Source organism: Manis pentadactyla, chromosome 8, assembly GCF_030020395.1.
Source record: "Manis pentadactyla isolate mManPen7 chromosome 8, mManPen7.hap1, whole genome shotgun sequence".
Taxonomy (NCBI): Eukaryota; Metazoa; Chordata; class Mammalia; order Pholidota; family Manidae; genus Manis; species Manis pentadactyla.
In genome coordinates, this window is record NC_080026.1 from 131,372,937 (window position 1) to 131,942,808 (window position 569,872).

The window sequence follows — 569,872 nt, forward strand, 5'->3', positions numbered from 1 at the left end:
TTGGTTTCACTGGAGATGGCTGGTAATTACAGATATGCTTTGGTTAGGTAACTATACTCCTATTATGTTAATGTGTGTGTGCAATTTAAGTAGTAGCTTAAAACCTATACATGCTGAAGTAACTCTACAAGAAGATATGTCAAAGAAATAATCAATCTTCCCATGTTTTCTTCCGCCTGCTACTTCTATAGCTTTTCTTCTTCCTTCCTAATTACAACCCTTGAATAGAATTCGTGCCTCATATCAAATTTACTGAGTATCATAATTCTTCCAAGTGGTAAAGATACCTCAAGACAAATGCTGGGCATAGAAGCCACAGGGCATAAATATGCAAAGATGTAAAAAGCTAACCTTTTCAAACAATAAGGCTTCTCTCTCACTTACCAACTTCACATTTCCCTGGATGGCCCCGGAAGATGACTGGTTAGCCAGAGACGGGTAAGATTCCTCAAGGGAGGAACAACCTAAGACAGGCACAGTCGCAGGGGGGCCATCAGGTGAGAAATTGGGGATCAACAGAGGTGAGGCTTAGAACCTCACCCCCCCTGTTCTGAGAGAAATCTTCTGCATACGTGGATGTTTTATTGCCCTTGTCTAGCTTGGATTAACACATAGTCTACAGGCACACACCTGATCATCTACATTTGCTCTCTTACAACACTAAACTATGTTTTCTACCTTTATCTTGTATCTACCTACCACTTCAGCATTTTATTAAAAATAATAATAATAAAGAGAGAAATGTAGTATCCACACATAAATCAAGTATAAAAACCAAATGAGTATTCATATTTGAACTGACTGTTTAGAGTTCATAATGCATGAGCAAAACTGAAAGTTTCTGTGATGACTGCCCTTGTACTGTTCACTATGTAACTTATTCATTATGTAAGAATTTGTTCTCCATGTAAGAACTTGTTTGTTATGCCTCAGAAGATTGGAGACTGACGAAAATTAGGCTTGGGGTGGATTAATGATTGTGCATTGAGCATTGAATCCCCTATACAGAATTTTATTGTCGTTAACAACCATTTGATCGATAAATATGAGAGATGCCCTCACAAAAAAAAAAAAAAAAGGACAGACTTCCAATGGTAAAATAAATAAGTAACCGGGATGTAATGTATAGCATAAGGAATATAGTCAAGATAATGTAACAGCTTGGTAGGGTGATAGCTGGAACCTCGAATTATGTATATAAATGTTCTACCACTGTGTTGTACACTTGAAACTAATGTAATGTAATACTGTGCGTCAACTACCCTTCAATAAAAAAATAATTATTAAAAAAAAAAAAATAATAATAATAATAATAAAGAGAGAAATGTGGTATCCACATATAAATCAAGTATAAAAACCAAATGAGTATTCATATTTGAACTGACTGTTTATAGTTCATAGTTCATGATCAAAACCAAAAGTTTCTGTGATGGCTGCCCTTGCACTGTTCACTATGTAACTTATTCATTATGTAAGAATTTGTACTCCATGTAAGAACTTGTTTGTTATGCCTCAGAAGATTGGAGACTGACGAAAATTAGGCTTGGGGTGGATTAATGATTGTGCATTGAGTATTGACCCCCCTATACAGAAATTTATTGTGGTTAACAACTATTTGATCGATAAATATGAGAGATGCCCTCACAAAAAAAAAAAAAAAAGGACAGACTTCCAATGGTAAAATAAATAAGTAACCGGGATGTAAGGTATAGCATAAGGAATATAGTCAAGATAATGTAACAGCCTGGTAGGGTGATAGCTGGAACCTCGAATTATGTATATAAATGTTCTACCACTGTGTTGTACACTTGAAACTAATGTAATGTAATACTGTGTGTCAACTACCCTTCAATAAAAAATAATTATTTAAAAAAAAAACAACAAAACACAACACCAAAAATCCAAATAATCCAGTGAAAAAAATGGGCAAAGGAATGGATAATACATTTTTCCAAAGAACACAGATGGCCAACAGACTCATGAAAAGATGCTCAGCATCACTAATGATCATGAAAATGCAAATTAAAAACCACAAGGAGTTATCACCTCACACAAGTGAGAACAGCTAGTATCAAAAAAGGACAAGAATAACAAGTGTTGGTGAGGATGTAGAGAACAAAGAATCTTCAGGCACTGTTGATGGGAATGTAAAGTGGTGCAACCATTATGGAAAACTGTATGAAGTTTCCTTGAAAAATAAAAAGTAGAAATACCAGACAACCCAGCAATGCCATTCCTGGTAACTTACCCCAGGAAAACAAAATCACTAATTTGAAAAGTATATGCACTCCTATGTTTATTGCAGCATTATTCACAACAGCCAAGATACGGAAGCAACCTAAGGGTCCATTGAAAGATGAATGGATAAAGAAGATGTGGTACATACATACAATGAAACATTATTCAGCCATGAAAAAAGAATAAAACCTTGCTATTCACATTAATATGAAAGGACCCACAAGGTAGTATGCTAATGGAAAGGTCAGACAAAGACAAATATTGCGTGATTTCATTTATATGTGGAACATGAAAATATGAAACAGACAGAAACAGACTCATAAATAGAGAACTAGTGGTTACTGAAGGGGAGAGTGTGGAAGGATGGGAGAAATAGGTGAAAGGGATAAAGAGGTACAAACTTCAATTATAAAATAAGTCACAGGGATGAAATGTACAGCATAGGGAATATAGTCAATAATATTGTAGTATCGGCATATGACGACAGACGGTAACTACACTTATTGGAGTAAGCATTTTGTAATGAATAAAACTGTCAAATCACTATGCTATACAACTGAAACCAATATAGTATACATGAACCAAACTTCAATATAAATAATGCCACACACTTTCTGAAACTTCAAGGACAAAAATTACTATTGTCCAGTGAAAGGAATATGGAAGATGAGGAATAAGAACAATGTTAGCAAGTGTTACAAAGAACTGATGGAAACTATTAATGCCAGACAATTACAACTTCTATTACCAGTAAAGAGGGGTTAAAGTCTTTCAAGACCCTACTCAAAAGATAATAGACACAGTAAAATATTAAGCAGCCATTATGATTATATTCATTTTCATGTTCATATTAAGATGTTCAAATATATTAAAGAGAAATTTATGAAACTGTATACATGGCATGACTCCATTTTTATTTAAAAATAAAATATCTACATATATATAGGTAGAAAAAGTATGAAAGGATATACCTCAAAACATGAATAGAAGCAGTAGTCAGTGATGGGTATCCAAATGATTTTCATTTTCGTTGGCATACTTTACTATATTGTTTAATGTTCTCTGGTGAGCACTGCCTACTTCAAAGAAGAAAAACAAGAAAGCTATTTCCATTTTGGAAAAAATATCAGTGGGAATTATAACTAATATTTAAATCCCTCGGAAACTAGGATTCATTTAATCATAAACCTACCAGGATCCTCTTTACTGTAAAAAGACAAAACACTTTTAAATGTAGCCCATAAATACACTGTGGGCTATTATGAATGATTTAAGCACACCTTATGAGATATTTATGAAAATTTCTCTATAATCTAAGCTTTTTAAGAGAATGAGACTCAAGCTTACTACTTAAACTTTATTTCAAATCCCTCTGGGTAAAAGAATGTCTTTTTCTTTATCTGGTGAAAATCCAGACCTAAAGTGAGATTTATTTTACTTTTATTTATTCTTGAGAAAGGAATCCATCATGCTTTGTTTTAGGTAACCAAATGATCTGGTATTCCAATAACTAAAAAGAAAGTATTATGATTCATACAGCAAATGTTTTAGCTGTTTCCTGCATATTCACTACAGGTAAAACATACTAAGGAATTTAAATGATGAAAACGCGACTTTCAAATATTGACCAGCAAGAGCCAATGCGATAGAAACAGCTTTATTTTTTTCCATTCAAGCTTTATCAAACGGACTGTTCAAAAAGCATATACAAGAGCAAAAAAATATCACATGCAATCAAACTTGTTTTGCCTTACAATCATTGGTTTTCTTTTGGAAAAGAATGCACATTTGAATAATTTCTACTATTCCCTAATTATTCCTGTTTCATTTCCTTTGTTTCTTTAAAGTTAGTAACAACAGAAACATTTTAGATAACAGGTCATTATATTCTTTCTCATCTTTATTCACCCTGAAATATAAGGCATATAAAATCAAACCATATACTGTTCAGAAATCCAAAAATGTTCATTTACTTAAGATTCCAATGTATTAAGAACACACACACAAGTGATATTTTGCAAAATGAATAAAAAATAGGACAAGTCATTTGAAAGCAAACATAAACGGTAATAATTTCTTACCTAAATAATTTTAATCAAATAATATATTTATCTGATAATACCCTCTATCTTTTAGAAAAAAGTGCTCAGTTTACATTAAAAAAAAAACAAGATAACAAAAATCTCACAGGACTGAAATAATTTAAATAAAGATGATAGCATGGGGACTATTACATTTTTTTCTCCCAAGACAGGGAGGTAGGTGTGAATTCACCTGAAATCAGAGGACTACAACACTAAGACTCCAAATGCACAGTTTCCAGGCTTGAAAAGATATAAACTGTCTCTGAAAGGTTCTCGTGTGTCATTCTTTAGATGAAAGCCCTAACACAAAATCAGACTTCTCAGACAGACTGCTTGTAACTGACAAAGCTGGGTCATTTTCCTGAACTGTCCTTTTCTAGCCCACAATCAATATTCACTCAGCTAGGGCTCAAGAAAAACAAAGAAATCCCTTTTGAGACACTCTGATCATTAGGCTCTACATGCTGACTATTCCTGAGTGAACAGTGCATGAATATAGCAACCAGGCAGAAGACTCTTCATGCCCAGATGTCTCTGGAGCGTCACTGAAGCCAACCCAGAATGCCACCCTCAGAGCCAGCCCCATGGTTCCCAGATAGGGGTGACTGATCGTCTTCTTCTGAAGGAGCCCTAAACTTAATTCTGCAGGAAGAAAACAGAGATGTGGTAAGATTTAAGATTAAAGTTTCTCTTCATCTGATATTCTTAAGGGTTGTGATCTTTCTGAATACCATTCTACATGCTAATCACGAAGATGAAAAAGGGGATAATGCAGCCAATACCAACACAGGCATTCAGTGCCAAGGGTATCAAATACGGACTCTACCTGACTGAGATTATGCACACTTCTGATTTTATTTTGAAATTGTTTTTGAAACTCAAGTATGTCCATAACTTAGGGATGAGGAAACAAAACAGTATGTAGAACATATAATTCTATTTATATCAAAATTATATAAGTATGTGTGTGCATATATATTTATATATAACAATTCTTTCTCTGGTATGGTAGGATTTCAAATTGTCTTTGCTTTCTTATTTATACTTTTAAGTTTTAATTGCTTATTATTTTTGTAATCATAAAATAATTACACCACCTCCGTTTAGAGAGACAAAGAAAAAAAATTTCTATAGATTCTGAGGGAGAGTTCAAATAAAAGTCTATCAAAATGTTCATGGGAGACTATTTTGAAAGACAAAATTACAGAAGAATGTAATTTCTCCGTGATTGGAGAAAATGGTTTTGCTCACTACTCTATCCTCAGGCAAGTGCCAGCACATGGCAGGTGTCACACACACACATACACACACAAATACACCCTCTGAATGAATAAATACACTGTTTATTTGGATGTTGAATTTCTAGACATTTTAAAATCATTCCTTGTATTCTAGCTAGTTGAAGTTATTTTCTAATGTTTTATCTATTTTCAGTGCATTTAGGAGAAAAGTTTAAAATCAGTAGTGGGATTCAAATTACTGTTTATACTTTGGTTTTTAAAAACATCAACCAATGGGAAAATGATAAAAGGGCAAAATGGGGACTGCAGAGGACTCAGTAGCCAAGTAGCTGGCAGCAGCAGATGGGGACCCGCTGAGAAAGCACATCCTCCTCTGTCCTGCACACTGTCCCCAACGCTCTCAACCGCAACTAGCAACAGCCATGTCGCTTCTCCTCCTCCCAGAACAGTGCCTGCCACCTTGACCGTGGGACATCTGCTGGATGGGTGAGGGACCAAACAAAAGCAAGAGAGAGGGGTAAAGAAGGAGCTAGCTTCCGCTTCAAATGACTGAATGTAGCATCTCCTGACTCCCAAACCGAAGGGCAGGAAATGGATCGTTTCACCTCTTGCCCTTGAAAAGAAGTTGAAATGATTCCTACTTCATTAGATATGATTTGTAGCATAGCTTTAAAAATAGTCAGATGTTACTAACTTTTAACCAATAACCAACTGTGGAATGAAAAATTGGTGTGCATTTACATTTGGTGGGGCTTAGGTCAAGGAAGGAACTAACATTTTTCTAAAAAATCTCCTTAGATTTTTAGAAATAGAGCAAATATATAACTAGGGTAATCATATATTTTATTGTACAAACTGGGATACTTTTGAGAGTAAAGTGGAGCATTTGTAGTAATTTTTCTAGGAAAAATAATCACACCAAGATGACAGCCATGGATAGGACTATCCCAGTTAAACAGACCTCCAATGTTACCACAACATCCTTTTTTAATGTTTGTATTTTCTTTTTTCGAATCTCCTATTAAACTACATAATATTCAGCACTAATTTAATATTGAACAGTGAGTAAAAGCACAGTTTTGTTCTCTTGAGAAGACATTTTCTAAGTGATGAAACAGGCTGCCCACCTGCTTCCCCACAGGGAAAGTTTTTTAGCATAAAGTAATGTTTTAAATGGATCAGAGGAAAACAGTCTGTTTTAATTTCTCGAACAGAAAAGCAAAACTTTGATGTAAATCACTTAAGATTCACTTACAAATTTAACTTCCCAAAATATTAACAAGAGAAGTTTACCATCTCATTCATAAAACAAGCTTCCAAATGATAAATCCCAATTATGAGGCTAGGTCATAAGATAGTTTTAAAATCTTTACAAATACATTGCCACAAAATATTTCAGAAAAGCCATACAATAGTAAAAATAAAGCAGTCTAATTTGTGGATGGCATGGAATTCCCAGGGTAATGAAGTACTGTGGCCCTTCTGATCAGCACAGCACAGGAGGGATGGGCAGCGAGGTGGATCGCGCCCTTTCAGTCTCTGAATAGCAGCATCCGCTCGGAACACGCCTGCCCCACCAGGCTCGCGTACTGCAGCACGGTGGCCTCCTCGCTGGGGTCCTTCTGCTGTGTCTTGTAAACACCGTAAGGCACGATGGCTTTCTTATGCAACACCTGCAACCGGTCAGGTTCCTTACTGCGACCTTCATCCACTGCAACAAAAAGTACTGATTAAAAAAGGTCACATAGCAAACGACTTTTCATCTCCTAATTCAAAAATCACTTTATTTGAAATACAAAAATTATGTATTAAGATGTCCTCTATGAGCAGTACATTCAAACGAAGGTGTGAAGCATTAAGACTAACATGAGCGTGTTCATCAGTAACTCTGAAGAGCCTTGCTGAAAGGTAGTGAATGTCCCCAGCTGAGAGCTCAAATACCCAAGAACTGCATGCAGTTAAAAGCCTGGCCTTCCCCACCTTTATTATCTTCTCATAATGACAAAGTTTACATCTCTAGCACCTTTCCTGAGTCTGACTTAAGTGGAGCTTGCCTCTCCCAAAGACAACATGCTGCCATTCACCTCTGCTGACTCGAGCTGCCCAGCGCAGGGCAGGGGGCCTTCATGCTCTGCGGGCAGCTGTCACACAGGACACGGCAGAGACGGCTAGTGGCTGCCACTCTCAGTTCTCCTTTTATGTGGTTTTCAGCATGGACACACTGGTCACCCAGAGGAACGTGTTTCCAGATTTCCCTGCAGTTGTCTGTGGCCTTGTGACAAAATTATGACCAAGAGGACACAAGTACAAGTGTTTATGGTGGTTTCCAGGAAGCCTGAAAGAAGGAGAGCTGCCGGATGCCCTTTGCCTCTTTCATTTTTCAACCTTCCTTCATTCTGTTGCCTGGAACTCAGGCGTCAGGGCAGGAGTGCTAACCTCTATCTCAGAGCTTGCGGTTAAAAGCTTTTCCTAAGTTCAGCAAAAACAAAAACAAGAAGGAAGCTGGGTACCTGAGGACTCTGTGGAACAAAACTGCCATCCAGCCCTGGCCTCCTCCTGTATAGAATTTTACAGAAAAAAAAAACCTATTTTGGTGAAGCCAACTTCCTTTAGGTTCCCATTATTGGCTATTGCTCCTAATTCTAACTAATACAGAGAATGATGATCAAACAGTGTCTCCTAAAACGGACAATGTCTTTCATCCCTGAAGCAGCAAGGCCACTTCTAAGAATCACCACTCAGCTGGGGTTCTCTACCTGACCACACAGTGAAATCATCTGAGGAGCTTTTTTTCTTTTAAAAATTTATTTTCAGCCAATGACTTAATTTACCTACTTAACTACATTTTCACAATTTTTAAAAATGTGTGCTTTTTTTTTTGGTATCATTAATCTACAATTACATGAAGAACATTATGCTTACTAGACTCCCCCATCACCAAGTCCCCCCCACATACCCCATTACAGTCACTGTCCATCAGGGTAGTAAGATGCTGTAGAATCACTACTTGTCTTCTCCGTGTTGCACAGCCCTCCCCATGCCCCCCCTACATTGTACATGCTAATCGTAAGGCCCCCTTTTTACTCCACTCCCCTTCTCCCTCCTTTCCCACCCCTCCTGCCCAGTCCCTTCCCCTTTGGTAACTGTTAGTCCATTCTTGGGTTCTGTAATTCTGCTGCTGTTTTGCTCCTTCAGTTTTCCTTTGTTCTTATACTCCACAGATGAGTGAAATCATTTGATACTTGTCTTTCTCCGCCTGGCTTATTTCACTGAGCATAATACCCTCTAGCTCCATCCATGTTGTTGCAAATGGTAGGATTTGTTTTCTTCTTATGGCTGAATAATATTCCATTGTGTATATATACCGCCTCTTCTTTATCCATTCATCTACTGATGGACATTTGGGTTACATCCATTGCCTGACTATTGTAAATAGTGCTGCGATAAACATAGGGGTGCATCTGTCTTTTTCAAATTGGGCTCCTGCATTCTTAGGGTAAATTCCTAGAAGTGGGATTCCTGGGTCAAATGGTATTTCTATTTTGAGCTTTTTGAGGAACCTCCATACTGCTTTCCACAATGGTTGAACTAATTTACATTCCCACCAGCAGTGTAGGAGGGTTCCCCTTTCTCCACAACCTCGCCAACATTTGTTGTTGTCTGTCTTTTGGATGGTGGCCATCCTTACTGGTGTGAGGTGATATCTCATTGTGGTTTTAATTTGCATCTGAGGAGCTTTTAAAAGACACCAAAGCCTGGGTGTCCTAGCCCGATAGATGCTGATTTAAAAACCGGTCTGAACAGAATCTGAGCATCAGTATTTTAAGCCTTTTAAAGTGGGCTGAGAACCATTGTTTAGAAAACACACACACCGGCGTCTGTATGTTTAACGATGTTGACAGCTATACTCCGTAATACTGAAAAACTGGAAGAAGCAAAATGTCAATCAATGGAGAACTGGTTAAATATGTTAAGGTGCATCCATGTAATTAAATGTTATATAGCTATTAAAAAATAAAGGAAGATGATTAAGTGAAAAAATTAGGTACAGAATAAACAGTTTTTATTAAAAGCCTCATATATATATATATGCGTAGAAAAAAATCTGGACAAATATAATCAACCTGTTAAGAGTACTTATCGCTATTCCCTTTGCCTACAACTATCCTTCCTTCCCCCCCGAGTGCCACACAGTGCGCCCTCGTGTTTCATCAGGTCATTATAAATGTCAGCTTCTCAGAGGCCCTTCCCTTTCCTATATATAGTAGTAACCCTGCCACTGTTTTTGTTTCCTCTTCCTTCATAGCACTTAATACCACCTGACATGCATTTATTCATTGCCCGTTTCCCTTTCCACTAGAAAAGTACTATGAGAATAAAAATAAAATGAAAACTCGTGACTGTTTTGCCCACTACTATTCCCAGTGACTAGTACAATGCCTGACACACAGTAGATGCACCAACGATATTTGCTGAAAGTACAAATCTATCTCTGGGGATAGCATTACAGGAGACTCTCACATTGTGGAATGCATGCATGTGCACATGTGCACGCACACACACACACACTCATCATTTTTTGGATTTTCTATAATTAGCATTAAGGGTTTTATAATTTAAAAATTGCTTTTCAGGTTGATTTAGCTTTTTACTTCTTTGCTAAATTTGGATCTTCTGAAAATGAAGAGTGGTAATGCTAGTTTCCTTCTCTACAAATCAAAAAGATTGTCACAGATTTCTCACAGTCTTTCAGATACAAACTTTCTCAAAGTCAAATCACAGAAGTCATAACTTCTCATAATAGATTCACAATTAACATTTTATTGATAGCTATTTCATACAAGGCTCTTTTTCTGAATAGTTAAGTTGGATTGCATTCCTTTTTATTTTGTAATGAAAGCAACAAACATTAAATGTTTATTCTTCCTCTACTGATGTTGTTTCCTCTATTGGATATTCACTAATTAATCAGGGTAAATCATCCAAGATCAATTTCAGAAGAGAGAAGTTAACACTCTTCTTCTAGGGTCTAAAAGAGAAAGAAAGTTCCCATTTTATGGATTCATCTGATAGGCTAGCTGACCTCAATCATATTACAGAGAGTGGGTGACGGCATTTCAGAACATACAGCATTATAGGCCTGTTTAGAAATCTGCAAGCTAACTGCATACTATTACCAGGAAGAGGTGACACCGTCAGACAAGACGACATTCGTGCATTCAGCATCCAGCCTGGGAAGATACAGAGGGATGAGGAGAAAGGGAACTCCAAGGATGCCAGCCAGAGGGTGCTCACAGCCACAGAACTGAAAGCCAGTGTAGTTTGGGACTTTCACTCAATCCAGGAATATTCAGGAAAGATGAAGGTGAAGAAGGAAACAGACAGAAAGGGATCTCCTCAACACTGCTCTTCCCCCCCAGTGCCTTCCTGCCCTCCAGCTCCCTGCCCCACCTTCTCGCACTCTGCTGTGCTGGAGGAGGTTTAACTTGGGGTAATTAGGTTGTTTCTCCCAAAATTTCTCCTCTCTTCCTTGGCTTTGCTCTTTGGAAGCAGATCCAGCTGCTCCTGAAGCTGTCAAAGTTCCAGCTTCTACTGGCCGCCCTGGCTCTGGGGCCCCCATTCTCTTCTGCCCCAGCACAGCCTAATCCCTGAGCCACCTCTCTTTGCCTGGCTCTTGGCAAAGCCACTGCCTGATCACCAATTCCCTGCATTAAATGTTCTCTGTTGTAAACAACCAGAAAGGGTTTTGGTATTCCTAGCTGGATGTACCTACTTCAAAATATGTGTTGTTTCTTACAAATACTTTATCTAACTATAGTAAAAAATCCACATACTTTAAAACATTAAAATATTTAACATTTTGCTAGGTTACCACATCCCTTACCACAGTAACTGGCAAGTATTAGAAAAGGCAAGTATTAGAACCAGAAACCTGGTTCATGTTGTTGTTTTGGGGCATTTAATATATGTAAAGTGCAACACAGACAACTATCTCCATCACCTGGCTGTACAAGATACCAACAGGAAAAAGACAGACTCAAGTATGTTTAGAGTCTAACACAAATAGAAAACTAGTAATGATCAGTGAGAACAGCAAATGAGAAGCAAGAACACTGGCACACAAAAATAAAAAATTTGGATTTTTAAAATTGGAATTTAAAAATATGTCTGTATTTAAGTATATACAATGATGTATAACAGTTTAAACCCTTATTTAAAAATATTATACGATATATTTTTAAATTTGAAAGAATGGAATACTCTAGCAAGTAAAAATGTTGAAAATTTGATATGCCATCATCTTATTTTACCTAGAACGAAATGGCACTCTCTGATTTTTATTCTTTTTTATCATGACACATAAAAATAAAAATAGATTAGGAAAAAGAACCACCATTATGTATACTTTATATTGACTATTTTATAGTGTATTCCTCCTAGGAATTTTGTATTGTTTATCAAAATACATACTTCATTTTTGTCAAGATAACAGGAAAAGCTTTATCAAATTTTTGGAAAACACTACAACATACAAGTTTCAACCACTGAATTCCAAACTGCTTGTGATGTCACCGAATCTGTTTAACATATACATCTAATTTTCATAGGACTTCTAACTAGTTTACAGCATTTTTAGAGACTTACAGCATAAAAATCAATCAAGTCCAATAGTTTTTTTAACTCCAAATACTTTTTGAGGGATTTGTTCTGGATCAAAGTAGCCAAATTCATAATATAAAGTAGACATCAACAAGAAAGTAACTTTTTAACATCATATGTAATTACAAAAAGTAAAATTTTTTTCTTATTCTCTTCAATGTTAATATATCCAAGTCATGTGGAGATGCACATACACCAGGTCTTAGTGTTCAAATACTTTTGAAATGTTATGGCCATCATAGTTTACATTCCAACTACTGTGGTAATGATTCTATCACCACTTCACCAGATTATGATGAGATTTAATTGAAACTTTTTATTAATTTATGGAAATATAAATTAGTTTCCTCAATTGCTCCCAATTCTTTAATTCTCCCATTGAAACACCTGACCATTAAAAAAAAGGCACTGAAACATCACACAAATAAAAAATAGCACTGAAGTGTCCTTCCCTACCTAGGAAAACCTAAATTGTAACTTAAACTTGGAATGTGAACTTGGAATTCTGCCTACCCAAAGATGCCAAACACCTACAAATGTCAGTCCTTAATAAAAAGGGAATACACGGGAACAAGACAGGGATGCCCACTCTCCCCACTGTTATTCAACATAGTACTGGAGGTCCTATCCATGGCAATTAGACAAAACAAAGAAATACAAGAAATCCAGATTGGTAAAGAAGAAGTCAAACTGTCACTATTTGCAGATGACATGATATTGTACATAAAAAACCCTAAAAACTCCACATGAAAACTACTAGAACTAATATCGGGATTCAGCAAAGTTGCAGGACACAAAATTAATACACAGAAATCTGATGCTTTCCTATACACTAACAATGAACTAGCAGAAAGAGAAATCAGGAAAACAATTACTTTCACAATTGCATCAAAAAGAATAAAATACCTAGGAATAAACTTAACCAAGGAAGTGAAAGACCTATACCCTGAAAACTACAAGACACTCTTAAGAGAAATTAAAGGGGACACTAACAAATGGAAACTCATCCCATGCTCTTGGCTAGGAAGAATTAATATTGTCAAAATGGCCATCCTGCCTAAAGCAATCTAGAGATTCAATGCAATCCCTATCAAAATACCAACAGCATTCTTCAATGAACTGGAACAAATAGTCCAAAAATTCGTATGGAAACACCAAAGACCCTGAATAGCCAAAGCAATCCTAAGAAGGAATATAAAGTGGGGGGAATCTCGCTCCCCAACTTCAAGCTCTACTACAAAGCCACAGTAATCAAGACAATTTGGTATGGGCACAAGAACAGAGCCACAGATCAGTGGGACAGAATAGAGACTCCAGACATTAACCCAAACATATATGGTCAATTAATAGACGATAAAGGAACCATGGACATACAATGGGGAAATGACAGTCTCTTCCATAGCTGGTGTTGGCAAAACTGGACAGCTACATGTAAGAGAATGAAACTGGATCACTGTCTAACCCCATACACAAAAGTAAATTTGAAATGGATCAAAGACCTGAATGTAAGCCATGAAACCATAAAATTCTTAGGTAAAAACATAGGCAAAAATCTCTTGGACATAAACATGAGCAACTTCTTCATGAATGTATCTCCCTGGGGCAAGGGAAACAAAAGGAATAATGAACACCTGGGACTATATCAAGCTGAAAAGCTTCTGTATAGCAAAGGACACCATCAGAAGAACAAAAAGACATCCTACACTATGGGAGAACATATTCATAAATGACAGATCATTCATAAATGACATCCAAAATACATAAAGAGCTCATACACCTCAACAAACAAAAAGCAAACAATCCAGGTAAGAAATGGGCAGAGGAGCTCAATAGACAGTTCTCTAAAGAAGAAATCCAGATGGCCAACAGGCACATGAAAAGATGCTCCACATCGCTAATCATCAGAGAAATGCAAATTAAAACCACAATGAGATACCACCTTACACCAGTAAGGATCGCCACCATCCAAAAGACAAACAACAACAAATGTTGGCGAGGTTGTGGAGAAAGGGGAACCCTCCTACACTGCTGGTGGGAATGTAAATTAGTTCAACCATTGTGGAAAGCAGTATGGAGGTTCCTCAAAAAGCTCAAAATAGAAATACCATTTGACCCAGGAATCCCACTTCTAGGAATTTACCCTAAGAATGCAGCAGCCCAATTTGAAAAAGACAGATGCACCCCTATGTTTATCGCAGCACTATTTACAATAGCCAAGATATGGAAGCAACCCAAGTGTCCATCAGTAGATGAATGGATAAAGAAGAGGCGGTATATATACACAATGGAATATTATTCAGCCATAAGAAGAAAACAAATCCTACCATTTGCAACAACATGGATGGAGCTAGAGAGTATTATGCTCAGTGAAATAAGCGAGGCAGAGAAAGACAAGTACCAAATGATTTCACTCATCTGTGGAGTATAAGAACAAAGAAAAACTGAAGGAACAAAATAGCAGCAGAATCACAGAACCCAAGAATGGACTAACAGTTACCAAAGGGAAAGGGACTGGGGAGGATGGGTGGGAAGGGACAGATAAGAATGAGGAAAAAGAAAGGGGGCATTACGATTAGCATGTATAATGTTGGGTGGGGGGGTCATGGGGAGGGCTGTACAACACAGAGAAGACAAGTAGTGATTCTACAGCATCTTACTACGCTGATGGGCAGTGACTGTGATGGGGTATGTGGGGGGGACTTGGTGATGGGGGAAGTCTAGTAAACATAATGTTCTTCATGTAATGGTAGATTAATGATACCAAGAAAAAAAAAAAGGGAATACAGATCAACAAGACATACAGGAAGAGAAACAAAGGAAAGATATATCATCCATTTTTAAGAAACTGATTAATTTCAAATGACTTGAACTAGCAACAGATTTTCTGGGACTTAGTCAACAATAAAATTATTGAACACTCAATAAAAAGCAAAATAATTTTTTTATTTTATACCTTTTTAAATCATAAAAGTAATAGCTTGTTGTAAAAATTCAAATATAGAGAGTGATGTCAGCCCCCTCATCACCACCCTTTCTCCTACAACTCTCCTCACCTCACCAAACTTCCACCCAAGTTACCAGTGTTTCACAATTTCCTAAGATGCTTTTAAATATTTAAATACAGTTTTGGAATGCATTCTAGCCAGGCCTTAAATTAGAGCCAGAAAATCAAACCAATCACCCTTTCGAAAAGTTTATTGTATCAACAACTTCAGAAACCACTTATTATCATTATAGACAAAATCCAATTCTGTGTTCTGGGCCTAACAGTCTGAAGCGCTAAGATCATTAGTTGCAACTCCAATAAAGACAGATTCTAATTCTTAGTATGCTTAAAACCAATTTTTATGTAAAACACAAAAACAAATGCTATGACTTATTAAAGTAAAAAAATGCATCCCAAATTCTCACAAAACTATTTTGTAACCATCTTGTATTGCCTGCCTGATAAATATCACCAGTGCTTGTACACAAAACCTACACAGCTAAATCCACACAGCACAACAGGCCTCCTCTTGAGGGGAACTTGAAGATCAGCCGTTTTGGGATTCTAGCCCATCTGCCATCTCCTCCAGGGAAACTGCCAGCTTACTGAGCGGTCCTGGATATGTGCGCAAACAAGAACTGCCTCCATCTTTCCTTTCTCTCATGTGTCTCAATTTTATTTCATAAAGTAAAAACCAAAGGCAATCCTGCAAACTCTTTTTGGGACAAGCATTTGATCACTGGTGATACAAATATGCTGTCAACTCTATGATGTTTTAATCTTCAAGGAAAACTCTGATGGGCAACAACTGCTTGATTTTTCCCCAACTTTTTTATTCACAAGAGATGAACTGTACATCACAGGTGCTTTCAAAGGAAAAGAACCTAGAGATCAAAGCTTTACTTCTCCTTCTTAGGGCGATTTAACTCACTTGCTATTCTTAAAGAGACTATAATTTTAGGCTGTCCAGAAAAGGATGAACAACAATGTATTTTTTAACTTATTTAACGCTACAGCATTATTACATAAAGAGGAAAACAAGTTACATAGCTTCCAATTCTTCATGAAGATAGTTGTATAAATGGCAGACTCAGAAATGTTAATGAAGCTAAATATTGTTGAGCAAAACTGTGATAAAATGGAAGAATTTGAAAATTTGAACAAATACACGACAGAACTCAACTCTGAAACCAAACTCAACTCTCCTGGAAAGTTCAAAGTCAAATACAATTTAGGATATTTTAAAGTGACAGGAGGCAAATGTTTTAATCACTTTGGCGGAGGAGATGGGGAAGGTGCAGAGAACTGTGAAAAAAAGCTTTCTGGTATGGGGTAGTAAAGGGCTAGGCAAGAGAATGCACACGAGTGATGACAAATTAACTGAGCTCAACCAGCTATTTCTTCATTTGGTGGGAGGTTCAAAAATTGCTTTGGGAAGCCATCAGGGAGCATTGCACATTTTCATATTCTATAAGGAATATTGTTATTGTCATCTCACCTAGAATATTTTTGGTAAAAATGAAAAATAAGAAAGAAATCTAAACTTATTTGCAAAATACCATTTAATGGTAGCTTTATTGAAATATAATTCTCATGTCATACACAAGTTACCCATTCAAAGTGTACAAATCAACGGACTTTAGTATATTCAGAGTTGTGTAACCATCTCAGCAGGCAATTTTAGAGCATTTCAGCATCCCACAAAGAAACCCTATGTCAATAAGCAGTCATTCCACATTTCCCACTTTCTCAGCCCCAGGAACACCAATCTATTTTCTGTTTCTATGGAATAGTACAATATGCAATTTTTTGCGACCAATTTCTTTCACTTAGCAAAATAACTTTTTTATTAAGGTATCATTGATATATAATCATTTGAAGGTTTCACATGAGCAAAATTGTGGTTACAACATTCACCCATATTATCAAGTCCCCCCTCCGACACACCTCCCACTGCAGTCACTGTCCATCAGCATAATAAGATGTTAGAGAGTCATTTACTTGTCTTCTCCATTCACTTAGCAAAATATTTTCAAGATTCATCCATGTTGTAGCATGTATTAGCATATCATTCCTTTTTATTGTCAAATAATATACTATTGTATGGATATACCTCTTTTATCCTTTCAGCGGTTAATGGATGTAGGGGTTATTTAGTTTTAAACTACTATGAATAATATTGTTATGAAAGTTCATAAAAGTTTTTATGTTTTCATTTCTCTTGTACATATACCTACGAGTCAGATTGCTGGGGTAAGAGGATATATCTATGTTGGACTGTTTTCCAAAGTGGCTGCAACATTTTACATTCCCACCAGCTGTGTACAAAAGTTCCAATTTTTTCACATCCTCATCAACACTTGTTATTGTCTGTCTTTTTGATTAGAGCCATCCTACCGGGTATAAAGCGGTATCTTACTGTGGTTTTGATTTGCATTTCCCTAATGACTAATGTTGAGTTTCTTTTCCTGTGCTCCTGGCCACTTAAATATCTTCTTTGAATAAATGTCTCTCAAGTCATTTGCCTATTTTTAAACTGGTCTTCTTACTGAGTTGTAAAAGTTGTTTATATATTTTGGATACTAGCTCCTTAACAGATGTATGATTTGAGAATACATTCTCCAATTTAATGGATTGTCTTATTTTGTTGATGGTGTCTTTGGAAGTATGGAAGTTTTTTATTTAGATGAAGTCTAGCTTATTTTTGTTGCTTATGTTTTTGGTGTTATAGTTAAAAAACCACTGCCTACGAAGACCATGAAAATTCACTATTTTTTTCCTAAGTGTTTTACGGTTTTACTTCTTACATTTAGGTCCATCCATTTGGAGTCAATTTTTGCATACAGTGTGAAACAGGGAACCAATTTCATTCTTTTGCATGAGGATATCCATTCACCCAGCACCACTTGTTGAAAGATTGTTTTCCTATTAAATTTTTTCGGTATCATCTTTGAAAATCAATTGACCATAAATATGAGTTTATGTTTGGACTCTCAATTCTAGTCCATTGTCTATATGCAGAACCAAATAGTTTTAACTTTATTCTTTTTCAAGATTGTTTTGGCTATTCTGGGTTCTTTTAATTTTCATGTGAATTTTAGGATCAACTGTCAATTTCTACAAAGCCAGCAGTTATTTAACAGGGGTTGCACTTCATCTGTAGATCAACTTGAGGAATACTGCCTTCTTAACAATATTAAGTCTTGAGCCGAGAATACAGGATGCTTCTTCCCTTTATTTAGGTCTTCTGCAATTTCTTTCAACTTCGTTCTGTATTTTACAGAATGTAAGTTTTATATTGCTGTTGAATTTATTCTTAGCAAGTCTAATCTTTTTGGTGCTATTATAAATGAAATTGTTTAATTTTGTTTTTAGATTGTTCACTACCAATATATAGAAATAAAACTGATTTTTGTGATTTTTTTAATCCAGCAACCTTGCTGAACTCATATATTAGTTCTGACAGTTTCTGCAAGTGAAGATAGTTTTACTTCTCCCTTTCTAATCTCGATGTCTTTTATTTTGTTTTCTTGCCTAACTGCCCTGATGAAAACATCATCTTTTTTAAGGAAAAAAAAAAACTATGTCATTTTGTTAAACTTATGATATAACGTTGACTAAAAGTAATTCATGGCTCTAAAAGAAATCATGTAACAAAACATAAAACATAAGGGTGCATTAAGGCACTGTTCCAGATAAAGGGAGATTGAAGAGACATTACAATAAATGCAAAACATGATGTGGGCTTGAACTCTGGATCAGAAAAAAATAGAAGCAAAAAAGGAAACGTGTGTGTGTGTGTGTGTGTGTGTGTGTGTGTGTGTGTGTGTGTGTGTTATAAATGACATTACTGGGAAAATCTGTGCTAATGGAACAGGGTATGTGGATTATATGGTAGTAATATATCAAGGCTACTTTCCTGGTGTTGACGGCTGGTATGTAAAAATGTATAGTTAAGAATGGCTAAATGGTGAATTTTATGTTATGTATATTTTACTACAAATTAATTTAAAAAGACCTACTGTATTTCAATATACCACCAATAAACAAAGAAACTGAAATTAAAAACACTACATCATTTTTATAATTGCTTAAAAAAATAAATACTTAGGCATCAATCTAAAAGAATATGTATAGGACTTGCATGCCCAAAACTACAAAAAGCTGATTAAAGAAATCAAAGGTGTAGATAAATGGCTGGACAATCCATATTCATGAATCAAAAGACTAATGGGGTAATGATGTCAATTCTTCCCACGTTGATATATAGATTTAACACAATTCCTATCAAAGTCCCTGCAAGCATTTTTACAGATATAGGCAAGATTATTCTAAAATTTATATGGAAAGGCAAAGGAATTAGAAGAGCTAAAACAATTCTGAAAAAGAATAAACTTGGAGAAGAATCATTCTATGCAATTTCAAGACTTGTTATATAGCTATATAGTAATCCAAACTGCATAGTACTGGCAGAGGGTAGACATACTGATGTGGGAAACAGAACGGCGAATCCAGAAACAGCCCCACACAAGTATGGCCAACTGATTTTTGACAAACATACAAAGTAACTAAATGGAGGAAGAGGCTTCTCAACAAATAGTATTGGAACAACTGGATAGCTAAAGCCAAAAAAATTAAACCTTGATCTAAAACTTCACAGATAAAAATTAACTCAAAATGGATCACAGATTGAAATGTTACATGTAAAGGTACCAAACTTTTAGAGGTTAACATAGGAATTTTTGAGCATATAAAGAATTTCATAAGTTAACAATATAAAAACAAACAACCCACTCAGAAAATGCAAAAATGCATGAGGTACATTTCACCAAAGGGGGATATATGGATGGCAAATAAGCACATGAAAAAATGTTCATTATCCCCAGCCATGAGGGAAAACACAAATTAAGACCATAGTGAAATATCACAATCAACCTGTCCGAACAGCTAAAATTTAAAAATAGTAACAAAATCGAATGCTTGGAAGAATGTGAAGAAACTGTACCTTTCATACCTTGTGGGTGATAATATAAAATGGTACAGCCACTATGGAAAAAATTCTTGACAACTTCTTAAAAAGTTAAATATAAACTTACCGTATAACTCAGCAATTGAACTCGTGGGCATTTATCCCAGAAAAACAAAAAATTAAGTTTACTCAAAAACCTATGTAACAAATGTTCATAGGAGGTTTTTTAGTAATAGTCCTAAACTGGAAACAACACAAATGTCTTTCAACAGGTAAATGGTTAAACAAACTGTGGTACACCTATCATCCATGCATGGAATACTTCCTCAGCAATGAGGAGGAATGGACTACTGGTAACATTAGGAAGGAAAGAGAAACACACAGCCCATGACGTAACAAAGAATGAGAGGGAGGGGGTAACACAGAGGAGAGGGAGCTCACCAAAGATATACAGTAAAATATCCAGGATATTTTTCTTAAAGTATCACTGATACACAATCTTACGAAGGTTTCATATTGACAACATTGTGGTTTCAACATTGACCCATATTATCAAGTCCTCCTGCTGCCATTGTAGTCACTGTCTACCAGTGTAGTAAGATGCTATGGAGTCATTACTTGTCTTCTCCGTGCTGTACTGCCTTCCCCGTGATCTACCTATATTGTTGTTAATAATTATAGTGCCCCTTAATCCCCTTCTCCCTCCCTCCCAACCCACCATCTGTATCCCCTTCCCTTTGGCAACTGCTAGTCTCTTCTTGGAGTCTGTCTCTGTGAATCTGCTGCTGTTTTGTTCCTTCAGTTTTGCTTTGTTATACTCCACCAGTAAGTGAAATCATTTGGTACTAGTCTTTCTCTGCCTGGCTTATTTCTCTGAGCATAATACCCTCTAGCTCCATCCATGTTGTTGCAAATGGTAGGATTTGCTTTTTTTCTATGGCTGAATAGTATTCCATTGTGTATATGTACCACCTCTCTTTATCCATTCATCTACCGATGGGCACTTAGGTTGCTTCCATATCTTGGCTATTGTAAATAGTGCTGTGATAAACATAGGGGTGCATCTGTCTTTTTCAAACTGGGCTCCTGCATTCTTAGGGTAAATTCCCAGGAGTGTAATTCCTGGGTCAAATGGTATTTCTATTTTTGGCTTTTGAGGAACCTCCACATTGCTTTCCACAATGGTTGAACTAATTTACATTCCCACCAGCAGTGTAGGAGGGTTCCCCTTTCTCCACATCCTCACCAGCATTTGTTGTTCCTTGTCAGTTGGATGTTGGCCATCCTAACTGGTATGAGGTGATGCCTGATTATGGTTTTAATTTCCATTTCCCTGATGATTAGTGACGTGGAGCATCTTTTCATGTGCCTGTTGGCACTCGAATTTCTTCTTTAAAGTATCTGTTCAGATCCTCTACCTGTTTTTTAATTGGGTTATTTGTGTTTTGGGTGTTGAGGCATGTGAGCTCTTTATTTGGGATGTTAACCCCTTATTGGGTAAGTTATTTACAAATATATTCTCCCATATTGTAGGATACTTTTTGTTTTGCTGATGGTGTCCTTTGCTGTACAGAAGCTTTTAAGTTTCATGTAGTCCCATTTGTTCATATTTGGTTTTGTTTCCCTTGCCTGAGATGTGTTCAGGAAAAAGTTGCTCATGTTTATATTCAAAAGATTTTTGCCTATGTTTTCTTCTAAAAGTTGTATGGTTTTGTGACTTACATTCAAGTCTTTGATCCATTTCAAGTTTGCTTTTGTGCATGGAGTTAGACAATAATCCAGTTTAATTCTCTTACATGTAGATGTCCAGTTTTGCCAACACCAGTTGTTGAAGAGGCTGTCTTGCCCTGTTGTATATCCATGGCCCCTTTATCATGTGTTAATCAACCATATATGTGTGGTTTTATACCTAGGTTCTGTACTCTGTTCCATTGATCCATGAGTCTATTATTGTGCCAGTACCAAATTTGTCTTCATTACTGTGGCTTTGTAGTAGAGCTTGAAGTTAGGGAGCGTAATTCCTCCACCTTTGTTCTTCCTTCTCAGGACTGATTTGGCTATTCGGGGTCTTCTGTAGTTCCATATGAATTTTACAACTATTTGTTCTAGTTTGTTGAAGAATGCCGTTGGTATTTTGAAAGGGACTGCAGTGAATCTGTAGATTGCTTTAGGCAGGCTGGCCATTTTGACAATATTAATTCTTCCTACCCATGAGCATGGGATGTGTTTCCATTTATTGATATCTTCTTTAATTTCTCTCATGAGTGTCTTGTAGTTTTCAGAGTATAGGTCTTTTACCTTCTTGGTTAGGTTTATTCCTAGGTATTTTATTCTTTTGATGCAATTGTAAATAGAATTGTTTTCCTGATTTCTCCTTCTGCTAGTTCATCATTAGTGTATAGGAATGCAAAAGATTTCTGTGTATTGATTTTATATCCTGCAACTTTGCTGAATTCAGTTATTAGTTCTAGTAGTTTTGGAGTGGATTCTCTAGGGTTTTTTTATGTACAATATCATGTCGTCTGCAAACAGGGACAGTTTCGCTTCTTCCTTACCCTCTGGATGCCCTTTCTTTCTTTATGTTGTGTGATCATCATGGCCAGGACCCCCAGTACTATGTTGAATAAAAGTAGTGACAGTGGGCATCTTTGTCTTGTTCCTGACCTTAGAGGAAAAGCTTTCAGTTTCAGTTTTTTGCTGCTAAGTATGATGTTAGCTGCGGGTCAGGGCATTTTTATTGGCTCATGTCTTTGCAGTTTAGTTATTTTAGCATAAATATCCCTCATAATTTCTGAGATTGAAGTCAATGGTAGTTATTTTAGGATTTTATTGGTTTTCATATGTAAAAGCAAAACTATAGCATCTTATATATAAACTTAAAATATTTTCAGGTTTTACTATGTATCATGTTCTTTACAACTACTTTTGAACCTTTAGACCAATTCTAAAGGTTTAAAATTTGAATAATGCTATGAACCACTTTGATCAATAAAGCTAAATTTTAATAAGTCTGATCTGACTTAATAATTCATTGTGCTTGATTTTTAATAATTCATTTTTCAACATGAGTTGGGGACTTAAAATTTACTTTCTTAACTGAAAAAAAAAATCTTATCAGGACTGTTCACTATCCACCACAATAAGAGAAATCTCAAAATGAGACTTTACACATCTACTGTTTTCAAGAATCCTGAATGACTAAATCTTCTTACACATAAAATTATGCAAGGCTTAAAGCAAATCTAGATATCTACAAGAATGGCATTTACCTAGTTTAAGCTTGCAAAAAAATTCAAATAAAGGAAAATTTAATGTGTGCAAATGAAACCAAGGCTGTCATAAAAAAAGCAACCCACAACAAAATATAAATTAGATCTCTCTAAAATATTCAAAGGCTGAGATAAGTGTGGGCAAAGTTACACACACCATCTGCCTCCACTGTAACTAGCGATCTTCTCAATGTCAAAATGAGACAATCTGCAGGGCTACGTTAGAGACTTGTCTCCTGTGAACAGAAGTACTGCTTACCTTATGGAAGAAAGGCAGAGGGAGCTCCTCTTCAAATCCAGACTCACTAGCCATAATCCAAGTTATTCGAAAGGTTTTTCATACTCAAGCCATAAAATATGTCCTGATTTTATTTTTAGGTTTTACTTTTAATCCCAAACATTGATGGGAGTGCAAAGACCAATGGAACCAAGTTAAAAGCTAAAGTAAAAGTTTCCAAGATCTTTTATGCAATCAAATGAGAGGACATGTAACTGTAAGTCCTTTTTAAAATTCAAAGATTTTACATTTCCGTTAATTTTTATCTGGTCTCACAATTTAGAGACTAAAATGGAATAAGCAGTAAGCTCAATACTTAAGAAAAATTAGCAACAAGGAAAATGCATGCAGCATTCATTTTACCTTTTGGTCAACTTCGTTTAGAAAAATGCAGTTTAAAATCTCAGCAATTTTGTCTCTGTAAACTACCTTACTGTCAACTTAGTTTTTTCCCATTTATTATAACCACTTAAAAATGGTGGTACCCCCTCCCCCAGGTTTTTTAAGGTATCCTTGACAACTAAAAATTAAAATTGAACATAGTTAAGGTATACAATATAGTTTGATATGCATATATATTGTGAAATGATTACCAAAATCAAGCAAGTTAACGCATCCATCAAAAATAGTGCACTTTAATGGAAAATTCCCATCATTTACAGGAATAACATTCCAGTTAACCCTTTAACATCTTATACAGAAGGCCTTCCCAACCTGACACTACACTTCTTGCGGGTGGGACCCAAGCCTTACGCTTCACTGTGCCCCCAGTGCCCAGACACCACATTCTGCAGACACTGGAGACACCACTGCATAGGGCACAGCACTGACCAGGCGTCTAGTAAATGTCTGTGGTTCATGTTGCTTGTCTTAATCTCACTCTTTGGAGACAAGCAACAAAAGACGTATCTTCAGAGCGACTACCCCTATCAACTTTCTTAATTAGTACCAAATGTTTATTACTCAATGTCTGAATTCTCAAATCACTCTTGGATTATTTTCCTTTGTTTCTGAATGTGTTATAAATGTTGAAAGTAATCAGATAACAAGAGCTTTAAATTGTTCTCTGTGTTGATTGATTTTTAGAACAAGAATGGTATCTGACATCTTCACAAAACTCCTGTTAATCAACCACATTAAAATATAAGGTAATGATGCTAATTCAAACAGTCCATCAAAAACGCGCTAGGCTAATTTGGGATGAAAGGCACTGTCTCATGCCTCATATCCTGGCCTAGGATATGTCTGCTTCTCAGAGAGACTGAGAATTCCAAAAACAAAGACACTGCACAGACAGTACCCATGCTCCAGATCTTTCATTAACAGGCAGAGCACAACAGATGATTTGTATGAAGAGAGGAATTTGAGCCCAAACCCGACAGTGAATCACAGCCAATGTCAACTGCTTCAGCAGAACTTACAGATACTTTTGAGATGGCCATGAGCTACAAATTGCTTTGTGGATGCTCAAAAGCCGTTATTGGTTCCCAGTTCAGTGTGCAGAACCACCTGAGTGTTTTGATTCTATTATCTTTGGATATTAAATGGGAACCTGCAATCCACTCCCACAAAGCAAACTCCCCTCTCCAAGATGATAAATAAAATACACTAAACCATTTAAGTTTTGCCATCTTTCTTCTTGATATATTACCTTATTGTACAGAGTAAGAAACATTCCCTTTACCCTCTTACAGCTTTGAGGTTTTTGTTGTTTTTGCTTTCACCTTGTTAGATCTTCCTATACCTTTTTTCTTCCTTCTATCCCTTTTTGTGCTATCAGTCCAGTGGAATGTTCCATGTGCTTCACAGTTTCTGCTGTACTTTCATTCGTTCATATTTGCTTATGATGGAATCCATTCGATACCTGCTGCCTCAAATCTCTTCAAATGACCTAATGCTCTTGATTTTCACTTTCATTTCATTGCAATGAAAGTGTCCAAGTTGAAGCAAAATGTTTTAAAAATGAAGATGTTCTACAGTAAGAACATTAAAATCCCTTGTCACTAAATATAGCTACCCAGCAACCAAGTCAGTCAAGACAAAATTTCCATCAATACACAGAACCTCTGGACAACAAAAGAGGAAGAATTCTGTGTTGTTCCAGGACACTCCCGGACTCTTTCTCTTCAGTTCTGACAGATTCTGACCCAGACACTGTGCTCTTGCCATCACATGGCTCAGCTACATTATTTATTCACAAGTCCCCAAAAGTTGAGACTTCCTAAAGTACATTTCAGTTTTTAAAGTTTAAAATAAATCTGGGAACCCTTTATATGTCTTGAACCAATTATAGAACCAGCTACAACAGAAAAGTACAGAATCAGAAGGCCTTTTATAGAGCAGAACTGCTCAGTCCTTTTAACCCAAACATGTTTCTGTAATATATTTTTAAAAATCTTAACTATTCCTTTAATGTGTTTTGAAAAAAGTGTCGTGACAAAGAGCAAAGCAGTGTTAGAAAGCACTATTTTTTCAGTCTCTGCAATGAGACTTCTTGAAAATCACAATTTGTTTTCAAAAGTACTTTCAAAATATGTAACTATGGAAGAAATGGCCATAATTAGTACTTTAAAGCCAAGACTATGCTCCCAAAGCAAACTCTAACATAAATGACAAATTCAAAAAGTGTAAGTAAACTAAATAGTTCTTCCTGTCTCTTAGCTTCTTGAATGTAGTTTGAGTGCTTCAAGGAAACATGATCAAAAATCCTAATTTTAAAGTGGCAATATAACATGGCTGATGAGCTGCGCTGCCAAACAGCCTTTGTTTTGTCAAAGAATTCACAACAATGGATTTAACAGGGCGTTTTTTAAGACACTTAACATATAGCTCAATTTATGATTACAGATTCATGTGACTTTTCTAGAAACATTATTTTAAAAGACAATGATTATGCAAACTTAATAAACTATAAACTAGTTCAAATATACTATTTATATTTAATCTATGCCACAGTATCTAATAGTCTACCTCTACAAGCCCTCTAACTTCCTTACCCTGAAAATTTTTTTGGTTTAATTTGGAGGTTAGAGGATTTACCTGGCATTAGTTTAAAATGCAGATCAAAGCTCTCATATGAGCAATGATTTTTGCTCTGGACTGGTAAGGCCTGTACAGGTGGCAGATGAGAAAAATGCTGCTGAGCAAGTTCAAACAGCACTAGCATAATTATAGAGCTCTATGAAGCACTTTCATTCTATTCTTTCATACGCAACCATCACACTTCACAACTACTCTTTGGAAGAGAGAAGAGAGAGATCATCTTTATGAAGGGGATTTAACTTAGATCTAAATATGAAATTAGAGTTCTTGACAACAAGGGCCAGACTACTAAAGTACACTTGTCTGCTGCTGTCTGGTTAGAGAAATTCTCTATGCAATGACATTAAGGAAGCTAGAAAGAAACTAAAAAAGAACAACACAAATTATGTTTATTTAAATTAACCCTAGAATACTCAAATAATGTTTATTTATTTTTTATTAAAAAACATATTATTTAAAAGTGTCTTTGACTGAAGAATAAAATCAGTGGGCAGCATATTTCAGTCCCAAGTTTGTCCAAGGAGATGTGCCTCCCAGGTCACATCTTCCTTAAAAAGCAGAGAGGTCTGGGGAATCCAGATGCGTGGTGGACAGAGTTACATTGCAAACAAAACAAGAGCCAAGAGTTATTTTAAAGACAAGGCATATGACTGTGTAGTTTACTAAAATATACATGATAAGCAATGATATTATTATGATACCACAAAATTTTGTTTAGTTTTAGACAGTTTTCAGTTAAATATCTAGTTAGGGACATAATCTTTGGAATACTTGATCCATAAAATTATACAATTAGACCCCAGGAAAATAAAAAATACTAAAATCTTGACCAAGATTGATAGCAGACCCCTTTACAGAACCTAAAAATCTTTGCTACACTCCTAAGTCCAAATCTACTGTAACAGAGGGAAGGAAAAGAACCAATTTGTCACCTTACCAATTTGCAAGTGACATTTCTTACCCAAAACCCATATAATGTATGTACACATCAAAATGAAAACCATGTGCAAAACTGGTGTCTTAGTTATTAGTATCACTAGAATTAAGAAAAGAGGCCAGTTAGTAACAGCCCAGAAAGATACAACTACTGTTAAATACAGACAGTTTAAACTTGTACTATTTTTCTCTTGCCAATAGCCCCGTTCTTGCCAATAGGCAAAACTTCCCTCAGGCTTTTGATGAGTGGGCCCATTATGTCAAACACCAGGATTTCATCTGGATTTCTTCATACAGACTCAAAATACGTGACCTGGAGCCCTCCACTGAAGCTGGCTAGGGAAGTAATGGTCATTCAAATATGGCCACTCAAGACACTAACTTGACTGGGTTGAGACATTCCTCAGTCTGACCTCAGCTCTGAGGGCCAGAGCTGGCTTTAGCGTCTATACACAGACAATACCCACTACTCAGCAGAAGACTCTAATTACTAGTTAGGAATTCATGCAGGTCCTTCCAGGGGCAGCAGTCCTGATACAGCCTCCCCATCCCAGCCACTTTCCATTTCTCATCAGCTGTTTGTCCCATGAACACTGATTTAGAGGGAAGAGCAACAGAGTGTGAAGATGGAATAAGATGATTCATGACAAGCAGTTAGCACAACGTTTGGACCAATAAATACTAACAGCAGCCACTCCTGCTACCACTGCGACATCTAACCAAACAAGCAACGCAGAGCTGGAGAGAGGCCAGGCCGGCCCCTCCTCGACTCTCAGTTCTCCCAGACTCATGCTTTTCAAATTGTGGGTGGTAGTGGTTTTGAAATCAGTGTGACTGAGACCGATGTCTTACAAAATAAAAAACTAGAACAAATTAACAAATACCAGAGTGTAGCACATGAGTAAAGATGAGTACTGTTAGGTACAGTTTTGTTTCAGCTGTGTGTGTTAGCATGTACATGTGGAAATGTGCACTGTGTCACAAAGTAACATGCATGTCTTACATTTGAAAGTTTGGAAAACACTATCTTACACTACTTGGCTTCCAATGAAACCACAGTTTCAATCTTCTGATCCTCCCAACAGTGAGGAAGACAGGCGGGGGAGAGGGTGCAGTACAGTGCGACTCAGCACAGTTATGTGAGATGTTACAGTTAGGTACGCATTAACTCGGGTGCTACAGAGTCATATATCTTACATTTGTGTATTGTATTTTGGCTCTTGAACAGTTTGATCCTCATAAAAAGTCTTAAAAGTTTAGAGGTCACAAAACATATTAGAATCTTACAGGATCTTAACCTCATGTAGTCTGCATTTCCCACTTCACAGACAATGAAATTGAGGCTGAGGATCTGTGACCTGCCTAATGTCACAAAGTTAGTGTGTAAAGAACTCGTCTTTAGCCTTCTAGTTTAAACACTGAATAATGTTACTTGGTATTCATGTTCCAGTTACCAGCTAACAGGTAGTAGCAATGGTTAAGTATTTAGTATAAATAAAGTTAACAGACTGATTTTGGAACTTGTGAATAAAGTCAGAAAATGCCATGAAAGACAGCTAAAATTCAACTGGGATATAGTATCAATCAAATCTCTGGGTGATCCTAAGAATATAACATCGCAGGATTCCATCAATTTCGAAGACCTTTAGAGTTAAATAGGAATCAATGACATATCTTAAGATATAACCTTTTGGGCTTAAAAGATACAAACTTTAGTGAGTAGACCAAATAATTAGGTAGGGCAACACTGGTATATGTGGTCACCTCTTTGGGATAATGTGTCATGGATAAAGTACTGTAAGTAGGCTTCAGTGCATCTCTCAACCTGGACTCTGAATTAAGAAGGAAAATGAGAATAAATACCATGGTATTTAATAATGGTGTCAAGGATTCTGATAATATTAGCTATTTTATGTACTTGTAATGTTCGAGAGAACTGTGTCCACTAGAATAACAGGTAACATATGACCTCATTTGACATCTTAACAATGTTAAGTCTTCAGTCTCTGACTGTGGCAAATCTCTCCATTGTTTAGGTCTCTGAGCAAAACTTGTCTAGTCTAGGTCTTGACAAATATATTTCTAAGTATCACATGTTCTTTTATGCTACTGCAAGTTAATTTTTACTCTCCAAAATCATTTCCCAATTGTTTGCTGCTCATATATAAAACTACAATTGTCATATATTAACCTTGTATCCCGTCACCTTGCTAAAATTCACTTAATACTTCCAGTAGTTGTTTAGTACACTTCTGAAAATTTTCTATGTAAACAATAATTTGTGTCTTCAACAGAAAAGTGTTGGTAAACAAGTTATTTAGACTTCTAATTTCAAAACTAAGTAAAAATTTAGATTCATTATGTCTAGATATTTATTAGATTTATAAGAGATAATTAAGGAGGGAGTTGAGTATACTACATTTATAAAAGAATTTAAGGAAATATTTAAGGAAATTTATATGGTATTTTTAAGCACAATCAAGTTTTATTCAAAAGCCTTTCTAAAAAAAGACTGCTAACATTTACAAGACATACATTCAAATATTTTTAATCTGAATTTAAATGTCTAAAAAAGAAATCAGATGTTTCTTTAATAGACTGCCAACTTAATGAATTGAATAATTATTTCTGAAATTAAAGTGAACCTTAGAATTGTCTTTCCTGCAAGAAAAATAATGCTCACAGCACCAAAAACTTCAATAGTTAATGCCTACACGCCCACAGACTTGAAAACCTAATACATATCTTTAAGATAAGATAAACCAGCATCTTTTAAAAATGCAAGTTACTGTCTTTTGGTGGGTTGTGAAATCAACTTAGTGATTCAAGATAGTCATTTTCTTTTTAAAATAAAATAGCAAAAACAATGGAGTGCATCACATCTAACAAGGAAAATACTATTTCATGAAACTTTGGTTTCAATTTTATATTTATACATAAATACACAATACTTGCACACATACATGTAAGTATTGTATAGGTACATGTGTGCAAGTACTGTGTACCAGTTGGAGATATAAGTTGTATTTCAACTATGAGCTGTAGTTAAAACTGTTTGAAAATTACTAAGATAGGTACCCTGAGGAGCACCATCTATATATAATGAGTTTTTCTAAAATCCAGTATGATATTCATTCTCTATCATATACTGATACACAGTGAGCACTTTCTGTTACTGGGGGGTTAGCAACATCAGAGCTACACGGTAAATGAACAGAAGCTTCATGAAGGACCTCACCACTCTTGTATCTAAATGGCACCAAGGAGTGAAACTCTCTGGCCGGTCCATCTTCTGCTACACAAAGTGGCTGTCATCTTGGCCGCTTTGGTATCTTCCTCAGTAACTCCCCACCTGAATTCTACTTTAGCTTCCCAAACCCAAGGCCACAGCTGGTCACCCGCTGACATAGTACACGCACACACTCTCTCTGAACACCACCTGCTATCTGCACTGAGAGGTAGTGGCTAGAGAGGTAAGTCTGCTGGAGGCCTTTTACAAATGGGAGAGGTTTGGGGCCAGGGGAGAGAGAGACTTGGGACTTCAAAACTAAAAATTTAGGTTTATTACATCTATAAATTTATTAGATTTATAAAAGCACTGTGTCAGATACCACCAGTTCAGCCACCCCACTGCCCTGGATCTCAGACACTTCTCATCCTTTTCCCCTTTCGGAGTCACTTGGCTCTATTTGTCCCACCTTCAGTTCCTTCCTAGCTAAATTCAGGTGCCTTACCATTATTTCAACCATTCCTTCGCCAAAGCCTTAAATTCTTGCCCTTACACATGAACAGCCTGACAAGTTCTCACGCTGGAAACAGTATAACCCTCTGCCTTCTCCAGGCTGCTGGAGAAACGTCACACCTACATTTCACCATCACCAGTTCTCACAGGGACTGGCGATCAGCTGTCTCCCACTCATTTCTTATCCTGCCTCATCTCCCTTCACCAGCACCTAGTTGCGGAGGGTAAGGTGAGAGGGCTCATCTTACCGCTCCACCTGTTTATCTTCACTTCCCTTGGCCTCTCCTCATCCTCTCCTTAGGGATCTTCCTGTTCAAGCTACTATCATCTGTGCTCTGGATTTTTCTCATGCTTCACCTCAGAGACCTGGATATACTGATTTTTGCATCTCTTGTCCTCATCTCTCTCTCCCCCAACCCATCAGCTTTTGAAAATGCCTAAACCTCTCCCATTTCTAAAAGGCCTCCCCCAGACTTACCTCTCGAGCTAATGTCTTCAAAGATCAAATTTGATTATGGTCACTTTCTTAGCTTCCCTCAACAACACTACTCCATTCTCACCAAAAGTAAAACAGGTAGGTCTTTGCCAGGACCCTCCAAGGAAGCTCCTCAAGTCCTCTCAGCAGAATCTGACTCTGCTACTGATCCTGCTTCTTGAAAATGCTTCTGTGGCTTTCGTGACCCACTCTTGGGGCTTCCTCCTACCTCTCTGGCCTCTAATGGGGCTTTTCTTCGTCTACGCACTCATGATACACTGGGTTCTCTGCGTTCACTCTAGGCAGTCACCTTCACTCTCGTGAGCTTCCATTCACATCCTACTGCCCCAGTTCTGAGCCTCCCTCCCAGATCTCCTCAGAGAGCCTCCGCACACCTCTACTGTATGTCTTCTAACACCTTTGATTCAACATGTCCCAAGTCGCCCACCATTCTTCCTCTCCACAAAATCCACTCCTCCTCCCATGTTCCTCATTTCAGAACTGAAGTCCACATGAACTCAGGCGGTGTCAGAAACAACCTATACAACTCCCTTGACACCTCTCTCGCCCCTCAGCCTCACTGCACAAAGATAACCGCCAGTTCTGTGGATCCCACCTCCCGAGTACCGTTAGCATCCTTTCACTCCCTTCTCCACACCCAACTGCTGCCACCTCATCCAGGCCACCAGCATCTTTTGCTTAATTGTACTGTATGCAAAAACCTCCTAACCAGGTTCCCTACCTCCAGTCTTAACTGAGCGCCACTCACTCTCCAGCTGTGGAGCAGAAATGATAAATCTGCTGAAGTCACCCCAGTGCTTAAAACCCTTCCATGGCCGGCCAGTGTTTTCAGGAGAAGTATCTAAATTCCTAATGATTTACAGTCTTTACTAACCAGCCGCATCTCCCCCCATCTAGCCCACCCCCACTCTAAACTCCAGCTGTGCTCTCGGCTCCCCAGGCCTTCTTCTGAATACACTCTTCCTTCTACCTCAAGCTCCTGCAGCCCCTCCCTTTTAAAATTCTAACTTAGGTCACTTCAAAGAAGTGTTTCCTGCCCTCCCAAACCCCAAATCTGTGTCCCCCACACAGGAGCCTCCTATGTGGACTAACTACATCTTCTATGTCTTCCAAAGTATTACTTATCACACTTTAGTGAAATTGCTTGGGAGTTGTCTATGCCCTCTGCTAAATTCCCTGAGGGCTAGGATGAGTAATTTACACCCCCATCACAAAACATAACACCTGGCTTACTAAATACTTGTTAAATGGGTGATTTTATGAATTCTTCAAATTAAAAAAAAATTTTTATGTGCAGCTGATACACAATATTATATTGGTTTCAGGTGTAAAACATTATGATTTGACAAATTATAGACATCACAAAATGTTCACCATGATAACTGCTCACATTATCAACTGTTACCACACCAAGATACTACTATATTATTGACTATATTCCCTATGCTGTATTTTTCATCCCCATGACATATTTTATAATTGCAAGTTTGTACCTCTTGATCCCCTTCACCTGTTTCACCTACTCCCCTCCCCTACAGCAATCACCAGTTTGTTCTCCATGTTTGAGTCTGCTTATATTTTGTTTGCTTCTTAAATTCCACATATAAGTGAAATCATATGGTATTTGTCTTTCTTTGTCTGCCTTATTTCACTTAGCATTGTACCCTCTAGGGCAATTCATGTTGTTGCAAATGGTAAGATTTCATTCATTTTTATAGCTGAATAAGTGAATTCTTCAAATTTATGTTTCTACTTGATTGGCTCCTCCAACTATTACCAATTAAACTAGCTTTATTTTTATCTTTTTTTTAAAGAGCCCAATACGTTTTCATGTTTGTGGTCCTTTCTCTATCTGCCCCAGTGCAACTGACATTAGGGACATGCCACCTGATTCTGTATTTTTCTATATTAGACACTTGTTGGGCATTGCCTCTTATCCCCCCGGCCTCACCTCAGACTCATGCCATGAAGACAGTGTACAGTTCTATGAAGGGCAGATTGGCAAGGTCTGCCTCTTGCTTTCTGCTTCTCGGATGCAGCAGCCTGCTGTGCCTCTAGGAGCCTGCCCTCCATTGGTAATGTGCAAACTGACAGTGCAGAGGCATTAACACCAAACGAGATAATCACTGGCCAGTGGGAAGTGGAAGCAGTGGACACATACTTCTTTCTTTGGTCCCTTGGGTGGCCAATTCTGAGATAAATACCAGAAGGTTTCTCAAAGGGACTGAACGCCAGTCCTTAACATCACACAATATCACATCCTTCTACTGCCTCCTCCTCTCTCCCTCGTTCACTCTCCCCAGTCCTCCACTCCTGAGCCCTGAGGCCATTTCCCAAGTGAATTACCAGACTGCAAGCCCACATTTCAGGATCTGCTTTTGGGAAGAACCCAGGCTAAGACAGTCTCTTTATCGCATTACAAGTGGAATTTTTACTCGTTTTCTTAGATAGGAGTTATCAGTAAAGCACGTAACTTTAATTCTTTCCCTGTTGTCAATATGTCCTTCCTATTTTCAGACAAATTCCATGTTTTTGTCAGTGAACACTCCACAAAAACATGAACAAGTCAAGTCTTTCTTAAATGATATCTATTTCAAATGAATAGCAGGTAGGAAAGTACATTTCTTACAAGAACAGGAATTCTACCCCAGTTTACATGTCTATATTAAAAACATCTTGCTAGAATCACATAAAAGAACATTCATAAAGACAAAAGACTTTCTCATACCTTCATGTTGTATCTTATTTTTCTGCACAGAGACTGAATGTTGACATCCACAAAAGATAATCTAAACAGTTTACAAATACCTTGCAGAAAATGCAGAGGCTCCACTGGGTGTGAATGATTTAAGGAAGCTTTGAACTGTTATATTTGTCTTTGGGTCACTTCTTTCAATAGCCATTAGACACTGCATTGAATATCAAATGATACAGGTTCCAAAATATGGCATCAAGTACCCTTTAAGAATTTCTCTCAATTAAGCTAATGATTCATATTCTGTTACTACAGAGCCACAAGTTAACCAAGAATATTTACTAATAATCCACAAGGTAGGAAAATACTCATTCAAGTGCAAATTATTTTAGGGCTGCTGGCAAGTGTGATGACATCCTGGGATACCATTTTTGCCCCTTCTTCATTTATTTATAGTAGTCTCTAATCATTCCATCAATTATCAGATAATTTTTTGGTTAGGCAAAGTTTTTATATTTACTTTCATTGCTGCCTTCCAAAATCAGACAAAGCTAAAAAAATTTTAAGACTTCTTTTAAACCAGAATGCATGGAGATTTGCAGTGCTTACAGAATTTCAATGCCTTTTGGGTAGTAAAAAGTTTTTACTTTCATTACAGTAAAATATCTTTGTAAGTAAGTAATAATATAATAGAGTGGTATTTTTAAGTAGACAGGAGTAAAATGAAAAATTAGGAGATGGTAACTTTCTACATTTTCCACATCAAAACACATTCACCAACTCTAAGAACCAAATTTCCAAAGATGTTTTCTTGTTTTGATGTGGTTGCCCTTATGCTTGTAGCAGGCTACAATTGGTTCTGTCTCTAGCCTGGCTACATCCAACGACCAGGAGCTTTACTGGCAACAAAGAATGTATGTTTATTAAGTATCCAACAGTCAACATCATTCATTTTGCAACTTTAAATGTATAGGTCAACCTCAAATCTATATCTGACAGTAGTTTTACTCTCAAGAATATTAAAAGAACAACAGATAAACTCTACATCTAAATTAAGAAGACACTGTCCATGTGATTTTAAGTTCTCAGGGCAGCACATTTTCAGGGGGCTAGGAAGTTTTGGTAAATTTGCTTTCCCATTAGGTATTGTTTCCCTATAAATTGCTTAGTAATTAAGATGACATTTTAGAGAAGGCTTAAAGATGGCAGCATGAGAAGTGAGAAAGAAACCTCTTCCCATAGCCACATATAATACGAAAATACAGCAAATACAACTAATCCTGAAAGAGCAACCAGAAAGAAGACTGCGACAGACTGCCTACATCTGAGGAAAAGAGAAGACCTAACAGAAAAGGTAAAGTAGCAAAGCTGCGATCTGGCTGGATCCAAGCCCTCCCCCAACCCCAGCTCACCAGTGGGAGGAAGAGAAAGGGAGTGGGAAGGGAGTGGGAAGGGAGTAGAAGGGGTAGAAACTTAAGGACTGCAGAACACCGAGCCCTGGAGATCTGCTCCGGGAGCAAGAACTTACATTACATGGTGCTCTGGAGATCAGTAGGGTTGGAAAGCACAGACAGGAGGAATACTCAGAGACTGAGATTCCAGCCACTTGTGGAGAACGGGTTCCCACAACCAGCTGCTCTGGGACAAAAGAAAGGCAGGCACTTTCAAAGACTTCCTAACAGCAAGAGGGCTGCAAAAGGGGAAATGATTACACAGAACTTGCTGTTCAGGAGAAAGGACACATGGACAAAATCATCCTGGCACACTCAGCACAGCAGACTGGGAACTTTCAGAAGCTTCAGGTGCTCCATCCCTCTGGCTGGAAATACGTGCTGAGGTGCCCCACCGCAATATGCAGCCTGTCGCTCCTTCCTCCCAGCTGGCATTGGTTTATAAACCTGCAGCCCCTGCCACTGCATCAGGGCAGCCAGAGGGTGGACCCACCTATGGGAGCTACAAGGGCATAATGCAGAGGCTCCTCTCTGCATGCTCAGTCCACTGGCTGTGGCAGGGGAGGCAGGCACTGCAGCCGGGAAGGAGGAACAAGTTCTTTCCTCCCGGGAGACACCGGCACTGCTTGCCTGCAACCCCTGCCATCGCTCCAGGTGCTGGGCAGCTCTAGAGAGCAGAGCTTCTGGACACTAGGGGGTCCCTAATAACCACACAAAGTTATTACTCCATAGAAATTATTACAAATATAAAATGGCCAAAGAACCTGGTACACAACAAAATCCCACAAACACCAGAAAGAGGGCTAAGTGAAACTGAAATCACCAATCTTCCTGATAAAGATTTCAAAATAAAAATTACCATCAAGGTCACAGAGCTACAGAAAAATATTCAAGACCTCAGGGAGGACTTCAAGAAAGATATAGAAACTTGGAAAAATACAATATCCTAAATGAAACATACAATGGGGGGATTTAAAAGCAGATTGGATGAAGTAGAGGAGATGGTAAATGAAATAGAAAGTAGAGAACAGGAATACAAAGAAGCTGAGGTACAGAGAGAAAAAGGATCTATAGGAATGAAAGAATATTAAGAGAACTATGTGACCAATCCAAATGGAACAATATTTGCATTACAGGGGTCCAGAAGAAGAAGAAGAGAGAAAAAGGGATAAAAAGTGTCTTTGAAGAAATAATTGCTGTCTTACTATGTTGATGGACAGTGACTGTGAACGGGGATGTGGGGGGGACTTGGTGAAGGGGGGAGCCTAGTAAACATAATGTCCTTCATGTAATTGTAGATTAATGATACCAAAATAAAATTAAAATTAAAAAAAAAAAAAAGAAATAATTGCTGAAAACTTCCCCAAGCTGGGGAAGGAAATAGTCTCTCAGACCATGGAAGCCCACAAAACTCCCAACACAAGGGAATGAAGGAAGACAGCACCAAGACACATAATAATTAAAATGGCAAAGCTCAAGGACAAGGACAGAGTATTAAAAGCAGCCTGAGAGAGAAAACGATCACATACAAAGGAAAACCCATCAGGCTATCATCAGACTTCTCAGCAGAAACCTTATGGGCCAGAGGGGAGTGGCATGATATATTTAATGCAATGAAACAGAAGGGCTTTGAACCAAGAATACTCTATCTGGCATGATTATCATTTAAATTTGAAGCAGGGATTAAACAATTTCCACATAAGCAAAAGCTGAGAGAGAGAATTAATCTCCCACACACCATCACTACAGTGTATTTTAGCAGGACTGTTATAGATGGAAGGCTAAGTAGCTGTCGCCAGAGAAAATAAAACCATGGTAAAGAAAGTAGACCAATCAATTACCAAGCACATGCAAAATTAAATCAACTACCCAGAAAGTCAATCAAGGGATACAAAAAGAGTACAGAATATGACACCTACCATATAAAGAATGGAGGAAGAAGAAAAAGAAGGGAGGGGAAAAACAAAGAACCTTTAGATTGTGTTTGAAATAGCATACTAAGTTAAGTTAGGCTGTTATATAGTAAAGAGGCTACCCTTGAACCTTTGGTAACCACAAATACAAAGCTGCAATGGCGGTAAGTACATATCTATCGATAATCACCCTAAATGTAAATGGTCTGAATGCACTAATCAAAAGACATAAGAGTTAGAATGGATAAAAAAACAGGACCAATCTATATGCTGCCTAAAAGAGACTCACTTCAAACCTCAAGTCATACATAGACTAAAAGTGAAGAGATGGAAAAAGATATTTCATGCAGCTAACAGGGAGAAAAAGCAGGGGTTGCAGTACTTGTATCAGACAAAATAGACTTCAAAACAAAGAAAGTAACAAGAGACAAAGAAGGACACTAAATAGTAATAAAGGGGTCAATCGAACAAGAGGATATAATCATTATAAATATCTATGCACCCAACATAGGAGCACCTACATATGTGAAACAAATACAAACAGAATTAAAGGGGGAACTAGAAGGCAGTGCATTCATTTTAGGAGACTTCAACACTCACTCCAAAGGACAGATAAATCAGACAGAAAATAAGTAAGGAGATGGAGGCACTGAACAACACACTAGAATAGGCAGACCTAACAGATATCTACAGAACACTCCACTGAAAAGCAGCAGGATATATATTCTTCTCAAGTGCACATGGAACATTTTCAAGCACAGATCATATACTAGGCCACAAAATGAGCCTCAGTAAATTCAAATGGACTGAAATTGTACCAACCAGTTTCTTAGACCACAGAGGTATGAAACTAGAAATAAATTATGCAAAGAAAACAAAAAAGCCCACAGACACATGGAGGCTTAACAACATGCTCCTAAGTAATCAATGGATCAATGACCAAATAAACACAGAGATCAAGCAATATATGGAGACAAATGAAAATAATAACTCAATGCTGCAAAATTTGTGGTATGCAGCGAAGACTGTGCTAAGAGGAAAGTATTGTAATACAGGCCTACCTCAGGAAAGAAGAACAATCCCATATGAACAGTCTAAACTCACAATTAATGAAAATAGAAAAAGAAGAACAAATAAGGCCCAAAGTCAGTAGAAGGAGGGATAATAAAGATCAGAGCAGAAATAAAAAAAATCGAGAACAAAACACTACAAATAATCGATGAAAGCATGAGCTGATTCTTCGAGAAAATTAACAAAATAGATAAACCCCTAGCCAGACTTATCAAGAAAAAAAGAAAGTCTACAAACATAATTGGAAATGAGAAAGGAAAAATCACTACAGACACCACAGAAATTAACCCCCCAGAGAATACTATGAAAAATTCTATGCTAACAAATTGGATAACCTAGAAGAAATGGAAAACTTTCTAGAAAAACACAACCTTCCAAGGCTGACCCAGGAAGCAGAAAATCTGAACAGACCAATTATCAGCAACGAAATTGAACTGGCAATCAAAAAACTCCTGAAGAACAAAACTTTTGAACTAGATGGCTTCACTGTTGAATTTTACCAAACATTTAGTGAAGACCTAATATCTATCCTCCTTGAAGTTTTCCAGAAAGTAGAAGAGGAGGGAATACTTCCAAACTCATTCTACGAGGTCAGCATCACTCTAATACCAATATCAGGCAAAGACACCACAAAAAAAGAAAATTACAGACCAATGCCCCTGATGAACATAGATGAAAAAATACTTAACAAAACATAGCAAACCGAATTAAAAAATACATCAAAAAGATCATCCATCATGATCAAGTAGGATTGATTCTAGAGATGCAAGGATGGTACAACATTAAAAAATCCATCAACATCATACACTGCATCATTTGGTCCAAGGACAAAAATCACATGATCATCTCCATAGATGCTGAAAAAGCATTTGACAAAATTCAACATCCACTCGTGATAAAAACTCTCAACAAAACGGGTATAGAGGGCAAGTACCTCAACATAATAAAGGCCATATATGGCAAACCCACAGCCAACATCATACTTAACAGCGAGAAGCTGAAAGCTTTCCTTTAAGATCAGGAACAAGACAAGGATGCCCACTCTCCCCACTTTTATTCAACATAGTACTGAAGGTCCCAGCCACGGCAATCAGACAGCACAAAGAAATAAAAGGCATCCAGATCAGTAAGGAAGAAGTGAAACTGTCACTGTTTGCAGATGACATGATATTGTACATAAAAAACCCTAGAGAATCCACTCCAAAAACTACTAGAACTAGTAACTGAATTCAGCAAAGTTGCAGGGTACAAAATCAATACACAGAAATTTGCTGCATTCCTATATGCCAACAATGAACTAGCAGAAAGAGAAATCAGGTAAACAACTCCTTTTACAATTGCATCAAAAAGAATAAAATACTTAGGAATAAAACTAACCAAGCAGGTGAAAGAACTAAACCCTGAAAACTACAAGACACTCATGAGAGAAATTAAAGAGACACCAATAAATGGAAATCCATCCCATGCTCATGGATAGGAAGAATTAATAGTGTCACAATGGCCATCCTACCTAAAGCAATCTATAGATTCAATGCAATCCCTTTCAAAATACCAACAGCATTCTTCAATGAACTAGAAAAAATAAGTTCTAAAATTCATATGAAACCACAAAAGACCCCGAATAGCCAAAGCAATCCCGAGAAGGAAGAATAAAGCTGGAGGGATTACGCTCCCCAACTTCAAGCTCTACTACAAAGTCACAGTAATCAGGAAAATTTGGTACTGGCACAAGAACAGACCCATAGATCAATGGAATAGAATAGAGCCCAGATATAAACCCAAGCATATATGATCAGCTAATACACAATAAACAGACCATGGATATACAATGGGGGAAATGACAGCATCTTCAACAACTGGTGTTGGCAAAACTGAACATCTACATGTAAGAGAACTAAACTGGAGTACTGTCCAATTCCAGACATAAAAGTAAACTCAAAATGAATCAAAGACCTGAAGGTAAGTCATGAAACCAAAAGACTCTTAGAAGAAAACATAGGCAAAAATCTTTTGAATATAAACATGAGCAACTTTTTTCTGAACACATGTCCTCAGGCAAGGAGGAGCAAAATGGACAAAAGCAAAAACAAACAAACGAATGGGACTACATGAAACAAAAAAGCTGTACAGCAAAGAACACCATCGGCAGAACAAAAAGGCATCCTACAGTATGGGAGAATATATTAGTAAATGATATATCCAATGTGGGCGTTAACATCCAAAATATATAAAGAACTCACATACTTCAACAACGAAAAAGCAAATAACCCAATTAAGAAATGGGTGGAGGATCTGAACAGAACCTTCAAAGAAGAAATTCAGATAGCCAACAGGCATATGAAAAGATGCTTCACATCGCTAATTATCAGGGAAATGCAAATTAAAACCACAATGAGATATTACATCACACCAGTTAGGATGGCCAACATCCAAAAGACAAGGAACAACAAATGCTGGTGAAGATGCGGAGAAAGGGGAACCCTCCTACACTGCTGGTGGGAATGTAAATTAGTTCAATCATTGTGGAAAGCAATATGGAGGTTCCTCAAAAAACTAAAAATAGAAATATCATTTGACCCAGGAATTCCAGTCCTAGGAATTTACCCAAAGAAAACAAGATCCCAGATTCAAAAAGACATATGCACCCCTGTGTTTATCGCAGCACTATTTGCAATAGCCAAGACATGGAAGCACCCCAAGTGACCATCAGTAGATGAATGGATAAAGAAGATGTGGTACATATACACAATGGAATATTATTCAGCCATAAGAAGAAAACAAATCCTACCATTTGCAACAACATGGATGGAGCCAGAGGGTATTATGCTCAGTGAAATAAGTCAGGTGGAGAAAGACAAGTACCAAATGATTTCACTCATTTGTGGAGTATAACAATAAAGCAAAACTGAAGGAACAGAACAACAGCCAACTCACAGACTCCAAAAAGAGACTAATAGTTACCAAAGAGAAGGCGGGGTACGAAGGGTGGGTTGGGAGGGAGGAAGCATTCTGAGGGGCATTATGATTGGCACACATGGTGTGGGAAGGGCTCACGGGGAAGACAGTGTAGCACAGATAAGACAAGTAGTGACTCTGTGGCATCTTATTACGCTGATGGACAGTGACTGCGGTGGGGTGGCAGGGGGGGTACTCAATATGGATGAAGGTAGTAACTGCAATGTTGCTCATGTGAAAGTTTCATATCAATGATACCTTAATAAAAAAAAAAAAAAAGATGATATTTTGGCTGAGGTACATCCTTTTGAGGGACCATAAACAGCACTCAGGAAATGACTCAGGAAGGCCTGGAGAAACAGGCAAGTGAATACAGGACAGAGCTCTTTCTGAATCTGATTATTTCACACACAGGGCATAAGGCATGTAGCCCAAACTAAGTGCTGTTATTTTTTTATCAAATCTAAATTCAATGTCTTTACTAATAATTTAGGACTTAGAAATTAAGACATTTCTTGCAAATATTTCAAAGTATGTGTAGAAACGAGGGAGTGAAATCTAGACTAAACGGTGAAAAATGTGTATTACTCCAATTGTAAGCAAAAACAGAAATAAACATTCTAATTAGCTCCTTTGAAATAAATACTAAAAAGAAGTACTTGAAAAAATTATAGGGCAATATCTGAATAAAATTATTTTAAATCTCTCTTAAAAACAAATACTAGTTGTTATTTTTCCAACAAATAATACCTGAGAGGGTGAATGATGAAACTCAGTTATGTTCTGAAGATAATTTGAAGTAACAGGAAAATAGGATAGTGCTTAGAAAATAGCATATGCTCAACGAAGTTTTAATTTTTGTAAATCTTTAACCAAAAAGATTTTACTATCAACAATAAATAGTACAATATTTGCCCAACACTTAAGAATCAAATCAAATCATAGCTTATGATGGCTCTAAAACCAACTCCAAAACATGTGGTTTACTCTTTCAATGACACTTATAAAATACTCATAATTAAACATCATAGTGGCATTTCTTTTCTGAATGACCAAATTAATAGTCAGATCATTTTCTCCTTACTAAAAGTAAGAAATGACACAAAGTATTAAGTGAAAACAACAACAAAAGCATGAAGCATGACTCCTGGTTTGTTCTTTAAGAAATATGCATAGATATATACACAGGAAAAAAAAGGATCAGGAGAGCATAAAATCAGTAATGACTATTGCTGTATGGCAAGGCCATTTTCATTTTCTTCTTAGTAGTGGTTTTATGCATTTGGAGAAATTTTCTACTACTGCTACCAGTAAATATTTTTAAAAAATAATTTAAACAAAGAAAGTAAGATGCTAACTGTGATGCCTCATTTTTGAAATCTATACATGTCAAACTATCAATACAAAAATCTAACACTTTTACTTGAAAATCATTTGAGAAACTTTGGAATCCTTTCTTTAGAGTAGGCAGAGGTCCTGAATTGAAAAACAAAAGACCTGTTTATGAACAAAAGGATTTTCTTAGAATTTTCCAAGTTACTGCAGTATGTTGGTTCCTCTGTCCACAGTGACATAAAACAGTAAATATAATAGGTTTTTACTGGTATTCAGACTGCCTAGTTGAGCAAATAACCAAAGAACCCAAACCTACAAACCATTAAGGGTTCTGGCGGCAGGGGTCAAGGGCAGGGAAGAAGAGGATATCCAGAGGCTTACACAATTCAGAACAGAGAGGAAACGTCCTTTTTCTTACAAGTGGCCACTGACACACCAGACTTTATTTTACAGAGACCCACGGTGGTCAGCTGTGCCTTCCTCAGCGCAATTAACTACTGAACAGCTGGAGGAGAAACAAGCTTTAGGGAGAAAAACACCATGCTGGTTAACAACATCGTCCATATTAAGTTCTGAATTTTCTTGAGTCAGAGTTTGGGTCATGTAAAAGTAAAACTGGCCTGGAAAGAGAGAACAGTTTCTCACAGATTACCATTTAAATCTCAAATGACTATGTTTCACAGCATGCTCAGGACATTCCAGCATGTAACTGCATTTTAATTTCCTAAAACCACAGGATGTAAGTCTGATTTCAAATAGTGTCTGGCTTGTGATATTCAATACTGATAAAACTGTATGGTGTTCTCTTGTAAGTTCCAAATATTCAGCATATTGGAAAGGGATCTTCATTATTCTCAAAGAAATTCACTCTTCTGATTTTTGCAAATGAATTCTAAACAATGACTATTAAGAGCTAAAGCTACAGGAAAGGAACATGCCATCTATTCCACACTCACCAGAGTCTGTGTAGTACATACTTGAAAAAACCAAGCAATACAAGACTTTAAATTGTCTCTGCCATGAAATGCTCATTAGTGCTTACTTTGAAAAATGAATTTAAATCTACTAACATGAATGAATCTTTAGTTGAATTATGTATTTCACTTGAATTAATTTACTGAATTACTCAGTCACCTTATCAACTTCATAAAACAGGGAGAGCCTGTGATTGCTTTACTCTTCAAATGGAGACAAAACCTTTAGATCCAGGAGGAAAAAGGAAAGGTGAAATTGTATCATACGTTTAGAAGGCAGAACCACTTCATGATCATAATATTATTCAATTAGAAGAAACTTATAGAGATAAGTTTTTATATGAACATGAAATAATACAATAAGATGTTCAACAGTTTTCATCATAAGGGACTGGCTCTGACCTGAACTTGAGAAAAGCTAACAGGAAAAAACTCTAAAACACTCTGCCTTTCACTTTCAGCCTGACTCCAAAACTAATTGACAAATTCATTATGTTTGTTTTTAAGCAACATTATCTGTTTCATCAGTGAGGTATAACTTAGCATGAAATGATGAAATTCTGATTAATAATGTAAGGTACAGGAACTATAAAGTCTATGGTTGTTCTATGAAATCTACATATCTAGAAAACCTGGGGCTAACCTCAGGGTGCCTAGCAGTTGAGTCCTTGGGTTCCTCTAGCCACCCTCCATCAGATGCTACTGTATCATCATGTATAAGAAGTGCCCACTCTTATTTCACAGCAGCTTTTCAAGGGGTAACAGAATACATGGATACATGAACCAATTTAAGTAAAATTAAACCTGTTTTGTGGAAAATTGCACGACTGCATTTTCTCTCTGTGCCCTCTTTGTTTTCCCTATTTGATTTTTCCATTTACTCCCTTCCCTCCCCTGGCCTTTTCCATTTTGCTTTCCTTCTTCTCTTCTCAAACTGAGACCACAAGGGCTAGAAGAAAAATGTTCATATTCTTAAGAAGTATGCATTGGGCATCTCTTCCACTGGGTTGGTGAGGACTCAGAGGTCAATGCTGCATACATGGGAGCATCCAGGAACCTCAGTATGGGGGAGACACTGCATGGCACTATGGGGTGATCCACCCCAGGCATGCAGAGCACAACTCACCCCTGGGGGACAGAGCTTCAGTGAAACATGGTGAAGGTGAGGAGGCCTAAGTGGAAGAAGACAGTGGTAAACCGTGAGGGGGATCCAGGCAGACCTGCACATTCTGTTAGAGGGATCAGGGCAAACACAGCCTACAGCAAAGTATATGGGATATAGCACACTGATCTGCCTAACCAGCAACAACACTAACAACAGGGGGCTATTGACAGCGTGTTGGTCTTACTGTAAACATTACAGCTCAGGAAGGTAGGTCATATTAACTTAATGCTGATGGCTAGGAATCTGAGGCCAGGAGATTATGAAACTGCCCGGGGGCACAGTTTACCAGCTGATGATGGAGCCAGGCTCTGAACGCAGAGGTCTGACACCAGGACTGTACTTTTAGTGTCTACACATACTACTAGTGCAGAGTACCCAAAGGGGAACACTCAGAGATAAAACAGGGCTATGCCTAAGAAGTAGAAGAAGGGACAGAAAAGAAGAAGTGTGAAGAGATAAGAAAGTCAAGAGAGTATTGTCACAAATCCCACCTTGGCTGGTTGGCCCCCAGAAAACCATTTCACAGCTTTATTCAGTCCTGTTAGTCAGTGTTTCTATCTTCCCTACATTGGCTAAACAATCAAATGAACAATTTCTCTGCACTGCGGTGACTGTAAATGAAAAGGACAATGGCACCAACCCTCAAAGAACGTAAAACTAATCCGATGGCAGTGGTCAGGCAGTAAGCAGCACAAGCACTAGGTTTCTGCACCATTTCCAGAACCGCAGGTGTCAGTGGTGTGTGTGCACTCATGTGTTACATCTCCCTCTATCTTACAAATACGCATATACTCACGCACATTCTCCAACACATAAAAAGCTACCTGAACCCTATTAAGAGCCCACAGACACAGACATGGAATCTAAAACAAAGCCAACAATTTTTGGCCAAGCTCTGCTCCAAACATACCTGCTTCTGGGTCCTGGTTGAAACGGCAGTACTTTGAGTTCTCAAGTGAAGGCAGGCACTGCTCAATGGGTACCCAAACATATGTCTCAGGACACAACAAATCAGAGGGTCTATACTGGCCCTAAAGAGAAGTGAGGAAAAAATGCACAGGCATTACTACCACAGCAACTTTCTGGTTACAAAGCTCCAGGAAAGGTTTTAATCACAAATCTAAACAAAGGCAACGAGAAACAGCCTTACTGTAAATACTAAGCAACTCTGTTAGTAATAGCTCTCCCATCTCAAGAATGCACACTTTATTCAAAGGCTCTAAAAGTAACACGTCACCAGTTTGGGATGCTCGTGTTCATTTGGAAGATTTGAGTTTCCTACTTTCTTTTGGAAGAGATACCTAACATGATTCTTGCTGAGCTGATTGCTAAGAATACCCATTTTCAAAACCAATTGTCTTTTAAATGCTAGTTAATAACACAGTGAAATTTATTTTCATATGTGAAAGCATTATAATTTGTATATGAAGTGAACGCATTTTCCAAAATGCAATTTTGCTGTCCTTAGTCACAATTTTTAAGTCTGTAGACTCAACTTTATTAGTCATTCCATTTTAATGTATTAAAAGTACTATTTTACCAACATACTCCTTGAGCAATCTAAATTGATAAATAGAACGTTCAAAAAACATTACAGAAATTTCAGAGGATCTATGACAATAATCCTCTCAAGTGTCTTCAAAAACTCTATTTCATAAAAAATGATTTCTATACTTAGAACCCAATTATGTACCCCAAACCTAAAGGAAAAACTGTACGTAGATGAAGAAAAGCAAATCATTCGTCTACAGGTAATTTCACAATTAACAGAGGATGGTACAAATTATGTGAAATTGTTTAGTAGAGAGTTCCAGAAATAAAAATTGTGAATGAAATTATTTAGTCGAGAGTTCCAGTTAATTAAATTCCAAATGTCTCTTCTATAAATTTTAAAATTCAAAATTCTTTATGGAGCTAAAATAGAGTTTTCAATTTTATTGACCATAACTCACAGTAAGAAACACATTTTACATCACAACACATATGCAAATGTAAAAGTAGAGACCAAGCTTTCACTATAGAGTGCTTACCCATGTTATGTAATTTTTTATTTCCTATTCTACTCTACTTCATTTTCTCAAATGATACTCTTGAACCTCCAAAATTGCTTTCAAAATCAGCAAATGGGTCATAACCTCAGAGTTTGAAAAATACTACATACAGCAAAACCCTTTATAAGGATATTGCTGCTTCACGGCCCAGCACTGGTACCCAGCTCTCTATCTAAAAGGCACTCTCTAACTAGCCAGCAATGTGTGAGAGTCACTCCATGAAGCCTCACTCAGATGTAAAATGAACACCACACCCTCCCAGCATCTGAAGCATTCAGAAGTCTGTAAACTAATGGCGGAGATACCACATCAACAAAATGTACACAAACTAGTTCCGCTTCAGAGATTGGGAGAGAGTCCAGGCAGTTTATGGAATTTTACTGGGGATCTAACAGACTGGATTAAGTCTAGGGCAGAATGAAATGGAATGAGAACAATCTAGATGAAGGGAACAGAATAAAGATGCAGAGTTGGGCCTACACAAGATAACTCTGAGGAGCAGAAAATAATAGCAGGAACTGCAGAAATGGAAAGGCAGGGTGGGGCCAGAATCTGGAGGGCCTCAAAAATCACGTTTTGGACTTTATTCTAGATGCAAAGGGAATGCCTCTAGCTAAGGAAGCAGGAGCAGTAAACGTCATCTATAACAGGCAGACCCAGGTGGCCCACATGCTCATCTAATATCAAAATTTGTAACACAGGATTACTTACAAATGAAATAGCGATTTAGTGTTACAAAGCTAGATAGTCTGATATTTATTTTATCAAAGGTGTCTCTCTTTCCATTAACTCACTGCCTGTTTGATTAGTGGAAGGGGGAAGCATGACATGCTGCTGTCCGTATTAAAAAATCTGAAAACTACACAGCAAGCTAAAGGAGTGGTTCTAAACCATTTTTTTTTCTTTTGGGTTATAGACAATTTTTAAAATCTGATGGGGGGGGAAGCTAAATATAAAAGCTAAAGATATAAAACTTCTGGGGGTGGGGGGAAGGAGTAAGTTTTCTTGACCTTGGAGTAAAAGATTTCTTAGTACACAGAAAGCATTAACAATAAAAGAAAAAAGTGATGAACTTAACTTCATGAAAATTACACATTGTCTTCAAAAAGAAAATAAATAGGCAAGCCAAAGACCGGGACAGAATATTAGTAAACATGTATCAGACAACAGATTTGTATCCGTAACATATAAAGAATTTAACAACTCAGTAAAAATAAACAATCCAATTTTTTTTAAACAAGGCAAAAGATTTAAATACTTTGCTAAAGATGTATGAATGCCTAATAAGCACATGAAAAGATGTTCAACAAAAGTTACCAAAACTGTAAATTAAAACTAATGACACACCACTGCATACCCACTAGAATGGCTGCAATAAAGAAAGCTGAAAAACAAGTTTGGCCAAAGGACTTAGTCTAGAGGTTGGGTAGCGCTGGTTTAAAATGATATAACTACTTGAGACAATACAAATATTCTTGTACATATACCATTTGTGAGTATGTCTAGGATAAATTCCTTGAATTAGAATTGTTGGGTAGAAGGGCTTTAAGTTTTAGAGCACAAAACTGTTTTCCACAGAAGCTATGCCACTTTACACTCCATAAGGAATGTTACATTTCCAAGTGCTGATTTCCCCATATCTTTACCGGCACAATACACCATCAAAACTTCTGATCTTTGCCAATCTGAGAAATGGCATTTCATTGTGGTTTTAATTTGCATTGTATATTTTTCCATATATTTAAGGAATTTCTATTTCCTTTTCCATTAAGTTGGTCAATCTTATTAGATTTCTGGTCTTATCTTATTAATTGAAAAACTCTATATGTTAAGTAAATTAACCCTTAGTTCATAAAATACATTGTATTTTCCTAGTTCAGCTGTTTTTTGACATGTTATTTTGCCATGTGGAAATCTGATAACTGATAAATTTGTCATTTAAAAACATGTCTGGGTTTCATAATATAATTTAAAGGGTCACTATCACTTGAAAACTATAAAAAATTTTCATTTATTTTCCTAGTAATGTTATGGTTTCATAATTTTACATTTACACTTATGCTCTATCTGGAATTTATTTTGGTGTAGGTATAAGAAAAGGAGATGACCTGATTTCTTTCAGCTGTTTACCAAGTGGCCTCAAGATCATTTTTTGAACAACCATCATTTCCTCCAGAGATTTAAAATGTCTTTTTGATAACTTGCTGAATTTCCACATATATTTAAATCTTTCTGAAAACTTTCTACTTATCATTACACTGAACCATCCATTCATATGCCAGTGCCACACTGTTTTAACTATCAAAGCTTTATATTATATTTTAATATCTAGTAGATCTAAGCCCCCCTCATCACTCTTCATTAGCATAATTTTCTGGCTCTTCGTAACTATTCTAAGATTCTGTATTTAGTATTGCCAACATTAATGATATGAACAAAGAAACAGTGGTTATGATGTATCTTGTCTACTGTGATAGCAGGACATAAGAGAATCCCAATAATATCTAGTAAAAGAAAATATATATATCATCATAAGTTAAAAAAACAAAAATAAAACCCAGCACATAAAAATGACACCATTTTCTAATTTAAGGTGAAAACAGAATGCTGACTGGATAAGATGCACAGATCAAATAATGGGGACTGAGGTGGGGGGTTTGGGGGGCATGGAGAGTGGAGGCCTGTGGGCAGTCAGGCTTAAAGGTATGCTGACAGTTGAAAATATTCAGTTAATTGAACAGTAAATGAATATTTACAATGTGACAGACACAAAACGATGGGAACAAAGAGGTGAACAAGTGCATGACTCCAGACAACTCACAATCTACCAGGAGTGGCAGGCCTAGACGAAGATGCAGGGCACACAGGAACGTATCAGGTATGACAGTGTACAGCTCTCCAAGTTTCCTTAAGTTTCACAATGTTCTTTTAAGGCAACAGTCGTTCAGAACAATGGGTCAGATATTTTATTTTTAACTCTTTAAATACTTAAAGAGTTTGTCTCATTGCAAAGATATAAGCATATACATTTTGAATTCTGTTCTTCCAGTAACAATTTTTTAGTTTAGGTTAAAACATTGTTTTCCTCATAAGTATAGGCTTATTTCAGTACTTCAAAATATTCTCTCAATTCATCAAAAAATAAAAAGAGCTTTACGAAATAAACCCCTTTGAAATGTTATGCTTTTCAAACTTGTCTGGTTTAGAGTTAAGTGACCAAAGTGTTTGCAGCTCAATTTAAAGTCGCCATCACACTAATGAGAAATGCAAGGGCTTGAAATGCACCCTGCCTTTCCAGCTAATGTAAGAAAATGAGAAATGTCTGTATTAGGAATGTAATTACTTAAGGATTTGGACATACTTTCCCATGGTCAGAAGAAAAATACATTTAATTAGCCTCTAAGTACATTCATTCATATTGGAACAATGAAGTAAAAAGCAGATTAATTCTTTCACAGGGTGCTGACTTTTTGTAAATAAGAAATCTGAGTTACCACAGATTTATAAAGTACTCAAAATTTTAAAATGTAATTGGTCTGATGGCTTACCTCACAATTTTTTAGGGCATTCTTTCGATGTGATCTACAAATTTAGAAGATGAGTTTGGGATTACCGCTACACCACCTCAAAAAAAACCCCCCCAACAAGAAGAGCACCACAATGAAACCTTCCTAAGCAAGAGCACCTTTCCAAGAGGAACAGCTACAGGCGAGGATAATGTACCTCAAACTGATGAGATGCCTGGAAAAGGTAAAAGCTATCTTCTAAAAAACCTAAAAATAGAGGAGGGAATGTGATTTGTTCATTATGAATTAAACATTTCTGGTGAACAATAACCATTCAATTCGAAGTCCTCAAAGGTAAGTAAGCTCAGCAAACTCCGTGAGCTAGAGCTCCACCAACTGTCATAAATCTGCAACTGTTTATAAGCTGTTTTAGGACGGAAAACAAAATAAAAACAAAAAAAGTGCCTATTTTGAGTTTCCATAGAAGAATGAATGCTTTTGCTCAGAGTATGACTGAGTTGTCAATGGTTTTATTTACTTTAAAAGAAACCACTCTGAGTATTTGTAAAAGCCAAACTATAGTACACTTTGCCCCACAAAAAAGGGAAAAATTTTAAATACATAATAAATATTTCAATCAACTTTACTAGGTTGTCACAAATTGAAATTCAAGGAAATGCCAAAGCTAAATTTAAAACAGTCAGGGGGAAAAAAACCTGGCTGAATACATTTCCTGCCCTATTACTTTTAAAAATAACTGCTTCTTCTGGAAGAAGAAATCACACAATTTTGGTTTTTGATCAATGAAATCACTTGCATGCTTTAGACCATAATTTGAAGAGCATTATCATACTGATATAATTTTCTCCCTATAAAAGAATCACAAAATAAATTGTATAGAGGATATCTTAGTTTAGCAAAATATAATAGAATCTGGCCTAAAAGTTACACTCATTTTGATCCCCCGAGGCTAAATGCATCCCACTATCATTTCTTACTGAATAAAAGTGAATGTAGGCATCTTAAGTAGATACAGAAGAAGTGAGCATCGAAATCCAGAAAACTCTGGTTTCACAGTCATTAACAATTTCAGCAAGGCTACTTTAAAATATATTTTTTTAATATCCTTTGCATCTAATGAAAACACAGCCCACGACACTAAGAGACTTTCTCTCAAGGTATAACTAGTTAGAAATCTGAATTTTCAAAGGCAAAAACTATATTAAGTAGCTGGAGGAGGGGCAAAATGGTTCTAGCAAGCCGTGGCAATCAACCTTTTTGGTAATTTTTTAGAAGATGTAATTCGCACAAATTCAAAATTCACTGTTTTAAAGTATACAATTCAGTTGTGTTCAGTGTATTCACAAGGTTGTGCAATCAACACCACCACCTAATTCTGTCACATTTTCACCATTTTAAAAAGAAACCTACACCATTAGTGGTCACTTCCCATTTCCTTTCCCACAGCCCCTGATACAACCACTAAACCTACTGGCAACCCATTTAAAATGGATTATTTTGTTTACACTGCCATACATGCAATCTGAGGCAGAGTACGAGCCAAAGCCACGACACAGCCTATGAGGCCCTCAGTGACGTTAGTCACATTTCCTTTCTGGCCATCACTCCTCCCTGAGCACACTGGCTTCTCACTGCTCCTGGAACACTGCGGCACTGCTCCCACCTCAGGGCTTCTGCTGTTCTCTCTTCTGGTTTTGCAGATATCCCAGGGCTAACTCCATCATCCATTTCAAGTTCTGCTCAAATGTTACCTTCTCAATGGAGCCCACCTATTCCCCCTCACTCGTATTCTTCCAGAGGACTTACCACCTTCTGACACTCTTGTTCACTTACTCCCTAATTACATCTATAGGAAACGCCTTGCTAGAACATAGGGTCAGGAGTTTCAGTCGGATTTGTTGTTCACTGATGTATCCCAAAAGGTGCTCAGTAAATCACTGCTGGATGAATGAACAATTAATCCAGTACACTCCACCCATCCCTTTTCTACTTAACACAGTAGACGTTACTGTAGAATGCTCTGTCTTGCACATCAACATCGCACACACAAATCAATATTTGCTAAGCTCATATTTGTGATGCAGCTCCATCATATTTTTGTTGTATTAAGAGGAGTTCCCCACCTTTGGGAATTTAGTGAATTATCATGGAATACTAAAAGCACAAGTATATTATCGTGACAGGATCTGTAAGAGTTACTGAAATTAAAATGGGGGTCTCTTACTCAAGAAGGTTAGAAACTACTGGTTTGTGTCAATTTAGTTTTTTTTCCTCAAAGCTGAAAATACTTCTTTCCTTTTTCCACTGGCATATACTTTTTTTTTTGAGAAATTTTTTTATTAAGGTATTATTGATATACACTATTATGAAGGTTTCACATGAAAAAACAATGTGGTTACATTCCCCCATATCATGTCCCCCCAATACCCCATTGCAGTCACTGCCCATCAGTGTAGTAACATGCCACATAGTCACTATTTGCCTTCTCTGCGTTACACTGTCTTCCCCATGATCCCCCCAACACCATGTGTGGCATACACTTTCCTTTAAAGAAAAGCAGAGCATTTCATATTGTTTCATTTTTTAAAAAGGAGGGGGAAACGCAACTTATAAAAAGGCTTCTTCATCTGTTCAGAGTTGAGCAGTGTCATTTCGAAAATGTCAACAGCTCAAATGAATTCTCCCTGTGTGTGTTAAGAACACAGTCCCCATAACAATTTTGTGTATCATCTCAGTTAAATCTCACAATAATGTAAAAATGTAATGAAAACAAGTATTATTTGTATTGTACTGACATGCAAAAAATCATGCAATGCAATGATGTGGACTCGACTCCTGATTCTTCTCTCTCTATACCTACATTAAAAAATATTCACGGTTCTTTAAAGTATTTACAAAATAACTTCGAAAATCTTAAAAATCACAACTTAATCCAATATGCACAGGAACTCTGTTCCACATCAAGGAAGAAAAGATGAAAGGAGCCTTGTGAGGCTGGGCAAAAGGAGGCAGTTGTGTTCCAACGAGTTCTGCAGCCAGCAGTAGATGGAAGGTGGTGGGCCGCAGTCATAAGAGCAACAAGGAGTATCAACAAGCTCTTGCTGGTACACAAAGGTCAACCAGCCAACCTGCTCCGGCTGTTCCTCCAAAGAGATCCCCTCTGCAGTACTGTCTTAAAGTCTGAGCAGCACCATGTTTGGGGAAAAGATTATCAACTTACCAAAAGTAAAAACAGATCTCAGACCTACATAGCTCTCTCCCTCCTGAGCTCCCAAACACATGTCTGCCAAAACTTCACCAATAGGAAATGAAATGAGAAACAATCGTTTTAGCTCTACAGATTAGTATAGGGTCCTGCATCTATGGTTTGTGGACACTTCAAAAATAAACATATCTTTATATTCAAAATGTTAATGTTAGGTTAATTAAAAAGAGTAACTCTATCTGAAAAAATGCCAATTTCCCTAAATTCAACTTTATTACCAGTAGGTATCTTTCTTCTTAATACAGAATGGTATATTTGGAGAAGTTTCAAACTCTTGAATGGATCCTACTGTAACCTGGTATTATCTAGAGAAATATTATGAAATCCATGGTTTTAAAATTACATTCTAGTTTCTTCTATCTTACTACATCTTCCTAAATTCCTACAGAAGTACCTCTTACAACTTAAAGTACAACTGATAAAAAAGAAAAGCTTATTATTTACATTATAGTGGGAAATTCCCTATAACCATCCTGAAGGAAGCAGTGAAATTACTAACCACCCCATTTAAAGCAAATTCTCAGTATTAAAAGGTCCATTCGTTGATTATAGTAAGTCCAGAAATACATGATTTTAATTTCTAAAGGGCTTTAACATCTTTTAAAAATCTTTTTTTTTTTTACCTTTTTAAGAAGACATGTGAACCCCTGTGCATTCAGGACTACATATATTTACAAATCTGACATGTACAAATTCTCCTTGAATATTACATTTTTCTTTGTATGAGTTTAAATGATATGCAAATGAGAAGTTATTTCTTTAATTAAAGTTAAGGGATTTAAGACTGTTGTTTTTCTCAGGAAAAAAAAAATCAAGAGAAAAGTAAAGAAATGCTTTCATATGATATTCACCCAAGTTAGCATTCTTGGCTTTTAACTGGAAACATCTGGAGATGGGCTTGGCAGATTGCAATAAAATTGAAGTTACCAATTCACACCCTGCCATTTTGAGGGTATTTTGTTTTTACAGTTTTCAAATTAAAACCAAACGGACTTTCCTTTGAACTCTGGTCCTGAGGCAAAGATCTTTATGAGATTTCACTCTCAAGAATACTTTATAAATATTTTGAAAAATATGAAGGATTTCGTGAGTATCTGAGAAGAGGATAAACCAGCAGACTTTTGTTTTGAAAGTTCAAGTTAAATTAAAATGTAAGAATGTAAGAACACTAAAAAGATAATATTATTTAAACACACACACACACACACAGAGTGAACATCAGTAGCACTGAATAAAAAAGAAAGACTAACTAGACACTGAAGTCTCTTATCAGGTAAAGTAGTATCAGTATCCCATTTTTCTACAATAAACCTATTGATTTTATTAAACCAATTGCTTAAAGGGAAGCTCTAATACTACATAAACAAAAATAGTTCAAAAAAGCCCATTAGAGTGGGCTGTAGCGCCAGAGAGAGCAAGTAAGAATACAGGCCTATTAAATCCAGTCCCTTCCCTGAAAGACAACACCAGTGGAATCCCATGCACCAAGTACCAGAGCAGACCCCTTGCTCCCTGATTTCATTACATAAACAGAGAGTGACTTTATCGGTCCCCAAGAGAGTGCTTGAGAAGTAACTCTAGCTGCTCTGTTTTCAGAAACTGTGTTTGGACTGTGCCACGCTCAGTTGGCGACGTGAGCTGAGACCACTGAGGACAAAGGGCCTAAACATCTGAATCCATTTGTGCTCCCCAATTCTGAAAGCCACCAGATGTACTCCATGTGCTGCTAGGCTAAGCTTTGAAAATTTAAAAATACATATTTTTTCCACTGACAAACACAAAGTGATGGAACTCTGTGTTTCTTTAATTGAAATCCAAAGGGTTCACAAAGCCTCCAGGACTAACTTTAAAGCTTCCTTAAGACTGGGCTATTTATTTTATTATTGGCAAATAATAGAGAATAAGGATTCTAATTCAATTTTAATCACAATCTTCACCTTTATTTTGGAAACCTGGGCTAATCTTTTTTCTTCTAGAAAATACAAAGAAAGCTTGTGAAGAAACGATTTCAGGGAGTCAACTTACAGCCCAAACTTAATTTCAAACTGAAAGGTCGTAAGTTGAAAGGATGAAGGAAAAAAAAAGAAAGATGAAGACAAAGAAAATAATGTAAGAGAAAATTTAAAAATAAAATCTAGAGCTTAATTTCTGTTAAAGATTACATCTTCATATGGATATCTGTGTATGTATACATGTATGTGTATATTAAATTTGGCCTTCACCTTATTGGTAAGATGAACCAGTTTAGGTGTTCGCTTTTTTAGTCTACTGCTTGGAAAACAGCACTTAGAATCACTGGTTTTGACACTACCCAGGGTGAAACCATCCTTACCTTGATGACATTCAAATTCTCCCCCTTGAAGCCATCATTCTTCTGACATCAGAACTGACTGCTTAAATTCTCTATTTAAAACCCCTTACTGGCTCTCCAATATCTGAAGTAAAGTAGGATGACTCCTTTTCAAAGCAAAAAATTTCATAGGCCTTTAGAAGATAGTGTTGCAATCTCATCACAGCTGATAAGAAATTACAAAAGATAAAAAGCCACTACAAATTCATTCATGCTTTTAAATGAGTTTAGATTTGACTAAAGGCAACAGAACTCTTTGTAAAATAATAGTATCACACTCAAACGTTTAATACTCTGTATGCACCATGTGCATATGGATTCATAGACCTTCTGCTCCCTGGTTTAGAGACGTCACACATAGGGTACGAGATCTGCTTTCAGCTTACATCTTTGCAGCATAATTCCCCCAGGACACTCACATAGAGGCACAGGCTTTCTTCTCCCCAGGGTCTAAATCCCTACTCCCTTTTGAACTGGAACCTAAATGCTGCTACCCTTTCTTTACCAAGCTTTCCTTGGACTCTGCTTCACCTCCACACCAACAGCTCCCCTCCCCAAGCAGGGCCATCCCCTGCACTCTCATTCCTGCAAGTCAACAGGCAATTATTAATTGCCTACCATCTGCCAGGCTCCATGCTCAGGTCCTGGGCCTGCCGTGGTGAACAATAACACGGCCAGTTTCAGTGCTCAGGGACCTGCTAGTCTAGAAGGGGACACAATTTTAAGGAACTAGTCATACAGAAATATATCATTACAAAACATGGCAAACAGTACAAAGAAAAAACACACTGGATAATACAACAGGGAGAGGGCATGTAAATTCTACCAGCACTCCACTGCTACACAGTTGACGGGGAAAAGGTTATCCTTAAACATGAAGCATTTAAGTCATTTGTGATGTATTTTCCATAAGGCAGAAAAAAAAGGTGGTGGGGGGGAAGAGGGGCAGTCAGGGTTGGCGTCTTTAAGGGGTATCTGAGTTTCTCCAGGATCTTTTCTAGAACTTAATACAATCAGCCGGAGCTGTCTGTTGGCATGCTGTGCTTCTCTTCCTTTCACACATCACCCTTCCCTCCTCCACAATCTCAACTTGGGGAGTACACTTTTCTTTGTATGGGCTGAGTTGTCAATAAATGCTTATTGAATATTTACTAAGTTCAACTAAATTGTCAGTTTAAAAATAGAAGTCAGATCATTTTAAAACCAGAAGGGCCTTAGACCTCCTTGTGTCTGGCTTCATTTTAATATTTAAAAGGGAGAGGGCAGAAAAGTTAAGCAACTTAGAGCCAATTACTAGTAAAGCCAAGATTAGAAACTCAATCTCAATATTCTTTTTCTGTTAAAATTCCCAAGCTAAAACCAGACATAAGTATGAACACCTACAGCGTGTCAGCGATGTCCTGTTTCTATTTATGAAGATTTGCCTAAATAAAATTTGTCATTTAGGATCTGGATACTTTAGAATTATTATTGGCTTTATTTTTCAACATTCTTTTTTAAGCTGGTATGCCTTGAGTCAAACAAATGCTAAAAACAGTTCACAAAAATACACAACTTTGATAAAGTCAGTAAGCTGTCTCCGACTGATCATATCTCTAACTGAAGCTATTTTTTTTCCAGTAAACATTTTTCAATGCCTGAAAACCTTAATCGTAAAAGTATGCTTAATTACACCCCTGAGGGAAATAGGAAGTTAGCTATAACTTCATATTTATCCCAGGAGTGTGATCTTTGGTAATCATTCCTTTTTTTTCTGCCTGATGGAAAATACATCACAAATGACTTAAATGCTTCATGTTTAAGGATAACCTTTTCCCCGTCAACTGTGTAGTAGTGGAGTGCTGGTAGAATTTACATCCTATCCCGTTGGATTTCATCAGTATTCTGTGGGTCTCTGCAAGGAAGGATTTGGCAGAAGGTTAATGTAACAGCTTTGTAAAGTGCCTACACTTCAGCAAACTCAAAAGTGACACTTCATAGATTATTTCCCCCCTTTCTAAATTATCAGTTATGTAATTATGGAGAACACAACCACTTTCAACTTAAACACAGTTATTCACAGGGTGAGCAAATCAAATCCATTCCCATAATTTTAAATAAATTATGGTAAAGAATTTATTATGTTACAAACACCAAGTCATCTTGGATGACAACCTGAGAAGCCTTCTCAAGAGAGCCAGCCTAAAATATCATTGATGGAAACTCAGGTAACCATGTACATTAGAAGAGAATTTAGCATTATAAAGATCCTCAGAATCATAGTGATCATTAATGTCTCTGTAAATGTTCAATTTTATCCACTTTATAGCCCATTACAAAATCACGTATGCACCAAAAAGACAAAAAACTTCAAGATGTAGGATTTTTAATATTTTGACACATGGCTTGAAAGTGTTATTTAGGACTTACTTTTAAAATATATGTATGTAAAAAAGTTTTCAATGGCTCTACCATTAAAATAAAGTTCTCCTATAATGTTATCTTTGACCTTACACAAAAAACACATTATCCTAAAATTTTAAGGAGCCAATCATCACCTTTCCATCTGATAACAGTTTGGAGAAATCAAAACAGCATAATTATCTTGTCAGTTTTCTACTTCAGAACACTCTGGAAATAGTATAAATAAAATTAAAGCTGAAATCCACAACTTCCAGATATGGAAAAGTATAATTTTGATAAGTTACTATCACGCAGAACCTGAAATGAAGGTATTTGTAAGGTTCTGAGCCTAAAAGTGTGGAGCACTGAGCATGTGTTGAAGCTGTCAACCACAGGCCAAGTATCGGCCTCTGGTGACATTATCATCTAAGTGATATGACTGGTATATAGCACAAACTCTAGCAATGATTCTTCTGTGTCACTATGACCTCATAGGCCTAAAGATTTGTAATGTGCTTTAATCCACTGCAGTTATCATTTATGATGGTTAAACTGTCCATATTTTGGCCAGTAGGAATCAATTTAAATTGGCTCCTGGAAGCTTCTGAAATAACTGTAGTAGTTTATGATAGCTTCCATGCTCGCTAACTTCATTTTATCTCCACACAGACTATTTATTAAGAGAGTTTTAACTATCCTCAAACTTCACTGTGTGTTTCTGAGCAATGGATTTGAAAATCTATCAATAAATAAATTAAACTTTCATCCGGTTATTTAACTTTAGTCTTGGGGAATGGAATAGTCTATGAGCATCTGTGTCTCCTTCCTGTAGTAACAGCATGAAGCACTTACAAGATGACCGCAAAGAACTGCACAACACAGAATCAACTGTAAGCTTTCCAAAGAACTTTTGGCAAAGTATCTAGACTGAAGGGCACATAAAACACATCTAAAAGCTAGAATAAATCAAATGCATTGGGAGGAAAAAGGAAATAACATTTTCAAATCAAATTTGAATGAAAGAAGTAAATAAATTACTGTGTACTTTCTTCTTTCTGTACCTTAAAGTGACTGTTTTCAGTGATATGTCTACATATATAATTAAATAGTTTTTGCATTAGTTAAAAATAACAATAAGCTTAATATTTATTGTGGTTGCTATGACATGGCCATTACATGAACTGCTTTACATGCACTACCTTGTTCTTCACAATCACATGAAAGGGGTGGGATTAGTATCCCCATTTTACAGGTAAAGACACTGAGGCTTAGAAAGTATACATTTATAATAAAGACATGAAACAGATATGAACTCAGCTCTTTTGTCTTTGGCAACTTAATCTTAACTCTGCTTTCTCTTGATGAAATGGTAATTAAAGTTTAAACTATTAAGGAAATGTAAGTCAAAACTTTCTATAGCACTTCATTCAGAGAATGCATACATATTTAAATTTTAAACATTTGCAAACAACTGGAATTATGTAATATGTTTTTAAAATCCTAATATTCAGAAGAAATTGTGAAGAAGGTTCTACCACTGAAGGACATTCACAGCCTTAAAATATCACCCCACAATAGTGACTGTTATGGGGTGTGTGGGGGGGGTACTTGGTGAAGGGGGGAGCCTAGTAAACATAATGTTCTTCATGTAATTGTAGATTAATGATAACAAAATAAAATAAATAAAAATAAAAATAAAAATAATTAAAAATATATCACCCCACAGATTGACTAATTGCAAAGGGGAAAAAAACAGCCTGAAAGTGGAGAAATACAGTAGATTCTACCTGAGCTAAGTGAGCAAACTTCCATCATCTATCATGACCTAGAAACTGATTTTGAGGGACTCCAGATATGATGTCCTGACACTAACACAGCATCCCCTGGGTAGTGTTCCAACCAGCAAAGGTTGACTTGAATTAAATTGTGAAGAAATAGTCACACAAATCCAATTTTTGAAATATTGAACTCTTTAAAAACAACTATGTTGTGCAAGTAAAAAAAAGCAAAGTTACAGTTCTAGATTAAATGACATGCCAAACACCCTTCAACTAAATAAAATACCAAGGACTGTTCTTTGGTAAGATACCACATTAAGGGGGAAAAAAAGATATTGGGCCAACTAGGACAACCGGAATATTGACTGCATGCTTTGATTTATTATTGTAAGAACATTAAAGTTTTGAGAGTGATACTGTTATCTTGAGTATCCTTGTTCTTAAAGAGATTCATGAAATCTATGCTGAAGTACTTAGGGTAAAATGCCATGATCTATGAAACTTACTTTCAAATGGTTTAGCAGAAATAACATGCACACATACATACATAAAATTATATGTGTATAAGTACAAAGAGATAAAACAAATGTGGCAAGATGGTGGTAACTGGTGACTCTAAGGGAAGGTATATGTGGGTGTTCACTGTACTATTCAACTTTTCTGTAGGTTTGAAATTTTCAAAATTTGGGGGAAAAATCAGATTCAATAAATACATACTTGTACCATGCATCTGTGTTACCACAGTATTCTTTTTTCCTAGAATATACCACATCCAATCTTGCAGAATAGTTTTGCAGATGTTTATCCTGTCCAAGAGCTCCTTGCAGACAGGGCCTATGTCTAACATGGGCACCAGTGTGACTTACTCACAGCAGGTTCTCAACGTGCCTCATTCACAGCAGGCCTCCAACATGCTGCAGAATTAAATTTTTTTCCCCAAGATACCACCATGTGGGTAACAGTAAATAACTTTCAACAATACTATAAAGCACTCACAACAGTTTTTTCATAACTGATAAACTATACTATTTAATCTTTTAAATTTAGAGTAATTTTTCAACTGTTAAGTATCTGGAAAATAAAGTAAGAAAAGAAAGGAAAAGTGAACTAATCAAACAGTCACCATTATGTTTAGTGACTCATTACTACCTCACATACTGTAAATTTAAATTTATTTAGGGAAGAATCTACTTAAAGATAATTTGTACCCCAAATTGGTCCTATGTACTCTAGGGATACCAGTACAATTTCATCATTGAACTTCATTCACATAGCAAATTGTCCTGGTAATTGGGTTTTGTGATTGTAGAAGACTGGCTATAATGGTGAAGATGATAATGATGTTAATGTAACAGGTATAGGCTGGGTTAGCAGGGGAGAAGGACAAAGGTGGGTTAGTGGCAAGCTGTAAAACAGAGGTCTGTAAACTATGGCCATGCGCCAAATCCTATCTGCTGCTCGTTTATGTATAGCCCACAACCTAAGGATGGTTTTCACATTCTTTTAATGTTTGAAAATAAAGGAAGAATACTACGTTGTGACATGTGAAAATTATATGACACTCAAATTTCAACATCCATAAATAAAGTTTTACTGGAGCACAGCCATGCCTATTTGGTTACATATTTCTATGGCTGCTTTTGCTACAGTGACAGACCATGTGGCCTGTAAACCTCAAATATTTACTATTTGGCCCTTTGCAGAATGACTGCCAGGGAGAGAAATTTCAATTTCCAGCAGAAAATGAGAACCCATGGGTATGTTATCTTGTGATATTCATGGGGTTCTATACTCTGTGCACTTTTTTATATATATAGTATCCCTCAATGAAAAGGTTTCTTAAAAAAAAAAACATACCATTATAAATTTAAGGATGTATGAAATAGGTAACATTACATAATGTTTCCAAAGTTAAACATGTAAAACAGTGATTTTTTTTTTTTAAGCCACTGTCAGAACTAGGGTCTGATATGGGACAGAGTCCAGATTATGGAAGGCCATATATGGAAAATACAGAGATCAATCTGAGCCAGTCATTTAGAGACAGTTCCAGAAAACAGCAGCCCAGGCAAGGAGACTGTAACAGTGGGATCAGACTCAAGAAACAGACATACCCAACACAGACTGGGATTTAACAGCAACATTTCAGGATCTAGAAGGGCTGGAAGTGTGAGATAAACTAATATGGCTTTGATTTAACACGTAAGTGGCAACCATGGAGTTAGAAGCACAAAACCTTTCTCAGCTACTCTCAAATCCTACTAACATGCCAAGATCGAAGGCTTGTAAACTACATGGCAGTATTTACTTATTAAGCCTATTCAATCACAATTTGCTTGAGTATCTTCAACTATAAATAATAAAGAATAATTTAAAGCAAAAGCCACCTTATCCAAAGTGCATAGGACTAGCGATGAATGAACTGAAAATGCTCATTACAATGTATAAGTGGGAAAATTCACATACACATACGTTCCTTAACCAGTTTGATGTAAAACATGTAACTATACCTTCATTAGCTATTCTTTGATTTAGGACCAAGTTTTTTCTTTGAGAATACATCACTGTGACTTTCAGTTACTGGTTCTTTAAAGTACAGTGAAAACTCGGACACTCAGGCCAGAGCAGAATTTTTCCAGATTTTTATGCATTTTCACCCCAAACTCTCTTAGATATCTTGTCCACAGCTAACTCAGCAGCAATTATTTATGACTCATTTTGAGTCTATCCAAAGCATTCAAATAACGTTTAATGCAAATAACTCTTTTAAAACATCATTCATCAGTTTATTTAATATCTAATTAAACTGTATGACAATAACAAGTAAAATTGGCATTAAAAAACTGATGAAAGCATCCACGCACGTCTACTGAAGTGGCAGATGGCCGCCACAAGCATTCAGAATGCCACGGGCATCACTGGTTAAGTTTTATGGAGAGAATGGAAGGTATCAACAGATAGACTCAACACATTAAGAACAGATTCAGGGCGCTGGGCAGGGAAGGGAGAAGTCAGCCAGAGCCTGGGGTTCCAGAAGCTGGGGAACACAGCTGAAAAGGTGCTTCAGCAGGAATATTAGGGGTTTAAAGGAAAAAGTGGACTAAAGTCAGGAAAGAGCTACTGTTCCACTGTAGATGGCCTAAGAGGAAGCAAAGCTAAAGAAAGAAAAAAACCAAAAAACAGCAAAAGACAATTATCTATCTGAATTTTGTTTGAAGTATCACTCATTTTTCCTGCCAGTCCTCTTAAGAGAAATAAATCTAAAAAGAGAGCTTCTATTTATTTTATTACAAAAGGGGGCTGACATCACAGAGTTATTTGATTTTCCTTATAATCCTCCTGAGAACTTGGAAAGTAAGTTTGGGAAGTACTGGAAGAACAAAAGTAACCTCTGAGCACTTCAACTTGAAATTAAAATAGTCACAACAGACCAGCACTACCGACTCCTAAAAAGGTAGTATACAATATATCAGTACCTAAACAAATCCAAAAAACTGGGAACAGGAAGATAAACTTACATTTTATCAGTTTATAAAAAGAACTAAGGTAGTCAAGTGAACTGTTGGTTGTAAGAGAATTTTGAAAAATTTTAAACAGAAAAATTAAAACAGTAAATCAAATATTTCCCCAAACAGGAAGTATCCTTTGTCATATTCCTGGGTATGTTTACCAGTCTAATTTTAAACAGCTTCTAGTATATGATGCTCCTCTATTCTCTTTGGAAGATTTCCCAAATGAATAGACACACAATATGGATGAAGCCCTTACATCCAGCACGAATGTGCAAAAGAACTAATTTTGTGATAATGTCTCAAAATGAGATATACAAAAAGATCTTTGCCACACATTATTTATAACAAAAAGTGGAAAGAACTGAAATGTACAAGAATAGCTTGATAAATTATGACCCATTATATTACAACGTTTACAGTCACTTAAAACCATGGGCATACCAAAGATTTAAGGAAAATAGGAAAATACTCCTGGAAACAAGGGGAAAAAAGTAGAAAAGAAGATTGTGTACATCATCTAATAACAACTGCAAGGAAAAATGAAATGCATCTATGCTCTCAAAAGCCTGAGAAGATACAGCAAAATGTCAATAGTGATCAGTCCTAGGTGAGAGAATTGTAGGCAGTTTTTATTCTTAATGCTCCCTTTATTTATTCCCCTTTCCACAAGAGAAATTATTTTTTAAATTAATAAGAAAGAAAAGGGTAGAATGGGGAAGGGCAAATAGAAGAAGGAAAGGATCATTTTGAGGACAGTAATTCTGCAATTGCACAAGTTATTCCACTCAGTCAGCCTTAACAACTCTCACAAACCCAGAAGTAATCCAGTTAAGGAGATTTTTAGAAGTCTTTTCAGATATACTTCTGTATTTTGCTTGTGAAAATTTAGCATGTCTGGTCTTCAACCAAGGCTACAATAGTAAATAAAATTCAAAAGTCCCTCCACCCATCGTAGCTAGTAATCCAGAATATCGTTCTTCCTTTCAATGGAAAACACACACACATGCACCCTCTCCATGGCTACCACTGATAGTGTCAAGAGGCTTCAGCTGTCCAAGCACACCACCAAAAATAACCAAGTTTTGCACATACATGTATTTAATGACAACTATATCATCATCCACTATAAGATACATACGTAGGATTTTAAAATGTGAAAATGGGAGGAAAAAATGCATGTCTTAGAATAGATGAAATATGGACCTACGTGTGTGGAGGCTGCTCTTTAAACCTGTCTGAAAGCGCTCACATGGAGTCTCCCTCCGAGGGAAGCACACGGCACGGGCTGTAGCCTCTCTCTACCTGAACGCAAATCCTCCAGCTCTAACCAGCTGTATGCCTTGGACAAGCTATTGAACCCTTCTGTGTCCCACACCTCATCTATAAAATGGTGAAAAAAAGAACGTGTTCTAGGATTATTGTGAGAATTACCTGAGCTAATAATTATGAAATGCTTATTTACAAAGTCCAGCTGGCACATAATAAGCAAAGTATTTTGGAGTAAAGAATCACACAATGTACTTTCAAACAGTTAAAAGATAAACTATGCATGTGTGCGTGTGTGTGTGTGAGTGCATAAACACACATTCACATAACTAGGTATACGCGGAACGGAGGAGAGGGAGAGAGAAGGAATAATAGATACAGCAAAATGGGGTGAACCTGCTACCAATAGGTGAATCTGAGTGAAGGCCATATAAGTATTCTTTGTATTTTTATTCTTGCTACTTTTCTGAAGTCTTGGAAAATATTTCCATATAAATATTTAAATGAAAGGAAAATCTACCACTGATTATTAATTGTTATCTCAGTGATATGGAATTGAGCCATCTGGTTTTGCTCTCTCACAAACCACAGGCCTTGGGCCTCAACTGGGAACAGCAAGGTTCCCAAAGCAGAGATGGAAGAACAAGACACTTTTGCCCTGTGCTCAGAAAACAAGCAAACCTGCTGCCAGACTTCATGTAAGATTCACCAATCCTACTAAACTGACCCCGATAAAGAATTTAACAAAACCTCTGGGAATGAGTTTATTAGATTTAATCAGAATTAAAGCAATAAAAATACTTAGCATCTCTTAGATTCTTCTTTCTAGGATTCTGTGTCCAAAAAAATATGAAATTTTAAAAAATCATTTTCCTCATGTTTTCCTTGTGAGCTAGGAGCAGTGCAACTACATGGCACTGTACTGAGATATGGGACCTTGAATATAGAGCCCTACTCCACATTCTTAATAAAATACGTAGCTACAGTCTAGGTGCCTTATATAACACCAGAGGAATAAAAGCACCCCAAAGGTATCCTTTGTAATCTTGCCTCAGTTCACCCAAAACTGATGGCAAGAAAATTTAAAAGTGAAATAAAATCAGTAAATGATAGCAAAGAAGGGGAAAATGGATCTAAAAGTAGGCCCTTATTTTCCTGTCTCCCTCTAAATACTTATGATTCCCGGCCCACCAAGGTGGCCGTGGAGCGCTTTAAAACTCTTCCCATCTTGAAATTCAAGGAAATGCAGCTGGTTAGTTTTAGTAAGTTAGACATTTCTGATTTGCACTGTTTTAACGTATTATTTTGTTCCCTAAAAAATCAATAATGAAAAGAACAAAACTTTATTGGGGAATTAGTGAAAAAGGAACACATTTTCTACAGTTTTGACTATCTGTGACAATCCTCTTAACCTTTCTCTTCAGTCCTTCACCATAACTTGGTTTGAAAAACAAGTTTAAAATTTTGCCTAGCAAACATGCAATATGCAGAACTCCTGGGAAAATTACTGTTCTAATTAAGTTAAACTTTGGTAGTTCCAAGTTATAAAAGCAACTACTACATATCCAAGGAAAACCTTTAAATTCATTACCACCAGCATAGGCTCAGTTTTCACAGATTTCATACAGAAGAGCTGAGAGGTCCCTCTCTGTCCCTATGGTATGAAGGTCACAAATCTCTTTCATGGCAATGAAGACAGGTTTATCTTCATTTTGTTTTTCAAAATTCTCGGGGAAGAAAATTTGCAATCTCAGTAATCTGTTTCAGTATTTTAGAGCTTCAGATACTGTAATATTCTCTACCATCCACTTGCATTAATTTTTAAGTATTTTTTTTTGTAATATTTATCTCATTAAATACCACATCAAGCCCAGATACAAACATGGTTCATCAACCACTCTTCTAAACCCTCCACGACAATCCTTAGGACATCCTGGAAATCAAGGATGAAATGTTTCACTGATGGGGAAGATTAAAAACAATCCATGATGTGGGATTTTATCAGGTCCTTTTCATGCAAAATATTTTACCAGTTCTTGGGGGGGGGGGGGCGGTGGCAGTGGTGGTGTGTGTGTGTGTAAAATATTTTACCAGTTCTTGGTGTGTGTGTGTGTGTGTGTGTGTGTGTGTGTGTGTGTGTCTGTGTGTGTGTGTGTGTGTCTGTGTGTGTGTGTGTACCAGTTAGTTCTTGGTGTGTGTGTGTGTGTTTTTTCCATTGAAAGGAAAAATGATATTCTGGATTCCCAGCTCCAAGGGGTGGAGGGGCTTTTGAATTTTATTTAATATTGTGGCCTTGCTTGAAGACCAGACATGCTAAGTGGTTGATTTACGTGGAAGTGCCCACATTAGGTACCGACCATAATACCGAACACCCAGGGAAACAGCACAGCTGCTGCCTTCTCTAACGCATCCATGCTGCTGGCGGACAAGTTTGTTTGGCTCTCTGGGTTGAAGAAACAAAGAAATTCACTCAGGTGATCCAGTAAGTGGCTGGTACTAATGACGGAGGGGAACACACTTTAGGGAAGGTACCGAACGGAATGCAGACAGAAATATCACCTCGGTCGAATCAGGCTCCAGAGAATTCCAGGCTATCCAGAAAGAGGAGGAAATCCAGGCTAGATGAAGTTGTCATGGATAACATCATAATTCAAAAACTGGCAAGCAGGTCTAACAGGAAGTGATCTATGTCCCCTCAGCAGGAGGCCCCAATCTGTATTTTCATCTGCTATTCGCTATCTCTGCCTTTCCTCCCCCTACCATCTCACCACTCTCTCATCTTCATATCTGTTGATTCAAACCTCTGAAAATCAGATGAAAGAAATCCATGGACTCTATCCTCAAGGTTAATGTGTATGCCTACAATTCAGATTTTATGGACCTGTGTTTATGAAGCCTAATCTAACCCTGAGCTTTTGTTGTTTCTTTGACCCTCCTATAGTCTCAAAATTTCCTGGGAAGAGAGGCTCTGATTTCATTGGTCACTCATTATTCAGGGGGCTGAGCTTTAATGGTGAGCCTTAAATGATACTAATCTACCCTAGACTGACCACCTGCGGTACAGCACCCATGCCTAGACCAATTAAGTTATTAAGTTGGCAGGGTCACATGGTACTAAGCATGGCAACCTCAAAGGCTTCATTTCCTTGGCAGAGTCTACATAAATAGCAATTTCTCTCAGAAATGGGTATGCCCATGACAGTCATCCAAGTGCACTGGGCTTCTCTGTATAGGATGAATGTAACAAACAGTAGGAGGAGGATGGCTGCAAATTATCACTGGGCCACAGATTAAATGATAAACTACATATCTTATATACTATGTATCTAAAAATATGACTAAATGATGGCTGTAGGGATGCCAAGAAAGGATGGTAAAAGTGGGGTAAGATAGACTATTGGAGTCTCAAATTTGAATTTTGAATTGTGTTTTACAAGGTACAACAGAAATGAACTGGCAGAGAGAATGAAAGGAAGCACACCCTGGTGGGCAAAGGAACGTCTAAAAGCAGACAGTGAGGAATTGGGAAGAAACGGGGCCCCAGACCAAGCAAAGGAATCTGTACGTAAAAGATGCATGACACTGCAGACTTTGTAGCAAAATGATTTCACACAGTGTACATCACCCTTGAACAATGCTATGGTTGAGGCTGGGAGCAGAATGAAGGGAGTGAGGATGCAACTGGGTAGGTCCTCCAGCAGCGGACGCCAGGTCTCTCAGCCCTGCCATTCTCAACTTACTGCTGTAAAGCCAAGATAACTAAGCTACTCAAGGGTACTTCTCTTCAGCTAATGCCATAAACTTAGACAATAAGGCTTTTGTAGCAATGCAAATCTTACAGTTGCTTTACTTTTATAGAATGAAGATACAAGAACCAAGAGAACATGTACAGTAGGTACAGGAAGGAAGGAAGATCTGAGCCATGATGAGTCAGGGGGTGGGAAATGGCTTCATTCTATCAACACCAAGGTAGAACACCAGGCAAGAAAACAGCTAAGCACATACTCACATGTGCTTCTCTAAACAACTTAGTTCCAACCACGCCAGGTTGAAGTACACGACCGTAGGAGACATTAAACACCTCTGTCCCAGCAAAGCTGAAAATGAGTATAACCACCCGACCTAATATGTACATGCAAGCACTGCTCTTTGTAGTAAAAAAAGATGAACTGACTTTAGCTCTGTGATAAGAGTGATTCAATTCACTTGACTATTATCAAGCTGTCAAGCTTCTTTTTATTTCTATAAAAGAACAGAGAATGATTTATAAATCCTAAACACAGACCCTACCATGCACATCAGAACTAAAAAAAGAAAGCATTGTGTTTTGGAAATTTTAACCTTATTCATTGTTTCTCCTTCTAAGAGACCTTAAGATTCGCTACATATTTCTCAATGTACAGAACCATTAAATTACCTTTAAGTTGACATGAAGGCCACACATGTCCTGGGGTAACCAATGAGTGTACAACTGCACAGCGCCATGAATTAGACACAGGAAACTTCTCTCTGGTGTGTCATACACGATAGTTTATTTCATGATTGTTTTGGTGAAACCAAAATTAATCTTTCTTGCAGTTCTGTTTTGACAGCAGTAAATTACCCACAGTAACTCGGCAAATGTAAAGCCCTACAAACTTCAATGGCAAGTAGGTAACCCTTTAAACAGAGTTTCTCAAACCTCGGCATGACTGACATTTTGGGCTAAAACATTCTTTGTTGTGAGGGCTGTCCTACGTACTGCAGAATATTCAGCAACATCCCCAGCCTCTATACCCACAAGATGCCAGTAGCACACCCACGTGACAATCAAAAAGGTCTCAAGACATGGGATGGGGGCTGGGATGGAGACAACACTGCCCAATAGAGAATTACTATTCTAAGGCAAGCAGGAATAGCAACTCAGAGGGGGAAGACCCCCTTTGTCCCACTAAAGCTAGTGTGTTAGATCATGAAACAAATTGATCTCAGTTTAAATTATAGAATTACATTATGCAATTATCAAAATTTATAATCATACTCCCCAGGAAAATTATTTATATATATTCACTTATTTCAAGGGTGAACTTTATTCAATTAGATATATTTTTCAATCAACTTATTTAAAAATAAGCCTTCAATTCAAATATAAGCCCATATATATTTCCACGTATTATACAGGACTATCATTTCAGAATTATGTTCTAAATTATTTGCAATGTTTTTTCAATTTGAAGAAAAATGGAAATGCAAGAATATCTTCACTGTTTATCTGACAATTCAAATGTAACTTTCTCATTACTCTAAAAGGAAACTTTATGTTAATTAACTTCTTTTATTCGTATTGCCAAATTATAAGATTTATCCTGATATGCCAAATAATGTCACTTTATTCAACATAGATATACACCAACAATTAAATTGTTCATTATTCTTGTATGTCCATCAGTCCATCCAAAGATTTATTGAACATTTACTATAAATCAGGGATTGCTGCTAAAATAATAAGTGAACTCAAACTCTACCCTGCAAGAAGCTCAGAGAGATGGATATATGGGAAAACAGGTATTTACAATAAAATGCAGTGAATGGTAGATATCAGCACGTAAGCTGCAATGGACATATGTACTTGTACCTAAGAGTCAGGCAAGGTTTCAGAATGGATGCAAACCTGAGATGAATCTTTCAAGGTATAAAGAAGTAAAGTGAAGATATCATTGTTTTAATATGTGGGGTAGAGAAAATCTCTTAAAAGCATAATATATAGAAGCCAAAAGCCATAGAGGAAACAGAGCTACATAAAAATTTTAAGCTTCTGTATAATGAAATAAAAATACATACCATAAACAATGACATAAGGTAAATGACAAAATGGGATATGACTGGCAAATGATGTTTGATATTATAATATATAGAATGGGATATGACTGGCAAATGATGTTTGATGTATAATATATAGAAGCCAAAAGCCATAGAGGAAACTGGGCTACATAAAAATTTTAAGCTTCTGTATAATTAAATAAAAATACATACCATAAACAATGACATAAGGTAAATGACAAAATGGGATATGACTGGCAAATGATGTTTGATATTTTAACTATTAATACATAAAGAGCTTTTTATTGTGTTTTAATCACTCTTAACTGAATTTCCACAAAACATCATTTTGTTGTAATTAAACAGGTTCTCCAATCTTCTTTTTTTTGTTATCTGAAAGAATGTACAAGAGCAACGAACTTATTTGCATTCCCTTCCGTACTTAAATCAAGCATTCCTAATAGAATAGATTGTTCAATATCATCCTTTAAGAAGAAATTAAAATTAAATAAGTAATTTGATCATTCAATAGAATCAATGATAATTCTGAAAAGGGGAAAGCTGGGACACAATACAAATATGACGACAAATAATTTAATTGAAATATTTATTAAACAGAAACACTAAAGATAAATTACATTACATTAAATTTAGGACTTCTGCTCATCAAAGGATACCATTAAGAGAATGAAAAGGCAAGCAATGAACGAAAGAAGGTATCTGTAAAACAGTTACGCATTAGCCAGAATGAATGAAGAACCTCTTATGTGTAACAGCAACAGACAATACAATAGGAAAATGGGCAAAAACCCTGAACATTACAAACGGACAACCAACATATAACAAGGCATCCAAATTTGTTAGTCAACAGCAAAATGCAAATTAAAACCATAGCACACCCCAGCTGCTACACACCTATCAGGATGGGAAGGAACTGGAACCCGCCTATGCGGCTGCTGGGAGTGTAAATTAATAAAATCACTTTAAAAAGTATGGGCAGTATGCACTAAACCTGCATACCTTATGATCTGACACTTTCACACCTATAGATCTGTACCCATTAGAAATGCACATGTATGTTCACCAAAATATATGTAAAAAAATGTTCCCAGCTGTACTTTTATTAGCCAAAACCTAGAAACATTCCATCCACATCAGAATGGACATACAAGCAATGGGAAAGAACCCTCTTGTTACGCAATCCCATGGGTAAGTCTCAAATACATTGTTAAGTGAAACAAGTCAGTCACAAAAAAACCCACAATTGATCCTTGACTAATGCAGAGTTTCGGGGTGCCAATACCCATGCAGTCGAAAATCTGCACAGAACTTTTCACTCCCCAAAAACTTAACTAGTAACAGCCTACAGTCAACTAGAAGCTTTACCAATAATGTAAACAATTAACACATATTTTGTATGTTATATGTATTACATACTGTAATACTGTATTCTTACAATAAAGTAAATCAGAAAAAAAAAAACATTGAGATTGTCAAAAATTCCAAGGAATATTCTAATATATTTATTGAAAAAATCTACATATAAGTGAACTCGAGCAGTTCAAAGCCATGTTGTTCAAGAGTCAAACTCTATATTGAGTAATTCCATTTATGTAAAGTATAAAAACAGGAAAGATTAGTCTATTGTGGTTATCTTTGGGGGGGTGGGATAACCAAGGGGACATGGAAGAGGCTTGTGGGGGGCTGAAATTTCTTGATCTTGATGTTGGTTACTCAGATGTGGTCACTGTGAAAATTTATCAAACTGTACACTTAAGAATAGTGTCCTTTTCCATTTATACATCACAAGTCACTAACAGCTTTTGAAAATACTAGTGTCCAAACTCTGCCCTGATCTACTGAAGATGAAATTTCCCTTCCTCCATGCCCTCTGCTGTCTCCTGCATCTGAAAGGTCTTCTGCCCATGCCTGCATATGCCAGCTGTAGCTTCTTTCCCAGATCAAGCTCCTGTACCTGTTCTTTGGGGAGGCCATTCTCTGTATCTCCCCTCTTCCACCCCCACCCACTGCACTTCTACGTGCTGTAGAAGTTTAATAGTATTAGTAATAAAACTACACATAGGTAGGACAGAGAATTCACAGAAAACAGAAACTGCACTACTGAGATGGGACTTTTCTCTTTTTCCTAATCCCAGTGTTCCAATCAGAAGGATGTGTGCAACCAGTTCCCTGCACACTGCTCACTCACTGCCTGCCTTCCCATCCACTTTCATCCTGGCAGATAGATGCCTGCCTTCCATATGCACACATGTCAATAAACTCCCTGAGAACCTTTTTTGTGTCAATTAATTTGCTAAGCACTGGGGATAGTGACAGATAAGACATGGTTTGCTCAAGGAACTGGCAAGTAGGGACCATATCTGATCATCTTTCTCTTGCCTTGGCATCTAGCATGATGTTTCATAGACAGCAGGCCCTCCGTGAACACTGACTGATTACATATACCTACAAATAGCTAGAACACAAGGAGAGCTACAGATAAAGTGCTTAGAAATGACAGAGTTCACAGAATGGGAAAGGTACCCTGCAGCCCCAGCACGTAGAAGTGCAGTGGGTGGGGGGAGAATGGCCTCCCCAAAGAACTGGTACAGGAGCTTGATCTGGAAAAGAAGCTACAGCTGGCACATGCAGGCATGGGCAGAAGACCTTTCAGATGCAGGAGACAGCAGAGGGCATGGAGGAAGGGAAGCTCAGGAGCACATAAAATAGCACCTGGCAGTCAGAGTATGGGGCCGTGTAAAGGAGGGAAGCAAATTTCGTCTTCAGTAGATCAGGGCAGAGCTTGGACACTAGTACTTTCAAAAGCTGCAAAGGTAGTGATGTTTTCAAAGGCTAAGTATCATGTACTATATACCAAGCTTTCTATTTCATTGTGAGAAGACAGATGAGAAGGATGGGAAAAATAAGGCACATGACTAAGTAAGTATATTCCCCAGTTAACATTTACCTTTAATTAATATGGAGGTATATTAATATTCTCCAAAATAAAAAGTTATATACACCTCTCGTAAACCTGGTAGCACTGCTATTTATATGAATTTCAGTTCTTCAACTCTCCTTCATGTTGCCAAAATTAAAACTTGAGTTAATGCAAACTCTGCACAAGTTAACCATACTGAGCTTCAATTTTCTCATCTGAAATGAGCAGCTTAGAACACCTGACCCTAAAGCCACTGCTTTTGACTTTGATGTGGCAAAATTCCACATGTGACAATTTTAGAAACAAGAATTTGTGATGAGCAAGTGAATTCTTTAACCTCCAGTTTCCTGTAGGAGGCATAAAAAAGCCCTTACTAAAAGTACTCTGTGGTCATTTTTTCTACTGACTATGTCTAATTCATTAGACATTTAACATCAAGAAAAATAGATGCTGAATCAAAACCTCCAGTGTTTTATTCTCTGCTGTGGGTAACCGATGAGATCATCTGTGCCTCTTTCAGACCAGCAGTAGCAGTCACTGCCACGTGCACCCAAATGCATCACTCTGGGCTGCCTAGACTGTAGTAAAGTAACATTTACTGATTTGTCTGGTCAGGAAACTGTGAACAGCTTGGGGATCAGTAGCATATGGTTTTGCAGATGCAGCTCTGTAAACTGCAGTTTTTTTGTAAACTGCAGTTTTTTGGGGAGGTGCTTCTACAACAGTAACGCCACTACTTTCTTTTAGGCAAACTCCTGCAGAAGAACTCCAGAGGTGCTATGTGACCATAATCAAGCTGAGGCACTGAGTTTAGAGTGATTAATCACAGACGAATTCGCCTTGTTTCTTTTCTGCCATTTCTGCACCCTTTCTGATGTTTCAGCTCGCTGATGTCTGGCCATGTCATGACACCGAAGCAGACTGCCTGAAATCACTCTTTACTTCAGCCTGCATACCAGTCTGGATAAAGAATTCAATCAAAGCACCTTCTTCAGATCACAGAACAGTCACACACCAGCACTCTGAGACAACATGGAAGAAATTTTTAAAACCATATCTAACACCATTTCTATATACTCCAATTTCCACTTTTTAAGGAAATCAATAGTTTTGAAGTGGATGGGAAGAGGTCAAAACAAAGAATATAAACTGAGTTTGCATGCAGATATTAAACATTTTGAAAGTATAGGGAATTCATTTTGTAAAAAGGTTTAGAAAACTAAATATATTTAAACCAGCAGCTCAATTTTTAAAAGTATATATAAAATGATACATATACATAAACTACATAGCATATATAAAAATATATAATACATTTATAAAATAAATAAATATGAACCAACAGCTCAGTTAAAAATTCTGGTTGTAGGCAGAATGGAGGGGAACAAAAAAAAAAGCCTGTTCAGGTGTTAACCCTCTGCAGAGCCAAATGCTCTAGGAAGCAACCCCTCCCATCACCAGTGATGGCTGCTTCAGTTAATTCCATTCAGTGACTGTCAGTGATTGGTTCAGACACAGACACAAGGCCAATTCTGACAAATGAAATGAGTGAAGTGGGCCAGGACACTTCTTGGTAAGATTTTCCTGGGTATTAAAAAAAGATACAGACCAGCTCACACACATCAGGATAGTGACAGGCAAACAAAGAAACCGGAAAAGAACAAGCAATGATCAGGAGAAATTACAACCTGTCTGAACTGCTGGTGGAATGCAAAGCAGAACAGCCACTGTGGAAAACAGTATGGCAATTCCTCAAAAAATTAAACATAAAATTACCACACAACCCAGCAATTCCCCTTTTGGCTATATACATAAACAAAATGAAAGCAGGGACTTAGTTGTACTTCATGTTCACAGCAGCAATACTTCCAACAGCCAAAAGAGGGAAGCACCACAAGTGTCCGTCGCCGGATGAATGCACAAATGAAATATGGCGCATAAATGCAATGGAATATTACTCAGCCTTTCTTAAAAAGGAATGAAATTCTGATACCTGCTACAACATGGATAAACCTTGAAGACATTATGCTAAGTGAAATAAGCCTGTCACAAAAAAGACCGATAGTTTGTCATTCTATTACTACTCAGAGTAGTCAATTCACAGGGCCACAAAGTAGTGTGGTGGTAGCCAGGGGTGGGGAGAGAAGAAAACGGGGAGCTGATGTTTAACAGATACCATGTTTCAGTTCTGCATGATGAGAAGCGCTCTGGAGATGGAGGGTGGTGATGGCGGCATAGTATGTGAATGTACTTAATTCCTCTGAACTATTTAACAATGGTTAAGGTGGTAAATTTTTGTGTGGATGTTTTACCACAATTAAAAATAATGTATTAAAAAAGACTCAGGAGAGGACGTTATTCTTTTCTGAGTTTAGCCACTGCTAATGGCCTATGACACCCTAATAGGCGGCAACCACCTTGGAACTGTGAGACCAGCAGACAAAGAGGACAAGCATCGCTGAGGAGCACAGCCAGAAAACCGTGCCACCCCCTCCCTGTCAGAAGGTAACTCCTGCAAAGAGAAACTCTTCTAAGCTAAAAACACAATTTCTATTCATTTCAGTTAGTTCCTGAGTCCTCAAATTAAGTACTGATTTATGCTGAAACAGTACCAAGTCCCATTAAAATGGCTACATTATTAATAGTAAATGTAAACAATGATAAATAACACAACATATCATGACTATTTCTTGTCATTAATTATTCTATTTTCCGCTTTTCATTAAATTCTTTGTGCCTTACATCTAAGACTATGACTACAAGAAAATATATCCAACTATGTAAATCAACTGTTACCATCCTCCCTACACATGACAGTAAAACCAAAAGAATTCAATAAAAATACATTTTAGGGAATACGAGGCATAAGAATATAACTGCTGTAAACTAGCAAACCATAGTACTCTGAAAGGAAAATTTACTTCAACACATACCACCTATGTAACTATGAAGACGACCACATGATGATTTTCATCTTGCAGTGCTCACCATTAGCAGGACAAGAAAAACCAAAATTCGTCGTCATGTTGAGAAATGCCCTGTAGGCTCAAGTATTTTATAAGATGAATTCTCCTAATCCAACGAGGCACATCTGTAAGTGCGGCTGCTTATGCAAGCTAAGTGGCTTCTCTCACACTGAGCCATCAGAAGCTTCTCGGGTCAATCAACGTTAGGACATGAGTCTGCACAGCTCAACACAGAACGAATTTCATCTGCACGGAAATCTACATCTATATCTAGTGACTTCCACTGTACACCCTGTGTTTCAGCCACACATTCCTGCGTAACAATCCACCCCACAACTCAGTGGCTTCAAACAATAGCAGTTTATGATGCCTCATGATTCTCTGAGCTGCTCAAAGAGGTGCTCCGGGAGGTGGTAGTTCTGCTGGTCTCGCTTAGGCATGCAGTAGCACTCAGCTAGGAACTTGGTGGGCCTGAAACATCCAAGATGTGATCAAACCCCCAGGTAGCTGTTCCCTCCAGCAGGGTGGCTGGACCTTTTTCAATGGCTGGACCCAAAGACAGAGGAAGTGAAAGCTGCTAGCCTTCTGAGGCCTGGGCCTGAAGCCCCAGAGAGTTGTTTCCATGGCATGCAACTAGTGCAAGTCACAGGCCTGTCCATTCAGCGTGAAGGAGACAGAATCTATACCTGGGATGGTTGAAGCAGCATGCACACACGCAGGCTCAGAGCAACTGATGATGGACACTCTTGGAAGTCACCTATCAAACCATCGTCCTCCCTTCGCATAGTCATTTCAGATGTCTTCATAACTCATTATTCATTAAAAGAGATCAGTCAAACCAGCTCTTTTGTGTATCTCAGACCTGCTGTTAAATACTTTAATTTTCTCTGTATCATACAATAAATGTATCAACTGGTGAAGTTTGTAATGCAACATGTCTAAATCTAAACAAGAAAACCCAGATGAAACATTACTCTAGTTCCAGGTACAGTTAAATGTCACTTGGTGCCACTCTGCACTGTAGTCTAATTATCCACAGGCCCCCCTGGTTGTAATCTCCATTAGGGCAGAGCCCACACCTGTTCTGCTTGCAACTATATCCACAGTGTCCATCATGTACCAGGTACCTAAGAGACTGCTCCTTCTTCATTATTAAAAAATTCCTATTTTAAAATGTATTCCTTTTTTTCTTCAATACAAGATAGAAAATACCTTTGTAGATTTTCCTACGTATGACTTATATTGTGGCAAAAATATGCCATTACTATACTTTAAACACTTAGTGATGCTCTAAGAAAGAAGATAGAGTTTTAAATATTACTGTAGTTATATGCTAAATTTACTCTCAAGCAATCTTGAAAAACAGAGATTTTATAATATATGCAATTCATTTTCTCTGAGTTATATTTTGTTGGTCTCTGGTTCTAGACCTTAAACATGCAATCAGAAATGGGCTTGGACCAACATCTACATTACAATTTTGAACAGCACATCATCTGACTGAAAATTCTCACTTTATAAGCAGTTATGCTATTCTTTAATAACTGAAGGTTCTCATTTGCTCAAAATGTAGTAAAATATCCTAGACTAAAATGAACATACCTTTACTCCTCAGTTATCTAAAATGACGTATCTTCAATCATTAAGGCAATGAAAATAATTTCCTTAAACTAACAATAAAAAAAATTATAATCAACATATCTTGAGAAACCAGAAGTGTTCAAATAACCATGCCAGGAAAATGCTGATGTTATAGAATTTACTGTTCAGACATTTTATCATTATTATCTCACAAATATCTACAAAATCATTAACTATACTACAAATTTTTGTAATTGTCTCTCCTGAGAAGATATAATGTGAATATAATTTTAAAAAATTAAATTTTGTTTTAATGGTTAAACTGATACTACTGCTTTCCACTCTGGTCTGTAACCTAGGTATCACCGGTGTTTGTAAATTTCCAACAGGTACTAATTTGGGGGATTTGGAAATGAGAAATTGGAATTCCCGAAATAATAAATTATTCTGAAAATAATTCAAATGTTCTTCATACTCTTTACTCATTAGTATGGGTGTCTTAAAAACTGTTTCAATTAAAGAGATATCAAGTTTAGTATATTTACAAACCTGAGCCTACAGAGACTATTAAACACCGGAAAATTTCCAATAGCCTGACATTTGGCTCTCTTAGCATCTTAGCAGCACTACACAGCATCACAAGCTGAAATTACCAATTTATGACCTTATTTTGCTTCAAGACTTGTTATTCTTGAAACCCCACTCATATACTTTGTACATAAACTGATTAATATTTATTACATTTACCTTTTCATTTATACTGTTGACAGAACACAACACAGAACACGACTACAGCTACAGCCAGCAACACTGATCTGATCAAGGCTGCCTCCCGCCACACGCCGCCCCTGCTTCCTACAAATGGCAACCGTCACCTTGTTTTCGGCTATATGTTGGTGGATTCCTTTAAACTGATGACATTTCTGCGTTTATTTTTGTGGCAGAATTATCATATTTCCCCCAATTTCCTGATTTATCAACTTGTTTTCCTCTGGATTCATGATTTTAAAAAACATAAATTTACCCCAAAATGCCAAGAAGAAATTCCTACATGGAAACACTAGCTTTCATGTTAATGTTGCTCTACTAAAAGAAAGATCAGTCTGTTTCTGAGGTGATTTCTAGCAATCAAACCTGCTACTAATACAAGGAAATGTAACAAAGTTACTGGCCCTCCTTTTATCATGACGCTGTTGCTTTAAGCTTTTCTACAGACACAGTGACTTAGGATTTTAAAAACAGCTATGAAATGGCTTTAATCTACCACGACCACAGGGTGTGCTGAATTGGCTCTTTGTCCTTAAGTAAGGGAAATCACAGTCTAAATTTTGGATGCAGCATGTGGAACAGGGACTGAATGAATGACACGGCATCCCACCACCCCAATCAGGCCTCCTCAAATTCAATGGCTCTGTTTGCAGGATATACAGGAGTATTATGTTTATGCTGGCATATAAAAAGATGCTCTTTTCTGACACAAATGGGCTTGAACTGATTATAATTAGTCACACTATCCTCAATGATGACATACAACTTGGAGTCCTAGCACAAACATACCAAATTCTCCTCACTTCAGTAGAGCAAAAGAACTATCTTATTCTGCCAACAAACATTTGAGCTCTGAGACCTTTTCTGCCTCAATGGATAAAGCCAAAATCAACAGACACCCTGTGGCACAACACAGGACTTATTACTGAGAGGTCCACCAACCCTAAAAGAGTTCAGTGTCACTTTCCTCCAAGCAAAAGACAAGTGTCCACAATTCTGCAAATTTTCATAAAGGTAGGCAGCATTGGTACACACTCGTATAAGCCTTGAATTAAAGTTAGAAATCTGGCTAACAGCACGAGCAGGCCATTTAGAAGTCTGATGCTATTTATCAGCATATAAATACAGAACCTTAGCAGGTCCCAACAAAAGCACAGGCGATGATTTAGTGAATGCTACCCAACTAGGCAGACACTACCCTATTAGTGTAAGTACACTCCACACTCATATTGAGATAAAAACACAGTGTAGCTCGTTCTACATCATTTCTATTGTACAGGTGCAAAAACTAAGACCAGCTATATTTGAGCGACCTCTCCAAACTGATAAGACACTCCCTTTGCTATCACAGTGCTTATCAGTACTCCGCGACATCCATTCACATTCTGTTAGAACTATCTGGGTGTCCTCCTAAGTTGTAACATACTTGTAGAATAGAAGCTGTCCTATTCACACTCAGTAAATATCTGTTAAACAAATGAATGTGTTTCTTTCTTCCCTATATACTGCTTGAGCCTCAGCAATAATATATAATGAGTATTTACAATAAATAATGAATACTTCTACTCAAGTCAACAAATGTTTATTATGAATTAAGTATCTATTGTGTAGCAGGCACATTGTTAGGTACTTGGCATCCACAAAGAAGATAAACATCATCAGGTTCTCATGAACATATATATATATATATACTCAACAGATGGATTTGAGTTTGGGGAAGAAATGTAGAGGTGAGGTGCGTGAGAGGTCAAATCAAGTCTTAGCGTCCAGTATGGATTACTGGAGAAGTGACTCCTAGGCTGAGAAATGATGGATGAGGAATTGTAAGTGTGGAGGATGGGCAGAGGGAGGGAGTAAAACAAGAACAGCATGGGTAAAGGCCCTCAGGTGGGAAAACCTAGCTGAAAGATGCCGGTTGTCAGCCTTCTGTGTTCCAGGACCCAGGTACCAAACTGTAGGTTTGAGCTTCTCCAGTATGGGTGATTCTAAAGTTAATAGACAGGAAACAGAAAACCTTAAAATGAGAAATCATCATCTTTCTGGTTCATCATGAGGCTCTCAGATGTGAGAAATTAATCAGGTGCAGCAGATCTCAAGCCTGACTTCACATTAGAATCTCAGTGTTTAAAAAATCTGATATCCATAGTTGATGCCCAACCAAATATTCAAATGCTTTGAAGGAAGGGCCCAAAAGACAATATTTTGTAGTTTCTCAGGTTATGTTAAAGTACAGTCCAAGTTAGTGACAGCAACAACTCAAAAGCTAAGCAGCCCTGAATTAGCTATCCCCTCTATCTCCTCCTGAAATGTCCCTTCATCTTCCCACTGGCTGCCTTCTTGTCAATCAGATCTTAGCCTACACATGACTCCTCAGAGAGGCCCACCTGACCCTAATCTAAAGTAGCCTGCCTGGTGAATATTCACCACATCACATTCTGACATCTGCCTTCTTTATTCATTATAGGTCCTTGAATAGCATGGAAATTCCATGAGACTAGGGATCATGGCTATACTGCTCACTGCTGTATTTTCAGTGAGAGTTCAGTAAGTATTACATGGATAAAGGAGGAAAGTAAGCCACAAGACAGGTAGGCATGGGGGTATCTGTCATGCAAATGGAATTTTAAAAATAATATCCTGAAGCTATAATTCTAAGAGATTACAGCTGGGTATGATTAAGCCAGACTGAACTACATGGAGGGCATTTTTAAAACCTGTAACTAAAAACTAGGTATGAGCCAGACTTCTGTTTCCAAGCAGCACTCAACCTAGGAGGAACCTGAAGAACATACAATATTTGGTCTGGACTGGGTCAACAAAGGTGTGCTGTAAATAAGCCTTCGTGCAGAGGAAAGGAGTGAGGAAACTAGGGTCAATATTTCCACTAATGACAAAAAAGGGAAGAAATGGGTTAAAATACAAAGCAATTAGATTTCAGCTTCGGTGTAAAGAAAAACTTGTCAAGGGAAATACTGTGACACTAGAATGGCCACTGAAGATGGGAATTAAGAGTGAAATTTCTCCAAGTCCCAATGATTGGCCTAAAATATGTGTTTAGAATAGGTTACGAACAAGTACATGAAAGAAGATTAATGTATTTGCGTGGCCAGAGTTCTGAGTGTCATAATTGTATTACTTGAGTAGAGTTTCCTACTTAGAACTAATCTAGCATCAGAAAAATGAACTGGAAGAAGAAAACACTAATAAAAACAGTAGTATACCAAATAAGTCTTTTGGGGAAAACAGAATTATGTTCATGCTTTTCCTTCTGCATAGGATATATGTTTAGACCTATCAAGTAAATTAATAATTTAGGCATAAAGGAAATTTTTGAAGACCAAACTCAGAAGTTATCTACAATGTACACTTAAATATATATGAGATTAAAAGAGAACTTCTAAGTGCCAGCAGGACACCTCGACCGGACTATCTAGGCTGTCAACAAATTTGAAGAGCAAGATTCATGTTTACATCTTTTTGCATCTTCACAGCTTATAGCAGTGCTCTGAGTAGAGCAGAAATATCTCATTACAGTTACTACAGGTTGTGGGATATGGGGATTCTGCTCCTTTAACTGTCTATACTTTCCAGAGCTTTTACAGTGGGCTACTAATACTTAGAAAACATCAGAGAGTTTCATGAAAGACAGTCATAAGTAAGACTTTCTTCTTAGAGAGAAATCCTAATCTTAAATCTCACAATAATACAATAAATTACAAAATAAGAGCAATAGAGGCTGTGGTTCTCACTAAAGAAAGCTTCATTTCTGAGGCAGCAAAGAGATTTCTTTAACCCATTCATCTGCCCTTCAAAGCTCCAAATTCTGTGCCCTGAGATAAGAATCATATCAAAGATTAATTTTTCTATAATGAAAAGCTTATAAATATTTGCAACTACTGTATCATTTAAAAATATCTCACTGCTTATATCAAGTTTTTCTGGACTGTGGCTGAGTCCCAAGGGAACAAAGCTAAAACTCAGTGGAGAAAGAAAGAATGGAGGGCAGCAGGAGGATGAGGATACACCCAGAGAGGGTCAGGTTCTTAGTGGGCAGCCTGTGCTACCCCAAGCAAGTAGGGTCTTGCTGAATGTTCCAGAATAGCCAAGATTTCTATATATTCTGTTAATTTCCTATTAAACAAATATTAAGTGCCTATGTGTCAGGCACTGTTCTAGGCCATGAGTAGACTATGTCTACGAAAAGTTTAAGACAACATTTAACAATAATTTATGATATACATTAGAAATGTAAAGGCAAGTTCAACTACTACAATGAGAAGCTAGGGAAGCAATTATTTTTGTAATGGATCAACAGCAGATGCATGTGTGAAAATCAACTTTACCTTATATTTCATCTTGGGGCATGAATGAATGTAGAAACCCATATAATAATAGCTGAGTTGAGAGGTTTTCTCATGAAGTTGCCTAGTAAAAGCAATTTCTCTGCCGAAAGAAGAAGAAGAAGGTAAAATTAAATATAGTTCCAATATTCAAAGTACTATATAATTGGATAACAAATATTTGTCAAATCTGAATATCTGGTATTAAGCTATCTACATGTTGAAAGAAAAATAATTTAAAAAATACTGTAAGATGATTTTTACTAAAGGGATACAAAAAAACCTCAATTATTTTAAGCAAATGCATGAGTTAGGATTTTTCATGTTATCAGGCATAGTAGTTAAACTAAAATTCAAATAGCTAAAAATAGTAACTAGCAAAAAATAAATCAAATAGCATAAATAATACTCTATTTAATATGGTTTCTTGTTCTTATTCATTATCTCCTGGAATTCTGAAAGACTGAGTTTATCAAGTTAAAAACAGTATAGCAAATTTTACAAAACTCAAAAGCCAAATTTCAGAAAGAATAACTATTATTATGACCGCTTACATGCAAACACTTTCAACTGTATATGACATTTAATTTTTTCTTAAGTCTAGATGCTTCCTCATTATTTATTTTCCCTAAAATTAGAGAGGGGAATAAATCATGTTATCTCACCACATTTCTCTATGCATATGTAGAGGTAAGGACGAACTGAGCAGAGAAGCTGTCAGCAATGCCTGTGCTTGACATGGTCTTAATTTTATCTGGATAAATCTATGCACAGAATTTCAGTCTACTTGCTCAAATGAATGACTGTGCTTGAGTTTTAAGCAAAACTTAGGTACATTTCTTAAGTATGAGAAAAGCTGTATGTTTTGTTTTTATGTTTGTTTCTTGAAGGTTTCCTCCTCTTTGTCTTAGTAGCAATGGATGCTTAAAATTCAAGGAGAAATTTATTTTTTAAGGCAACAATACTGTGCATTTTGCAACTTTAAATTTAAATTGCTGAATGTTACCCTAAATATTCACCTTTAAAGTATTTCTAAATCCACGAAGACTAAACTTTATTAGAATATAATGAAGTAATTCTACTATTCCTAGAAGTAATTTACTTTCAAGACTCAAACTGAGGAAAAATGCACTGATTTCACAAACCACCCAACTCTGATACAGACTGCCCAGCCACAATGGCATCCCTTCACCTGGTCCTGCTCAGGTCAGTTAACTGCACTGCCACACCACACCACTCCCAAGTTGTTTAGCCCCAAACCTATGAATCACCCATAATCATTCCTTTCCCCTTATCCCCTTGTCCAAGATCAGCAAGTCCAGTTGATTCTATCTCCTGAGTCTGACCACCTCAGACATTCTGGTCCCAGCTACCATTATGGCTCCCATGTATGACTGCAATAGTCTCCCAACTGGTTTTTCTGTTTCCATTCTGCCCCACCATAACCCCACAGCACAGTCTAAAGGAGATTTTTACAATATTAATCAGATCAGTTAACCTCCCCAACCCTTCACCCTCAAACTGGGTTGGAATCACAATACATAAAGTCCAACCTCCCTACCATAACCTAACAAGGCTCCCTCCACTGGCCCCTCCTCCCCAACGCCACAATGCCTCTCTGCCCCCTCGCATACAACTTACCCCATATCCTAGCCCACAAGACCTTCCTTCTCTTTATCTCAACCATCTCAGGGCACCTGGACTTGCTATCCTTTACCTGGACTTCTACTCTCAGATGTTTACATAGCTGACTCCTCTTCTCTTTCTTGCCCCTCAAATGCCACCTGTTCAGAGCTACCCCATACAAAAAAGCCCTCATGCCTACCACCATGATTTTATTTTTATCACAGAACAATGAAGTACCTAAAATTACATTGTCAGTTTTTTTACTGTCTGCTTGATCAAAACTGGGGACCCAGCCTGTCCTACTCGCTTCTACGAGCGGTGTCAGGACATAGACGGCTCCCAAATAAACATCCGTGAAACACATTAACGACATGTCTAAAATTCATCTTGCTAACAAAATGTAAATAAATGCCATGCTCATGATCCTTAATTCCAGTACTTTTTAAAATCTGCAGAATATATTACATAAAAATCTATACTGATTACAGGTTAAAACATTTAAAAAAAAGCTAAAGCTATCCTGATTGTACAATTCTTAAGAAACTGAAGAAATAGAGGAAAAACTACCTAACCAGGTTTACTGAAATACATTAAAATAAAAAATGGAGATGGTAACTTGTAACCTACTCTCCCCAATTTTACTTTAAAATATCAATCTCCCGGCTGCCTTTCCTCTTCTTTACTCAGCAACTCATATTCTCAAGAGCACTAACAGGAGGTGACAAGACTGCAGTTTGGGGGCCAATCTCCCCACTCCCAAGTGGCAACAGCTTCCAAGCTCCCAGGCTCCTCTGCTGCTTCCTCAAAGCTTTCCAGCTCCAGAATTTTCAAGTGCTACCAAACAATATATAAAACTCTTCCTCATTTTGCTGGGAATTGGTTATTTACTATGTCAAATGCAATAGAACTTCCATCCCTCTTAATTTATTGAGCTATAAAATGGTATCTCATACACAGGCTAGAATATATTATATAGGAATAAATACCATTTTTAATATTTATGTGAGAAGTCTAGAGACACATCCATGGCTACACACTGTAAAAAGTGATATACGAAAATATAACAAGATAGAAAATGGCAATAATTTCAAAGTACTGAGTGATTTTGGTACAAAGAAAAAGTGTCTTTTCTGAAATAAATACACACTCATAAAGTTAAAAAATATGAATGCATTAAATTATCAGTTCCAACTGTAGTGATATCACCAAGAGTTGTGAATATTTTAATTACTTTATACAAATACGCAATTAAATATATTTTTAAAATATTATTGCAGAGATCAGTTGTAAACACCATACAATTGTGAACTTAGTATGATTTGGCATTAAGAGATAGGTCAAGCTGAAAACACCAAGATGGAGAACTTTATATTGTGGGACACTGAAACACACAAAAAAATCAGTTATGGACCAGAGTTTTTTTAAAGATCATGGTTAAAAACAACTCATCTTTTTTATGACTCAGAAAAAAACACACATAGATTTAATAAATAATCTCAAAGTATATTTTACCAGGATGTGAAAATGTGACCATCAGATACAGAGACTGGGAAAAGAGACAAAAATGGCACAACAGCAAAGAGGGAGAAGAGAGACTCAAGGACCCAAACAACAGGAAAGCAACTCTCACTCTTCCTTCTCTTCTCCAGCACGTGTATATACAGACAAGAAGGAATGAAAATAGAAACAATAAGACCCCAGTCTTTTTACCATTAGGATAATGCTAAAAGCATCTGTACTGTGTTGCATATATTTGCAGCCCCAAGGACATAAAAGAGGAATCACCTCTGATGAGGATCATAGAGTCAGGGGACAGTCAGGGTCTGTTACATTCTATATACTTTATATAACTGTATGTCTTCCAACAGACTCACACTGTTTTAATTCATTTACACCAGACTCATTCAACCTTAATTATGAAAAACTATACACAATTGTGATGACAAGAAAAAATACATAGATAATATAACATTTAAGGAGCATTAAGTGCTTCTGAGAGAGGGGCTTAAATACATACATAAACTAAACAAATGTATCCCACAAATTCAATGACTACTCATATACTAGACTAGATGGATACTTTAAAAAGCTAGGGAATGACCACAAGACACTGGCCTCAGTTCTAAAAGTACTATTTCTAAATACCAATAAATAAGAGACTACTACAGTAACAAGTATGTACTATCCAATAGGAATTCTACTGTTATATGAAATATAATCAAATGAGGAATTACTTAAACTTCCATGTGACCCATTACAATGAAAAGCAATCTTACCGTAGTGCAGAGTAGACACCCAAAGACAGAAATGAATAATCAGGATCGTAGTACAAATACACAGATGACACACAGTATGGAAGGATGTCAATCACCCCTACAGCAATAATCTTTCCATCAAGCCAATACTGCTGGTGAAAGGAGCCATAGCCACAGTCTGGTCCATTAGGGGGATTTTCTGCCTATGAAAAAATAGACACATAAACACGAACACTTTGTCATCTTTTTCTTTACAGCAAAAAATCTTAATAATTAACCTACCCTACTTTTATTTTACTCAGGTCAGTATGTCCTAAAATTTCTTCCTTGTTGACCATCACCCTTCACAGTCACACCCTGCAGAACTTTTTACTTGTAGGAACATTGACCAAACAGAAGAATGAAGAAGAAAAACCAACTCAAAGATTGTTCAACTTGCTTTAAAATTTGACAGTGGGAAATATAAATTTCACAGGGTAAGTAAATATTAAACTATATTTTTCTGTTCTACACTAAAGTTGGAAAGAAATGGTACATGACAGAAAGACAGAGAACACAAACGGAGAGAGTTGGGTCATAAAGAACTGTCCCCATACCACCAGCCAGGACTCATCTGTGACTACCCCCAAACTGATAAAGGTAAGAACTCTTTTGTAAGTACAAAGGGCTATGACATTTCTCTGTATTAGCCAAAGGAAAATAAAGTTATTTCCTTATCCTTATCTTAATGTAACTATAATCCCACAGAAGAAATGAGATTCAGAGTATAACCATAATCCTGTAAATAGTTGAGTGATATTTCTCATTTTAAAATTCAACATGATTTCAAATATAACTGTTGTTAAATGAGAACTATAAAGTAGCATAAAAAATGCTTTGCTAGAGACTGAATGTATCTTAGAGATCAATAATTTAAGTGAATAAATACAATAAAACATGCATTTCATTTTCACACAGTTAAAATCACAGAGAATGTCTATGGACAAAAGCTAGAAAAGAATTAAGAAAAATGAAAAAAGCAAGTTTGCTAATAGTAAAACCAAAAAAAAGTCACAATATAAGAAATCTACAGATCATTATCATCATGAACATAGATGTAAAAATCTTCACCAAAATATGAGCAAATCAAATCTAACAACAAACAGACAGAATTATATACCATGACAAAGTAGAATTAATTCCACGTGTGCAAGGCTGGTTCAACATTAGAAAAGTAATTAAAAAAAGAAAAGTAACTAATGCAATCTATTATGAAAACAAGCAAAAGAGAAATTGTATCATACCAATTGATGTAGAAAACACATTTGACATACTCCAACACCCATTTATAACTCTCAACTCAAACTAGGAATAGAGGGTACTTCAACCTGATCTAGAACATACAGAAATCTACAGGTGACACCATACTTAACGGTTAAAAAACTGGATGCTTTCATCCCTAAGAACAGGAACAGGCAATAATATCCTCTCTTATCACTCCTATTTGACATCATACTAGAAATTCTAGCTAGTGTAATAAGACAACAAAAGTAAAGTATACATACAGATTAGGAAGGAAAAGGAAATAAGACCACCTTTATTCACAAGTAATATGATTTACTATGTAGAAAATACCAAAGAATTAACAAAAAATAAATAAAATTGAATAAACAATGTCAGGAAGGTCAGAGGATACAATATTAATATACAAAAGTCAACTGCTTTCCTATATACAAGCAATGACTGGACTGTGAAATTGAAAACACTGCCACTTACAAAAGCACCAAAAAAAGTATACACCTAAGTATAAATCTAACAAAACATGTATAGACTTTATATGCAGGAAACTATAAAACTGACAAAAGGAATCAAAGAAAATGTAAATAAATGGAAAAATATTACATGTTCATAGATTAGAAGACTCAATATTGTTAAGATGTGCACTCTTCCCAAGTTGGTCTACAGATTTAATGCAATCCCAATCAGAATCCCAGCAAACTATTTTTGCGGTTATCAACAAACTGATTGTAATGCTTATATGGAAAAGATGATGACCAGAACTGAACACAATACTGAAGAACAACCAAGCTGGAGGACTGACACTACCCAACATCAAGATTTACTATAAAGTTACAATAATCAAGGTAGTGACATTGGTGACCGAACAAAGCAGAACACTGGGACAGGAAAAGTGCCCAGAAACACACCCACAATAATTATACTCAACTGACCTTTGACAATCAAGCAAAAACAATTCAATAGAGAAAGGATAGTCTTTATATATATATATATTTTTTTTTAATTATAGTATCTATATACAATCTTATGAAGGTTTCACATGGCAACACTGTGGTTTCAACATTCAACAATATTATCAAGACCCCCCCACCCCATTGCAATCACTGTCCATCAGCATAGTAAGATGCTAAAGAGTCATTACTTGTCTTCTCCATGCTATACTGTTTTCCCTGTGACCTAAGTATATTGTAATTGTAAATTATAGGGCCCTTTAATCTTCTTCTCCCTCCCTCCCCACTCACCCTCCCCAACCCCTTCCTTTTGGTAACCACTAGTCCCTTCTTGGAGTCTGTGAGTCAGCTGTTGTTTTGTTTCTTCAGTTTTGCTTTGCTGTTATACTCCACAAACGAGTGAAATCATTTGGTATTTGTCTTTCTCTGCCTGGCTTATTTCACTGAGCGTAATACCCTCTAGCTCCATCCATGTTGTTGCAAATGGTAGGATTTGTTTTCTTCTTATGGCTGAATAATATTCCATTGTGTATATGTACCACCTCTTCTTTATCCATTCATCTGCTACTGATGAACACTTAGGTTGCTTCTGTATCTTGGCTATTGTAAATAGTTCGGCAATAAACATTGGGGCACATATGTCTTTTGAATCAGGAATTTTGTTTTCTTCGTGTAAATTCCTAAAAGTGGAATTCCTGGGTCAAATGGTATTTCTATTTTGAGGAACCTCCATATGGCTTTCCACAATGGTTGAACTAATTTACATTCCTGCCAACAGTGTAGGAGGGCTCCCCAAGAAAGGAGAGTCTTTATAACAAATGGTACTCTAAAACAATCTGACATCCAAATGCAAAAAAAACAAAATCTAGGCACAGATTTTATACTACTCAAAAGAAAAGATTAAAAAATGGACACAGACCTAAATGCAAAATGCAAAACTATAAAAGTTCTGGATGGCAGCAAAAGAGAAAATCTAGGCGACCTTGGGTTTGGCAATATGAGTTTATAGATACAACACCAAAAGCACAATCCATGAAATAAATAACATAAGCTGGATTTCATTAACATTAAAATCTTCTGCTCTGTAAAACACACTGTTAAGAGAGTAAAAAGTCAAGCCACAGACTGGAGAAAATCTTGCAAAATGTATCTGATAAAGGATGGGCATTCAAAAATATAAAGACTCTTAAAATTCAACAAGAAAAACAACACAATTAAAAAGAGGGCAAAATATCTTAGCAGACACCTCACCAAAGATGTACAGTTAACAAATAAGCATATTCAGATATTCAACATCATTTGTTCTTAAATTTAAAAAACAATTAGATAAGATGATCCACATTGCTAATCATAAGATAAATGCAAATTAAAACCACAATGAGATATCAACTCACACCAGTTAGGATGGCCAACATCCAAAAGACAAACAACAACAAATGTTGGCGAGAATGCGGAGAAAGGGGAACCCTCCTACACTGCTGGTGGGAATGTAAACTAGTTCAACCATTGTGGAAAGCAGTATGGAGGTTCCTCAAAAAACTGAAAACAGAAATACCATTTGACCCAGGAATTCCACTCCTAGGAATTTACCCTAAGAATGCAGGAGCCCAGTTTGAAAAAGACATATGCACCCCTATGTTTATCACAGCACTATTTACAATAGCCAAGAAATGGAAGCAACCAACCTAAGTGTCCATCGGTAGATGAATGGATAAAGAAGATGTGATTTATATACACAATGGAGTATTATTCAGCCATAAGAAGAAAACAAATTGTACCATTTGCAACAACATGGATGGAGCTAGAGGGTATTATGCTCAGTGAAATAAGCCAGGCAGAAAAAGACAAGTATCAAATGATTTCACTGATACGTGGAGTATAAGAACAAAGAAAAAAACTGAAGGAACAAAACAGCAGCAGACCCACAGAGCCCAAGAATGGACTAACAGTTACCAAAGGGAAAGGGACTGGGGAGGATGGATGGGAAGGGAGGGATAAGTGGGGAAAAGAGGCATTACAATTAGCACACATAATGTAGCAGGGCTGTGGGGGGACACGGGAAAGGCAGTACATAAAGAGAAGACAAGTAATGATTCTATAGCATATTACTACGCTGATGGACAGTGGCTGTAACAGGGTATGTGGGGGGTCTTGATAATAGGGGGAGTCCAGTAACCATGTTGTTCAAGTAATTGTACATTAACGATACCAAAAAAAACAATAATAAAAAATAAGAGCATCTTCATAGGAAAAAAATAAACAATGAGATAGTACTACATGACTATTAGAATGGCTAAAATCCAAAAACCTAAGTATCAAACGCTGACAAGCATGGAGAGCAACAGAAACTCTCATTCATTAGTGTGTGAAAGGAAAACAGCACAGACACTTTGGAGGACAGTCTGGGAGTTTCTTACAAAGCTAAGAATAGCCTTATCGTACAAAATAGCAATCATGCTCTCAGGTGTTTATCCAGTTAGTATAAAGATTTAGGTCACACAAAAACCCAAAGACCTGCACATAAATGTTTACAACAGTTTCATTTAAAATTGCTAAGAACTGAAAGCAACCAAGATAGCCTTCAGTAGGTGATAAACTGTGATACATCCATACAATGGAATATTATTACTCATCAACATCGAGAAATAAACCATTAAGCCACACACATACAAAATGGAAACACCTTAAATGCACACTGCTAAATGAAAGAACATATGCACTATGATTCCATTACTCTGTAAAAGGCAAAACTATAGAGACAGTAAAAAGATTAGTGGTTGTCAAGAATTTGGGGCGATCAGGGCAAGGATGAATAGATGGAATAGATGGCACACAGGGAACTTTAAGGATAAACAGTTCTGTGTAATACTGTAGTAGTAAATACATGACATTATGCATGTGTCAAAACTCACAGAACTTTATAACACAGAAACACAGAGTAAACTTTAATGTATGTCAATTAAAGAAGTTCATTTTAGAAGTTAAGGGACCCCAGGAAGAATCTAGACAGTAAAAAGAGAATCTAACTATTTTACAAGTGCATGAATTGAATGTATGCAACTAGAGGAGGATGGAGAGGGGAAAGGGCTGGTTACAACCTTTGGGGTCTGTAAGAATGAAGGCAAAAGGAAATCTGCACTTAAGCACCATGTTCTACCTGGTAAAGCTGTTTCCCATAAAGACTACAGGTTAGTAACTTTGATAATGATACACATGAATACTGGAATTGAACAATTTGGTAAATGGATGGAGGATGGCAGGAGCCAGATTTCTCCCCGTTGGAGTGAGAATTTATATATAAACAAGGGTAAGAGGCTAGAAGGATCAATGTGGTAATGGATTAGAATTGGAGACATGAATAAGAATTCATGTTTAGGTAATACAGACACAGATGGTTACATACAGTAATATTTTTAGTTATGTATGTATCATAGAAATGTTCATACAACACATGCTTGGAGTTCATCTACAAACACATATATTCTACTCCTTCCACCTGACATAAAACCACAATAGGAATTCTTTCCCCAAAATGCAATCCCTTAATTCAAATCATTAACATTTTAAAACATGGAAAGAAAACAGGAGTCTGAGGGACAGACTAAAGGAGATAAAAACAGAAAGCGTAACAATTTAATCTGTGAAATGAAAAACCAGCAGAATGCTTGGCATGTCTCTCCCATCACTCAGGAACGTTCCTGCAACCCAAACCCACTGAACCTTATCATGCCATACCTGTCAAACACAAATGTGTTTATGAGTAGCATCTAGAAATCATCTTTATTGGAAATTTACATATTTAACTATCAGTTAACACAGATTTGTCACCCTCACCCCCAAGTCAAAAGGAGCCACATCTGACGACGGTCCCTTCCTTTCCTCTCCGAGGAGAACAGTCCCCCACGTCAGAGGCCTCTGCAAGTCACCGGCTACTCTCTATTCACTGTCTTAGGGATCCTACTTCAAAACGGACATTGTTGCATTTCTCAATGTTTTACTAACTAAGGCCTATTAGTTGTTATCCTTTTCAACTGTCATAACCCCTGAGGGTGATGTGATTACAGTTATGCAGGGAAGTACACACACTGCTTGGGAAGGAAAAGCAGCTGAAGTGCTACCTCAGTGAACCAGGCATCATGCAAATGAATGGCTCTCAAACTTCTTGGTTTCAAAAAACCTCTTTACACTTAGAAAACTTACAGAGGACTCTAAAGAGCTTTAACTTAGTGGAGATAAGGAGTAAAGGATGTATTTATTTATTTATTTATTTATTTATTGAAGGGTAATTGACAACAGTATTACAGTACATTAGTTTCAGGTGTACAACACAGTGATTCAACATTTATATACATGATAATTCTAGGTACCAGCTATCACCATACCAAGCTGTTACAATATTTTGACTATATTCCTTATGCTATACATTACATCCCAGTTACTTATTTATTTTACAATTGGAAGTGTGTTTATATATATATATATATTTTGTGTGTGTGTGAGGGCATCTCTCATATTTATTGATCAAATAGTTGTTAACAACAATAAATTTCTGTATAGGGGGGTCAATACTCGATGCACAATCATTAATCCACCCCAAGCCTAATTTTCGTCAGTCTCCAATCTTCTGATGCATAACGAACAAATTCTTACATGGAGTGCAAATTCTTACATAGTGAATAAGTTACATGGTGAACAGTGCAAGGGGAGTCATCACAGAAGCTTTCAGTTTTGTTCATGCATTATGAACTATACACAGTCAGTTCAAATATGAATATTCATTTGATTTTTAAACTTGATTTATATATGGATACCACATTTCTCTATTATTATTATTTTTAATAAAATGCTGAAGTGGTAGGTAGATACGAGATAAAGGTAGAAAACAGAGTTTAGTGTTGTAAGAGAGCAAATGTAGATGATCAGGTGTGTGCCTGTAGACTATGTGTTAATCCGAGCTAGACGAGGGCAATAAACAACCATGTATGCAGAAGATTTCTCTCAGAACATGAGGGGGGAGGTTCTAAGCCTCACCTCTGCTGCTCCCCATTTTCTCACCAGATGGCCCCCTGCGACTGCGCCTGTCTTAGGTTGTTCCTCCCTTGAGGACTCTTACCCGTCTCTGGCTAACCAGTCATCTTCCAGGGCCATACAGGGAAATGTTAAGTTGGTAAGTGAGAGAGAAGCCTTATTGTTTGAAAAGGTTAGCTTTTTACTTCTTTGCATATTCATGCCCTGTGGCTTCTATGCCCAGCATTTGTCTTGAGGTGTCTTTAGCACTTGGAAGAATTATGATACTCGGTAAATTCGACATGTGGCACGAGTTCTATTTAAAGGTTGTGATTAGGTAGGAAGAAGAAAAGCTATAGAAGTAGCAGGCAGAAGAAAACCTGGGAAGATTGGTTATTTCTTTGACATATCTTCTTGTAGAGTAACTTCAGCATGGATAGGTTTTAAACTACTAATTAAATTGTGCACACACATTAACATAATAGGAATATATATAGTTACTTAACCAAAGCATACCTGTAATTACCAGCCATCTCCAGTGAAACCAAGAAAACCAGTTAGGCACCTTAGGCATTTGTGAAAACTTATCTATGATATGGTGGATATTGTCCGACTGAACTTAAACAGTCTGAGAGAATTCAGATAAACTAGAACAACCCATTCCTGGGGACTGTTCATATCCCATATGTTCTTTTAACGATAAATAGTCTGTGGTTGTAAGATTTTGGAGTGCTACAATTTGCACTTCTCCTAATTCTTGGTTGAGTTCCAACAGTATAGATCCAGTCCAATTTGTTGTTTTACTATATGCACAGGCCAGCTTAGATATCTCCTTCATCATTCCCATGGCAAGTCCAGGAACTGGTGGGATGAGTGCATCTACACCTGTGACAGTGCGTGGATCTTTGTTGGGGTTTTTTTTTTGCTGATCATCTTCTGTCATGAGTCTTCCTGAGAGTGCTGATGTTGGAAGTTCTTTTTCATATCGTATCTTAGTTCATTTTCGGGGTAGCCCAATTAGGCTTTGATCCTCTGTATAAACACAAACAGACCCTTTGCCTACACTTTTATATGCCCTTTATATCATTGTGTAGAACTCATTTGAGGTCACCAAATAGGAACTGCTTTTTTTTTTTAATCATTAATCTACACTTACATGACGAATACTTTGTTTACTAGGCTCTCCCCTATACCAGGTCCCCCCTGTATACTCCTTTTCAGTCACTGTCCATCAGCGTAGCAAACTGTTGTAGAATCACTACTTGTCTTCTCTGTGTTGTACAGCCCTCCCCTTTCTCCCACTCCACTATGGATGCTAATTTTAATACCCCTCTTTTTCTGCCCCCCCTTATCCCTCCCTACCCACCCATCCTCCCCAGTCCCTTTCCCTTTGGTACCTGTTAGTCCATTCTTGAGTTCTGTGATTCTGTTGCTGTTTTGTTCCTTCAGTTTTTCCTTTGTTCTTATATTCCACAGATGAGTGAAATCATTTGGTATTTCTCTTTCTCTGCTTGGCTTGTTTCACTGAGCATAATACCCTCCAGCTCCATCCATGTTGCTGCAAATGGTAGGATTTGCCCTTTTCTTATGGCTGAGTAGTATTCCATTGTATATATGTACCACATCTTCTTTATCCATTCATCTATCGATGGACATTTAGGTTGCTTCCAATTCTTGGCTATTGTAAATAGTGCTGCGATAAACATAGGGGTACATTGGTCTTTCTCATACTTGATTGCTGCATTCTTAGGGTAAATTCCTAGGAGTGCAATTCCTGGGTCAAATGGTATGTCTGTTTTGAGTATTTTGATGTACCTCCATACTGCTTTCCACAATGGTTGAACAAGTTTACATTCCCACCAGCAGTGTAGGAGGGTTCCCCTTTCTCCACAGCCTCGCCAACATCTGTTGTTTGTCTTTTGGATGGCAGCCATCCTTACTGGTGTGAGGTGATACCTCATTGTAGTTTTAATTTGCATTTCTCTGATAATTAGCGATGTGGAGCATCTTTTCATGTGTCTGTTGGCCATCTGTATTTCTGTTTTGGAGAACCGTCTGTTCAGTTCCTTTGCCCATTTTTTAATTGGGCTATTTGTTTTATGTTTGTTGAGGCGTGTGAGCTCTTTATATATTCTGGACATCAAGCCTTTATCGGATGTGTCATTTTCAAATATATTCTCCCATACTGTAGGGTTCCTTTTTGTTCTATTGATGGTGTCTTTTGCAGTACAGAAGCTTTTCAGCTTAATATAGTCCCACTTGTTCATTTTTGCTATTATTTTCCTTGCCCGGGGAGATATGTTCAAGAAGAGGTCACTCATGTTTATGTCTAAGAGGTTTGTGCCTATGTTTTCTTCCAAGAGTTTAATGGTTTCATGACTTACATTCAGGTCTTTGATCCATTTTGAGTTTACTTTTGTATATGGGGTTAGACAATGGTCCAGTTTCATTCTCCTACATGTAGCTGTCCAGTTTTGCCAGCACCACCTGTTGAAGAGACTGTCATTTCACCATTGTATGTCCATGGCTCCTTTATCAAATATTAATTGACCATATATGTCTGGGTTAATGTCTGGATTGTCTAGTCTGTTCCATTGGTCTGTGGCTCTGTTCTTGTGCCAGTACCATATTGTCTTGATTACTATGGCTTTATAATAGAGCTTGAAGTTGGGGAGTGAGATCCCCCCTACTTTATTCTTCTTTCTCAGGATTGCTTTGGCTATTCGGGGTCTTTGGTGGTTCCATATGAATTTTTGAATTATTTGTTCCAGTTCATTGAAGAATGTTGCTGGTAGTTTCATAGGGATTGCATCAAACCTGTATATTGCTTTGGGCAGGATGGCCATTTTGACGATATTAATTCTTCCTAGCAATGAGCATGGGATGCGTTTCCATCTGTTAGTGTCCCCTTTAATTTCTTTTAAGAGTGACTTGTAGTTTTCAGAATATAAGTCTTTCACTTCTTTGGTTAGGTTTATTCCTAGGTATTTTATTTTTTTTGATGCAATTGTGAATGGAGTTGTTTTCCTGATTTCTCTTTCTGTTGGTTCATTGTTGGTATATAGGAAAGCCACAGATTTCTGTGTGTTGATTTTGTATCCTGCAACTTTGCTGTATTCCGATATCAGTTCTAGTAGTTCTGGGGTGGAGTCTTTAGGGTTTTTTATGTACAGAATCATGTCATCTGCAAATAGTGACAGTTTGACTTCTTCTTTGCCAATCTGGATTCCTTGTATTTTTTTGTTTTGTCTGATTGCCGTGGCTAGGACCTCCAGTACTATGTTAAATAACAGTGGGGAGAGTGGGCATCCCGGTCTAGTTCCCTATCTTAGCGGAAATGCTTTCAGCTTCTCGCTATTCAATATAATGTTGGCTGTGGGTTTTTCATAGATGGCCTTTATTATGTTGAGGTACTTGCCCTCTATCCCCATTTTGCTGAGAGTTTTTATCATGAATGGATGTTGAACTTTGTCAAATGCTTTTTCAGCATCTATGGAGATGATCATGTGGTTTTTGTCTTTCTTTTTGTTGATGTGGTGGATGATGTTGATGGACTTTCGAATGTTGTGCCATCCTTGCATCCCTGGGATGAATCCCGCTTGGTCATGGTGTACGATGGTTTTGATGTATTTTTGAATTCGGTTTGCTAAAATTTTGTTGAGTATTTTTGTGTCTACGTTCATCAGGGATATTGGTCTGTAGTTTTTTTTGGTGGGGTCTTTGCCTGGTTTTGGTATTAGGGTGATGTTAGCTTCATAGAATGAGTTTGGGAGTATCCCCTCCTCTTCTATTTGTTGGAAAACTTTAAGGAGAATGGGTATTATGTCTTCCCTGTATGTCTGATACAATTCCGAGGTAAATCCATCTTGCCCGGGGGTTTTGTGCTTTGGTAGTTTTTTGATTACTGCTTCAATTTCGTTGCTGGTAATTGGTCTGTTTAGATTTTCTGTTTCTTTTTGGGTCAGTCTTGGAAGGTTGTATTTTTCTAGGAAGTTGTCCATTTCTCCTAGGTTTCCCAGCTTGTTAGCATATAGGTTTTCATAGTAGTCTCTAATAATTCTTTGTATTTCTGCGGGGTCCGTCGTGATTTTTACTTTCTCATTTCTGATACTGTTGATTTGTGTTGACTCTCTTTTCCTCTTAATAAGTCTGGCTAGAGGCTTATCTATTTTGTTTATTTTCTTGAAGAACCAGCTCTTGGTTTCATTGATTTTTGCTATTGTTTTATTCTTCTCAATTTTATTTATTTCTTCTCTGATCTTTATTATGTCCCTCCTTCTGCTGACCTTAGGCCTCATTTGTTCTTCTTTTTCCAATTTCGATAGTTGTGACATTAGACCGTTCATTTGGGATTGCTCTTCCTTTTTTAAATATGCTTGGATTGCTATATACTTTCCTCTTCAGACTGCTTTTGCTGTGTCCCACAGAAGTTGGGGCTTAGTGTTGTTGTTCTCATTTGTTTCCATATATTGCTGGATCTCCATTTTGATTTGGTCATTGATCCATTGATTATTTAGGAGCGTGTTGTTTAGCCTCCATGTGTTTGTGAGCCTTTTTGCTTTCTTTGAACAGTTTATTTCTAGTTTAATGCCTTTGTGGTCTGAAAAGTTGGTTGGTAGGGTTTCAATCTTTTAGAATTTACTGAGGCTCTTTTTGTGGCCTAGTATGTGCTCTATTCTGGAGAATGTTCCATGTGCACTTGAGAAGAATGTGTATCCTGTTGCTTTTCGATGTAGAGTTCTGTAGATGTCTATTAGGTCCATCTGTTCTAGTGTGTTGTTCAGTGCCTCTGTGTCCTTACTTATTTTCTGTCTGGTGGATCTGTCCTTTGGAGTGAGTGGTGTGTTGAAGTCTCCTAGAATGAATGCATTGCATTCTATTTCCTCCTTTAGTTCTATTAATATTTGTTTCAGGTATGTTGGTGCTCCTGTATTGGGTGCATATATATTTATAATGGTTATATTCTCTTGATGGACTGAGCCCTTTATCATTATGTAATGTCCTTCTTTGTCTTTTGTTACTTTCTTTATTTTAAAGTCTGTTTTGTCTGATACCAGAATTGCAACACCTGCTTTCTTCTCTCTGTTGTTTGCTTGAAATATCTTTTTCCATCCCTTGACTTTAAGTCTGTGCGCGTCTTTGGGTTTGAGGTGAGTCTCTTGTAAGCAGCATATGGATGGATCTTGCTTTTTTATCCATTCTATTACTCTGTGTCTTTTGATTGGTGCATTCAGTCCATTTACATTTAGGGTGATTATTGAAAGGTATGAATTTATTACCATTGCAGGCTTTAAGTTTGTGGTTACCAAAGGTTTAGGGTTAGCTTCTTTACTATCTTACTGTCTAACTTAACTCCCTTGTTGAGCTATTATAAACACAGTCTGATGATTCTTTATTTCTCTCCCTTCTTATTCCTCCTCCTCCCTTCTTCATATGTTGGGTGTTTTGTTCTGTGGTCTTTTTAGGAGTGCTCCCATCTAGAGCAGTCCCTGTAGGATGCCCTGTAGAGGTGGTTTGTGGGAGGCAAATTCCCTCAACTTTTGCTTGTCTGGGAATTGTTTAATCCCTCCTTCATATTTAAATGATATTCGTGCTGGATACAGTAGTCTTGGTTCGAGGCCCTTCTGTTTGATTGTATTAAGTATATCATGCCATTCTCTTCTGGCCTGTAGGGTTTCTGTTGAGAAGTCTGATGATAGCCTGATGGGTTTTCCTTTGTAGGTAACCTTTTTTTTCTCTCTGGCTGCCTGTAATACTTTGTCCTTGTCTTTGACCTTTGCCATTTTAATTATTATGTGTCTTGGTGTTGCCCTCCTTGGATCCCTTGTCATGGGAGTTCTGTGTACCTCTGTGGTCTGAGAGGCCATTTCTTCCCCTAGTTTGGGGAAATTTTCAGCAATTATTTCTTCAAAGACATTTTTTATCCCCTTTTCTCTCTCTACCTCTTCTGGAATACCTATAATTCTTATATTGTTCCTTTTTGTTTGATCACTCAGCTCTCTTAAAATTCTTTCATTCCTGGAGATCCTTTTATCTCTCTCTGCATCAGCTTCTCTGCGTTCCTGTTCTCTGTTTTCTAGTCCATTAATGGTCTCTTGCATCTCGTCCATTCTGTTTTGAAGTCCTTCCAGAGCTTGTTTTATTTCTGAATTCTCATTCCTTAGTTCTTGCATATTTCTCTGCAAGTCCATCAGCATGGTTATGACTTTTGTTTTGAATTCTTTTTCAGGAAGACTGGCTAAATCTATCTCCCCAGGTTCCTTCTCAGGGGAAGATGTAGCAGATGCCGAAGCTGTCTGGGTTAGTCTTGTCTGGATCATATTTTTTTGCCTTTTCATGTTGACAGGTGCTATTGACTGTCAGCTGGGAGGGCCAAACTTTTCACTTGCTACTGGCCTTTCTTTACTGGGACAACTGCGACCCCTAGTGGCTTGTGTTGGGTAATTGCGTGTAGAGTGGGTCTTTGTGTCTTGCCTGGCCGGAAGGGAGAAATTTCCCTTTCTGTGGGCGGAGTTTGTCTCAGGCTGCTTCTCTGCTTTCGCAGCGCCCGGTGGGGTAATGGATGGGGGGGGCTGCTTGACTGTTCACCTCCGTGAGGGGTCTCAGAGCTGTTGCCCAGGGGGTTAGTGCACCCGGTTTTCCCTGTAATTTCCAGCTGCTGTACTGTGACCTGGGTTGTTTCCGTCAAGCTGTTAAGTCCCTGTCCCTTTAAGACTTTCAAAAAGCCCCCGCTTTTCTTTGTCACAGGGGCATCAGCTTCGGCACCCGCTCAGAGGTCTTACTCCCTGTTCTCCCAGTATCCAGGGCCCCCTGCGCACGCACTGTGTCTGCGCTCTGGCCCGGATGGCTGGGGCTGGGTGTTCAGCAGTCCTGGGCTCCGTCTCCCTCCCGCTCTGCCTATTCTTCTCCCGCCGGGAGCTGGGGGGAGGGGCGCTCGGGTCCCGCCGGGCCGGGGCTTGTATCTCACCCCTTTCACCAGTCGCTGGGTTCTCGCTGGTGTAGCTGCAGTCTGGCCACTGTCCTGCATCTTCTGGTCTCTCTTTTAGGGCTAGTTGTGTTTGTTGTATTTTCAAAAGTAGATATGTTTTTGGGAGGAGATTCCCACTGTCCTACTCACGCCGCCATGTTGGCTCCACCTCAAGGATGTATTTATTGTATTAGATATTAAAACTGAGATTTTTTTTAAAATACATATTTGTTAATTAACTTAAAAAAAAAAAACCCACATGTTAACGTATTTTGTTAAAAAATATATTTTCCAAAAGCAAAAAAAAAATTCAGTGAGGAAAATGGTACTGATTTTACATTTTTACAAATCTCCTAAATGTCTGCATTTAATTTGTTGCCTTCATGTAGCCTCTGGGAAACATCCCTTAAGAGAAGGAGAGTCAAAAAGGCTAGTAAAATAATTCTGACCTTGAGGATCCCTTGAAAAGGACCGGGAGACCACCAGGAATTACAAGACTACACTTTTGAGAACTACTTATATACATGTATTTTAAAAATACAGTAGAGGAGAAATCTATACTATAAGCCAAACAGAAAGGGAGCAGGCTGCACTGACTTGAGTCCAGGATTTGGAATCCAAATACCTAGATTTGAGCCCTAACTCCACTGTACACTTTGTGGCTATTTTACTTTCATGAGACAATAATTTAACTTTTAAAAAAAAGTAATAGTTTCTGTACTTTTAAGATAGGAATCATACTATTACTCCCCCTCAAAGGTAGTGTGAAAAACAAACCACAGTGTACAAATAAATGCACTTTGCAGACTGAATAAATGTGGGTCAGTTTTTGCTTTTGGTTTTAAGAGATCTGAATGGCACATCCTAAGAGATGATGGGTATGAAATTACATCAGTAGTTCATTTACTAGCAAAGTTATCTAAACTAACAGCAGCATTGACACAAATAATTCAATGAGGTGATTAATAATGTTTAATAGTTTACCTTTCTCATGCCTGCAGTTTGTACTCAGTTTTGGATATGCAAAAGAATTAATAAGCAAAGTTACTTTTCAGAAGTTCCTCAATTTCAAGGATTTAGCTGATAACAGGAAAAATATAATAAAGCTCACCACTAGCTATACAAAAGAAAAAAATGTCTTAAATGTTGGGGAAGGACGGCATGGTTCTGTGATTAATGAGCTATTCAGTACAATACCAAAGGCACGATGCAGAGAACACATCAATATTAAAAGGCCTATTCAGGCTTCTAGTCCAAACCACTCCCTAGACGGGTGTACACTTACTCTGATGAAGTGTACCTGTCCCCCAACCCACCGGCCTCCTCGTACCTCAGTTATGCTTAATACAAATACTGTTATTTTTGTATAACTTTGCCAGGGGCAAAGTTTGGGGGCACTTCATAGGAGGTTTCAAAACAGAAACAGGGAAAGTCTCCAGGGCTTTAAAAAGCAGAATCTGTGCTCTCCTCCCTTCCAAGGCATCCAAAAGTACCCCTCCCAAATAAAATCTGTTCACATAAAAAATCTATGATTAGACAACTGGTGTCCTGAATTGTTTTAAACAGTTTATGGAGGCCCCCAAAGGTAATCATTTTAAGCACCTGATTATTAAACTCTGTGCTGTTTTGCCTTTTGTTAAGTTTCAGGAAACCTTGCACTGAAGTTCAGGTTCATTTTAAAAATAGAAACTCTAAGGAGTGCTAAAGCACTATGGCATCATAATCTACCTAATTTCTTAAAAAAGAAAACCCAAAAACTTAATTTGAAATTTTGAAATAATATACTCTATGATTAAGAAATAAGATAAATCTGATTTGAAAATTGCAAACAGCAATACTCATGGTTAACCTATCACAGTTTTATATAAGTAATTTTAAAAATCAAATGCAATCAATTCCTAGTTTTCTGGCAGATAATCAGTACACTAAAGATGGCCACAAATGAACACACTTCCGACTTCACAGCTATATTGTATGGAAGTTGTAATGGCGATCTACCTGGAAAAAGATTCCAACCCTGATTCCGGTTAATGTTCAAAGTATGTGAAATTAAAATATTTTAAGGGCCAATTCCGAGGAAACATGTTTGAACACGTAGTTTTCTTCTATCGGAATCTTCCAAATGGCCATGAAAAGAAGAACGTCTCCATACCATGCACTTGCGTTCACTGAGCCAACACCAAGGCAGCTCTTCCAGTGGTGAGAGAATGGTGCTTAACACAAGGTCTATCTTCAAGGAGTCCTTGTTCCCTAGGCACAATCCCCCCTCCTGCAAAGACAACCTTAGCCTTGAATTAGCTGAGAACACTACTGATGTTCTACTAGGTTTAGCTACCAATATTCACTATAACCTCCACTAACAAGAAGTATTTTGCATTTAGGGATTACTTTCTCCTTTGCTGATTCGGACAGTAACACAAATTGCCAGTACTCTGATATGTTATCATGCTAGATATCAACATTTCACAGGCATTTTATATTATAGAAGGCAAATTTATTAATCATAGCCTTCAAAGCATTCGATTATCTTACATATATTTATAAGTTAAATAATGCTAACTCTGTAACAAGACTGAACCAAAAACTTAAGTCTATGCAGCCTTATTCTACTGTGATTAATTCTAATCACCACCTATATTTCAATCCAAAGATAATTAAGTATAAATAATCCTAATAAAAGTAAAAAAGTACATATAAAAGTAACATATTTTGTTACTCTAAGCAGCATTTTTTCTGCATATTACAAATATAAATGATGTAATTTTAACCGTCTTAAGATGAGGAAGAATTTATCTGATCTCATTCACACAACTCTCTCCAGTTGTCACACAGCACTTAATGCTGCGTAAGCATCTAATTGCTCCATTTCATCAGAATCCCTGAGCTGATGATTATCTAGTCACTAGTGACTAGTGAGAAACAAATACCATCTGCCTCAATTTCTGCTGATAATCTCCATAAACAAAACAAATACCATCTGCCTCAATTTCTGCTGATAATCTCAATAAACAACAACCAGTAGCATCTAACTTAAAAAATTTCAATCAGCTCATATTAAGTAAGACCACGATATTGGTAGCAAAACTTCTATTCACTTTCAAATTGGGGAGAAAGAACCAAATCAAACAAAATTGTAAAATAAAATGAGCTAACAGTACATTCAATGAGGACCTACTGTGAAGTAATTAAAAACTATTTTCACTACATCTTTTTAAACATGCAAACATTATAAACACTTCTTAGAAAAGTAAAAATATAACAATATAAAATGGGATGTATGATCCTACCATAGGAAAATTCTCTATCACACACACAAATTTATAAAGATGGGGAAAAACATCTAACTGACTCAAAATATCAATAGTGCCAAGGTTGAAAAACCTTACTTCAAGGACTTCCAAAATACACCTCAAACTTATCACTGACTTCCTTTCAATATTATTTTATCACAGCATATAACACAAGAATCTTACAGCAGTATCATTCCATTCCCTCCTTCCTAACTTATTGTTGTCACATACTAATAGCTGTGAGCTCAACTATTTCTGTAGGCTCAGTTTTGTTCAGAAGAAAATGGGGACTATCTCCCTCAGACATTCCGTGAAAACTGAAAACAGTGTGAGCGAAGAGCCCAGCTCGCTTACCATATAGGAGCCAGCTTCTCAGTGAGTTATTACAATGACTGTTAATAAGACTGATTGATCTCAGGTGCAGAACAGAAGGACACACCTGAAGAGAAACCTAAGCGGCCCCCACCCACACAGGGCTTAGCCTTTGTCACAAAGGCCTCTCCCACATCTGGTACCTCCGACCTCATGATGAGACTGCACCCTACCGGACTGGCTGGCAAAATGCCTCTGAAGAGTTTCAAGAATCTTTTAGCCTCTGATATATAATCCCTTTTATTTACCTCCATTTAATTGAAGACATCTGTAGGTGGTGCCACACAAAATGTAATTCAGACTTAGAAATGTCAATAAAAAGGTCTGTAAGGGAGCGGTCCCGTGTAAACCTCGCAGGGGGCTGTACAGCAGCAGCTACGGAGCCACACACAATTAGGAATAGAGTGGAAATACGTTGCCAGGCTTGAGGAGGTGATAAAAGCTCTTTTCCCATAAAGCTTAATGAGCTCTATTAGTCTTCAGCTTGCAGGAATGTAAAAGGGTCAGCCCCACAGAGAGAAGTAACTGCCTCTCCACACATGGCTCCGTTCAAATGACAGCAGATCAAATTACTGATGTAATTACTATAACCTGACAATTTTGTTAGATTCATGGGGCAGTTAACTGTTTAGGACTTATAACAAAGGAACATGGCTCATTCATACCGGTTTTTGAGGACAAAGTGAAATTTAAAGTTTCCTTCATTTTCAACTGGAAGTCTCATGTATTTTATTGTCTCTACCAGAATTATTTTTATTTTAATTAAAATTAGGGAGGTGTTAGGGTATTTACCATATTTGTCATTTCCTTCTCCAGTTAAAACACTAGCTAATGGCAAAATTAAACTTTCAGAGACTACCAGTGTTCTTTCTGTCTTGTCTTTGCTTTTGGGCTCTCAGACTCTGTGCAGTGGCAAAAAAAAAGAATCCTGAGCTCAGTGCTCCTGGAGATTTGGGGGTAGCAGCCACTAAGTACGCCATCAGGTGGCCTCCATGAAATTCCAGGCTTGAAAAATATCAAGAGAAAGCCCTCAATGTATTTCCCAAACACATCAAGAAAGGAAGAGCACACTGGTCATCTTTAGTTCTGATTCTGATTTATTTTCCTCATCCATGTCCATAAGCCCAGCAAGAAAAAAGATCAATTTAATCATGGTAAAATAAAACTCTACATCATTCAGTGGCGAAAGCATATCAGACCAGAAAATGACAGAAACTATGACTACACTTTGATCATGATATTTTCCCTTCTACTTTTCAACAAAGATTAAAGCTTCCATATATAGATTCCCGATATTTAACCAGAGTAGAAAGACGTAATTCAAAAAAAGTATTTGAACCAACTCTAGTTGTATGGTTCTAAGCTCTATCTATTCCTGAAAGCATCAAGGATGAAAAGGACAAAGAGTTTGATTTTAAGTAACTATAATCCAGCTGGGAAGACAGACTGATAACCATATTGAAACAAAAATATTAGGTCTTGGTATGCTTTTACCTGAGTCCTGCCCAATTATGGATGAAAGCCTCAGCCCCGCCTAGCTTACTCATTCATGCATTTGTTCATTCATTCAACAAATATTTATTCAGTCCCTCTAATGTACTACTTACTCTACTAAGATTAAAGACACACAAAACAAGGAAGCAAGAGAAGCAGAGTCCTCTCTCATGGAGCTTACATCTGAGAGAAGTTTATTAGTGAGGTCTCTTTAGCAGCATCTTTGCCATTGTTTAGCAACATCTTTAAACTGCTACGTGCTCCATGCCTTGGCATCAAGCTGCAGCCTCTAGATTTACTCCCTGTGCAGGGTAAGCCAACCCAGCCTCATTGCTTTCTGCTCAGAACCCTTATTCCTAGTTACTCCTCCAAGCTCTTGCTGAAATAAGAGTCCAGACTTACACGTTATCAGCATTATCTCGTCCAGGCTCCTGCAGGTCCCTTTCTTTCCAAGACTAGACTCTGTTTCCACATCAGAGACTTTCCTGACGCACATCCTAAACACTGACTACAAAAGCCATCACCAAAATCCTACCAAGGTATTGTTTCTTCCCACTGTGGCTCTTCATGGAAGAGCAAAGAGTAAACAATTTAACATTCTGTAGTTAATGTTAACATTTTGTGCATCTCCTTCCTAACTTCTGAATGATTAAAATTGTTTTTAAATTGAGATCTCCATTATTGTGCATCCTTTTATCTTAATAGAGCAGAACTATTTTACACTGTCTTTGTTCATCAGTGCTCATGAACATATTTGTAAGATCCCCCTTTGATGGCTGTAGAGTGGTTCTATCATATGACTGGCTATGCCATGATTTATTTGACCTTCCACTGATGGACATTTAGGTTAATTTCTTACCATGATAAATAATACTGTAATAAACATTAATGCATGTTCTACACCCACCTTTGATTATTTCTCTGGCAGTGATTTTTAGACTAGAATCTCAACCACAAGGTATGAACTTATGTAAGGGCTTTAATGTACATGACCAAACTGATTTCTATAAAGGATTAACTTTACAGACATCCCATATCTCAACACATATTCCCAAGCATTTGCTGGAAAAAAAAAAAAAAAGTATCTTGATAGGTAAAAAGCGATGTATCACTGATTTTAAACTGCATTTCTTTGATTACTTAAAAGGTTAAGCTTTTAAAACATATTTATTACCATTTGTATTTTACCTCAGCAACTATCTGATAAAAATCCAAATATTATGCAAAGTATTTTTAAATGATTCTAAGAGCTTATTACAGTAAGTAAAACCTTTTTATCACACGTTCCCCAAATTGCCTTTTAACTAGTTTTTACAGAATCAAATCTAATTTTTTCATCCTTTCTTTTGTGATACATCCCATTGTTCTATGCTTAGTAAGTGCTTTATCAACTAAAGAGTAGATTATATACCTTATATTGTCTTCAAGTTTCTTAACAGTTTTTTATTTTTATACTAAACTTTATAATTCTATGTGGCAGGCATTGTGCTCAATGTTTGCCACACATTATATGATTTCATTTTAATAACCTTCTAAATAAACATTCTCTCCATTTTTAAATTAATTGAAAGATGAAATGATTTGCTCATAGGCCACCCAAGCTTCTCTTATTTCAAAGCCCAGAATCTTTCCATTACATGCTTTGTTTTCCCCTTGATACTGGATATTTAGAAAATGTAACCAAATCTGGATGGTACGAGTGCTAGCCTCTCTGGTCTCATCAGTTTCTCCTGGCAGTCGTTCAAACTGGCCACCAGGAGTATTCCCCATGCCAGGCTGGGCTATCCCACATCACAATCATAGCTTCAATAACTACATGAATACAATGTTATAGAAGCAGAAGAAGGAGCACCTGCCTCTACGTGGGAAAGGTCAGAGAGAGCCTAGCATAGGACATAGTACCTAGGCTCAACTTGAAGAGGGATATGATTTGAACATGTAAGAAATGGGGGAAGCAAACAATAAAGGCAAAAGGAAGCACAAAGCAAAAGGCCAGGAACAGAGTCTTACTGTGTGGGGCGGAAGTACACCTAAGAGAATACAGAATATTACTAAGATTTAAATGGCACTTTACAAGCTGCTCCCAAGTCCATCACTTCATTTGAGAGGCAAGACTTATTAACTACATTTTAAAGATAAGAAAATTGAGGCTCAGGGAAGTTGCAATTCGCCCAGTGTCACGTGCCTAGTAAGTGACGATCTTAAACCCAGGTTCGGTTCTAAGTCCAACAGGGCCTCCACACACTCTGCTGCCTCCCCTTTCCTACAATTTTCTCAAAGTTTTGCCCATCTTCTACAAGCTACTTGTGCCAACTGCAGCTCCTAATGGTATCTGGTTCTCTGAATAGCTCATAGATTTTCTTTCTCTCACAATTTTATCCCTAGATTCTGTTCTCCCCTGCAGAACCATTATGGATTAAATGAGAAGTGAGTGAAGAACCTAGAATAGTGCTTGTGTTACAAGAGAAGCTCAAGAAAAGCTAAGTCCTTTGCTCTTTCCTAATCAATTCACAAAGTTTTAAAAGCTCTCTCAAACCAAGTGAAATGAAACTTCCTTGATGACAGTCTCCACCTCCGACTTCTCCAGCTCTCTAACACCAGAGCGGTTAAGAGAGGATAAGGCTGATATCAAGCAGTTATGAGTATGGAGACAGAACAAGGCTTTTTACAGTGAAGGACTGATTTCACTCTATTTATTAAAAAAGAAAGTGTACTTTTTAAAAGAGGCGATGATTTGTTGTAAGGTGAATAGCTCTGTAACTTACAGGAATTCTTAAATTTGTATTCACCTCTTAGTATTATTAAAGGATATATGTGTCACAACAACTGACCTCTCCTTAATTATCAAATGCCTCCAGAAGATACCAGCAGTGATGTTCAAATAGCAATTCTAGTATTAAGGTGAGTAAACTCTTACCTCCAAAGGTGAGCTGCAAAGAAATCTTGTGAACTGCCAAGTCACATTCGAATAGAATCAGTTTCATCCAATAAACAGGAAGTAAAAGAGAACAAAGATGGAAAATTAATACACACTTTTCAATAAAAGCATTTAAAGTAAACCTAGAAGTCTATATAAAATCAGTGTTTTCATACACTGAGTATGGAAAAATTCACCCTGAGTATGGAAAAATTCAGTTTAGCCCACAGTAAGTATCCAACTATTCGAATCAGTTTAAATAAACATTTTTTAAAAATTTGTGTCAGAACAAATAAAGCACAACAAATTAGTCCTAAGACATTCATTGTTACAGTCTTATCTCCAACCCCTATGTCATCAAACATCCTCTAGAGGGGAAGTGAGCAATCCTCCGGACCATAAATGCCACAGGCAAAGTTAAGTAAAGGCCAAGAGAAGAAAAAGATAGAAACCAAAGGGCAAACCAAGAAAAGAGAGAAATCCAGAAGTGAAGACCTAGAGAGGAGTCTGGCTGAAAGGGAAAGAAGTGGGTTTTCCTCCACAGTTTGGTCCCCAGGCGATGAGGTTCACCCATGGCTGCCCTGGCTTTTTCCCTCAGTCCCACATGCACAGCTTTTCTCTTTGCTCTCTCTTTGACCTACAACGAAGCTTACAGAATTTCATCTGAAACTGTTATGTATTTCTCAGCACTTAAATAAAGAAACATAAATCAGGGTGGTGGGGGGCATAAACAAATGACAAAGCAAACTGCAGGTTAGCTCTGAAATGAGAACTGTCACACAACTTCATACATATCCATGACAGTACTTAATGTGTTCTTAAATGTTATTTACAAAAGCAACATTTCAAATCCTTTGAGAGTTACTCTAATAGTAAAATACCCAAGTAGTAAAAACTTGATCTTTCTAAATGCAAATTAACTACAATAAAATGCACTGGCAGGCCTGTTTCCAAGCACTCTTGAACTTCCTCTCCACAACAAAGCTTGCTACTACTCATAGGGAATACAAAAAATTTTATTCTCTTTTAGAGATACACATTGAAATATTTCTCAGTGAAAGTGTATGATGCCTGGGATTTCCCTCAAAATCACTGGGACCAGGAGGAAAGGACTGGCCGGGGAGAAATGTAGAAGACTGGCTGTTACATTAAACTAATCAGGACAGGAGACGAATATATGAGGATTCATTATAGGATTCTCCTTTGTGAATGTTTAAAGTTTTCCATAGTGAAGTTTAAAAAATACATTAGCTATTTCCTACCCCCAAAACTAAAGCAAACATATTTCTAAAATATTACTAGTGCACACCAAAGCCATCTAATAATTAGCTAGTATCATTGAGGCCCTAGATGATATGGTATACTAAAATACAGAGACTATAAAAGTTTTTTAATTCAAATATCAATATGCAATTTGATTATATTAACTGGTAAGAGAACTTTCTGAGAGTGCAAGATATACCAGAATTTAAAATATTCATAATGCTGATATGAACTAATTCTACTGAAATTTAAAGTACAACCCTGTGGTCTTGGATTCTTTTTACAGTGCCTAACATAAGACAATCCCTACCCTTCCTCCCAAGAGTAAAAAGTGATAGTTGAAAGACTAGTCAGTTTTAAAGTGGAGAAAAATGAGGCATAGTAGATTTTTATTTTAAAATGAGAAATCTGCTATTGTAGGGTTTCTATGCTTTTCTCTCCTATGTGCACATTAACCATATTATACACATTATACTTTAGAATTTGGAAGTAGTTCAGGTTCGGCATAACTGATGCATCAATTAGGATAGAAGCCACTTTCAGTAACAATAAAGAGAAGTACATAAATACTCCCCAGGAACACTAGGGTCTCCTTGAAGCTCCAATAATTTACATGTATCTTTGTCATTTGTGAATGTAACATCTCTGTCACAGCTTTAAAAAAAAAAAAACCTAAAAATTCTTGTCCTGCTAGTCTTCAATCTATGTACCAATTTAAAGATTACTTCCAGGGAACATACTGATTTGTTATCACTGAAGATAGAACAACCTGCCTGACATTAAGCTTTTCAAACTTAAGCAGGTAAATTTCTTGTCAATAACAATACTGGTAACAATAATTTGATTAACTTGATGAAATTTTATGAATTAATGTCTACTTTTTAATTACTGTCAATTATTGTCTACTCTTTAACATAAAAATAACACAACCCAGGCATAAAAGGCAAGAGTACTAGTTTAAAAAACCTTTGGAAGCCTCTAAACAAAGAAAGGGTCACCCACAGATCAGTGCTCACATTCCACAGCCAGTTACTGACCTTGCTGCTCTTAAAACATTCTCACTTACCGCTCTTAGTACCACTCCACTTGTCACTGGTCTCCTGTTTCATAATACCTTCTCATTCCTTCCAGAGAAGTACTGAATACTTACCAAAATTTTCTAAACAGCTCACTAAGCACATAAAATTCTAGTTAAACCTCCTGTCAGTTACGGTTAGTAAATTCTTTTTCCAAGACTTGTTAATTAACCTTGCCAGTTATTGGGGGAGAAGGGGTAAAAAGGAGAGGTATACACACTACTAATTTTGTTAAAAATCTCAGTGAAACTACAATCAACTATTTATTCTTGCAATATAAAATATTCAACACATAAGTAATTTAAGCTATTATGTTTCTGAAATGTTTTAATAGACCAATGTTAAATTCCTATATTAAAAAAAACACTAAACAGCAGTTTTTATAAGATAAGCCATAATTTTTTTCTAAACCAAGGAATATCAGTGAGGTGTACCTATTTGCCCAAGTGGACTTCCAAGTCCTACAACTATTCATACAGATTATCCAAAATTCCCTCACATTAACAAAATACTTCTGCTGGTCCTGTTGCCTTGGCCTTTCACCCTAGCACATGGTACTTACTCGTTTATAAATTATCAGGGGGACAGACAAGTCTGACTATTTTAAAGATATAACCTAATAAAAATTTTTTTTTTAATTTTGTAATTACCAATCTAAATCATAACTCAATGCAAAATACTAAGTTTTTCTATCTGGAATTTGGAAGCTTTCATTCAGTTAAGGATCTAAATTACGTAAAATAATGCTTTGAACCCACTTCCCACCCTTCACCCCTCCAACATCTGGCACATATTATTTATACTATTTTTAATTTGTTGTTTTAGGGCAATGCAAAACTTAGTTTTATATTAAAAATGTATCTCTCATAAATATCCAATTCTTAGAAATTGATTCCATAAAAGTTTATTTCATACATTACAGAAAAATGAAACCTTCAAAACCAGCCTACATAGCTAATACCTATTTAAAAAGTCATCAAAAGAATGAAAACCCTCTATTCCATTTGTTAGCAATGTAGCTGAAAGGACAGACTACTTGTACTGCCTCTTCTGGTTAGACCTAGCACTTGGGGACAACATATTAAGTGTCAATAAATCTTAAAAGATGACAACAAAAATCTTATTTACACTCTAATATATTTAAACCTACGTCTTCTGAGCCATTAAATCTCCTTTCTTGCTAATGGAAGGAACAGTGATCTAAGAGTTAGTCTGCATCTCACTAGCTCTAACTACTTGAGTAACATAAATTATTTGGGCCTTAGTTTTCTGAACTGCAAAATAATTTCATTACAGCCTGACCAGTTTGACCAACTGGTAGTCTGTGCCACACCAAGTTCCTGAGACACTAAAAAATTATTCCATGGCCAAGTAAGTTTGGAAAATTCCACATACTACTGCTGTCTCACCTCTCCTTCCTTATCTTAAAGAAGAACAAGGCATATGGATCAATTAAAGGCTCTAGGAATTCCTGTAGTTAAAAACAAAAAAACTCTAGAAGATGAATAAGTTCTGGGGACCTAAAATACAGCATTATGATTATAGATAATACTGTACTATATACTTTAAAGATGCTAAGACAGTAGATCTTAAATGTTCTCACCACAGAAGAGAAATGGTACTTATGTGATGGGATGGAGGTGTCAGCTAACACTGTGGTGATAACCATCTTGCAATAAATGTATATCAAATCAGTATATTGTACACCTTAAAGTTACAGATTGTGATATGTCAATTATACCTCAATGAAGTTGAAAAAAAAATAAACCCTTCAACTTCATGTGTGCTCTAGTGCATTACAAAGTCACATGACCAGGGAATTTTGTTGGCTTGTTTTTTGGTTTGTTCTTAATTTCATTTAACATTTATTAACATTCCACAAAACTCATTCTAGGAAACACTGGTCCCTGCCAGCTCTGACTTGTTGTCCCCAGTCTGTGCTTAATAGAAATGCTCACTGAAAATATTCAGTACGGCTGTTTATAACATCAGAAAAATTTAATAGAAAGTACCATGAATGAATCAATCATTGGTTCTTTTTTTCTACTTCAAGTTATGGTTCCTACTCAATAATATCCCTCAAGGGGATCATTGCAAGGTTTAACACTTTGGATAGGTGAATGGATTAACAGTACTCAAGCCAAAACCAAGGAAGAAATTATAATAAAATGCCTCTTGGAAGATCCTAATATCTGCCCACAATCACAGAAGCCAGTAACACCAATACAGAGAGCTAGTTATAAATGTTTTGCTCTAAGTGTCAGTTCCACAGTTTGCTAATGCACAGCCTACTTAGTGGGCTACTTGAATGTGTATTCTTCTGTGACTTGCAACTCTCTCCCCAGTTTTTAAGAGCAACAGGGATTTGGGCTATAATTAAGTCATTCCTAACACCTACCTCAGGTGTTCACTAGAGTAATAATTATACATTATAAAGAGTGGCTTTTTATCTGTTAACACAAATTGTATATATTTGAACTTACTAAAATCTCATCTATTATTTGTTACTCCCAACTCTGGTGTTTCTGTTTCCAAAACTAAAAGATTAAGCTTGAATCTATCCCCAACTCTGGTGTTTCTGTTTCCAAAACAAAAAGATTAACATGAATCTACAAATACAGATAAGAATAATTAAATTGAAAAGCTTTACTCAGAGGATGAACTCTAAAAGAATTTTGTGGCTTTACAACATTATCAGTGGCAAAAAGAATCACCATAAACAAAGAGTTCATATCAAAATACAAAAAAGGAAGTTACTGGCAAAGAACCAAGAGGAACACCCACTAAAGAGAGACTCAAGTAGTGGTCACATCACGTGCTGAGTCCAGCATCACTTGCTTCACTAACGGGAGAACCATTTTGCCACAGGGCGCTAATCATAAAGACCTGCTGTTGTAAATTAGTTCAACCATTGTGGAAAGCAGTATGAAGGTTCCTCAAAAAACTCAAAATAGAAATACCATTTGACCCAGGAATTCCACTCCTAGGAATTTACCCTAAGAATGCAGGAGCCCAGTTTGAAAAAGACGCATGCACCCCTATGTTTATCACAGCACTATTTACAATAGCCAAGAAATGGAAGCAACCAACCTAAGTGTCCATCGGTAGATGAATGGATAAAGAAGATGTGGTACACATACACAATGGAATATTATTCATCCATAAGAAGAAAACAAATCCTACAATTTGCAACAACATGGATGGAGCTGGAGGGTATTATGCTCAGTGAAATAAGCCAGGCGGAAAAAGACAAGTATCAAATAATTTCACTCATCTGTGGAGTATAAGAACAAAGAAAAACTGAAGGAACAAAACAGCAGCAGACTCACAGAACCCAAGAATGGACTAACAGTTACCAAAGGGAAAGGGACTGGGGAGGATGGGTGGGAAGGGAGGGATAAGGGGAAAAAGGGGCATTATGATCAGCACACATAATGTAGGGGGGGCACGGGGAGGGCAGTATAGCACAGAGAAGACAAGTAGTGACTCTATAGCATCTTACTACGCTCATGGACAGTGACTGTACTGGGGTATGTGGTGGGGACTTGATGATGGTGCGAATCTAGTAACCATAATGTTGCTCATGTAATTGTGTATTAATGATACCAAAAAAAAAAAAAAAAAAAAAGACCTGCTTGTTTACAACATTAAATAAAGACTAGCACAAAATATTAAAGTATCTCATAAAAAGTGTGGAAATAATTTTAGAAGTGCATTTAAGACAAAAAGTATCTTAGGATCTTTTTAAAGTCAATACTGGCACCAAAATTTTATGTAGTAAGAAATACCTTTAAATCTTTTGCTTGCCTATCTGTAAATTGAGTGTTCAGGAATGTACCAAAACTGGAAGTTTTTTAAATTGTATTCTTCTAAATATAGTATTTTCCTAGGTATTTCCACATTGGGAAAAAATATTTAAAATATACATATATGTGAAAAGACTTATATCCAGAAAACATACAGACTAAATAAGGAGAAAGATGTGAAAGCCTATTTTTTAAAAGATAGGGCAACCTCTTACATAGGCACTGTATAAACATGAGGATATTCCAATGGACAATAAGTTTATGAAAAGGCACTGACTTATTTAGTCACCCGCAAAAGGTAATTTAAAGCCCCATTATAATACCACTATATACCTAAAAGAAAGGCTAAAGTTAAAATGTCAAACACTACCAAGTGTTGGTGAGGATGGGGGACAATGAGAATTCTCATATGGTACAACCACTGTGGAAAACTGGCAGTATTTACAAAAGCTAAGATATGTTTATGCTATAATCAAGGTATTTAACTCCTAAGTGTATATCCGAGAGAAATGCGTGTTATGTCCATCAAAAGACATGTGTAAGAGTGTTAACAGCAGCTTTATTCATAACAGCTGAAAACTGTGAACAACCCACATGCTCACTGATAGCAGAATGGACTGACTGCAGTATCCATACAATGAAATACTACACAGGAATGAAAGGAAATACTGCTGCAGGCAGTGTAGAGGAGTCTCACAACAGTGTTGAGAAAAAGAAGGCACAGGACAGTATATGCTGTATGATTATATTATATGAAGCTCAACAACCTGCAAAACTAATCTACGGTGACAGAAATCAGAGCAGTAGTTGCCTCTGTGCAGGAGAGTACTGACCAGGAAGGGGCATGAGGGAGCCTTCTAGCAAGCTGAAAACGTTCTCTCTTAATCTCTCTATATGGTGATTATAACAGTATCTACATATGTAAAAATCCAACAAGCTACATCTAAGATTTGTGGACTAATCTTAAAAGCAATTTTTAAAAAGGATAGAAAAAGAAAATTATTGAGTTCCTCTTGTAGATTTTTCCTAAAAATTATTGAAACCACAGAATTTTACAGTTAAAATGAATCTTGGCAATGATCTAGTCCAACTTCTTTAGTTTACATCTAAACTGAGATCCAGAAATGTTATATTTTTTAACAGTCAGCAGCAAAACTAGTGTTGGAACCTAGAAGCCTTTTCCAGTCCATGGTTCCCTTCATTAAACCAAGGGCTTAACACCACCATTAATCGAAACTCACCAAAATGGCAAGAAGACCCAGAGATAACACATCTCAATGCTATAAAACATGAAAATTTGATGATAAACAGGTATTCAGGTAACAAGGGAACAAAGTAATTCATAGGTCTACAACAAAATACCTAATTTTTATAATGACAAATTCAGCCAATGAATGGAAAAAAGAAAAAGAAGAAATTCCACAAGCAACACAAACAGACACAAGTCTGTGCCTTGTTTCCTAGCCTTGCCAATGTCCCTGCTGTTATGTGAACATATAAGCACTCTCCCATCGACCTGAAATGCATCTTCTGAAGATATGCACAGATGCATCTCTTCATCCAGGTGTCTGCCAAGAAGACCTTCTCCTCAGGCCCTCTTCCTGATATCCTTATATAATTATCACCACCAACTCCCTATCCCTCACCTCTTCCTCATTTTTGTTAGCTCATGTTACTGACACTATATTGCATACTTACTTATTACTTATCTCACTCACTAGCATATAATCCTTCTGAGGGTAAGAAATTTTCTGTCTTGTTCACTATGCTGCATCCCCAGAGTCTAAAATAATGCCTGGCATATAGTAGCAACTCAATAAATATTTGCACTTAAATGCCTCCACTCATTTATTTATGAATTGCTTAATTCAATTCACTAATAAATGCATGCATATTCACCTTATTTTCTTTCATCTTACATTTCTTCATGACCCTGACTGGTTTGCAGAACTGGGTCATCTGGTCAAGGTAAGACACCATAAACAGGGAGAAGCAGTCATGTAACCAAGAGCTGGTATTACTCTGCCCTTCTCGTGAGACTTCACAAGAACACCATGGGACTCCGTATTTCCTTCAGGGAAACTTCCAGTAAGTATTATTTTTGAGGAGCAACTATTAAAGAAACTGAGGATAAAACTAGGTATCATTTAAACAACACTCAGTTGGGTAAAAGAACTCGAATTGACCTTGAGAAATTGGGTGTCTTCCAAAAAAATCTAAATGATATGAATTAGGAATAAGTAGAAAATATCACAAAACCTAGAAATAAAAATAAGCAGGAAATCAAAACCAAGATAAAATTTATTTTCAAAGCCCTCTGGTTAAACTACAAAGAAATTCTAGACTATATTATCAGCAATTTATTACTAAAGATAAGTATCTAATTTTACTAACAAATTTATGACAGTTATAGGTACTACTTGCATACTTATCTGACCAACTGACTCCAAACAAGCTCAAATATCCCCACATCATGTCAGGTACACACATATCCAATAATTTTTAAAATAATAGTATTTTAGAGGTGGAGCCAACATGGCGGCGTGAGTAGGACAGTGGGAATCTCCTCCCAAAAACATATATACTTTTGAAAATACAACAAACACAACTAGCCCTAAAAGAGAGACCAGAAGACGCAGGACAGTGGCCAGACTGCAGCTACACCAGCGAGAACCCAGCGACTGGTGAAAGGGGTAAGATACAAGCCCCGGCCCTGCGGGACCCGAGCGCCCCTCCCCCCAGCTCCCGGCGGGAGGGAGAGGGAACCCAGGACTGCTGAACACCCAGCCCAGCCACCCGCACCAGAGCGCAGACACAGTGCATGCGTGGAGGGCTGGAAACTAGGGAAATAGGGCAGCAAAACCTCTGAGCGGGTACCGAAGCGGATGCCCCTCGGACAAAGAAAAGCCAGTGCTTTTTGAAAGTCTTAAAGGGACAGGGATTTAACAGCGAAACGGAAACAACACAGGTCACAGCCCAGTAGCTGGAAATTACAGGGAAAACCGGGCGCACTAACCCCCTGGGCAACATCTCCCAGACCCCTCACGGAGGTAAACAGCCAAACAGCCCCCCACCCCCCGCGTCCATTACCCCTCCGGGCGCTGCAAAAGCAGAGAAGCAGCCTGAGGCTGGCCACGCCCACAGCAAGGGAGCTTCCTCAATTCCGGCCAGGCAAGACCCAAAGACACAGTCTACACGCAATTACCCAACAAAAGCCACTAGGGGTCGCAGTTGTCCCAGTAAAGAAAGGCCAGTAGCAAGTGAAAAGTTTGGCCCTCCCAGCTGACAGTCAATAGCACCTGTCAACATGAAAAGGCAAAAAAATATGATCCAGACAAGACTAACCCAGACAGCTTCGGCATCTGCTACATCTTCCCCTGAGAAGGAACCTGGGGAGATAGATTTAGCCAGTCTTCCTGAAAAAGAATTCAAAACAAAAGTCATAACCATGCTGATGGACTTGCAGAGAAATATGCAAGAATTAAGGAAGGAAAATACAGAAATAAAACAAGCTCTGGAAGGACTTCAAAACAGAATGGACGAGATGCAAGAGACCATTAATGGACTAGAAAACAGAGAACAGGAACGCAGAGAAGCTGATGCAGAGAGAGATAAAAGGATCTCCAGGAATGAAAGAATTTTAAGAGAGCTGAGTGATCAAACAAAAAGGAACAATATAAGAATTATAGGTATTCCAGAAGAGGTAGAGAGAGAAAAGGGGATAAAAAATGTCTTTGAAGAAATAATTGCTGAAAATTTCCCCAAACTAGGGGAAGAAATGGCCTTCCAGACAACAGAGGTACACAGAACTCCCATGACAAGGGATCCAAGGAGGGCAACACCAAGACACATAATAATTAAAATGGCAAAGGTCAAAGACAAGGACAAAGTATTACAGGCAGCCAGAGAGAAAAAAAAGGTTACCTACAAAGGAAAACTCATCAGGCTATCATCAGACTTCTCAACAGAAACCCTACAGGCCAGAAGAGAATGGCATGATATACTTAATGCAATCAAACAGAAGGGCCTTGAACCAAGACTACTGTATCCAGCACGAATATCATTTAAATATGAAGGAGGGATTAAACAATTCCCAGACAAGCAAAAGTTGAGGGAATTTGCCTCCCACAAACCACATCTTCAGGGCATCCTACAGGGACTGCTCTAGATGGGAGCACTCCTAAAAAGACCACAGAACAAAACACCCAACATATGAAGAAGGGAGGAGGAGGAATAAGAAGGGAGAGAAATAAAGAATCATCAGACCGCGTTTATAATAGCTCAACAAGCAAGTTAAGTTAGACAGTAAGATAGTAAAGAAGCTAATCCTGAACCTTTGGTAACCACAAACTTTAAGCCTGCAATGGCAATAAGTTCATACCTTTCAATAATCACCCCAAATTTAAATGGACTGAACACACCAATCAAAAGACACAGAGTAATAGAATGGATAAAAAAAGCAAGAGCCATCCATATGCTGCTTACAAGAGACTCACCTCAAACCCAAAGACATGCACAGACTTAAAGTCTTAAAGTCAAGGGATGGAAAAAGATATTTCATACAAACAACAAAGAGAAGAAAGCAGGTGTTGCAATTCTGATATCAGACAAAATATACTTCAAAATAAAGAAAGTAACAAAAGACAAAGAAGGACATTACATAATGATAAAGGGCTCAGTCCAACAAGAGGATATAACCATTATAAATATATATGCACCCAATACAGGAGCACCAACATACCTGAAACAAAAATTAACAGAACTAAAGGAGGAAATAGAATGCAATGCATTCATTCTAGGAGACTTCAACACACCACTCACTCCAAAGGACAGATCCACCAGACAGAAAATAAGTAAGGACACAGAGGCACTGAACAACACACTAGAACAGATGGACCTAATAGACATCTACAGAACTCTACATCGAAAAGCAACAGGATACACATTCTTCTCAAGTGCACATGGAACATTCTCCAGAATAGACCACATACTAGGCCACAAAAAGAGCCTCAGTAAATTCCAAAAGACTGAAATACTACCAACCAACTTTTCAGACCACAAAGGCATAAAACTAGAAATAAACTGTACAAAGAAAGCAAAAAGGCTCACAAACACATGCAGGCTTAACAACATGCTCCTAAATAATCAATGGATCAATGAACAAATCAAAATGGAGATCCAGCAATACATGGAAACAAATAACAATAACACAAAGACCCAACTTCTGTGGGACACAGCAAAAGCAATCTGAAGAGGAAAGTTTATAGCAATCCAAGCATATTTAAAAAAGGAAGAGCAATCCCAAATGATTGGTCTAATGTCACAATTATCAAAATTGGAAAAAGTAGAACAAATGAGGTCTAAGGTCAGCAGAAGGAGGGACATAATAAAGATCAGAGAAGAAATAAATAAAATTGAGAAGAATAAAACAATAGCAAAAATCAATGAAACCAAGAGCTGATTCTTCGAGAAAATAAACAAAATAGATAAGCCTTTAGTCAGACTTATTAAGAGGAAAAGAGAGTCAACACAAATCAACAGTATCAGAAACGAGAAAGTAAAAATCACGACGGACCCCACAGAAATACAAAGAATTTTTAGAGACTACTATGAAAACCTATATGCTAACAAGCTGGGAAACCTAGGAGAAATGGACAACTTCCTAGAAAAATAAAACCTTCAAGACTGACCCAGAAAGAAACAGAAAATCTAAACAGACCAATTACCAGCAACGAAATTGAAGCAGTAATCAAAAAATTACCAAAGAACAAAACCCCCGGGCCAGATGGATTTACCTCGGAATTGTATCAGACATACAGGGAAGACATAATACCCATTCTCCTTAGAGTTTTCCAAAAAATAGAAGAGGGGATACTCCCAAACTCATTCTATGAAGCTAACATCACCCTAATACCAAAACCAGGCAAAGACCCCACCAAAAAAGAAAACTACAGACCAATATCCCTGATGAACGTAGACGCAAAAATACTCAACAAAATTTTAGCAAACCGAATTCAAAAATACATCAAAACCATCATACACCATGACCAAGTGGGATTCATCCCAGGGATGCAAGGATGGCACAACATTCGAAAGTCCACCAACATCATCCACCACATCAACAAAAAGAAAGACAAAAACCACATGATCATCTCCATAGATGCTGAAAAAGCATTTGACAAAGTTCAACATCCATTCATGATAAAAACTCTCAGCAAAATGGGAATAGAGGGCAAGTACCTCAACATAATAAAGGCCATCTATGAAAAACCCACAGCCAACATTATATTGAACCGCGAGAAGCTGAAAGCATTTCCGCTGAGATCGGGAACTAGACAGGGATGCCCACTCTCCCCACTGTTATTTAACATAGTACTGGAGGTCCTAGCCACGGCAATCAGACAAAACAAAAAAATACAAGGAATCCAGATTGGCAAAGAAGAAGTCAAACTGTCACTATTTGCAGATGACATGATTCTGTACATAAAAAACCCTAAAGACTCCACCCCAGAACTACTAGAACTGATATCGGAATACAGCAAAGTTGCAGGATACAAAATCAACACACAGAAATCTGTGGCTTTCCTATACACTAACAATGAACCAACAGAAAGAGAAATCAGGAAAACAACTCCATTCACAATTGCATCAAAAAAAATAAAATACCTAGGAATAAACCTAACCAAAGAAGTGAAAGACTTATACTCTGAAAACTACAAGTCACTCTTAAGAGAAATTAAAGGGGACACTAACAGATGGAAACTCATCCCATGCTCGTGGCTAGGAAGAATTAATATCGTCAAAATGGCCATCCTTCCCAAAGCAATATACAGATTTGATGCAATCCCTATGAAACTACCAGCAACATTCTTCAATGAACTGGAACAAATAATTCAAAAATTCATATGGAACCACCAAAGACCCCGAATAGCCAAAGCAATCCTGAGAAAGAAGAATAAAGTAGGGGGGATCTCATTCCCCAACTTCAAGCTCTACTATAAAGCCATAGTAATCAAGACAATTTGGTACTGGCACAAGAACAGAGCCACAGACCAATGGAACAGACTAGACAATCCAGACATTAACCCAGACATATATGGTCAATTAATATTTGATAAAGGAGCCATGGATATACAATGGCGAAATGACAGTCTCTTCAACAGATGGTGCTGGCAAAACTGGACAGCTACATGTAGGAGAATGAAACTGGACCATTGTCTAACCCCATATACAAAAGTAAACTCAAAATGGATCAAAGACCTGAATGTAAGTCATGAAACCATTAAAGTCTTGGAAAAAAACATAGGCACAAACCTTAGACATAAACATGAGTGACCTCTTCTTGAACATATCTCCCCGGGCAAGGAAAACAACAGCAAAAATGAACAAGTGGGACTATATTAAGCTGAAAAGCTTCTGTACAGCAAAAGACAGTATCAACAGAACAAAAAGGAACCCTACAGTATGGGAGAATATATTTGAAAATGACAGATCCGATAAAGGCTTGACATCCAGAATATATAAAGAGCTCACATGCCTCAACAACAAAAAACAAATAACCCAATTAAAAAATGGGCAGAGGAACTGAACAGTTCTCCAAAACAGAAATACAGATGGCCAACAGACACATGAAAAGATGCTCCACATCGCTAATTATCAGAGAAATGCAAATTAAAACTACAATGAGGTATCACCTCACACCAGTAAGGATGGCTGCCATCCAAAAGACAAACAACAACAAATGTTGGCGAGGCTGTGGAGAAAGGGGAACCCTCCTACACTGCTGGTGGGAATGTAAATTAGTTCAACCATTGTGGAAAGCAGTATGAAGGTACATCAAAATGCTCAAAACAGACTTACCATTTGACCCAGGAATTGCACTCCTAGGAATTTACCCTAAGAATGCAGCAATCAAGTATGAGAAAGACCAATGTACCCCTATGTTTATCGCAGCACTATTTACAATAGCCAAGAATTGGAAGCAACCTAAATGTCCATCGATAGATGAATGGATAAAGAAGATGTGGTACATATACACAATGGAATACTACTCAGCCATAAGAAAAGGGCAAATCCTACCATTTGCAGCAACATGGATGGAGCTGGAGGGTATTATGCTCAGTGAAACAAGCCAAGCAGAGAAAGAGAAATACCAAATGATTTCACTCATCTGTGGAGTATAAGAACAAAGGAAAAACTGAAGGAACAAAGCAGCAGCAGAATCATAGAACTCAAGAATGGACTAACAGGTACCAAAGGGAAAGGGACTGGGGAGGATGGGTGGGTAGGGAGGGATACGGGGGGGAGAAAAAGAGGGGTATTAAGATTAGCATGCATGGGGTGTGGGAGAAAGGGGAGGGCTGTACAACACAGAGAAGACAAGTAGTGATTCTACAACATTTTGCTACGCTGATGGACAGTGACTGTAAAGGAGTATAAGGGGGAGACCTGGTATAGGGGAGAGCCTAGTAAACAAAGTATTCGTCATGTAAGTGTAGATTAATGATAAAAAAAAAGTAAAAAAAAAAGCAGTTCCTGTGTGGTGACCTCCAATGAATTCTACACAATGTTATAAAGGGCATATAAAAGTGTAGGCAAAGGATCTGTTTGTGTTTATACAGAGGATCAAAGCCTAATTTGGCTACCCCGAAAATCAACTAAGATACGATATGAAAAAGAAATTCCAACATCAGCACTCTCAGGAAGACTCATGACAGAAGATGATCATCAAAAAACCCCAACAAAGATCCACGCACTGCTACAGCTGTAGATGCACTCATCCCACCCATTCCTGGACTTGCCATGGGAATGAAGAAGGAGATATCTAAGCTGGCCTGTGCATATAGTAAAACAACAAATTTGACTGGATCTATACTGTTGGAACTCAACCAAGAATTAGGAGAACTGCAAATTGTAGCTCTCCAAAATTTTACAACTACAGACTATTTACTGTTAAAAGAACATATGGGATGTGAACAGTCCCCAGGTATGGACTGTTTTAATTTGTCTGATTTCTCTCAGACTGTTCAAGTTCAGTTGAACAATATCCACCATATCATAGATAAGTTTTCACAAATGCCTAAGGTGCCTAACTGGTTTCCTTGGTTTCACTGAAGATGGCTGGTAATTACAGGTATGCTTTGGTTACGTAACTATACTCCTATTATGTTAATGTGTGTGCACAATTTAATTAGTAGTTTAAAACCTATACATGCTGAAGTTACTCTACAAGAAGATATGTCAAAGAAATAATCAATCTTCCCATGTTTTCTGCCGCCTGCTACTTCTATAGCTTTTCTTCTTCCTTCCTAACTACAACCCTTAAATAGAATTCGTGCCTCATAGCGAATTTAATGAGTATCATAATTCTTCCAAGTGGTAAAGACACCTCAAGACAAATGCTGGGCATAGAAGCCACAGGGCATAAATATGCAAAGAAATAAAAAGCTAACCTTTTCAAACAATAAGGCTTCTCTCTCACTTACCAACTTAACATTTCCCTGTATGGCCCCAGAAGATGACTGGTTAGCCAGAGACAGGTAAGATTACTCAAGGGAGGAACAACCTAAGACAGGCACAGTCGCAGGGGGGCCATCAGATGAGAAAAAGGGGGATCAACAGAGGTGAGGCTTAGAACCTCCCCCCCGCATTCTGAGAGAAATCTTCTGCATACGTGGATGTTTTATGGCCCTTGTCTAGCTTGGATTAACACACAATCTACAGGCACACACCTGATCATCTACATTTGTTCTCTTACAACACTAAACTGTTTTCTACCTTTATCTTGTATCTACCTACCATTTCAGCATTTTATTAAAAATAATAATAATAAAGAGAGAAATGTGGTATCCACATATAAATCAAGTATAAAAATCAAATGAGTATTCATATTTGAACTGTTTATAGTTCATAATGCATAAGCAAAACCGAAAGCTTCTGTGATGACTGCCCTTGTAATGTTCACCATGTAACTTATTCACTATGTAAGAATTTGTTCTCCATGTAAGAACTTGTTCGTTATGCTTCAGAAGATTGGAGACTGACGAAAATTATGCTTGGGGAGGATTAATGATTGTGCATTGAGCACTGACCCCCCTATACAGAATTTTATTGTTGTTAACAACCATTTGATCAATAAATATGAGAGATGCCCTCACAAAAAAAAATATATATATATATATACACACTTCCAATTGTAAAATAAATAAGTAACCGGGATGTAATGTATAGCAGAAGGAATATAGTCAAAATATTGTAACAACTTGGTATGGTGATAGCTGGTACCTAGAATTATCATGTATATAAAAATGTTGAATCACTGTGTTGTACACCTGAAACTAATGTAATGTAATACTGTGTGTCAACTACCCTTCAATAAAAAATAATTATCTAAAAAATAATAATAATAATAGTATTTTAACATTTTTAACATTAATGAAAACCTATAAAAAGAAGTTTTTTTAAGTATTTAAAAAATTCATTCTATTTGTTAGCTAAAATGGGCAAAGGACCATGTCTCACTCATCTGTGCATCCCTAGGGGCTATCCCACTGCCTGGAACATGTTAGGAATTAACTGTTCACGTGGTCGGTTGAATAGAAGAATCACCTTCCTCCATAGCCCCGGAAAGCCATTCCAAGTATAAAATTTAGAACTATTTCTAGACTGTCAGAGAAGAGCTAACATACAATATTTACAGAACTACACAAGTAAATTCCCTATTTTAACATAGTCTTAGAGACAGAATTAAGCTCTGGATAAATAATCAAGTATATAATAGATATATATTTTATTATTATAACTAACTACTGACTAAAAGAAAATCAACTATTTTTAATCAGCAGTTACCTAAAATTATTTGGCATATCAAATCAATGACCACAGCAAAAATACAAACTCCTCCTTGTTTAGACTAGTCATCAATAGACAGTATTGTTCATTTGTCAAGTCATTACCAGGAGGTAATAAAACTTTTGGCTCAGCAGATTTAATGGAAAAAGCAGACCCAAAATACAAAAACTAAAGACAAATAGCACTCACAAGAAGATTATTTCTATCACATGAGCTTTGCACTCACTAAAACGTGCTTAACTAATTGTAGGTAAATTTCTCAACACTCTCAAGAAATTAAAAGCAGCTTTTACTTATCATAGGAGGACAACTGTCAGAAGCTTTTGATATCATTTGAATTTTCCTTTTGCTTCACACAGCAAGTTTCAAGAATACTATTTTTTTCTGAGTAGTTTTCTATTTGACAAGTGCGTTCTCTCTCCCGCTGTTCCTTAAGAAGAGTCAACTCAGCTGCTCATGCATGCTCACTGGGCACCTCTCTGACCCGGGTGCTCTCCTGGGCGCTGTGTGCCTCTTCCGACTCTGTGGTACAGTATTTTTACAAGTTAGCGTAACAGCACAAAGTATGATATAAATTAATGGTAGTCTAATATTGCTAATTTTTCTAAAGAAGAGATCTATTCAAAGAATAAATCAAGTCTATCACTAGTGGAAAGAACAGAAATATCCATAGTTCCTTTGTCTCTACGTCTAAGTAGGGAAAATAAGAAATACACATACAAATCTTCACCAAGTAATATCTTTTATGGGTTTTTTGTGGTATAATGGGATTTTAAGGACTAAAATTACATATTGATGAATGAAACTGAATGGTTTTGAGTATTACTTTTTTCCTTTGCAAGGGCTAATTCTAATTTAATATTAAAATTTAAAACATGTGATCTTTTAATTCAAATATCTGCATTAAAAAGGAAAAACAAAACAAGAAAAAACTTAATTTCATTTGCAAAACGCTGACTGAATGGACTAGAAGTATCCCTGATTTGCCCTTGTCTTCAGTACCTCTGATGATTCCTAATCATTTAACATCATCTGCATCCTAGCAACTGAAGGTTAGTCAATATTATTTAGCCAAGCACCTCTACCTTTACTTAACCCTCAGAACAAACCCTGCTGTACTATTTTCTCCCCATGTTTATAATGAGCCTGAAGAAAGCTGAGGCATCAGAAACTTGCTCAAAGCCACACTTGGAGCAGATGGGGAAGCTGAGGTCTACGGCAGTAATACTGAATCCAAACAGGCACCAGTGATACTACTCAGCCTTCGTGCTATGGGAACTCTTCTCCAAAATCCATGAACTATAAACATAACAAGCACTACTGTTTGGTAGTACTGGTACCATCTTCACATCTTCACACTGTTCAACCCATTTAATTTATCTGAGTCCATCTGTCCTCATAAAGGTGGTTAACCAAGAATCAACATCCATTTCATGCCAAACATTCCAGTTGACACTTAACATTCCATTTCATTGTCTCATTCCTCAGCTTTCAGAAAACAATGTATGTATATATTAACTGTAATAGTTATACTATGTCAAACCTTAACAAGAGATCAATTATCAGAATAGTACTCCAGAACTCCAGACATTCAAACCAAAGACAAAATCCCAGAAGAAAGCAGTAAAGGTTAAAGTAAGGAATCAAGAAGGCACTTCCTATCACTTATGCCCCCAACTCACAGACAAATCTCTCAAGCTCCGTTTCCCATTTTCCTTTTGAGTGTTACTTTGCTAACAATAAACTCGGTGATACAGTTTCCAAGCCACTAATGAATACTTCCACTCCTCCCTTACACCAGGTCCTACTTTTCCTTACACATATCCTCTGCTAATGTACCACACAACTTGTAATTTACTATGTTTGCTGTTTCATACTCCTCCGGCTGACAGCTCTCCCTCCCAGAAAGTGAGCTCCACAAGAGCAAGGGATCAGTATATGACTTACTAACTCATTTGCTAATTGTACCGAATGCCTCTTGTACCCAACACATAGTATGTGTTCAATAAATATTTTATAAAACACATTACGATTATGCTTCAGAAGATTGGAGACTATTGAGAATTAGGCTTGGGGTGGATTAATGATTGTGCATTGAGTCCCCTATACAGAATTTTATTGTTGTTAACAACCATTTGATCAATAAATATGAGAGATGCCCTCTCAAAAAAAAAAAAAACACATTATGAAACCACAAATTAAGGGAAGACTGCTAAAACTAGATAAACTAGCGTGGCAAGAACTGGCAGCAAAAAGAAAGGAAAAAAGATTAAAACAGAGAAACTTTAAAGAAATAGTTTGAGGGCACACAGCACACCAAAACACAGCAAGAGCAGACCACTCCTGAGGGAATGTGCCATCAACAGCCAAGCCCTGCTCAGCATTCTGTTTGGGAAGACAGGGAAGAACACGATACATTTGGGAAGACTGTCATTTTAAATGATTAGAGTACATAAAATCTGTGCAATAAAAATGTTTCAACTACTGGAGAATTTTCTTATGTTGAACACTTCATTTCAGTCATTATTCTGTTATTTAGGCCCACATTAACTTTTTCATGTCAACACCATGATCTAATCTAAAAAGAAATGAAATTTGTGGACACTGCTCTGCCACTAACCACCCATGTTATCTTGGACAAACTAGGTCCCTCTACACAATCCTTTCACCTCTAATGTGGTACGATGCTAAGATTTTACTATCTGACACAAGTTTTTAGATACTGACCAAAAGTAACTTCAAGGAAAAATGTTCCTAGTGCTAGATGTTAACTATACCCCTATGTAGCTCCCCTCAAAATTAACATTATGCTGGGGATACAATCCTACCTCGATTCTAATTTATTTAAGCAAGTGATTCAAAAGCTTCGGTAATTTAACAATTAGTAGTAAATGTCTTGGAATACACCTTAACACAGACTATAATGCAAAGGTACCTGATTAAGAGCTGATCATTAAAAATGGCTTTTTTGATTGAATTGTACAAATAACTGCCAAAGTCCTTGACTTTATTCAAGTAAAATAACCCTTTAAAATAAATAGAAAATATTCCAAAATGCTCAAAGCTTGCCATCATTCAAATTCTGTTAATTATATAATAGAGTCAGGTATTCTAAAATAGTACATGCCTATACATGTTGTCTGGTTTCTCTGCATAAGTGAAGGAAAACTTCAGCCTGTCACAGTGAATAATTTTCAAAATGTGTTTTTATGATCTTTCTATACATGTAATAACACCATTAAGAGAGAAAAATTTAGCTAAAAGCTTTTCTAGGTTAAGATACAAAGTATTTAAATTTTTAACAAGCAAAGAATCATTTTTAATTACCGTATTTAGTGTCTCGATGCAAATTACTTCTAACGAACGGCAGAAGAAAAGCATCTAGCCATACTTCATCGGCTGTGAACATACAACCTACACACCCCATAGAGGGACAGAGCTGAGCTAGGACCAAAGAGCGAAACTGCTCTGGATCCAGGTCACCACCTGGTGGCCGGAGTGAGAAAACAACCCAGTATTCTCCCATCTTTGAATCCTCCGTGGGGTCCGAAGACCATCGTAACCTTCCCCCTTCTTTTTAATACACTTAAGTGTCTAAGCATGCATGCCTGAATAAGATAATATTCTCCTCCTCAGAAGAGATCAATTACATCTGAGATTCTTACAGTGAGTTCTCTGAATTTAGAAAACAGTGCTTTCCTTTCCTGGTAGCCTGAAATAACCACAATCATTAAAATTTTAAATTTATACAAGATCATGTGATGGAACTGGAGAGGGGAAAACTATTTGTAGATAACAGGGCATTATCTGAAGGATGGTTTTAAGAATCCAACAAACAAAAAGTGGCCAGGGGAAAGAAGGCTGACCTAGTGTTGACAGTGCTGAAGCTGAGCTATGGGCTTAGGGAGGGCACCACACTATCTTTATGAATGCTTGAAATTTTCAATTTAAAAGCATTTTAAAATTTAAAAATAAACTTAGATTTACTTAATCCCAGGGATATCTTTCAAATATGTGTACTTCTTTCAAAAAAAACCTCTTAGCCTAAAACTGCTCTAAAAAATAAAACTTATTAATCTTTTTTTAAAAAGCCTTTTAAAGATTTCTCTAAAAAATAATAAATGATATGTAACACTATGAGTCTCATGATTATCTACAAATAGAGAAAAACTGTCCTGATGTTATTCAATTGAGTACAGTTGACCCTTGAACAACATGGGTGTTAGCACCAGTCGCAAATCCACATATATAAACTGGACTCCCAGAACAGTTTACTAACAGCCTACTGTTGACCTTACCCATAACATTGTTAGCACATACTGTATAGGTTACAGGTATTTTGATACTGTATTCTTACAATGAAGAAGATGTTTTCTCAAATTTTTGCAAATCTCAAAAAAATTTTCTAATATATTTACTGAAAAAAAAAATCGCATATAAGTGGACCTACACAATTCAAACCTGTGTTGTTCAAGGGTCAACTGTACTTGTGGCCTAGGATAACATTTCCACTAGCTTCATCCATAGATTCAAAGAGTACTGTGTTTTAAACATCTAAACAAGACGCAAAGATGATGTGCCCTGTAACCTATGCCAAAGAGGGGCTCTACTGCTGACAAAGATACCTAGCAGATAATAAACTACTTCCATCTTCCATTATGTTTTCTTGTTACTAACCTGTGAACATGTGATGGAGTAAAGGAAACATAAAAACATAGGATGGGGTAACCATGAAGCCTGAGAAACTTACTGGGTTTAATCAGATAGGGGAATCTCACGCTCACAAAAGGAAATCCTTTATAATAAAGATTTTGATAGAAACTTAATAAAAGGCGGCAAGTGTCCCCTGCAGCTAACAAAGCTATGGGATTATCAACCCAAGAAAGTTTCTAGTGGAAGCGGAATAAAGTCAGAGGAATCACAATCCAAGGGCAGCAGCTCCCCAACCCTTCAGCCCCCGGGGATCACAGGCATTGAAATGGGTGCATAACAATACCTTCAGAAGGCCTTCCCTGCCTGACACTAGATAGGTCCCAAGACATGACCAAAATGTTACAATATCCACAACTTACTTTCAAATGATTGCGGTTAAGAGGAAGGAAAGATAAAGCATAGTTGGCAGAATTGTTAACAATGGGTAAATGTTGGCAAACAGTATGTGGGTGTTCACTCTATTCTTTCAAAATTCTTAATAAATCTCACTATGTCAAATTAAAAGTTGAGAAACAGGAGTCAATATCACGAAAAACATTTAAGAGATAGCTGTTCTAAAGCTTCTGTACAGCAAAGGACACCATCAATAGAACAAAAAGGTATCCTATGGTATGGGAGAATATATTCGTAAATGACAGATCCGATAAAGGGTTGACATCCAAAATATATAAAGAGCTCACACAGCTCAACAAACAAAAAGCAAATAATCCAATTAAAAAATGGGCAGAGGAGCTGAATAGACAGTTCTCTAAAGAAGAAATTCAGATGGCCAAAAGACACATGAAAAGATGCTCCACATCGCTTGTCATCAGATAAATGCAAATTAAAACCACAATGAGCTATCATCTCACACCAGTAAGGATCGCCACCATCCAAAAGACAAACAACAACAAATGTTGGCGAGGTTGTGGAGAAAGGGGAACCCTCTTACACTGCTGGTGGGAATGTAAATTAGTTCAACCATTGTGGAAAGCAGTATGGAGGTTCCTCAAAATGCTCAAAATAGAAATACCATTTGACCCAGGAATTCCACTTCTAGGAATTTACCCCAAGAATGCAGCAATCCAGTTTGAAAAAGACAGATGCACCCCTATGTTGATAGCTGCACTATTTACAATAGCCAAGATATGGAAGCAACCTAAATGTCCATCAGTAGATGAATGGATAAAGAAGATGTGGTACATATACACAATGGAATATTACTCAGCCATAAGAAAAAAACAGATCCTACCATTTGCAACAACATGGATGGAGCTAGAGGGTATTATGCTCAGTGAAATAAGCCAGGCAGAGAAGGACAAGTACCAAATGATTTCACTCATATGTGGAGTATAAGAACAAAGGAAAACTGAAGGAACAAAACAGCAGCAGAATCACAGAACCCAAGAATGGACTAATAGTTACCAAAGGGAAAGGGACTGGGGACAATGGGAGGGAAGGGAGGGATAAGGGCAGGGAAAAAGAAAGACGGCATTATGATTAGCATGTATAGTGCGTGGGGGGCACAGGGAGGGCTGTGCAACACAGAGAAGACAAGTAGTGATTTTACAGCATCTTACTATGTTGATGGACAGTGACTGTGAACAGGGATGTGGGGGGGACTTGGTGAAGGGGGGAGCCTAGTAAACATAGTGTCCTTCATGTAATTGTAGATTAATGATACCAAAATAAAATTAAAAAAAAAAATAAAAGATAGCCGTTCTGGAATAAAAAATAACTAAATATATGAACCGAAATTGGTTACTAATTTTTTTAAATGAGAAAATGTAAATAAGGACTACATATTAGATGGTATTTATACATCATTGTTAGTTTTCTTATGTGTAGTAATGATACTGTGCTTTGAAGAAGCAAATCTTATTTTTCAGAGATGTAACCAAAAGAATTTAGGAGTAAAATGTCATGATGTATAATGTAAGTTAAAACAACTCGTACACTAAAAAAGGTAAAGACAACATGGAAAAATGCATCACTGCTGAATGAAGTTGGTAAGTACACAGGTGATCAGTATACTGTTTTTGCAATTTTCCTTTGTTTGGAAGTCCACAACAAAATCTGGAAAACAATTCAGTCAGGACCTCAGAAATGTGACAAGACTACTAGGGTTATGAACTAGTCTGCTTCTCAAATAGTTTAGAAGAGCTGAGATCAATTTTAATTACTTGAAGGAGCCAAAAGCACTTAGTAAGTATGATTAGATAATGGTATTTTCTATAATACCTCAATAAAATTTCAGATAAAATCTCATGTTTAATTCACATTGAATTACTGGCATTTTGAAATAGAAAGATTCTTAAATGCTGGTTCTATACTGTATTATATAAAAATTGCTCACAAACTACTCCTGTTTTACTTTATTTATATTGTATTATTTTCTGAAAATCTGGCTATCTACCTGAGTGACTGAAAACAGTAATGGAAACAAACATATTGGGGTAATTTGTGGAGTCCTTTACAATCTCACTATTTGCAACTAATTTTCTAAAGACATTACCAAAAAGAACTGACTTGCTATTTTGGATATCACAGCAATCTATATTTACTTATCTTCTCATCAAAACTCTCAAAAAATAACCTACTTTTTAGTGTTTTCAATGATTACTTTACAGTTACCAACAGAGTCAAAATGGATTTTATGCACTGATATTGGCTGTTTGAAGTCCCCAAGTTAGAATGCTGACTCTTATTTACTTTAAATGTTTTACAACAAGAGCAAAAACTATTTTTTTTAACATAATTAAATTAGCTTCATTATATTAACAAAACCACACCATAATGAGCTATGGCACAGAGCCCCTAAAGTTAGGAAGAGCACACAAACTTTTCAAAGCATGTTCTGTCTTTGCTTCTGGAGTCTGAGCACAGGAACCCTGGCCATTTGATCATGTAGAAAACTGTAGTCATACATAAACAGATTCAGAAATGAGAAAGGAAATGTCACTATGGAAACCACAGAAATACAAAGAATGATTAAGAGAACACTATGAAAAATTACATGCTAACAAATTGGATGACCTAGAATAAATAGACAACTTTCTAGAAAAATACAACCTTCCAAGACTGACTCAGGAAGAAACAAAAAATCTGAACAGACCATTACCAGCAATAGAATTGAATCAATAATCAAAAAACTACCCAAGAAAAAAAATCTCTGGATCAGATGGCTTCACCGCTGAATTTTATCAGACATTTACTGAAGACCTAATACTCATCCTTCTAAAAGTTTTCCAGAAAGTAGAAAAGGAGGGAATACTTCCAAACTCATTCTATGAAGCCAGTATCACTCTAATACCAAAACTAGGCAAAGACACCACAAAAAAAAGATAATTAGAACAATGATGAACATAAATGCAAAAATCCTCAACAAAATACTAGCAAACTGAATTCAAAAATACATCAAAAAGATCATATATCACGATCAAGTGGGGTTCAAGGATGGTACAACATTCAAAAATCCATCATCACCCACTATCATCAACAAAAAGGACAAAAATCACATGATCAACAAAAAGGACAAAAATCACATGATCATCTCCATAGATGCTGAAAAAGCATTTGACAAAATTCAACACCCATTCATAATAAAAAGTCTCAGTAAAATGGGTGTAGAGGGCAAGTACCTCAACATAATAAAGGCCATATATGACAAACCCACAATTAACATCTAACATTATACTTAACAGTGAAAAGCTGAAAGCTTTTCCTCTAAGATCAGGACCAAGACAAGGATGCCCACTCTCCCCAGTTTCATTCAACAACAGTACTGGAGGTCCTAGCCACAGCAATCAGACAATATAAAGAAATAAAACCACCCAGATTGTAAGGAAGAAGTGAAACTGTCCCTGTTTGCAGATGACATGATATTGTACATAGAAAACCCTAAAGAATCCACTCCAAAACTACTAGAACTAGTAACTGAATTCAGCAAAGTTGCAGGATACAAAATTAACACACAAAAATCTGTTGCATTCCTACATACTAATAATGAACTAGCAGAAAGAGAAATCAGGAAAATAATTCCATTTACAACTGCATCAAAAAGAATAAAATACCTACGAATAAACTTAACCAAGGAAGTGAAAGACCTATACCCTGAAAACTACGAGACACTCATGAGAAAAATTAAAGAGACACCAATAGATGGAAATACACCCCATGCTCATGGATAGGAAGAGTTAATACTGTCAAAATGGCCATCTTGCCTAAAGCAGCCTACAGATTCAATGCAATCCCTGTCAAAATACCAACAGCATTCTTCAACAAATTGTAACAAATAGTTCTAAAATTCATATGGAACCACAAAAGACCCCAAATAGCCAAAGCAATCCTGAGAAGGAAAAATTAAGCTGGGGATATTACGCTCCCAAACTTCAAGCTCTACTACAAAGTCACATTAATCAAGACAGTTTGGTACTGGCACAAGAACAGACCCATAGATCAATGGAATAGAATAGAGAGTCCAGCTATGAACCCACACATATATGGCCAATTAATATATGACAAAGGAGCCATGGATATACAATGGGGAAATGACAGCCTCATCAATAATTGGTGTTGGCAAAACTGAACAGCTACATGTAAGAGAATGAAACTGGATTACTGTCTAACTCCACACACAAAAGTAAACTCAAAATAGATAAAAGACCTGAATGTAAGTCATGAAACCATAAAATTGTTAGAAGACAACACAGGCAAAACTCTCTTCAATATAAACATGAGCAACTTTTTTCTGAGCACATCTTCTCAGGCAAGAGAAACAAAAGCAAAAATGAACAAATGGGACTATGTCAAACTAAAAAGCTTCTGCACAGCAAAGGACACCATCAGCAGAACAAAAAGGCACCCTACAGTATGGGAGAATATATTCATAAATGACATATCTGATAAGGATTATTTTGGATTTATATAACATCCAAAATATATAAAGAACTCACATACCTCAACACCCAAAAAGCAAATAACCTGATTAAAAAATGGGCAGAGGATCTGAGCAGACACTTCTCTGAAGGAGAAATTCAGTTGGCTGACAGGCACATGAAAAGATGCTCCACATTGCTAATCATCAGGAAAATGCTAATTGAAACCACAATGAGGTATTACCTCACACCAGTTAGGATGGCCAACATCGAAAAGATAAACAACAACAAATGTTGGCGAGGATGGGGAGAAAGGGGAACCTTCCTACACTGTTGGTGGAAATGTAAATTAGTTCAACAATTGAGGAAAGCAATATGGAGGTTCCTTGAAAAAAGGTTTTTGACACAGGAATTACACTCCTAGGAATTTACCCAAAGAAAACAAGATCACAGATTCAAAAAGACATGTGTACCCCTATGTTTATCATAGCACTATTTACAATAGCTAACTAAGACATGGAAGCAACCTAAGTGTCCAACAGACTAATGGATAAAGAAGAGGTAGTACATAAACACAATGGAATATTATTCAGCCATAAGAAGAAAACAAATCCTACCATTTGCAACAACATGGATGGAGCTAGAGGGCATTATGCTCAGTGAAATAAGCCAGGTGAAGAAAGACAAGTATCAAACGATGTCACTCATATGTGGAGTATAAGAACAAAAAAACTGAAGGAACAAAACAGCAGCAGAATCACAGAACCCAAGAATGGACTAACAGTTACCAACGGGAAAGGGACTGGGGAGTATGGGTGGGAAGGGAGGGATAAGGAGGGGGAGGGGGGAAGAAAGGGCACATTATGATTAGCATGTATGTTGGGGGAGGCATGGGGAGGGCTGTGCAACACAGAGAAGACAAGTAGTGACTCTACAGCATCTTACTGTGCTGATGGACAGTGACTGTAATGGGGTTTGTGGGGGGTACTTGAAGGGGGGAGCCTAGTTAACATAACGTTCCTCATGTAATTGTAGATTAATGATACCAAAATAAAATAATAAAATAAAAAAATACTAAAAAATAGAATGTTTTAGCAAGCAAAAGTTACAGAAAAACAAAAAAATAAAAATAAAATAAAAAATAGAAAATATGTATAATAAAAATAAAAATAATTTAAAAATTAAACTATAAATGCAGAAAAATAATAGTTTTTCCAAATAAAAATATCAAAAAAAAAAAAAGAGAGAGGGCGGAAGATGGCGGCGTGAGTAGAGCAGCGGAAATCTCCTCCCAAAACAACATATATCTATGAAAATATAACAAAGACAACCCTTCCTAGAATAAAGACCAGAGGACACAGGACAATATCCAGACCACATCCGGACCTGAGAGAACCCAGCGCCTCGCGAAGGGGGTATGATACAAGCCCCAGCCCCGCGGGAGCCGAGCGCCCCTCCCCCCAGCTCCCGGCGGGAGAAGAGCAGGCAGAGCGGGAGGGAGACGGAGCCCAGGACTGCCGAACACCCAGCCCCAGCCATCCGGGCCAGAGTGCAGGGCCCTCGATACTGGGAAAACAGGGCAGCAAGAACAGTGAGCAGGCACTGGAGGCTGGGCGACAGAGGACATAAGAAAAGCGCGCGACCATTTTTTTTTTTTTTTTTTTTTGCTTTTTTGCTGCTTTGTTTTGGCGAGCGCTTTTTGGAAGTCTTAAAGGGACAGGGACCCCAATATTAGGGAAACAGGGCAGAAAGACCGGTGAGCAGAGGCCTGAGGCTGGCACCGGAGAATAAAGAAAAACGAACGACCACCTTTTTTTTTTTAATTAAAATTTTTTTTTTTTTATTAAAAAAATTTTTTTTTCTTGTTTTTTTTTGTGGTCGTTGTTTTGTTTTGGCGGGTGCTTTTTGGAAGTCTTAAAGGGGCAGGGCGGGCCACTTAATCCAGAGGTAGGGAATCCGGGATCTCTGGGCACCCTAACCCCTGGGCTGCAGGGAGCAGGGAGGCCCCTTACGGAGATAAATAGCCTCCCAGCAGCTCCTGCTCCAACGCGACTCCACCATTTTGGAGTAGCTGCCCGAGCCAGGCCACGCCCACAGCAACAGCGGAGATTAACTCCATAGCAGCCGGGCAGGAAGCAGAAACCCTGTCTGCGCACAGCTGCGCAGCACAAGCCACTAGAGGCCGCTGTTCTCCCAGGAGAGGAGGGCCACAAACCAACAAGAAAGGAAGTCCTTCCAGCCGTCACTCGTCCCAGTTCTGCAGACTATTCCTATCACCATGAAAAGGCAAAGCTACAGGCAGACAAAGATCACAGAGACAACACCAGAGAAGGAGACAGACCTAACCAGTCTTCCTGACAAAGAATTCAAAATAAGAATCATAAACATGCTGACAGAGATGCAGAGAAATACGCAAGAAAAATGGGATGAAGTCCGGAAAGAGATCACAGATGCCAGAAAGGAGATCGCAGAAATGAAGCAAACTCTGGAAGGGTTTATAAGCAGAATGGATAGGATGCAAGAGGCCATTGATGGAATTGAAATCAGAGAACAGGAACGCATAGAAGCTGACATAGAGAGAGACAAAAGGATCTCCAGGAATGAAACAATATTAAGAGAACTGTGTGACCAATCTAAAAGGAGCAATATCCGTATTATAGGGGTCCCAGAAGAAGAAGAGAGAGGCAAAGAGATGGAAAGTATCTTAGAAGAAATAATTGCTGAAAACTTCCCCACACTGGGGGAGGAAGTAATCGAACAGACCACGGAAATACACAGAACCCCCAACAGAAAGGATCCAAGAAGGGCAACACCAAGACACATAATAATTAAAATGGCAAAGATCAAGGACAAGGAAAGAGTGTTAAAGGCAGCTAGAGAGAAAAAGGTCACCTATAAAGGGAAACCCATCAGGCTAACGTCAGATTTCTCAACAGAAACCCTACAGGCCAGAAGAGAATGGCATGATATATTTAATACAATGAAACAGAAGGGCCTTGAACCAAGGATACTGTATCCAGCACGACTATCATTCAAATATGACGGTGGGATTAAACAATTCCCAGACAAACAAAAGCTGAGGGAATTTGCTTTCCACAAACCACCTCTACAGAACATCTTACAGGGACTGCTCTAGATGGGAGCACTCCTAGAAAGAGCACAGCACAAAACACTCAACATATGAAGAATCGAGGAGGAGGAACAAGAAGGGAGAGAAGAAAAGAATCTCCAGACAGTGTATATAACAGCTCAATAAGCGAGCTAAGTTAGGCAGTAAGATACTAAAGAGGCTAACCTTGAACCTTTGGTAACCACGAATTTAAAGCCTGCAATGGCAATAAGTACATATCTTTCAATAGTCACCCTAAATGTTAATGGGTTGAATGCACCAATCAAAAGACACAGAGTAACAGAATGGATAAAAAAGCAAGACCCATCTATATGCTGCTTACAAGAAACTCACCTCAAACCCAAAGACATGTACAGACTAAAAGTCAAGGGATGGAAAAACATATTTCAAGCAAACAACAGTGAGAAGAAAGCAGGGGTTGCAGTACTAATATCAGACAAAATAGACTTCAAAACAAAGAAAGTAACAAGAGATAAAGAAGGACACTACATAATGATAAAGGGCTCAGTCAAACAAGAGGATATAACCATTCTAAATATATATGCACCCAACACAGGAGCACCAGCATATGTGAAACAAATACTAACAGAACTAAAGGGGGATATAGACTGCAATGCATTCATTCTAGGAGACTTCAACACACCACTCACCCCAAAGGATAGATCCACTGGGCAGAAAATAAGTAAGGACACGGAAGCACTGAACAACACAGTAGAGCAGATGGACCTAATAGACATCTATAGAACTCTACATCCAAAAGCAGCGGGATATACATTCTTCTCAAGTGCACATGGAACATTCTCCAGAATAGACCACATACTAGGCCACAAAAAGAGCCTCAGAAAATTCCAAAAGATTGAAATCCTACCAACCAACTTTTCAGACCACAAAGGCATAAAACTAGAAATAAACTGTACAAAGAAAGCAAAGAGGCTCACGAACACATGGAGGCTTAACAACACGCTCCTAAATAATCAATGGATCAATGACCAAATCAAAATGGAGATCCAGCAATATATGGAAACAAATGACAACAACAACACTAAGCCCCAACTTCTGTGGGACACAGCAAAAGCAGTCTTAAGAGGAAAGTATATAGCAATCCAAGCATATTTAAAAAAGGAAGAGCAATCCCAAATGAATGGTCTAATGTCACAATTATCGAAATTGGAAAAAGAAGAACAGATGAGGCCTAAGGTCAGCAGAAGGAGGGACATAATAAAGATCAGAGAAGAAATAAATAAAATTGAGAAGAATAAAACAATAGCAAAAATCAATGAAACCAAGAGCTGGTTCTTCGAGAAAATAAACAAAATAGATAAGCCTCTAGCCAGACTTATTAAGAAGAAAAGAGAGTCAACACAAATCAACAGTATCAGAAACGAGAAAGGAAAAATCACGACGGACCCCACGGAAATGCAAAGAATTATTGGAGAATACTATGAAAACCTATATGCTAACAAGCTGGGAAACCTAGGAGAAATGGACAACTTCCTAGAAAAATATAACCTTCCAAGATTGACCCAGGAAGAAACAGAAAATCTAAACAGACCAATTACCAGCAACGAAATTGAAGAGGTAATCAAAAAACTACCAAAGAACAAAACCCCCGGGCCAGATGGATTTACCTCGGAATTTTATCAGACATACAGGGAAGACATAATACCCATTCTCCTTAAAGTTTTCCAAAAAATAGAGGAGGAGGGGATACTCCCAAACTCATTATATGAAGCTAACATCACCCTAATACCAAAACCAGGCAAAGACCCCACCAAAAAAGAAAACTACAGACCAATATCCCTGATGAACGTAGATGCAAAAATACTCAACAAAATATTAGCAAACCGAATTCAAAAATACATCAAAAGGATCATACACCATGACCAAGTGGGATTCATTCCAGGGATGCAAGGATGGTACAACATTCGAAAGTCCATCAACATCATCCACCACATCAACAAAAAGAAAGACAAAAACCACATGATCATCTCCATAGATGCTGAAAAAGCATTTGACAAAGTTCAACATCCATTCATGTTAAAAACTCTCAGCAAAATGGGAATAGAGGGCAAGTACCTCAACATAATAAAGGCCATCTATGATAAACCCACAGCCAACATTATATTGAACAGCGAGAAGCTGAAAGCATTTCCTCTGAGATCGGGAACTAGACAGGGATGCCCACTCTCTCCACTGTTATTTAACATAGTACTGGAGGTCCTAGCCACGGCAATCAGACAAAATAAAGAAATACAAGGAATCCAGATTGGTAAAGAAGAAGTTAAACTGTCACTATTTGCAGATGACATGACACTGTACATAAAGAACCCTAAAGACTCCACCCCAAAACTACTAGAACTGATATCGGAATACAGCAAAGTTGCAGGATACAAAATCAACACACAGAAATCTGTGGCTTTCCTATATACTAACAATGAACCAACAGAAAGAGAAATCAGGAAAACAACTCCATTCACAATTGCATCAAAAAAAATAAAATACCTAGGAATAAACCTAACCAAATAAGTGAAAGACTTATACTCTGAAAACTACAAGTCACTCTTAAGAGAAATTAAAGGGGACACTAACAGATGGAAACTCATCCCATGCTCGTGGCTAGGAAGAATTAATATCGTTAAAATGGCCATCCTGCCCAAAGCAATATACAGATTTGATGCAATCCCTATGAAACTACCAGCAACATTCTTCAATGAACTGGAACAAATAATTCAAAAATTCATATGGAAACACCAAAGACCCCGAATAGCCAAAGCAATCCTGAGAAAGAAGAATAAAGTAGGGGGGATCTCACTCCCCAATTTCAAGCTCTACTATAAAGCCATAGTAATCAAGACAATTTGGTACTGGCACAAGAACAGAGCCACAGACCAATGGAACAGACTAGAGAATCCAGACATTAACCCAGACATATATGGTCAATTAATATTTGATAAAGGAGCCATGGACATACAATGGCGAAATGACAGTCTCTTCAACAGGTGGTGCTGGCAAAACTGGACAGCTACATGTAGGAGAATGAAACTGGACCATTGTCTAACCCCATATACAAAAGTAAACTCAAAATGGATCAAAGACCTGAATGTAAGCCATGAAACCATTAAACTCTTGGAAGAAAACATAGGCGAAAACCTCTTAGACATAAACATGAGTGACCTCTTCTTGAACATATCTCCCCGGGCAAGGAAAACAACAGCAAAAATGAACAAGTGGGACTATATTAAGCTGAAAAGCTTCTGTACAGCAAAAGACACCATCAATAGAACAAGAAGGATCCCTACAGTATGGGAGAATATATTTGAAAATGACACATCCGATAAAGGCTTGACGTCCAGAATATATAAGGAGCTCTCACGCCTCAACAAACAAAAAACAAATAACCCAATTAAAAAATGGGCAGAGGAACTGAACAGACAGTTCTCCAAAAAAGAAATACAGATGGCCAACAGACACATGAAAAGATGCTCCACATCGCTAATTATCAGAGAAATGCAAATTAAAACTACAATGAGGTATCACCTCACACCTGTAAGGATGGCTGCCATCCAAAAGACAAACAACAACAAATGTTGGCGAGGCTGTGGAGAAAGGGGAACCCTCCTACACTGCTGGTGGGAATGTAAGTTAGTTCAACCATTGTGGAAAGCAGTATGGAGGTACATCAAAATGCTCAAAACAGACTTACCATTTGACCCAGGAATTCCACTCCTAGGAATTTACCCTAAGAATGCAGCAATCAAGTTTGAGAAAGACAGATGCACCCCTATGTTTATTGCAGCACTATTTACAATAGCCAAGAATTGGAAGCAACCTAAATGTCCATCAATAGATGAATGGATAAAGAAGATGTGGTACATATACACAATGGAATACTACTCAGCTATAAGAAAAGGGCAAATCCAATCATTTGCAGCAACATGGATGGAGCTGGAGGGTATTATGCTCAGTGAAACAAGCCAAGCGGAGAAAGAGAAATACCAAATGATTTCACTTATCTGTGGAATATAAGAACAAAGGAAAAACTGAAGGAACAAAACAGCAGCAGAATCACAGAACTCAAGAATGGACTAACAGGTACCAAAGGGAAAGGGACTGGGGAGGATGGGTGGGTAGGGAGGGATAAGGGGGGGAGAAGTAGGGGGGTATTAAGATTAACATGCATGGGGGGGTAGGAGAAAAGGGAGGGCTGTACAACACAGAGAAGGCAAGTAGTGATTCTACAACATTTTGCTATGCTGATGGACAGTGACTGTAAAAGGGTTTATAGGGGAGACCTGGTATAGGGGAGAGCCTAGTAAACATAATATTCGTCATGTAAGTGTAGATTAGTGATAGCAAAAAAAAAAAAAAAAAAAAAAAAGGGCAGTTCCTGTGTGGTAACCTCCAACGAGTTCTACACAAGGGTATAAAGGGCATATAAAAGTGTAGGCAAAGGGTCTGTTTGTGTTTATACAGAGGATCAAAGCCTAATTGGGCTACCCCGAAAATGAACTAAGATACCATATGAAAAAGAACTTCCAACATCTGCACCCTCTGGAAGACTCATGCCAGAAGATGATCATCAAAAAACCCCAACAAAGATCCACGCACTGCTACAGCTGTAGATGCACTCATCCCACCAGTTCCTGGACCTGCCATGGGAATGAGGAAGGAGATATCTAAGCTGGCCTGTGCATACAGTAAAACAACAAAATTGGACTGGATCTATACTGTTGGAACTCAACCAAGAATTTGGAGAAGTGCAAATTGTAGCGCTCCAAAGTCTTACAACTACAAACTATTTATTGTTAAAAGAACATATGGCATGTGAACAGTCCCCAGGAATGGGTTGTTTTAATTTGTCTGATTTCTCTCAGACTGTTCAAGGTCATTTGGACAATATCCACCATATCATAGATAAGTTTTCACAAATGCCTAAGGTGCCTAACTGGTTTTCTTGGTTTCACTGCAGATGGCTGGTAATTACAGATATGCTTTGGTTATGTAACTATACTCCTATTATGTTAATGTGTGTGTGCAATTTAAGTAGTAGCTTAAAACCTATACATGCTGAAGTTACTCTACAAGAAGATATATCAAAGAAATAATCAATCTTCCCATGTTTTCTTCCGCCTGCTACTTCTATAGCTTTTCTTCTTCCTTCCTAATTACAACCCTTAAATAGAATTCGTGCCTCATATCAAATTTACCGAGTATCATAATTCTTCCAAGTGGTAAAGATACCTCAAGACAAATGCTGGGCATAGAAGCCACAGGGCATAAATATGCAAAGAAGTAAAAAGCTAACTTTTTCAAACAATAAGGCTTCTCTCTCACTTACCAACTTCACATTTCCCTGTATGGCCCCGGAAGATGACTGGTTAGCCAGAGACGGGTAAGATTCCTCAAGGGAGGAACAACCTAAGACAGGCACAGTCGCAGGGGGGCCATCAGGTGAGAAATTGGGGATCAACAGAGGTGAGGCTTAGAACCTCACCCCCCCGTTCTGAGAGAAATCTTCTGCATACGTGGATGTTTTATTGCCCTGGTCTAGCTTGGATTAACACATAGTCTACAGGCACACACCTGATCATCTACATGTGCTCTCTTACAACACTAAACTATGTTTTCTACCTTTATCTTGTATCTACCTACCACTTCAGCATTTTATTAAAAATAATAATAATAAAGAGAGAAATGTGGTATCCACATATAAATCAAGTATAAAAACCAAATGAGTATTCATATTTGAACTGACTGTTTATAGTTCATAATGCATGAGCAAAACCGAAAGTTTCTGTGATGACTGCCCTTGTACTGTTCACTATGTAACTTATTCATTATGTAAGAATTTGTTCTACATGTAAAAACTTGTTTGTTATGCCTCAGAAGATTGGAGACTGACAAAAATTAGGCTTGGGGTGGAATAATGATTGTGCATTGAGCATTGACTCCCCTATACAGAATTTTATTGTCGTTAACAACCATTTGATCAATAAATATGAGAGATGCCCTCACAAAAAAAAAAAAAAGGACAGACTTCCAATGGTAAAATAAATTAGTAACCGGGATGTAATGCATAGCATAAGGAATATAGTCAAGATATTGTAACAGCCTGGTAGGGTGATAGCTGGAACCTAGAATTATGTATATAAATGTTCTACCACTGTGTTGTACACTTGAATCTCATGTAATGTAATACTGTGTGTCAACTACCCTTCAATAAAAAATAATTATTATAAAAAAAAAAAAAATCAAAAAAAGACAAGGAAACTGTAGTCATGTACAAGGGGAAATTACATTGCACTCTATGACAAGATTTAGGTTCCTTCAATATAAAATGCCATACTTTAAGACTAGAAAACAAAACATGACACATCCATACAATGAAATATTATTGAGCCAGGAAAAGGAATGAGGTTCTGATATAAGCTGCAACATGGATGAACTTGAAAAATTATGCTAAGTGAAGGAAGCCAATGAATGAGAAACCACCTACCATATGACTCCATTTACATGAAATGCCCGGATTAGGTAAGTCAGAGGCAGAAAACAGAATAGTGGTTACCTAGAGTTGGGGTGTCTGGGGGAAAATGAGGACTGCTAATAGGGTTTGGGGTGATGAAAATGTCCTGGAGTTAGTGATGATGACTGCACAATTCTGTGAATATAATAAAACCTTTTGAATCATATACTTTAAATGGGTGAATTGTATGGTATGTGAATTATATATCAATAAAGCTGTGAGATTATTTTTTAGAAATCACAGTGTAGCCCTGACTTGCACAATGTAATTTCATGTTATTTCTTAGAAACCATACTCAAAGAGATGATAGATCAGCCCACATGAAAAACACTACCATTTCAAATATCTGAAAAACTACATATGAATTGAGTTAGATGCAAGATAAATAAAATGCTATGAGTGATCTCAAAGTCAAAGGATTCATCAAAGCTAAATAGAGTCACTTGCATGAAATCAAAGTACTACAGTGCTGAAAACTTTTCCACCAGTACAAATTTGCTGTAAGCATGTGACCCTATAAAATGGATCACTAAGGCAAAACTATCTGGCTATATAGTAAGGAAATCCAATATATATTTCTATTTAAACACAAGATCAATCATGTACCCAGAGTTCAGAACTACCAATGGTAGTGAATATAAAGTGAAAATGTACAGTAACTGCATACAAAAGGAAATAAAAATCTGAATGGCTCACATTAAAATTTACTGTAAAAGGATTTTAAGTAAATAGTTTATTTCTTAAAAAATACATATTTATCACTTTTATAGCATAGATTGTTAGTCTATAGACTACACACATCACTTAAATTACATGGATACTGCTAAATTATATGGAGTTGCCCCATAATACAAACTAAAATTGAGAATATGTAACCTAGCACAAAGAATACAAAAAAGGCCTTTTTAAAAAGCCTCAACCATACCGTGTCTAAACACAAGAGCGCTGCCCTACAGCCTCTCCACAGGCTGAGTGCCAGATGCTGACTTCTGACTAGTATCGTCACACAACTGGTTATTCTTAAGTTTCTCAAACTCAACCTGCCCCCACACAAAAAATATCCTTTTTTCTGAGGGATTTAAAATGCTCACATGTGACTCATTTCCACAAATTTCAGTAATATACACTGAAAGGATCATCAGTTCTACTTAAAAGATAAGAAAATGGTATTAAGAAAGTATATTACGCTTCTTCAGAGACAGGCTCATCAACAGGAAAAAATATTTAACAAAAGGTACCTCTGTCTTGCCACATTCATCAGGCGGGTCCTGGTGTATGGCCATTTGATACTTGACATACAAAGAAAATGACTGGCTGAAGGACGACTTGAACTCTGGGTCCTCAAAGGAGACAGGTACTAACCTCACCTTCAGAGCAGGGAAAATACAAGCAAATGCTATTGAAACATATCTACCTTGATGATATGCTTCTGAAGGTGAGGCTAGAGTAAGATCTCTGCAAATCCACTTCCAAAGCTCAGATGGACTTTTTCATGAAATGAGTAAACCCTGGAACAGCCTGACTGACACAGAAGATCCTGTCAGCTAACTTTACACTAATAGTAATACTTACGAAAATTTTAAACTCATACGGGCCAGGACATTTTTGTGTTTTTCTCTACCCACCTATTGCGGTTCTCTGCATACACTAGAGTCACTATTTTTGGTAATGGCCACTACTTTTTACAACTCTACTTATCTTTACGGTTTTAAGCTTTTTCTCTTTTCCATATTTTTCTTGGGTAATTTGATTTATAAAATGCAGACACATGAGGACTGCTATTAAACCATTCTACTATCTTACTTTTCTAGTCCCACTCAGTTGTGTAGGGCTTCTACGTACATAAAAAGAGCGATTTAGTTGTTATGAACTCTGTCTATACATACATGACTTTTAAGTGGGGAAAAGCATATCAACTATGTGCACAAAGAGTATGCCTACCATAAAAATCTAAAGCATTTTTTTCATTTTTCTCATATTTTAATGTAGAACTCTGTTTACTACTAACTTTTAAATAAATGTATCTAAACATAATGACTTTAAATAAAGGCAATATGTGTTACTTCCCACTTTGAAATTATAAATGACTGGCATTTAATAAGGCACTAGGTAAAATTTGCACTTTCAGAATGTTCATTAATCCACAGTTCTATCTCTTTGCAGATATGCTGCAAATTGAATATAAATAAAATGTACCATAAATAAACCAATTCACATAATGACATCAAATGAAAGAGAAACTTCCATTTGCCCAGAAAAATTACACTTGGCCTGCTGACCTGGCTCACAGTTGGTTTATCAGGTGGGTCCTTGTGAATAACCATCTGGTAACGTTTATAGACCTGGTAAGACTCCTGAAATGTGGCTTTGAACTGAGAACTTGGTGGAGATGATCTCACCACCCTCACCTTCAGAAGGAGTTAAAAAAACAATGCTCATTAATTCATTTATTTAACCCATGGAATATGCATTAACAGTTACTCCCACCCAAAGAGAACTCAAAATATTAAGGCATTAACATATAACAATATTTTAACATTAAAAATCAGTTAATAAAGAAAAAATTACTTCAATTTATAGACTCAAGAAAGCAAAGGATTCTGTCTAACTTCTAAGCTCTATAACCAAATTAAAATTATGTAAGAATGCTCCTATTGTAAAATGGCAGAGTACTTCTGGCAATCAAGAAACAAATGTAAATAAATACTCTTCAATTTTAGCAGCATGCAACTCACCTTCAGTAAACCAGAAAGACTAAAAATGTGAATATATATTTTGGACACTCTTTCATCCATCATTGCTAACTAAATTTACAAACTTTTTCTTAGTTAAGTGTAAAGGACAAGTTTGCTGTTTCATAGCATAGTTAAGAATGAAGATTCTTAAGTAGGATTTCCTTTACTTAAATTTTAATGTCACCATCTTGGTCAAGTAAATAAATTCTCTGTGCCTTAGTTTCCTCATATATAAAATAATGATAAGTTATAAACAGCAACTGCATGTGATAATGGCTAACATTTATTTGAACACTATTTACTAACCAGATGGAACATGTTATCAAAACAAAATAGTGAAACAGAAAATCAAATGTAATATAATAAAATAGCATGATTAGGAACTTTTCATGTGTGTCATAAGTAGTAATTCTGTGAACAAAGAGTGACACACAGTGGACAATAAACCTGGGTGTCATTACATTAAAAAAGTAAAAGCTGCCAACTAAAGGACTATTATGTTAGGTATACCTGGTGCCCTGCATATGTTACTACTTATGATCAAAAGATAAAACAATCTTCATGAAATATTTTTGGTAGCGTGTTCAATTTAGGTGGCATTCCCAATTTGGGGAGGACGGAGTCAACACCAAAGTGACAGTAGCTAAGGAATTAAAACAGTCAAAGTCATTAAACCTTATGTCTGATAAAATATATGTTGTATTAAGGATTATATGGCACCAAAGTTAGTTTTTAATATCAGATCTTCAGTGGTAAGTAATATTCTTAGAAGATATTAACCTGTAAATTCCAAAGATGACCAGTTACTAATCAGGTATGAGAATATGATAAAAATCATTATGGCTAATGTTTTAGAAAAAAATTTTATACATGCCAAAATTATACTGAAAAATTCAGACTTAATCTGGAGTGTACATCAGTTTGGGAAAAATACAGGAATACTCTAAAATTCATATTGTTTAAATTGGTTTGGGGAATTATGAGACTATAAGATAACTTTATAGGAATAAGAGAAGACTACAGTAGTATAATTTAGTACTGTCTATTTCTCACTTCTGGCTTGCATATATAATATCATTAACTACCTTGATCAAGATCAGAATATCAGAATGGATAAAACAGTAATCTATTCTCTTTCATCATCTAAAACTAATCTGCCAAAAACTAATTTTAAATACTGTTTTTTTTTTCACTTTACTAAATTTCAATCAAGGGATATAAAAAGCCAGAGCACTTACACATTAACATGCTAAAACTGGAATTGTTATCACAAATTCATTAGCCAAAATGCCTTAAGGTTTTTTTAAAAATCTTTAAAAAAAAAAAGGGTCTTCTCAAATAGCAATTAGTTTAGTAAACACAAATGCTACTTCATCCCAACTCACTTAAATTTCCCATTACTGAAACAGCAAACATGTCAAATAGTATAACCTCAAATGAAAACAAAGTACCTAAAATACAAAAAAATAGAACCAACCACAAGAGAACATCCTCCAATGTACCTCTAATTTGTGTGATCCACAGTCTGGCAAAGAGCCAACAATGAAATCTTCCAGTGACGGGGCCTGGCTGTGTTTGGCCTTTGGTGGGAACACAGATGGTGGTCCACCTGGAGCCTGGAGACCCTCAAGTCCTCCAGCTGGGTTCTGCCGCATGAGTTTCAACCTTTTCCTTTCTTTCCGGATTTCCTTTGCTTTTCGACATGGAGGCTTACTCAGATCTGCTCCTTTGCCTAAAAAGAATTTCAAAACATCAGACCAATCACATTTAGCTTCTGGAAATGTTTTTCCAAAGTTCTCAAAGATTCTACAGACTTAAGTCCAAAGAATTCCAACAGTCATGTCAGCTTTGGGGTAGATGTTTCAGAGGATCCTGGGTGGAGCTTTAAGTTGATCTTAAAATTCTTAGAAGCAGAAACTGCCAAAGAAAATAGTCACACAAACTTTTCAGGTAGCTCTTACTGTTGAAAAATAATTTTTTTTAACATTCATCAACTTCTCTGCCTTTGAAAGTGGAAAGATAATAAATACCTTCTTCAGGGCACTGCTGCCTCTAGCCCATTTCTAAGTGACATTTCTCTGAAACCACTGGTGACATACATAAATGTTTATTAGGAACCAGGTATAAATGAGAACTGATTCCAGAACTTAGTCTGGCAGCAATGAAAAAATATCCTTGCTCAGCTGAAGGTATTTGTTTCTCTCTTCATCTAACTGAGGGTCTCACTAGTTCAACTCTAGTTAATCAGAGTTTTGTTTTAATTAAAAGAATATCAAACTGATTACCCTATAAAATATAAAAATCTTATTATAAATCACAAATTTAATCTTGTAAGTCTTCAAGTAATCTATTTTGAGAACATTGTAAGAACCAGAGGCAAATAACGAACACAAATGAAAACCTCAAAATAATCTAAATGCCCAATTATAAAATAATTATATAATCCTTAAAACAGCTAAGCAATGGAATATCACACAGTCATTAAAAATGCTTTAGAAATTTTAGGGGATTTTTCATTATAGAATGTTAAAACATAACTCTAATTATGTATAAGTATGTTCATTAAAAATATCTACAAAAAAATCCTGGGAAGAATATACCACCATGTTAACAGTCATTTTACTTGGGCTAAGAAATAGAGAACGGACATTCCTCTTTTTTCATAATGGTCTCTTTTTACCAAATTTTCTAACAATGAACTTTGTAATTTTTTTTTAAAGTTATTAATAAAATAAAGAAAATGCTATTTTTTTTAAGGATCCTGAAATATAAAAGTCAGCAACAAGAAGGCTTGCAAGACTAGTAAGTTCAACTTCACTAAGAAGATCACTAAGCCCTAGAGTGTTAAGGGACTTGCCAGAGACCAAGAGCTAGTCAAAAGAAACTAACGTGATGAGAGAACAAGGAGCTCACTAAGTGGGACTATATTACAACTTCACTGACATGTTTCCCAACTACAAGCAAAGTTTACCTATAAAAAAGTCTGAATAAGTCTAGTAACCAGGTAAGGGAAGACTGACTCTATAAGTAACCATTACTCTGTTGCCTTAGAGAATTCATTTTCTTTGGCCAAAGAATGTGTCTTTCTTAAATTTGTTCTGAGAAGCACAACAGCATGCTGGTTAACTGCTCACACTTTGACATGAGCTGCCTGAGGTCATTCTGGTCACTTTGCTAGATGACCTTGAACAAGTCTCCTTGCCTGTTCAACTAAGATAACCAGTTCTACTAATGGAGCTGCTATGAGGGCTGAGTTAACAGATGTGCAGCTCAAAAAACAGTACCTACCATTTAATTAGGGTTATCTATTATTAGCTATTACATGCATCACCAATACCTACAATAACATTTTACCTATATAAGCACTCTGTAAATGGTAACAAGGCAAAAAACCCTGCATTTTCTAAGTTACTCAAAATTACATTGCCTACAAAGTTTAAAAATTAACAAATTATGAACCTATCCAGAATGAATTGAGAAGTGACATTTCAGCATTTTTATGAAAGATGACCTATGTCATCTTGGCACTGATCCACTAGACTAAGCAATCCTTTCCATGGTTGTTTTATTCTACATTTATGTACCACCACATTACCACTGCAATGGACAGCAAATTAGCATTTCAGCTGACTCAGGATACAGATTTCCCCAGATCAATACCTTCAAAAAATGGAAACAGATCATCAACATAGAATTTGTATACCACACCAAACCTGCACCTACAGAGGTTCAAGAATCTTAGATTCATCTCAAGTGTTTTGAAGAGAGTTCAGTAGATCTGCATAATTTCTAGTTTACTTCAAGAAAAAATATTTTTAACATTTTTACACTAAAATGGAAATGCAGGTTTCCAGAGAAAATCTAAAAATTCCTAATATGTTAAAAGCATTGTCACTCATTCTTAGTAAAAGATATCCTAAGGGGGAAAAAAACTGCAAAAAGTTTTTTAGTATTTCAGTCATCATACTGCTGCAAGTAAAGTTAGTACTGTTACTCCACAACTATTGTGTGAGTAGGATCAAATGGGTAACTGTAACATTCTAATCTTATTCTTCCATCACCAGTGTCTCTGAGAACTAGGTTTTCTCAGTATGGAAAAAAGAAGATACAAATGTACAACAAACAAAAAAGTAAAAATACTGTAGTCCTGAATTGAAATCGAAGTCTCAATATGACCTTTAGGTGTAGTCCCTGAAAAGGCCTAGAAAACAATGGCCATAGCAGTAATGGCCACCCCTTGTCCAGCTTGTGATCTCCAAATACCATTTCCCACTAAAAGAAACCAGGACTCCTTGGAGAAATGACTGTACAAGATGATCCAGGAGCATTATGCAATACCAGATAGCAAGGAAGTTGTCAAGGCTACTGCTATTGTATCAAAAGGACTCAGAAGCCAACTTAGAGGAGTTCCCACAGGAGCAAAGGATTTTAATGTAGCAAATGTGTTTAGATCCATGAGTTCACAATGATACCAAAAAAAAAAAAAATTGGTCAGTTAGAAGATGTTATTTTGAAGAATGTAATAAAACGCAATATTCAAGAATTCATTCTGCCTTTGCTATGAGTCCTTATGGGAAACAAATAGATGAGGGGATGGTTCTCTTCACATAAGTTTTCCAGCCAGTAAATGAACAAATGATAGAATTATCTAATGGATCAGTGGGCTAAGGCACTTAGCATGGATCCATAAAAAGAGACACTCCCAGACATTGTATGTCTCCTGAAAGAAAATCCCACCACCCATGAACTAACCTTACTTATTCTCAAATAAGTAATTTGAACCTGAATATGATTAAAGACTTACTGCCCTCCAAAAAAAAACAGTTTAACCCTAAATCTAATCAAGGCTCTAGACCCAAACAGCAATTTACAAGCAGGCAAGGGAAACTGTTAAACTACCCTGCAGATGTAACCAGTCAAATACAGAGAGTGGGATCAACAACCCAGAAAAACATAAACTGCAAGTAAAAAGTGGAAGCAATGAAAGGGAAACCTATAAATACACCAGTTTTTAAAATACACCAGCCAATTTCAATATGTGGATACTATCTGGATCCTGATGCAAACAAATGTTTAAAAACTGAAAATTTAAACACTGAATATTCATAACATTAAGGAATTTTATTTAGGTGTTCCAGTGGTATTGTGAATGTTTCTTTAAGTTACTTTTTAGAGATGCATTCTGAAATACAGAATGATATAATGTCTGGAATTTGCTTAAGTAAAATGCTAGAAGAAACCAGATAAGAGGATTCAAGATGGCAGCATTAGAGGTGAGACAGAGAACTCCTCTCAAAACCACATGTAATATGAAAATATAGTTAATACAACTAATCCTAAAAGAGCAACAGGAAAGAAGGCTGCACCAGACTGCATACACCTGGAGAACAAAGCAGACCTCAGGAAACAGGGAATGTACCAATGCCTTAACCCGATGGGACCCAAGACCTTCCCCCACCCCAGCTCACTGGCGGAAGAGAAACGGAGCAGGGAGGGGGTGGTAGCCTAGGACTGCTGAACAGCCAGCCCAGGAGATCTGCTTTGGGAGCACAAACCTACATGGCATGGTGCTCTGGACACTAGAGGGGTTGAAAAGCTAAGACAGGTGGAATATTTGAGAGACTGAGATTCCAGCCATTTGTGGAGGACAGGGATCCACATCCGCCCACTCTGGGGCAAAGGAAAGGCAGGCAGTCTGAGAGGATTCCTAGCAGTGAAAGGGCTGCTGGAGGGGTGGAGTTTGTTCGGAGCTTGCTGCACAGGAGAAGGGATAGGTGGACAAGGTTGTCTGGGCACACTCTGCACAGCAGGTTGGGAACTTTCAGGGGCTTCAGGTGCTCCATCCCCATGGCTGGCTACACAGCTCCAAGGCCCCCCACTGTTATACACAGCCTGCTGCACCTTCCTCCTGGCCTGCCTGGACTGGCTTGCAAACCAGCAGTCACTGCGTTGGCGTCAGGCCAGCCAGAGGGAGGCTCCGCCTACAACAGCTACAGACGCAAAGCGCAGAGGCTTACACCTGTGTGCTCGGCCCACTGGCTCTGACACTGGAGACAGGCACTGCAGCCAGGAAGCAGGAAACAGCTCTTTCCTCCCACCAGGACAGGCACCACGCCCCTGCAACCCCCTATGTCACTCGTCGGGGCTGAGCAACTCCAGAGACTAGAGCTTCTGGGCACTAGAGGGCGCCACATAGAAATATGAAATGTTAAAGGAACCTGGTTCACAAACCCCAGAAAAAGGGCCAAATGAAACTGAACACACCAATCTTCCTGAAAGACAGGTCAAAATAAAAATCATAAACATGCTCATGGAGGTACAGAAAAATATTCAAGAACTCAGGAACGAATTTAAGTTGGAGATTCAATCATTAAGAAATTCCATATCTGAAATGCAACATACAATGAAGGGATTTAAAACCAGATTAGATGTAGTAGAAGAGATGGTAAATAGAATAGAAATTACAGGAGAGAAATACAAAGCTGAGGCACAGAGAGAAAAAAGCATCTCTAAGAATTAAAGAATATTGAGAGAACTATGTGGCCAATCCAAACAGAACAATATTCGCATTATAGGGGTACCAGACGAAGAGAGAGAAAAGGGGATAGAAAGAGTCATTAAGGATGTAATTGCTGAAAACTCCCCCAATCTAGGGAAGGAGATAAGTCTCTCAGCCATGGAGGTGCACAGATCTCCCAACACAAGGGACCCAAGGAAGACAACACCAAGACATATAACAATAAAAATGGCAAAGATCAAGGATAAGGACACACTTTTAAAAGCAGCTAGAGAGAGAAAAAAGATCAAATACAAAGGACAACCCATCAGACTATCATCAGATTTCTCAGCAGAAACCTTACAGGCCAGAAGGGAGTGGCATGATATATTGAATGCAATGAAACAAAAGGACCTTGAACCAAGAATACTGTATCCAGCAAAGTTATCATTTACATTTGAAACAGGGATTAAACAATTTTCAGATATGCAAAAGCTAAGAGAATTTACCTCCCACAAACCACCTCTACAGTGCATTTTGGAGGGACTGCAATAGACGGAAGTATTCTTAAGATCAAATAGCTGTCACCAGGGGAAATAAAACCACAGCAAACTAGAACAATTAATTACTAAGCAGATGCAATATCAAATCAACTACCCCCAAAGTCAATCAAGGGATAGACAAAGAGTCTATGATACCTAACATACCTAAGTATATGATACCTAATATATAAAGAATGGATGAGGAAGAAAAAGGAGGAAAAAAAATTTAGGTTGCGTTTGTAATAGCACACAGAGTTAAATTAGACTGTTACATAGTAAGGGAATTACCCTTGAACATTTGGTAACCATGAATCTAAAGCCTGCAATGGCAGTAAGTACATACCTATCGATAATCACCCTAAATGTAAATGGTCTGAATGTACCAATCAAAAGACATGATCACTGAATGGACAAAAAAGAAAACCCATCTATATGCTGCCTACAAGAGACTCACTTCAAACCCAAAGACATACAGACGCTGAAAGTAAAGGGTTGGAAAAAGATATTTCATGCAACTAATAGTGAGAATAAAGCAGGAGTTGCAGTACTTGTATCAGACAAAATAGACTTCAAAACAAAGAAAGTCACAAGAGACAAAGAAGGACATTACATAATGATAAAGGGGTCAGTCCAACAAGAGGATATAACCATTATAAATATCTATGCACCCAACATAGGATCACCTACATATGTGAAGCAAATACTAACAGAGTTAAAGGGGGAAACAGAATGCAATGCATTCATTTTAGGAGACTTTAACACACCACTCACCACTCCAAAGGACAGATCAACCAGACAGAAACAAGTAAGGAGACAGAGGCACTGAACAACATATTAGAACAGATGGACCTAACAGACATCTACAGAACACTCCATCCAAAAGCAACAGGATACACATTCTTCTCAAGTGCACATGGAACATTTTCAAGAATAGATCATATACTAGGCCACAAAAAGAGATTGAAATTATACCAACCAGCTTCTCAGATCACAAAGGTATGAAACTTGAAATAAATTACACAAAGAAAATGAAAAAACCCACAAACACATGGAGGCTTAATAACATGTTCCTAAATAATCAATGGATCAATGACCAAATAAAAAGAGATCAAGCAATATATGGAGACAAATGACAACAATTCATCACTGCAAAATCTGTGGGATGCAGCAAAGGCCATGATAAGAGAGAAGTGTATTACAATACAGGCCTACCTCAGGAAAGAGGAACAATCCCAAATGAACAGTCTAAACTCACAATTAACAAAACTAGAAAAAGAAGAATAAATGAGGCCCAAAGTCCATAGAAGGAGGGACATAATAAAGATTAGAGCAGAAATAAATAAAATCAAGAATAAAAGAATAGAAAGACCTGGTTCTTCAAGAAAATAACAAAACAGATAAACCTCCTAGCCAGACTTACCAAGAAAAAAAAAAAAAAGAGTCTACACACATAAACAGAATCAGAATAAGGTAAAATCACTACAGACACCACAGAAATACAAAGAATTATGAGAGAATACTATAAAAAATTATATGCTAACAAACTGGATAACCTAGAAGAAATGGACAACTTTCTAGAAAAATACATCCTTCCAAGACTGACCCAGGAAGAAACAGAAAATCTAAACACACCAATTACCAGCAATGAAATTGAATTGGTAATCAAAAAACTACCTAAAAACAAAATCCCTAGACAAAATGGTTTCACTGCTGAATTTTATCAGACATTTACTGAAGACCGAATACCCATCCTCCTTAAAGTTTTCCAAAAAGTAGAAGAGGAGGGAATGCTCCCAAACTCATTCTACAAGGCCAGCATCACTCTAATACCAAAACCGGGCAAAGACACCACAAAAAAAGAAAACTACAATCCAATATCCCTGATGAACATAGATGCAAAAATACTCAAGAAAATATTAGCAGATTGAATTCAAAAATACATTAAAAAGATCATCCATCATGATCAAGTAGGACTTATTCCAGGGATGCAAGGATGGTACAACATTCGAAAATCCATCAACATCATCCACTACATCAACAAAAAGGAGGACAAAAACCACATAATCATCTCCATAGATGCTGAAAAAGCATTTGACAAAATTCAACATCCATTCACAATAAAAACTCGCAACAAAATGGGTATAGAGGGCAAGTAACTCCACATAATAAAGGCCATATATGACAAACCCACAGCCAACATTATACTTAACAGCAAAGAGCTGAAAGCTTTTCCTTTAAGATCAGGAACAAGACAAGGATGCCCACTCTTCCCACTTTTACTCAACATGGTTCTGGAGGTCCTAGCCACGGCAATCAGACAACACAAAGAAATAAAAGCCATCCAGATTGGCAAGGAAGAAGTGAAACTGTCCCTGTTTTCAGCTGACATGATATTGTACATAAGAAACCCTAAAGAATCCACTCCAAAACTACTAGATCTAATATCTGAATTCAGCAAAGTTGGGGGATACAAAATTAATACACAGAAATCTGTTGTACTCCTATACACTAATGATGAACTAGCAGAAAGAGATATCAGGAAAACAATTCCATTCACAATTGCATCAAAAAGAATAAAATACCTAGAAATAAACCTAACCAAGGAAGTGAAAGACCTACACTCTGAAAACTATAAGACACTCATGAGAGAAATTAAAGAAAATATCAATAAATGGAAACTCATCCCATGCTCATGGATAGGAAGAATTAATATTGTCAAAATGCCCATCCTGCCTAAAGCAATTCAGATTCAATGCAATTCCTATCAAAATACCAACAGCATTCTTCAGCGAACTAGAGCAAATAATTCTAAAATTGATATGGAACCACAAAAGACCCTGAATAGCCAAAGAAAACCTGAGAAGGAAGAATAAAGCTTGGGGAATGATGCTCCCCAACTTCAAGCTCTACTACAAAGCCACAGTAATCACGAGAATTTGGTACTGGCACAAGAACAGACCTATAGACCAATGAAACAGACTAGAGAGCCCAGATATAAACCCAAGCATATATGGTCAATTAATATACAATAAAGGAGCCATGGATATACAATGGGGAAATGACAGCCTCTTCAACAACTGGTGTTTGCAAAACTGGACAGCTACATGTAAGAGAAAGAAATTGGATTATTGTCTAACTCCATACACAAAAGTAAACTCAAAATGGATCAAAGACCTGAATGTAAGTCATGAAACCATAAACTCTTAGAAGAAAACAAAGACAAAAACCTCCTGAATATAAACATGAGCAACTTTTTCCTGAACCCATCTCTTCAGCCAAGGGAAACAAAAGCAAAAATGAACACATGGGACTCCATCAAGCTGAAAAGCTTCTGTACAACAAAGGACACCATCAATAGAACAAAAAGGCATCCTACAGTATGGGAGAATATATTTGTAAATGACATATCCAACAAGGAGTTAACAACCAAAATATATCAAGAACTCAAACACCTCAACACCCAAAAAGCAAAAAACCCTATTAAAAAATGGGTGAAGGACATGAACAGACACTTCTCCAAAGAAGAAATTCAGATGTCGAACAGACACATGAAAAAATGTTCCACATCACTAATTATCAGGGAAATGCAAATTAAAACCACAATCAGATATCACCTCACACCAGTTAGGATGGCCAACATAGAAAAGACTAGGAACAACAAATGCTGGTGAGGATGCGGAGAAAGGGGAACCCTCCTACACTGTTTTTGGGAATGTAAACTAGTTCAACCATTGTGGAAAGCAGTATGGAGGTTCCTCAAGAAACTGCAAACAGAAATACCAGGAATTCCAGTTCTAGGAATTTACCCTAAGAATGCAGGAGTCCAGTTTGAAAAAGACATATGCACCCCTACGTTTATCACAGCACTATTTACAATAGCCAAGATATGGAAGCAACCTAAGTGTCCATCAGTAGATGAATGGATAAAGAGGTGGTACATATACACAATGGAATATTATTCAGCCATAAGAAGAAAACAAATCCTACCATTTGCAACATCATGGATGGAGCTAGAGGGTACTATGCTCAGTGAAATAAGCCACGCAGAGAAAGACAAGTACTAAATGATTTCACTCATCTGTGGAGCATAAGAAGCAAAAACTGAAGGAACAAAACAGTAGCAGACTCACAGAACCCAAAAATGGACCAACAGTTGCCAAAGGGAAAGGGACCAGCGGTGGGGCTGGGGGAGGAAGGGAGGGAGAAGGGGAATAAGGGGTATACAATTAGCACACATAATGTAGTGGGGGGCACAAGGAAGGCAGTATAGCACAGAGAAGAGAAGTAGTGACTCCATAGCATCTTACTACGCTGATGGACAGTGACTGTTATGGGGTATGTGTTGGGGACTTGATAATGGGGGGAATCTAGTAACCACGATGTTGCTCATGTACTTGTATATTAACAATACCAACAATAAAAAAAAAGAAAACAGATGTGAGGATAGATGAAACAACAGTGGGGATTCTGAGTTAATAACTTTCAAATGAGGGTAAGGTACATGGAAGTTCACTGTAATATTGTCTATATTTTTCTGTATTTGAAATTACCCAGAAGATTTTTATAATTTTTATAATAAAAGTATTTTATAATAAAAATAGTAAAAGAACTGACCTTATTGTCCAAGAGGGTAAGAACTGAAAGAAGTTACCTAAGTCCCTCAAAATATTTTATTGGACTATTCTTATTTTATTAATGTGGATGAAATTTCAGACCAACATCAATTTAAATGCCATGAAAACCTTACATTAAAAAAAACTATCAATAAAAATGCAAACAAAGTTTTCTGTGCTTTACAGTAAGTAGCTTAGAATTTAGACAAGAAAAGCTAAAATAGTACTACAAATCTTCCCCTTGGATCATTTTGTATAAATATAAGAACGAATTCAAGAACTGAACAATAACCACCCAAATGGACATTTTAGGAAGTAATTTTAAAAGAATCGTACACCCACACAGACACGGTGTGGTGCATACACACATATATACCCATTGAATATTGCATAAACTTTTTAAACCTAATTCTCTCTTATAAGTGAAAATGTAGAAAAAAGTCTTACCTTCTTAAAGACAAAGTTAAACATAAAAATCTGGAAATTTTTAAACTAAAATTATGACTACATAAATCTGACTATAAAAAAGAATCTTACAATGCCTGTATTTTGGAAAGAACACCTAAAATTGACTTTGACTCAACACTAAGAATAAAAATGTTTAAAACCGTATCTTTTCACTGACAAAAAAAACTTGATTCTCAAACCTCTAGGGCCCTATGGTAGTCAGGAGAGACGGAACTCTTATAATGTCTTCTTAGAGGATAATAAAGCTATTGTTTCAAGCTTTTTAAACACAATAGTTTTAAAAACATGTCATATGTCTACCTAAATCCACATAATAAGCTGTATAAAACATGAATCTGTTTTACAGATTTCATGAGTAATTAATTTTTTTCAGCTGATGAGAGGGCCCAGGGTTTCCAATGTCTCAAACGCAAAGAAAATCATTTTCTACAATGTTAAAACAGCCTGTAACAAACCCACTACCTGGCTTAGGAACCGTGTGCACTTTAACAGAATGTGATGGTTCATCAGAGCCCAACTTCTCTGTGCCTTGTGACTGAATTAATTCGTTAGAGTCTTCTTTCTTTGAGCTTCTTCCCTTCTCTTCACTCTCTAAGCTCTCTTTGAGGTCATCACTGAGTGTTTTAAGGTCACACTGTATATCCAACTTATTTATTAATGCAAAGTCACCCGACACGGCGTCCTCCATGGTAGGCTCCATGGGTTCATCTATAAATCAAAAGAAATCAAAGTCCATCAGCCAGGCCATTTGACAATTAACATACATATAGGAGGCACTAATGCCCCTTTTATCCAATGCAGCAGAGACTACTGTGTATCAGCCAAATCTATTCTCCTATCTTCCGCAGTAACAGAGCTGTAGTTAAGACTGTGGCCATGCAAGGGAATGCACCACCAGTCCCTCTGCAAGTTGTGACCAAGCTCCCACCAATGGAATATAACCAAATTGGCAGGTCCAATTTAGCCTTGCTTGTTTTAAAAGAAATTTATGACCCTGAACTTCCACCCTTTCCCCTCCCACTGGCTGGATTAGTAAAAACCAGAGCAACCTTAGAAGTCACATGTTGAAGAGAGTCCTAGAATGGCTGGGCGGGAGCAGAGCTGCAGGCTGCCCTGGAACACCCACACTGAACTGTTGTATGAGGAAAGAAACAGACTTCTACCATTTTAAGTCATTGCATTTTGGTGTCTCTCTGTTACAGCTGTTTAGCTTTCTACCCTAACGAGTACATCACTCTCATTAATTAAATTGCAGACATATAAAATTCAGAAACCTATAACAAGTCAAATAAAGAACCAAATGTAAAGCTGCATAAGAAGACAGGCAACTGTTAATTTATGAATAGACAACATCCTCCAAGGTTATCAGGATATTAATTTTTGCAATTCAAACATGATTCCCAACCATTGGAAAAAAAAAGTTTCAACAAAATCTGTTTAACCTTTAAAATTACGTAGCAACAATACTAATAAAGAGCGGCACCAAAACTCTGATGTTTCCAATGCTCCAACTGCCCAGGAACCTCTAGATCCCTGAGCCTTCCGGCCTCTTTCCTGCTCCCAGCTCTGCAAAGGCTCTTCCAGTGTCCTGAACCCTGGTCCATTAAGGACAGGGCATGAAGACAAAGAATTTACCTCTCTTGCTGGCCACTGTATCTGCAGTGCTTAAAACAGGGACTGGGACATTGTAGGCACTCAAAACTTAATAGGGGAATGAATTAGCAAACTAAGACTGGGGTAGGAGCCTCCCAGGATTACACATTTCCTATGGCAGAAGTGAGAACAAGCTCTGAAAATGGGTGGCATTCCCAATTTTTAAGCTCATATGCTAGGTAGGCAGCGTCTATAGGAAAACTTTTCTTTTTTTAAAGTGAAAAAGCAAAGTATCTGTAACCAAAGTTAATTAAGTATTATCAATTATCTTTTAGGAAATCAACTCAATTCAAAATCTGTAAGACAAATAAACAGAATTTCAGGCAATGTAATTTACTGAAGCAGAACCTTACTCAAACATAGAAAATCAGCATTAAGAGTGATTGTGCAATCTTGTATAAGTTGTACCTAAGCATCTGTTTCTCCACTTTCTACTGATTTCATAAGGAGAGTATTTGGATCAAGTAAGATGAGAGTTGTCAAAGCATTGGGAAAATGAAAATATCAATGAACTCACATCTTTATCACATCGCTAAAATGGTCCTCCATCTTCTTCCCAAGCTAGAGATTTCCTGACACATATTTCCCATACCTTGATTTGGGGCCTAGTGCTAAAAGCAACAGCAGTGCTAACAGTAATCAACATCATGACAGCAGTAAGCAGTGCCTGATTATAGTATGGCTCCCTTCCTCTTACCTAACTTAAGAAGTGACTGAAAAAAAGAACTTTGGAAATATAACTCAAGTTAAAGTCAGTAATTTTTAGACCCTATCCCATCTTACCCTCATAATTTCCTTTGGAAATTTCCCCTTTAGCCAGAAATTTCAACATTTTTTTCAAAACCTTCTTATGAGATTTTGATAGCTGAAACTGTAAAGGTCGGCACCTAGGAAAGCAAAATAAGTATTTAAAAAGTGAACTCAAACTTTGAAGAAATAAAATCAGTTCTGGATAGTATCTAGTACAGTGAAGCAAAGCTCATGCCTGGGATTTCTGGGTAAAGACGAGGCTTAATGTACCCTCTACTCTTACCCTAAATCTCACTAAAACTACAGTTAAGGGATTAGAAAAAAAAAGACATAAGCTACTAGGAAAAAGAGAATGGGAGAAATGCTGATGTACAAGTGGTAACTACTAAGGAGACCAAAGACCCTGTAATACTGCTGAATGTAAGCACTGGGTCAATACACTAGAACATGGAAAGCTCCTAAAGTGATTAAATCCTATAGAAATTTGCTATTAAAAGTAATTTGAGTATTTACAAATATCTTCGTATTTCATGGTATCATTGACTAGATTGCCAAATAGTCTATTTTTTTATATCCAAACCAACTGAACTGTATTATTAAAAGCTATTGACTGGCCCATAAATATAGAATTAGTATGCAGAAAAGACAGTAACTCATTTGCTTCTCCTTATAAAGAATGTCTACCTAAAATGGAAATGAACATTTAAAAAAGGCAAGATTCTACTGAAAAATTACACACAATTTTCATATTATAGACACTCTATTAAAGTTCTTACCTTATTGTGTACTGAGGACAACATGTTTGATTCATAACAGGTTTGTACACATATTTCCCACTTCTAAAATATAAAATAGTTTTATTAATTTCTTACATATTGCTTGTATTTAACAAAGTAGATTAGGACAGGAGCACAAAGTTACTGTAGTCTGAGTAGTGTAAAAATGCATGTAGGTTTAGTTACTCTTCATAAGTTAAATAATCTTGCAACATGGTTATACGAAGGACAAAAGCCCCAGCTTTTTTCTTTACTAAGCCTTTACACACACACTGCAAGGTAAACCATCTCAATTACCCTCTCATCAGTGCCTACAATCCCTCCCATGACTCAACCTACCCCCGGTCTTCAATACCACAAGGACAATCAGAGAAAAGTGTCCAAGATGCTCTGAGACCAAGGTGCCTACACCCTCATGATATACTCCAAAACTAACCTGATCCTTTCTGTGCTTTCTGGATCTCAGTTAATAGCAAAGCCACGACATTATGGGCTGACTTTTGCCCCGCAAAATGCATATTTTGAACTCTAACCCCCAACACCTCAGAATACTGGAAGTATCTGGAGATACCTGTATTTGGCGATAAGGACTTTAAAAAGGTGATTAAGTTAAAATGAAGCTGTTGGGATGAGACCTAATCCAACCTGACTGATGCCCTTACAAGAAAAGGAAATTGGACAAAGAGATCCGAGGCACTAAGGGTGCCTATGCAAAGATAAAAGACCTTATGAGGACACGATGAGAAGGCGGCCATGGGCAACTGAAGGAGAGAGGCCTCAGAAGGAAAAAAAGCTGTAGACTTGCAGCTTCCGTAACTGTGAGAAAATTAGTTTCTGTTGCTTAAGCCACCCAATCTGCAGCATTTCATTATGGCAGCCCAGGCAAACACACACAAATTCAGTTCCCAAGTCAGAAACCTGGGAGTCATCTCAGACTCTCTAATGTATCTCTCTTAAGCTTTCTGCTTCTAAAATGTATCTTAAGTCTGTCCTCTCCTAATCTATAGCCACTGCTACTAAAGATGATACAGTCCTCACCATCTCACATCTGAAGACCACAACAATGTCCACAACTAGTCTTCCTGCCTCCAGAACCACCTGCTCTGCTATTGAATGATCATTTCCAAAACACAAATTCTATAACATTTCCCTTGAACATAAAGCCTTCGATGGCCTCCTCTACCTTTAAAAAAAAAGTTCCTTATCATGGCATACAAAGTCCTTCAGCATCAGACCTATATCTACCTTACTAAGTTTAAGAAAAGTTGTGAAGTTTCATTTGCTGTGTTTAATCTCAAGTCTTTTGTGAAGTATTGGCATAGAGCACTTAACACTGCTTTACCTAATAGTTACTCTAAAATAATCTACATAAAAATAACTACCAAAAGCACAGAGAAGGCACATAGTGGATCTGTGGCATCTTGCTGCACTGATGGACAGTGACTGCACTGGGGTGTGGGTAGGGACTTAATAATATGGGTAAATGCAGTAACCACATTGTTTTTTCATGTGAAACCTTCATAAGAGTGTATATCAATAATACCTTAATAAAAAATAAATAAATAAATAATTAACTACCAAAAAATTTTTTAATCATCAAAGACAATGTGTGGACCTTAATGGAATTTTAAATCAAATAAACCGACTAAAAAAAAAGGAAATTTTTGAGATAAGCAGAAAATCTAATCAAAACTAGGTAACAAGCGAATGAATTTTTAAAATATTAAACTATTATTTACAAAGTATTAATTACTATAATTACTATCTGTAAGGTATGATAATGGCATTATGATATATTACCATAGTTATTACATAGAAATACATAGTTATTACAGCGGTACTGACATATCTAAATTTTGCTTTCAACTATTTTGTGGAGTGGGGAGTATCTTAGTCCATTCGGGCTGCTACAGCACAACAGCAGAGACTAATAAATTTATTCCTCATAGTTAGGGAAGCTGGGAAGTCCAAGGCCAGGGCGCCAGCAGATTTGGTGTCTCATAAAGAGAAACATCCTGGGTTATCTTTCTGTTGTATTCTCACACAGCAGAAAAGGCAAGGGAGCTCTCTGTGATGGTCCCTTTTAAAAGGGCACACTAATCCCATTTATGACAAACCTAATCACCTCTGAAAGGCCCCACGTCCAAATGCTGTCATACTGGGGGGTTAGGATTTAACATAGGAACCCTGGGGAGACACCACATTTCAGTCCACTGCAGGGAGCAAGGAGAACTGATGAAACAAGGCTGGCGAAATGCTAACTGTTGAAGCATGGTGACAGCTACATGAGGTTCATTTTAATGTGCTCTCTATAGCTGTGTATATTTGAAGTTCTCTTATAAACATCTTTACAAGGAGAGAAAAAAAATCACTATACAAAAAGAATTAAAATTTGTCTTAAATCTCTTTCAAACTACAGGAAAACATTTTAAAGGCAAACAGTATTTTTCCATTTAAGAACCTGAGTAATAGGACAAGTATTTTTGCATTAAAGAGAATTACCTTCGCCATCCTCGGTCTATAAGATCCTGATAGTCCTGTGCGGTCATGGAATGCGCCCACATGCCTGGAAAAGTAAGTGCCACGTTAATGACAGTAGGTGGAATTTTGTACCTTTTAAATTCAAAGCATTACTTTTAAAATATGAATCTTGAAGCTAAAACAGTCTAGCTCACACTAGAGAAATTAAAATTTGCACATATTTCATATTTGTTAGTTTGATATAACATACAACACAAATTAAAAACATTTATCTTAATTTTAAAAATGAAACACATCAAAGTGATTACATTTAATTCAGGATCAGTCAATAGTCTCTATGACATCATAAATTTAGGTCCTCACTGAAATCAGATTACATCACACCTATTTAAATGATACTACTATCCCCAATAATTTAATAAGCCGGTCTCTTCAAAAGAACTGAAAAGCAAATGTTCCCTTGTGCATATTAATGCTCTTGATCTTCACATATGTTCATATATAGTCTTCGACATAAAAAACAGAACAGAAGAATACAGCAATATTCCTTTAAAGTATAAAAACTGAAAGTAACCAAACGTTTAGGAACAAGAATGTGATTACAGAGACTATGTTATCAACAGAATATGAAAAGTATGCAACTGTGAAAAAAAATAAAGACTATGATAAAACATTGAGATATATTTGAACCAACATTAAAAGGAAAATGAATTTTCTCCTAAACACAGTAAACTGCATCAGAGGTATGTAAAGATAGAGCTATGCTTGACAGATCAAAATGTAGTAAGAAAAACATGGACATTAGAGTACAATAAAACATCCAGAAGGCTGGCAGGCACTCATTAACACCAAGTTACACAGAAGGCTCAATTTCATCACCTATAAAATAGGAATAATAAAACCTACTTGCCCAATAGGTGGGGTGCCCTATAGTAAAGGTTATTCTTGCAATTAAAATCAAAATAATAGCAATTTTGTTATCTCTTTAGGTGAAAAGGTTGAAAGTGGGTTTCTTCCACTGGATTTTAAACAAAGTATATCCATATTAATCAATTTTCTCTTACTAAAATTACTGGAAAAAATAAGAATTAAAAGGCTCTATTAGACATGTTTAATATAACATTCATTACATATTTTAGTAACAATATAATTCTGAAAAAGAGAAAGGAGTGATCTCTAAATTCCATAAGGCGACCACTGTCACCATTTGGTGTGCTTCTCCAGAGCTACAATCATGTCACACGTCATTTGCATCCTGTTTATTTTCTCCATTTAACCCTACACTCTAAACATTTTTCCACTCAACTCGTCTTCATAATCATCACTCCTAATGACTGGATTCTGTTAATACAATACTTGTATTAACTGCAATTATCACTCACAAGAAGTGCCTAGTAAACATTAATGAGTAAATGGACACACCATAATCGTCCAAATTATTCCCCTGCTGCAAGGAATTTATACTACTTTAAACCTGCACTTTGATGGCCATCCCACTTTCCACAACGTTTTATTAGTCTTCGAAATAAGAGAATCTATATTTGCCAATGCATGACACAGCAGGAAATAAACACAATGTTTTGCTTACAAACAGCACACCTTCCAAAAGAAACCTGAATCATGATGGGAAAAAACAAAATCAAAAACCGTACGCTGGTTTGACTGTCGAACCTTCAGGTGGGCGGAGGAATGACTTCGTAATAAAACACAGGGGTACAAGCGGGCTCCCTTGTCAGCGGCGACCACGGTCGCCAGCGTCTGGCATATTCCTCCAGGGACACTGTATCCAGGAATGCCCTTGTGTGCACACACACTTTTTCCTACACAAATCGCGCACGTCCCGACAGTCACTGCCCTGCACGCCGGGTTCTGAACTTCCACTCGGGGATGGTCCCTTCCGCATCGGCACTTACAGGTCAGCCGCGGCGCAACCGACCCCACTACAGTGCCCCGGCGCGGCAGGCCCCACACACCCAACCGCCTCTTGACTGCGGACGTTCGCCCGCAGCCACACTTTTCGCTACTTCGGGACCATCATCCTCTCGCACGTCAGAACACCTGTGTGAAGAATATGCATCTAGAAGTTTCCCTGCTTCCAGAGGTGAGGTCCGCTTTTAATTCTGACAGCCACGGCTCTCCCAGGGCAGCCGCGCTCGGCGCTCCCTCCACGACACAGGGACCGGGCGGGGGGTCTCCTGCCGCTCCTTCCGGGCCGGGGCGCCGCGGCCCCCTAGGACGCCCGCCCGCCCGCTGTGGAGCCAAGGCCGCGGCGCCCGCCCACGCCTACGGCCCGCTCACCATTGGAACGACTGCCCGTCTCGTTCTTGCAGTAGCCGCAGAGGTAGGAGTCCTCGCCCTCAAAATACTCCACGATGCTGGGAGAAAGAGTGGCCCAGGAAGCCATGGCTCCGGCCTTCCGAACGCGACGCACCCGGTGCTCCGCCGCCGCCACCCCACAATGCACCGCGCGGCCCGAGCGCCCCAGAGGAACTCCCGACGCTGCCCCGGCGCCTGCAGGGCCGGCCTTGCCCGCAGGCCCGCGGCGCTGACGCCGCCCGCACCATCTTAATCGAGGGCAACCTTTCGCTGTTTCTGTTCCTTCCCTTAGAGGGACCGCCATATTCGGTGAGACGGAGACCCGGGGCGTGAAGGGAAACAGTCTGGGAAGAAACGAGAAGGGAAGGAAAGCGGGAGTGGGGGCTTAGGCCTGTGCGCTCCCCCGCGAGGGCCTGGCCCCGGGCGCCGCCGGCAGTGCGGGTGGACTGCACGCGAGGCGACCGCCCCAGCCGCGTCGACGGCGACACTCACCGCAGGACGCCTTGCCCTCCTCCAAGTCGCAGTAGCCGCAGCGGGAGCCGGCCTTGAGCCCCTTGTACTCCACCACGGAGGCCATGGCAGCCTCCAGGGTCCGCGCGGGCCGGCCACGCCTCTCGGCGTCCGGGTGGACGGCGGCGGGGCGCGGGGGCCCGCGGCGGGGAGGAGCGGAGAGCGAGCCCCGGCGAGGTGCGCCCTAGCGTTCGGGCCTCGCGCCCCAAGCGCCTCCTCGAGGCCCGGTCCGTTAGCGTCGGCTGTAGTCGTGCCCCCCGGCCCCCGAGGTAGGGTCAGCCCTTTGCATACTCCCATCGCAAAGCCAATCCACAGCAAGCGCGTTGTCGGCCCCATTTTAAAGATAAGGAAACTGAGGCAGTGCGGCTGTGACGCTAAGTCCTTTCCTGCAGGTCTTAGTTTAAAAGTTAACCATCTCAGGCTGCCCCAGGTCACCACGAAGGCAGACAACTCAGCTTCTTCCAAACCAGCAAGCGCTCATTTAAATGCCCATACTTGCGTACAGGAGCAGGCACTGTGATAGGTCCGGGTAGTTGAATTTGAAGAATACTTAATGCTTTTAGAGGTAACAACTCTCAGGGCCAGTTGCAGCCTTCTGCCTCTATAGCCCAGTGCTACCGTAATCTTAGAACTTCTAAAGAGAAGCTGGAAATCTAGGGGTTTTTTTAACATACGATTTTCAAATGTTACTATAAAATAAGTTTTTGAACTGTACAGGCCAAACAAAGTATTTATATAGGCTAAATTAGTCCTAGTGCAAGCACTCTTTTGAAGTGGGTTTCTTAGGTCTGAGGCAACGTATAAAAATGAGTACTTCCAACAAGGTAATATTCCTTAATCTTTACCTCTGTGTGCACAGACAGTTGAAGCCTGTCTGTCCTTATATTTTCTCCAGTCAACAGTAAAACTGATTTTTGCAGTCTTTGAAACAGAGTGAAATTATGAAGGTTGGAGAAACAGAGGTAAAATTTGAGGTCTGTTTCAACATTCTTGACCCCAAGGTCTGCTGTGTTGGATATGTGCCTAGTTAAGTTGAAGAGGTTTCTCGGTGGCCAAGAGACCTGTTGTATTACTAAGCATCACTTATCCTCACACACTGGGTAAGAACCTAAGGGATAGCGTGCAGGAGGTTCTCAGGGCCCCTCTAATTTTATCCAGTTCCTCCAACTCTAGATCTGTAGGTTCCTTGCTGTATCTCAGTATACAAGTCCTTAAGACACACCTCATCTATTTTGTCCATTATAGCAGATTTGACTTCCTGGTCCTTTCTCAGACAGGCTCTCATTTTGAAGGAAAGTAAAGGCCTGAGGAATCAGAGTGGAATACCATGCTCAGGACAGAGTAGGCGGCCAGGAGGTTTTTCAGTAGTTTCTTATAGTCCTGTCCTGCTTTACTACTGTCCTTTGAAGGCCCAACCTTATCCCAAGCCCTAGACCAGCTCAGCCAGGGTGCACCAGGCTATGCCGGTCTTGAACACTGAGAATGTCCAAAGTCCTGGGCGTATGTGTTAACTCATTTACTCCTCACAGTAACTTCACTACATATGAAACCAAGACCAGAGAAGCTAAATAATATGCCCAAGATCACAGACCTAGTAAGACCTATAGGAGAGGGAAAAGACAAAGTAAAAGAAAGTAAGGAAAAGATACTAGTGATTACTAGCAAGGGTTCCTAGATGTCTGTATTTTGCTGAAGGTCAGAGACAGTTTTCATCCACTAGGCCCAACGAGAAAAATAATGCAGAGCTCTTCATTTAGTTTCCCACTATTTTATGGATTACAGAGGAATGACACTATTGGAATATCCTTTTATTTATGAAATCGTCTTTGTTTTTAATTTTCTTACCTAATAATAATATGCTGACAACAGTATGTCATGGTGACAATGCATGTTTGAACCCATGTCACTGAATGTGAAACTGAATCTGCAGAGCAAAAGAGTGAGGCTCAATACTAGGGCCCTGATCCTGTGGAAGGAATCTACATGGATGGGCCAAGTTCATGTTTCTTGAATTAAATGAAGTGAAGTGAAATACAGTCCTCTTTCCTTCCTAAGAAAATTGTGAAGAGATGGGACCTAAGTCAGGGTAAAAAAAGAGTAACATATAGACAATCTGAGACAGAAAAGAGGGATACTTTAGGAAGAGGTGTATAAGCAGAGGCAGACAAGTGGATAGGAGCAAGGGGTCTCAGGTACAGGTGGTGGTAGAGTCCCAGAAGATGCCTTCCTCTGTGGGCCACTCTGCCAAGAGGCCTCAGATTAGAGCCCTTCCCTCCCCTGGTACACGTGCACCAATGCTAGCCATTATGGCTATTGAGCACCTGAAGTGTGGCTAGTGCAACAGGGGGACTTAACTTTTAATTTTATTTAAATTTACTTGAATTTTTGAATTGCAGCAATATAAAACATTAAGCAGGATAAATGCAAAACAAACATGTAAGCCTAATCATATTCAAACTGCAGAAAATCAAAGACAAACAGAAAAGTCTTGAAAAAAAGAGGAAAAACCTCTTACCTATAAAGGAGCAAAGATAAGAATTACATCAGGCTTCTCTTTTGGAAACACATAAGCAGCAGAGAGGGAAATGAAATAGTGTTGAGAAAGCAAACACCAGCCTAGAATTCTGTATCAAGTGAAATTATTCTCCAAAACGCAAACAGAAGTAAAGAAATTCTCAGACAAAAATGGAGGGAATTTGTCACTGGTAGAACTGATTTGCAAGAAATGTTAAATTATTTAGAAAGAAGGAAAATAATATAGGTCAGAAACTCAATTCCTAAAGAAATTGAGAAATACATAAAGGAGCATTAAAGAAGGAATAAAACCGAATTTTTCATTTTTTAAAATCGTAATTGATCTAACAACACATGGTGCAAAGTAGCAATTTGGAAAGGGTGATTACAGTTTATGGATAAGTGAAATGAATGTTATAAGGGATTAGAGGGAGGAACTGGGAATACGCTGATAAGGTACCTCCATTGCCTGTGAAGTGGTATAGTGTTATTTGAAACAGAACTTGGATTAGTTGTAAATGTACACTGCAAACTCAAGGGCAACATATAAGAAGGCAGAAAAAGAAGTATAATTGCTATGTTAAGAGAGGAGGAAAAAACTAGAATCATGAAATGCTAATTAAAACCAGAGAAGGCAGAAAAAGAGAGGAAAACAAAAAGAACAAAAGCAACAAATAGAAACAGTAAATAATATGATAGATATTACTCTAGTTATATCAATAATCATTAAATGTCAGTGGTCCAAATATGCCAATTAAAAGAGAGACTGTCAGAGTAGTTAAAAAATTAAGACCCAACTATATATTATCTACAAAGAAAAAAAAATCACCCACTTTACACATAAACACACATAAATCTAAAAGCTACATTAATTTCAGACAAAGTAAACTTCAGAACAAGGAAAATTCAGGATAAAGAGGGACAATACAAAATGATAAAGGGGTCAATTCTCCAAGAAGACATAACGATCTTTACTATGTATGTGTCATGTACCTAGCACAGAATATCAAAATATGTGAGGCAAAAACTAATAGAATTGGAAGGAGAAACAGATGAACCCCCTATTAGAGACCTCTATCAATAACTGATAGAGCTAGCAAACAGAACATCAGTAAGGACATAATTGAACTCAAAACCATCAACCAGCTAGACCTAACTGAGACCAATAGCTTCATCCAACAGCGGCAGAATACACATTCCTCTCAAGCTCACATGGAAAATAAAAAACAAATTTTAAAGAACAAAATCATAACAAAATATGCTCTCAGACCACAGTGGAATTAAATTAGAAATCAAAAACAGAAAAATAGCTATAGAATTCCAAATACTCAAAGGTTAAACACACTTGTAAACAACACTGGTGTAAGAAGTTTCAAGAGAGATTTAGAAATATTTTGAACTAATTTAAAATGAAAATACAGTTGATAACAATGTGTGGGATGCAGGAAAAGCAGTGCTTAGAGGAAAATTTTTGGCATTGAATGCATATATTAGAACAAAGATGTAAAATCAATAAGCTGTCTCAGGAAACTAGAGAAAGAAGAGCAAATTAAAATAGCAAGAAAAAACAAAAATAAATGAAATTGAGTACAGGGATAAATAAAGTCAAAACCAAAAGCTATTTCTTTGAAAGGTTTGCTAAAACTGATAAATCTCTACTGAGTCTAATTAAGAAAAAAAGACAAATTACCAATATCAGAAATGAAAGAACCATCACTACTGATCCCATCGACATTAAAAAGATAATAAAAGCATATTACAAACAACTCTGTGCCCATACATATGATAACCAAGAGGAAATAATCAATTTCTTGAAAGACAATGTACCAAAACTCACACAAGAAGAAACAGATCATCTGATTAGGGCCTATATCTAAAGAAATAGCGTTGATAATAGTGACCTTTGAAAACAAAGTACAAGATCCAGCTGGGTTCATTGGTCAATTCTACCAAACCTTTAAGGGAGAAATACCAACTTTGTACAGTCTGGTATCTAAAACATACAAAGAACTCTTAAAAATCTCAGCAATAAGAAAACAAACAACCCACTTAAAAATAGGCAAAAAATCTGGATACCTCCCAAAGAAGATAAACAGATGGCAAATAAGCATATGAAAAGATGCTCAGCATCATATGCCATTAGCAAATTGCAAATTATAAAATACCACTACACACCTATTAGAACGGCTGAAATTCAGAACACTAACACCATCAAATGCTAGTGAGGATGTGGACCAATAAGAGTCTCATTCATTGCTGGTGGGGATGCAAGATGTACAACCACTTTGAACATTTGGGCAGTTTTTTATGAAACTAAATGTACTTTTACCATACAATCCAGTAATTGTGCTCCTTGATATATTCCCAAATGAGTTGAAAAATGCCCACACAAAAACCTACACATGAATGTTCACAGCAGCTTTATTCATAATTGCCAAAACTTGGAAGCAACTAAGATGTCCTTATAGAGGTGAATGAATAAACCAACAGTGGTACATCCATACAATGGAATATTATTCAGCAATCAGAAGACTTGAGCTATTGAACCATGAAAAGACATGGAGGAACATTAAACCCATATTGTTATGTGAGCCAATCTGAAGAAGCCTTTTCAACATGAAAAAGCCACAGTGAATGATTCCAACTATTTAACATTCTGGGAATGGCAAAACTATGGTGACAGTAAAAAGATCAGAGGTTGCCAGGGGTTTAAGGTACAGAGGGAGGAATAAATAGCTGAACTAAGGGATTTTTAGGGCAGTGGTACAATTCCATATGATGTAGTAATGATGGACACCAGACATCACACATTGTCAAAAACCATGGCATGTAGAACACAAAGAGTGAGCCTTAATGTAAACTACAAACTTTAGTTAACAGTAATGTAGCAATATTGGTTCATCAATATAGTGAATGTGCCACATGAACACAAGACATAAATAATAGAGGGAACTTAGAGGAAGAGAGTACTTTTTAATCACTAGTTCTGTAAACCTATAGTGTTCTAAAAATAATTAAGATTATTAATTAAAAGCAGTATAAAATTTTTAAATTGATAAAACATCAATTTATTAACTGATAAAACATGTTGAAATGATAATATTTTGGATATCCTGAGTTAAAATATATCACTAAAATTAACCTCACCTGTTTTACTTTTTTAAATGTAGCTCTTAGAAAAATTTTAATTATTTCTGTGACTCACATTCTCTTTTTGTTGAACAATGCTGGCCGGGAAACAAATTCTTGTAGCTTCAGTGGACCAACCCAGTTCTCTACCTGTCTGGGCTTCTGGGCCCTACAGTTTCAGGATCTTTTCTCTAGTGCTACTTCTATTTAATCACGTTCTTCTTTTTGTCTCTCTTTTTCCCCCACCAAAGTGGGTGCACCATTCCTGGAGGTACTAAAATACCAGGTTGATGCATGGACTGGACGGAGTAAGCTCATACTCCATCTCTCTGCTCCAAAAATCTGTTTAATATGTTGTCCTTGGATATACAGATATACAGATATAGGTAGACAGAGGACATACAGATATTAAACTGATAAGAACAGATGCCACACTTAATCTTAGCCAAAAGGCCAAGAAGCTGTTTTAATCATTTTCTTATTAATAATGCATCCTATTTCTCCATTTGTTTGGGGAAGTCATCAAAATTCCTCTATGTATTCTGGAAGCAGGTTCTCTCCTGTACTCTACACCCCAGCATACTGGAGCCCCTTGCATCTCTCCTTCCATATTATACTTTGCTTGTGCAACTTCCTCTCATTAATAACCACTCTGATAGTCACCTTTTGCTTGGTTGGTGTCAGGAGTGTCTCTCACATTTCTGTGACTCAGAATGCGCTCCCCAAGGAGTCCTTCTTGTTCAATCCCACCTGACACTAATGACTCCTGCCCTTTGGTTTCCCTCCTTTATTACGCATCCATTTATAACACTGTCACACGTGAGCACCTGTGTACATATCTTGCTTCCTTAATTGGATTGTAAACTTTACAAAGGTACTGGCTTGCCACTCCTCCAGTATTCCAAGGCTAGGTGGGATGGCATGTGCTTAAGATCACAAGCTTTGCTTTTAGACATCCAAGTTGCAGCCTCCCACTTGGCAACTGTATGGCCTTGAACACATCATTTAACTCTCTTGGCCCAGTTTCCTAATACAGAAAAAGGGGAGAATAATAGCATCCTCTCATCGGGTGGTTGGATGTCAGTGTCTTATATTTAGATACTATTAGAGACCCTTTTATTTTTATTTAGATTTGTTTTCAGACTCCTGCCAAATGGTGACAACAGGCAAGGTGCAGTTTTGAATGCCAGGCATTAATCTGTGATTATACTGCAAAGTTTATTTCAAGTTCAGTGACATGAAAAACAGTTAACAATAATTTCAGTTCAGGAACTATCATCATTTTCCCCAGCTAGGACTTCTCAGAACTATTTTAACATATTTCATTATTTTTGACAAAGGATTAAAATAGGTTTATGATAAAATACTTGTTAACAAAGAGTTCTTTTTTATATTTATCACAGGAAAGCACAACTCAGGCAATCTTTTGCTTATGTTAGGGCAAAGTCAAGTGTTTGTTTCAACCTATTTTGCTATCAAGAATGTTCTTTGTTTATCTCCCTGGCTTATATTCTTATGTTCCCCCCAGTTTCTTTTCAGGAAAGGGAAACAATTTTTAATTTAAAGTATTTTTAGATCCACATGATTGTCTTTCTCTGAGGTTTTTTTTAATAAAGCTAATGCCTTACAGAGAAGTTCACATTAAGAATTGCATATTTTTCTTTATCAAAAAAGAGGCTTCTGTTGTTTTCATAGGAGGTTAAGTAAGATACCGCCTTTTTGCACTTTACATAGTGTCTGGCTCCTCGTCAGTGAACATTAAACAGCTGTGATAGGATGCTCTCAGGTCATAGGTGTTATGAAAATTTTGGCTGAATTAATAATAGCACATAAGTTTGACATCTTAGTGGCATGACTTTTTTTAGTTTTTAAGTGATATCTTGTGAATATTAAAATTAATTTGAAATTTAGTTCAGTACTTTGGTATGGAAACAGACCGAAATCAGTCAAGACCTGGTGTTTGACTTTTTTAAGCATAAAATACCCATATTTACTTTCATAACTCTGCTTTACTTCTGAATGTGCCTGGGGCTACAGTCTCAAGCACATTTCAGCAAATAGGACATTTGGGGAGAGATTTTATTGCTAGAATAAAGAAGCCACATTATAATTAATAAGTGTATTTTCTCCTTTTCACATTTTTTAAAGAACTAAAGACATCTTAATGGGAAAGGTATAAACAATGAGGACTTTATTCAGATGATGCAGCTTACATATATGTGGTGAAGAGTATCTTGAAGTGAATATACAGAATCAGTTTTCATAAATTTTTATTTCAGCATTGGTATATTTTCTGCTGAAGTAATGACCAGTTATGAACATAATTAAGTAATATGACTAAAAGTATACTAAACAGTGTAAGAGCTCAAAACCCCCATAGCAGCAACAGTATCTAGCTTAGTGACCTACCCCAAAGTGATGAGACCGCGTGGCTAGGCCATCTGCATATTCATCTGACCTCCACCAAGTACAGTGAGCATGTGTGCAGGATCCGCTCCAAGCTTCTTCACGGATTCCATTTTCACACAAGACACACAATATATATTCCACAAAAAACAAAAATGAAAAAGATGCCCCTGTGGCCTTGAAAGATGCTTTCTCTAATGGCACAGAAATGCTATGTCTGTCTGTGAGACAGCCCCTCCTTTCTGTCTGTGGCCATTCCACTGAAATGCAATTCCCCACCAACCCGTGACTTCACCTACCACCTCACAGTAGTCTCATTCTAGAATACTGATGACACACAAAAAAACTTGTGACTGCTTTGCCCTAGAAATCAACCCAAGGCATCCAGAAGGATCATCATAGATAGCTGGAAGTCTGAGAGCCAGGATCTTTAGTGGCTGGAAAACAGTACTTTGCAGACTAAGGAATGAGAGATTAGAGAACTGAGCTGGGAGACCAGACACTGAGAGAGCAGAGAGCAAAGATGTTGTTCATGAAGCTGGCTACTGATAGGAAAATGGCTGAAACCAAGGACACCAGAGATAAGCAGCATGAGACTACAAGAGCCGTGGAAGTGACCAAAGGGGCTGCGAGGAGCCCATCCAGCAGGCGACTGTGGACAGCTCGGCCAGCAGCGCAGACCCCACCCGTACTACCCTCTTTGGTGACAGACTCAGAATGGTTCAATCTAAGTGCAGAAGATCAGTAGGTGTTGTTTTCCTCCCATTTTGAGTAAAGGCAGGAAAATGTTCATTTATCTGGGAATGTGTGTAGCACAGGAATGAGAATTATGTGTCCTGGAGGCACAAATATATCCTGGCTCTGAAACTAACTCGGGGACCTTTGACAAGTCACTGAACCTCTCATGGCCTCAGTCCTCTTCGCGGTGAAATCGGGGGTAATGAGTACCTACCTCATACAGTTGTGTGGAAGACGAAGTAAAAGAATCCATTTTTAAGTTCCTAGCACAATGCCTAGTGTAGAGTAAATGCAACAAATGTTGCTATGGAAATATTAGAATCCCTTAGGAAAGAAAATTTTAAAAGCAGATGAGTCTTTTTAACAAATCAGCTTTACTTAATGGGCAAATAGTGTTTTTTCTAGTTCTCTTATAAAATCCTTCTCTTTTGCTGCTAGATTAGAGAAACAGAATATTTACAACCCAGATTGCAAAACAGAATCTATTTTATTTAAACATAAGAACCTAATAAATAGGTCTTAAGGGGGCCTAAACGTAATGGGCCAATTTCTCTCATGTATTTTTCTGCATTAAAATAAAGACTTTCTTGCCATCAAATTGCTTTATTGTCTCTCTAAAATATAAACCTTTGGCAAGTATCATGAGACATGTTATAGTTAGATAGCTGTTGTTGGAAATTAATGATAGTTTATAAATTATGTTCATTGTTAGTAACTTTATGCATAAATGGACTTACCAATTTTGAAATTCACCGAATTTCACATCAAAGATAAGTTCTTTGTTCTGCCAACAATTATACGTAAACAGTGGTTTGTGGAATTTGAAATAGCAATTCAGTCTCCTGTCACCAGCATTAAAATGAAGGTACTTTGCAGTCTCAACCTTAAACACAATGTGGCTCTTTATACTTTCAGACAGCATTCTTTCCTCGCTTCAAGGAAAGACAGAAGTTAAACGCAGAGGGTCCTGCCTATTGACAGAGAAATGCCTTTTGCTACATCTGTAAAGCGAGCCCCAAATCAACTCCCTAAAACAATTCACACCAGAACATGTTTCCTCAAACCTTTTTCCAAATCCTACTGTAATTTCTCTTTTTGATCTTTCAGATTGGCCTGGGTCAAAAATACTCAAGACCCTCGGATTGCAGCGGGCTCCCAGTCTCCATTAGAAAAGAAGATTGAGGTGAGGAAATACATTTACCATGAACTTTGGAGCAAGTAATACAATCATTAACAAGTTTATCACCGAGGTCAAAAGGGCCTAAGTGTTTCGAGGGAAAGTGTTTTGCCTGTTATGTTCTGATCAACGTTTGGTTCATCAGGCACCAGTGGTGCTGGCTGGAGCACTGAACAAAATAAACACCCCCAAACATGCCCATGTCCTCAGGGCTTAGTCTAGTGAGGGACACTGACATTGAAGATTCTACAAACAGTGATAAATCAACAGTTATAAACAGATAAACAGTTATCATAGTATAAATTGTCATGAAAGGATGGTGTTTTACTTGAATAAGTATGTGGAAGGTCTGAGGAAGTGGCATTTAAGCCTAAAACTGCATATGTAAGTACCCGAGTCAGAGCTGCTGTATTGTGTGTTTGGGAGTTTGTGAAGAAAGAACACATGGAAATCCTCAGGTGGGAAAGAGAACATGGCTTTTGAGGAACCTAAGTCGGTGTGGCTGCAGCAGAGTGAGTAAGAGAGGGTTGTGTGGACAGGCACCAGATGATATATGCCATACTGGACTTCGGGATTTTCTCCTAGCAGCAATAGGACGCTGTCCCAGGTCTTTGTGCAAGGAAGTGATGTGCTCAGATTGACATATCACAAAGATCACTTTGGCTAGTGAGTGACCAGTCTGATGGGGCTGGGGGCAGGAGAGAACTAGTTTCAAGGAAACTAGTTAGGCTGCTTCCCGAGGGTGGGGACATTTTGGAGTTACAAGTGACAGGATTGAGCAGGGAAAACTGAAGGAGTCAGGGAAGGATGTCAGGCTAACAGTATTCAGGTCTGCAGTTGAGAGGTGAGCAGGGCAGCCTCGTGTGCCTCAAGTGTCTTGCTCACCCCTTACCCGCACTCTCAGAGCAGTGCCTGACATGGGGCAGGCCACCGTATTGAATGATTGAGACTGTCTGTGCCCAAGGAAGCTTAAATGTGACTGTGGTCAAAATAAGTGGAAATTTCCCTGCATACATTTAAAAGACAGAACCAGCAAAGCAGGTGGAGAGAGTGGCCATGAGGCAGGAAGAGAATGAGGAGCTATTCAGTCACTTGGGGATATTCAGCTGACGGCTGCAGTAGTCTAGGGGGGTCCAAGACAGCCCTAGTCACATGCCCTTGGCCATAGTGGGAAAGCCAGATGAAAATAAAGTGTTTCAAGGGGAGCAGTCACCTCTGTAGAATGCTGCTGTGAGGTCAAGAATGACAGGGACAGAGATGGGGTCATTGACCTGTCAGTGTGGGGCTCACTAATGGTCTGGATGAGAGCGGCTTCAGAGAGGCTGAAGGATGAGAACCCAACCAAAGAGGATCGAGGGGCCAGTGTGAGGTGAGAGGTGGTGAGGGTTTACAGGACGGCTTCAGATTACACTGGGAAGCGACTAAGAGCCAGAGGGATGTGCAGAAGGGAGGAGTGTTTTTTGTTTAAGGATGCTATAGACCAAAGCAATGTGCCAATAGACTGATCCAGCAAAAGGGAAATCTTGATGAAGCAGGAAAGGTAATTTGATAATTACAAGTTGAAGTTCTTAAAGCTCAACAAGCACCAGTGAAGAACTGGCTTTTGACAGACAAAGGGGTGATGTTTTATGGTGAAGACAGGAAGGCAGAGTCCAGGCTAGGTGCACCGTGGTTGTTCTGGCAGTGGGAAGAGGGCATTCCTGAGTGACTGCTTCTGTTTTCCAAGAATGTCTAAGGTGAAGTCTTCAAGTAGGAGGGGGCACTGGGGATGGGGGTGCAGGGTTTGAAGAGAAAGGTGAAGTCTTCAAGTAGGAGGGGGCACTGGGGATGGGGGTGCAGGGTTTGAAGAGAAAGGCATGAAGCAAGGGACCCTACCTGGGACCTGGCACACGAGTGCCACATCAGGCTAACAGCCACCTGAGATTTGCATCATGGGCCATCATAAAAGATAACCAACTTAAAGAAGTTCTAATACTTCCCTTTGACAAGAGTTTAGGTGGTGTCCACTCTTCAGAAGTGAGGAAACTGTTAGACCAAGAGTTCCAGCAGGAGAATGAAACACTTCGTCAACTTAAGGAGACGTCTTCAGACTTCCGGTTTGCCCAAGCAGAGGCATATTACTACCGCAAACACCAAGAAATGATGCTGGAAGAAGCGTGGAAATACAGAACAGTTCCAAAATGGGAAATTAAAACAGAGGAAAAGAGACCACGAAGTGAAAAAACGGAAGATGCCAAAATGTGGGCCTACCTAGTGCCTGAGAGGGCGCTGAACCGGACAGGGAAGCACATTAGCCAAGTCGAACGAGCTCAAGGCCTCAGGGACCACAAGTATCGGCTCCTCCCTCAGAAAATTCCAAGTGAAACACTTTTCCCCAAAACATTAACACCAAAGGATAAAAAGACTGAAAATATCCAGAAAACACACAGAATTAAAACCAGAAAGCACGAGGTGGCATGGACAGAGGAACAGATAAAGGGACATCAGGATCGCATGGTTCGAGGAAGAGAACTCACAGAGCAAAGAAATGATCAACGAAGTGCTCAGCAGCTCTCTACCCAGGTCCCTCCGTCCCTGAAATCTCAAGTGGAGAAAGAGGAGGTAAAAGAATTTGAGTGGGTCACAGCCTACCCCATTGCCCAGCCTTACCCGGAAGCACTTATAAAAGTGACTATTTTGATGGAAAAGTCAAAAAAAGAAGATAAAATTAAAAAACCACTCCGAAGAGAGTTCTTGAGTATACCACCATTTTTGAAAAGTCAATTAGAAAAAAGTAAACCTTAAATTTTCTAGGTTCCTGCATTTCTTTGTTAAGCTAGCCTATTTTCATAGTTGTTAGTGTCGTAAAATCCCATATTGCCTAATTTTATTTCTAAGTGCATCAAACTGGAAAAAAGAAGTTAAGCCACAAGGACAGCACTCCAAGTGTCTCAGCTACCTACGTAACTACCCCAACACTTAGTGACTTAGAAGCACCACCATTTTATTATACCTCCCAATTCTGTACAGGAATTCAGGCAGAGCCCAGCTAGGCAACTTTCCTGCCCCATATGTGGCGTCACTGGAACGGCTTGAGGGCATCCAGGCGGTGGCTGGGTTAGTCTGGAGGGTCCAAGACCACTGCCCTACAAGCCCTTGGCAGGGACAGCTGGAAGGCTGGGCTTAGCCAGTCCCTCTGCCTGTGTCCATGTGGTTTCAGGGCCACTGGCAGATGGACATTTTATATAGTAACTCATGGTTCTGAGAGACTGGTCAGTCAGAGCTTCTTATGACCCAGCCTCAAAAGCCCCAGAACATCACCTCTGCTACATTCTACTGCTCAGACAAGTCAGCAAGACCAGCCCAAATTCAAGGAGAGACGAAACAGACTTCCTCTCAAAAACATTTGCAGCCATTATATTTCCTCTAGCACCCCAAGGCTCTGGGAAGTCCACCACATGCCTCTATTATACTTTTCATTGTTCTTTTAACACCGCTCATAAAAACTAAACGAGTATTTTTATATGAACAGAGAAACCTACAACTTCACAGCTCCCGAGTTGAAGAGGCCCGGCTTCCCCTCTGCAGAGATAAATGTAGACGAAGGGTGTGAACGCCCGTTGCAGTTATTACACAGATAACACCTCACCTCGTACTCTCCAATTCCCTTAAAATTCAGAGATGTCACATACCGAAGCCTAAGCTGCAGCCCTGCCAGGGTTCCAAGGCTCTAGGACATGGCCTCTGGGGCTGACAGTCTATTTGGAAACGAGAACAATAGTAAAATAAAGGAGCACATGCCCAGTTCTGTAGTGTAAGAACCTATATTGAGAATATGGACTAGAAAGTGGGGTAGCAGTGTATGGGGAATGCGCCTCAGAATGAAACTCCTTAGGTGAGCAGAGCAGCCAGGAGGAAAGCACGGCCCTGCTTCAGCGCACGCCTACCCGCTGCCATCAGCACAGAGCGGAGGCAGGCACAGCCCCGGCCCTGGGGCTCCCCTGGGAGAGAAACACCAGCTAACGAGATGAGCACAAGCAGGACAACCGAGGCAAGAACAAGGTGCTACCAAAACACTAAGTTCTGGAGGAAAAGAAAGGCTTTGGGGCTGACACAAGTTTGTTTTTTAAAAGGTAACACATATTAGTTGTCTTTTTTATTCAGATGTTTTAAAGAAGTGGCCCATAATCTCCAGCCAGGTAACTTCTGGTGATAATTTTAAAAAAATACCAAGAAAGTACATGGTTAGAAAATTCAAATAATTACAGAAAGGTATGAAATGCAAAGTAACCTTTGCCACCTCAGTTTGCAAAAGGTGAGTATGTTTAAGTTTCTTACCTGAAGCAAGTCTGGAACAGGCAGAAAGCAACTCTAAACCCACACGCTTGAAGTCATGAAACAGAGACCATGTATTGTGATTCTATGCATGTGGTATCCGGAATAGGCAATTCATGGGGACAGAATTAGGCAAATGTCGACAGAAAGTGGGTTGTTGGTTGGACAGGGCTAAGGGGTGAAGAGGTAGGTGAGGAGGGGTGAGACTGCTTCCTCGTGCAGAATCATGGGGCATGGGGACAAGAATGTTTTAAAATTAGGTTGTGGTGAGGCCTGCACAGCCCATGAATGGACTGAAAAACAGTGAACTGTGTACTTTAAAAGGGTGGCTAGTATGGTATGTTACATGGATCTCAGTAAAGCTGTCTAACCAAATGAAAGACATGGCTAGAGTATAGAAAGGAAGGAAGTGGGCCCAGAGATGTAGGCAAAGGGGCTAATGATGAAGGCTTCCAGTGTCACCAAGAGCTCAGGTTTTTCAACAGGGAATTGCTGAGAAACAGACAAGTGGTTTGGAAGATACGGAGAACAGACAGATAGGAAGCAGGGGATACCACATGGAAGCCTGCGGCAGAAACCTGGACAAGATGGAGAAAATCAAGGAAAAGATGGGAATTAGTGACCAACTAAGGTAGAGGTTGTGGGGGTAAGAGAAAAGAAATGCTAGGCTCCTTAGAGGAAATAAAGTAGTGGAAGTATGCATATAGGGGTTACAAGGAGAACAGATTTGGGAGCTGTTTTCACACAGATGTCTAAAACGACCCGTATGCTGTCCAATAAGCCATTGGTTGCATGTTTCTGAGGCTTTCTAGAGAAGTTTAGTCAAGTAGTTTTGGGAATGTTATATAAATCAATACAGCGTAAGTCATGAGAGTCAGATGGGTGGAAGGGGATCCAGGGAAAGCGTCCACACAGGGATGTAGTTTCCAGGAGTAGATTTTCAAGTGTCAGAATCATTTATTTACCCGCTGGATCTAACAATTTGGAAAGGAATAGCCTAACTGTCTAAACAGCCTCAGTAGAATGCTGGGAAAGAAGGTGCTACCCTCCACAGTTTCACGACCGACAGAAGGGAAGAGCAATGACCCTTGTTCAAAGAAGAGCTAGGACAGTAACTTGACAGGTCATAAGTTTTTTATGAGAGACGGTTATGGTTTAAGGGAAAGCACTAGATATGGGGAGAGGTTGACAGAGCAGAGACCAGAGAATGCAGGAAGGAGCCACAGAAGACACACCAGAGAGAAGGAAGCAGAGATTTGGGGAATGGGGAAAGGAGCCAACGAGGGACTGAGGCCTGAAGGTCCAGCAAAGGTTAGAAGCATAGGAGTGGTGTTACCCCACCATGTGTGTGGCTTTCCTCTACAGCGACTGGCAGCTGCTGCATCCAAAGAGAGGACCGCTGCTGGATGGCCCCAGGCTGGCACTGCTGAGGAAAGTGGCCCAGCCTGGCTTGGCAGAAGACTGAATACTTTGTGTGTAAATCACAGGCTGAATCATATGAAACTGCTAATATTTAACTGTGTTTTACCTATAAGAACAATTTCATGTGGTTCAATCGAGTATTTGTTGACTTGGCTAGCTAACTTTATAGCTAAAAAGATGGAAAAAGAATGATAAAGATTTATAGGCCATTAACAACCCAACTAAAATTTTTTCAATGGGAACAGACTAGAGAAGGGGAAAACTTTCCCCTGATCAGAAAATAAAGAGTAACTACAAGTATTTGTGAATATGGCAGTGAATTTTCTTTAATCAAAGACAACCACAACAAATTCATTGACTATCAAAAGCTACATTTTACTTAAAGCAATCTGTCTTTAAAAATGTTTAATCATACAATATATACAGTACATGCTGCTTTCCATTTTTGGATTTTACTATCCACCCGAGTCCTAAAAAGGGGGAAAAAATAGCTGGTTAACAGTTTGTAAACAATAAATGGAAAGTTCATTTAATGTACATAAACAAAATCTAACAATTGGTCTCTCCTCAGTGAATAGGGCCTAGATTAACTCACATTATATGCCATTATATGTCTATTCTCCTCTTTCCCTCAATTATCTTGAACAAAAGTCCAATTAATTGAGGCACACATTAAGAGTTTACATTAAGTACTAAAAACCTATTTTTAACTTGCCCAGTGTTTTAAAGTAAGATGCAGAGCCAACAGAATCCAGGTCTTCTGATTCTCATCCACAGCTGTTTACAGTACAGAATGCCAGATCATCACTAAGATTTCCTTCTAACAATGATCTCCTTCATAAAAATGAAGAATTCTCTCATAGCATAACTCAGATGTCAGAAAAGCCCATTCACTAACATCATTCCAAGGTAATTCTAACCGAATCTTCCTTTTTTCCTTTGTACCAATGAAGTAAGCAAATGCAAAAGGGACAGTGAACAAACCTAATGGGAGGATTCAATATCCATTTATCTAATTTACCAATTTGTTAGGGGGAGAGGGGTGGGAAGCCAAACCAAGAAAAATCCCTGCTCTGCTTCTATCAACCACAAATCTATCCAAGGAAGGAACCTTGCAGCCTCTAGGTCCTTATCTCACCAGTACATGCAGTTCCAAGAACAGGGGCACTAGAGTGAGGCCACATCCCAGTTTCACCAGAAAGTGAAAAAGTGGGATGTTTTGAATTCCAAGGCAAGTTTAATAAAACATTCAGCTGTCCCAGAGGAAACATTACCTTCGTCGGGCATCAGGTGCTCAGTCTCTACTGGCTCTGGCCTGAAGCAATCACAGGCTCTGAGATCTCAAAGGTCTTCACAATCTCCTGGCAGAGAGCAAAAAACATCTGGGCAATGGGTGCAGCAGGTGACGTTGAGACAAAACTACCCAGGGACAAGGAGAGACTTTACCTCCCAGTCCCGATAACTCAAAGCGATAATTCCTTGATTCCTAATTTGGGTGTTCTGGTCAATTCCTTCACTTTCGTCATTAATAGGCTCTGTTTGAAAGACAACATTTTCAAAAGTTATCAAAGCAGAAGAGGTAGTTTGAACAGAAACTGGTAAATAATGGGAATGAGACCTGTATCATGAAGATACTTAGACATTCATTAGGATTTCATACATCACTGAGTTGTAGTTTTATTATAGTAGCAAGTTATCTATTTGCTTCCATTAAAAAAAAGTGATGAGTATAACACATTCCAATTTGAAAACCTCTGCCTAGCTATGTACTAACCACAGAGCTGAGTGAGCCCTAGTGAGTCCAATAGAAATTGAGAACTTTGAAAGTAACAAGGGCAGTGAAAGCACTTTGTTCTCTCAGGAGACCTTAGAAGGAAAAGAGTAATGGAGGATGTGACATTATTTCACCAAGAATTAAAGATTCTCTCAGGGAGAGGAAGAGCCGGCTTCAGGAATCACAGAAGGGAATAAAAATAAGTGCAATTATAAACTTTCTAAATTAACACTTGAGGGGATTTCTTGTTATTCTTTACAGCAGATGTTGAATCTAGAACATAGATGAATCTATTGGTTTTAAACTATGACTAAAAACTAAACTATGTTTTTAGTATTTTCAGTTAGTTGAGCAAGATCAAGATATAGCATTGCAAAAGTTACCTAAAATGAAAACTCACCTATGATTAGTAAAATACATTTCATAAACTTGAATAACTGTTAATGTCTTCTCCAAGACTAACTTTTTCTGAATGTAGTACCACTTACCGATTATTGGCAGTCGGTCTTGGTCTAGTCTTATTCTTGCAAAACCATCCTAACACAAGTATGATTTGGGGGAAAAATTAAAATTCAGATTAGAAACCTACAATCTCTGGATTAAGAAAAATCACTCAATTAGAAAATTCTCTACCTTAGACAATTATAACATACCATAATAATAATGGGATTATACAGACAAGACTTTGAGTATATCAGTCTTTTCACCAGGCATCTCTTAGATTTCTCATCACCTCTTTGACCCAGAGGCAGCCCCCTTCCCTGAGGATCTCTTAAACTGTAACTATCTTGTCTCTTTACCTGATTCATATGTGTTCTTAAGTACTCCACATCTTATTATACATAATTCTATCATTTACCATTCACAAAATACACCTTGTTATCATTTCTGGGAAAATACTTTGGTCAATACAAGATTTTTGTCTAATGTTAAAATCAAATTCATCTTGCATGTTCAGGAATGTAACCTGGTGTAAGATAAAAGACAGTCAAAAGCAAATTTCCATAGTACATTTCTGAGAAGGGTTTTTTCTGAACTTTCTATTTGAAATAATTTTAAACTTAAGGAGTTACTCTAAGATTCCTATAAAAACCTCCCACATCTCCTTTACCCAGCCTCACCAATGTTCAAGTTTTGCCACATTTACTTCTTTCTCTCTCTATGTTATTGATTTTTATGAGTGGTAGACAACCTGCCCTTTCCCCTAATACTTCAGTATGAATTTCTTGAGAATAAGGTTTTCTTACCTTATATGACAACTATCAAATTTGGGAAATTTAACATACACTGTTATCTAATCCATATTTCCATATTCAAATTTTGCCAATTCTTTCTCTAAATAATATCTAAAATGTAAAACCAATCACACAATAATTTTTAGCTAGTTTCTCCTGCCTACATGTCAGTATTTGCTTCAGTCTACCATGTATACTGACCAGAATTAATACAAATACTGGCTCCATCTATAGCTTTTATTACTTATCCATTTAAAAGCACATAAAAACAATTAGAGACATAATCTTAAATCTTACCCTTATAATGAAGGAAACATGAAAAATATTTTCCACTGTTCGGGGGAAAGAATGTGGATCTACCACAAAGTCAAAAAAGGACATAGGAGTATCAGCTATAAACAAAAGAGGAAAAAATTCTTCAAACAAGGAAAAATGATTTTTGCTTATCAATAAGATCAATACTCTATTGTTAGCCAGAGAAAGAAAATGAGCACTCATCCTGTTGTGGAAATGTAAACTGATGACAACCCTTGTGGAAGGCAGGTTGGTATATCTATTAAAAATATGTGTGCCCACAGATTTGACAACCTTCTAAAACACTGTTCTACAGAAATCCAAGCAAACATACACAAGGTTGTGTACCAAGATTTTTCACTTCAGCGGTTTATACAAGAGTAAACTACTATTAAGAACTTACTCATCCACTAATAGAAGATTAGTTAAATGTATTGTTATGCCATACAATGGGAATCCTTCAAGAGAATAAGCAGGATCTATGTATGTACTGACACAGAGAAGCATGCACACGGAAAAGTCATGTTGCAGAAGAACGTATACAGTATCATTAGCTTTGAGAAAAACAACAAAAATAATCTCAACTTACTAAGTGCCTATTTATATGACTGACAAACATACGACAATCTAAAAATATACACACCATATTTTAGAAGTGACTACCTCTGGGGAATAAGGAGAGGTGGAGAAGGTTGTTTATTTCCAATTGTCTGTCATACTTTTATGGTATCTTTTATTTTATAACAGAAAAAACACCTCATTTTTGAAAAATAAAAACGAAGTTACTTCAACATTCTCACATGGGACTTCTAAAGGGTTAAATATATATGGCAAGAAAGAATAAAAATGATTCAAACATTACATACAACTGAAAATGCCTTTTAAATGAAAGTTACTTTTCACTGAAAGTAACACACATCTAACTGATAAATACAAATTGCTCCTTCTGAACTTGGGGTCATACTTACGATCCTCTCGAAAATATGTTTGCAACAATCCCAGAATTCTTTCTACTTCTTTTTCTGTTGCTTCTTGATGAGATGCTTCCATTTTTTGTAACTGAAAACAAAAAGTTGTTACCAAGTAGAATGACCTACTTGCCTGTCAACCTTTTCTACTCTATTATCCAAACCCCTCTACATGTCTTTTATTGGGGATTGCTAGCAGCTTTTATCCCCATCTAAAAATTTACAGTTAAAAAGGTTTTCTTCTTTTTGTTTCAGTAACATTTGTATATTAATTTTTTAAATAAGAATATCGTTACCAAATCAACCATTTTCAGGACATAAAATAGCAAAATGTAGAAAAGGCAGTTCATAACAGTAGTTCTCAACTGGGAGTGAATTTTGCCCACAGGGGACATTTGCCAATATCTGGAGACATTTTTGGTTGTCACACTGGGAATAAGGGAAAGGGGCAGGGAGCAAAATGCTATTGGCATCTAGTGTGAAGAGGCAAGGATACTGCTGAACATCCTCAGTCCACAAGACAGCTTCTTGCAACAAAGAATTAGCCAGCCCCAAATGGTGACAGTGCTGAGGTTGAAAAACCTGGTTTAATTTAGGAGAACTGACCCAAACTATAGAGATGAGTTAAAACTAAGACAAAAGGTAAATCCAACATGTTTAAAGGCATAAGTAAAATAATTATGTAAGTGGCCAAACCTGACTCCAGATCCTAAAGCTTGGAAAAGATAGCCACATTGCACATACATTATATTAAAACGGCTACTTTAACTTAAGGTGTTTTTAAAAGCAACATATAAAAAAACAAACCTGGTCAGGCATTGCCTGCTTCACTTCTGCCTTAGGATTTTTTCTTGGACGATCGGTTCGTGGCTTTGGCACGGGGAACTCTCCTTGTATTGAACCCAACCTAATGAAAAATATGCTTTCATGGCTTTTTGTTTTTTAAATGAACTAATTACACTAACTGGAAGTGATTCCCGTGGTACAAATTCAGACCAGACATCAGTGACATATGAACAGATGTCAGACCAAGGCTCTTGTCAGTTCTGTGACATCCCTCTGCTCCCTTTGTGCTTTTGAAAGAACTCCCAGGAGCTTTTCTCAACCGCTGATACCTCCTTAAACACTTATCATATTTTGCTGTGAATAGTAAACCCATAAATATGCCTGTGGTCTTCCCAACTAGCCTATTATCTTTTTGCAAAGCCAACCTTGGAGATTAGGGGAAGAACATGCGGGGAAGGGGAACAAAGAGCTCCACTGGGGTTAAAAGCCTGTGGATTGGGGTATAGAGCAGAGGCTCCTACCCTGGGGCTGCAGAACACATCTCTCTCAGAACAACAGGGCATGCCAAGGCCATGGGGTTCCTGTCTCCTCTGGACCCCCTCCATCCCTTAAAAAAACACCTAATGCAGACTTGAGCTACAGTAACAGAGGTATCATGTGGAGACCAAGGGCCCGAGAACACAGACCCATCTGGTCCTTATGCTTGAAGAGATCTAAGTGTGCAGAGATTCATATCACACACACAAACCCACTTCAACACAGTGGCAGATCCTAGAGTGCTGTACTAGAGTACCGTAACACAAGAGCCCCAAGAGCATCTGGGCAGGGACAGCTACCCAGAAGTGGGAAGTATTCTGGTTGGGGCCTGTAGTAGCCCACAGCAAATCTTATCAGAAAAGATCAGTGAAAGGGCATTGTAGGCCATGGAGACAGCAAGTGCAATGCAAGGACACAAAGTTGTAGTTAATTCATGGGGCTAGATGAGGAGATAAAGTTTAAGTCACACTACAAAAGGTTAGCCTTAGATCCCAGGATTTATGACAGATGACATATGAACAGATGTCAGACCAAGGCTCTTGTCAGTTTTGTGACATCCCTTCTCCTCCCTTTGTGTTTTTGAAAGAACTCCCAGGAGCTTTTCTCAACCACTGATACCTCCTTAAACACCTTTATATTTTGTTGTGAAGACAGAACTGAATAGCAAAAAACAAAGATTTGGACTTTATCCTTTTAAAAATAAGCTTGATCTTCATGCTATAATATGTACAGTGGTCTGGGCATCTGAGTTTCCCAAAGGCTTGTTAAAACAGATGCCTGGCCCCATGCCACAGACCAACTACAGCTGCATTGCCAAAGCCTTCTAACTTGGACACTACCAATCTCAGAATGCTTAGAAGAGTCAATCAGAGCAAATGCCCAGGATCTAAACCACTTAAGGAAGAAACAACTTGGGTAGTTACCCTAGAGAAAGTATCTACTGGGGAACACGACCAATGTATTTGAAGGCTGCCTTACAAAAGACCCAGTGAGAGCCATTCTTAGTCTCCACCAGACTAAGCTAGGAAATTCAAACAAGCTGATTTCATTTGAATATAAAGAAAAACTTTCAAAATCAGAGTTGTATCCAAAAAATGAACTGGGCAGTTTATGTGACTCAAGTAGTCTTCAAATATAGGTCAGTGATCATTCAACAGGGAATTGTAATAAAAATCACTCTATGTTACACTAGTAGAATCATAAGTTAACCTCCATAGGAGGCATCATCCTTCTACACGGTAAGGATTTTAAAGATGATAAAGCCAGACATCATGCTACAGACCCAAATCTCACACACTAGAAAGCAAAGGAGCCAGCAAGTGCCTTAGTTAGGAGGTTCTGACCCATGGCCTGTACTGCTTAACTTAAGCAGATAAGGTTTCATCCACATGAAGATTTTACAGGCTTTATATCAAAGTTTAGACAGTCTCCAAACAATGGCATTATGATTGTTCCTCTCTACAACACTAGATAATTATTGTCCCTACAGTGAAAAAACAATTTAAGTTTTACAAATGGCTGGTCTTTCAGATTTTTAAAATAATCTTACAGAAAGTGGAATGTATGGGTTTTATTAAAGGTGTTTTCTGCTGTTTTGCCTGATATTTTCCAGGAGTCATAGACTATGAATTCAAAATCAGAACTATCTTCATCACGGATGAGTTCTTCAGCTTCTAGCGGATTTACACCCATATGTGTCAGCTACAAAAATGAAGGGAAACAAAAAACCCCAGTTAAGCCACAAGCAATCACTCACCACATCCAATAATGTCTATCACCAAACTTTAAGAGGCCAGAGGCAAAGCCTGTTCTCAGTGTCCTAACATCTTGACTGAATTTCTTATTTACTAGAGAATTTTATAGCTAAATTCCTATTTTCAAAGGTACTTTCTTTCTAGCAGAAAATACTCCTCAATGCACTTAGAACCTCTTGGAGAGAAAGTGAGATCTAGACCAGTGGTTCTCAAACAGTGTGACTTTGCTCCCCACCCCCGGGTCTTTGGGAAATATCTGGGGACATTTTTGGTTGTCACAGCTGGGTAGGGAGTGCAACTGGCACCTAGCAGGTAGAGGCCAGGACGCTGGTCAACATCTGCAACATACGCACAGGCCACCACAATTAGGGTGTCCCAGCCTGCAGTGCCGAGGCCAAGAAACCCTGCTCTAGCCCAGGGCAGGCTGAGCGGTCTGGGTGGGCCAAAAGAACGAAGCCCACCGGGAAACTCTTGGGTCACAGGTAGTCCATTTCAAACTAGTAGAAAAGTTGTACTAGTATGAAAATATGAAATCACACCCCAAATCAAAAGCTCTAGAACAGAACCCAGAAGCTGAGCTGGCTTTCAGGTTTTCATTTTTCACCACCTTAAAGAGACCTCTATTCAGCTTGTGTCTCAGCATATGCAGAGAGCAGTGGCCTACCATCAGCAAGAGGATCATGCATCTTAAAACTGCCTTCCCAGGAGGAGGTGGTGGAGGTCTAATAATCCTCTTATCTCAAGCTGCCTTACAGAAAATGTTTTATATTAAATTTACTTTTATGAAAGTACTTTTATCATGTTGTAAAGTTATAAAATGCCTAGAAGTTATCAAATACAAATGGTAACATCACATATAAACAATAATCAAAAAGCCCTCAGAGAGCTTAATCTTATTAAAGGCAATTAAACTTTGCAGAAAAGAGAGGCTGCAAGAACCTAACCGGAGAGGTATAGTCAGCTCCCCTCCATTCTCCTGCCACCCCATTCCACCACTTCAGGCTTACAGGAGGACCTTTCAATCTCTGAACAAATCTACCAATCTTTTCTATTAGTACCTATGTTTGGTGTTATACTTAGAAAGGTCTTCCCCACCAGAGATTAGACAGCTATTAACTTAGGGTTTTATATTAAAGGATTTAAGACTTCTGTAATTTACTTTGATATGCTTTTTAAAGTACAGAGCTAACTCAGACAAAAAACAGTAATTTTTAAAAAGATAATCCAATATATGGTCATTTTATTTATTGAGCTGCACATTAGTGTGCATTTTTCTAAATGCATTATACTCCATGACAAAAAAGTTAAGAGAGAAATTTTCAAGATTTTAAATTTAAGTAAGTTAAATTTAAATTTTAAAACATTCAAGGTTTAAAAAAAAAAAAAAAAGTCATCTGCCTCATGCCTTTATCTGGTCAGTTGTCATGGTACTAAATCATTTTAATAACAATTTAACAAACATCCAGTCAGAAATTGAGAGCCCTGGCAGAAATGTTAGGATTAAAGTTGGCTCAGTAGAACCAAGAAGAAAAAAGCACCTGAGTAAGATAACAAGGTGAGTCTCACTGTGCATCTTTGGGTAAATCCATCAAGGAAAAGTTTTAAAAATTCTGATAACAACCATTCAAGCTTATAAAGAGGCAAAGAAAGGTGAATAAAACAACAACAAAAAACCCCAAAAAGCAAAACCCCAATCATATTCATATGGTTCTGAAATATTCTCAAAGAGAAGACAAAAAAATGTAACCCTGCCACCAGGCCTAACTCATCTCCAGCTGAGCTCTGCATGGGCTTTTGCCCAACTCAGGACAAAGGTCCCAAACCACTGAGAATGAGCTAGAACACTGAACCGATAGTTCAGGGGAAAAATGGCCATTTGTAAATAAACACAGCACCCAGTCTTAGAACGTCAAGAGATTTTTAAACTGCTGTGAGCTCCCACCCTAAATTCTACCACACAGCTCTACCATCATCTGTTTAATCTGGTAAGATCTTTTTGGAGGCATCCGAGACCAAAGAAAGAGAGAAAATGAAGTGAAAACCATTTGCATACAGACATGAGCAAAGCAGATAGTTATGCAATATGTGGCATATAAAACATTTTTATTAAGATTCTATAGCTTTGAACTTACTAGAGTTTCCACATATCTTAACATATCAAAAGAGTTCAGATCAGAACGCAGCTGCTTTGCTTTCTCTTTGCCCAGATCTGAAGCCAAAACGAGAAAATGGGCATCCAGGACTGCTTCCCTCGCTCGGGACACTATTCAGAAAAGAAGGAAAATGCACACATTACAAAAAAACACATGATCAACAGGTATTTTCCCAAAGTTTCCAGCTACTTCCTCAGCATTTCACTCTGCACCAAAAACTTCTCCGACATACCCGTCTCCCTCTAAAAACTGGCTCTCCTGCCCAACTGACCAAATCTGAAGTCAAAGCTGACCAGACTTCCTAAAAGTCAGCTTTCTCTCCACTTTTCCTACTCATGTGAACTGAACCGCAAGCCTTCATAACGCCATTTAACAAAACCTCTTACCATCCCTAACACTGCCTTTTCCCGCTGACTCAATAACCCACCAAATGCATGCTAATAAGTCAAACTGATGTCCGGCAAAATGAATGCCTGCTGCGCATCAGGCGTGGCGGTGTGCTGAACAAACAGGAAACTGTCAAGGAGCTCCATCTGAAATAACGTTATGTGCTGGGCAGGCAGCAGGACAGTGACCTGAGGCTGGGTGATCCACAAAGCTCTGACAGAGGACATGGGACTAAAGATAAGATATATAGAGAAAATATATATATATTTTTAAAAGGAGACAAGAAGGAAAACAGGATGAAGTCTGGGGAAATGAGGGAAGGGTCCACGGAAGAAGAACAGGGCTGAGGGCCTGGGCTTCGACAAGACCTTGAGGGGAAAGTGATCTGGGAGCACCATGTTAGCTGAGAAGCAGCCAACAGGCAGAGGTCATATACCGAACCGCCTGCGCCTGGCTTGCTCCTCGTGGCTCTGTCATTTAAATCACCAATTTCCTAAACAGTTCTTAGTCCTGGTGAACTCAATGACTCTCGTTTTTACTTTATATATCTTTTTTTTTCATTAATTTTACTTCGGGAGCGTTGCTTCAGAGTGACAGTGAATGAGAGAAGGAAACAGGGACCATGCTGGAGAACATTCCAGGCCTGCCCCAGGCTCCCTCGCCCAGCAACCCCCACTGAGCCTGTGAGGAAAATGCAAACCTCCCTGTCACGGCTGCTGGAAGCCTCCAACAAGTTAAAACCGAGGACATCAAATCCATAAAAGCCAAGGATCTAGAATTCTGTGTTTGAGGACCACCTCCTAGCGCCCTGCTGAGTGAATCATTTTGCCCATAAGAAGTGACTCAGTCAGCAAAGTGGGAAGAGCCAAGGGGTAAGTGACCTGTAGACTGGGAACTAAGAAGATGCACAATACAGTGTCAAGGGAGGGGATGAGTCAGGAGGAACCTGGAGGGGACGCCTGGGGGCCCAGGCGTGGGGGAGAAGAAAAAGCTCCAGAGGGTGAAAGGCGAAGGCTCAGCTCTGGAAGGTTTTGATTACAGTTAGCAAACGTGGAAGACTGTGAAGGGGAATAGTACGGAGTCTGTGACCAGAGCTAGAAAGACACAAATGTGAGAGCATATGGACAGAAAAATGTTAGGAGGAGACATTTAAACCATTAGCCACACCAGGGAATGACTAGAAATCCAGGTTCTGGCCCTGGAAGAATGAGGAATTCTGGGGTGGGGCAGCCCAAGTTCTGTTGATGCTTTTTTTTTAACCGCTGGCTTTGCATTCTCCCTTCCCGTTCTCATGGAACTGCTGGAGAGAGGCCCAGAGGGTCCTGTCCTAGGGCTCTGGGACCCAGTGCCCACATCAGGGGACACCCTGACCTGTCCTCTGCCATTGAACAAACTGCTGCTAACCACTGCGGCCACTTTTAATTCAAACCAAGATGGTTTTTGAAAGCCCCCTCTTCCCATGGTCTAGAGCTCAGTGCTCTGAGATTTCTCTCTTTCTCTCATACCCCTGACTGGAGACCAACAGGTCCACTTGAAGACACGGCCACACAGACCTCAAGATGGGTGGGTGGTGGCGGAGGGACAGGAAAAGAAACAGGATGTCAGAGGCCAGCTCAGTTCTTCCTTAATTCATCCATTCAACAAATGTATCCTGGGATACAGCAGTAAATACCGTAGAAAGATAAAAGATAATACATGTAAAGTTCTCAACCTTGAGCACGCTTTTGGGGCTTGTTAAAATACTGCTGCCCCCATCCCCAGAATTTCATGTAAAGCCCTATGTTTAGAGAATGGGAAGGGCAATAAATGTATAATCGCTACAGCGAAAAAGGTTCCAAAACTAGTAAAGCACTATTATAAATGTGGCAATTGTTTGATGTCAATAATTTGGCTCTTACATAAAACTAATTAAAATCATCCTAAAATTTATAACAAAAAGCTTCCATATACAAAATAATGAATTACCTCCATTAAACAGAGTGTTGGCCTCTTCAAGGACCTCTGTTAATTTGTCGCTGGCATTCAGTATATCCTCCCGGTTTTCTAATGAAAAAAATACAAGCTTTGGGAAATGTGTTCATCATTCACGAACATGTCGTTTGACAAAGAGATCCCGTAAGACCAAGCCCTGGCCCCTGCTGGGCAATGAGTTCACACATCTTTATCCTTCAAACCAAAAGCTCAGGGGAAGGTGACCGTACCCTCCTTAAATAGCAGGATCTTTAAGGAGGACCTGGTCGCCTCTAACCTGCACCCAAGGGGCTCGACTCCTGCAGCCTCTAAACGCTCCTAAGAGTGGTTCTCAAACTGCAAGCCAGAGGACCCCGGAGGCAGATGGGCGGGCCACCTCGAGTATCGGGCCGGGCAGGTCCAGGGTGCGGTCCGAGGAGTTGCATTTCTGATATTCCCGTGTGGCACTGCCGCTGCGGGGCCCGCGACCACACGCGGGGACCCGCCGAACGCAGGAAAAGGAGCCCGGGCGACGCCGACCGCCCCTGGCCTCAGCACGGCCGCCTGCCCGCCGCGGACCCGCGCGCCCCCGGCTAAGGTCGCGCGGGCCGAGCCACACGACGGCTGGGGAAGCGCTCCGCGAGCCCATGGAGGCGCGGCGGGCGCCGCGCAGGCCTGCGCCCGGCACCTGCCCCGCCCGGCCCGCGCCCGGCGCCCCGCCTTACGTTGGACCGAGTTGATGAGGGCCCGGTACTGATGGCGGATCTGGCGGCAGAGGCCGTGGTCGGTCTCCGCCTCCAAGCTCTCCGGGTCTATCTCGTCCCCGGAGTCCGACGGCTCTGTCTCCTCCAAGCCCGGGCGCTCGGGGGCCTCCCTGCGCTCGGCCGCGGCGCCGCGGCGGGACCCGGGCGACAGCGGAGACCGCGAGCGGGAGCGTGTGCGATCCCGGTGCGGGTCGCGGCCCCGGCCCCGGCCTCGGCCTTCGGACCGGCGGCCGCTGCTGTCTCCGGACATCGCGCCAATTCGTCGTGCAACTTCGGAACGGCGGAAGTTCGCGCCAGAAACTGAAACCCCTGCTCGGCGTGAGCGCCTGCTCCCCGCGGAGCGCGGCTCCGGGGCCGGCGCGAGCGCACAGCGACGCCTCTGGCGGGAGGCCGGCCGCGGGGCCGAGGCGCGGGGACGCCGCGGTTAGAGCGCCCCCCGGAGGCCCCGCGCGGCCCTGACCGAGCCTTTCCCCCATCCTCGGAGACTAAGATCCCGCCCGCTCCACGCTGGGAGGTCGTTAGAGTCTTGGTTTTCTGGCCCCCGGTGCCCGCAGCGATAGGCCCGCATCTTGCCCGGCCTCTTCGGCTCCCCAGGACACAGCCACAGACAGGCAACGTCAAGGGCACGCGGTGCGTGTTTGTTGATTGAACAACACCTGCGGTAGAACAGGACAAGGGCTGAACTTGGAGATAAGAGATGTGGTTCTGCCATTCACCGTCTGTGACCTTAGTTCTCCCTGAGCCATCACTGGGGGGGACCAGATGGAGTTTCTGTGCAGCTGGAAATCCCACTCTTCGTGGGGACAGAAGAACAAACAAAAAATTAACAGGGTTCCTTGACTTTCTCATGGTACTTTCTGTTAACCATCCTTTCTAAATAGCAACACGGTGGCGGTTTATTATGTTCACTACTGGCTCCCAAACTAGAAGATTTTAAAATACTTTCGAAAGGGTCCAGGAAAGATGGAATTATATTCAGTATAGTTTTAAAGATAAATTTTGAATTTCATTCCCTGAATTTTGAATTGTATTGCAAATGTTTCCCAAAAGTTCTTTTGTGCTGAGAATACATTTTATCCTTCAAAGGAACAATATTATAAGTTGGGTTACCACTCAAGTCTACAAAAATACCATTTTGTGTATTATATATACTCAGCTCTAGGTAAGCACTATTCATTGCTACCCAGCAACAGGTTTGTCACCCCACCGCTATTTACCTGGATTTCAGGAAAGGTGTACTCTGGTGCCTGCTTCATTGGATCAAATGTGACTGGCCTAATGAGTCATGGTAATCTTATCCCCCTCCCCCACTGACTGGCAAGGAATAGGCATGTGACCCAGTTCTGGTCAATGAGATGTGAAGGGGCTTCACATCTAGGTGAAAACACGTAGCCTCCAGAAAAGAGTCTTCCTACCCTCACTCTTTCTTTGAGATGCTAGTAGGAAGACATGGTGCATGGCATGATGACAGCCACCTGCTACTGATGAGGGGACAGGCAAGTGGGAAGACCAAAATGTCGGGTACGGTGCAGAGGAAGGATAGACATAGCTGAATTACTGAATGATCTGCCTATCTCTAGATTCCTTGTTAAGTAAGCCATAAATACCTTGTGGTTTAAGCGATTGTTAATTGGTATGTAGTTGTCACTTACATCTCAATGCATTGGAACTAAAACAAGCATTTAGAATTCTTCTAGGTGGAAACTTATTCCAAACTCCAGAGGAAAATATCTGGAACATTTCATTCAATTAACAAGCTTTTTTTATGTACTAATAGGCCCGTTTTCATACCAAACACAGCAGGTCACAGAGAAGGCTCAGAGACTTGCCTTTATTTCCCAGGATCTTACCTGGAGACAGACATGAATCGATCCTGAAGTTCACATAGAAATACAAAGGATCCAGAAGAGCCAAAGCAATCTTGAAAAAGAAGGATAAAGTTGGCAGGACTCACACTTCTCAATTCTAAACTTCCTACAAAGCTGTAGTAATCAATATTGTGTGGTGCTGTCATAAGGGTAGACATACAGATCAATGCAATAAAATTTAAAGTCTAAAAATAAACCCATTCATCTATGGTCAGTTGATTTTTCTACAAAGGTGCCAAGACAATTCAATGGGGAAAGAATAGTCTTTGCTACTATTGGTGGTGGGATAATTGGATATGCACACACAAAAGAATGAAGTTGGACCCCTCCCCTAATACCACATACATAAATTAACTCAAAATTAATCAGACCAAAATGTAAGAGCTAGTATAAAACCCTTAGAAGGAAAGAGAGGTATGAATCTTTGTGACTTCCAATTAGGTAATGATTTCTTAAGTGTGACACCAAAAGCACAAGCAATCAAAGAAAAAGTATATTGGAGACCAGGTTTGTGGTAATTTGTTATAGCAGCCACAGAAAACTAGTACAGTACCCAGGATGAGCAACAGTAGGGAGATATTACTATATTACACTCCCAGACCTAAAGGGTCAAAGGCAAAAAGCAATGTACCAGAATTTGGTGAGGGCTGACATCATGAAGAAGGGGCCACCAGACAGGACCTGTGGTCCTAGAGGGATGCAGCCACAGTGGGAAAAGAGGAAGTGGGGTTGAAATACCCTGGTCTCTCTCTCCAACATCTCCCCTGCTTTTACCTCCCCTTGGCTGAGGCCAAGAGTAAGGGAACCTGTATGATATAGTGCATAAGTCATTCTGTGGGCAGAGTAGGGCCAGGAAAGGTGGATGTGGTTTTGAGGTGGGGTTGTGAACAAATGGAGAACAACTAGCATGGTGGGTAAAGGATGTATCAAAGTCTATTTAGCTAGGTTAAAAGAAACCCCTCTACACTGCCTTAACCAAAATAGCTACAATTTTTCTTGTGAAACCAGAAGTGTAGAAATAGGCAGTCCAGGATCGGTGCATTGGCTTACTTGCCTTGACCCAGAAGTGGCCCATGTCACTGCTGCTCGTGGTCTGTTGGCCAGATGTGGCCACATGGCCTCAACCTAACTGCAAGGGAGGCTGGGAAACACACTTCCGGTTTCCCTGTTTCTCCACCCTTTTTCTTACTGTCAGAGTCCACTTTCCGCCACAGAGGCCAAAAAATGCCAAATACCTTCCCTCCCAGCTTCCCTTGTACCTGCGGCATGAAGGTGGCCTGATATTGACCAATGGGACAAAGGAGAAATCTATTGATCTTCTCAGAAATGCTTTCTCCCTAATAAAAATAGACACCAAGAGGAAATGTTCCTCCTTAGCCAAAGGTTGTCATGTGGCAGCCGTCACGTGGCCGTGTGAGGAAATTAACAAATCAACATTACAAGGCAGCCAGAGCCCAGGTCCCTGGTGCCATGACCAGGCTGCTGGACCAACACTGCAACTGCCTTTCCTCTGGACATCTTGTTATGGGAGATAATAAACATTCTTATTTCTTGGGTATTCTGTTATTTGAGACAAAACCACCTAAATGATGCATTTCTTTCCTATTTAAGTTAACTTGGTTTATATTTTCTAGCACAAAAGAATGAAGAATCCTAACTTATGCAACCAGATGGATCCAAAAATGTCAGAACTGTACCCAAAATAGGAAAGACTGATGAGCATGGTGGTCACCCTCAATAATCCAAAACAACGAGTGTTGCAAGATGCTGCAGTTGAGAGCAGTGTGGTGAGAAGAGCTGACTGAGGGGCCTCCGTCCTCCTTGGGAGAGGAAGCCTCTGATTGCCCTCCTAATTACCATGACAGGACCATGAGGACTCACCTGGATGGGGAGCTCTGGTAACCAGGACTGCGTGAACACCAGGCAGCCAGGAGAAACTCAGGACAAGGGAGAGAGGTGGGGCCCAATTGGACAGAAGGGAGACTCAGAGTCCCCAGTAGACTGTAGCTGGTTACCAGCTCTTCTGCAAATCAAATGGGAAAATGTGTGAACTCTCAGGTGGGAAACAAAGTTTATAATAGTTCCGGCAATGTCACCTGTAGTTAAGACAGCCAACTATAGGTGGGATCCTTCTGGACGCATTTGATTTGGTGCTAGGAATTCTGGACTTGGTGGCTGTGTCTGTCCAGGCCAGGGTGAGTTACAGCATCAGTGGGTGTGTTTTTCATAGCTAGCATCGTAAACATGGCAGTTGGTGTAATCCAATATTCAGTATGCTTCTCAGGGAGATCTTGGTGCTCCTAATCTGCCAGGCTTCCAGGAAAAAGTGGAAGTGGGTACAACTTCACTGCCCTAGTTCTCTGGTAGCTCCTGCTGTGCTAGTGCCTGCAGGAATCTGCGATGAAAACCTGCCTCTTTTCTGAGTCAGCCCTTCACTTATTAATAAGTGTTTATTGAGTGCCCACTGTGTGCTAAGTCACATGTGAGACACTGGCCATGGAGTATTCTAGACAGCAGACAAGGTCCCGTACTCATGAAGCTTACAGTTTTTGGAGACAGCCGGACATCAAGCAAATGAAGACAAAGATGAGTATAAAGTGCCAGCTGCCTTAAGCGCTAGGAGGAAAGGATTAGATGCTAGGCAAGAATTTAGAGCTGCCCAGCAGAAGTCAAGGCCGCTAGCTGCGATGGGAAGGGAGTCGGGGTCACGTGAAGACAGGAAGCAGAGCAGAGGACGAGGCAGCTGCGGCATCAGCGCCCAAAGGCTGACACTTGGTGTTTGGGCTCTGCTTCGTTCAAAGGTGAAAAATAATCAAAACCTGTCAAACAAGACACTCAGAATAATGTCCTGCTGGAAAACAACTCGATCCTGTGTCCACCTTAATTTGTGTGGCCCTTTTGGGCTCACAGAAAATAAAGGAAGTTTCTGCAGGAACACAAAAAGGAGTTAAAACTGGTTGAAAAGGAAAATGCGAGGAATTCGAGGTGGAAACCATGGATGTGTTACAGGTGAGCTCAGATGTGGCCCAGGGCTGGGTGTCAGCAGGCCTGCTACACAGACCATTGAGCGTGAGGCCATTAGATGCCAGGCTCTGCACAGCGGGCAACGCACACAAGATCCCTCTGTCCTGGGCAGACGCCAGCCCACAATCTTACTGGGGAGAGAGACAATAAACAAGGAATAGCTAAATAATTCCAGATGGCGGAGATCTGAGGGAATTAAAAAGATGGTGCGGTAAGGTTACTTTAGCTGGGGTGGCTTGGGAAGCCCTCTGAAAAACTGACATTTCAATTAAGGACTGAACAATGATAGGGAGCCGGCCATGCAAACTTCTGGGGGGTGGAACTTTCCAGACCTAGAAACTTCTCTTTTTCCCAAGGCTCTTCCTCAAGTCTAGGTACTGACCCTAAAGCTTTTGAGAGGAAACAGAGCATGGGACTGAGACGTGCCTGCCTTGGGTGTCAAGGCCTCTGGGCCAGCGTGGCCAAGACCCAGGACAAGGCAAGAGGGGCACGCAGCCCCTCAGCTCTTCCCACCTGGGCACACAAAGCGGAGGAAGCACCTAACTTTGATGCAGTCAGGCCAGAATACAAGAGGGGCACCTTTCCTTCTTTGAGCACCTCCTTACTTCTCTGGCACAGCAAGATGAACAGGCCCATCTTGTATTTTCCCTGCCTCAGCCCTGGAATCAATCATTTCTCCAAGGAGTGCTGGTTTCTGTTAGAGGAAAGTGATAGTTAGAAACTAAAATTCTGGTGCCCAGTGAATTCATTGCTGTTGGGGTATCATTGCTTCTAGATCCTCTTAGGAAACAGAGCTAGGAAATATATTTCTATATATTTCCATATTTATCCATATTTATGTTACATCTTTAACTATACCTAGACAGACAGGAAGAGATAGATAGATAGATAGATAGATAGATAGATAGATAGATAGATAGATAGATAGATAGATAGATAGGTTTAAAACATGAGTTCACACCAATACCTCAATTCCAGTCCAGCACCTCTGGTTTTTTTCTAGCTTTCCCTCTTTCTATATTTATAAATCCCTTCCCAACAGTGAGAAACCTTGTTACCATTATCATTAATGTGTTTACTTTTTTTCCTAATTCTGTGTGTAACCAGTCCCCAACATACCAGCTGCATGCTTGGCCCTCTGGCTTTCTCACTTAGCTGTCATTGTTGATGAATCTCTCTTGTCGACTTGTTTTTCATTTTACAGACTGGTCAGTAACCTTGGTAATAGCCTTATAATCACTATTTCTCGTATGTTGTAACACCTGATATATCACACTAGCTGGTACATTTCCTTCATGAGGGACCATCTGAGCTCACTGTCTGCAAAAATTGAACAATTGCATTTCTTCCTTGTGCCAGAGGTGTGCCGCCTGCTGCCAGTGATGGTGTCCTCGTTGTCAGCCAGGCAACAGGTGATCTAGCTCCACGAGAGAGAGAGAGAGAGATTGATTCCATCCCACTGTCTGTTTTTCTGGACCACTCCACTTCTGATACCAATTTTCACAGGTTGAATTCTCCAGGAAGCAGACTGTGGAACAGGCTGGCTTGCAGGGCTTTTGTGAGGAGGTGCACTGTGGAAGGGAACAGAGCAGGACTGGGCACAGGAAGAAGCTGAATCTCACATCACACATCTTTCTTCAGCTGAGGCCATCTCCAAAGAGACAGACAGCTGTGGCCCATCTGCCAGCAGCCTTCCCAGCAGCTGAGGGCATGAATAAGTTCTCTTTCTCCTGGAGGAGGATCTGGACAGTACAGCACAAGATCCACCACAAAACCACCAAGGCTGTTCTGTAACCACAAGGGAACCATCTGTGCTTTGTCTATAGGATGATTCCCAAACCAGAAAATCAACAAGCAATGTTTTTATTATTGGATTTCTGTGAATATCATTTAATAAGAGCTAGTGACCAATATGATTACTGATTACGTTTCCTTTATTATACTTTTGCATTCCTCTATAGTTTCTGATTGCTTTGATTCACATATACTGTCAACTGTTTTCAACCTCTTCATCCAATGCACTATTCTACTGAAATCCTCCCTTTTCTAAAGGGAGTTTTCCATCCCAGAGCCCTCGGCCTGTGTGGACTTAGATGGGCTGCAATCCCAGTCTTGGTGCACATTTGTCACAAGGGGCTTCCCTTTTCTGCTTTCCTCTGCCAAATTCATTGCTTTCTGGATTTGTTTTTAGTTTATGCCCTGGTTTTACTGATGCACTTTCTTTGAAGAAATCTAAAGGAGGCATATTTTATGCATCTGAAAAGTGTTTTATTCTACCCTCCCATCTGGTTGACAATTTGGTTATAAAATTTTGCTTTTTAAAACAATTTTTTTCATCAGGAACTCAAAGGCACTGTTCCATTGTCTGCTTGAACTGGATTCTGAATTCAACATCCACTCAAAAAACATTCCAGATACTTCTCTAGGCACTGGAAATACAATTTCAAATATGATAAGGTCCCTGCTCTCATGGAGGAAATAGATAATAAACAAAATGCAAAAGCAAGAAATAACACTTGGGTAATGATAAGTATGAAGAATTTAAATAAGACTAAGTGCATAAATGCTGGCTGGGGACTGCTATTTTAGATATGATGGGCAGGGACACCTTCTCTGAGTCAGTGACATCTGAGAAGAGACTTGAATGGTGAGAAGTAATGCGTCATGCAGAGAGACAGGAAAATCACATTCTAGTCAGAGGCAATGGTGAAGAAAAGTCTTTGAGGATAAAGTGAGTCTGACACATTCAAGAAACTTCAAAAAGGTACATGTAGGTAAAATGTGGCACACAAGGGGGAGTGCTGGAAAGTAAGTTTGGTTCTGATTCTCATTTTTTGTAAGTGACCTATTTTGTTTTGCTTCTAGGAACATTTAGGATTGGTGGTGGATTGAAAATGGCTATGAATTCTTTGACACTTCTCCCACAAAGATAAGGGATCTGTCTCCTTCCCTTTAATCTGGGCCCTTTGACCAATACAATACAGCATAAAAAACCCTCGACCAGTTTCTGGATGCAGGCCTCAGGAGATCGGCAGCTTCTATTTCCTGTGGATTAGAGCATTTACTTTTGGAACCTATCCTTCATGCTGTAAGGAAGCGCAAGATTCATGGAGAGGCCATGAGGTCATGTGGAGTTCCACAGATGAGCTCCCAGCCAAAGCCAGTGATGCCTACCACCTGTGTGAGTGAGCATTTTGGACACCCAGCTCCACTGAGCCATCAGAGGACTGTGGCTCTAGCTTTCGTCTGACTGCAGCCACAGGAGAGCCCTCCCCCAGCTGTCCAGCTGAGAACTGCCAAGCTGAGCCCAGCTGACCCATAAAACTGTGAGAGAGATTTTTAAGATACTGTGCCTACTGGGCCCTTTCAGCCTGCAGATTTGCCTCCTCAACTTTGGGAAATATTCTTCTATTACTTCTTGGATAATTTCTTCCTTCCACCTCTTTGTTCCATGTCTGCATCTCCTATTAATCAGATGTGGAACCTCATAGATTGATTCTCTAAGCCTCTAATATTTTTTCATATTTTAAATCTTTCTTTAATTCTTAATATTTTGAGACATTTTATTAAGTTTGCAGCTTTCTATTTAATTTTTAATTTCAGAATATATGGGAGGTTTTTTTTTGTCTGTGATCTTGCTTTTGTCTGGCTGGCAAGCATGGGGGAGGAGTTGGACAAGGTGAAGGGATAGGCACCCTTGCACCTGTTCTTAATTTCCACCCCAGGTCTGCTCCCTGCATTGTTCTTGTTGCTTCGGAGCCTTTGCTGGGCCTGCAGGGCCGACTGGGTCTTGTTTAGGCTGAAGCCCCTCTGCCCCCTCTGATTCCAATTCTAAGCTGAGGCTCCTCTGCCCTGATTCCTCCCAAATCAGACCTCCATCGGTTCCATCATCCACCAACATGAGACAATTGCTCCTCTGCTGACGTGGTGTCCCAGTTTGCTTTGTTATCGTCCCAACAAACTTAAAAAAAATTTTTTTTGCTGTCGCTTTAAAGAAGTCTTTAGAAGGTAAGGAGTTAAATTTGTGTTGTTTCTTTTTCACTGTATATGGAGATGGGGCCGAATCTTTTTATCTTTATATATCCACCATTTACTTCCTACTAAACATTACTTTGACTTATTTCCCTCTCGAACTTTTAAATAATCAGCAGTTCTGAGCATTGCCTGAGAAATGTTGTGTTTTCTTTGTGCTGTCTGCCATCTGCTAATAATTTTCACCAATGCTGCAGTTATGTGAATTTGAATGGAGCATGTAAGCACTATGAAATAAAAACGTTAACGAAACTTCACTTTGTGAGAAAATTTCGCAGTATTTCATATCTACCCTAATTAAAAAAATTTTTTTTGCTTATGTGAATTAACTACTGTTTTGGTCAAGAATCATTTCAAAGAGGACAGGCTACATCTGCGACAAAAACCGCTCCGGCACTTTGGCCGCATGGTGGCGCCACTTCAGCTGGTAAGCAGGCGCAGCTGCGGTTTTTCATCAGGATAGTGAGAACCACACTGTCTGTCTACAGGCACTGGAACTTTGGCGAGTGATGTTGGTGTCAAAAACCGTTTTATATCTCAAGGCCAGGGCACCCAAGCATTATGCGTTGGTACTAATTCGAGGGCTGAAAAATGCTCCTGGATAAAAAAAACTCTCAATTTAGATGTGGAAGACAGCCATGCAGGAGGCTTAAACGGCCCCCATGCTTCGCCAGCGTGCTGACTTAGAAGGCGTTCTGTTCAATGTTAACAGGTGATGCTGAGAAAATATAAAACAGTGCTAAGGAGAAAGTCAGCCACAACGGCCGTGATACAGGCCCTCTGAAAGTATTCCCTTTACTTTGATGCTGGCTTTTATGGGAAAATTTGACTTAAATTGAATGTTGAATTGCACAAGGACTTCAGAAAAATCTTATAAAATGTGATCACTCTGAACAGCTCCATTCCTGAATAAATTTAAAGGGATTTTAATCACATCATCCTGTTTAGACCACACTGGGCCTATGGAGCAGGTGGTATGGGACCATTTTACACCTGAGGGAAGCATCTGGGCAGCTGATCCAAGTAGTGGTGAGAAAGGAGATGAATCAGGGTTAAGCATCCAGCCTTCAGACGCCAGGTCCCTCACTATCATAGGATTTTAGTTATTGCAAAACTGTTGGAATCTCCTTTCCAACCCAATCAAAAATTTTAAATATGTGAAAACAGTAAGTTATGGTCAATTGATTTCAGTGCTCTGAATAGTAATTTTGAAAATTAAATATTTTGAATACAAATTAGATTACCTTTTAAACTTTGAAAAATTACTATTCACATGATATAAAATTCCTAGAATAGAAAAGGAACTTTGTGAGGGTACAGTCTTTTTCTTTTCCTGTCTCTTTCCCAGTCTCTACTGCTCCCTGCCTCTTCCCTTCCCTAAAGGCAGCCACTGTCACTAGTTTCTTGTGTGAATTTCCAGAAAGAGCCATTCATTAGTATATTATAATATAGGATGGTATGATATTTTCCAAGCAGAAAATTTCTATACTACACATAATGTAGTATGCACACATAAATTTATATGCTTTTTTTTTCAGATTTGACTTGCTTTTTAATATATTTATTATGCTCTTTTTTTTTTTAACACAAATGTTAGCATATTATATACATTGCTCTGAACCTTAATTTCTTTTCATGTAATGACTATCTTGGGGAGTTTCCAGTGTTGGTACATAAAGAACTCCACATCCTTTCAAACAGTTGCTTAGGTTTCCATTGTGTGGTTGCACATTTAATCCATTAAATACTGGTAGAATTTTGGGTAGCTCTGCCATTTAGAATTGACCTAAGGGTAATTGCTTATGCTTCCCTTCTCAAGGGATCAATTGACATTTTAAAAATGACAACTTGAGTTTATGAGGCCAGTAAGCTGACAATAACCTGTCCCTGTTTATCAGAAGAACTTTTAATTTTATAGCCTTTTTTTTTTAAGGCTGTTTTGATTTGAAAAGTGGCTAGTCCTAGCCAAAGTATAGAACTGTCCCAAGTAAATTAAATTGCAGCCCAAGGCAGTTGAGACTGGATTCTGATCCCAGATAAACTTAGAGTGAGGAAAACAAGAGAGCTGCAGGCTCTTGGTACCTGCATGCTCACTGGCCCCTTACCCTCCCTCTGGGCTGCAGAGCTTTCTGGAAAGCTGCCGCCTGGCCTGGGTCAGATTGCTTACATGCTGCTGCCGCCCAGGCCAGCATTCCCAACCTTAAGCCAATGCACATTTATAGAACACTTCCATGTGATCCTGGGGGAAGACACACCACGGGCAGAGGGCAGTGCTGAAAAGTTGTAACATGAGGAAGAGAAGGCCTTTCCCAAGTCTCTGCTCCTCATGCTAACAGGCTACTGGGTAAGTACGTCTCAGATCCATTGCTTTATTCCTTTGAGCACCAAGTGGCTTTAAACTGGTTTGGCTACTGAGATTAGAGGAATAACTGCATTTCTTTCCTGTTTTTTTCCTTCTAAAGGGAAATTAGAGGCACGTCTGTGCTGCTTATTCCGCCCCATTCCTGCCTGAGTTTCACTTAAGCCCCATCAACTGAATTTTTTTTTCTTTCCAATAAGTTACTACCCACTTTTGGCTGGATAAGTCCCCCTTGATCTAGATCCTCATTTGTAAAATGAGAGTTGGGGAGTTGGGGGAAATGATTACTGAAATTTCTTCTGGCCTCTGTTACGGTTCTGTCCATTGCAAATAGAATTTTCAGGCATTTATGATTCTGTGGAACGGTCATTCAAGAGAGCGCCTAAGTCTCTAATACACCAAGACTTCTGGGGGAAGAAGTTATTTTAAACTCTCGATGGTGTTGACTTGGACATATTTCCACAGTGTTTCTCTAGAGTCACACAAGGACCTTTTCAGACGTGTTTCTGACGTTACAGCTGCCCTCAGTCTAGCTGGAGTCCCTGTTGCCTTCCACTGACTGCTTCCTCCTGTACAGACAACCACTACCGGGGTTGGGGGTGCTTGTGGCTGTTGGTCGTTGAGGCTCAGGGAAGATGTTATTACCTAGTTTTGTTGTACAATGTCCATAAGCTTTCAGTTTTTCTATCTAGTTGTTCTGTTTATATGAGTGGACTTGGGAAGATCTAAAGACTGCTGCCACCATCTTCCCAGAGTTCCCCTTGTTTGTTTTTTTATTGCAGTCAGGGAGATGAGCTTGCTTGTGCTGTAGCCCTAATGGGTAGTGCTAAGGGCCTGGCCCAGAAACAAAGGGAAGCGGGTGGAAGGAGACAATGAGAGAGACTGGGGAGGAAGAATCCAGAGGGCTTGGTGAGTGTATACTGGAGAAACAAGAGCAAAGAAACAGGGGAAATGAAAGATGGCCATTCCTTCCATTCATACAGCAAACATTTACGTGTCCCCCTACGTCAAAGCCTGGGAATGTGGATAGAGCTGTCTGCCACATTCACATAATCCGGGCCCTCAGGAAGCCCCTGGGCTGTTGTGTGTTGGGTGGGGTGGGGCAGATACCAAACAAGCAAGCGTGCAGAAATCCCCCAAGGGTCCTGGGGATCTGACAGGGAAGTACACAGTCCTCTCACTGGAAATGGGAAAGTCAAAGAGAGAGGTTGGCTTGAGGAAGACAGATATCAAATTTACATTTCAAGAGGCTGAGAGACTGTGGCTCATCTAAATAGAGACATCCATCAGCAAGGTACAAATGCAGCAGGGGTAGAAGTGGGGGCTGGGGTCTAGATTTAGAGCCTTCTGCCTGGACGCAACAGAGGAAGTTATGCAAACCAATGGAATCTTCTGAGAAGAGGACCCAGCCGCAAGACCAGATCCTGAATCTCATTAAATGGCTTTACTAAGTGGGTGGGTGGGGCAAGTGGAGAAGGAAAAAGAGAAGAGGATTTTATAGCACCTTGTGAAGTAGAGAGAGGCTGGAGGAAAGTAGGGAGACAGTGTCAGATGCTAGGGAGAAGGTGAAGGAGAATGAGAATGACATAAGGCCAGAACAGAGCCTGGGGGTCATGGGCATCTGCAAACATGGTTTCCACCAGGGAACATTTGGTTGCAAGAAGCAGACTCTCACTTAAAATGGGGAGGGGGAATTAGTTGAAAAGACTGAGCTCTGGGCTGTGGCAACTCTTTCCATCCCTACTTCTCAGCTGCCACCTGCTTCATGCTGGGCGAGGGTGGATGCGTCTGCTCTGCCAGGCTCCTAGCCCTGCTCCTCCTGTAGCTCAACACTCACGGTCTCTGGGTCTCTCTGGTGCGAATCCAGCCCCCATTCCTAATGCCTTGTGACTCGTGGCCTCCTTTGGTTGACTTCTGGAGCCCCTATCAAATATCAAGAAAGAAAGTCTGATTGGCCCAGCCACAGCCAGAATTGACCCCTAGTCCAATTAGCAGGGTCTAGGAGGTGGGTTGGTATGATGGGCCAAGACTTCTCAGTTAGTGATGGTGGGGGGCAGTGAGGGGAGCAGGGGACCATGAGGATGAACAGTTTTCAGAGCAAAGGACAAAGGCAGGCCCTCAGGATTGCCTGTCCAAGTGTGTGATTTCGTGACAGGGGAGAGGTGAGAGCTGGGTTGCATTGATGGGCACTACTAACTGTGCAAGGATGTATATTTAATGGGCCAAGGGCATGCTAGGGGCAGGGGACAGCACTGGATGGCTGATAGGGAAAGGAAAGAGCCAGGACAAGTGCAATTGGCCATATTGTGGAGTACAGGCCACAAGAAAACCACGGTCAGTAGGATGTTGCCTCCGGTGCAATGCTGATTCCCAAGGCAACCACACGCCCAGGAGAGATGGTCCATCTCAGCACAGCAGACACCATCCCAACACCAAAGGCAGGGGATGGGGACCAAGACTCCAGGCAGTGAGACAGCGAGGGAGCACCCCACACTGCCCAAGAAACTGACCCAGGAAGGTCCTTGTCATCACCCTTTGAGGAGCAGGGACAGCCCACGACCCTTGTCCTAGGGTTCGTAATTCAGCTGTGTTTAGAAGAGGTGGATATTGTTGTGTTTTTATAGCTTAACCTGCTGTGGCGAGTCTCTGCATGTGTTTCAATCCTGTGATACAGCAGGAGCAACTCAAAAGATAGTTGCCACCTTGCCAACATTTCATAAATGTTGTTAATGAGGGTGTTTAAAATTGACAGGGTGGAGAGAGTGGCTGGGATGAGTGCTCTGAGTTTGTGACCTAAAAAGGGGAAATTCTGCTCCACACTCAAGTCAGGGAACAGCCTCGGCAGGCAGAGCCCTGTGCCAGAATCGGTGCCAAAGAATTATAAAGAGATTAAACCCAGCGACCCAGGCTAATGTCGTTCTAGCAGAGAGACCTAACTTTGTGTAGCTAAGCTGCTTACATCTGTATAAAGTTCAGGAATGACTAAAACTGATTGTGTCTCAGGATTCTGGGGCTCCAAAGAAATATCCAGGTGCTACTAAGGACTGACCCTCCTCGGACTAAGTACTTCTGATGCTTGTCAAATCCTGAGTTGCCAGACTTCGGCCATGAAAGAGGATTGATTTCCTTCTGTTGTGCTCATCATGGTTGTGGGTGAAGCTGGGTCAGTCATTTCTAAATGGGGTCAGGTTTTCCATTTTGGGTGGACATAATTTTGTAGGTGATTTTGTGAGCTTAAAAAACACGCTCTGTATTCACTCTGGTCATTCCAAAAGCCCTTCCTGTGAGTATACATCTGCCGAAACTGATAACAAGGTTCAAGTTAGGATCCGACAACGTTCTGTCGTGTCTCATATTTCATAGCAAACAGATGAGACAACCAACCGTTGAATCCTGGTTGGTCACAAGATCATCCTCTTATGTGTTCCAGTTCTTTGAAGAACATTTAGTAATGTTATTGTTTGCGTCGCCTGGAGGAAGGGTCACTGTTTGACTTTTGTTGGGTGTGCGTCCCTCCCCACATCACCAGTTTGCTTTACTTCCCCAAGAGTTTCAGTGCTTTTGCAAATGCCTCCTCCTCACTTTGCATAAAAAAAGAGACTCAGGTTGACTTACCTTGGGCAGCAGGTAGGGGGGTCATCACCCACTACAGATGCCACTCTTGGAGAAGCAACTAGATAGAGAAGAAACAATGCCCATGGGCAATCAGTCATTAGTACCAGAGCTTCTTGTCAGATGGGCACATCCTCGTAGTATGGGATTCAGGAAGTTATCCTTTGAGAGATGTGTTCATACATGGCAAGATCAGTCCTCACACCCATATTCTGGAAGCCAGCTAGTGTTCAAACATACCATACTAGGAATCAAATCAACATAAATGGGAGGGAATGACTCACCTAGGACTTGGTACACAACACTTGGACTCAGAGGTCCCCTGGAAGCACTGAGTCCCACATGTGCAGTTCAATATGGAATTTTGGTTTGAAAAATGCAAATGAAAAGTAACCTAAATTACTGGCAGCTCACCTTGATGCATGCTTAGGAAGGGATGACCTAATTCCAAAGCTCACCATTGACAGGGCAGAGATTGATTGACTCAGTCAGGATTGGCTTGGGAACTGGAATGCACCCTAATCACAAATGAAAGAGGAAGGATTTCTGGTCTACCCTACCTGTCTCCCTCCTTTACTTCCTTAATCTCTTGTTTTGGACTTGGCAAGCATGCACAAAGGTAGAGAGAATATTATAAGAATTCTCACATACCCAAATACTGGTTTCAATAATTACCTACATATGTCCAGTCTTATTTCATTTTCTGCTCCACTTCCCACAAGTGACCTCACCCCCACAAGTGCCTACCTCACCCCCACAAGTGCTATACTTACTGTTCTAAAGCAAATCATTCCCTCATTAATTTTTAAATTAATTAAACTATAATATTTAAGTATGTATCTCTGAAAGATAAGGACTCCTTTTATTATCTATTTTATTATCATACCTAAAAACATAAACAATAATTCCTTAATATTAAAAATCCTGTCAGTGCTCAAATATCTCTGATTCTCTCTCCTGCCCTTTTTTTTTCAGTTGGTTTATTTTAATCAGGATCCAAACGAGAACCACTATTATTTGGGGTTGTTGTATCTCTTAAGGCACTTTTCTGTTCCCTGCCCCTCAAGATTCCATAGCTCTCCTCCACTGTATATCCTCTGTCACATATAACCTCCAGAAATTTCTTATGTCTTCCATCATCATATCTATCTTTTCCTGTAAATTATTTTTATCATGGTTATGATAGTTATTTTAAGTCCTTGTCCACTATATCCAACCTCTTGGTCATCTGTGTGTCTGCTTATATTCAGTGTTCTCCCTCTTAATTATGGGTCATATTTTCCTGTTTCTTCACATATCTAGTAATTTATTGTTGGATATTGGATATTGTAGTGATATATTAAAGATACTGGATTCTGTTCTCTTCCTCTGAATAACATTGTGTTTTCTTCTGTCAGGCAATTAATTACTGAGAGATGGCCTTGATCCCGTAGATGTATATTTAAGTATTTTTAAATCCTCAACAACAGTCCTTTTGCTAAAGTTTTCCCAGTTACCACTTGGTTAGATGAAATACATCATTTAGTAGATTCCCCAGGATGGCATCTGATGGGAACAGAATTCAGTAAGATATTACATGTTGGAAATTATTTTTCTCTAGCTTTGACATATGAATAACAGCTTGTCTGGATAAAAAATTCTGGGTTAACACTTTAGTTCACTGGATATGTTTTTTAAAGCTGCTCCATTGTTATTTTGCTCTGTGTATTGATTTTTCTTTTAACTTGATGCCAGTCTATTTCTTTGGCTTTGTGAGTTATTTGATATTTCTGTCTGGAGGTCATGAGAACTTTATCTTTTATCTTTGCTATATAATAGTTTTACTAGGGTATGTCTTGGAATTGATCACTCTGGGCAAATTTTCCTAAGTAATCAGTGAATCTTTTCAATGTGTAGATACAAATTTTTCTACTTCTGGAAAGTTTTCTTGGATCATATTTTAAATATAAGCTCTGTTCTATTGTTTTGTTTTTATTTGGGGGATAAAAAGAATGTTATTCCTTCGTTATCTGCCTCTGATTTCCATACTTCTTTTTCTGACCCTGTTTACTTCTTTCATATGTCATTTCTCATAATCTTCATCATTTTCCTAATTTTCTTCAATGCCATTTACTAAATTTTTATTTGAATCTATTTTCTCTCGGGTGCTTTGTGATTTATTTATTTATTTATTTAGTGAGATAATTTAGCTGTTTCCTATTTCCTTCCTGAATCCATCAATAATCCTTTCATTCTGATTTTTTTTTTTTTTTTTTTTTTGTGGTAATAAAGAGCACATTAATTATCACCATGGAAAATCAAATTACACCAAAACTTCAAATACAACTTTTATGAAACTTTTTGAACCTTCTTATATGGCAATTTCCCCAAAGGCCCCAGTGGTGCCTTCCTTATAAGCACTGAAGTTAATCATGCTTAGAGGACAAAGCAGAATCACCTTTTTTTTTTTTTTTTTTTTTTTTTTATGGGATAATAGATTTTTTTTTTTTTTATAATAATTATTTTTTTTTGAAGGGTAGTTGACACACAGTATTACATTACATGAGTTTCAAGTGTACAACACAGTGGTAGAACATTTACATACATAATTCTAGGTTCCAGCTATCACCCTACCAAGCTGTTACAATATCTTGACTATATTCCTTATGCTATACATTACATCCCGGTTACTAATTTATTTTACCATTGGAAGTCTGTCCTTTTTTTTTTTTTTTTTTTTTTTTTTTTTGTGAGGGCATCTCTCATATTTATTGATCAAATGGTTGTTCACGACAATAAAATTCTGTATAGGGGAGTCAATGCTCAATGCACAATCATTATTCCACCCCAAGCCTAATTTTTGTCAGTCTCCAATCTTCTGAGGCATAACAAACAAGTTTTTACATGTAGAACAAATTCTTACATAATGAATAAGTTACATAGTGAACAGTACAAGGGCAGTCATCACAGAAACTTTCGGTTTTGCTCATGCATTATGAACTCTAAACAGTCAGTTCAAATATGAATACTCATTTGGTTTTTATACTTGATTTATATGTGGATACCACATTTCTCTCTTTATTATTATTATTTTTAATAAAATGCTGAAGTGGTAGGTAGATACAAGATAAAGGTAGAAAACATAGTTTAGTGTTGTAAGAGAGCACATGTAGATGATCAGGTGTGTGCCTGTAGACTATGTGTTAATCCAAGCTAGACCAGGGCAATAAAACATCCACGTATGCAGAAGATTTCTCTCAGAACGGGGGGGTGAGGTTCTAAGCCTCACCTCTGTTGATCCCCAATTTCTCACCTGATGGCCCCCCTGCGACTGTGCCTGTCTTAGGTTGTTCCTCCCTTGAGGAATCTTACCCGTCTCTGGCTAACCAGTCATCTTCCGGGGCCATACAGGGAAATGTGAAGTTGGTAAGTGAGAGAGAAGCCTTATTGTTTGAAAAAGTTAGCTTTTTACTTCTTTGCATATTTATGCCCTGTGGCTTCTATGCCCAGCATTTGTCTTGAGGTATCTTTACCACTTGGAAGAATTATGATACTCGGTAAATTTGATATGAGGCACGAATTCTATTTAAGGGTTGTAATTAGGAAGGAAGAAGAAAAGCTATAGAAGTAGCAGGCGGAAGAAAACATGGGAAGATTGATTATTTCTTTGATATATCTTCTTGTAGAGTAACTTCAGCATGTATAGGTTTTAAGCTACTACTTAAATTGCACACACACATTAACATAATAGGAGTATAGTTACATAACCAAAGCATATCTGTAATTACCAGCCATCTGCAGTGAAACCAAGAAAACCAGTTAGGCACCTTAGGCATTTGTGAAAACTTATCTATGATATGGTGGATATTGTCCAAATGAACTTGAACAGTCTGAGAGAAATCAGACAAATTAAAACAACCCATTCCTGGGGACTGTTCACATGCCATATGTTCTTTTAACAATAAATAGTTTGTAGTTGTAAGACTTTGGAGCGCTACAATTTGCACTTCTCCAAATTCTTGGTTGAGTTCCAACAGTATAGATCTAGTCCAATTTTGTTGTTTTACTGTATGCACAGGCCAGCTTAGATATCTCCTTCCTCATTCCCATGGCAGGTCCAGGAACTGGTGGGATGAGTGCATCTACAGCTGTAGCAGTGCGTGGATCTTTGTTGGGGTTTTTTGATGATCATCTTCTGGCATGAGTCTTCCAGAGGGTGCAGATGTTGGAAGTTCTTTTTCATATCGTATCTTAGTTCATTTTCGGGGTAGCCCAATTAGGCTTTGATCCTCTGTATAAACACAAACAGACCCTTTGCCTACACTTTTATATGCCCTTTATACCCTTGTGTAGAACTCGTTGGAGGTTACCACACAGGAACTGCCCTTTTTTTTTTTTTTTTTTTTTTGCTATCACTAATCTACACTTACATGACGAATATTATGTTTACTAGGCTCTCCCCTATACCAGGTCTCCCCTATAAACCCCTTTACAGTCACTGTCCATCAGCATAGCAAAATGTTGTAGAATCACTACTTGCCTTCTCTGTGTTGTACAGCCCTCCCTTTTCTCCTACCCCCCCATGCATGTTAATCTTAATACCCCCCTACTTCTCCCCCCCTTATCCCTCCCTACCCACCCATCCTCCCCAGTCCCTTTCCCTTTGGTACCTGTTAGTCCATTCTTGAGTTCTGTGATTCTGCTGCTGTTTTGTTCCTTCAGTTTTTCCTTTGTTCTTATATTCCACAGATAAGTGAAATCATTTGGTATTTCTCTTTCTCCGCTTGGCTTGTTTCACTGAGCATAATACCCTCCAGCTCCATCCATGTTGCTGCAAATGATTGGATTTGCCCTTTTCTTATGGCTGAGTAGTATTCCATTGTGTATATGTACCACATCTTCTTTATCCATTCATCTATTGATGGACATTTAGGTTGCTTCCAATTCTTGGCTATTGTAAATAGTGCTGCAATAAACATAGGGGTGCATCTGTCTTTCTCAAACTTGATTGCTGCATTCTTAGGGTAAATTCCTAGGAGTGGAATTCCTGGGTCAAATGGTAAGTCTGTTTTGAGCATTTTGATGTACCTCCATACTGCTTTCCACAATGGTTGAACTAACTTACATTCCCACCAGCAGTGTAGGAGGGTTCCCCTTTCTCCACAGCCTCGCCAACATTTGTTGTTGTTTGTCTTTTGGATGGCAGCCATCCTTACTGGTGTGAGGTGATACCTCATTGTAGTTTTAATTTGCATTTCTCTGATAATTAGCGATGTGGAGCATCTTTTCATGTGTCTGTTGGCCATCTGTATTTCTTTTTTGGAGAACTGTCTGTTCAGTTCCTCTGCCCATTTTTTAATTGGGTTATTTGTTTTTTGTTTGTTGAGGCGTGAGAGCTCCTTATATATTCTGGACGTCAAGCCTTTATCGGATGTGTCATTTTCAAATATATTCTCCCATACTGTAGGGATCCTTCTTGTTCTATTGATGGTGTCTTTTGCTGTACAGAAGCTTTTCAGCTTAATATAGTCCCACTTACTCATTTTTGCTGTTGTTTTCCTTGCCCGGGGAGATATGTTCAAGAAGAGGTCACTCATGTTTATGTCTAAGAGGTTTTCGCCTATGTTTTCTTCCAGGAGTTTAATGGTTTCATGGCTTACATTCAGGTCTTTGATCCATTTTGAGTTTACTTTTGTATATGGGGTTAGACAATGGTCCAGTTTCATTCTCCTACATGTAGCTGTCCAGTTTTGCCAGCACCACCTGTTGAAGGGACTGTCATTTCGCCATTGTATGTCCATGGCTCCTTTATCAAATATTAATTGACCATATATGTCTGGGTTAATGTCTGGATTCTCTAGTCTGTTCCATTGGTCTGTGGCTCTGCTCTTGTGCCAGTACCAAATTGTCTTGATTACTATGGCTTTATAGTAGAGCTTGAAGTTGGGGAGTGAGATCCCCCCTACTTTATTCTTCTTTCTCAGGATTGCTTTGGCTATTCGGGGTCTTTGGTGTTTCCATATGAATTTTTGAATTATTTGTTCCAGTTCATTGAAGAATGTTGCTGGTAGTTTCATAGGGATTGCATCAAATCTGTATATTGCTTTGGGCAGGATGGCCATTTTAACGATATTAATTCTTCCTAGCCACGAGCATGGGATGAGTTTCCATCTGTTAGTGTCCCCTTTAATTTCTCTTAAGAGTGACTTGTAGTTTTCAGAGTATAAGTCTTTCACTTCTTTGGTTAGGTTTATTCCTAGGTATTTTATTTTTTTTGATGCAATTGTGAATGGAGTTGTTTTCCTGATTTCTCTCTCTGTTGGTTCATTGTTAGTATATAGGAAAGCCACAGATTTCTGTGTGTTGATTTTGTATCCTGCAACTTTGCTGTATTCCGATATCAGTTCTAGTAGTTTTGGGGTGGAGTCTTTAGGGTTTTTTATGTACAGTATCATGTCATCTGCAAATAGTGACAGTTTAACTTCTTCTTTACCAATCTGGATTCCTTGTATTTCTTTATTTTGTCTGATTGCCGTGGCTAGGACCTCCAGTACTATGTTAAATAACAGTGGAGAGAGTGGGCATCCCTGTCTAGTTCCCGATCTCAGAGGAAATGCTTTCAGCTTCTCGCTGTTCAATATAATGTTGGCTGTGGGTTTATCATAGATGGCCTTTATTATGTTGAGGTACTTGCCCTCTATTCCCATTTTGCTGAGAGTTTTTAACATGAATGGATGTTGAACTTTGTCAAATGCTTTTTCAGCATCTATGGAGATGATCATGTGGTTTTTGTCTTTCTTTTTGTTGATGTGGTGGATGATGTTGATGGACTTTCGAATGTTGTACCATCCTTGCATCCCTGGAATGAATCCCACTTGGTCATGGTGTATGATCCTTTTGATGTATTTTTGAATTCGGTTTGCTAATATTTTGTTGAGTATTTTTGCATCTACGTTCATCAGGGATATTGGTCTGTAGTTTTCTTTTTTGGTGGGGTCTTTGCCTGGTTTTGGTATTAGGGTGATGTTAGCTTCATATAATGAGTTTGGGAGTATCCCCTCCTCCTCTATTTTTTGGAAAACTTTAAGGAGAATGGGTATTATGTCTTCCCTGTATGTCTGATAAAATTCCGAGGTAAATCCATCTGGCCCGGGGGTTTTGTTCTTTGGTAGTTTTTTGATTACCTCTTCAATTTCGTTGCTGGTAATTGGTCTGTTTAGATTTTCTGTTTCTTCCTGGGTCAATCTTGGAAGGTTATATTTTTCTAGGAAGTTGTCCATTTCTCCTAGGTTTCCCAGCTTGTTAGCATATAGGTTTTCATAGTATTCTCCAATAATTCTTTGCATTTCCGTGGGGTCCGTTGTGATTTTTCCTTTCTCGTTTCTGATACTGTTGATTTGTGTTGACTCTCTTTTCTTCTTAATAAGTCTGGCTAGAGGCTTATCTATTTTGTTTATTTTCTCGAAGAACCAGCTCTTGGTTTCATTGATTTTTGCTATTGTTTTATTCTTCTCAATTTTATTTATTTCTTCTCTGATCTTTATTATGTCCCTCCTTCTGCTGACCTTAGGCCTCATCTGTTCTTCTTTTTCCAATTTCGATAATTGTGACATTAGACCATTCATTTGGGATTGCTCTTCCTTTTTTAAATATGCTTGGATTGCTATATACTTTCCTCTTAAGACTGCTTTTGCTGTGTCCCACAGAAGTTGGGGCTTAGTGTTGTTGTTGTCATTTGTTTCCATATATTGCTGGATCTCCATTTTGCTTTGGTCATTGATCCATTGATTATTTAGGAGCGTGTTGTTAAGCCTCCATGTGTTTGTGAGCCTCTTTGCTTTCTTTGTACAGTTTATTTCTAGTTTTATGCCTTTGTGGTCTGAAAAGTTGGTTGGTAGGATTTCAATCTTTTGGAATTTTCTGAGGCTCTTTTTGTGGCCTAGTATGTGGTCTATTCTGGAGAATGTTCCATGTGCACTTGAGAAGAATGTATATCCCGCTGCTTTTGGATGTAGAGTTCTATAGATGTCTATTAGTTCCATCTGCTCTACTGTGTTGTTCAGTGCTTCCGTGTCCTTACTTATTTTCTGCCCAGTGGATCTATCCTTTGGGGTGAGTGGTGTGTTGAAGTCTCCTAGAATGAATGCATTGCAGTCTATATCCCCCTTTAGTTCTGTTAGTATTTGTTTCACATATGCTGGTGCTCCTGTGTTGGGTGCATATATATTTAGAATGGTTATATCCTCTTGTTTGACTGAGCCCTTTATCATTATGTAGTGTCCTTCTTTATCTCTTGTTACTTTCTTTGTTTTTAAGTCTATTTTGTCTGATATTAGTACTGCAACCCCTGCTTTCTTCTCACTGTTGTTTGCTTGAAATATGTTTTTCCATCCCTTGACTTTTAGTCTGTACATGTCTTTGGGTTTGAGGTGAGTTTCTTGTAAGCAGCATATAGATGGGTCTTGCTTTTTTATCCATTCTGTTACTCTGTGTCTTTTGATTGGTGCATTCAACCCATTAACATTTAGGGTGACTATTGAAAGATATGTACTTATTGCCATTGCAGGCTTTAAATTCGTGGTTACCAAAGGTTCAAGGTTAGCCTCTTTAGTATCTTACTGCCTAACTTAGCTCGCTTATTGAGCTGTTATATACACTGTCTGGAGATTCTTTTCTTCTCTCCCTTCTTGTTCCTCCTCCTCGATTCTTCATATGTTGGGTGTTTTGTGCTGTTCTCTTTCTAGGAGTGCTCCCATCTAGAGCAGTCCCTGTAAGATGTTCTGTAGAGGTGGTTTGTGGAAAGCAAATTCCCTCAGCTTTTGTTTGTCTGGGAATTGTTTAATCCCACCATCATATTTGAATGATAGTCGTGCTGGATACAGTATCCTTGGTTCAAGGCCCTTCTGTTTCATTGTATTAAATATATCATGCCATTCTCTTCTGGCCTGTAGGGTTTCTGTTGAGAAATCTGACGTTAGCCTGATGGGTTTCCCTTTATAGGTGACCTTTTTCTCTCTAGCTGCCTTTAACACTCTTTCCTTGTCCTTGATCTTTGCCATTTTAATTATTATGTGTCTTGGTGTTGCCCTTCTTGGATCCTTTCTGTTGGGGGTTCTGTGTATTTCCGTGGTCTGTTTGATTACTTCCTCCCCCAGTGTGGGGAAGTTTTCAGCAATTATTTCTTCTAAGATACTTTCCATCTCTTTGCCTCTCTCTTCTTCTTCTGGGACCCCTATAATACGGATATTGCTCCTTTTAGATTGGTCACACAGTTCTCTTAATATTGTTTCATTCCTGGAGATCCTTTTGTCTCTCTCTATGTCAGCTTCCATGCGTTCCTGTTCTCTGATTTCAATTCCATCAATGGCCTCTTGCATTCTATCCATTCTGCTTATAAACCCTTCCAGAGTTTGTTTCATTTCTGCGATCTCCTTTCTGGCATCTGTGATCTCTTTCCGGACTTCATCCCATTTTTCTTGCGTATTTCTCTGCATCTCTGTCAGCATGTTTATGATTCTTATTTTGAATTCTTTGTCAGGAAGACTGGTTAGGTCTGTCTCCTTCTCTGGTGTTGTCTCTGTGATCTTTGTCTGCCTGTAGCTTTGCCTTTTCATGGTGATAGGAATAGTCTGCAGAACTGGGACGAGTGACGGCTGGAAGGACTTCCTTTCTTGTTGGTTTGTAGCCCTCCTCTCCTGGGAGAACAGCGGCCTCTAGTGGCTTGTGCTGCGCAGCTGCGCGCAGACAGGGTTTCTGCTTCCTGCCCGGCTGCTATGGAGTTAATCTCCGCTGTTGCTGTGGGCGTGGCCTGGCTCGGGCAGCTACTCCAAAATGGTGGAGTCGCGTTGGAGCAGGAGCTGCTGGGAGGCTATTTATCTCCGTAAGGGGCCTCCCTGCTCCCTGCAGCCCAGGGGTTAGGGTGCCCAGAGATCCCGGATTCCCTACCTCTGGATTAAGTGGCCCGCCCTGCCCCTTTAAGACTTCCAAAAAGCACCCGCCAAAACAAAACAACGACCACAAAAAAAAACAAGAGAAAAAATTTTTTAATTAAAAAAAAAAAAAAGTGGTCGTTCGTTTTTCTTTATTCTCCGGTGCCAGCCTCAGGCCTCTGCTCACCGGTCTTTCTGCCCTGTTTCCCTAATATTGGGGTCCCTGTCCCTTTAAGACTTCCAAAAAGCGCTCGCCAAAACAAAGCAGCAAAAAAGCAAAAAAAAAAAAAATGGTCGCGCGCTTTTCTTATGTCCTCTGTCGCCCAGCCTCCAGTGCCTGCTCACTGTTCTTGCTGCCCTGTTTTCCCAGTATCGAGGGCCCTGCACTCTGGCCCGGATGGCTGGGGCTGGGTGTTCGGCAGCCCTGGGCTCCGTCTCCCTCCCGCTCTGCCTGCTCTTCTCCCGCCGGGAGCTGGGGGGAGGGGCGCTCGGCTCCCGCGGGGCCGGGGCTTGTATCTTACCCCCTTCGCGAGGCGCTGGGTTCTCTCAGGTGCGGATGTGGTCTGGATATTGTCCTGTGTCCTCTGGTCTTTATTCTAGGAAGGGTTGTCTTTGTTATATTTTCATAGATATATGTTGTTTTGGGAGGAGATTTCCGCTGCTCTACTCACGCCGCCATCTTCCGCCCCCCTCATTCTGATTTTTGTCCATTTCTATTTGCATTTTTGAATTTCTGATTCAAGATGTTTTACATATGCTAAAACTTCTCTCTTTTCTTCTCCTGTCTTCAAGTTGTACTGAAGGCCTGGTTTTTGTATACATTGACTTTCTCCTTCTCATTTTATGTCATTTTGGGAGGAAATATTGGGAAGCAGGTAGCTAAGATGACTTAATTGTTTTCTGCTACCACAAAAGCTAATTTAAAAACAGAAAAGTATGATTAAGATGTTCTTTTTATTCCTGCTGAAGAGAAGTATAGAATGGCCAAATGGTACTTAACAAAGAACCGTTGTTTATGAAGACTTCTAAATCATATAATAGTTAGTATTATCCTTAATTTTTTAAAGGTAAACTTAAAATAAACTTGTCTGAAGAACAGAAGTTTTTTAAGTTATTTTCTATTTTATATAATAAAATTGCCTGATGTTAGTGGAAGTTCTAAGGCTTAAGAATTCCATTTTCAAAGCCGAAAGCAAATACCTTCATTTTCTCAGTTCAGCTCTAACATATGGCTCATTAATATTAATACCTTTGACTCTGGTCCCCATATCTTATCTACACTCAGGATCTCTGCTAGCATGAAACCACCTTCGCACGTCTCATTCTGCCCTCCCTCCACCCTCCCAATTGTGTTGCTATTGTATTTGATTTCCAAAAACGACAGCGCAGTTCAGTTTTTGGATTCAAATTGATGTCTGAATTTTTGTGGGTCTCCACAGCTTGTTTTCATAAGAAATATGGTTTTGCTAATACCCAATCTGCCAAGAAAGACCATATGAAACTTGAGTAAGGGGAACCTTATATTTGAATGTGTCATCAAATATCTGTTTTAGCAGGAAAAAAAGAGACCTCTCACTGCAAATCAGTATGCAATTTTCATGTTTCCATTTTGGGCTAAGGTACTATGCATGGTTTATAACATGGGATGCTCAGCATTGTCCTCAGACAGTTATAGGGCGATGACAGTCTAGCACAGGCCCAGATGACAATGGTGGCCACCAGTCAGGGAACCATGCTCGTAAATTGCATTTGGGATTTGATCCATCCATCAGTCTTTCCTCACGTGGCATCCTTTGCAATCCAATGCACAGATCTTAAAGCTGGCGGCCAGAATTGGGTGCAGGTTGGTATGAAGGAAATTAAATGGACCCTCTGGGGGAAATATTGTCAGTTAGCTTTTGCCATGTAACAAACCACCCCAAAACTTGGTGGCTTAAAACAACAAGCATTTATTTAGCTTCTGATTCTGTGGGTTGGAATTTGGGCTGGGCTCAGCTGCTCCTCTGGGCGTTTCTCTTGGTGTCAGCTGGGATTCCCTTATGTGTCTGTGGTCAGCTGGCCAGCTGATGGCCAGCACCCAGCAGCCGTGAAGATGGCAGAGCATGCTGATCCAGCGTAACCCCGGAACAAGGCCAATTTAGGCTGGGCCTTGAGTAAAGAAAGGCCCGTGGTCCAGTGTAAGGTGATGGTCCATGAAGTCAGCTAGATTGTCCCAGGTGGTCCTCAGGCCTCACACTGACCATTGGTATACTTCTTGTGAGAGCCCTGGGATAATATCTGTTGGAATCATGGGTGAGATCTATATTATGGAGTCATAAAAATAACTTGGTGGCAATCCAGTAAAACTCTCTCCAGAAGTGATGCCTCAGGAAGTAGTGAGTTACCCATCACTGAAGGTATTCAAGCAGACCCAGAGATTCCATTATAATCCCTAGGTTCTGGTGTACAGGTTCAAAACTTGGGAAGGGTACCTGGTCTCTGTCCCCAAAGAACCAGATTCCAACTGATGAACTCTATACCGGGCTCAAACATCCTGGGATGTGATTGCCAATGGCGATCCCAGGCCTCCCCATTAAAAGGCAGCACAGGGCTGCAAAGCTCTCCTGACACAAGAAGCCTTGGCGATTCCTGAGCCACCCTCTACCTCCAGTTTGGCTCTAGCCCTTCCAGCCACCGCCGAGCATGCTGGGTCCTTGTTCACCCAGCCCTCCGCCTGCTCTCCACTCTGACTGCTTGTGCTGGCACAGTCCCTGCCCCCATTTCTGATCCTGCCAACCTGACTGTGCCCTTAAGTCCATCCCCCTTTCACAGTTCTCTGGTTTCAAGACTTTCCTGCTTGATCTAACCTAAGGCAGGTCTAGGCTGACCCCCACCCACCTCACCTGCAATCTCCTGGGCCATCCCAGGCAGAGACAAGCTATAAAAAGTGACATATGTACTTTTAAATAGCTAAAACTTGGAAACAACTTAGTATCCACTGCTGCTATTAAATATGATGTGGTAGGCATGGGGAAATGTTTTGACATGTTACTATTAAATAGGGAAAAAAGCAGTTTCAAAGAGGCAAACAGTATGTGTGATCCTCAGTTTTGTTTTTGTGTGTTTTACTTAAGTGTATGCATGTATGCTTACCCAGATGTCAGCTGGGGTCTCTTTACCCCTTTAGACTCAAGCTTGGGTCTGTGCCTATCTTCAAAGCCCACCCGAGAGTTCTGTGAATTTTCAAGGGATTATACACTCTGGTCTCCTCTGCTTTCAGGCTCCTACTTTATGCTGTCTCTGTTCCACACTGTACTGACCTAAATATGAATAAAATGCAGTTCCAATCAAGTTCCAATCCCCCAACTTCTGCCAAAAACAAAACAAAGCAATCACAAATGTCATATGAAGATGTGGGTGGGGAGGTAGGAGGGCTTCGCACTACAGTGAAGGAAAACTTCAAAATGACATTACGTATCCTTGTTATTCAAACGTCCTCCGTCAGCCCATTTCAGGGGACTGTCCACTGGCCCTTTGGCCCATCATTCTCTGTCATACACCATTGCCCAGGTTCAGCCTCACCTCCACTTCTCGCTCTGATCCTGTGTCATCTTTTGAGACCTCCTACCTCAGGAAGAAACCGAAGTTACTCTCATTCACATGGAGAGCAATGCAAGCATCCCATTTTACTGAGCGTCAGCTCCTGCCAATACTCAGCACCTATGGAGATTAAATCAAGTTCTTTACCCCAAATAAAGACTGTCTCTTCCCAAGAGGAATTCCAGTGCTAGTCTTGTGAATAAGCCCAGGCTAGCCTATTGGAGGATGAGGGAGAGTTGGGATGCCCCACCCAACAGCTGGAGCTCTTTAAATTTGGGCAACTTACCTAAAGTCCCTGGCTTTATGTTCATCAAAATCCATCATCTATAAAATGAGGGCATTAGATAGGTCAGTGCTTCTCCACAGTAAGCCAGTGGCTCACTGGTAAGCAGGTAGATCACAGGCATGCCAAGATTTTGATCCCCTCAACTCTCGGTGTGGCCATGCGGGGCCTTGGCAGTGGATGAGACCCTAAGCAGCCCTGTCCACTTCCACAAGTCAGGGGCTATGTGAGGGTGATCATATTATGTGTGTCAAGATGTGACAAGTTTGGGAAGCTCTCTGATAGCCTAGAGCTATAGTCCCTCCCAATTCTACTAGCTTGTGATAGAGTGATATTTGGATGACAGGAACTCTGCATTGTGATTGGGTGATAATTTGTTGGTGGCAGTGGTGGGGAATCCTAAACAACATATTATTAAAGTTAGAACCAACAAATGGAGGAACTTACTTTACTCATGCATATAACTGAATGCACATTTATTGGGCTGCAATGCAGAGTCCTAAACCAGGAGGAAGAAGACATGGACCTGGATCCCAGCTCTGCCAGCATATCCATCAGGAGACAGAAATGCCTCCGTTATTTTAACAGAGAGAATTTAATGTAAAGAATTGTTATCTAGATAGCTGCAAAGGCAAAGAGCAAGCCCTGGTACGATGGAAGGGAGCCATGGCAAGAAGCAGTTACTGCCCTTAAGGTGCAAACAGAAAGTGGTATTATTAAAATTCACAAGTGTGGAGGAAGGGGCCCCACGGAGGAGAACGTCAGGCCTGTTGGTGGGAAGCCCCTGCCTGGGGGACTGGTGCCCATGAGGCCAGCTCTGTAAGGGTGGGGACAGCTGCAAACCGGACCTCACTGTGGCGCTGGGTGGGTCTGCGGCCACCCAGTGAAGTGTGTGGGGGTGCTGCCTCCAGAAACAGGAGCAGAGTGCAGGCCTTCCTCCTTCTGCCTCCGGCTTCTGCCCCCTCCTACCAGAGCCTCACAAGGGGCAGTTGGCCAGGCAGCAACGGCGTTTGCAGAGTGCCCCAGCATCTGAATCTGGGGTTGGAGCTGAGAAACAGCAACTTATCAAGAGGCCCGCCTCCCCCAGCAGAGGGGCTGGGGGCCCCGGGGGTGTCTCTGAGCTCTTGGGCCTGAAAGCAGGTGATTTCTCAGTTCCTCATAATCCTCACGCGCTGCAAGACTGGACTTTTCACATCAAAATTCCCAGGTGGCCTCAGAGATGGAGGAGGGAAAAAGGAAGCTAAAGGGACAGTTGAAGGAAGAGCTGTCATTTCACTCAAACCCACAGAGCAGCCAGGGCCTTGGTGTTCCTGGAGGTCCCCTGCCAGAGCAGAAGGAAGGCAACATCTCTTAGTAAATCCTTTTCCCAGGCTACGGCTGTTTGTTTGTATTAAAACAGAAACATGATAACGGAGCTAAAAGTAGCTGCATGCTCAGCTGTGCAAGGTAGGGAGTTAGAACAACCGAGTTCAGCCGCCGGAGGGAGAAGCGGAGGTGTCCTGCCTGCCTGGGACGGGGCTGGGCCATGTGCGGGGAGAGCGGCTGGCTTAGGTCGCCGGGCTTGTCCGGCGGCGGAAGGAGCTGCTGGGCCAGGTGAACCCGAGCTCCCCTCCGCGAGCGAACAGAACCTGGGCTCTCCCAGCCTGGGCCTCCCACATCCTCAGCTGACGCAGGCCCTGGCTGGCGGGAGGCTGCTGTGGCTGGACGGCAATGCCACAGCCCAAAATGGGGGGGGGGGGGTGTCTCCTCTGACCTTGCTGGTCTGATCTGGCGGCGACTCTGCACCCGCAGAGGCCTGGTGGGGGCCTGCCTGGAGGAAGGAAGGCCGCCTGCGGGAGGTCTGGTTCCGGTCCATGCTTGCTGTGAGACGCGTATACATCACTGCTGCCTTCTGGGACTCAGTTTCTTCATCTGAGACAGGAGGGGGCAGCGAAGATAATCTCCAGGGTCCTTTCAGCTCCGACAATCTCAATTGCTCAAGGGCAGCAGAAAGATCAAGACGCATTAAGCCTTTTGAACAGATACACTTCTAGCACATACAAAAAAGAGGTTTTTAAAAATAGAGAATAAGAAACCCTAAACAGAAAACTTGGTGCATTGGGTTGATGTATCAACGCATTCCAATAGACTGTTCTCACGGGACAGTGGGAGGTTAGTTGCAAAACCTCTTTGAGCTTTGTTATCATGGATGAACCGGGCCTTGTGTGATCCTGTCTCTGATTCTCCAGCTCCGTGCACCACCCCAACCTGGGCACAACATGTAAAATGGGGCATCAGCGCAGCCTGGACACCACAGTCTGGCTTCTGAGCTGCATCCTCCCCCCACACGCTGCTCTTCTACAGCTGAGCTGCAGGGCCGGTTCTCAGGACTCCATTTCCCCTCCGTTTCAGACTTGGCCCAGGTCCTGCTTCCCCAGCTAAGCTCTTGGCTCCTCTCAGCAGCGCTCTGGCCAGGCCGCCTCAGCCACGGTGGTTAGCCACTGACCCAGACCCTGACCTATACCCTCTTCTCAGATCAGTGAGGGGTATCCCATAAGCTGGGACCTTCCCAACCGGCTTTGGCTGCCAAGACTCCACGCTCTACTCTAGAAGAAAATGAACAAGAGAGGAAAGCAGTCAATTACCTTTGGACTCTTTCCAAGCATATCTCAAGATGGCATTGCTGCATCCTTAGTTCACAGGCAGGGTTTGGGGCACTGGACTCCTTCTTTCCCCTCTTCCTCTCTGCTGGTCTTGGGCCATGTGACTTGATCTCTCTGGACTTCAGTAGTTCATCTATAATAAAAGCAAATACCTGACCCATAGCTTTGCTGTAAGTATTAAAGAGAACAGAGCACCTCAGTGCTTGGCACATAGAAAGAGCTCAGTATTTATGGAAGGCATGAAAAACTGAATAATGAAGCAAAGACTGCCCTGGTTTAGATTCAGTCTTTTGCAGCTGTGATGATGTGACACCAATACACCAGTAGTTGAAACATAAAAGTTCTCCCAAACGACTAGCTTTTAAGACCAATTTTATATTTGAATCTACAGGATACTAGGTGGAGGTCAGATGGCTGTTTGGACTCCTTACATAGAACAAGTGGGTAGAAGAACCTTCCTGAATCCAGTCTTGTTCATGGCAAGCCACCTTGAATGAATTAGAAGCCTAAACTGTGGATCGTTTTTGAAGAAGTGCAGGGGCCACACGGAGGGACAAGGCAGGTGTCAATATTTTAATGCAAATGGCTTGATCAAAAGTTCTTGAAACCACTTACTTTCTCCTTTTTGAGGCTGTGTTATCATTGTCTTAGTGAACATGTGTTTCGTCCGGCAAACAAGTCAGCTTAGCTGAGCTCTTAGTGCAGATGCACCGGTGTCTGATTAGTAGCATCTGAATTCATGATTTTACTGAAAGGATTTTGAAAAGGCAATATAAACTTTGTTTCACTGAGGGATTTGCCTCCTGGGGCCTCAAGGAGATCCTACTGCCAACAATAGCCAACAATAGCCAACAATACTCTGTGCCTGAGCAGTCTATCATGACAGCAGGCAGAGTGCTAGGTCCTGGGATGGGCTCCCAAAGTCTGTATCTTCACTTGCTCTCTCCCCCGATGGCAGTGGCTGCCTCTGGTGCCTGGGGGTGGCCAGGACAGCAGTGGTGCGGCAGGTGTCAGTGAGGATGTCCGGTGTGCAGGCTTACGGCACGGTGGTCCAGGGGCCAGTGATCCAGCACCCAGTGAGGCTGCAAGCTGTCAGGGGCGGTTGTTCGTGGAGGACTTGGTATTGCTGAAATGGACACAACTGAAAGTAGAACACTGAATGTTCCCCACCATTTTGGGTGAGCCTCTCTCTCTTCTCCTCCGCTCTCTTCAGGAGTGAGCCCCCAATTGCCTGGAATCGCTCTTGACCCCCAATTGGCTCATCCAAGATATTTCCCCTAGAAGAATTCTCTCTGATTTCGTGCATTGGAGCGGTGGCATGGCGAGGAGGCAAACATTCTTGTTTTCTGTCTCTCCACCCTCAGTTGTACAGAAACCTGACATCTGGTATTAAGAACACAAAAGCAATGGTTTTCAAATTTCTGACCCCCATAGTGGATTTCTTTTTTCAGACAATAGCCTGTGCAGAACCCCAATATGTCCATACATACTTTATATTATTACTCTATTCACAATGCTGGTTTCTGTCTCTCTGGATTTGCCTATTCTGCACTTATCATATAAATGGAGTTGATTGCTCAGTATGTGACCTTTTCTGTGGTGGCTTCTTTCACTTAGCATAGTATTTTTGAGGTTTGTCTGAATTATGGCATGTGCCAGTCCTTTTTATGGCTGAATAATATTCCAATGTGAGAATAATCACAATTTGCTTACCCATCTGTCTGTTGAAACAGATACACTTCTGTTCCGTTTGCACCAGAAGTGGGGCACTCAGATCTTCCTCCACAGGCAACTTGCCTCCGCAAGGATCTCCTGATGCTCCTCTGAGTTTGGTAGGATACCTGGTCTCCAAGAAGCATTTGATAATTTTTAATATTTCCCTGGAGGGGTCACACCTTGTGGCAGGGGGAAGGGGCTTCTGCAGAAAGATTGAAAGACTCTGCCACTTCCAAAACAAAAGAAAAAAAGAAAGAGAAAAGAAAGTGGTTGCAATCATGAAAAAGAATGGCTGCCTAGTACTGACTGGAGAAATCCTGGAAGGCAGGAGGCTGCTGGGCAAAAGGGTGTCTGGGTGGCGGCCCTTCCGTCCCACCCAAGGGCAGGTCTGCCTATCAGAGGTCTGGGCAAGCCTGCTGTTTTTTATGACTTCACTTGTTGCAACTCAAGCCACACCTTAGTAAGTACATTCTGCACACACCACACCACAAACAGGGTGCCAGACTGCTGACGCCATCACATCTCCACAAGTTTTCTTTATCTTTCCACATTACTTACAGCAGAATTTTCCCAGGTGCAAAAGGAACGCTTTGTGCATTTTCCTCCTGTCTAGAAAGAAATGCTTGTTTCCCCTTTTAATGCATAAAGCAGAAGAAAATGAGGACGCCCTGCTTCCTGGGACAGGACAGTTCTACTCCCTTAGGTGCAGCCAATCAGATCACAGGGCCAGTTTTAGTTTGGATAAGCCTTTTCTGAAAGGAGCCCCACTAATGTGACAACAGGGGAAATCCTCTATGTGAAAGGCCCTGGACGCAATGCGCCCGGAAATGCTGATTCCACGTTTGTGTAATCACGGCTGGCTCTGCACGGCCGCAGCCCAGGTATGAGGTGCAGCTGGTTTGTGTCAGAGTCAAGGGTGGAGACAGGCTGTTTGCCCAGCTGGTTGAGGTGGCTCAGGCTCAGCTCAGACCTCACCTGCTTCTGAATGGAGGAGGAGGCCGTCCAGCTGCTGAAAGGCAGACTTTCCGTGGGCCCGCAGCCTTCAGAGTCACAGCCCTTCCCCAGCGTAAGTAGCCGGCAGAGCTGGACTCGCCTTCCTTTCTGGGCCCAGGAGAGCCCGAGGGGGTGGCAGCCTAGGGCTCATGAGCAAAGAGTCTGCAGCCAGGCCTTCCCTCTGTGGTTTTGAAATGTACATGGAGCCAGAGAAGTTGCCTTTCTCTTTAGTCTCTTTACCTTTCAAAAAGTTTGTTGGGATGCCCTGATGCTTAATAAAGTCATTGAATTTAATTTGGTGAATAAGTTTCAAAATTCAATGTTTCATTGAAGTATTTGAAATGCCAGCTTCATGTGGTTTAATCTGTCGGCACGAGGAAATTACAATGTGTGATAAGGGCATGATGACTGTCACACTCAACGTTGTTTTCTAGTGAGGCATCATTTTCCAAATGAATGTGAAAGGTGAACTGAAGTGATCTATTTTAAATAAATGAAGGTTTTTACCTTTGGTAAGTGAGCATCTGATTTTGGGGAGATCCTTCTTATAAACAGTAAATGGTAAGAAAGGATTAAGGAATTGTATCCTTGTGATTCAAGTGTTAGGAGCGAGAGAACTGATCACTACAGCAACGTCACTCACAGTTTTCTCAGTTTCTGGGCATTTTAGTTGGGTCGGCTCAAAATACTGGCATTTTGTTTTCCAGTGAAATTCATAGCTCAGTACACAGAGACCTGGTAGCTGCTCAATGTTAGTTGAATGGATAAACAAATCAATGGACAAGTTCTGTTTTAAGAAAGTCAAAGTTTTCTGAGGAAATCCTGGTAACAGCCATACCTCCCTGGAAGAAATCTCAGGTTACAAGACCAGAGACTGACTTCTACGGGCAGCCGTGGCCTCCCCACACTGGGTCTTCAAGCCCCTCGCCTTCTCCAGTGTCACGTTCCCCACTGGAGTAGACTGGTCATCTCTAAGGCTCCAGCTTGAAAAGTATAGACTTTTCAAAGTTTTCTGTAACTTTGTTTCTCCCTGTAGAAAAAATGAAGGTAACAACCTGTAACTCTAGGGGAAAATAAGTTTCCAGCCTACGGCAAAATACCTTTAAAACCAAAATCAGTCAAAGGGAGAAATAAAGTGGGAGAAACCTGTTTATTGCTTACAAGCAGTCGTCCACTTGTGCTCACTGAAAGGGCATCTCGCCGCGACCCTCCTTACCCCAGAACGACTCAGGAGACGCGGGCCCACACAAGAGACTTTATTATCTGAAAGAGAAAACGGCTGCCCCCAGAGAGGGGGAGCAGCAGCTCGTGGGTGAGGAAGCGCATTTTTAAGGAGTAGGGGTAGGGGGTGTTCTGCGTTGGTGATTGGATCTTAAGGGGTGGGGGGGTCTTAGCCGCCAGAATTTGCCTTCATTCCCATCTTTTTCTTTTCTTAATTGGGCCTCTGGGGAACGGGGTATAGAATCTCATTCTCTAGCTACTTCCTGCTGGAAGGGGGTGCAGATTCTGGGGTTGGCGAGGCCATCGCTGTAGAGTTGGGGAAGGGCGGTCATCCCGAGATGATTCGTGATGTCATCTAGCTGGTTTCGTTATTCTTCGTGAGAAGGCCTTGATAGCCCTGGAGGAGTAACTGGTTGACAGTATGGTTAGAAATTTTCAAAATTTGATTTTGAATGAATTTTTGGAATAGGTTAATGAAGCAGGGAAGGAAAAGGAGAAGAAGAAGAAGAAGAAAGGTAGTAGGGACTAGGAGGGGCAGGAGCCAGTTGAAGGGGTAAGGGGACGGATTGTTAGGGGAGTTTTCTAGAAGTTTGGAGGCTTGTTCACAGAGGCGTTTTGTGCCATCCTGGACGAGACCGGATTTGTTGGTGTAGAAGCAGCATTGTTTTCATTGTTTTTGGAGTGGGGCACATATGCCGCCTTAGGCAGCTGTAAGGAGGTCCTGTTTGGGTTGTAGATTACTGGAGGATTTGTAGTCTGTGGAGTTGAGGGTGAAAGTGGTCCTATCGGGATGGAGGAGAATTGTGAAGCATACATTTCTGAGGTCAAGGACAGAAAAGTGAGTGGTGGAAGCAAGAATGGTGGACAATGAAGTACAGGGGTTAGGGACTGCTGGATGCATTGCAATAGCAGCTGCACTGATAATTCTTAAATCTTGACCTAGCCTACAAGAGCCATTAGGTCTTTTGACAGCCAGTATCAGGGTGTTGTAAGGGGAATTGGCTGGTCACAAAAGGCCCTTTCGTAGAAGGGGTATTGAGATTGTGAGGGGACGGAGGCAGGGTCTTTGAGTTTGATGGTTACGGATGGGCAGGTGGCGACAGAGGAGGTAGAGGTGTCCCCAGACTGTGGGGCGTACTTGGCAGGGGGGTAAGGGAAGAGGGGAGGGAGGTGGGTCTGGGATGGTTTGGAGAGCAAGTAGGAAAGGGATCGAAGGCAAGTCGGGGTTGAGGCGGGGGCCCAAGGTAAAGGAGGTAAGAGCCCCTCGCTTGGACAGAAGCTCTCTTCCCATAAGGGGAGCCGGACAGCAGGGGATCACTAAAAAGAAATGAGAGAGAGTGATGCCCTTAAAGAGGCAGGGAAGCATGGGAGTTTGTAAAGGTTGGTAAGGTGTGTCCTCTACCCGACTATAGAGAATGGTGAGAGGGAGGGAGGTCCCCAAAACTCCTTCAGGACTGAGTAGGTGGCCCCGGTGTCCAAAAGGAAAGAGATGGGCCCTCCCGCTACCACACTGGTCACCCTGGGCTCCTGTGCGGTGATGGTAGTGGTCGGGTGGGGGAGTCCCGGGCCCCCTCAATCATCAGTTGCCAGACCCAGAAGGTCTGTGTGTGGAGTGTTAGAGCTGGGTGGCCTGGCACCTCTCGGTGTGTGAGGACAGTCAACAGCCCAGCGTCCCTCCTGATGGCACTTAGGGCATGGACCAGGGGGGCTTCCGGGGATTTGGGCAGGCTCTGGCCCAATGACCCGTTTGACCACATTTGAAGCCTGGACCAGGAGGCCCTCCTGGCTGCTTCCTAGGAGGTGAGGATACCTGAGCACCGGTGGTTGGAATAGGTCGAAAGGCCTTAGCCAGCATTTGATATTTTTGTTTACGGGCCTTTTCATCTCTTCCATTATATACTTTAAAGGCCACTGCCAGGACTTCTGCCTGAGGAGTTAAGGGTCTCTTCTCTAGACGTTTAAGTTTAACCTTAATGTTGGGGAAACTCTGGGTGAAGAAGTAGGTCATTAATAATTGTCTCCCATCTGGGGTCTCAGGGTCTAGGTTTATATATTGTGAAAGAGATTTGGTGAGGCGGTCTAGGACATACAGGGACTCTCAGTTCTATCCTGAATGACCTCTTGGAGTTTTTCATAGTTAATGGCTTTATTGGCTGACTTCCTGAGAACCCGCCATGAGGCAGGTGATGAATTGATCTCGACTCATGACTCCCCTGCCGTATTATAGTCCCAATTAGGGTCTCGGTCAGGAACCGCCTCAGCACCAATTGGATGAGCTGGAGTAGTTTGGTGAACCTCATCGGCATGAGTTCTAGCCTGTTTGCAGACTCGCCTACGCTCCTCGGGCAAAAGTGTGTTGGATAGGATCATGTGAATATCATGAGAGGTAAGATCATATGACTGAGTTAGGTACTGGAACTCTTGTATGTAAGTAGCTGGGTTGGAGGCGAACGAGCCTAATCTTCTCTCAGTTTGAGATAGGTCGGAGAGAGAGAAAGGGACATGGACCCAGACGATGCCCTCTGAATGGCTACTTCCCGTTGTGGGGCTAGGATCTGGGTTCGAGAGCGAGTGACTGGAGGGCTTGGCATGGGACTGGGTGAGGGAAGGGAAACTGGTTGTGGAGGAGGAGGAGGTGCTGCGGCTCCTGCAACGGCACTAGGGGAGCTGGGAGGGTTGGGATTTTGATCTTGCAGAGAAGGAGGTTGGGGCGGGAGAGGAACTGGGGTTTGAGATCAGTAGGGAGGAGGTTCATCAGCAGGGTCAAAGTCAGAGGACGTGGTGGGAATTGGTGGGTGGTGGGGTGAAGTTTTTTAGAGCGAGGAGAAGATGTTTAGGATTGCAGGGGAGACAGAGAGAGAGAGCTTGGTTCAGAGGCAGGAAAAAGCCTGGATATATGGGATCTCTTTCCATTTGCCTGTGCGCTCACAGAAGTTGTATAAGTTGCAGAGAATTTTAGGATCTAAAGAGCCATTGGGAGGCCATTTAGACTGATTGTCCAAGGTATATTGTGGCCAGATCTCATTACAGTAGCAAATAAGCTTAAAAGGTTTGAGATCTGGAGTGAGGTGGAGGGGTTTTAGATTATTGAGTAAGACCCTAGCAGTGAATGTTTGGGAATGGAGGGGCCAGATCCCATGGTGAGAATGAAACCATTCACAAGTTGCTGAGGCATCCCAGAGCAATTGAGAAGGTCGCGGAGAAGACCAGACACAGTTAGGGGGTCGTCACCACCTCTAACCGAGTGGTTGAGGCAAAAACACCGAGGAGGCTCGGTACCTTGTACCAGGAGTTTATGAGTAGATAAAGGAAGACCGGGCCTCAGTGAATGAGGATCCTCACCATGGGGAGGCAGAGAAGGGTTGACTATGGGGATCAGCCGTGACTCTGAAAGTCGTGGTTGGGGTGCCCCTGTCCCGGAGGAGCCCTTGGCGGTGCCAGACACTCAACGGTCACTTTCCAGGTTCCAAAGAGACATTTAAGTTGACCATGAAGGGGAGACTCACCAAATCAAAGGCCGGTGTTGGGCGAGAAGACAAGCGACTGGGGAAATGGACGGTGAGCCCGTGGAGGAGGATCAGGCAGTGAGGGTTCCCAGAGCAACTCAGATTCCTGGAGGAGGAGCAAAGTCAGTGGGAGAACCTCATCCGAGTCACAGCACCAATGAAAGGGCATCTCGCCATGACCCTCCTTACCCAGAATGACTCAGGAGACACGGGCCCACGCAAGAGACTTTATTCTCTGAAAGAGAAAATGGCTGCCCCCAGGGAGAGGGAGCAGCAGCTCGTGGGTGAGGAAGTGCATTTTCTAAGGAGCAGGGGTAGGGGGTGTTCTGCATGGTGATTGGATCGTAAGGGGTGGGTGACCATCTGGTCGGTGGTTATTGAATCTTAAGGGGTGGGGTTCTTAGTGTACCAGAATTTGATATGGAAATGCCTGTTGATATGGAAATGCACTAAGCCCAGGAGAGAGATTCTGGAATCCCCAGTTCTGCTTATGTTCTGGGGTCCCGTGAAACTCAGCTGGACGCTGCCCGCAAGTGTCCCGGGCTGCCTGTGAGCTGTGCGGGAAGCGTGCTCTTTATGATGACGATTAATAAACGAAGTCACTGTGTGAGCCCCACAAAATGGGTCTAGTTGTCCCAGCAGCTTTCCATGATTATTTATTCCTTGTCTGGCCCCAATTATCCATTTTCCTCAGTGAGAAAACCATTCTGCCCTAATGAAAGTATGTGTGGAAGTGAAACTGATTCGATGAAACAAGTGTTTAGAGTAAAAAATATAGAAACCATAGGTTATTGAAGAGAAGTGGCTTTCACGCCTCCTGATGTTCTACACTGAGCTCCGCTGTCACCGACAGTGGGAAGCAGCCACCCTCTGGACTTGCAAGCTCAACACAATTAGAAACAGAAAACACTCCGACAGAGGCACCCCTCAAGCTCTCTTTGGCAGAAGGGACCCTTTTGTCACTCTGTATATCTACGTGTATTGTGTATGTTGGCATTAACTCAGAGACTGTGACAAACTCGTGTTGCAGAAGAGTCTGCCAACCCCGGGGGTGGGGAATAGAAGCACCAGCCCAGACTGGGAAAGAAGTCTGAGTGGCACACTGCAAAAGAGAACCTTCCCAAAGCCCTTCTCCATGATGTGGCTGCAGAGATAAACATTTCCCATCACCTGGCTTTTGCATCTGGGGAGATGAGCGGACAGAAAAGCCTTAGGTCTTCTTCAGTTTTACAGATGTGTGTACACTTTTGTTTTCCAGTCGCCTCTGATAAAATCCTGAGGGACACTGGGCGCTCTGACGCGACACTGAGTAGCCATGGGCAACGAGAACAGCACCTCAGATAACCAGGTGGGTGTCAGGGAGCTTCCCCCTCCACCTACATGGGTCTCCGGACTGACCTTCACTAGACTTGTTTCTAGCATCTTCTCTCTGCCCTTGAAGGAGGAAGCTAAAACAGATTTTATACCTAGATACATTTGGGGATATGTATGTGTCCATCTAGGTATTTTTCATTTCATTTTCAAATGCTCATATTAATCTAGCCCCAATTTTGCACACTATAGAAACTGGTTTTACTTTCCATTTTGTGCTTTTGAAATCCACCTAATGGGAGTTAGACACACTTTTCCTGGACTGTGCCCCTCTCTCTCCCCCCCGTCCACGAATGAGCATCGATGTAGCAGGGGAGGTTTACCTAAAACCTTTCCCACACTCCTCCCCTGAAGAAAGTTATGGCCTTTAAAAAGTGATCTTAAAATCTATCAATGTTAAACAGATTAAATGTGAACTATAGTTTCCATGATAGGTAAGGTTTTCCCAACTAGGGGATGAGCTTTGCTTAACTGTACATAAGGCTAGGAGATTAAAATATATTCAAATTTTATCATTACCCATTTTAAGTTTGAGAGTTTTACTTCAGTGCCCTGGTGAACAAAATCAGAAGACGCTTTCCTATTTAACTCACACACAATGGAAGTTTCGGATTAGTGGTGTTGAGTTCTTTGAATGGGAAAGTTGGCTAAAAGCCAGCATGATGCACTTCATTTTTCCCTCTTCCTTTTCCTTCCCTACAATCTTCTTTTCTTAAACAGGAAAACAGGAATCATCAGAAGAAAAGGTGGCAAACTCCAGTCTCTAGGGACAGGCAAGGAACACTAATTGTGTTAAATGACTGGGTGTGAGACAATAGGGAGAAGCAGGTGCTGTGGCAGACAAGGGTTTCCTGTCCTACTGTCTAAAGAAGGTGGCCACCCTCAACTCCAGCTGATGGTTGCCACGTGGCAATGGGGGCTCAGTTCTTCAAGAGGAGCCAGAAACCCATATTTTTTTCTATGAAATCTTAATTTTATAATTAAACATTTTACTTTAAGGTAATGGTAGATTGGCATACTGTTGCAAGAAATAATACACAGAGATCCCATATACCCTTTACCTGGTTTCCCCCAAGTGTAACATCTTGTAAAATGAATACAACATTACAGCGTAGATACTGACATGGATACACTCAGATACAGAACATTTCCATCACCAGAAAGTTTCCTCTAGTTTCCCTTATAGCTACACCCACCTCCTTCCTGTCCCCCATTCCCAACCCACCACTACTTCTTGCTTGTTCTCTAGCTCTACACTTTTGACATTCTGAGAATGTTATATAAATAGAATCACACAAGATGTGGCCTTTTGGAATTGGCTTTTTTTCACTCGGCATAATTCCTGAAGATTCGTCCAGGTGGTTGTATGTCAATCGTCAAATGTTGTTGTGCTGGTTGTTCATTCCTTTTAATTGCTGAGCCCTACTCCACGGTACAGACGTACTATGGTTCGTTGAACTGTTCACTCATTGAAGGACATCTGAATTGTTTTCCATTTTGAGATATTACAAATAAAGCTGTTATGAACATTTACATACAGTATTTTATGAACATAAGTTTTCATTTGTCTGAGAAATGTTCACAAGTGCAATTGCTTGATCATACGGCAGGTGCATTTTTAGTTTTATAAGGCAGTGCCTGTTTGCTAGAATCCTGGTACCACTTCACATTCCCACCAACAGTATATGAGCGATCCAGTTTCTCTACATTCTATCATTTGTTGTTGTCACCATTTGGTGGCGTCACTATTTAGGGCTGCCATTCTGATACGTGTGTTGCGATACCACACTGTAGTTTTAATTTGCATTTCCCTGACAACTGATGATGTTGAATATCTTTCATGGGCTTATGACCACCTGTGCATTCTCTTTTGTGAAATATCTGTTCATGTCTTTTGTCTAATTGGATTTTTTTTTCTTACTGTTGAGTCTTGAGAGCTTTTTATATGGTCCAGATACTAATCTTTTGTCAGACTGTGGTTTTCAAATATTTTCGTCCACTTGTAGCTTGTCTTTTCAGACAGGGCCTTTTACAGAACACAGTTCTTATAAGAAATGATTTATCAGTTTTTCCTTTTACAGATAGTGCTTTTGGTATCAAGTCTAAGAACTCTTTGTCTAGCCTTACATCTGGAAGATGTTCTCCTATATTTTTTTCTAAAACTTTAATAGTTTTACACTTTGTGTCTAAATCCATGATCCATTTTGAGTTAATTTTTGTGTGAGGTGTGAGATTAGAGTGAGGTCCCTCTTTTGCGTTTTTGTGTTGTTCTGTTTTGCCTGTGAATGCCCATCTTTCCAGTGCCGTGTATTGAGAACTCTAGTCTTCCTCCACTGAACTCTTTCCCACGTTTGTCAAAAAGCAATTGATCATATTTGTGTGGACCTATTTCTGGGTTCTCTATTCTGTTCCACTGATCTATGTGTCCCTCCTTCCACAGATACCATGCCATCTTGATTATTGCTGTTATATAGTGGATTGCTATAGCAGTCTTGATTACTGCTGCTGCATATCTGTCTTGAAGTCAGGTAGAGTGATTCCTCCCATTTTATTATTTTTCAGAATTGTTTTAGCTATTCTAGGACCTATGACTTTCCATATAAATTTTAGAATAAACTTAATGTCTACAAAATACCCAGCTGAGATTTTGATAGGAAATGCACTAAACCCTGTAGATTAACTGGTGAGAATTGATGTCTTTATCATGTCAAGTCTTCCAGTACATGAATACATCGTGTATCTCTCCATTTATTTAGGTCTTCTTTGATTTCTTTCATCATCATTTCATCAATTTAAACATGTAAATCCTGCATATGTTTTAAGTTTACACCTAAGTATTTCATTTTATTTGCAGGGATTATAAATGATACTGTGTTTTTAGTTTTGGTTTCCACATGTTCATTGTTAATGTATTGATTTTTGTGTGTTCATTTTGTATCTTGTGACCTTGATGAACTCACTTATTATTTCAAAGTTTTTTTTGTTGATTTCTTGAGATTTTTCTATGTAAACAATCATAGGGAGAGTTGCATTTCTTCTTTTCAATTATGTATGCCTTTGATTTCTTCTTCTTGCCTTATTGCAATGGCTAGATATTCCAATACTGTGTTAATTAAGAATGATTGGGTGGACATCCTTGTCTTGTTTCCACACTTGGAGGAAGGCATTCAGTCTTTCACTGTTAAGTAAGATTTTAGTTGTAGGGTTTTTGTAAATTCTCTTTATCAAATTCAGGAAGTTGCTCTTCTGTTCCTAGCTTTCTGAGTACGAGTATTTTTATCATGAATGGGCATTAGATTTTTTCCAAATGCTTCTTTCTGTATCAATTGTTGTAATTATATGATCTTTCTTCTTTGGGCTATTGATATGTTAGATTGCACTAATTGGTTTCTGAATGTTGAACTAATCTTACATACTTGGAATAAATCCAACTTAGTCATGCTGTATAACTGAAGCTTTTTAGATTTGATTTGCTAACATTTTGTGGAGGATTTTTGTGTCTAAATTCATAAGAAATATTACTTTGTCATTTTTTATCTGGTTTTGGTATCAAGGCAACACTAATCTCATAAAATGAGTTGGGAAGTTCTCCTTTTCTATTTTCTAGAAGACGTTGTGTAAAGAAATCTTACAATTTTCACATGTTGGCAACTAATTTAAATTATTTTTAAACACACTGTGGGCCAAAAAAATGTTCCTGCTGTCTGGGATTGGCTCATGTCCTACCTCTTTGTAATCTCTATTAAAAAGAATGTTCCATCTTGTGTTTTAGAGTGGAGAAGGGCTCGGCCATTGGTTGAATGACTTCGTGCAGACGTGGTACAGAGCACTATACTCATATATAGCAGCTGTTAGTCCTGTTCATTAACAAACCAAACAATTCAGGTTCAACATCTTCCCTAAGGTCTTACAGATGTGTTTGGGCCCCACACTCTCTGCAGGCCCCACTGCTGGCTACAAGCAGGATAGAGCACTGGTTCTCGGGGGGCGGGGGGGTTGCTTTTGCCCTCCACGGTTGATAAACCCTAGACTAGAAGAACATTTGTCTTACCTGCATTAAGAGAACTCCTGGTGGCAGTGGGTGAGCTTCTCTAACCTGAGATGAATTTCTACCTGAATGCAGGCAAAATTAAAGTAGCTCACATTTTCCCTTCATTCCCTTCGCTAAACCACTGTCCAGAACTGAAGGCTGGTTTACTTAGGATAGACTCACAGAAATGGAATTGCTCCATCAAATGAAGAGTGAGTGTTTAGAAACTCTTGCTCTATCTATATCTGCATCTATATCTATGTCCAAAATGCTTTCCAGAGAGATGATCCCAATTTATGCTTCTCTGTTTATACTTCTCAGGGGATGAGAATGCCCATCCCACTTTATCTTTGCAAGCAATGAATATTTTAATGTTTCAGATCTTTACTGATTAGAAAGATAAAAATGCTCAGAGGTTTGAAAACTCTCACTCCACTCTACCTTTCCCCCACTTCTCACCTCCTGCCAGCTCCCAGCCCTATCCTCCCCCCTCAGTCCCCTCTAGAGCAGACAGGAGACGGATGTTTCCCTGGCATTGCAAGTTTTCTCATCTCCAACCTCAGCCAGACAGGACCCAGTGGGGCATTATGGACTTGCCCTTAGCATTCCAAGATCGAACAAGGTTTACGATCCACAGAGAAGCACGTGGGAAAGAAGCACAAGTATGAATGAAGCTGCAGGATTCAGGGCCCCTCCACAGGGCTGGTGCCCCAGACCCATCTTCCCACTGTGCCCTGGATGATCTGCAATCACTCCGTGTTCCTCACACCTAAACTCAGCTTCCCTCCCTGAACCTCTCCTCCTCTGTGCTCTGATCTGCCTTACCACCCAAGACGGAAATCTAGGTCACCTCTGACTCTACCCACTCCCCTTCTCCACACTTCATAAATCACTCTATGATTAATTAATTAATTAATTAATAATGGCTTGGCCATTGAGCCTTCTGAGTTTCTCTTTAATTAGGACTTTTTTTGGTTGTGGAACAGAAACTTGTCTCCAGTGACTACAAGCAGGGAGGGCTTGTTTGCCTTACAGCATTGAGAAGTCAATAAATCGACTGCCATGGCCCCTGAGTCCAGAGGTTCAGAAGATGATGCTAGGGATCTCTCCTCCCAGGATCTTGCCCTGCTCTCCACTGTCATTTCTGGGTGCTCAGGGGGGTGCCCTCAGCATGGTAGGAACAAAAAGGTGCCACCAACAGCTCCAGGCTTCCATGCTTGCAGCAAATAGTTCAGCTAATGTTTGATGGAGGCAATACCACCCACCTGCCCGGGAATGTCACACCTGGCCAGGCAGAGCGTCAGTCACCCAGGGGCTGTGTTCTGTACTTTAATCAGTCCCTCTAAGGAACCTTACTGGCTCTGATTGCTCCATTTGCCCTCTCTGGAGTCAGTCACTCTGTCCCTGAATGGGGACACTGATTCACCAGCAAAAAGGTAGCACATAGCCATGATGATGCCTTTTCTCTCTGACAGTACATTTTTCCTGTCTGCCGCCATTGCCACAATCCCGTTACCCCACCCAGATCCCTGCAAACACCTGCAAACCAGTTTCTCTGCTTCCACACTCCCCTCTCCCATCCATGCCCATGGTCCTGTGTCAGGGGCCCCTTCTCTGTGAGGATGCATTCAGAGGTCCCTGCAGCCTGCTTACAAGTGGGCACTTAGAAGGACAGACTCAGGCCTGAAGGACGCCCTGTTCACAGATGAAGGACCAGGCATTGAGGACCAGCCATGTCACCAGGGCAAAGGATGAGCGGCAGGCCCGCCCAGTCCTCCCTGGGGCTGCAGGTTCCTCTCCCTCCAGTCAGATTTCCCCTGGTTGTCATTCGGGGGTGGGTGGGGGTGGGCAGGTGGGAGCACCCCAGAAAGCCAGGCCTGGGAATAGAACAGGCAAAACGTCCCTCTGGTACTGTGGGAATCCTGTCACTGGGGCCCATCCTGATGGCGAGACCCCTTTACTTTCAGCAACAGGACTCTGGGCTGCATAACGTCATCCTGTGGCCTCCGCACGCTGGACTTCCGCAGGTAGTGGGCATGTGTTGTGCGTGGTCTGCTGTTTAGCACCCTTCCCAGTGAATGTCTGGATGGCGCAGACTTTGGGCATGGCCCGTCCGCTTGGGGCTTTAGGTTTCCCCCTCCTCTCCTCCCACCGCCTCCCGCACCTGCCTCAAATGAGCTGTAAAACCTCCGTAGACTCTGGAACCCATGTTGAGGTTCTTTAAAATAACACGTTGGTGTGCCTCCTGAGATGTGGCTTGGTTGATCCGCTGTGAGATGCTGAATAAGGCTATGCTCTCCACGTAAGGAAGATGCTGGGAGCCAACGCTAACCCTTCCGCATCTTCTGCTCTGATTTCCTTTCTCCTGGAGTGAGCTGGGAATGGCCTCGGGGTCCCACTTCTGCCACCTGTGGGCAAAACAGATTTGTTGTCAGAAAGATCAAATCCCCAGTCAGCTGTCGGTTTTGTTGACGTTGTGCAATACCACAGCTGGCCAAGTCCCATGGCTTGAGCTCTCCACACAGCTTTGCCTCTCACCAGGAGGAGGGCAAATTGGAAGCTTTGCATCCATTTCCCAGAGATTTGTCCTGGAGAGCATGGAATAAAGGCTGGTGTGTGCTTGTGGGTGTGGTCAAGGGAAGGCAATACCACACCACCTGCTCTGAAATGTCACACCTGGTGAGGTGGAGCATTAGTCACCCAGGGGCTGTGCTCTATGTTTTAAGAAAGGAGCCGCCCGGCCACAGGGCGGCTGCCAGGTAGGTCTGCTTGGCATGCCTGTTTCTCTGTTTCTCCCACCAAACAGTGACACTTGCAGTTGTAAAATGACTTAACCCTTTGTGCAGGGCATTGTGAAGCCTTTTCACATGTGTGATTTCATCTGATGGTCATTGAAATCCTGTGAGGTGGGCAGGCCCAGGCTGGGTCAGTGGTTTTTCACACTGGCTTCTTCAGTCTAGCTCAGGACTTTCCACAGTGCTTTGCAGCACAGCTCACGGTGTCAGTGACACGCTCCCACATCTTGATGTGGATGCACGTTTCATTCACTCGGTGAACAGAGATGGAGCCCCGTGGGGGGCACACACTGGGTTACGTGCTATGGGTCCAAAGAGGAAGGGCCAAACTGCACCTGTCTTGGGGAATTCCCTTCCATCCAGTGGGGGATTAGAACAGAAGCAAGGGAACAAACAGGCAAACCAGCATGCAAATAAAAACATTTTTTAAAAACTTTATTGAGTGCCTCTTGTTTATCAGGCACTATTCTAGCACTTGCAGTGAGCAGTGGATGGTTCAGCCGTAATGTACTCTAGTGCAGCCTCCCATCCACAGGGAAAATCAGACAGCGAGCTTAGCAGGCAAATAAATACATGATTTCCAATGGTAACTGAAGTCAGGAGCTATGTTTTTTTTAATGTGGTAAAATATACATAACATAAAATAGACTTTCTAAACCATTTTTAAGTGTGCAGTTCAGTGGCATGAAGTGTATTCACACGGCTGTGCAATCACCCCCCTCCAGGACTTTTTCGTCTTTCCAAAATGAAGCTCTGTTTCCATTAGACAGGAACTCCCCATCCCTTCTCCCCCAGCCCCCAGCAACCACCATTCCCCTTTCTGTCTAGGACTTTGACAACCTGTAGGTGCTGCATGTAAGTGCAGTCACTCAGTATTTGTCCTTGTGTGACTGATTTATGTCACTTAGCATAATGTCCTCAAGGTTCATCCATGTTGTAGCACTTGTCAGAATTTCCTTCCCCTGTAGGACTGAATAGTATTCCATAATATGTATATTCCACATTTTATTTATCCATTTGTCCATTGATGATGGGCAGTTGGGTTGCTTCAACCTTTTGGCTATTATGAATAACACTGCTCCAAACATGGGTGTACATGTATCTGAGTCCCTGCTTTCAATTATTTTGGGTATATACCTAGAAGTGGAATTGCTGGGTCATAGGGTACTTTCATGTTTAAACTTTTGAGGAATTATCAAACTTTCCCATGGCAGGAGCACCATTTTACATTCCCACCCAGCAATGCATGAGCTTCCTAATTCCTCTGCATCCTTACTAACACTTGTGATTTCTGTTGCTGTTGCTGATTAATTACAGCCTTGCTAGTTAGTGGGCGTGAAGTGGTAGCTCGTTGTGGTTAGAGGCCGTTTTTGACGAGTGGTCAGAGGAGCCCGCCCTGCAGACCTGATGTACTAGCAGGAGGCGGCCACGTCAAGTTCTGGAGAAGGAGTATTCTGGAAAAGGGCGACATGTCTGAGAGGAATGAACTGGTTGTATTTTAAGATCAGCAAAGAAAGCCAGTATAACTGGGGAAGAGCCGATGAGAGAAATTATGTTGAGATAAGAAGCTAGGGAGGTAGGTAAGGGCTATGTCTTGTAGGTCATTATCAGCCTTGGTGAGGAGTCTGGCTTTATGGCAAAACCATTGGAAGGTTTTCAGCAAAGGAATGACGTGAACCGATTTGAGATTTCAAAAAAAGGGTATGGTAGCTATGTAGAGAATGGTCTTTAGGGGGCAGAGGGCAGCAGCAGAGGAGGGACGTTAGTTAGGATGCTATTTAGAAGCTGAAGATATAGATGATTGTGACTTGGAGTGACGTGGTGGGGAAGAGGGTCCCTGGATTAGGGCTCTAATTTGAAGGCAGAGAGGGTCGTCTCGATGATGAATCAAATTTGGGGGTGAGGCAAAGAGCAGAACCAAGGATGAGCCCTAGGTATTTGGCCTGAGCCACTGGCTAGCTGGGAATGTCATTTCCTGGATGGAGAGGATTGACAAGGGGCAGGTTTAGGGTGAAGGGAGCAAATCAAAATTGCTGGTTTGTCCATAAAATCTGAATGCCAACTGGGCACTCCAATGGTGAGATCTAATAGGCATTTGGATGCACAAGGTGGGGAGCTGGAGGGTGCATGTGAGTCCTGAGCAGTGGTATTTAAAGCCATGTGACCGGGCGAGATCACCTGGGGAGAGAGTGAGAGGTGGGAAAGGGGACCCAGGTCTAAGCCTGAGATGCTCCACCATCCAGATGGGAGCCCTGTGGGGAGGGGGTTATCCATGAAGGAGTCAAAGTTGACTGAGGACCAAGGAAAATGAGGGACCTGGGAGGCCATGAGAGCAGAGCGCCAGGACGTAGAGAGGGTACAGCAGCATCAGACGCTCCTGCAAGACCAGGAGCAGAGGCCTGTCCCTTGACTTGGCACCTTGGAGGCCACTGGTGATGAAGAGCACCTTGTCTGGCCCCGCAGGCCCTTGACAAGCAGTTTTGGTGGAAGATGGGGTTATATGAGTGGCGGGTGGAGATGAGGTCAGATGCGGAGGGTCTCTCCTGAGCAGCTGGAGGGCAGGGGGACAGCAGGTTCCTGGGGAGACTGGGCCTTCACACGGCCAGCCAGGGAAGTGGGGGTGTGAGGCCCAATAGGCCTTCTCTTCATAGTCTCTTGGCAGTGGGCTGGCAAATTATCTCAGGGATGTTTCAGTTTGGAATTTTTTGGCAACAACTGATTTGTTGAATTAATTATTGGCCTTTTTATCTTAACTGAAGAAGTCAAGTGCAGTGACATCACAGCCGCCTGACCTCTGGGTCCCGCTGACCGGTCACAGTTATTTCCTCTTTCATCAGCACAAACTCTATTTAAACTCTGTAGCTTAGCAGTGTGGCCTTGGAAGGGAAGCCACTGATGCAGGAAATGCATGCAGGCTGGACTGACGTCCATGTGTTGATGGTTTCTCTGAATGTGCTGAAGCCTTTCAGCGGCTGACCAGCCCCCTTGTGGACTCCTGTTCCTGCGGGCTGGGCCTGGGGATTACTCCTGTTCCTCGCCCCTAGTGACTGACTAGCTGAGGCCCCCAGGCAGGCAGGCAGCTCTCAGGGAGCACAGGGCAGCCTCAGGCACTAAAATGCACAGCTGTGACTCTCACCAGGCCCTAGGTCTTTCCTTCCTGGTGACTCCCTTTCCTGCAGACATGTTGGTTGGATATGAAGAGAAATCCATCTATAAAATCAAGGCTGTGGAGGAGACTGGCCTGGGGGTAGGACAGTTCAGAATGTCTGGGAGATCAGCTGAATGCCTAATGCTGAATGTCTCAGGACAGCCTGAGCTGTCCCAGGAGCAGCAGGGTCCCAGTTTGCATCCCTCTTTGGGGCAGAGGTGGAGGTGGCTCTGTAGGAGAGTAGCATCCATCTAACTGGGGTTTTGTGCATCCTGATTTGCATGGAAGGATGTTTGGTGAAATGAGGCCACATCAGCCCATAAACCCTAGTCGCAAATGTGCCTGACAGGGGTTCAGGGTTCTTTGCTGAGTGCTTGGTCTGCGAGGACCTACCGAGGGCCCTGAGCTCCGAGTGCGAGGATTCCAGAGAGGAAGGGCAACACCCAACCCCCCTGCATTACTGGCTTCTGGACTTTCCCTTGGCCATGGGATTGTCATGATACCTGCTCCTGGCTCAGATGATGCTGGGAGAAGGACAGCCAATCCTACTATTGTAATGGCCTGACTTACAAATATGTGATCATTAAAAAAACTCTTTCAAAGGAATTCCATTGTCTGGATGTTTGTGTAGTTAAAGGCCCAGAAAAAAATGATTTTCAGCTACAGAAGCTGAGGTCAATGCTATGAAGCAAGAAAACAGGGATGTAGCCACCTGACCCTGAGCATCTGGAAATGCTCGTCTTGAGAGCTACTGATTGAGCTCAGAGCTGAGGATGATCAGGAAATAAATGGGGCCAGGAGGGTGGAGGGTCACTGTTCCCGTCTTCCCCAGCCCAGCCTCGTCGGGGCAGGTCTCCCTGGTCCTGGCTTAGCGTCCAACAGGCAGCCTGGGACTAAGATTTGTTCCCAAAGGCAACCTCAGCACTGTGGTCTCAGGCTGTGAACTATGACATCCAGGGACCACAGGTCCAGGAGGACAGGAAAATCCATGCCACATGAGCCATCCCTGGGGTCTTGACCACCCAGAAATGAAACAGAGCACATCTATCCTTAGGGACAAAGGTTAGATGTAGCCCAGGCACCTTGCGATTAGTATATGGTTTGTTTGATCAACAGCCCGTAAGTATGCCATGTGTTGTTTAGAGCTACAAATGCTTGGGGCCCCAAGTTTAACTTGGATGGAGCTTCTCTAGTTTGCAAGGACCCCGAGGATCCCAGCATTATGATAGCATTACCCGAGCGCTGGCAGAAACAGCATCTTCTCATTTTCTAATGGCAGTAGGTGGGTGTCTAGGATGATTGAACTGTGCTTAATGGGAAAGAAATTGAACAAAGCCACAGTTAACCAGCGTGAACTCAATGCTCATAACAGTGGAGAGCTCCTTCCTGTGACTGCTACCCCAGCTCCTCCTGTAGGGGTCATCCAGCCCGGAGGGCTGGTGCTAATTTTCACTGGAACAATTATTAAAGTTTGTGAACTGCATGGCTTCAGGTTTTGGCCAAATGCATCTTCTGAAGAATCTGATTAACTGCCTTAGCTCTAAGCTGAGATAGCCATGGGCTGGAGGGTAATGAGTTTTAAATCAGTTTTTTCTTTGTAATAATAATAATTAGCATGTGTGAGTGTCTACTACTGTCTAGCCTTGTGCCAAGTGCTTTCTCAGGTAGTATCTTATTTAACCTTCAGAACAACTCTGTATGATCCCCATTTTCCAGTTTGGGTACTGGAGGTACAGAGCACAGGTAAATACGCAGGGAATCTTGGCTTTTATCCACCACACGTGGCTTCCTGCACCCTTACACTTGAGTCGAACCTCCTGTTGCTCTAGGATGAAAATGAGTGGATGTAGGAATTCTAAAGGGGCAAAAAATAAAGTTTGCGTTTGCATTTTAAGTTTAATCGGGTAAAAATCGCTGGACATTAAAAGCCATCCTGACAAAGCTAACTCTGAATAAAAGGTCCCTCTCCTCCACTTGTACGGTTCTTGGCATCTGGGCAGGGTGCTCCCGCCAGCCACTGAGGCAAGCAGGCCAAGGATTGTGGTCCCTCTTTTACAGGTGGAGAAACAGGCTTCAAGGGGTGAAATGATGTGGGTTTTCTAAACTGGCCCCATCCTCTTTAAATTATATTGCTTCTAAAATATTAAACACATGAAAGACGTTAAGATTGGGAGTATTTTTGAAATCTCAGAGGTTTTCCTTTCCCTGTAGCCTAAAGATGTCAGAGCATGTTAGCCCTGGCATCTCTGAAGTTCCCGGATCCTTTTAGGAACCACTTTTGACCCAGATGCTTTTGAGGAAAGGAGATAGCATTTATTGTTTATTGAATGTGTATCTCTCATTCATTCACTCACTCTAAGTTCCATGAGGGTAGGAACCATGTTTTTTTTTTTTTCTAATTCAACTTTTTATTTGGGAACATTTTCCGGTTACAGAAAAGTTGCAAAGATAGTACAGGGGATTCTACTTATTCTTCCCCTGGCTTCACCTGCGGGAGCATCTCACACCTAGCTGCCTAGACATCTTCCCTGTCTCCCTAGACTCAGCTCTCCCCAGACACGAGGCAGAGTCACCAAACTCCACTGCCACCTCCATTCTGCTATTTCTCCATCTCTTATTGGAAGAGTGGAGATTCAAACCCAGCTCTCTCTGAATCCAAAGCTTACTCATTTTTCTGTCTTATCGTGTCAGAAACATTCTGTTTGGGAAGGCCTAAAATTCTCCTCTTGGGGTCTCCCTGCCTTGGCCTGACAGACTGCCTGCTCCATGGGCCTTGAGGCCAGGGTGTCCTCAGCTGCCAGTGTGGGAGAGTCACTTCAACCTTTCGTTTTCACCTTGGAGGTGAAGAAATGTTTGGGATGATCTTGCAGAACTGGTCTGAGCACTTGCCTTCCCTTGACAAGGAGGACAGGCAGCAGGGCCTTGGTATGAACATGTGTTCCTCCTCCATATTTGGCAGCCGGGCAGTTGTTTCTGAAATCCGACTCCTAATGCCATGGGGTTGACCTTTGGTCTACTTCCCAGCATTCACCCGCAGTCATGCTGTTCCCAAGAGGTTTGGTCAAAGAGTGGGTGAGCTGGCAAGACACTGTGGTCATGATCTAACCATATTAATTAAGCTTCTCTATTGGCATGGCCAGTAAGCCAGGTTCTAGAGAGATGGAGCACATTTAAGAGGTAAGGTCAGGGGAATTTTATTTTTAATGGTGAAACAACCTTAGCTCTCGATGAAGCATATTTTTCAGGATGGGAAGGTTGCTGTAACTGTTTGAAAACTGCTTTAAAATAGACCCAGGGCTCTGGAGAATTCCGGAGTCAAACAAAGGTCGTTTGTTTACTCAAGCAATGACAACAAAGGAAGGATCTGAAGAAGCAGTTTGACAAGTTGGTTTGTCCTGTGAGGATTGCCAATATTTTTTTCCAGCCTGCTATTTGGAAGCGGAAGGGGGTCACGTTAGAAATGCATGTGGCTGTGCAGTGACACCTGTTGAAACACAGGCCCCTTGGATTCCGGTAAGCAACAGGGCTTACTACTGTTGCTAGGCTGGAGAAATTGGAAGCAGGGCTCAGAGACACTGTAGGAAACGTAGCAAACGCAAGAGCTCAGAGGGCTGAGTGTGCTTGCCCCGATTTGCAGAAGTGGCTACCAGACTAAATGCAATAATCTATTTTTCATACTTGCAACAAATATTTATGAAGTGCCTCTCTGTGCCAGGGGCTTTTCTGGGCACTGAATCGAGGTCCCTGTGCTATATTATTCATAAATGTCCAGTTGTTTTAGTTACTTGGAGCATGGCAGGAAGATGGCAGAGATCATAGGCAATGATTTCGACTGTTTAGTGAGGCAGCATAGATGGGTCAAGAGCCCAGGCTCTGGACCTGAACCACCCAGGGCCAAGTCTTGGATCTACCACTTCAAGCTGTGTGACATTGTGCAAGTGGCTTTACCTCTCTGAGCCAGGTGTTCTTATTTGTGAAATAGGACTTTTGCAAAGATTGAATGAATTTAAATATGTGAAGCACTTATAAGAACAGTACTTGGCATATACAAAGTGTTTATAGTAAAAGTTTGCTGTTATTGTTAGAGTAGAAAAAGTGCTATGTTGGCATTATTGTGGAAAGAGCATTGGACTTCTAGGAAGAAGACCTGGCCAAGCCATTTAGTGCTCTGTTTCTCATCTGGAAATGGAAAACTATATTTTACTTGCCTGTTTAGTGTACACGGATCTTGTAAGAATCAGATGGATTTGATTCAGTCAAAAAAGAATCAGTCAAAGCCTTTGAAAAGTGCAATGTGCCATTCCCGTGGATAATACTATTGCCTTTATTTTATAAACTCCTTCCAGAATGTTTTTGCTGGAGAGAGCTGGTAGTGTTGCAGATTAGCTTTCTATAAGGAGGAGGGGTGGGGCTGACAAGGGAGAAAGGCCTACCCCTTTTTTCTTCTTCAAAGACAAGTCTAAGCCCTTGTTATAGTTGCTTTGCCGGAGGAAATGTAGCACATGCTCCCTTTCTTCTTTAGTCAGCAAAGATCTGTCTCCTTATTCCATCTGTTGTTTGCATCTGTCTGGGCTGTCAGACATGCCAATGTCTTTCCAGAATTACTTCACAGTAACCTTGATCACGGAATAAAGAGCAGGAGATTTATCTGTTAAGTTATTTGCAGAATTATTCACTCCTAATGATGTGGTGATTGAAAAGGAAGCCTGGCAGCAGATGATGTTTGCAGCTGAAGCCTGCATGACAGTCAGACATGTAGGAATTGGGTTATAATGTAAAAAATTCAGGACCCTGATATAAAAATGACACTCTATATTGTGATTTTTGAGTGATCATAGTAAATTTCTGAATCAGTCACCCAACGGTAGTAGTATTACATAGATAAAGAAAAGAACCTTCCTTAGAAGAGTCAGGAGCACTTCGGAGTTCGAATCTGTGGTGATTTAAAGTTTGTAGCGCCTTGATGCTGTCCTGCAGGGACGACGGTGGCCCCGGATTCACAGATCGCAGCTTGAGGCCCGCAGGCCAGCGCAGGGGCTCTGGCTACAGGGAACGGTTTGGCCAGCAGAGGCCAAGCCACTCAGGGTCTCAAGCCCTGCTTCTAGTGAGGAATCTGCCCCAGCCCTCTCTGTTGCCTCTAACACTTCTCCGTTAAAGGGATCAAACAGAAATGCCTTTTCCTGGCTCTGGGACCAGAGGGAAACGGGTCCCTCCAGACTCCACTGCTGTGTGATCTTGGCCAAATGCCTACCCTTCCAAAGCCTCAGCTCTGAAACAACACGTGAATAGCATCTCCCTCATAAGGCTGAAGACCCGGTGACCCAGTTCATGGAGAGCTACTGGCCTAGGACCTGGTACTTAGGGAGTGTCCAATACACAGAAGCTGTTACTATCACTGTGTTGTTATTTCCCTCCACATACTGTCTCAGCAAAAATAACTGTAGTATTTCTAATTGTGGTATTGTGTTAGCATTGGAATATATGAACATCTGAGAGTTGTAGCAACTTTTATATCTTACCTTGGAACACAGCTGGGTGAACACAGCTCAGAGGAATGCACCAGGTGGGAGAAACACAGCCACAGCTAACCTGCTCTTCAGTCTGCATCGGAAGGTCAAAGACGACGGTCCATCCAGCAGAAGACTCGGGACTCAAGAAGACCCCCAGGTTCAGATTGGGCAGATGATTTGCACCCAAACATTCCACAGAAGCTTCAAAATTAATGTACAGCAGCCTAGAGGTTGACGGAGGCCAGTGGATGTAGAGCCTCAGTCTCCCCCTTGGCTGCCCTGCATTTGCACCTCCGTGGTCACAGCACTGGGGTCTGTCTGTCTAGACTGTGAGCAACTTGAGGAAAGAAATGGAATCTCCTTCACTTTTGTAGCCCCATTTCTAGCACTCGCTCTGGCATGTAGGCTTCAGATGAATCTTTCTTAGATGATTGAATGAATCAACAAATCGATAAATAAAGCATTACTTTCTGGACGGTCTGGGTGAAAAGAGATATTTATAAAAGAATCTGGCCACACCCGGGTCTGTAGTCACAACTGGTGTGAACTGATGGTTTGATGAGAGGCCTTTTACATCTCCAGTTCCTCCATTTGATGGGCAGGGTCAGCCTGGGTGTCTCTCTCTGGGGTCAGGAGGCAGAGCAGTGTTCCGAGTGGAGAGAAATTTCCAGAACAAGGATGGGCAGTCATGGGGAGGCCCGTACAGCCCAGAGGAGCTCTTCTTGCCTGTCTTCAGGTGCCCACCTCCACCACATTCCCCACTAGACTGAGGCGTCCCCAAGGACAGGAGCTGGGAGCTGAGGAGCTTGGTTTCTCCCAAGCACCCAGCAAGCCATGTGCTGAGGTCTGAGAGCATTCACTGGAAGAAAGGGAAGCCATCTAGTTCACAGGAAGGCACTGTCTGCTCACAAGCCACGCACCTTCCCAGAGCAGGGCCACCTTCCAGCATTCACAAAGGTGCTCACAGACTGGGGGCTGCCATGTTCTGTGGATCACATGACAGATTTAAATGAGCTGGAAAAAAATGAGGTCTTTGTGCTAACTGTCCTCCAAAGCATGTTTCCTGGAGCACTAGTTCTGTGAGGTATGAACGAAGGGTCCTGTGGTCAGGCAACTTTGGGAACTGAACTAAAGTCCAATATGTCATCTTACCACAGAACTTCTCAAATCCTTTAGTATTTGAATGTGCACTGTGAATTTCTAAGAGAGATCTACATAATGTAGTGCTTCTTACATTTATTTGATCATAGGACACTTTGTTTCCTTCAAACCTAGGCTGGTCACCTATGGGATGCATTTTTTTGTTGTTGTTATCATTAATCTACAATTACATGCAGAACATTATGTTTACTAGGCTCCCCCCTTCACCAAGTCCCCCCCACAATCCCCATTACAGTCACTGTCCATCAGCGTAGTAAGATGCTGTAGATTCACTACTTGCCTTCTCTGTGTTGTACAGCCCTCCCCGTGCCCCCCCACATGCTAATCCTAATGCCCCCTTTCTTCTTCCCCACCCTTATCCCTCCCTTCCCACCCATACTCCCCAGTCCCTTTCCCTTTGGTAACTGTTAGTCCATTCTTGGGTTCTGTGATTCTGCTGCAGTTTTGTTCCTTCAGTTTTTCTTTGTTCTTATACTCCACATATGAATGAAATCATTTGGTACTTGTCTTTCTCTGCCTGGCTTATTTCACTGAGCATAATGCCCTCTAACTCCATCCATGTTGTTGCAAATGGTAGGATTTGTTTTCTTCTTATGACTGAATAATATTCCATTGTGTATATGTACCACATCTTCTTTATCCATTCATCTACTGATGGACACTTGGGTTGCTTCCATTTCTTGGCTATTGTAAATAGTGCTGCAATAAACATACGGGTGCATCTGTCTTTTTCAAACTGGGCTGCTGCATTCTTAGGGTAAATTCCTGGAAGTGGAATTCCTAAGTCAAATGGTATTTCTATTTTGAGCTTTTTGAGGAACCTCCAAACTGCTTTCCACAATGGTTGAACTAATTTACATTCCCACCAGCAGTGTAGGAGGGTTCCCCTTTCTCCGCAACCTCGCCAACATTTGTTGTTGTTTGTCTTTTGGATGGTGGTGACCCTTACTGGTGTGAGATGATATCTCATTGTGGTTTTAATTTGCATTTCTCTGATGATTAGCGATGTGGAGCATCTTTTCATGTGTCTGTTGACCATCTGAATTTCTTCTTTGGAGAACTGTCTGTTCAGCTCCTCTGCCCATTTTTTAATTGGATTATTTGCTTTTTGTTTGTTGAGGTGCATGAGCTCTATATATTTTGGATGTCAACCCTTTATCAGATCTGTCATTTATGAATATTTTCTCCCATACTGTAGAGTACCTTTTTGTTCTATTGATGGTGTCCTTTGCTGTACAGAAGCTTTTCAGCTTGATATAGTCCCACTTGTTCATTTTTGCTTTTGTTTCCCTTGCCCAGGGAGATATGTTCATGAAGAAGTCACTCATGTTTATGTCCATGAGATTTTTGCCTATGTTTTTTTCTAAGAGTTTTATGGTTTCATGACTTACATTCAGGTCTTTGATCCATTTTGAATTTACTTTTGTGTATGGGGTTAGACAGTGATCCAGTTTCATTCTCTTACATGTAGCTGTCCAGTTTTGCCAGCACCATCTGTTGAAGAGACTGTCATTTCCCCATTGTATGTCCATGGCCCCTTTAACGTGTATTAATTGACCATATATGTTTGGGTTAATGTCTGGAGTCTCTATTCTGTTCCATTGGTCTGTGGCTCTGTTCTTGTGCCACAACCAAACTGTCTTGATTACTGTGGCTTTGTAGTAGAGCTTGAAGTTGGGGAGCGAGATCCTCCCCTCTTTATTCTTCCTTCTCAAGATTGCTTTGGCTATTCGGGGTCTTTGGTGTTTCCACATGAATTTTTGAACTATTTTGGCAGAAATCCAGCTTGTACCGGCTAAGGCAAGTAGGGAATCAGGATTTTACGCAACTGCTGGATAGAGAGGGCAGAGTAGGTTGGGCCTCAGGGCCAACCAGAGTCATCAGGACCTTTCCTGCTGGGTCGAGTCTCCCTTGCTGCAGGCTGTCATCCTCTGCAATAGCTAGGAACAGTCTGCCTTTGACTCTCATACTCTTTCTGCCAACCCCCCACCAGATTCCTGACCCTCTCGTTCTTTGGGGAGCCCTGCGGAAGGACCTGACTTGGCCTGAGCGTTGTGCACACCTGATGGGCAGAGACGCCCCTGCAAGGACGAAATGAAAGACAACCACTGCTTTGGAAAATATTGCTCAGGTTGATAAAGCCTGTTCCCCATTTCTGATGTCTATCTTATACTTAAATGTGCATCATTAAAATTGCGTTTTCAAAACATCTCATCTCTTTCCATTCCATGGTTTGAAGTTTTGACTGTTCTTTATACTTTCATATCTTGGTTTTAAAATTGATTAAATGGCAGATGAGTTTGTTGTGGGACTGAAGGGAAAGGTGAGCACCTCTCAGAGTGGTTAGGACCTAAACATTAGCCCCACATTTCCAAGGCTCATCATTTTCTTCCTTCTGTTTTATTTATTTATTTACTTTTCAGGTTCCAGCTGAATTCTGGCATGCCAAACCATGGGGGAGGGGAGCAAGAAAATATGTTTTCACCTCTGTGGTGCCACGAACAGACTCAACACTTTAAGATCTTAGTTTAAATACCCCCACTTTCTCCAGGGAGCAGATGACCCCCAAAGTATGGAAGGTGTCCCCAGTCTTGGTTTCTTACTAAAACAGTCATTCTACTCCACGGGGATATTTGTTTAACTGTGTTTCTCCTCCATTAGATGGGAGCAGGGGCCACCTTTGCTTTGCTCGCCTGACGTCAAAATGTAGCTCAGTGCCAGCACGTGGTTGCGGCATGGTTGGATGGGAAAGCAAATGAAAGACCTGACCTTGGAATGTTGTGGTCAGGGGCCTGCTGATAAATGCTTTTGTGTTTTCAGAGACTCCTATTTGATTTCCTTTCCAATTTCTGTTTATTCTGGTTCAGAGAACTTCATCAGCTCAGAGTCCAGAATCTGTGCAACCATCTGGGAATAGTCAGAATATCAGAAGAAAGCCGGAGGACAAGTCTGGAAGCTCTGGCCATGAAGACGTGCCCAGGTAGGAGCCAGGTTCGGAGGACTGAGAGCCCAGGGCCCAGTCAGCACCCTTCCTGCCCAGCATTTGCTTTGGAAAATTTACTCCAAAACCCATGACACGGTCCTCAGTGGCGAGATGTTCTAAGCAGTTGTCTATTGACCTCTTTGTGATGGCCTAGACCTGCATGATTGGAAAATTAGTACTTAGGATGAAATTTGTAATCATAAGCTTCCATTCCAGCAACACTCTAGGTTTTTTTTATCTTCAGTGTGAGAACTTAAAAAAGATCAAGGCTACCCCAGGGCTTATCAGGGGTGTCTAATACATGGCTAAGTTGGGGTTGGTAGTGTGGTGCGGTCCTTGCGGGAACCAGCAGGTGACCCAGAGGATACAAAAAGCTATTGCAAAACTGACCAGTGCCCTCAGTCCCAGGGCAACTGTGGATGGATTGCAGAAATCAAAAGGCCACACTACTGCAGTGGGATGTGGCTAGTGGCTCATTATGACCACAGCCGGGTCCAGATTGTCCACGTATGGATAATAAGTCCAAGAAATAGGCTCTTCCCATGCAGTGTTCAGCACGGAATGTTTTGGGGGCATTCCCGAGCAGAGGGCCAGCAGACGTGAACATTCAGTTCCCAGAAAGGACACAGACTGAGAACACTAGAGGTAATTCATAATTGCCCAAGAGTTCAGCACAAGATCTGGTTAGAAAAACCCTTCTGAACATAGATAACCAACAGTGAAACTTTGGGTCACGAATAATTTTCCATAGCTTCTCACTTCGGCGTTTAAGCAACATTTTTTGCTCTAACTTTACAGATGGTCACGGGGTAGGTGAGAGTGATCCCTAGTGGCAGGAATTTCCATGCCTGGCTGGTGTTACTTCCTGGGCAGCTCCAGCTATGAGGCTTCCACGGGAGATACTTTCAGCCTCTTGGCATGAACATTAGATTTCTACAGCAAAATGGTGATCAGATGGGGACAGTGTTCTTTTTTGCCCAGGGAATCACAGAATATGGCTTGATGGCTTAACAGTACTTCTGACCCCCATTCTCTGCAAAAAAGGGGGCTTCCTTTGCCTCCCAGACCCCTTTGCCTCTTCTACTTCATGAACTTTTGATCAGGGTAACTGGACAAAGGTTCTAATATTGGCTCTGATGAGACCAGGTAGCCTGTCTAAATTGGCTGTAGGTGATCATGAAACTAATGGATGGATTCATCTTTTCTGGAATTCCAGCCAAGAGCACTTACTGCTGGCTGAGACCCAAGGTCCAGCTCTTCCCTCTGCATCTCTGTGAGGCTTTGGATGTCGTAAGAGGCTTGGGAATTTTTTGTGGCCTGTGTCTCAGCTGGACTGAAGAGTAACAGCAGCTCCGTGGTCGTCAGTTTCTTGTTCCCCAGCTTTAGTTAGTTATCATTTTTCCCTTGAAGAATAGTGTCTCATTACCATGCAAACTGGGCATAAAAGAGGCACCTCCTAAGAGCAAGCCCAAAGATGCAACTCCCTGTTCCAAATTGCCAGCATGCTTCTCCTCCATAAATGTGTGAAGGTCTATTGTGCAGGGCCCTGGACTAACTTACTCAGAAACTGTCAAGGGCTGACTGGGCTCCTGGAGTCTGGATGTTTATAGGAAGAGAGGGCAGGCACCCGCCTGGCACCCACAATCATGATGCAACAGCTTTTGATGTTCATTTTACAGACAGGCACCAGACACTATGCCAAATGCCCCATGTGTACAAAATAAAACTTTATTTAAATCAATTCATTTCCAATTGTAAGTCCTTCCTCTGCCAGGCTGGTGGGAACGCCCATGTCAGCCAGCCTCGGAACCACCTCCCCTGGCCTGGTGTATGGAGGTCATCATCTGTCCCCCTCAAACCCTTCACCACACAGATGCCTGCTGGTCCAGGCCACAATGTCCCCAGGCCCGATGACTGTGCAGCTTTCATGACATTTGGCACGTGGGAATCTGGGGAGGCTGGGAGCCCATGGCCATTCCCTTCAGCACTCTGTGCTCGTCTCCCGTGCGCCTGAGGAACCGGTCCAGAAACAGGGAGGGCCTCTCAGGCGTTCCCCGCTTTCTAAGACCTTTCCTCTGCTCCCCTGTCATCGTCCAATGCATGTGCCCGCCTCCTCCCTTGGCCACTTTGAACAACGAGCATTTTCTCTTCAGAGGATGTGTTACAGGTTTTTACAAAAGATTGGAGGAGCCATTGACCTCACATTGTTTCCATTTTATACTTGCCGTGACTCCAGAGAGAAAACTCAGGAGGGCCAAGGGAAGAATTTGGGGAGAAAGATGTAAATTCATATTCCCAGATTGTCCCTTTGCTCAAGATTGTCAACACCTAACAGATGGGGAAACCGAGGCTTGGAGCACTATGTCACCTACACCTTAGTGGCAGAAAGCTCACTGTTTCCCCCTTGAGGCCCCCTTCCTCTGAATTACCCAAGTTAGGGTGCATACATACATCCCTCAAAGGGGTAAGTTCATCCAAATAGAGTCCCGTCTATTCGGCTGCTTCGTGTACCATTTGCCACATGGTGTCGCTGTTGTAACTTACCCTTGTGTTGGACCCCACCCCTTCCGACAGAGGCTGGGAGGCTCCCTGATGCACACCCTGTGCAAGCCCCTGGGCTCCTGGAAAGGGTGAGCACAACCTCCTGGGATGAAGCTTAACACCAGGTTGAACCTCTTACTGCTCAGCAACGTCCACCCTCAAGCACGGCTGCCCCGGATGTCTGTGTGCGGACTGAGTTCAGGTTCCCTGCCTGCAACCCAGGGAGCCTTCCTTCCCCTTCTAGGGAACCAGCAACCAGGAATGGGCAGCTCTTTCCTTTCAAACCCTGGGAACACAAGGACCTGACCCTGTAAGCTTTTCCCAGCTAGTGGAGCTGTCAGGTTGCGCCAGAGGAAATGACTGCTTTGTAGGTAAAATTGTTGGGCAGTGGCCATTTCCTGTGCTTCCGCTCCGTACTTGTTCATTCTTCCAAGAAAGGCTGCAGGCAATATTCCAGAGATGGCGGAATTTGCTCAAGGAGTGACCCTGAGCGATTCCTGCGTGAATTTCTGACACCTTTGTCACTGCAGATGGAAGAGCGGACACTCAACAGTCTAAAGTCTGAACCATTATCCACCTGTTCTCACACGTGAGCTGGCATCAGGGTCACCTGCCGGGCTAGTTACAACACAAATGGCTGGGATCAACTCCAGAGAGTCTGATTCTGGGGTGAGGCCTGAGAACGAGCATTTCTAACCAGTGCCCAGGTGACGCTGATGTTGCCGGTCTGGGGACCATGCGTGAGAACCGCCACATTGCATCAGAGCCGAGTGATGACACAGGCTCAGGGCTGTTGGGGCTCAGAAGAGAAGGTGGTGGGAAGGCTGCACTGGACAGGAGCATCTCCTGGCGGGGTGGGGAATCTTACAGGGGCAGCTGTAGAGGCCATTCCAGGTAGGGGCAGAATTCCTGAACTGGCCCTCTCTGTGGTAGAGCAGGAAGTGAGCCCGGCCCATGGTGGTGGGTGTTCACTGTGAACAAGTTTGGGAAACTGAGGCCTGATTGAGAACTTGAAGACCAGATGAGGGCTTGAGAATGCATCCTGCAGGGAACAGGAATCTGGGGAGGTGCTTTGTGCTTGGTTAGTATTTAAACAAGGGATTATGCAGGCAAGGAAAGGTCTCAGAGGATGAAGGTAAGGGCTGTGTTGGTGCCCTGGAGGGGAGGCTCTGGCAGGAAGTAAACACAGAGAGCAGTGAGGGATACCCTTGCATTTGGGGGATGGTGACCGGGAACATCCCAAGGCGAACCCACAGCACGTGCCTGGGACAGCCCCGGTGAGGGCAGAGGCGGTGGAGTCAAAGACCCACCCAGCAGCACCAAGTACCTGAATGCAGATGGCCTGAGGGGCTGTATGAGGAACCTGAGGCTCAGAGAGGTTAAGGAACCTGACCCAGGTCACACAGACAGAGCATGGCAGGGTGGGGCTTAGAATCCAGCTTGGTTTGATGCTACCCGAAGCCCAGACTCACGGCATAATGGCCAAGTTCTCAGATTTTTGAAAGTATTTGTGTTGTGGTCTTCATAGTTAGAAAGCAAGTCCTGGTCTGTCCTTCAAATTTAATTTTTCTATAAACAAGGGCAGTTCTCAGATCCAGGAAAAAGAAAAAAAAAAAAAAGATCTGATCTATTTTATGAGAAGCTGCTGGGGCCAGCTCTTAGGGACCGGTCCCCGTGTTTCCTAAACTGTAGTAATGTGTTCTTTCCAAATAAACTTTGGGAAGTCCCAGATCTACTAACAGGCTCTTGCCCTGGCAGGGTGCGTCATGCGGAGCTGGGTGCAGCCGCCGCCCCCTGTCCTGCTTCTGACTCATTATTTATCTCTGGCAGGAAGTAAACACAGAGAGGAGTGGGAGGGAGGACTGGAGGACAGAGTGAGCGCCCTGACTTTTGACATTGGCTGAAAAAGAAGGTCACCGCTGAATGAGGTGTGTGTCTGCTTTTTGCTCAGCCGGTTTCAACAGAGCATTTAAAAAGAGGAGAGAGTATTTTTCCATGCTGAGATGATACCCATTTATTGTAAAAACTTGGAAAATGGAGAAAAATGGAAAGTGGTAAGAAAAAGTCAATAACACTCCCACCATCCATAGCTCTTAAAATATTAGTGTGTTCCCCTCAGACTTTTCTCATTTTTTTAGTTCTTTATTGATTGTGATCGTAGGGTGTGTGTATACATATATATCTACATTTAAATATAAAGATATATTTAAGCAATCTGTAAGTATATGTTCAAATAATTAATTAGACTCTTTTAGAGCAGTTTTAGGCTGACAGAAGATTGAGCAATACAGAGTTTCCCGATACCCCTCCTCCACCTCTCTACATAGTGTCCCCCATTAACATTTTGCATTAGTGTGGTACATTGGCTACAATTAATGAGCCAATATTGATGATTAAATCTGTAGTTTACATTAAGGTTCACTCTTGGTGGTGCACATTCTCTGGGTCTGACAAATGCGTAATGGCACGTATCCACCATTAAAATATCATACCGGACAGTGTCGCTGCCTTAAAAAATCTCCTGTGCTCCACCAATTCATTCCGCCTTCCCTCCCTCCCCTGCCAACCCTTGGCAACCACTGACCTTTTTATTGCCTCCATACTTTCTTTTTTTTCTATTACCTTTTATTTTTATTGGCATAAAATACATACCATGAGAGTATAAATCTGAGAGCCTGCTGAAAGCCTGTCCTCCTAGACACCTGTGTCATCACACTCAGTCCTCGATCTAGATTCTTTCCATCACCCCAGAACATTTCTCATGTCCCTTCCCAGTCAATCCCCTGCCCAAGAACAACAACTATTCCAACTTCTAACACCCGTGAATAGTTTTGCCAGTTCTTGAACTTCATATAAAGGAGATTTAACAGTGCATATACTCAGTATCTGGTTTCTTTTACACACTGCTACTTGTTGATTTTTAAAGTTATATTTTATTATAAAAAATGCATAACATAAAATTTACCATCTTGACCAATTCTAAGTGCAATGCAGTTCAATCTTAAATATATTCACATTGTTGTGCAACCAAGGTTTCTGCAGTTTCTTAAGGTAGAGGTGAAGTCATGGATTTGAGACCTGCTTTTTTACTGTTGTGTTTTAGTGCATTGAAAGTTCCTCTAAGGAGTGCTTTAGCTGCATATGACACGTTTTGATAGTCGTGTTTTCATTTTCATTTGGTTGAAATACTTTCTCATTTCCCTCTTAATTTCTTCTTTGACTCATGGGCTATTTAGAAGTGTATTTAATTTATTTAATTTCCAAATAGTTGGGGATTTTCCAGATATCTTTCATCTGTTGATTTTTAATTTAATTTCATTGTAGCAGATAATACACTTTGAATAATATGAATCTTTTTAAATTTATTGAGACTTCTAAAAAGTGTAGAACAAGAGCTATCTTTTAAATGTTTCATTTGCACTTGATAAGAATGTAATTGTGCCACTATTACATGGTGCTCAATGAATGTCAATTGCATCAAGTTGGTTGATACTGTGGTTGCCGACTGTCCTATCTGAACTGATGTTCTATCTGTTTGCTCAGTCAAGTATTAAGACGGGTGTGGAACTATCAGGTTATAATTGTGAACGTATCCATTTCTCCTTTTATCAGTTTGTTCTATGTATTTTGAAGCTCTGTTACTAGAGCAACTTTTAGAATGTTTGTGTCCTCTTGATGGTTTGAACTCTGTATCATCACAATGGTCTTCTTTATACCTGGTAATATTCTTTGTTCCTGAATTTACTTTGATATAATATGGGCACAACAGCTTTCTTTTGATTAGTGTTTTCATGGTATATTTTTTTCCCCTTTCTCTTCCTTTTAACATGTTTGGTCTTTTTAAGCAAAATTTGAAGTGCCTTTCTTGTAGACAACATAGCTGGATCTTACATTTTTAGTTCACTCTGAATATCTCTTTTACTGAAGTGTTTATAACATTTACATTTAATTTGATTATTAATATGATTGGCTTAAGTCTTCAGCCTTGTTATTTGTTTTCTCTGTCCATCTCCTTTTTGTTCCTTTTTCCTTTTTCTGGTTTCTTTTGGGAAAAAAAATCATTTTTTTGTGATTCTCTTTTATCTCCCTTTTAACTTATTAGCTACAACTGTTTCCGTTGTTCTAGGTGGCTACTTTAGGATCTATACCATACATCTCTAATGTATCACTGTCTACTTTCATGCGATATACCATCTCATACATATTACAAGAGTCTTACCCCAGTATACTTCTATTTCTTCCTTTTTTACTTTTCTTCTGTTATTGTCATATATTTTCTTTCTACATATGTTGTGAATCTCACAATATATGTTACTTTTGCTTGAAATAACCAATTATCTTTCAAAGGAGATTTAAATAATAAGAAAAAGTACTTTATCTTTACCTACATAGGTCCATGTCTGGTGTTCTGATTATGTGCATATCCTGATGGCTGTCTGGTATTATTTTCTTTTGGTTTGAGGAACTTCCTTGAACAGTCCTTGAAATATAGGTCTTCTGGTGAGTAATTCTTTTAGTTTTGTATGTCTGAAAAAATCTTGATTTTAGGAAGATATCTTTTCTGGGCAAAAGTTTCTTGGTAGACAATTTTGTGTTTCTTTTACTGCTTTAATATGTTGCATCACTGTATTCTAGCTTTCATGGCTTCCAACAAAAAATTGGAAGTTTTGTTTTCTGTCTTTTGTCCCATACTTCTGTTTCTGTCTTTTTTCTCAGGATGCTTTTAAGCTTTTTCACTTTTTTACTGTTTTAATCAATTTGGTTATGATGTGCTTTGGTGTGAGTTTCTTGTTTGTTGTGTTTGGAGTTAGATTCTTGAATCTGTTGGTTCATAGTTTACATCATATTATGAAAATGTTCAACCATTATTTCTTCACATAGTTTTTTAAATCTCTCAGCCACTCCTTTGGGGGCTCCAATTACATGTATATTCTTCCTCTTGAACTTGGCCCACAATTCACTGATACTCTGTTCATGGTTTGTTTGTTTGTTTGTTTGTTTTGTTTTTTTCTCTCTATGTTTGATTTTGGAGCATTTCTATTGCTGTCTTCGAGTTCACTGATCTTTTTCTCTCTAATGACTAAACTGTTATTAATCCCACCCAGTATGTTTTTCATTTTAGAAATTGTGGTATTTATCTCTAGATGTTTAATTTGGGTCTTTTTATATCTTCCATGTCTGTACTTAACATGACCAGTCTTTCTCCTAGCATCCTGAACATGTGGAATACAATTTTTTTACTTTTAAAAAGTAATACTTTTTTAAAAGTCCTTGTGTATGAATTCTATCTTTTACACCATTTCTGGGTTGGCTTTGATTAATTGAGTTTTCTTTTCACCGTGGGTCACATTTTCCTGCTTCTCTGCATTCCAGACACTGTGGATTTTATGCTTTTGAATTCTGGATATTTTTGTATTTCCGTAAATATTCTTGAACTTTGCTTTGGAATACAGTTCAATTATCTGGCACAGCTTAATCCTTTTGGGTCTTGCTTTTCAGCTTTGTGGGGCGGGACCAGAGAAGTGTTTAGCCTAGGGTTAATTGTCTCTACTACTGAGGCAAGACTCTTCTTAGTATTCTGACAGATGTCCCATGAATTATGAGGTTTTCCACTCTGGCCGGTGGGAACAGGGACTATTCTCAGCCCTGTGTTGTTCAAGGATTCTTCCCTATAAACCTTTCAGGTGGTCTGTACCTAGTCTCAGGTGGTTTCCATGCATATACGTGCTGATCATACTTTGTGTACCTCTGGGGTTCTCTGTGTCCAGCTTTCTCTTCTTGGCTCTCTGCCTTGGGACCTCTAGCTGCCGTGGTCCGCCCAGGTGTCCAGCTCCATCTCCTCCAGTCAGGGAGACTGTCGGGCTCCAGCTGGGCCACGTCCTCTGAGCACTCTGTTGCTCTCCATCTCCAATGACCGCTGTCCGTTATTTCCTATGCCTCCTGTAGAAGCCAACCCGCCATTAGACCAAGCCCCTGTACAACCCCTTGTACAGTTGTTAACTGCTGTAGTTCATAATTCTTCACATGGCACCTTCCAACCCAGGATCTCCACTGAAAAGCCACCATACCAAGTTCCTTTTTCTGGTTTTAAATGGCGATGCAGCAAAACATCTGGCACTTATTTTTGGAGAGGTGGGGAGTTCCCTTCTAGAAAAACAACAATAAGAGGATGCCGTGAGTGAGAGTTGTCTGTCTTTTCTCCTCAAGATCAGCTTGTATCACAGACACCTGTAATCTGTTGTCTTTTTATGGCCTCAGATGCCAACTTTGACAGCAGTTAATCTTCCCAAACTCGTCACTGCAGCTGCCTTAGTGCCGGGAAGGAGGCTAAGATGGTGTTTATCCCTTTAACACTGAACCAGCTTGACCCCTGGTAATGTTGACTCATCTGCTCCCCTCTCCCTTCTGTCTGGAGGATTACAGAGAGGCAAAATCTCAGTGAAATAGGACTTATTCTAAAAAGAACCCTTAATCACATTTTTGAGGTCAGTACACAAGCTCAGTCTCACGTAGGTGATATTGGTGACATCTTACTGTTCCGAGGATGCCCCAGACATTCTGAAATATTTTCAATCATCAGGTGAAGATGCACTTACGTTCCCTGTTTTGCACTGTATTGACTAAGGCAGGAAGATTATTTTAATATGCATTAGAAGTCTTATCAAGAAGGACTATAACACAATTATATTTACCACTCTTGTATTTTGGTGTCAAAATAAAATAATTCAAACCCCCATAATTCAAGCACACAAAGAAAACTGTCGTTTGCATTTTTACTGGCATAATTTGCAGGATTGGACTAAAACCAAGGAAATATTCATATTTAAGACAACATTCTACCAAATTCCTTGCTTTGTACTTAGTAAAGTTTTAAAGATCTTTCTTTATTGTGAATAAAAGCAGATATCTTTTCTAATGCGATAGTAGTTTTATTTTTAGTATTTGATCATTAGGAGACGTCCAAATGATCAGAAGTAATGATTACATCAGAAATACATTGAAATGCGCTGGTGTTTTGTCAGAACAGCATCTAGATACGTCTAAAGGACAATGACAGACACCAACAACTGAGACAGTGGAGACATGAACCCATTCCAGCCACAGGAAGCACTTATGTATAACGATCCAGCGGCTCTTCCAGCAATTAGTGTGGGAGCCACAAAATTGGGTCAATCTGCTACCTTGCAGGATCCCATGAGAGGGAGGCTGAAAATATGGGTTAGAAGACAGTTAAAAAATTTTTTTAGGAATTCAGCTCCCTGTTCCCCTCCCTGACTATGCGGGGTAATGGATTCTCACAAGTGCACCCACACCTTGACCTTGAAGTCATATGGAAGGTCATGTGGTAGCGTGTAGACTGAATAATAAGAATATTAAGGGTTTTATCCACCCCCTCACACAATCCTTCTCCCTTCTTACTCTAGAGTCTTCAATATTTTCCATTCATCTATTGCTTGGTTTGCTTAAACTATTGTGGACTTTGTTTTTTCTATCACAAAATGAGCACAGAAAAGAGTTAAAACTGGATTAAAAGTGCAAAGCCCATCTGCCAATCTGTTAGAGTCAGTGGGCTCCTAGGCATCTGTGCAGGAAGCACTGTTTGGACGATTTAGGATTGTGCATATGGACGGGACCTAATCTGCTAGGACCGCAGTGAAGGTGAGGAAGTGACCTTCTCTGGGAAATACCGTGCTATAGTTGACAAGGCATGGCAAGTTCCCTTTCCTTTCTACCTTGAGAATTCGTTCCTCTGCATGAATCAACTTACAACGTAAATTCCTTTTATAAAGTCTCTGGAACAGGTGTTATATCCCACAGGGCAAGAGTCAGTCTAAGTGCACAGTGAGTGTGTCAGTTTAAAAAAATTACCCCTCCTTTTATTTTTTAATTCCATCATTCATTCACCAGAGCATGTGCCAGTGCTAGACTAAGACATGAATGTAAACACAGTGAATTCCCTCTAACCTCCAGGAGGTCATAGCCAGTGGGAAAATAAAATAATAAACAGATAAGCCAGGCACCACAGTAGGTACTGAGGGAAAGTCTGACAGAGAGCTTTGGGAACGTAGGGGAGGGAGCGGCCCTGGGAGGCAGGTGAGGGGTCCCCACTGTTCAGGGGAGCCAGGGGGTTCATTGTGGAAGAAGGACAGGGGGAATCCCACTGTGGAGGGAGAAGGGAGTCAGCAGTTAGGGGGTAGAAGGACCCCACCTTGGAGGGGGTCTTGGGAACCCACTGTGTGCAAAGCCCATGGCTGGTCCTACTCCGAAGCATAGAAGAGCCATTCACGTGTTTCTGGTTTCAGGTGGATTCAGTTCCAGAGCAGGTGAGAGGTGAGCACAGGGGTGCTTTGATGGTGTGTTTTGAGAACTGTCCTCTAAAGGGCACCTGAAATGTCCTTACCAAATCTCCCTTTCAATGGGGCTGTGCTTTCCACTCTGTGTTCTGGGGGACATTAGCCCCATTAAATGCTCTACCGAGTAAAGGGGCGGAGGAAGGTTTCTGGGGAATGGCAAGTGTGGGCAATACTGTGACATGTCTTCTGGTTGACTCACATTGCAGGATGGTGTCTCAAAGGCACTGAGAAGTTCTGCAGTGTAGAAGCTTGTTTAACCATGCTTCATCTCGTACTTCCCGCGTTACACAGAGACCAGGCAAGCTTCTTTCTTGCACGTGTAGCAATCATATTATGAGAAACATAGAAGTCGGTATTTAAGAGCTCCTGATAGAAACATAAACATGGAGTGCATATCCTATGCAATTCTTTTTAGCTGTTAATAATTGATCCAGAATGATCTATCATAGTTGGCTCGATCATTTATCAAGTTCTTGAGAAAAGTGTCTTCTTAAGCAGTCTTCCTAGCCTGGCATGGAAAAAGGAAAAAGAAAGCAAGGAAGTGGCATATCATAGAGAGTAGAGTACCTCTGAATCATGATTATTTATAATCCCAGAGCCCCTTGGTTACCAGACTTATGATTCACAGAGAAAAAAATACAAAGCAAACGACAAGAATAAAGACAGCGAATTGATCAGGTGATTGGCAGTTTAGCTATTTCACTGTGAAGATCTACATGGTCCTCAAATTAACTAGGTTTATTCTGATTTCATGCGGGGAAGAACTGAAAACATCCTGGAATTTAGTTTACTTTTCTTGGTCAGGGTTTCAGCCTCCCTTCTACTGAAGAAAGGTCACCTGCACAGCGTGACCTAGAGGCCAGTTCAAATTTTTGACAAGCATCGTAATGTGCGGGGTGAAATAACCAAATAATGTATGTGTGGGGTAAACACCACACTAATCCTGTTGGGGTTTAGGGAGCTAATTAATCACATCCAGATTCTGAATCAATGGTCAGCTAGTCACCAAAGTCAGGAAAGGAGAAGAAAGGCAGTTTTGTCAATGGCAAGGCTGGACTGGAGGGGAAGTCAAAGTGGGACTCCTCACACTGCCACCTGACCAAACCCTCCCCACCACGCCAGGCTGCCTGTCAGCTCAGGATGTCATGAAGGGTGGGGAGGGCAGCCCGAGTGGGCAAGCTCATCTCAGTGACCTGGCATGATCTAACCACACCATGGGGAAACTGTACCCAGAGGACAGCCTTCCCTATCTCACCAGTCAGGGAAGTCTCACTTCCTCCCAGGGAGACACCCCCAGGGGTGTAGAGAACAGCGCAGAAGCATCATACTTCTCTAAGAGCTTAGAAGTGTCAGAAAACCCCCTAATATGTGGGCCATGACACGAATGCAGGGAGCTGAGGAGCAGCCCCAACCCCTGGGCCCCTCACCTGCACCCCAGCTGCCACAGGTGTCTGGTGTGTTAGGATTGTCACATCCCGGGGGCTACAGTTCTCTCACCAGATCTCCCTCTATCTCTTGCTTTCCTGTTCCTTTTCCAGAAAGCACATTAGAATGCAATGAGTAACAGTGATAAGGTTATATGTGGAAATCGAGTTGTTTGAATTAGACTAATTTATTAAAATAAATCATTTACAGACTTGCTGTGCACCCCCTAATGCATCAGACCCACCAGTGCACACAGGAACCTGTTGTTGAGAAATGCTGCCAAAACCTCCTGCCTTTTGCAGAAGCATTTCAGTAAAATACTTTGTTTTTTCTGAGCCTCAGTTTCCTCATCTGTAAATTAAGAGGTTTTGACTAATAAATTACTAGAATGTTATGATGGTATGGAAGAAAAGAACCTTCCTAATCTTCAAATCAGACCACCATGATTTGGGAGCATTCCCACATATTTAGAATCCTTGATTTGGTTTCAGTTGTATCTGTGCATCCACCCACCCACCCAACCATACATCCACCCACCCACCCAAACATTCAGCCATCTATGCATCCATCTATGCATGCATGCATGCATGCATCCATCCATCCACCTAACCATCCATCCATCCATCCATCCATCCATCCAACCACCTATCCATCATCTACCCATCCACCCTCCCACTGGCCATCCATCCATCCATCCTTCCATCTACTCATGCATTCATATGTTCAATGTTTACTATATGCCAGGTAAACAAACTGGGGATACAATATTGAAAATAGACAAGACCCAGTTTCCAGTTTCCATTATACTCCAGTTGGGGAAATTGTCGTCAGTCCTTGATGATGATGGCAACGGTGACCAGTGCCATCACTGGGTGGGCCTAGGAAAGGAGATTTGATCCCAAAGGCCAGGCTAGGGAGCCTTTGTTGAGGAGTGATAATTGGGTCTGACATGTGCTGGGAGGAGCAGGAGGGCTCCAGGCCCCGGGCAGCTGCAGGGGTGGGGAGCTCTGGGTGGAACAGAGCAGGAAATGTAGGCTGGGGCCACAGCCGATCGAAACCACTGGAGAGTCTGCCCACAGAGTGACAGGATCAAGCCTTCATTTCTAAGCCATTGCTCTGGCTGCATCCGGGAGAGTAGAATGATAAGGACCCAACAGAATGGGAAGAGAGACTGTGGCACCATCCTTGATGCAGCGAGTACAGGGAAAAGGGAGGAGGCAGGGCCCTGGATCTGGACAGTACAGGGCTTGATCTTGCCCTGCAACAGGAGCTCTGCAACCCCAGGTCCAGGCTTGAACCTCTCTGAAATATTTCTCGATGTGTGCATGGGAGGGCCATTCACTCTGCCAGGCTACCATGTGGATTACATGCAATCGTAACTGGAAAGTACTTAGCACCACCTTCCCTTAGTAAATGCTCAGTACTGTCAACTCCCCATCTTGACAGTCTTTCTTTATGGCTGTGTTGGGCCCCTTAATGCCTGCTAGTGTGGGGGCCAGGCTTGGTGTCTCCTCAACCGGCCTCCTTCCTCCTGATGCCGGGGTTCTTGTTCACGAAGCCGAAGAATGAGCTTCACAAACACTCAGGGTAGGAGAGCAAGGTACTACAGGCTTTTATTTAGAGATAAAGTGAGAGAATAGAGCTCCTGGCTCACGCCAAGAGGGGACAAGAGAGCCTGTGGTGGTGCGTTGTCTGGGGGTTTTATAGGCAGTCGAGAATTTTTCAAGAACATGAAAAAAACTTAGGGGTGTGGACTTGTTAAGTGGTCCCTGAATATTTAGAATTAACTTAACACAAGCAACTTCCTCTGATGATTTCTCCCTGAGATACCAGCATCCTGGTCTGGGGGCATATGAAACAAGGCCACCTGCCCAGCCCCCAAGGTGGGCTGAGGTATTGTTTGCTGAAGAGTAAGTTAAGAATTTCTCACGTCTTAAATTCTTGGGTATTAAAATGCAATCTTATCTTTAAGGTGGAATCCTTCTTGCCTTTTACTGTGTTGTTTATGCCTGGGCTTACTTGCTAAACTAGTTGCCCAGTTTGCAAAATCACTTCATCAGATCTGAAGGAGGAAAGACAACACAGAGGCCTAGGCTAAAGTGAATCTTACACATGGTTACAAATGATTAGCATGATAAAACATGGGCTACTCTTCTTTATCTGGGGAACATTAACTGATCTCACTGAAGAATGATTCTAGAGCTTAATGTTTAACACAGAGTTTTAGTAGGGGGGTTTCTATGCATGTAGTTACATTGCTCTGACTGCAAATATCCTGCCCTGCCCCCTCCGGAGGCCCTCACCCTACTCTGACTACATCCACGGTCCCTGTCTCACTCCCTTTAAGCATCCCCAGTCTGTTCATGTATATGTCTTCAAAACTATGCACTTAGAAACCCAACTGGATGCGATCGTCCAGCTATGGTAGTGGGGAGGACCTTTTCTACCTCTCCATAGGCTGCTCAGACCTTTGGGGCAGCAAATCACCTGGGCTCCCCAGTAACCTCCCTACTGTGCTTCTCCCATTGTCATGCTGGGGGCTGTGGTCTGCAATCTGTGTGCCCTCCTGACCTCAACCTAAAGGCAGCAACCACCTTTGGACTGCAAGCCTCCTGTGAGAGGGCCACACTGCCCAGCCCACAAGAGCTAGCCTTCGGATTCTGAGCAGAACACCCTCCACACATTCTGACTCAGACTTAAAGTGTAAAGGGCATTATGTAAGTTTCAATTAACGCAGGGCCCTCACAGATGAGTTCTTAGAATTTTTCCTGCCCTAAGGCAAATCTGCTCCTCGTGAGTGTCTTTAATCTGGTTTTAAAAATTGCTTCTGATGGACAATCAAAAGGATTGCTGGTGATCAGCTTGTGCTAAATAAACCAAGCTAGATCCTTACTTTGGGGGAGTGTGTGCCTCACACTCAATGGGAATTTGCTCCTGGTAAGATCCGTAAGTTTTCAAGGTGCCCAAATTGAGTGAATTTACCATCTTGTCCCCATATAACAATGATTTCAGCCAGCCTGAAGGTAACCCACACACTCCCCAGTCAGAGGCGGGGACTAGAAGCAGCTTTGTTTGGAGGAGGGTGTGATCTGGGCTTCCTGAGCAAGCAGACATCAATAGGAGCGCTTCATTTCTGAACTGCACACCATCAATCTCATTAACTACTAACCAGTGTGACCCCTAGTGAATGGGTGGGGCACAGTTCAATGTAAAAGTGCTTGTTACAAGGAAAATGGCCACATGCAGAGTGCTGAGTTTCGGTTCCAGAACAATCCATGGAGACAACAGCCCTGTGGTTGGTGAGCCCTCTGAGCCTCGTACTTTAGTGAAGCCAGGCTGAGGGCGTTACCCACACCCGGGTGTTTTCACCCAGGTCAGCTTCGCTGGACCAGGGCTCTGCGTGGGCGCGGCTGTCCTCGTGACCATCTGAGGATTGGAGGGATTCATCTAACTTACCCTCTGATGTTTCTCTTCTTTGCCCTCATTAGCTCAGCTTTTAGGTCTGAAAATACTAATCTGGTTGAGACAGTAGCTGCCTCTCTCTCCAGTCCATCTTAGATGCCCCCAGCCCCCAGCAAGGATGTCCTCATCTTAATCCCTGAAATTGATGAAAATATCTAAGATGGACCGGAGGAAGATTCTGCGCGGCTGGCTTTGAAGATGGAGGAAGAGCCTGTGAGTCACAGACGTGGGCAGCCTCTGGAAAAGCAAGGAAGCACCTTGGTCCCTAGGGCTTCCAGAAGGGAACACAGCCTCCTGACACCATGATTTCAGCCCAGTGAGAGCTGTGTATAGAACTGTAAGAAAATTAATTTGTACTGTCTAAAGCCACTAATTCTGTGGCAATTTATTATAACAGCAATAGCAATCAGCTACAATAGGTATCTGGTTATTCCTGTGATTTAATCTCCTTTTTGAATGCGGATGACTGGTATAGTGATGATGTGTACACACGTCCTTCAAGGATGTTGTATGATGTCACGGACATTTCGTAGGTGAGGGGCTTGGCAAGAGGCTGGAGTGGGGTCAGGTAAAGAGGAGAGGGTGAGTGGCTATTGCAACAGCTGTCAGTTGCTCATAGTTCTGGAGGCTGGGAAGCTCAGCATCAAGGGGCCGGCAGACTCCGTGTCTGGTGAGGGCCTCCTTCCTGTTTCAGACAGCCGTCTTCTCACTGTGTCCTCAAAGGCAGAGGGGCGAGGGAGCCCTCTGGGGTCTCTTCTAGAAGGACACTACTTCCATTCATGTGGGCTCCACTCTCATTACCTAATCACCTCCCAGAGCCCCTACGTCCTCATACCATCACCCTGGGGAACAGGTTTCTACATATGAATTTGGGGGACAGAAGCATTCAGACTCCCTCCTTGGAAGCTTTTATTCTCGGAGGCAGCAGAGAGTGAGTAAGAAGATCATGGCCCATGGAGTGAGACGCCCACCAAATCCAAGCCTAACCTGTTCTCAGAATTCTCATCTACGAAATGGCGTGATAGCACCTCGGCTGGCTCTCCTCAGGGTTAATGGAGATAATCCGTGCAAAAGCATTACTTCCAGTGGATTCATCGTTATCATTGTCCCAATGTCTCACTTTGGAAAATTTGGAACCTCAAAAATATTGAAAAGTTCAATGTAAAGTGCATATACCCATTGTATTAGTCTGCTCATACTACCATGACCACAGACTGGGTGGCTTCAGCAGCAGAATTAATTCCCTAATAGTTCTAGAGGCTGGAATTCCGAGTTACGGAGCCAGAAGAGGTGGCTTCTGGTGAGGCCCCTCTTGGCTGCAGGTGGTCCTTCCTGCTGTGTCTTCTCCGTGTAAGCTGGCTCCTGCTGTCTTCCTCTTCTTGGAAGGACACCAGTCCTACTGCATTAGGCCTCCACTCTTAAGACCTTTTTAAACTTTAACTCCATGAAGGCCCCTTCTCCACATTCAGTCACGTTGGGGGCTAGCATTTCAACACATGGATTTTAGGGGGACACAATTCACTTCATGACACCGATTTCTCAATTTTTAAGAGGAATGTACTTCACCTTCCCATTGTATGCATCTCTCACTAAAAATATATATGCATCACCTTGCATGGGAAGCTAGAGTTCTGGTAGTAAACAGGTAGGATCTTTCCTCTGGTCATATCCAAGACACTATGGGTCTATGAACATGTGAATGTGTGTGTATGTAACACTTACAAGAAGATTCCACAAATCTTCTTTTAAAGATCATGGTAAAAGCCTTAGGAAAGACATACTCCTATTAATTTTGCCTTGAGCAATTTCTCTTGACAGCAAAAGATATTTGATCATAGCAAGTATACAGAATCACAGCTATGTAAAAATAACAAAAATTACATCCCATAGAAAATCACATGGAGAAAAATGATATTCGCCAGAACGCTTCAAGTGGCAAGCATGTGGGAGATATTTTTTCTACATTTTCTAAATTTTGTATCTGCCATATATTACTTTTAAAGTTTAGAAATGCATTTAATAAAAATATTACAAATTAGAAATACAGTCAAAATATGCCAGGTAATAGGCTAGTTTACAATAACTGGGTAGTTGGTTATCTACAGCAAGTCCATAATTTGAGCCATAGTTTTTCTTCACACATTGTCCAGCAAAATATGTTCAAGTTAAGACAAATATGGGTATAAAGGTAATTCAGCTCCCAAGAGTTTTACATATCGGTCATTTGCAGAAATTCCACAGCTAAATAGAATTGATTTGGGGGCTTATGCCCCTCACAGTACCACCTTTGAATGTGAAGAGTCAAGTAAACAGTTATCAAGAATAGCTTTTTATTTTGAAGCATGACTTTATCCACTTGTACTTTTTTCCTGAACATCTAAGCATCCTCAGAAGTGTTTGAGATCTCTTTGTAACCCACATTAAACTAATTCAAACTCTCTACTTACTAAAAACTTTTGGAGTTCCTGCAGTTTAGACCATTATGAATTAGTTTCCATACTTCCCTATTCACTACTGACCAACATGAAAAGCCCCAAACTGAATATTTGGGGCTCCTTGCTTTGATTTTTGGGAAAGCGACAGCATGTGTAGTGGTTATAGGAGGAGTGGCCTTAGGCGCAGCCTTCATGGAGAGGACTGAGGTGCATGGGCAGGTGTGTTTGGTGGCCGTTAAAGGCGAGAGGGTTGGGGAGAACTGGCCTGTGATGCGGCCTCGTCCTCCACATCCCTGAGACCTGATGAAACATAAAATGTTTTCATTATTCACAGCTGTGGGCGTGGAGGCTCCTGCTCCGCTTCTGAGAGGACTGCCAGCCAGGATCCGTGCATCGTGTGCCCAGAGGTGACTGAGCCAAGGAAGTGCCCCCAGGAAGCCAGGGGTCCAGAAAGCTCTCCACTGCCCAGCCCTCCCTCCCCCTGGGAGCAGGAGTGCTGCTCAGCTGCCATGCCCTTTGCTGAGGGCTCCCCAGAAGGGTGCTTGGAAAGCCCGGAAGAAGCACCTGAAGGTTGGCCCCTCGTTCAACATCCCAGGAGGGAACCTTCCCCCAAAGCCCTAGGGGTGGCCCTGGCAGCCTTTGTCCCTGAGGAGGACAGCTCTGCTCGGGGCAGTATGGCCACCATTGTCCCTAGTGCCGGAAGAGAGGGAGGCGTGAAGGAAGAAGTTGATAAAGTGGCTTCCTCCAGTCACCTTGACCAGCGGCCGGGAATGCCACCAGCACCTCTGAAAGAGCAGCCGTGTGTGGAGGTCAGCCAGCCAGGTGGTTTCGGGTCACCAGGGAAGGAGGCTGCAGGTGGCTTTCCCCCCACAGAGTCTGGGCAGGTGGTGGTCCCCAAGGCCCCTGCTGCAGCCCACCCAGGCAAGGAGAGCTCAGCTGGCCTGGAGGAGTCCCCCCAAAAACCCGAGACCCCAACCCCACAAGATCCAGCCCCAAGAGCCTCAGACAGAGAAAAATGCCAAGTGGAGGTGATGCCTCAAGACTTGGCTGATGACTCAGTTTTCCTCAAGTCCTGTGGTTCTACTAGGAACAAATCAGGGGCTTCCCAAGAAGAGGACATAAATGCAGCATCCCAGGAAATCTGCCAGCAGCAAATGGGAGCACATCTACCCTGCACAGAGCTGCCCTGGGGGTCACTGAATCCTGCCCTGGCGCCAGGGGCTGGAGGCTCTTGGAAGGAGACTCTAGATGCCAGTGATGCTCAGCATTCCTCGCAGACAAGAGGGCGGGGAGCCCAACCCGGTAATGCTGTCTGTGCACTACCAGGTGACCAGCCCAAAGGGGTTCTGCTCATGAGTGCTGAGCAGTCCCCACATGTACCAGCAGAGGAAGCGCATCCAGCTCCAAACCTCAGTCCACAGCCAGCTGCTTGGGCCTCTGCGGCTGCAGCAAATCCCAGCTGGCTGGCCAAGGAGATGCTTTACAGGGCTGAGATGCCAGTTCTTAGAGTTCCAGCTGAAGAGCTGGCAGGTGCTGAGTTGGGGGGACAGGAGAAGTGTGCATCAGATCTTGGAAGAGCGGGAGTGCATCCAGAAGGGATCCCCGGAGAGGCTCCTCCCCCTTTGCCCCAGGAGGAGAGGGGAGAGCTCTCCATTAAGGAGCAAGGCCACCAAGTCCAACAAGGGGTGCGGCCCCCTCCTCTCCCCAGGACATCAGATGAAAGTGCCCTGGGACCAGAGCGTGAAGCCAAGGCCCCCCAAAGCCCAGCTGTGGCCAGTGAGGAAAGTGGACTACCAGAGGCCAGCCCTAGAGGACAGGAAGAAGCCCCAGAGCCGCCCAATGTGAATCCTGAAAACCCACAGGGAGAGCAACCCCAGGCCCTTGGCTGTAGGGCTGACCCAGAGGTGGAGAAAGATGAGATTTCAAAGCTGAACGGCACTGTGGAGAGCCAAGTCCTTCCCAGCACAGACTCAGCACAGCCACTCTGTGAGGAGGGTCCCCAGCCCACAGGCAGGCCGGGCTCTGTATCAGAAGGCACAGCTTGGAGCTCAGTGGCCCATGCATCTGACTCACTGCTCAGGCTCCATGAGAAGGGTCACATCCTGACCCTGGGACTGGACGGAGCTGGTGAGCACGTTCTTCCCAAAGGAGCTGGCTGGGAGGGGCCCAGATTGCAGACCAAATGTCCGCACACCCTCCAGGATCTGGGGGGATTGGGAATAATGGACTGTCTTCCTGCTTTGGAATCTGGGAAATCAGATTTCCTGTCAACTCCTGCTGCAGAGGTTGTCCCTAAAGCCCAGGAGGTGGAGTGCAGATCTGAAATAAAGGCCATGAGCCACCCATCTGCGTGGACACCCGACAACTGTGAGGAGGCGGGCTTGCCGACATCCCCAGACGGGTCTTGTGGGCTGGGCCACGATGCAGCTGGACAGGAAGCCCGGGCTGATGGGCCACAGCCCCCTGAAGGGGAGGACTTGGCAATGGACAGCGGGCTCACGTCGCTCAGTCTGGAGCACAGTCAGCAAGGAATCCCGTGCTTCCCAGGGGACAGCTGCATACGAGCAGCTGCACCTGAGAGGCCTTCAGTACCTTCTGAGAATCATCTCCAGCCATCCCAGTCGGACCCAGATGCACCCATCTTTGATACGCTCAGGGAGAAGACCCGAGGGTGTAAAAATGGGGAAGAGACTTATCCAGGTGATCCAGGTTTGAAGAAGCTGGGCACAGATTCTTCCCAAATCCACGTACCTGTGACACCTCAGGAGGATGCGTGCTTGCCCACTTGTGGAGAAAAGGAGCAGGCTTCCAGATCAGAGCTTCAAAGGGAGCACCCCAAAGGCAGTCTGTCTGATGCTACACGTTCGGCTGCCAGGGACTCAGTTCTGGAGAGCCCCGCGACAGAGCAGTCGGAGTTGTCAGCACCAGTAAGCCCAGAGCTGCCTGCCCTAGGGGAGAATGGGCAAGAGGGAGCACGCAGTGACCGCCGGCCCTCCGGGGTCGGGCCTCCTGCAGCAGACACCTCCGAAGACTCCTCTCTTGCAGGTAACTTGAACAGAAAGGAAAACTGCTGTGCTGGGCAAGGGCCGAGCAAGTCCCGACAAGAGCTGGTGGATGCGCTGGAAGTCAGCAGCCAGCATGAAGAAGCATGTCCCGGTGATGCAGGAGCTTCTGAAGCCGCTGACGCTCGGCGCCTGCTCGAGGGCTTGAGTAAAACAGGGAAGACAAGTGAGAACACAGTGGGGACCCCGCCTCGGCAGCCTGAGCCCGTGGCTCTCCTGGATGCAGCTCACTGCCCGCCAGTCCCAGCGCCCGCCAGCCCCAGCGTCACAACCACCCAGGATGCCCCAGAGAGAGAGTCAGGTGCTGAAACCCAGGGAGGCAGGCAGCGGCCAGTGCTGGCCCCACGGAAGGAAGTGGAGCAGCCCGCCGCCTCGGACGCAGAGGCCCGAGAGCTTCTTGGAAGTTTCCCATCCGCCCCGGAGCAAGGCAGAGCTGCTGAGACCAGTGGGGACGCTGGCAGAGGGGACCTGGGGATGCAGTCAGCTCCAGAGGAGGCAGGCGAAGCTGCTTTGAATGCTGGATTCCTTAATACTGGGCAGTGCCCCTCCCCTGGGGAGGAAACTTCTACCTCTGCCCCAGGTGAGCCCTGCCAAGCTGAGCAGCCTTCGGCCAGCCGCCAGGATGCCTTGCCACCAGCCGGAGAGCTGGGTGGGATTCCCAGAAGCATGGCAGAGATTTCTGAAGCCCAGGCCGTCTCCAACGCAAAGAGGCTCTTGCCGTCTGGGCCACCAGAAGAGGCCGCTTCTGATACTCCTTACCTGCATGTGGAGGTTGCTCCCAGGAAAGGGGCAGAAGACAGAGGAGAGAAAGCTCTCTCCTCCCAAGGGCCCAGACCTCCTGGAGAAAGCACTTCTCCCATAGGGGCGCCTCTGCTTGCCCTGGAAAATGCCACCTCCACGAAGCTGTCTTTGGGCCTCCCTGCCTCCCTCCCGCAACCAGCAGCTACAGGTAGGGAAATCACTGGGGCACAAGCCAGCGGTGGAAGCTCCAAAGCTGGCACCTTTGAGGGACCTGTGGACTCCATGCCCTACCTGGACAGGATGCCACTTCTGACCAAGGGTGAGCACAGGCTAGTGGAGGAGAAAGCAGCAGGTGCCAAACCCTATGAGATTCCAGCACCCCCTGCCTGTGAGGAGGGCATGGCGGGTGAGACAGCAAAGGGGACAGAGAGCATTGGGGAGAGGACAGTAGAACCCCCCGAGGATCTGAGCAGAGGCGCGTCAGGTGGTCTGCATGCAGGCTCCAAGCAGGCTAGCACAGTCAGTGGCTTCCCTGACTTCAGGGAGCACATCACCAAGATCTTTGAGAAGGCTGGGCTCAGAGCCCTGACTGCCGATCGGTCCCAGGGTGCACCAGGAGAAAAGGCAAGAGCTGGGAGCAGTGTGAGGGACAAGGACCTCATTGTGCCAAGCCCAGAGAAGCTTCTAGATGGGACTCGGGGTGTGGCCATTGCCCCTCTCCCCACACCTCCTCTTGGACTCTGGGTGAACTCAGAGGAGAAGAAGCAAGAGTTGGCTGGAGAGGCTGAGATTTCCTGTGTGGGTCCCCAGGCTCCAGTTCCAGAGAAGCTGCCCGGTCAGGTGGGGCCGGTCACCAAGCAAAGCCTGCCCAGCACCAGTGTGGGAAAGGAAATGACTGGTGTAGCCCAGACGGTGCAGGAATGTGAGAAGCCAGAGGGGGCTGGAGGTGCTGGGCCAGGACTTGGGGGTCAGGCCCACTCACAGCAGGGCGGGGGCTGTCAGGGATTCGCTTCAGGTCTGTCTTCACAGGTGCCTCCCCAGAGCCCCAGGGAAGGGGCCTCACTCCAAGGCGACAGAGTTCCTCCTGGAAAAGAGCAGCAGGAAACATTCACCCTCAATGGACAACCTGGAGAAGATGGAGCCTGGGGCTTTGCTCACACCGAGGCCCTGGGTGACGTGTCAGGGTCCACCTCTGCCCTGGGAACATCTTCTCCCCTTGGGGATGTTCCAATTGTGGCTGAGGCCATCAGTGAGCCCTGGACCCCTGACACACTTGGGGGTGAGAAGAGGCATGGAGGTGCTGCCTGGATCTCAGACATGCCAAATGCTCGGGGCGGCCAGAGTGCCCCTGAGCCACAGGCCGGAGCAGTGGCGGACGCTCCCCTGCAGCCCAGCCCAGCGGCAGGAGCTGCTGGAGAAGCAGAGGGTGACGTCACTTTGAGTACAGCTGAGACCAGGGCACATGTGTCTGGTGACCTGCCTGAGACGGGTACTACAAGGATGTTGTCTGGCATGGCTTGGCCCTCGGCACTGCCAGGGAGCAGTGGGGTGCCAGGCTGCTCTGAGGGGGCTCCGAGGATGGAGGATGAGGCTCCCAGGCATGGGGACAGCTTGGCCGGGCTCCAGCAAGCGGAGAAGCAGCACAAGCCTGAGCTCCCAGGTCCTGCTGGGAACAGGAAGGTGGCAGTGTCCTCACCTCCAGAACCTGATGAAACCCGGGACCTGGAGCTGCACAGCCTGGCTCCAGAAGCACCCCGTGATGAAAGGTATTTACAAGGGTAAGTTCCCACAGGAACGTGGGGTCAGCTTCCATAATGGTTCCCACCCCAATTTTTAAAAGCCATATAGATGGGCTGGTCTTTAAAAAGCTAAGTTTTCCATATCTGTTTAACTTTATGTACATACAATGTCTGGATGTGCTGAGATTCTGACAAATGTGCAAAGGTGAGGGTGCTGTTTGGTTCACACGTCCTATTCCTTCTCTTGTGTTTCCTAATTTATCCAAGTGAAACTAAAAAGCATGAAATGTTCACTGGGTGGCTGTACACTGTTGTGTCATACTTTATAGTTAATTGCATATTTTTCTGGAGTTCTGACACAGCTGCTTTTGAATCTGGGTTTATTTATGCCAGCAGGCCTAAATGATCTAAAAGTATCTTAGAACTGTTGACTTCCTGAAGCGAATTTTTTCTCTAGGGATTTTGGTGTAGTAGCCACTTAGAACTTTAATTGGCTAAGGGGCTTTTTCAATAGGACATGGATGAAAATGCCCTTCTGACCATCTATTGCTTTCTTTACATTTTACCAGAAAAAGCCCAGGATCTGGCCCATGCACCTTGCCTTCAGTTCCTGAGAAGGATGCTCCAAACGTCACAGGCAATGTCATTTCAGATGAAGCCAGAGCTGTGGGAGATGCAGAAAGGTCAGTGAAAAGGTAACAGCCTTTGGAGATCATGAGGCCCTCCTTCAGCAAAGACACACTGGATATTTTGCAAAGGAGAATACTGCTTATGCATGAGCTCTTATATAAAAAAGAAGCAAATAGCCATTCCCATTCTTTTTTTTTTTTGTAGATAATTATTTTTTTATTGAAGGGTAGTTGACACATGGTATTACATTACATTAGTTTCAGGTGTACAACATAGTGATTCAACATTTATATACATGACAATTCTAGGTACCAGCTATCACCCTACCAAGCTGTTACAATATCTTGACTATATTCATTACATCCCGGTTACTTATTATTTTACCATTGGAAGTGTATACTTTTTTTTTTTTTTTTTTTTGTGAGGGCACCTCTCATATTTATTGATCAAATGGTTGTTAACAACAATAAAATTCTGTATAGGGGAGTCAATGCTCAATGCACAATCATTAATCCACCCCAAGCCTAATTTTCGTCAGTCTCCAATCTTCTGAGGCATAACAAAGAAGTTCTTACATGGAGAACAAATTCTTACATAGTGAATAAGTTCTTACATGGTGAACAGTACAAGGGCAGTCATCACAGAAACCTTCGGTTTTGCTCATGCATTATGAACTATAAACAATCAGGTTGGATATGAATATTCGTTTGATTTTTGTACTTGATTTATATGTGGATACCACATTTCTCTCTTTATTATTATTATTTTTAATAAAATGCTGAAGTGGTAGGTAGATACAAGATAAAGGTAGAAAACATAGTTTAGTGTTGTAAGAGAGCAAATGTAGATGATCAGGTGTGTGCCTGTAGACTATGTGTTAATCCAAGCTAGACAAGGGCAATAAAACATCCACGTATGCAGAAGATTTCTCTCAGAACATGAGGGGGGAGGTTCTAAGCCTCACCTCTGTTGATCCCCAATTTCTCACCTGATGACCCCCCTGCCACTGTGCCTGTCTTAGGTTGTTCCTCCCTTGAGGAATCTTACCCGTCTCTGGCTAACCAGTCACCTTCCGGGGCCATACAGGGAAATGTGAAGTTGGTAAGTGAGAGAGAAGCCTTATTGTTTGAAAAGGTTAGCTTTTTACTTCTTTGCATATTTATGCCCTGTGGCTTCTATGCCCAGCATTTGTCTTGAGGTATCTTTACCACTTGGAAGAATTATGATACTCGGTAAATTCGCTATGAGGCATGAATTCTATTTAAGGGTTGTAATTAGGAAGGAAGAAGAAAAGCTATAGAAGTAACAGGCGGAAGAAAACATGGGAAGATTGATTATTTCTTTGACATATCTTCTTGTAGAGTAACTTCAGCATGTATAGGTTTTAAGCTACTACTTAAATTGCGCACACACATTAACATAATAGGAGTATAGTTACATAACCAAAGCATACCTGTAATTACCAGCCATCTCCAGTGAAACCAAGAAAACCAGTTAGGCACCTTAGGCATTTGTGAAAACTTATCTATGATATGGTGAATATTGTCCAACTGAACTTGAACAGTCTGAGAGAAATCAGACAAATTAAAACAACCCATTCCTGGGGAATGTTCACATCCCTTATGTTCTTTTAACAGTAAATAGTCTGTAGTTGTAAGATTTTGGAGCGCTACAATTTGCACTTCTCCTAATTCTTGATTGAGCTCCAACAGTATAGATCCAGTCAAATTTGTTGTTTTACTGTATGCACAGGCCAGCTTAGATATCTCCTTCATTCCCATGGCAAGTCCAGGAACTGGTGGGATGACTGCATCTACAGCCGTAGCAGTGCGTGGATCTTTGTTGGGGTTTTTTGATGATCATCTTCTGGCATGAGTCTTCCCGAGAGTGCTGATGTTGGAAGTTCTCTTTCATATCGTATCTTAGTTCATTTTCGGGGTAGCCCAATTAGGCTTTGGTCCTCTGTATAAACACAAACAGGCCCTTTGCCTACACTTTTATATGCCCTTTATATTCTTGTGTAGAACTCATTGGAGGTTGCCACACAGGAACTGCCCTTTTTTTTTTTTTTTTTGGTATCACTAATCTACACTTACATGATGAATATTATGTTTACTAGGCTCTCCCCTATACCAGGTCCCCCCTATAAACCCCTTTACAGTCACTGTCCATCAGCATAGCAAAATGTTGTAGAATCCCTACTTGCCTTCTCTGTGTTGTACAGCCCTCCCTTTTCTCCTACCCCCCCATGCATGCTAATCTTAATACCCCCCTACTTCTCCCCCTCCCTCATTCCCATTCTTTATGCAGATAAAGCATGCCTGAGATGCCTAAAGGCTCCATTGCTATAAAAGGGATTGAGTGAGTTGCTTTTGTAATGGAGCTTATTACCTTGGAAAAAAATCCAGCTTTATTGAGATGGAATTCACATATCGTATAACTCATTCATTCAAAGTGTACCATTCAATGGCTTTTAGTATATTCACCAAGTTGTGCAACCATGACCACAATCGATTTTAAAATGTTATCATCCCCCCAAAAAAACCTGCACCCTGCAGATATCACACTGCAACTCCCCATGCACTTGAGCCCTGGACAACCACTAATCGACTGTACTACCTCTTGAGTCAAATGGGTTCAACACCAACTTACTCTCTGAGGCAGGGTTGTCTAATCCTGTGACCAACAGCGGGCACACTCCATAAGATCTTGAGATTCCAGAAGGACAAGTGGCAGGTGTACTGTGAATCCCAGCCCCCCACTCTTGTGTGAGCCTACCTTTTCCCAAGTGAAATGCCATCTGTGGTTCTGCACTAGCTGCTGTGGGAAGTTTCATCCTTCTGGGGAAATGGAGATATTGGGACAGATACCCATTGTGAACAAGCTTTGCAGCACTCTCAGACCTTTGGCTGCTCTGGCGCTGCCTGCGTGTGCATGAGTGTGTGTGTGCATGCGTGTGTGTGTGTGTATATGTACATGTGTGTATGGGTGGGGTGGGGTTGGACTTTAAATTAGTACCTGTGGCTGGCCAGTGTATCCTACTAAATAGACGTAAATATTTTATAAACGACCTGACTCATATTTTGCACATGCTGAAAGAATGCAGAATCACCTGTTTTTTTGAGACCGAGCACTTCCACTGACACCCCACTGCCTTTCCTGCCCTATAAGGGCAACTCTCGCAGTGCTGGGCCAGCGAGCTGCAGGCTGGTGCTGCCAAGACAGATATAAATTTAATCTGCACTGGACATTTGCCTCTGCTGCTGACTTAGCACGTGATTCCCTGCAGCCCTTGCTGGTATGACTTTCCTAGTTAAGGAGTAGGAAAAATTTCTGTCTAACTAGGAAAATCCTCTCCCTCCTCACAAATTATTTATTAGCTCCTAATTCAATGACCCTGAATGTTTTATTATCTTCTTGGAGAACTCAGGACCAGATATATAATAGTTCAATAAATGCTTTTAAAAGTATTAAGAAAAAGAGAAAAATCCACAACCACACCACCTAATGATTACTATTTATTATTTTGGTGTATCATCAAGCTCTGGTTTTGTTTTTTTTTTCTATTTAAATATCCATGGAGAGCTTTCCCCCTGCCATCAAAACTTGCAAACATGAATCTTAGTGGCTAAAGTTGTGTGATTGATCACATTTTCCCGAGCAGTGGACTGTGGATTGCAGTGAGTGTTTCTGTTCACTCTGCCCTGGCTGAGGGTCTGCCGGACTGCAGGCTTTGACACTGTAGAGCCGCATTATCCAGGTTGGCAGCCACTCGTCACAGGCGAATGGACGTATGCCACAAGTGTAAAATACACACCAGATGGTGAAGATTTAGCATGAAAAACATAAAATGCATCATTAATACATTTTTTACTTATCATATGTTAAAATGACAATATGTTGGATACATTGGGTTAGACTATATTATTGGAGTTAATTTTACTTATTTCTTATTCATGTTTTTAATGCGGCTACCAAAAATTTTTTAATGACACATGTGGCATTTGCATTTGTGACTGTAGTGTTTTTCTGCTTAGTTCATTTGGCTGCCAAGCCTGCTTTGGCCTGGTCCTCGGAGGAAATGAGGACGGAAGGGGGCCGGCCTTTCCTGTGCCTTGGGTTCTTGGGGAAAAAGGCCCTTTCCCATTGACTGAGGCTTTCCAGAAAGAAATCTGAATGGACCCTCACCTCCAGTCCGCAGGTTGGGGCAACCTCTGGCTCCCCTCCCCAGAGGGGACTTACAGGGAGATTGCCTCCCGGAGGACAGCAACATCTGAGAAAGTTGCTCCCACAGATCGCAGCTTATGCTAAGGAGGTCTCCGGACGGGGTGGACCAGCTCTGTCTAACAGAAACATGATATTAGCCACAAATGTAATCTTCAATTTTCTAGTAGCTGCATTCTAAACTAAGCAGAAACAAGTAAAATTAACTATAATAATATATTTTATTTATTATTATATATTTCTATTATTATGTATTACATATTTATTATTATATATTACAAAATCATCATTTTCAACATGTAATCAACATCAAAATGATTAATTTTATATTCTGCATTCTGGTTTTCATCATGAGTCTTTGAAAGCTGGCGTGTATTTTATACTCACAGAACATCTCTGTTTGGATCAGCCACATTCCAAGTGCTCAATAGCCACATGTGGCCAGTGGCGGCCATATGACACACGCCAGATCCCCCCAGGGCTCTGAAAGCGAGCAGCAGTGACCCAGAAGGCCAAGGCATCTCATGTGGACCCCAAAGACCCACATCTCTCTGCCCAGCCACCTCGCTCCTAAACATTGGGAATCCTCCTTTGCCTTGAGGAGGAGGCTCAGGTGAACCCTTTTACCCCGAGGGAGGTGGGCTGTGGATCTGGGCAGGCCACAGAGACAGTCCGGCCAAGGCTGGGGGTGGGCATCTGGGAAGAGCAGGAGTTGCACGTGAAGGTGAAGTTCAGCACCAGTCCGGGGAAGCTGAGTGGCCAGGCTTCAGCAGACGCTATCGGGAGCAAGAGTGGGGGTGCCTCTCGGAGCAGCAGCTCCGACTCACAGCCCAGCTCTGCCCCTTCCTGGTTACATACTCAAGCTCGGTGTGCCCATCTGTGGAATGGGGAGGACAGTGACTGTAACTGCCTCGCGGAGTTGCCACGAGGGCCCTCTGGGCTCACTGACCCCAGCGTGATGTCGGCACGTTCCTGTGCTCAGTAGCTGTCACATTTCTATGACCCTTCTGTGGGATGTGAACCGAGTAGCCCCCGTTTCTGTTCAGGTGGAGCCTTCTCCTGAGGCTGAGGTTTCAACCTGCCTGTCCTTCTCTTCTAGTACTGAATTCTCTGTCGCTAAAATATCTTAATGACCGAGGAGAGTGAATTCTTTCTGACCCCTGCTCTGTATCCCACAGTGATCTGCTTCAAGTTAAAAAGCTTTGAGGTTGTGTTTTATCGTAAAACCGTCTGCATATCTATCATTGTGTACTGTATTGTATTTCAACATAAAAATAATGTTTTGAGTGGCCACGAGAAGAACAAAGCAAATCAAAACCAAATTTTCTGCTCTCTTTATTATTGGGAAACATACTTCTGTGGAGTCTACTGAATTTTGAAGATTCCACCGACTTGAGTAGAAATGATACCACAAATCAGATTCAGTATCTGAGAAATATCTCATCTTCCCATCTTGGTGACAGTAGAGTTTGATAATCCCATCTCATCCACATGCAGAGGCAGGAAGCACAAATGTGCTTACTGGTTTATTCCCCGACTTTTGCAGTCAAATGGGCACTTCTGTGGGGGTGCTCTGGGCATCCCGTGGCTTTGCTTACCTCCAGCCACCACCCCACACCCAAGGGGTGCATGCGCACCCATCTCTGAAAATCAGGCGTTGACAGACAGCTTGGCTGTGGACCTCTACCCGTGTGTGGTTTCTCCCTGCAGAAGAGTCTGGGACGCACAGACAGCCTCACTTTATTTTTAGATTTTTCTACAGAAGGTGCGTGAATTGAGTTAGACTTTGTACATGTATGGCTTCCTTGGGGCTGGCAAGCCTGGAATCTGGCATTTTGATTATACACCCCTGTTGTTCACACATATAGGTCTGGATTCAGCTTGGACATCCAACTTGGAAATCAATATGTAGTTAAAGGGTCTTTTTTCTTTCTTTTCCATTTGGGAAAGTGATTGGAAAGGTATCATTTTCAATTATGAATGCACTTTGAGAGAACCAAGTCACTCCCAGATGCTTAGGGTCAGGGTCTCAGTGTAGACCTAGGCTAGCTCACTAAGGGCAGCTGGGTTGAGAAGCGGAGGGAGCTAAGGGAGGGGGGACAGAGGGACAGTTGGCAGCTTGCCGAGGAAGTCCTGGCTAGACCTGAGGGCCCCGCCGCCTCTCGCCCTCCCGCCCACGCTTGCTTTCTCCCCTCTCTCTCCTCCTCCTTCTAAAATTACCATCTGTGACACCATATTTTCAAGTTTAAGAATGAGGTTTTGAGGATGGCTACAGCTGTATAAATTAAGGAAAAGAAGCAAGCACTCAAGCATAGTTCTCTGAGCAGATAAATCCAGGACAACAGATGCCCCTCCTCCCACCGTGAGATCTTTCTGGGGCTGATTTTATATTACACTGGTTCTCTTATTTTAAACTTCTTTTTGAGGAATTTTGGGCTATTACAACTCTGTCCCCCTTTCACTTGGAACAGTTTTCTTCCCAAATGGGAGACAATAGACCAGCACAGACCCATTCCAGCCCAGCAGTCTCTTGCTAGCTGCGTTCCTTGGGTAAGCTGCTTAACTTTTCAATCCTCAGTTTCCATATCTATAAAATGGGAAAAAATAATACTTCCCATTAGGGTTGGAGTTAGGATAAAATTGGAATGTATGCAAAGCGTCTAGTGTAATGCCTAGTATATGGTAAGTGTATAATAAAACTGGTAACTGCTATTATCATTTTAAATGTATTTGTTCAAAAGCATCCTGGAAATTAAGCAAAAGGAACAAATACCCATAATCCCTAAATGAAATGACAACAGAGCCAGAGGAGCAGGGAAATGGGAGACTGGATGAGAGTCTGTTTCCAGCTGTTCAACTTCTCTCTGCCTCGATTTCTGTGAACTGGGGCCTCCACTAACCGTGTTTGGGCCACAAGGAGCTTGTTACCTGGTTCAGAGGAATTCAGGAACTAAAGACTAAAAACGATGTGGATTTATATTATTACCAACGGCTTCATATATGAAAGTCAAAGGGCCTTTCATACGTAGCCTTCATGTTCTGAAGCTTTTGTGTTCCAAAATAAAAGCAAATTTTCTTAGAGGTGACTCTGTCCTTTGGAAAAGTGCCGAGTGACTTTGGAGAGCTGGTTTATGAGGCACCCACAGAAGGGGCACAGCCTCCTTGGACACAGTGGTCTGGATTTCCTGCCCCCAGGTGCTTGGGCCAGAAAAGCCCACCTTGGCTTCTGGCTTTCCGACATTTCGGCGCCGCTCTGTGGCATGGCCTCTGTCACACTGCACCTGGACCCAAGGTGGGGAAGAGCCACTTGCTACCACTTGAAAATCAAGGGCCAGTTTCAGGGCAAGGTGGTGATTTTCCAAATGAATGTGTCCACACTGAGCCAGATGCTTTTCCTGGAACCTCTCGTTACTGCCACTGGCAGAAGCTGCTGCATTAGATCTGAGTTCAGCAGCAATGCTTGAGAAGTGGGTATTTTAGGCTCTAGCTGGTTTTTGCTGGAAGAAAACTTGGGGGCGTTCTTGTTGAGGCTTGGTATAGGGAAGGGACCAGGGAGCTAACTGGCAGCAGAGCTAGAACCGAATGCTGGCCCCTGATGGCAAATTTCCCCCTTGATGCCTGAACTGAGCCAAGGAGGAGCTGCTGCACAGGGGAGGCCATGCCAGCCACCCCCAGCCTGCATCTAGGCTGCTGGGAGGAGAAGTCTGAGTTCCAGGATGGGACAAGCCCAGGCTTCAAAGTCAACAGATCTCAAGTTCCAGCTCAAGGAGCTCAGTGACCTTGGGGACATTGCCCTCTGAACCTGTTTGCTCACCTGTGAAACGGGGCACACAGTACTCCCTGCATCACTAGGATTAAATGAGCTGCCTTGTTTGGAGCACTGGACACAAAATCAGTCCTCAGGGTAAGTCCCCTTTCATGCATTCCTCTCTCTGGGCCACAGTGCCTCCACGCCAGCATCTTCTTTCAGGCATCTCACCCTTAGCGGGCGCTGTTTGTATTCTCCTAATGCAGAGGAGGAAATGGAGGCTGGACAGGTGTATGGCTTGCTCAAGGTCAGAGAGGTGACAACAGCTGGAGCTGGGAGGAGCACCTCTCTTCTGGTACATTCTTCAGACATCAGCTCCATGTTCAGACCCCTGGTCATTAACTTATTAGCCAGGTGGCATCTTGCAGAGGTCACTTCCTAAGACAGTGCTGTCCACCAGAATGTTCTGCAGTGATGGAGATGTCCTCTATCTCTGCTCTCCAATGTGACAGCCTCTAGCCGTGTGGGGCTACTGAGCACCCAGACTGAGGCCACTTGAAAAGCAAGCGCTGGTTTCAGAGTGAGGTGGTTTCAGGGCCACTGAGGAACTGAGCTGTGAATTTTATTTAACTTCGATAAATTAAAACTGAAAGTGGAATAGCCACATGGTGTGAGTGGCTTCTGCAAGGGACAGCCCTCACAGTTTCCTCACGTGGACGTGACAGGTTACTGTTGCTGTCACAGCCAGCATGGAGCCTGTGAGGTTGTGTGTGTGAAGCCCTAAGGGCACAGGCTCCTGGCAGTGTTCAGTGAGCGTTACGGTCCCTCCGCGCTGCCCTTTGGCTCTGCAAGTGGGAAAGCCAGCTGGCTGTGTCTCCGCAGTGGAGACTGGGGTATATTCACGGCACAGCTGCCCAGCAACACTCATGAGCAGGAGTGGTCTCTCCCCGGCACCTGAGCCAAGGAGGTTTACCACTGGGCCTGCTGGGCCCTTGGCTTAGTCTGTAGACTGTGTGACCTCACACCCAGGCCTGGTAAGGAGGCCCCAGGTAGCCCAGTCAAATGGCTCTAAGCCAGTGGCACTCAATCTAGAACCCTCCCTGCCCACATATCCCCAGTGGTCACACCTACAAGGGTGCCCCCCATCTGCCTGTGAGGGAGCTGAAAGGGGTTCATAGCCAAGGCTGGTTTTCCGACTGCCATGTCTGCTCTGTCCCTGTCCCGAGGAAAGAGGTTCACCGTGGGGTGTGCGGTGTCAGCAAGCCGAAGCTGACTGTATCTTGGCCTCCTCTTTCTTCTCAGGGGCTAAGTCATCTTGCCTTAAATATTTTAGCAGCCTGCTGATTCAGACGTAGACTGTGAAAGTGTTTCTCTGTTTCCAGGGAAGGCACTGGAACAGGTCTTATTACTGGTACTTTCAATGTCCTTTCCTTTTGTGAGGCAGGCAGAAGGTGTTGGGAGTAAAAACCTCTGGCGAGGGGCACATCTATGCCCTGGGGGTGGGCAGAGGGGCCGACAGATGACCACAGAGCGCCGTGGACTTGGCTCAGCCCTAAGTCCGCAGACCAGGAGCACCCGGTGGAGGGAAGGCGGGCCCCAGAGCTGCCCCAGGTAAGCAAGGAGGGTCAGGGGAGGAGAGACTGGAAGTGGGGCTGAGGATGAAACTAGGCAGGAGGGAGGGGGCACATAAGGCCACTGGAATTCAAATCCAGAACCGCCCCCACCCCCAATTCTCAGGGCCATGTTGGGCGGTCACGTGATTGCCTAAGCCGCGGCTTATTCACATGTAAGTGGAGCTACCGGTGTCGCCCAGAGCTCAAAGGGTGGTTTAAATGGGGATTGGAGGAGGCCAGAGAGTCCCTGCCACGGCCAGCTTCCCCTAGCTGGGAGGCGGCGTCTCCCAGCTCTTAGCCGGTGAACAATGTCCCTGGGCTGCAGGGAGCCCTGCAGGCATCCACCCCCAGCAGTCACCCAGCAAATGGGCACCCAAACAGTGTGCTTGGCAGGGAAGACAAGGTCTTTCCCTTCAGAGAGAAGCCGAGACACTCTGGGTGCAGGCTCCGCCACTGGAAAGAGCCTCGGGGTAAAATTGGTGGGTGGGTTTACACGCTGCAGGCGAGTAATACTTTGGGTTTGTTAGCTCGCAGCTCACGTGCCTCCAAGGGACCGGGCTTTCAGGGGTCCTGTCTATTCATTGTGTGTCTTCTCCAAGGGACTGCACTTCCTTCCCCTCCCTGGCCCAGGCTCAGAAGCTGGATGTCATGACCCTGAATTCTCTGTCTAGAAATGCTTGCTCAGATATGTGTTTGTGGTCTTCTGTATAGAGGGTGGGTCCTGGCCTCTGGCCACGAGTATAAGTCATGATCTTGTCTCTTTGGGAATGTGAGACTTGCAGACATGGCTCTTGGTTACCCAGAACCCGATACTCTGCCTGGCACACAGTGGGCACTCCATAGCACTTGCTGAATAATTCACCCCAACTGCTATCAAGTGAATTGGAGGCTTCCTGTCCTGGGTCAGGAAAACTGGGTCAGACAGGACTTGGAGGCAGATGGCCAGGTCTCACCTCCAGCTCTGCCATAAGACTCTTAGCCTCAATAAATTTCCTTATCCACCACTCTGAGCCTGTTTCCTCGGCTGTAAAATATGTACTTATAATGCTAGGATCTACTACGTAGACATATTATGGAAATTACACACAAATACTATTTGTGAAAATCTTAACAGGGTGCCTGCCTGGCATAAAGCAAGCACTTAAACATCAGGGGTAATTGTTTTTATTATTAGTGTCATTAGTATTACTATCATCGTTTGAATGACAGTCCCGTTGGTAAGGCAGGTTACTGAAAAACACTGGTGCTTTGTTTTGACACATGGACTGGTTGAAATTTGCTGAGGTTCATTTGCATCTTTCCTGGATTCTTCGGAATGTGTTATTACCCTCTAACCTACCTCCTGTCCCGTAGACATCAGCCTCCCCACGGGTGGCCTCAGTGTTGCAATATTATATTTGATGCAGGGTCAGGCTGTCAGGCACACATGGGTAATGCATTCTTCTCCTTGGGGAAACTAGGGCTTTGGGGTTAACCTCTTGCCAGGCCCAGCTGCAAAGAGGCTGAAACATCACATTTATGGGAGGGAGGGAGCACATGTGTGGGTGAGCCCAGACGGGGCTGTACCAGCAGAGCACTGGGTGTTCTGGGTGCAACTTATGGGACAAATTACCTATAATCTTGGCACAACTCGTTGAGCTGCTAGCCTGTCCCAAACCTCGAGGAAGGTGCAGGGCTGAAAGTTGTCTGTCCCTGCCTGACTGTCAGATGCCATAGCACAATCACTGGAGGAAGAGACCCTTCCTGGCAAGTGACCAAAGCAGCTGCTATTCAAAGGTTCATGACAAGAGCTGCCAGAGATGAGAATCTGGGGGAGCAGAGAGTGCCCAGCCTGGGCTTGAGGCCTCAGCTCTAGGCGAGATTGCCTTTCCAGGCCACTTCCTAAGATTTTATGTGGCACATGCTCCTCCTGCTCCTGAGGGAGGCGTGGTAGCAGGGACACTCACCTTAGGCAATGGGCATCACCTCATGCTTGGCACAGGCATTCATAGTCTTGAAATACCCGAATGAGAAGGAGCTTCAGGACCTTCAGCCTCTTCATTTCACAGATGAGAAACTTGAAACCCAAAGAGGGTATGTGACTTCTTTAAGGAGGTCACAAGGGCCACTGGTCCAACTCACATGGAATGCAGTTCTTCTGGCCTCCAGGCTCGCGTTCTTTTCAACAAAGCCCCCGGCACAGTAGAGAGGGATTAGCACCTTAATAATATGTGCAGGAGGCCTGCAGGAAAAACGTTTAAAAACTGTTGGCCAAGTGATCGCAGCTTCTCTGAGTCACCACAACTTGGGGAGTGTGCAGATGCAGACGGGGAGGACAGTCCGCCATTAGAGTTCAACAAGAGAAAGGTTCTGCGGACATCAGTTTCGTCTCCTGCTGCGTGTGTCTGTGGAGCAGTTTACTGAGGAAACCCTGAGCGGATGCAACAGTCTGTTTCAAGTTTCTTTACAAACAGCCGGGCCATGAATCCTTGGGAGGGAAGACACTTGAAAGGATCATGGTAGCGCTGAGTTTTGTTTTTGCAGGAAGATGGGAAGTTTATGTGTTAGAAACCACCAGGCTCCCTGTTGAACTGCTGTTTATATCTCTTATTTGGTTCATATGTCAGCTTCAGTGGAGAATAATTACTCGGTAGTGATGGCCCCATTGCAGGCTGGGGGTTGCTTTTCAGAAACTCCCCTTGCATTTTGCATCTGGGAACTATAACTGACTCAGAGAGGGAAACTGGTACTCTTTTCTGGTCCTGCCTGGCAGTGCTGAAAAGCCACCGGTTCTACAAGTCTGACAAAGAGCATCTTGTATCTTCCTTCTAAATCCCTTTTCCTTTGGTATAAAAATGTGCAGAAAGGTGTAAAAGCAGAGGCACACCCAAACTTCAAAGGCATTAGAAGTAGGAACTTCAGCGTGGTGTGGCGGGAAGATGCTGGCCAGACTCACACGCCCTTGACCCTGGGTGACCACTCTGCCTGCCCTGATCCTCCCCGCCCACCTGTCAGGCCTCTAGGGGGCCATATTCTTTTTATTTTTAATGTTTATTTTTAATTGAAGCATGGTGATATACAATGTTATATTAGTTTGAGGTGTACAACATAATGATTCAACAATTATATGCATTACTAAATGCTCACTATGTTAAGTGTAGTTACCACCTGTCACTATGCATAATTATTACAATATTATCAACTTTATTCCCTGTGCTGTACTTTGCATCCTCGGGGTTTATTTAATCTGTAATGGGAGGTTTGTACCTCTTAATCCCCTTCACTTATTTCTCCTGTTTCCTCACACCCCTCCCCTCTGCCAAACGCCAGTTTATTCTCTGTATTTATGAGTCTCTTTCTGTGTTTTGTTTGTTTGTTCATTTGCTTTGTTTTTTAGATGCCAGATATAAGTGAAATCCTATGGTATTTGTCTTTCTCTGACCCCACTCTTGTTCAGCGTGGCTCTTGTTCTAGAGGCTAGGCGAGTGTAGTCCTGTAAAGCCTTCTCAGCTTTCCATCTCCCCAGGAGCTCCTCCCCACCCCCTGCCCACATACTGAGAGTCTTTTCTGTAATCTGACCCCCATAATAAGACTGAGGCAAATGTATTACACTTTGTCATAGAGGATTTCATCCTTTACAGAAGAGCTTAGGTGTTTTGAGCTAGAGAGATCTGTCACTTATTCACTCTAGGATCTTGGTCAAGTTATTTAATTGCTTGAAGCCTCAGTTTCCTCATCTGTAACATGAGCATAAAATGAGTTCCTACCTCCTGAGAATTCAGTTTGGCAGTATGTGGGAAGTACGGCTGAGGGCTGGCACAGGCTAGTGCCTAAGGCACGCCTGTCGCCTTTTGAGAGAGAGAACCCCATGGACCAGGGTCTGGGCCTGGTCCTGTCCCTTAGTGCAATGGGCTGCACATCGTAGGCCCTCAACAAATGTTTCTAGATGATTTTGTCTTGTCAGTGGAGGGAGGGTATGTCTCTTTGCTACTTTGCTCAAAAGAGCAGTAAAAATCTGTTGGTCAGGCTGGTTCAATAGCACAGCAACCATTCATTCACTCCTTTATTTATTCACTCAAAAAGGTCCTGTGCAAGGTGCTCAAGGCAGGGTTTCTTATCCTCTGCACTGCTGACATTTGGGGCTGGGTAATTGTTGGGGAGGGCTGTCCTGGGCATACTAAATGTTTAGCAGCACTAGATGCCAATGGCATCCAAGTCACAACAATCAAAAATGTCCCCAGATATTGATGAATGTACCCTGGTTGGCAAAGCTGTCCCTGGAGAGCCACTGCTCGCTGTGCTACTCACAATGTGGTTCTTTACACCAGCAGCAGCCTTGGTACCACTGGGACCCTGTTAGACATGTAGAATCTCAGATCCCACCCCAGACCTGCTGAGCCAGAACAGGCATTTAAACAAGGTGTTCAGTGACTCTTGAGAAGCTGCTAGGTTCTCAGGCCACGCTTTGAGTAGCAAGGACCTAGGGCACTGTTCTCAACCCAGGCTGCCCACTGCCATCTCCTAGGGAGCTGTCAAAAATATCCATGCCTGGGTGCTTCCCACAGAGTTTCTGATTTAACTGATATGGGTGTGGCCTGAGTGCAGGGAACTTGAAAAGTTCCCCAAGTGATTATATTATGTAGAACAGTTTGAGAACCTCTGGTTTAAGGGTTGCAGAAGTGAATCAAAGACTCAGCCTTTAGAAGCTTATTTGTCTGGTGGGAGATGAGACATCTATGTAATTACATCATTGTGCAGATTGAGCTGAGCCTTGTGATCACCCCTCACCCCCAGCCCACCAGACCCTCACAACACTGTGGCTGTTTCATTGAATGTTCTATTTTTTAACCATTGCCGTGAAGTCACGCACACACCTGACTCTGACTCCTGGAGAAGATGATTTCTCTGCCCAGAAAGACAGGAAAGCAGACAGAGCTTTGATGCCTATTTAGTCAATTAGACTTAAAATTAGGACTAGGCCAAGTTCAAATGCAGGCACAGCTGAACGCACATTGGAGCCATGCAGCCTGTGTGTGAAGTGGGCGTTGTCTGCACTCAAGGAAAATTCCAAGGCCATGTCTAGAAATTGTGCATAAGGTTGAGGAGTCATGTGGAAATGAGCTACATGCTGAACTACAGCTGAACTACATTTCCTGCGTGTATTTTGGGTTCAGGCTGACATTTCGTCTTCGCATGGGTGGAGGTAATGGCTGAATTTTTTGAAGGCCTGCATCCCGCCTACAAATATTTCTCTCTGCCCTTACAACTAAGTTTTGCTGGGTTGCAGTCCAGGAATGTACCTTGCTGCTTGGACAGCCCTTTGTGGAATGTGAGGACTTAGCTCAGAATCCCAAGGCAGTGAATCCTTCTAGAAAACAAACATTCTCCCTTGGAGTTCACCAGTGATGTGGATCTTATTTTATTCATATAAGTGCTGAACTCACACGATAGAGCTCGGCACAGGTCCTGGGTCCTCAAGGCAATTCCTCTGCTGATAAGCTCAGAGTAGATAAAAATAACTAGAGTTTAGCCCTTTGTCACTGTGGTCTGGTTAGCAGTTCGGGTTGGCAGACACACAGGTTGGGTGTGAACCTGGCTCTGCTCTGTGTGAGCTAGGGAAAGAGACTTCCCCACTCCAAGTGTGTGTCCTCGTTTGTCGGCTTGGGACAACAGCAGTGCCCATCACAGAGGCCCACGGAAGGATGGGGAGCAAGGCTGTAAGCCACTTAGCAGAGTGCCATCTGGGCAGCAAATGCTCGCACATGTTAGCTAGTATTACAGTGGCCATTTAAAAAGGTTTCAGTCATCTTTTTGGTTCTCTTTACCTGATTAATAAGCGGGGGAGGCAGGGTGCAAGCTGCCACCTGGCAGGTATTTTGCCTCCCATTCAAGCTGGCAGATGATGGGGTAGTTTTCTAGGTGAAAATACCCTTTTTGGGTATTTTGTGGTGGAGCAGAAAGGTAGCGGGGATGAGCACCAGGCTGAGAGTCAGCAGAGCAGAGGCTGAGCCCACACAGCTGCTGGGTGGGCACTGGGGAAGCCTTGGTTTTCTGCCCTTGAGGAGACCATGCTCTGGTTCAAGAGACAGCACACAGGCATTAAAAGATTAAAACAGCCGTGGCCCTAACTGTTTTGCCTCTTATTTGGTAATTAATGTAGGTGGCCACTAGTACTTATTTAAAAGGTATTCTTTGTGAGGTAAGCATTTTGTTCCTTCTGTTCACTCCTGTATCCCAGCACCTAGGAGCGCTTAATACATTGTAGGTGCTCAAGAAATATGTGTTGAATGATTTAATCATATATTTCATTATTGTAAAATATTACCAGGTATATTCAAGAAGAGATTTAATTCCCACTACCTAGAACCTTGTATTTCTCCTCTCCTGGTCCATTTCTCTTCTTTTTTTAGTTCAGTGGCTTACCAATGTCAACCAGTCATGCATCACTTTCAAGACTTTTATCCTGTCTATATGCTACCACTTGTATTATTATCTACTTACTTTATTTCATTATACTTATATATTTCATATACTTACGTTTCCTCTACTTATGTTTTTAAAAAATCTCCTTCCAGACAGACACCTGCTCTGTCACTACGCAGCCTGGACCTTGTGTGTGTCTATCTCCTTTGGTTTCATGTTGGATTCCAGGATTCCAATAGTACAAATTCTTTTCTACAAAGCATTGTTTGCACATTTTCTTCCCCCTGCCTTCCCTCCAAATGAAACTTTTCTCCAAACAACATGTTATATGGAACCCAAAGATAAGACAGATGAAAGTGGAATAGTTCTGGTTATAGGCGCTATGGTTGCCTTCCAGGCAGCGTTTAAGGTAACTCCAGAAACCCGAGGACTCTGGAGAAGATAGTTAAACAGCTGTTGCACTATTGCATTTGCTGAAAACATTCATACACACTACATTTCTACAGAGGCCTTGACCTTGTGCTCAGACTCAATAAACCTTAGGATGTAAAGATTCATTTAGCCCTGGATGCAATTACTAAGCACATCCTTCCTGCCTGTGATTCAGTCTTTTTCTGTAGATTCCAGGTATCCCAAGGGAGCAGAAATGTGAATCTTTCCTCCTCTGTATCAGCACTGCTGTTATCCTGGCCCGGAGCAGAAAGAGAAAGGCAATGCCCATTTACTACAGCTTGGGGCTTACAGTCTGGGCCACATTTCTGGCTGTGGCTGGGACCAGGACAGTGAGATTGGCTGAGAGTTTCTGGTGTGGACATATCCCTGTCATATGGCAAGATCTGAATCTCAATCCCCTGTGATGCTGGGAGCTCTTGACTTCACCTTCTAATGAGTGTGTCCTACGCTGTCTGAATGCTGGCTGCCCAACACCATTCACTGTTTGAATGTGGGGGGTACTTTGGAGAGGTGCTGGGGTCAAGCCTTCTTCAACCAGAGCATTTCTCCTGCAATGAACGATATTAGATGCTAGAAACATGTACGTAGAATACAAAGTACTTTCATAAAATCCTTCAAAGAGATTAATCACAGTAATAACCAGATACCTATTGTATCTGATTCTTATTGCTGTTGTAATAAATTGCTACAAAATTAGTGGCTTTAGACAATACAAATTTATTTTCTTTACAGTTCTATAGGTAAAATGTCTGACACGGCTCTCACTGGGCTGAAATCATGGTGTCAGGAGGCTGTGTTCCCTTCTGGAAGCCCTAGGCACCAAGGCGCTTCCTTGCTTTTCCAGAGGCTGCCCACGTCTGTGACTCACAGGCTCTTCCTCCATCTTCAAAGCCAGCAGCACAGCCAGCATCTTCCAGTCTCTCCCTGACTGCTTCCATTGTCCGCCCTTTCTCTACTCTCTTCCTCTTTCCCATCTAAGGACCCTTATGATTACATCGGGCCCACCTGGATAATCTAGGATACCCTCCCTATTTTAAGGTCAAATGATTACAACCTTAATTTCACTTATAATCTTAATTCCCCTTTGCCATGTAAAGTAATATATTCATTGACCTCAGGGATTAAGATGAGGACATCCTTGGGGTGGGGCGGGGGGCATCATTCTCTGTACCACACCAGTAGATTTCAGAGTACCTTTCCAGTATCATGAAGTATCCAGCAACTGGGGAAGGGCTGTTTCATGGGAAAAGGATGGCACTTGAATGCATCTTAGCTCTGCGCTTAATTGGAGTATTTTTCGAGTTCACAGAATGATGAGTGGGGTATGTTTTTTAATACAAGTGGATATGATCTGGAATTAGGGCACAAGGACACAGACGACGACATTCCAATTTTCACTTTACCAATAGCTGGTAGTATACATTTAAATAAATTAGCCTAATTGGGCCTCAGTTATCACATTTTGAAATGGGTACATTAATACCATACCAGTGAGCCTATGACAAACATGTGAATGAGGAATCTAAATTTCCATGAGAAATGTGACTCTTAGAAGCATGGTGTTTTTAAAAAAATAAAATTTTAGTGGAAGACCAGAAAAGTATTTCTTTATTCTATAGAGAATTCTTATTTGGGGCCATCAAGCCCTGAGCAGCTGTCTCTTTAAGAGGAAGAAAGGAAGCATTGAGTCATTTGAGTCTCCTGCCCTTTGGTCCCTGCATATAAAATATAGCAATGCTTTCTTGACACTAAACTTAAAATAGGAAGCCTGGTGTCCACATACAGCCAGAGGCTCTTCTTGTTTGGGGCCTAGCTGCAGACATTCCCAGAGAAAAGGTGAACTGTTGCAAAGGTGAGGGCAGGTAAGTGCCACTTCTGGGTGAGGTCTGTGTTAGCAGAGTTGATTTTGGGCCTTGTAAGAGGGAAAAAAAAAAAACAAATACCCCACAAAACACACATGCTCCTGGAAATATGGCTGCGGTAAGTGGTTCGGATTTAGTCTCTGCCAACTTCAGAGGGTACAACAGCCTAGGATGTCCACAAGCTTTGCAAGCTATAAGGGCACGGGGCACTCTAAGGCCAAGTGGTTGAGCTGCCTTAGTTCTAGGCAGGTGAAGGAAGAAGGGCCGGAATTTAGTTCCAAGAACAATCGAGGCACCATTTCATCCCCATCTTTCTGGGGTGGGCTCCCCACCCCGCTGCTGCCCAGGAAACGTGCTTGGAGCGCAGAGTTGGGACACCTGGCCTGTACTTGGTCTTCGCAGTCATTTCACACACCGGTGCCTGTAGTGGAAAACTAAGAACTGTAACAAATTCTCTTAACTCAAACTCCTGGAAGAAGTCTGCAGTGTGTTAAGGAGCTGCGGCCGAGACGCGCGTCCGTCTCTCCGACCGTCTCTCTGTCCCCTACTGGCTCCGCTGCCCGGGGGGAGGGCCGCACAGCCTCGCGGTCCCCTCGGATAGCCCGGGCGCGCCGCGGGCCGGCCCCGCGCATTCCTGACCGGGGAGGAGAGCCCGGCGGGCGCCCTGCGCGGGCAGCTGGCCGCGCGCGGGCCGGCTCGGAGCGCCGGCAGCTGGGGGAGGAGCCTGGCCCGGCTGCCGCCGCAGTCCCAGGCATTGGCCTTTTGTGCTGCAACTTTGCCCGAGCCCTTCGGGGAGGCGCGCCGTCAACGCGCCCGCTCCGCGCCTTTGCTCCGGGAAAGTTTGCGTCCCTGGGCCGGGCGGGCCGGGGAGACTTCGCGCCGCCGCTCGGGGGCCCTTGGGCAGTTGCGTCCCCGAAGGAAGGCGACTCCGCGCGAGCCATCAGCCATCGCCCCGGGCCTGTAAGTGCGCCGCGGCCACGGGAGGGCGGGCGCCGCGGGTCAGGGAGGAGCCCGGCGTCCCCAGGACCTTGGCTGCCAGACAAAGGCGTGCTAGAAGTGGTAGCCGAAGCTCAGTTTATCATTCCCCGAAAGGAACTGGCTAAGGGGCTCAGAGGGGCTGAACACACATTTGTGTCCCTTGCTGTTAAAGGAGCGAGTCTGCGGGGAGCCGGCGGGCCCAGGGCGTCTGCCTAGGAGGTTGGCTCCGTCGGGTGAGACCGGGCGGGACCCGCGCCCGGAGTCGAGGTGCCCGCCCGCGGTTGGGGTCTGCGCCGGTAGCCGGGTCTTCGCCCGCAGTTGGCGTCCCTGCCCGCGGTTGGGATCCGTGCCGGGGTCCCCGCCCCCAGCTGGCGGCCGTGCCGGTGGCCGGGGTGAGCGCCCGCGGCCGGCTCCGCGCCACCCGCTCTGGGCTCCTCCTGAGGTCGGGTGGTCCCCCCGGGCGGTCCACAGCGGCGCGCGGATTGGCCATAAAACTGCACTGGATTTCCTCCGAGTTTGGGACTTTTAAATTCTCCACTAGTTACGTCAGCCGGCGAGCGCGCTTCAGGGCTCCGGCGCAGCACGTGACCCACTGGCGCTTCCCCGCGGCGCCCTTGGCTCCCGGGCCCCGGCTTCCTCGGCTCTTAGGCGTCCTGGAAGTGCACCTTCCAAAGAACTGTGACTGGCCGCGCAGGCTCCGCGCGCCCTCCGCCGCAGGCTGTTGCCTGGTGTTCTCGCAACGTTGGTTGTACTGCTCCGTGCTTGTCTGGCTGTTGGGTTTCTTGCTGTTATGCTCAGGCTCTGTGAAATGCCAGGCAGGAAAGCGTGGTGGTACCGGGATGAACTACAGCTGAAAATGTGTCTCCCAGGCACGAGTAGACTGCGGAGGTGGAAATTGAGGCCGAATTCAGGGAAGGGCAGCCAGGGGCTTGGTTGGTGGGGGAGTGAGTGTGTGTGCTCATGTCTTCATACGTGTGTGTGTGTGTGTGTGTGTGTATCCAGGATGGTCCTGAGCCCTTTCTGTCTCAGTACATGGAAAATCAAGAGCCCTGGAGTGTTTCTGTGTCTTTTGTGCCAGAGGAGAGTGAAGCTTTGTCATGAGGTGGAGAACTCTCTGTTCTTGTTTCTCTGGGATTTCCTGTGGAGGCCAAATTTCAAAAACTGTTTTCATTGTATTTGGGAATGTTTGGGGCCATGTCCTGAAAAGGGGTTTTCATCCATTCAGATTCTCTGGTGTATTTCAAAGTTGAGTCTTCACCACTGTTTTTAGGGGGTCCATTATGTAGTTGGAACTTGGAAGAAGGATTTTCTTGGGAAGTGCAGAGAGTGTTACCTCCCGGGGCAGCTGGCGTTCCCATCCTGAGGTTGGTCAGCAGCCCTTCCAGAGAACAGGGCCAGTTTTGCTGGGCAGGTGAGGCGGAGGGAGTGGAGTCCCAAGGGGCTCCTTCTCACAGGCTCCCCCGGGGCTTGGCCATTCTGCTCGGAGGAGAGGGGGAGCCGGAAATCACTCAGGGACCGCCCTGCTTGCACCGGCACCGCAGCCAACCCTCAGCCTCTTCCTTGGCTCCTGCACTGTCACTAGTTCCTCATCAAAAGTTACTTCCTGATTCTCAGGTAGGCCAGGCATAGTGGAGCAGAGCACACACAGGCTTCACTGCCTACGGACATCCACAGAGTCCTCTGGGAAACCGGGACAGAATGGCCTCTGCTCCCTCTGTTGGCCTCCAGCCTATTTGTCTCTGTAAGCGTGAGCATTTAGAATATTTTACCTGGAGTGAAACTTTAAAGAACAGGGTTTCCAGTTTAGAGGCAAAAAGACTCAGAGAAGTTCAGAGTCTTGGCCAGGGTTACATGTGAGTGGAGGACTCAGACCCAGGAGCTCACGTTCCTGGCCTGGTGTTCTCCCAGCCAAGTCCGACAGCGTCTTTGGTTTCAACCTATTTTGTATGTGGCTGTTTACGTTTGTTGTTTCTGTGGAGAAAGACACTGCTGAAGGGAGGACATGGCTGGTTTGCAGGACCACGCCACATGGCATGGAGCCTGGGGGTAAAGTGGTTCAAGTAAGACACAGCCCCTGCTTTCAATGTGAGCGTACGCACATTAGGCAGCCTTTATGGTGAGGATAGGGCCCCTGTGGGGGATGTCTGGAAATGTACAAGGGTGTACTGGTTGTCCCATTGACTGGTAAGAACCCAGCATGGGACAGTCCATCACAACCTGGGACTGCCTCACCCAGAATGCCAGTAGCACCCCCTGAAGAGGACAGTCAGGGGTTTGAGGAATTGGCAGAGACCAGTTCTAAATGGGAAGACAGAGAGATGGGGATCTGTGGGATTGCTGTGCCCCAGGCGGCACGTGTGCGTGAGGCTGAAGAGACTGAGAGCTGGGTCAAGAGCATGTGTGTGAATGTGAGTGTGTGTGTTCTCCTGAGACAAAACTCTACAACCCAAAGCTTGGAGTAACTGTGGTTTGGGTTCAGCTGGCCCTGGTACCGTTTGCACTGACAATCCAGAGAGAGTTTAGGAAGCTGGTGAAGAGTCACTGACTAGTCCTGGTGAGAGGAGCAATTCTAAGAAGGTTGCAAGGCTGGGTCCCCTGGTCCCGCCTACTGTGACCTGTGACCAAGGCGTGTGAAATCTGCCTTGGAGGCTGGGTTTGTCTGCCTCTCCCCAGCTGAGGTCAGCTCTTTGTTTATAACCCCAATAATCATTTCCACAGCAACTCACTGTGATGACAAAATAGCCTGAGGATTATGAAATCATTCTGGAGAAACAAATGTCATGAAAAAGAAGACCTGGGGGAATAAATGGCCGCAGGAAGGGCCTTGGAAAATCGAGCAGTGGGACAAGTGAAATTCTTGGGGGCCTGGAGAGCAAGAATCTGCAAAGGAGTTTTCCTTTCAGATATGCCGACTACTGGCTGTGTTCCCTGTCCCTTCCTCTCCCGTCCACTCTGGTCTGTGGTTTCAATCTGCCCCTTGCCAAATGTTCATGCTGCCAATTAAGAGAAAGTAAAGTTCCCAAGACTGATTTTCTCTGGAGACAGGAGAGGCAGAAGGGGGAAAGCTCCCAGTTTAGTCACTAAGATCCTATACAGCTGACCTTTGACCAATGCTGGGGATGGGGGCACCTACCCTCATGCAGTCAGAAATTGGCCTGTAACTTTTGATCCCCCCAAAAAACTTAACTATTAACAGCCTACTGTTGACCAGAAGCCTGATCGATTACATGCACAGTTGATTAACACATATTTTGTATATGTATTATATGCTGTATTCTTACAATAAAGTAGGAGAAAAGAAAATGTTTTTTCAGATTGTCACAAATCTCCAAAAATTTTTCCAATATATTTAATGAAAAAAGCCTTATATAAAGTGGACCCACACAGTTCAAACCTGAGTTGTTGAAGGGTTCAAGTATGTTCAGCCTGCCACACCCTTACCAGCTGTGTGACCTTGAGCAAGTTGCTGGTGGTCTCTGAGTCATGATTTCCACCTCATTAATGGTGTGGATACCTAATCCTTGCCTACCAGGCTCACAAAGCTATGGGGACAAGTGAAATCATGTGCAAGAAAATACTTGGCAAACTGTAAAGTGCTGGGCAAATGGAAAGTCGAGTTAGTATTTTTCATCTTGTTATGATTAAAGGGATTTAATCAGGAGAGGTAGATATCCTAACACCTCCTATAGTGTATTTTTCTTGTTACTATTAGTACGTGAGAAGGAGAGGTGTGCTAGTCAGCATAGCTCTTGTTGGGTCGCTGGTTATCTCAGCTCCCTTCTTGTCCAGCCTCCCTTTTAATTGGTCTCTTCCCACTTTTCCCTAGAAAACAAGTAGACATAAAAGAATAGGAACCTCATGTCAGTTCTGCTCACAGAGAGCAAATCTGGAAGAAAATTGGAAAGAGAAAGCAGTGGCCTTGTTTACAGGTTTGCCGTTTACAGTCCCTTGATTCCTGTCACTGTGTGCTGTGTTCACAGGAGTCCTCCAAGGTCCTGGAGCTCTCCTGGTGTCTGTGTCCTTTAGGGTCTAGAGCTCCTGACCCATCTTCTTGGGTTTAAGGTCTCAGGATCACTGAGTTGGGGTCACATCTTGACAGCTCCCTGATGGGGACCCTCTCCAAATTGGAAGAGGTGGAAGGTGGGCCCTGTGGACCTCAGGAGCAGCCTCCCCTCTTTTTGTCCCTCCAAGCCTCAGGCATCCTGGGGCTGCCTGCCTCATGGGAATAGGAGAAGGTCCTCTGTGACCTTGCATACCTTGAACAGCGCTTGCTCCCTCGGGATTACCTGGCCCAGGAACCTGCATTCCTCAGATCCCCACTTTGAGCTCTCAGGTTGTCCTGTGGCCAGCTGTGTGCCAGGGTCTCTTGTGGAGGGCTGACAAGACCCTGCCTCATTTCTCCTGGCCTCCCTGCCTCGTGCTATCCCAGCCGAACCCATGTCAACCATCCCTTCTTGGGCCAGTGACTGCACGGGCTCCCCTCTGGAACTGCGGGGACAAGCCATTGCTCCTCAGATGGGGTCCAGACCTCATTGCATTTTGTGTGAGGGAGACTTTACTGAGGGGATTTTGCCACTTGTGAGGTTTTGACATCAGGGAACATCTGTGACCGTCATAAGATACTGAGGACGCAACAAGATAAAAAAATACAACTAAACCTTTGCTTTATATAACAAAGAAACAAACAAACAGGTAAATTTGTTCAGACTCTGGTTGGTTGTGAGCTGAGTTGCCTGCTCTCAGCTTAAAAAAGTTAGAGAGGAAGCTGGCTCTGGCCTGAACCAAGTGGCAGCAGGACCGCTCTGGTGGCCGCAGCTGTCCCATGTTTCTGTTTCCGTGCATGCACAGCTTCAGCAGATGCTTAGCGAACACCTCCGTTTGTTGAGGAGCTAATGTGAGATCGACACTGTGCTTTACATAAGCTTTGTGCACTTATCTCCTTCAACAATCTTGTCAAATTATGTAATTTGTCCCCATTTTACGAGTTCAGAAACTGAGGGTCGGAGAGGTTGATGGGCTTGCCCAGGGCTGCAGATGGCTGGCAGGTGGCAGCACTGGGTTCAGGCTCAGATCTAGAGGCTGCAGAGCCTGTGCTGTCTGTACAGCGCTGGCTGCCCTCCTGCCCCACGGACGGTCAGTTTGATGTCCTTGCCGGTGTTCTGATGGAGTCCAGGCACCTAAGGGTTCCAGGCACGGGCTTTTGGGAGAAGTAGGCACCCTTGGCTGGGATCTTGGCCCGGGAGGTGCTGGCCCATGCCCCAGGCATCTTCCCTTGGCTTTGTCCCTCTCATTAGGCAGACAACTATGTTATTGTTCACCTGACCCTATGGCTTCTCCAGCCTCTGGATGGGTTAATTTCTTTGTTTTTTGAAAAAAAAACAGAGGCTGCCATCTCCCTGCCTTGTCCTGTTGGAGTAACTTCCTCCCCTTGAGTTTGTCATAAACCCAAATCCTTGGGCTCCTCAACCCTGAGGGGTGTGGGAAGGACAGTAGCCCAATTTTGAGGTATGTGCCCCCTCCCACTACCAGGTCTCCCAGGGGCCTGGAGCCCTGGGTCGGCAGGCCACCCCTGCCTCTCACCCTTTAGTCCTGACCAGGAGCCTGGCCTCCGGTCAGTGTGTGCAGCGACCAGGGCCTCCTTTAAGCCGTCCTTCTTCAGCCAGACCGGGGGCCTGCCCCTCTAGAGCCTTGGAGTTTTCAGATCAGAAAATCACTGGGCTGGAAGGGACTGGAACAGCCCAAACCCTCATTTTACCAAGAAGGCACCTGCAGCCCCGGAGGAAGGCTCTTGCCCAGCAGCAGTGGTTAGAGCCACACCAGCGCCCTTGCTGGCTGCTTGCATACTTCCTTGGGGAGGCAGGCCCCACTAGGCATCTGTGCACACCACTCTGTTCATCCCATATAGTTGAGAGAGATGCTGCTGGGGGCCGTGGGAGGCCTGGGGTTGGAGCAGCCAGGATGGAGCTCACCTCAGTGTGGCCTTGGGAGAATGACTTCCCAGCTCAGAGGCTCCATTTGCACTTCCTGAAATGGGCTGTCACATTGCTCACAGTGACAAAGGGCTGCACAGTGCCTGGCACACAGTAGGTGCTCATAAACACTGGTTCCCTTTGCTTGTTGCCCCCTTTAACCATTCTGTGACCCCACTGATGCTCATGCAGAGCCTGGGGTGGGTGAGGGAACAGTGTGCACACCTGAGGGCACGCACCTGGGCAGGGGAGGCAGGCTTGCGGGCTATGAGTACTTTCAGAAAGCATGTCCAGATGTTCTCTTGGGAGAACAGTGTGCCCTGTTAGATTTGTACTGATGATGCCATCCTTTGTAGAGCACTTCCTGTGTGCCAGGCCCATTGCTAGAGAAATATTTACATGACTGGTCTTAATACCACTCTTTTTCCAGGCAGTGGTTGCCATTGCCTTCTTTGACAGATGGGGAAACTGAGGCTCTAAGGAGCCTTTCCACAAGATCACACAGCTATTCATTGCTGGGGTGGGGTTCAGGCTCCAGCCAGCTGACCCCAGACTCTGGCCCCCTGTCACCTGCCCCATACTGCCTCTAGGGAAGGGGGCTGGGGGCTTTCATCTACAAAGGTCCAGTACCCAGGCCAAGGGCTTACCAGGAGTGTGCAAAAAAATGTTTTGAGACCTTAACATATTTGGTTCCAAAATATGAAGAGCACAGCTCATAATTGAAATGGACAAATGTTCAATTTTTTAAGTGTCTATGAAATGTCATGTGATATCACTGTCATTGTTAGAATTCAGTTACCTATTTGATGCCACTGGCCTCCCTGTGGTTCTGTCTCTTCTGGTTCATTCATCCCAATAAACGTTGCCTTCTGACTCTGGACTGAGAATGTAGCAGGGAACCAGCTAGAGGGGCCTTGCCCTGCCACCTTGTCTGTCCTCCCAGGGTCCCCCTCCCTCAGGTTCCCTACTGGCTCCGCTGCCTCTCCCCACCTGCCCGGGGCACCCCCACCCCCAGGGCACCCCACCCAGGGCTGTGCAGCTGCACTTGGGAAGGGAGCCGCTGGGTGCCTGCTGGAGGAAGGGCCTGGGGACAGCATAGCTAACTGTAACAAGGACAGGGCCGGCAGCAGAAGGACTGAGTTCCTGCCCCTGTGTTTCTTTGCCAAATTACTTAATTCCTTGAGGCTCAGTCTTCTCGTCTATAAAATAAGTTGTCTGGCATCTGCATGGGGTTGATGGAGAATCATAAAAGGCAGCATTTGGTAAAGCTCGAAGATACTATACAAATACAAGTAGTTAAATAGTTTTTAAGTTACTTTTTTTAAAACTGAAGGCTAAAACTTTAAATTGGTGGGCTTTTTTATCATTAAAAAAAAAAATCTGGGAGTGAAAGATCTTCTCTCTTCTCCCTGTCATGTGCTTTAAATTTAGGATTTAGACAAACTGCTTTCCCCAGAGTTTTGTGGGAGCCATCTTCCTGTTAGCATCAGCCAGGCCCAGGGCATGCCGTGGGATTGCCTGGATCCTGGGCTTTTGGACCTGGATTCAAATTCCAACTGCTCTTCACCACTTCTAAGCGCAGGACGGGCAGGGGGTGCAAGGCTCTTCAGCAGTGCCTGGTAGATGTCAGCACTTAACCATGATAGCTACTCTTGGGTTTATCGTTTGTTGTTGTATTTATTATTTTTATTATAATTATTTAAATTTGTTACAGAATTTAGTATATATAAAAATGCTATTATCAACAATACACAGCGAGCTTGAGACCTTGACCAGGCCCCTCCACCCACAGGGTCTCGTGTTCCCCCTCAGCTCCTGGGAACATTGAACTCTCTGGTTTTAGGAATCCTGTATCCACTCAGCCCAACCCCTGTACCTGGCCCGTAGAGATGCCAGGCCACTGTCCCACCTTATCACATGCCAGGTCTAAAAGGGACGAGATGTTCTCCATTGTGACCAAGAAGGCAAAGCTTTGCCCACCTTGTGGCACCAGGGCCATGCAGCTGGTACAGGGAGAACACGCCTTCACCAGCAGAAGCAGAAGCCAAGCTCCGTGCACCTGCTCAGTACACTGGAGGGCCAGGGATGATGGTCACCGTGGAATGCCCAGGAGCACATCCAAAAGGGGTGTGCGTATGTGCCCACATGCTGTGGCTTCTCACCTTTGCCCACTGGGTCATGCCCACCTTGTAACCAGCCAAGAGCTCACGACGATATGAGATCTCAGAAGATTCCTTTTGGCTGACTTATGAAAGGCTCTGCTTTCCATTTTTAAGAAGGAGTGAGCAGATGTGGGCTGCATGGGGCTCTAGTCAGCTGAGTTGGTGAGAGCTAGGCCAGTGATTCCCGAAGAGTGGCCCCCAGTTCCCCGGGGCCTCTCCCTGCGCTTGGGTGCTGCCTGGTCATTGTAGGAGTTGTATATGACTCACTCTGTGTTAGAAAGAAGGTGGGTAGCACATCGAAACCACAGGCTCACTGACCCTGTTGCTTGGAACGATGTAAATCTGTTTAACGTGAACAGCTGACTTCTGAAAGGTAAGTATTCACTAAGTAACTGTACAGGAGGTCTAAGGCAGTATGTGTGAGGTGTGCAGTTACTAACCTGACTTTCCAGCTAATGGGATGTTCAAAGCCAAAGTCAACTTCGATTGCTCCCCGTGTTGCTTCCCTCGCACACCTGGTGCTGGGTGGATACCCTGAAGCCTCTTGCACAACAGAGCCCAGAGCCTACGCAGTTGCCAGAATCCCGTCCAGTGTGACCTGTCACTGATCTTGTTTTCACTTCTCCCCTGTGATTATTCTCTACTCTGGCTCCAGCGCTAGCCACTGAGAATTCTGCCACTTCCCTGCTCGTAATCTCTGATGGCCCCATCACCCCCAGAACAACAGATTCTTGCCTGACACTCCAGGCCTTCTCCTGGCTGGCCCAGGCATTTGGCTCACAGCTGCCCTTCAGTGCCACTCCAGACACATGCCACGTGCTGTCCTTTGGAACCCAAACTGGGCTCTGCGTATGCTGGGGAGTGGCTGTTTGCTTGCATGCTTTTGCTCAGAAAGCTTTTCTTTGTTACTGAAGTAACTTTCAATTTTACAGAAAAGTTGCAAAAATAGTACAGAGTACTCCCGTATTCCCTTTGCCCCGATTCCTTGATTGTTGCCATTATACCACGTGCTGTCATCCCCCTTCATTATTGTTACTCTTTTTCTGAATAATTTGAGAGCCAGTTGCAGACATGAAACTGCTCCTCTCCAAAAACCAACCCACACCACTCCAGTGTTCATTTCCCCAAAGCAAGGACCCTCTGGCACAATGCCAGTGCGTTGTGATCAAATCATGTCTTTAAACTACTGGGAACGGGATGTGCTATGCCACCACGCCACCCCATCCTCAGAGCCCATTCCAGTTGACCAACCCTGTCTCTTTTCCCTTCTGATCCCGGATCCAGTCCTAAAGCGTGTTGCGCTCTGTGCGCGCCTATGCGTGCAGGCTCTTCTTTCATTGGAAGAATTCTTCCATCTTTTCTTGGCTTTCATGACCTATAAGAGGAAAGTTCTTTCATTCCGAGTAAATCCCTCATCTCTGTCTACCTAAAGTCTCCTCATGACCAGACTCTGGCTGTCCATTTAGGCGGGGACCCCGCAGAAGGGATGTAGATCACATCCTGGGGTGCCCAGGGAGGCCCAGCCACCACCGTCATCCTGGTCCACACCTGGCCAAGCCAGTGCCTGCAGCTTTCCCCACCCCTCAGCATCATTTTCCCCTTTGTAATCCACTGGTATTTGCTGGGAAGGTAGCCCGGGGCCACGCCGATGTCCTTTACTTCTTTCAGCTTCCAACACTTCCCCCGCCTTAGCGCCCTTTGATGGCGCCTGCCCGAATCCACTGCCACTCTGATGGTTCTTAAATGGTGATTTTCTATCTTCATCATTCCTCCTACACTTACTAATTGGCATTGGGCTGTCAAAAGGACCTTTCACTTCTCCACCACTTGTGCATTCGCTCATGTCTTTTTATTTGTATGAACTCGTGGGTTATTACTTTACTTGAACAGTTATAAAGCATTAGTATCCGTATTTTTTTTAATGCTCATATAGTCCCAAATTTGGTCCGTGGTAGCCCCATGGAGGTGGCTCTTATATCCCTTTGGCATGACTGCTCTCAGCAGACAGAGCTGGGAAATAGATGTGTATGTATGCGTGCACACGCGCACCACACATGCACACACACACACACTCATCCTGTTGTATCTAGTTCTGTGTCATCTGATGCCTCTGATTGTAACCCGCCTGCGAGTTCTCTGGGGCTTCACCACCTTTTGTATGTGTGCACCCTCTTCTGACTGGGCGAACCAGGCTCCCGTTAGCCTGGACACGGTCGATTTCCTGCTGTCTCCCTGCAGATAATGATTTCCTGAAGACCCTGGGCTCCTCTCCATGCCATTGCAGCTCCATCCCCTCTCCTGTGCCCCCTCCTTGCCCTTTCAAGGGAAGGGAAGGAATTTCGCTGGCTTTCCATCTGAACCACCAGGACAGAGGGAGGGAGACACTTTTGCTAAATCAGGAAAGCCCTGTGCACGCAGCTGTTGGAGCGCATTGCTTGCTCCGTCCCTCACAGGGCCTTCCTAGATCACCCCAGCCTGAAGCCGGCAGTGTGTTCAGTTACTACCCTTCACAGTTCTCCTTGCTTTAGACTTTCAGCTGGCAAGGCTCTTGATCAGCCTGTCAGCTCTGGAGTGAGCGATCCCCGTTTCTTTCTTAAATCACTTTATCGAGGTATAGTTGTCTTATGAGAAGTTGTGCATATTGAATGTATGTAACTCAGCGCATCTGGGGATAAGTAGGCACTGTGAAACCATCACCGCCAGCAAGGCCATAAACATACCCATCACCTCCCAGTCTCCTCCCACCCCTATTATTACCGCCGTTATCATTATCGTCAGTGGGCCCCATTTAATTCAGCCTGGTGCCGCCTGGGTCCCGTGCGTGGAACTGATGATGTTGCTTCTTGGCCCAGAATGTAGGCGTCTTCCTCCCTGAAGCAGAATCTCCTCTGCTTCAGTCTCTGAGGGGGGGTGACTCATGGCCCTTGGGAGAAGCGCTTGTTGATACAAGCTTCCCTCCCTGACATTCCAGTGGAAAATCAACCCTTTGCTGGCCTAAGTTTATAGTGGGCTGGCCCTAGCAGCTGGTCGCGGCAGCAGCTGGTGGTTCAAATCTCTTGCAGAAATTCTTCCCCTCTGAAAAATGTCTCAGTCACTTTAGTTCCAGCACCACCACGAGTAGAGTTTAGAAGCCATTTATGGCATCTTACCAGTTGGTCCAAGAAGAACTGTTTTGTAAGAATCCCTCCACTTACCCAGAAGTCAGCTCTCCCTCATCCTTATCAGCTGGAACCTAACGGGATCATAGGAAGTAAGAAAGCCCCCAGAGCTGACCGATGGTACGATGTGAATTTGGCAAGTCTTTTTTTTTGTTAGCAGTTCCATACGGTTTGATCTATCTATCTATCTAGGTGCATATACATATATATTGCAAAATTACTGTGATTATTGCATGGGAGGTTTATAAACTTTTATCAGAGTTTATTAACTCTTGATTTGTACACTGTTCTAACCCCATCAGCTATAGTTCTTCATCTGCACTTTAGAAACAGAACCGGGAGGCATTAGGGAAGAGTCAGGTGAGTTAGAAAGCAGAGTGCTGGCCAACAGCCCACGAGGGGGGGACAGGAGTTCTCTGTGAGCCTGCAGTCAGTGCCTCCCCTTAATAGACGGAAAAGCTAATGCTCAGAGAGGTCACGTGGCTGAGAGCCCAAGGTGGGGCCAGTCTATAACCCAGCCCTGATGACTTCATGTGGGATTGTTTTCTTAGTGCCATAGCATACTTCCTCCCTTATGTCATAGTCACTTAGGAAGCTGATTGTGTGTCATTGAGAAAACATTTAATTATGTTCAAGATTCTCTGTTCAGAAAAAATCAAGATAAGTATCTAATACGCTTGAAAAATAATTCCCTCCTAAAGAGTTAGAACAAAAATGCCATCCCATAGGATGTGTAGGCAGACATCTGTTACCCAAAAGACTCTCCACTGGGACCTTCATTTTCTCTGGTGCTGCCTCAGGAGTGAGGTGGGGCTGTGTTCCTGCGTTGGGATGAGGCTGACAAGTCTAGGTCCTCCCCGTGGAAAATGTGAATACAGACACTGGGAAAAGACAGCATTGCTCTGATTGTCCTGTCTTTTAAAACTTTCACTGAGTTACATGCGAACTGAAGTGGTTCCCTGGCACTTAGAATTTCTTAAATAAGTTTTCACATGTTTTGCTTAACCTTATGTGGTTAGCAAAGAACTAGAAAATAGAGTTAAACTCTGCAAAGAAGAAAGTGTTCATAATTTCACTACTAAAGAGAATTACCTTAGGCGTGTCCTCCCACATTGCTTAGTGCTCATTCACTCTTACCCTGCTTCCTGTGCGTTTGGACACATGCGTACACATGTACATATGTATGCACACAGACATATATATCGATATACACATGCACATGGATCATGCTGTCAATAGTTTTTAAACCTATTTATAGTTAATAGTGGACATACTTATCTCTAGATACATGGAGATCCACCTCATTTTTTTAAACAGCTACAAGGGAGTCCATTCTGTGCCTGTGCCTTAATTTAACTGTCCCCTGTTGTCAGAAATTCTGGTTATTTCCATTTTTTTTTCCTGTTGAAATAGAGCTACGATCAGCATCTTTGCTCCCATCCTTAACCATCTCCTTAAACTGAATTCTTGGAAGTAGAATGGCTGTGTCAATGGAAAGGAAGTCTTTTATGGCTTTCAGTGTGTGTTAACAGAACTCCTGGGCAGTGTTTTTCCACTCAGGTTTTATGACTTTGGAAAGTCGATATTGCCTGTGGTTTAGGATTCTCTGTTCAGCGATCCAAAGAGTCCCTGTCGCTGTGCCTCCACACGCTGGCACCGTCCTTCACTTGGCCTTGCACCCCTCTCTCTGACTCCCTGGGTGTGGCCATCGGGCCCCAGGGCCATGTTCCGGGGGTTTGGAATGGTAGGTGGAGAGGAAGAAGGAAGCATAGACGATCCGTGGCAATAAATAGGAGGATGCAGGCACAGGCATGTGCTAGGCTGAATCTTATTTAGAACCTCGTTCCAGGAAATTCACAGTGAGCCTTCCAGCCTCTCATTCATCTTAATGCCAAGGGCAGCACTTTGTGGCTGAGCATTTGATAGAAGCTTTGGGCTGATCATTCAGCTGAGGGTCAAGTCCGAGTCCCTCACCCCGGCCTTGGGATCTGGCTCCTGTCCACCTCTCTCCTTCCTAGTCTTCCTTATCTACACTCTGGCTACAGTGACCATTTTGTATTCTTCCAGAATACTAAACTCCTTCCTGATTTGGGGCTTGCAGATATGTGGGTCCTGTCCTGGTGACACTCTCTCTTTTACTGTTCCCCCCTTTGGATACACCCTAGTGAAGAACATGGCTCCTGCAGTCAGGTTTGGCTTTGTATCCTTTACCAGCTGTGAAACCCGGACAAGTTACTCAACGTCCTCGTGCCTTAGTTTTCACATCTGCAAAATGGGATAATGAGAGAACCCACTTCACAGGGTTGTTATTATGAGGATCAAATATGGTGATATCTGTGAGCACTTAGAATAACAGTTCCTAGCACATAGTGTGTCTCAGTAAACTTTCACTGTTACTGAGCCATCTGGCTGGCCTCCGCTTACCTCTCCACATGGAAATTTTTCCTGATTCACCCACGCTGGACTGGGACCTCTAAGTTGATACTGTCGTAGCTGTCTATACCTTTCCTTCTAGCGCTTACTATTGTTTCCAAATAAATGAGCATTTAAAAAAATGTCTGACTCTTGCCTAAGACTGTAAACTCCAGGAAGGCAAGACCACCTCTTTCTTGTTCGCAACATGACACTGGTATTCAGTCAGTATCTGCTCAAGGAATCAAAGTAATTATCCTGTTACTTATAGCTACAGCCAAGTTCATCTGAAAGAAAAACTCCCAGGCCTCCCTGAGGAACTAATAAGATGCACCCAATCATGAAAGGGGTTCCCCAGCTGAGTGAGCTGATGTGTGTGACCAGCAACAGCGTAGGGACCTGTGTCCCTCCCAGCTTTCAAAGCCAGACCGCTCTTGGAGGTCGCCTGGCACTGACCTTCTCAAAGGAAGAAGGGCACTGTTATTTAAATTTCTAACTCACTGTAGATAAATGCTCTTGAAAATATAGTTAAGTGAATTACTAGGAAATGAAACAAAACTCACGGCCGGGATGTCTCAAGCTGAGCACTGTTGACATCCAGGGGCAGGTGATTCTTTGTTACGGGGCTGTCCTGTGCATTACAAGATGCCAGGCAGCACCCTGACTTTTATTACTAGATTTAACAGACAAAATTACTCCATCACGCTGCTCTGAAGGTTTCCAAACATGTAGGCCAGGTTCCTGTGCTCTCTTCGTCGGCGGTGCCACACGCCTCCTGGGCCAGGGCCGCCTCTGGGACACACCTGGAGCAGCTCTGACCCTCATTTATGGAAACTGAGGCCATATCAGGGTCCAGATAAAATGTGCTCTTATCACATGTTTAAACTTTGAGGAACATGTCTGAGCCTTCATTTTTCCTCTCTCCCTAGTTCATCTACAGCAGATGGTGTCATCCAGCCAGTGGTCCTTGGAGACCTGGAAAACCCACCCTTAGCTGCCTCTTCCCACCACGGTGATGTCATCAGCCAGGTGTCCACGGATCTGACAGCCCGGAGGTATGGTGGGGGCTGGGCCTGGTGCTGGGACCCCAGGGCCCATCCCTGAGGTTGCCCCCCTCCCCGCCACCCCCATCCCTACACAGGTCTGAATGCCTCTCCTGCACAGGGCTGGGGCCTCTTCTTAGGGCCTAAGGAGTGACCTGAGGGGACACCAGGAAGACCCCCAACAAAGGCCATTTTAGAGACTTGTTCCCTTGCGGTCACCAGGGCCCCCCATTTAAAGTAGAAGTCCTCCAGAAGAGAGCATGTACTATTTGTATCTTTCAGTGCCTCTAAAGTCCCCTCCCAGCCCAGAAACTGTATTGTATGTATGTATGTATATATGTATGTATGTATGTATGTATGTATGTATTATTTATTTATTCGTTCATTCATTCATTTATTTTTATTAAAGCATCATTGATATACAATCTTATGAAGGTTTCACATGAGCAACATTGTGGTTACTACATTCACCCATATTATCAACTCCCCCCACCCAAGCCCACTGCAGTCACTGTCCATCAGCATGGTAAATGCTATAGAGTCCCTACTTGTCTTCCCAGAGACTGTATTTTAAATGACTCACCCCGTGCCTGACTGTAGCCAGTCTGCTCTAAGGCACCCACAGAAGGCACTTCCTGTGCTCCAGGCACCATGCTAAGCATCACAGGGGTGTCTCCACATCCCCCAAACACCCCCAGGAGGTGGGAGGTTCTGTTATGACTTCCGTTTTGCAGATGAGCAAATCGAGGCTCAGGCACATTAACATTCAAGGACACGTAGTAGGAAGTGGCAGAGCTGGGCTTTGAAGCAGGTCCAGGTGGACTGTCAGGCCTGAGTTCTGACCTTCTCCACTGGCTGCTGGGAGAGCCACGTTTCCTCCTTCCACCCGCCATGGGGTCCCATCTACGTCACTGGCCTCTCTCAAGTTCCAGGAAGACAGTGCACGGTAGAGAAATGGGTCATGTATGACCGTGACCAAGAGCCATCACAGGATGAAGGAAGCAACCAGTGACTAAATTCTGATTCTATCAGTGCTGAGAACTTGGCCAGCTTTCTGGCTTTGTTTCCCAGTAGAAAGGTTCAGGTAGATCTGTGTGCCAGTGAGTGATTTTCATGCCTTGCCAGGGTTATTGAACATTTGTTGTCTTGTTTTTGCTGGAAATTTGTGGAAAAGAGGCCTGTTTGGTTGGAGCAAGGACTGGTCTGGCTTTGGCCATAACTGCCTCCACAAAATACTCATTATTCGCAGATCCCGTTTGTGAATTTGCCTGCTAAGATGTAACTGTAACCCTGAGATCAGTGCTTGTGGCTTTTTCACGGTTATTTGTGGACATGTGCAGAGCAGCAGAAAGTTGGCGTCGCCCAATGTGCACGTTCCCAGCTGGGCTGGAGCAAGGCGGTGCCCTGTGCCCCAGCTGGGGTTCTCATTCTGCAACCAGCGTCCTTGCACAGTGCAGTTGGTGCCACATTTTTGTGATTTTCTCACTTTGTTGATGATCACACTATTCAAGATGGCCTCCACGTGTAGTGCTGAAGCTCAGGCTGGTGTTCTAAGGGCAAGAAGGCTGAATGTGCCTGATGTAGAAAATACGTCAGATAAGCTTCGTTCAGGCGTGAGCTGTGGTGCTTTTGGCCATCAAGCCGATGGTAATGAAGTCACTAATGCATAGTAAGTGAGAAGTCTTTGCACAGAGTTACACATAAAACAAGGCTATGTATTGATCAGTTGACAAAAATGTTATGACCAGACGCTTGCAGGATCCCTGCATGTCCCCTAGGAGCAGAGGTTCAGAATTGACTCAGTCAGTGTCTGCAGTGACTTTGTAGAAGACAACTACTGTGAATAACAAGATTCAGCGGTACTTCACCTTGCCGATCTGCTGGGGGGACTAAGAAGGGCTTGCTGGGTGTGCGGTGGCAGCTTTATAACCATAGCAGTCACCCTGCCCCCCACCCGCCGTCTTAGTCTGCTCGTGCTGCTAGAACAAAGTACTACAAATGGGGTTTATCTGTTGTTCACAGTTCTGGAGGCTGGAAGTCCAAGCTCGGGATGTCAGCGTGGGCGGGTGAAGGCCTCTTCCAGGTTGCAGACTTCCTGGGGGTTTCTCACATGGAGGAAGGGTGAGGGGGCTCTGCGGTCCCTTTTAATAAAGGCACTAATGCCATCATGGGGCTCCACACTCATGACCTCATCACCTCCCAAGGCCCCGCCTCCTCATACCATCACCTTGGGGCTCAGGATTCCAACATGAGAACAAACATTCAGACCCAAGCACCACCCAGGGACCCCCTCTGCATCCTGTTTAGAGTGGGAACGGGAGAGGCACAGGGTGAGGTGCGGGGCGGGGAGGCGGGCTGGGCAGAGGGGAAGGTTGCCACAGTCCTCTTGAGAGGTTTGCCTCCTTGCAGGAGCAGGCTTAGTAGTCTTAAGTTACAAAATTAAATTAAAATTAAAATATTAAAAATGTGGTTTTTTTGTTTGTTTGTTTCTTAGTGGGGCTGGTGAGCTTGCTTTAAGCTACCTGAGAGAAAACCAGAGCAGGCCTTTCTCCCTCCTTCCCTATTACTTGATAATTCTTTGGTGCCATAGCCTTCCCTCCCAAGAAGTCTTCTGGAATAGGAAAAAAGAGAAGGCACCCCATCTCAGAGGCAGTTCAGAAATAAAATGAGAGATTCTGACACGTCCCTTTCTTTTATTAAAGCCACTGGAGGATATCAAACCTGCTCCGTCTCGGGGAAGAGCCTGTGAACCTGCTTTATGTGGTTGAGCTCCCAAAGTGCTTTCAGCATCTCTGGGTGGCACAGGAAGCTGGGCCCAGAACTTCAAGAACATTCTGCAAATAACTAGAATGCCCTAGACCACTTGTACTCCCATCTGTTCAATATTTTCAGTATTTTTTAGAAAATAGAAATGTTTTTCAAATGAAACCTTCCAGCTATACCACCATTTATTAAACAGGGAAACAGAGCACTGTACGTCCTGGAACCTCCTGTGTTTTTCCTACAGTCAGGAGTATAGGCAGAGGGGTCTCTGCAGAGCTGGAGGACTCCGGTGGACACAGCTCAAACTCTGCTCACCAGACTCATGTCCGCGGGGGCCAAAATTCAGTGTGCTTCAAAATAGCCTGGTCACAGCACAGATTGCTGCCCCACCTCTTGAGTTTCTGACTCTGGAGATTTGGGGAGCTGCTGCACCCCCGAGTTTCCAACTCTGGAGGTTTGGGGAGGGGCCTGACACTTTGCATTTCTAACAAGCTTCCAGGTGGTACTGCTTAGCTGGGAGAGCCGCTGGGAGAGGCAATCTTGTCGGGATGCTCCTCCCCTCACCTGCCTGGCTAGTCAGCCTCTCAGGATCAGAGATTCCTGCCCCAGCAGATGGGGGCTGGTTTCTGATCTCTGCCCTTAGATGAAAGAGCCAGGAGCAGGGGCCGCTCCTGCTCAGCCTCATAGTCCCCTAGAGTTTCCCAATTCAGGAATGAACTTACAGAGTTTTCCAACGTTGAAATTGCAGGGGATTTGTACTGACTTGCAACCTCTGATTTTCCTCTTGCTCCCAAATCGTGTGGTTTATTTTGATTTCGTCTGTTTGCACAAGTTTTTTGTCTCCCCGTTGTGCATGAGAGGATTTAAGTATCTCAAAGTTTAGCCAACTATTTAGGCGAGCACCTTATTAAAAACTGAACGCTGAAGTGGAGGTATTATTATTTTTTTAATTTAGAAAAGGGTTCACCCACCAATCTTTGCTAAATAACAGAGCTTCTTGGCATGTATTTGTACAGGACTTTGGAGTTTCCAGTATCCAGCTGGCTGCTGTGAGGTTGAAGCACATGAGTTGCCACATTGGCAAGTTTCAAATATTGAGAATTTCACGTGGTTCAAACACACGTGATTTTGTTCTTGGTTTGGTTTTTCATGGTTCTTAAGCAGCTTCATCTGTGTAGGTAGATAATGACTTTCTGAATAAATAGTTAAATCTTGGGTATCTGAGATCAGTTTTCTTTTGTCCTTGGGCTTCTCCATAACCAGGGCCCAACGGGGCACAGGAGGAGTCTTGCACCTGGGAAAGGACCCCAGGAGCTGCTGGTAATGGTGGTGGGAATTAATGATGATCTGACCCAGATCAAAGCCTCTCATACAGTGCTGGGATGGTATTTAGTACTTCTCCTGTAGTTAATATTTTCCTTTCTGATTAAGTTTTACTTGGGCCAAGCTTTAAAGTAATTTCCCTGACTTGAGCACAGACTCACTCTGTGAAGGGAAAGAACTGACAAATGGGGTCCGGGGTAACTGTGCCAGCCAGCCCATGACTGCACATGCAAGGTCAGCTCTGTTTAAGGGCTTTTCACACTCTTTGTGGGCCGGGGTTCACAGGCTGGTTTATCTCGCTGGAGGCTAGAAATAGCTCCGTGTGCCTGCCCCGGCGTTTCCAGCCCATTCTCAAGCGTCCCTGGGTACCTTCGGATGTGGGCTCAGCTGCTCCTGGGGGCTGCATCTCGGAGGTGCTTACACCGTCTCTCCCATCTTTAAGACTCGCTTTATCAGAACCCAGGCGTCTGTGGGATTGACGTGCTCAGCTCGACCAAGCTTAGGTCTCCAACCCAACAATTTCAAAGCACTTTCCTTCCTCTAGTTTGCGTCTGACTTTCCGTCTGAGCTGAGTCTTTGCCCTTAGCTCTTGCCCCATTACACGATCGTGTGCACTCAGGGATCGGAGGAGAAAAAATCAAGAGGCCTGTTGTGCTAATACCTTCCAGATGGTGATACGAAATGGGAGATAAGCTGCTGTCGCCCATTGGGCCTGACAGGATGTGATATGTTTGGCTTGTACCTTGGGGTCGTTATCACCTTCCCGTGACAGCCAGGGTCACTCTGGTGTTTGTCCTTGTCCGGGGCTTCATTTGGCAACTCCAGCTGATCTCTCCATTCAGTGAGGGAATCTGCCAAGAAGGACTCAAAAACCCTGAACAGGGGAATCAGAAGTCGACAGTTGTTGCCAGCATCCCACTACAGCTGGACTTGTAGGGCTAACGGCCTGAATGCCAGCCCGGAAGCCACAGCGTCTGTGTTTCTCAGGTCCACTGCGGGTGGAGACTGCAGCCAAGTCATTACTGGGACCCGCCATTGTTTCTGAGGACCTTGGTGAGGTACCAAATCAGGGATGGCACTCTCTGACCCATTACTTAGTGGCTCCCTGGGATCTGTGTTGAGAAGGATTCTGAGGTCTTGTCCAGGAAAGAAAGCTTTGATTAGTAAGTCATGTCTGTCTGCTGAAAGCATGGTGGATTATGTGCCCTCTTTCTGTTAACTCTTTTCTTAAAAAAAAAGCTTAAATTAACATTTCCTCATCCTGCAAAAGTATGAACACTGTGAATTTAAATTCAGCTTCTTTGTTATTCCAAATCAAGCTTGGAAAACATTGATTAACTCCTTAAATGGGAAAAGGGATCTAGGAGTTTTACAACTAGAAAGGAGATCGCATGCTCTACCCTGGCCATTCTCCAGGGGAGGAGATCAAGGACAGGAGGGTGAAGTCCAAGGACAGTGCAGGTGTGTGGACCCATCTCCGCAGGCTGGGCAGCTGTCCGGGAGTTCCCGGTGAGGGCTGGGCGTGGTGCTGGGCAGGGCAACGGCCACTCCCGGAGAGTAGTATCTTTAATAAGGTCACAGCTGGTGGTGGGCTGAGCTGTCCTTACCTGCTTCTTACCTCTGCTCTAGCAGCCTCACCCTCTGGAAGCTCTGGGGGGTTAGAGGGGCCCTAAGGAAGTTCCTCCTTGGGGACCGGAACTAGGGCTGGCTGCACGGGTGTGCGGCCCAGGCAGCTGCCCAGGGCCCCGCTCAGTGGGGCCCCGTGCCTGGGCCCGTGTCCTGCTGTGGCCTCTTGGAGTTCCTGATCCTTTTGGAGCACAGGGCTCTGCCTTTTCACTTCGCATCCATCTCAGGCCAATTTGCCCACAGATTGGGTTGTGGTCCTGCCTCAGACATTTGGACTCTGGGGTTCAAAGAAGACAGGACAGCTGTCCACTGACGGGGGCCTGAATGTTTGGAGGCCAGGGGCAGGAGGGAGGGAGCTGCCATGTGTGGTGCCCTTGTTCTGTGCCTGCCAGAGACCGCGGTGGTTGGGACTCTAGGAGGAAAGAAGGACACCTTAGCAGAAAATGGGATACTCAGTGGTTGGGGTCCAGCCCAGCCTGGTGGTCCAGGGGCATGGTTACCCCATCTGGTTTGGGGGCTTCCTTGTCTGGATGGCACCTCAGTGTGACTGTGGGGTGACCTAGGAGGGGGTCTGAGAGAGGTAGGTAGGCATTCAGGGGCAGGGTCTGCTTGAGCAAAGACACCGAGGCAAGAAACTGCCGAGCATCAGGGACCAGCCTGTGGGGTTAGGAGCAGGGAAAGGAGGGAGGGGACAAAGTTGGGGTGTAAGTGCCCGGTGAGCAAGGCCAGGGAGTGTCACCTGAATTCCAAAGGTTTTAAGCAAGAAGGTGACCTATCAGGATGCAAGTTGGGTCATTCTGATGTCTGAGAGGGATGGATGTGAGGGTACAGAAGGTGGCAGGCAGAGTGGATGTGCAGAGCCCTGCTCAGAGAGGTGGCCAGGACACAGAGGACAGATGCCAGAAGGAGAAGGGAGGTGACTTCATCAGGAAGGGGAGATGATGGGCCACGGAGGTGAGAGAACCCGAATAGTCCAGGACAGCCTCAACTGCTGTGCCAGGACTGGCAATCCAGAGGTGCCCCCAACCAAGCCATGAAAATTTGGTGGAAGGATGAGGTCTAGGAAGGAAGAGAGGGAGTTCAGTTGGGGACCCTGGGGCCAGGAGGTGTCTGTGGGTGCCCGTGTGACAGAGCTGCGGTCGTGAGTCACCAAGCGTTTCCCTGTTTTAGCCTGACCTCCCGGCTACCGGGGGTGGGCCAGCAGCAGGCTGGAGGCCAGCGGGGAGGGAAGGCTCCATCTTTAAAAGAGCCATAGAGTCATCTGTTTGGGGCCTTGGCTAATGGAGCAGGTGTGGCCAGGAGGGTGGGGCTGGCAGTGGGGTCAACAGAAGGAGGGGTGCAGGGGGCTGGCATCACAGGCTGTGAGAGCTGCTGAGCTGAGGGCAGCCCCAGGGTGTTTTCTGTGGGGAAATGCGTGCAGCAGGGGACACCCTCAGCAGTGGGTGATTGCCACTGGGCTTCACCATTTGGAGGTGGCCTTGTTCTGAGGCCACAGATCCAAGGCACTGTCCCCCCTCACTTTCTTCTGGAAGGGACAGAAATCTTTCCTTGCACTTTGATAGAGAACCCTTAAAGTCACAGAAGCACACACTTTTATCACTTGTCCTGTTTGCATTCCTAAGTAAAATCTTCATGGGTGTGCAGAGGAAGGTGCAGGGCAGGTAGAAAGCCAAATTTTAGACTGATAGTTTGAGTTTGTAAGTGGCCTATTCACTACATACGAATACGGGTAAAGGTGGGCTCCAAGGTGTGAACATGGCTCTCTTAAGGAGCTTAAAAATCCCCGATAGTTTGCATGATTCATTTTAAGCCATTCCTTTACAAAATATATTATTTCAGCCACTGTACAAGTTGGTATAAATAACAGTTTGAACAACAGAGGCATCACTTCATCTGTAAACCCACTTTTAGCTTTTGCCAGATTCAGTCCAGACACTTACTGTCATTTTTGTTCACCTGTGGATTGGCCCCTCTCCGCACTTACCCAGAGCGTTACTCTCCAATCTCTGTTTTTCTCCTGTTTCCATGGGGAGGACGGCAACCCAGGTTCCCGCTCTGTCTGCGCCCTCAGCACCCGGCCTGGTCCTAGCGGGTCTGGACACCCTGGTTCTCCCTCTGCCTGTACTGAGTGCTCGCTGTGGGTGGCCTGGCTCGGTGCTGGGGTGAATATGATGGATGTGGCTCCTGTCCTCATAGAATTCAGGGTTCGGTCTCCCCAGTGGTCTTCAAGTCCTCAGTGGTCCGTGTCACCAAGGAGTGTAAGGGTGTCCAGGCGGATACTAGGGAGTCCATTAGAAAGCAAACATGGAGGTGTTAAGGAATTGGCCCCTGGGTTCATGTCCCGGCTCCACCATCTACTTGCTCTGTGACTTTAGCTGAGTGGCCTCACCTTCTCTCTAGAGTTGGGATGATGGGGATGATGGCATTTGCCTCAAAGGATTGTTGTGAGGGTTGCCTGCGACCGTATATGTCAGGCACTTAGCATAGGACCAGACAGCCAGTGCTGAGCACGCGGATCAGCACCCAGAACAGGGTGCACTGGACCAGACAGGACTGAGCACCCAGTGGGGGTGAGCTCCTGCCATTTTGTAGCTGTTGGTCAGTGATACCCAAGCCAAGACATGGAGCTGAGGAGTGGCTGGCCCAGCGAGTGGGGAGGCTGCAAGCCCGGGAGCAGCACAGGTGGGACTGAGGGAGGCCGGCAGGTGAGGGCAGTGCAGGTGGGGTTGCCGCAGAGGCTGCCTGGCAACACCTGCTCCACTTCCACACGGACCTGGCGTGAGACTGAGGACTCTCTCAGTGGGTTGGGGGTGGGGTGCCGTGGCAGCTCTCCTCCAGTCAGGAAGCCAACTTTGCAGCTGGAGTTGGGGGAGATGGAAACCAGCAGAACATACGGACACAGAAGCCCAGACGTCCTGCATTTCTGCACTGTGGGGGCTTCCTGCAAGTGTTGACTCCCAGAGGGAAGGAGGGAACCCTCCACCAGAGGGCTCTGAAAACCCAAGCCCCGGCTCCCCAGGTTCTCAGGTGGGGTTTCAGGCTCTTGGTGCTGAGTCACGTAATGGTAGCCTGGCCACCTTCACCCCTGCCAGCTTCCCTGTGGACACGCTATGGACAGCTGGAGAGGCTGGGAGGGCCAACCCAAGCTGTTCCCAAGCTTTAGTCTGGGGACAGCATTGCCGCCTTCCTTTTTGCCAGAGGGGAAAATCAAAACGTGTTTTGAGCTCCAATCCGTGTACCTTTTAAAGGCTTCTGAGGGTGTATTTGCACGTGGCTGTCCTTCCTAACTACCTTCTGTCCCCGGGAGTCTCCCCGCACTCTGGGCATTTCCCTGGATGTCCAGCAGGGGGCACTCACCCATTGAAGGAGGGACATGGCTGTGCTATACAAATCCTTCACCAGGGCTCAGGGGCCAGACTGATCCCGGGGGCAGGGTCCTTGATTTCCCGTCAATCTTTTCATGTTGACTTTTCTCAGCCTTGGATTTTGGGGGATATATCCTGGAAAGTTTGCAAAACTGTATTGTAATTCTCAGCTCACAGAGTTTTATTGCCTATAAAAAAATTATTAGAAGTAATCGCACAAAAGTCCCCTCCCCCAAACAAAAATCAACCAAGACAACTCACAGAGTGTCGTGAACACCCAAACTGTCTCATCAAAGAAACCCCCAGGTTCTGCCTGACTCAGAAGGAATTCACAGCCTGGCCTGGGGGCTGCTGCCTGGAGGGGGGCCTCCACTGTGTCTAAGTGGCAGCCCCAGGGAGTTGGGTGTGGAGTTGAGGGAAGCTGGGTCTTTAAATAGCCCATTCCATATGTGGGGTGGGTGGGTGGGGTGAGGGGGCCTGATGAATGGGCCGTTGATGAGCTGAGTTCCACTGGGAATAATTCTTCTCTGTGTCCTCAGCATCTCCCCAGCTGCCGCCCATGTGGATCTTGTTCTCCCGGCCTCAGAACATGAGTCTTTGCCTTTTGCCCCAGATGGTGATGGAGTAGAAGCTTCCGCTCCCAACTTCCAGAGTCTGACCGAGGATGTAAGCAGGTATTGTACAAAACTCTCCCTCCACAACCACTGCCCCTGGAGAGGAGCGCCTGGCAATCTCAGTGAGATGCATTTGGAGTGGTGCCGACAAGGCGCTGACGATTTGGACCGGGGGTGCCCCGGGTGATCATTTGGGCTGTGGCCCATCTGGTTTCCCCCTTGCAAGTAAGCCGTCATATGGCTGGGAAGGTCCCCTGTGTGAGCAAGTGTATTACCAGGGTTCTCTGGGCAATCGGAACCACTAGGATGTATATATACATACAGAGAGAGGAATTTGTTTTAAGGAATTGGCTCTTGTGAATGTGGAGACCAGCAAGCCCCATTTATTAGTTCAGTCATTTATTTACATCAACGTGCACTCATGGATATCTATTTGATCCTTTGGATTATAATATCATACTACTTTTATTTTGTCGCTCCAATTGTTTCAGCCTAGGCCACTGGGCCATTGCCCCTAGGGCTTTATTTTAGGAGGGTCCAGAAGCCCTGAGGCAGCAGAGATAGGACCACATTTGCATTTTAAAGGATCTCGCTTGCTGCCTGGCAGGGCTGTGTGGTTTCAGGCCTGACCGGGGGCCCCCATGCCCTGCAGGCCTGGCGGGGATCTGGGACCGCTGTGGTTCCATCCTCCACAATGCCTGCAGGCTTTGCTAACTTCACTCTCTCCCTGGCTGTTTTTAGCCACAGGGCCATGGCCTGGGTCCTGGGATCCCAATGAATCTTGACTTTTTCCCTCCGGCGGATCCCTGGAGGTTTTCAAAGCAAGTTTCAAAAATGCACACATGGAAATTTCACTTCACTGAAATGGGAATTGTTATTCCTGAGCCTGGGCTGGAGTCTGAGGCCCCCTTGTTGGTCTTCTGACTTGGAGTTGCCTTTTCCATCCAGGCTTCTCTCTTTGGAGCTGTGTGTGTTTGCCATGCAGTGGCGCCCACAGTCCCCGGGATGTCTGTGGCTTTGTCTTCCCCACTTGGGGCTAGGAGGGGAGCAGGGGGGCAGTGAGAGCTGGTGTCTTGACAAAGAAAGCCCCGGGCGCATCTTATTAACATGGACAGATGTTGTGTTCTTGCAAGCACACTGGGTGGCCTCCTGCCGCCTCCTCCTGCTCCTAATGGCAGCTGTGGAAATGACGACACAAACCCACATTTCCTGTGCAAATGGCTTTACTGTGGGAGTTTTCACACCCTCTCCCCTCCCCCTTGCCCCTTGGTAATTGTTAGGTCACAGGCCTTGGGGAGAACAGATGTGACTTTGAGAGGGGCCATGGGGAAAAGAGAGAGCTTCATTTCGCTGCTTCCCAACCCTGCTGGAAGCAAAGAGCTCGTCCTGGAAGGGACACTGTCCATCTGGTGGCCAGGCTTCTGAAAGGCCTTCGCTTCTCCTTGAGCACCGCCCTTCTGTGGCCTCCGTGGTCAGCAGACACCCGGACCTTCTGGAGCTGTTTGGAGAGCATTATGTAGCAATTTATTGAGCTCTAGGAAGCGGAAGACAGGGAATCTGATGATAAAGAATTTCCAGGAATGCAAGTCAAAAGCCCTCACTCGTGCCAAGGCAGCCACAGCTGACCATAGGTTTTTGGACCCTCGGGAGACTTGTGACAAAGATCCTGGTGTGTCCGTGCGTGAACCTGAGCAAGCATCGTCCCTGTTCAGAGCTGACCTCTCACTCTGCTTGCTGGGGACAGCTGTCCCTGTGGAACTGGTAACTTGGAAACCTGGCCAAGGGCTGCTAGGATAGACCAGAAGGAAGGTGCCGGGGGAGGCAGCCAAGCTGCTTGCAGGGAGGAAGCTGGTTCCGTGCTGATGCAGATGGCCCAGGGGACCGCACCCCTGAGCTGTAAGCTCGGGTGGGGGCAGGCAGTCCTGGCTCACCAGGGTCTCTCCCACCCCTGCCCACCATAGGTGGCCCCAAATTGCTCGCATCAGCACTTCCCCTGGACCTGAGAGCAGAAGGCAGGAGACAAGCGCAGGCTTTCTCCCTGACTGCACCCAGGGTGGTGCCCTCTTCCCCCCAGGTCAGACAAGTTGCAGCCCTTGAAAAGGGACTCATTTCCACTCGGCTCAGGGATTGATTTTGTAGGTGGTGTTGGGACCGTCCTCTGTGTTCAAGATGGTGGGGTTGCTGATGCTGACACTGTCTGGTGATGGGACACTACACAGAGTGTCTAATCTGGGGTCTACTTGGCCTTGTCCCTTATTTACAGAAGCCACATTTCATTGCATCCTCCTGTCTTCCCAAGGCCCACTCCGCAGGGCTGACTGGGTGTGGACATGTTGCAGAGTGTCACCATCCAGGCGGGACCAGCAGAGGCCGTCCAACCTGGGCCCCCTGGCTCTTGGTCAGTCTCACGGATGGGAGCTGTGTTTGGGCAGCTGCGGAGCCTTCTGGTGTTTGCTGGAAGCTCCACCTTGCTGGCTTCAGCAGGAGGAGCACAAGCAGAGAGCCGGTCCTTCCTCTCTGCACAGTCCAGTAGGGAAGGTGGCCTCCTCAGTCTGGGTGCAGCTGGGGTGGAGGGGGCAGCACCCATGATGCCCCACCTGCAGTTCTTCCTCCCTCTTCTGGGAGCAGGAAGGGCTCCCCTGGCCCAACTCATTGGAGCCCAGCTGGGAGAAGCTGCCGGACTCTGGCCTTGTGACCCTACCTGGGCTGGAGCCCCAGGACCACTGGGGCAGCCCGGAAGGGAATCTGACCTGACGAGGGGTTCCGTGCAGAGCAGATGGTGCAGCGGGGTCTGAGGAGCCAGGGAGGGCGTGGTTGGAAGCGCGCAGCACCGCTCCCAGTGGGGGTGGGGAGGTGAGGGGGCTGCGGGGTGGGGGGCCTGCCCTTGAGTCCCCGTGTGCCCTGGCCCTGTGTTGCTTGCCTGCCACTTAATGATTTTAGATTTTTGCACTTTAGGAGGCTGCTTTTCTTTCAAACCACAAGATGCCTTTGAGCCCCTGACTCAACTTGATGTGCAGGGAGGTGTTGTCAGGAGTGGGCCTGGTCACAGAGCCCCAAGAGGAAGTGGAGAAACCCCCAAAGCCAGCCAGGACAGCACCAGGGCCCCAGGGAGGTAGGGTGGGAGAGAGGCACTTATCCCCAGAATATTCCCAGCTCAGGGAAGCTGCTGCCTTGGTTGGTAAGTCATTTTCTACGTAACTCATGAGGTGCAGTCACAGGCCTGATGCTGTCAGCAGCAAGAAGTGACGACTGCTCTAAGGGACGATGCGGTATGGTCTTCTGTTTCATTTCCATCCATCCACCCATCTGCTTAGCATACTCGTCCTGGTTGAGTTTGGTGCCGTGTGCCAGGTTTGATGTGGAGCCAGGGAAGGAGCATACATTTGGAGAGACTTGCCCCAGCCCATCGTCTGTGTGGCCTTGGACAAGTTCCCTGACTACTCTGAACCTTAGTTTAACCCATCTTTAAAATACAGTGCCCACATCTCGGAGTAGTTGTGAGAAGTAAGTGAGGTATATGAAGCATATAGCTCGGTGCCTGACACCTATGAGGTGGCCAGTTAACACTGGGTCTCCCCTAACATCCAGCAGTACTGGGAGTACTGGGGGAAAGAAGACCGACAGAGGTGGCTGTTCTGTGGACAGACAGCATATATAGCATGTGAGCTCTCCTGCAGAGCAGAGAACAGAAGGCCCTGGAGAAAGGAGCATCTGACTGCCTGGAGAAGCCAGTGTGCCCCCTGGGTTTTCCAGCATGAGTAGGTGTTTGCTGAGGGTGAAGTAGGCGGAGGTACTTGGGGGAGGGTTGGGGAGGTTGGGAGACTGCTGGGAGGACACAGGTGGTTGGGGGCAGAGCCGTGAGGTCAGTGGCAAGAATGGCAGGGGGTCGTCCGATTTGGAGGGACCTGCTGCCAGACCAGGGAGTGTGCTGGGATCCACAAAGTGAAAGGAAAACCGTCTGCCCTTTTGAAGCAGGGAAGAGTCAGGACCAAATTCAGTCTGGGGGAGTATCTCTGGTGGCCGAGGGGAGGGTGCATGGCGAGGAGAGGCTGGAGGTCCAGACCACTGGAGGTTGTTACCATACGCCAGGAGGGAGGTGATGGGGGCCCGAACTAGGGTAGGGGCTGTGGGGGTGGAGAGCATCTGAGTGTCTTTCGGGCTGCATTCATTCATTCATGAAAGTTTGTTGGTCTTCACCTCTGTGCAGGTTGAGGCTGGTGTTGGGGAGGTAGTGAGACCCCCCCACAGATGTGGGCCGCAGTCTTCTGCCCGGGGCTGTGCAGGGTCAGCTATTCCTGGGCTGGACTGGCTCTGGGCAGGGCCTCCCAGGATCCTGGGCTCAGCACCAGCACTTCCTCCGTGCTGCAAGGCCGCAGCTCATGCTGGAAGGGGTGTAATTCCCCACATGGTCCCACTGAGCATGGAGCCCCTGGTGTTTTCTCCTGGCTAAGAGCCAAAGGACAGCCCACTCTGTGGAGATGACTTGCCCGCCTTGTGACCCACCTCAGTGCCCCTGTGCCTGATTCTGTTTAAAAACACACCTCATGACATGGTTGCCTGGTGGCCAGCCAAACCACAGGGACTGGCAGCCTTTCTTAGGTTTAGATAATGGGGTCCTCCTCCCCTTACCCACCCTCCCTGGTTTTATTGTCATCATTTTATGGATGGGAAAACTGAGGCCCAGGGAGTTCAGGGCCTCACCCAAGGTCACAAGCTTCTGGAACAAAACCATGGTGGGAGCTTACTGGGTTTGGGTCATTTCAGCAGGCGCCTCCAGGAAGCCTGCCAGTTTCTAACTCCTGAACCAGGAATTCCCAGATTGGTATCTTAGAGATGCTGAGAGTCAGTGAAGGAGCCCAGTCCTCCCCAGGACAAGGGCATTTCTTGCTTTTCCATGCTGCAGCTGATGTGCGTTCAGCGCTTGCTCTATGCCTGGCTCTCCCGTTCTCGGAACTGGTCTTATGCCCTCTCAGTTAAACCTGCAATGTCCATGTTGGTGGGGAGGTACAATTATTATTTCCATCGTACAGATAAGAAATCTGAGGAAGAAGGATTAAGTAACTTCTCAGAGTCCATTTATGGATTCAGGTAAGTGTAAACTTTGCCCAATTATCCATGAATCTTTTTTACTTATGTATCTGAGGAAGGGAGTTTGATTCAAACCTCACTCTTGGGTATGTGACCTACCCTCAAATCACACATAGAAACCCTGACCTGCCCCTGGGGAGGGTGTTGGGCTGAGGGATGTTGAAGAGTGTGGCTCTGGGCTTTGCCAGTGATGCTGTGGGAAGACCTAGCCCTGGGGATTATGTCACCAGTTCTCCTTAAACTCTGGCCTCAGGTGGAAAGAATTTTGGTTTGTGCCTCTCTCTGTGTCTCCAAGTGCAGGCCTGGCCATCCATCTGCCCATCCCTATGGGGGATGTGAGGGCCTCCCATGTGCCCAACACTGTGCAGAGCTTCAGGCATTCTGTGCAGGCATGGCCTCAGCCCCCCAGGAGCTGACCTCGCCTACACCTGATTTGTAAGGAGAAACCCGATGCTGGCAGTGCCTGAGGGTTGGGGGTGCTTACCCTAGATGGAAGGAGTCAGACCAGGCCCCCTGGGAGAGAGACGGTAACCTCCTGCCAGGGGTGGGGGGGTGATGGGGGGGTGGCAGAGGCCTGCTCCCAGGCTGGGCAGTCTCCGCACCTCAGAAATGCTCATGTAAAGCAGGAATCTTTCACCTCTTTCTGTATTAAAAACTTGAAGGGTGCAAAAAAGTATAAATATATACCATGCACTTATTCTGTATCAAATTTGTAAGTAAGCCGCCTCTGAAAACTCTTATAGTAATGCCTCTCACATATTTCCTTTAGGTCAGTGGGATGAGGCAGAAATTGGGTCAGTTTGCTGTGATTGTGTTCACATGGACAAATTAGTTCCTAAAAATCTGAGTATTTAGGAAAAATAATCCCTTGTCCTTAGTTAAAAGCTCATTGCATCCATTGACAGGCAGGATGCAGGGGTATTTCACCTCTGGGATGGTTATGAAGAGGGGGAAATGTTACAGTTAGGGCATGGTAACACACATGTGCACACACGCACACCTACAGGCATGCACATGCCTTTATTCTGCCCTCAGACATTATGCTAATTACCTATCAGTAGATGTTCGGGGATGCTATTTCTGGCCCAACCGTTCTGGATTTCTGCTCTGTCACAGAGCCTGAGTCAGCATTTACGGTCCTCAGTGCCTGGTTTCCACTGCTCTGCTCACAAGTAGGACAGTCCCACATCAGGCTCTTTGTCCCTGCTAGTCAGGCATGGAAAGTAATTCACCCCAGGCCAGCTGACACCCGGCTTGCCTACTTGATTGGCTACTGCTCCAGGCGCGGGTGCCCACTCTCAGTTTACAATGAAGGAAGGACCAAGAGCTTTAGAACTTCCAAATGTGCTTGTTTGCATTTTCATCTTGGAAGCATTTCCACCCCGAATGGCCTCTCCCGTTACATTTGGGTCGAACCTGGAAGTTCTCAACCTGTTTCTCCCATCTGGCTTCAGAAGCCAGCTGTGTTGCTGATTTTGGCAGCTGGGAGATCCCCCATCTCTGTTTACACCTGAATGTTTTCCTTAAAAGGCCTCTTCTTCCTGGTACAAAGTGGCCTCTAAAACCAGTAAGCTTAAGCTCTAGAGGAACTCAGTGGATTAACACATCAACATTCAAACCAAATACAGTATTTAAGCTCTTTAACAAGGACTGAAGCATTTTTATAGTGCTTATGGAATTTTCTGTTCTTGAAAATAACTCCCTGAAAAGGAAGATGGATGACTGGTTATGTTTTTTTATCCCAGACAGAAGCAATTATCTGGCCAAGCAAGTCAGTTGGTTATCTCTTCCCAGATTTGAATGAAATTTGACTTTATTTCTAAGTACGAGCGTCAGCTTCAGAGGCTGGAGTTTTATCTGAACAAATGGCTACCTTGGGCAACCCTGCTTGTTTTTTGTGTATAATCTTAAACCTAGTTTATGAAAATAGTTACAGGAAGGGAGTTTGGATTAGCTAAAGAAAATTGTTTCCTGAGAAAGGCCACTTAAAATGGATTCATTTAATGAATCAAAATTTTACGGTAATAGTGGGGAAAATGTAATTGGGACTTTCCCTTGAAAAAAGAAATGAAAAATTATGAAAATGATTTATTTTATATTTAACAAGATGCAGACTTTAATGATAACCATATGCTAATGTTTATAATGTGAGAAACACACTCACTGGTCTAAATTCAGTAAGTGGACACGGAGACAAAGAACAGCGGAGCGAGGCTTTAATGACGGTCTTGCAAGATCGGGTGTCTGGTGGGCAGGCACACCTGGGGAGTTGGGCGCCAATAATTTATCTCCTAGTGCGCGCGTCCCTCCCCTGGTTCCTCATTGGCTGAGTACTACAGGGTTTACAGTCTTCCCCGAACGTCTCCTGAGCCCGTTATATCTTTCTTTTACATGTCTTATTCTTATTGGTAGGTTTAAACAAACTCAAACAGGTATTGCCAGGCCCTTATCAATTCCCCCACCCCCACCCTCAGCCCGAGCAGCCTCCACCGCATGGCCCTTTGTTCATACGTTACTGTTAAAATGTTTAAACATCCTGGTGGGAATAAATCACATTTAGGTTTTATACTCTTTCCTAACAGTTCCCCCCTCTTTTTATTTAAGAATTCCTGATTTTATTCCCAGTAATGTATTTTAATTTATGCTTGGTCTTTTCTCAAATTTTTCTAATCTTGTTTATGGCTGTTTCTATAAGCTTGAGTCAAGCTTCTCACACAAGGGATGACACAGCATCTACAGCAGTTAAAACTCTCCCAACTGTAACAAGGGATGTTAAAACAGAGGCAACTATACTTTTCTATTTTTTTAAACTATCTTTCCAACCAGTCTGCAAAAGGGTCACTGATGCCAGAGTTTTCAGCTAATTCATTAGCTAAAGTGGTGAGTCCCTGTAGGGCTTTAGTAATAGTACCATCAGGGGCAGTATTATTTGGGATAAAAGTACAATATTTTCCTCCTAACATAACACACACTCTTTTTTCTGCTAACATATGCTATTCTGTTTTCTCAGGCCATCCTGCTGGTAGCAACTAGTTGACTAGCTACTCTTTGAAGAGCATCTCTGATATAGTTAATGATCTAATCTACGTTTTTGTTGATGGTGGACCACCAATATAGTGCTGACTCAAATCTTGCAGCTATTTGATTTATAGCTTTAAATTTATCAGGGACTCTTATTGAGTCAATGTATACATTTGACTTCTATGAACATTTTTTCATTCGGTGTGGAGAGAAATGCCAGGGTAAATGGAATGGCCAATTGGACTAAAGCACAAGTCCCAGTCCAGGTGGGTGGCAACGAGTAGCACAGGTTCCCCTTTCTACAGTACCACCAAACATCTGCTCGGGGGATGCGTAATTTTGAGAAGTTGCCCTCTTTAGAGGCATTTAGGACATGGGTACAAGTCAGTAGTTCCCCACAGGAGTTCTGAAACCTTCCCCTTGCCTGGAGAGGCATGAGGAGTGATTCATCTTCCTTATAGAAAAAGAGGGGATTGCCCTTGGGTCTGACTTCTTTAGTGCATGAAAGAGTAAAGACAAGCCCTTGCAAGTCTCATTTCCCTAAGCGTCCTTGTCCTGTTACAGGGCCAACATGCAGTTCATCTCAGTGGGGTCTGTGTCCCAGCAGAGAGGGAATGGGACCACCTGCTTCTGTGGCCATCCAGCAGCACATGCATAACAATCGCTTTTATTCAAAGCAAGTACTGAAAATTTAACCCACTCTGCCCAGGCATTGGTGTCTCTATAACCTGTCTCTATTTCAAGAGTCTGTTTTAAATATTTTATCTCTGTTAACAGTAACTAGTTTACGGTCATTTTTTGGAAGCTCTGGCTCAATATTTCCCTCAGGATTGGGGGTGGTCACTATGGGTGAAGTCTTGCCTTTGATTAAATTCAGACCAAACCTTCCCACAGGATCTACTCCAATGACATCTGCGCCGAGTCCATCTTGAGGTTTATGTATAGTTAATAAAAGGGGTTTACACTGTCTGTCCTGGCAATTGTCAGGAGGAATTCTTTTAGCTAAGTGGAGCTTTCTTTTTAAAGATTTTTCTACTGCATGAGGGACTGTCCACCTTTGAAACTGGGTAGTCTACCAAACACTGCTCCACCTTGGACATGGGGGCCTACTTGCCTTTTTTTATTCTATTAAGATTTGTCCATTCAGGACAGAGACACTTATTATCTCTAGAAAGCTGTGTTTGGTCATTTAGGTCACAAGAGAGAACTTGACAAGCATCAAACTTAATGGTTTGGGGCTTGATGTTTTAGTAATGTTGATTACCAGTTTGACAGGATAACCAGGAGTTCCTTCCCATTTTAGGACTTCCTGCGACTTGCCTGTGAAATACAGAGTTAGAAGGATAAAAGTTAATATTTTTAGGTTCTTTTTAGTTTCAGCCTTAAGGGTTGGTTAGCCACCTGGGACACCTGCCAATTCTGTTTTGTCCCCAGATCCCCCATTTAGTTTCTTTACTCTGGTGTAATGAGTCCAACCCTTTCCAGCCGCCCTCACTGCAGTCTCCGCGGTCAGGAGCACTTGGGAGGGGCCTTCCCAGCTGGGCTGGAGTCCATCTTCTTTCCAGGATTTTACTAACACCAGGTCTCCAGGCTGGAAGCAGTGAGCGAAGAACTCAAGTGGGGGAGTCTGGGTCCTTTCAGCTTGAAAGAAGATAAGTTAGAAGACATGGCCAGCACATATTCTATCCTTTTCAAGTAAACTTGCTTCATATTTTAAAATTTGAGAATCTGTTAGCCAGTGCCCAGCCCACTGATTAAGTAAGCATGACCCAAACCTGGTGAGGAGTACTGACCATGAGGGTTCCTCTGAGTTAATTTCCTGCTCTCTTCTACCAGTAAGGCCATGGCTGTGATGGCCTGAACGCATTCAGTCCATCTTCAAGAGACAGGGTCCAGTAGTTTAGACATAAAGGCCACTGGTTGTTTTTTTCCTCCCCAGGCTTGGGTCAAAACTTTACAGAGAACCTTGTTCAACAGTAACAAACTAGTGAAACGGCTTCTCTAAAGATGGGAGTGGCAGGACTGGGGTGGTGACTAAGGATTGCTTTCAATTCTTCTAGAATTCGCAGTTCCACTGGGTCCATTGGAGAGGGTATGGCTCTCCCTCTATTTGAAATACAAGCTTCTAGCCTCTCTTCTAACACTTTTTGAGCTTCTCTCAGTAATTCTTCTCTAGGTTTTTCATTCCATCCATCTAAATTCTGTAATTTCTTAGATATATCTGGCCAATTTTTGGTTACAAAATTGACTTTTAAAAGATCCTGTCCTACCTGAGCTTCTGGATCAAGTCCTGGATACTTTCTCATCTGGCCCCTGAGTCTCTATGGAAATGCAGTTGGGGTTTCTTCTTTTTCTCATTGGACTTCAAACACCTTAGAAACATTTTGAGATCTTGGGGCTGATTCCCTAATTCCCTTTATAATTAGCCCTCGAAGATCCTGCATTTTTTAATTCTATCTCCTAGATTATTATTATCCCATCTAGGATCTACATTTGGGAACTTTTGTTCCGCTGACTGGACACCCTGGCCCGGTGGGTGTTTTTGTTCCCAAATGGGCACAGCAGCTCTCCTGATCACCCCCCTCACCACCAGGGAATGGGATATTCATGATGGACATCAGTTCAACCTAAGTATATATATATTAGGTCCCAGGAATTGATCTAGTGGGTCCACTAGGCCAAGGGGATCTTCTAGCAATGCTTAAGACTTCTCACCTCAGTACCTGTGAGGGGAGCATTAACAAATTTCCCCTTGTCCTGGTGGGATCTCTCTCAATGGAAATGTCTTGGGATTCCTGGTGGACTCCCCAGAAGGCAAGGGGAAACTCTAAGTCCTTCTTACATTGTTAAATCCAGGGAGAGGAAATTCTGGGGCAAAATACCTCTAAAAACTGAAATCAGTCAAAGGGAGAAATAAAGTTTAAAATCGATTTACTACTCACAAGCTGCAGTCTGGGGCCATTTCTCTTTCAGGCTCCAGCATCAGCCAAAAACCGACCCTCCCCCTCACCTCTCAGGTACAGATAAGCCCTCCGTTGCCCAGGTAATTACCCATTGATATGGAGATGAACATCTCTCTACCCCTGAGCAAATGCACTAAAGCCACACTTCTTTCCAGCTCTGAACGCCTGTTGATATGAGATATGAGTGGGGTGGAAAGAGAAAAAGGCCAGGAAAGTCTACTAAAAAGACCCAGAGTTAATTAATTAAAGCTCAAAAGACAGGAGCAACTTGGCCTGGAATGTTTGAATATTCCTCAGATAAAGGAGAGGGTACCTCAGCATAGCCTGTCTTTATTATGTTAATCATACAGGCCCAGCCTCGTCTTTTTTTTTTTTTTTTAACGTTACCTATATGCTATTTTTTTCTTTCTGAACTCAAATAGTCTGTAACCCAGGCAATCAATTCAGCATGCAGGCGCAGCTGTACACAACATAGCAAAAGGCAGGAAGGATTCTACTCCAAAGATTGCATTTTAATACCCAGGAGGTCAAGAAGCAAGACCCTCAACTTACTCATTAGCAAACAGACAATAACTCTGCCCCCCTGGGAAGAAGGGCAGCCAGTCCTGATATGCTCCCAAACCAGGAAGCTGCCATCCTGGGAAGGGACTAAAAGCAGTAAATTTCTTGTGTTAAGCTAATTTTGCAGAATTACCTAGAGGACTGATAAGAAATATAATGTCTCATCAAAGATACTTGAGACCATCTAACAAGTCTACACCTCCAGGTGCCGGCTACACTCTTAAAGAATCCTTAAAAAGGGAACCCCCAACCCCTGGGGCGCTCCTGTCTCCGAGGCCGCTAGCACCCTCAAAGTGCACAACCTTTTAACTTAAAACTTCTCTCTCCAACCTCCCAGGGTGCCTCTCCCTCCTGAGGCGGCCTCACTTTCTCTCTCCAGGAGTAACTCAAAACTCTCACTCCGCCTCACCGCCGTGTCCCCGCCTCTCAACTCCCCGCGGCGGCCGGGCTGCGGCGGGGAAAGGGACTGAGGAAAATACACAGCGCTCTCCCGTGTAACACCAGGGCTTGTCCTGGGAGGTCTCTTGTAGTTCCTCCCTAGCTTTCCCTTCTCTGGTGTTGAGGGGAAATAGGGGAAGCGCCCTTGGTAATCAACAGATTCCTCAGGTGAACTGGAGGCTTTATTACCATCAAAAAATAACTCAAACCTGGCAAAGCCAGTTTTCATCTGATCTAATTTTAATCCAGACAAAACAGCAAAATTTGATCGTCTTGTTTGTCCTTAACTTGGTACAGGAGGCATCCCCCCCAGTACCGTAACCTTCACCCCAGCAGGCTATCTGGAGAATTCCAAGGAAGCTCATCTGGTTCCCTAGGCCTAGAATTTGTATTTCCCATCCTTCAAGAGGTCCCTGTGTCTGAGATCCCTGTGTAGTCAACCCCCCATAATGTAAGTTTCTTGCACACACCCCGAGATTACATGTCTCAGCCACACACACTTGACCTCTGAAAAATGCCCAACCACCAAGGCAGTACTTATTGCCCAATTTTTCCACCTTGGCTCGTGCATGAGGTTGCCTGGTTGCCGTGGTGCCTGCGTTTTCTCCCCTGCGTCGGTCACGCTGTCTCTGCACAAGTCTGGGTCTCCCCTCGGATTCCGTGCAAAGGTGAGATGCCCAGACACAGCGGGCCGCCCAAAGCCGGGCGGGACGCATCTTCCCACTCCGCTTGGGCCCTCACCTCGCACAGGAAAGAGGATCCCGGACGAGCCCCCAAATTTTGAGAAACACACTCACTGGTCTAAATTCAGTGAGTGGACACGGAGACAAAGAGAACAGCGGAGCGAGGCTTTAATGACGTTCTTGCAAGATCGGGTGTCTGGTGGGCAGGCACACCTGGGGAGTTGGGCGCCAATAATTTATCCCCTAGTGCGCGCGTCCCTCCCCTGGTTCCTCATTGGCTGAGTACTACAGGATTTACAGTCTTCCCCGAACGTCGCCTAAGCCCGTTATATCTTTCTTTTACATGTCTTATTCTTATTGGTAGGTTTAAACAAACTCAAACAGGTATTGCCAGGCCCTTATCAATTCCCCCACCGCCACCCTCAGCCCGAGCAGCTTCCCCCACGTGGCCCTTTGTTCATACCTTACTGTTAAAATGTTTAAACATCCTGGTGGGAATAAATCACATTTAGGTTTTATACTTTTCCTAACAATAATGAACCAAGAATTCTGGCCATATTTTTCTGCCAAATATTCGGGATTGCCTGTTCTTCACTTCACATTTGACTCTTGTAGCTCAGGCAGAGTCACTTTTCCAGAAATACGCAAGGCTCAAAGAGTTTTCTGAAGGGCTTCTCTCAGTTCCTTGATCTTGACGTCCTCTTTGAAGCCACCTTCTTCCTCATCCTTGGAAGTTTCTCTTCCTCCGTTTTCTTTTTCTTAGCGGCTTTGGGGTGGCTTTTGAGCAACTCCCCGGAACCAATTTCATTGACTTCATGGTGTCCTGCATCTTCTGCTGGTTTTGCAGTTTCCTTTGCAGTTCGGGGCTTTGTGTTTTTTCCCTGACAGCAGACAGAGATCCACTCACTGGCAAGGGCTTTGAAGTTAGGATGAGTATTTGAAGACTGAGACCATAGGTGGCTGCTTTGTTGAATGTCTTCCTAACCCTGATCTGTGTGTCCCCTTGTGTAACCTTGTTACTGTGGAAACATGGGTGGTGGAGGGGACCTTCCTGCAGAGGGGCAACTAGAAATATATCCTCTGGGAACTTCATTGTTTTCTGATTTTATCGATTGCTGGGGGAGCTGAGTAGCTGATATGCTTGCTAAAGTGGCCATATGAAATTGAATGTTGTATTGGTGGCAGGATAAAAATATGAATTGTGTAACTGAACATGATTGCTTCCCCTTTTGCTTTGGCTGTTGAGAAACTTTGAGCCAAATTTGCTGCTTATTCCAACCAGGGCTTGGATAAGTACTGGGCAAACCTCATCCTTCTGGCTTTTACCCACCTTTTCTACCCAGATTTCTTTTTTGCTCTCTTGAATTGCAAGCTTAAATCCTTTTTGAAACTAGGTAGGCTATATTTTCTAAAAAGTTGTCTCAAGAGTGTCTCCTACCATCTCAAAAGAACTGAACTAACTTGGTAAAGAAAGAAGGATTCTGAGGATCTTATTTAGGGTTGTGGATGTGGTGTTCATGTTACTAATTTCTTTTTCATATGTGATGAGACATCTCAAAACTAACTAAACTTCTGCCTAACCCTGGTGTTTTCAGGGTCAGCCTTCCTTCCTTCCTTCCTTCCTTCCTTCCTTCCTTCCTGTAGGAAACAAAGATTAAAAATATATCCTGAATTTCAAAATGAAAGTGAGTCTCATCTCTATTGGATTTCTTTTCTAGCCCATTTTGGGTTCCTTTCAGGGCTAACAGTAAAATCCTCAGCCTTCATCTTCTAATTATAATAGAATTAAAAGGATTTTTTTCCCCACAAAGAGTTGCGTTTGGAGCTGACCTTGCTTGAAAGGAGCTTTGAAAGATCTCATGTGTAAATACGGTGAAGGTGATGAGGAAGACATATAGTAGGTCAGCTGTTTTCAAGGGGAGAGGAAGAGAACTTTCTGGAAAAGTTCTTAGGCTCGTGCTTCAGCCTAAGAAAACCACAGGCTCCCAAGGGTGAGCATGTGAGGTTCAATGTTGGAGTATAGACAATTAACAGAATGTCTGTGGCCCAAGAAATGGAGACACCTGATGATCTTATACCTTTTCTGGATAATCATTAAGATTGGAGACTTTGTGAGAACCTTTCCCCATTCTGAGGTTTCATGCCCATGTTTATGGAGCTCTGGCTGTGCCTAGAGCATACAGCATGGCCGGAGAGCGGGGACACCAGACACAGGCAAAGAGGCCCCAAGAGGCAAAAAGCCTCCAGGCTTCGTTTGCAACCAGCATACCTGGGACCAGGTGTAGAGAGTAGCTTGTGGCCAGAGCAGGAGTGGGTCTGGCCTGGTTTAACTCTTCTCCAGCCTCACAAAACCAGCTTCTATCAGGTCTCCGCCTTTGCCTCTGAGTTCTGCTATGACTTTCCCTACCAAGGTTGCTAATGAAAGAATAAAGTTTTAAATGAGTAGTTAAAATAAAGAAAAAAAAAAGCACCCAGGCTTAAATCTGCCAGCAGTGAGAGCATGGGAAGGTCTGTGGGCTGGGCGGACTGAACGTCCTAGGATCTAGCTGGGAGCTGGGACTTGATACCCAGGAGGAAGAAGCCGAGCCAGGGAAACTGAGGGGCGCCTCCTCGCAGCAAGGTCACCGCAAGGTCACAGCGAGGACCCTGGCCCTGCTGAGTACAGGTTCGAGTGAGTGACAGGATATAGAATTGGGACTTTTTCTCAAAGGCAGCAGACAACTCTTGGAGCAAGCCTGAGTGACATAAAAGTTGTGTCTTCAAAAGCCCAGGAAAGAGGATCTCAGATGTATAAAAGTTGGGCCAGCAACACGCCACTCTTGGCCAGCAGCCTGGTCCTGCCCGCTGGTTGGGTTTGCGGGTCTCAGGCTCATATTTACATGTGGTTGCTGAACTCCGGCCACACAGGAGGGCTGAAATTGAACAGCTCCCAGCTCTTAGACCCTTAGGAAAGGCCGTGAACAAAATGCTTGACACAGCATCGTGGGCGTGGGGCTGGACTTTGGGGACCTCAGATGGAGGAATGAGTTACAAGCATCAGAGCCAGGAGCCTGTCTAAGGATTGGCTCCCTAAAGACAAGGTCCCATGGTTTGTGCAGCCTCCCCAAGCCTCCACCGTGGTGTAATGGCTAGTGGTGAAGGCCAGCAACTTGAAGAAACAGGACCCTGCCCAGGCCCATTCTCCATCTGTATTTACATTCCTAGCGCTCTCCAGATGGAATTTTCTGTGATCTGACCTACTTTCCTTTAGCGTGTGTGCTTGGGCTGATTAGCAGCGCCAGGTCCGCGGTCCTGTGTGGCTCCCCCAAGGCCGGAGGCAGAGGTGGAGCTGCTCAGGTTTGTTTTCTTGGGGAGTCGGAGGTGCCTCAGATTATTCTCCCCTCTTGACTGCGGCTCAGTCCCTTGGACACTGGGATGTCAGAATCTGCGCCACACGGTTTATCTCTCAATTAGGGGTTTGGCAGGTTTGCTCATCTTTCTGGTGTGTGTCAGTAGGGAACTTGTGAACAGACTCATCTTCTTCAACATCTGTAGGCCAGGCACATGTCAGTGCATTAATACATGTGGAACTGCTGTTTCAGAAATGAAGGGTGCATTCCTCAATTTATCCAGGTTGCTGGGGTGCCTTGGGGCCATCAGTAGGAGGGTTGGCACTGGAGCAGAACTAAGTGGGCTTAGATTACCCTCAGGGTCCTAGAATATGTGTGCTGTGGCCGAGAGGCCCCTCAGAGGACAGGGTCTCACTGGGGCCATGCTTACACGTGTTGGACATCACTGCTTTGCTCCAGAGAATTAAGGCTGAGCCCTTGCGCCCCACGTGAGGCCAGGCTAGGGGCAGGAGTTTGGGCTGGGAATGACAAGGAGGTGAGGGGAGGGAAGAGCAGCAGGCCCTGTGAAGGCAGCACCTCCCTGAACAAAGGTTGGGGATAAGCAGAGGGGATGGTAGGGCTGCGTCCTAGCCTCAGCTCCAGTCAATAACCTGGCCCCAGTGGGTGCTCAGCGCAGGTTTGAATACACTGGGGAATCAGTGACTGTAATGCTACCTGCTTGCACTTTAATAATTTTAGATGGATTCTGTGTTTTCTTAGTGTATAAACTAGTGATTTGATCTTTGCAGAATGGCTTGGGGTAGGGTGTGGGGAGGGAGGAGGATGGGGAGGCAGTAAACAGGCAGGGTGTAGGGGGTGGCATCTGTTTTCAGCAGACCTAGTGGGTAACTGTAATCCAGGGAGGGTCTCAGGAGCATGCACGCTGAGTTAAATGGCTCTGGACTGCTGTTGTTTTGAGTTTCCTTGGTTTGACTTTAATAGTTTTTCTATTTTTTTTCTTTTTGTTACTTGTTCTTCTTCGTCCTGTCCAGGAGTCTTGGTCAGCTTGGGCTGCTATAACCAAAATACCACGGACTGGGTGGTTAAACAAAAACATGTATTTGTTGTATATCTGGAGGCTGGACATCTGCGATCAGGGTGGGAGCATGGTCAGGTTCTTAGTGAGAGCCCTTCTCCTGGTGTCAGATGGCTGCGCTCTTGCTGTGTCCTCACATGGCAGAGAGAGACAAAGAGGGGGACACACAGAGAGACAGACAGACACATACAGATTATGGTCTCTTTTTATAAGGGCATTAATCCCATGAGGAGGACCCTTGTGACTTAAGCTAAGCCTAATCACCTCCCAGAGGCCCCAACTCCAAATACCATGGCACTGGGTTTTTGGGCCAGTAAACATGGACTTGGGGGACACACACCTAAAGTCCACAGCACAGCCCTTTTCCTCTCTAAGCACTATCCCTTTCCTTTTTTTTTTTTTTTTTTTTTTACATTTCTGTAAGCTGAATTACTAGACAACCAAGTTTGTTTTAATTTATGTGTAAAGCATCAGAAGGTCTTCCATGAGGGTCTGGGATGTTCTTCTGTGAGCAAACTACACAAACCAGTAATGCGTGGATGTCAGTGGCCTGAACTTCAAGGGTGCCCAGAGGGGATTTGTTGTGCCCCTTGTTCTTGGTTGGTGCTCAAGTGGTGCCAGTTTTCTTTCCTTATTTATAAGAAAAGTTTTCCCCCTAGTGCCGTGAAGGAAATAAGGAGGCATTAAAGGGAAGTGCCGTTATTTAGAGTCCCAATAACCAAAAAGTTATGACACAGGGACACTTCGCTTAGTGGGCTGCCCCCACTTCATTAGCGGCAAACCCCAACCTGGTAAGGGTCAGGACACTTGGGTGGCTCCTTCACCTGTCGTGAAAAAAAAAGCAGGTGAGTTCTAACTGTGGGTCTTCATAGTTTCCCCATGTATTTTCCTAGTGCCAAGTTTGGCTGAAGGCCATAACCTTGGTGCCCAGGGAAGAAAGGGTGACTTACCCCTAAATATTAAGTCTAGGTTAGTCCTTACAAAATTTTCAGCTTCACATGGTAAGGTTCTCTGGACCTCCAACCGTGTGTGGGGCCTGGGAGGTCTGTTTTCCAACAAATAATCCCTTGGGGTGCTGAGAATGACAAGGTGAACAAGTTGCAGGATCCTTGCCACTGGCTGACCCCCAGTGCTGACAGTGAGTGCTGGCCTCCTGCAAGGTGCTTTCCAGAGCAGCAGCATCCAGCCACCCCCAGTTAGCCTCCCTGGGACACTGACACAACTGTTGGCTATTTTCATAGAAATGTAAAGGTGAACCTCAGTGCTCCCTGGAAACTTCATGTTGTGTTCCAGGAAATAATTTGATTTTCCAGCTTTTTGTTTGACACTCATCTTCATTATGAGCAGAGGAAAGTCAGCTCACCGTAAAGCTCTAGAACTATCTTGATAGCAAGAGCTGCAACCTCAAAAGTACCCGTGCAAACATCCCTGGCAACAGCTTTAGAAAATTCTCAGCATAGTGGAGGAAATTTTTTAATGTTTTGAGTAGTTTTGTTTTCATTTTATTTCTCTTTTGGCCATAATTTAGATGCATTTTAGGCTTATAGCACTGTGGGGAGAAGACTTGCTGAGAAAATGTGGAAGTTTTCAACTTACCCCTCTGAGGTCCCACTGTAATTCAGTCGTGAGCTGTGTTTGGAACTCTGAATTCAGTTGCACTGAATGTAAAGCATGGAGAATATGGTCAGGTTCCCAGGTGTGACCCAAACCTCCAGAACCCAAGGAGATGACATCCTTCTCTGGTAGCCTTTGGTGGGAAGACCCAGAGCCTAGGCCTTGGTGGTTTCTGAGCCAGCCAGAAGCCAGGCAGGGGGACCTGGCCAGCAAGGGAGTAGGGGTGGGGGCGTAGTGATCATATTTCTACAGGCCCAGCCTGTTTACAATCACAGATATGGGCCGTTTGATTGCGTGTCAAGCTGGCTGCCTTCTCCCTGGAGACTCTTGTATAGAAGGGGCCTTGCAGGGGCCCCTCAGCTTGCCTGGCCTGTTTGTTTAGAGTAAGCTTGTGCACAGGGCTTCTCTGTGGAGAATGCATCTGGTGGCCGAGAGGTGGGGTGCAGACCCTATGGCGCCCTGTACTTTTCTCCCCAGCGTGCCCCACCCCACCTCCACCAATTTGTGAGCAAAGGTGTCCTTGGAGGCCCTGTGTGGCTCATTCAGGGGAGGAGTGGGGCAGGCAGGCCCTGGCATCTCCGGGGTCCAGGCCTCAGCTGGCTCCACCCGCCTGAAGGAGGCAGAAGCGGGCAGTAGGACACCGCACAACACACCGCGCGCCCCTTTCCCACTGAGGCCTGTTTACCTGGTCCTCCAGCCGGCCCCCTGACCCTGGGGTGGGAGAGTCCATCCTGGAGGGATGAGCCCGCCGGAGTGAGGACACCCCACTCTCCCTGTGGCCAGCCTGGCCGAGACCACCACGCCCCTCCCTGCCTGGGCCCCGCACTCGCCCGCCCGCAGTGCATTTGCATTTCAAAGCCACACAATGCGGGCGGCCGGGGCGAGGCTGGCGGAGGCTGGGGGAGGCGGCGGGGGTGCAGAGGGAGGGTCTTCGCCCTCCCTCCCCCGGCCGCGCTTCCGGAGCCAGCGATGGAGCTTTGTCGAGATGCGGGCGTTGGGGCTGCTCGGTGATGACATCACCGTGTCACACACTGGAACCGGCTGCCGGGGGGCTTAAGAGCAGATCCGCTCGGACCACACCGGCGCTCACACACTCACGCGCCCTCGGCAGAGCCGCGCGCCGGCCTCACTCGCGCACACACTTGGGCGCGCGCCGGCCACTCGCGCGCACACTTCGCGGCGCTCGCTCCTCAGGCTCCGGCCTGGGCCCCCAGACCGCCGCTCCCCGCCGCCGCCGCCGCCACGGATGCCAGCGGTCGCTTCCATCTGCAGTGCAGTAGCCCCGGCCGCCGGCCGGCCCGCCCCGGGCTCCTGGCTGGAGGAATCGCGCCAGGACGCTGGCCCTGCTCGCAGCTAGCCTGCTCGCCAGGGCGCAGCGAGGATGGGAGGGTCGCAGTCCCTGCAGCCAGTCCCAGCCAGCGACCCGAACCAGGAGGCTTCTGAAGCAATGTAAGTGCTCCGCCTGGCCATCCGGAGCCCCGCGCAGGAGGAGAGGCTGCCCGGGCTTTGTTAGTGTCGCCCCTCCTGATGCCTGTGCAGCCTGCAGCCGGGGCTGGCCCAGGGTTCTCGGCAGCCTTGTGTGGCTTTGGTGGCTGTTCTTTGTGGCATTTTGTGCTCCCCTCCGGAATGAGCATCTGGCAACGCAGGATACTGCCCCGGGGGCAGGAGTGACCCAGTGGAATTTGGTTTTGGTTGTTCAGCCCAGTGCATGGTTAAGGGCTTCTTGTGCCATCATCATAACTCTGCACCAACCCGCGCACCCCCACCCCCACCCCGGCACAGTGGTATTTCCTGCAAGGCAACAGCCGGGCATCAACAAGGGCCTCTTGGGAAAAACCTTTGCCTTGACAGTGGCAGCATGGTGCCTATGGAGACAGACCAGCTTAGGGGCAGCCGCTCAAAGGCTAGGCAGATGGCATGGAACACCACTGGCAGACAGACATAAAGTCCGGTTCGCTTAAGCATCCCTGTACTCCCTCTCTGGTGAACACTGTGGAGGACAAGGCCACTTGCTATTATTAGTAAAATCAGCCTAACAGGTTTGTCATTGGTAGAATTTGACTGCATCAATTCAGGAATTCGATTTTTTCTCCAAACCACAAAACTAACGTGCTCAGAAATGGCCTTTATCCTGGGTAGATGCTTATTAGAATTGCCATTTCCATATGGTCATCTCCATATCTGACCAGACATATCTGGAGAATAGGACTTACTGACTAGATCTGGCTGCCAGAAGTCATGCTGGTATCTGAAGTGGCCCTCCACATCCCAGCCTTACTTGCTCGCCTTTCCCACAGAGCATGTGTTTCAGAGAAGAGTATTTCCTGGGGACCTGGGGATGTGGGCCGTAGAGTGGTCTGTGTGTAGATTACAAGATAGCAGGGATTGGTCTGTGTTGTAGTGGGGACGGCATGCAGTGTGGGGCTTCCTCACTCGTCCCCGCGCCTGGGCTTCAATGAGGAGCTGGCTCAGCGTGGTGATGTAATGCTAGGCTGAGCCTCATGGTTTTACAGGCTCTGGCTCTTTAGCAGCGAACCATCCTTAGGAGCAGGTGTGCACTGATCATTTGTCTTCATCGTGTAGCTTAGAGAAAGCAGCATCTTAACAATGGAGGTGCGTCATGTCGGAGGATTTTTTTAGTGCCGTGAGCCTTGTACTATGCCTGCCCTGTTTTTCGTCCGTGTGCAGTATTGTTAGATACATGGAAATATGTGATCCCATGAGGGACTCCAGCCAAGGCAGAAAATAAAAAATTCAACCTATCATTTAGAAGTCTCTAAACTGTAAATCAGTCAATCAGTGGTCAACACTAACTAGCTAGTTGTTAGGGCTCAGTCCTATCTGAGAGCTTAAGAGATTTAGGAGATAAAGTGGCAGTAGGTTTGGGAAAATATGCTTTTCAGCCATTGGAAATTCCACTTGCCAGTGCTGGACATCCCTACTCTCTCTTTCCCAGTTAATAAATGACTAGTATTCTGTTGGCTGAGGGCTGAGTTTGGGTGATCTGTTAGGTAGAAACTGCCTTTTTGAATAAGGCTCCCTAAGGTCCTGCCCTGTGGGGATAGTGGTGTTTAAATAAAACTCCAGGCTGATTGGCCACTTTGTGATGGAAGCTTATCAAATATCACATGGTTGAGTTGATCCATATGCACCTGCCTGAGGCTTCTCTCCCTTAAACTGCTGCTTCTGAAATACTCTAAATATAGATCTTTAAGATAGTGTATTTACTCACTCACAAAATCCCACCCTTCATCCCCTAACATTTTGTTTTAAAAAAATGGAGCGAGGAAATGTTTGGGGCTGTTGACCTCCCAGCAACTATTCTCTAAAATCTCACCTCTGCTGTCTGAATAATGGGCTTGTTTTTCTACTACAGATTGGCTCATGTCCAGTCTAGAGGTTTTAAGAAATGTATGAAGACTGCTTGCTTCAGCAGCACATATACCAAAAGGTGTATTAAAGGAGCATCTCTTTTCTGCACAGCTTTCATGCTAGTACATATTTCTGTGCACTTACAAATGCATGCCATGAATAATGCACAAGACAACGTAGCACATGGTCCATGGGAGGGACGAGCCTTCCACTGTAAGATGATGCTCAACGTTGCCGGGATGGAGATGAACTCAGGATGCAGACCTGCCACGAGGCACACTCCATGACAACTGGAATCTAGAGCTAACGTTTCTGTTTTTCCTCTGGTGGTTCCCTGTGAAAGAGCAGCTTAAGAAGGGCCCTTGTGTAAGAGAGAAACCAAAAGACAGAGGAAGATCAGATGATGTGGAAGGGCCTGCAAGAATTTGTTTTAGTTCTAGGACTTTCCTTCTGATTTCAGGTTTGGGGTACCTTTGGGCAGCTCATAGCCCTGTCTGATCACTTCATTCTGTACAGCAGTGCAGCAGGGTGAGGAGGAGAGGTCAGAAGCCCTGCATGCACCCTTTTGGGGACTTGGAAGCATAAAGCCGGAGGAGGAGGGAGGCACATGGGATGGGGAGACAGAGGGATGGAGGGTCAAGTGTTTACCCTTACCTTGCAGCTCCCAGGGTGGTCGCAAACTGCTGCATCAGCTTCCCCCTAGGGACTTGTTAGAAATGCAGGATCTCAGGTCCTATCCCAAACTGGCTAAATTAGAATCTCCATTTTAATCAGTGATTTGCAAAGATGCCAGGTGATTTGGAGGCAAACAAGTTTGAGAGGCCCTGAGCTAGTTAGGTCCCCATCTTGGTCCATGAGGAACCTCTGGCTACTCTCTAGCTACTGCTTTCCAGTCTGGGAAAGAAGTTCTGATTGTTGAGTGTAGCTGTTGTCTCCAAGTAGAAAAGCCATAGCAGGGAGAGGAGAATTCTGCTGCAGAAAGCACTTATTTCTCAGCATGGATGGATGGGAAGTACAGGAAAGGGACAGGAAGTACTTGAGTAAATGTGGTCTGTGTCCATCGATTAAACCTGCTGTTCGTGCCTTCCTTCCGTGGAGCCCCTTGTAGCTCAGCCTTTGCTGAGTGAAGCAACATAAAGTATTTGTATGTCGTTTGTGTATTTGGAGACCCCCATTCCCAGGGCTTCCTCGGCTTCCTCCAAATCCCCATGCCTTGGCCACCAAGAGGCAGCAGGGGGCAGGGGTAAGCGTCATCATTGGAGACGGGAAAGTGGTTGTTCTGTTGACAAGTTCAACCTGCCTGGACTGTGGCTCCGCTCATGTCTTGGGCTCTAAAAAGCAAATCACAAGTAGGAAAATCCATTCTTCTACACCTGTGAGGATCAAAATAGAAGGGTCACGGTGGATGCAGAGAGGTGAGTCTGAAGCAACAGGCCCAGGTGATTGAGGAGGTGGGAGAGGGAAGGTTAGACGGTGGCAGGTCCCAAGTGGAGGTTTTACGCTCAGATGACTAAGAGAAGGGTGTGACATGTGCCAAGAGGAGAAAACTGGACCGGGAGCCCATATGGGGGAAAGCTGATGCGTTTGAGCTGGGATTTGAGGAGCAGGTGGGATCAGAATGGTAGCTGAGGGAGTGTCCAGGACCAGAGAGGAATCTCAGGCACCGCTTCCCTGGGTTGAGTGGTTCCAGCAGCAGAGTTGGAGCTCTTCATGTATCTTTGACGAGGGGAGATTCGGATCCCTCCATCCTCATGGCTCCTGGCCCCCTTTTTCAGCCTGGGAGCTGACAAGAGTGTCCAGTGACTCTGATTTTGCTCCACCTGCCTTAGAGCGTTCCTCAGAGGCCAGGTGCCACGTCTGTAAAGACTCTGAGGGGACAAAAGCTGCAGACCGTGGCAAACACAGGGACACTGCCTGAGAATCTCCAGCGTTTTAGCATCTCAGAAGGCCCACGAGGGCTGTGGAGCTCCCAGCAGGAATTGCTGCTGTTCAGGCCTCACTGGATCTCTTCTTTCAAAGCCTTGTCTCTTGAAGTGACCCTTGGCTAAGTCATTTAGCCAATGACAGCATTGTTACATGGCTGCGGACAATTTCTCAGTTCTTGGAAGCAGATTTCACTTGGATATTATCGTTGGACAAATAAGTAGAATTTTGTTCCCCCTAAAATTGAATACACCGCTAAGTTCTCCGTAGAGTGGGAGTTGCCTGGGTCCCAAGGGAACCTCTTGGGTGCTGTTGTAGCTCAGGCTGCTCTAACAAATACCGTAGCCAGGGCGGCTTAAACAACAGACATTTCTTTCTCATTGGGGGCTGGAAGTCGTTGTCTGGCAAGGACCCACTTCCTGATTTGCAGACAGCCGTCATCTCCACGCATCTGTGGTCACAGATGAGAAAGTGCAGAATTGGTCCTCGCATGGCAGAGAAAGAGAAAGACAGGGTGGGGCTGAGAAAGCTTCCATGTCTGTTCTCAAAAGGGCACTAATTCTGTCACAGGGGTTCCACCCTCATGAACCAATTACCTTCCACAGTCCCCACCTCCTAAAACCATTACCCGGGATTAGAGGTTCAACATAACGGATTTTGGGGGACACACATACTGATTCCACAGCAAGTGCTTTTACCTCGGCTGTCATTCCTAGATACCTCCAGCACAACCTGTGGCCATGTGCCCATATCCAGAAGGATCCTGTCCCTTCATTGCCTTCTCTGTGGGACTAACTTGCAGGCTTTCTCTAAGGTAAACTGAAGGCAGGAACAGTCTGCAAGCCCTCCAGGATCCACCAGCTGTCCAAGGGGTCATGCCATCCCTTTCCGGAATGGGGGCCCACTGGTGATAGGGCGAGAATGTTGATTGACTGGGTGAGCATTACATCTGGGTCAGTGGTTCGGAGCCTTTGTCTTCCCATAGTCCCTTTTGCCCCCATCCCCATGTTTCTTTCCACTGTCTACGACCTGTTTCTGTGGCTATATTTTTGGTTGCCTAGAAACCACTTAAGCCTGAAATATGATTGGCTGTTCTTTCCAGATGGATTGCCTGAACCAGGCAGCATTCTGGGGTAAGCAAAGGATGTGGAGCAATTCCATCCTTTCCCCTTAAGATTAATGATGAGGATGTAGGCATTGTAAAGAATTGTTCCATGAAAACCAATTGTTTATGGGCTAATGCTTTCGTTTCAGGTTGGACAAGAGTCTGGGGGAGACGGGTTGGCCACAGAGGACTCACTTTGAATTGCTCATACACATCCATCCTGCATTGAAAGCAGTAGCTCAGATGACACTGGTTCTATTTATATTTACAAATTTACTTTAGCAGTTGTTTCTGGAGAGCGGGCCAGATGTGGAAACAGAGCTGGGCACTGCAGTGTGGAAGCCGAGCGTGGAGAGGGCTTCCTCAGCCTTGCCGAGGAGACTCAGATTCAGCAGGAATTTGTGGGTGCCAGGCGTCTGCCACTATAGAGATACCACATCTGTGAATCCTACAAGACAGGCACTTCGATCCCCATTTTATAGATAAGGAAACCGAGGCCTCTGGGTGAATTTAAATCAAGGGGTCTGCAAACCTTTTTTGTAAATGGCCAGATAGTCTAAATAAATTAGACTTTATAGCGTGTCTGCTCTTTGTCGAAACAACTCATCTCTGATGTTAGAGTATGAAAGCAGCTGTAGACAATTCATAAGCCAAAGTTACAGTAAAATCTTGATTTACAAAAACAGGTGGTGGGTTGTAGCTTGTTGACCACTGGCCACACAGCTCGTTGGTACAGGACCCACGTCCCCTGGCCTCACGGCCTCGTGACCGCTCCTCAGCACCAGGGTCCTCAAGCCCCCGGCCTGGGCTGCCACCTTACTTTCTCTGTCCTGTCTCTCTAGGACATCTCATCCATGTTCATGGACTTCAACACTGTTATGTCCTGAGATTGCCCCCGTTTAGCTCTGTCCCGCTCACCTGAGCTCGGTACTTATCCGGCTGCTTACTTCATGTCTCTGTTGGTTTCTGATGGAGAGCTCAGGCTTAACATGTCCAAAATGGAACAAACAGCCTTCCTCATCAGTTCCCCAGCTCAGCACCCAGCACCTCGTCCACCCAGAAACCTAGTAGTCGTGTCTTCTCTTCTTCCCTCCCCTTCCGGATGCCTAGAACAGTCCAGATCGTGGTCCTTCCCTGTGTCCGCTTCCCATTGCTTTTAGTTAAAAACCCCACCCCACTGCCAGGGCCCACAGGCCTGCAAGTCTGCTCCCCCCTTGCCCTCTGTTATCCCACCACACTGGTCACCCAGTCAGTTCTTTGACCATGTAACATGCCCCTGCTTCAGAGGCTCTGCACGTCCTGAATGCATTCTGAGCCATGCAGGCATGACTGGCTGCTCCTCCAGCATCAAGTCGGCAGGTTTTCCTGCCATTGTTCTGTGACTTGTCTCTCTTAACTGTTCTCATCAGAATTTGCTTACATTCTACTTGTTTAAGCTTGTGTCTCCAGTAACTAGCCCAGTGTGTGGCACATAGTAGGCACTCAGTAAATCATTTGTTAAGTGAATGAATGCATAAACAAATGAATGAAATGTCCTACTATCAAAAAGAATCCTAGGCATATCTGCTGCTGTGCAGGTGGGACTTCGAGGAGCCGGGAGAGGCTTGGCTGGGCCTCGGGCATTAAGGTGCTGTGGGCCTGACCCGCTGCTCCAAAGACAGCCAGCTCAGTGCTCTGCCTGTTGCCACCCTGTGGCATTGCAAGAGCCTGTTGGTGACACGCAAAAGGAATCACGATGATGCCTGAATGTTCTTGCAGGGAGCTTCCCAAGAAAGAATGTGTGGCAGGCTGCAGCTGATCGATTAGCAGGCCACTTGGGTGACAGCTGGAGCCTCTCCCTCCCCTCATGTCCCAGTCCCGCTAACCCTTCTCCCCTCTCCTCTCCCCTCCTGGATGGTTTCCTCTTACGTGTCTGCTTTCTCACCAACCTCTGTGCCCCGCTCCCCTCTGCAGTGTCCTCCGTCTGTCCCTTGGCAGGCGTCATTTCCAGCCTTCATCGCCTTCTGCCTGAGGAAGCTGCTCCTTGCTGGGAAGATGAGCGGCCACGGCAAGCACAGCAGAGGCTTGAGAGAGGCTGGGGTGGGACCGTGAGGAGTAAATTACCTCTGTTCCTGCATCCCTGCCCTTGCAAAGGAGAGCAGCTCCTGCCACTGGGAAAGTGCTCCTTCTGCACAATGCATCCATGGCTGCGCAACAGATTACCTGTCGGGACAGTGAACTTCCTGCGGGTCTTGTACCTGCCAACCCTCCTTATTTAGAAGAGTGATCCTCTGCTTTCTCCTTAAATGGAAGCACAGCTGCTGCAGGTCTGGCAGCTCTGGGCAGAGCAGCGAGGGCTGGGACTGCGGGGTGGAAGCAGGGCTGGGCGGCCTCTGCCTGAGGTTTTCTAGAGCCCTGCTGAATGGGCTCCTAGGAGCTCTGTCCTTACGGGGCTGAAGCAGCCCAGTTTATCATCAGCATCCCAACTTCACTGATCCAAGGTGTTTGTGGAGTTCTGGAGCCTGGGAATTTTAGAGCTGGAGACATCAGGAGCTTAGAAATTGCAGAGGGCTTTATCTTAACAGAAAGTTGTTTTAGATCCCACAAGCACACCCTTTTAAAATACCTCTCAGGCCTTCCTGCTAGTCATTATTCAAAGGGAGTCAGGTAGTCATTTTTATCTTTCCCCTTTTAACTCCCAATTTGCTGAAAAATACATTTTTAGATGGACTATGTCATTTGGTAAGCCTGAATCAGAGGTGTCCTCCTAGGACAGGGAAATAGCTTAGTTTGCAGATTCACTGTCACCTGAGGAAACGAAGTGGATAGTTTGGGGATAAAAATGAGGGACAGTGGGCCCTTGGTCCAGCCCTCCCTTGAGTCTTAGCTTGTGTCTTTGCCCTAAAGTGTCTTTTTCCTTTCTGATTCCCTCCAGCTCCTCAGGGATGTTCTAGAGATCAGAGTCCAAGGAAGGGGGCTATGTACTCTGTTCATCCTGCGTGGGAAGTGGCTGAAGACATTTCATTTGTCTAGGCTGAAGTTTGCCATCCATTCAGCACTCAGGGCTCCTCTTTGTCCATGCTGGGGGGAAAATCCAGCTGGGGAGAGTGTCACAGTGAGAAGCACCCACGTGTGCGCGGCCGCCTGCCCGAGGAGCACGTGAGATGTCTGCGGCTCTCCCGCGCGGGCACCATCGTTAATGAGATCGTATCTGGGTCTCTGAACTTCAGGAGCAATCGATCAAAGGAGTGAGAGGGCCCTGCCGTTCATCAGGGCCCTGGTGGAAGATGCTAGTTGTTCATTGTTCTGCTTTAAAGAGACACAGTCTGGAACTAAATATTTTCCCTCCAGGAAGAAGGCAGGAGGGGCTGGTTTTCCTTTAGGGAAAACATCTGCACACATGTAGGTCATGCGTGCAATTTCCTGGCCCAGCCTCGTTCAGAAGAGGATTCTGTGATTGCGTTCATTTCCTTTAATGCTGGGGGTGGGGAGAGAGAAAAATGGCCCTAAGGCACATTGCTGGGGGCAGGCAGGGCTGCTGGGGGAGTAAGGTTCATCTCTCACAGCATCCGCGTCCAAGAAGGAAAAGCGGCAGTGTGGTGCAGAGGGCGTACTGGGGGCAGCTGGGGTGGCTGAGGGTCAGGCTGGTGCTTGTAACATGCCGGCCTGAGTGCAGGGAGCCCTGGCCTTGACTCCTGAACCAGTGACTGGCAGTGTGCATATGCACTAAGCAGGGGAAACCTTGAAACCAGAGCCCAGGGTCTGAAGGGGCATCCCTGGGCAGAGCTGCACCCAGAATGTTCTGTCCCCAGAAGGGCTTCATGGCCTTAGCCGGGCATCTTGGACTGCAAGTGAGAAAGCAGACTGACTTAAAGACAGGAGGGAATATGTCTCCTGTGACTGACAGGATTCTTCCAGGAGTAATTACCAGGATGGCTTTGGAAAAATGACTCCCACCCCACCCCCAGCCCCGCACACCTGCAAGGAAAAAAAAAACTGGAAAAAGAAAACCCTAAACTTGAAGCCTAAGAGTTTGTGGTCTTTAGAATCAACTTCTTTCTTCTACAACAAGTGACTTATTCCTGGGGCTGCCTCTCCTCACCTCCTGAGGCCTATCATGGGCTTTGGCCTGGGCCCTGTCCTCGGTTGGTCTATGGACTGGATTTCACCAGCTCAGCTTGTTTCCTGCCCTAACTGGGGTGTCATGGGAGGCAAGCCTGCCCCTGGGATGACTCTCGGGTGTTCTGGCCCCTACAGTGGGTATCTTCCGGTACCAGGGCAAGGTTTGAGATACGTGACTCGGTGCACAGGGAAAGGGCTAGGGTAGGAGGATTGCGGTCACGCGGCTGGAAGCTTTTGGCAGTATTTTCCCAGGACCCTGGCTGCTGATGGTTCTGGATGCTGGACAGAGGTGGCGTCTGGGACCATGGGGAGGAGTGCCAGGTCAGAGGGGAAAGACGCACTCTGGCAAGGTGGTGCCTCAGGTGCCGTCTGTGAGGATGAGGGACAGCGGGGCTCCAGCAGCACAGCGCGGTGTTTCTTCTAGAGCACAGCCCAGCCAGCCCCTCTCTGGGGTGTAGTTTCTAGCACCCGGCCCGACTGCAGAGTTCTGGGGCTACCCTCACACTCCAAGGCTACCTCAAGATTGAGTGGGGCCCTGTGGTCAGCAGCCACCTGCTCCCATACACAGGACAGTGGGCTGGGGCACACACTGGTGGCCAAGCTCTTCACCCCCCCTGCATTTCTCTCTCCCCATTTCCCTGGATCAGAGGGGCATTTTTTCTCCTTGCTGGAAGTCTTCCATGAAGACTCTGTCCTTCTGACTGGGGTGACTCTGGGTCCCTATCTTTGACCTGCATATTTTATGTGGGCCAGAGGTCGGTGGCGTTGACTGAAGGGAACGCAGCTGCTCCCAAGATAAAGAAGGGAGGGCACGCGCAGGTCAGCATTACCAGCCCCTCTCCACTGTTAGGAACTGTGTGAAGTCTGACAAATATTCTCTAAAAAAACTAGTGGACCATGGCCCTGGCTCATTGCCAACCTGTCCTAGGGTCCTGGACACCTGGCATTGCCTGCTCATGGTGTGTTCAGGACCACCAGCTTTCAGAGCCTCAGTTGTGACATCTGCCAAATGGGGTTAATCCCTCATTCCCCTCTCTGTTGCAGACAAACTCTGCAGATAAAGAGAATGCGTGCTTAAGTTTGGGGACCCTGGAGAAGAAATAATACATAAAATGTCCCTGCAGTACTGTGCTCGGTGTTTGTTTTCTAACATAGGGTAATTCCTAGTGAAGTCTGGTGAAGAAAACCCTGAAATGCTGATAGCATTGTGCAAAAAGATGCATTAGTATCACTTGCCTGAACTGTTTATAACAAGAAAACCCTTTACTGCCTGTGAAGTGGAAAAGAAGGTGCTAAACCTCAGAAACCAGCCTGCTCAGATGGGCTTTAACAATGTACTTGCTGTTGTTCATTCTCACTCTTCAGGGTTCACATAGTACATTTCCCAGTCTATGCTCAAAATAGTATTATATTAGCAATTTCCTGGATACTGTTTTTCTCCCACCTCCAAATGTGACCACCCTTCTAAAATTCAGGGCTCACGTTCCTGGCATGGTGTGTGGAAGGGAACCAGAGGTGTAGGGTGATAGGGTGCAGGCTTTCCTGGAGATGGTATAAATTGCCCACATCATATTGGCTCTGGGAAGTATTGCCCTTGTGCCCAGATGTAACATTTTACTGGCAAAAAATATTAGATGAAATTGGACCAGTCAAGCTATAAGATAGAAGAAGCCAACTGGCAGTATGATGGCTGCATGTGAAGAATTGGGGGCTGGGCCCTGTGCCCCTTCCAGGCCAAGGTGATGCCTGAAAGGGAGCTCACACTGCAGTGGGGGAGGCCAAAGCCATATAGCCAAAACATGCACAGGGGTGTTGTAGGCACTGGGATGGAGACCTCAGCATTCAGTGAGGATGAAGCAATGGAGAGAGCAGGACAGGAGGGCTGCATGGTGGAGATGACGCTTCTGCCGAGCCTTTCTAGGCAGGTATATGGGGCCCAGGAACGCAGACAAGATGGAGGGAGCAGCAAGACCAAGTGCAGAGGGGCCAGAAGGGGCATGAAGGGCTGGTGGAGGGCAGGGTGTCAGGTGTGGCTTGCTGGCTGGGCACACAGTGTACTGAGGTGGGAGGCAGGACCGGAGGGAAATGGCAGGGTCCAGATCTTGGAAGACCTCACAAGTAATGCTAAGGAGTTTGGAAAGCAGTGGGCAGCCTTTGATAGTTAAAAGGGAAGTGATGTGATCAGATTTAGGTTTGTGTTCAAGTGAAAAAGCAAGAAAACAGCCCACTTTCCTTTTTCTTTTAAAACATTTTTTTTTATTAAGGTACGATTGATATACAATCTTATGAAGGTTTCACATGAAAAAACAACGTGGTTACTACATTCACCCATATCATCAAGTCCCCACCCACACCCCAGTGCAGTCACTGTTCATCAGTGTAGTAAGATGCCACAGATCCACTGTGTGCCTTCTCTGTGCTGCACTGTTCTCCCCGTGATCCCCCACACCATGTGCACTAAACATAATACCCCTCAATCCCCTTCTCCATCCCTCCCCACCCTCCCTCCCCCACCCCCTCCCCTTTGGTAACCACTAGTTCATTCTTGGAGTCTGTGAGTCTGCTGCTATTTTGTTCCTTCAGTTTTACTTCATTGTTATACTCCACAAATGAGGGAAATCATTTGGCAGTTGTCTTTCTCCGCCTGGCTTATTTCACTGAGCATAATACCCTCCAGCTCCATCCATGTTGCTGCAAATGGTAGGATTTGCCCTCTTCTTATGGCTGAATAGTATTCCATTGTGTATATGTACCACATCTTCTTTATCCATTCATCTACTCACGGACACTTAGGTTGCTTCCATATCTTGGCTATTGTAGGAAGTGCTGCAATAAACATAGGGGAACATGTGTCTTTTTGAATCTGAGAAGTTGTATTCTTTGGGTAAATTCCAAGGAGTGGGATTCCCAGGTCAAATGGTATTTCTATGTTTAGTTTCTTGAGGAACCTCCATTCTGCTTTCCACAATGGTTGAACTAGCTTACATTCCCACCAGCAATGTAGGAAGGTTCCCCTTTCTCCGCATCCTCGCCTGCATTTGTTGTTCTTAGTCTTTTTGATGCTGGCCATCCTTACTGGTGTGAGGTGATATCTCATTGTGGTTTTAATTTGCATTTCCCTGATGATTAGTGATGTGGAGCATCTTTTCATGTGTCTGTTGGCCATCTGAGTTTCTTCTTTGGAGAACCGTCTCTTCATATCCTCTGCCCATTTGTTAATCGGGTTATTTGCTTTTTGGGTGTTGAAGTATGTAAGTTCTTTATATATTTTGGATGTTAACCCCTTGTCAGATATGTCATTTGCAAATATATTCTCACATGCTATAGGATGCCTTTTTGTTCTGGTGATGGTGTCCTTTGCCATGCAGAAACTTTTTAGTTTGATGTAGTCCCATGAGTTCATTTTTGCTTTTGTTTCCCTTGTCTGAGGAGATGCGTTCAGGAAGAAGTTTCTCAGGTTTATATTCAAGAGATTTTTGCCTATGTTGTCTTCTAAGAGTTTTATGGTTTCATGACTTACATTCAAGTCTTTAATCCATTTTGAGTTTACTTTGGTGTATGGCATTAAACAGTAATCCGATTTCATTCTCTTGCATGTAACTGTCCAGTTTTGCCAACACCAGCTGTTGAAGAGGCTGTCATTTCCCCATTGTATGTCCATGGCTCCTTTATTGTATATTAATTGACCATATATGGTTGGGTTTATATCAGGGCTCTCTAGTCTGTTCCATTGGTCTATGGGTCTGTTCTTGTGCCAGTACCAAAGTGTCTTGATTACTGTGGCTTTGTTGTAGAGCTTGAAGTTGGGGAGCATAATGCCTCCAGCTTTATTCTTCCTTCTCAGAATTGCTTTGGCTATTCGAGGTCTTTTGTGATTCCATGTGAATTTTAGAATGATTTTCTCTAGTTTGTTGAAGAATGCTGTTGGTATTTTGATAGGAATTGCATTGAATCTATAGATTGCTTTAGGCAGGATGGCCATTTTGACAATATTAATTCTTCCTATCCGTGAGCATGGGATGAGTTTCCATTTATTGGTATCTTCTTTAATTTCTCTTAAGAGTGTCTTGTAGTTTTCAGGGTATAGGTCTTTCACTTCCTTCATTAGGTTTATTCTTCTTGATGCAACTGCGAATAGAATTGTTTTCCTGATTTCTCTCTATGCTAGTTCATTGTTAGTGTATAGGAATGCAATAGATTTCTGTGTATTAATTCTGTATCCTGTAACTTTGCTGAATTCAGATATTAGATCTAGTAGATTTGGAGTGGATTCTTCAGGGTTTTTAATGTACAATATCATGTCATCTGCAAACAGGGACAGTTTAACTTCTTCCTTGCCAATCTGGATGCCTTTTATTTCTTTGTGTTGTCTGATTGCCGTGGCTGGGACCTCCAGTACTATGTTGAATAGAAGTTGGGAAAGTGGACATCCTTGTCTTGTTACCGATCTTAAAGGTAAAACTTCAGCTTCTCACTGTTAAGTATGATGTTGGCTGTGGGTTTGTCATATATGGCCTTTATTATGTTGAGGTACTTGCCCTCTATACCCATTTTGTTGAGAGTTTTTATCATGAATGGATGTTGAATTTTGTCAAATGCTTTTTCAGCACCTATGGAAATGATCATGTGGTTTTTGTCCTTCTTTTTGTTGATGTGGTGGATGATGTTGATGGATTTTTGAATGATGTACCATCCTTGCATCCCTGGAATAAATCAACTTGATCATGATGGATGATCTTTTTGATGTATTTTTGAATTTGGTTAGCTAATATTTGTTGAGTATTTTTGCATCTATGTTTATCAGGGATATTGGTCTGTAATTTTCTTTTTTTGTGGTGTCTTTGCCTGGTTTTGGTATTAGAGTGATGCTGGCCTCGTAGAATGTGTTTGGAAGTATTCCCTCTTCTACTCTTTGGAAAAGTTTAAGAAGGATGGGTATTAGGTCTTCACTAAATGTTTGATAAAATTCAGCAGTGAAGCCATCTGGACCAGGGAGTTTGTTCTTAGGTAGTTTTCTGATTAACTCACCTTTGTTTCTTTATCTTGCTCTGTGCCACACAAGTTGATTTTTCTGAGTTTCCAGATTTGCAACCTAAGAAATTGGGCAGCCTTGCTCTTAATATATGGTTCTCTTTTTTTTATATATAATTATTTTTTATTGAAGGGTAGTTGACACACAGTATTACATTAGTTTCAGGTGTACAACACAGTGATTCAACATTTAATATATGGTTCTTTATTCTTAGAATTAAGAGCCTGCCTTTGCCTTTTAGGATTGTTTGGGTTTTCCTCAAGTTCCTCCTGAGGTCCTCCCATCAAGTCAGTTCCTAATAAAGAACTTGGGCTCATACACCTCCATTTGGTTAATGGTTTAGCGAATAAGAGGCTGCCCATCAGCGGAGTTGTTAGAATAAGCTGGGCTGTTCTCCAGGGGCCAAGGAGTTATGGTCAGTACCCACAGCTCATCTTAAGGGGAATATACAGCATCATTTTACTTCATATCCCATTGTACGTGTAGACAAAAATAGGCATGAAAAAATGTATGGCCTCATTGACAGGCTTGCAGATTAGAGGTGTGGAGAGGGCTGGTCTGACCCTAGAAAGCCAGAATGTGTATGTGCATCATCCCAGCAAGTTAGTAGACAAGGAAGACAGTAGGAACGTAAGAATTTCAAATAAAGCATTCTCATGTTGGAAGGAGCAGTGGAGGGTGGCTGGAACAGAGAGAAAAGCAGCTGCATTTGGGGGAGGCGGTTCAAGGAGCAATGAGGAGCCTGTGCACAGTGCCTTTTAAAAATTACACTGACGGCCCAGGGAGTGGACAGCCGAGCAGAAAAATTTTCCACTTAGGGAGGACAGTGTACCTGGGGGAGTTGAGGCCCAGGCTAGTGGCAATGTGTCACGTGCACACAGCCCTGTTCTGCAGGAGGAAGGAATTGGGGACAGTGTGGAGCTGGGGGTGTCCAGATGTCAAAAGTCAGGCGTGGCCCTCTGCAAACTGCCAGGGTCCTGCTGGAGTAGCAGGAGAAGTAGGATGCTCTGAATTCTCAGAGCAAGTGAAGGAGCAGCATTTGAAGTCTTTAAGAGGCCCCCAGGCCCATATTACCAGGGTCCACGTGCCAGGCAACAGCTGCATTTTCTGTTGCTTGCAACCTGAAGGGGCTAAGGTGAAGAAAACTTGATACACGTGGTAGGATGGGCAGCTCATCTCTGGCATCTGATGCACACCCTCTCCTGTCTCATTCTGCGGCATTGCTTCCAAGGCCTGTGGTGGAAATGGTGCCTAAGAGGACATTGAGCATTTGTGGGGCCTCCTTCTTGAAATGATGCTTAAGAAGTGTCTGATTATTTTTCTGTATTGAGTATTTTTTGCATTCATTTCCAGCACTTATGTCTCCGTTGTCAGATTTCTATTTACTTAAGTACAGAGGCTGTGGAATCATGATTTGGTTGATGGATTTTCATTCATGAGTCTGATCTTGAGCTGGGTAATTCTCTCAGTGGGCCTGTTGATCATTATCACCTGAGTCAAGCAAATGAAACCCCTCTGGTCCTGGCTTTTGAAGGTAATGTGATGTGGAAATGTCAAGCATCAGAGATTTTCTATCCTAATTTTGGGTAAAATTTATCAGATTCTCCATTCATGCTGGAGCACATGTGCTCACCAATACCACCCTTCACCTGGTTGGGTGAGCCAGAGCTCAGGCGAAATCCTTGATTCTTCCCTTTACTTACTTCTGACGCTTCATCCATCAGTGCATCTTGTGACAAATAAGAGATAAGCCCTAATTATTTAATTCAACATACATTTAGTTTCCAGCTGAAACCGGAAGCACAACTTAAATAGCAGGAACCTGTAGATAGTGGAAAACTTTGAGCCTTTGATGCAAGAGATTTGAGCAAACAAAGCACAAAGCTGGCCTTTCACATCTTGTCCTAAAAATAAGAGAGAAAGCTGGAGCTTGTTTGTAAGTCAGAGGGTTTGAAGGCATAACGAATGGAAGGAGCCAGGTAACTATTGTCAGATTTTTACCTGGTTCTGTTCCTCCTATCATAAAATTGAGTAGTAAATTGACAAGAGGGTCAGCTCTGAGAGCCTGTTTTAACTCGGTTTATTGTCACAAAACCCTTAACCTTGAGACAGTTTGGCTGTTTGACGTAGGAAGCTGTGTCTGTTCTTTGGCACTTTGTTATATGTAATTGAAATCTGAGGTTACTTATCAGCCTTGTCATATTTGAACAACCAGTTATGTCTCTGATATTTTTGTTACGAAATGAACCTGTGTAACAGACAATTCAGTCTCTTAGAGTCAGGAAAACCTATCTGCTCTCTTTATCAATTATAGGGCAAGTAAAAGTAAATGCTTATTTTAGCTAAAACTTTTTGAAAGCCCACCTGGGAACTCGGCTCTTCCCTGGACATTGTGTCCTTTGCCTCTCACGTATGTCTCCAGTCTGGCTGATTCTCACCTTCTCAGCTGCTACCAGTCTCCTCCAGGCCCATCTCCTTTCTTCTGGAGTCTCATATCCCTGTGTTGATGCGATTGTCTCCCTCCCCACCCCGCAGCAGCACCTGCCTGCTGCCCCTGCTGCGTTCTCAGAGCATCAGAATGACCGTCTACAAACATACACTAGAGCGAATCCTTCCCCGTGTAAAACCCTCTACTGGCTTTCCAGCTCGCCAGGGCAGACTCTGTCCTCCTTGCCCACCTTTCTTTCCTGGGGGGCCCGTACATAAGCCCGTCCATCCTTTGCACCTGGCAAGCTCCTTCCCCCACCAGGGCCCTTCATCTTGTGCTACTCTGCCTAGAACCTTGTTTTCCCCGGCTCTGTGACCACCAGCCCTCTGGCTTCGTGTCTGTCCCTGAGAAGCCTGCCTTCCAGGGAATGAATGCAAGGGAAGCTGCAAGTGCATCCCAGAGCCCAGAACCAACCATGTCAGCACTTCTATTTTACACTTGCTCTGGGAGTGGCTGTGAATTCAGTAAATATTCGAGTGAAATTTATTGCTTGATTTTACAATTCCTCGCCCACAGCCATTTTAGCAGCACATGTCTGTGGGGGGGTGGGGGGCGGGGGGAGCAGTGCAGAAAAACCATATACTTTCTCATCGCTCTGTAAACTCATGAATCATGGGCACAGCTGTCCCCTGACTACAGGGGCTTTAAAGAAAGTATGACTTGACTATGCTTTATGCTTCTCTGATTATGTCAAGGTGAATGGTACAATAATCTTGGTTGTAGAATTTTAACCCTTTAAGGACTGAGTAAATAAATGCCTACTGTTGTGCAGGGCACTTTACAGGTATAAACTCAGTTCTCAAAGCACCCTCATGTGGCTGGTGGCACTACCACCTACTCCCTGCTACTACCTGCTGCATAGACAAGGACTGGGGCCCAGGAATGTCAAGGAACCTGCCTGAAGTTGTCACCTCACACATGGCAGGGCATGCCTTTTGGAGCCAGATCTGTCCGTGCTTATTTTTCTCTTTGGTGAATATTGTGCTGTTTTTTTCTGTAAAAGGATCAGAATCATAAAATTCATAGGTTATATACGAATAAAGGGTTTTAATTCTGACTTTATCAGTTCAGAATTTTTAACAAGTAGGTTCAAAGACTGAGTTGGTCTTGCCGCATCATGTATGAGAGGATGGGGAGAAGATACACGGAAGCCAGCGGTGCCCTCCGAGAAAAGCACATTTCAAGGCGTTGAGCGATGCTTCTGCTCTGTAGCTGGCATGCTGTTTACAGGCCCTTTTCCTTCTTATCATGTAAAGAGGTTGGAGGGAAGGGGACAAAAGATTTGAGTCCTTCTTTATTGTACAAAGCACTGTTTGCAGACGTTGGTAGAAAATGAGCTTTTAAAACTTTCTAAATGTCAGACTTTTTACTGAAGTATTTTAGCACCTGCCATTCCAAGTCCAGGTTTGTGGAGGTTATTTCTATGTGCAAAGTGATGATTGAGCCAGACAGCGGACTGCCTGTTGCCATTCATTTACTGGAGCTGGGAAAGAGCTTCTCTGGGGTTGCCTCTCTGATTAGGGAGGGCGGCTGTGGGAGGTACTGGCTGAGCATCAGCTCTGGGCAGGGCCCCGAGAATGATCAATTTTCAGCTAAGTGAGCTGTAATAATAACTAGACCCATTCTGGAAGCATGTTCTCTCAGTTGGCAAAGCTTCTGGGTCTGGGAAGGCCTCTCCAAGTGCGCATTTCAGCAGGAGGGCGTGATGCTGTGCGGAGCAATCCCAGCGGCTTGGGTCTCAGAGGGGCTCACGTTTTCTGGGATTAGGTTAAAATCTACATACAAGGTGTGTGTGTCTGTGTTAAAAACAATGACTTCTGGGCGTGACTCACTGTTTACACTGAAACGTTACTGAGTGAGGAGTGTAAGCATGTTGATGTCAGAAGCAGTGACAGCCCTCAAATCTTTTCTCCACTGCCGTTAATGAGATGCGCAAGGCTGTGAAGGGCGTCTTTGAGGGCAAATTACCGAGGGATGAATTACAACGTCAAAACACATGAGCTTTAATTATTGATGGGAAGTGCAGGATTCAGATTAGCAGGACAGCCTCCAAATGTGCTTTTCCTCATTTTGACTAGAGATGGGAGTGGGGGAGGGGAGGTAAGAAACAGAAGCAAGGAGACACACGTACACACACACACACACACACACCCCGGGGAGGAGGGCAGAGAGAGGCAAACACTGAGGCAGAGACACGCAAGAGACAGACACTTAGGTAGGGGCACTTCTGACCTAAAGACCTTGGGAACACAGATCCTAAGGCCGGAGCCACCAGGTCTCTCTGCTGAGCGGAAACCTCAGGGCCTGTTTGAAATGGCAGCTCTGTGATGAGTCAGCACTTGAGTCTCCCTTGGCCCTGTGATGATATTGCCTTTTGCCCACGATTTGAATCAGTGAGGGTAACAGAATTCAGGGGCTGACCCAACCCCGCTTGTGACCCAAGCCCACAGCCTCCCCTGGTCACTCCCTGTAGGTCCAAGAACATAACGCTGTGGTAGTCTGGATACACGGTGCCCAGATGGCAGGGCTGGGCTCTTGGTTGGGGGAGGGAGTGGGAGACGGTGTGGCCAGGAGAAAGGGGGAGTGAGGGAGAGGAAGCAGGGGACCCAGGCTGGCTGGTAGGCACGGGTCCAGCTGTGGAAACTCCCTTTGACGCATCATCCTGGGGCAGAGAGTGCTCTGGAAGCTGACAGCCCCCCCACATACCAGAGACTGATGTGCAGACGAGGAATCCCGCAGAAGACATGTGCTCGGAGCCCGCGGTCGCTGAGCCCCTGGGCTCTGCGTTCTCATCTCAGGACCCAGGAGGACACAGTCTTCTTGAGAGTGGGGAGCTTGCCGATCTGACTCAGCTGCCCAGTGCTCCGCATGTCATGGGAACAGGTCCTGCTCAAACCATCATGGAATGCGGTCCATGCGCCCCCCACTCATGTGAGGCTCTGAGGAGAGGGGGTATGAGGAAGCTCTGAGGAGTGTACTGTAAATGTTGGCTGAGGCGAGTGGCTGTGCACCCCATCCTGGTACCCAGGTACCCGCCAGGGAGACCACCTTGAAATCAGAATGATGCTTGCTGTGTGTGGAGGGAGAGCTGAGGATTCAGGATGGGTGCTTCTTATTGGTGCTGGGTGTACCTGGAGTGTGATGCCCCCGTGCCCCTGCGGGGTGGAGCCTGGTTCCCAGGGTCGTGCCTGCCCTGGACAGTGTGGAGGGAGAAAGGTCATGCTCCAGCCACCTCTCCTTTTCCAAACTCCTTGTTGTCTCCTTCCCTTCAACTGTGTTGTCTTGGATGTAGTCCAGTGAATCAGATCCCAGCTGTGTTCCTTTCCTTGTGTCCTGGGCCTGAATGAGACTGGGGAGAACATGCTGAGTAGATCTGGGGAGGCCCCTGGGGTCCCAGCAGTGTAGCTAGACTGCACCCTATTCAAGCCTGCATCTTCCTCTGTATCAAGGCAATGCTGGGGACGCATGCCCAAGTGCCCATGTTTAAATATCTTTCTGATTATAAAACAACACATATGTGTTCCCTAAATGTGCATATATTTCTCCCTCTAAGTAGGTGGATGTGAGTATGTAAATATGCACATGGGTTTATGTAATTGTTTATGTTTGCATATAATTATTGTATCCAAAATAAGCTCATACTATATACACATTCCTTAATTTACTGTTCTTCTGTATATTACATAACTCGGAGCTCTCCTGATGTACATGCAGACCCACCCTGCCCTCATTACAGTGGGTGATGCTGAGGGTCCGTCACTCGTTGGGGACTAGGCGAAGCCCTAGCCACTGACCAAACATTACTGCTCTCATTGACTTCTTGCATCCTTTTTGATGGTTTCCCAGTCTCATCTGTCATGTAGTCCTGATAGATGCTGTCTGTGTGCCTGTCTGTGATATTGTTCTTCTAATTTGTTCCTGTTTCAGAAACCAAATACCAAACTGTCTTAGTCCGTTTGCACTGCTATAACAAAATACCACAGACTGGGTGGATTAAACAACAAACATTTATTTATCACAGTCCTGAGGTCTGGGAGGTCCAAAATCACGGTACCAACCGATTTGGTGTCTGGCGAGAGCCCCGTTCTCTCTTTGCAGATGGCTATCTTCCTGCTGTGTCCTTACATGGTGGAAGGGGCCAGGGAACTCTCTGGGTCTCAAAAGGGCACTAGTCCTGTTTATGAGGGCTCTACCCTCCTGTCCTGATAACCTCCCAAAGGCCCCACCAAAAGCATCACACTGGGAATTCGGCTTCAGTGTGAAATTTGGGGACACACACACACGTTCAGTCCAGAGCATGTTTTGAGTTAGGATGAGTATGTTTTCGGACAACACCAGAAGGTTTTTCACTGAGGCACACACAGGATCTTCAGCACTCTTGAACAGAGACGCTTTTGTTTTTCCTGGGTGCTGGCTGTGTCTCCACGTGGGATGCCTCTGCACAGTAGGGTGTTCTGGAATGCGCCCTGGCGACAGGAGACGGCCTCTTAATGGCAGCTTTTCGGAAGCTCCTCCTCATGTCTTTCTCAATTCCATGTTTTGTATTTTTTTGCTAGCATCCATAAAATATCTTATTTCCAGTTAGATTTTTAAGAATCTCAGTGTAAGGATTCCAACTTTAGTTACTCAAAGGAGTTCTGCTATAAAGATGAGATTTGGGGGATATCGGTGCCTGAGGTAAGGAAATAAAAGGGCAGGGGGGAGCCTTCTTTCTTCCTCCCCACTCCGTCTCCTGAGACCGGGCTCACAGTCTGGCCTTTATCCAGGATCCAGTTACAGATCAGTGGAGTCTTGAGTCTGGGCTGCCGAGCTGGCCTTGATTCTGCCCTGCCTGCAGTAAGGCCTCGGCCACTGGAGAGTCTCTTTTGCTCAGTGCTTGGTGGCACTGCACATAGGTATATTTCAAAACCAAGTGTGTGGGGGGAGTATTGATGGGTGCGCGTGTACAAACCCCACACATGCAGGGTGCCACACTGAGCCACCTCCATTCTGGAAGCATCCCCCCAACCCTGGAGTTTGTGGTTCGGGTGCCCCTTTAGGGAAGGGTGAAGTTGAGCTCAGTGTGACTCTGAAAGTACCCACCTTCTCCAGGACACACTGCTGGCCGTGGGCAGCCGGCGGGACAGCCCTCCCACGTTGTGTGTAGCCTCCCGTTTCTTTTTCATGCCCAATTCAGTAGCTTTGATCAAATAAAACAGAAGACTTAAGCTTGCTAACAAATCTCATTTCCCCAAATTTCCAGTGCTGGGAGGCCAAGGGCAGAAGGGGAGCTGCAGTAACGAGGGGGAGGTGCCATCCTTACAGTTATTACCCCACTTACTGGACAAGTGGTCCAGGGGCCCAGAGGCAAGTGACTTGCTCACGGTCACACAGGCACAGCAAGTGGCGGAGCTGGAGGAGGCCTGTTGGGGACCTTTGTTGCTGCGGACCACCTACCATTTGTTCTACCTTCCGATTGCTTTTTGGGAGAATTCTGCCTCCCCCGTCCCATTGGATCTGAGTGGGTTGCTTATTTATGAGGGTTCCCTTCCCTCCTCCGGCTAAGAGGTGTACAGCCCAAGGTGGGCCAGTGGGACGCTCCTCCCTGTCTCTTCAAGTCTCCGTCCTCAGCCTCCAGTTTTTCAGTAAATTGGGTTTTTGCTTTTGTTATTGGTTCCTTTTTCTTGCAATTGTATTCAGTGTGCTCCCAGCTGTGACCAGGACTGTGGGACTCCTCCGTCGGGTGTGTGCTCTTTCCCCCAGGCCACACACGGCTCCTCAGTGGGGTGCAGCCTGACCTGGAAGCGGCCAGGACGTTGACGGCCAGTGCCCGCTTTGAGCCCTGCTGATAGTTCAGCGTTGCCAGGTGGTAGCTACTGGAATCTGAAAGTGACACCCACCTCGTAAACCCAGCAGACGCTCGTGCTGGGAATTTTGGGATAAGGGTGCCATCATCTGCTTTGATTTTCCCTAGAGTATCAGCCTGGAAATTTCTAGCAACCTGGCTTGCTGGAGCTGGCTTTATGTTCATGGAAGGCAGCAGCTGACCATGGGCTCTCCGGTCGCCTGGCAGTCCGAGAAGGGTCTTGGCCTTTGGTTGTGTTGCAATCACGTTCTCCTTGTACCTAAATACTAGGGATGCTATTGCAGAGCAGACCCCTTTTCTGTATGCAGGATGGACAGATTTTTTAAGTGAGAGACTCTTTAAGGGTTTTTCAGTCAACCGGAAAGAATTGCCAGTCTGGTCAGGTTGTTTAGACAAGAGGGAAGAGTGTCTCTCTGTGTGTGTGTGTGTGTGTGTGTGTGTGTGTGTGTGTGTGTGTGTGTGTGTGTGTGTGTGTGTGTGTGTACGTACGTTGAGGAGGGACAGCTTTTCCTGAAAGCTGTCTAAAGCGGAATGTTGATGAGTAGATAGAATGTAGTGTCTCTCTGTGTGTGTGTGTGTGTGTGTGTGTGTGTGTGTGTGTGTGTGTGTGTGTGTGTGTGTGTGTGTGTGTGTGTGTGTGTGTGTGTGTGAGGAGGGACAGCTTTTCCTGAAAGCTGTCTAAAGCGGAATGTTGATGAGTAGATAGAATGTAGTGCCCGGCAGTTTCCAGTCTATCCTCTCACACATCCATCTGACTCTTAGAAGTGAATGAGGGAGGCCGATCCTCCCGCTGAGAGCTCAGCTGTGTTTCCTCAGAGAAACTTCCTCAGAGAGGAAGGCCTCCCTCTCTCTTCAGGGAGGACAGATGACCTGTTGGCGTGGAGGATGCGAGCAGACCTCCCTGAGGCGGGCCTGGGGCCTGTACTTCCCCAGCCTCCCTCACGGCAGGAGCCCCCGCACTTCTTGCTCAGGTGGGCCCTCCAGAACAGCTCAGAGGGCGGGGCTTATGACCCGGGCAGCCCCCACCTCTAGGGGGCCTGCACTGTGTCCCCACGTCCTCCTGTCCTCACTCATGGTGGGTGTGTCAGAAACCTCCGTCCCTCCATCCCTTTAACTGGAATTCTGAGCAGTTGCTCTCGCAGTAGATGGGCACATGAAAATATCGTGTCCCCTTTAGCAGTGCTTAAGAAGGAGCTATTTCTTGATAATGAGATAATATTTAAGTCGAGGTAACTTTAGATTTCCAGGGTGGGAGGGGATTGTTGTATTTAGAATGCAGGCCCTTATTTGGACGCAGTGTTTAGTTTAAGGACGGCAGACCTGGTTCCACTGAAGGTCCAGTTGTGGCTGCACCAGAATGGGCCAGTGATCTCGGGAAGTCATTTTTGCTATCCTAGCCTGATTCCTTGGCTGTCGAAAAGATGTGATGTGTATGTTGAAATAGGAAATGGTCCCTAAGTTTTCTTCCAACTTCAGACTTGGAAGGTTCTGTGGTCTCTGGTGTTTATTCTCCCAAGTCCTTGAATTATCTCCAGGAAAACTTGAGTAAAATGTAACCATTTTACAGTAAGCTGGAAAACTACATTTATAGTACCTCTTTATTAAAAGATATGCATGTTTTATTTATATATATGCACACATTCACACATACATTTGTGTATATATGTATGCATGTATGTGTGTATTCTACTCACTTTATTATATAGAACTATATTATACCAATTATAATATTATGTATTTGTGTATGGGAGCTGATCTTACACTATTTTCTTCCTAGTTGATAGAAGTAAAACATGAAAATATTTAAAGTAAAGCAGAAACATAGGTTGACAGGCCTCGGGTTCTACATTTCACCAGCTGTGTTGCTTTGGGGATGGTTTGCGTAAAGTGCTCTGTTCCAACATAATGTATCGTCTATGGAGGGACTAAATTCTTCACTGGGTGGAGCAGAGGTTTTCAGACTGTCTCAATGAGACAGCAGGGCTCTATAGAGGTTCTTCAGATTCTGAGGACATACTTGAAAAAAAGTTTGAAACTTTACTGACACCCCGCCAGAGAGCTCAGGAGGTTTGGGTTATGGGGGTGAACAGTCTTCCTGCACTTGGGGTTACATGTTTCCATCTTTCCTTCTGTTCGCTAGAGCACACTGTTGATCATGAATACTGCCAGCGCTGTCTTGTGCTGATAGATGAACTTGGTGTCGTGTGGTCAGATAACTCTCTCGCCCTGTCTGACTTATTAGAGGATGTCCCATGATCACAGGACAGCTCTTGGGAAACAGGTGCTATTTGCAGTTACTCATTGGTATGTATCAGGCTTTTTCCTGGTGATGTGCAGCCAGGAAAGAAATCAGTAGGTATAAGGCTGCAGTTGGATCCCTGACTCCTAGTGTCAGATCTTCAAGTTCATCAAAATAGCTTACTTGTTCTCAGTGATAAACTTGATAATAAGAGTAAGTTATAAATTGAGCTTATAAAATAAGTGACATACTACTTTTCTCTCTGCACAGGAATTTCATGTAGTATTCATTCGGAAAAAAAATAGTTCTGATGTTAAAAATGTTTGGAAGCCACTGATGTAGTGCAAAGGACACACATTTTAGAGGGAGACAGTTCTAGATCTGAGTCCCAGCTTCCATTGCTTACTAACTAGATGGTCTCGGGCAATGTAATTTTCTTCTCTAAGCCACAGTTCTGTTATCTGTAAAATGGGCCTGCTCTCTAGTAGGCAGATAGTTTTGAAGGTTAAAGAGAAGTGTGCGAAAGTGCTTAGCCCCAGTGCCTGACCCATAGCAAGTTCAATCTGTGATAGCTATTTTAATGCTGGGAATTGAACTCACTGTGTTTCCTGCCTGGCCATTAAGAGCTGTCTCTTTATACTATGGAAAGATATCTTATTGTATTTGCATAGTTACTTACATGACCAACATTACATAATGCATATTGTGGCAAATTAACTTAACTGTAATTTAGAGACTTTTACAGGCTGTAATGTAATGGTACATTTTTCATTTTTAAAAGTGTGTGAACCCTTCACAGAATAATTTCTTGTACCTAATTTTTTTGTAGTAGAAAAAGAACTCAAACGACCTGTGGGAACTGCTTTTATGCCTTGGGACTCTGAAGTGATGCTGTATTTTTATATACAGGCCCTTTGTGGGTGAACTGCAGAAATCCCTGCTCTTGGAAATGTTTTTGAGCCCCCTGGGAAACTGAATGGGGAGGAAAGAGCTAATTTAAAAAGCTGCTGCCCGCCTCCTCTAATTAACTTGGTCCCCGCTCCTGGGAGAGGCAGCAGAAATAAGAAAACAATGCAGGCAGCGCCGGAAGTGGATGCCTTCTAGTGGTCCAGGGTAGCCCCTGGCGCTTTGATGCAGAAAGAGTTCATAGTAAACAGGCTGGGAGTCACAAAGGGGCTTGGCGTGCCTCCTCCACAGGGCGGTGGTGAATGGTGTCCCTTCTGAGCAGGTGTGCAGGCCCTGCAGCTGCAGGAGGGGGCACCTCATTGAAATTCAGCTGCTCCAATCCAAGAGCAGACGGCCCTCCCTGTTGCTTGCTTGTGCTGTTGGGAAAGAGAGGGGCCCTTTGTGCTCCAAAGCCACATATCTCCAGGGCCCAGGATGCAGAAGGCATGAGAGGAATTGACAGTCTCTCCCTCTAGACACTGGTAAAGCTAGCAGCCTTCGTGGCCGGGAGTGCAGCTCACTTTTTCATGACATCTTGAAGAGATTTCGATCACAGAGATACCAGCAAGGGGGTTGCGGGTGGAAATTGGGGCACAGAGGCTGTTCTTCAGCAGAGATGGCTTTTGCCTCCTGGCGGATGTGGCCCCTGGTGGAATGGGCCCAGTGGATGTGGACAGCGGTGACCAGCAGCGGGGACTCCGGTGTGCTGGTCCTTCAAGAAAGCTCTGGAAAGAGGCAAGTTGGCTCCTTGCATCCCACCAGGCTGATCCAAACTCTTGTTCCTCTTTTGATGCTCAGTTGTGTAACTTGGCTCTGTTTTTCATACTGGTAAACAAACTCTGCAATATTCAGGGCCCTAGATCTGTTGTTTTCGAAGTTAGATGTTTCGTTCTTCCCCTCAACCGAAACTAAGGTCTTTAGTATTAATGTATGTTTATAAAAAGTTAGTATGGCCCTTGTCATGTCTGCATGAATTAGGTCTTTCCTCCTGGAATTTGATAGCGTGCAGGCTTCAGCTCGTTGGATGCCATCAAAAGCAGTGCAGATATTTCTGTTCATCTCTTTGAGTCCCTGGAGGGCCTTGGGGCCGGGTGGGTAGCCAGGGTTGTTGGAGGGGTGGGAATGGAGAGGGTCTGTGGCTCTGATTATGTGAGTCACTCCAAATTGTAAAAATTTCAGTGCAGATTTTTCTGAAGGAGAACTCACCAGATGGCTCGTTTTTCCTGTTCTAGATCCCTGGAGAGGGATTGGTTTGGTCCCTGGTTCTCTCTGCTGGTTGGCAGATGGTTTTTAGAAGATTTGACCTCTACTGAGGTCACTGGTCCTTTGACCCTTGTGGAGCTCAGCAGCATGAGCGTTTCACGCTCCACACTCACCTGACATGTCACCCTCTGATTACACATCTTTACCCAGATGTGCCAGCTGGGCAGCTTGTGCGAGCTACAGTATCTTCCCTTTGGTGGCGACCTTCCTTGTTGCAGTGAGTGGATGGCATTTTGGTCTGTTTACAATACCCTGAGGTGGGAATCAGCCCCGATGCTTCTGTGGTGGCTGTGGCATCCTCTGGCATCCTCAGAATGAGGCTGTGCCTGGAATGTGGGCCGCTGGGCATCTTGAGCAGGTGGAAAGCTGCCGTCCCACCTGAGGATCCGTGCCTGGCTCGGTGGTTTGGGGAGGCCGCATTCTTCCCGGCTTCAAACTGAATTCCCAGTGGAAGGGTGATGGAGAGGGGCTGTCTGCTTTAGTTTGGTGAGTGGCCTCACCTGTTACTGGTGGGCATCCTCTGGGTGGAATTTTGGTCCAGACCTGTGGATGAAGAATCTTCGTTGAGAGCAGACCAGCCAGGGCCATTGTCACAGGTTTGGGTCAGCAGGCTGTGTTTTGTGTCTTGGTCTGGCACACCCTCCAGCTGGCTGGCTTGCTAGCCTTCATTCATTCATTCATTCATTCAACAGATGTTTATTCAGTACCTCCTAGCTTAGGCTCTGGGAGGCTGTGATGTAAAGCCCACTGCCCTACGGTTTTTTTTCAGCTCAGTAGGACAGAAAGGTATTAACACAATTAGAAAGCAAATAGATCTGTAATAGCAAGTTAGTTATGAGAAGGGCTGAGAGGGTAGGGAGGGAAGAGCAGTGGGAGAGAACGACTGGGTGGGATGGGTAGAGGCCAAGTGAAATTTAGTTGCACAGAGTACGGATCTTGTGGGTGTGTTAGAACCGTGGCAACGAGAAGTGTTCCCGGGAATGCCTCTGTGTCAGTTAGACTGAATCGATGCCAAATAACACATGCCTGAATCGATCAAAAGATTCCACCGTGTTTGTATTTGCCTCTAAGGCCAGAAATATGTATTTCGAGTAGAGCTGAGTTCAAAGACTATGTCATTTGAGCAAAAAGCTAGTGATAATGAGATTCACTTCGGGAAGCATGCTGGGAAATGACTTTCATCGTGTCTGTCCTCCGACAGTTTAACTGGGCAGCGAGCCGACTCCACGGGTCCCTTGGGTTTTGGGGGTGGGGAAGTGGTTGGAAGGGCACACACTCCTCAGCGGCCCTGGCCCCTGCCTGACCTTGTATTCCTCCACCTCTCTCTCCATCAGGAGTTCTGATTCTGAAGAAGCATTTGAGACCCCGGAGTCAACGACCCCTGTCAAAGCTCCACCAGCTCCCCCACCCCCACCCCCCGAAGTCGTTCCAGAGCCTGAGATCAGCACACAGCCTCCCCTGGAAGAACCAGGTAACCAAGGGTCAGGTGCTCCCTGGGAGCAGCCCTGCGCAGGGCCCCTGGGGGACTCACAGCTGGAGGAGGGCGTCCCAGGGGCCGACCCTGGAGCTGGGTCCCCAGCTGTTCAGGCTTCTCTGTGCTGGGCTGCATTTCATGAGGGAAAACTCAGGGTGAGCAGGTAACAGCAGATCATGCTGTTGGCTTTGCAAAGTGCAGAGGAGGCCTGGGGAGAACCTGCTCAGCACTTGGCTTCCGGAATTGAGTTCGAGTGGCGCAAATGTGTCTTGGAAGTTTCTCTTGGATTCTATCTTGGATTGTAATATTTGTCCCCTTGTTCCCTTAAGAACACTGGTTCTGGAAGGCACACATGAATCTGTGTCTTTATTAAGAACATAGCCCCCATGGGCTTGGGAATGAAGATACAGGAAATGGGCAAGAGTGAGTAATAGCCGAATCCATGCGTGGATGGTTGATTGTTCCTCATTAACCACAGTAACCTGATTTCTGATCATTTTCGCACATCCTTTTTCCCTTAGTGTGACTTCAAACCCAGACCTGTCTGTACCTTTCAGACATGATGACTGACAGTAGGAGTAAATGGGACAGATTTCTTTCCCACCCTAGCTGCCCACCTGGCTGGTGTTCTCTGCATCCTCCAGTTAACACCAGCAGGGATGGAACCACACCTCTAGAATCAGAGTTTAACATGAGACCTAGAGGGAGACAGGAACCACCAGGAATGGCCCTTGGGCTGCTCGGGAGGCCAGGTAGTCCCAGAAATGGCCCAATAGGCCACTCGGGGCCAGGTGGGACTGTCCTTAGACCTGGACAGCCTGCTCTGGGCCCTGCACTTTAGAGGCTCCATTCCAGCCTTCCTCAGGCCACAACCCTCGCTAGGTGAAGAGTCTGCAGGGCCACACACCTTCTAGACACACTCCAGGCCACTTCCTGGGCCCATGTCCCCTTTTTCCAGCCCATCTTCCCAGGGCTGACTGCCCATGTTTGTACCCCTTGGCTGAGGAGGAACCAAGGGTCGGGCTGGGACCTGCAGTTGAGGTGTCCATACACCTGTGCTCACGGCCACCCCAGCTGAGAGATGGAGCATGGATGGGAGGAGGAGGAACAGGCCGAGGGCCAGACCTCCACTCATGCTCGCCCTGGCCAGAAGTCAGGTGACCTGTAAAATAAAATAGCATTTTAACCTTGCTGTTGGATTTAGACAGGAATGCATGGAATTCTTTCTACCTGCCCTGGGTTTAAGCAGGCCATTGTTTTAGAAAGGGTAGACATTCCTGGTGCTATTTTCCTAGGCAAATATGCTCCCTGATGGTGGAGGAAGAGGGGTAGGACCGTGTTTAGGGAGAGCAGAGGTCTTTGCTGTCACCTGCCAAGTGCAGTTTTCAGATTCCTCTGTGTCTTACCCACTAGCAGTATCCGATTCTGCACGGCCAGTCTAGGCGCTGGGCTCTGAGCAGTTCATTGTTGAAACTGAATGTGTAGAAGCCAGAGGACTACTTACATTTCTTAGAAAGTCTTTTGCAAACCTTCTTTTTTTCTTTCATATAATAAAATGAATTTCCTATAATACTGCAGGAAAATCACCCTTAGGTTGAATGGGAAGTGAATGACAAACAGATTGTGATCCCTAGGTCAAAAGTGATCAAGAGCTGTCTATTTTTGTGGGTATAATGAGTTCATGACTATAAATGTATGGGATACTTCAGAAAAGAATCTAGAAGAAAAGTGAGAACGTATTACAGTGTACGCGCCGTCCCCAGGCACCCAGGAAAGAGCGAGGGAAGGCCGTTGCTGGGAGCGTCTGTCATCCTCTGGGCTTCCCAGTCACGTATCCTGACCAGTTCTGGGGATGGTTTGCCACTTTGGTTCATTTCTTTGGTCTGTCCTTGTTCCTTCTACCTGACTTGCTTTTCAGAGCAAAGAACAATTTCCCTTCTTAAAATCAAACACATGAACAACACCTGCCTCTTTCTTAGATGGCAGTTTCTGAAAGAATGAGCATATGGAGGATGAAGAAGGGGCTCAGGAGGGGCTAGAGCTGTTCATGGTCATGAGGCCCAGCCCCACGGAACTTCTCATCACACCGGTTATAGTCATTGACCTCAGACTTTATGCTTCTCCTCCTTGGAAAACTACAGTGAGGCTAAATGAATGTGGAATGAATATGGATTGGAAATAGGGACACTTGTGGTTGGGGCTGTGTCGGCCTAAAGCCCCCTGGCTTGGGGTGTACAAAGATCCATTTGATTTGCTCACTTGTTAGAAAAGTCTGCTGTCCATCCTGCATGCAGCATGGGGCAGTACAAAGGGGTGTGAAGGTGGCTATGCTTGCTTTCGGAGTGGCTGGAGAACTGTGTGTCCTTCTGGGAACCACAGGAAAGAGAAGGCCAAAGGGGAACACCTGTTGCTTGGTTTTCCTTTGCAGAGTGCCTAGCATGTTGCTAAAGGTGCCAAAAGAATCACATGAAATAGTAGATGAGATTTTTTGCTGTGCATTAAGACATGATTTTTCCTCCTGGAAATCTACATTTTACAAAACAGCCAATTATCTGGGGCTCCACCAGCATGTCTGCACTCTCTGGGACAGGAGGGTGGGAGGCACTGGGTGTGCACCTTGCCTCTGCCCTTCATCTGGGCCAGGCCAGGATGTAGCTTATCTGAGCCCAATTCTCTTGCAAAATAAAAAGGGTGACTTATGAGTCCTCTGAGGTCCTTGCTCTGACCTTCCATGGTCTTGTGATCAGAATGCTTGGCTCCTGTACATTGTCTGTCTTATTAGAACTCAAAACCAGCCACCAAGGGCATGATTAAATGTCATATAATTAAATAATAGCTGCCTTTTAAGTGTGCCGGGCCCATGCTAGGTTCCTCATGTGTTTCATCTCCAGCTCAGGTGCGGGAACTACCCCCCCTGCTCGCAGCATCCCTGCGTGCTGGCGGGCATCACCTGCTTCCCCAGGGAGATGCAGGGCCTTAGGCTAGGGTCCCAGCAAGTGAGGTGCTCTGGGATCAGAACCTGGGCCTCCTGACTGTCTTCCATCTGGAAACCAGACCACTGTCTGTGCAGGGCACATGAGCTTGGGGTGTGTTTAAGCACCCCAAGGCGGAGGACAGGCAAAGCAGTTCAGTCAGCCAACAAGGGAAGCCTGCCTGTGAGACTGGAGGTGGGTTCAGCCGACCGCTGCCTTCCCTCCGGGGACATCGTCCTCCCTTGGAGCGGAGCCTCTTCACTCATCCTGCCAGGAGACTGTCGGTTATCAGGAAGGCCCGTGCTGGGGCCTTGGAGGTAGCCTTTGTGCCCTAGACCTTTCCTCTCTGCCCTGTGGGAAGTGTGGCCTCTGCCGAGGCACCGGTTGTGTGCCAAATGGCAGCTCATGGATCACCACCTTCAGATTGACTCAGAAGGGAGCTAAGGGCACCCGAGGGCTTCCATTTTGACCAGCCCCCACAGGGGACCCTGCCTGCGTACAGTCACTTGCCTTACTCCCCTCTGAGGTTGCTGTGCAGGGGGCCCCCTACAGAGAGACAGGGAGCCTCCTGGTCTTGAGCAGGGCATCCAGGAGCTCAGCCAGGTTAGGGCCCTTCCCAATCTTGGCACATACAAGAGTTGGGGACCCACAACTATCATTTTCTGTTACTGCTGTGCCCTGGGCTAGGTGCTTATGGGTTTTCATAAGAATGCCCAATTTACAGCAAGGATCAGAGGAGTTGAATAATGTACCTGGGGTTGCCCGGGCACCTAGGTGGGCACACCGAGACCCGGCAGGGCTCTGGGCCTCTGGATGCATGTGTGCTGGAGGCCCCTTCTGATAATAAGACAGAACAATAAATAACATTCAGGAGTGTTTTCTTTGCAGTGGGCACTATTAGAGGCCTGGCCTCTAATTTCTGCAGCGATTCGGGCGGTGTTGCTAGAGATGGGGAGGCACAGCAAGGCAAAGGAACTTTAGCCATGGTCACCAAGATGGTCAGTGGCAGAGCCAAGGTCTCAGCCACTTCTATGTGGCTCTTGAGCTCGTTGGCACTGGCTTCTCTTGAATCAGAACTGGGCATGTGATGTCACCCTTGCAGTCTGTCTTTGTGCCATCTGCTTCAGCTTACGGAGAAAGCTCTTTTCCCAAACTGCCAGCTTCATGCTCACCGTCACGCTTGAGGAAGGGTGGAAGGACAGGGACGCAGCGGCGGAAAGGATGGCGAGCGGCCCTGGTCACAGCATGTTTAGTGGTTACCCCTGCCGTCCCTTTCCCTGCCACCTCCGAGTGAGAAGCAGCTCAGTCTGGTGCTTATGCTGGGGCCTGGCAGGGGTGGCATGGCCGTTGGTCGGCAGCCCTGCTGGGGGAGAACTGGGCAGGACAGCAGGTGGGGTCTCCACAGGGAAGGCTGCCCGCCACTGGCAGTGGGGGTCTGGGGGGTGGGGCAGCACAAGTCAGCAAAGGAAGAAAGAAGTGACATTTTGTAGTTCAAGGCAGAGCCAGGACCCAGCCCAGGGATGCACAAGACGCAGCTCTGCACACCAGCCCACAGAGGGGCTATCACCCAGCTGTGCTGCTGGGTGCCCGTGGGGCTATGTCACTTCTTGCCCCACCCACTAAGTCCCTCTTAGGCTCTCCGCATCCTCAGTAGGCCCACTTAGCTGCTCACAAGGTAGGCTGGTAGAAACAACCTGGCTTTCATGGAGAATTTCTCCATCTCTAAGTCTGGTCAGTATTTGTCATTACCCACAATGCCTTGAGCAGCTCTGTTCTTTCTTTAGACTTTGGGAATTGGATGGAGGTTTGAGAGCGTAGATGTGTGAAATCTGAGACATCAGGAAGCAGCGAACACAGACCCATGGGAAGGGGTCCTCAGGACCCCTGAGATCTGAAGGCCCCATGGGTCTCAGAGAGAAGCCGGCTTCGCATGGGCCTCCTGCCTCTCTTGCTGGTCCATTTGGAGTTTAGTGACCACATCAGAGGGTGGGCAGCACTGCCTCTGACTGTTGTTTCACCTGCCCTGATGCCTCACACCTCTGAGCCACCTCACTCATAGGCAGAGGGAACCACAAAGACCAGTCCAGACCAATCCAAGCTCCCCCCAGACCATTTCTGTGGCCAAATACAACTATTGTCCCTGGAGGTTTTTAGAATTAGGATAGGTCCTGATAGGAAGCAGGTGAGGTGAACCAGCCCAGCCCCCAGACCTTCCTGGGCACGGGCTTCCTGTGAAAATGGGCTCCAAACCGCTACCCCAGCTGTGCCAGGTGGCTTCTCTAGGGACGAGTGGGATTTGGCGGCGGTTTTAATGGGCATCTCAGGTGTGGTTTATGATAGGCAGGTTTGGGAAATGTTGAATTCATCATGGACTTGATCTCAGTTGTCTACAGCTGCCAGCAAAATGCCACGTAAAGACCAAGTAATGCTCCATTTGTATCTAGTTAGCCTACTTTAAATGGAGACCCAGAATAAACATTATTAATTGCAGTAGATCATTATTTATGTACTTAGAAGATGTAAAAGCTGGACTTCCTAAGTGTAAGACCATTTACCCTGATACACTGGTTTAAGGCGAGTCTGGGAGTGCCGGGTGCCATGTGTTGACCCCTTTGGGCCCCTGGGCCCCTGGATCCCTGCCCAGGGTGGGGAGGGCAGAGGGAGGGAGGGGCACCAGCACAGCTGGCGGTAAGGACTCCGGTTAGAAATGGTCCAGCAAGGCCAAAGATGTTTCCAAACTCATTTGTTTTTAACCTTAGCTTGGGGATTTGATTGCCTAGCACTGGTTGCTCTTTCAAATTCATATGTTGAAGCCCTGACTCCAATGTGACTGTATTTAGAGTTCAGACCTTTAAGGAGGTGATGAAGGCTTATGGGGTCACAAGGTGGAGCCCTGATCCAGTCGGACCAGTGTCCCTGTAAGAAAAGAAGGAGCCACCGGGGATGCGCTCACACAGAGAAAAGGCCCTGCATGGACGGACAGAAGACCGCCAAGAGAAAGGGCTCAGGAGAAGCCACACCTGCCCACCTGCGAGAGGATGCGTGTGTGGTGGTTAATCCCCCCATGCACGGTACCGTTAGGGGGTCTGAGCTGACTGGTACAGCTGGGGGGGCGCTAGTGAGCCTTTGCTTGTGGTGAACCACGCAAGCTGATTCTGTTGTCAAATTGACCTGAAGCCTGGAGCCAGGGTCGCCCTTCCTCTCGTCTCCACTGCTGCGGAGCACGAGGCGAGGACAAGCTCGCCTGGGTGGATCCGTCTGGGGTCTTGTCCTTCCTTATCTTTGTGTCCATAGCATACCCTACAGTAGCTGACAGAGATGAGGTGCCCAGAGAATTTGTGGAATGAATGAATGAATGGTCTTCATGCAGGTGTGGTGTGTAGACATTTAATCCAGAGGGAGGGACTGAGAACCCAGTTGGACCACACTTGCTTTGGGAAATCAGGGCCTGCATGTGGCAGTGAACTTTTCTCTAGTCTAAGAAAGCTACCTTACCCAGGCCTCCTCAGAAAAGTGCATGGAAGGGCCCTCCCAGCCCCATAATGGGCCCTGTGGAACGGTCTGCTCTGGTCACCACATGGTAAGACAGCAGTTCTCAACCAGGGACTGTTGTGTCCCCCAGGGGGACAGTTGGCAATTTCTAGAAACACTTTTGGTTATCACCACTGGGATAGGGGATGCTAGTGGCATGTAGTGGGTAGAGGCCAAGAATGCTGATAAACATCTTAACAATGAACAAGATGCCCTCTCCCCCCATGACAACTGACCATCCTGAAATGGGCACAGTGCCAAGACTAAGAAACCCTGTAGCAAGACTAGGTTTCCTGGTCCGTGATGATTTAATTAGGGAATGTCAGTTCTAAAGAGGAAAGCCAAGTTAAGTAGGCAGGGAGCTTTGGGGAAAACAGTGAGCAGATGGTTAAGCCGAGAATCTGCTGCATGTGGCATGATTCGGGGGAACTGACATCGGAAGGGCCTCGTGTGGGCTTCCTTCCTTGGTAGTGGCCTGGGAGAGGGAAGGCTTCCTTGCTTTGGAAACAAGGCTGAGCCAAGGCTCTTCTCCTTCCTGCAAGGCCCACTTGAAAGCTCCTGGGCCCCTGGGCCTCTGGTCCTTCTGTGTCCTCTGAACCGTGTGTCCAGGGCAGGAGATGAGGTGACTGTTGATTGGAGGACGGGGCGCTTGAAGTGCCAAGCCCTGGAGGAAGTAGGGAGGGAGTTGATTTTAGAAAGAAGGAGAGGGACATCTTTTGAGATGGGAAGGAAGCAAAAGTGTTTTTGGGACTGAAGTGTTTTGAGGCAGAAGAATTGAGAGGCTTTAAGCAAGTGCTCCATCTTCCAGATGTGGGGAAAATGGAAGTTCCTATGGCCAGGATCCTCACCTGACCCTAAACTACTTGTTGATGTAATTGGCCTCCTGCTAGTCTAACGCTTCCATACCTATGGGCAATGAGCTATTATTGACTGAGTCACTATGTAAGATCTCTGCCCAGTGCTCTGGTGAGGCAGAGACAGAGACAGAGGCGGGTTATGGGCCTGCAGACTGCTGGGTGCTGATGTGATTCTAGTGCTGGACCTACTCTGTGAGAATAAAGCCGGGTGTAAACAAACCCTTTTACCCCAAGAACATTCTGTTGTCATTTCTTGGTCTCACTAAATTCATAGTAAACTTGCCTGGGGCTGAAACCTTCAGGCAGAACACAGGTTATCTGCTCCAAGTAGGCCCTGGGGTGGCATCGGATGCAGAGGGGAAGGGAAGGTTTCAAACCATGACTAGCTATTAGATGTGCTTCCAGAAGGTGCTTTCAATTCCAGAGGTGTTTATTGAGCCTGCAAGAGAGTGTGACTAGTTCGGGGAAAGCAAAGATAAATCAGACCAGTCCCTGAACTCAAGAGGCTTGCTGTTTCCTTGTGTTGGCATCTGCTGGACACCACTTCATCTCCTGGGGTTTTCTGCCAAGTGCTGCAGGAAAGAGATTTGCTTGTGAGCAAAATTTGGTAAGCATTTCGTGAAAATACTTACCACTGGGAAGTTTGCAGTAGTGAGCATGAATTGCTCGGAGAAGCCAGTTTAGGTTTAACTGAGCATTTCCCAGACCTCGTTTGTTTGTTGGGATGAGAGATAGGGTTGCTAGGTTTAGCAAATAAAAATATTGGGGGCTCAGTTAATTGTGAATCTCAGATAAATAATAATTGAGACATTGGACATATTTATACTAAACAACTTACTCGTTTATGTGAAAATCAAATTTAACTGAACATCCTGTATTTTATCTGAAAGCTATACCAGCCAGCGGTGGCGTGGGTACTGGAGGGCATAACCCCGGTCAGTGACATGCTTGGAGAATGCCATCCCAAGTCATATATGTGCCAACTCTTTAATGCCTTCGTCTGCAGACCACTTTGCAACATTTGCCCTCCTTTGTCTAGTGACACGTTTTTCATTTTCTGGCATTCTGACTCCCCAGGGCAGCTATGAACCCAGAAATGCATGAAAGGTGCCACATGGTGCAGGCGGAGCCCAGCATAGTGCATCCAAGGCCAGGCTGGCTGGGTTCCCGTGGAGCAGTGGGGTCACAAGGCGGTGGAGCATCTTTTGGTCAACATTTGGAGCATCACAGCATATTTTTAAAATACAGAGCAGCCTTGATGGCCAGCAGTGGCTGAATGGGTGGAGAAACTGGGAGGAAGCAGCAAAGAGAGGAGAGAGAGAATAGGTGAGAGGGAAGGCCAGAAACAGGACAGGGGATGCCTGGAGTAGTGACAGGTGGCAGACAGGGCAAGCTCTGCATAAAAGTTCCCCGTTATTCCTCACAGCAGCCCTGAGTAGTCAAGAACAGGCTAGATTATGAGAGCAGCTCATAGACATTGAAGGCTTACCATGCTCTATGTGAGTTATTGCTCTGTCTTTTTCTCCTGCCCCTTTCCCTTGCTTTAGCCACACTGGTTTCTGATGTCTCTGTAACATGCTAGGCATGCTTCTACCTCAGGGCCTTTGCACTTCTTATTTCTTTTGGCTAGGATGCTTCTGCCCAGATACACTCCTGGTTTATTTTGTTTCTGATCTTTCCTTAAATGTCCTTTCCTTGGAGGGCTTTACCCAACTACCTTATTTAAAAATTGCACTGTCCTACCCTGGCTTTATTTTACTCCACAGCACTTACAATCATCTGACAGTGTGCACATTTTTTTTTGTTTCTTGACTGTCCCTGGAGATGTAACTTCCAGAAGGTTTTTGTCTGTTTTGTCCATTGTTGAAACCCCAGTGCCCAGCGTGGTATGTGGTCCTGATTAGGCTCTTGGTAAGCATTTTTTGAATGACGGAATGATTTGAGCTATTCCTTGTCTCTCCCTTGGGGGTGAGCCTGTCAGGGTCTGGAGCTAATACTGGGTGAGAGCGGGATTTGGATCTGAGCAGTGTGCCCAGCAGGTGGGCTGGATTGGCTGGGGGCGCTGCGCTTAGAGAGAAATAGTCTGGCATGAAATGCGAAAAGCTGCAAAGGGTCCTGTGTCCTTCAGTGACTGCTTTGTCTCCGTTTCCTCAGGATGTGCTACTGAAAGTGTCTGTGTCCCTGATGGCCCGCGTAGCAGCTCGGTGGAAGGAAGTCCTTTCCATCCTCCCTCACACTCCTCCTCTGCCGTCTTCGATGAAGACAAGCCTATAGCCAGCAGTGGAACTTACAACTTAGACTTTGACAACATCGAGCTGGTCGATGATTTTCAGGCCTCAGAGCCTCGCTCCTCAGACTCTAAGAGTCAGGACTGCAAAGTGAACGCACGGAGGAAGTCCACGGATTCTGTCCCCCCCTCCAAGTCCACGTTATCCCGATCTCTCAGCCTGCAAGCCAGTGACTTTGATGGTGCCTCTTGCACAGGCGGCACTGAGGCCGGGGTTCCGGCCCCAGATGCATACAGCTCAGGCTCAGGCAGCGCTGCCAGTACCCTTAAGCGAACTAAAAAACCCAGGCCACCTTCCTTAAAAAAGAAACAGACCACCAAGAAACCCAGCGAAACCCCCCCAGTAAAAGAGACACAACCAGAGCCGGCTGGAGAGAGCCCTGTCCCCAGCGAGGAGAATCAAGTGGCCGAGACAAAAACAGAATCCACCAAGACGGAAAGTTCTGGACCAGCCTTATCAGAGGAGGCGCCCCTAGAACCGACCGCAGTGCCCAAGGCTGCCTACCCCCCGGACTCAGAGAGTGCAGAAGCGGCCGTTCCCCCAGCTTCTGGAGGTGGCAGAGTGCAGAACTCACCCCCCAGTGGCAGGAAAGCATTGCCTCTTGCCACGGCCCCGGAGGCAGTGGAGGTGACCCCACTGGAAAGTGGGGGACAAGAGGACTCCCCAGCCAAAGGGCTCCCAGTGAGGCTAGAGTTTGACTACTCTGAGGACAAGGGGAGTTGGGACACCCAGCAGGAAAACCCCCCTCCTACTAAAAAGATAGGCAAAAAGCCGGTTGCCAAAATGCCCCTAAGGAGGCCAAAGATGAAAAAAACACCCGAGAAACTTGACAACAGCCCTGCCTCGCCTACCAGATCCCCTGCTGAACCCAATGACATCCCTATTGCAAAAGGTACCTACACCTTTGATATAGACAAGTGGGATGACCCCAATTTTAACCCTTTTTCTTCCACCTCAAAAATGCAGGAGTCTCCCAAACTGCCCCAACAGTCATACACCTTTGGCCCCGACACCTGTGATGAGTCCATTGACCCCTTTAAGACGTCCTCTAAGACCCCCAGCTCACCTTCTAAATCCCCAGCCTCCTTTGAGATCCCAGCCAGTGCCATCGAAGCCAATGGAGTAGACGGGGATGGGCTAAACAAGCCTGCCAAGAAGAAGAAGACGCCCCTAAAGACGTAAGTTCAGGGGTGCAGATGGTAAGATCGGAGGCGGGCTGCGCGTGGCTGTGATCCTCAGCCACGTGCCTGGATACACGTGGGCTGCCCTGACCCCTCGCACGTTGGCCATAGGCCGTGTTCGCAGCTGCTTACCCATTCTCCTTCCCTCCACACCCACAACAGTGGCATTTCCCATCCATATGTCCCTTTGGGTCTAGATTCCTTGACCTTTTGCCTTTATAGGTTGGTGGTCTGAAGCTTCCCTTATAGCTGAAGACCTGACATTCATTTCCAGAGGAGTGTGGGAGATTCCACAGAAAGGGAACAGTTCAGTAGAGACATGGCCAACTTCCCTTTTGGAGACTTAGCCTTTTCCCTGAATAGCATGTGAATTGCTTTTCGGAGTGGCTAGAAGCTAGGAGGTCTGCCCTTTAAACTATTGTTAAAATGTTTGCAGTATTTGTTTCTGCTTATTCATGAGACATTAGCTCAGGAGGTATACACAGGTGGTTCCAGGAGGCCCCAGGGAAGGGCCGGGCCTGGGCCCGGGCCCTTCTTTGTACTCTAACCAGCCCATAAGAAAGACCTTTGTCTCCATCCCTTTCTCTAGTCATCTTTTGCAGACAAGAGTTCAAAGACCCTATAGGTCCAGAAGAGATCAATGGAACCTGAAAGGGAAAGGCAATCCCCCCAATTCCCCAGAAGGTCATTATAATCAGGTCTGCTGTCCACACACGCTTGTCAAGTGGATTGTCCTTAGTACTCCACATTCATGCTTCTGGAGTTCATTGCAAGACCAGCTGTCACCTGGATGGCTGCAGGTCTGCTGTCAGCGCTCTGGTCCAAGCGCAGTGTGTGGTTTGAGCTCGGGCCTCTCTCCTTGCTCTCGGGAAGTATCGTCGGTAATTTCACAAGGCCACGGAGACCAGTCTCCTGGCGGCAACTCAGAACAGACCATGGCCACTGGCCCCAACTAGTCTGCCTGGCATGCATTTACCTCCCTCTGAGCGCTGAACATTGGAGAAGAACCCAGGGCTTTCTGAGAAGAGGTCCTCTCAGCAGGCTTTAGCCTTGGACCACCCTGCCGCTGTCTGGTGGAGGGTGGGAGGCAATTCCGGCCCAAAATGTGAACTTCTCTTAGGGTAAAGGTCAGTTACCCATCCAAGCCCTTTCTAGAGACTCCTTCGAACTTGTGTCGGAAGCTTTATTTTAAGCCTCAGATAGGAAAAGTCTGAAAGGCCCAGACCATGAAGCCACGTTCTCTCCTTTTTTGGAATGAAAACTAGCTTGTAGCCACCGCTGCCCCCCCCCACTTCCCCACAGATCGCTTGGCTCTATTCTGTCCTGTCACTGGGGGCCCACAGAGGTTGGGGAAGCCAGCGCATCTCAGTCTCACCTCTAGTGCCGATGGCTTCGAGTCCCACGCTGGGCTGGCAAAGCTCTTTGGCACCAGTGCCGTGTGGGATCATTGGGACCAAGAGGCGCGTCTCTGCTGGCCTGTCTGCAAAGCTGGGCATTGCTGGGCATTGCCCACGCTCCCGAGCAGGAGCTGCAGTGCTTGGCCGTTGTATCCTAACCCATGAATAACCAGTTATCTGCAGATTTATCTTTTTGTCAGTTCCTTCTGTCTGTCTCTCTTTTTCTCTGTCTTCTTGTCTTAGGATGGTTGAAGATGTGATGTCTGTCTGTTCTCTGTTGTAAGTAAATTTAATGCAATTTGCCTCTTACTCTCAATGTGCTTTTTGCTGCCTTTTTGTTTTTTGCTCCCAAGCTCTTTTGATTGCCTTTCCTTGGCTGCTGCTTACATATTTCTGTGGTGGGTCTGGGAATGACGGGGGCACAGGGCTTCCCAATAGTAGAGGTTATTTTTCTGTTTCATAGTGATAAGCATAAGTGAAACTGCTTGGCTGTGAAAACGTGATTATTCCGACATCTGCCTGCTTCTCGGGAATGGAACTTTTTCCCCCCTTGCATATTGGATGTCTTCATCTGAAACTCATACATTTCTTTTTTAACTTCCATTTCCATTCTTTCATTTTAAATTGGACTAGTGGGCGATTGCTTTCAAAGTACTGTGGCTTCATGTTAAAATAACCATCCAGTCTAACTACAGGCGGCCACTGCCGTCCCTTGTTCTCGCTAACGTGGGGGCAGACATGTTTGGACTGTTTCAAATTGCGACCTGCCAGAGCCCCCTGAGATACAGGGTCAGCTCAGAGTGGAGCACACAGACGTGAGAGCCATCGCCAGGCTGCTCTGGGCCTGCATCCTTAGTCACCCAGGACCAGGCTGGGCATCAGCATGCCATCTGTGGGCCACCCTGCTGGGCGTCAGTGGAACAGAGCACCATCTCTCTACCTGTACTTTACCTTCCTGGCCAGGAGGGATCTTAATGGGCAGCTTCCGGGGCCCAAGGAGAGGAACCTTCTTTGCCTCCCCATCCTTAACATGGGAAGCTAGCCTGGTCATATGCATCCAGCAGCCCCAGGGCAGGGTTGAGTCTCCCAGGCTCTCTACTGCCTAAAGTATTTGTTTAGTATTTTAGAGCCATTTAGCAACTGTGAGATGCAGAGTTATATATTTATATGCATGAATGAATATATGCTTCAAGCTGTGATTTCAGTGTTCATATGGCAAATGCTATAAACGCTGTAAATAACCACACGTACAGTATTTTTTCATGACTGGATGCCATTGTTGGAGTGTTTTAGTGGAGAGAACACAAGGAAGGAACTTGAGTACCAAATTCTCTGTCCATCTGGCTTCTGTTTAGAGCACGGCAGGGTAGTGGGATCTGAGGTGAGGGGAACCCCCCAGAGCCCTTGCTTTGCTGGGGCCAGGACCATACCACAGAGGGGCCTGAGATGCGGAGCCGGGAGGAGGGCCTCGTCTTCAACAGAATGGAAAACCTCCATTCTGACTGGGGAAAAGACCCCCTAGTCACCCAGTGGACTGGCCAGAACTGACCTCTTTGGGAGTCTGACCTGGTGTTTCCTTTGCCTCACATGCTATCCTCCTACCCCCAATTATTTATATGAAGGAGAAAGAAAGGGAGAAAACCATAGTTAGGAAAAGACATTTAAAAAATCATCTCATCCCTGAAAGGTGTTCTTGAGATGGGTTGTACTACAATGTGAGTGCATTTTACACTGCTGATCTGCACGTTTAAAAGTGGTTAAGACAGTACGTTTTATGTTCTGTGTATTCCACCGTAATTTGAACCACATCTCGCCCCTGGCCTGGCCGTTAGTCAGAACCTCACCAACCTGTTCAGAGGTGCTGGATCTGTTGAACTCAGAGTTCTGGGGCAAGGATGGACTCTGTCAGTTCTCCCTGAAGACCCAGAACTTTCCTTCCCATTTCTTCACAGCTCCGTGAGCTGTTACATGCTGTCGGCTTGCCCGTCTGCAAATGGGATCCTGTTATAGTGTCTTGCACCTAGATCCCCTCCCCCATCTTAGTGGGTCCAGATATTCCTGGATGAATCTGGATACATTAATCTACTCGCCAAAATTTGCTTTTTAAATAAGAACACCTGGCTAAATTTAGCTTCATTTTCTAGGTCAGCTCTCCAAAATGGCATCTCTTGAAAGATTTCCAGCTTGATGAATCTTTCCCTAGGGGGAAACAGTTATAGTTGTTAAGTCAGAAGGGCCTCTTGGTGTGAGCATCTTTTAGCTGGTGTTGGAGCTGTGTAGACAGGGAGGTGGGGGTGGTCTGGGCCAGACGCTCAGCAGAGGTGTGGCTTCAGTCTGCTCTGGAATGTTCTGTACCGCTGTCTTTTGTGTTTACATTTTCCATTTTGTTTCCAGTGACACATTTAGGGTGAAAAAGTCGCCAAAACGGTCTCCTCTCTCTGATCCACCTTCTCAGGTATGATGTTCCCTTGATATTTATGCTTTTGTCTCTCACCTGGGAAGCTAAGGCTGGTATTTTTATTCCCCACTAACCAACCGAGCTTTCTTTTCTGCTCCTCTTGGGCATGTTTCCAGCACCCACTGCTTGCCTTCTCTGGGGAGGGTCCCTGGGTGTTGGCAGGATTCTTTCGGTCCCTCCCCTTTGGAGAAGATCAGAGCATGTCCCAGGAGTAGGAAGACGTTCCAGAAAAATGTTAGTTGGATTCTGTAGCATTTGTGCCAGTTCATTCTGGCCAGTTAGCCCGTTGAGAACTTATGTGAATATCAAGCTGAGGAAGTGTGCTGAGCTAGAAGAATATATAGTGAGAACTGAATATATGTGAAGAGCACTGGTTTATGTAACCAAAATCAGTGCAGAGAAGGAAATCCATCCCTGAAAGCCGGGGCTTGGCTCTTTTTTCATGCAGGTCTCTGTCTCCCTTGTACGAGTTTCTCTACCAAGTATGTGCACACCAAGGAAGGTTATCCTCAAGCATGTCTGCCAGGCCATTCAGGGTCTTAACACAAGCAGACCTCCCACAACCCAACTGAACCAGCCGAGCCCCTAACATTTCTGGGCTCCCCTCCTGCCCTGCTCAGCTGCACACTCTGTGTGGTAATGGAGATAAGACCTCGTTTCTCTACCTCCAGTGACGGACGTGGGGATTGTTAGGCTACGTTGATCCTGATGTGCGGGCCCTGGAGCACCAGTGGGCATAGCACAATAGTTACAGGAATAAGTGCCAGGAATAAAAGTGCCCATATTTTTCTGAAAGTGAATGAGCAGAAATGTGACAAATAACCAGGACACAAAATCTTGATTTTTTTTTTTAAACCCATGCTCACTCTTTGAAACAAGCCATCAGAAAAGGGAATTCATAGAGGAAAGAATGTGTTTCTGTGAGACCATTTTGAGTAGAGTCTGAGGACATGAAAAGGATATGATGGGCACCCATCCTGGCTGGTGGGCACAGACTCGTGGGAGGATGTGGTTTGTGAGGCCGAGACGGTGGGAGATGCACATCACTATGTTTTGCTCACAGGACCCCACTCCGGCGGTCACACCAGAAGCGCCACCTGTGATCTCCACGGTGGTCCACGCAACCGACGAGGAGAAGCTGGCAGTCACCAGCCAGAAGTGGACGTGCATGACGGTGGATTTGGAGGCCGACAAGCAGGACTACCCGCAGCCCTCGGACCTGTCCACCTTTGTGAACGAGACCAAATTCAATTCACCCACGGAGGGTAAGCAACTCGGCCAGCCGGACCCCCACCCTGCCTCGGAGACTACTGCCCCTAGGGAGCAAAAGGCCAGGAAAGAAACTTCTAAGCCAGGTAACTGTTGCCATCAGCTACCATCTCTAGTGCACTTGGAGCTAAGGCCGCTTTTTAAAACAGCCTGGGGCTTGCAGCCAGCTGTAGTGGGACCCTAAGATGCCTGCTAAGAGCCAGCGTAGCACCTCTGGTTCCCTTGCTGAGCTCACTTGAGCTTTGCTCATTCTCGGCTTATATGGCTTACGTCCCTCAGTGACTTTGGAAAACACACCCAGCCCCGAGGAGCATCATTCAAGTCAATGCTCGCTATAAGGTCAGTCTTCCTGGCATCTCTGTGCTCCTATTCAGACCTGAAACCGGAGGTTCACCCAGACTTGCCAAGGAGAGGATAGGCCCCCTGGCTTGTTGCTTATTCCATTCATTCCTGCCTTCCTCTTATGTGAATTCACTTTCAGTGTCCTGCCTGATCCTTTGGCTTGACACGTTCATATACCTTAAGTCAACACAGCGCGACTGGGTGAATCAAGATTCCTTAAAATCGCTCACCCGCTAGCGCTGGTTTTCCTGTATCTGAGTGTCGGCTCCCGTAGCTCCTTCCTTGTTAGGGAAGCTGACGGGAGCAGCTAGAGCCTTTCGCAGGAGGGACCGATCCCTTTCCAGATGGAAGGCCTCTGCATTCCCAGGCTTGAAGTGCCTCTGCCCCGGCCACTGTGTGGGGCTCGGGAACTGCGTATCGGCCACTCTGCACTGTTGGGATGGTTCCAAGTTTCCCTTTTCAAGATCCTGATTTCTAACAATTAAAAAAAATGGAGTAGAAGTCAATCTGAGGACAGTTGTACATGAAAACCTCATCTCCATTTCTTTGCTGCTAATAAGAAGCCATCATCTCCAATAAATGACCTCCTGCTCCCCTCTGGGTGGGGCAGTGGTGAAACTGAGGTCAGTAATTTTTCCTCACAGTGCAGATTGCTTCCCCTGGAGGCTCTTCCATGACCAGGCCTCTGGGTGGCTTTCTTTGCACCCGTGAGGTCTCTGAATGGTCCCAGTGAGATCCATTTCAAGGGGTTTTATGTCTGGACTTTGGGTGCCTGTCTTCCCACTACACTGCCTTTCTGCAGTTTGAAGATGAAAAGAGGACCCAAGTCTGTACCTGGACTTGATGGCGGTGTATTTTTGCAGAATGGAGCCTTTCGGTGAGCTGTCCTCCAGTTGGGCCTCTGGCTTGAGGTTTGGGAGGCTTAATAGCCGTCTCACTCCAGCCTGACCCCAGGGCCCTGCGACCTGGCCTCCACCTTCCTTTAGTCCTTTTTTTCTGTACACGCACCTTCACCTCTACACATGCAGCTGGCCGTGTGTCCCACGGGGTGGCACCACTCTCCCAGGGATACCCCCCCAGCTGCCTCTGCAGTGGCTGCTGCAGGCTGAAATGCCCCCCGTCCTGTCCCCCACACTTGTCCAGCCCGTTTCCAGCCCTTCCCTGGACATCTCCTCCATACTGCCTGCCCTCATGCTTGGCCTGGGCCGCTCTGAAGTCCCCTAAGTGTAATGACGATTTGTGGGCATCTCTTGCTTTCCTGCTGGATTGTGTCCCCTGAAGTGACAGCATGTGAGCCACCTGTCCCCACACCCCTTCACATAGCAGGGGCTGAAGACAGGTTTGTGAGAAAGGAAGTACAAGGCCAGGTAGGTAAACAGCTTCCTGTCAGCACAGTCTGATCTTTGCATAGACGTGGCCTGTGTGAGGAAGATGGGGTTGGGTGTGGGATGTGACATCCCAAAGGCTGCAGCATGAACAGTGACCTTGGCCATTTTGATAGCAACTGTGGTTTCTGCTGGGTCATATCTCTTGAGGCTTGGTAAGATACTTCTAAATGTTAGAGAAGCATTTAGAAACCAGCCTCACCTTGGCATTGTAGAGAAGAATCAAAAGGCTGATGATTTGGGACTGTGTGTGTTTGGGAACCAGATACAAGCATTTTTTAATAGAAAATACAAAGATCCTAATACTATTTTTTAAGTTAATGGATGCCTCATTCAGTGGTAACATCTTGAACATTGAACTGAAACAGGCAACTCACTTGCTCAGTAACATATTTGATAAATTCCCTGCAGAAATTCGACAAATAGGTAAAACTGTATGTTTGGAACAAAACTCTGTTAAAACTTCCCCCCTTATAAAACAGTTGTAAAGATTTGGGAGGTCCCGACCATAATCACAGCTGGTGGGGGCAGTCGGAAGTCCACCATCCGTGTGGATATAGGACAGTTCAGCTGAGGAGGTGCTGACCCCGTGTTCACCACTCTAAGATAGGCTGGTTCCTTCCAGCAACTGTTTGCAGAGCCCTCTTCCCAGGTCAGCCTCCCTGCTAACCCCCTGAGGCCAAGTTCAGCCACACCAGACACACGCCTGGGGCTGCTGATGCGGCCATCAGAGAGCCTCTGACCAGGGCTGTAGCCATGACTGAAACTTTCTTACCCTGAAGTCGCAAATCACAGGAAAACGAAGCACTGGGTTAGAAATAACAATTACCATTTGAACACACGTTCCCTGCAATGTGAATCCCCTAAGTCACAAAGCTAGGCAGGAGCCATCACTGCTGGGGCAACACAGTCTGAGCTGTGCTGCGTCTTACGTACATGATTTCATTTCACCCTGCCAGCTCTCGAGAGTGGGTTTCTGCTCTTCCCCATTCAAGAGTGAGGAAGCGAAGCTTTGAGCTCTTAAGACTTGCTGAGTGTCCAGGGCTAATCCGTGTAGACCCGAGTCTGCCTGACTCTTAAGAGGCCGGTGCTTTCCCGACACACTGTGTGAGCATCGCTCAGGCTTCCTTTGGTCGTCTGTAGAATGAGGGCGTTGAACTGACCTGTGTTTCTCCACCTGTGTCTGCAGAGCTTCGGGTTGTCTTAGTATTTCAAGAAATCTGAATGGAGTACTTTAGAAATATGTCCAGCTAATAAAATCATGTGTTTGGGCTATAATTACATCAACGACTGTGGTGACACTGATCATCTCCCAGTGATTGAAAATTCAGGTTGGCAACGACAAATGTTTTTCTTTGAATGCTAGCTTAACAAGGGCCCTTTTCTAGAGCAATCTTTGGAAACACGGTGCTGTGGGAGAAAACCTACTCTGTGTGGCCCATAGGGATGACAAGGTTAGGAGCCGTTGGGCCACCCGGCATCCGAGACCTCTTGGAGCTCGGGTCCAAGAAACCCTGAGAGCAGTTGTGTCCAGTTCACAAGCCTGGATGGCCTGTTGATGACCACCCAGTTCCTTTGCTTCCCTTAACACAGACGCAGCCCCTCCCTTCTGCCTCTAACAGAGGGGGAGGCATCCTTCTCAGGAGCCTACCCGTTCTTCAGTGGTGGGCACCACTACTGTCACACTACAGACATTAAGAAGTAAGAAACACATCCTTGTCCCCTTCCAAAAGGCTCTTACCACCTCTCATCACTTTTGTTAAAAATTCCAGAAATATTAGCAGTGAGCAATAACACACCTGGTCACAATCCCTTATATTTATATAGCCCATGTTTGGGCTTTTATCCTACGTCGCTTCATTTTGTTCTGCAAAGCGCAGGCATTTTGAACTCCATTTTATAGATAAGTTAATAGGTATGGAGGAGCCTGCAGGTTGGCTTCCTTGATCCTGGGAACGGCAATCTGGACTCAACGACATCCTTCCGGCTTCTGCCCAGGGCTCTTGCCAGTCCCCTGGCCAAGCTCTGGCATGAGAGTCACATGAAAACAGCAGTTGGGCCCCCTCACTGGGCATTGCCCTGGGGTGAAATAATTACCAAGAGCAGCCTTGGCTACTACAGGACCCATTAGAAATAACTTTGGCCTCTTCAGCCTGAAGCAGCACATGCTCAGACAGTGGCTTCTTCTTGTCTTAGATGCGAAGATGTTTCATTTGTGTAACTGGTGTTAGCCTCCTGGCCTGCCAGCTGTCTGTGGCATGTGTTAAAAGTTCCTGGCTCCCCCCTCCATGCCCACCTCTTGAGGCACAGAATTTAAAGCAGATGCATGAGAAGTTTCCTCACAATATTGGAGATCACCCTTACGACAAGAAGGTGCATTTGTTTTCCTTGACAAATTATAAATGTGAATGCAAATGGCTATGGTTGGAAGTTTCAGGTCTTACTCTGAAGAAACACCTCCAGGCATCCCTAACCTACCTGGGATTGAAGTTCCCGGGTAGAGCAGGGGGACAGAGAAGCCCCCGGTATTGTGCTGTGATCTGCTGTCTCTGAGGGGAGGAGGGGACCCTGGACAGGAAGAAGGGAAGCCCCCTCGGCACTAGGAAAGGAGGCAGATAAGTGAGCTCCGTGACCTAAAAGTCACCCAGATCAGCTGCCAGGACAGAGCTCGGATTCCAAGTAGGATACTTCATGAGGCGAGCTGATAACCGGAGCCAGACGCTGACCCAGGCCACCAGTCGCTGCAGAATCTCTGTGGTGGCCCTTAGCTTGTTTAGAGCATTGTGGGCGCTCTGTGCTGGAGGTTTCTGTTAAATAATTGAGGGTTATAAATGCCTTGGCAATAATAGTGAGACCTTGGAGGAGGAGACAGCTGATTCACTATTACTTTCTCAACTTTCACAGCCTTTAGTAGGGCAATAAAATGATAGTCCTGGGGTCCTGCGCCTGGAAAGTGATAGGTCAGGTAGAGGCCCTAGAAATCACCTTGTCCTTCACTGTCCCCACCTGCTTCTCCTTTTTAAGGTGAGGAGGATAGTAAGTCTTCATAAAAGTGAACCTTCTATGTCTAAAGTTGGGGCTGACCGGGTCCAGGTTCGCATTGCAGCTGCAGACACCAAACCAGCAGGCTTTGCCTTTCCCTGAGAGACGCACAGTCGGGGTGTGTGGGCTTTGAGGACACATGACTTCTTTATGACCATTAATCCACAAAAGCATCCTCATTCCTGTGAGCCAGCCAAGCAGGCCAGACCTACTCAAAGAATGTGTTTTTGCTTCACCAGGGAGATTTAGGGGCTCCTGAAAGTTGCGCATGTGTTCAGGTGCTTTACTGGGCCACACCCACACACCTTTGCAGGTTTTGAGAAAGTCTTCTAGGAAATATCTCACTTTAGAGCTCACTTTAAGGAATCATTTTTTAAGTGATGCTTTTAACAAAATGTAGAAATCAAGGTACTTTAAACCAGAACTGCTGTTATTTTTATTTTTCTGTAAAAAAAGCTTAAGACCTTAGGCTTTACGGATTTTGACTGATGCTCTTGCACAGCTGTGTTCTGAGCAGGTCACGTGTCACCTCTTGGTTTTCTTTTTAAGGAGAAAAGAGCCATCTGGTAGCTGCCGATTGTGACTTCTGCGAGGATAGTCGCACCACGTCCATTGTGGCCAGCACAGTTTGAGGCATGTAGTTAGGTGCTGAGATTCCATTTGCTGGACAGAGCGGTCAACTGGTGGGCAGAGAACCTGAGGCAGCCTGTGGGTTCCCACTCTCTGGTAGAAGCCTCTGACGTTTTCTTTGTAGCCTGAAGTCTCCAGTAAATTTGAAATAGGTCATTTCTCCACTGAAAAGGACTTCAGCAGGCTTTGCGCCTGAAAATCTGATTTGGACCAGCCCTGTAGGCACTGAAAGAATTTTGGGAAACTTTCTAGGTGACTTGGAAAGCTGCTTTTACAAGGAACACTGAAGGGACCGTATCTGTTCTTGCTTAAGTGTAAGATGCAAGAATTTAGCATGGCTGCAGCTAAATTCTCAGAGGAAAACAACTGTAGGTCTAATTCCAGAATGTCATACACTATCTGATCTGAAAACTTGAGTGCAAAATGCTCAGATATTTTCCCAGGCAGACCTTTGCTTGCTTATGACATTTAATCCCCTTGGACTCTCTGAGACTCCCTAATGGCAGAAACCCCTGTGCAGCAATAGGTTTGCCAGTTGTCTGCAGAGAGCTGAGCTGAGCCCCCCTTGCAGCTGTATCCGAAGCCTCTAGTCAGCAGACATTCTCTGAAAGCTTAGAGTCTCGTTGCAGGCCCCACCCTGCCTGGCCCAAACTCCCCCTGGCCCCCAACACTAACCTTTCCTTTTGTTTCTTTGGCAGACTTGGGTTACAGAAACTCCTATGAAATTGAATATATGGAGAAAATCGGCTCCTCTTTACCTGTAAGTTCTTCTGCCTCAGGCCAGCAGGGGACTTGTTCTCTGGTCCTGTCCTTTGTCATGAAAACACAGGCACTGGCCTCCTCCTGTGAACATAATGTCCTGGGAGCTCAGACCCTCAACTGGGGGTCCTCTGTGCCCACAGCATTATGAGTGTGTGTAAGGGTGAACGGGCTGGGGTGGACGTTCGTACACAGTCCACTTCTGGTGGCTTTTCGAGGGGAAAATGATGGGATGCAGTTAGCTTCCTGCAGAATGACTTCCCTAGGCTGTGAAAGAACTAGTCAGATAAAAACAGATGGAGGGAGTGGTCTGGTTGCCTTTAAGGTGTGTACTATTATCTGTTTCCTGGTTGCATGTGTCACAGAAGATAATCTATAAGCACTAAGTCTCCCCCAGCCTTTTACATTTTAAGTGGTTATGACAGACATCTGCCTCCTCTGGCTTAATATCTGCAGCCCTGGGGCACGTGCTTCTGAGCATGACCTCTTGCACTGTGCCATTGTCTGGCAATGGAGGTGCCCCAGAGGACTTGCTGTGACACCAAATGGCCTGGACACATTGCTTTTATCTTTATGTTCCTTTGCATCAGTCACAGATGCTGGAGTTGCTGCTATTAAACTGCAGTTTGCTGTAACTGAGCAAACCTTGATGACGGGGCTCATTGCTCTGGGTCAGCACGCCCGTCTTCCCCCCGGGCTATTGTGGGCAGTGCCCACTCTGGGGTCTTGCTCACCCCTCTTGTTTGTCTGTATCTGCTGGCATGGCTGCCCATCCAGAGAAGGTGGCGAGTAGGTGCTGATGGGCTGAACAGCGTACAGCACACCAATGCGGTTATGTTTCTTCCCCCATCAAAAATGATCCGAGTGGCACACAGTCATGCTTTCTCTCTCCACCTGACTGCTCCCTCCCATCCTCTCCTCCTCTCTCCCAGCGAGCAGCAGCTTTCTGCACCCCTCCTGGATGGCTTGAGAAAAATGAAGACTCCTTGATGAGTTATTTGTTCCTAATGAGGTGTGCTCTGCTTTTCATCTCTGTCGTGTGTTCTGGCCAACTGTAGCCAAGCTGATGTTTGACTTTGATTCCTGCAGCAGGACGATGACGCCCCGAAGAAGCAGGCCTTGTACCTTATGTTTGACACTTCTCAGGAGAGCCCGGGCCAGTCTTCCCCCGTCCGGATGTCGGAGTCCCCCACGCCGTGTTCAGGGTATGAACTCTGCGATGAGGTCCCCCACCTGAGCACCTGGCCCTGCTATGCCAGCTTCGTTCATGTGCATCTATTCAGGCAGCCTGCGTCCCGATTTCTCTGAATGTCCACACGGACATAAACATACTGGCGGCCCTTTGGACCAAGGTGAAATCCTTTACCCACTGAGTGTGTGAGCCCCTTGTGATCGCCCTCCAGCACACACACAACTTCATTTTGTGATTTGTCTGTGGGACTGCAAGAGCAGAGACTGAGTCCCACCCCTGATCTTGCTGGTTGTGTGACCTGCTGCAAGTTGCATGACCGTCCTGCACTGCAGTCTCCTTTGTGTAGAGTGAGACTAATCATGGGATTTTACGGAGGTTAAATGAGGGCTTTCAGTCTTCAGGCGTGTGCCGGCTGTGCAAGGGGGAGGGCTACCTGTCCTCCAAAACCATGGGGAAGATTAAACTGAGGCCTTGTGAGTGAAGCACTTGTCACAAGGCCCGGCATACATGCAGTGCCCGATAGACCTATTGGTAATGCGGATGTGAATACTAGCTTTGGTTAGGGTCACATTCAGAGCTCTGTGGCGCTGGTTTGGATAATGGTGTGACATGGCTCTGAGATTCAGACCTCCCTGTCCCTGCCTGCCTGCCCCTTTCACTGAGTAGGATCGAGCTCTGCTTTGACATCCCAAACTCACTCCAGAATTTTTCCAGGGTGGTAAGGATGATGGTGATGCTATTCTGTGTGATGGGCCCTGTGTTAAGTGCTCTATATGCAGCAGTCTGTCACTTCACAGCTTCTCACTTCCGAACTTCACAGAGAGCTGTGTGTCTCCATCTCACATTAAAGGACACTGAGATGCGGGCCCCGGTCACTTCCCCTCACTTCCAAGGGTGCACAACTAAGGGGCTGGCCATCTGCTTAACTCCAGGGCTCATGCACTCTGCCAGCGGCATGTGTGCCTGTGACCCTCCCTTGTCAGCAGGCCCTGGGGGTGGCTGGACTGGCCCGTCCCCAAGGTGGCCCAGCCTACAGTCCCCATGGCCACCTGAGATCTGCCCCGTCCCGCCCCTGGGAATGCAGCCCTGGAAGGCCAGGACCCGTTGGGGTATTGAAGAAGTCAGGACATCCTGGCTGATGTCAGGGGGATTTCCAGTGACATGACTAAAGATGCACTTCCTTCCTCAGGTCAAGTTTCGAGGAGACAGAAGCCCTTGTGAACACTGGGGCAAAGATCCAGCATCCAGTCTCACGAGGGCTGGCCCCCAACCAGGAGCCACACTTGCAGGTGCCAGAGAAATCCTCCCAGAAAGAGCTGGAGGCCATGGCCTTGGGCACCGCCTCAGATGCCATTGAGATTGTAAGTGGGTCAGGGGGGCCCGCGATCACTGGGGATGAGGCCTGGGCCAGCTGGGTCCCATCACCCAGAGGGCCAGGCCCTCAGAGCAGCTCTCCCCCGCACCGCAGAGGCCAGCCTCGGCTGCCCCGTGTCACAGTGATGAGAGAGAGGCTCACCGTTCTCACCAGCGTGGTTCTGCGCTTCTCACCCAAGTGCTTTATCTGCTTCGGGGTTGTTTATTTTCCACACTTAGTCCCTTGGGGCTGGACTGTTGCTGTGAAGTTGCTGTTGGTCTCCAGCTGCTTCTCCATCCTCCATGGCAGGCAGCAGAGAACGGCCAGAGCGCGGGACCCTCTCCTTCTGGCGAACAGTTGGCTTTCCCAGGCCTCGCTGATGGGGAACCCCACCTCTTTACAGACCAGGACTGACTTACACCTTCCCCCACAATCCCTGTGGGGCCTCGCAGACCAAACAGACCTGGGCTGAACGCCTCACCCACAGGAGCCCCTGAACATCTAAAATGGATCATCCTAGTGACTTTTATGTTTCTTCCTTTTACGTCCTAGCAGTCTAATCCCCAAGAGTGTTTGAGGCTGTTGATTTAGTGTGTTACTTTTGTTGTTCGGTGCTTGTTAGTAGACCATTCATTTATCTCATGCATCCAGTATTTACTGAGTATCTACTCAGTGTCTGGCAGTTGGATACTGGAGAAATAATAGTGAGCAAAAAGTAAGTCTAAATGTGACTTCACCTCTCAGATATTACAGAAGGACTCGGGCAAGTTTCCACTTCTGCAAAGTTGGCTTCTGATTTTGAAGTCGTTCTCATCTGTCAGGAGACAATTTTTCATTGGAAATCCCATTTTTTAGGAAGTGATGTTTACCAAAACCTTACTTCTTTTGGTATTTATACTTGGATGTATTTTCTTGATGAATTAGGTTAACGTTTGCAAAACCCATCAACCAGCCTGTCTCTCACCCACTGAGATTTTTGAGCATGATTGACCCTTGAACATCACAAGCTTGAACTGTGTGGGTCCACTTATGTGCAGACTTTCTTCAATAAGTATATTAGGAAATTTTGGGATATTTATGACACTTTGAAAAAACTCTCAGACAAACCACATAGCCTAGAAATATTGAAAAAACTAAGAAAAAGGTATGTCATGAATGTGTGAAATATAGATAGATACTAGCCTGTTTTGTCATTTGCTCCCATAAAATATACATAAATGTATAAAAAAATTAAAACTATCAAAATTTATGCACACGTAGAGTATACATGGTGCCATTTACAGCAAGAGAAATGTAAACAATACATATAATATACAGAATATGTGTTAACTAACTCTTAAGGCTTTTGATCAACAATATGAAAAATGTACATTTACAGAATATGTGTTAATCGACACTTAAGGCTTCTGATCAACAGTATGCTATTACTAGTTATTACAGAGTCACAAGTTGTACTTGGATTTTTAACTATGCAGGGTGTCTGCACCCCTAATACCCACATTGTTCAAGGGTCAACACTAAATAGACTAATGGTGAGTTTCCTCCCACTGATTGGCTAGGGGGTGAAGGTGGAGTTGGGGTGGGAGGGCACCTAAGGCTGTGCGTTTGGGGCGGGGGTTGGGCCTGTCAATCCCAAGGTGCTCCCTGTCATCATTAGTTCAGATGGCAGGAAAGTATTGGCACCTAATTGATACTTTCTTTAGTCTTAAGGTAGAAATGTTGTGCAAACAGATGTGTGGTCCTTGCGTGGAATCACTGTCACTCTGCTCTCTATTTTTCCTCTGTCCTCCTCTGCCGGCCTTCAGACAGCTCCTGAGGGCTCCTTTGCCTCTGCTGACGCCCTCCTCAGCAGGCTAGCTCATCCAGCCTCTCTGTGTGGTGCACTTGACTATCTGGAACCCGACTTAGCTGAAAAGAACCCCCCAGTATTTGCTCAGAAACTTCAGGTTTGTAGCCCATGTGTGACCTTTTGGGAGTTTGTCAAAACCTCAGTAGAAAATGAACCTCCGAATCCCAAATGCAATGAAGCAGATTTAATGAGGCATTGCTGGGAATGTCCCAGATGAACTGTCTTTCCCTCAGAGGCTGATTTATGTGGTGTTCTGGATCCAAGACACCACAGTGAAATGAATTGTGTGACTACGTATGGAACAAACCATTTGTATTGCAAGTTGGAAACTGGGTCCACACAGTCATTTTTCAGAAGTTTTCATAGCCCCAAAAGCAGTTTCTGTGATTTATTCACAGAATCAGTATTAGATCATCATCGAGCCAAGCCGTTTATATAGACAAGGCTATGTCAGACTCCCATTGAGATAACATCTGGACTCAGTCTTGCATCTGGAACCAAAACGATAATGTACTCTATGCTTTACATTTGACAACTTAATCTGAAATCCCCTAGACCTGGACATTCAGAGCAAACCTAGAGAGATTGTTAACAGTTGTATGCGAGATGCCATCCATTCATGGGAATTGGTGGCCAACTTTACCCTTAAACAAACAAAAGGAAAGAAATCAAAGGAAACAGTGCAATCAAAATTTTAATCGCATTTTAAAAATCATTTCATATTCGGCTGTATAATACTTTCTGACAGACATCCCAAAGGACAATTTAAAAAAAAAGGAAATTAAATACTCATTTCATGATCTGCTGAGGTGTTCATTGTGAAAGAAAGCCAGAGCGCGTGTTTTTTTCTGAGACCCTGTGATGACACATTCATGTGGCACATTCATTTCTTGGATTTGGAGAACTTTTACGTCCTGTCGTGCTGCATTTGCCCTGAGGTTTGCTCATACCCCACCTGTCCGGCAGGAGGAGTTAGAATTTGCCATCATGCGGATAGAAGCCTTGAAGCTGGCCAGGCAGATTGCCCTGGCTTCCCGTATCCGCCAGGACACCAAGGTATCCTTTTGCTGCCTCCACACACTGCCTCTTGAGAATGCCGTGTGGTCCAAAAGCTGCTTTGCTAACTGTTAGTTAGCCAGGCCGGCGTTGCCAGTGTTCGTGTTGGACCAAGTGTGGTTTTCCAAAAAGCTACAAGTGTGACTCTTGCATAAATACACACTGAGCACGAGCCCAAGATCTCTAACTCAATAATGAGGGAACTGGCAAGATGGTGAAGCTGGTTGAATGGAGAAAGATGGGAGAAAGAACTGGATAGTCAATGGGCTAAGAAGGGGAGAAGGAGATTGCAAAGTTAGATATAAAACTGGTTAACACAAGATAAAATAGATTCAATGAGACAAATCATAACCTTTCAGGAGTTTTTCTCTTTTTTTTAAGAAATCATTTGTTTTCTGCTGAACAAAAGTAATTTGCAGCTTTTCTATTTTCTACAAGTAACTAATGGTACTAAGACTGAACCCTAGTCAATAGTAAATAGTAAATGAAACTAAGACCTTGATGAGACATCAGATGACCCTGTTGCCAAGGTCAAAAGGATTACAGAAAAGCAATCCTTTTCTGTAAAGGGCAGGTAGCAAGTGTTTTGGGTTTTGTGGGCCTTCCAGTCTCTGTAACAGTTACTCAACCGTAGCTCGAAACCACAGACAGTGTGGATGTGAACGGACGTGGCAGTGTTCCAGTAAAATTCTTTTTACAGGAAAGGGCCAGGGGCCTTTTGGTCTGCACACCGTGGTTTGCCAACCTCTGCTCTAGACTAGAGCATGATGTCTGCGGGGCATGCAGAGCTCTTTTTGCCTGGTTTCTGTGTTTGGGGTAATTCTTCTTAACAAATGGGGTGGGTTGCTGATGATGGGTGAAATGGCATGTGGCCCTGTAGGGTACAGCCCACCCTTCGGGGCTGATGAGTTACCTGTGGTCTCTGAGAAGCCACCTCATTCTCACCCCCATACCCCACTGCAAGTTGGGCAGTAGACCTGGTATGGCAGACCAGGGCTTGGACCCCAGGGTGCTCTGTGGCATTGAACAAGCTGATGAACCTCTCTGAGACTCAGCTTTTCCATCCGTGAGCTGGGGCTTATCACAGCAAGGTTGCAGGTTGCTGTGAGGACTGCAGGTGATCTGTGCAGAGCGGCACTGTTCTTGGCACGTGGCACATGTGCGATAAACGGAAGCTGCCGTGGTAGCTAACTTTTGCATCTCTTACCTGATCAGTGCTCAAAGCATCTCTCCTCAGTAGGCAGGTCCAGGTCCCATTTTACAGATGGGGAGCCGTGGGACCAGCCTGAGGCCTGACAGTGACTCTCTGGCTTGGTGGAACTAGAACTCAAACCTCCAAGTGGGAGCCCCTTACCTGTGCATCTTGAGTGATAGCTCACTTGGCAGAGAGGCCAGTGTTTCTCCCCTCTCATCCTCGGTATAGGACCAGGGGTTTGTCCTCTGCTCCTGCCCCCAGCGGCCCCCGCAGGTGGTTTCCCTGAAACCGAGGTGGGGGCTCCTTCCCAGAGACATCTCTCAGTGAAAGAAGGTGGTCACGCTGTGGGTGTCCAGTCTGGGAACGCTGGGACCCAGGGCAGGGACTAGAAGGTAAATACAGATTGCCCATGTCCTTGTTTTGTTGCTGCCCCACACACTTGATTTAACTTCCATAAAAATGAGATTTTTAGAAAGCATTAAGCAGTGAGGATTGTTCCCAGTTAGATTTGTTTCTTGATATCCTTTCGTAGTAGAAGGACAGAATGAATCGCCTGAAGTGTGGCCACTATAAATCTGGTATCTTCCTGTCTTGAAGTTTGAGGCAGAACTGAGCACGTCCTTATAAATAGTTGAGGTTGAGTATAAAGTGTCCCAGAGTGCCTGGTAGCCCTGCTCCTTCCTGTGAGAGTGCGTTCAGGGATGGTGGTCGGCAAATACTGGCCAGCGGTTGACTTCCTGCCAGTTACAGCCTGTTCTCAGACCGTGTGTCCCTTTTTGATTTAGGAAATATTGTCATATTAGTCTAGTTAGTGTGGGTTGGAGACACAGCTCCAACTGCCTCCTTAACTTACTTCAGGAGGGCGTGCCGAAAGAATTATCCGCAGAGGTAGAACCGTCTTTGAGTGTAGGGAGCTTTTTCTTCTGCCGTAGCAACCTGTACTGCCTTTGTAAGAAGGATATTCTCTAGTGACCTTGGCCCATGGAAAATAGATGCTCTTTCTGTCGCTAACGAGCCCAAGGGTGAGCCATTTACCTTCACCCAGGTAGGATCCTGTGGGTTTCTTGTTCATACAGATGCTTGATGGCCCCTCACTGTGTTGCAAACTGGTGATACATAAAAGAGGAAACAGCAGTGGAGTATCCAATTTGCTCTTTTATCTGCCCATGCCTTTCAGCTGCAGGTGACAAAGTCCCGTCTTTTTGGCAGCATAGGGCTTAAACTTGCTAACACAAAAAATGAAATCACTCGGAATGAAAACAAATCATATGGAAGGAATGAAAAGCAACATGAGATATGAGGTGGGGGTGGCTTCTGGTTGCTTCTTTGAGCAGCTTCGACTTAACAGTTCTCTTTAGCTCAGATCCAGCTGAGCCAGCCTTTGAGGGGCCCCAGTTGGGTTTTACTCTGTCCCATGAATCAGAAAATGTTAAAAGTGAGAAAAACTCCGTAGGGGCTGGGGTGTCAGGCTGTAGCTTCTTAGTGCTTTCCTTCCAACCACTTCTGGCTGATCTGAATTCGATTGTATTCTTGTGGGGGCAGATCTGACCCAGGTTGCTCACTGCGTGGTGCAGCACCCCTGAATTTAACACCAAAGCAGGATAAAGAGAACCTAAATATCCCATCTTTATGGCTTTCCAAGGGCTGCAAGGCACATGGATTAATATAATTTGTGTATATAGCAGTTGGCCTTTCTGGAGGAGGGGAGCCCCAGGATAAAGAACAAAGGATGTGTCTGGGTAACGGGAAAAGGACTATACAGATGACAAGCTTCAGGAGGGCTGGAAGTCCGAGAAGCAGGCGCCACTGGGCAGGGGAGGGTTCTCAGTGTCAGGTTCCCTCAGAGTCCTGGTGGACAAAGGCCGATGCCTGGATTTTAAGTCAGCAGCAGCAGGTTAGGTCTGGGGCAACTTGTACTGTTGGCAGGTGGCCTGATGACATAGGCTCTTTCCCTCACTGTATCCAGAGACTACCCACCACCCCCGCCATTCAGCACTGTGATGCATGAAGGCCACAACAGTCCAAAGAGCAACAACAAAGAGCTGGCACATGGGTTCAGCTTATTTGCCATTTTGGGGAGTCTGTGGTCATTGCCTACAGCCTCTGTTGAGAAGGACTGAGGGCCATATCTTGACTCCGCGGGATGGAGCAGGCATGGTGGCAGTGCCATCCTGAGCGTAAGACTGCCTGCCCATTGTCATATTTGGGAGGGGCAGCCCTCTCGTGAGGCCACTCTTCTGTCTGGCCTGGCACCATGTGGCCCAGACACCCCCAAGCACCCAGCCTTACAGCAGCCCAGTGTACGGAGGCCTCCCCACCTGAGCCCAACTCCTGGTCCCCATGCACTTCACAGACTGTTGTCCCAGCCCAGCCCCTGGACCTGGAATCCTGCAGTTGTCCCAGATGCAGAGGTTACCTTGAGGCCTGGCAAAGGGAATTGGCCACAAGAAGGACTGTGAGCCTGGGTGCATGCAAAGACCCCCAGCCCCTGGCTGGAAGGCCAGAAGGACCCCCGGCCTGAGTCTGCAGGTCTGATGGGGTGGCGGTGTGGGAGGGGTCCTCACAGCAATGACAGTTTGAGGGAGTGGTGGATTGAGGGCTGAACGGTGGTCCCAGAGGCCCCTGCCCTTTGAGTTGTGACCATTTCATGTTTTAATTGGTGATTCTAGTGGCGTTTGGGCTCCTCTAAAGTTGCACGTGGGGGATTATGTGAGAGAAACAAAGCTTAAATCTAATCTTAAAATAACAGTGAGAGACAAACCTATTATTTTCTGATGGAAACAATTCTTGGTTGTAAGGGAAAACCAGGCTGGGTACCTTAACTTTCAGGAACTTGCAGATCCTTGGGCCCTAATTCAAATGGATTCTGAAGTCATCTGTTCCTTTATTGAAAACAGCAGGTGGCCAGGGTGAGAGGTGATGGTGAATGGCCATGTGTAGCAGTAACCGTTTGCATTGACTAGAAGTCTCATTGTTTTATTTATTTGTCAGTGCTTGTATTACAAAGGAATTAGGCAGCTTTGAGGTCATTAATTCCTGCAATGGTCAGATTTAGTTTCTGCCCAGTGTGATAAAGTTAGTTTTAATTCATTTGCTCTTGCTCTTCAGAGAGCTGGTTTATTTTGGGTCAGAATTGAATTTCATTCTGAGAAGTCAACTTTGGTCGAATCTCTCAGAACCTCAGTTTTTTTCATCTTCAAAATGACCAGGATGAGTTAGATGGTGTCTGATGTTCTTCCTGTTTTGAAATTTTATTGTTATTTTTCCAGAGGACACATTGTTTTACTTAAAAAGTGATAGGAACGTTTTTTTTTTTTTAATCCTGTTCAGAATTTTGTGTTTATGAACTTTCTCCATAATTGAATCTTGATGTCTAGGTGTGATTTTCCATTTACTTCCTGAGAAGTTTCCCATCAGACACATAGAACATTGGAAATATTTCATATAGCAGAGATTGACCCATATGTGAAAGAGGCTCTGCCGCTTGGTCTGGTGACACTTTCTCTGAGAGGTCACCTGCCTGCTCCTGAGGGCTGTCAGCTTGTGTCTGGTCAAAATGATGCTGCAGTTCTTGGTTCTTGGTTGCGGAGTCGAGGAATGAACTTAGCAAACACTTAAGGTAGGAGAGCCAGGGAAAGGCTTTTATTTAGAGATAAAGTGAGAGGACAGAGCTCCTGGCTCACGGAAGCAGGGGATAAGAGAGCCCGTAGTGGTGCATTGTCTAGGGGTTTTACAGGCAGTGGAGGATTTTTGGGAACATGATAAAGGGCTTCAGGGGTGTGGACTTGTTGAGTGGTCCCTGAATATTTAAAATCAACTTAACACAAGAAATTTACTGCTCTGATTTCTCTCTGAGATACCGGCTCTTGGTCTGGGACCATATCAAATAAGACTGCCTGCCCAGCCCCCAAGGTGGGCTTAGCTATTGTCTGTTTGCTAAAGAGTAAGTTAAGAATTTTACTTCTTAACTTCCTGGGTTTTAAAATGCAATTTTATCTTTCAGATGAAATCCTTCCTACCTTTTACTATGTTGTTTATGGCAGGGCTTGCTTGCCATTATTAATTGCCCAGATTGCAAATCACCTTATCAGGTCTGAAGGAGGAAAGACAGCACATAAGCCTGGGCCTTTTAGCCTGCTAAAGTGAATGTTACACATGATCACAAATGATTAGCATAAGAAAAACATGGGATACTTTCCTTTATCTGGGGAATATTAACTGATCTCACTGAAGAATGACTTAGAGCTGAATGTTTAATGCAGAGTTTTGGTAGGGGGTTTCCTTGCATGTAGTTACATTGCTCTGACTGTAAATATCTTGCCTTGCCTTTTCCGGAGGCCCTCACCCTACTCTGACTATGCCTATGGTCCCTGTCTCAAAATGTCCTGTAGCAAAGGCTTTAGGACCTGAGGCTGAAAAGATCTCGGCAGCCCACCTAACGTGTGAACATATGTCTGGGGTCTGGTTGGACAGGGCGTGCGGTCTCCTCTCTAACCAGCAGTAGTCATTCGGGTCCCAGCTCCAAGGCAGAAGCCCAAGCAACAGATGCTCACTTCTGGGACACCCGAAACTGTTTCGGTCACCATGCATGTGGACAACTAACGTGCCCTAACTTGGTAATCTCCAGTCCTATCCATTAAACTTCCACCTGTTTTCCCAGCTGTCCCAAAGTCCATTTTCTTTGTTGCTATAATAGGATCCTATGATTGAAGAGAGAAATTCTGCTCACGCAAACTCCAGGGGCACCCTCCCCAGTGACTGTTGGTTCTTCAATCTTACCTGCTTCCCTTGACAAGACGAGTCCTCGTTCTTTCCCCAAATCTCTCTTTCTACTACCCTCAGTTTTGGGTTCACCATGCTCTCTCCTCTCATAAATTTCCCAAGGAGGAAGCAGTCACACTCTGACTGTTAGACCCCATTACCTCTCAACAGAGAGGACTCTAGTAACGAGGGGGAGGCTTGCCTGGCAACCACTACAGTGCCAGGAGGTGAATGAATAGGACTGAGAGTATGATTTTTTTTACCGTATTTTGCAGTAGAACTAGACTGACCACCCTGCCACGCTGGTTGACGATGCTGCTAACACCGCATTTCAAGTGTGTTGGAAATTGCTGAGCACTTTGTGCAAAGGAGAAAGAGAAACCATGGGCCTCTCCTCCCTCCCAAGAGGCTAGTGACTGTCCTCTACAGTCACACCACTGTCTGGGTGGGGGGAGCTTGGGATCGTACCATTTGTTGAGGGTCTTATCAGCAAATGCGAATATTGTCATTGATCTGATTTCCCTTTTCCCACTGATGTAACAGACTTCTCGGCATCTGGAAACTAGCTTGTTGAAGGTGACGTTGGTTGACCACTGCTGTTGGCCTTAAGCTTTGTGTGAATCATAGCCTTTCAAATAGAGCTAAACAAATGCTCCCCAAATTGAAATGTGGACAATCTTACAAAAATGACCAAATCTGTGGTTTTTCAAAACTAGTCAAATGGAGACTAGAATGCAACATCATTTACCATCAGGCTTTTATTTTGTTAGAGGAGCCTGTTGGAAATGACCTTGGTCCTTAGGCGCGGTGTCTAAATGCCTCGCATCTGATAAATGGCAGTGATAAGCAGGCAGCAGACACGCTCGACTCCAAGGGCTGGGAGTTGGGGAGGCCTTTGCCATTAGTGCCTTTGTCTGCCTGTACAGGTGCAAAATGATAGATTGCCATAGATCAGATCCAGCATTTCCCCATTCATTAGTCTTAGCATTTTCTCATACTTTTGATGTTCTTTGTCCCAAAATCATACAACTGACTCATTCATGAGACAGTGAGTGCAAACTTCTTTATTATATGATGGATAACTTTTTTTTTTTTAATTAAAAACCATTCCACAGAGAGAAGCTGCTCACCCAACAGATGTCTCCATTTCCAAAACAGCCTTGTACTCCCGCATCGGGACTGCCGAGGTGGAGACACCCGCAGGCCTTCTGTTCCAGCAGCCCGACTTGGACGCCACACTCCAGATGGCCAGAGCAGAGGTATTGTGAAGGGTGTGTGCCTCAGAGAAGGCCAGCTCTGGTCACCTTGGGAAAAGCTCTGGTTTCTGTCCCATGTAAATCAACATATTTATACATACTCCATCCACAAAGCCAGCATCTTTGGACATAGGCTTTCTCCTCTGACGCTGCTGTGGACAAAGATGGGTGGCAAATCACGCATTTTGATTGTCCTAGACCCCATTGTTTAATGAGCGTTTACAACCTTGTTTGATTTATAACAAAAAGCATACACCTTGTAGATGCTCCCCAGCAGGCATTGTGAAGGTCTGATGTCTGGCTTACTTACGTCTCCTGCCTGGGGAAAGTCTGTGGTTACATTTACTATTTGGTGTAGGAAGTTTTAATTCTGCATTTATTCAATGTCACCTTGTCTTGGTCTGTGAACTGCTCAGATCTGGATTCACTCATTTGGAGCTAACCTTTCTCTTCCTCTCTGTGATACTAGATCATAACCAAGGAGAGGGAGGTCTCGGAGTGGAAGGATAAATATGAAGAAAGCAGGCGGGAAGTGATGGAAATGAGGTCAGTTGTGACACTGGGCATCCTGGTGCCCGGGGGCGCTGCCCTGTGGTTTGATGACAGCTGGAGCTAGTGTGGCCCACGAACACCGTCTGCTATTGAAGTTATCCTTTCTTTATGACACAAGGCTTGCATTGCCTAGAAGTAGTTTTAGTATGTTACTGTGATTAAAATATCATATGCATGAGGTAAGTAATACAATCAAATAAATACATGGACAATGAAAAATCTCCTTCCCACTCATCTTCTGGTTCCGACCCCTCAGGTAATTACTAGGCACCCTTTCTGACCACATATGTGTGAATGTTTATCTATATAGATTCCTTTTTTTCTTTAAAAGCAGAGACTGGAAATGTACATTGTCCTCTACTCTTTTTTAACTTAGCCTGTCTTGGACTGTTGGGCAGATTTTTACCTATCTTGACTGTATTGTTTTAACAGCCATTTAATAGTCCTTATATGGTTCTTACATAATTCATCCCCAGTGTCAACAGACGAACATTTAGCTCGTCTCCCAAAGTGGTTCCTTGGCCTTAAAGGAGCTTCTACTCATGTACTGTGTTGCTAGATATAGTATGAGGAGTTTTGGATGAAGATTCAGATCACACGTTTAGGATTTCTAAGGAGAAATTAGGCAGCGTTCCTGGAAGAGAGAGCATTTGAATTGCACTTTGAGAAACAAATAGATTGTGGAGGTGGATAGAGAGGGGAAGTGACCCCTCTCTATCATGGTCAAGATCATGGACGTCAGAAAGCCCAAAGCAAACAAAAAATCCTTTGTTCTTATTGAACTGCTGTGTTCCCACTGTATAACTGCTGTTACTAAAGGAAACCTCTTTATTAAACTGGTATAAGACTTTATGAATCCATATGGATGAGATCAACAACAAAACTCTTGGAATTGAAACTGCAGGTTAAAGTGGTGAGGGTGAAGGATTTATGGCTTCCAATATGCAGTGTTTGGCAAGCTGGTGTATGAGGAGGTAAGACTGGTGAGCGCCATCAGGCCCAGGTTGAGGAAGACTCTGATTTGGATGTTCACCAAACAGGTGAACATTTGGCCTTATTTTTTTCTTTGTGGGTAGTGTGGATACATCTGCACGAAGGGTAGTGGTGTGTTCAGAGTCACACACTAGGAAAATGGACCTATTTGGGTGTGCAAGGAGAGGGTTGAAGTAGGAGGACATCTTAGAAGTGTGAGCCAATTTTGACAAGTAAGACTGCCCCTCTTGTACTTTGGTCTTGCTGTCAGTGGCCAGCACACAGGCCCTTGTGAAATTAAACAGTGCTCTGTTGTCATGGCTCCAACCTGTTTTCACTTCTCTTGCAGGAAAATAGTGGCCGAGTATGAGAAGACCATCGCTCAGATGATAGGTGGGTGTTCTGATGAACGGGGGTGCATGCCTGCCCTGAGGTTTCTGAACTCTGGGGAGGCCTTTGAAGATAAGAGACTCAGGGCTTGAGCCTCTTAGGTGCCTCTTAGAACATGAAGTCCTCCAGGGAGGGACCAGAGCATCCCAGAGTGTGGCTTTTCCCCTGGGCAGTGAGTCTGAGGACTCCTGGGAACATCCCTTAGCATTATTCCTGCCCGTGGGAAGCTGTGGTGGTCACACTAGTGGCCACCATTTGACTCGGCCAGGGCTTCCTGCTTCATGCAGAAAGATGTAGGTCGGTTCCTGGGACATTTGGGGGGTTTCCTGCTTATGAGAGAGACTAAGACTCAAATCCCTAAACCCAAATTTAGTTTAGACTCCAGTGTCAAAATGCCCCGCTCAGTCGCCTTTACACAGGGGTCTAGGGTAAGAGCACAGCGCGTCCGCATGGGGGGGGCGTGCAGTCAGTCCAGCCGCCCACCCATCGCCTCCTGTGACCCTGTTAACTAGTCACAGCACTCCTCGTGGAAGTTGGACACTGCCTCAGAATCCATCTGAACGCAGCAGCCCCAGCAGCCAGAACTGCGAGATTGCTTCAGCCTCAAGTTATAAGTTTTACTCACCTGGGTCTTTTGTTTTGTTTTGAATAATGAAAAAAGATCTTGCAGAAGCTCCACACCCAAATTTTTTGCAGTAATGATCAATATGGTATCATGTACCATTTGTAATGATTCAAAAATGGTATTATAACTCAGTGATGCAGGGGAGGAGGGAAGTAGATTTTTTGTTTACCTATCTATTTATTTATGGGCTTAGGTCCATGATAACAATTTTTTAAAACTCTCCTACTTCTAAGGACACACAGAGTAAAAACCCCAGCTGGCTCACTGCAGACCGAGTTTCTGTGTCCAGGCTTGACGGGGTGTTAGTAGATGACCCCCTTCCTCTCAAACATCCGGATTTGAGCCACACCTCACTTCTAGTTTGTCGCAAGATAAATGTGAGAGCGGCCTTGGGGATGGCGAAGAGGCCAACACTTGGGTGCTTTTGTTTCAGAGGAGCTTTAATTTGGACTTATTATCATAAAAGTCATTTCTTCCAGAGCTCAGGGGGAGCCTGTCTGGGTGTTTCTAAGAATCAGCCTCATGGTGTATGTTTTCTATCAAGTGAAACCTCTTTATTAAACTGGTATGAGAATTTATGAATCCATATGGATGAGATAAAAAACAAAAACTCTTAGAATTGAAGCTGCTGGTAAAAGTGGTCAGGGCGAAGGATTTATGGCTTCTAATATACAGTGTTTGGCAAGCTGGACACAACCTTGACCTCCTGGAGTCTAGGGGTGTGAAGACGTCACTCAGACGGACTGTGGTTCATCTGGAAACACCCTTCTGCATCTCAGAGTCATACATTTTTATTTTTGTTCTTGGTGATGAAGGTTCAGCCATTGGTAAATTGGGGGTTAAAGGGCATGAGCTGCCCAGAGCTGTCTTTGCTCAGCCAGCAGTCACATAAGCAGGCCGTCCCTCCTGTAAACGGAAAGTGGCAATCTGTCTGGTTCCATAAGTGGCCTGTCCTTCTGGTGACAGGAAGGTTATTCAACATCTCTCAGACGTTCCTCGTAGCATATTTGCAGGTGAGCATCATTAGAACAGCATTTTCAAGTCTAGACAATCTGAGGAGTGTGTGGACCCCTGACTCCAGGGATTCTGGCCACACATATCCCCTGCGCTCCCCCCAGGAGACCTGGTATGTTTGGCCTGAGGGTCCCTCTTCAAGCTGGGAACTCACCCCTTTTGAGCATTTTCCTGTTTGTGGTGGTTCGTGGCTCCATGAAACCCCTGTAGCGGCCCTGGCTGGAAGCAGCACTGCCACTAGGGGTGTGGCCACCATGTGTCCATTCCTCGGTGCCCATCCTCACCCATCCACAGTGCTTTGCGTCACCCACTTTCCAGAGCTGTCATCAGAAAGGTGGCCTGTCTGCGGTTGTCATCCGTCAGTCACAACCGCAGGGCACGGATGGGAGCCGCCATCACTTTGAGGTCCCTGTGCCCCCCCAGAAGGCAGGGTGGGGCTGTGGCCCTGCTGGGACTCTCTAGTTGTGGGCTGGCCCTGCCTTCTTTCTGGGCAGGCCGTGAGTCTCCTATGGGAAACACACCCACATGTCTCATCTGGGTTCCACATTTTTCTTCTCATTTCCACTCACCTCACCAGCATCCCCAGTGGAAAGGAAAACTCAGGCCCAGAGAGCTTGGCAGTTCAGGGCCAGAGTGAGCGTAACAGCGTTTGAAAGTTAAAAACCAGTTCCCACTGGATGCACACGGATGCTGCCCGGCTCCATCCTAGCTCTGGGGCTTCGGTTTAACCTCCACCAATGTGCCACTCCCATGTGACATCAGTCCTGCCATCATTGTCCATGCTCGTCACATGTCACTAAAGAGATGTTTTATTAAGTTCAGATATTGAATATTTAGAATTCAGAACACAAGGAGACTCATGCGCTTTCTGCTTTCTGGGTTATTGCAATGGATTTTTTTTGCTTTCCTAACAACTGCCCTGATGATCTGTTCTGCTTCCATTTTCTGTTGCTTCTTGCCCTTTGCTTGCAAAACAAACAGGCAAGCCTGGTAAGTAAACGCTTTTCACCTAATTTGACACCTGCCCGTTGCAACCCTTGTTTGTTGTTCTGTTGTTACTTTTGCTTTTGTGTATGTCTTGCATTCCCCCACGTGGTTTAGTAATGTTTTATCCAGCAAAGCCAAAAAAATCTCCAGGGGCATTGTTTTGTTGTTGAGTCCAGAGTCTCTTGGGTTGGGGGCTGATTTCCAGATTTGAAGAACCTTAGCTGCATTTGTAATTTACCAAAAGATTGGTGAAGCATTCTCACCCCCCTCAGTCTCCCGGGAACTGAGAAATTCTATTTTTACAAGGGTTATTATATATGGGGAGGAAAGGAAACCTGAGGCAGGCTAAGTCTCAGATCCAGGAAATCAGATGGGCTCTGTTTGATAAATGGCTCCCTTACAAGCCAAGTGAGTGTACATGGCCTCAGAACAGCCTGGAATGTGCATTGTACAACATGCTAAGGACAGAGGAAGCAGCTAAGATTCAAAGAATAAAAGCAAATATGTGATTACTGGTGAAACTTTGAATTGCCCTTTCTTTTAGGAGCCTAGGTGTAGCAGGCAGGTTGCTGGCGGCTCTGTTCTCGCTGTTTGTTAAAAGGCTCCCCTTCACGAGCCACTGCGTGCAGCATCACACCAGTTGGGGGTACAGGAGGTGCTGTTGATAACGCATCACTGACACTGGGCTCCTGCTGTGTGTCAAGTGTCAAGGGCTTTATATACATTCTCCCATTCAATCTTCCCCCAAGTGCCATGAGATAAATACCGTGATCCCATCTTTCAGGTGAGGAGGCAGTGACTCAGGTTAAAAACCCTGCCCACCATCACAGAGCTGTGATTTGTCTGAGCCAGGACTGGAATCTGGGCTGTCAGATCCTAGTGCCTGGGCTCCGCCCCTCTGCCCTGGTAGCAGGTCTGAGAGGCAGGGTCGGAGGAACATCAGGCATCTGCTGGGCCTGTGGTTCTCCATGCGTGGTTCCTGGACTAGCAGCCTCACGCACGCCACTGGGGAACTTGAAAGCAACGGATGCAGATTCTTGGCCCCACCCCAGACCTGAATCAAGCTCCCTGGGTGGGGTGCAGGCATCTGCGTTCGAATGGGCCCCCCACTAACTCAGATGCAGGCTCCTGTGTTGACCCCTTCCCATTGGAGAGGAAGCCCTGAGACCTGAGTCAGGACTTTTGAGCAAGTTTCTGTCAGGGCTGGAGCTGAAACCTGGGATGTGGCCCTGCTGTTCGGGCTCTTCCCTGCACACCACTCGGCAGGAATACGCCTGCTTCAGGCTTCAGACACAGAAACATGCCAATCTCTCAGGGAGCCAAGGGAAAGGGCCCAAAAGAGCATCTCTCTGCTTTTAAGGGTGTGGGGGCCTTTCAGGTGTGGGTTTGGGTCTTGCTCTGTTACCAGGCTTCACTTGTTCATTCGTTGCCTGGATGTGTGTTGAGGCATCCTGTGAATCAGGCACGTCCTAGACCCTGGAAGAGACCCAAGGTCCTGCCCTCACGGGGCAGCTGCTCTGGGAGGACGGACAGCCCCGAGACATACTGTGCACACACACATGGCAGTAAGGACAAGAACTGGCCACCAGGGAGAGAATAAAGGACTAGCCAGGGGGAGGAGGAGGCTCCCACAGGTGCTCAGGTACTGTGCCTCCAGGCAATGGCTGGGACCAGAGACCAGGGTGAGTGAGGGGGAACCATGGGGAGCTCTGGGGCCTGCGATCTCGGCAGAGGCCCTCAGGGCAGAGGACCCAGCAGTACTGAGCTCTGGGCAGGACTGGCCATGGAGCTGGGTGGAGGCCATTGTGCCAGAGCTGGGTGAGCAGCGGCAAGGGGCAGAGCAAGCCGGGAAGGAGTTTGGATTTTATTCCCAGTGCCGAGGGAGGCCACAGAGGCTGTGAGTGGGGGATGAGGTGACCCCATTTGGACTTTAGGGAGCTCAGTGTGGCTGCTGAGTGCTGGCTGAGGAGCATAAAATGAATAGAACAGTGAGGATGGCACCTGACCTGTGGAAGAGCCCAGTATGGGCGGGCTGCTGTTACTACGGCTGTCATCATTTCCAGTTGCAATCCAACCTGTGGCAGCCAGCCCTGGAGGCAGTCCTGGGCAGTGGGCAGCCCCCTCCCTGTGACCTGGGACCGACAGAAGGACTCGTCTATAGAGCTCCTTCCCCTGGGAGCTCTGAGCAGGGCTTCTCCCTTCCCAATCTCTGCTGTGCCTGATGTTCTGGACAAACCAGAACAAGTGGTTCATTGCCCACCTGGACCAGTGATGATCAGCCATAGAGTGGTCAGAGCAAGTCTTTCCCATAAATAATGAGAAGGTTCTCAATGTTCAGGGTAGAAATATTTGCTTGTGATGGTGCAGAAAGGTGGGGTCAAGGATAGAACAGTCCCTCTGACCAGGATTAGCAACTGAATTGGGCCAGAGTTGAATTCTTTTGTATATAACTGAGAAACTTACTTGGATAGACATAGCTCTATTTTTCTCAGAGTTAAGATACTTGCTGTATCAAAGGAAATGTCTGTTTCTGTGTGAAGCAGAATTTGAGGGTGATGGTTATGTGGGCCTTGGGTTCATGGGGTGTTTTAAGAATGAAGAAATCTTTTCCAGTAACCGTCCGTCTTGATAACGTAGGAAGGAAGGCCCACTCCTCCCAGCCCGGACTCTCACCTTTTAATCTCGCCACATGCATTATTCTGTAGTGATGTTTTCTTTTTTACCTTACGGATCTGTTTGCTGTCAGCAACCAATTAGAATCACTGGGGTCTCCAATGTAGATTTTAAAGGGTTTGCATTGTTGAGGTTAAGAAACAGTGGCTGGCTTCCCTCCCATCTAAAACGGCGCAGTCCTATATCCAAGGTGCCGGGGCTACGGGCCTTTTCCTCCGGAGACAGTCTAGGTGGGCTGGGGGGAGTACGTCTGTCCCAAGTCTGAGATGCCCCGCTGGTTAGGCCAAGTTACATCCGAGGCCTCTGCCGGCCCCTGGGACCAGGCTCAGATTCCATCGGCTCCATGGTTTTGTTCCTTTTCTCTTCTGCCAGAGGATGAACAGAGGGAGAAGTCCGTCTCCCACCAAACGGTCCAGCAGCTGGTCCTGGAGAAGGAGCAAGCCCTGGCCGACCTGAACTCCGTGGAGAAATCTCTGGCTGATCTCTTCAGGAGATATGAGAAGATGAAAGAGGTCCTCGAGGGCTTCCGCAAGGTATGCTTTTTTGTGTTTGGGGCAGAGCAGGAGGCTGGTTGTGTGGGGTGTTCTGGAGGGCTGTCTTCACTGGCTGGGGAGTTGGATTTGGCCATCCCGGGTTATACCTGCATCAGAGGATTCTTGGGGTTCCCAAAACACTCCTCAGCATTTCTTCTGTGGCCACGACCTGTCCTGTGTCATGTCAGAATGAAGAGGTGCTGAAGAAATGTGCCCAGGAGTACCTGTCCCGAGTGAAGAAGGAGGAGCAGAGGTACCAGGCCCTGAAGGTGCACGCGGAGGAGAAGTTGGACAGGTAACATCTCGGGGCAGCCCCCAAGGGTCTCTCAGCAGCCCCTGCCAAGGCAGGCTGGGACCTCCAGTGGCGCCCCTGACATGGGCTTGAGAAGGGCAGATAATCCAAGTGTATTTTTTCAGTACAATCTATGATAAGAGTGAACTCTGTACTAGCATGCATTTTGATGAGTGAAGATGCATGTGGTAATTCACAAGGCACCCACTCAGGATCATGGGATTGGGGGCTGGGGATGGGACTTTTCATGGGCTCCTAGGCTGGGCCCCTGAAACCAGAAGGTTGGGAGGAGGAAGGTGGGAGGTGTCTGTGGGGAAGGGTGGGAATTCCTGGGCATCTCCCCACTCCCCACCGTTCTTCAGGGCCAACGCCGAGATCGCCCAGGTCCGAGGCAAGGCCCAGCAGGAGCAGGCTGCCTACCAGGCCAGCCTGAGGAAGGAGCAGCTGCGAGTGGATGCTCTGGAAAGAACGCTGGAGCAGAAGGTAACAGGCCAAGGGTGGCTGCCTCCAAGTGGCTGAGTAAACGGGTCAGGGCCCCGCGCGCCCTCTGCCGCTCTGGGGACAGAGCCGGCACGATAGTGGCACACCAAAACAAATTCAAGGTCCATGAGCATACCCTGCCCTCCCTCTGGAACATCCAGTTCAATGACACCCCCGAGACTGGCCTCCTTTCTGCCTTTCCTGGGATTGATATTTGCTCAGGTAAACACCTGAAAACACCTGAAAAATGCCATTTTTCATGCCTTTTCAATATTCATTAATTTCTCAGATATTTATTAAGCACCTTCCATGTGCCAGCCATAGGTGTGTTTTGTTGGTGTACTTACTGGTACCTACCAGGCCCCGAGCAGAAACACCCAGCTGAAGCATAAAAGGGGCTGTGTTAGGGTCAGAAGGACCCCCAGATACCCTCTTATTTCTGTGAATGGGGCATCCTCCTGAGATCCCTCAGCTTGTCCCAGGTTTCCTAATTTCCCACCTAGTGCCCAGTTCCCTGTACACACCATCTCTCTGAGTGTGTAAATGAGGAGCCCCTTCTGCCCTGAAGCACCGTATGAGTCTGAATCTGAGTGAGTGTGAATCTGAGTGAGTGTGGGCCAGGCAGGCCCCCTCCCTAAGTGTGTTTGTAGAAGGGGGGTTTCCAGACATGCAATCCAATTCTGGTTGATTGATTGGAACTCAGGATTCCTCTGGATGGTCATCAGATAACCGGGGGCCGAGGGCAGCTTTACCTCTCATGCACTGGGCTTGGATGGGCAGTCATGGGGCAGCAGTCCCCTGTAGGCAGGCGACATCAGCAGTACAGATTGGCTCCCAGATGGCCCCAGACTGGCCCCCTCTGCTATACCTGGTTCCAGTGGGGCTGGCTGTGGTCCTGAGGGGGATCTGGACCAAGCAGTGGACAGGTGTTGCCTACCACTTCACCCTAAATAATGTCAGGGGAAGAGCCCTGGACTCAGGAGACTTGGGTCCTCACCCCGCCCTGCCTTCCATTATGACCTTAGGCAAGCCACGCCCTTCAACTCAGTTTTAGGTTTGTAATGTTGGAGGACTAAACGGAAAGCTCTGGAAGATTCTCTCTAGCCCTGAGAGTTATACGGCTCTAGAAGTTGAATGAAATGCCCTGAGGTCCAAGTCTAGGTGCACCTCAGCCTCCACTTGGCACTGGACCCATGTTATGTGCCTGGTTATCCAGAATTCAAGCAACTAGAAAATCCATGTTTCCACATCATTTTCCTTCTTTACCTTTTCCTCTTGGGATGAAAAAGACAAAATGGCCACCAGACAGTTTCATGTCAGAATTATATTTTTAGAAAAGAAAGAGCCTGGACTGTGCCAAATATGTTCATCTGCCTCTATTTTCCAGGCTCTGATCACTGTTCTTTGCAGTAAACACAGAGACAAGCGATACAGGCAGCACTGAAATGCCAGCATTTGCTCTCAGTCAATATTTATTGAGCATCACCTCAGCTTTAGTGTTGAGTGGGTGTTTGTTTTTCTTCTTTGAATGTTGCTAATCCATGCATAGCATATTCAGTGACTTTTGAAAAATGGAAAAGTCCTTCAAATTAAAGACTGCGTTCCTCAGTCATTTTGAAAATTAAGGCTGTTGTGTACCAAATGCTCCTCGGTGAGAAATGTAGCAAGACGTTTGTTGGAGGTTGTTCCCTCCTTTTTCCTTCAGGGTTTGATGGTGCTTGAGTTGCATTACGGTGTTAGTTAAAATGATCAAGGCAAACAGGAGTCAGGAGAGATGTTTTCAGGGCACCTGGCCTGTTCAGACTACCCCAGTTGAAAAATGAATATGATGCTAAATTTTCTGGCAAACTAAAAGACACGGGAGAAAGCAAGTTAGATCGCACAGTTTTGGCATAACAGAAAAGATACAAACCTATCTGCAAACATAATTTCATCTTAAACTAAAACTCAGGAGGAATGCGTTAATCACACGAGTTCTTCCCTCTATCTGAGTAATATAGAGGGGACAGTCTCTGTTTTAAAGAGATTCAGGAACATGACTCCCTGGGCAGTTCTTATATGAAGGCATTGGGCATTTTCCCCAGTTGGGACTTTGTGAAGGCTGAGCTCTGTGATGGGGCATTTTGCTAGGGGGTGGGTTGATGCTGCCACGATGGAGCTTCGAGAACCTCCAGGAATCGATAGCTAGTGGGTCTGCTCGGGCCTCTCGGCCATCAGCCCTGGACATGATGTCTAATAAGTAAAATAGCAAAGACATATAGGAGCCAGGCCAGGCTGAATTTGCGTTCCAGGTTGACCACATATGACTACCCTAAATAAGCACAATACTTAACCTCTCTGAGCCTCAGTCCCTCACTGAAAAGTGGAGATAATAATGGTTTCCATTAGGGGTCTCCGGTGAGAACTGGGTGAAGCCACAGTGCCTGGGGGAGTTCAGCACGGTGACTGGCTCATCGTAAATGCTCTAGCAAGGTGAAAGGTCCCCACTAGCAGCCCCAGCTGCAGGATTAGTGGTTAGTGCTGCATCTATGCAGAACCCCATCTTCCAGCAGGCATTTCAGCATCTCATCACTGAGCCCCAGAGCCATAAACTCTGGAACGGAGGCGACGGTCCAGGCAGTGCTCTCTCCCAGCAGGGCTGGTCTCAGGGCTGCAGTAGGGACTGAATTTCCCCGATTCTTCCCAAGCACTGACAGGGATAAGTGGCACCAGGAGCCCAACTCAGCAGTGCAGGTCATGTGGCTCTGGGCTGGACCGTGTCTCAGGAGGCTCTGAGGCTTCCAAAGAAGGGCGTCAGTACAGCCTCAGGGACAGGCTTGTGGTTGAGAGTCCCTTTCCATGGGGACCTTGAGGAAGAGCTGACTGCAACATGTACCCAGGATACTGGAAAGGTCTAGCTCCCTGGAGAGGGTCATTCGAGATTGGCTGTTGCACCAGATCAACATCGGGCTCGGCTCCTATCCCATCCAGGAGGGAAGCCACACCCGCCGAGACGGAGGCGTCATGCCACTGGCTCCCCATTCTCGGAGGATGTACAGTGCTGTCAGATCAGTTCCCCTTGGGGCTATGATGGCCTGAGGGATCCCTGAAGCCATCCTTGTATCTGCAGCATGCCTCATTTGGCATCCCTGAATAATGCCAGCAGTCCCCATGCAAGTAAAATTGTTAACCCCTCCTGGTGGCATTTCTCTGAAAAGCTACCAGAGAGCACACCCAGACCATCCTTTTGTGTCTACATCCTTGAGAGGCAAATGAAGGGAAGAGAATCAGCCCTAGTTAAGCCTCTACTATGTGCTGGTCAGTGTGCTGGGGAGCCTTACATCCTGACCTCATCTAATTCTCAGAGACAGAGATGTTAGCCATAATTTAGAGATTAAGAAACCAAGACTCAGAGAGGTTGTATCACTTCCCTAACATCACACAGCTACAGCTGAGGTGACTATTTAGAGTGACTCCAAGTCATTTCTCTCACTGCTTTAGAAAATTTCAGGGGGACCAAGAGGCCTGGAGGACCCCATGTCCCTAAAAAGCCCCAGGACGTTTTTTTGATTGGCTTGATTTCAAACAACCAGGAGATTTCAGCCAGCTCTTTTTTTTTTTGAGAGGGCATCTCTCATATTTATTGATCAAATGGTTGTTAACAACAATAAAATTTGTATAGGGGACTCAATGCACAATCATTAATCAACCCCAAGCCTAATTCTCAACAGTCTCCAATCTTCTGAAGCATAACGAACAAGTTCTTACATGGTGAACAAGTTCTTACATAGTGAATAAGTTCTTACATGGTGAACAGTGCAAGGGCAGTCATCACAGAAACTTTCAGTTTTGATCACGCATCATGAACTATAAACAATCAAGTCAGATATGATTATTCGTTTGATTTTTATACTTGATTTATATGTGAATCCCACATTTCTCCCTTATTATTATTATTATTATTTTTTTAATAAAATGCTAAAGTGGTAGGTAGATGCAAGATAAAGGTAGAAAAAATAATTTAGTTCAGCCAGCTCTTCTTTGTCTTCACTTTCAGAATAAAGAGATAGAAGAGCTCACCAAGATTTGTGATGAACTGATTGCCAAAATGGGGAAAAGCTAACTTTGAACCAAACGTTTGGACTTGACCATTGCGTGCAATATGACCGTCGGCACACTGCTGTCCCTCCCGTTCTGTGGACAGGTTCTGTTCTCACTTTTTCGTATGCACTACTGTATTTCCTTTCTAAATAAGGTTGATTTGATTGTTTGCAGTCCTAAGAAGACTATCAGAATTTGCATTTTCCTAGTATAATTCATAGCAAGTTGACCTCAGAGTTCCTGTATCAGGGAGATTGTCTGATTCTCTAATAAAAGACAAATTGCTGACCTTGCCTTGCCCTTTGTACATGAGTTCCCAGGGTGAGCGGCTTTTGATTGAATATAAACATGGACAGCTTGCACAGGGACTCTTGCCTTAAGGAGGGTAAACTTGATCTGCATTTGCTGATTTGTTTAAAAAAGAAAAAAAAAAAAGAAAATGCATGTTTCAAATAAAATTCTCTATTGTAAATAAATTTTTTTTCTTTGGATCTTGGCAATAAGTGTGGCTATGATTTATTTTCTGGGAAGGGTTGAGTCTTTTCTCGCCTTTGTTAAAGCATATCAGATTTGGCCTCTCACCTGCTCTGTCTGGGCTCATTTCTTTGTCCAGAGATTTAAATAACATTTCCTTCATTCTCATGACTGTGTTCGTAAGATGACCCTAATGAGAAATATTGACTTGCTACTTAAACGATTATGTGGTGTACTGAATTAGCTCAGATTTTGTTTTTATGAAGTCTCTGACTTTAGGGGATGAAATTTCTTTCCCTTTATGGGCTCAAGGAGGTAGCAGGCTCCCACTCTTCCTGTCCAGTCTCTTCATGTGTGAAGATCAACCTCAAAAGATTGTCCATTCCCTCTAAAGGACAAGGAAGGGGCCAGCGATTATGGTGGGAGGCAGGTAATTAGGCCACTTTGGAGATTAAACCAGGGGTGTGCCAGGCATGAGGTTCTGTAATTGCTCCTGACTTTCTTAGGGAGATTGAAGGGTGAAAAATGATCATTTCACCCACCAGATTGAAGGGTGGGTGTTTGGGGGAATGAGAGGGTGGGGAGTGGTCTTAGTTTCCCAGGACTGCCGTAACAAATCACTGCAAACCTAGCAGCTCCCACAGTTCTGGAGGCCCAGAGCGCAAAACCGAAGTGTCAACCGGGCTGGTTCCCTCTGCAGGCTCTGAGAGGGATTGAAATCTTGAGCTAACGTGTTTTTTTTTTCAGCCTAGCATTTCCTTGGAGCTCTCAAGTTAAAGTTGGCTTTATTGAGCTACTAAGATTACCTTGTGAAGACAGAGAGTGGGTGGGTGGGGGAGGGGGTACAAAAAGAGGGAGGTGGTCACTGATGTGGGGGGTGTGCCATGCCACACAAGGCCACATGGGCAACCCCAGGGTTGGTCAGGAGGTAGAGGGAGCGAGGGGAAAATGTGCACGAGTCCTTATTGGGGTTCCTGAAGGAAGGAATGGGTGAGGCAGGGGAAGCAGGCTTAAGATTGGCTAGTTTGAGTCATTTCAGAGGTTCTGGGGCACTGAGGCTCTCTCGGGTTATCTGGTCCCTGGCGCTGGGGTGATTAAGGCAGGGGAACAGTGGCCCTGAGTCTGAGAACCCAGTAAAGGAGGCGGAGGGGATATGGGCTCTGGATTAGTTGGTTTGCAAGTGAAAGGCTCGCTCACAGACAAGTCCTTTGCTGTCTGGGAACTGGCCAGCCCTGGGAGGGAAGGCCCCTCCAGAGTCAACAAGACCAGAGGATAGCAGAGCGTCAGAATAAGAAGGCACACTAATGTGGTCAGTCGCCCCTCCTCCGAGTTCCTGCAGCTCCCTGAGCTGACCCCTGCCTTGTCCATAGCCCTGTATGCTGTGATCCTCACAGGGGCATTTTTAAGGGCCACTCAACATATGCCTTTTTAAAAATAGTTATGTAGTTAGTTTAAGGAATAAGAGAGATAGACCAGCATACCCATAGTTATTTCACTGATCAAATAATTTAACGAAAATGTCTAAGTAACTTAATGTCCCAGTTGATGTGAGGATATGGAGTTGCAAATGCAGTGCTCACCCCTCACTTTGCTCCCATTTTACCCCCCAACCCTGAGCACAGACTTGACACCCATACTTTACCTAAATGAGTGAATGAGCAAGCCCTGGGCCAGTGCAGTTGTCACCAACCACCCCCCTCCCCAGTCCTGGCTGCACAGACTTGGAAGTCTGGGAATAATAGGATCAGCGTGGATGCAGCTAAGGGGTCATTTTGTCTGAACTTTGTTTTGCAGATGAGGAAAACTAGAAGCCCAGAGCCAGGGAGAAGACTTTCCCAAGGTCATACAGCAAGTTAGTGACCAGTGTCTGACCTAGGCCAGCACTACTTCCTTATCACAGAGAGCCCCCCACCCCTGGCCAGATAGGACTCAGTTCAAGGGCAGTGCCCTCCCTTTGTTTCTGCTTAGTGCAAGCCCCACCTGCCTGTCTTCCTTCTCATGCACTGCCTTAGCCAGAAGGTTGGTCTACACACGCGATCCGCCCAGGCAGCAGGCTGGACCTGGGTGCACAGACAGCCCCTCCCCGCCCCCCACCTTGGGAGCCAGCTGATCCTATCTAAGGACCGCAGGAGGCTCCCTGTGCACATACAGTGTCCTGGGCCCTGACTTTCGGAATGAGCACCCTTAGCGACTGCACTTGAGCTCTGAGGCCTGCATACTGCAAACCACCAGTTCTCAGGCACTCTGGGTCTACTTTCCACCAAGGGAAGTTAAGGTGATGTCTGCGGTTGGGACCAGAACCAGGGTCAAGATTGGGTGTTCTTTCCCGTGTACCCCGCCACCTCTGCATCTGGGTGGCTGGATGGAGCAGGCTAAAATAGACTCTCTGGGAAGGTGGAGAGCTCCCCATCCCTGGGGTGTTGAAGAAGATGGACCTCCCACTGGAATTCCCCATTAACTGTGGCATGGGAGCTGCACTCAACGAGGTTTGGTGTCTGAGCCACCAAAGGCCTTTGCTCCTGGGATTTCTGGCTTGTTTGGGCCTCTCAGTCCCGGTTAGTGCACAGTGGGCACCACCAGGATAGGGCCTGCAGAGAAATGTGGGGGCGATTTCCATGTATGAAAATGTATTTCCATCATTTGTCCAAATGATGTTAGTTAATAGCCCACCTCCCAGAGCTCTGTGAGAGATGTACATGCAGAGGGCTTTGGGTGTGGGCTAAAGGCCCTGGACCCCTGAGCTCAGACTCCTTAGGTAGTGGTGGGCCCAGCCAAGGCTAGGGGTCCAGCTTAGTGACACTAGGGAGTGTGGCACCATGGGACGCTTCCCCAGAGTGGCTACTAGAGAGCACCCAGGGGCCTGCTCTCAGCTGAGCCCCAGATGCGGTCCCAGGAAGGCATTCCAGGCTGGCCCACAATGGACGAGGTGGTTCAGCACAATGTATTTCAAACTCTCTAACTGAGACCTTATATGGGGGCCTATTCCAGGGACAGGTGGCTGGGAAAAGCTTGGGGGGAAAGGAGGGAGCGGCCCAGAGAGAGTGAATCTGTCCATTTGTGCACGGTTATCTGCTGACTTGGGACCATGACCCACACAGAAACAGACATACACGCACATGCACGAACGTGTATACACACACACACACACATGGAGTGCAAAGGCTGATTGGGGATAGAGACAGGTACATCTAATTATCCAAGTCAAGGAATGTTTTTTGAGCACTTCCTAAAGGCCAAGCTTGGTTGTGGGGATGGAGGAGTGTGTAAGCCACCCTAGAACGCCCCACAGTGGCCATCTACTCTGCAGAGCAGGATGTGGGTGTCAGGAGAAGTAGAATCAGAGACCTGAGGATTTTTGGAGTGTTTTATAGTTTCTAGAACACAGATGCAATAGGCTGGGTAGCTACTTTCCTGCTGCGCTTGATCGTTTACATGGCTCAGGAGAGGCTGTTGAGGAAGGCCCTTGAGGAAGCCGGTCCCAGGTGTTAGGAGCTGCTCTGGCTCCAGGCCACCAGTACTGTAGCTGGGATTTCTGTGAGCCCTGGGGCGGGGGTCCAAGATTCCCAGGCGGGATGGAGGCAGCCTCCGGCCTCTCCACCACCTAGTTGAGGACACAGCTTCTGCAGATCAGGTCACTGAGGACCCTGCAAGACTGGTCCCAAGATCGAAGGCTCTTGGCCCTGTCCCTGACTTTTAGGCAGTTTAGTTCCCCGAGAGAGCAGATTAAATCATCTACCAACAAAATAAATCATCAGGCATAGCTTTTATTAATGTAAAACTCTACAGTTTTTTTTTTTTTTTTTGCCAAAACGTTTCTGAACACTAGCGCTGGAAATAGAGCCCCCCAGAATGCCAAAGCTAGGAGACAAATGCCAAAGCTTCTAGTCTGCTCTTCTCATTTTACAGATGAAGTCTGAGGATTTGGGGGTTGATTCTCGAGGAGGCCCTTTTAGAATTCTTCCGGGTCATCTCAGGTGCTGTAAGGAAACCTGGTGCTCGGCGGAAACAGGAATGCCAGCCTCAGCCAGGGAGGGAGGCTGAGGAGGAAGTGTGCAGCATCTGGGTTCTCTGTGAGATGCGCCCGGCGGTGTGCCCCCAGCTGTGCTGGAAGAGGCCTGGAACAGGAAGTGCTCAGAACCTTCTCTGATGTTGCCACGGTGCCCATATCCCGGGAAACCAAAGGCAAGCTCCCCGGACAAAGCACCTTGGCCCAGAAGAAGAAAAGGGTGAGCCCCAAATGTCATAAATACGCTCAGGATTGAGACTCAGAAGGTGAACAGCCCCCAGCGATCCTGTAATTCAGAGACAGATGCAACCTGGGTGCCTCCATTCGAGAAGCTTCCCTTGTAGACGCACCCGTGGTGGATGAGGAGCTTCAGAACAGTAAGTATGGCTGGAACTTTTCAGCCACGGCAGAGACAAAGAGGCCATTTTCGGGGGCTCCAGGCTGGGAGGCAGGAGGCATGGGAGCCCAGGCACCATCACCAGCAGCCAATTGAATCATCAGCCTACTTGCAGCCCTCCTTTGTTTCTTATCCGTTGGGGGTGAAGAATCATGGGTTATCTCTGTTTTGCTTTATCTGAGCCACATTTCCAGCACAATCACAGAGAATTGTCAGTCCACTACTGTGCTTTAGAAAAAATACTCTCATGATTTAATAAATAACCTATATTCAAGCTTACTCGTTATTACTTTTGCAGCAAAATACAGATCCTTTACATCAATCTCCTATTTTGAAGAGACCTTTTGGAACTGTTTGGAAAATGTGAATGTGACCATTTTTTTTTTTGCCTTTCCAGGTGCTCTTTCCCCCGCCCTGTGCATGATCACCAGTATCGTTCACGAAGATGAATCCGGTAAGTAAACTGGTTTTGCAAGAGGGTGTGTAGTACACCTGCTGAGAGTTGTATGGGGAGGTTTCCACAAGGGCACGGGTCCTGCACCACTGAGCACCTCAGACCTTCCTGGGGGACTTTGCTGGCAGAGCAGCCGTGCCTTCTGGGCTGACCGTGTCTCCCACTTCATGCAGGATTACCTCTAGATTCACATTCTGCAGCTTTCAATTACCTGGCACTATACTAAAGCATATTTCCCAATCTTTATTCCATTTATCATGTTAACATCATCACTACCTTCACCATCATTCTCATTCTCAGTGTCAATCCCATGGGAACCAAGAGGCTCAAAAGGTTAAATGACTTGCTCAAGGTCACAACTAGTTAATAGTGATAACAAGATTTGAACTCAGGTCTTTCAATCCATGGCTCCTGGTTTCCCCAGTATCCTGCTGGTGCCTGGCTTGGCTTAGGATCAGTTGAACCCATTCCTACGGGACCATCACGGTGCACTTTTCCTGGCTGGGTTCCTTGACCCAAGCCATCTGAGGTTCACATCCATGCTGGGTACTCTACTGTTCCCTTACAGAAATTGCTGAAGCCCTGATACCTCAAGAAAATGTTTAAGCAAAAGTCCCTTCCCAATGACCTAGCTGTTCCATTCCTGGGTATATACCCAAAATAATTGACAATAGGTGTTCAAACAGAAACTTTTACATGCATGTTCACAGCAGCATTATTCACAGCTCAAGTGCCCGTCAGCTAATGAATGGATAAACAAAATGTGGTCTAGCCATACAATGGAATATTACTCAGCCATAAAAAGAAATGAAGTCCTGCTGCATGCTGCACCATGGATGAACTTGAAAACATTATGCTGAGTGAAATAAGCCAGACACAAAAGCCCACATACTGTATGATTCCATTTACTCAAAATTTCCAGAATAGCAAATCCATAGAGGCAGAAGGCCCATTAATGGTTGCCAGGAACTGGGGGAGGGGGAATTGGGAGTGACAGTGGGTACAAGGTAGCCTTTTGGGTGATGAAAATGTTGTAAACTAGGTAGCAGTGCTGGTTGTACAACATATGCCACTAAGTAGTAGACTATAAAATGGTGAATTTCATGTCTTGTGAATTTTACCATAATAATAAAAGCCAGTCCCTGCCCAGAATCTGCTCAGTATGGCATCTCTCTGAATCACATGTTAGGATAAGTACTTGCAGAGCAGTTTCCTAAAGCACAGTCCTGTCCCTGTTTGTGGGTTCTTCAGAGCTGCCTGCAAAGGAACAAGTCTTTCTCCCTGACTTTCACCTCTGGCACCTCCTGTCCTAGATCCTAAATTACTTGAAATTCTCTGTGTACTGAATACAGTATATTTGCCTTGAGAAGATGGCTTGAGAGACATACTGGCCATATTTGAAAATTAACTGTTCTTAAAGTTGTCTCTACTTTCTTTCTGCTGTGTAATTTGGAAAACCTGGCATTTATGTGAGGTTAAATAAAGACTTTCTCCCTGTCTTTGCTTCCCAAGCAGCGCAGATCTCGGCTGGAACGCAGGATAGCTGGCTCAACGAACCGGTGGCGTTTCCCCAGACAGCAGTTCCCCGGAGGCCTGCTGGCACTTTCTCAGACAAGCAAGTCTTTGAACGTAGACTTTGACGAAGCTCTGAAGAACCCAGACAGGTAGGGAAAACTCTCCGTGCTAGTGAGCTGCATGTCTGGGAAGTGCCCCATGGCTGGGCCACTCTGCTGGGGCAGACGGGCGGTCCTGTGGCACACTGGTAAGTAGGGCTGGCTTTGGGACCATCCTTTAGGGACAGACAGGGTCGTGTGACTACTTCTTCCGAGAATGGCTGTGGGTAGTGATAAAAATGCAGAGAAAGACTGACCTTTTTTTTTTCCTAGATTTCCTTTGCATTAGGAACTTTGGATCCTAACAGGATTCTGTTGCAAGTTTATCAACTGATTTGTTGGCAAAGAAACTTAGCTAGTCCTGGCCCAGAGCCCGGATCCCTCTCACGAATGTGCATTTCCCATTTGTGAGAAGCTGGCTCACCACCCCTCGCCCCACCCCCCACCCCCACAGACACCACACAATTCCCGAGGTATTCTAAGCAGCAGGCTTAAAGTGTTACTTTTCCATGTTATGGATTCTATCCTGCCTCTCCTGGGGACACAGAACTGGACCCTATTGCAGAAGCCCCACTTCACCTCCCTGGTGCTTTGGACCTTCATTGATGCCACTGTGCTCCCTGCACAGGCCAGCCCTCCACCCCCATATGTGACTATGCTACACATATTTGAAATAAATGAAAATCCATCTGTGTTTGGTGTCTAAATTCTCTGGCGACCTCAGCTCGGAAAAACTGAGTGCTTTGAGTTGCTTCTTTTGGCACTGGATATTGATAGCCTTAAATCATCTTGACTTTATTTTTTACTCTGTTTGGTTAGAGCCTTGAAGAAGTCAGGGTTCAAGCTCCTTGTGCCCCTTAGTGCCAGGGCCAGGCTGGGCAACGAGGTGCTGGGGCCGGGCCTGGGAATATAGGCAAACTGATCCAGCAAACTGAGGAGGACGGCTGGGCAGTAGGAGTGGAGGCCTCTGGGAGTTGGTTTGTGGAATTACTGAGCTCAGCTAGGGTGGTGGCCTGAGGGGCACAGAAACCTGAGGACGATGGCAGTCAGTGCGGGGCTTTAGGGCTATTGGGAGCAGTCTGTTGGACACAGAATTCCTTCTCCTCTTTTACTAGTTCTGTGACCTTTCACCAGTGGCTTAACCTTTCTGAGCCTGTTTCCTCATCTGTGAAGTAGTGATAATAGCATCTCCCTTGAAGAGGAATAAATCTTGACGATTAAATCAGTACATTGAAAATGCTTAGCACTGTTTCTGGCCAATAGTAGATGATCAATAAAGGGAGCTGTTATCTTTATAACCTGAGCAGCAGCTTTAGTTATGGATCCTGGTGACTTCATTTTGGGGCGTGTCAGCCCTGTGACCTGCCAGCCAACAACCCATATTTCACTCTGCCTCTTAGTACCTTCCCCGAATCAAAGCACCTTGCCTGCAACACAATGAATCTGCCTCTCTCCTTGGTGATGCTGGGAACCTGGGTGTCCAGAGGCAGGCTAGGCAGGCAGGTACTCTGGGCAGGCTGATCACCATGTACCTGGTCATCACTCAGCTCAGCTGGGCTCCAGGGGTCTCTCATCCTCCTCCTGAGACGGTGGGCTCCCCAGGCACGATCTTGTCCTGATGACAGCAGAGAGCGTAAGAACAAGCCCGGCTGCACAAGTGCTTTTCCAAACTTCAGCTGCATCATGTCCATTGACTTCCCATTAGCCAAGGCAAGTCACATGGCCAAAGTCAAAGTTAAGGGGCAGGAAATCAAATGGGGATTATGCAAGCATCAAGCCAAAAGCCCTTTGGATGGTTTGCTGCAGGAAGCCCATATGTCCAGAGGAAGCATACAGAATTTCTCCCTTTCTCCTCGTTTCTCCATTACGGGTTATGACTTGACGGATGAAGCCCTCAGCCTAATAGCACAGTCCCAGCATCCCCACATGACAATTCATCACAGGCCATTTAGTCCCCCACAGTGAAGAGGACACCTCACAGATGCCATTTATTCCATGAATTTTTCCAGTGGACCTAAAATGAACCAAGCCCTTGGAATCTGCAGAGCCTGCATGATAAATGGTATATCTTGGCAAGTAGCTATGACACCAGGAGAAGGCAATGTGGTCATTTCTGTTGTCTGGCATCTCCAGGCTCAGCCAATCACAGTGATGTTTGCGAGGGTAGTTGAGCTCACGGGCCCCACCCCATAGTTTCCAAAGTCTGTTGCTCCACTTTGAGATCATGGTCTGAACTCCTGACCTTGGTCAGCCCTTCCCAGACTTGTGACCCAAGCCACCAGTGGGGGGCGGCGGGGGAGAATCGAGGCTGACTTGAATCAGATCCACTGCTCCTGGTAGATAAACATCTCAAAAGCCTTCCTAAGTCTGAGTCATCTGTAGCCACCCTCTGTACTTGGAGAGGGCAGCATACAGTCAAATATCTCTTTGGTAAGGCCTAGTCACAAACTGAAAACTGGACTTAATGTTTTGAGCTAGCCATCAGACAGAGCTTACAGTTTATCAGATCAGACAAATGATAACCTGAGGAAACTACCAAGGGGCGAGACATAAGATTGATTAATGTATGCATTAAGGATGCTTATAGTGGAATGATATATGTTGTAGGTGGGGAGAAATGTCAGTATTAACTCTAGGATTTTTTGTTTGCATTTTTTCTTGAGGCTTTGCATTTCACACATTCAGAAAACTTTCTCCAAGAATTTGCAGAGCAAGACCATCCGAAGCGGGGAGGCAGGTGAGTTCTTGTCACCAATGGATTCAGTCAAAACATCCCTGACCTCAGGAGCAGCTTCTGGGCTCTGTGGAAGGAAACCAGACCATAGGCCAGGTCACTAGTCTATAAATTTCTGCCCACTCCACAGTGTCTTACATAAAATAGGTGCTGTAAATATTTGTCAAATGCATGATGAAATGATGAATAAAACCAAGCTTGTCAAACACATTTTCATATGCTAATGGTCACAATAATGACAGACATGCTGATGTAAATAAATACGCTTTTTAAAGAATGGGACACCTGTTCTCTGCCCCTTAGCTAGAGCCAGTTATGACTTGGACATCACATCTGCACATGTCCAACAGGACTTTTTTGAGTTAGAATCAAGAGCCAGACTAGGTCTGTCCTGCTGGAGAAAGGCTTCCTGGGCTCACAAGGAGTCTGGACAGTCAGCCCCTTAGTGGAGCTTTTTGGGCGACATCCCACCCCATGGTGTGGCTGCCTGAGGTCAGCGCCAGCCTCCTTCCCAGGAGGGGTGATGAATTTCTTCTCACCTGTCAACTCTGGTTGACTGGGAGACTTGAGGAGTCGTCTGAGGTCACATTTTGACTTGAGAAGGAGTTCTAGGGTTAGCGATGATGTCTGCCAGGCATTAACTGTCCTAAAAGTGGAAGTGGACATGCAGCGAAGGGACACACTTTATCCACAATTCTTATCCTGCCTAAAATCACCCTCAAGGGTTAGGATTCTAGCCCAGCCAAACCAGAGCCAAGATTTGAGATACAAATTCAAGTTTCTGAATCCCAACATCAAGCAGTATGATAGAGCTTGTGAACAGCAGTATCAGTAGCAGGAGAGGAAACAGCAACCAAATGTAATGTGGTCAAAATAATGACAAAGCCAAGAAATAAACAGATGGGGCTAGTGGCCCTCAAGGGCCTGTCCAGCTCTGAGATGTAGGGTTTTGGGGGATCCCTCCAAACACCATCCCTTTCCTTACCAGGAGTCCAGCCTGCAGAGCCCCCTACTCACAGCCTCTCACGCCTTCCCTGGCCTGGCATCCTCAGATCCTCTATCGCCATCCTACCCAAGTCTCCTCTCATTTTAGTCATTGATACTGTCCATGGTGACACCCCGCACATAAAGCCATTTAGAGTTTGCAAAGATCCTTCTTCACATTGTAATCTTATTTCATACCTGGGAGCTGGGCTTCCTGAGGATCCCTTTCCCTTGAGGACAGTGAGGCTCCTGAGGAGTCTGCTCTCTGCTGATGGACCTTTTACTACGTTGCTGTTGCCTCGCAGGAGGGTAATAATTAGGCAGCAATAGCCCAGTAGTTTTCAACTGGGAACAGGGTAGTGGTATTAGGGGACATGTGGCAATGTCTGGAGTCATTTTTAGTTGTCACAACTTGGGGGGATGGGGCGGGTGCTATTGACATCTAACCCATAGAGGCTAGGGAGGCTGCTCAACACCCCACAAAGCACAGGCTGGCCGCTGCCACAGTTACCTGGCCCGAACTATCAATAGAGAAACACTATAATGGGGGGAAGGCAAGGGGAGGCTCCTCAAGAGTCCAGCCAGTGTCCCTGCCCCATGAAGCCTTTTCCAGTTCCCCAAGGTGGAGGGCAGCCCCTGGGCGTCTGAAGTGCTGCAGCTGTTGGTCTGCAGCTCTCTTGGATGCTTACCTCCTGTGTCCTAAGTCTCATCGTGTCCTGCTGGGAACCAGTAACACCTGGAGGCCCACCTGTGGTCTTCATCACTTCCTCCTGGAAGGCCTAGCGAAGCCACCTGCTGCTTGCCGGCTCATAACTGGGATTGAATGGAGCGCGTGGGAGAAGTGAACGCATCTTCCAGTGGGGGTGTCATTGAGGCATTTGCTCAGTGCTGCTTTCTCTCTGCAGATGTGATCCTCGAGTGCCTGGGCTTCAGGTGGGAACTCCATCAGCCCCAGCTTTTCCAGTCCGAGACCTTGGCCAACCTTTACCTGTTGGCCCTGGCACGGGGTACCACGAGCCCACTGAAAGAGCTGGAGAAGATTCTGCGAGGTACTTTCTCACTGGCACACAGCACAGAGCCCCCCGTGGCCCCTGGTCTGAGAGACCACAGCTTGGCGTTCACTTATCTGTTTGGGGAACAAAGTCACTCTGGCAGTTAAGAGCAAGGCCTGTGGTGTGACCTCATCACGGGGTTCAACCTCAGTCTCCTCAGCTGTAAAAGGGAATAACAGTTCTATGACATTGCTTTTGTAGGGAAGGAAATAGATGTGAAGTTCTAGAACAATGCCTGGCATGTATTGACACTCAGTAAATATCAGTTATTTTTCTCATAATAACCAATCTTGTCTAGCCAGCTAAGAACGAGACTCTACCTACTTCTTTGAGAAGAGGAAAAGGGTTGCACTAAGTCTTCTGATGGGCTTTCTAGAAGGAAAGCATGGCCTGACATCTGTGGCTTGTTTGGCCCAGTATGCTGGTTAGAGGCTTACATGGGTAACAGGACATCATCTTCCCTTTCCTTAACTCCACCTCATTCTATATAGTATTTCAGTCAAGACTTTCTCTCTTTTTCTTCTTTTTCTATCCTAATAATCCCCAATGTCCCACCAGTTCCTCTTCAGCCACACTGCTGACTTTCTCTTTGGGTAACGTAGACTGGCATGGCTTCAGGATGACTCATAAGCAGATACCATGGAAAACTCAAGGTCTCTGAAGCCAGCCAGCATGCCGGTCAGGGTGGGTTTGCATTTCCAGGATGTGGCAGCAAAGCTCTGTTATTCCAGAGCCAGACAGGCTGCCTGAGCCCCCAGCTGCTGCCCCACCCTGAGCCCAGAGAGAGGACCCAGCTGCCAGCCAGAATCTTCCCCGCCACAAAGCCTCTGAGTCAGCCCTTCCCAGCTGGGCTGGGAGCTGAGAGGGGCCTGCGGCATTCCCACAGAACAGTGACAGCCTTCACGCCCACTCGTGGTCTTCTCCCTTCTTCCCAAGCGTCTGTCACAGCGTCTGCAAGGGTGGGGCTGAACTCTTCCTTCCCATCCCTGTGCCCAGGTCAGAGCACTCGCCAGGCAACCAGTTTGAGCCCATGGAGATCCAGGCAGTGAGCACATTGAAAAGCAAGGGACTCTGGAAAAGGAAAACAGAGTTACTGTTAATGTTATGACCTCTGAGGGTCTAGAATGGCCTCCCTAAGGAAGGTGGGCCCTGCTAAGACAGCTGCTCTGATCCCAGCCCCTGCTCGAGGCTGGGCCTGCCTGGGGACGTCGCAGTAGGTGCAGAGCTGAAACTGCAGTGTCCAGACTGTCACAACTTTCCAGAGACACCCCCCTAAGCACCCCCACAGCACCAGGCTCTGGGACTCACATCTCCATGATGTACATCAGGTATAGTCAGAGCCATTCGTGTGCCTTTAGAAGCAGAACACATCACACAAGGATGGTTTGTATGCACACCTGGCGATTACTGTTTTCATGGTCCTGAGAACATCAGTGTGTGTCCTGGAGTTGGCAGCAGAGAGTGACCAAGCCCCGGAGTGGTGGGCTCTGCGGAGATGCAGCCCCCCCTGCTCCAGCCACCCTGTGCTGGCTGCATGAGCCTGTCCCAGCTGTTGATGTTTTTCCCATTGAGCGTCCAGGATCAGCTGTACTCAACAGGACATGTTTATTCTTTTTTTTTTATAGATTATTGTTGTTGTTATTTGTTTATTTATTTATTTATTTATGCTATCATTAATCTACAATTACATGAAGAACAGTATGTTTACCAGGCTCCCCCCTCACCAAGTCTCCCACACACACCCCACTACAGTCACTGTCCATCAGCGTAGCAAGATGCTGGAGAATCACCACCTGTCTTCTCTGTGTTGCACAGCCCTCCCCGTGCCCCCCACACACTATACATGCTAATCGTAATGCCCCCTTTCTTTTTCCCTGCCCTTATCCCTCCCTTCCCTTCCATCCTCCCCAGTCCCTTTTCCTTTGGTAACTGTTAGTCCATTCTTGGGTTCTGTGAGTCTGCTGCTGTTTTGTTCCTTCAGTTTTTCTTTGTTCTTATACTCCACATATGAGTGAAATCATTTGGTACTTGTCTTTCTCTGCCTGGCTTATTTCACTGAGCATAATACCCTCTAACTCCATCCATGTTGTTGCAAATGATAGGATTTGTTTTCTTCTTATGGCTGAATAATATTCCATTGTGTATATGTACCACATCTTCTTTATCCATTCATCTACTGATGGACACTTAGGTTGCTTCCATATCTTGGCTATTGTAAATAGTGCTGCGATAAACATAGGGGTGCATCTGTCTTTTTCAAACTGGGCTGCTTGCTGTATTCTTTGGGTAAATTCCTAGAAGTGGAATTCCTGGGTCAAATGGTATTTCTATTTTGAGCATTTTGAGGAACCTCCATACTACTTTCCACAATGGTTGAACTAATTTACATTCCCACCAGCAGTGTAGGAGGGTTCCCCTTTCTCCACAACCTCGCCAACATTTGTTGTTGTCTTTTTGATGATGGCGATCCTTACTGGTGTGAGGTGATATCTCATTGTGGTTTTAATTTGCATTTCTCTGATGACAAGCGATGTGGAGCATCTTTTCATGTGTCTGTTGGCCATCTGGATTTCTTCTTTAGAGAACTATCTATTCAGCTCCTCTGCCCATTTTTTAATTGGATTATTTGCTTTTTGTTTGTTGAGGTATGTGAGCTCTTTATATATTTTGGATGCCAATCCTTTATCGGATCTGTCATTTATGAATATATTCTCCCATACTGTAGGATACCTTTTTGTTCTATTGATGGTGTCCTTTGCTGTACAGAAGCTTTTCAGCTTGATATAGTCCCACTTGTTCATTTTTGCTTTTGTTTCCCTTGCCCGGGGAGATATGTTCAAGAGGACATGTTTATTCTTCAGGAGAAAACCCAACAAGCGAACATCCCTCTTTCACTGCAAATGATCCTCCTCGGTTTCAGAACACCTCACAAGCTCATGATCAAAGCACCACTTGCCTATCTGATTTTGAGATTTTATGTAAAATAGAGGGAATGTTGCACTCTCTCTTCGACCCCTTCTGGCCAAGCTAATGGTATTCCTCCCTTCCTCTGACACAGGTTGAGTGCTTAATTTATGCTAGGCATTGTGCTAGGAATTTAGTGTCGGGAGACCAGGGGACAGGCCACAAGCCCCAGATGCTGATAGAGCATGAGGAGCAGCATGGCAAACCATGACACTAACTCTCAGCTCCCGAGTGCCCATGCTGTGCCAGGCACCTGTGGGTGCCATCTTGCTGACTTCCCCCAGAGGGGGTAACTGGCAGAGCAGAGCTGTGCAGAAATCCAGGAGAGGAGAGTGATATCCAGAGCTGGAACAAGGCCTGGCACTCAGTAGGTACTCTAAAATACTTGCCCAATGAGAGTCCGGGCAGAGCCAGGTGCTGGGGGCTGCTGAGGGAGGGCCCTGCAGCCCCGCTTGCGTGGGGAAGCAGGGTTTTCCTCCTGGTCATCATAGTTGCAAAGCGTGTCATACTTTTTGGCCCCCAACTCATGTCATTTTTCTTTTACCTGCCTTGAACTCACTAGGCTTGGGATTCTGGTGGAATCCATTCATTCCATTAATATGGCTGGTACTTCCTGAGCCCCAGTGCATGCAAGCCTGTGCTGGGTGGGTCCATGGGGATGGCATGGTCTGTAAACCACCCGGTGTGTCTGCCCGACAGATAATGAGCCCACAGCTACCTGGTGTGACGGCAGGCAGTGGTGTCAACGGGGATGAGTCTAGGAGGAAACAGAAAGTCATTTTGGGGGCAGGTGGGGGTGGGGTTCTTCCTTACACTCAGGGTCAGGTGGGCCCTGAGGCAGGCAGGAGGGAGCCCCATGACTTTTCTGGGGAGCAAGCCCCGAGGAGGCAGGTTGGAAGCCCGGTGAACTGGAGACTCATGGCAGGGCCCTGGGGTCACTGGGGGGGCTCGTTTTGTGCTTGGGGTGTGGAGTGGCACAGGAGACCCAAGAGCAGTGTGTGCTGAAAATCACATTTTAGAACAACTCCGAGTAGATAGGGGAGCTGGTGGTGATCCTTTCCCTGGAAAACCTTTGCTCAGTGGTGAGGGTCCCCTGGAGCTCTGTGGGGCAAAGTTCCAGGAGCCTCCTGGTGGACACCCCCATCCCACACTCGTCCTCCCACAGGTGGTCGCTGTGCTTCCCCCTGGTGCCGGGTCTGTGGGAGGCGCTGGGGTGCGGAGAAGCCCCCTGCTCTACCTCAGCCGCTCACAGCCTGATGAAAGGGGGCGGCAAGGAGCGAGAGAAGCGGGGGCCAGGGGTTGGTGATAACATCTTAAGATGCTGTGTGAGCATCAGTTTCCCAGTTCTGACAGCCACAGAGGCCGTGCAGGATCATCGGGGGCAGCTGGCCAGGGGCCATGGGGGAACTGCCCGTACTATTTGTGTGACTGCTTGTAGGCTTCAGCTATTCCAAAATAAACGATCATTTCAAAACTGTATCCACTAAACAAACAAGCAAACAGAAACAAAACGCAGGGTGGTCGGTGCCCACACCACGGTTGTGGGAGGGTGGGAGAGCGTCTGTCTTACAAGGTTCAACGTGACTGTCACACGTGCTTATCCCGTTGCCTTCTAGCTCGGTCGCCTGAGAAAGTCAAAGAAAGAACCCCAGTAAAGAAGATCATCATTTCCTTGAAGGTCAATGACCCCCTGGTCACTGAAGTCGGTAATGTCACCCGTCTTCCTCTCCTGAGAATGCCACTGCACACACGGCCCTCCCAGATTTTAAAAACAAACCACAGAACACAACTAACAGGTGGCACCCAGGGCTTAGTGCTTCCTTGTTAAAAGCAGCTGAGCAGTGCCAAGAGCGGAAGGGGAAAGAGGCGGGACAATTTGGGAGCATGGAATAAGGTGGAGGGCTTCTAAAGAAAGGTGCTGTCCTTGGGGGAGAGGCATGGAGGATGCAGAGGGGATGAAGCAACAGGCCCTGAGGCCCACCCAGGGGCAGCGCAGCAGCCCTTGCAGGGCCCTATGGCCAGGGCAGCTCGCAGGCCCGCCCTTGCCCCCAGGCAGCACTTGACCCAACTCTCCCTGCGGGCAGGATGCCAGCAGCAGGGTCCTCCCCTCCCAGCCCACCCCATCCTGGCCTCTAGAAACAGACTTCTGTGCCTGTGCGACAGCGTGCGGTCACGTGATTCGGCAAGTCGGGAGATCATCTCTTAAGGGCTGGGGAGGCCTGATGTCCTCCCAGCGTGCTGGCCGCACGCGGTGCTCCCTTCAGGCAGGACTTGGAATGAGCCGAGCCCCTCAGCTCCCTGGTCAGGGGAGCTCAGTTCCTAAGCTATCAAATTATCCTGGCTCTTCCCAGGAGTCCTTAACCTCTGAAAATCCCAGACTGAGAAAAGCTGCTGTAAGCTTGGTCATCTCCAGAGAAAAAAACGCGCCTGCATGCACACAGCATCCCACACATGTTTGGGCAGTCACCTCTGCACAGGCTGCGGGCCCCAGGTAGGGAGGGAAGCCCCAGGGACGGACTCTAGGCAGGCCTACAGGAGCATGCTTTCAGCAGGAGGTCGGTTTTCTTTGGCTTTAACCTCAACTCTTTTGGGGAGGAGCCGAGGTGGGGGGTGGGAGGTGTTTGTGCCCAGGTCAGAGCGGGTGCATTTTCTCTTGAGGGCATCTCTGCCCACCCAGCTGGTGGGCATGCAGCACCCAGGAAGGGGCGCCTGGGAGTGAGGGACCCCGGCTGCAGAGCCCCCTGCTGATGGCTCTCTTGGATGCTGCCTTCCCAGCCTTCGCCACGGCCCTGAAGAACCTCTACATGAGCGAGGTGAAGATGGACATGGACGACGTGCTGGGGGTCCTGGCTTCCGCTCACATTCTCAAGTTCAGCAGCCTGTTTCAGAGGTAAGGCAACATGATGGGGCAGGGGGGCAGCCCTGGGCAAGATGGGAAGAGCCCCTCCCAGCCCATTTCCTGGAACATCCCTCTTCTGTGCACTAGCACATTTGGGGGGTTCTTTGCACAGAGCACAGCTTTGAGCCTGCAAACTGACTGAGACACTAATTCACACTGATGTGTGATGAGCTTACAACTGAGCCACCTCTCCCAGCAACATGCTCATTTTAACCAATGATTCTTGACTCACAGGAATGAAATGCAAAGGAGAGAGATTTCTACACCCAGGAGGTCCTTTGCACGTGTGCAAAATGACTTCCCAGGCACACTCAAACCATGTTTGCTTATCAGTCTTAACTGTGTTCATCTTTGGCTAAAGAAGCCTCTCTCCATTTAGTGTGCACACACATGGACTGACCATCTGAAGACAAATCCACTTTTCCCATTTCTGTCAGGGCTCTTTTTTCCCACTCATTTCAGACAGAGCCTTGCTTTTTCTTGTAAATCATATTTTTCTGTTTATAAATGTTACGCACAGTCATTGTAGATATTTTCGAGGTGAGAGAAATGCAAATATTTCGAAGTCAAAATTTTCCATGAATCCAACTGCCCATTTTGGAGCACAGCCTTTCTCCTGAGTATTCAGACTGTGGTGGCCCACGTGGGTGGCTTGTGTGCTGGGGGACCAGGAGGCATTCACCTTGTGTTGGCATCAATGTGAAAGCCTCCTTATCCTGACAAGGGTTGCCAGGGTTCATGGACACTCAGAGAACTTGTGGCCAGGGAGCTCCAGAGGCTTCTCAGTGTTTCTGCTGCATCCAGGCAGCTGGTGAAATGCAGCCCAGGGGGGTTGAAAAAGCAGGGGTTCCCAGTGTTCATTAGACTTTTTCTGCAGAGCCAAAAGCAGCCTAGGATGCGAGCTGCAGGGCCTGTGCTCAGCCCTGCTCTAAGCTGCTCCTTAGTCTCCATCTGCCTCAGTGGTCTCAGCTGTGAAATGGAGCTAATGACACTTGTCAAGTCCTACTTCACAGGACTTTTGGGGGGTGACGGCTTTGAGCTGGAGCCTTGACCACGGTCAGATGCTGCTGTCAGCTCTTTGTAGGGATTACCTCCTTCCTGCAGCCTTAGGAGGTGGTATATCTCTATGCTCTCTTTATAGATGAGGAAACTGAGGAACTTGAGAAGTAAGTAACTTGCCCAAGGCCTCACAGCTCCCAAGCAGAGCAGCCAGGACTGGTAGGAGGCCGAGGGTCCCCAGAACCTACACCCCTAACTGACACTGTCCTATCTGATTGCTCAGGTGAGATGGTACTGCCATTGCTCACCCATAGTCCTGCCCCTCCTGCCCCCCTCCCTTCAGTGGCATTTGGTCAGATGGTGTTTGCTTAGGGCCCATCACAGCTTCATCCACTTGTCCGTCCTTCAAAAACAGTTTCTTGGACTTCTCCAAGACAACAGGGAACAGTGAGGACCAGATAGGCAGGGTCCCTGTCCTCTAAAGCTCCTGCCCAACAGCCTCCAGCACAGGAAATGAGTAGAGTGGGGGTGGAGTGAAGGGCGGGGATTCCCAAACGGAACAGTCTGTGGTTTGTATGATTAATTTCAAGTAACATTGGTACCTATGATTAGAAAGAGCATTTCTTAGGACTTGCGTTTTTTGTGTGTCCTGTAATATATTCCTCTGTCCCATTAATGCTTAAGAAAGGGTAAGTGAACCAAATGGGATTCATTTCCCTTGGGCTTTTTCAGGAATGTGTGTCTACTGCACTAAGATCCTGAACACAGAAGTGGTATCTTATTGCTCTTTGATTTCATACATAATTCCTAGTGCCGTTCAACACAGGAGACATAGGGCAGGGGTGGTCTGCCTGACTCGTTCTGCCCTAAGCCACAGTTTCTTCATTTGAGGGAATGAATGAACTTCCCATCCAGGTAGAGAGAGAGCATAAGCTGCTCTGCGGAGGGTAGGGGCAGGGGCAGGATCTCTCCTGAGGACCCTGCAGGTTTCAACTCACTTTGCGTAGAGTCCACACAGCCAGATTCAGTCCCACGGATGTTTCTGAGTTGCTGCCCCATTCCTGGGAGGCCCTGAAATGCCTCAGGCCAGTCAGTCCCTCACTCTGGAGCATCAGGAAACCTTGTCAGGGACACAGATGCCCCACGAACCAAGAGATGCAGGATGTGACTGCAGAGGACACGCTGAGTCACGGAAGGGCGCTCTGGCACGTCAGCATGGCCAGGCCTGCAGGGTGGCTGCTGTGGGAGGTGGAGACCAGAGGCTGCAGGCAGAGCCAGGTTGTGCAGAGTCTGGGACTCATCACGGAATCTGGCTTTGGCCCTGCAGCTGATGGGGAAAAGTCGGGAGTTTCCTGAGGTGCCCCATGTCCCTTCCATTGTATGTATCGCCCGTATTTGTCTCACAAAGCCTTGTGACACATACTTACTACTAAGTCATAGCTTCCTTATACAGGACATTTCTGACGGCTATTGTTTGGTGCTGCCCGGGAAGGTATCTCTGACCTGAAAGCTGAAGGCCAGCTTCTCTCTTGGAGCCGGGCCTCCAGCCACCTTCTGTCGGTCAGCCTTGGCTGCCTTACCTCAGGTCCAGGTTCACAGCCCCCTCTGGCCTTCAGAACCCTGGCCCTGGCTTACCTGTGGCTGAGCCAAGATGGCAGGTTCTTCATTTGCCACCCCCTACCCCATGCCTTGTTTTAAATGCCAGAGTGAGGAGGGCTTTGGAGATAGTGAGCCCAACCTATTATTGCACCGATGAGCAAGCCTCGGCCTGCCTGAGCTGATGGGTCTTGCTCAAGATTCTACAGATACCTGTGGTGGGGCTGGTATTCTAGGTCAGAGCCAGGTGGACCTGGCACACAGCTGGTCTGGTCTCACCTGCCTTTGAGTGGCTGATGATGCAGTTGGCAGGAATGTGGCAGCACAAGCCTGTGTGTGTGTGTGTGTGTGTGTGTGTGTGTGTGTGTGTGTGTATGGAACAGAAATGCCCTGGGTCACTCACTCTGAAAGCAGCACAAATCCAGGTGTTGGACTTCTGAGGTTATCTTGGCTAAGCTCTTGACCAATGCAAAGTCACCCAGGTGACCACTTAGATCTGATTCCCATATAGCCTAGGCTACCAGCTTTAGGGGATGAAGTCAGTGTGTGGAGGTTCCGCCCAAGGCTGTTCCCTGGACTCTTGCATCAGATATCTGCTTCGGCACAGCTGGAATCATGGTCATTGCATGCATGCACAGGTGAGCATGTGCCTGGATGGCCCCTGGCTGGGGAGCCTGACCATTGCAGTCCAGCCTTGCCAATAGCCTGACAGTGAGAAAGGAGAAGCACGGTGCAAGCTTCAGCCTCCTGGGGCATTAAATTTCTGCACCCCAACTCCAAGCCCAGCTAATTCTGCCTATGCATCTCCATTGGCAAAAGCCAGCACCTAAAGAACATGGTGGCCAGTGAGCGGTGGGACCTGAACTTCCTCCATGCCCCATTCACACTGTTTCCACCTCTGCTGATTGGTAAGCTTACAGTGAGACCAGGAGCTTGGGGAGGAGAGGAGCATTGTCTCTTTATAGCAGTTATTTCCAGAGCCAGCCACAGAGGCCCACACGTAATAGGTACTCAAGAGATGGATTTATGCTGAGAGGGCTGCTTCCTGGTAGCCTGTAATTTCATGGGGGGAGTGGTGGGAGAAGGCAGAGGTACCAGGAAGAAGGAAGCCCTGGAAATCAAAGCGAAGGGGCATAAGAGGAGAAGCAATCAAGGAGACTCGCAAGAGGAGGTGGTTTTTGTGCTGAGCCCAGAAGGATTCTGGCTGTCATAGGGTGGGAGAGAAGGGGATTTTGGGCAGAGGAGCATTGAAACTGGGACATGTTTGGCCAGTAAGACCCAATGTGGCTGGAATGGAGGAGGGGCATGGGAAGAAACGGGAAAGGTGAGGCAGGAGGTTAGGGTGAGCCCAGGCCCTGCAGACATCGAAGGCTATGTGAGCAGGTTCCAGCTGGTTCTGTCAGCAGAGGAGAGAGCCTGCAGCTTGGGAGGGGAGAGAAGGCCCTCTCTGCTGTTAGCTGAGCCCCCATAGGCTGCTGTGTGAAGGATGCAGTGGGGATGCGGGGCTGATGGAGGCAGGGAGACCTGTGTGGAGGCCCAGGTGGGGGAAGAGGAAGGGAGAGAGGAGGAATCTCACCAGCCCATGTGCCTAGAGGTGACAGCAGAGGCTGGTGCTCACCCATACAGATTTCTGCAGGGCTCCAGACAACCCCTCCTAATGAGCATGACCAGTCTCACTGTGGTAAAAGGACAAAGCTAGGGTCCAAAGGATAGGTAAAGTGCCTTGGTCATGACCAGACTATGCATTCATCATTTCTTACCTTGTTTGAGTAAAGGCTTTAGGTGGCTTAAAAGAATACATACATAACAGGGCACAAAACTGTGTAAGAAAGAAAAACAAGGACAAAGAGACTGAACTTGCATTAACAACCTGACCACCTGCTATGGGTGGGCCACACATTTGGCTCTGAGCTCCCTAGCAGCTAATATGAAAAGGGAAACCTGATCAGTGAAATTAAATAAAAGCAAACAAACAAACAAAAGAAATGGGAGGAGCATAGCTACTCTTGGTAATAAAACCCTGGGTGTCTTCATCAAATGACATTGAGTAACATAATGATCAATGTCCTCAATAATATCCATGAAGTAAGTGCAACAATAAATTTTATAATGTTCTTTCTCAATGTTAGTAAAGCTTCATACCAAATGCAACTCAGTAAAAATAAGTTCAGGGGTGTGGTTGGTGGTGTTAATGAGCCCACCTACCCCACCCCTACCCCCGCTCTCTGCTGATCTGGCTTTAAGAATACATTTTAGAATATGCGCAAGAGTTACTAGATACCATTTAAGCCTTTGTCCACGAGCTGAGTGTATCTCAACTGAGTTTAGGAAAACCACTGAGTGATAATGAGCTCAAGATGAACTCTGTCTGAGCCCAGTAGCTATTTCTGGTGCCCTTTCTGATGAAGTGAACATGTCTTAAGAAAACTGTGCTGAAGAGAGATTGACATCAGCTATGAAAGCCGACTCACTGAAACTTTCATTGCCCCACCACCAGCCCTGTCCACCCAGCTCACGTCCACCTTGGTCTTGCCCTCCCTCATTGCACTGCAGCCGTGCTTTCCTTGAGGTTCTGTCAAAGTACAGCACCTGCTCCTGCCTCAGGGCCTTTGTACATGCTGTTTCCTCCTCTCGGCATGCTGGTCTCCCAGGTCCTGGCCTGGCTATCTCTCTATCGTTCAGGTTTTAAACATCACTCTTCTGATCCTTCTCCACTAGGTTAGGTTCCCTCTTACTGCGTTCCCATAGCACCTTGTTCTTGAACTTTTTAGCCCTTAACGCAGCTGTAATAGTGAGATTACCTGTCTGTTTACTTAATGTACATTGCCCCACTGACCCATCAGTTTTGTTCTTTGCACCCCAAAAGCATCACCAGTTGTATGTGCTCAGTAAATAGATCCTTAATGAGTAGGCAGACCAAGTAGATGACGCCTATTCAAGGGAAAGGGCCAAGATTTTCCTCAGAATGTTGCTCTTTGATCAGAGATGAACAGGACTTGAGGCCCCTCTAGCAGCACCGCAATGGTCTGGACAGAAAGAAAACTTCTCTGAGAACAGCCTAGGGCAACAGTGGTTCTTCTCTGCAGGTGTGTGGCCATGATGATGAGCAGACTCACGCCAAGCACCATCAAGAACTTTTACCTGGCCGGCTGCAAGGTGAGAACAGACTGGACAGAATACGTTGCTCCTGGGGACCTTCGGGAGCACCCCACACTCTAGGATTTCACACACTAGTCTCTGTTCCAAAAAAAATATGTCTAAAGGCACCAACTTAAGGGTGCCAATAATTAATTTTCCCAAGTGAAAAAAATATAAAGATCATTTTATTTTTAAAAGGACATTCACACTAAAAAAAAAAAAAAGTCGTATAATTAGGGGAGAAAAAAAGTATAGCCTTTCTCACCAAAACATCAGCCAACCTTCAAGGACATTGGGGTTGGGTGAAATTCTGTCTCCCCTGGGCCTGGTCAGTGTGTCAGTGTTGAGAATAAATGATGTAATCTAACACTTCATTATCAGAGGAGAAACTGAGGCTGACGGAGGGGAGCAACCGGCCAGAGCGACAAGGCTTCTGAGCTGCAGGGCTGGGTCTTAAGACCAGGCCTCTTGCCAATTCCAGCCTTCCTCCGTGAGGCCCCCCTGGCCTGGATGGACACTCACGCCGTGAAACAGACATGTCTGACACTAACGTTCGGTTCACACACAGTCAGCACGTCACAATGCTCTTATAATAGCGCCTAAGAATGTTTTAAATGCCTGTTTTGTCAAAGACAACTCAGTGACCTCCCCTTCACTCCGCCGGTCATTGGAACGTTACTCGATGGCAGCGTCTTTGCATTCCAGACAGCATTTCTCAGCCACTCAACCTGGGAAGGACTATGGCCCTGAGGACACGCACAGTGTGCTGAGACCCTGTGAAGATCCCTGGGCCCAGGGGACTTTGTCCACTTTCTCCAGACTAGCCTGAGAACTCCCCGCAGGTTATATATACCGCGTGGAACCATCTGTGATCCAGTCGCTGAATTTTGCCCAGAGATTTCAGCATGCAAGCCCTGTGGTCAGATCTCTGGGACTTCCCTTCAGCTCTGCACTTCCTAGTCGTGTGACCAATGGAAAGAGCAGGACTAATGGGGAAGCCTCAGCTTCAGCTTCTCCATTAGTAAAATACAGACAGTAACGAACCAAGCTCATAGGGTTGCGGTGAGGACTGATTTAAATCAACCTAGCACGGTGCCTCGAGCTCAGCAAACACTCAGAAAATGATGATCAGCTGCCCCTGATGTATTTTGGAATTCCCGGGCGCACGCTGGTAGCATCGTCTCAGGCCAGCAGAGGGCGCTGACAGTCCAGGGATTGATTCCTTCACCGACTTGGCTTTTCTTGTTCCCAGTACAAGGAGGAGGAGCTCACCACCGCCTGCGAGAAGTGGCTGGAAATGAACTTAGTCCCTCTGGTGGGGACACAGATCCACCTCCGCAAAATCCCGCAGGAGCTGCTCCACAAAGTGCTGAAGTCCCCCAGGTGAGCTGCTCTCCTGGGGTGCTGGTTGGCCTGGGGAAGCAGGGCTGGCGGGGAGGGATGTGCTCCAGCCGGTGCACCCACACCCCTGCTGGACGTGCCCAGGGTGCAGTCCTTGCTTATCCCAAACTGCCTGCCTCCAGGACAGCGGGGTGGGGGCCAACACACGGGTGCTGTGCGGCGGGGCTCCCTTGTATGCTCTTCCATGGGGGTAGGGACCCTCTGGGTGCCCAGTCGCATTGCCCACCTGATCATTAATTCAGTAATTGCTGAAGTAGTTTTTTAAAATCCTGACAATATTAATATGCTTCCATTGTGGAAAATGAAAAACAAGAGAAAGCAGAAAAAGGAAAATAAAACCTCTCATCCTAAATCAGTTCGTATGTCCCACCTTGGCTCCTCAACGGCTAAGGGGTGGACTCAGACATCCGATGGCCCATTTGACCTCTGCTGATTAGAGCTAAAACCCAGCTATCGGGGCTCCCACCCTTACTGCACGGCTGCCCTCTTTTTCATCACCCAGCTGCTCAAGCTAGAACCTTGGGCGTCCTTCTGGACTCTACTTCGCCTTCACCCCCACTTCCAGACCATGCCTGCCTCTACGGGTCCCTCTCTCTGGGCACCAGTGGAGGCCGAACCTCCATGTCTCTCCTCTGGACCACCACAGGGACCTCTGCCTCAGGGCCTCGTGTCTGCCCTTGTCCCCTTCCAATCACGCCTCTAGGCCGGGCCCGGTGGCTCCTTCTCATCCTTCAAGTTAAATCATGGAAACATTCCCAATGCTTAGACTTTAGGTTATTTCCAGTGTCTTACCAATATAAATAGCACTTTGGTGACCTCCTTCAATGTACCTTTATCTTCATCTCAGATTATTTTCCCACATTAAGTTCCTAGAATTATAATTACTAAGTCAAAAAAGTGCTTTCTGTTCTAAAAAAATTTATTTGAAACTAATTTTAAGCAAATAAAAATGATAATCGTACAGAGTATCGACACACCCTCAACCCTGTTTTGTTTCCCTTTCTGCCCCATTTGCTTCATCATTTGCATCTGTGTGTGCATCGACACACACACACACACACACACACACACACACACACACACACACACACACACACACACACACTTTGTTTTTCTGAACCCTTGGAGAGCAAACTGCATACATCATGTTCCCTTACCCCAAAGTGCTTCAGTGTTTATCTCCTAATAAAAATAATTTTTTAATATATGCAGCTACCAACTTCAGGAAATTTAACATTGGTGTAGCACCTTAACATCACTGACCCAACGCCATCCTTTATCACTTCTTTCCCTCCGACACAGGATCTAGTTTAGTATCACGCAATGCACTTACTTGTCATGTCTCTTTGGCACTTTTTTAAAGGGTCTTAATACCCACTGCCAAGTTGCCAAGACTGTATTCTCTTTGGGAGAACTTCAGAAGTGAGAACTACATTCTAGTAAAAATGTTAGTGGCACATTAGAAATGAAATGTTTACTCATGCACATGTGACAGCAAGCATTCTGATTTCAGAAATTGTATCTGGGAGATTTATTCCACTGTTGGTTCAGATTTACTAAGAAGCTTGTAACGCCCTCACTTGCTTATGGAGAAATGAGGTTGGTAGAAGAGCGTTCTTGTGTTGAGGGAGATCATGTTATCTAAGACCTCAGGGACCACAGCCCTGGGCGCCCCACTGCTTTACCCTACTGTGCACCCCCCACCCCCACCCCCGCACTGCCTTCCCATGGAGCAAAGGTCATGCAAGCATTGAAGAAAAGATAATCATGGCACCCCTCAGGCTTTTCATAACACTGTCCCTCCATGGGAAAGACCGAGTCATCCCACCCTTGGAGCATTTATTCAAGAAACGGGAAAAAATGTCTGACCACAACCAGAACTCTGGTGATGCGAAGGCCTTACAAAATGCACACCGGGCAGGAAAAGAGGGGAAGAACTTTACGAGTCTAGCCTTACAAGTTTGGGGAGACATGACTGATGCAGAAACTGGGTCCTGCTCCTCCAGTGCCTCCCAAGAGCACTCTGTTCAGACGGCCCAGGGCTCTCCTGACGCAAGAAGGGAAGGCCTCGGCAGGCCGGCAGCCCATGTGCCCTGGAGGGACCACCGACAGCTCCCAGACCTCGTGCTCATGCCACCCACGTTATTCCAGGCAAATTCTTCTCATCTGGTTAGTGTCCAGTGGCCACCTGCTTTAAAGCTGGAGGCAGGTGGGGAACAGAGATGCAGGAAGAGGGGCCTTGGGGAGATGGCTAGAAATTTGCCCAGGCTCGGGTTCCTCATCGTGGCGCCCACGCTGGCTGGTGGATTCGGTGCCTCAGACCTCTCCTGATGGAGAACAGAGCTTTGGTGAGCCAGCTTTGACTGAGCCTTCTGGATGTGTGCCCTGCTATGTGCACTGGCCCTATCAGGCCCCACCACACTGTGCACCCCATAACTTAGGTACAATTACTGTCCCTAAGATAAGAGGGACAATAAAAGGCAGGGATGGGCTCACGAGCTCCTCATTATGAGGTTGGGTTTCCCAGCAATCAGAACTCAGCAAGGACCAGGTTGTCCTGGGAAGAGCAGCTGCTTGGGAACACCAGACCCAAGGTCAGGCATGGACCGTCCCTCGGCCCCACTCAGCGTAGGCTGTGGCCCAGCTGCCAGACTGTGGTTGTGGTGTCTGGGTTGCTGAGACTCGTTGGGACAACACCAGCAGATGCTAGACCTTGGGGTCACTAACCTTTCCTCTCAAGTCCCTCTGACCTCATCTTCCTTTGGGTTTTGCTTTCCACCTTGTAAACCTGCTGGGGTAAAATATACACAGATTTCCTGACCTCCTGGGCTTCAGGTCTTCGTTTCTTTGCCAGGGCCTTTCGTTTTTCAATTAATTTTGTTTTTAGAGGTCAGCACTAGGTTACCTACTCTACTAACTCTAATAGAATGAAACTTAATTCTGAGTTCTGGTTTTCTGCAAGCCAAGCTCCTTGTACACATAGGAAAGAGAACTTGGAAGGTTACGAGCTCCTGTCTGCGCAAAAGGGTGTCCTGCAACTCCTGCGGCCAGGGGAATGTGCCCACTTCTCCCTGGCTTCCTGTCTGTGAACAGGGAGTCTTGAATGTTCAGGAATTCCCTAGAAAAGCCACCCCATCTTCCATGGCATCCTGTCCCCCCAATGCCTGGAATGCCTCTGGGCATCCCTTGCAAACGTAGTTCCTAAAGCTAAAGTTTCTCTGGCTAATAACTATACCTACCAATTACTGAGCACTTGTGTACAGAACACTGTGGGTTATGGGGTCTATTTCCTATAGCAACCCAGCCGGGCGGGACCTGTGAGCTGCATTTTCACCGGGGGAAGGCAGATTACAGGAAAGTGGAAGGATTGGTCCAGGTCCCCTGATGCAAGATGAGAATTGGGATTGGAACATAGGGCTGAGTTGCCTGAAAGCCCATGGTCACTACCAGCCCACCAGTGTGCTCTGCACAGGCCTGCCTTCTCCTTCTTGATGGCCAAGATCAGTGAGGATACTGATGGTTGTACTTTTTATAATTAAAAAATTATAGTAAGTAGGAAGATACTACAAAACACAATTGGACCCACCCTCCAAAATGAACACATGTTGTCATAAGAAATAAAACATTACCAAGAAAGCAGAAGTCACCTATGTCCCCTCCCCGGCCCTGCTCCTTTCCTCCTGCCCTAGAGACAAGCAAACCACTGGCATGACCTCAGTCCATGTGATAATACTTTTACTATGTGTATGTGTGTCCATAAGTGACATGTAATATTGTTTTGCAAAGGCTTAAACTTCAAATAAATGATCTCACAGTGATTGTGATATTCCTCGACTTTATTCACTACCATCATGCAATGTGTTCTGTGCATAGTGATACTTGTGCATCTAATTAGCATTTTAAATTGTACAGGGTTCTGTTGAGTGAACAGCAATTTATTTCAATCCCTTACTAATGGCCTTTTATTTTGTTCTTTTCATTTTTCTTTGCTGTGACAATCAACAGTGCAATGGGTGGGCATCCTTGTTCATATTTTTTTATTCACTTGAGCACAGCTTTCTCTATGGTCTGTATTCAAAAGAGGACCTTTATTATTTATATACACTTTTCTCAAAGAAACAGAGGACAAACAATGTCTTATTAAGAGCTTTTTGTTTTTCACTTAAAGAGCAAACACCAGTTACATCATCCCAGTGGCTACTAGTAAGCACCAGTAAACAAAACAGCCCAGGTGCTCACCTATGCTGAAGGGAAGTTTGGGATCTCTCTGAGTTCCTTCCATCTTGATTAAGGCCATCAGAGCTCTTAGATAAATGAAAACAGGTTTGAATGTCCTCGGCATGGTTATTTCTGGCAGGAACTAATACTTTTGGGTGCTGGTACATGACATAAATACAGAAGACTTTATTTCAGTGGTTACCCTTCATAATAAAAGTAAAGCCAGGATCCTGATCCATGGGGCTCCCTGCTACTCCCCCTGAGTTGGTGCTAGCCCTTCTTTGGTTAAAGTCTCAAGGAAACTTCTGGACCTGGGGACCTCAGGCATTGATGCTGCACCAGAAGTCATGTAGCTTCCCAGGCCAGAGTGGTTAAGGTGCTGGCAGAGTTCTTTGTCGGGACATCATACTAAGTGTCCCCTCTTGCCTCACCATTATTGCCCAGACAGTGACAAATTTGGTCCTGTCTGGCCAGAGTCAGAGCCCATGCATCTGCAGGTAGTCTAAAAATAAATAAGAGGAAAGAGACAGTTCTACTGTGTCTAGAAATAGTGTGAGAGGTGGGTGGGTGACATTTCCCTCACCCTTTCGAGTCACCACTTGGCTTCGGTTCCACCCACTGCGACCACTTACCAGCATTTAATGAGCTCTCACTACACGACAGGTGTTCCCCAGATGTTTCGATGTGTTCTTTGGTGGGTAAGGAGGCTATAATATATTTTGAAGGCAGAGTGCCATCTCCATGGGCAGAGACAGAAAATATCAGTGGGTTTAAGAAATGATGAGATGACTTCTCAGGTAATCAAGTCGTCAGAGGCTGTTAGAGATGCTCTTTGGCAACAGCCCTACTTTGCGGAACTGATGTCATCACTTGTTTCTTGATAAGAGAGGCTCATGTTGCTGCAGGCAGTGTGTGTTCAGGAGCCAGGTCCCAGCCCTGCCACTTAGGAGGCAGAGGTGCTGTTTGCCGAGCAGGTTCCCATGTGCCAGGCAGTGTGCTAAGCGATCTGTATGTGTGTGGTCACCTCCCCCAAATGTGTCAACATTCCAACCCCTACAGCCTGTGACTATGTTAGGTTGCATGGCAAAGGTTGCATGGAATGAAGGCTGTGCATGGATAAACTTGAGATGGAAGGTTATCCTGGGTTATCCAGGCAGGTCCAGTGTTATCACAAGGATCCTCCGTGTGCATGAGGGAGGCCAAGAGTCCGAACCAGAGAGAGGCTGGAACACGCTTTGCTGCTGGCTTAAAGAGGGAAGAAGGGGCCACAAGCCAAGATTCGTAAGTGGCCTCAGGAGGCTGGAAAAGGCAAGGAAACGATTCTCCTGGAGAACCTCAGGAAGGAACACGGCCCTGCCTACACTTGATCCTAGCCCAGTGAGATCCATTTTGTTCTTTTGACTTCCAGAACTATAAGATAATAAATCTGTGTAGTTTTAAGCCACTTGGCTTATGGCACTTTGTCACAGAAGCAACAGGAAGCACACAGTGTGTCTCCTCGTGTGGCCTTCACCACTATCCTCGCGCAGCTGCCGTCGTCATCTTACAGATGAGGTTCTGCGGCTGCAGGGCCGCTGAGTGACCTGCGGGAGGTCCCACAGCCAGTGGGGGGCCTGACGGATCCAGGGTCAGGGCTGATCCCACCATCATGTGACCTTGTTAAATTACTCAGCCTTCAATCAGGTCTGGGACTGGAATGTGACCACCGAGGCACTTGTCTCGGGTGCAGAATATAAGAGGGCATCAAAACACTCAGTCATCGGGATCAAGTGTTTTTTAGCGCATTATTTTTAAATCAAAATTAATGTGAGAAACCATGATGAACAAAACAGTAAAATTTAAAATAAACATAGGGCCAGTCTGAATTTCTGCATCTATAACAGTCAGGAATATATCCTAACTTTGCAGGGTTGTTTTGAGGAATTAAAAAACACATCCAAACATCTGGGGAGCACGTGTCTTGTAGCGAGAGCTCGTTGAATGCTCGTGGTGTTGGCAGCGCCGTGGGGGAGGGCCCAGGCCCCCACATCAGGCTGCTGAGGTCGGGTTCCAGCTGTGCCAATTACCAGCTGAGTGACCCGGAGCAAGTCATTTGACATCTCCATCAGGGGCCGCCTAGGGACTCGGGGGCGGTGTGGTCTTCATTCCTAATTCCTAAGCTCACTCTCAGTTTTTCATTTTTTCATTTTCTTCACAATGCCATGGCTTTTTGCTCTTCCTAAAATTTCTTCTCAATATTTTGTTTTGACCAGGTTGTTTACTTTTAGTGAGTTTCACCTTCTGAAAACACTACTTTTGTGGGTCTACTTGCAACTGAACCAGAAAATTCAGACAGTTCCAGTGTACGAAACAGTCTTGGCATTTTTTAACAGGTAACAGAACTTAGTGTCGATTGAGGAAATGTACGTACACTGGGTTTTTTTTGTTCCTAATATAATGGAGGTAAAGCATCCGTGATATTACTCTTCCTAACATTGCTCAGAGTGCATAGAATGCAGTTTTCTTTATGGGGCCTAAGGTTTGGGATACTTTCAAACCATTAGATTACTTGAAAAAGTGCATAAATATGTAGGTGTTATAATATGAGTTAATCATGTGCTTCTGAGGACTTGTTCTGTGTCCAGTAAAAGACATAATGCAAAAGATCCTCCTTTTATTCAGGAAAATTACCATCCTACACTGACCTTAAAATCTTTGTATTTAAAATGTACCTTAATCAGACCAGGTCATAGTCATTTATATTCCTCTAGGCAGCAAAAAAGAAAAAAAAAAGTGAATTTTTCTGGACAAATGAAAGAGCATTTGAATGTACAAAGGTTTATTAGAATTAATCAAGTTTCCAATATCCTCTAACCTTACACATTCTAAAAGCTTATATAGCTCAACATTTAAGTGAGAAATAGCAATTACAGAATAATAATGGACACCATTTATTCTTACAAAATGCAGCAATTCTGAAGAGCGCTTCCTATTTATAATCTCCTTTAATCTGTGTAATACTCAGGCTGCCTTTATTAATCCATTTTACAGATGAGGAAGCTGACGTAGAGATGAAATACCTTGTCAGCAATCACACGGGTGATGAGGGATGGAGCCTTACTTGATGAATCCCAGACGCGCTGCTGCCCGTCCTGGAAGGGCAGAGAGGGGTCCTTTCCCTTGCCCCTTCTGGCCGCTTCAGTAGTACCCCCCGGGCTCCATGTTCAGGAGATCCTGAGGCTGCCTCTAGGTCCACGGTTGTGTTACTAGCCCAGGACTTACCGTGCATCTCCTGCCCCCTCCCCTGCATTCCCCTCTGCCTGAGAGTGTTTTCTGTCTGTTCAATCAAGAGTGCGCCCCCCTTATAGGCAGCAGCTGGGGGCAGGAAAGCAGGCTGGGGCTAGGGGTGAAAGTGGTAGCTTCTGGGCTCCACTTGGTATCTCTTAGCTTCTAGTAAAACTTCATAAATACACTCACGTTATCCGCACTGGCTGCGGAGTGTAGTGACCTTGCAGCCAAAGACAGTCCCTGGGGTCCTTAGAGGGTCTGCCCTGAACAGGAAGAGACTGGTGGCCCTGCCTTCATTGTCAGGTTTATGCTTCTGTCCCCACGTCAGGGGGGAATGGAGCTTCCAAGCAAGATAAGGTGTGTGCAAGGAAGTCAAGAGGCTCCACTTCTTCTGTGCATGTGAGCTTAGCAGATAAACACATCTTGCACATATTCGTCAGAACATTGACCTGGATAAGCTGAGTTTCATTTGCATTGTTCTGAAGCATTTGATCCTTTTCTGGAACATCTGTGCCCCCTGCTAACGAAAGAGCCCATTTTTCCTGTCTTGTTATTTTGGGAAAGTAGTATTCAGTGCCAGAATGATATGTACTTTGCTTGGTTTCTATATAATTTGCTCTGAACCCAGATGTTTTAAACCCTGCCCCCCAATCTGTTAATAGCCCAGGAGACACTTTTTCCTATGAGTCACGCACACCAGGAAAAATTGCTGTTTGGCGCCAGGTTAACTCTCATACTGGAAGCGTCTTAGAACCAGGAGATAGGAAATTAGCTAGAATGTGGGTGATTCACTGGAACTGTGTTTTTAATGTGAGAGAAACAAGTAGGAATGAGGGGGCTGAGTCGTGCGGTCCCCCTGCCCTTAGCGTGAGGTTTCCTCGGCCTTACTGAGCTGGGTCTCAAAGCCACCTCCTCCACATGGGTAAATTCACCACCGTTAGCTTTTCCATTCCTCCGGAATCTGCAGTGGTTCCATTTGACCCCACGCCTCACGCCTCACACGCATTTCTCCAAGCTCCCGATCCTGCCCAGCACTCCATGTTGGAGACCATCTGCATGTTTCCAAATGGTCTCATGGTTACAACCTAAGCAGCCAGGACAATATCCTCTACCAGGGCCCCGTGTTCTCTGACTGCAGTGCAGCAATGGCTCCTGATAGCCTGTGGGCCTGCCGCGTCCCTCCCTCCCCGTTTTCCCCAAGCAAGCTTTGTGCCCGTCCTCCACTCCAGGAAGAAAGAAGAGATGGTCTGGACCTTGGACAGTAACCCAGGCAGTCCCCCAGATCCACTCCTAACTTTAAGGACCATGCAGCCCATTTCAGGATTGTGGGTGGTTCCTCTCCCACCCCAGCTCTCTCTTCTACCCCAGGACAGTGGCACCTCTTAGGTTTCCTTGGTCAAACAACGGCCGCCACCTCCTAATTGCATGTCCCCTGTGTCCCCAGACTCCTTGGCCTGGGGGCCAGCCCTGGGGGCTCCTGCTCACCCCACCCAGCCTGTGCTGCCTCCTCAGTCCACCCACGATGGGGCCTCCCTTAAGAGGCCCCCTGCCAGTGCCTCTGAACCCCTTGGCGTGTGCACATCCTGCCTCCCAGGTACACCCTGAGCAGCTTAAAGGAAGGGTTTATGAGCCCTTATCTCACCCCTCAATTACGTGGCACATGCTGGGCATGTAATCACTATTGAATGATGAGATTCCATCAAACATTTCTATGTAGCTTGGTTCCCTTCGGAGAAGTGTGTCTGCATGTGCTGGTGCAAACCTCAGAGAACACTGCGTCTGCAGCGAGTGAAGTAGTAGGGACTGTGGTCAAGTTCCCACTTTGATTTTGGACAGTGCCTGTCATACTAGGCTAAGGAGGCTTTTAAGGCTTTCTCTAGGCCCGGGAGGAAGCCCAGTGTTGTCTACCCGGGACATGGGAGCAGGCAGCCATGGTACTCATCCGTGTGCTCGTCATCCATCCCGAGGGTCCCCAGGGCGGGCCAGCAGCTGTGCAGGGCCTTGGAGCTGCTGGCCCAGCAGGGCTGGTGGCCTGCAGGCTGGGGCACTGAGAAGGCACCGCTGCTCCCAGGGCTGGAGGGGGAGCGTGCAGGAAGTCACCGTCCACCTGGGCCAGAACCGGATCAACAGGGGGCCTGAGCTGCACAGTCAATGAGGCCAGAGGTGACAAGCTAATCAAATTTCCATGGCCACTGATAGGAACATCCTGGGAGCATTAAAAGATGGGGCAGAGGAACAGACGCCCTGGAACAAAGTACACAGGCTTGGGAATGAAGAACTGAGAAAGCTGACTGTTTGGCACACACCTGTTGCAGTATGTGTGCTGAGTATGTAATCACTATTGAATGATGGACTAATTTAAATGACAGAGTGGTTTATAAGGTATCTCCTGCAGCTAGGGGGCAACGGTCAGAGTGGACATTTGGGGAGCTCCAAAATGGGACTGTGCTTTCATAATGGGGCAGCTATGGGACAAGCTGCCCAAATGTTAAATACGAGGCCCTGTGACCCGCTAGGCGTGAGGCTGAGCTGTCACTGGGGGTGTGGCCATGGCCAGACCAACATCCAGAAAGCAGGGCGAAGGCAGTGATGGAGTAAAAGAGATGAGATGCCCCCTTTCTGCACTGTCTGAGCAGTGTCTGGAAGGCGAGCTAGAAGTAAAGGGGTTGGAACAGTCGGCCTCTCCAGCACCGGCTGTACCTGCAAAGACTTCTGTCCACATTTCTCCTGCTCTCCCTTTTTCTTTTATTCATTGATTTTTTTTCAATCTTTCATTCATTCAAAAAATAGTTATTGAACACAAACTCTATGCCAGGAACACTGACGGAAAGTCGAAGGAGCAATTTCTCTACCTAGCCAGATGTTTAGGAACATCTTCAAGCTTATTTTCATTGCTCTCTAAGTATGTCAGTATAGGAAGGGAACACACAACACACACACACACACACTCACTCTCTCTCTCTCTCTCTCTCTCTCTCTCTCTTCAGCACCCACAGTCTGTTTTCCTGGCAATGGTTAATTTAGAAAAACAAACAGGCTGTCCAGAATTAAATTTAACATTTCCTCATAGGAAAAACAAAAAACGTAAGCAAAGCTGTTGCCTTTGTCCATGGAGGAAAAGTCATCATTTCAGTCCACGTAGCAGTTGGAGAAGTCCAGGAAAGCTGTAAATACTCATCAGTTGGAGAAGAGCCAGAAGGAGACAGAACTTTTTCACTTTTTTTAAAGTACATTTTTAATCAAAGTATAAAATGTATACAGAAAAATGCACAAAACTTAAGTGAACAGCTGGTTGAACTTCCATAAAGCCCACATACCTGTATAAGCAGCATCTAGACCAAGAAACAGAACCTGACTTGACCCCCAAGCGCCTCATCCCAGTCGCCTACGTCTCCCATGGAAAGGTCAACTATATCCTGGCTCCCTTGACTTTCAAGATGTCTTGGCTGCTTTTGAGGTTCCTATAAGTAGACTCCTATAGTATGTCCTTCTTAATGTCTGCTGTCTCCCCGCTCCAGGGTCTGTAAACTCCCTCCAGAATGGATGGCCAGGGAAGGTCAGGGGCTTGCTCAGGTTGCTTTTGCAAATTGGTAGTGAAGCTGGGGTTGAGCGGGGTCTCCCACATCTTCTGACAGGGACTTTTACTTTGAGATCTCAGGGTGAAGAGCAAGTCATTAACAGACCTGTAGTTCTGGTCCTTAACTGATTTATGAATCACTTACTGGGCCCTCTCAGACACCGCAAGGGTAGATTAGAGCAGTGCGCATGCAACCCCACTGGAAGGAGGGCACTGAAAGCAGCCAGTGAAGTCAATTTCCACATGATCCCAACTTGTAGATTTCCTGGGCCTCTGCACCTGAGTCTCCTCCTTCCTGTGCCCTGTCCCAAACCGTCCCAGCCTCTACGACACTGACCAAGGACTCCTCCGGGAAGCCTTCCTGCATTTCTCCTCACACCAGTTGGATTCCTCCTCTGAGCTTCTCTGCAGAGAAAACAGAATGTGCTTGGCAAAGCCAACACTACCTTCCCCTTTCGAGGGAGCCCTGAAGGGGAGCAACCCGGCCACATCCTGCAACCCTGACACCTGAGCCCGCCAATGTCTTGAGGGAAATGCTCTGTGATGCTGTGCGCCAGGGCGGACAGAGGCCATGTGTGTGCCTTGGGACTAACGAGTGGCATTTGCAGATGTGGCCACCAAGTCATCATGAAACTGGGCACCCCTGGCATGACAACTCTGATCTCTTTACCAGAACATTCATTTTGAAATATCCCATGAGTCACAGACATGAGGGCCATTAAATTGTTCTCTTTCAAAGAGCCGAGCCTTGTGCAGGGAGGTTGATATATCGGTGACAACAGGGCTTGTCATCACCTGGTTTTTGTGTTTCTTACCTTGCTCCTGTCTCTTCTGGCTCTGCCCAGCACTGCCCCTGTTCCCCTTTAGCTTGGCTCTCTGGGAGCTGAGTCTCCCTTCTTTTCAAGGTCCCTAAATATTATTGATTCCTAGTCCTTAGGAATATCCTCATCTTTTATTTATCTATCTATCTATCTATTTAATTCATTTTATTATCATTAATCTACAATTACATGAAGAACATTATGGTTATTAGACTCCCCCCTTCACCAAGTCCCCCCCACAAACCCCATTACAGACACTGTCCATCAGCATAATAAGATGCTGTAGAATCACTACTTGTCTTCTCTGTGTTGCACAGCCCTCCCCGTGCCCCCCCCACATTATACATGCTAATTGTAAGGCCCCCTTTCTTTTTCCCCCCTCTTATCCCTCCCTTCCCACCCCTCCTGCCCAGTCCCTTTCCCTTTGTTAGTCCATTCTTGGGTTCTGTGATTCTGCTGCTGTTTTGTTCCTTCAGTTTTTCTTTGTTCTTATGTTCCACAGATGAGTGGCATCATTTGGTACTTGTCTTTCTCTGCCTGGCTTATTTCACTGAGCATAATACCCTCTAGCTCCATCCATGTTGTTGCAAATGGTAGGATTTGTTTTCTTCTTATGGCTGAGTAATATTCCATTGTGTATATGTACCACCTCTTCTTTATCCATTCATCTACTGATGGACACTTAGGTTGATTCCATTTCTTGGCTATTGTAAATAGTGCTGTGATAAACATAGGGGTGCATCTGTCTTTTTCAAACTGGGCTGCTGATTTCTTAGGGTAAATTCCTAGAAGTGGAAAGGAATATCCTAATCTTATTCCTTACTTTTCCCTTCCCTCATGTGGCTCTTTTGCTTTCCACCCAAACTGAGGATCCCCAAAATGTCTTCTTCTACAATAAAAGTAGACACATGGAAGGAACACAAGGAGTGTAAAGGAAGTGTCTGGATGTAGGAAGCCCTTGCAAAGGGCAGGCAAGACTATCATTAGACAGGATGTCTAGACCCAGTTCACCTTTGGACAAAAGCTGGGACCATCTTCATAGTCAATGTGACCTGGAACTGGGTCTCACTGAATGTCTGCTAGGACTTGGCATGACAAATATCATGGCGGCAGCAGACAGGACTCCTTGAGCATAGGAAAATCGGCATAGAATAATCTGGTCTGTGTGCGCATGTATCTGTGCATGCACGTGTGTGTGTGTGTGTGCATGTGCACTGGGGCTGGGACTGCTTGCGTTCCTAGAAGGTAAATTGTGGGCTAGAGGAGGGGTGGGATGGCAGGACTGAACCTGAGTTCTCGGCAGGGACCAGCTCATTCAGCCAATTAATATACTCAGCATATTGCAAGCTGGCTGTGTGCCAGGCACTGTCAGAGGCGCTGAGAACACAAGAATTAACAGCACAGACGTAAAGCCCCATCCTCAGGGAGTCTGCAGTTGGGGAAGCAGGGACAGACAATGTGTTCAGTAAATAAGGTGTTTGTTAGAGGGTGGCAGCCCTGGGTTGGAGTCCCATTTCTGCCACTGACTGGTTGTAAGACAACTGAGTGAGAACCTAACCTTTCTGCATGGACGTGAGCAGTACCCACATTATCAGGACTGATGTGGGTTCATTGTGACTCAAAGAAAAAGCCCTCGCAGCCCTTGCTAGGAGGTACTGAATGGTGGCGACATTTGGTAGGTGACGGTGATGGTGGCGGCAGTCAGAACGGTTTTATTTGCCACCACAAGGGTGTTACCAAGGGACCGTTTCCTGGGTCTTGGGTTTCAGAGGGTATTCAGGTCTACACTGAATTAGGTTTTGAAAAAAGCCATGTGCCCTTCTCGTCAGGAGTTATTGCCCCAAAGTGTGTATTTTCTTTTCAGACTTGACCTTAAAATTTAAACTGTTATTTTAAATATTTTTCTGAGAAACTAATTTTTGATCCTAAGTCTTTTTTATTATGGCAAAAGATGCATAACATGAAATTTACCATTTCACCCACTGTAAGTACATTCACAAATCGCCACCATCCGTCTCCACAACTTTATCATCTTCCCAAACTGAAACTCTGTCCCCATGAAGCCATCCCTCCCGTCACCCCTCCACCGCCCCTGGCCACCACCACTGTACTTTCTGTCTCTATCGATTTGACTACCCTAGGGCTCTCACATCCGTGGAAGCATAGCCTAGTTGTCCTCTTGCGTCGGGCTTAGTTCCCTTGGCATAACATCTTTGAGGTTCATCCAGGTTGGAGCAGGTGTCAGAATTCCAAGGGGCATATTTTAAGGCTGAAATTTGAAGTGCTGTGTCTGACACTCAGCAGAAAGGGCGATTGATTCCAACAGATGACAGGATGGAGAAAATGAGAAGGCCCTGGCTAAGAGCAGCTCTAAAATTACAATCTGTTCCAGTAAGAGGGAGACTTGCCCCGGGCACTGCCTTTCAGGAGGTCTGTGGGGGGATTTGTTCCCTGTGCCTCGAGAGCAGGGCCCAGAGCCAACCTGGGTGCCTCTTTCAGTATCAGGGACTCATGAACTGCCCTCCCTCTAGGGATAATGCCCCAGGGGTTTCTCAATGAACTTTAGGAAGCAGATGCCTTGGCCTGAAGTTTGAGTGAAGTCAGTGCTAAATCCAAAGAGATCTTCGCACAGGCGGAGCTCAGCACCTGGGGCAGTCCTGCCAGCCTTTGATTCTGCCAACACAGCCATGCAAAATGGTCCCAACTTAGCCAGCTTCCTTCACTTTATATGGCGTCAGGTGAATGCACTCATCACTGGGCCAAAGACCAGCAGATCCCACCACCCCCAGGCAGTTGAGCCAGGTGAGGGGAAAAGCACTGGGCTGTTCTCGGGAGGCCTGGACGGCGTCCTGGCTCTGCAGCCGTCAGCCCCACCAGGGGCCAGGGGCCGGGCTATACGGACTGGCTCCAGGAGCTGGACCACACCCCTTGGATGCTTTAGAATTTTAGAAAATCAGCAGCTGAGGTCACCGTTGTCTTCCTTTGAGGTGGCCCATGACTTGGATGGTTTAGAGGGTGGCAGTGGTAATGAATGCCACCAAGGACAATTCCATGCTCTTGACCAGCTTGAGTCCATGTGCCTTCCCCTGGGATGAGAGGACAATGGCAGGAATATGATGTGTTGAGTACTCATGGGTACCAACACCTGTGCCAGCCACCTCCCAAACACTGTCGCCACTACTCCTCCCAACTACCCAGGGAGGCCCATGCGGCTTTGCCCCCACTTGACAGAGGAGATGAAGCCCAGGGTGGCTCAGCCACATGCCTGAGGCTGGCTGGCCCAGGACTGGAACCTGGTCTGCATGACTGCAGGGTCCAAGCTCACCAAAGAAAGTCAGCCACCATCAGTGCCCCCTCCCTGTGACCCGAAGGGGTCTTACAGTCCACTGGCCTGTCTCACCAAAGCTCCTTCTGAATCACCTGGGAGGGTAGGTCTGTCCAGAGAGGTCCTGGCTGATGGCCTGTCGGGCCGACGGCTGCTCACAGGGAGGATCAGGAGCCGTGGCGCTCTCCTGCCCTCCCAGCAGACTTACCACGGGGCTGGGCAGTGGGCACCTGGGGGCTTCTGAGTTGGAGGGGAAATGCCATCCTCTAGATTGTGCTCTCCCGTGTGGGCTGAAACTGTACTCATCCTGCAGCGCCAGCAGGTGTCACTTCTCAGGGCCTGGCTGGGACTCAGCTAGACTGGGACTCAGGTGGCCTGGGATTCAGCTGGGCTGGGACCGAGTTGGCTCTGCACCTTCTTCCCTCCTTGACAACTGCATCGGCCATGATGGCCCCTAGATTGTTCCTCAGATAATTGCTAAGAGGCAGGGGGGGAAGCAAGTGAGTGTTACCTGTCCAGCTAAGATATCAATGCTATCAGGACACTGGCATGGCTCCACCCACCCAGGGTAGTGTAGGGCTGGTTGCAGGCTCAGCGGCCCTGTACTCGTGAAAGTATCAGCCTTCCTTTATTTATGCCTGATCTGTGCACCCCTAGAGACAGGCACCAGTGGGTTCTAATCAATAATCACTGAATTGCATCAACTCAACTGGTCTTGTACCCACGCCCCTCCCACAACACCTCAGCATCCCTACACTATCTCCTGGGACCGCAGATAGGGAGAGGTGTTGGAGAGTCCCAGGAATTCCCAGATCTATGGAAACCAATGGCCCCAGGCAGGATGGCAGGCACCTCCCGCAGAGGGAGGACCCGGGGCCAGTGATGTGTTCAGTCTGGCTGCGACAGGGTGTGACTTGGACATCACTCTTGATTCATGGAAAAATAATCTAAAAGTGCCCTGGGCTTGTCTCATACAGATTCTGCCTTTAGGGAATGACTGTGTTTCCAAAGGGACTTGGAAAAATTACCACCACCACCCCGAGCCCCCCACCCCCACCCCTGCTCCCCTATCCCCTGTCTCCAGTTGTGAAAAGTCACCGTTTTATGAAGCAAGTTGTTTCAAAACAAGAGTGGTGGGTATGTGTCTATGTGTCTGCATCTTGTCAACCCAACCCTGACCTTCCTGTGTGGAAATTAACTGGAATTTAATATTGATGCTGTCATAGAACCTAGTGTGAAACCAGCTGCTAAAACTGGTTACCACTCCTGCGGCTATTCCTTCTTTATCATTCTACCAGAAAGTGCTTCTGATGTGCCTAAATTGGCCACTTATTCAAAGAGCAGCATGTGTACAGGAGGAATTGGAAGTCCCGGGTTCAATCCTGGCTGAACCTTTGTTTTGTCATCTGTAAAATGGAGCCGCCTATGCCCCAAAAGAAGTTTGTGAGACTCAGTCAGAAGGTGTGTCTTACAATCCTCTGTAAAGTTCCCATCAGCCATTTAACAAGTATGTGTTGGGTACCTACTATGTGCCCAGGTCCATGGTGGACGGTGAAGGAAGTATAGCCGTTTGTCTCGTAATCTCTGGCATTGGTCCTCACAAAGGTTGTCTCAGGGGCCTCTGCTTCCCTACACCTCCCCCAGCCAGGAAGAACCAGGCGCCATGCACCCCGACTGGGGAAACCACTAGTCTCTCTGACTTGACTTCCACCAGCCCTAGCCGATTACAGGAAGGAGCTTTCTGAAGGCCTTTTCATTCTTCTTTGTGCCTCTGCTTAGCTTCCCCAAGAACTGCTCCTTTCTGGATCGGGACACAGGCCAGAGCTTGAGGCCGCTCTTCCTGTGCCTGCACCTGCACGGCATCACCAAAGGTAAGCTGCAGCCGGGAAGTTCGGCCGAGAGAACGCTGCTGGGGACCTGACGGCCCCTGGGAAGCCCTACCCGATGTTTCCAAAGGAATCAGCTGAGATCTGGTGTTGTCACTTGTAAGTTGCGTGACTTGAGGAAAGTCACATAACTGCCTGGTCTCAGTTTCCTTGTCTGTAAAATGGGGGTAATCAGAGCTTCTGTGAAATAACGATGATGGTTGGAAGGGGTTTATCGATGGTGAAAGGGTACAAGCTGCCAGGGGCTGCATTATTGCCACTACCTGTGCACCCTGCTTCTTAGAGTGGCATCCCCTCTAGGTTGTTGGGTCTGGTCTCCAGACTTGAGCCCCCTCAACCTCATGCTCTGGGCTCAGAGGAAGAGAGCTGTGACTTAGAAAGAGGAGGGAACTTCTGGGCAGTCCAGGTGGTCGCCCAGTGAGATCTTTGCATCTGAAAGGACATGTGAGAACTTTTTCAAAGCCATTTCCAGTTACCCCGCTGTAATGAGGAGCTCTAACACCCAGGAATGGCTGCTGGAGCCTAGGTAGTTCTGTCCAAGTTGCTCTTAGACATTCCAGACACTGATTATTAGATCTCAAACCTCCCTTCTTGGGCAGGATGTCCCCTCTGGGTTCTGCACAGCTTGGGAATCCCAGGGCCCTGGGAAGGTCCTCCAACCCTCAGCTCCTGGTTCATTCCTTTTTCTCTCTGTAAAAGAGACTTTTTGCTTCTGTTATGAATAAATTGGTAAAAATGTTCCCTTTGTGTTTCTTCCAAGGCAAGGATCTGGAGGAGTTAAAGCACATTAACCTCTTCTCGGAGTCCTGGCTGGTCAGAGTCATGGCCAACCATTACCACGCAGTGAGTTGCCAGCTCAGCATGGAAACAATTATTGAAATGTGTTGCTTTAATGATGTGGCTTTTTCTGGAGCTGTGTTTTGCCTTTGAGGCCTCAGCCTTTGAGGTTGGGATGTATCTGGCTACCCCACCAGGGGAAGTGGGAGAGCTAAGCCTGGAGGGATGAAGGGAGGAGGCCAGCTTGGAACCCAGGCGCCTGGAGCATCGCATTATCAACCTAGAGGGTCAGATGGGGTCAGGGAGCATTAGCCAAACAGCCCCCCAAACTGAGTCCTGACAGACACAAATGTATCAAGTGCTCATCATCAAAAAACTTCAAAATGCAGAAAAATTGAAAGAAGGAAAAATATACCCTCAGACTCACCACCAAAGACAACACTGCCACCACCTCGTTGATTGGATTGTCTTTCCTGTGGGATACACTTTAGTGAACGTGTTTCCTGTCGCCATAGAAATGGCAGCAAGCTCTTCCTCCAACAGGATGTGCTATAAACAATGCTGCTTTGCCTTCCCGTTATCAGGGAAAACTGTGCCGCTAATAATGGTTAACTATTATAAATGACTGTAAGATGAACAAGTATTTGCCCATAATCATTTATTTTACTATACTTAGAATTATTTCCTTTTAAGAGATTCTCAACTGGATCAAAAAGAAATGTGCACTTTTGTTCTTGATATATAGTAACAAATTTGGGACCAAATTACTCTTCCCCCAAGTAATAAATGAGTGTGTCTCACTGGCACGCTCAACAATGTTGGGTATTTTCATTTCAGATCACTTTTGTTAATAGAGAAGCTAACAACAGCATCTCATTGTTTAATATGTATTTCCTTTATTAGTAGTAAATATGAATATTTTTCCATGTGACATTTCCCCCCTTTGTGAATTGTCTATGCAAACTGTTGTACTTCTTACAGGTTTCTAATTTCGCATTTTTAGAGATGAAATAGGGCAGTGTTTGAGTTATGAAGATTCATGAGTCACTAGTTGAAATTCAGTTCAGCTCAACAAATACCTATTGTAATGGGGAAACCACAGTGCTCTGTGCCCCCCGCACTGCAGTTAACGACTCCATGGATCCATGCTTTTCTGGGACCTAAGCCACAGCTGTGCCATAACAGAGCCGAGTGGGGAAGGGAGACGTGCCTGGGGCTGACAGCCTCGGGAAGCCCCCACCGCCTTCTTGGTGTCCTTCCCTTGCTCACCTCCTTCCTTTTGCCCCCTGCTGCCAATGCCATGGAGCTGCCATGCGGCATCATACTTGCTCTTGACTTTGTGACCATGATCATCCTCTGCCTCATGATGGGGCTACTTATGTACAAATTTTGTTTCTCCAGTAAAACTGGGGCATTTTCCTTATTCTCATCTTTGCATCCTCTGAAAGCATTAAGCGTAGTACATGGCACAAAGTAGGTTTTCAGTAAATACTGCCGACTAGATTGAGGGCTGAATGTAGGATCCAGAGCTGAACTCTATTTTGAGTACAGTGGGGGGTTGTAGGGATCAATGAATGACATGAAGATGATGAGGGGTGTTCCTCTGGGGAATCAGGCTGCCAGTAAGCTGTGTGCTTTTCCCTTTCAGCTGGAGAATGGGGGTGACATGGCCCATGTGAAAGATCTTACCACCCAGTCTGTGAGATTTGGGCTGCTCTTTAACAAGGTACTGACCCCTCAGCCCAAGGAAGGGGAGGAACCATCCCCTTCCATGCTTGCTTAAGGACATTTGTACTGTCACTTCTTACCTCTGGTCACGCAAGGCCAGGGCAGAAAACGAAATCATAGTGCCGCTTCTGCATGCTCACCACCCCCAAGCAAATAAAATCACAAGACAGGAGCCTGGGACAAGCCATTCATTAACTAATATGCATGTTCACAATTTCCCCTTGAGGGTAACCAACTGTCCCTGTTTTCCAGGGATGAGGTTGTTTCCCTGGGATGCAGGACTTTCTGTTCTAAAACCAGGAGAAGCCTGGGCAAACTGGGATGAGCTGGTCATGCTCTTCCACACAAACATCGGGAGCTGCCAACTGCTCAATGAAATATTCCACTCAAAGCCCATGTTTATGGTTAGGAGGGTGAACCTAGTCTGGACAGCTGTTTTGATGGGCCCCAGAATCAAAGCAGCAGAGGCTTGGAGGGTTGGATGGCAAAGCATCCGGGCCTCAGTCACCAGGGGGCATCCAGGGTTGGCAGCTGTGCTGACTTGAGTTCCCTGTGACAGGCACGCTGCTCCAAGAAATCGTGGCTCTCCAGCTTCTTTAGAGCCACCCTAGTAGTGATCTCAAAAGAATTGATGTTTCAGGGAGTTGGGGCCCTGAATCTATCATCAGACTCTACCCTCTGGGTCTGGCCTGGATGGGCTGGGTCCACCCCTTGCTTACAGAGACCTGCCTCAGTGCACAGAGTGCAGACCACAGGGGCCAGGACACCTGCAATACCAGGAGTATGGGGCGTCTCTGAGGCCCATCGGATTAGGGCAAAATGCATTGTTTCAAAGGTCTGCAGACCAGGCCGTCTGAGAACATACCTAACTCATTCTTCTCCCCACTAAAGGACACATGGAGTGAATAATAGCTAACCAGTAGGATCTGTAAAGTCACTGTTGCCTGAACATTACCCCCCAGGTCCACCAAAATTTATGGCCTGGCCCATCTGCCTCAGAAGGCCATACCAGCATCTAGGTGTGGACAGCAGGTGGCAGGAGTTTTTCTATGCTTGTCAAATGAGCCACTTCTGTTGTAGCTAGAATTTGTGTTGCTATGCCCTCTTGCCTTTGAATACTCAAGGTTTTTTTCCCTGTTACTTTGTTGTTTATCTTTCCCAATTTAGGAGTATACAACTTATTCAGAAATGATTGCCATATACGGATTCTTCTTTGAAATAAAGGGAATCAAACATGATACTACCTCTTACAGTTTTTACATGCAGGTAAGAAGGACAGAACACAGGAAAGGCACGTCTCTGAAATAGTCTTTGAGATTCTGAGTCAATTTATACTAAATTAACAATAATTGGTTAATCATTAGTTGATAATTAATATGGAATATGTTGTAAACCTGGTGCTAGTCACACTCTGATGGGTGTGATATCATTTGATTTTTGCAACAACCTTAGGAGGTTGTTAGCTCATTTAACAGACGAGAATCTCAAAAGTGAGTATTTTCATGTTCATATGACCTTGTTGGCAAAGCTTGGGTGAAATTCTGGACTCTGAATCCGCATCTGGGGCTCCATTCATCTTCAGTGGCAACATAGTGGGTGCAGCTTTGCAGAAGGTCATTCTTCCATGGGGGTAATGGGAGGGGGCCGCAGGGAGAGGGAATGGTCTTGCGTAGAGTGGCAAAGCAGGGCAGTGGGCAGGACGCTGGAGAAGTCAGGGCGGGGAGAATGCCGAGTCTGGTGAGCCGGATGACCTTGGCAAGCCTGTGAACCTCCCCGGGTGCAGTTTCCGGACGTTTTCGATGGAGAAGGTAGTAGGACCTACCTCTCTGGTTGTTGGAGGTCTTTGGGAAATCATAACTTACTAATCTTTTCATTGTCAGTGCCAACCACAACACCTGGAATGTGGGGGAAGTGTGCCTGTGCCATGAATGGACACATGGGTAAATGCACGAGTGAAGAGCCTGAGTTTTAGCCCCAGCTTTGCCACCACCTCACTGTGGGCTCTTGAGCAAATCACGTCTCTGCCTTGACCACGTCTCTTCGTACTTAGTTTTCAGTGACTCAGGCTTTTGCCCACATAATGGGTTTTGCTGGATGGAAGAGATGAATTATGTGACAGCACCAGATCAAATGCTCATATGAATACTATGTTGGTTTTTAAACTCTGGCAAAGCAATAGTGAAGCCCTTCCAGTTCAATACAGCTCGACTTACTGGCGTGTTTTTCTGGGTGGGCCAAACCCCAGTCCATTGGCCAGTGTTTTGCATATGGTGAGGGCGCAAATGCCAACTGACACGGCAGCAGTGCTCAGGAAATGGGGCCACGGGGAAATGCCCTCTTGCTCTCTGCACACATTACACGGTGGGGGGGGGGGGGTGTGTGTCCATGTGCCAGGAACCCGGATTCTCTAACTCTGGGTCACCCCAGTTTCAGTTCTCCCTAAGGCAGGTCATTCTTCTTGCAGAGAGTAAAGCACACGGACTTGGAGTGTCCCTCCTCGGCCTGCGAGCAAGGGCCCGTTAGCCTGAGAGCAGAACGTTTGGTGACATATGAGATCAGAGCCCAGGCCCTGGTGGACAGCAGGTGGCAGGAGTTCGGGACGAGCCACATCACACAGAAGTTCGGGTTTGTCAAGCCATCCCGCAAGAGCCGTGTCAGTGCCTTTGCCTCGTCTTTTCTCTTTTATTTCCTTTTTGCTCTTTCTCTCATCCACCCCTTCTGGGGATCACTGATCACTGGCTTTATGATCTCTGGGGGAAGGTTTCTCCTAAGGATTAGCCCAACCCCCCCAATGATGCTGAAGAGAACCCTCCCAGAATGAAAAGCTGGGGATCCTGAAAACTATAAACCAAACCAGGCTGCCTGATTTGGGTCACACCAGATCCATGTTATCAATGTCAAAGGTACGTTTCTGGGAGGAGAGGAGATGTATTTGTCACCACCACCTCCACCGTTGCCTGAACATCACCCTCCAGGTCCACCAAAATTCATGGCCTGGCCCATCTGCCTCAGAGGGCCATACCCACATCTAGGTGTGCTCAGCACCCAGCCTGGCTCCTAACAGCCAAAGTCCAAAAATTGCCAAGAGCCTGTCTGTGGTCCTAGGAGGGCCTCTGGTCTGTGACATCAAGGATGTCCGGGGTGTCCCTTGCTGCCCCACAGGTAATGGGACCTGGCCTTAAACCAGTGAAAGGTTCTCAGCCTTGACTGCACAGAGAGTCAGTTGGCCCTTTGCAAAGTCCCCAGGCCTGAGCTCTACCCAGATCGTGAGGCAGGATATTCTGCAGTGGGGCCCAGGCATCAGTATTTTCTAAAGCTTCCCAAGCTGATCGCTGTGACGGTGGGAATCAGAGCATCAGTTTCCTTGGGGGAGGTGGGAGTGGGGGAGGCAGGATGCTGACTGGCAGGGAAAACGAGGGGGATTTCTGAGGTGTTGGAAATGTTCTTTATTGTGATCAGGTGGCAGTCACATAGGAGAGCTTATTTGTGAAACTGATCAAGCTGTACCCTTAACATTTTTGCACTTAATTGTATTTAAGTTGTACTTCAATTTTTAAAGGTTTATTTTAAAGACCTTCCCTCTGTGATTTGGACACGCAGGCAGAGCTGGGAATGACTGCTTTACACACTGTCAGGCCTTCCTCGTCCCCCTTCCAGAGGACAACTGTGTTTATCCTGAAAGTTCCATGTGCTTTGCTTTGTTTCGCCTTTTAGGTGTTAAAAGTCCAAACTGTGGGTATCCCAGTCTATGCAAGTTTCTCATTCATCTTCCCAGTATCTTGACAGTTCCAGAAGAATCTACAGGATTTTTTTTTCTGTCACCAGTGTGCATTAAAGAAAATAAAATGATATGAAGGGGACTACTCAAGTATTCAGCTGACTTTCTTGGTTCGAATGGTCTCATTAGAACTTTTGCCCCCTGTCTTAGTACATTTGGGATGCTATAACAAAATACCTCAGACTGGGGTGGTTTATAAAGAACAGAAATTTATTACGGTTCTGGAGGCTGGAGTCCAAGAACAAGATGGTGGTGGATTCAGATGCCTGGTGAGAGCCCTCTTCCTGGTGTGTAGACAGGTGTCTTCTCGCTGTGTCCTCACATGGTGGGGGGCACGAGGGGGCTCTCTGGGGCCTCTTTTATAAGGACTCTAATCCCATTCGTGAGGGCTGCACGCCCCTCACCACCGCCCAGAGGCTCCACCCCTAGTGCCATCACCTTTGGGGGTTAGGTTTCAACATGAATTCTGAGGAGACACATTCAGACCATAGCACCTGCATTTGTACTTTTGAGGATGGCAAGTACCAGAGAGGAGTCCACTTGCCATCACTGGTTCCAAAGCACCCCTGGCCCAGCCCTAACGTGTTGCACCCCCGGGAGCACTGTGATGGGAGCACCAGCAGTGACAGTGTGCTCCACCTGTGAGCACCGAGTGCTGCCCCGTCACTACCCCTCCACCGGTAAACACTACCCCGACGACCATTGTCAACAAGTAGTTAGGCCATTTCGTCTGCATATTTAATAAACAGATTCACACAGTGTGCACTCTTTGGGGCCTGAATTCTTTTGTTCAATAACATCTTTAAGAGATTCCTCCATATTTCCATAGGGAGCTGTTGTTTATTTTCAAATAAGCATGAGAGTTTCACTTTTCAAAACACAAAATGTTTCTTCTATGTAACAATCCAGGCTTGTTGAAGAAAAATGAGAATATAGAAAGAAGAAAATAAAATCCACTGGGACTCCCTCCCATCTCTCAGAAGTTTGGCAGGCAAACTTCCGGAATTATTTTTAGGTGCACTTCAAGTTTTCTCCCCATTCAAAATGGGATTATGCAGCACACTCGTCCTTAGAACATGATTTATCTTTTTCTCAAGCATTATACAGGAGGAGAGCACAGAGGAGCACACTGTGGGGTAGAAGGTGATGATGTATTTGCCTCGCCCCTAAGCTACTCGTGTTAAGTCAGAAAAGTCACTTGTCACTTAGCCTCTGTGGACATTGCTTCTTCCTCTGCGGAAAGAGCAGAAACCATCCCTGCACCTCCCGCTCAGGGCTGGGAACACTCAGGCACCACTGCATGTCACAGCTCCTTCATGGTCTCACCCCCGTGCACGCATGGGGGCTCCACATTGCTGGCGAGAGAAAGCACAGCCCATGGTGTTCTACCTCAGTCCTGTGGGCTGAGAGGGAAGATAAGAATGCAAAACTTTTGAAAACCAAGTCTGCACATGTCCAAGAGAGACAAAGCTGTTTGGAGGTGCTGCTGAAACATGAATGTCTTCTTTCTCAGTGAACAACTGCCCCAGCTTAGCCGTTTGGAACATGCAAACTTGTCTCCTGCAGCTGGCTGGAGTAGGGCCAATGCCAAAATGTCTCCCTAAGGGGAACAGTAAACTGTGAGGGACCCCACAGCCAGGGATGGAGGAGGAAGCAACCCTGGAAGGGATGGGTAGGATCTGAAGAATTGGGCTGCCTCCCCAGCCTTCAGAACCAGCAACCTGTACAAGGCACAAGAGGCAGAAGGATTTGAGATGCTGGGGAGAGGGACTCTTTGATGTCATTCTACCTCCTCATTGTTCAGCAGGGGAGACAGTCCCAGTGAGCTGGAATGACATTTCTGGTTGGAAGGTGCTTACCAGGCACCTCTGACCCCTTCAGCACTTGACACCCACCCTCTCACTGACTTCCTCCAGCCCTCCTGGGGTAGGTGTAAGGTAGGTACACTTTCCACATCTGGTAAAAGTGGAAGCTGTTCCCCAGAGACTAAGGTGTTTACGTGTCCAAGTTTCCTCTGAGGGGCAGAGCTGGGCCAGGGGGTGCTGCCTTAGGCCTGGCCACAGGGCCTGCGTGTTTCCTTTACCCTCCATGGCCCACTGAGAAGAGGTCAATTATTTTAGGGTTAATCCAAGTATTTATTGAACACCCACTGTATGCTCTGCAGAAATATGCTGGGCATCTTGGGTGTGCTTGGTGTCTGGGGTACATGGGGCATGTGGGGTACACTGGGCATGTGGGGTGTGCTGGGCATGTTCATGCTGGGCATCTGGGGTGTACTAGCTGTCTGGGGTACACTGGGCATCTGAGATGTGCTGGGCATCTGAGGTGTACTGGGCATCTGGAATGCACTAGGCATTTGGGTTGCACTGGGCATCTGGGCCATGCTGGGCATCTGGGGTGTTCTGGGCACTTTTGGCATGCTGAGAATCTGGGGCATTCTGGGGTGTGCTGGGCATCTGGGCCGTGCTGGGCATCTGAGGCATTCTGGGCATTTGAGGGTGCTGGGCATCTGGGAGGTGCTGGACCTGCCACAAAGGGTACTATGGCATGTGAAATAGCATTTAACTCCAAGGAGAGCATTGGGACAGAGTGGGAGTGGCCTCTCTGAGGAGGTGGCACATAAATGGGCCTTGGAGGATGAGCAGTATCCTTGCAGATGGAGGACTGGTGGGACACCATACACAGATGAAGCTCAGCTGAGAGCAGGTGCCTTTCCAGGTCCAGGGGGCTTGGATTGAATCTTTACCAGAACCACCCAGGAGCTGGTACAAATGCAGATTCCAGGGCCGCAGCTGTGAGAGGCTGCTTTTGAGTCTAGGAGGCACCCAGGAGCCTGTGCTTTAATGGGCTTCCAGTGGCATCCTGATGCAGGAGACTGTGATCACATCCAAAGTCAACTACAGTCTGAAAATGCCAATTCTACAATCAGGTTCCCCACTGTACCCCACACACCCAGTTATCTTCCTTACCCAGTGAATAAAACCCAACAACAAAACCGTGAATCTATTCACCACACTGGCTGACTTTATTTTTAAAACCAAATTTCCTATAATACAAAAGAAACAGAACCTGAAGGAGACACCCTCCTGTGGGTGAACCACTTGCCTTAAGCCAGAGAATCCACCCCTTTCCACTAGGGGGCGAGGTCAGCCTCAGAAATGGGAACCAGCATTTCAGTGGTAGAAATTTGCAACCTGAAAGCTCAGCGTGCACAGGCCCCTTCACCCAGCTGTTGAAAAGTGCACTTCTGTACATTCCGGGTGAGGCTCCGGTCATTCGAACATCCAGACCATTCATGGCACAAAATCTCAAGTATAAGTCTTGAGACAAAAATTCTCAAGATGATCTTGGCAAGCCTTTTTTACAAATGAGAACTTAGACTAGAATTTAAAAACCCACAGTCACAATGCCCAGGGCAATGACCATGAGGGCTGGTCAACATAACATGCTATGTGCTGTGTCCATGACCACCTCTCCGTTTGCTTTGCCACCACCCCGCATCTAGCTCACTTCCCCAGACCCTCCCCTCCAACAGAGATAGCCAGGATTTCGCTCTGCCTACACCAACTCTTTGGGGCCCTGAAGTCAAACAGATGAGGATTTGAGTCCTAGCTCTGCCCCTTCCTAGCTGTGTATTCTTAGACAAGTCACTTAACCTCTCTGAGCCCCAGAGCCTAATTGGAAGTTGGCAGTACAACTGGTGCTAAGCGTTAAATAAATTGTCATACAATATGTAAAGCACCTAATGCACAGCAGGAGCTTAATACAATTTATTCCCACTCCTCCCTTGTAGCCTGGAGTCGCTTGGTACTTGCTGAAGGTCAAGATGGACACTGTGATCTTGTGGCAAGCTGTTTTCCTTCTCTGGGCCTGCTTGCCCTTAGGCAGAGTGAAAAAGGTTGAACTAGGTGCTCGCAGTAGATTTCCAGGTGTAGTCACTGAGTCCTCTGATGCTGTGAGTGGAGAAGAACCGGTGAATGTTTGAGCTTGTGAACCAGTGGGAGGAGGACCTGGAGAAGAATGACCTCTTATTTTCCCATATGCTCATCAGGACAAGAATGGACTAGAAAGAGTAAGAAGTACTCTTTTTCTTGTTAGAGGGTTTTGCTTTCTGGAGACTGGGGTGTCCGTGGTACCAGGGAGGAGACGTTTTTGCCCTTGTAAGGCCAGGTTGAGCAGGAGAAGAGCGGAGGCCTGCAGAGCTGCTGGGAGAAGGGTGGGCTCCCCAGGGGCTGGGTGGGGAACTTCTGCAGCCCACTTGCACACAGAGGGTTGCTGTAGGAATGTGGGGGAGGCCAGCTCGCAGACCCTGAGGCCTTGAGAACTGGGAGAGGGAGGGCAGATTCTGGGGTGGCCGGGAGATGGGAGAAACTGCTGTGAGGGCAACCCTGGGGCAAAGCTGTCCAACAGAATTTGCTTTAATAATGGAAATGCCCCGAATCCAACCTGCCTGGTGTGGTAGCCACCAGCCATGTATGGCCACTGAGCACTTGAAATGTGGCTAGTGTGATGGAGAAATTGGGTTTTTAATTTTATTTCATCTTAATGTATTTAAATTTAAATAGTCATAAGCCAGTGGAAGGAGCAGGGTGACAAAGAAAACCCAGCTGAACAAAGACCACATCCTTCCTGGTTCTGGAACCTTCCAGTGTACAGAGCCCGGAGCAGTGCAGTGGTGGCTTCACCTAGAAGCTGTGCCTGAGGCTCAGGCTGCAGCCGCCCCAAACATTTGCCTAGACTTCTGGGTGCAGGCCACCCGGGGGGTACAGGGAGAAGCTGTGCTAGGGGAAAGAAAGTCTCTAATGCCAGAGAAGCCAACCCAGCTGAGTACTGAGGTACCATTGTTACCCCTCTCCTTCTACCTGTACTGACGGTTATTTAAATTTAAATAGATTAAAATGAAATTCAATGAACAACTTAATTTCTCTCTCGCATCAGCCACATTACAAGTGCCCATGCTCACACAGGGCTAGTGGCTACCACGTTGGAGGGTGGATACAGCACCACAGCTCCCGTCACTCCACTGCATGACTTGAATGAGTCATTTGCCCTTTGTGCTTTCATTCTCTGAGTCATTCATTCATCCCACAGATTTGTAGCGGGCTGCCCCTGTGGCTCAGGCAGGGTTAGGGTTTCAAAGGTGAACACCACAGGCCCTGCCCTCACGGAGCCTCCAGTGTGGGGAGAGACCGGGGGTTGATGGAGTTACACTAGCAAATGTCCCAAAGAGAGGCAGCCTAGTTCTTTAAGGACAGAAAGCAAAGAAAGTTGACCTAGGCCCCCGGGCACGGGAAAAAAGGGTGGGTGTGAGGCCCACTGAGCGCCCTTCCCCTAGGGAAGTGATGCTTAGGTTGACAGTTGAAGTAGGAGTGGATTTAAATGGGTTTGGGCAGAGAAATCAGAACCCTCATATGCTGCTGAGAGGAATGTGAAATGGTTCAGCCACTTTGGAAAACAGCCTGGTGGGTCCTCAAGTGATGAAACGTACAGCTGTGTGACCCACCAAGTCCACCAGGTGTTTACCCAAGAGGAAGGAATGCATGTGTCCCCACAGGAACTTGCCCACCAATGCTCATAGCAGCACTACTCACAACAGCCAAAAGGTGGGATGTCCACCAACTGCTGAATGGATGAACAAATGGGGTCTTTCCATACAGTGGAATATTATTTGACCCTGAAAAGGCACACAGCACTGACACACTACATACAGCACGCACGAGCCTGGAAAACATTATACTGAGTGAAAGTCGCCAGTCAAGAACAACTGGGTGTTATATGACTCCATTTATAGAACAGAAAAATATAAGAGAAAAATAGATTAGTGATTGCTTAGGGCTTAGGGGGTGGGGGAAGGCAGATGTGGGATGACAGCTGAAGGGACTGCCTGTCTGAGATGATGAAAATGTTCTAGAATGGCCCGATGCTGATCACAAAGCTGTGAATATGCCAACAACCACTGACTTGTGTGCTTACGTGGGTGAATTGCATGATATATGATGTATCTCAATAAAGCTGTTACATCAAAAGAGGAGGAGTTGGGGTTTGGGAAAAGAGTCAAGCCCAGACAACCACACATGCAAAGCAGCCTGGCTGTGTTGGAAGTCCTGGAGGACAAGCGGCCAGAGCCCACAGAGGGCGGCTGGAGCCGTGGGGGGCGGGGTGGACAGAGGGACCTAGAAGCCGTGGGAGGGATTTTGGTCTCTTTCTCAAGAACAGCCAAGAGTATTGAAGAATTTTAAGCCTGGGTCTAACTAGTGAAATGTACATTTTGAAGAAGTCATTCTTTCTTGATGATGCAAAGGGAGTGGGGGGCAGGCAGAGTGGGGACGAGCACATTCAAGAGGCTTTTGTGGTGGTCTGGGGAGAAGCGGGGGGCTCAGGCAGGACTGGTGACCATGAAGTGGTGATGAGAGGACAGTCGGGAAGGAACAAGAACTCAACCTCCGCCCCCCAGCCCGACTTTCATCAAAGGCAATGACCGCCCCTTAACTGCCCTGCATGAATGTCAGAGGTGCTGCCGGGTCCTCAGGGGTATGACTGTGGCCACTCAGGAGCAGAAAGTTCCTCTCCTATCACGTATTGTATGAACTCTTCCAGAAGTGGGTGTACCAGTTTGTTGAAAAATAAATATCCCTACAAGACACTGGCAGGTGGCAATATAAATTGGTACTACCTTTCTGAGAACGATTTGGTAGAAAAGGGTTTAGGATGTAAACCCCTGTGGTAGGTCATTATAAATATGGCCTCAGTGAATGCCCCCTCCCTGTGTCTGTGCCCTTTGGCCTTGCTGCTCTACCCATCAAGATATGGGGTCTGTCTCTCCACCCTCTTGTGCCTGGGCTGCCCCTGAGGCCTGCTTCGGCCAATAGAATGTGGCAGGAGAAATACCGTGGGAGTTTGGCAGTCTGGAGGCAAGAGGCCTTGCCGCTTCCACTCTTACCCTCCTGGGTCCCTGGGACACGCCATGCGACAGTCCAGACTAGCCTCTGGAGGCTGAGAGGCCATGCGGAGGAGGACCAAGGGTCCCAGTTGGCTGCCAGCACCAACTGCCAACCAGATATGTGAATAAGACCACCTGGAACCTTTCGGCCCATTGGACCCTCCACTGTGAGTGACCCCAGAAGGGGATCATGCTGCGAAGAATTTCTCCAGCCAACCCTCAGAATTGTAAGAAATAATTTTTGTTTTAAGCCATTAAGTTTTGGGGCCGTTTGTTACCCAGTAATAGATACTGAAATACATACCTTTTGACTAAGTAAATCCAGTTTAGGTCTTTATACCAATAAAAATGCAGGAAAAAAACCCAATGATTTAGCTACAAAAGTGTCCCTTGCAGCCTTGTTTATAATATAAAACATCAACATGCTATCAGATGTCCAACATCAGGATTAGACAGAATATGGTCCCTCTGTCCACTGTGCAATCATTGAGAAGTCATTGTTGACGAATTCTAGCAGCCAGATTTCCTGAGTATAATCTTAATTAGAAAAAAATATTTCTTAAAGTATAACGATCTGCCACAGTGGTTTACATCCTAAACCCTTCTATGCCGCCAAACTGTCCAAATTTTAAATATATTGTAATATGAGATTGATGGGTCCTAAGGCATGTGCAACTTTAATTTGATATTGTTAAATTGCTCTCTAAAGTGGATGTTACAATTTATCTTCCCACCAGTCACAATGAGCCTTTCTGCTTCCCTAGGTCCCAGTCACCTCTCACCATCTACCTGCTGACACACTTGAGAGGCAGGTCAATCCACTCTCAGAGCTGATGTGAGGTCCAGTAAAGGTAGCTTCACCCTTTATTTCACTGAATAGGAGCCCCTAATTTCTTGGTCACTCAGAAACACCTCCCCCTGAGCCATTTCTCACCCAAACAAAGGGGCCTGATGTATTCCTGGACTCCCTGATGGAGAGGGAACATTTTGGTGCAGCATCATAAAAACGAGCAGGCAGCCAGGCATCATGCCAGTTGGACTGGGACAGCAGCTGGCAGCAAGGGAGTCGTCATGTGTCCGCCAGAGAGGGCTCGGTGAGTCTGAACACAGTGATTAAGTTCTCTTTAATCTCTGCATCACTGAACAGCAAGGCCAACTGCTTGGCTACCCCAACGAGCTCTGCATGAGTCACCTTCTGTCTTACCATGGCCTGAGCACGTTTCATTCCAGGCAGGTGTTACTCTTCCTGTATGTGCCCTTGAGATGCCCAGGGAGTGAACAATGCTTGCTGTTCCCCTCCAACACCAACTCAATATTGAATCCAAAATGCTGCTGTTCTGGAGTCTTTTTTTCCCCTTGGCTAAGTACCAAAGAGATGAGTCCCCAGTTCTTTCCCCTTTTCCTGGATATTGAATTAAGGCTGAAGGTCCTGGGATATGGGACATCTTCTTAAGTAATGGCAAAGTTTATTAACTCATGGGTTAATTGAGAAAATCATCTACCAAACTATGTGTGCATGTGCTGTGTGAGCAACCCTTGAACTGCCCTAAAGACCAGGACCCAGCTGTGGCCTGCTTAGCTCTTTCTTCTAATGTGGGTCACTCCTTGAACTAGGACGGTCTGCAGGTATTCCCTTTATGCTCAGACACTCAACTCCTAACCCTTGAAAGAAAGAAATTGGAACAAAGTCCTCCTTGGGCCTGTTAGGGCACAGAAATCATGCAGAGAAAAGGAGCAGACCCTGATCCCCGGAACCTGTGAATATTACTTCTATTTCAAAAGGGACATTGCAAACATGATTGAGTTAAGAATTTTGAGATGGGGATGATCCTGAATTATGCAGGTGAGCCTGATGTAATCACAGGGTCCCTTGAAGGGAGGCAGCAGATCTAAGAAGTGGAAGGCAATGAGACTATAAAAGCAGAGACTGGAGTGATATAGCCACAAGTTGGAGAATGCCAGCAGTCTCTAGAAGCTACAGGAAGCAAGGGACAGATTCTCCCCTAGAGCCCTGAGAAGGAACCAGCCCTGCGGACACCTTGACTTTAGCCCCATGAAACCGCTTACAGACTTCCGACCTCCAGAACTGTCAGAGGATAAATGAGTTTTGTCTTAGTAATTTGTGTAATTAGTTACAGCAGCTAGAGGAAACTCATACAAGATGATATGTAAATGTAAAGTCTCGGGCAAATGGATTTGCTATAATGTAGCCAGAGCCAGAGTGATGGGAGTGCCTGGGGAGCCAGCAAGGTGTCAGCCTGCAGACCTCTGTTTGCAGGAGCTCTTGGGCAGGGAGGGAAGGTGCCTTCCTCTGATGAGGCCTTAGCACCGTTGAACCACTGCACAGCCTGCCTGCTGGCAGCCATCAAAGTCTCTCTCCATGACAGCTGTTTCCTAGATGGTCCAAGGACCTGTTTCACAGCCATCCCTCCTCTCCCTGCACAGGGGTGACCACACTTCTTGTTTTGTAATGTGGCTTATTCACTGAAACTCCCGTATGATTCTCTGAGAATTCATCTTCCTCTCTGCCACACACACACTGAGTCCACCTGCAGAGCTACCAAACATAGTGGCCAGGCGAGATGCTGGATGTCACAAGGTGTCTCATGTGGCAGGCATCTCGGAGAGTTTTGTTAGCCCTGCAGGGCTGCAGCTGAAGGCAGGAGTGCCCTGTGCCCTGGTGGCCTCGTCTACTGTGACTCTACACTCACCTGCTTGGCTGTGCTCCCCAGCGACCAGCCTGGTCAAGCGCCTCTTCTCTCTCCTCATCTATTCAACTCCTACTTCTCCTGCTGTCGCATAACAGCCCACATTCCTCACAGCAGGCCAAACAGCCCCAAATTGCATAAACCAGATTAGATCTTCACTCCATGGCTTTAAACCCCTCGACTGCATTGCAAATAGGACTTGGAAATAGATACAGCAAATAAAAATACAGGATACCCAGTTCAATTTGAATTCCAGATAAACCATGTATATATATTTTTTAGTATAAGCAAGTCCCAAAACTAATCTGCAATTCAAATTTAACAGTATTTTATCTGATCACCCTAACTGAATACCATGAATGCAATCTCAACACCTCAACTTAGCCAGTGAGATCCAGGGGGTCCCACCTTTGCCTGCCTCCTGGACCTCAGGTCAGGCTCTCACTTGCTCCACATGCCCACCACACTAGGCTTCTTCCTCTGTCTTAAACACATTGACTCCTTCCCCTGCTCGGAGCCCTCGTACTTCCTGCCCCTCTGCCTAGACAGTCCTTACAGGTCCCCACACAGCTGGCCTCTGCTTATCAGCCAGGTGTCAGCTCCAGGTCACCCCATCGTGGTGGCTTCCCAGAACCCCTCCTGGTGCCTCTGCCTCATACTTTCTTCCTGCTGCACCGATGCTGCACATCTAGGTCCACTGCTCACTGGGCTGGAACATTCAGAAGCTGGCCGCAGGGCAAAGGCACAGGATGCTCATGAAGTGATTTCCCATTGCAGTGGCCTGAGTGACGGTCAGTGGAAAGGTCTGGAAGAGTCAGTCTGGTTTTCCTGCCACATTTCAGTTTACTCATTTCTGGGGGTGGGAGGAGGAGGAAGCAAGGGGTGTTTCTCCTTGGGGGTCTTTCTCTTCCTACCTTCCCCTCCTTAGCGTGTTTCATAACACTGTGACAGGTTGCATCTTTCGGTCCTTGCCACTGGCTGACTCTCCCTTCTCAGGCTTGCTCCTGAGAGCTCCAGCGGTTTATATTCACGCTGGGCTTGCCTTAAGGAAAGGGGTCTTTCTCCCCATAGGGAAAATGGAAGTTCGACAGCCAGGATTCTCACCTGACCTTGGTCTGCTCGCCCACTGTTCACGTGCAATGCTCACAGGCTCAGGATTGCACACCTGTGGGTTATGGGCTATTACTGACTCTATATAAAGAGCCCCACCCAGGGGGGTGTGCAGAGGGGTCCGGAGGTAGAGACCAGGTTGCTGCCTGTGGACTTGCCTTGAGGCAGATGGGATTCTAGCACTTAATCTGCTACCGCAGGAGTAGAGTTGGGCATAAACCCTTTTACCCCCCATGTTCCCTTGTCATTTTTCAGTCAGACTGAATCCAGAGGGAACAGAGGGTCACCAAAGCCACCATCTCTCTGGCAGGAGACAGCAGAGGCTTCACCTGGTTTGACTGTCCAGGACTGCCCAGAAAGGGTAGGAGAGACCACTCACCCTCTGAGGGAAAATTAGGTTTGGTGGGTTTGGTTCAGAAACTGAGTATGGGCCCTGTCCTGGCAGGGAAGCCAGCTCACTTAAAAGGGGCCTTCAGAGCCATGTTTGCTCTGAGGCTTGGGATGAACGCCGGCACCAAGACCGCTCTTATAAGAAAACCCAGTGGTCGTAAACCTTCATTTACCAAACGGTTATTGGTAGTTAGGGTGGCTTGTAGCAGGTATCGTGCTGAAACCTCTGAAGGGCTGATCCCCATTTCCCTATAGGGTGTTCCCACTGTTAGCAGGTCGGGATCTGGCTTCGAGGTTTCAGGATTCCCTGGCCAGGAGGTGCAGCTGGGAAATGGCAGACCTAGGATTTAAACAGAGGCCGTCTGGCTTCGAAGTACCCTCACCCACTTGCAGATCTGTTACAAGGGCTATTTATGACTTTTTGGGAAAAGAGTCCCTGTACAGGGTTCCCCAGAGTCAAAGGTAACCTCTGTGTACTGAAACTGTGATGTTAGATCAAGAATTAAGTCACACAAATAACTTCATTCTGAGCAGTGGTTCTCAAACTTGAGTGTGCACGCTGGTTATAACGCAGATGCTGGGCTCCCTCCTGCCCCACAGTGGGACTCAGGGAGTCCGGGTGACACACAATTTGCACAAGCCACAGGGGAGGCTGAGCCTGCTGGTCCCTGGAGCACTTTTAGAGCCAGGGTCTGGAGACAGGTAGGATTAGGTATACTGGGGGGCTCTCTGAACAGGGAGGATCCCCCCTGGGTGAGGTGGACTGAGAAGGTGAGAGGCCGGCTGATAGCTCTTCTGTCCGCTCCGGGGGATTTCCTACACACCTGTCCTCTTGACTATTGGCAGTTCTAAAGTATCAGCTTTCTTATTCACAATGATACACAGTGAGCTTCGGGGCAGGATGGCTCAAGAGCACATGGTGGGCTATAGTGCCTAGCCCAGTGCCAGGCGCTTTGTCTGCTAAACGCCTAAGTATTCTTCCAATTAGCAAATCCTGTGAATTCCAGAACACTTGGGTGGGAAGAGCAGCCGATAATGCTTTTCCTCTCCCCAACTCATGTTACTTCAGTATCTTCAGAATTGGAGATGTACTGACTGACCCAGCCCAGAGATGACAAGGGAAGACAATCAGAAAGCGAGATTCCCAAAAGGAAATGGAAGTTTTATGTAAGAAAATAAAGAAATCAACTCAGCACTTTGTCAACTCCGGCAGGCTCTCAACATACTAGAACCCAGTCCTGCATGGAGAAGGCGCACACTCATTTTGCTCGGCAGTTGAGTCCAACCAGCCTGAAATGCAACCTGCTCTTGTGGGATGATGCCAACATTAGATGCTGATGGTCAGAACTATTTTAAGTTCATCTTAGACCTAATCTTATTTTTAGAAGTTCTGCTCCTTATCGCATCAAGCATATTAAAACTCAGCTCATTCTGTGTTAAAGCTAATCTGTTTTGCTATAAATTTCAAAAGGGCTTTTATAATTTTGCTTTTGGAATTATTTGCCTATAATAAATATTTAATATATAATTGTCTATGGTTTCTTAGCAATCATGTACATTTGGGAACTTTTTGTGACATGAAAGAAATCAATTATTTTTAAATGTCATGAAATTTGAACACTCAATTGAACAATTAAGGAAGTTGACAAAATGTTACATTATGTGTGGACACTTACTAAAATGTCCCAATATTGTCATTTTCTTATTTTGGTGCTAATAATGCTTTTTTTTTTTTTGGTCTGATTTTAATCATTTTCAAAGGTTCATAGGTCCAGGCGCTGTCCTTTTAGTGCCTAAAGTTTAAAATGTTCCATCACACAGGCTCGTGGATGTTCTTCCCATTAATAACCCTGTCTGGGTGCTTCTCCTGTGAGCATCATCTGTGCGGCTCATTGGCTCACTGCCCTCAAGTGTGAGTACTGTGTCACCTTCTCCATGAGGCCAGCCCTGACCACACCTCCCCCTCCGTGGCATCCCCAATCTCCTTAACTTGGTTTGACTTTTTCACCTTAAATGGACAGTACAGTTTCTTCATTCATTATGCCTATTGTTCATTATCTGTCCCTCTCATCTCCCCAGGGGGGCTCCGCCTACCCTATCCTAACAGAACAGAAACTTTAAGAGAACTGGAACGGAGATCTTTTTTCTTTCGGTGATAATAGTCCAAGTACCCAGAATAATGCCTGGCACTCAAAGAATATTTGTTGAATAAAAGTAAGCATCTGAACGTAGCCAGAGGTCAAGATATTAAGTGGGGGCTTTTTGTATATGACCTGAGTCCAGGAAGCGGACAGGACACTGTTTAACAATGATGATTAGAAGATGCCAAAACTTCATCTTTTGGGTGTCAAGTGTCCTACCCTGATTGCAGGTTTTTGTGAGGCCCTGCACCCCAATATCCAACAGAGCATAGTGTGATGGTCTCAGAAGAGGAGAAGAGGACCCAGGAAAGAGAAGGGGGCCATGCCAGCTGGGAGTGGTACCCAGGGCCCAAACCAAGGCCCTGAGCCCAAGACAGAAGTCCAGGGGAGTTGCACATGCCAGTGAATCCCTCGGAAAACTGGTACCTGCGAATCCTGTGGAACACGTCATGGAGCCTGAGGTCGAGGGTGGATTGGACACCTCCTGGGGCTCTTTGTATGAGTTTTTGTTCACCACAGAGACAGTCAGACCCCGTGCCCACACCTCTTCCACCACATACACACTCCCGTGTCCACAGCACTGTCGTTTGGCTGTGAGGAAGGTAGGGTGCTAGCATCCATTGCCAGGCTACTATGTGCCAGACATGGTGCCGATCTCTTAACATACTTGCTCTTCACCTTAACCCCAGAGGCAGGTACTAAGTTCCCCACCTACAGAAGAGGAAAGGAAGCCCACAGCCACTGGGTGACCTGTCTAGAGAGTCAACCAGCTGGAGACAGAGCCAGGGTCCCACCCAGGTCTCCTGGGCTCTGCAGCCCATGCCTTTTCCGGTTTTTGCTTAACATCACTCTACAGAGTGCTTTTGCATTCCCTTGATGAGAGTAACTGCAATCCTGGGAGACACATCACATTGCCCTATTGTGCAAAAGAGACAAATGTGGCTCAGAGAAGTTAAGTCATACGCCAAAGACCACAGTTGCTAAAGACAGAATCTGAACTTGAACTTGGGTTTTCTGATTGCAAAGGTTTTGTTCTCTCCATAGCATTGTGCTCTGAGGATTAGCTAAGTGGGGCAGCAAGTTCTGACTGGCCACTGGCTATGTGGGAAAGAACCCTGGGTTCTGGAAAGGGAGTGATGAACAAGTGCTGGAAGGGGCTTCTGGAGGAGAGAGAATCAAGCCTTGAAGGACAAGGAAATGGGCCAAGGTGCAGACAGTCTGTTTGGGGGTTTGACCAGAGCATGAAACCTGTGTTGGGCAAAGGCAGGAGGTGTGGGGCCTTCCCTTCCAGAAGGACACCTCAAAGAATCCAGAAAGCCTCTTCTAGCCTGCAGATCTGATTGTGCCCCTCTCTCACTTGGAACTCTTCAACGCCCCCTCTCCATTTCCCCAGGATAAAGCCTATCCCTTGAGCCTGGCCACACGCCCTCTGTCTCCTGTCCCTCTGCCTGCGCACCCACCCTGTCCCCCAGCAGTCTTGCCCCCAGGGCATCCTCCCTCTGACATGCCTGCATAGGTCCTTGGATGTGCTGGCTTATCCCAGCAATGACTCAGGGAGCAACTTTTGCTACAAGGAACCGCATGGACAGGCCCGCCACTCCCTGGCTGGTCTCTTGCATCCAAAACAAACAGTCTGGCGGGCAGCATGTGGGCACAGAATGAAGTGGGGGAGAGCATTTCGGGATAACCAGGAGAGCTTCTAGAGAAAATCTGTTTGTTGTTAGGAAATAAAAATGATGAGCTCAGGAACAGGGCTGGGGTTGGTAGGGGGTGCATACCTTCTCTCACAGCCCAGTAGACACCATCATGACAGCCACTTACTGAATACCTGCTGTATGCTAAGACCCATCCTCACCATCTTTAAGCAGCAAGGTGATCATCTGGCCAATGAGGAATCTGAAGCTCAGAACACTTGAGTGAGTGGCTCAAAGTTATCCAGCCAGCAAACAGATTTGAACTCAGGTCTGTCTGGCATCAGTAGTCCCCTAAGGCAAAAAGCTTAAATTACTGAGATGTGATCATTTAGGTCTTTGGGAAAGCAGGTTTTTAAAACAATGCTGATTAGATAATCAGCACTATGACAAAAAACAGGAACCGATGAAGAGCTGTTCATCTAGAGTCTGGCTTTCTGAGCAGCGCCATTGGCTTGTCCTGCTGTACGGAGAACTGCAGGGATTGATTTAAGTGAAAGACAAGAGTGAAACCAAAGAAAAGGAATCCTGCAGCAGGAATCCTCTGACCAGCATCCTGGGCAGGTCCAAATGCCCCACTGAAAGGGGGTGGTGGTCATGAGGGGTCGAGGCCATGTGGTAGTGCTCGCAAAGGAGTTCCTGACCATGCCAGGATGTGGCAGTCCCCAGTCCCTTGGGGCTGGGCCCACTGATACCCTGCCTCAGAGCTCCATTCTCACAGGCTCCTAGGCTCATCTCCACAGTGCTGTGTGGGGCTCAGCATCTGGAGCTAAGCCTGGGAGCTTGGAATCAGGTCTCCAGGGGTGAGCCTGGGGGGCTGCACACCATGCTCATGCCCACCATGCCCCTCTGGGCTTTGTCAGGCTCTCCTTTGGGGTCTCGAGGCCTTTTCTAGGCCTGGGACCTGCCTACTTTCTGCTGGCCTCCCTTCCCAAAGCCAGATCTGGCCCCAAGCATACCCACCCTCCATGGCACGGGGACTGTCTCCTAGAAACAGGGCATTATTTCTTGACCCTCCTATCTCCTGGCACTGTGCTACAGCCTGAGGCTACAGAGGCAATGAAGACATGGTTCTTGTCCTTGAAATCATGGTTCCCTAGAACAGTCACCCCTATAATTTAAAAATAGGAGAAGTGGGGTCACAGAGGAGAGAGGGTCCTTCTTTCTGAAAGGTCAGAAAGATTCTCAGAGAGGATGAGGTTTGGCTGGTGTCTTAATACTTGCCTTTCAAAGTAGGCAGGGTGTATTTGCGGGAGATGAGAGTGGGTTGGGGCTGGAGGGAAAAGCCATGCTGGGCAGAAGAAGCAACATGAAAAAAGAAACAGGAAGGGAGGTAACCAAAATGTCCATCAATAGGAGAATAGACAAATTGCGCTTTTTTCCTAAAATGAAATATTACACAGCAATAAAAAAGAACAAATGATAATAAGCACAGTGACCTAGATAAACCTCACAAACCCAATGTTAAACAAAGGAAGTTAGACCCCAAAGGGTATATAACATAGTGTGTAATTACAATTACATGAAGTTCAAGAACAGTCAAAACTAATTTAGGTGAGAGAAAGCAGAATAGTGGTCACTGCTGGCTGGCACAGGAAGCCTTGCGGAGTGTTAGAAACGTATCTTGATCAGAGCTGTAGTTACACTGTTTATTGGGGTTTGAATCTGTAGAGTTCTAGACTGCTATGCGGATCAGTCAGCCAGGACTGCTGGAACAAAATACCACAGACTGGGTTGTTTAAACAGAAATGTATTTCTCACAGTTCTGGAGGCCCGGAGGTCCGATTTACAGATGTGGAAACGTGCCCCTGTTCCTGGTGAGGGCTCTCGTGGTGGCTTGCAGGGGGCCGCCTCCTCCGAGTCTTCACTGGGCTGGGAACGAGGGGTGAGCCCTCTGGTGTCTCTTCTTATTTGGACACTAATCCTTTCGCATCCGGGCCACGCCCTTATGACCTCATTTAACTTTAATTACCTCCATGAAGGCCCTATCTCTGAATATAGTCACATTGAGGATGGGCCTTCAACATAGGGATTGTGGAAGGATACGGTTTAGCCAATTACACCAAATTTAAATTATCCTTCAAAACAAAAAAATAGAGAAGAAAAAAATAATAGCAATGTGAGTTTCTCATTGCCAGAGATTCTAATTCAATTGGTCTGGGGCTGGGATCTTGTCCTAAGAATTGTTAGAAAGTGCCCCCAATGATCCCCAAATGCAGCCGAGCTTGGGACCCGTTGGGGTAATGCCTCTTAAAGACCTCTCTCCAAGGTTCCAGGCTTTGAACCTGGCAGGGTTAGCCAGCTGCTGGGCTTATCCTGAAATGCGCAGACTGCAGAGCTGGATAAGGAAATGAGTGTGCAGGTCTCTTTGATCTGAAGGAAGTCCTGCATGAAGTTGCTGGTGCGGCGATGGCTGCTGCAGTCTCCAGCCTCCGGGCAGCCCAGCTCTGTCACAAGTCTCTGTGTTGGCTTCTCAGGGCCAGCCCCCTTGTGCACACCTGCATGGTCTGCTCTTGGCAGGGGCCCAGGCCTGGCATCCCTTTTCAGCCTCTTGCAAGCCCCGCTGAGGAGGCAGGAAAGCCATGATCCCAACGAGCAGCAGTGGGACTAGGTGAATAATCGTGAATGGAATTCACGCCGGAGACTGCTGGTTCTCACAGCTGCAGCTGGGGGGTCGCCATGGGAATTCTGAGTATTGTTCAGGGCTGACTGCGGCTTCCATTGTTGGGCTCTGATTACAGCTTTTGTTTCACCGTAAAGTACAGTTATTAAACGCCAGCGGGAACAAAGATGTATTTACATGCTGGGGGGTCTGGTGAAGGCAGGCTATTTTTAGAGCTGCCCCTGCTGTTAGTCTGCATATGGGGGGAGGGGCTTGGAGGCAGTGGGAGACCTGCCAGCTTTCAGGTGAAATTAAAGTGTTTTTGAAGAAGACAGAGATGATTGAAAGTGACGAGGAAGCCATCACGGTTCCGCTCCAGTCTAAGTCCATTTTTTGTTATTTCTTTGTTTGTTTGTTTTTGTGACCAGGAAGAGAGCGGGTAGCGTGCACTTGGGAAAGCAAATTGAATTCTCCCTATATTAGTGTTCTCTAGAGAAACAAAGAAGATATGTATACATATTGAAAGATACAGAGATACAGATAAGATGGGAGGAGATTTGTTATAGGAGTTGTCTTATGCGGCTACAGAGGCCAAGAAGTGCAGTGATCTGTCTGTAATCTGGAGACCCAGGAGAGATGGTGGTGCGTTCCAGTTTGAGTCCAAAGGTCTGAGATTGGGGTGGGGGTGGAGGGGCAGTGGTGGTAGTCCAGTCTGAGGACAAAGGTCACAGTACCAGTGGTGCCAGTGTCTGAGGGCAGGAGAAGATGGATGTCTCTGCTCAAGCAGAGAGACCGAATTCACCCTGCCACCACGTTTTTGTTCTATTCAGGCCCTAAATGGATTGGATGATGCCCACACTGGGGAGGGAGGTCTTTACTTAGGCTACTGAATCAAATATTAACCTCTTCCAGAGACATCCTCATAGACACCCAAAGAAATAATGTTTTACCAGCTATCCAGGCATCCCTTAGCCCAGCCAAGGTGACAGAAAATCAGCCCGCACATCCCTCTTACCTGGAACCCTGGGGTCTTCCAAGGCAGGCCCCTTCTGCTTCTTCAGCGCTGTATCAATGGCTGTGCTCTCCAGCCATACCACATCCCCCAAGATCCCAGCCTGCAATGGTGCTTCCACCCCAGTCGCAGTCACTCGAGAGGTTTACAGCAGTCAAAGTTATTCTAGAACCCACCACTGTCCAGGTGAGAACTCTGAATGTGCCAGGACAGTTCGGGAACTGGGCTCAACTAAAGAATACAGTCGCTGACCCTGAGGGTCCATTAATACGTGCCAGGCACTCTGCTCAGGGCTTTACGTGCATTATTTCATTTTAAGACTTATGATGAAGCTGTAAGGTAGCAATCGTTATCATTTCCATCTTACAGATGGGGCAATGTTGAGGCTCAGAGAAATAAGGTAACAAGGCCAAAGTCACAGCTAGTCAGTGCCGCTGACTCCAGAGCCAAGGCTCCTTGTTTGCCCATCGTGTCCACAGGGCCTGCTGGTGGAGGGCTGCCGTGCTGAGTCCTCCCGAACACTTGAGGCATTGGTGCTGGTTATTAAATGTAAATGAACTCTTCTGATAAATGATATGATGGATGAGAACCAGTGGCTTCTGGCTTAAGGAAGAGCTTGACTAGAGTTGGAGAGGTGAGTTACAGGAGGCTGAGGAAGAATCCCACGGGCCAAGGAGATTATTAGGCCCAAAATGAATGCATTCCCAGATTCTCTCACAACTTTGGAAAGAGCCCTGCATCTTATAGAATGTTCCCCCACTTTAGTGTGGCAATTAGCAATCCATCTGTGGCCCTGGATTAGCAATTCGGCTTCGGGAAATTTTCCCATTCGAGTTTTCATGCCATATTGGAGCAAGAGTCCACATGTTTGCATGATAACAGGCATTCTGTACTTCGCAATTTTAGGGCTTATCAGCATCGCAGATCTGCCACATGCAGTCAGGATAATTAAAACACAATCTACCTAGGGTGTCTGTTGGGGTGGGAACCTCACCAGGCCCCAGAGATCACAGGGCCTGCTGGGGCCACTTAGGGCTCCTATGATATTAGGTGATATTCAGTGTCAGGTTCCCCTCCGTGTTGCTAATGATCCTGAAACAGGAAATACTTGGTTCTGCTCTCAAAAGTTTTGGAAGCCACCATCTTCCCTAATTCCCAGTTTTTTTTCCCTTTGTGAACTTGGAATTTGGTTTGGTTGCTGACCTGTTCAGAAATGCTGTTCTTGCATCTCAGTAGGCATGATGGTCCTTGAAGGATTGTTCTCCAGCCCTGGGACACAGGAATTAGCTCCAGGAGAATCCAGTCACCTGATCTGTATTCTGGGCAGGTCACTTAATCCCGCCCCACCCTGGTGATTCCTGAGACTCATCGCGTGGCTAAGGCCAGGTACGTGGGAGGGCCAGGAGGGCCAGCTTCTGATTCCTCAATCACAAACATGACCCCACCGGCTCCCTTACCTGGATGCGGGTTTCATTTTTGCATTGAAAAATAGGTTAGAGCTGTTTTTAACTCTCTGCTACCCAGTCTCTGGAAGGGACACAACAGGAATAAACCTGGGTTCAGAGAGTGTTGGGCTCACAGTTAATCTTGCTTCTGATTTCTATCTGGAGTTGCTCCTCCTGTTGACTTCTGATTGTGACTCAGTCCATGATGGGGGCTGGTGGCAATCATCATTCGCCAAATATTTCTGTTCTAGGCACTGAGGATATAGTGATGAACAAAACAGATAAAACCCCTATCACTGTGGAGGTTACACTTTAGTGTGACATGCAGAAAATAAACAAGGTAAGCACTTAAAATATATAACATGTGGGAAAGTGATCCTTGTTAAGAGGAAAAAATAAGCAGGGAAAGGATATATGAAGTATTCACAAGGGGTGAAAAGTCAAATATTAGAGAGGTAACAAGGGCTCAGTAATTTTCTGTGTGACTTTGGATCAATTGCATGACTTCTCTGGGCTGCTTTGCTTTGTGTTGTCAAAGGGCTCATGTCTATCTGGGGACCCAAGGGGCGGCATGTAAGCATGTAGAAGGAGCCCCGTAAATATTTTGAATGAAACCCAGAATGCTTTAGGCACACAGGCAGGATGATGATGATGACAATGAGGTTTTAAAGGTAAATTTCAGATTCTTGAATTTAGACTCCTCTCCCTTCTCTTCAGATGACAAGGATTCATGGAATATTCCACCATTCCTCAGTGCCATCTGTGGGTCCTGAATGTTCCTGGTTTGCTCCCAGACTGTAATTTCAACACGGGAATATTCCACATACTTTTTTTTTTTAAATAACATGGAAAGCACTGTTATGTAATAAACCTCTCCATCCAAAAAAGGGCTGGAGGAAAAGCAGAGTGCTTTGTTTTGTTTTATTTTGGTCGCCACATTTACTGGCTGATCCTGAGCCTTCCACGCAGAAGGGTGCTAACAGGTTCTGGTGCTACTGAAACGTCAGAGTAACCCTGGGATTAGCTTGCTGTGTGTCTTTGGGCCGTTGAGTCCCTTGTCTCGCTTCCCTCATTGTCTGTAAATGTGGCTCTCAATATTAAACAACCTTTGGGGCTTGTTAGACAAAGAGCAAAGGAATCATTTAAAAACAGTCAGTAATACCAAATGGTATTAATAATGATGAGAAAGATTCCCTCCGAGTCCTGTCCCGGGGGAGTAAGAGGTTCTGCCTCAGTGGTCTGATCTCTGGGCTAGGGCTTTCAAATACAAGATGCTATATTTTAATTTGAATTTCAGGTAAAAAAGGATTTTTTTTTTTTTTTTTTTACTTTTAGTATGTCCCAAATATCCCATAAAGAAACTTCTAGGATCCCAGAGCTGGAGACCCCTTTCAGACCTTCTAGCTAGGAAAGGTGAGCGCAAATGTCTAGGGAGATCAGGCAGGTGATATCTGGATTTTTATGTGAAATCTCTGTATTTTTAAATGTCAGCTACACATTCAATTAAAAAAACAAAATCCCACCATGTGGACCAAAAGAACAATGTTCTAGCCAGCTTTACCATTATACAGATGAAGAAATGTGGCCTCCAGAAGGTAGGTGTCTGCAAGGTTACACAGCTAAGGTTTCTCAAAAGATGACAGAACAATCATTTTGGAGATGTTGAAGAAGAGCAGTCTGAAACAGCCAGGATGGAAACATTCCATGCAGTTTGCAAGGTGTTTTCATCTCCACCAGCTTATGGGGTTCAGGAAACATTCTGTAAGGGGAGCAGTTGAGGTCACTGAGGTTCAGAAAGGCAAAGAGTCACCCTTTACCTAAGGTCACACAGGTAAGTATCCAAGGTAAGTCTAGGGCTGTTTTTACTTCACCTCTGATTCAGATGCCATAATATCGAAGTTTCCTTTAAGATCCTAGTAGAGACAAATTCCAAATCTGATTTTCTGCCCCATAAACAGAATCGAGTCAGGAGACCAGGCTGAGTGCCCAGATGTCTAACCTAGTTCGGAAAGTCAGGGTCCCTGCTATGTGACCAGGCACACTGGCATTTACCTTGTGTTTTCTCTTCTTGTCGGTGTACAGCTTGTCCTGTCACTGGATATTGATTTGTTTCTTGTACATCTTCACATAGGAAGTGAGACAGGGACCGTGGTTGTAGTCAGAGTACGGTGAGGGCCTCTGGAAAAAAAAAGCAAAGCAAGATAATTACAGACAGAACAATGTAACAATGTGCAAAGAAGTCTCTATGGAAACTCTGTGTTAAGCATTATGCAAAGTCAAGGTCACACTAATTCTCTAGGGTAAAGATACCAGACTAGGAATATAGACATCTTCAGTGAGATCAGTTAAAGCTCAAAAGGTCAGGAGCAACTCGGCCTGGAATGTTTGAGTGTTCTGCAAGAGTGTATCAGCATAACCCGTGACCTCACAGTATCTCAACTATAAACAGCCCTAGCAAACAGACACAGCCCAGTCCACCTTGGGGGCAGGGCAGGTGGTACAAGTCTGCACCCCTAGCCCTTTACCCACATTCCTGAAAATCCTCAACCGACTATAAATCCCCTAGACAACGCACCATCACGGGCTCTCTTGTGCCCTCCTGGCGTGAGCCAGGAGCTCTGTCCTCTCACTGTATCGCTAAGTAAAAGTCTTTCCCTGGCTCTCCTACCTTGGGTGTTTGCTAAATTCATTCTTTGACTCTGCAAACAAGAATCCCAGCATCAGAAGGATGTTCTGAAAGGTGTTGATGAAGATTTTGAAAGGGAAGGATGGGATCTTAAGCCTTGCAAGGGAAGGAAAGGAAGGACACAAACTGAACAAATATTGAGGGCCTAGTGTTTACCACTAGGGTGTGGCATGTAATTCTTTCCTAGCTCTTTGCATATCTGAATAATTCTAATTTTTTAGCTTCCAGCTCAATTGCTTCTTCAGAGAGCCACCCTCTTTAAAATTTCCCCGTCCCCACCAGGTTTCTTTTTAACTTGCTTAGTTTCTCCATTGTATTAAAGTCTGTAATTATCTTGCTTGTTTAAGGACTAGTAGCTCCCCTTACAGAGACTGTGGACACCTTGGGGGCAGGCAGGGCAGTGTCGGTCTTGTTTTCAGATGTGTGACCAGGGCCTATCATGGGGCTTGGCACGTAGCAGGTGTTCAACAAATATGTTAAATATTTATGAGAAAACATATTTATGCTCCATCACTCCTTAATTTCAAGTAATCCTGTAAGTTTCTCTTAGCCTCCTTGTTTTATTAAGTAGGAGGTGGAGAGAGAGAAATGGGGATGAGCTAAGGAAGAAATGGCGCCCACAGCTGGAAAGCGTTTTTCTCAGGGTCACCCAGCAGCCTATGGATTTGTTTTCTGGACCAATGATGGGACAACTTGCAAACACATCATCTTCAAACGAAAGAAGACTGTTTTTAAAGATCCTTATGCCTTCAAGCTCTAGGTGATGCCATCAGAGAACCCTGAGTTGCACCCCGGCCAGACCCGGTGGTCCTCCAAAACTACGAATCCCAGGATGCATCGCAGCGCCGGGTCCAGAGCTCCGCGCGCGGCCCTCTCTTGAGCGCCGAGGACCCCGCCCCTGAACCAGGAAGACTCTCGATACCCGGCCCGTCACACCGCCGGGACCCGCGCGGCGCCTGCTGGGACGTGTAGTCTCCGCGGGCTGCGCGTGCCGGCTCTGGAATCTCTGCCGCCGTCTGGGGGTGTGGGCTGAGGCGGCGCGGGCACGCGTGCGCAGTGCGCAGTCGTGCCGTCGTGGGCGCCGCTCCGGCCGCTCAGTGCCTGTGGGAGCCGGGGCCGCGGCGGCCGGGTACTCTGGGCCGGGAGCCGCGGGGAAGTTCGGTGTGAGGAGCGCGGCCGCTCTGGGGCGGGGTGCGGGGCTGGGCCCCGGGAGCGCCGCGGCGACTGAGGCGAGCTGGGAGGAGTCCGCGCGTCCGCGGAGGGGCCGGCGGGCGCTGGTGAGTGCGGGGCGGCGGTTGGCGGCGGCGCGGGGTCGCGGCTGCCGGTGGCCACTGTCCCCGCGCGCCCGCGCCGCGCAGCTGCACCTGGGCGAGGCCGCGGCGCCGGCTCACCTGCGCGCGCGAGCTCCGGGGCGGCGGGAGGGGGCGGCGTCCTCTTCCCGCGGCTCCTTTATTGTTTTCCTGACCTCAGCGGTCGCCAGCGTCCGGCAGTGGAGGGCGGGAGGCCAGCGGCGGTGGCGGTCCCCGACGAGCAGCTACTCAGTGGCTCTGCTAAAAAGTAGAGTCGCGCCCTCCTCCTGGACGCCCTGCGCCGGCCAGCTGTCCGGGGATTCCCGGCGGGCGACGCCTGTCGGAGTGGCTGCACTCCAGGGCTGTGCCTACGGGGACTCAACCGCCCTCGGCATCGTTTTCTCATATTTTGATGCGCTTTCGCTCTAGGACCCGCAGTCATAAGTCGACACCGCCCTTTATCATAGAATCATGCAGTATTAGTGCTACACCTTCGCACCTTAATAGTGCAGGTGGCCAGTGCAACAGTTGAAGATGACTCGCCCGAGGTCACGTAGGTAGGACCAGAATGGCGACCAGGACCCAGGTCTTGGAGCTTTGAGGCGAGCAGCCAGCCGCCCCGCTTTGGGGCTGTCCTGAGTGATTTGTGGTTTCAGATGCTTTCTATTGACCCTTCTGGGTAGACCATAAGAGGGGAAAGTCACAATGAAAGAGGGCTTGTGCTTTATAGTGTTTATTGCCTTTGATAGAATCCTCCTTAGGCTGTGACCCAAAGCAGAGCATCTGCCGTCGGCTGGACACAGAAATAAGGAAACTCGATTTCATTTCATGTTCTGTTTGGAAGCAGATCCAAGAGGTTTAAGGAAAAAGTATTCAGGCAGTTTGTGCCATTTCCCTCTTCTGTTTCACCTTCCAATCTTAAAATACTTGTCTTCTCTTTTTTACGATTGATGGTTGTCTGTTTTAATAAGATACTCTTTGCTTTGATGAAGTCACTGCCTTTGTGAATTAGTTTTCTAGCTAGAAAATCTTATTTCCTGTGTGTTTAAAGGCTGGAACAAATAGTTCACTATGAAGTTTATACCATTGTCCTTTATCTTAGAACTACTGATCAATCTGCTTTATTTCCTCCCAAGCACTCAGTTTACATACTTTCTATGTTAGTTTAATGCCATTGAAATACTTTACAGCAAAATTTGGATAAGCTTGATGTGATTCAGAGAAAAACTTGAAAAATCATTTTGCAAAACTACATTTTTCTTCACTTAATGTGGAGAACTTAAACTGTTATTTCAAATAGTAAGGTTGATTCCGACTAAAATTCCTATTTTTCATACTCAAATTTTCATGTTAATACACTTGTGACAAAAAATATTCCCCGAATAGAGTTTAATTAGTCCTTATCTTGGACAGAAATTCCCAAGGGAAATTACATTTTAGAATACATATATATTTAAACAAGAGTATTTAAACTTAGCAGAATTTGAGTTAATAGTTAATTTTTTAGTGCTATAAACCCTACAGTGTATTCATTGACAGGTTTCCCTTGAAAAGTGTATGTGTAAGGCGAATTTGCCCTTTGTAGTAAGCAGTCAGTAACTTTTGTGACATTAAGAAAGATGTGATTTATATGTATTGAAACCGCTTTATCTTGTTAGGTAGTATTTTTATTGTTGCTTTGGGGAGAGAAGTAGCAGGTTTGTTGTATCTTTGTATTTTCCAGTTTAAGCAATGTAGCAAAATAGGAAACAGAGGTGGTGTGTAAATTTGAGTTTGTCATAGACCAGAAGAGACAGTAAGACAGGATAAGTATACAATTGTTAGGAAATTGCCATGAGTTCATAAGCCGGAAAGACCTTTTTAGAAGTGTTTAAGAACATTAAGAAGAACACTGGGTTATTTTCTTTAAACAGCCAGTGAAGGCAATACTGGTGTATTGGTTGTTAATACAGGATGTGATGATATTGAATACTTCTAGAAAAGTGTTTGGGAAAGATGGAAACATTTTATATTTTTATAGAAGCTTTTTCTCTAAAGACATTTAATGCAGCTTTAAAAAATACTTATTTAAGCCTGAAAATTCTTATAGTCATACTGCAAAACCCATAGTTACTTTGACTGTGTGATAATTTGTACACAGAATGAAAGCTGTGAAGTAATTCGTTAACATAACTTAATTCAGACTGTGACATTGAAATAATTGTTTAATATTGAATAGTTGTTCTTGTTTAAATAGCTCTGTCATTTAAGAATGGGGAAATTAATAGTTTTCTGACAGAATGTAATAGTTATTCAGATGTGACAATAGTTACACTCTGATTTTATTAGATAGAAAATTTCATGTCCTATAGCAGCAACTGCCTCAGCTGTGAGCTGAGTAGCATACTAATAATACTTTTTCACATGCTTGAGCATTTTATTTTTGGTAATAATAAAATCTGATTTTAAATTTCAAGATGATTCTCCTCTTATTTCAGATTGGCAGTGATACAATAAAATGGCTTCAGTAGGAGATAAATATTAGAATTAGTTTTAATTTCTTGACCATTTATAACTACACAGCATTTGAAAATTTAATGACATGGTATCAGAAAGGATTTTTAGGGCAGAAACTTGGTGGCTTTAGATGCTTGTCTATAATCTTAATTATTTTTAGAAACATAAAAATATGGGATTTTTAAATTTAAAAGTAAAAATTCCTGTTAGTATTTGTTACAGCAACAGGACTGTTATGCATAATGAGTAACATTAAACCATTTGAAGTGCAATATTTTTTTCTAGTAGCTGCTATGAGATAAAGAAAATGTGAGTTTATAATTTCTAGAAGATACTTAAGCAAACATAGGTTTGCTGTTTATTTTGGTAAGCCTTTTGAGTAGTTGAATTGCTTTAATGCAGGAAGATTGTGTTTTGGGAGTTTTTACATTAGCCTTTGAATTGGAATTTCTGCTGAATGTAAAAGAATCATTTAGGATTTTTTTTAACATTTAAATAACTTATAGTCTTAAATGTTTTTTAATTTATAAGTCTTAAATATTTTTTCCCACAATGAACCCTCATCAGACTTGTCAGTCTGATAGTTTTATTCTCCAAAAAGTTGTGGTATTACTTTTTACACAGCCTAGCCTTTCATAGTTTTAACTATGGAACTCTGGGTTCTGTATTCAATTTGCCCTCTTCTTGAAGAAAGGATAGTCACAGGCACTTAGAATTGAAAGTGATCTCAGAGGACTTCTAGTGTAGCATCTTACCTGGTACAGTAGTAAATCCCCCATGGGAATTTCCATGTCAGGTGTTCCCTTTCATTACTAAGGGCAATAATGCTGCTCCATAAATCTTCAGGTTATTGAGCAGTTGGTTGGTGAGAACAAACATTATACAGCTTTATTTTTTCACCATTCATTGCTTTCAGCTATGATTTGTAGGCTCTTCCTCTTTTTTCCCCTCTTGCCCTGCCTCATGACATCATGGGCAAATGATAGCTTTTCTATCATTCACAGCTAAAAGCTCCAGTCTAATCTGTTTCAGTTTAAATCTTCAATCTCTAATTCAGTCTGAAGCTCTTTTCATCCCTTACCTCAGTGTCAGGTCACTTACTGCTTGAAGCACTTGGAATGGTGAGGGATTGTGGTATGTGCCTGTTACCTCTTTCCCTTTCCTCCTTGGGTCTCCTTGGACAGGAATAAGAAAAGTGTAACAAGGCTAGTATTTATTACCTGGTGCTGTTAAAGCCCTCTTTTGATTAACATGACAAGCCATTGTGTCCACTGATCAGAGTCCAAACTGGAATTTTTGGTGAGGTCTTACAGGGAGACTCCCCACTGCATACTGTTCCTGGACATGAAATTTGCTGTGGGTAACCTTTTCTAACCTACACTTCTACCTTCTTATTCCTGTTCTGTTAGTCCACCCCTAGTTCCCATGAGTATGTTGGGGGTGAGGTGGGTTGGAGATCTCTTCTATCTGTAGCCAGAGTTTTTGGTAACAGGGAGATAGCTCAGATCCACCTACCTTCTGTGTTTCCATGCAGACCCCTAGAAATTCAATTTCTTGTGATGCCAGATGGTGGCAGGCAGGCTGCTTATGTCTGCCCCTTTTCTGTGCTCTGCCATTTCTCATCAGTTTTTTTTTTTTTTTGGTTCCCCTGCTCAAATAGGCACAGTATCAGCCACTCAGTTTATTTGATAAGAAGACATCGACCTGGAGGATGAGATGCCAGTCTCTTCTCCTTGTAGACACTGCTTATCTTGGTGAATGTTCCTCTTGGAGGGTTCCCACTACTGTTTTGGGGTAAATGCTCCCTTCCTTTCCCTGTGTTCTCCTTGAAGACTTCGAAGACTTGTGATTTTCCCCCTCTCTTTTTTCAGCTGCTTGTGTAGAGTGGAGTAATGGGCAGGGTACCAGAGCCCCGAGGGGTGTGTGTGTGCTAACAGGTGTCAGTGCTGGTTGGATTCCACAGGTGTTTGATCCTTGATGTCTATATCCTCAGCTCTGTGTTTGTCAGCAATATGGTCACAACAAGACTAGTCCCACTCAGCATCTGGTTACAGTGAAATCAGATGTGGGCCTGATGGGGTCTCACTATGCAGAATTTAATTTTTCTTTCTTATGTCACTTCCAGAATTAAAAAAAAAATTTTTTTGGCTTTCTTCCTGATTCCTGATTGAAGTATTAACTGTGCATATGTTAGTTTATGACTGCTTGTATGATCTAACTATACCTTAAAACATAAGCTGAAGGATAAATTTTGGGGAGGTTTTAATATATCTGTTTTTGCCTAATACTAACTTTACTAAAAATATAAATCCAAATAGAAATAAAGTGTTTGAACCTTTTTTCTTCCATCATCTAGACAAATCAGTCAGTTATGTCTGCTAAATGATATATGCTTGTCTGATGAGGAAAAGAAGCTTTCGTTCTGGAAACTTGAGCATTAAAATTGGTTGCGGTAATTATGGGTTCCTTAATATTTCATTGAACAAATAGGTCCTGAGTGCCCTTCATGTGCCAGCCACTGTTTTAGGCATTAGAGAAACAGTAGAAATTAGAAAAAAGTATCTGCTGTATGGAGCATACTACATTCCAGTGTGGGGAAACAAGAAATAGATAAGTAAGTAAATGATATTGTTAGCTGTAAATGCTAAAGAGAAGAATATAAAGCAGAGAAGGGAGGTGGGAAGTAGTAGGGCAGTTTGGAGCTTTTGCAGTTTTAGATAGTGTATCAAGGGAAGCCTTCACTGACATTTGAGTTAAAAAGGCCCTGAGTGGGAACCTTGTCTGGCATAGTAGGAGTCTGATGGCCAGATTAGTGAGGTGAGGGGGGTATTAGGTAAGAGGGGTGGTGAGGCCTGCTTGTCTTTCTAGGGCTTTGATTTTTACTTTCAGTGACGTGGGATTGCATTGGCTGACCACTGGAATTATCTGGGAATATTTGAAAATGTACTGATGCCTGGATCCCATCTCTAGAGTTTCTGATTTAATTGGTCTGGGGGTATCCAGCCAAGGCATTAGGATTTTCAAAAACTTGCAGGTAATTCTAATAAGCAGCCAAAGTTGAAGGGTTTTGAGCAGAATGATATTACATACTATTGAAGAGCATGGGCTCTAGAGCAAGACTTGCCTGGTTTGAGGCCTGGCTCTGCCACTTCTTAACCATGTAACCTTGGACAAGTTTTTTTTTTTAAATCCTTTTTTTCATCAGTAAAATTTTTTCACTAGTAATGTTATAAGGGCTAAATAAGCAATATTTAAATATTTAGAATGATATTGTTAGCTGTAAATGCTAAAGAGAAGAATATAAAGCAGAGAAGGGAGGTGGGTGCTTCGTAAGTAGTAATATGTTCAAGTGTTTATTGAATAAAACTTGAATGTTTGTTTTAATGGGATCACTTTGATGGCTGTGGGGAGAACGGAGTGACGGGCAGAAGCCAGGAAGTCCTGGCATCAATCTGGTTGAATGATGATGGTGGCTTGGACCAGAGTGGCAGCAATGCAAGTGATGAGAAGTGGTGGGATTCTGGATATATTTAGAAGATGGAGCCAACAGACTTCGCTGATGGATTGGACAGGGAATGAGGGAGAAAGAAGACTCATTCAAGTCTGACTCCAAGATATTTTGCCTGAACAGCTGGAAAAAGGGAGTGGCAGTTTACTGAGATGGGGAAGACAGAAAGGAATAGGTTTGTAAGGGGGTATCTGGGGCTGTTTGAGGCCTCTGTTAGATAAGTAGCTCTGCAGAGTAGGCAGTTGTATCCATGAGTCTGGAGTTCACTGGGGTGTCCAGGGCTGGAGGTAGCAATTGCAAGTCATCAGTATTTGGACCTATGTGAGTAGTGAGCTCACCAAGAGACTGAATATATATAGAGAAGAAGTACATCGACCACCCCCTGGGAAATTCTGACATTCAGAGGTCTGGGAGATGAAATGCTTATTAGGGCTTCTGATGTCCCTGGAATCAAATATAATTGTAATTCTTTCTTTTTTAAAGAACAGCTTTATTGAACTATAATTCACACCATAAAATTTACCCATTTATAAAGCATACAATTCAGTCGTTTTTAGTATATTCACAGAGGTGTGCAAGTGTCACCACAAACAACTTTATAATATTTTTATCAACCTAAAAAGAAATTCTGCATCCTCCCATCCCTAGGCAACTCCTCATTCTCCCATCCGCCCATCTCTAGGCAATTATTAATCTACTTTCTGTCTTAATGGGTTTGCCCATTCTGGAATAGTTTTGTGTCAATGGAATCATGATACATGGTCTACTAAGAGAGAAGTGGTATTTATTACTATCTAGTTTCTAGATTCATTAGATACTAAATCACTTAGTAAAGGTGGGGGCTATAAGATGTCTCCATGGCAAAGATACGTTTTTCTCTTTGTAATTAGAAAACGGGGGGGTGATATTTTGAGGTTATGAATATTCTCTTCCCTAACAACCTGGTATCTAGTGGTTTTAGTGTTTATTGAAGAGCCTTGCTTAAATCAGTGATGATACTGGTATTGTAAAGTGGTAATTTTCTGTTACTGTCACATTTTCAAAGTCCTAAGTTCCTAATATCTCTAATTCAGATACATTGTGTAGAATTTTTCCTTTTTTATTTGTACATCTTTTCTCTTTCAGGGAATCTTGGTCCCTAATAACAAATAAATGTTTTTTACTTTTATTTTAAATGTAATCATAGCATTAATATGTTTACATTATCCTATCATGCACATAAAATACTATCATGTACATAAAATGGAGTTTCAGAATTACAAATAGCAAATAGGACTGCTGGCAGTAGGGTAAATGTGTATGTGATTTTGTTACATAGCACCCAGTTTAACTTAGTAAAGTTGTACCATTTTGCATTCTCACCAGCAATGTAAGAGAGTCCCTATTTTCTTACAGCCTCACCAATATGTGTTGTCAAGTTTTTGAATTTTTGCCAATCTCGTACATGAGAAATGGTATCGTTATGTAGTGTAGATTTTTTTGAGCTTTCCTATTATGAAGAATTGTGAGCATCCACAAAAGTAGACAGAATCATATTAACTAAGTACCCATCATTTAACCTCAACAACTGTCAACCCAGGACATGCCTTCTTCATCTATTCCCTCCCCCCAAATTATTCAGATATTTTATTTTATCTCTGTATTAATAAATAATCTCTAAAAAGAGAAGGATTAATTTTTTCATAACCACAATACATGCATATTATCACACTGAAAATATATGCCATTTCCTTAATATTATTAGGCAGTATTCAGATTACTTATTTTCTTAAGTATGTCAGTGTTTTTTTTTTAAACAGAGTTTAAGGTCCACTTGGGATTTTTAAGTCTTTTAATTTATTCATTCCTCCTCTAGTTCCATTCTCCCTACTCTCTCGGAATTTATTTTTGAAGAAACCATGCTTTTAGGTCCGAGGAATTTCTTACAGTATGGATTTTGCTGTTTGAATCCCTGCGGTATAGTTTAACATGCTCTTCCTATTTTCTGTATTTCCTATAAATTGGTAGTTGGATTTAGAGGCGTGGTTAGATTCAAGTATTTTACTTTTCAAAGTGTTTCATAGATGGTGTCATATTCTTCTGCGACTGGCTGCCTGATTTTGTGATGTCAGTGGCAATGCCTATAGTATCTCTGTATGTTATTTTGGGATTTTTTTTTTTTTTTTGAGTGAGGCTGAGCATCTCTTAATATGTTTAAGAGCCATTTTTATATCTTTTTCTGTAGAATGTCTGTTCACGTCTTTTGCCCATTTTTCTATTGAACTTTTGATATAGTTCCCTTGACATTTTTTGTAAGTTCTGTAAATATTAGGGACATTAGCCCTTGGTGATTATGTAAGTTGCAAATATTTTCTACTGGTTTTGTCATGTAAAAGGTTTTTTAAAAGTTGTTTGTAGTCAAATTTATCAGTGAGTTTTTCATTGCTACTGGATTTTATTAACTTTTTGGAGTTAAAGTTATATACAATCTATATCCATTTAAAGTTTACACTTTGATGAGCTTTGATCACATTGTTACATGTATCAGTAGTTTGTACAATAGTATTTCATCGTACAGAAATACGATATTTTACTTACGTATTCACCTTATGAGGGTCATTTGGATCGTTTCTAGTTTGGGGCTATTATGAATAAAACTGCTATCAATATTTGTGAGTTAGTCTTTGTGTATATGTTTTCATTTCTCCTGAGTAAATACCTAGGAATGGAGTGACTGGGTCACAGGGTAGATATAGGTTTGGTTTTATTGTCAGAACTTTTCCCATAGTGATTGTACCATTTTACATTCTCAACAATTCATAAATTCTGGATATACATCTTTGAGACCATTTGGTGGTGTAAGTCTCTTTAGTTTAGCCATTCTGGTGAGTGTGTATGGTATTCAATTTTTAAAAATTCAGGATTATTGGTGTATAATTTACATACATTAAATTTTGCCCCTTTTAGTGTACCATTCTATAAGTTTTGACATTTTCATAAAATTGTATAAGCTCTACCACAGTCTAGATATACAAGTTACATCAGCAAATAATTTGCCCTCATGTTCCTTTGTAGTCAGTCCTTTTCCTTAACCCACACCCTAGCAATTCTGATTTGTTATCTATCACTGCAGTTTTTTTTTGTTTTTTAAATTGCATGCAGTACAGTTCACTCTTTGTGGCGTATGGGCCAATGAGTTTTGATAAATGCATAGTCATATATCTCACCACAATCAAGATGCAGAATAGTTCCATCAGTACAAAAATTACCCTTTGAAGTTCACTCTTCGTGGTGTATGGGCCAATGAATTTTGATAAATGCATAGTCATGTATCTCACCACAATCAACACACAGAATAGTTCCATCAGCACAAGAATTACCCTTTGAAGTCAACCCCTCTCTCCACCCACTGATCTGTTCTCTGTCCCTATAGCCTTTTTCGTCTGGCTTTTTTCACTTAGGTCAACATTAGAGGTTTGCCCATGTTGTCTGTATCAGTAGTTAGTTCCTTTATAAAGCTTAGTAGTAATCTGTCCTATTGGATGTACCACAGTTTATTCATTCGTCAGTCAAAGGAGATTTGGATAGTTTCTCCTTTTTGTTGATTATAAATAATGTTGCTATAAACATTTGCATACAGGTTTTTGTGTGAACATGTGCTTTCAGTTCACTTGTCTAAATAACTAAGAGTGGGATTATTGGGTCATGTTGTAGGGGTATGTTTCACTTTATAAGAAACTGTCAGACTGTCTTCCCAAGTTGCTGCACCACTTTGCATTCCCACCAGTGATGTATGAGAGGAAGTTTCTTGTTCCACGTTCTTGTTAGCATTTGGTATTGTCAGGGCTTTTTTGGCTTTTGGTTCGCTTTGTTTTAGCCATTCTAGTAGCTCTGTAGTGGTCTCTCATGGTTTTCGTTTGCAGTACTTTGCTGACAAATGATGGTGAGCATCTTATGTGCTTATTTGCTATTTGTATATTTCTGTCAACTTGTTCAGGTATTTTGACCATTTTCCTATTTGGTTTTTGTCTTATTATTGAATTATAATAATTACTTGCCTGTTCTTGGGTATCGGTTATTTGGTAGATTAATGTGTACTGCACACTTTCTCCCATTCTCTAGCTTGTCTTGATTACTTAATGGTGTCTTTAAAAGACAAGTTTTTGATTTTGATTAAGTCTGTTATAACTATTATATGGCTCAGGCTGTTTGTGTCTAATTTCAGAAATCTTTGTCTATCCCCAAGGTCAGGAAGGCTTTTTCCTGTATTTTTTTAATTAAGGCATTATTGATATACACTCTTATGAAGGTTTCACATGAAAAAACAATGTGGTTACTACATTCATCCATGTTATCGTGTCCCCCCCACAACCCATTACAGTCACTGCCCATCACTGTGGTAAGATCCACAGAGTCGCTATTTGCCTTCTCTGTGCTACACTGTCTTCCCCGTGATCCCCCCCACAGCATGTGCGCCAGTCATAATACCCCTGAATCCCCTTCTCCCTCCCTCCCCACCCAGCCTCTCCCACCCCTCCCTGTTGGTAACTGCTAGTCCGTTCATGGAGTCTGAGTCTGTTGCTGTTTTGCTTCGTTGTTATACTCTACAAATGAGGGAAAACAATTGTACTTGCCTTTTTCTGCCTGGCTTATTTCACTGAACATGATATCCTCCAACTCCATCCATGTTGTTGCAAATTGTAGGATTTGTTTCTTATGGCTGAATAATATTCCATTGTGTATATGTACCACATCTTCTTTATCTGTTCATCTACTAATGGACATTTAGGTTGCTTCCATATCTTAGCTATTGTAAATAGTGCTGCAGTAAACATAGGGGTGCATATGTCTTTTTGAATCTGAGAAATTATATTCCTTTGGTAAATTCCTAGGAGTGGAATTCCCGGGTCAAATGGTATTTCTATTTTTAGTTTTTTGAGGAACCTCCATATTGCTTTCCACAATGGTTGAACTAGCTTACATTCCCACCAGCAATGTAGGAGGGTTCCCCTTTCTCCACATCCTTGCCAGCATTTGTTGTTCTTAGTCTTTTTGATACTGGCCGTCCTAAGTGGTGTGAGGTGATAGCTCATTGTGGTTTTTATTTGCATTTCTCTGATAATTAGTGATGTGGAGCATCTTTTCATGTGCCTGTTGGCCATCTGAATTTCTTTGGAAAATTGTCTGTTTATATCCTCTGCCCATTTTTTAATCAGGTTATTTGCTTTTTGGGTGTTGAGATGTGTGAGTTCCTTATATATTTTGGATGTTAACCCCTTGTCAGATATGTCGTTTACAAGTATATTCTCCCATACCATAGGATGCCTTTTTATTTTGTTGATGGTGTCCTTTGCTGTACAGAAGCTTTTTAGTTTGATGTAGTCCCATGTGTTCATTTTTGCTTTTGTATCCCTTGCTTGAGGAGATGCTTTCAGAAAAAAGTTGCTCATGTTTATATTCAGGAGGTTTTTGACTATGTTATCTTCTAAGAGTTTTATGGTTTCATGACTTACATTCAGGTCTTTGATCCATTTTGAGTTTACTTTTGTGTATGGTGATAGACAGTAATCCAGTTTCGTTCTCTTGCATGTAGCTGTCCAGTTTTGCCAACACCAGTTGTTGAAGGGGCTGTCATTTCCCCATTGTATGTCCATGGCTCCTTTATCGTATGTTAATTGACCATATATGCTTGGATTTATATCTGGGCTCTCTATAGTCTCTTCCAGTGGTCTATGGGTCTGTTCTTGTGCCAATACCAAATGGCCTTGATTACTGTGGCTTTGTAGTAGAGCTTGAAGTTGGGGAGCATGATCCCCAGAGCTTTATTCTTCCTTCTCAGGATTGCTTTGGCTATTTGGGGTCTTTTGTGGTTCCATATGAATTTTAGAACTGTTTGCTCTAGTTTGTTGAAGAACACTATTGGTATTTTGATACGGATTGCATTGAATCTATAGATTGCTTTAGGCAGGATGGCCATTTTGATAATATTAATTCTTCCTATCCATGAGCATGGGATGTGTTCCCATTTATTGGTATCTTCTTTAATTTCTCTCATGAGTGTCTTGTAGTTTTCAGTGTATAGGTCCTTCACTTCCTTCGTTAAGTTTATTCCTAGGTATTTTATTCTTTTTGATGCAATTGTGAATGGAATTGTTTTCCTGATTTCTCTTTCTGCTAGTTCATCATTAGTGTATAGGAATGCAACAGATTTCTGTGTATTAATTTTGTATCCTGCAACTTTGCGGAATTCAGATATTAGATCTAGTAGTTTGGGAGTGGATTCTTTAGGGTTTTTTATGTACAATATCATGTCATCTGCAAACAGGGACAGTTTCACTCCTTCCTTGCCAATCTGGATGTCTTTTATTTCTTTGTGTTGTCTGATTGCCATGGCAAGGACCTCCAGTACTATGTTGAATAGAAGTGGGGAAAGTGGGCATCCTTGTCTTGTTCCTGATCTTAAAGGAAAAGCTTTCAGCTTCTCACTGTTAAGTATGATGTTGGCTGTGGTTTTGTCATATATGGCCTTTATTATGTTGAGCTACTTGCCCCTTTCTGTTGAGAGTTTTTATCATGAATGGATGTTGAATTTTGTTGAATGCTTTTTCGCCATCTATGGAGATGGTAATGTGGTTTTTGTCCTTCTTTTTGTTAATGTGGTGGATGATGTTGATGGATTTTCTAATGTTGTGCCATCCTTGCATCCCTGGAATAAATCCTACTTGATCATGATGGATAATCTTTTTGATGTATTTTTGAATTCTGTTTGCTAATATTTTGTTGAGGATTTTTGCATCTATGTTCATCAGGGGTATTGGTCTGTAATTCTGTTTTTTTTTTTTTACTTTTTTGTGTGAATGGTTTTTTTTTTTTGAGAGGGCATCTCTCATATTTATTGATCAAATGGTTGTTAACAACAATAAAATTCTGTATAGGGGACTCAATGCACAATCATTAATCAACCCCGAGCCTAATTCTCAACAGTCTCCAATCTTCTGAAGCATAATGAACAAGTTCTTACATGGTGAACAAATTCTTACATAGTGAAGAAGTTCTTACATGGTGAACAGTTCAAGGGCAGTCATCACAGAAACTTTCGGTTTTGATCACGCATTATGAACTATAAACAATCAGGTCAAATATGAATATTCATTTGATTTTTATACTTGATTTATATGTGAATCCCACGTTTCTCCCTTATTATTATTATTTTTTAAAATAAAATGCTGAAGTGGTAGGTAGATGTAAGATAAAGGTAGAAAACATAGTTTAGTGCTGTAAGAGGGCAAATGTAGATGATCAGATGTGTGCCTATAGACTAAGTATTAATCTAAGCTAGACAAGGGCAACAAATCATCCACGGATGCAGAAGATTTCTCTCAAAACAGGGGTGGTGAGGTTCTAAGCCTCACCTCTGTTGATCCCCAATTTCTCACCTGATGGCCTAATTTTGTTTTTTTGTGGTGTCTTTGCCTGGTTTTGGTATTAGGGTGATGATGGCCTCAAAGAATGAATTTGGAACTATTCCCTCCTCTTCTACTTTTTGAAAAACTTTAAGGAGAATGGGTATTAGGTCTTCACTAAATGTTTGATAAAATTCAGTGGTAAAGCCATCTGGTCCAGGCGTTTTGTTCTTAGGTAGTTTTTTGATTAGCAATTCAATTCTGTTGCTAGTAATTGGTCTGTTCAAATTTTCTGTTTCTTTCTTGGAAGGTTGTATTTTTCTAGAAAGTTGTCCGTTTCTTCTAGGCTGTTCTGTTTGTTAGCATATAATTTTTCATAGTATTCTCTAATAATTCTTTGTATTTCTGTGGTGTCCATAGTGATTTTTCCGTTCTCATTTTTGATTCTCTTTATGTGTGTAGACTCTCTTTTTTCTTGTAAGTTTGGCTAGGGGGTTATCTATTTTGTTTATTTTCTTGAAGAACCAGGTCCTGCTTTCATTGATTCTTTCTATTGTTTTATTCTGCTGAATTTTATTTATTTCTGCTCTAATCTTTATTATGTCCCTCCTACTGACTTTGAGCCTCATTTATTCTTCTTTTTCTAGTTTCATTAATTGTGAGTTTAGATGGTTCATATGGGATTGTTCCTCTTTCCTGAGGTAGGCCTGTATTGCAATATACTTCCCTCTTAGCATGGCCTTTGCTGCGTCCCACAGATTTTGCAGTGTTGAATTATTGTTGTCATTTGTCTCCATACATTGCTTGATCTCTGTTTTTATTTGGTCATTGATCCATTGGTTATTTAGGAGCATGTTGTTAAGCTTCCAAGTGTTTGTGGGCTTTTTTGTTTTCTTTGTGTAATTTATTTCTAGTTTCATACCTTTGTGGTCTGAGAAAATGGTTGCTACAATTTCAGTTTTTTGAGTTTACTAAGGCTCTTTTTGTGGCCTAGTATATGATCTATTCTTGAATATGTTCCATGTGCACTTGAGGAGAATGTGTATCCTGCTGCTTTTGGGTGAAGAGTTCTGTAGATGTCTGTTAGGTCCATCTGTTCTAATGTGTTGTTCAGTGCCTCTGTTTCCTTACTTATTTTCTGTCTGGTTGACCTGTCCTTTGGAGTGAGTGGTGTGTTGAAGTCTCCTAGAATGAATGCATTGTATTTTATTTCCCCTCTTAATTATGTTAATATTTGTATCACATATATAGGTGCTCCTGTGTTGGGTGCATAGATATTTATAATGGTTATATTCTCTTGTTGGATTGACCCCATCATTATGTAATGTCCTTCTTTGTCTCTTGTGACTTTGTTTTAAAGTCTGTTTTGTCTGATAGAAGTACTGCAACACCTACTTTTTTCTCCCTACTAGTTGCATGAAATACCTTTTTCCATCCCTTCACTTTTAGTGTGTGTATGTCTTTGGGTTTGAAGTGAGTCTCTTGTAGGCAGCATATAGATGGGTCTTGTTTTTTAATCTATTCAATGACTGTGTCTTTTGATTGGTACATTCAAACCATTTACATTTAGGGTGATTATCTAGGTATGTACTTATTGCGATTGTGTACTTCAGATTCGTGGTTACCAAAGGTTCAAGTTTAAGTTCCTTACTATCTACGAGTCTAACTTAACTCACTTAATATGCTATTACAAACACAAACTAAAGGTTCTTTTTTTTCCCTCCTTTTCTTCCTCCTCCATTCTTTATATATTAGGTATCATATTCTGTATTCTTTGTCTATCTCTTTTTATTACATCTTGTAACAGCTATTTAACCTTAGGAATACTTCCATCTATAGCAGTCCCTCAAAAATACACTGTAGAGACGGTTTGTGGGAGGTAAATTCTCTCAGCTTTTGCTTATCTCAAAATTGTTTAATCCCTCCTTCAGATTTAAATGATAATCTTGCCAGATAAGGTATTCCTTGTTCAAGGCCCTCTGCTTCATTGCATTAAATATATCATGCCACTCCCTTCTGGGTTTTCCTTTGTATGTGATCTTACTTCTCTCTCTGGCTTCTTTTAATAGTCTGTCCTTATCCTTGATCTTTACCATTTAAATTATTATATGTCTTGGTGTTGTCCTCCTTGGGTCCCTTATGTTGGGAGATCTGTGCACCTCCATGCCTGAGAGACTATATCCTTCCCCAGATTGGTGAAGTTTTCAGCAATTACTTCCTCAAAGACACTTTCTATCTCTCTCTCTCTCTCTTCTTCTTCTGGTACCCCTATAATACGAATATTGTTCCCTTTGGATTGGTCACACAGTTCTCAATATTCTTTCATTCCTAGGGATCCTTTTCTCTCTGTACCTCAGCTTCTTTGTATTCCTTTTCCCTAATTTCTATTTCATTTATCATCTCCACCATATCTAATATGCTTTTAATACCCTCCATTATGTTCCTCAATGATTGGATCTCTGTCCTAAATTCGTTCCTGAGTTCTTGAATATTTTTCTATACTTCTAGGAGCATGTTTATGATTTTTATTTTGAAATCTCTTTCAGAAAGGTTTATTAAGTCAGTCTCACTCGATTCTTTTCTGGTGTTGAGATTTTGCTTTGAACCAGGTTCCTTTGACATTTCATATGTGTATGTGGCACTGTCTAGGGCCCAGAAGCTCTATTCTCCATAGCTGCTCAGCACCCAGAGTGATTTCGGGGGTTGGAGGGGAGTGGTTCTGGTGCCTGGGGGTAGGAAAGAGCTGTTTCCTGCTTCCTGGCTGCTATGTCTGTCTCCGCTGCCAGAACCAGTGGACCAAATGCATGGGTGTAAGCCTCTATGCTTTGTGTTTGTAGCTGCCGTAGGCGGGGCTTCCCTCTGGCTGGCCTGACACCGGGGCAGTGGCTGCCAGTTTGCGAGCCAGGTGTGGGCTATCTGGGAGGAAGGTGCAGCAGGCTGGGTATCATGGTGGGGGCCCTTGGAGCTGCATAGCCAGCCAGGGGGATGGAGTGCCTGAAGATCATTTAAGTTCCCAATCTGCTGGGCAGAGTGCACCTGGACAATTTTGTCTGCCTGTCCTTTCTCCTGAGCAGTAAGCTCTCTGCAATCTTTGCTCTTTAAGCAGCCCTCTTGCTTTTAGGAAATCTCTCAGACTGCCCACCCAGATCAGCTGGATATGAATCCCTGTTTTCCACAAGCAGCTGGAGTCTCAGTCTCTCCAGGTGTTCTGCCTGTCTTAGCTTTCCAACCCCACTAATTAATTAACAGAGCAACATGCAACGTAGATTCGTGCTCCCAGAGCAGATTCCCAGAGCTAGGTGTTCAGCAGTCCCAGGCCTCCATTCCCTCCCTGTTCTGTTTCTCTTTCTTCCGCTGGAGAGCTGGGGTGGGGGAATGGCTTGGGTCCCGCTGGGTCACAGCTTTGGTACGTTACCTTGTTCCGTGAGGTCTTCTCTTTTCTCCAGGTGTATGCAGTCTGGCGCAGCCTTCTTTCCTGTTGCTCTTTCAGGATTAGTTGTATTAATTATATTTTCATATTATATGTGGTTTTAGGAGGAGGTTTCTGTCTCACCTCTCATGCCACCATCTTTTATCCCAAGTCTTTTTCCTGTATTTTTCTAGTAGCTTTATTGTACCTTTTACATTAGGTCTGTAATCCATTCTGAGTTGATTTTTTCCCATAGTAATAGTTCTTTGTTCCAGCACTGTTTGTTGGAAAAATTGTCCTTTCCTTATGGAATTGCTCTGGGCATCTAGTTGAAAGTTGGTTGACGATGTATGTAAGGGTCTGTTTATGGGTACTACATTGTTCCATTGATTTATTACATCTCTCTTTTTCACCAGTCCTACACTGTCTTTATTGCTGTAGCTTTATTTTAAGTCTTGAAATCAAGTAGTGTTAAATCTTCCTAGTCTGTTCGTTGGGAAATAGATTTGGCTGTTCTAGATCATGTGCATTTCAACATACATCATCGAATCACCTTGTCAATTTTTATAAAATATCCTGCTATAATTTTGATTGGATTGATTGTATCAGGACTTATTTCCTTTGTATGTCTGGATAATATTCCACTGTATAAATGTATTGATGTTGTTTATCCTTTCACCTGTTGATGGACGACTATGGGTTATTTCCACTTTTTGACTGTTGTGAATGTGCTGCCATAAATATTCATATAAGTGTTTAATACCTGTTTTCAATTATTTTGGGTATATACCTTGGAGTAGACATGCTGAGTCATATGGTAATTCTGTGTTTAACTTTGAAGAGCTACCAAACTGTTTTACACAGCTGTTGTATGATTTTACATTTCCACCAACAGTGTAGAAAGGTTCCGGTTTCTCTTGCCAACCCTTAAAGCATTTTCCTTTCTTTTAGCGATAGCTGACATGGAGGGTGTGAAGTGGTATCTCACTGTGGTTTTGATTTACATTTCTCTAATGACTAACTAATGATATTGAATATCTTTTTATGTTCTGCTTGCCCATTTGTATATCTTCTTTGGGAGAAAATGTCTTTAAGTCCTTTGCCCATTTTTAATCAGGTTTGTTTTTTGTTGTAGAGTTTTAAGTTTCTTTTGCATATTCTAGATACTAGGCCGTATATTATAAGTTATATATATAATTTGCAAATACTTCTTCCCATTCTGTAGGTTCTCTTCATTTTCTTAGTCTTTGATGCACAAAAGTTTTTAATTTTTAAAGTCCAATTTACTTTTTTCTTCTATTGTTCTTGCTTTTCATGTCATATATAAACATTCACTGCTAAATCCACGATCATGAAGATTAACCCCTATGTTTCCTTAAAGTCTTATAGTTTTAGCTCTTACATATTGATTGTTAATCCATTTGCAGTTAATTTTTTTATATAGTGCAAAGTGGGGGTACAGTTTCATTCTTTACACATGTGGATATCCAGTTGTCTCAGCACCATTTATTGAAGAGGCTGTTCTTTCCCCACTGCATGTTATTGGCCAGCTTATTGAAAATCATTAGGCCATGGGTGTGTGGATTTATCTCTGGGCTCTCAATTCTATTCCTTTGGTATATGTCTATCCTCATGGCAATACTATACAAGTTGACAGCTGTTAACCTGTAGTGTATTTCAGTATAGTATATAAATTTTTCAAGTTTTGATTACATTTTAGAAATATAAAAAAACTATAGGTAAATTCATTAAAGAGTTTATCTCCACTAAGTTCCACTTAAATTAATGTAAATTAAATTAGTCCCACTTAGTAAGTCTACTAAGATTTACACTAACACACATACAAATAAACTGATAGATAGTTGTTTATAACTTTTTGGTATGTTTCACCATTTCTCTGGGTGCATACAGAATAGAAATTTAAATATGCAGTGTGTTGGTGTATTCTGTTTGAATTTTCACAGTGTGATAAACTTACTTTGAGCCTTTGAATGAAGAACTAGTTACATAAATAAATTCAGCCTGCCAAAAGATGCTGATGCTGGCTATTAGAAGTACCAGAATAAGAACATCTGCAGATTTGTATCATATCAGGAAGGAATCACAAAGAAAAAAATAGCTGGAAGTTCTGCTTTCTATGTACATCATGGTTTTAAACTTCACTTACTATAACAAAAATTTTGGTACTTTAGAATCAGAGTATGATATGCCTCTGGAGTCTTTTAATCTACAACCTGTCTCTTTTTTTTTTTTCTCCTGTAGTAATTTATTTGCTGAAGAAACTGAGCTGTTGGCCCTGTTATTTTCCAAAGTCTGACTTTTGCTGATGGAATCCCTGTGGTGCAGTTTAATATGTTACTCTGTGTTCTTTATTTCCTGTAAATTAGTAGTTGGACATAAGGCAATCTAGAGACTTGATCAGGTTCAGATAAAAACTTTTTGTTACATGTTTATTTCATGGGTTATATTTGTGTCATTTATCAAGAGGCCTGGAATGACTTTTCAAAATCTCTTCTCATGATGTTAACTAATTTTATTTTGATTAATTTTTATTTATTTTAACACTTCAAAGGCTTTTAGAGAAGATGATGGAGAGTTTAAGATATAAGCTGTAGAGTCCAAGAATCTGGATTCATGTTTTGATTCATTACCTAAGTCAGTTCCTCTTCTCAGTGTTGAGTCTCCTGTCTGTGGAAGGGGGATGATGATTCCTACTCTTAGGGTGATTTTGAGGATTAAATGGAAAAGAACCTTGCACAGAGCCTAGCATATATTAAGTGGTTAATAAACATTCAATATTGTTGTTGTTTTGTGAATTTAAAAATATTCTAAAACAATCTGAAAAGTAGATCCTCTTTATTTATAAGTGAGGAAATTAAAGTTAGGATAGCTAATATTTTGGCTCACCTGCCTGGGTTTGCTTATGGGAAAAAGTAAATAAATTATTCAGCTGAGGCAAACAGCTCTCCTTTGTTCCCATCAATGTGTACAGTTGAATTTAGTAACCACTCATAGTAGGCTTAATTTCAAAAGAGATTTTTGCCTGTTCTTTGTTACATATTCACATTAACCAGCCCCACCAAGTGTTGGAAAGTTGGGTCTTTGTTGAATAAACCATACCACAGCACATTTTATGCTTATAGTACACTGAGAAACACTTAATGTTTTTATTTTACAGTGTAATGTTCAAGTTCAGAAATGCCTTATGTGGATCGTCAGAATCGCATTTGTGGTTTTCTAGACATTGAAGAAAATGAAAACAGTGGAAAATTTCTTCGAAGATACTTCATACTGGATACCAGAGAAGATAGTTTTGTATGGTACATGGATAATCCACAGGTTTGTAAAATCCAGAGGGTTACCTTTCTTCAAAAGCATAGTTTTCATTATTACTTAACAAACTATATAGCTGTTAGGATTTGTTTTCCTAAACAGAACATACTTAGATTTAATTCTACTGGCTGCATTCTTCCTGCCTTGCATCCCCAACTCCTGCTGTCTTATTTTAATTTCAGAAGATAAAACTAAGTTTATTTCATAAAAATTTGTGCACATGTACATTTACTTTTTTAAAATTTTTCCTGGGGAGAGAGATGCTATCTCTAGTAGAAAATTCTTAAAACATTAAATTTAAGATACTGTCTGATTATAATGGGGTATGTGGTGGGGACTTGATAATAGGGGGGAATGTAGTAACCACAGTGTTGCTCATGTGAAACTTGAGCATAGGATTGTATATCAATGATACCTTAATAAAAATAAATTTAAGATACTGTCTCTAGGACAGAAATTACTACCTTTTGGTAAATAACTAGACCAGTTGACACTCTTGCATGTATGTAGTCTCTTACAGTATCAGACTTGAGTGTTAGCCATTGTAATGCTGTGTATGAATGAGATGCACTTTGATTTTATTGTCGCCTTGCAAATCACTGGGGGGAAATGCCATAAATTAAAATTTAAAACCCCAGTTTTAAGATTTGTGAGAGACCTTAATTTAGAGATCATCTGTCAACTAGTTTTTACATTTTCTCTATCTATGTAACTCTTTATTCACATTGAGATGTACATTGCAAGGAAGTGTGTGCAAAGCAAGGGATGAATCCCTTGCAATCTTCTAAGCTGATCTGGTTTGTGGGCTTCTTGTGCAGGTGAGGAACATAAAGGCGAGGGAAGAGCAGGAACTGGTAGGAGGCTCTGTTCTGTATCACAGAGCTGGATCTAGATTCCCTGACAGCTTGTCTAGTGTTCTTTACTACTCTATACTGATTATAGGTTAGACAAAATACAGATGTGCTAATGCATTTATATTCGTTTGTGTGGAATTAGAGTCGTAAAGGACCTTAGTATTAATTTAATGCCCTCCTTAGTGCCAGAAACCCATCTATCCCTGATCTTCACTTTAGCTGTTGTTTAAACTGCACATTCCTAAAAAGTACTTACTATATTTGTGACAGCTTTAATTATTATTTGTTCTGTGAGCCAAAGTCTAGTTCCTTGTATCTTCTACCCATTAATCCTACTTTTGCCCTCTTGTCTGTAAAGTTAGTCCTTTACCCACATGCATCCTTTCAAATTTTGTAGGATTATTTGCATTTTAATTCAATCTATATTATTTGAGTGCTGACTTTGTGTTAGACTCTTTTTGCTAGGAACTGTTTTCTGTCCTTATAGAGCTTATTGACTCTGTTTTATTCCCTTATCTCTGGGTGTACCCAGCTTTCTTGGGTGGTAGGTGGCAGTAACATGGCTATGCAACTACATGATTATATCTTTATTTACTTGGCCAGACTCAGTGGGACAAGGAACAGGTCAGCAGAAACCAAAATTTCATGTTTCCCTTTTTTTTTTTTTAACATAAATCAAATTCCTTCCTTTTATGACCTCTCTTTATCTGTGGCACAATCCCCTCCCAAACTCCTTTTCTCAAGGTAGAAAGTAACGTCCCTCTGACTCCCTCTAATTACTATTTACTAGATTCCAGTTTCTGGTTCTCCTCACCTATGCGAACTATTACACACAGTTCTGCCTTTGTTTGCTCCCTGATTTGTCTCTCTTCACAAGATCTGGTTGACTTAATATGGTTTCTTCTGAATTTTATTTAAGACTCCTTGGTTGTTTTTCTGTCCTTATATAATATGTTCTCCTCCCTCAGAATTCTTCCTTTTTTCAGTGCTTCCTTCTTAAACAGAGCTAAATGAAATAAGTACAAAATAGAATATGTTCATATGCTGAAGAAAATAAACTTCGAGTTCATAGTTAGCAGAGGGAGTTAAATCTTCATGGAAGTGGTAACATTTGGAATTGACCTAAAAGGACAGATAAGATTCTCCCACAGGTGGAGAAGTGGGTATTCCAGTTCTTAAAGAATTGCATAGGCAAGGAAATCAAAGCAAGAAGGCCTGTGGCATATTTGGAAATAGCTCACTTTGGCTATAGTAGGGAGGGTATATGTTAAAGTTTGTGCTCAGCTAGGTCTTCATTACACTAATGGTGTCATTAGTGCGCTGGTTTTTCTATGAGTGTAGTCCAGAATATTAAATCTGTCTTTTTATTCAGTTTTTTCTTAATAATTTTCTCTCTTCTTTCCAACTGGTAAGAATCTTTTATACTCTTGATTCTGTCAACCAGTGTGTTAGCCATCAGTACCATTTTGTGTCACTTTTAAATGTGTTAAGACTTAAATCTCATTATGAAAACTCCAGTAAAATGTCTTGCTAATATTATATTAGGTTGAACCATGTGAAATTACCAGTATACTACCATTTTGATAAACTAAAAAATGACAATTTCATGATTTAGTCTAGTTGCTTATGTTACAGTGCTGTTACACAGTTATACTGATCATAATAACTCTGATAATGAAAGAAAATTAGTTTTGGGCTCATCTATCCTTAGGGAGCTATTCTCCCTTTGTTTTGATTTCTTTACCACTAACCATTGGTTTAAAAATCAATTCTAGCTTATTACTAGTGATCAGTTTAGGATTTTCTGTGTCTTGTTGAGGGCTTAGGTAATGGTGGAGAATTAAATAATTGAATAGCTGTATTAGATGAATTTCAAGAAATTTGAAAAAGTATTTTGGCAAAATGAATGCAAATAGCTTATTTCCCTTATCTTAAATGTCACATTGATTTGTTGTTTCTTGTTTATTGTCAAGAAATTTGACATCAAATTTTGAAATGCGTTTTTTCCTCATTGAACTTGGCAGCAGTTGTACTGGTCTGTAGAAACTAGGTATTTTGCATATTTTTTATCTCCCAGCTACTTACATTTCCCTGTACTTTGCCACTCTAATTTATGACCCTTTAAGTCATGCAGCCAATGACACAGTTTCTTATAGCTCTTCCTCACACAAAGGCTTAGAGCTGTATTCAGCTAGTTAAAATAATATACTTATGGAGGACTTAGAAGAAAAATAGGACTTCTGAATGGAAGGGCAGCAGTGTTTGAAAAAAATCACTTTGATATTAGTTAGGAGATCTAGAAGACATTTTATCATTTCATTTCCTTATCCAAAATTAAAAAAACAAAACAAAACCAAAAAAACCTCTAAGCATAATTATGTATAAGAACACAGCCACTTCATGCATTATGGTGGAACAGAGTAGAGTTCAATTTTGTTAGCACATGTAAACTTTTTTTCAGACCTACTAAATATTTGGGCTGAAAAAGTTGATTTGTAAAATGTGATGTTAAAATATCTAATTTCTTAACTTTTTAAATTATGTATAGAACATTATAAAATAAATACATAATATTGGATATTAATTATATATTAATTTGTTTCTAGAACCTTCCTTCTGGATCATCACGTGTTGGAGCCATTAAACTTACCTACATTTCAAAGGTAGTCTTTCTGTATTGTCTTACTTTCATGCATGACGTAAAATCCCTTAGAATGGGAGTGTGAGTAAAAGGAGCTATTTCCTTTCTACGTCATTTAGTGATGATGTTCAGGTTCATATCGTGCTGCACACAGTAACTGGTTACTGTGTTTAGGAAGTTCTTTGATAGAACTAGGAAGAATAAGGAGTTAACAGGAGGTGGCAAACTGCAGAAGTTAACTTTTATGATCAGGTATATGAACAATAGAAGAGAGAAATCAGTTAACAATTAGGTTCAATTTTTGGGAAATCTGGAGATTTTCTAAGTCTGTATTATGTTTTTTAAAACTGTTTCCACTTTTTAATTCCATTACTTTTGACCTTTTGTTTCTTTGTTTTATTTTGAGGAAACTATGAGCCATCTTCATGGTGAAAGAATGATCTGTCCCTCATTTCACTTTGTACTAATTTCTGTTTTCTTATTTGTCAATTTTTCTGGAATTTTTGCAATACTATTTTTCTTTTCTTTTCAAAAACATAAATTTGATATTGTCGGGTAGTTTTGTTCCCTTATTTTCTTTTATTAGTGTTTGGGGAACTGGGATAGAGATGCTGAGTAACAGCCTTATGGGTTTTTTGTATTTTATACAAGATAATAAGTTTGTTGATGGCTTAAGATATGAGATGTGAAAAGTAGCAGCACAGTATGATTCAGTAATATGCATACTGTTGTGCATGTATCGGGATTTGTTAGCAAAGGTCTTCAGTAGATCAGTTTACAAATGTGCCTCTATTTGAAGACATATTTTTATAAATAAAATATTATCAATATCACAGTAGAGCTATTCATTTTCATTGACAAAAAAATTACCCTTGGGCAATAAAGATTACATGTTTAAAGGGAAACATTTTACATTAAAGCCATATTATGTAAATTTACAGACAAATATTGACAAATATTGTGTAAGTATACCACAGGTATTCCTATAAATTAAGACATTTAATAAATGCTTCAGGGTAGCTTGCAGGTTATAGTCTATAGAGCCTAGTGTCGAGAAGCATAAAAATACATTATAATGTTTAGAGCCCTGATTTGCTTGATTGCCTGCAGTATACATGTACTATAATGTAAATATACTGCCAAGCATTTTTGACTTTCAGTGAAGTGATGTGGAATGGCCTATTTTATTAGAATAGGCAGTTGAGAGTGAGATTGCCCATCTGCTTGTATCTTTTCAATTGCTTATTGCCTGGTCTTTTCAAAAATGGAGCTCTTTTTAAAAATTAAGTATTAATTAAGCAAGCAGGCACCCTGGCCAGCTGCTTTCCCCTCCTCCATTGTGTGGTCCTGTTAACTTTCATCTCTGTCCCATAGCTTACTGAAGTTTGAATTGTACAGTTTGTACTCTAGACATGCCACTTTTTTTCCAGAATTTATTCCTGGAACAAATTTCATTGTGACTCAGGCTGTGAATTTGTAGTTGGGATCAGTCAGGAATCCCAGACTTAGAATTTCTTTTGAAGGTGCAAAAAGATGCTGCAATTTTAAGTTTTAACACTGGTGACAGCATGGCAACAGGCATGAATGGGCTTCCCAGGAAGCTACTTTATTTCAAGGGATAGTTGTAGCCAGGTGCGGTTAGTTGCTCCACCTTCTAAAAGGAACCGTGTGCTGCATGCAGTGAAGTGACCCCATTAATTTTGGATTTTTGGACTTTACCTTACTAAAAAGACAATCTCCCCCTTGTCCCCCTCTGTTTTCTTTTGCAGTTCACAGCTAACTTAGAAATAATGCAGTTTGGAAAGAATAGTTTCTGTTTTCATTGATGGTACTTTGAAAATTATGTTTAAAAATATTTATATGTGTGACATAAAACTTAATGGTTTACTTTCAGTGTCTTCACATTTCCTTTGAAGAAAAAACAAGTTTGTTCAGAGACACACAGTAGTATCATTTGTTCTGAACACCTTACAGTTGACATCCATACCCTATATTTAATTTGCAGTTCTTTTTCAGTTTCCTTCAAAATTTAATTTTAGATCTATGTGCTGAATGTATATGGTTATTGGGAAATCATACGTGTGGAAGTTTACACTGTATTTAAGGTTGGTTATGGTAGCATATGAAGAAGTGTGTGACTCATTTCTCTCTTTCTTGTTAGGTCAGCGATGCAACTAAGCTAAGGCCAAAGGCTGAGTTCTGTTTTGGTAAGTAGCCATATTTTATGTGTTCGTTATTTTATGTTTGATACACCATATTATAAAAGAAGAGTCACCAAAGCTACAGACAGAAACCTACAGTGTGATTAATTATTCTAAGACACATTCCCTTGAAACCACCTCCCAGGTGAAGAAATAAAACTTTCCCCTTTCCCCTAAAGCCTCTTTTCCATGTTCCATCCTGTCACCAGCTCCTCCATCTCCCCATTTGAAATCATTATATAGGCATTTATTGTGATCACCTCCAGTGAGATTTCAGGTCATTTTTAACTTTCTTGCCTTGTGTTATTCTATATTAAATACATAAATAATGGAAAGGATTTGGTTTTCAGCTTGTGGGTAATGAGAAGTTTATAGTTGGGGGGCAGGGGTAATAAAAGATACCTGATTAACTTGTTCAGACATTTAGTGAATGTCTAGTATATGTACACTGTGCTTGACACTGGGGCTATAAGAGTAATAACAAGCAATTGCTGCCCTTTCAAATCTCACAGACTGGCTTTCTCAAGACAGATGGAGTACCAGGTATAATATCATTGCATTTATTACAGTCAGTAGATAAAGGGATGTATAATCTATTAAAGAAGCACAAAGGAAGGGTTTAAAATCCTTATTGGTGATCTCAGGGGTCAGGGAACCACACTGGATGAGGAACCACTTTAGTTGGTGGCCAACTAACCCTGATCATTCTTTACCATTGGGGAGAAAAGGTGGGAGGGCCACATGGACAGGCGTGCAGAGGAGAGGAGCATGGTGTGCATGGGGGATTGAACACTCAGGGAAGCTGGAGGGAATGGAGACTAAAAAGTAAAAAAGGCAGGCAGAAGTCAGGGTGTAATATGTGGACAAGTGGTTTTTTTGTTTGTTTTTAAAAATGCAGTGAGAAATCGAGAGCATCTAGAAAGTAGAAACAAGATAAAGGAAGGGGTTTTTTTTGGTATGGATAGGAGGGTTGTGATGCAGGTAGATTAGGTAAGTGGCTTTCATACTACTATCCTTACATAGGACCTAGTTAGGGCGGTGGCCGTGAGAAAAAGAGGAAGGATCAACAGCATGAGAAGGGAAAGTGCAGGGACTTGGTGACTGGTTATGTGGGAGTTGAAGAGACATGCTTCAGGTTGGTTTGCTTCAAGTGAAGAAATGAGGAATCCAAGAGAGCTGATTAGATAGTGTCAAGTGTTTGGACAGGACTTGGAAGGGGGAAACATCCCAATGGGAATGCTGTAGTGACAGTGGTTGATGGAACTTGAAGATCAAGAAAGGAGAGATTTGGAATCTGTTGAAACAGTGGGTGATAATTGAAGCTGGGAGAATCGATACACTCTGAGAGTATGTTAGTGGACATTATTGATGGAAGGGACCAAATTAGGGGTGGCCACCTGACATCAAAGGGGACTATTTTACATGAAATATCCTTCTTGCAGTAGAATTAATGTTGAAGTTCTTTGTTCTCTCTTGCTTGATAAGTGCAGGTGTCTTTTGTAGGCAGTAGGTTAGGGAGAGCATCTGATAGCAATCATATATGTCCAGTAAGAAAATAGGTTATGAGCAGCATGTAATATAGCTGTTCAGAGAATCCATCATGCTGTATTTGGTACCACTAAGACATTTTTTAAAGTTAGGTGTTCATTACAAATTTATAATGCTGGTTACTAAATAGGGAAATGCCTCAGAGCCTTGTGAATGAAAGGCTGCTGGCGGCAAGTCAGGTAACAGAGAACTTTATATTTAGCTTTATATTTTATATTAATGATGCACATAATTCTCAACAAGTCTTTTTAATGTAAAATCTCAAACTTACAGTTTGAAGGAATAGTAATACACACTAATAGATTTGACATTCCGTTATTGGGGTATTTGGAATAGGTGAATAGGTGGAATCAAACAACTAATTAAAATTTGTTAATTATTGGTCTGCTAATAGTTAATTAGTTCTCTACTACTAGAGGGAATAGAGAAAAGATTCATAAAATGCTAGCCTACAGAGAGGGAGGCACTGGCTTCTAAAACAGAACCACAACTTCGATTCAGAATGGCAACACAAAGCCTCTGTTTCTTCTCAGATTGCCCAAAAACAGGGAGAATACAAAAGACTCAAACCATTTTTGATGAAACTAGCAGACATCTGTCACTCACAGTATAAAGATGGGAAGTGGGTGGAGGAACGGTAAATGACTGAGCAGGGTAGAAGAAGAGGCCAGTGAAAAGCTAGCCCTTTCGGTGTCCTGCCCCAACCCCAATTCTAGGTAGACTTAGGTACTGGATACAGGCTTGGAAGCAACAATGAGAGGGGCCTGAGAACAGGAACTTTGATTGTCAAACAGCCTGTAGTCTCAGCTTCCATCTTGCTCAGCAAGACAGCTGCCTTTCCCCCATCCCAGCAGGAAATGCCATGTGTAGTATCTCCAGAAATAGAATCAGGGAGCCTCTGTGCTTGGGGACACTAGTCCTAGAGAAGGGGAGAGATGAGGCATGAAACTGAAAGTAGAGGGATTGAATGGAAGTCTGCGTACTGAATGCAACCCTTTCCTGTGTCCAGCCCCAGAGCGCTGGGCAGCCAGGTGCAAGTGGTAAGACTGAACACCTAGAGAAGAGAGCCATAAGCGTGGACATCTGGACATTAATGCTAAAGAACTTGCCATGCAGCTTAGTCCACCAGCCTGCAACCCTGCATATATTCAAGAGAGCTTCCGTTTTTAGGACCTTGTTTTTAAATATGAATAGGCAGCCCAGGATTACGTGACATTTGAAGAGAGAGAATTATCAAATAGGAAAAGGAATTGAGGCAATGCAAAACTCAGAAAAGGAATTGAGACAATGCAAAACTCAGAAAAGGAATTGAGACAATGCAAAACTCAGAAGAAAAAGCCAAAAAAATCTAAAACTAGAACAAAGTTAGATAAGAAGAGAAATAAGAAAATTAGAGGCTCCATTAAGAAAGCCCAATGTCTGGATAATAGAGAAAGAATGGAGGGAATAGAGAAAATTGAAAAAAAAAAAATAGTTGTCTCACCCATTCAATCTGTAACATATTTGAACCATTACTAGTTGATTCTAGGTTGAGAGATGATTTTTGTTTGCAGTCATGCTAATGTTTTTTGTTCAGGTTTTATCTATTTGTTATGTTCACTGTGATGGTAAAGATTTGAACTGAAGTAAAGAAGTACTCTAAGTGAAAAGGTACTAAGAACACAGTCTCTGGGATGTATTCCTTACACATGATAAATACATGTATTGCTTTAAAAGCTTGGGAACTTACAGGTTTTGTAGGGTTTTTTTTACATTGAAGTTTTTTTCTTCCTTTCCCTGTCCTCACCTCCCCCAACATTGCTAATATGCCACTTTTCAGTAATTTGCTTCACGTTTTCCACAATGCTTCCTTACTTAGAAATCTCCAGATGATGATGATGAAGAAGAAGAAGGTCTATTGTGTCCCAAGCACTGTGCTAGTTTCTTGACACACGTCACCTCCACATCTGAGGACTAGATGGGTGGTATTCCATTTCATAGATGAGGAAAACGGGGCTTAGAGACATTAAATAATTTTTATAAGATAATGTTGCTATACATGCATGCACTAGTCAGGTCTGACTGACTCCAGGCTCTGATTTTTTTCCCCCTTGATCATTATCACTGTGCCTCTTCCTGCCATGTAGTAATACTTGAAAGCACATGAGTTTTTATTCAATCTGTAAGGTGTGCTGAGTCTTTTAGAGATATGTTTGCCTCCCTTCCTTTAAAGGAGGTCCTTATATAAATGATACTCATCCAAAAAATGTCTGTCTGAAGCACTTGCTTTGTAGTAGGAGTAGTGTATTACTAAGGGCTTTTCAAACTCCTCAGTTGTTCTAGGCAGATGCCCAAAACAATGCTGAGGGGAAGAAGCCATCATGGGAAAAGATCAGCTTCAAACCTAAGCTAGAAAAAGATTATGGAAGGCTGCTTTACTGATCGTTAGAAATTAAAAACAAAAGCTATATACATATTGACATATACAGTATCCTAGTGAGTTACTAATTTATCTTAACTTATATTTGTGGCATTTATAATTTCTCCATTCTCTAGTAAGATATAAAAGAACTGATTCACAGTGTTTTAAAAATTACCTTAGTTTCCAGATTAGTTGTTTTATAGCATTTCACAATATATGATTTGACTTCCTTTGTAAGACCATCATCCCAACCCAGGAAGCTCTCTAGCTTAGTGTCTCGGTCTCATTTACAATTTAAAAATCTTGTGCATAGGAGAAATCATATCCCTGTTCCTTTAGTCATATTCAACTGAATGCAAATATATCATTTAAAATTTTGATGGAGACTTTGGAAGTTATTTTTGTATTTCAAAAATTGCAACAGTGTAGTTACTCAGATGCATTAGCTCCTAGAATAATAATTTCTTAAAAATAAGCACACATATAATTAATAAGTTTTAATTCAGGGGTTGACTATGGTAGTTTGTAAATAACTGCGCAGGTGTGCTTTACTTTATACAAGCAGATCGTCGCTAAAGGGGTGTATATAAACTAAATTGCATAAAAAGTTCTAAATGTACTAAGATTTTAAATATAAAGAAAACACGTAAGTGCTAGAAAAAAATATTTTTATAATCTTGAATTGGGGAGATATTCTAAACATGATAAGAAAGCTAGAGTTATTAAAGGCAAAGGAAAATTGATGGAGTATTTATTTGATGAAAGATACCATGAACAAAGTGAAAAGACAAATCACAGACTGGGAAAAGTACTTGAAATAAATCAGGATTAATATAAAAGCTCTTATAAATCAATCAAAAATAAGTGAACAACTCAGGAGAAGTATTGGTAACGAAAATAAATTTAAAAACCCTATAAAACAAATACAGATGGCCATTAAACATGTAAAACTAATTTGTCTCAATCATCAAAGAAATTCAAATTTAAATAAGGTATAGTTATTTATCAGTTAGGTCAGGGAATGCTGTATCAGTCAGGGTCCTGAATGAGGAAAACATACCACATTAGGTATTTCAAACCCAGGGGTTTGTTACAGGGAATTGATTACCGAAATATTGGAGGGCCGAAAGAGCACAAAGGGAATGCTGAAGTGACCCAGATGTTAGAAACTGCAGGAAGCAGCTGCCACCCCTAGGGGCCCGGGGAGATGAAACAGGTAGTATTGCCAGAACCCGAGGACTTTGAAGGAGGGGCCCACCACCCAGGAATTAGTGAGGAGTCTGAGGGGACTGCAAGGCTGGCATAGAGAGCGGCAGAGGAGCCTGGAGCAGTAGCTAGCGGTGTGCTGCTGCTAGAGGGCGGTGGGAGTCTGCAGGCCTCCTCTCCCGACCTCCCGCTCACCTTCCAATCTCCCGTTAGTACCTTCCCGTAGCAGAACATGGCCTGAGCTGGCAAGGAGGTTGAGGAAAATTTTCTCAGACTCTTCAGCCTCAATGTCACGGAGCTTTGGGGCTGAAATAAGAGGTACCTAACTACCTAGGTACTAATTATCGGTATTAGATGAAATACTTCTTTGCATACACTTGGTAGGAATGTAAATGGATTCATCCTCTTGGAAAGACAATTTGCCAGTATCTGTAGTAATTTTAAATGTGAATTCCCTTTGATCCAACAAGTCTATGTTAAGAAATTTTTCCTGTGGAAATGCTAGACCAAGTATGGAGAAATATATGTATGTGATGTTTCATTGGGCTATTTTATATAATTTCAAGAATTGGAAATACCCTATATGTCTATCATTAGGGGATTGGCTAAATATATCATGGTATTTCTTTTCTTTTTCCTTTTTTTTAAAATTTAACCTTTATTTAAGGAAAGACATGGTCATTAAAAAAAAAAGTTTTACTTACGTTATTGAGTGTTAAAAGCAGTGTTATATGTGGTTTAACATTTTGTCAAATCCAAGAGAGTCACAGTATTGAACCTGGCATGGTTTTTCAACTGCTGCAAAACATAAATTTAGAGGTAAAAAGTGCAAAATTTTGTGTGTTGTAGTTTATTTTTTCTTTCAACAGTTATGAATGCAGGGATGAGGAAATATTTCCTACAAGCTAATGATCAGCAGGACCTAGTAGAATGGGTAAATGTGTTGAACAAAGCTATAAAAATCACAGTAAGTATGTGTTTTTCTTTGTGAAAGTTTTTTAATGTCTGGAAGTTATCTTTACATTTTGAAAATATGCCTGCTGAATGTCCCCAGCTTACCAACAGGTTGCATGCTCAAAGTTAACTTTGTATTAACACAGCTGTTTATAATACTGATGTATTTTCTTGTATATATGTCTAACAGCCCTTAAAATCAGCCCATAAATACCTTTTTAACCCATTGTTTACCTAATAATGGTACATATTACTGTTAATTGTAACCATGCTTATAATAATGTTTCTAGGAGAAAGTGCATGTAGAGTTCTACCTTGAGAATATGTTTTTCCTTCAAGAGGAGAGGAAGAGGCTTTCTGCCGCCCACCCGTAATACAGTAGGCACCCACTTCTTCCAAGCTGGAAATGGCACTGGTGTTAGGTAGGGTAGGATTTGAAGATAGGGGCAGAAAGGGGAGGTGAAGGGCTTAGAAATGACATACAGGGAAGGGACTGGATCTGAAGAGCTGTGGCCGCTGGAGGGTCCTGCTCTTGTGGCGTGTGTATCAGGCTGTCAGCCTTATGCCTGTCCTGCTTTTTTTTTGCTTTGAGTTCTTGCCGCCTTGCCCTCCTCTTCTATGCTGTGGCGTCCTGCTTCCAATCTGGACTTTTCTTTTTGGCTTTCTGATGAACATTAATATGTGTTTATTATTTGCAGTATGCCAGGCCTTGTGCTGAAGGTTTTACCTGAATTATCTGGAAAAGTGAGGCTTAGAAGGATTGAGTAACTTTTACAGGTTTCATAGTTGGTGAACTGTGCTGTGAGCCAAATCAGATGGTTTGACCCTGGAGCTTAACTCAGGCTTCCTGAAAATAAGAGCCCTTTCCTTATTACTCTTTTTCCTAAAGCCAAAAGCAAACTTTTCCCCTCTAGGGAGTGTTTATTCCTGGTAATGATAAGCAAGTAAACAGATGGTTACCTGATTATACCTCTCCTTACCTTTCTTGCCTTATATACTTGTAGAAACACATAGTAGGCCTGCATGGGAAGGGGCAGGAAGGAGTTCCTGTGTGAGGTTTGTGTAAATTGAAGTGTGTTTTTACTAAAGTGTAGTTGTTTACCGACCCTAAACCAAAAACATATGCCCTGAAAGTTAGCATATGTTAGTCACTTGTTAGCTTCCATCTAAAAAGAGTGATTCCATATTTATATTGCAACACAATAAAGAGTTAATATAACTACAGCTGTTCTCAGAGTCAAGTTGAATTTTTTGTTTTGCTCCAGAACAGCTTGTTACCACATCACAGAAAACACCCACGTACTGCATCTGATCTGTACATGAAGCAGAAGTTATTTTAGGTTTGTGCACTTTCAGGAAAGCAATGTTTTGAACTGCTTCAGAAGTACATATTCTTAACAGGTCTCAACTGATTGTTTTTAACTCTTTTAATAAATACTCCCTATTGGAAAGTTTCTTTAGAAAGACAGTATCTAGTAACTTTACTGGATGAATTCATTTTTTACAATTTGCACTAATAAACAGCACAGCTCTCTTAGTGCTTTAGAGAAAAAATAGTGAATGTCTCAGGCTTTCTGCCATTTGGGGGATTCCTGAATTGTTACATATAATTTATTAATGGTGTGAAACTGTCTTACAAATGACATTGTTAAGCTTATTTGAGTGCTGGAGAAACTGATTTGTTGATGTTTCAAAGTATGTGGACTTTTAAATAGCTTTTGTGGTCTTGCAGATTTATTTTACATGTTGAAATCTTTATGGTTTTTAAGAGAAATCTTGGTATTCATGCTTTTATGAGTAATATTTTTATAATTCATATTTAGAAACTATAAATACATAAAGATAGAAATCCTTAGCTTGTCAACAAAATGATTATAAATATATTGAAGTGAATATAGAATTGATAACACATTAAATATCAACTTTATATAGATAAATATTTACTCATAAAGTAGCAATGAAAGAATTTAACATACTTTAGTAAGATACATTTTATTTAATTTTTTCTTCAAAAAAAACCTTGCCAGATGCATTTTACACATCTGAGTGGATTAACGTGTTATCTCTAATTTGTTATACTTTCCTGTGGAAATTGCTGATGATTTATATTTAGATAACCTTGAAAAATTAAGTTTACATTTTAATATATGTGCAGTTTACCTTTCTGTGGAATCACTCCAAATGACATTTTGGTCAACTGTAATTTAGTGGTCTGAGTACAATACAATATATAAACTTAATATTTATTGAAATCCAAAGGGAAAAAGATTAGAATGTTTAATATCTTGATTTAGGTGATGCTTACGAATGTATACATGTCAGAATTCATCAACCTGTGCCACTGAGGTTTGTGCATTGCATGTAACTCAATTTAAAAAACTAAAAAATTAACCAAATTAGGTCTTGAGAGTTCTGTGGTTTCAGAATAAGGTGGCTAGAGGAAACTGCATAGGGGCGCAGTGGTTACTTAGCCCTTCCTAATTATAGTACTTTGCCGTCTTACCAGGTTATCCTCCAGCAGTAGTATGTAGCTTTCCTTACCTTCCTGAAGGTGGCTGCCATTAAAATTTTTTTTCCTCTTATTAAAAAAACAAAACAAAACAAAAAACAGTAGTAGAGGAATCAATCCTGAAAGGAGACTCAGTGACTAGAGTTTGGAACATCAAATTTTAAAGTCTATTTCCAACTAACTATTCATTTCTATTAACATAATTATGGCAGTCTCTGGTCTTCTACTGATTGAGGGATATCCAAGATACATATGTATGTATTCCTAAACAGAAACTTACTATTTTTTAAAAGTGTCTTTTCTCACTATGGATTTTAATTAAAAATCTGTATTAGATTTTAATCTAAAATTTAGTGTCTTGAAGTTGTGGCATAATTTCCACATTTTTTTTTTCTTTTTTTAAATTGGCAACTGGGAACACAGGACTTTGGTCCTGACAAAATGCTACATGTGCCTCAAGGTGCAAGGGCTTCACACTTCATACTAGTGGTTTTCAGTCAGCAGGTCATAGGTGGAGCCCTCACAAGGGTTGTAACACTCAGGAGTCCGTGTTGGAACCTTTTGGTTTCAGTCTTCACACCGTGTTGTAATTCTACATTTTGTTTATCTTTTCATTCTGTAGTCATTTTTGCCTTTCCGTTTCCTACTGTTAGGATCACGTGCAGATGCCTACTAAAAATACCTACGAATTTCTCACAAAAAATAGTCACGAGAGGAAAGAAAGCCTGGGAGAGGGAAAGAAGGCAGTATGCAGTGAAACCAAGGGTGTTCAGGGCCTTTGATACTATCTGTCTAGTGAGATATCTTTTCTGATTCTCATTAAATAGTTGGCTGATTCTTTTTTTTTTGTCCTGGAAATACGTTTATTTTAATGATTGAATTTAGACTAACTCTTCATTAAGAATTTTTAAGAGAGTTGGTATATTTGTGGGTGTTTTGCTTGTATTTTTCTTTTTCTTAGGACATGATTATAATTCACATAATTTTTATGGTAAAATGCAATTCTAAGTTAATCATTGAACTCTAATATTGAAATTAATGCTGAATTTAGCATTTTGCTTTCTTATAAGAACAAATTAGAAGCAGTGGGCTTAACAACATAGACAAAGATTCAATATGCTATCATTTCTGGAAGAAAAATGGAAAAACCAATGTGAATTTCAATATATTTTTAAGGTTGTATTAAAGGTTTTTCATAGGAAATTCCCATATATGACTAAATTCAACTTCTTGAAAGGGGGAATCACTTTTTTTATATGGGTCACCTATTAGCATCACATTCAGCTAATACAGTTGAATAGATAACTCAGAATCTCTCTGGTTTCAAATTCCCTTAATACTATATTCTGTTCTTAGTGGGATAACTTGGTCACATTTTCTCTTTCAGAGTAATCAAAATACATGATGCTGTTCATGGGAAACACAATGAGCTTCCTTACCGAATTGTTTCCAAGTGTAGTGTCCTTTGTAGCACTTTGGCACTTAAGCATTTATGGAAATCTTGTGAAATAAAATTCTATCCATTACTGTATTGTCTTTAAAAAGCACTTGGAAATGTACAACCTCTTAGAAACAACTCTTAGAATTCTGGAGGCATTCCCCTTCAGATCAGGATTCATTCCTCTTCCTCTTGCACTTGCGCATCTGCCAGTGGACTGGCATTGCAGTGTAAGTATGGCGGGGAGGGGGCTCGTGAAGCTGGGGGGAAAAGCCGGCGGGTTGAGGGAAGCAGCTCCAGGGGCATTTAATATAATGCTCAGTAGCATAATGGGTGTGTGAGCATTTTTTTTTATTAAGGTAAGGTATCACTGATACACATTCTTATGAAGGTTTCACATGAAAAACATTGTGGTTAGCACATTCACCCGTATTATCAAGTCCCCTCACACCCCATTGCAGTCACTGTCCATCCCCATAGTAAGAAGCCACAGAGTCACTACTTGTCTTCTCTGTGCTACACTGTCTTCCTCATGACCCCCCACCACACACCATGTGTACCAATCATAATGCCCCTCAATCCTCCTCTCCCTCCCTGCCTCCCTCCCTCCCCATCCACCCTCCCCTACTTCTCCCCTTTGGTTACTGCTGTTTCCTTCTTGGAGTCTGTGAGTCTGCTGCTGTTGTTCTGTTCCTTCAGTTTTTCTTCGTTATTATACTCCACAAATGAGGGAAATCATTTGGTACTTGTCTTTCTCCACCTGGCTTATTTCACTGATCATAATACCCTCTAGCTCCATCCATGTTGTTGCAAATGGTAGGGTTTGTTTTTCTCTTATGGCTGAATAATATTCCACTGTGTATATGTACCACCACATCTTCTTTATCCATTCATCTACTGGTGGACACTTGGGTTGCTTCCATTTCTTGGCTATTGCAAATAGTACTGCAATAAACATAGGGGTGCATCTCTCTTTTTGAATCTGGGATCTTGTTTTCTTTGGGTAAATTCCTAGGAGTGGAATTCCTGGGTCAAATGGTATTTCTATTTTTAGTTTTTTGAGGAACTTCCATACTGCTTTCCACAAAGGTTGAACCAATTTATAGTCCCACCAGCAGTGTAGGAGGGTTCCCCTTTCTCCACATCCTCACCAGCATTTGCTGTTCCTTGTCTTTTCAATGTTAGCCGTTCCAACTGGTGTGAGGTGATAACTCATTGTGGTTTTAAGTGTGATCATTTTTTATTACGTTTTATTCAAAGCTTCAAAAATTTATAATTCAAGTCCAGACTACATGAAACATCTATCAACAGAATTATTGATTAGCCAAGTAGCTTATGCCCTGATTAGGCCATATAAGAAAAGCTAAAATGTGTATTAAACTTGTGTGATACCTTTGGTTCTTTAATTTGCTTTAGTGAGGTGTTAATATGAAATTCTGCTGCTGCCACAGTCATTGTTTATCCTGTATATATATATATATATAAATTAATATATATATATAGTTGATAAGTCAGTGAGTGATTTATCACTGATATGAGTATTGGAATTCCTTTTTAAAAATTCCTAAGAAGTTTTAAGTTATTCTGAACATTTTGACTTTTAACTGATGTTAAGTGTTTTTTCTTTTTCCTGCTGATTTTAGATTCATCTACTGCATCAGTCTTTCAACATTTATGGAATACTTACTGTGTTTTCAGTAGTAGACTGTCCTGAAGCCAGTAATGATGAATTTGCCACAATCCTTGTCCTCAGAGACTTTCCAGACTCATGGGCAGGGACGGAGGAAAGGGAAAGATAACAGCACAAGCTGTAATACAATGTCATGTGCTCTAATAAACAGGGTGTGTAGTATAGTGGTAGAATGCCAAAGAGAGTTACACAATTTAGCTGGAACGTTGTATAGCCAGGATGTAAACCTACATTCCCTAATCCTCTGAGCCTCTGTTTTCTTAACTGCTGCTGTGGAGAAGATAGTGCTCCTATGCATAGGGTTGGCAGGAGAATCAAATGGAAAATTATATGAAATAGTACCTGCCCAAGTAAGCCCTCAGTAATTTAATGATGGCTGTATTATAAAGTGTTCTTGTAACAGAAGGATTAGTAAGAGGACTTAAAGGGCATATACATATACATTATAAATAATTTTTATGTATGTCAATTATATATAACTGGACACTTAGTTGGAAATATCTGTGATAAAAGAGGGTTGCAAATACAGTATGTACATATAATATTGTGCTGTTTGCAAAATGATTCATCTGACCTATTATTTTAGGTACCAAAGCAGTCGGACTCACACCCTCATTCTGAGAACCTGAGTCGCCAAGGTGAATGTGGGAAGAAACAAGTGTCTTACAGAACTGACATCGTTGGTGGAGTACCCATCATTACTCCAACTCAGGTAATAAATTTGTTCTTCTATTGTGTGATGGTTGAAGTACTGTATATTGATTTTATATTGTTATGAAAACTAAAACAGAACATCTTTACTGAATTAATATAGTAGTCAATAAAAATTTGTGTGTGTGTCTGTGTATTTATTTCAAAAATATGTTTATTGTAAAATTTTGGAAATCACAGATAAACAACACTTAATGCCTCTCATACTTTCTCTGAGCCTTTCTTCTGTGTATCTTTGCCCCCAGAAATAAAGATACTTTGTAAATAGCTTTTTTCACTTATATCTCAAACATTTTCTAAGTCATCAAAAATTATTCCACATCATTTTGAATGACTGTATAGTAGTTTTGCCATGAATTTACCATAGTTTATAAATCCTCTGTTGTTGGACAGAGTTCTTTTGCCTTTTTCTTTTACAGACAGTATGAGTAGGAAAAAACAACTCTTCCTATGATTCTCCTTTACTGTCATACCACTATCACACTCACTGTTTTCACACCAGATGTGTGGGTATTTATCTCACACCAAGCACTTTTGCATACCAGCTGGTATCCTACAATTAACTCAATTCTGACACTATCTATCTGGATCCTACAGGTTAAGGGCTCAGTCCCACCAGATTGCTCCCTTTTCCCCCGCCAATGCACCTGCAGATGCCAATTGAAAGTCCAGGTTAATACCTGTGCTTTTGACCAATGGGATGTAAGTCAGAGGTTCTCATAGCCTCTTCCCTAGTGGCTCACAGAACTCAGGGAAACAGTTTACTTACTGTTTAATGGTTATTACAAAAGGATATGATAAAGGATAGAAGATGAACAGCCAGATGGAAGAGATAGGTAGGGCAGTATGTGTGGAAGGGGCTTCCATGTCTTCCCCTGGCACTCTTGCAGCACCTGCATGCATTCAACCCAGAAGCTCTCCAAACCACACTCTTGAGATTTTTATGGGGGTTTCATCACATAGGCATGATTGACCATTAATTGTTCCCAGCCTCTCTCCTCTCTCTGGAGAATGGAGGCTGGGACTAAAAATTCCAAGATCATGGTTTAGTCTTTCTGGTGACTAGCCCGCCTTCAGGAGCCATCCAGGAGCCCACCCAGAATTACCTCATTAGAACAAGAGATGCTCCTAGTGCTCCTGTCACTTAGGAATTTGCAAGGGTTTTAGGAGCCCTGTGCCAGGAACCAGGGACAGAGACCAATGTACATTTTCTATTGTCTCATAAATGCTATGATGAACATCTTTTAGCATAAACTTTAGAGACATAGAGAATGTTTTTTTTTTTAAGATAAATTCCTAGAAATAAAATTGCTGAGTCAAATATGTGTAATTTTTTAGACCTGTTCTCTGCAACCAGGCCTAGGTAAGTCAAACAGAGAACTGGAATTTTGACTCAGTTCTTTCCCAAAAGTGCTAATATGCTAAGTTGAATCTTGGAAAAATATAAATTTACTTAAAAGTTTGATGACATTCAAACCTAAATGAACTTAAATTTCTGTGTTGCTATTGAGTGAATTTGTAATGCAAATGAAATTATTAGCAGTTGAGAAACCAAGAGTTTTCACATGATGGTATTGCCAGTGTTGGACACCTGTATGCCTTTTTGGACTTAATAGGCTTTGGCACTTTATAAACTTTTAAAATTGTATTATGCATCATATTTTTCAGGTATTTTGTTAAGAAGAGTGATTAGTAGAAAAAGAATTCTTACCATATTAATCAATTATTGAATGCTTGCTTTCTTATAGGCAAAGGGTATATTAATGGACAAAAATCCTTGCTCTAATGGAGGCTTACATTTTTCACCGAAGTTGGATAAAAAAAGATCTTGTATATGTGTAGTCACTCTTTCTTTTTAAAGTAATAACTTTAACTTGTAAGAGTTCTGATTAAGATATAGTTAGACTAAGCTGCTTTTACCTATGTTATATCTTATGTTGATATAAAGGGTAACATAATTTTTATATAGTTATATTAAGATATTGTAGTAGTGTGTATCTGTGGCTGTTTTAATTTTGTATAGAATTAAGATTTTCTTGTGTTTTAATTTTGGTATAGATTGTTTAGTAGGTTTTAAGATTCCATGGCAGGTGCATATTTTAAAAATCCCAAAGAATTTTATTGCTTTACCATTTTGCAACATAGTTTTTTAAATTAAAAGTAGTATTCACTCATTATGAAAGTGTTTAAATGATATGTTACCAAGAAAATGTCAAATCTCATTTGCTTGCTTAATTTCTTCAGTAACCATTGGGTTAGCAGCCAGTTTAGCACTGGGATTACAAAGTTAAGTATATAATTAGTGTTATTAACCTGTCTAAATGTAGAATAGGTTGAAAATTCCTCCAGATACTATTTGAGTATTTAGTTTTTCTCTTGAAATGTAGAAGTTCTTGAAAATACACCTTTGGTTGGTTTATGGGATTCTAGATTGTCACATGTGTTGTATATTATAAATAAATAGGAAGCCAATGCTTTGGGGAGCATGAAAACATGAGTAAACGTAGATAGCGTTTCAATAGTGCTGAACTTCTATGTAAAAAAAAATTAAATTACACAACTTTTAGAAAAGAATGAAGAAAATTTTCTAACGAGTTTTTAGACTTAACATGAAAAGCATAATCCACAAATGGAAAAAAATGGATAAATTGGACCTCATCAAAATTAAAAATGTTTGCTCTATGAAAGACCCTTTTGATCAGTGGAACAGAATAGAGAGCCCAGATATAAACCTATGCATGTATATGGTCAATTAATATGCAATAAAGGAGCCATGAATATACAATAGGGAAAAGACAGCCTCTTCAACAACTGGTGTTGGGAAAACTGGACAACTAACTGTAAGAGAATGAAACTGAATTGTCTAACTCCATACACAAAAGTAAACTTGAAAAAAAAAAAAAAAAAAAAAAAAAGTAAACTTGAAATGGATCAAATACCTGAATGTGAGCCATGAAAACATAAAACTCTGAGAAGAAAACAACACAGGCAGAAATCTCTTGAATGATTATAAGCATAAGCAACTTTTTCCTGGACACATCTCGGGCAAGGGAAAGAAAGTAAAAAATGAATAAGTGGGACTACATCAAACTAAAAAGCTTCTGTACAGCAAAGAACACCATCAGCAGAACAAAAAGGTACCCTACAGTATGGGAGAATATATTGATAAATGACTCATCTGATAAGGGGTTAACATCCAGAATATATAAAGAACTCATAGGCCTCAACACCCTGAAAACAAATAACCCAATTAAGAAATGGGCAAAGGACCTGAACAGGCACTTCTCCAAAGAAGAAATACAAATGGCCAATGGGCACATGAAAAGGTACTCCACATCGTTAATCATCAGGGAAATCCAAATTAAAACCACAACTAGGTATCACTTCACACCAGTTAGGTTGGCCACTATCCAAAAGACAAATAACAAATGCTGGCAAGGATGTGGAGAAATGGGAACCCTCCTACAGTATTGGTGGGAATGTAAACTGGTGCAACCATTGTGGAAAGCAATATGGAGGTTCCTCAAAAAACTAAATATAGAAATACCACTTGACTCAGTAATTCCACTCCTAGGAATTTACCCAAAGAAAACAAGATAACCAGATTCAAAAAGACATATGCACCCCTGTATGTTCATTGCAGCACAATATACAGTAGTCAAGAAATGGAAGCAACCTAAGTGTCCATCAATAGATGAATGGATAAAGAAGCTGTGGTACATATGCACAATGAAATATTATTCAGCCATAAAAAGAAAAGAAAAATCCTCCCATTTGCAACAACATGAATGGATGTAGAAGGTATGCTCAGTGAAATAAGCCGGGCAGAGAAAGACAAATACCATGTGATTTTACTTATTTGTGGAGTATAAAAACAAAGCAAAACAGAAGGAACAAAATAGCCGTAGACTCATAGACATGGAGAAGGGACTAGTGTTTACAGAAGGGGAGGGGTTGGGGAGGGTGGGGGGCAGGGTGAAGGGGATAAAGGGGCACAATAATTTGCAATCACAGTGTAAGCTGGTCATGGAGATGGTAGTACAGCATGGAGAATACAGTTAATGATTCTGTAACATCTTACTATGTTGATAGATGGTGACCACAGTAGAGGGGGTGAGGATTTAATAATATGGGTAATTGTTGAGCCACTGTGTTGTATATTTGAAACCAACATAAGATTGTATATCAATGATACTTTAATTAAAAAAAAAGATCCTGTTAAGAGGATGGAAAGAAAAACTACAGAGAGAAAGTATTTGCAAACCACAGATCAAGAAAGCACTTGTATCTAGAATATATGAAGGACTGTCACAACTCAACAGTAAGAAAATCAAACAGTCCAATTAGAAAAAGGGCAGAATTCATGATTTCTGAATTTTGATTTCAGAATTCATCTCACCAATAGATAAAAGATACACAGATAGCAAATAAAAGATACACAGATAGCAAATAAACACTAGATGGATATTCACTGTCATTAGCCAGTAGGGAAATAGTATCACTGTCTACCCAGCAGAATGACCCAAATAATTAATGATAACACAAGGATGAGGAGAAATTAAATCACTCATACATTGCTGGTAAATGTGAAATAATACAGTCACTCTGGTAGACAGTTTGGCAGTTTTTTTATAAAAGAAAAACTTGCAATTACTATACTACCTAGTATTTGTACTCCTATGCATTTATCTTAGAGAATTGAAGACTTATGTTTGCACAAAAACCTATCCATGAATGTGCATAGCAGCTTTATTCCTAATAGGTGAAAAACTGGAAATAACTCAGATGCCCTTTAGGGGGTGAATGGTTAAATCCAAACCATAAAATACTACTCAGCAATAAGGCACAAACTATTGATAGAAGAAGCAACCTGGATGAATCTCCAGAGATTTATGCTGAATGAAAAAAACCAGTCTCAGAAGGTCACCTGCTGTGTGATTCCATCTATATTGTATTCTTTAATGTCAAAATAACAAAGATGGAGAACAAGTTAGTGGTTGCCGAGGGATTGGTGATAAGGGTTCTAAAGGGGTAACACAAGGGAGTCTTGTGCTGTTGAACACTTTTGCGTATTGGTTGTGGTGGTGGCTACACAAATCTGCATGTGATGAAGTTTCTTAGAAAGATGCATAAACAGAGAGTGCACGTAAAACTGGTGAAATCCGAGTAAGGTGTGCAATGTTCCATTGTCAGTTCTGTTAATGTACTATAGTTAGTTTCCCTATTGGGGGGACCAGTTGAAGGGGTGTATAGGGCCCTCCTGTATGTTTTGTTTGTTTTGTTTTACTTTTTATATCTTCCTGTGGATCTATATACTTCTTTCAAAATGATAAGTTAACCCCCACTCCCTATTTACCTTCCTACCTCCACCAAAAAAAAAGCACTCATGGCAAGACTTTGGCAGAAAAGAGAACTAGAAATCTGTGGTTTAATCAATAATGTGGAAATTATGATTAAATATCTCAAATTAATTAGAAAACTCATTGCTTCAAAACCGGTGTTCCTAACTGAACTGAGACTAGATTTGAAGATTTTCTATTAGGATAACAACATGGAATACAAATATGCTTTGAAGTTAAGCAAGCAAGAAAGAATTTCTTTATTTTGCTTCATTTTAGAAAGAAGAAGTAAATGAATGTGGTGAAAGTATTGACAGAAACAATTTGAAACGGTCACAAAGCCATCTTCCTTACTTTCCTCCTAAACCACCTTCAGATAGTGCAGTTATCAAAGCTGGATATTGTGTGAAACAAGGAGCAGTGGTGAGTAGCTTGACGAAATATATGCAATAATAAAAAACGGCAATGTATTAGCAAACTCTCAGTGTACAAATTGTTTTGTGAAAAACCAAACTGAGAGACCAGCATGTTCAAGAGGAGTCAGGAGATGAAATAGGGGTTATTCTGTGTTCATAACTCAGTGATAATATTTTCTCCGTTTATGGGCAGCTGGGTAAGTTGATGCTTTATTACCTCTGGCCTTCAGTTTTAAATGAACTCTCCTAACAGTTTAGATTTACTCCAGAAAGTTTTTCTATTTATTTTCTACTCCTTTGGAGTGGTCAGAGAAAGAGAACTCTAGTACAAAGATGGCAGGAAAAGCGGGGAGCAGAGGAGTGGAAGACTCACTCAGTTGGTTTTGTGCTAACCTCAGTTGAAAGACCTCTGACCTTGGGTACTTAACCTCTCAGGCTCTCAATTTCTTTTAAGGAAAATCATATAAAAACTATCATCCAGAGGTTTTTCGAAAGGTGTAAATTAAGATAGTACTTAGCAGAACACCTGGTCCTCAGTAAGAACACACAGTCAGATCCATGATGGGGAATTGTAGGAAGAGCAAGTAAATTTACCAGTATTTCTCAAGTTCCAAAGTACTTTTCTAAAATTTGTCATTTTCTTTTTTCTGAGTGGGAACTAAATCTTTATAAAGTTTCATGAGGAAATAAACTTTAAAGTTTAAAATAAAAGAAAAAAATCGATGACTAAAGAAATACTTAAAACTCTACTGGTAGTTCTGTTTGACTTCACATCACTTTCTTAGGTCAGCCATGGGAAAGTTCTTTTAGGCGTAATTGTTTGAGCTTCTTAAGGTTAAAGGTTAAGGGAAATGAAGGGGAGGGATGGAGGCTTCTTACCCATCGCATGTCTACAGGTAAGGTCAGAATTCTCATCAGATTGTGACTTACCTGTGTGTTAATTAGGGCTTTTAAGGGCACACACTCTTTTTTTGTTGTTGTTTTAAGTCCAAAATAACACCCCTTAGAGATATTAAAGTGCTTTCACAAAAACTTCTTTTCATTGACAAAAAATATTTGTACAGAGTAGGTTCACTTTATTAAATATTTATTGCTTTTACTACTAAGTACAAAGTGTCTGGAGAAGGATTCATATATTTTACAGATGGAGAAACTTTATGTGGTTTAATAACATTTCCTGTGGTTGCTCTTGAACTCTTGATAACATTTACTTGGGAGTGGGCAGAATGGGAAGGATGGGGAATTTCTTTTTTTTAAAGACTTTTGGAGCAATTAAAAATACGAAATCTTATTATAAAATCATATAATAAAGGCTGAAAGCCGGCCACCAAGGTTGAATTAGGAGTTCAAGGCCTGAGTAGTGAAAGAGAGAAAGTTTCATGTATCTCCTCACCAAGGGACATTTCTGAGGTTTTTCATGCTTGACATTTCTGATTGTGGGTTCATATCAGAATAATTAAGTGGTTATTAACATTTGACATTCTTAGAAACAGAAGTCTTATGTCTGTGTTCATCTCTGCTAGATGAAAAACTGGAAGAGAAGATACTTTCAATTGGATGAAAACACAATAGGCTACTTCAAATCTGAACTGGTATGTTGCTTTGTCATAAATGTTGCTTTGAAATGGTTGAGAAGTGTCACACTGTGGTAGTTATATATATACATGACATTTCTTGTCCTGTTTTCTATTTTTAAAATACAGTAATTAAACTCTGGTTTTGAGAGGTGGATACTGTTCAGTTTATTGTGTTGTGATACTTTGGGTTAATAATAATTTTGTAAAATATATCCTAAGCAAAAAAGATCATATCTTCAAAGCCATTCCACCTTGAAAGAATTAAAAATCAGAACCCCTCAGTCTGCAAATTTCCTCTAAAGGGGCACTGGAGGAGGTGGTGGAAAGAAGTGAGTCTCTGAAAGTCAACATTTAACTCTGTGTGTAGGTGGGGGCAGAAGGAACTAGAGTAGCCTGGTGTGGGCAGTCAGGGCCCAACCAGGACAGGGATGCCTGCCTTTTTGGGGGTTAGTCGAGCAGGGAGTAGGAAGAAGAGGGCATCTGTGTTGGGGAGAAAGTGAGGTGGCAGAAATGGGAGAAGGATTCCATATACACTTACTGATAAAATAAGGACATATATTTAGGATACTGGAAGCCAAGTTTCTCATTGTCAAAGAAAGAAGTAATAAATATGAAAAAGGAGAAAACTTTTGTATTAGATTGGAATTGGATGTATTGATGTGCACTTTTAACATATACAGATAGATGAAGAAATACGATACAAATGCATTCATGTCTATATGTATATAATATACTCCCTAGCTCTGTGCACTGAAGCAAACTACTTATGTTTATATCTTATATCTATTTTTCTAATCTTAGGTGAGGTACTTAATGTGTGTAATCCTCCATTTCCTCAGGTGAAAAATAGTGCATGTATTGTAGGGTTGTTTAAGTGAGATAATGCATTTAATACCTAGCAGTTGTCCTGGCATTTAGTAAGTGTTCAATTAATTGTGTTATTAAAATAATGTCTTTTAATACTGTATATGATATTTTATATGAAATTATATTTTAATAATATATAAAAGTGATATTCTTAAAATGACAAATTAAACTCAAAAGAAGCTGGGTATGTGCTACTCTGGCACCTTCTATATCAAAATAACATTCCAAGGGAAGGTACTGCACTACTTGGTACATAGGGGTATGTCAGGGAAAAGTCCGAAGGTTAACAGCTGCTAATAAGCTACACTGTCATTAAATCCAGAAATAATGTGAATATGGGTTATGTGCCAGTTTCCTTGTTTCAAACAGTATGAAGTTACAGTATTTGAGCTGTTCTGATGCTGGATGGTTCAGTAAGTTAGATTAATGTCTTAGATGTGCTTTAATAAAGAAACTTAATTTTCATAGATCTCCAAATAGGACAACTAACCCTAAAAAAGATTTTAAGAATATATGTCACATATCTGTTTGGTTTTTTGCCAGGAAAAGGAACCTCTTCGCGTAATACCACTTAAAGAGGTTCATAAAGTCCAGGAATGTAAGCAGAGGTAAGTACCAGCTTTTACTGGGGCCCTGGCGTGACTTCATTAATGCACATTAGTGCCTCAGTGTGATAGTTGTGCTGATAGGTGGGATTTTTTTGTGTTACCTCTAGTATTATTTTAATTCTTTATAGTTGGGATATGCCAGAATTTTCAAAACCCTCAGACTAAAATACTAATTTTTTTGTTTTATTTGAAAACTAAAAATTAGGAAACAGACCTTAAGCTTGCTGATAGAAAAAAATTAATGTGAATGACTTCCATTATATTTGGCAAGTTGATGTATTATTTATTTTAGTACTTTGAGGTTGCTGCAGCATAGAGCTTTATAAGAAAATGCATTAACTGTACCAGTTTCTTAGAGCAAACTTATTTCTTCACAGTTGAGAACTGAATTTAAACTTAGTTGGTGCTGAAACTATATACAACTATATAAAATAGGTAAAATGTAATACAAAAATAAATTGAAAAATAATTTGGTTTTAAATTAAATCAGTATTTTACTTCTAATATTGATTTTCTTGTTGACATACATGTGGTACTGGATAAACAAGTGAAAGAATAACTATTACACAACTGCAGTTTAAGTACAATTGGAAAAACTTTTTTTTTGTTAACAGTGACATAATGATGAGGGACAACCTCTTTGAAATTGTAACATCCTTTCGAACTTTCTATGTGCAGGTAAGATACCTGTTTGAAGATTGTAGATCCTTCTAATAAGAAATCAGTAATTTAGAGGTGAAGTAAGCATAAATATACTTTGTTGCTTATAAGAATAAGCAAAAAATCTAATGACTGTAATTCACCAGCTGAAAAAAAGTTAGATATAAGATTATTGGTAGGTCATATGTGCAGCAAATAGGGGTATTTGTTGTGAATTATTGAATAGAATTAAGTCATATTTGGAGGAAGGGAAATGCTATTTGATTAAGATGCTAGCTTTCAATTTGGATTATTTTTGCACATATTTTGGAATTTTGATTATATCATTTCTTGGTAATTTGATAAAGAGAACTCAAATACCCTTAGTGAATGTAGATAGTAGATCTCATAGTTTCACTAATGGTAGATAAGCATCCTGTTTGTAAGTTTAAAGTATACTTTTTACTTACCACATTGAATTTTTTAGATTGAAAGATTCATAAAAGAACATTTGTTTTTGTTTTATAAAAGTTACATATACTTACTGCAGAATATATGGAAAAAAGCAAAATATGAAGAAAATGGTAGTTTATAAAACACAGAATCCCCCATTCAGGCATCCATTCTTATTTTTTTATAGCCTTTTTAAAGACATCTTTTTATAAGAAGTAGGGGATCATATTAAGTATAGTGTTATATCCTATTTGTTTTATATATTGTCATTTTTTTCCACATCATTAAAAATTCTCTGAAAACCTTTTAGAAATACTATACTGTGTGAATGTTCTGTAGTTCAACTCTTTCTCTACTGATCTGTTACTGATCATTCATTTACATAGTTTTGATATATTTACTGTGATAAATAATGTGGTGGTGAACATTTTTGTGCATAAATTTGCCTGAATTTCCTTCTTTAGATTAAGATCAATAATTATCATCAGAACGTGGACCTTTTAAACCTTTTATTTTGCCAAATTGATTTCTAGATTTGTGCTCCTATCTGCAATGGATGAAAATATACTCTTTACTTTTGCCTGGTTTGGGTCTTTCCTTTTAAAAAGTCCTTGTCAATATCAGTTCAAAAATGTTCATCTTGTAGTTTGAAATTTTTGAACTTCTAGATTTTAAAATCTAGAAGTGAAGGGCAATGTCTCTATACCCCTCCTTAGGACCTGTTTAGTGGGATTGAAGTCATAGTAAGGTTTTTAATTCACATTGAAAGGCAAGGTCCTTTCAAGGAATATGCTACTTGGAATATTACTACCAGAACTTCTCTTAGGATTTAGAGTACTACTAGAAATTATTTCAAGGAAAGCCAAATGATGTCAGAATAGTTTTTAACTACACAATTACCTGAATATTCTTGTAACAAATTCAGACAATGTAGCAGTAATAGAGCAAAATGAGGTCTTCTTTTGACTTTTTCCTTATATATAGTTTTCTCTCCAGAAGTACTTAACACTTGTCGATGAGTCTCATCTTAAATGTTAAGTGCTCGACTTAATGTCTCTGTGTGATACCTTAGTCACAAAACATAGTTTAAAAAGGTGGTCTCTAAAAATTTCTGTAAACTATCACCTTAAGACTGTGTTGCTGACAATATTAATCACCAAAGTGAATATATTGGATTTATAGACCGAACTGATTTTGAGGAAAAATTGACTGAATGAGTCCTTTCTTTCCATTAGGCTGATAGCCCTGAAGAGATGCACAGCTGGATTAAAGCAGTTTCTGGTGCCATTGTAGCACAGAGGGGACCTGGCCGATCAGCATCTTCTGTATGTTTCCTGTTCGCTGGGGTGATATTACCTTCGTTCCCCCCATCCTCTCAAGTTTCTTTCTTCTCCCCCTAATCCTCTGGTTTCTTTCTGTATTGAGATTTATTTGCATGTTGACTTTCATACCGATTGGACTTGCAAAAAAAATAATGCATTTCTAATTTAATGCCTCCTTGTAGTGTTATGTATACATAACTTTCTGTGCATTGTATTGTCTTAAATGCACAAGCAGGGCAACTAAAGAATGAATGTTTCCTTGCTTTGTTTTAGGAGTTCTTACATGTTAGTAGGTCTAGATTTGGTATTACTTGACAAATTCTTAGTGTGATACATGTCCTAATGATGTAAGGCACCTTTAGGTGTTGCATTACACTGTTTAATAAACATCTCAAGTTCCTCTTCCTCTAATTTTGATTTTTAATGATTTTTGGCTCAATATTAAATGCCGTAAGACCACTGAGCAGCTGGAACTTAAATACAATTCAGTCTACTCAGTCAGTATTTTCCATTTCATGTTTTCACTCTCATTTCCTAGTAAGTTAATTTAAAAGGATGCTTCTTTTCACTGGCATTACTATCTTTGTGGTAGTATGATAATAAATTTGAAACAGCTAAACATTCTCAGAAATAGTAAGAAGAATGTTTTTAATTTTTAATTTATCATGTTGAAGTACATCATAGGAATAATATCTGACTTAAGATATTTTGGCCACTAGTATCTGATCTGAAAATACACATTTTACTGAGAAAGGAACATTTTTTAAGTGTCTTAAAGTATAGCACTTTTATATTGCAGAATGTAGTTGATATGTGGCATGATAGCCTGAATGCATTATACATGCTAGATATTCTGCACTTTTACTATTTTCCTGTAGTAATATTGTCCTTCAGTAGTTTCTTGGCAGTAATAACTGCAGATCAATAAATAAAATTCCGTCATTTTCATTCCTTAAGTTATTCTCCTTATATCCTGTTTGGAATATCTCAGAAGTCACTTTCATAGGGGCTTATTTTGTAACTGCCTGTGTTTTATGTGACCTTTTCAGCAACCAAGTATGAGACTCTCTGCAAAAACAATGTCTGTTGGGAAGAGGAAAAGTTGGAGAAGGGCATTTGTGTTTTATGCTTTATGGTGGGGGCAAATCGGACTATCCAGCTGTAACTCTCAGCAGAACTTTCTCTTTTACTCCCCCTCCCAGTATAGATTAACTCTAATCTTAGCTTTGCACTGTGTTCCAGATGCGGCAGGCCAGAAGGCTGTCGAATCCTTGTATACAGAGGTATACATCAAGAACTGGTGAATGCAGCACGTATGTGGGCTCTCACGCAGCCGTGCCTTCTTACTAGGGGGCCCGGACTCACTACTTACAACTGATCATAGAAAGTTGAGTTAACCGAACTGCCTTTTGCAGTTACCATAACTGACCTTGTCAACACTAACACAAACTATTTCACTACAGTCATCAGGTTGGATATGTAGATTTAAAAAAGAAAAATCATGAAAAAAATGACTAATTGAAAAAGTCATATTAAGCTATCTTCTAAAAATTAATTTACTGAATTGCCACAAGAGTTTCAATTTGTACTTTTTTTCGTATTTTGAAATTTTTTATACTACACTACTTAAAATGCACCTTTTGTTCTTATATGTGCAAACTCATGCATGCATATGCATTGGATAAATCCTACATTACTATAGTTTGCATGGCATTTTAAGTCTCAGGTGAAATTTAGCCATTTAATGGGAATCTATAGTGTTTTGGTAACTTGTAGCACTGTTTTCAAAGCCACTAGTATCATAATTGAACACAATATATGAAGAACTATATGGCAATGCATTTGGAATGGTCATATTTAAGTATAGCTTTAGATTTGATATAGTTAGAAGCATATTAAAATTAATCTTCATAACTGATAATTACTTCACAGTTCTAATAGATAACTAAGTATGTACCCTTTGTTACCTTTAAAATCTTGAGCCATGTGAATATATGACGTATGCAAAATGAAATAAATGCAGTTTTTTAAAAAGTGAAAATACTGTGCTATTGGGTACAGTGGAATTCAGGGAAACAGAAACCAAATTTGTGAGACTGCCAGACAAAATAATAGGTTTGAAAAATGTTGAGTGCTTCTTATTCTGGCCCTCATTTTTATATTCTGTATTTTCATTTTTTATCTTTCTAAAATATGTCAGATAATTCCTAATGTTGATTGAGAATATACTCTTGAATAAATTGATAAACACAGTTCAGTTGCAGTTGGAATACTGTGTTCCACCCTAGGCTGACTGAATCTTCAGAGTGTGAAAGCTGCCACATTCAGCTTTGGTGACAGAACTGGTTTCTAGTGGAAATGGCTGTTGGCTGTCATTGCTTTAAATTCACTCCTAAAAATGCATTGCTTCGGGGAAGAACTTCCACACGTATGCTGCTTGGCTCATGCTTCTGCTCTGTGTGTGTGTGTTGTTTTGTTTTGTTTTTCAGAGAATAAAGTCTCACACTGAGTTACTAACCTTGTCGTTAATGATTGCCTGTGTCTGACCACCACTCCTCTTTACAGGAGCATTCCAGCTGTCTTGCAGAATCCAAACACCCTTTCCGCCCTGCCGGCACAGCAGCAGCCACCTCCTCACATTCCACAGCCTCTCGCAGCAGCTCTTTGGTCTCAAGCTTTACCATGGAGAAGCGAGGATTTTACGAATCTCTTGCCAAGGTCAAGCCAGGGAACTTCAAGGTCCAGACTGTCTCTCCAAGAGAACCAGCTCCCAAAGTGACTGAACAAGCTCTGTTAAAACCTCAAAGTGAAAATGGCCCTCAGGAAAAAGATTGTGACCCAGTGGACTTGGATGATGCAAGCCTTCCAGTCAGCGATGTGTAGGATGGAAGCACATGGAGCCCGGCCCCGCCTCACAGCCCCTCAGTTTCCTTTCATGAGGCTTCTAGCCAAAGATGATAAAGGGTGGAAAGGTTTTTAATACATATACTATACTGCCTCTTAGATGTATTCTTTATAAGCTGGTAAGCCAAGAATCTAGGAAGTGGCCAAACTAAATGGAATTTCTTTTAAAAAATGAAAAGAGAAACCCTAAGTGTCTCAGTATCAACTGTCCAAAGCTTTGTGTGCTCTCATTTGGGTGATAAAAATGTCGTGTGATACTTTTTCCTAGTGAATTTGACAATTTAATGTTTAACAACTTAAAACATTAAAATTGCTTATTATTTTGGTTGTTTTTAAAATGCTACTATGATTTCCTTTTAGATATTTGATATTTATATATTCTTACTGGTTAATATTATTGAATGAAATATTGCCAGACTCAGATAACTAAACTCATAATGTCCGTGGTGCTGTAACATTTATATTACAGTGTGAGCTGTTTTGAAGTGATCCCATTTTTGATGCTCTGGATCTCAAAGTGACTGGTAAGTTTTTCTTAGAGGGTATTATTAGACAACTAAGGGTTGTAGGTTGTACTGGGGTGGAGAAAAGGAGAAATTAGAATTCAAACAACTGTATCTTGTACATTTGTTTGAAAAAGCTTAATCAGGACTTAGAGCAGTCCTTACATGTCCTTACTTTATTCAATGAAAATTACTTGGTATGAAATTTCTGGGAGATCTGATTTCCTCATCCAAGTTTTATAAATAGTTATTTCTATATTTGGATCAGTGAAAGACCTCCAGTTTATATGTAAAGACATACTGCCCTTAGTCATGTGATTATAGCCTCTACTTTTTGCCATTAATAATCTGTGTTCAAGTGCCTGTGTTTTTCATCTTGTTTAAGAGTCTTTTGAGATTAATGTGTTCAAAAGCCGCACATGCTTGGTTTTAAACATTGGGATAAAATTAATTTTCAGTAGCATAGTTCAGTGTATCAAGTAAGATAACACTTTATGTTAGAGATGCCAGAATGCTGTTATTCTACCTGTGCAATATATATGTTTCAAAACACAATTTGAGTATACATTTAATCATAGGGATATCATAAATACAAGCACCTCCCTAAAAAAAATCCTCAGTTTCAGGTGTTGAATAATAGACCAGTTTGAGCAAGTACCATCTTTACAGTACTTAAACATTCGCTTCATGAAATTAGTCTTGAATTTTCACATGCTGCTATTTTTATATTTTGCCATTTTACAGTTCCGTTTTGTTTTGAATTCATGCATGTCACTGTTTCTCCTTTCCATTTTCTAAGATGACTTCTTGTTTGAGAAAGAGATTTCCTATTACAGTGGTAGGGTCCAGATGTTCATTACTATCTAGTATACTAGAATTATCATAGAATCAGTCTAAAAAATCCAAATTCATAAAGAATGCACCACTCAACTTTTTTATTCATAAGCTATTATTTTTTAAAGTTATGTTTAGATTTTTTTCTTTTTTTAAGCTACATTTGGACATGATAGAATGGAAAAGTTTAGTAGTTTTTTCTGCTGGATATATCCATTATAATGGCGTTTTTGAATGTTCCTTTTTCGTGAACACACCTAAGAAATCTTGTGTAGGCAGTTTGCAACATTCAGGAGCCTAATGCTGTTTTCTTTGGTACAGCTTCCACATTGCATGTTAATTTTAGCATATTTTGGTATTGGTAATTTGATATGTTTCATAGTGGCAAAATACAAGCTCTATTTTGGGACTTTTTATAGAACTACCCTTGTATTCAATAGCATAGGAAAATGTGATTGTCAAGGTCTCCTAATATTTATCTCAATACTTTTGTAATTCTATAAAAATTATTTAATTATTTTAAGACTTATACTTTTCTTGTAAATATGTCACATCTGAATTATCAAAAAAGTTACTTTGAATACCTTAATATTTGCTGCTTTTTTTTCTGTATAGATAACATGTCTTATTTCAGAATGGGAATATATGTGTGTGCTTCCCAATGTTTACTTTTATGTCTGTTATCTTTATATGTCAAACTAGTTGAACACTGTAATGATTTGAGAATAAATTGCTCAGAATTCTAACTTATTTCTCACTTGGTTTGGTTTAACTCTTGTGTTAACAAACAGAACTAGTACAAAATGTGCTTGATTAATTGACTTGAAGTTATGAATTTAAAGACTAATTAGTAACCATTGAAAGGCATAGCTTGAAATTGCACAAGGCAAGGTGAATCTTTTTGGAGAAAATATTTTGTGTAATTAGAAACGTGTTCTTTAAAACAAAATTAAATATGTTGGCTTCAGAGCATACTTTGAATCGTCTGGGCTGCCTTTGCAGTGTTTGGCTATTGGTTAGACGGGGCAAGACATGAGCACGGCTGAGTGCAGAGGGAATGGGCGGTTGACTTGCACTCAGAAAACGCAGTCAAGTGTTAGAGGCCGTTTCTTGCAAACCTGCTCTTAGTAACAAATAGTCTACATTTGCTGTATCTCCAGCATTTAATAATAATGGAATTGAATCAAGGATTTCTGTTTTGATAATTTTATTAAATGCAGCTTAATTTCCTTTCCCTGTAAGTTATTTGAAATGTTGTATTCTTTAAAAACCCAAAAATGAACACTGGCTCAGGAGCCAAGGGGAGCGCCTCGCTGCTGTCCGTACCTACCCACACCCTAGTCCTGTGACCCTCCCCAGCACTGCCGCTGCTGCCTGGCCGGGTGGGGCAGAGCCGCAGGACTGCCACCGGGATGGTTGGCTGGCAGAGGAGCCTTGCATGTTGCCTGCAGAGGCTGCCAAACTAAGGAACATTTGATACTCTATTCACTTTGTCTTTATTCCTCATAAGAACCCTGCAGGCTGGTCATCAGTCTTAACCAGTTAAGAAAAAAGAAGCTCCAAAAGCAAGTGCCATGAAAGAAAGTATTGAAAAATAGGTCTACATAAAATGGAGTTTTATATGACCAAAGAAACCATTCCACAAGCCACAGACCAGGAAGAAAAATATCTATGACATACATCACAGTTACCCAGAGTACATGGAGATCTCCTGCAAATCAGTAAGAAGAAATAGGAAATCTAAGAAGAATGGAATGGATTTGAGCAGAAAAATTGCCAGAAGATACACAAATATGCAGAAAGTGAATGAAAGGGTGGCCAACCTCACCATTTTAGGGGATTATCCTATTAACATTAGGTAAATGCTCCTAGAAACAGCAGCACAATATCAATTCTAAGTGGAAATTTAAAAAATTGTAGCATCTGGTTTGGTGAGAGCGGGGGGAGTAGAAACTGACTTATGGAGTAAGTGGAGACAGTTTGACAAGTTTTTTGTCAATACTGGAAGAGCTCACACCCTGTCACCCAGCCAGCCATTCCTTTTCTGAGTGTAAGTGGTATAAACATTTTCTGGTCTAGAGAAAAATCTAGCACAGATGCATAAGGTAACATGGGCAAGAATGTTTGTGTTAATGGAGGAAAAGGGGTAAACTAACTGTCCATCAGTAGGGAACTGGCATGAGAACATAAGGGTCACATGGTTTAGATTTTAAAAACCCTTAGAACGCTGAAGTCTTTCTCCAGCATTTGCGAAGCCCACAGCTCTCCAGGGTAGGTAAACACTATTTCACCTTCCTGGCATGCCCCTCTAGATATATCTTCTTTTTTACCCAAATGATGGCATATTATGCACTTCTGCACCTCACTTTTTTTATTACGAGATACTGTACACAAAGAAGAGTGATTAGAACATTTGCACTTTATAAAAGAGCAACATAATGAGATCACCGATGCATCTGACCCTGGATTGAGAAATAACTTGCACCTATTGCCACGTTATTTACAATAGCTAAGATATGGAAGCAACCAAAATGTCCATCAATAGATAAATGGGTAAAGAAGATGTGGTACATATACACAATGGAATATTATTTAGCCATAAAAGGAAGCATGGATGGACCTAGCGGGTATTATGCTAAGTGAAAAGCCAGGCAGAGAAAAAAATACCGCATGATTTAACGTACTTGTCGAATATAGAAACAAAATGAACAAAACAGCAGTAGACTCATAGACACTGAGACGTGACATGGTTACCATGGGGAAGGGGTTGGGGTGGGTGGGGAGGATGGGGGGATAAAGGGGCACAAAATTCTCAATCATCAGTTGGTCACAGGGATGGTAGTACAGCATGGAGAATATAGTCAGTGATTCTGTAGCATCTTCCTATGTTGACAGGTAGTAACTGCACTACTTGGGGTGAGAATTTAATGTGGGTTAACTGGAGGACCACTGTGTTTTATACCTGAAACCAATATAAAATTGTGTATTGGCACACTTAAATAAAAAAACCCAGACATCCTTGAAAGAATAAAAATAAAAACCCCAAGAGAAAGTTCTAAACTTCATTGCCTTCACAGAAAGAGAGACCCTCTCTCAGCTTTCCTTTTTACTTCTAGTTGCAGTTAAGGACTTTAAGTGGTGCTTTCTCAAAAGAACTGTTTTGAGCTCAAAAAAACTACAGCAATAAATGTTTGTATTAAAAAACGCAGTGATACAACAGGTTAATACCAGATTTGAAAAGACTTTCTTTGTCTTTGGAAGAGTTTGACGGTCCAGACAGGACATGATGAAAAATCTTAGATGGGTTGTATTTTCCATTTGCAACCTTCCATGTTATGCAGACCCAAATTATTGGTATGTTATTTTTAAAAGATTTTCTCAAGCCTCACATAAGACATGTATTAAAATATTGCTGAATTGGAGGTAACATTTATAATTTTGATTGATAAATACTAGTATCCCATTTTTATGACATTTAATGCAAAATAGTGCCTAGTATGGCACAGTCATGTGGTAATAGCGCCACCTTCTGGTTATAACATTGCTGAATTTAGAATAAAGTAATTTGGAGTCTCATAGAAAATAATTACTTACATTGAAATTAATATAAAATTTTAAGTCAACATTTGCAAATGACTTCTTAAACTATTTGAGGATAATTTTAGATATACATGTAGTTGTAAGAAGTAATATAGAGCTCATGTATACCCTTTACCATTTTTCTCAATAATAATATATTGCAAAACTACAGAATATTACAACCAGGATTTTGACACTGATACAGTCAAGATACAGTACAGTTCCATCATCAGTTCCCCCACTGTTGCCCTTTCCTAGCCACATCCACCTCCCATTTTACAGGGTTGGAAATAAACTTAGTCACTTGCCCAGAATCACATTAAGTTTAAAATCCAGTCTTACTGATACCAAAGTTTGGGCTCTTAATTGTTATGGTATTACTGCCTCAGTAGAAATCTTGAAAACTATTCTTTGTTATAATATCTCCAGATTATTAAATTTAACTTCATTCACTCTTTTCAAAATTTCCAGAACTATAATATTTCAGATGATAGATTTTGTTATATTTACATTTAAATCAAACATTTGAGAACCAATAATAGATAAGTATCTGATCATAACAGATTTTAAACCCTGATATTATATAAAATAGTACGGTTGCCATATTAAGTGTTATAGAATAGCTTTAGGAGGCCAAATTCTTGCATTGGAAATAGTAAGGACTTGATGTACGGTGAAAGTGAGGTGTTTTTCCATGATAAGTTTCTGACCCTCTGATAAGTCTTGGGTTAAGTTGATGTCTTCATTGTATGATATTCAGCACATAGGGCACCTAAGATGACGCAGAGGTCCAGCTCTATAAGGAATTTGCCAAAAGAAATATCAATATGTGATAAAATGACGCATTGAAAATTCCATACCCAGAAACAGATTGTTGAATGGTGGAGTGGGTAGGAGAGGCATTGTGGTGGAGGGGCCCTTATAGGTCTCATAAGAGGAAAAGGTACTTTAAGGTAAAAACTTATAAATTTGTAAATGTTGACTTGGAATTTAAAGGTCCAAACTGGTGCATAAAATCTAAATTATTCTCTTAAAGGTTCACTGCCTCTTTTTCCCTTGTAAACTATGGTACCTATGCCATTAACACTAATTTTCTTTAGCTCTGGGGGTTGGGGAATGGGGGGATTACAATGAATGGGTGAGAAATGTGGGGAGCTCCATGATTTAGGAATTTACCACCTCAAAACCTGTCTTTACCTGGCTCTGGTACCTTCATAAAGTGAACTTAACCTATTCCCTGTGGACCCTTATTTGCTATGATTTCCAAATAGGGGCCTTTGGTCCCAGTGATGTCTGTTACTTTGTGACTTTGTCTTGGTTCCCACTCATGTTATCCTTTCTTCTCACTCTCCTTTTAGCTGTCTAAATTTGGAAGATTTCCTAATGGATTCGATCTGATGCCTGAGAGGATGTGAGGCGTTAAGGAGTTGGCAAGTCTTTTGGTCTGGACGGAACAGAACAGAGGCTGTGAACGGAGGTGGCAGAGGCTGCAGGCAGAGCAGGTTTAAGGGACAAGATCGTGATGGCAGTATTGAATGTGGTGGTTTGCGATGACTAATAGATATCCAAATAGAAATGTCAGGAAGGCACGTGGATGTACAAATTTGGAATTGAAAGAAATCTCCATTGGAGATAAGAATGTGGGGGGTCTGTAACCTATTAGGTCCTATTTAAAGCCAGGAGACTGAATTGGAGAGATCAGGAAAGAAGAAAAGGGGACTGAGGAGTGAGCCAGGGGCCCTCTGACAGCAGGAGCTCTGGGAGAGAATGGGGAGATCTGACACTGAGTCAGTAGGCTGCCAAGGGTATGTGGTGTCTTGCCCCAAGGGAAGAAAATGAGTCAAGGAGGTGGTCAGATGTGCCCAATGCTGCTCATGGGCCAAGTAAGAAGCCAGCTGGGACGTGCCCACTGGGTCTGCAACGTGGAGGCCACTAGTGATCTTAACGGGACCAGTTTTGATGGAGTGCTGGGGACAAATAGGACCACTCGAGGAGTTGTGATGCAACAGAGAAATGGGATGGTTTGGGATAGCAAAAGCAGAATCAAGACTTGTTTTTTTTTGTTTTAAGAGAGAAGAAATAATGGCATTTTGTTGATGGGATGACCCAATAACAAAAGAAGGATTGACGGGGCAGGAGATGGGAAGTATTGTTGGAACCGAGTCCTTGAGCAGGTGTGATGAGATGGAATCCAGTGCACAAGTGGAGGGCTTGGCTTTAGGCAAGAGTGTGAGTGCGGGTGCTCCTCTGTGGTGGGAGGGCATAGGGTGCGGGCACATTGCTGGTTTGGGGGGTCCATGGGAGAGAGAGAGTAAGTCTCTGGAAGTCTGATTGCCTTGGTCCCAACAAATTTGGAAACAATCCTCCACTGTGAATGAAATGGGGAGGGAGGTATTTGAAGTTTGAGGGGCAAGTAGGAGGTGTGAAACTGCCTAGGACTGTGGAGAAGGAGTGGACTCAGGAAATACAGAATGCCCTGGGCAGCAGTGAGCCCCTGAGCTCTGGTTATGAACCACAGCGTTGGATAACAGGTACTGTAGATCCAAACAGATACTGAAAAGCTTCTGACTCCAGTGGTTCCCACTAAGCATGATGCTGGCTTTGGGGCTGAGATAGAAATATTTTTATCTAATAGGTTAAACAAGTATACAACAATTCATATTTTATTTGTTTTAAATGAATAATGGTGGTTGAATTTTATTAAATATCTTCAATACCTGTGGAAATAATATTTTTTACTCCTTAGATCAACTGATTATGAATATTAATCTATTTCCTAATAATTAACTATAATTACATTCTGGACTAAATACCATTTGGTCACAATGTATTTTTTTAAATATGCTGCTTGATCTGTTTGTTATTATTTTATTTGGGATTTTTACATAAATATAAGTGATACTGGCCTACTTTTCTTTTGTGTAGATCTAGTCTTTGTAGAATTTGTGGTGTTATACTAGCTTCATACAAAGAACTTGGGAAGTCTTCTGTTCTGGAACAACTTAATAAGAATTGGAATTATTACTCTGAGTGGACTTCCCTTATGAAACCCTCTGGACTTCTTTTGGGGGGCTGTATCTGATAATCGCCTTATTTCGTCTTTGAAAATTGATGTGCTTAGGTTTTCTATTTTTTCCTGGAATCAGTTCTGATAAGTTATATTCCTAGAAAATTATACATTCTAAGTTTTCCAATGTATTTGCATAGAGCTGAGCAAAATATACAGGAAAAGCTCGCTGTCTTCAACTCAATATATATGAATCAATGTGAAGACTTTCCTTATCTGACAAGTTGTGATATCACCTGGTTTTAACCTGGAATGCAGATTACAAACACAAATGTGGACACCAGAATAAAGTGACAGTACACAGGTATACAGGCCATGTAAATCAGTCTCATGAGTCTTTTAAAATTTAAAGTTCAAGTGTGAAATGTGTAATTTCCCATAAAGAAGCAGTGTGTGATTGCTGGAGTGCAAGCCCAAGTTACCCATTTGAGAAGCACTCTTTATGAACAGTGTTTAAACTTTTTAGCTAAATGTCAAGGCCTTTTTACTTCTACCTTTTCACACAGAGCTTCTTATATATCCTACACTGCATTTCAACTAAACCCTTCTTTGTTTGCTGGCTTTCCCACCTCTCTGCCATTAGTCTTGCTATAACTTTTGCCTGAATGCCACTTTCCTGATCATCTTTCCCTTTTATCCCCCCACCCCCACCCCCACCCAGTCCTTCAATTATCACTAAGATGCAACTTTCTCCTTGGGGTGTTGGACTTGCTTTCTCATCTTCCCTGCAGTACAAGCCATAATGACCCCAAAATACTTGACTCCCTCTCTCTTCCCACACCAACATTCAACTCAGTTCATTGGAACTGGAATTCAGGTTAAGCTTTTGTGCTTACACCCGGGCTGACTAAATAGCTTTCTCTCTCCCCTGCAAAGTCAATGACTTCAAAATTTGGAAGAGATTAGAAAATGGAAACAGCCCAAACCTAGCTCTTTGTTGATTAGATTGGCCCCAAAGAGAAATAAATAAGATAGGAAGCAAAATTCAAACAGATCCTGGAAGTAATGGCCATTCTGTGAAAGGACTGCATGAATGGGGGTTTCAGCAGTTGCTCGCAGCTCTTGGAGGGTCATGGTTCCCTTTCAGGGGACTTATAATCATCCCATGGCTCTAAGCCTGCAGTGAGAGACAGTAAACTCTAATTCCCTAGGGTTCTCAAAGTGTGGTCCTAAGACTAACAAAATTAACATCACCTGAGGACTTGCTAGAAATGCAAATTCTTGGGCCCCTTCCCAGCGCTACTGAATCAGAATCTCCAGGGTGGTGCCAGCCCTCCCTCTAACAAGCCCTCTGGGTGATTCTGATGGCCATTATGGTTTGGGAGCCACTGTCATCAGACAGCCATTGCATGAAATGAGTTAAGTGCTTCCTATGCATCTAAGAGTGGCACTAGTTAGATACCATTAGGAGAGCTGAGAAAATAGTCAACCAAATCATCATCTGTGTCTCATGGTTCAGATGAGGACCCCGAGGAGAAAGCTTGCATGTATCAACTCTGACAGATTAAATTTGTTAGGTAGAAAGACAGGTATGAGCAGGACGAAAACAAGGTGGGGCCCACCAAGAACTCAGGGAGTTAATCAGAGAAAGCCAGAGAGCCAGAAAGGACTCACAGAGTTCATGCCCTTTTGCAGCGTGAGTTCATTCCTCATGCTCTGAAGCTGGGCTAACCTTAAGACTTGCTCTAGCTAATCTGGTGAGGTAGAGCTGAGACATGGGACAAACATCATGAGTAACTTTTCCTGCCTATAATGAAAAATGCTGAGATGTAAATAGCATAGTGGGAACAAGATAGACTTATCTTGCAACTAAGAGTAGAGGGTTGGGGAGTTAGATTCCTAACCATTTTTTGGTAATCAGCCAAAGACTTATCCTAAGGCAGGGCAAGCAGTCTTAACTGATATGTTCCCCGGGCTTGGGAGTAGCCACTGTTTTGGAAAAGAACAAAAAAAAAGTTTGTCCTACAGAATTACCTAGAAGACTGGCTATAGACAATGACATATTGTCTCTCATCAAAGATAGACATCGTGAGACTGCCTGACAAGCATATGCCCTCTGGCCCTTTACCTTTATCCCATTCCTGAAACTCCTTACAAGACAGAATCCCAGCTTCTGCATGTGCCCCCTCCTCTCTGAAGTCGCCCGCACTTGCCTGTCTTCAGTGTGTCACTCCCTCTGTCCTACTCCAGATAAGAAGGGATGCGCTGCTGAGAGCTTCGATTTGGGCCTGCCAGTTCCTGTCACCTGGGGGACCCAGATGGAACTGTAGCTGTACAGTCATGCTCCTTAGCAGCCTGCCTGAAAATCTCTTTTCTTTGCCTCTAAGAAGCTCTCAGAACATAATCTCACTCCATCCAGTGCTCTGCGGCTCCCCCAAACCCTGGGGTGGTAGGGACTTGGTTCCCATGCTGTTTAGATTCAAGTGGACACTGGATGCCAGGTGACCCTGGCTTTAGGAGTTGGCAAAGGATGGTGCCCTACGCGGAGCAGCAGTCCAGTGAGTGACCTCTTCCTCCCTCTGTTTTCCCTTCCTCTCTGCTTTATTCACGTAAACCTGCCTTTATCTACTTTGACTCTAGCCGGCTCCTCGGGAGTGCATTCGAATAAAACTTTCATTCTGCTTCACTGCTCTGCCTCTGCCCTTCAGTTCCTTGGCTGCGGGGACGAGAACTGAGGAGAACGAATTCATTACCCCAACAAACTCAGATTGGAATAAAAAGTTTTCTTTTTTGATATCTTCTATAGAGACAGAATTTCGTCAGGAATCTAGGAAGGGGGCTTACTACACACAAACACCAATTCAACTCTGAGCCTCCTGGCACTGGAAAAGGCAAACACTGAGTTCTGTCATCATTTGTTTCATCAAAAGAAGCATGTCTGCTTTTCTGAGGAAGAGAAACTTCTTGGCATTAAATGTTCAAAAGCTTTTGTCCTGGCGATGATACTGCAAGAGACACTGAATAACATGGGACCAATGTCCTTAATAGAGTTTTTGTAGAAAATGGAAAATTCCTTAGATGACTTTCCATTGTCAGGGATCCTTAGAGCCAAGAACAAGTCATTTGTATAATTCTGTGGAAATGCATTCCCTCTGGCTTGAATACCTTTGCCTCCCTCCCTGTCCATGTGGGAAACTGTGTTGCCTTCCACGACTCAGTACAGCGCATCACATCCTCTCAGAAGCCTCCCCTGACTCTGCCCCTGCTAGTGCCTTGAGAACACATTAGACTCCCAGCACTGCATATCCACTGTGGCCATTATTGCACTTTATTATATTTACATTTTCCCATTTGTAAGAGCAGGAGTTCCTCAAGACGAGGGTCTTTGTTTTATCATTTAAGAGACTAGCCTTCCTGCTTTACCCCCAACTTTGAAGTGAACACCTTACTGTGGAACATACACTTGAGCTGAAAGAAATGGAAATAACTTGTAACCTCATCACCAAGAAATGACCTCTGTTAACATTTCAGTCATAATCCTTCCAAGTCTTTCACTACATGTTTTTATAAACAGCATTATTTTGTGTGTATAAAAATGTCCTGTACCCTTTGTAAACAAGCCAGATATCACACAGATGTGCTCACCCACACACCTCACACAAAACAATAAAAGTAAAAATCAGCTGACATCCCACTGCTTAACTTTGTTCTGGACGCCCCTTTGTGCTTAGCTGCACTTGTGTGCAGGCAAGTTTACACATTTGGAATGATGTTATACAAGGTCTTTTATAGCCTTTCTTGCATGCAGCAAAATAGTATGGACACCTTCACATAACAGTACCTTATGTGTCAACCCCACCACTTCTAAAGGTTTAAACCTTTGGTCTTCTCTTGCATGTATCTATAAAAATTCTCTACCCATTCCTATATTGGACATTTTGATTGTTTCCATCTTTTCACTATTCTGACAATACCGCAGGTCCCGTCCTTGCCTCTGAGGGTGGTACGTCCTTATTTGTGTGTTTGCTGGTCTCAAAGGTATGCATGCATATTTCACATCTTATGTTGTCACATCACATCTTGATACTGTCAAACGAATCCCTAGGAAGGATGTATTAATTTATGCTCCCACAAACAGTGCATGAGAGTGCCCATTTCTTCACGTCCTGGACAGTGCTGGATTTCACTAATACTTTTCATTTTTGGCAATCTGATTGGGGAAAAAAAATGGTATCTTGTGATTTTTATTTACCTGTCTTTGAAAACTATTGGAAGTTGAGCTTTAATGTTAATTGGCCATTTCTGTTTACCCATCTTATAGATTGCCTGTTTTTTTCCTTTATCTGTTTTTCTATTGCTGTTTGAACTTTTCTTTTTTATTTCTAAGAACTCTATATAAGCTATATTTTATCTTTGTCCTTTATTTAAATATTATACTTGTTTATCATTTGTCTTTTATTTATGGGTATCTTTTTTCTTTTCTTTATGGATTTTACCTTTGCTGTCATGCTTAGAAAGTAATTTTCCACACAAATATATATATATATTACATATAACACACACACACACACACACACATATATAATACATATACACTCTTACATTGCTTGATACACTTATTTTAAGTTTTTACTTCTGGAAGTTAAATACGTCTGAAATTAATTTTGGCAAGTAGTATTAAGATCTAACTTACTCTACCAACCATCCCACAGGAGTTCAGGCAGTTTTCTCTGTTCTATTGGTTTTAAAAAAATCCCTTTCCTCCCATTGATTTGAAATACTACTTATATTAATGTCTTAGCCAGTTGGGCTGCTATAACAGAATACCATAGACATGGTGGCTTAAAAACAACAGAAATACCATCACCTGGGGGGTTAGGTTTCAGCACATGAATTTTTGGGGGAACACAAAAATGTAATCTATAGCCCTCAGGCAGTAACTATTTATACCGGAGTCCATTTCTCAGCTTTCTTTAATATGAATATGAGTATTTCTCTGCAAGTGTCATACAACATTATTAACTGTAGTTTACATTTTAGTATTACAGATACATTTTTCTGTTCTATTTTTGAGCCTCTGAGTCCTTATTTTTGAGTTGCAAAATATCCTCCTTTTTAAAACTTGGGAGTTACATTAAGTTTGTGATTTTGTCAGGCTGCTGGCTCCTGTTAAATCTGAGATGACACTCGGAGTCTTGCTGTGTTTGGTGACTTTGGGCAGGTGGTTCCCCCAACCAGGGATTGTCCTGGTAGCACGAGCTTTTGGGGAAAGGAGATTTGCCAAGAGGAGTTTGTGTGCATGGAGAAGGGGAAGATTGGGTGGGTGCTCTGAACACAGAGCAGGCTGGGAGTAAACCTGCATTTCAGCCCGACACCGCCGCTCCGGGACCACGGTGGCGGAGTGGGCACAGAGCAGGGCTTGTCTCTGTTTCTGCGGAACCTGGTGTGGACACGAGCCTCAAGGCTCACCTCCCTGCTGTAACATTGGTCCCTCCAAATCAGTGGGGTGCTAGGGCTGGCTCGTGAGGGTCAGTTGTTGAATTTTGGGGAATTGTTGCAAGCTGGTTGTCAAACATAGCCATTGTTAAAAATTAGACTATGTAAACTTATAATGAAATTGCATTAGGAACCAAGGTAATTAAAACTCGCAATTCATCACTTTGTAGTTATTTTACTAAACTTGACTGTTGTTTATGCTCTTGGGGCTATTTCCATCTATTTTTTCTGTATGTTGAAATTCTATATAATGCCATGCTTAGTGCCACTCCTCCCAATTCTGAATTCAGTGACGTCACACTGGTAGCTTACTTAACCTGGCCACAATAGGGTATTTGCACCCTGGAAATTGGCAAATGCTACAAGTCAGGCTTGATTTATTCTGTTGTGGGTCGCCTGGACTAGGGGTTGGCAACTTGTTCCAAAAAGGGTAAGAGAGTAAATGCTTTAGGCTTTGCAGGGCACAGGTCTCTGTCACAATGACTAATACTGCCATTGCAGAGGGAAAATAGCCATAGACAATATGTAAACGAATGAGCAACTCTATGCTCCAATATGACTGTTTATGGATACTGAAATTTGAATTTCATGTAATTTTCATGTGTCATGAAATACGATTTTTAAAAATGTTTTCAGCCTTTCAAAAGTGCAAAAACCATTCTTAGCTTGTGTGTTATATAAAAACAAGAGATGGATTGAATTTGGCCTGAAAGCCATAGTTTTTCCTAACCCTGGTCTATAATTAAGAAAGCATTCTCTCAGAATCAGTTGGTTATATGGAATTCACAATGCAAAGTTTTGTATATTTTGTTATTATTTGTAAATCATGTGCTACTTATCTTTCATATCAGTAAAATTTATAATAAACTTTTTTTTGTTTTCCAGAGGACTGGTTGTTAATATTGGATTGACCCTAACTTCTAATATGAGGTATACTTGCTTTAATCCACAAATTAATAGAAATGTCTTTGGTGGTTTTATTATTATGTATGATCCTGGCTGTTGACTTGAAATAGTCTTTATCATATTAAAGAAGTTCTTTGCTTTTTTTAGTTTATCAAAAAAATGTCTTCTCTGGAATGGATATTTCATTGGATACTTTTTGGGATTTGGGAATTTATTAAGATGATGTGATAAATTGTATTAATATAATTCTTAATAGCTATATCATTTATCAATTCTTGCTCCATTCTTTAATAGAATGGCAGAATCTTTTGCTTCTATTATATTTAGTAGTTCCTATGTGTACTCATAAATAACACTGATTTGTAAAATTTTTTTGCAGAGGGAGAAGGGATGCTGTGTTTTGTAAGTTTTAATATTGGCATATGCTTGCTTTGTAAAATGAGTAGGGAAGTTTTTCATTTCTTTTCTCCATGCTCTAAATCAGCCTAAAAACATGAAATTGTCTGTTCATTAGGTTTCAAGGAATTCAACTATGAAAACCATTTGGCCTCAAGAATTTTTCCGGAGGTGATTTTTATTTGTTTGTTTTTGACAAATATTTCTTTTTCTCCATAGATACTGGTTTATTTAAGGTTTTTTCTTTTGTTAATATTGGTAATTTATGATTTCTGAAACAATTTCTATTATGTCCCCTTTTCCACTGGTCTCCCTACAATCTGTTCTCACAACATCTAAAATACCAGATCGTCACTCCCCTGAGTAAAACCTCTGACAGTTTTCCATTGTTCGTAGAATAGTAGCTGTATCCCATGGTCTATGAAGGCCCTACGTGACGTGGTCCCAGCTTTCTCCAGCCTCCTCCCACCCTGGGCTTGGTGTCAGAGCTAGAGGGGACATCTCATCCTCCCCCTTAGAGTGGCATGAGGGCCCCTGAGAAGAGACACCAGCAAACACATGGTGAAAATTGGATTTCATTCTGATTCTGGAAACAGCTCCATTCCAACTTTCAAGGAGCTGTAATTGTTCTGAGATGTTTGCTGACATAATTGAGTTTGGCTTGGGATTGATTCCTGTCCTTGGGCTTAAAGGGAGAACAGCCATTAGTAAATGCCACAAAACGTCTTTGGTTGTGCCCAGCCAGTTTTTTTCCCTAGGAGAGGAATGCTGTGCTTAATTAAATTCAGTCAACATTTTTCAAGGCTTCCTATGGGCAAGAAATTTTGCTGGACTCTGGAGTATAGGAAATAAGTGAGGCAGACACACACAAGTTACCTCTACTACACGTAGACTAAAGATTACATGATAGGATATGCCAGGTTATGCTGCAGTAACAAAAATCACAGACGTTTGTAACCCTAAAGGCTTTTGCTCAGTTATGCTCTACGTCCATTGTGTACAGGCTATAGCTCTGCTCTTCATTTTCACCCTAGGACCCAAGTGAATCGGGCCGCCTCTGCCTGGAAAATGGTGGTCATGGCAGAGGGAAAAATATACTTGCCAATCAATTGGCCACTCCTAAAACTAAAGTCACATTTCATTGGCCAGAGAAAATGACATGGTCAAGTCTGACCTCAAAGGGGCAGGGAAGCATGAGGTTGAGTCCTGTGAGATTGCCATTTTATTAAGTTGAAAATGACCAGACATCAGCAATATTATATGCTTCAACCTAATATAATCCTTCTATGCAGAGGAAGGGTGAGGGCAATGAATATCTAAACAGTACAATCTAACCCATAGAGGACCAGCAACAATGCAAAATATCTGTAACAACCAAAGATTTTCTTTTAAATTTAGATGATGACATACATGAAATTTTCATTCACAAATTCTGCATTTCACTTGAGACAGATGCAAACAGCCAAACTTTCCATGTCTTTGTGAATTAATTTAAAATGTGCTGTGTTCTTGCAATGTGTCAGGCTCTGTGTAAGGTACTGCGATAGATCAGTGAAGCAGGTGCCTGCCCTCGGAGAGCTGACATTCTAGTTCCCTGCTCCATCATCAAGCGAAGATGATTTGTAAGTAGGAGGAGGGATGGATGGGGATGTTGTGGGAGCTTGGGGTGCTCTTCTAAACTAGCATGTTGTTGGCCACATTCACTCCCATGTGCTGTAGAACCTCAAGGTCAGCAAGAGAATTTCTATAAGTTTGGGGCAAGGCACACTTGATTGGGTCAGGCCCATAGGGGAACTCTCCCTTTTGATTGACTCAGAGTTAAACTGATTAGAGACCTTAATTGCATATGCAGAATATCCCCACCCTTGGCATATAATATAACCTAATCCCAGAGGTGTTATCCACTATATCCACAAGTCCTGCCCACACTTGAGGGGAGGGGATATTTTTGGCATGTACACCAGGGGGCAGAAAGCTTGGAGGTGGTCTTTAAATTCTGCCTGCCTTGGGGTGGGTTGGTAGTGTTTTTAATCTTAGCCATTCTTGTGGGTATGTCTTGTTTTAATCTGTGTTTTCCTGATGCCACTGTCCATTCTTTCATCTTCTTTTGTGCAATCTTGTCTTTTTCTATTTGTTTGTCTTTTTTTTTTTTGAGTTGTGTCTTCTGAATATAAGTTCTTGGTCAGATACAGGTATTGTAAATGTCTTTCCCTAGTTTGCCTTTTCGTTTTTGCCAATTCATTATTTTAATTGTTATGGTTATCTATCTTTTTTTTTTTTTTTTAGTAGTAATTTTTGTGTCCTGTTTATGAAATCTCAGCCTATTCTGGGATCATAAGTTTTCCTATTGGAAACCTTTTCTCCTGAACTCTTTGTTTTTACTTTTCAAACCTAGGTTCATGGTCCACTTTGAATTAATTTTATGTTTGATGTGTATATGGGACCTAGGTTCATTTTTTCTCCCATGTGAACAGCCAATTGATCCAGCAACATTTTTCAAAAAGACCCTAGTTAATTGCAGTGATGTATTTGTTAAATTGGGTGACTATTTGTATGAGTGTGACTTGGGGTTCCTCCTGTTCATTCTATATGTTAATCCATGTGTCAATACCAAACTGTCCTGATTACTATCAAGTTCGGTTGTGATATCTAAACACCATCTTGAAAGGCATCCTGGGAGTTTCCACCTCTGTAGAGTTCCAAGGCTAGTTCACTGTGCCAGGAAACAGAGCACTGGCTGCTAGGGATGCGGACAATGAAACTGGGAAAATAGGAAGGGCTTAAATAACCCAAGTGCAGATAAAGACAGAACTTTTCCAAAGACCTTTCTAAAGACTTCAAAGTTCTTCTTTAAAAAGATGTATAGATGTCCTTGTGGATTAAAAAGCATGGAAAAGCTTCCTCATTTTAAAATGTCAGGAAATACAGCTTTGGAACAATCTATAAGCTTTTTGTATTCATTCAGTGCTAAGAACGTGGTGGTGCATGCTCACCTCTGAGCCAGACACATAGAAGGTAGTCATGGATGGAGTTTATAAAGGATGGGGATCAGACGCTGAGCTTGGTGGTGGGAGGGGAGGTTGGCAGTGCCTGAGGGACAAGGAGGGACTACAGGTAGGAGCACGGCCCAGTATTGGGGGGGTTCCTCAGAGGGAGAGCCCCTGCTTCAAGGAGAGCATGCCCTGCCGCCTGGCTCCCCAGGATGGAAAAGGCTTTGGCCTTCTTTCCTTCTCTTCCTTCCTTCATTTGTAATGGCTCATCTCCTCCAGTGTTAATGGTTAGTTCAGAAAATAAAAAGAGAGCAGAAAACATCAACCATCATCCACCACGCTTTCACCCAGAATTAGCCTCAGGCTTTTATCTGCCCAGGTTTGAGTGTGATGCTCACTTTCTTAGATAATCAGGAGCAAAGAGCATGGACAGTTTCATATTCTGCATTTCTTGCTCAGTGTGTAAGTATCTCCCTGGGTGGTTATTTTGGTTCCTCTGGAATCTCATACCAGGGAAGTTGGGCCATTAGCGAGGATTTCCTGAATTCCCTTTGAATGGTCACAGTGGTTGGGCTTGGTCTTCCTGGAATTGAGAGTTTGGGTTGTTTCTCTCTTCCCTCCTGTCAAGCTGCGGGTCTTTGTCTTAGGAAGGCAGGTGCAAATGCGAGAGACTGGGTTTTCTGGCCTGATGTCTGAAAGTGGTGATTATTCTTTTTTTAAAAGGAAGGAACAGCAAGTTAATTTAATTACTGGGTGCCAGACACTGAGCTAGGCTTGATCTCCCAGAAACTGCCCCCAAGAAGTGGAGTCCACTGGGAGAGAAGGACACAGCCCCCACAACGCGAGAGGACAGGGCTGTAAGGAAGGGTGAGAAGGGGCTGTGGCTGCTGGCCTAGTGGAAAGTACCTCAGCCACGAACCATCTGGGTAATGCTCTGTGGTGCCATGCCACCCAGGAGTGCCGACAGCTGGCAGCCGCCGGCCACATCAACAATAGAACCAAGTTTAAGGGAGGAAAGTAAGTGAAAACCATGATAGAAATGTATTACTTCCATGCAAGCATCTAACTCAGCTGAAATGAGGCCAGTGGCAGTGCACCTGGCATAGTGGGCACATCAGGCTTCCATTCCAGTAACTCCAGCCTGCTGGGGGGGTTGGGGGGACAATGTGGTGGCCCATCTGAACCCAGACTGGCTGATCAAATAAGGGTTGTGAATTAAACAATTCCCAGTGCTACCAGATTTTGGATGTCTAAGGACATTACCCTTGCTTTAGAATAACAGGGTGGTTTGCGCATCTAGTCACACAGTGTCAGCACATAGAGATGACCTGTCTGTGGTTCTCATTGGAGTTCTGAGGGCTCTGAAGACTAAAACATTAGCGATGCTCAGGAACTCCCCCAGGAGTTTTTTTAAAACAGCTTTATTGAGATATAATTCAAATACCATACAAGTCACATTAAGGATATAGTTCAGTGGTTTCTGGTATATTCACAGTATGTACAACTATCACTGCAATTTTATTTCATTTTCATCACCTCAAAAAGAACCCCCTACCCTTTAGCTAATAGGTCTCTATTCCTTCCTTCTTCCCCCAGCCCTAAGCAACTACTGATCTATTTTCTGTCTCTGGATTTCCTTGTTCTAGACATTTCACATGAATGGAATCCTGTATATGCGATCTTTTGTGACTGGCTTCTTCCATTTAGGATAATGTTTTCAGGGCTTATCCATGTTGTAGCAGGTCAGTGCCTCATTCTTTTTTTATGGGTGTGTAATATTCCACTGTATGGATGTGGCACATCACCTGGACATTTGGGTTATTTCTTCCTTTTGGCTATTACGAATAATGTTGCTATGAACATTGTGTACAAGTTTCCATGTGATATGTGCTTTTGTTTCTATTGGATATATGCCTAGGGGTGGAATTTCTGGGTCAGATGGTAACTCTGGTTAATTATTTGAGGAACAACCAGACTGGCTTTCAAAGCAGCTGCACCATTCTCCAACCCCACTGGCCCTGCATGAGGGTTCCCATTTCTCCACATCTTGCCAACTTGCTGTCACGCTTTTTTAAATACTAGTCCTCCTAGTGGGCATGAAATGTTATCTCTTTGTGGTTTTGATTTCTTGATGACTAATGATGTTGAGCATCTTTTCATGTGCCTATTGGCATTTCTAAAAGTTTTTCATTCAATTGATATGGGGTATTTTTTACCTTTTAGAGTTTTTCATTTTGAAATAATTTTATGTGTAGAGAAAAGCTGTAAAAATAGTTCAAAACTCTCACTTACCCTTGACCCAGATTCTCCAAAATTAACCACACTTGCTTAATTATTCTCACTCTCAGAAATATTTGAGACTAAGTAGACATGAAGGCCCTTTACCTCTAAATGCTTCAGTGTGTATTTTCTTTAGAAAAAAACAAAAACAAAACCCCAGCTTTCTCTTATGCAACCGCAGTAAAATGATCAAAATCAGAAAATCAACACTGACTCAATACATATAAAATTTAATCAAGTTTCGCCAAATTCCCGAGTATCAGCATTTCCAAAAAGCTCCTTGGGTGATTCCAATGGGCATCAGAGATCTCGGGCACCTCTTCTTACAAAGGGGGGCTGTAAACAGAGAGGATAATGCCCTTCTTGGGGTCACCAACACTTTAGGGCAGTTTTCTGGATGTCCCAGTCCCTGCGGCAGCTTGAATGACTTAGGAAAAGAAGCCTCTTCTGTAGCTGAACCAGATGGGCAACAGGCCCAACAGATTGGCCAGTGGCCGTGTGATATATGCTTTTGTTTCTTAGATCTATACCTAAGAGTAGCATTGCTAGGTCATTTGGTAACTCTGGTTAATTATTTGAGGAACGACTAGACTGGTTTTGAAAGCAGCTAGGCCATTTTCCACCCCTGTTGTGCCATTGCACGGTGCCCCCTGCTCCCTTAGCACAGGGCGCATTTTCCACCCAGGGCTGACTGTAGCTGAGGAGGCAGAGGGAAAAGGCAGGGCGTTGGAGGGCCTGGGACAGTGAGTCTGTTCTGCTTTTCATTTCTCATGGTTCCCGTTATTTAGGGATTTAAAAAAAACAACAGTTGGCTGTATATATAAGAAAACAGCAAAGCAAGTTTGTAGAGAAAGAATCTGGGCCTTCTGGGTCAAATTGGTTTAAAACTTCAACATCCAAGCACTTCAGAGAGCCTATTGATCAACCAACTCGGCCAACACTCTCTATTGCTAATGGATTTTGGCCTTTGATGCGCATACACTTTACTGCCTATATAACTAGATGATGAAATAATTCAAAGATTGAAACCGCCTCCCCTCTTTTATTTCTTTTTACAAGCATGTTTAAAATTTTGGGTCATAATTTGCTTGATTTAAAGTCAAACAATCTTGCTTAAAGGCAGCGTGTTCTATACATAACCTTGCTCAGCTTTTCTCGTGCTGTTCCTGAATAATAGAGAATTGACAAGTCATTTATTACACTTTGGTGGCTGCCCATGGTCCTGTTTGAACTTGTGTCTGTTTGATGTTTGCTCACTGAGAGTGGAAAAATTTGGTCACATGGCATTTTTTAATTTTCTAAAGCAAGTATGTGGGAAGGAGCCAGTTAATGCCAATATGGACTATTGGTCTTCAGTAATTGATTAAAGAGGACAGGTTAGTCTAAATTAATGAAAGAATGTAGATCTTGATGGTTTGAAAGAAGCATGGAATAGCAGCCAGGCCTGGGATTGGCTTTCAGGGGTCTGTCTTTCTTTAACAGGCATGAATGTTTTGTGATTTGATGTTAGAAATGAGAACATTTCAAAAGTGCTTCAGAAATTGTCAAAAATATTTTAAACATCCTTACCATTTGCAGTGTTTTTGAAAGGGGGGTTGCATTGAAGAGGTCCTGCTGAAATGAATTAACTGTTATAATGATACTGAAATCTCTTTACTTCTTATCCTACTGGGCTGCATTAACTGCATCTTCAGTTTAATTCAAAATGTTCCTTAACCTAAATGTAATAATGTATCTATATTTAAAAATGTCTGTTACTGAAACCATTTTTTTCAATCTACCATCCACACTGCAGCAAGTGATTCTCCAAAACACCTATTAAAAGCCTCCTGGAGGTCTCATCAGCACCTGTATAAAACCCACATTCCTTACACAACAGCTGGAGCCCTTCACAACCTGGCCCTCCCATCCAACAGCTTCTCTAGCCCACGGGGACCCCTGTCCTGCCCACAGCCTTACTGGGCAGTTTGGAATTTCCCAACTGTGTGCTCCCCGCAGCCTGCTTGTGTTTTCATACCCCTCTCTCTCCAGCGTGACAGGCACTACTTTCATGTGGCTATGGGGTGCACGCATGTGGCTGTGTACACTTTAAGTGAAACAAAAATAAAAATTCAGTTCCTCAGTTGCACTGGTCCCATTTCAAATGCTCACTAGTCAGACATCATAGTGGCTATCATCTTGGACAGCACAGGTAGAGAACATTTCCATCAATGCAGAAAATTCTCGACTTTGGGCTCCTTGGGGGCGGGGGCTCAGATATTCAATACTCCATCTCCAGTGTCCAGCAGAGCGTCCAGCACATGGCGGCTGCTCAAGTTTCTTTTGAACTAAACCAAACTGAACCGGTGTGGGACTATTCAGAGAAGCTGGACCAGGGTGCTTCTGTTGTCAGAGATTGAGGCCTTCCCATGGTATGCGATGGGAGGTGATGGGAATGTGCCTGGTACTCAAAGGGAAGGGAACCAAAACCAGCCCCGAAGCCACCTTTTATCTGGGCAGCATCTCCCCAGCCAACATTCTGTTACTCTGCAGAGGGAGGGAATGGGTGGTAGGGCCACCTTGGGATGTCTGCCACCCTGGAACAAGTTGGGCTTAGGGGCAGCTTGGGTGAGAGCATGGAGCATTTTGGATGTTGGATCAAGAAGTTTGGACTTCATTTTGCTGGGAATGAGAGCCGCTGGAAATTACTGAGTAGGGAAGTGTTAAGACTGTAGGAAGAGTCAGTGTTATTATTACAGCTCCTTAGGTTTTAGGTCCTGAGGGTTAATCCCCAGCCATTCTGCATCCTTCGCACATTTGGGAAGATAGAGGCCTCAGTGGAAGACCATCCTCCTTTTGGGCAGCCCAGACATGGTTGCTGTGTTCCAGCTGAAACGCCTCGTGTCCTAACCAAGACTTTGTCGGCCATGGTGTCTCGCTGATCATTATTCACGAATAGACTTGACTTTGTTCAGGATTAAAGCTTACGTGCAAATCTGGGCCACAGAGAGGATGGCAGAGAACTTGCTGTGAGATTTCAGAACTGCCCCCCTTTCTCTGGAAAAATCCTCTCTAGGATTCTGTGTCAAGACCTGGTGAGAGAGAAATGAGTTTTCATGATGTAATCCATCTTTTAAGACACAGTCTTTATTTATACATGGCATCAGAGGGGAAAGAAAGAAAGCAGAGGAAGAACAACCCTTTTGGATCAAAAGCATTACTCATAGGCATGGAAGTGTGAGGACAGAACATGGTCAGTGGTGGCCATCCCCGACGCTGGGTTCCGGCTGATTGACTGGGTGCTCCACGCTGCACGCCCAAGTGGATGTCCTGTAATCCTTCCTGGGGACTTTAATTTCTCTAGTGCAGAGTTGAAGGACTTGGTGGGACCCCCTCCGCTGAGGTGTCTTCTGGGTGTGTATCATCAGAGCAGATGGGTGAGCCCCCACACTTGGGACACCATTATGATGTGATCATGGCCTTTCTAAAACCTTGGACTTGAGAATTCTGCTTTCCGGGTTCTGCTGGTCTCCCATTCCTCCCTCGGTCCCCTCCTCCCGAGGAAACCACCAGCGTG

The 569,872-nt window shown here is 43.2% G+C and overlaps 6 protein-coding genes, 6 long non-coding RNA genes and 1 pseudogene across 54 annotated transcripts; 7 read left to right on the forward strand and 6 right to left on the reverse strand.

Annotated features, from left to right (window-relative positions):
• Nucleotides 1-6,385: 6,385 nt before the first annotated feature.
• Nucleotides 6,386-170,177, reverse strand: ATE1 (arginyltransferase 1). 11 transcript variants are annotated; one of them, XM_057506419.1, is made up of 13 exons: nt 169,722-170,177; nt 166,935-166,998; nt 164,433-164,495; nt 163,690-163,793; nt 161,716-161,961; nt 150,637-150,866; nt 148,679-148,807; nt 147,638-147,766; nt 110,182-110,214; nt 87,928-88,109; nt 84,029-84,128; nt 46,410-46,530; nt 6,386-7,274 (listed from the first exon to the last, which is right to left on the reverse strand). In XM_057506419.1, the coding sequence occupies exons 1-13, from the start codon at nt 169,804-169,806 to the stop codon at nt 7,096-7,098; spliced, it is 1,665 nt and encodes a 554-aa protein (XP_057362402.1). In that variant the 5' UTR covers nt 169,807-170,177; the 3' UTR covers nt 6,386-7,095. The 11 variants fall into 11 exon arrangements, with proteins under 11 accessions (XP_057362402.1, XP_057362399.1, XP_057362403.1 ...); XM_057506416.1 differs by lacking the exon at nt 169,722-170,177 and adding an exon at nt 169,212-169,540; XM_057506420.1 differs by lacking the exon at nt 169,722-170,177 and adding an exon at nt 168,585-169,133.
• Nucleotides 166,980-185,594, forward strand: LOC118919243 (uncharacterized). Its single transcript, XM_036899011.2, has 6 exons — nt 166,980-167,006; nt 168,829-169,448; nt 169,522-169,538; nt 169,640-169,916; nt 179,634-179,709; nt 181,693-185,594. Exons 1-6 carry the CDS (start codon nt 166,980-166,982, stop codon nt 182,485-182,487), a joined length of 1,812 nt encoding a protein of 603 aa, XP_036754906.2. The 3' UTR covers nt 182,488-185,594.
• Nucleotides 175,632-175,847, reverse strand: LOC118919305 (U2 spliceosomal RNA; annotated as a pseudogene).
• A 143-nt stretch (nt 185,595-185,737) lies between the features above and the next one.
• On the reverse strand, nt 185,738-198,626 carry NSMCE4A (NSE4 homolog A, SMC5-SMC6 complex component). 3 transcript variants are annotated; one of them, XM_036899009.2, is made up of 11 exons: nt 198,003-198,625; nt 197,293-197,370; nt 194,920-195,050; nt 192,583-192,734; nt 190,518-190,617; nt 189,711-189,801; nt 188,746-188,840; nt 187,702-187,750; nt 186,886-186,974; nt 186,714-186,821; nt 185,738-185,909 (listed from the first exon to the last, which is right to left on the reverse strand). In XM_036899009.2, the coding sequence occupies exons 1-10, from the start codon at nt 198,289-198,291 to the stop codon at nt 186,741-186,743; spliced, it is 1,155 nt and encodes a 384-aa protein (XP_036754904.1). In that variant the 5' UTR covers nt 198,292-198,625; the 3' UTR covers nt 185,738-185,909; nt 186,714-186,740. The 3 variants fall into 3 exon arrangements, with proteins under 3 accessions (XP_036754904.1, XP_036754905.1, XP_057362405.1); XM_036899010.2 differs by having other exon boundaries at nt 186,714-186,800; nt 198,003-198,621; XM_057506422.1 differs by having other exon boundaries at nt 185,738-186,821; nt 198,003-198,626.
• Nucleotides 194,993-197,192, forward strand: LOC130684666 (uncharacterized). Its single transcript, XR_008999041.1, has 2 exons — nt 194,993-195,104; nt 195,906-197,192. It is a non-coding gene; the product is annotated as an uncharacterized LOC130684666 (long non-coding RNA).
• Nucleotides 198,627-209,181: 10,555 nt separating the features above from the next.
• On the forward strand, nt 209,182-422,313 carry TACC2 (transforming acidic coiled-coil containing protein 2). 25 transcript variants are annotated; one of them, XM_036898706.2, is made up of 25 exons: nt 209,182-209,309; nt 238,043-238,132; nt 244,153-244,212; nt 257,667-257,779; nt 276,334-281,580; nt 282,111-282,236; nt 316,082-316,207; nt 325,812-325,946; nt 374,306-374,442; nt 383,960-385,271; nt 386,915-386,950; nt 389,066-389,126; nt 390,193-390,484; nt 396,496-396,557; nt 397,646-397,761; nt 398,938-399,109; nt 400,908-401,048; nt 401,918-402,007; nt 409,079-409,222; nt 409,689-409,765; nt 411,093-411,136; nt 416,805-416,965; nt 417,154-417,260; nt 417,620-417,740; nt 421,774-422,313. In XM_036898706.2, exons 2-25 carry the CDS (start codon nt 238,100-238,102, stop codon nt 421,837-421,839), a joined length of 8,979 nt encoding a protein of 2,992 aa, XP_036754601.2. In that variant the 5' UTR covers nt 209,182-209,309; nt 238,043-238,099; the 3' UTR covers nt 421,840-422,313. The 25 variants fall into 25 exon arrangements, with proteins under 25 accessions (XP_036754601.2, XP_036754605.2, XP_057362384.1 ...); XM_036898707.2 differs by lacking the exon at nt 209,182-209,309 and adding an exon at nt 231,822-232,130; XM_057506398.1 differs by lacking the exon at nt 209,182-209,309 and adding an exon at nt 231,823-232,130 and having other exon boundaries at nt 282,111-282,224.
• Nucleotides 227,141-231,053, reverse strand: LOC118919116 (uncharacterized). The gene is made up of 2 exons (XR_005027373.2): nt 228,460-231,053; nt 227,141-228,027 (listed from the first exon to the last, which is right to left on the reverse strand). It is a non-coding gene; the product is annotated as an uncharacterized LOC118919116 (long non-coding RNA).
• LOC118919115 (uncharacterized) lies at nt 342,715-345,452 on the reverse strand. Its single transcript, XR_005027372.2, has 3 exons — nt 345,344-345,452; nt 344,641-344,702; nt 342,715-343,176 (listed from the first exon to the last, which is right to left on the reverse strand). It is a non-coding gene; the product is annotated as an uncharacterized LOC118919115 (long non-coding RNA).
• A 3,530-nt stretch (nt 422,314-425,843) lies between the features above and the next one.
• Nucleotides 425,844-471,336, forward strand: BTBD16 (BTB domain containing 16). Of its 2 annotated transcripts, XM_036898983.2 has the most exons (16): nt 425,844-426,674; nt 427,092-427,148; nt 428,661-428,812; nt 431,425-431,498; nt 433,385-433,528; nt 438,112-438,201; nt 439,271-439,385; nt 445,076-445,145; nt 446,380-446,510; nt 463,516-463,607; nt 464,383-464,465; nt 466,048-466,125; nt 467,295-467,393; nt 468,592-468,780; nt 469,842-469,953; nt 471,115-471,336. In XM_036898983.2, exons 2-15 carry the CDS (start codon nt 427,140-427,142, stop codon nt 469,908-469,910), a joined length of 1,395 nt encoding a protein of 464 aa, XP_036754878.1. In that variant the 5' UTR covers nt 425,844-426,674; nt 427,092-427,139; the 3' UTR covers nt 469,911-469,953; nt 471,115-471,336. The 2 variants fall into 2 exon arrangements, with proteins under 2 accessions (XP_036754878.1, XP_036754877.2); XM_036898982.2 differs by lacking the exon at nt 471,115-471,336 and having other exon boundaries at nt 425,845-426,674; nt 428,664-428,812; nt 469,842-470,253.
• Nucleotides 471,337-489,764: 18,428 nt separating this feature from the next.
• On the forward strand, nt 489,765-490,794 carry LOC130684667 (uncharacterized). The gene is made up of 3 exons (XR_008999042.1): nt 489,765-489,885; nt 490,196-490,284; nt 490,662-490,794. It is a non-coding gene; the product is annotated as an uncharacterized LOC130684667 (long non-coding RNA).
• On the reverse strand, nt 489,864-499,526 carry LOC118919076 (uncharacterized). Of its 2 annotated transcripts, none has more exons than XR_005027362.2 (5): nt 494,022-499,463; nt 491,997-492,122; nt 491,816-491,943; nt 491,506-491,703; nt 489,864-490,198 (listed from the first exon to the last, which is right to left on the reverse strand). It is a non-coding gene; the product is annotated as an uncharacterized LOC118919076 (long non-coding RNA). The 2 variants fall into 2 exon arrangements; XR_008999040.1 differs by lacking the exon at nt 489,864-490,198 and adding an exon at nt 490,297-491,058 and having other exon boundaries at nt 494,022-499,526.
• Nucleotides 493,640-548,412, forward strand: PLEKHA1 (pleckstrin homology domain containing A1). Of its 5 annotated transcripts, none has more exons than XM_036898615.2 (13): nt 493,640-493,907; nt 513,893-514,053; nt 517,508-517,564; nt 519,704-519,749; nt 525,768-525,865; nt 532,076-532,201; nt 537,819-537,962; nt 539,479-539,547; nt 540,943-541,007; nt 541,622-541,685; nt 543,335-543,424; nt 544,664-544,734; nt 545,987-548,412. In XM_036898615.2, exons 2-13 carry the CDS (start codon nt 513,913-513,915, stop codon nt 546,198-546,200), a joined length of 1,185 nt encoding a protein of 394 aa, XP_036754510.1. In that variant the 5' UTR covers nt 493,640-493,907; nt 513,893-513,912; the 3' UTR covers nt 546,201-548,412. The 5 variants fall into 5 exon arrangements, with proteins under 5 accessions (XP_036754510.1, XP_036754511.1, XP_036754509.1 ...); XM_036898616.2 differs by having other exon boundaries at nt 493,643-493,907; nt 544,664-544,704; XM_036898614.2 differs by lacking the exon at nt 544,664-544,734 and having other exon boundaries at nt 493,644-493,907.
• An 8,185-nt stretch (nt 548,413-556,597) lies between these two features.
• Nucleotides 556,598-568,360, forward strand: LOC130684510 (uncharacterized). Its single transcript, XR_008998787.1, has 5 exons — nt 556,598-556,806; nt 560,630-560,674; nt 561,165-561,217; nt 562,570-562,668; nt 568,112-568,360. It is a non-coding gene; the product is annotated as an uncharacterized LOC130684510 (long non-coding RNA).
• The last annotated feature ends 1,512 nt before the right edge of the window (nt 568,361-569,872 follow it).

Coding starts and splice junctions, on each gene's coding strand:
- ATE1 (XM_057506416.1), bottom strand. CDS start 169,533: ATGGCGGTCCCTCTAAGGGAAGGAACAGAAACAGCGAAAGGTTGCCCT. Junction 150,867..161,715: donor GCACACGGTTCCTAAGCCAG/GTAGTGGGTTTG, acceptor AATTCTTTTTAG/GCAAAGGAGCAGATCTGAGT. Junction 148,808..150,636: donor GTGGATCACACAAATTAGAG/GTACATTGGAGG, acceptor CTCCTTCTGAAG/GTGAGGGTGGTGAGATCATC.
- LOC118919243 (XM_036899011.2), top strand. CDS start 166,980: ATGGAATGCGCCCACATGCCTGGAAAA. Junction 169,917..179,633: donor GGAGAGCGAGCCCCGGCGAG/GTGCGCCCTAGC, acceptor TTGATCTTTCAG/ATTGGCCTGGGTCAAAAATA. Junction 179,710..181,692: donor CATTAGAAAAGAAGATTGAG/GTGAGGAAATAC, acceptor CCCTTTGACAAG/AGTTTAGGTGGTGTCCACTC.
- NSMCE4A (XM_057506422.1), bottom strand. CDS start 198,291: ATGTCCGGAGACAGCAGCGGCCGCCGGTCCGAAGGCCGAGGCCGGGGC. Junction 190,618..192,582: donor ACCCATACATTCCACTTTCT/GTAAGATTATTT, acceptor ATTTTTCATTAG/GTTGGGTTCAATACAAGGAG. Junction 189,802..190,517: donor AGCAGGCAATGCCTGACCAG/GTTTGTTTTTTT, acceptor TTTTGTTTTCAG/TTACAAAAAATGGAAGCATC.
- PLEKHA1 (XM_036898614.2), top strand. CDS start 513,913: ATGCCTTATGTGGATCGTCAGAATCGCATTTGTGGTTTTCTAGACATT. Junction 539,548..540,942: donor GCTACTTCAAATCTGAACTG/GTATGTTGCTTT, acceptor GTTTTTTGCCAG/GAAAAGGAACCTCTTCGCGT. Junction 543,425..545,986: donor CTGGCCGATCAGCATCTTCT/GTATGTTTCCTG, acceptor TCCTCTTTACAG/GAGCATTCCAGCTGTCTTGC.
- TACC2 (XM_036898706.2), top strand. CDS start 238,100: ATGGGCAACGAGAACAGCACCTCAGATAACCAG. Junction 397,762..398,937: donor TCCCCCACGCCGTGTTCAGG/GTATGAACTCTG, acceptor TTCCTTCCTCAG/GTCAAGTTTCGAGGAGACAG. Junction 417,261..417,619: donor GCGGAGGAGAAGTTGGACAG/GTAACATCTCGG, acceptor ACCGTTCTTCAG/GGCCAACGCCGAGATCGCCC.
- BTBD16 (XM_036898983.2), top strand. Junction 428,813..431,424: donor GCTCTGAAGAACCCAGACAG/GTAGGGAAAACT, acceptor TTTTTTCTTGAG/GCTTTGCATTTCACACATTC. Junction 445,146..446,379: donor TTTACCTGGCCGGCTGCAAG/GTGAGAACAGAC, acceptor TCTTGTTCCCAG/TACAAGGAGGAGGAGCTCAC.